The sequence below is a fragment of the Lithobates pipiens genome, unplaced genomic scaffold (assembly GCF_037356315.1).
Source record: "Lithobates pipiens isolate NorthernLeopardFrog02 unplaced genomic scaffold, aLitPip1_a1.2 Scaffold_1, whole genome shotgun sequence".
NCBI lineage: Eukaryota > Metazoa > Chordata > Amphibia > Anura > Ranidae > Lithobates > Lithobates pipiens.
In genome coordinates, this window is record NW_027507685.1 from 256,413,229 (window position 1) to 256,989,944 (window position 576,716).

A 576,716-nucleotide genomic window follows, 5' to 3' on the forward strand; every position below is an offset into this window, starting at 1 on the left:
TTCAGGACCTCTGGTGATCACCTGGCAGTATGTAGACTCTGCACCTTAGGTGAGCTTGCATCATCAGCCAGGGTGTGTACCTATCCTGCTGGTCATGGTAGTCCCACTACTACTATAGCAACTGGTCTTCGAACGTGACCCCTGACCGTGACATTGGGTCTCCTCCTGAAGAACTGGACTATGCACCTTGGCTGCACTTAGGAACTATGCACCTTGGCTGCCAGGCTTTAGAATATTTATGCACCCCTACACCTTAAGGGCACACCTTCCCAGGGAGGGCCTGGAATCCCATAAATATTCAGCTTGCCTGTCCTGCTCTACCACCCACTATACTTCTAGAAGTCTCTAGAAGACAGAGAGGAGTAGCTGAAGAGCAGAGCAGACACTGAAGAGCAGACACTGAATAGCCCTAAGTTATCAACCCCTGCTCCACTGTTAAAGAGGAACCACACTAAATTTACTGAGTAGCCTACTCTGAACTAGGAGGGGGTTACAAAATCACTGCTGTGGAGTCCTATATTATGTTTTTTCCCTTCCGTTTGTTTTTGAGATACTATATGTTACCAAGAAGGTTGTGTGGAATCTCTTTTGGCCAGTTGTCCAGGTTTGATGACCTCAGCTAAAACACTTGTCACTTTTAGCAGCCCCCATTAGGAGAAGCTTTATGTGCTTGCAATGTACTCAAGTTCCTCCACCATCTAATCTGCTGAATTATGGAACCTGAAGTGAATGTTGTCAATGAGAACCAGATCTAGAATGGTCACAAAGGCTTAGATAAGCACTTGATAACAATCTAAAAAGGCAAGATGCTTCCTTAGGTGGCCCTTAATCTGGGCTTTAAAACAGCTGCAAAGGTAAACGGTAGAATACCTATGTGAGAAAAGAGTCGGGTGGAGAAGACACAGGAGCTGCTGCCCGATGCCCACGAAAGCTTTATGTCTGACGACCCCCCCGACCCCCGCCACTACCTGATGTGCCCACCTTTGGTCGATCCCTGCGGCTTCCCGTTGTGACCGCCGATGCCCGATCCTTGCCGCAGCCCGATGTGCCCGTTGTCTAAATGGGGTAAGTGCCAGTGGAACAGCAGCCAGAGAGGGGGGGGTGGTTGTTTGCTGCCCCCCCCCAAATGAAATATCCCCAGCTGCCACTGCTACAAACTAAATAATAAACACTGAAATGTAGAAGAATACATTTTGGTCTAAATTTATGCCGAAAAATTATTTATTTGCAAAATTTTATAACAAAAACATTTTTTTCTCTTCAAAACTTTCGGTCCTTTTTGGTTTTGTATTTTTTTTTTCATTTATATAATAATAAATAAAAAGCCCAGTGGTGATCAAATATCGCCAAAAGAAAGCTCTATTTGCGTGGAGAAAAATATTATAAAAATGTCATATGAGTCATGATATGGCATGACCGTGCAATTGTCCTTCAAATTGCGACAGCGCTGAAAGCTGAAAACTGGCCTGGGCAAGGACGGGGTGAAAGTGCCCAGTACTGAAGCGGTTAATTTTAATAGAAAAGTCCTTTGAATGCAGTCTCTCTTTCCACCAAACACATAAAAACTTTCCGGAAGGGGCGATACATTAGTAACTTTAAAACGGGTCTCTTTTTAATCGGCGATTCCACATTGAAAGGTTATAAAGCGCAAAACACCATTGAGCCCAGGATCTAATTGGTGGCAAAGTTCTTTACGATAACTCTTTGAAACCTTCTTATGGTGATGGCGGCTGTTTTGCAGACCATATCAGACGGCAGAAGACAAGAGTAATAAAGGCGCTTTTCTTAATTAATCCAAATTATTTTCCTTCTGGTCAGTCACAGTTAAGTCATAAAGAAGGAGGTCATTTAAATTACAGTGATAAAATTGGAGAGATAGAGCTGAGGCATTGTAAATCAGACTAGACCCTTAAGAAAAGTTTTTTTTTTTTTTTTTTATTTAATTTGAGTTAATTACTGTGTACAAAAAAAAGTCTATCTCAGACAGAGCCTTTATTTTTTTTAGTTCATTAAACAATTATAATTTATTTAAATAATTAATTTAAAATTATATATATATATATATATATATATATATATATATATATATATATATATATATATATATATATATATATATATATATATATAATATTTTTTTCATTCATTAAAAAATAATAATATTTAATTAATCATATATATATATATATATATATATATATATATATATATATATATATATATATATATATATATATATACATACATACATACATATATATATATATATATATGTTTATATAATAATAATATATATATATATATATATATATAATTAATTAAATATTATTATTTTTTAATGAATTAAAAAAATATTTCAAAATATTTCCAAATATTTCAAAAATTAATTATGAATTAAAAAATTAATACATTAAAATAAAATAATAATATTGTCCACAGCTATAACTACACACATGTGGTAGTTTCTCTTTATATTTTAATTTACAACCCCCCCCCCTCCTTTTCCCTCCGCCCCCAGAATTGTACTGGTGAACCGAGTCCTGACCTTTGCTCCAAAAGTGATCATCTCCTATCTAGGCCCATCTCCTGTCACTCATTTGTTACAATCAATGCAGTACAGAAGTAATATATTTCCAGGCTGAGATAAAGATGCAATTAGCGCAACATAATTACATAACTGCGTTGTTTAATCAATAGGGAGATATACTACTAAAGTCATTTAACAGTTCACTCCATAACAGTTCCTTGTAGACTTGTAGGGTAGGGTGCTGCGAATTAGGGGGGGGGGGGGGGGGTCTATTGAATCCTGCTTGAAAGCCAAAACTTAGTAGCGAGCCCATTGAAGTCTATATAGGGAGACGAATCCTTCTTCCAAATTCTGCCCATTTCTAAGGCTATTAGGCTAATAGGGAAGCTAATATCTAAAAAAAATGCATGAGGAGCTGGGTACTACCATGAAGGACCTTTAAGGTGGATTCTAAAGCTTCAGATAATCTTCAGATTTATCCACCCCTCCTCCCATCCTCTCCCGTAATTTTTTTATTTTCTTTTTTTAATCTTTTTTTAGAAAAATAAAGTTTGGGCCGTCCCCAGGTGCATGTCATTTGTCTAGGCCAAGAGTCTCCAAAATGTGGCCTGTGGGCAGGAAGGGCCCTTTGCTTGCCTTTATTTGGCCCGTGGGACACTCATTCCCCCACAGACACCAACGATGGGCACTATTCTTCCCACTGACTCCAATGATGGGGAACTATTCCACTTACTGACAATGATGGTTGGATGCTATATCTCCCACTGACTCCAATGATGGGACACTTTTCCTCCTACTAATACCAATGGTGGGGCACTATTCCTCCCACTGACACCAGAGATGAGGAAATAATTCTTCAACTGACACTAATTCTGGGACACTATTCCTCCCACCGATACCAATGATGGGGCACTATTCCTCTGATACCCATGATAGTGCACTATGCCTCCCACTGACACCAATGATGGGGAACTAATTCTCCCACTGATACCAATGATGGGACACTATTCCTCCCACTGATACCAATGATGGGGCACTATTCCTCCCACTGATACCAATGATGGGGCACTATTCATCCCACTGATACCAATGATGGGGCACTATTCCTCCTACTGACACCAATGATGGGGCACTATTTCTCCCACTAATACCAATGATGGGGCACTATTCCTCCTTCCTCCCACTGACAACAAAGATGGGGAACTAATTCTCCCACTGATACCAATGATGGGGCACTATTCCCCCCCACTGATATCAACAATGGGGCACTATTCCTTCCATTGGCATCACTAATGGGGCACTATTCCTCCCACTGACACTAGGGATGAGCTGAACACCCCCCCCCCCCCCGTTCGGTTCACAACCCAAACATGCGAACAGGCAAAAACTTTGTCCGAACATGCAAACACGTTAAAGTCTATGGGACACGAACATGAAAAATTAAAAGTGGTAAATTTAAAGGCTTATATGCAAGTTATTGTTATATAAACTGTTTGGGGACCCGGGTCATGGATCAATGCAAAAAAAAGTTTTAAAAACTGATGTTTTTTCGGGAGCAGTGATTTTAATAATGCTTACAGTGAAACAATAAATGTGTACTATTCCTTTAAATTTTGTACTGGGGGGGGTGTCTATAGTATGCCTGTGAAGGGGCGCATGTTTCCCGTGTTTAGAACAGTTTGAGAGCAAAATCTAATTTCTAAAGGAAAAAAGTCATTTAAAAGTACTTTCGCTAGCGCCGGCTATAATGAATTGTTGGTCCGGCAATACACATAAAAGTTAATTGATAAAAATGCCATGGAATTTCCCAACAAAATAAAAAAAAATGCATGGGGGTCCCCCTAAATTCCATACCAGGCCTGAAGTCTGGTATGGATTTTAAGGGGAACCCCACGCCAAAATTACAAAAATATTTCAAAATCCATACCAGACCCTTATGCGAGCACGCAAACCTGGCAGGCCACAGGAAAAGGATGGGGACAAGAGAGCGCCCCCCCCTCCTGAACCGTACCAGGCCATATGCCCTCAACAATAGCAGCCCCCCCAAAGCAACTTGTCCCTATATTGATGGGGAGAAGGGCCTCATCCCCACAACCCTTGCCCGGTGGTTGTGGGGGTCTGCGGGCGGGGGGCTTATTGGAATCTGGAAGCCCCCTTTAACAAGGGGACCCCCAGATCCTGCCCCCCTGTGTGAATTGGTAATGGGGTACAAATGTACCCCTACCATTTCACAAAAAAGTATCAAAAAGGTTTAAAAAACACAATAGACGGTTTTTGACAAGTCCTTTTGAAGAATGTCTTCTTCTTTCCCCGCTTCTTCTTTCATCTTCTTTCTTCTGGTCTTCCTACGGTGTTCTTCTTCTTCCTCCATCGTCTTCTTCCCCCGCTTCTTCCTCCACTTCTTCCTCCACTTCTTCCTTTGGTCTTCTGGTTAAGTTTGAAAGGCAGTAAACTAGCCCTTTTCTTCAATTGTTTAGAGACCCCTGGTCTAGATGAGGATGTGCACTGTGCTCCCTTTGCCTCCTAGCATATGAGGCATTTTCTCTCCATCCAGTAAAGGAGGACGGGGCCAGGCCCAGCGGTGGGTCATTGGTAGGCCCACCCAAAAAATCTGGCGGCTACCGAAGTCATTACAGGAAAACATGACGGCACAGGGCCAAGTGATTGCAAGACAGAAGAGGATCTCATCTGCATTCGCTGGATAGGTGAGCATCTGAAATGTGCAGAAGACAACCTCCAGTAAGCAGGGGTTAGAAAAAAAATGGGGGGCTGAGGATCCACTTTAATAAAGCAGCCACATAAAATGTCATACAGTGGGGAGAGGGATTTTTTAATGCGACTTCAAGGGTGACATGGAAAAAAACACACACATCCTTTAAATTACACACTTCTGAGAAGTCTTTATGCTTTACGGAACAGTATGATTTTCACGGACAGCATCAGCAACACCATATTCTGGATGTCACACTGTGATTTTTTTTTTTTTTTTAAGTGTTATTTTTCTTTTGGCCTAAGTACAGCAGGAACACCGCAGTTTGATTCATTTCAGCTTAAAAAATATGTTTTGTTTTTTAGGTAGTTTTGGCTGCAAAACCGTATTTTTTTTTTTTATCCAGTTATGATAGTCATGAATGGAAGTAACAGCAATACAAGATTTGAAAGCAATTTGTTTTTCTTAAGAACGACTAAAGTTGAAGCCCTCAACTTTGTACAAATTGTCGGGTAGCAACATATTTTAATGGAATTGTTTGAAAGTTTTTTTTTGTTTGCAATACCCTACTGCATTGTGTTAAAAATGCAATAAAATATAAATAAAAAAGAGTGTATTAAAATGCTTCAATGCCAAAACCAAAAATTCCCTGAATCCTGAACCATCTCTGTATTCCCAATTATTCCCTAAATATTTAAATGATAGACTTTAGGTAAGTACCGGGTAGAGATTGTATAGTCAGCAGCACAGTATGCACGCACTGCACTAGGCAGCAGATAGAAAGGGACAAGCAGATTTGAAAGAGACAATCTTGTAATAAAAATTATCTTAGAGACAATAGCCACCAATAATATTCAATGGTTGGACAGTTCAAAATGTAAGCACCTTGGTTAGGCCACAACAGAAGAGGGAGAGACAACGTAGGGTTTATCTTGAAATGGAAATTAGATTGTGATATTTTAGTGACAACATCCACAAATATCATTCAGTGGTTGAACAGGTAAGCAGCTGGGTTAGGTTTAGAAGCTGCGAGGCAGGTTTTTTCTTGAGATTTAAATTAGAGTATTATCCGAGAGGCAAAAGTCACAAATATTTTTGAGTGCATGGAGCATTGGAATAGGCCACACATTTCTAAAACTTTTTTTCAGCAACAATCTGTAATGCCGTGTACACACAACTAGACTTTCCGGCAGGCGAGATGTGACAGGATCAGTCCGTCAGACAATCCGATCGTGTGTGGGCTAGTCCGACCGCTTAAAAAAAAAAAAAAAAAAAAAAATCAGACGGACCTAGAAATAGAACATTTTTTAAAACTATCCGACGGACTCAAGTCTGACAGACTAAAAATCTGGAAAACCGATTGTCTGTGATCCAACGGACCAAATACTACGCAAGGGCAGCTATTGGCTACTGGCTATTGAACTTCCTTGTTTAGTCCCATTTACATCATCACGCTCAAAACGAACGGACTTAATCCGGTAGAGTGTGGTCAAGTCCACTCTTTCAGAAAGTCCGTCGGACCTCCGCCAAAAGTCTGTCGGGAAGACCGTCAGACCTAGTCTATCGAAAAGTCCGGTCGTGTGTACGCGGCATAAGAGAAACTCAGCATATGTAGGATTGAGAAGGCTGGTTCATGCTCATACTTATGTGTGGGCATGTCCAATTCGTCAATGTGTAATTTTAACAAATTTTGACAAATTAGTTGATTCGGAAACATCCAAATTAACGAAAACACGTTTAACGAATTTTTTGGAATATTTGTAAATTGGAAAATTCGTAAATTTTTGAATTTGAAAATTCATAAATATGTAAATTTGAAAATTTGAAAACCCCAATATTCGAAAAAAAAATTAATAACCAACTATTAAATGATAGGTATTGGAATTTCCTTTTAAATTTGGCTGTTAGTGACTGTAGCGTAATACAAGTTTATCCAAAGTTACAAATGATCCAAAATAACGAATGACAAATCTAAACGAATGAAACGTAATGAATTAATAATAATAAATAATAATAATAATAATTAAAAAAAAAAACATTGTATTATTATTTATTATTTTGTTCCAATTCATTTGTTTAGATGTGGCATTTGTTATTTCGGATAATTCGTAACTTTGGATAAATTCGTATTTATTATGTTCACTAACAGCTAAATTTGAAAGGAAATTCCATTACCTATAATTTAATAGTTAGCAATTATTAGTTAGTTAATTATTCTTTAGAATTTTCAGATTTTCGCTCTTTCGAATTTTCAAATTGTCTTTCTTATTTTTGGATTTTCAGATTTTTGAATTTACAAATTTACGAATTTTCTAATTTACGAAGTTATGAAATCACGAAATTACGAATTTTCAAATCTACGAATTTACGAATTGCGATCATTACGAATGACCTGAAAAATGAAAAAAAATTCTAAAAGAATTAAACAAAAACGAACAAATTTTTCGGCAGTGCACATATCTACTTATGTGCATGCACATAATTCTGACAAAAGCTCAATGCAAAACAGGCATTGCCACACTCACGCAAACATATTAGATTGTGGAGAAAAATATATGCACACGCACGGCACTGGTGACAAACGGCCTGTTTAAGCTGGACTCTGATATGGATGGATTGCTGAGTGGTCTTCAGCTACTTCCTGCTATACCTGAGCCTTGACCTGCCATGCCTGCTTACCCGTGTACGACTCGGCTTGCCCCTGACCTGTCCTTGGATTTCTGCCCGCCTGCTGTGACCCTCGACTTGTATTCTAACTCTGCTCCTGTCTTGCGTTCCTGTACCTCGCTGCCCAGCTATGTCCCGATCCCTGGCTTGTGCCCTGACTGTACCTGTGCCTGATGTTCCCATACCTAGCTGCCTGGCTGTTGACCTTTTGGCTTGGGTCCTGGCTACACTCCTGCCTGCCAATCAAGAGTCACCGTGTTCCAGTTCCTCGTTCCTGCCTTGTGATCTATGATCATCTGCTTCCTGCAAACACCAGCTGGTGCTACCTGCTACACCGGCCCTCATGCCACCCTGTGCCCTCACACGTCCTGTCATCACTACCAGAGTTTTTGGACAAGAGATACAAGAGAAGCCCCCACTCCAGCTCAATCTCTACCAGGTATGTGACACCATCTTGGGAAACATTGTGTGGCACCTTTACAGTGCCGGAGCAGTGCACCAGGTCACAAAATTTAAGGTGTGATAAGGGATTTTTCCTACAGAACACATTAGATATTTAGCAACTGAGGTCCAGCTGTAGAAACATTGTGTGTCACCTTTAAATTGCTGTAACACTGGAGTAGGCTGCAAACTCTGAGGTGCAAAGCAAGATTTACCCTGCAGAAAACACTGGACATTTGCCAGCTCAGGCCCATCTAAGAAATTATTGTATGGCACCTTCACAGTGCCAGAGCCCTGAAATAGGTCATGACCAGTGTAGATAAGATGTCCATCTCCCCTTATAATGACTGCCGCCATTTTATACTCTGACCTTAACTCCCCACCTAAACTTACCTATAATAATGAAACCACACTTTAATTGGAGTATAACCGACCATAGCAGCCATTTTATTCACAAATATTAAATATATATAACATTGTAACCATAAGGCCCCTTTCACACTGGGGCAGTGCGGCTGTCGGCGGTAAAGCGCTGCTATTTTTAGCGGCGCTTTACGGTCGTTTTAGCGGCGGTCTGCGGGCACTAGCGGGGTGGTTTTAACCCCCGCTAGCGTCTGAAAAAGGGTTAAAACCGCCCTCAAAGCGCCGCTGCAGCGGCGCTTTGCCGGCAGTATTGCCGCGCTGTCCCATTGATTTCAATGAGTAGGAGCGGTTTAGGAGCGGTGAATACACCGCTCCTTCACCGCTCCAAAGATGCGGCTAGCAGGACTTTTTCCACCGTCCTGCCAGCGCACCGCTTCAGTGTGAAATCCCTCCTTTTTCAGGCCCTACACAGGTGCTATTTTTAGCGCTGTAACGCCTGAAAACCACCCCAGTGTGAAAGGGGCCTTACAAAACTCAAATATCAGTTTCTCCCCCTGGTGGTCTTTGACGGCACTTTCCCAATAACTCTGTTCCACATCTACCCTGCCGGCCTTTACCATACTAGGCCTACAGCCGTTATAACACCAGCCCAAAGACAACTCGTTACCCGCAGCGTCAACATTATCATCTTCAGCTAACCCGTGTTAACTGTACACCAAAGGGGGGCCCATACCACCAACAAGTCCCCCCATACTTCCATCTTATGGGTTAGTTACCACCATCAAAGACCACCCCCCACCGCCACTTGTCTGCTGCCATGACATATTCTGCAATACCGCACCTGAAATAAATAAGCATTAAAAACACCACACATAGGAAGGGCGGGTGGGAAACTTCTCCTCTCAAATTCTCTCCGCACTGTTGCCTGGGAAGCCCCTCCTGCCCCCTAAATAAACTAAACCCCTCCCCCACCGCACTTTTCTATCCAATCCCGACACTCCCAACTTTCTCAAACAACTTCTTATTAAAGGGGTTGTAAAGATAATTTTTTTTTTCACCTTAATGCATTCTATGCATTAAGGTGAAAAAACATCTGACAATGCCAGCCCCCAGCCCCCCCTGTTTTACTTACCTGACCCCTCGCACCCGACATCCTCTATGCCGATCAGCCTGGCTGCTAATTGGTTACAGTGGATGGATTGTAAGCAGCGCAGCCATTGGCTCGCGCTGCTGTCAATCACATCCAATGACGCAGCGCGTCGGGGGGCGGGGCCGAGTGATACAGTGAGCGGCTATGGCTGCTGGCTGTATCATGGGAGCTGGCCCGCAAGCACTTCCCACCATGCGAGGGAGCTCATATGAACGTGAGAAGTCCTTGCGGGAGGGAGTGAAGACAGCCGCCGAGGGACCCCAGAAGACCAGGTTCGGGGTCACTCTGTGCAAAACGAGCTGCACAGTGGAGGTAAGTACAGTATAACATGTTTGTTATTAAAAAAAAAAAATACCTTTACAACCCCTTTAACCCCTGCTGTGCCCTTATCAGCCCTGTCATGCCGGCCTTCTGCTAGCCACTTTTCAATCCTCACGCTCCCAGGCCCTTCTGGAGATTTGGCAGGAGCTAGAATTGCTGACAGGTATCGATTTGTTGGTGGTCACTTAGAACACTTACAATTTAGTAGGTAGGATCAGCAGCAGGGGTTTTGTAGACATTGATAATCCAAAACTTTGCTCATTTCTAATAAAGGTGAGCTGGTCCACACTGTCAGGGGACAGGCGGGCATGCTGCTGAGAGCCTGAGCCAGCCGCTCCCTCTCCTGCTTGGCGCACTAACAATCGCCGCTCTCTACTCCGGAGAGGACCTAAGAACTGAACAATCAGTGGTTATGTGATGGCTTCGTTCTCAGACTTCCGTTTCCTGCACGTCTCCTTAAAATAACTTTTTTGGATGCCCTTAGAAAGTGACTGAGGATATAACATATGATTTACAAGACACTATTTTTATCCTCTTGTTGCCTTTTGGCATTGTAGAAGTGATTAGGGCATTACACAGACAATGAGTCCCTCAGTGCCCATCAGAGCCTTACATCCCATTTACATTGATGTCCCTTCCAAACAATGTATTGTATGTCTGGAGACAGATGTGGGGTTTAAAGTGAAAAAATGTTTTTTCCCAAGCTGTATATCATGGCCTCACCGCCGTTTCTATCATATGGAAGAATCTCCACGCAACCGGCCATCAATGACCATCAAACATTAATGAGGGCGGTGAGTTCCATTGTTCCTAGATAATTATACTGTTGTCTAATGATAGTGCTTCCAAGCATTAATTAAGAGTTCAAAAGGTGAACGCATCAGCCTATTAATTTGTCTAAATCATTACTAATTGTCGGGGTGGGTGGCTGGGGGGCATTCTTGGAAGGGCTATTGTGAGAGATCTGGTTACTGCTAAAATCCCGATAATTACCAGAAAAAAAACACATCAGTATGAGAGTCAAGAGGTCCAGAAAATGTTCCAATTGCTGTCCATTTACTGGCCACTGATGGAGTCACAGGGACAGGAAATGAGGAAATATTCCCCCACCAATATGGTAACAACCAAAAAAACTAAAACCTGACAAAAAAGTTCTAAAAAAAAAAAAAACGAATGCCCCGTACACATGATCGGACTTTCTGACAACAAAACGTGGATTTTCATTCAAAGGATGTTGGCTCCAACTCGTCTTGCATACACATGGTCACACAAATGTTGGCCAACAATTACAAACGTGGGAACGTGGTGACGTACAAGATGTACGACGAGCTGAGAAAAAGGAAGTTCAATAGTCAGTGCGGCTCCTTCTGCTCAATTCCGAGCATGCATGAACTTTTGTGCGTCGGACTTGTGTACACACGATTGGAATCTCCGACAATGACGTTTTGTTGGCAGAAAATTTGAGAACCTGCTAGCCAACATTTGTTGGTGAAAAGCCCAACAACAAATGTTCGATGGAGCATACACACGGTCAGACTTTCAGCCAACAAGCTCACATCCAACATTTGTTGTCGGAAAATCCGACCATGTGTACTAGGCATAAAACCTTACAAAAAGTCTTCCACATTATATCAAAAATTAAAAAGAAATGTTGCCTGGATTTAGGATTAACCCCCGGGGAGAGAGCTTCTACTAGGGGGTTATCTGAAGTGAAGAGGAGCTGCGAGAACCGCAGAGGGACCCCAGAAGCCGAGGATCGGGGCCACTCTGTGCAAAACGAGCTGCACAGTGGAGGTAAGTATAACATGTTTGTTATTTAAAAAAAAAAAAAAAACGAACCCTTACTGTCACTTTAATTCCATACAAGTTATGCCTTAGAAGAAAATAGTACATTTTAACAAGTAGACAAACAGTAGCTACATACAAGGTTAGTAGACGTTGTGATTCACATTGGCTCTAAAGTACAATTATTTGCATAAACTTGTAGCTTATAAGACATATAGTTGTGCTCAAAGATATAAATCCTGACCTTGTAGAAAACCATAAACACTAAACAAAAACAACTAAGAAAACAATTACAACAGCAAAACCAAATAATCATCACATGCTATACTTAGGTTCATTACTGTCAGAAACCATGAAATCAGGCCGAGACAGAAGTACAGTTAAATCACACCTGTTTAACAATAAAAGTAAAAAGAAAAAATGTAGTCAAAACATAGCCAAAGTTCAGTAACCAGAACGGATAGTCAGCCAAGCCAGAAGTCAGGGATCAACGTAGTGAAACAGCAATCAGGATCTGGAGAAGGGATGTCAGCCAAGCAAGTCTTTAACAGGAATGCAGCAGATAGTCTCTGTGATGTTGACCAAGGCAAAGGAAGAGATCATCTGGGCTGCACAGCTTAAGTAGGCAGGACTGACAAGCAGGATATCATCAACAGCTGAGTAACTGTGGAGAGATAGGAGCTGGCAATTAGCTCAGAGAAGGAAGGGCTGAGCCCAGCCCTGACAATTACTTTTCCATTTCCTACTAATCAGGGGTGGATCCAGAGTCTAGTCTCAGGAGGGGCACTGACAGAAAATAAGGTTTTTCGTGTGGAATTTATAGGGGAAATGGCTGGTGTTGACGCTTTAATCATTACGGTCCTATGGCTGATATGGTGTCAGGATGATTGAAGCGCATTTCTATTATTAAATTGTAATATAAAATGAAATAGTTCAACTCACCATACTGCAGAATCAGTGGGAGCCCGAAGTGTGTCACTTGCCCCATCATCTGCCACCAAATGCAGCGTGTCACTTGCCACTTTACTTGCCACCAGATGCCGATTGTCACTTGCCACATCACCTGTCACCATGTGGATTGTCACTTGCCACTCACTTGCCTGCCACAAGATGTGGATTGTCACTCATGTCATTTGCCTGCTACAAGATGGGGATTGTCACTTACCATGTCACTTGCCTGCCTCAAGAGGCAGATTATCACTTGCCACGTCACTTGCCTGCTACAAGATGTGGATTGTCACTTGCCATGTCACGTGCCTGCTATGAGATGGGGATTGCCACTTGCCATTTTAACTGCCAGAAGATGCAGATTGTCACTTGCCACGTCACTTTTCAACCTCAAGATGCGGCTTGTCACTTGCCACCTCACTTGCCTGCTACAAGATGCAGATTGTAACTTGCCTTGTCACTTGCCTGCCTCAAGATGCGGATTGTCACTTGCCACGTCATTTGCCTGCTACAAGATGCAGATTATCACTTGCCGTGTCACTTGCCTGCCACAAGATGCGGATTGTAACTTGCCACATCACTTGCCCACCCCAAGATGCGGATTGTCACTTGCCACATCACTTGCCTTCTACAAGATGCAGATTGTAACTTGCCTTGTCACTTGCCTGCCTCAAGATGCGAATTGTCACTTGCCACGTCACTTGCCTGCTACAAGATGCGGATTGTCACTTGCCACGTCACTTGCCTTCTACAAGATGCAGATTATCACTTGCCATGTCAATTGCCTGCCACAAGGTGTGGATTGTCACTTGCCATGTCATTTGCCTGCCACAAGGTGCAGATTGTCACTTGCCACATCCCTTGCCTGCTACAAGATGTGCATTTTCACTTGCCACATCCCTTTCCTGCCACAAGATGCAGATTGTCACTTGCCAAAAGCTGCAGATTGTCACTTGCCTGCCACAAGGTGTAGATTGTAACTTGCCATGTCATTTGCCTGCCACAAGATGCGGATTGTCACTTGCCACATCACCTGCCTGACACAAGATGTGGATTGTCACTTGCCTTGTCACTTGCCTGCCACAAGGTGTAGATTGTAACTTGCCATGTCATTTGCCTGCCACAAGATGCAGATTGTCACTTGCCATGTCACTTGCCTGCCACAAGACGTGGATTGTCGATTGTCACTAACTGTGTCCCAGAGTGAAGGCAGGCGGCAGAGAGATGATGAAATCTCTCTGCTGCCTGCGGCTGCATAGTGAGGGTGGAACTGCAGTGATGCAGGGCAGGCAGTGAGAGATGATGTCATCTCTCTGCTCGCCTGCTTGCTCAGCATCCTACCTTCCCACTCACCCATCGGCCCGCTTACTAGCATGACTGCCCGCTCTGCTTACTCATCGGCCTGCTCACTGCCCTGCCTTCCCACTCACCCACTGTCCCGCTTACTGGCATGACGGCCCGCTGACTGCCCTGCTGGCTCGCTCACCCACCAGCCTGCTTACTATTTTCTTGGGGGGGGGGGCAATTGCCCAGTTGCCCTCCCCCTGGATCCGCCCCTTCTACTAAGCTAAACTGAGCTCTAGTAACCTTTATAGGGTATTGGTTAAATTATAGGTGTTTTTTATTTTTTTTAATTCTTTATTTTATAAATTATCACCATACAAAGGATAAGAGACAGCTAAAAATAATTACATACAATCACCCCTTTATTGATCCAGATCCCTTTTTCTTCCCCCCCCCCCCCCCCATGCACCTTATCCCTGTCGCTAATGTTTTTCCCTTTTTCCTTCCACCCTTCTCTCTCTTTCCTCTTCTCTAATTTATTGAGTAATCTCCATCACATATTCTATGAACATTTAAACTTGTTCCACTCTTTCCATTTATCTTTCCGTTCTTCCTCTTCTATATGTTCCTCCCCCCTTTCATCCTCCCTCTCTAATTTTTGTATGAGGTTTACTCCAAATATCCAATCCTATGTTTTGGGGTCTCTCTACAGCCTGACATTTTTTGGAATGAAACACTTTGCTACATTAAGCAGGATTGGAATTATCGATGCTTTATATTGTCTCATGGGTCCGTTTGTCCCGTGAAACAAGCATGTCCATGGGGTCCACAGCGATGTCTTCCTTAGCGATTATCTTTATTAGTTGTAAAAACTCTTTCCAAAACTTTTTAATAATGGGGCAATCCCACCAAATATGGAACATTGTACCTTTAGACTTACACCCCCTCCATCACTCTGAGGACTTCTCCCGTTGGAAATTTCTAATTCTATCGGGGCGTAAGATACCATCTTGCCAGACATTTATAATTTATTTTAGTCGTCTTATGCCGCGTACACACAACCGGACTTTTCAAGGGACTAGGACTGACGGTCTTTCCAAAGGACTTTCGGAGGAGTTCCGATAGACTTTCCGAATCAACGGACTTTCCGAATGTACAGACTTGGCCACACACAATCACACCAAAGTCTGACGGATTCGAACGTGATGACATACGACCGGACTAGAATAAGGAAGTTCATAGCCAGCAGCCAATAGCTGCCCTAGTGTCGTTTTTTTGTCCGTTGAAGCACACACACACACAAACGGATTTCTTGGTCCGGTGGAAAAATGTAAAACACGTTCTATTTCTAAAGTCCACCAGATTTTTGGCAAGCAAAGTTCCGATGGAGCCCACACACAATCGAATTGTCCGATTGGACTCGTTCCGTCGGACCTTTGCTGTCAAAAAGTCCGGTCGTGTGTACGCGGCATTAGAATCTATTACGGAGCCATGAGTCAGTTTCCAAATTTTTTCTAACTTATATTTGGTGCAACGTGTTCCTATTTCATTTTCCCATTTCTTGACATATGGAGGTACTTCCAATTCCTCTCCCCCTAGAAGGATTTTATATAAATGTGAGATATTACTTTTTCGAGTTTTCCCTCATGGTTAACCTCTCCATCTGTGTATAATCTTCTCCAGTTCGAATTGGGGTTGGTAATTTCTCCACAAAGTGTTTTAATTGAATATACCTCCACATGTCAATTTTCCTCACCTCCATGTCTAGTTTAAGTTCTTGAAAGGTGCATATTTTCCCATTCTTTACTATATCTTTCAGTTGTGTATTTTCTTTTTTTTTTTTTTTTTCCTAGCTTACCCTTCTTTCTGGCTCAAAATATTCATTGTCCTTTAAATAAATCAAAGGGGAATTATATTTCCATTTTTGTCTGTATGTGTACCCGATACCATATTTTAAGTGTAGTTCTTGTTATATCATGTGTGTTCCGTCCCAATGTTCTAAACTGTGGTGGGTTCCAAACTACGTGACCTAGGCGTATATTACTCATTGTAGATTCTATATTGATCCATCTCTTATCCTTACTCTCTTTTGTCCATTCTATTAACTGTATTAAAATATTTTTTTAAAATCTGGCACCGCTAAGCCCCCCCCCCCCCCTGTTTTTCTTCTGATTCAATACCATGGCCGCCATTCAAGGTTTTTTGTTACGCCATATAAATCTGGAAAGTACCGTATTTATTGGCGTATAACATGCGCCGGCATATAACACGCACCCCAAGTTTAGGAGGGAATTTTAAGGAAAAAACTTTTAGGAGGGAAGTTTAAGGGTAAAAAAAAACAACTTACATTTATATGCCCATCAGTGTCATCTGCAGCCTTGTCCACCATTGCAGCCTTGTCCACCATTGCAGTCTTGTCCACCATTGCAGCCTTATGCAGTCTTGTCCCCCATTGCAGCCTTATGCAGTCTTGTCCCCCATTGCAGTCTTGTCTATTTTATTTTCTATTTGTTTTTTTTTGTTTTTTTAAATGCCGCCGGATGTGTATTTCGGCGGCATGCGGTAGTTCTCGGCGGGCCTTCTCGCCAGCTTTCGGCCACCTTTGGCCATTCTTGGCAGCTTTCAGCCGCCGAGAAGAGCCGAAGGCGGCTGAAAGCTGCCGAGAAAGGCCGAAGGTGGCCGAAAGCTGCCGAGAAAGGCCGAAGGTGGCCGAAAGCTGCCGAGAACGGCCGAAGGCGGCGCGGCCGAAAGCTGCCGAGAACGGCCGAAGGTAGCCGAAAGCCGCCAATAATGGCCGAAGGCGGCTAAAATCTGCCCAGAGGCTCAGAATTTCGGGGGATCGGCTTATATCGTGTTATACGACGATAAATACGGTATACCTTTTAAAATTCTAAAGAAAGATTGTGGGACAGCTAAGGGGAGCATCTGAAATGTATATGTAATTTTAGGGGCTATCATTTTTATTGCATTTATTGGCCCTATCCATGAAAAGGGGTGAGTTGTCATTTTATTGATTTCCATCTTTATTTCATCCAATAAAGATATATAATTTATCAGGTAAATACTCCTCAAGTTATCAGTAAGTCTCCCTCCTAAATATTTTATGTCTTTTCTCCATGGGAAATGGAATTCTTTTGAGAGTTTACCTTCCTCCACTTTATTTATATTTATATTTAATATTTCAGACTTATTAGGGTTTATTTTAAGATTTGAGAGTTCTCCATATTTTTTTTTTAACACATTCAGCAGATTTGGGATCGTTATCCTGGGGTTTGATATGAAGAAGAGCACGTCATCGGCAAACACTGCAATTTTGTGCTCTTCATCTCCCACCCTTATCCCCTTTATATCAACACCATTTCTAATATAAGCCAATAGTGGCTCTAGTGATAGCATGAATAATAAAGGGGACAACGGGCACCCCGGTCTCGTTCCATTTTTCATTGAGAACGCGGGGGATGAAACACCATTCACCTTTACTGATGCTTGGGGGTCATTATATAATACTTTTACCCAATTCAGCATCCTAGGGTCTACCCCCATGGCTTCCAGAGTTTTCATCATATACCCCCAGTCTACCCTGTCGAAGGCCTTTTCGGCGTCAAATTATAGGTGTTTATCCACACTTCCCACCGGTGCCGGGACAAGGTCATCCGGCACCCAGGGCAAAGATGCCAAACTGCGCCCCTCTTTCCCTTAGGGTTAGGGTGCCCCCTACGTCTGCAATAAACCTTTGCGCCAGGGGAAGCAGGGCCCTTCCTGCCCACCCCTTGTCCCGGCCCTGCTTCCCACTTGCATTTCGAAGGTGTCTCTGTTGCCATGAATATTGGCATATGAGCGTCCGTAGTAACAATGTAGATTCACTCCACAGACAACCTCTGTGAGCATAGGAGCCACATCTTTTTTTTTCCATTGACACATTATGGTCAATCTGGCTACTATTAGTATATGTAGGACTACTGTTCTAAAGTTGTTTGTAAAACTATCTATAGTCCTAGTAATGCCAATGCTGGTGAGGGACGGGTTATGATCCCTGTAATAGATGAGATCAGTTTGAAAACAGATTTCCAAAAAACGAGTTACTGATCTACAATACCGGAGCATGTGCAATAAGTTCCCAGGTTGCCCACAGTTACGCGAGCAATGGGGAGTGTTCTTTGTACATTTTAGATAGGTGTCAGGCAGGGGCGATGCTGGGTCTACAAAAGATCTGGGGCTAGAGCCCATAGCAGCGTAGTAAACAAAGCCATACGCTTGGGCGGGCATACACATGAATATATGTGTGTGTGTGTGTGTGTGTGTATATATATCCCCATAGAGCTCCCCACTTATATCAGGGCCCCCCTTACATCAGCGTCCCCAGAGAGCCCCCCTCCCTTATATCAGAGTCCCCAGAGAGCTTCTCCCTTGCATCAGGGTCCCTAAAGAACTTCTCCCTTGCATCAGGGTACCCAGAGAGCCCCCCACCCCCTTATATCAGGGTCCCCAGAGAGCCTCCTCCTTACATCAGAGTCCCCAGAGAGCCCTTCCCTTGCATCAGGGTCCCCAGAGAGCCCCCCTTACATCAGGGTTCCCAGAGAGCCCCCCCTTACATCAGGGTCCCTAGAGAACCTCCTCCTTACATCAGAGTCCACAGAGAGCCTCTCTCTTGAATCAGGGTCCCCAGAGAGCCCCCTTACATCAGGGTCCCCAGAGAGCCCCCCCTTACATCAGGGTCCCTAGAGAGCCTCCTCCTTACATCAGAGTCCCCAGGGAGCCACTCTCTTGAATCAGGGTCCTCAGAGAGCCCCCCACTTAAATCATGGTTCCCAGAGAGCCCCCCTTACATTAGGGTCCCCAGAGGGCTTCCCTCTTAAATCGGGGTCCCCAGAGAGCCCCCTTAAATCAGAGTCCTCAGAGAGCCTCCCCCTTGCATCAGGGTCCCCAGAGAGCCCCTCACTTACATCAGGGTCCCCAGAGAGCCTCCTCTCCTCTTGGGGACCCCTGCAGAGACTCGGGGCTATGGTCCCCATATTCGGGGCTATAGCCCCAAAAGTCACCCCCTAGCAATGCCACCGGTGTCAGGTACCACCTATAAAGTATTTTATAAACATTTACCTAGTGAGACACACAATCAGAAGTCCTAGGCTGTATATTAATTGCTTGATTCCATTCTTGTTCTGAATATGATCTACCTAGTTCCTGTTCCCATTTCAGTATAGTAGATGTTTGGTCTCAGAGTTTTAGATTGGAACGAAGAATAAAGAAAGGATATACCTCTTTTTTTTGGGGTAAGATCTCTATGATAAAATTCCCAAATGTGTTTATCCATGGACATGGCACCAGAATTTAGCGAATGATTAAGATGCTGGATCTGAAACATCTTAAACATATCTCTGCGTTTAATTTCCTCTGGGATCTCCTTTATGCTGCGTACACACAATCAGAATTTCAGCCAGCAAAAGATCGATGAGAGCTTTTCTTTGGAAAATGCGACCATGTGTGCGCTCCATTGGAATTTAGCTGGCTGAATTCCCGTCAGCAAAAATTTGAAAGCATGTTCTCAATTTTTCTAATGGAAAAAGTTTCTATCAGAAATTCCGATCGTCTGTTGCAATTCCAACACGCAAAATTCCTACGCATGCACTGAAACAATTCGACGCATGCTCAAAGGCATTGAACTTGTTTTTTTCTCGGCTCAGCGTAGCAGAGGCTCCAGTGAATAAAATGATGGATGTTGTTGCACAATGATTTAGTGAATCAGGAACACAGGGATCCTTGTACTTGGGATTAGAGTTGGACCAAACACCCCACAGTTTGCCAAAAACTCTCGAACATTGCAAAAGTTTTGACCCAAACCCTATTGAAGTCTATGGGACCCGAATTTGGAAAATCAAAAGTCCCCATTTTGAAAGTATATATGTAAGTTATTTTCCATAAAAAGGGATATGGGGGTCCGGGTACTGCCCTGGGGGACATGTATCATCATTTTTACAGGATCAGTGATTTTAGTGACGCTTAAAGTGCAACAATAAACAAAGAAATTCCTGTAAATATAGTGATGGGGGGTTCCCTTAGGCTGCCTATAAAATGGTGCATCTGTACAGTACTGTATAGAACCTGCTGCAGCAAAACTGCAATTTTTAAAGAATAAAAAAATGACATTTAAAGCGGAGGTCCACCCTAAAATGGACCTCCGCTCATCGGAATCCCCGATAATCCAGGTAACTGCACCCACTTCCGGGATAGCTGTCTGCGGAAAGGGGCGTAGATTACGCCCCTTTCCGCAACTGCCCGCCCCTTTGCGCAAGTGCCCCGCTGCCTGCTGGGAAACACACAGTTCCCAGAGGCGGCGGGGACCGTCCGGATTGCGCCGCGCGGCTCGCGCATGCGCAGTAGGGAACCGGGAAATGAAGCCGAAAGGCTCCATTTCCTGATTCCCATACCCAAGATGGCGGCGGCAGGACCCGACAGACGACCTAGCGATCGGCTTCTGGTGCCGACATCGCGGGCGCGCTGGACAGGTAAGTGTCATTATTTTAAAAGTCAGCAGCTGCAGTATTTGTAGCTGCTGGCTTTTAAAAAAAAAAAAAAAAACGCGGAGTCCCGGTGGACTCCCGCTTTAAATATCCGGCAATAAAACACCACTACCGGCACTACAAAAATGTAAAAAAAAAAGTCATGGTTCCGAACCCAAAATCCATATCAGACCCTTTTTTGAGCATGCAACTGGCAGGACAGGATAAGCAAGCGCCCCCCCCCCAAACTATAACAGGCCAAATGCCCTCAATATGGGGGGGTACAAAGCACCTTGTCCCCATGTTGGAGGGGACAATGGCCTCTTCTCGACAACCCTGGTCTGTGGTTGTTGGGGTCTGTGGGCAGGCGGCTTATCGGAATCTGGAAGCCCCCCTTTTTTCTTTATTTTTTTAGTTTTTCGTGTCCAGCGGTGGCGGCGTTGTGACTGATGATGGATATACATGGATCTACATTGGGGGCACACTTTTTTTTTATTTTTTAATAAAGGAATTTTCAAAAACTGCCTACTGGCTTTAATTTATTTTCTTACACTTTTTTTGGTGAATGGGTACATACTCATTCACATCCATGTCTTTATGGACCTTGCTTTGTGCACTTGTCCAAATCATTTGGTGGAGGGGGGGATTATGGTGGGGGGTTGTTTTTCAGGGGTTGGACTTGGCCCCTTAGTTCCAGTGAAGGGAACTCTTAAGGCGTCAGCATAGCAAGACATTTTGGGTAATTTCATGCTCCCAACTTTGTGGGAACAGTTTTGGGATGACCCCTTCCTGTTCCAACATGACTGCGCACCAGTGCACAAAGCAAGGTCCATAAAGATGTGGATGAGTGAGTTTGGGGTGCAGGTACTTGACTGTCCTGCACAGAGTCTCTCAGTAAGTGGAGAGCTGCGAGCCAGGCCTTCCTGTCCATCAGTCCCTGACCTCACAAATGCACTTCTGAAAAAATGGTCAAACATTCCCATAGACACATCTCCTAAACCTTGTGGGCGGCCTTCCCAGAAGAGGTGAAGCTGTTATAGCTGCAAAGGGTGGAGCCAACTCAATATTGAACCCTACGGACTAAGACTGGGATGCCATTAAAGTTCATGTGTGTGTAAAGTCAGGTGTCCCAATACGTTTGGTAATATAGTGTTCCTTACTTCCATGGAGGCATGGAGTCCTCCCACATTCCATACAAGATCCTTCTAGTCTGTTACATATTTTAAGGGGCAACCCCATGCAAAAAAAAAAAGCGTGGGTCCCCCCCCCCAAAAAAAATCATCCCAGATACTTATCTGAGCATGCAGTCCACCCCCCTGAACCATACAAGGCCACATGGCCTTTTAACACACATTAACCACTTCCCGACCAGCGCACGACGATGTACGTAGACAGAATGGCACGGGCAGGCATATTGGCGTACAGGTACGTCCAATATTCAATGCTGCCCTGCCATCGGGAGCGCGCTGCTGGCGGCGCGCTCCCACGCTGGTCGGGACCCCCGTGAGTCCGGTCGCGGGACCCGCGGACTCGATCGCCGCGGGCATCCCTGCTATCGTCTCACGGAGTGGCCGAATGGAGGAAATGCCGTGTAAACAGCATTTTTCCATTCTGCCTAGCAACTATTGACATTGATCTCTGCTCCATGTGATTGGAGCAGAGATCAGTGTACACTAAATGAAAGCCCAACCCCCCCATAGTTAGTAACACACCCCTAGGAACACTTAACCCCTACACTGCCACCCACTGTTTAACCCCTTCACTGCCAGTGTCATTTACACAGGAATCACTGCATTTATATAGCAGTGATTACTGTATAAATGACAATGGTTCCAAAAATGTGTCAAAAATGTCCGATGTGTCCGCCACAATGTCGCAGTCACAATAAAAATCGCTGATCGCCGCCATTACTAGTAAAAAAAAAAAATAATAAAAAATTACTAATAAAACTATCCCTATTTTGTAAACGCTATAACTTTTGCGCAAACCAATCAATAATCGCTTATTGCGATTTTTTTTACCAAAAATATGTAGAAGAATACGCATCGGCCTAAACTGAGGGGAAAAAAATGTTTTTTTATATATTTTTGGGGGATATTTATTATAACAAAAAGTAAAAAATAATGCGTTTTTTTCAAAATTGTCGCTCTATTTTTGTTTATAGCGCAAAAAATAAAAAACCGCAGAGGTGATCAAATACCACCAAAAGAAATCTCTATTTGTGGGGAAAGAAGGACGTCAATTTTGTTTGGGAGCCACGTCGCACGGCCGCGCAATTGTCAGTTAAAGTGACGCAGTGCCGAATCGCAAAAAGTGGTCTGGTCTTTGACCAGCAAAATGGTCCGGTCTGCAAGTGGTTAAAGTGCCTACAACTTCAACATGCTTTTTTGATTTGTTTTTGATACTTGTATTATGCTTTTTTGAAGCTTTTAAAGTTAAAGTAAAGCTAAATTAAACTTGACAAATGCCCTATGTGTGTTGATTTTCTATTTGTTTTAAAGGGGGTTAGTACCTTTCTTTAGCAGATCTCTGGCTCAGTAGAACCCTCTGCTCTTGTAATGTTCCACTCAGTAATACCCCCAGCTCTGCTGGTCCCCCGCTCTACAATAACTTCCAGCTCTTATGACCTCCAGCTTATCTCTAGCTTAGTAGTAACCCCAAACTCTGCTGATCTTCTGCCTTTCCTCCTCCTCTCTCTCCAGTCCCAGCTCACTTCCCGCTATATTGCTCCCACTCTGTCTGCCACGTGCAACATCTGCTAGTGTCTCCTGGTCCGGTCCCCCAGCTCTGCTGATCCTTTGCCGCTCAGTTCTCTCTCTCTCTGCGGTCTCTGCCCACCTTCTGCTACTTGCTCTGGTCTGATCCGGATTCCGCTCACCTTCATGCTGCTCCACGCCGCTCACCAGACGTTACGTCTGCACCAGACACTCCCAAAATATATACTCAGGAACCGGAAGTGACTGCTGATGATGTTGGTTCACTTGTTGGTTTCCAGTGCATCCTGGGATATCTCATACCTGCAACACCGCCAAAACAAAGCAAAGCTAACTCTGAATAAAAGCCTCTCAAAAGCTGAAGGTGCTGTAAGTGAGCGTTGTCATAGACTTCTATGGAGGCTTTGGAGACCCTTGGAAACAGCAAGAACGTGACCAGGGCTGGTGCAAGGATTTTTGACACGCTAGGTTCAAACCTTATTTTGCTGCCCTCCAGCTCCACCCCTTACTCCATCTCCTTTGCCCTGCCTATGTATAACCCACCTTTTTAATGAAGCACCCATCAAATGAAGCCTCAACAGCACCCATTAAATGCAGCTTCACCAGTGCCCATCAATGCAGCCTACCAGTGCCCATAAAATGCAGCCTCACCAGCGCCCATCAAATTTAGCCTATCAGCAGCCATCAATGCAGCCTACCAGCAGCCAGAAAATTCAGCCTCACCAGCACCCATCAAAGGTAGCCTACCAGCGCCCATCAATGCAGCCTACCAGTGCCCATAAAATGCAGCCTCACCAGCGCCCATCAAATGTAACCTACCAGTGTCCATCAATGCAGCCTACCAGTGCCCATAAAATGCAGCCTCACCAGTGCCCATCAATGCAGCCTACCAGCGCCCATCAATGCAGCCTACCAGCACCCATCAATGTAGCCTACCAATGTCCATCAATGCAGCCTACTAGTGCCCATAAAAGGCAGCCTCACCAGCGCCCATCAAATGTAGCGTACCAGCATCCATTAGTGCAGCCTACCAGCGCCCATCAATGCAGCCTACCAGTGCCCATCAATGCAGCCTACCAGTGCCCATAAAATGCAGCCTACCAGTGCCCATAAAATGCAGCCTTATCAGCGCCCATCAAATGTAGCCTCATCAGCGCCCATCAAATGTAGCCTCATCAGCGCCCATCAATGCAGCCTACCAGTGCCCATAAATGCAACCTCACCAGCGCCCATCAAATGTAGCCTACCAGCGCCCTTCAATGCAGCCTACCAGTGCCCATAAAATGCAGCCTCACCAGCGCCCATTAAATGTAGCCTACCAGTGCCCATCAATGCAGCCTACCAGTGCCCATCAATTAATATTTGCTTGCTTCCATTCATTCGGGAGTCAGGACACAGACACAGTCCTCTGCCGCCGCTGCGCCTCTGACACTACGTGTGAACAGAGCAGCGGCTGCTTGCTGAGACTTAGTTGCTTGCTGCAGAGGGAAGAGAGTAGGAACACCAGTGGCCAGGCGCCCTAGGCAGCAGTGCGCCCTAGGCGGCTGCCTAGTTTGCCTAGTGGTAGTACCGGCCCTGAACGTGACATGGGGGATAATTTTTTAAGCAAAGCAAAAGCCACATGTGACCAAGACTGTAAGGCAGCCATTTTATTTGGTGGTTGGAGCTTTGGTTGGCTTCAGAGTGCTTTAAAAAAAAGCACGCCCAATGCCATGTTTTGAAGCAAGGGTAAAGGAGTCCTAAAAGAGGCGCCTATTCTGTCCGTGCGCATGTTTTCCCAGCTGATGAAATTACAGGGCACTGATAGCATTTCTAGGGATGGTAATAAATTTCCAGCACGCGGGAGCATCACATCTCATCACTGCCAAACATTAACAGAATGCTTTTTATTAGGAATCCTATAAACATTTCCTCCCAGTATCCGCAATTAATAATCCGTTTATCTTCATTTCTTCTCTTCTTCCAGAACTCACTGAACTGTTTCTGCAGACGGCAGACATTTCTTCCGTGTAATTAAAGACACTCTTTTTTCCTCCCTTTCAGAAGAGATCTTTATTTATTTCAGAGCGTCTGTTGGCAAGACAAACCAGCGCAATAATCTCAACTGTCAATATCTGGGTGGGAATTTCCTATCTAATACTTGTGTAAAGTGGGGCTCCGACCGAATAAAGAGCCAGAAAGTCATTTTTACATGGGAGCTGGGGCTCTTCCAACAGGAATGGGGTGATATGTAGTTCCGGCAGCTTTAGATCTATTGTTGCTGGGTGGTGGGGGGGGGTGGGGGTAGTGTTGATGAGGGGTCTATTGTTGCAGAGGAGGGATTATTTTTGAAAGAAGGGGGGGGTCTATTGTTGCTGATTGCTGGAGGGACTACTATTGATGCTGGCTGGCTGCTGGGGATCTATTTCTGCTAGCAGGGGTCTACTGTTGCGGGCGGGGGGTCAATTGTTGTTAGGGGGGATTTTGTTTCTATTTCTACTGTTGCAGTGGGGGGGGTCTAGTGTTGCTGGCTGTTGTGGGATCCATTGCTGTTGGGGCGGGGTCTAGTTTTGCTGTTGCTGGGGATCTATATTTGCTGGGGAGTTGATTGTTGCCGGGGGATCTACTGTTGAGAGGGGAGGCTATAGTTGCTGGCTGCTGTAGAGTCTATTGTTGCTGGCAGGCATCTGTTGTTGCTGCAGTGTATCTATTGTTACTGATGGGGGGCCTATTAATGCTGGGGCACACGATTGTTGCTGGGGGATCTATATTTACTGGGAAGGACATTTATTGCTTGAGGAGCCATTGTTTCCTGTGGGAAATTTATTGTTTCCTGTGGGAAATCCATTGTTTCTCTGAGGATCTACTGTTTTCGGGGGGTTGGAGGGTCTATTGTTGCTGGCTGTTGAGGGAATCCATTGTTGCTGGTAGGGTCTATTGTTCCTGATGGTAAAGCTATTGCTTCCGGGCAGGTCTAGTGACTCTTGCAGTTACATTTTCCTAGTCTGTTAACCACATCCCGCCCGGCCTATAGCAAAATGATGGCCGGGCCGCGGCTCTCCCGTTCTGACTGGACCTCATATGACAACCAGAACAACAAGCCGTTCGAGTAGAGGAGAGTTGTTTAGTGGCTATCCTGACAGTGGGATCTGCACTGATAATCAGTGTAGTCATTATCAGTGCAGCTCCATCAGTGATGCTCACCAGTGATGCCCACCAGTGCCCACCAGTAATGCCTGTCAGTGCCTCCTCATTAGTGCTGCCTATCATTGCCATACATCAGTGTCACCCATCAGTGCTGCCTATCAGTGCCACCTATCAGTACCCAGCCATGCTGCCTCATCAGTGCCCATCAGTCCCGCCTCATTACTGCCCATCAGTGCCGCCTATCAGTGCTCATCAGTGCTGCCTATCACTGCCCAAAGTGCCCATCAGTGCCGCCTATTAGTGCCGCCTATCAGTGATGCCCATCAGCATCCACCCGTGCCGCCTCATCAGTGCTGCCTCATTGCTGCCCATCAGTGCCACCTATCATTGTAAATCAGTGCTGGCTATCAGTGCCCATCAGTGCCACCTATCAGTGCCATTATTATGACCTATCAATGCCATCAGTGCTGCATATCAATGCCCATCATTGCTAGATATTAGTGCCGTCTCATCAGTGCCCATCAGTGCCGCCTATCAGTGCCCATCAGTGCCGCCTATCAATGACGCCTATCAGTACCCATCCATGCCGCCTCATCGGTGCCCATCAGTGCCGCCTCATTATTGCCCATCAGTGCCGCCTATCAGTGCCCATCAGTGTCCATCAGTGCTGCCTATCACTGCCCATCAGTGCAGCCTATCAGTGCTGCCTATCAGCAACGTCTATCAGTACCCACCTGTGCCCCCTCATCAGTGCCCATCAGTGCCACCTCATTACTGCCCATAAGTGCCACCTATCACTGCCCATCAGTGCCGCCTATCAGTGACGCCTATCAGTGCCACCTATCAGTGCCATTAATGTGTCCTAGTGGAATTTTTTTTTTTAATACTAGTAATGGCAGCGATCAACGGCTTATAGCGGGGTGATGGGATATCTGACACTAACTGCCACTTTGTGGGAACTGGCTAACTGCTATCTGACATCTCTAGTGACACTAATGCAGGGATTAGCGATAATACTAGACACTGTCACTGTACTAATGACACTGGCTGGGAAGAGGGTTAACATCTAGGAGCAATCAAAGGGTTAAATGTGTGCCTAACAATGTGCAATGTGTGTACTGTGTGCTGCTTTTACTAAGGGATGTGCTGGTTTTTAATCCATGCTTTGCAGAGAAACAAAAGTTGCCGCTGTCAGAAGGGAGCTCTGTGTTGTTTACATACACAGAGCTTTCTCCAACGATTCTGGGCATAAATCATTGGCTGGGAACCACTCATAGCCATGTGCTGGAGCCAGTGACCCCTCTGCCCCAAGGCACCCCCCATGTTGAGGGCATGTGGCCTGGCATGGTTCAAAAGTGGGTGGGGGGGGGGTTCTTTCTGGCCTGACAAGCACGGATAAGGGTCTGGTATGGATTTGGGGGGGGGGGGCACGCCATGTTTTTTTTTTACTTTTGGCATGAGATTTCCCCTCAAAATCCATATCAGTCCCGAAGTGCTTGGTATGCATTTTGGGGGGGGCCCACACCATTTTTTTTTTTGGCATAGGGTTTCCTCTTCAAGACCCAAGTCGCACTTCTCAAAGTCAGATCAAATTCATTAAAGTCGCATGGAAGTGGGATCGATGTTGCATGGACAGACAGTCGCACGACTTTCATGCTGCACCAGTGTGAACTGAGCCTAAAGGCTTTTTAAAGCATTGTCTATGGATAGTAAAATTTACTCCGTTTTTCGCCACGTACCCAATTTTAAAGCGTGACATGTTTGGTATCTATTTACCCGGCATAACATCTCCTTTTATACTTTACAAATATTTGGGTTATGTATTGTGTTTTCTGCATTAAAAAGAAAAAAAAAATCAAAAATTTTACAAAAAAAGTTGCGTTTCAGAAACCGCCGCACCGCCACCACGTGACATCAAAAAATTGCAAAACCCACCAATTTATTTTCTAGGGCCGCTTCTTTTTAAAAATGTATGAAATGTTTGGGGGGGTTCTAAGCAATTTTCTCACAAAAAAATACTGATTGTTACATAGTAGTTAATGAGGCATTTGGGGGGCTAAAAGATCCTGGATGTCTCACATGTGTGCCAATGAATAGAATGCAGTGCAGATCGCACTTTATCCGATTCCTTCCTGGCCATGATGGGCAGGGAAAGTGAAAGAGCCTTTCACACGGGCAGACCAATCAGAGCCAATTAAACCCTTCAGTCTCCTCTATGGAGGCAGGGATGTAAACGGACATGTGTCTGTTGACACCCACTAACATCAGATCCTGTCTGCTAAAAACAGATAGGTGGGCGGGGGGTTGAATGGCAGTTGGGTGTAAACAGATATCTGACTATCAGAAACCATGAAGTCAGACCGGGACAGACGTACAGTTAAATCACACTTGTTTAATAATAAAAGTAAAAAGAACAAAACGTAGACGAAACATAGCCAGAGTTCAGTAACCGGAACGGATAGTCAGCCATGCCAGAAGTCAGGGATCAATGTAGTGGAACAGCAAGCAGGATCTGGAGCCAGAAGGGATGTCAGCCAAACAAGTCTCGAACAGGATCGCAGGAGATAGTTTCTTGTGATGTGACCAGCGCAATAGGAATGGTCCGCGCTGTCTCTGGGACCCGTGTGTGTCCCAGCAGACAGCACGGCGGGACAGGAAGAGGCATAGACTCCCGTGGGAGTCTATGCCCGGAAGTGGGTGCAAATACCTGTCTTAGACAGGTATCTCCACCCCCCTCCCCCCTGAAAAGTGTCAAATGTGACACCAGAGTGGGGGAGGGTTCCGAAAAGCAGAAGTTCGATTTTTGTGTGAACCTCTGTTTTAAGTAGGCAGGACTGACGAGCAGGATATCATCAACAGCTGAGCCACTCTGGAGAGATAGGAACTGGCAATTAACTGACAGGTGAGCGGCCAGCTCAGAGAAGGAAGAGCTGAGCCCAGCCCTGACACCGATCTCCTATAGAGGAAAGTGGGCTGTATCTGCGTCTGCTCTACATAAGCGGAGTGGATACAGACCAGTTGTCTGTCTACTCAGCGGGGATTAGTGGACAGATTCCCCCCCCAGAAGGTAAACTCCATTGAACCCCACCCCGTGTATAAGGGGCCAAAGGGGGACCTGGAAGTAATGGTTTATACTTTGCTTCTGGGTCAGCAAGAAGAAGGGGAAGACAATAGATGCATGCCCTTTCAGCTTCCCTCCCTTTACCCGGCAGCACTTTCTATGCTGATTGGATACATGGCAAGGAAACGCACGCGGGAGGACCACCATTTCCGAGGGGCTTGGAAGCAATTCGGCAACTGCAGAGAAACTGGATTGCTTCCATCGGACAGCCAGAAGTCGGCTTGCCAGATATACACGTAGCAGCTTCTAGTCTGTGAGCTAGATGTAGTAAAGGTTTCTGTTTGTGTAACTAATTTTAAGTTCAGCTCAGGACTAGGCCTAAGCTGTGAATCTGGGTCAGGGTTCAGTGACACAGGGTTGGATGACTCATCCTAGCAGCCTCTCTGGTGCCTCCTCCTGTTTTCTAGAAAATTGGAGAATGTTCTAGACATAGTGGGTGGACATTAGGAGGAGCTGCTTGGAATATTTATGAGGACCTCAGCCAATCTCCAGTGAAGGGCTGTCAGGGGGCAGGCCACCTCATAAATAGGCATGATTCATGCCAAAGGGAGGGGCATTCGGTTTGAAGATGGAGACGGAGTGCTGAGGAGGCTGTGGATAGCCCTTGAGAGTGCCGCTAAGGCTGGGGGGGGGGGGGTGACCTTGAGCCAGGGCTCGGGTGCTGGAAGGATGCTGCAAAAACACACGGAGGAAGCCCTTCCTGGAGGCACGGGTTCAGGCCATGTATGGACCTGGCAGTGAAAGGGTTAAACCAAATGACTCCAACCAGGTGATAATGGGCGCTTCTTTCAACTGGCTTTTTTTAGACCTCTTTTAACTCACCTAAGTGAAGGAGAACCACTTCAAGTGCAGGTCAGCTTGGTTAGAAACACACATACAGCCTGCTGATTGGACGATGAAGGAGCAGCATGACAGATGCAAGCTGGCCTGATACCTTTTCACATACCCTACTATTATGTTTACCATCTTAAATAACCAGACGACACCCTTTTGGAGTAAACTTGGCCGTACCGGCCATTTTATTAACAATTCACCATAAAGATATTAGTTACAGACAATACTTTTCCAGATCAATCGTAACCATGTTGTAGATCTTTGAAGGCACTGAAAAGACCCCAAATTTGTATTGTATCAGTGTGACACCCCAGGTCCTCAGTCGCAGCACGCCGACTCTGGGACAATACCAACCCTTCAACTTCCAACGCTGATACCCATATCCAAATGTCCAGTTAAACTGCCATCTTTCCAAGGATCCCATACCAAGATGGTTCCCCACTATGCCATATTGGTCTTAATTTAGAAGGCCTCCAAAGATCCCAACCACGACAACTTACAACAGTCAATGCCAAATATTCTAAATAAAAATAAATAGGAAAAAGTTGGTGCTTAACTTCAACCTTCTGATGTCTAATTACATATACTATAAAAGGATGAGTGCATGCTCTGCAAACACGTCGCCTGCTACTGACTACCCGTCCGACTGGAGGTGAGTTGTCCACCGGCATCTCGTGCTTTTGAGGACCAGAAAATGCCGGCATCCACCGCCGGCATCCACCGCCGGCATCCACCGCCGGCATCCACCGGCGCAACCCGCTCCACGGTTCCCACGTCTTTGCCTCGGATGGACTCCCTGATGGACCCACCGCTGGACCCCCTGATGGAATCCCCGATGGACTCCCCCCCCCCCTCCCCGGACAGCTTACTTTGCTGATATGCCTGCCTGCCACATACTTTTGTGAGTACAATTAATCCTGTGCTCAAATAAATTGTGTTTCATGCACTTAGCCCTTGTACACGCGGTCGGAGATTCCGACGGAATGTGTCCTACCGGACCGTTTTATCGGATATTCTGACTGTGTGTGGTCTGCATCGGACTGTTTCCGTCGGAATAACCGACGGACCAACTTTTCCAACTTGCCGGTAAAATTTTCTGACAAACTGCTCCTATCCGATCATGTGTAGCCTACTCCGGCGGACAAAGTGCCACACATGCTCAGATCAAGTTCATAGATCAAAGGTATGGGCTACTAGCCTGAACGTAGTCCCATCGTAAGGAAATAATGTCATCACGTTATGTACAATCAGATTTTCCGACAATTTAGTCCGACTGTGTGTATGCAACATCACTTCCGGACCTCTTCCGGAATTACTCAGATGGATTTGGTTGTCGGAATCTCCGACCGTGTGTACAAGGGCTTAGAGTGGCATTTTTTTTTTTGTGCTTTCTCTCCTAAATGTTCTAAATGTAGCACTGACCCCCGAAGGAGCTGCTCGTTTTTATGGGGCTTACCGTTACCTCACCTGATCGCCTCTCCATCTTAGGGGTCCCGTTGGAAAGTAACCCAAAGAATGCTAGTTCCGACACTTAGTCCTTTTTTCAAGATTTATTTGAGATAAACACAAACTCTTTCAATAGAGGGTCAGAGGATGGACAGCTCTACAGACTGGATCCAGCAATCACCAGACAGGCCCCTCTCCCTGACCTAGCAGCCGGTGGGATGCTCAAACAAAGTCTCTGCCACAGACTTGTCAATTGAACTGAAACTTCTTCAGAAATTTAAAGAAATGTCATACAGTACCAGTTTCCTTTCAGCCGACCCGGCGATACTATATGGTTGTTGACCCGGGTTACGTTCCTCCAACTGGGTCTCCAGGGTCCTCCAGAGATACCAGCCTTGTGCTCAGTCCTCTCCTAGAAAAGTCCTCCCCTGGACCCTCCAGTTGTTTGGCTTCTCCCCGCAGGCGAGACGGCACAAGACCACCCCTGGATCAGGAGGCCCCAAGACTTTTGGGCCTACTCTCTCAGTGGCAAAGTTGCCGGACAGCCGGACAGCCGGACAGCCGGCCCCCGAGGTGCAGGATCATGCTCCCCTGTCCTGCCAGCCCTGCGCCTATTCCTGCGTCTTTTGCTAGGGGCTTCTCTGCACATGGAAGGGTCATCACCCTGGTCTCCCTTCCTACCAGAATTCCCTCCACCCTCCCTGCACAACTTCCAATCCCTCTCCCGCTTTTACAGGAAACCAGATTAAAGAAAAGTAGAAGTCATTACATTGGTTAGATTTTAGAACGAAATGATTGTGTTAATGGATACATTACTGTTCCATCGTTGCCTCCTTTCCATGTGCCTTTTACGTGTCTTTTTTACCATCCGGCTGTTACCATCCGGCTCTGCTGACAATTTCAGGCAAATCTATGCAGGAAAACAGCGAGAAGATCCATCAAGTCCCAGCCTGATGTTTCCCTTCTGGGCTGCGATGACTATTTCGCACCTGTTTGCTTCAGTCTGGCAGCTGCGCCAGTTCGAGAAAAAAAAACTCGGCGAGCGGGATGGAGCCGGCCACAGGGGTCCGCCGATACCTGACAGAATGATATTAAGGACATCAAATACGTTCTCATCACCGAGGACTATAATAGAGGACATCATCACAAAATAAATTGTCTCAGATTGACCTCCGTATGGCGTCTCAAAGAGAAAACGAGGCTCGCTCAGGAATATTCCAGGAGGCCCTGCCAATTCCATCATCTCATCAATGCAAAGTCAGAGAGAATGAAAAGAGCGCCCGCCGTCCGCGGCGCCTCGCCACGAATCGAGCCCATTGTGGAGCGACGGGTTCATGCAAATACAATTTGGATTAGGTTCTCGCTCAGAGATAAAAGAAAAAAAAAGGTCAGCGAGGGACAACAAAGGAGAGCGAGTGTCACCGGGGGATGGGAGTTATTGTGAGGGTCGAGGGAAAGAGTCTCTCGCCATCTTTTAAGATGCGGCCAATGTGTACAACCGAATACACGTTCTATTGGGTTTATCAAAAGGTCCTTCCAATACAAAATATATAAACACAGCTAAGATATGTTTTTTTATACCTCATTGTAATTAAAGCAGAGTTGTTGAAATCCCGGGACAGTCCCACAAAATCCAGGACAGTTAACAGGGATGTATATGCAGTATATATATATATATATATATATAGTCTATCAATATACAGTATATCTATATAGATAGATAAAATTAAAGCAGTTTTTTTTAACCACTAGAGATCCGCGCTATAGCCAAATGACGGCTACAGCGCGGACCTGCTTTGTCGGGACAATGTCTATTGACGTTGTCCCGTGCACAAGCGGCCTGCGTGACCCCTGAGGGGCGCGCGCAGCACGCTCTGTGATCAGCGAGTGTATGAGACTCGCTGGATCACAGATCGGAGTAAGGGGTCGATCCCGACCCCTTACCACGTGATCAGCCGTCAGCCAATGACAGCTGATCATGTGATGACAACAGAGCCGGTAATCGGCTATTTTTAGCGTGAGGAGAAAAAAAAGCCAATCACCGGCAGCCGTGAGAGGGACATCAGTCCCGATCATGGCGAGCTGGCACCAGCTCGTCAGTGCCCACCTGCCCCCTGCCAGTGCCAACCAAGAATAGGCAACAGTGCCACCTATCAGTGCCCACAGTGCCACCCATCAGTGCCCACAGTGCCACCCATTAGTGCGCACAGTGCCACCCATTATTGCCCACAGTGCCACCCATCAGTGCCCACAGTGCCACCCATCAGTGCCCACAGTGTCACCCATCAGTGTATGCAATCTGCCTCAACAGTGCTGCACCTCAGTGCCACATATCAGTGCCCATCAGTGTCATCTATCAGTGCCCATCAGTGCCCATCATTGCCACCTATCAGAGCCACCTATCAATGCCACCTATCAGTGCCCATCAGTCCCATCTATCAGTGGTACTTATCAGTGCCCATCAGTGCTACTCATCCGTGCCACCCATCAGTGCCCATCTTTGCCCATCAGTGCTGCCTTTTCTGTCCCCATCAGTGCCACCTTATCTGTGCCTTTAAGTGCCGCCTTAACTTTGCCTATCAGTGCCCACCAGTGCAGCCTCATCAGCGCATATCAATAAAGGAGAAAAATTACCCGTTTGCAAAATTTTATAACAAACTATTAAACATGATTTATTTTTATTTTTCTTTAATTTATCTTTTTTTGTTTGTTTAGCAAAAAATAAAACTCCGAGCTGTAATTAAATACCACCAATAGAAAGCTCTATTTGTGGGAAAAAAAATGATAAAAATTTAATTTGGGTACAGTGTTGTATGACCGCGTAATTGTCACTCAAAGTGCATCAGCGCCGGTTTAAGTGCCCAGTAAGCAAGTGGTTAAATGCCAGACTCTACATTTGCCCCAACTGTCCCGGATTGTGTGGGACAGTCCCAGGTATTTCAACAAAATCCGCTTTAATTCTATCTATCTATCTGAAGATAGATATATTGTAGAAATATTGTAGATAGATAGATAGATAGATAGATAGATAGATAGATAGATAGATAGATAGATAGATAGATAGATAGATAGATAGATAGATAGATAGATAGATAGATACGATAGATACGATAGATAGATAGATAGATAGATAGATAGATAGATAGATAGATAGATAGATAGATAGATAGATAGATAGACTCCACATTTATATCTATTCCAACCATCCAGGATTTCTACCTATCTATTTATCTATCTATCTATCTATCTATCTATCGTATCTATCGTATCTATCTATCTATCTATCTATCTATCTATCTATCTATCTATCTATCTATCATCATTTGAACAATGATACTAATAAAATCAATTTTTGATACATACATCCCTTATGTATAAAGAGATATGTGTATTTACTGCATATATATATATACTGTAAGTATTTATTTAAATTCAGCCTCCTGGCTTTGTGCAGATAAGATATGGGAAGCCAGTAACTGGAAACTACAAGGTGATAACCAATAAAGACAGCTTACACGTTTCGGTCAGCGGCCTTAAGCATAGCAATCTCCGGGCCTCCCCTGCAGTCTTGCACAGTTGTTCCGGCTCCTCTCCTGGACTAAAATGGCTTCCTCTGATTTGACTGCACACTGTGACCTCCTATCAAAGTTCATTAGAAGCTGCAGCAAGATAGAGCCCGCCTCATTTTCTTGGCGGGAAGACATCCAGCATCATCCAGCCCTCTCCTCCTCAGCCTGACTACTCCTGGCCTGCCCTTTTCATTCATTGGATTTCAGTTTTTTCAGTCATGGAGGCACGGCATTACATGTTTGCAAATCCGGCCATCCTAGGAACACCTACTCTCCCAGACTGAGATCCACCCATCAAGGCATTACTGCTTGCATCAGGACTGAGGGCTCTTGAGAGGAGTACTGAGGCCGGGTGCTGGGATGTTTTCAGGCAGCTATGTACAGACCCCTCCCACCAGCCATTATCTGCCCACATTACATAGAAACCCAGTGATGACATCATTGCGTCTAAAATAAGGAATGTAATGAAAACAGAAAGCTATAACAGGTTCACCTCTTCTGGAAAGGCCGTCCACAAGGTTTAGGAGTGTCTATGGGAATGTTTGACCAGTCATCCAGACAGTGGCGGCTGGTGAAGTTTTAGGATGGGGGGGGGCGCCAGATCCCGCCCTTCATTTTTTGCCCCTCCCACTTGGTGAAAATGGGTGTGGTTTGAGCGAAATAGTGGGTGTTGCTCTAAGGTGGCATGGTTAGCGTCTCAGATGAACGAGGGATGGAGGGAGATAGGGATGGAGGGACAGCAGGCCCAAATCCTACACAGCAATAGAAATGTGTATTCTAGATCGTTTAACAATCAGCAGATAAAGATACTCCAAACACCTGGTGTTAGCACTTCAATCATCCCAGCACCATGGTTGTTATGGTGTCAGGATGATTGAAGCGCATTTTTTCTATTATTACATTGTAATATAAAATGAAATCATTCAACTCACCATAATGTAGAATCAGTGGGAGCCATGAGTGTGTCACTAGCCACGTCGCCTACAACCAGATGCCATCAGGTGTCCCCAGCGGAGTCCCTCCATACATTCAGCCTGTGTCACATATCAAATGCAGCCTCTGCCCCCCCCCCCCCCAAATGCAACCTGTGTCCCATTAAATGCAGCCTCTGCCCCCCCAAATGCAGCCTCTGCCCCCCCAATGCAGCCTGCCTGTGTCCCATTAAATGCAGCCTGTGCCCCCCCATGTAGCCTGCCTGTGTCCCACTAAATGCAGCCTGTGCCCCCCCAATGCAGCCTGCCTGTGTCCCATTAAATGCAGCCTGTGCCCCCCCCAATGCAGCCTGCCTGTGTCCCATTAAATGCAGCCTGTGCCCCCCCATGCAGCCTGCCTGTGTCCCATTAAATGCAGCCTGTGCCCCCCCCCAATGCAGCCTGCCTGTTTCCCATTAAATGCAGCCTGTGCCCCCCCCCATGCAGCCTGCCTTTGTCCCATTAAATGCAGCCTGTGCTCCCCCCCAAATGCAGCTTGCCCCCCCAAATGCAGCCTGTGCCCCCCCTAATGCAGCCTGTGTCCCCCCTAATGCAGCCTGTGTCCCCCCAAATGCAGCCTGTGTCCCCCCAAATGCAGCCTGTGCCCCCCAATGCAGCCTGTGTCCCCCTCTAATGCAGCCTGTGTCTCCCCCAAATGCAGCCTGTGTCCCCCCTAATGCAGCCTGTCCCCCCATGCAGCCTGTGTCAACCCCCCAAAATGCAGCCTGTGTCCCCCCATGCAGCCTGTGTCCCCCCAATGCAGCCTGTGTCCCCCCAAATTCAGCCTGTGCCCCCCCTAATGCAGCCTGCCTGTGTCCCATTAAATGCAGCCTGTGCCCCCCCAAATGCAGCCTGCCTGTGTCCCATTAAATGCAGCCTGTGTACTTACCTTGCTGTTGTCCTCACTAGCGGCGTCTCCTTCCACTTGCAGTGCTGATGGAGCGGCATACTTCCTGGTTCCTCTCCCGGGCGCAATGGGAGAGAGAGACAGGAAGTGACATCTAACTGAGGTCAGATGTCAATCAAATCTGAAGCGTTGAAGTAGCTTCCGCCCGGTGTCTGTAGTATATGTTACTATGGCCAGGCGGATGCTACTCGGTGCTTCAGAAAACACCGCAAGGCTGGGCTAAACACCCGCAAATGCAGCGCCACGTCTGCAATCTCGTGTTTGCATAGACATGGTACTTCCCATAAGGGCACTGTGTCCGGCGTCTGAACACAGTACACTTAAGGAACTGTATTTTCTTTTTTTAAAGGGCCAGTAAAAAAAAATGTATTTTTAATTTTTTTTGTGGCTGCCTGGAGGGGGGGGGGGGAGGGGCCGGCGCCCAGGCGCCCCTAAGGTGTTCTGTCGGATTGGGGTCAAGACTCTGTGCAGGCCAGTCAAGTTCCTCCACACCAAACTTGCTCATCCGTCTCTTTATGGACCTTGCTTTGTGCACTGGTCCAAATCATTTGGTGGAGGGGGGATTATGGTGTGGGGGTTGTATTTCAGGGGTTGGGCTTGGCCCCTTAGTTCCAGTGAAGGGAACTCTTAAGGCGTCAGCACACCAAGACATTTTGGTTAATTTCATGCTCCCAACTTTGTGGGAACAGTTTGGGGACGGCCCTTCCTGTTCCAACATGACTGTGCACCCGTGCACAAAGCAAGGCCCATAAAGTGAGTTTGGGGTGAAGGATTTTGATTGGCCTGCAGAGTCCAGACTTCAACCCGTCAGAACACCTTTGGGATGAATTAGAGCGGAAACTGCTAGCCAGGCCTTTTCATCCAACATCAGTACCTGACCTCACAAATTCTCTTCTGGAAGAATGGTCAAACATTCCCATAGACACATCTCCTAAACCTTGTGGACGGCCTTCCCAGAAGAGGTGAAGCTGTTATAGCTGCAAAGGGCGGAGCCAACTCAATACTGAACCCTCCGGACTAAGACTGGGATGCCCTTAAAGTTCATGTGTGTGTGTAAAGGCAGGTGTCCCAAGACTTTCGACAACGTAGTGTAATTGAGGAGTCCCGGATTTCACTCTTCACCTTTGAGGGATATCAGTGAGGAAATGTGAGGTGCTCAGGAAGTCATTATCCCAGAGGAACCTTCACGCCGTCGCTTTCTCCGCAGACACTCTCGGATTATTTTTAGTGTTTTCAGCATTATGGTAATGGTATTTTCTGCCGCACTGATTCTCTGTTTGTAGAGCTTTGCAAATGTTTTAATTAGTTGCTTGCTAGACGTTTTGCTGACACGTTTCACCTTGCGGAGCGGCCCCGGATTCCAGGTGTACGCCGCTGACATTGATGGAACGCCGCGATTAGATGTATACGAGGTACACAAAGTGTTTAGTACACAATTCCCCGACTTCAGCACACCTCGGACTGGCGCTCCCCGTCGGGGGGGGGGGGGGGGACTGATCTAAAGGGGAACTCCATGACGGAATAACGCGGCTTCGCCGGGTCCGCCGGAGCTGGAAAGGGTGAGCTTTCATGGCCTGGAAGGTGGCTTTCACCAACTCTTAGCATTGCTGACCCCCCCCATATTAAGAAGCAGGACACATACATGAGGCTTTTATTTTATTTTTTGGTTGAATAATAATGATTCGATTTGGTATATTTTGTATATTTTTGGATGCATAGAATGCACTTTTTGATTAAGGTCTATTGGCAGATATCATGTCTGATTTTATTTGTTTTCCTTTTTTAATGCACAATAAAAAAATAGTGTAGAATAATACTTGGCTGTGTGTTTTACTTCAAATGACAGTTTGGGAGTCGGCAGTTACATTTTATAAAATACAATGTAACTGTATTACAATGTAATAAATACAATGTAAATGTATTACAATGTAATAAATACAATGTAAAATTGACAAGGGAAACCAACATAGTTGTATCTTTGATCTTAACTCCGGGATAATGGTGTTGTGGTTAGTGATGGCCGAACGGTTCGCCCGGCGGTCGTTTCGCGGCGAATTTCCGACTTTCGCCGTCCGCGGGTTCGAACGCCTTTTTCCGTCGTTCGCCCCGGCGGACTTACGTGTTTAATGTATACAAGAACTTTAACCTTTCGTGACACGTTTATCATGTGTTACAGGACAACCAATTGAGACATGACAGCTCATGGACACTTGGACATTCCCCCTAACCTATAAATACACCCGATCCGGTGGCCATTTTACATTCTTTCTTCTGTCACTGTAGGGAAAGGATCCTGTGTGGAGTAGGGACAGAGAAAACGCTAGCTATTTGGTACACAAAAGTTCTTTTCAGGACTGGTATAGGTGTTAGGTCAGCAGCCTGAGTTTCTTTTGTCAGTTTAGATAAAGGGACAGAGCGCTGTATGCTGCTATTTTAGGGACAGCTCAGCCAGATTAGTCTTTCTTCATCATCATCATCATCATCATCATTAGCTGTTACTATCAGGTCCACAAAAGAGCTGTTCCAGCTAATCGTTCCAGCCTACTCTTTTTTGCCAATTTGTATAGGGACAGGCAGGAAGCAGTGTGTCAGGCAGTGAGGATAATTTTAAAGACTTGCTGTTACTATTAGTTCCACAAAGGTTCTTTTCAGGACTGGTATCAGTGGTACGGTAATAGGCTTGTACACGTATAATATTCTTTCTTCCAAATATAGAAAGAATATTATACTTGACTGCTGCCCTTCTGCTGCAGTCTGCTAATCATTCACAACTCACTTGTTCCACAAAGCTCTTTATCAGGACTGGTAACTTGGTCTGTCTAGGGTGCTACGGTACATAGGCTTGGGTGCGGTACAGTCTGCTGTTCTGTAAGGACCGCTATCGGTCCACAATACATAGGGTTGCCGTGCACTACTGCTGACCGCTGCCCTATACTGCAGCAGTCCTTCATTGGTATAGGGACTGACGTACAGTCTGCTAATCACTAACACACAACCTGCTTGGTCCACAAAAGTTCTTATAAGGACTGGTAACTTGGTATAGGGTGCTACGGTACATAGGCTTGAGTGCGGTACAGTCTGCTGTTCTGTAAGGACCGCTATCGGTCCACAATACATAGGGTTGCCGTGCACTACTGCTGACCGCTGCCCTATACTGCAGCAGTCCTTCATTGGTATAGGGACTGACGTACAGTCTGCTAATCACTAACACACAACCTGCTTGTTCCACAAAAGTTCTTATAAGGACTGGTAACTTGGTATAGGGTGCTACGGTACATAGGCTTGAGTGCGGTACAGTCTGCTGTTCTGTAAGGACCGCTATCGGTCCACAATAGATAGGGTTGACGTGCACCACTGCTGACCGCTGCCCTATACTGCAGCAGTCCTTCAGCGGTATAGGGACTGACGTACAGTCTGCTAAACACTAATACACAACCTGCTTGGTCCACAAAAGTTCTTATAAGGACTGGTAACTTGGTATAGGGTGCTACGGTACATAGGCTTGAGTGCGGTACAGTCTGCTGTTCTGTAAGGACCGCTATCGGTCCACAATAGATAGGGTTGACGTGCACCACTGCTGACCGCTGCCCTATACTGCAGCAGTCCTTCAGCGGTATAGGGACTGACGTACAGTCTGCTAAACACTAATACACAACCTGCTTGGTCCACAAAAGTTCTTATAAGGACTGGTAACTTGGTATAGGGTGCTACGGTACATAGGCTTGAGTGCGGTACAGTCTGCTGTTCTGTAAGGACCGCTATCGGTCCACAATAGATAGGGTTGACGTGCACCACTGCTGACCGCTGCCCTATACTGCAGCAGTCCTTCAGCGGTATAGGGACTGACGCACAGTCTGCTAAACACTAACACACAACCTGCTTGGTCCACAAAAGTTTTTATAAGGACTGGTAACTTGGTATAGGGTGCTACGGTACATAGGCCTGAGTGCGTTACAGTCTGCTGTTCTGTAAGGACCGCTATCGGTCCACAATACATAGGGTTGCCGTGCACTACTGCTGACCGCTGCCCTATACTGCAGCAGTCCTTCATTGGTATAGGGACTGACGTACAGTCTGCTAATCACTAACACACAACCTGCTTGGTCCACAAAAGTTCTTATAAGGACTGGTAACTTGGTATAGGGTGCTACGGTACATAGGCCTGAGTGCGTTACAGTCTGCTGTTCTGTAAGGACCGCTATCGGTCCACAATACATAGGGTTGACGTGCACCACTGCTGACCGCTGCCCTATACTGCAGCAGTCCTTCAGCGGTATAGGGACTGACGTACAGTCTGCTAAACACTAATACACAACCTGCTTGGTCCACAAAAGTTCTTATAAGGACTGGTAACTTGGTATAGGGTGCTACGGTACATAGGCTTGAGTGCGGTACAGTCTGCTGTTCTGTAAGGACCGCTATCGGTCCACAATACATAGGGTTGCCGTGCACTACTGCTGACCGCTGCCCTATACTGCAGCAGTCCTTCATTGGTATAGGGACTGACGTACAGTCTGCTAATCACTAACACACAACCTGCTTGTTCCACAAAAGTTCTTATAAGGACTGGTAACTTGGTATAGGGTGCTACGGTACATAGGCTTGAGTGCGGTACAGTCTGCTGTTCTGTAAGGACCGCTATCGGTCCACAATAGATAGGGTTGACGTGCACCACTGCTGACCGCTGCCCTATACTGCAGCAGTCCTTCAGCGGTATAGGGACTGACGTACAGTCTGCTAAACACTAATACACAACCTGCTTGGTCCACAAAAGTTCTTATAAGGACTGGTAACTTGGTATAGGGTGCTACGGTACATAGGCTTGAGTGCGGTACAGTCTGCTGTTCTGTAAGGACCGCTATCGGTCCACAATAGATAGGGTTGACGTGCACCACTGCTGACCGCTGCCCTATACTGCAGCAGTCCTTCAGCGGTATAGGGACTGACGTACAGTCTGCTAAACACTAATACACAACCTGCTTGGTCCACAAAAGTTCTTATAAGGACTGGTAACTTGGTATAGGGTGCTACGGTACATAGGCTTGAGTGCGGTACAGTCTGCTGTTCTGTAAGGACCGCTATAGGTCCACAATAGATAGGGTTGACGTGCACCACTGCTGACCGCTCACCTATACTGCAGCAGTCCTTCAGCGGTATAGGGACTAAGAGTTTTGTCACAGGGTCATTTAAAAAATGACATGCAGAGGAAGAGGCAGGCCCTTCCGCAGGGGTGGTAGGGGTAGGGCAGGAGCAACAGGCTTGAGCCAAAGTGGGAAGTTGCAGAAGGTGCGTTCAATTACTTTAAAGGATGCACCAGACTTGGTTGAGTGGCTCGCTCAGCCTTACTCTTCTGCACCCTCCTCATCCTCTCGATCTGCACCCTCTTCTTCACTCTCTGCTATGTGCACCCCCAAAGACACTACCACCAACAACACGACCACCACCACCACCACCACATACCTTCCGCTTGAGTCACTGGAATTATTTTCCGATCCATATCAAGAGGACATTTCTGATGCGCAGCCACTCTTGGTATTGGATCAGGAAGAGGAGGTAGCAACAAGCGCTACTCAGCAGTCTGACGCCAGTACCCAGATCAGCCCAAGGAGGAGGTTGGTCCCCGGTGTTGCTGCCTACTCTACTTATAGCGGTGGGGAAGGTGACGTTGATGATGACGTGTCTAGTGATGTCACGTGGGTGCCCACAAGAGAGGAAGAGGAGGGGAGTTCAGAGGGAGATATGGACCAGCAGATAGGGAGGAGAAGCAGCAATGACTTACATTGCACAGCAGGGACAAAGCAGACTGCAAATGTATCAGGAGCGAGTCATCGACCATGTACGGTCACATCTGGCGCTCCCAGGACACCGGCACATGGCTCCGCAGTGTGGGCTTTTTTTAACGTGTCCGCTGCTGACAATAGCGTTGCCATCTGCAATCTTTGCAGTCAACGCGTTAGTCGCGGTAAGCCCAATACTCACCTAGGGACGACCGCCTTAAGAAGGCACATGAGCAGCCATCACCGAGCCCAGTGGGAGCAACGGAACACACAAAGCCACACTGCAGGCTCTCACCGTCCAGCCTCGTCTTCTACTTCTCCTTCTCCTCTCTCCTCACAATTGTCCTCCACTCCACCTTCCATCACGCCAAGCTCACATTTTTCTGCAAAAAGGCAGGCTTCCGTGGGCCTAATGTTTGAGCGTAAAAAAATGATGACGCCGGATAACCCTCTTGCCCAACGGTTGGCGGCTGGCTTGTCAGAACTCATAGCCCGCCAACTACTGCCATATAAACTGGTGGACTCGGAGGCCTTTCGCAAATTTGTGGCCATTGGAACACCACAATGGAAGGTCCCAGGAAGGAAGTATTTCTCAGAGAAGGGCATCCCAGAGCTATATGGCCATGTTCAGCGGCAAGTGAATGTATCTCTGGCACACAGTGTCGGTGCCAAGATACATCTGACCACAGACACGTGGTCTAGCAAACACGGGCAGGGAAGGTATATCAGTTTTACTGCCCACTGGGTGAACCTTCTGACGGCCGTCAAGCATGTAACCCGTGGCACCCGTGTAGATTTGGTTTTACCGCCACGGATTGCATGCAGGCCTGACTCTTCTTCTCCTCCTCCTACTCCATCCTCCTCCCTCTCCTCCTCAGCTGCCTCCTCCTTTTCCGCTGCTAGCGTCTCTTCCACTGCACCGCCCAAGCTCCCCAGAACCTATTCCACATGCCAGGTGAGACGTTGCCATGCCGTGCTGCGTCTGTTGTGCCTGGAAGCAAAGAGCCACACTGGCCCGGCACTCCTTTCAGCTTTGCGTTCACAGGCAGATGAGTGGCTAACACCGCTCAATTTGACAGTTGGTAAAGTGGTGTGTGACAACGGTGCCAATCTGCTTAGCGCATTGAAACAGGGCAAAATCACGCACGTGCCGTGCATGGCACACGTCTTAAACTTGGTCGTGCAGCGATTCCTTGTCAAATACCCTGGGGTCCAGGACATCTTGCGGCAGGCAAGGAAAATCTCGGCCCATTTCAGAAGATCTTACACGGCCATGGCTCGCCTTGCTGACATTCAGCGGCGACACCATCTGCCGGTCAGACGTCTTATTTGCGATTGCCCGACGCGATGGAACTCAACCTTCTATATGCTTGATAGGCTGCTCCAGCAGAAACGTGCAGTTAACGTCTACCTGTATGAACTCTGCGAAAGAAACGGTTCTGGGGAGCTGGGTTTTTTTTCACCGCGCCAGTGGCTGCTCATGCGCGACACATGCAGACTTCTGCGGCCATTTGAGGAGATCACCAAACTGGTCAGTCGCAGCCATGGCGCCATCAGTGACATGGTACCTTATGCCTTCTTTCTGGAGCGTGCATTGCGTCGTGTCATTGATCAGGCTGTGGAGGAGCAGGAGCGGGAAGATGAGGAAGTCGCAATGCTGGATGAATTCCCAGGGGGGGCTACTCTATCTGAGACAAGTCAACAACAGGAGTCTGATGAGGAGTCAGAGGAGGATGGTGCCGGGGCGGATGAGCAGGAGCAAGAAGAGCATGCTTTAAACCTTTCTGGGATCCCTGTTGTGCGAGGATGGGGAGAGGAGAATGAAGAGGACGACATTATCCTGGATGATGAGCAGGAGCCAGGCCACCACACCGCTTCCACTTTAGTGCAAATGGGGGCCTTCATGCTCCAGTGTTTTAATAGGGACCCCCGTATAAAAAGCATGAGGGTCAAGGACCAGTACTGGGTGGCAACGTACTTAGACCCCCGGTACAAACACAAAATGGCGGAAATGTTACCGCCGTCGCAGAGGGCTGTCAGAATGCAGCACTTCCAGGCCTTGCTTCGAGAAATGCTGCATTCTGCTTTTGCGTGCGCTGGCAGAGGAGCAATTCCCACTCCCAGAGAAGGATTTGCGGGTACCAATCCAACAGCGCCTGCAAGAAGAGGCCGGTTTGAAGATGTGTTGGTGACTTCGGATATGAGGTCATTCTTTCAGCCGACCCATCGACAGGTGTCATCCGGATCCAGCATCAGGGAACGCCTAGACCGTCAGGTGTCCGACTACATTGGGTTAACGGCCGATGTGGACGCTCTGAGGAGTGATGAACCCCTAGACTACTGGGTGGGCAGGCTTGACCTCTGGCCAGAGCTTGCCCAATTTGCAATCGAACTGTTGGCTTGCCCCTCATCCAGTGTCCTGTCCGAAAGGACGTTCAGCGCAGCAGGGGGGATTGTGACCGATAAGCGTACTCGCCTAGCTCACCACAGTGTTAACTACCTCACATTTCTAAAAATGAATGAGGCATGGATCTCGGAGGAATTCAACACATGTGATCAGTAGACCATGTATATGTCTATAAACAATTTTTGGAATCAAGCACACAGACCTTCTTAATTCATTTGGCTCACTTCCCTGACCCAAAAAAGCACACCGTACTATATGCCCCTACCCTCCTCTTTGAAGAGGTTGAGCGGTGTCATATTTCTACTGGGGCTGCTTATTATGAGGGGTTCCCACCATCCCTGTGCTGTGCTGACTTCCTCCTGGGTGTTCTTATTATGAGGGGCTCCCACCATCCCTGTGCTGTGCTGACTTCCTCCTGGGGGTTCTTATTATGAGGGGATCACACCATCCCTGTGCTGTGCTGACTTCCTCCTGGGGCTGCTTACGGTGCTGCTGTCAGCGCTGTATGTCACGGAGCTGCTGTCAGCGCTGTATGTCACGGAGCTGCTGTCAGCGCTGTATGTCACGGAGCTGCTGTCAGCGCTGTATGTCACGGAGCTGCTGTCAGCGCTGTATGTCACGGAGCTGCTGTCAGCGCTGTATGTCACGGAGCTGCTGTCAGCGCTGTATGTCACGGAGCTGCTGTCAGCGCTGTATGTCACGGAGCTGCTGTCAGCGCTGTATGTCACGGAGCTGCTGTCAGCGCTGTATGTCACGGAGCTGCTGTCAGCGCTGTATGTCACGGAGCTGCTGTCAGCGCTGTATGTCACGGAGCTGCTGTCAGCGCTGTATGTCACGGAGCTGCTGTCAGCGCTGTATGTCACGGAGCTGCTGTCAGCGCTGTATGTCACGGTGCTGCTGTCAGCGCTGTATGTCACGGAGCTGCTGTCAGCGCTGTATGTCACGGAGCTGCTGTCAGCGCTGTATGTCACGGTGCTGCTGTCAGCGCTGTATGTCACGGAGCTGCTGTCAGCGCTGTATGTCACGGAGCTGCTGTCAGCGCTGTATGTCACGGAGCTGCTGTCAGCGCTGTATGTCACGGAGCTGCTGTCAGCGCTGTATGTCACGGAGCTGCTGTCAGCGCTGTATGTCACGGAGCTGCTGTCAGCGCTGTATGTCACGGAGCTGCTGTCAGCGCTGTATGTCACGGTGCTGCTGTCAGCGCTGTATGTCACGGAGCTGCTGTCAGCGCTGTATGTCACGGAGCTGCTGTCAGTGCTGTATGTCACGGAGCTGCTGTCAGCGCTGTATGTCACGGAGCTGCTGTCAGCGCTGTATGTCACGGTGCTGCTGTCAGCGCTGTATGTCACGGAGCTGCTGTCAGCGCTGTATGTCACGGAGCTGCTGTCAGTGCTGTATGTCACGGAGCTGCTGTCAGCGCTGTATGTCACGGAGCTGCTGTCAGCGCTGTATGTCACGGAGCTGCTGTCAGCGCTGTATGTCACGGTGCTGCTGTCAGCGCTGTATGTCACGGAGCTGCTGTCAGCGCTGTATGTCACGGAGCTGCTGTCAGCGCTGTATGTCACGGAGATGCTGTCAGCGCTGTATGTCACGGAGCTGCTGTCAGCGCTGTATGTCACGGAGCTGCTGTCAGCGCTGTATGTCACGGTGCTGATGTCAGTGCTCTGTATTACGGTGCTGCTGTCAGTGCTCTGTATCTCCTGCACCCTCTTGTTTGCCTACCCTGGTCCCTGACCTTCCCTCTCCTCCATTGCCTTCATTAGCTCCATAGTCCTGAATTGTCAGAACAATTTCCCAAATAAAAAAAAAATGCTTGTAGTTATCGATCCCAAATTCACCTCATACATGTATTATGCTATTGTCCAGGTGGTGGGACTACGTGCTACCCCCTAATAATTACCCCGTGGCCGCAAATTCGACCTAAAGGTTTGCGAAATTCGCCTCCCATTGAAGTCAATGGAGCCCGCGGCGAACGGTCGTTTTCGCGAACGTTTGTGTCCGTTCGCGTTTCGCGTTCGCGAAACGTCCCGTCGGAAGTTCGTCCATCACTAGTTGTGGTAACTTGCCCAGAAAAAAAAAAAAAGCATAATAATATTATTCTTGATATCAGTAGAAAAAAAAAAAAAGCGCCTTTGAGAATTAGTTTGCAATAACTCCATCAGTATCACCAGCAAAGCAGCTTCATTATTATCCCATTATAGAAGAAGAGAATTGTTGCGCTGTACTTCCCGATTTCGTAATTTGCCGCGTCACGAATGTTAAGGGGGTTGTAAAGGTAATTTTTTTATTTTCTACATAGGTTCCTATAAGCTAGTGCATTGTTGGTTCGCTTATCTTTTCCTTTGATTTCCCTTCTAATTGTTTTTTTTCTTTGTTTTCTTTGTCTAAATTTCTCACTTCCTGTTCCTCCTCAGTAAGCTGTTCTGGCTGACTAAACACCAGCTCGGATGATGGTGAGAAATTTACTGAGGAGAAACAGGAAGTGAGATATTCAGACAAAGCAAAAAAACATTTAGAAGGGAAATCAAAGGAAAAGATAAGTGAACCAACAATGCCCTAGCTTAAAGGAACCTATGTAGAAAATAAAAAATTTACCTTTACAACCCCTTTAAAGAGGAGCTGCACCTAAAAAAAAAAATATTTAAAGCCAGCAGCTACTAATATTGCAGCTGCTGACTTTTAATAAAATCACACTTACCTGTCCCAGGTTCCAGCGATGTCAGCGGCAAATGACGAGCGATCGCTCGTCTCGCTGCTGCCACCGCCGCCATCCTCTGTCAGGGAATCGGGAAGTGAAGCATGACGGCTTCACTGCCCGGTTCCCTACTGCGCATGCGCGAGTCGCGCTGCGCGTCTCTTATGGTCCCCGCTGTGTCTCTGGGAACGGTGTGTTTCCCAGAACACAACGGGGGGGGGGGGCGGAGCGTCTGCGGGGGTCTGCGGCGGTCTGGCCTGGCCGGAAGTGGGTGCAGTTACCTGGATTATCCAGGTAACTGCACCCCCCTCCCCCCTGAAAGGTGCCGATTGTGGCACCGGAGGGGGGGGAGGGATAAGATTAGCGGAACTTCCCCTTTAGGGTGAAGAACCGCTTTAATTCTCCATTACGAACGCTCGTTTACAAGACCGGCCGCTTCCGGCTCATCTTTGCTTCTCAAGCAATGCACGTTTCTACTTTGGACTTATGTCCGACGGACTTGTGTATACACACGCTCGGAAAAAAAATCCGACAACAGACATTTGTCCACGGAAAATTTAAAAACCTGCCGTCCAACATTTGTCCAGGGAAAAATCCGCCAACAATTGTTTCCGATGGAGCGTACACGCGGTCGGATTTTCTGCCAACAGCCCAACATCACACAACTCCCGTCGGAAAAATCCGATCGCGCGTACGAGGCTTAAGAAAGGACTTTCTCAGAGATCTGACTGTTCCAAAATCACGCCCTATTGTCAGCAATGAAACCTTTCAGAACCTTTCAAATGGGTAAGACTAAAGCCCCGTACACATGAGAGAACTTATGTCCGACAGACTTCCGAAGGAGTTCTGCTGGAATTCCGACGGAGTTCTGACAGACTTTTCGGCCGAGCGGACTTGGCCACACACAATCACACTAAACTCCGACAGATTCGAACGTGATGACGTACGACTCGGCTCGAATAAGGAAGTTCATAGCCAGTAGCCAATAGCTGCCCTAGCGTCGGTTTTAGTCCGTCGGAGTAGCATACACACGAGCGGATTTTTCGAAGGGGACCGGGTCTGGCGGAGTTCCTTCGGAAAAATTTGAAGCATGTTCCATATTCTAAAGTCCTTCGGACTTTGGCGAGTCAAAAGTCCGTTGCAGCCCACACACGATCGGATAGTCTGACGGACTCAGTCCTTCGGACTTTGGATGTTGAAAAGTCCGCTCGTGTGTACGCGGCATAAAGGGGCGGACTGACCACTGGGTCACTCTGGCACTGCCCGAGGGTCCCCGAGCCACTAGGGGGCCCCATCAGGGTTGCCAGCCTCAGTAAAACCAGGGACAGTATGTAAAAATCTGTGTTTTTTTTTTTTACATCTGTCTCTGAAATGTCCCTTACCGACATCCTTTTGGTCTAAAAATCCTGAAATTATAGCTGCCCCGCCTCTCCAGTACCTTCTCAGCCAATAGAAACATGTCTGTGTATACTGTGTGATTGTATACTGTGTGTGTGTATACTGTGTGGCCCCATAATGTCTGATTGCCTGGGGGCCCCATAATCTCCTATTGCCCGGGGGCCCCATGAGTTGTCAGTCCACCCCTGGTGAGACTCTGACATTGCGGTGAAGCATCGATAAAAAAATAAAAATAAGGTTCCCGCACTATTTTTTTTTTTTGTCGATTTCAGGCGTACCTTGCATGAAGTTGCACAGATGTCAGGCAAGTCGCACCTGAAATCGCAGCGACCTGTGGCTTTGAAATTGGGCTACTTCAAGTGGAGTAGCCCGATTTCAGAGTCACATTCTGTGTGAACCAGGGCTTAGACACCCGTCCACGCAGCTTGCAATCAAATGTCTTTTCTTCTACCCCTTGCAGAGTCTTCTGCATATTAGGAGTCTGTGGATTCCAGCACAGGTGGATCCCACCGCAGAGCGATAGTCTGCAGCTCCAGACTGGCCACCGCAGCTCATCAATAATCCCTGACAGGCTCCTCTCTGGCATCCCCAGGACCCAGGCCCATCTTGGCTCATTTCGTTCGACATAATCATTCCTTAATTATAGCAGAGGTGGTATCATCGCCGGTAATTACCGGGGAACATGTCAAGGCTTGCATAATGGAGTGGAGCACTTATGGGAGGGAGGCAGCCAAGATCTCCTCCGACAAAGAGGGGGGGGGCATTGGCTGGGGCTGGCATCGTGTACTCTAGGCTGGGCGCCGAGTGCCAGGAACCTCCTGTGAACATTAAGAATTTACAAAGAGACAACATTCTGATAACAGGCTTCTTGGTTATTGATGGATCAAGGTAGCCACACAGACGCTGGCTTTAACCCTATAAAGTCTAGTGTGTAGCATCCAAAGCTGGTTCTACATCAAGGGTTGGTCCACTCCAAAGGAGATGTTTTAGTTACAAGTGGAGTCTGATGGATTGCCAGCTTTTTATACATCTTCTAATGCCGCGTACACACGACCGGGGGACTAGGTCCAACGGACTTTCGGCGGAGTTCTGATGGAGTTCTGATGGACTTTCCGAATGAACGGACTTGGCCACACACAATCACACCAAAGTCCAACGGATTCGAACGTGATGACGTACGACCGGACTAGAATAAGGAAGTTCATAGCCAGTAGCCAATAGTCTCGCAACGGTTTTTGTCCGTAGGACTAGCATACACACGAGCGGATTTCTCGGTAGGAACTGGGTTCGGCGCAGTTCCGGCGGAAAAATTTGAAACATGTTCCATTTCTAAAGTCTGGTGGATTTTTGCAAATCAAAAGTCCGCTGCAGCCCACACACGATCGAATGGTCCGCCGGAATCGTTCCGTCGGACCTTTGATGTCGAAAAGTCTGGTTGTGTGTACGCGGCATAAGACTGCCAGACTCCGAAGCTGGATCTCTACACCCTAGGGTGGTCCCCCTCCATCTTTTAATACTGGGTGTTCCCATTAGAAATCTTGTTGTTTTACCATAAGGTAAAATAAAGGAATCCACCTGGAATCTTCACAAAGAGCACAGCTAGTGTGCAGACATTGGAACTTGGTGCAGGGATAGTAACCCCTCATAATGGGCACAGCAGGTGTACAGAACCAGGAACTTAGCACAGGGATAATGGGAACCCTTAATAATAGGTGTACAGACACAGGAACTCAGCACAGGGATGGTGGGAACCCCTCATAATGGGCACAGCAGGTGTGCAGATCTGATAACACAGCACAGGGATGGTGGGACCCCTTAAAATGGGTACAGTAGGTGAACAGACCCAGGAACTAAGCACATCAATGGTGGGAAGACCTCATAATATGCACAGGAGGTGTGTAGACCCCGAAACTCACTGTGAGGATGGTGGGACTCCACATAATGGACATAGCAGGTGTACAGACCCAGGACCTCAGCATAGGAATGGTGATAACCCCTCATAATGGGCACAGCAGGTATACAGACCCCAGGAATTCAGCACAGCAATGGTAGGAAGCCCTCATAATGGGCACAGCAGGTGTACAGACCTGGGAACCCAGCACAGGGATGGTGGGAAGCCCTCATAATGGGCACAGCAGTTGTACAGACCTGGGAACCCAGCACGGGGATGGTGGGGACCCCTCATAATGGGCACAGCAGGTGTGCAGATCTGATAACACAGCACAGGTATGGTGGGGACCCCTTAAAATGGGCACAGTAGGTGAACAGACCCAGGAACTAAGCACAGCAATGGTGGGAAGCCCTCATAATAGGCACAGGAGGTGTGTGGACCCGGGAACTCACTGTGAGGATGGTGGGACGCCACATAATGGACATAGCAGGTGTACAGACCCAGGACCTCAGCATAGGAATGGTGATAATCCCTCATAATGGAAACAGCAGGTATACAGACCCCGGGAATTCAGCACAGCAATGGTGGGAACCCCTATAATGGGCACAGCAGGTGTACAGACCTGGGAACCCAGCACAGGGATGGTGGGAACCCCTCATCATGGGCACAGCAGGTGTACAGACCAGGGAACTCAGCACGGGGATGGTGAGAACACCTCATAATGGGCACAGCGGGTGTACAGACCTGGGAACTCAGCACAGGGATGGTGGGAACCCCTCATAATGGGCACAGCAGGTGCACAGACCCGGGAACTCAGCACAGGGATGGTGAGAACTCCTCATAATGGGCACAGCGGGTGTACAGACCCGGGAAAACAGCGTAGGGATGGTGTGAACTCCCTTTAAGGTATTTAAACCTGAGAAGTCAGTACAGGGAGCAGAGTTACACAGAAAGACAAATAAAAATGGAACACTGGGAAAAACACTGTTTGTTTTTTTCTTTTTATAGTCCCATTTTAGGGTCCCTCCAAAGGGTACAACCACTTTGGTGCAACGCTGCATCTCTTCATACATGGCCCTTCCAACACCCGGCACACACCGGAAATGGATTCCAGATGGTGGCCCCAGAGAGGAACACTGAAGAAAGAACTTTCCTTACAAACAAGAAAAAACTGGATTCCATGGGCTAGTACAGTAAGTATGTTTTTTAACCTTTTATACAGAGACAATTTTTAGGATTATTATTATTTTATATTATTTTTTTTATAAGCTCCTCCTGTAGAATAAGAGAAAAATCTGCCGCTAGGTTCCCTTTAAGACTTCTCATTGACTCTGTTGTAATGTAAGAAGATGAATGGTGAGAACCTTTCCGGCGGTAATATGTGACAGCTGCCAGGTATTAAACCACTTTCCTGATACATAGCAAATTGTACTAATCTCTGACATCCCCCGGGGTCTATTTATCAAGTTGTTTGAGCCCCGGACAATTCTCACACAATGATTTAGAAAGTCTTTTAACGGCAGAGATCAGAGACCCCGTCATTGATCCGGCTCTGTTCCTATTGATAAGTGATATGAAGGACATGGATCAAAGGCACTGATTATTGGACTCATCCATCACAGTGTAAATGTTAAATATAAAATGCTAATGACACTCATAAACTAGACTGGAGGTCCTCAACCTTCAGTCCCACGAGGCTGTCAAAAGGAGCGAGTCTTTGCAGTGCTGGTGCGGTGTAAACCACCGTATACTGGAACTAGAATTCTCTTTCAAATGAGTGTAGATACAATAGACCCAAAACCTTTATTTTTTTTTTAAATGAAAGTAAAACTCTGACCCCCAATGCCCCCCCTGCCTCCTCCCACCCTCAAAGAACCGACATACCTACCCAACACATGCCAGTGATGTAGGTGGCTTTGGGCATTCTTCTAGGACTGTCCTGGAGTACTGAAAGCCCTGATGGCAGGCCTCCCATTAAGTGTGTGGGGGGAGGGGGTGAAAACAACAGGTTGTGGGTCACAGGAAATTGCCAGAATGATAGAGTGACTTTCTGCCCTGAATAGGACCATGGGTGCTTGACTGAGGAGGAAGTCATCGTTTTTTATGATCATGAACAAACCAATTTGATTTTAGCACCACATCCCTGGATTTAGTAAGTAGTAAGAAAATGAACTTGGGACTTTATGGGTGTAAAGTAAATTGTCAAAATATCAAATATAATTATAGTGGCCATAACCCTTGGCAGGGCGGCCTTAACTTTTGGGCTTACCGGTTACCTCCGCTTGGCTTGTTCTTCCAATTCTAGGGGTTCCCAGGGTTGATACCCAACAACTTTGGACGCTGACACCAATAAAGTCCTTTTGAAATGTTTTTTTATTTGCAGGGGTAACATCCAACAAACACCGTCTCTTATGGGAACAGAGGGCAAGGGTGAAAGAACTTCAGATATAACAAAGTCTCTAATACCACCCAGAGAGAAGCTGAACAGATCTCTAGCCAGAGATCATGGCAGTCAGCACTTTGATTCAGAACTTGTGAAATCTCTGACCTTGAACAAGCTGACGGTGAACAGGAACCTTTTTCCTCAGTACCTGGAAGGTTCTCTCTCTCCTTAGCAGTACTGGAAAAAGCATGGATTTGTCCTTCACAACTCAGCAACCAGGCACTTCTCAGGATGCCGCTTGTCGGCCCTCCTCCGAAGAGTCCTCTCCCGATCGCCTCCAAGCTGAGAGCACACCTGGGACGCCTTGAATCCTCCCTCGGTTACTGCGCCTCGGACAAGCCGGTTCCGAGACTCGGGAACAGGCGGATCCCTACCCCAGACCAGGCGGGTCTATTGGGGGTAACCAACCGAAGCCTGTTGTGAAGCGACGGCTGCTCGCGTGACCGGGACCCCTTGCAGGGCAACCCTGGTCTAGAATCAGGAGCAGACCCTAAGGACTCATGAATGACCCAGAACACGTGACTTCAACATCTTAAAGCGGACCTCCACCCTGAAGTGGAATTTCCGCTCATCTGATCCCTCTCCCCCTCCGGTGTCACAATCGGCACCTTTCGGGGGGGGGGGTGCAGTTACCTGGATAATCCAGGTATCTGCACCCACTTCCGGGACAAGACCGCCGCAGACCGCCGCAGATACCCCGCCACCCCCGTTGTGTTCTGGGAAACACACAGTTCCCAGGACACAGCGGGGACCAGCAGAGACGTGCAGCGCGACTTGCGTATGCGCAGTAGAGAACCGGGCAGTAAAGCCGCAATGCTTCACTTCCTGATTCCCTGACAGAGGATGGCGGTGGGGGCAGCAGAGAGATGAGCGATTGCTCGTCATCTGCCGCCGACATTGCTGGACCCTGGGACAGGTAAGTGTCAATTTATTAAAAGTCAGCAGCTTAAAGCGGAGGTCCACCCTAAAATGGACCTCCGCTCATCGGAATCCCCCCCCCTCCGGCGCCACAATCGGCACCTTTCAGGGGGGAGGGGGGTGCAGTTACCTGGATAATCCAGGTAACTGCACCCACTTCCGGGCTAGCTCTCTGCGGAAAGGGGCGTACGTTACGCCCCTTTCCGCAAGCGCCCGCCCCCTTCAGCAAGTGCCCCGCTGCCTGCTGGGAAACACACAGCTCCCAGAGGCAGCGGGGACCGTCCGGATTGCGCCGCGCGGCTCGCGCATTCGCAGTAGGGAACCGGGAAATGAAGCCGAAAGGCTCCATTTCCTGATTCCCATACCCAAGATGGCGGCGGCAGGACCCGCCAGACGAGCGAGCGATCGGCTTCGGGTGCCGACATCGCGGGCGCGCTGGACAGGTAAGTGTCACTATTTAAAAGTCAGCAGCTGCAGTATTTGTAGCTGCTGGCTTTTAAAAAAAAAAAAAAAAAACGCGGAGTCCCGGTGGACTCCCGCTTTAAGTACCCTTGCCCAGACTCCTCAGCGGGGCCCGGCACACCCACTGATTGGCTCAGAGGAAGCTGATACCCAAAACATCCAACCAGGCCTGGTTCTGGCCTGTCACCGCACCTAACTGTACACACGACTAGGCAGAACTCTAGTACAGCCCAGCCAAACTGAGGTTAAAGTTGAACCTACATAATTAACCCTCAGAACCCCTTTACTGTTCTGAAGCAAAAAACTAAATTTACACATGACAGACACTTTGTCCAAAGTGTTGTCGCTACATAATGTATAAAAATTATTTTATTTTCTATTTTGAGAAGCAAAATAAAAACTTAAAATACACAAATGACTAGTACGGTTAGTCACAATTTCATCAAAACAGCAATGTAAGATGGACTTCCCAACATGTTTCGCCCATATGTCGGGCTTCTTCAGAAGATGCTGCCTGGTTTGGAGGTACAAGCCTTCTATTCAAAAACACAAACATATATACATATCATATTGAATCAATTAGTGTAAAATGTATATAATATATAAACAGTGACATAGACAAACATAGACATCCGAGGAGGAAGTCAGGAACAATGCTGGACCAGATAAGTCGAAGTTGGCATTTTTTATTTTTTTTGTTCCAAATAGGTTTTATTGGAAAAAGTATAACAATACACGATATTAAACATGAAAAAGGTAATCCGTAATGTGTACATAGTGGGTGTAACGTTATTCCTTGAAGCATATCAAACCAGGTAAAGTAGCCATTGGTCCCAACATTCAACAGAGGTCTTTGTATGAATTAAAACAAGGGATTCAACGAAACTGTAACTTATGAAGTGTGGAGCACGTTGAAAAGGTGTTTCTTATTCCTTGAGCTAAGACCGGCCTGGGTGGGCTTGTATATATATTTAGTTTCCTAATTAGTTAAGGAAGGGTTGAGCCCTAGGAATGGGGTGTGACTGTGAAGTAGGGTTGCCACCTCATCCCTTTAAAACCGAACACATATTAATTACACAGGTTCTGTGGCTGATTAAGGTGGTAACTAAACTCACTTGGTGCCTTATCTGCATTCATTTATCCCAAGAACCTGTATAATTCATATGTGTTCCGGTTTAAAGGGATGAGGTGGCAACCCTACTGTGAAGGAGATGTTCTAAGATGGTCAGCTTATTGGTGTTGGATGTAAGGATGATGGCTAACCATTTATGCTAATGTACGTGTGAAGATGTGTATGTGGGGAAGGGTAGTACGGAGGAGATGGAAAACAGAGAAAAGGGAAGAAGGTAGGTGATGGAGATGAAAAAAAAAAAAAACTACCCCAGGGGGGTGGATAAAAAGAGGGGGTGTGGGGGCAAGCATGAAGGGAAATCATAAGGTGTCATCTTCTGAGTCTCCACAGAGGGCAGCCCATGGGTAGAGATCAGTACTTGAATCTATTCAAGGGGGTCTCCTTTAGAGGGGGCTCATTCATTGGGTAGGGGCAGGAGGTTCTAGGGGGCAGGCCAAGGAATGATCTTGTTACGAGTTTCAATGGAGGTAGTCAGCTAGCTAACGGGGAGGGGGGTGGTCGGGATGGTCTAATCTCATCGGGGTTGAATATCTCTCTGTGGAGCAGAAGTGGTTCCAACAGGCCCAAATTTGTGAGAATTTAGATGGGGAGCCTGGTGCTATATGAATGAGTTCCTCTATTTCTGCGATTTTGCCAATACGGTTAAGCCGTTCAGGGATGGTTGGAACGTGGGGTGAACCCCAATGAAGTGGAAGGCATTTTTTTTTTTTTTGGACAGAGGATGGGGATGGGAGTTGAAAAACTGTAAATAAATGTTTTGGAATTTTACTTCTAGGGGGTCTTCTTATAAAATATCTATTGGGCGAACTTCACAAGCATTAGCCCAGCCCTCCAGAGTTCTGACCATATTTTGCATAATATAGTGATTTCCTATGATCACCAGCACCATCTATTGGCCACAATTTTGTATTTTTCCTGATTAAGATTTCTCTGGAAAAGTACCACATTATAGTCACTAGATAGAGCTGGCGATCATAGGAAATCACTGTATTAAGGTGGAATTAACGCTGTTATAAACCCTTACATATACCCAGTGAAGAGACTGGCCTCAGGGGGATACACAGAGATAGAACAAATCCTCCTACATAAGTTGTACCTGTTTATCTGGAGTCTATTCTGTATCCAGAAAGCAGGGCACCGGGAGATGAAATTACAGTATGCAGAGCTCAGTGAGGAGAGCTGAGAGCTGATTGGAAGAAAGGGACACACCCCCCCCCCCTTCACACAGCACACAGGAACTGAGCTGAGGCTGTTAATCACAGGCTGCGTGATGGAGCTCCCTGTCACCTTTTTATCTCCTGGTGTCAGGAAAACTTGCAGATAGCGGAGGACTGATGCGGGAGAAGTCTCAAATTCATTTTAACTAATGGACGGTGTTCCACATGGGACAAAAGTTAATATAAGTGCTTTGTCCCATCTTTCGAGGTGCTGTCTAAGGCTAGCTGTGAGGCTGAACAGGACACTCCTTCTCCCTCCACAGCCATCCAACAACGCAGCAAACAATGAGATCCCTCATTCGATAGACTTCAGTTTCTCCACCTCCAAGCAGTTGCTCACTTTCCTAGTATAATTTAACTGACAGCCCCTCCCTCAATCCTTATGAGATGTTTGCCTCAGAAGGCAGAAAAAAAGTTCAATCTACGAAAGTAACCATCAACTTGCTTGCTGTGTTGGTGGGCAGCTGCGGAGGGAGGCGAGGTGCCCTGTCTGACTTCACAGTTAGCCTTAGACAGCACATAGGAAGATGGTACAACCTCTCCTCTTCTCTCCTCTCCTCGGGAGCACCATAGAGTAGAAACAAGGTGCCCTCATGAGTTTACCAGTCATCTCCAATGTCCTCTTCTATAGGTTTGCCAAGCCAGGCATGCTGCCAGATGTTACACTCATTCCCAGGTGTACTTCTACTCATGTCAGAGGACACTTAGCCTGGCCTAGAAAAGGCCTTTTGCATCCTGATTGCAGTTCACTGCAGACCGTAAAAGAGCCAGGGTGACTACAACTTTTTTTTGGGATGTTGAACTTCCTCACCCGGTGCTGCAGCCCCATTCAGAGCAGTTGGCAGTAGCTGTGGAGGGGTTCAGCTGCCATGTTCCGACATTTATATGGCCACTAACGCCACCCATTATATCACTAAAGGAAGGTTACCTTTAATACGGGCGGAGCCTGTTGTGATATCTTCACGCTTACCAGAAGTGACCCAGAAGTACGTTCTTTTGACCAGATCTTGTGATTTTATCTGCCGGTGTTTTCATGCTATGTGGAGCTTCTGGATATCTTTCACATACTTAAACGGATGGATGGAGTAACTACCACTTTGGCGTGACTTTGTTATGGACAGAAGGATGTTTGGAGACTTGACTTGGTGACATTCATCTTTTTACAACACATTTCATAGCGCCCAACTGTCCCTGGTTTCGAGGGACTGTCCTGGATTTCGAGGGAGTGTCTCTGATTTGGAGCAATGTCCCTCTGTGCCTCTGTCCCCATCATTTGTCCCTCATTTTGGTCTGATCTATGTAGTTGTACTGTATATAAATTGCACTTTTTATCTTTCAAAAAGTGTTGCCCAGTGTTAAACCTTTCATACAAATTCTTAATTGCTGCATTTAAAAATTTTAAAAGCCAATATAAAGGAATAGTAGTGTTAAAAAAAAAAAAATCCCTTGTGGATTTAATTAACCTTTTTTGTGGTTAATTCTCCTTTAAGGGGTGTGGCAGGAGGCGTGTCCTATACCTACATTCGTTTGCTAATAAGCATCCCTCGTTCCCATCTCAAAATGTTGGGAGGTGTGACATTTTATGACTTTGCTGTTATTTCAAAGTCATATACTTCACAGTACATTTGGTAAGCATTCTTGGGTGTTTTTCCTTGGTGGTGGAGACACTGGAGATGTACATACAGAATATTGGATTCAGGCACTCAGCACACTTTTCTCTGGGAGAAGAGGAGAGAGCTGGGAGTGGAGGAAGAGCCGGAAGTGGAGAAGGGAGCCGAGAGGAGATAGCCAGGAGTGGTCGAGAGAGCCGGGAGTGGGGGAGAGAGCTGGGAGCGGAGGAGAGAGCTGGGAGTGGGGGAGAGAGCTGGGAGCGGAGGAGAGAGCTGGGAGTGGGGAAGAGAGCCGAGAGGAAAGTAGAGAGGCGGGAGTGGATGAGAGAGCTGGGAGGAGAGGAGATAGCTGGGAGTGGTGGAGAGAGCTGGGAGTGGTGAGGAGAGCTGGGATCGGAGGAGAGAGCTGGGAGTGGAGGAGAGAGCTGGGAGCAGAGGATAGAGGCGGGAGGAGAGGAGATAGCCAGGAGTGGAGGAGAGAGCCAGGAGTGGAGGAGAGAGCCAGGAGTGGAGGAGAGAGCCAGGAGTGGAGGAGAGAGCCAGGAGTGGAGGAGAGAGCCAGAAGTGGAGTAGAGAGCCGGGAGTGGAGGAGAGAGTTGGGTGTGGAGGAGAGAGCAGGAAGCGGATGAGAGACGGTAGTGGAGGAGAAAGCCAGGAGTGGAGGAGAGCGTTGGGAGTGGAGAAGTGAACCGGGAGTGCAGGAGAGAGCCGGGAGTGGAGGAGATAGCCTGGAGTGGAGGGGAGAGCCGGGAGTGCAGAAGAGAGCTGGGAGTGACGGAGAAAGACGGGAGTGGAGGAGAGAGCTGGGAGTGGGGAAATGAGCCAGGAGTGGAGGAGATAGCCGGGTGTGGAGGAGAGAGCCGGGAGTGGAGGAGAGAGCCAGGAGTGGAGGCGAGAGCCAGGAATGGAGGAGAGAGTCGGGAGTGGAGGAGAGAGCCGGGAGTGGAGAAGTGAGCCGGGAGTGGAAAAGTGAGCCGGGAGTGGAGGAGAGAGATGGGAGTGGAGGAGAGAGCTGGGAGTGGAGAAGTGACCCGGGAGTGGAGGAGAGAGCTGGGAGTGGAGGAGAGAGCTGGGAGTGGAGGAGAGAGCTGGGAGTGGAGGAGAAAGCTGGGAGTGGAGAAGTGAGCCGGGAGTGGAGAAGTGAGCCGGGAGTGGAGGAGTGAGCTGGGAGTGGAGGAGAGAGCTGGGAGTGGAGAAGTGACCCGGGAGTGGTGGAGAGAGCTGGGAGTGGAGGAGAGAGCTGGGAGTGGAGAAGTGACCCGGGAGTGGTGGAGAGAGCTGAGAGTGGAGGAGAGAGTCGGGAGTGGAGGAGAGAGCTGGGAGTGGAGGAGAGAGCTGGGAGTGGTGGAGAGAGCTGAGAGTGGAGGAGAGAGCTGGGAGTGGAGGAGAGAGCTGGGAGTGGAGGAGAGAGCTGGGAGTGGAGGAGAGAGCTGGGAGTGGAGGAGAGAGCTGGGAGTGGAGGAGAGAGTCGGGAGTGGAGGAGAGAGTCGGGAGTGGAGGAGAGAGCCGGGAGTGGAGGAGAGAGCCGGGAGTGGAGGAGAGAGCTGGGAGTGGAGGAGAGAGCTGGGAGTGGAGGAGAGAGCTGGGAGTGGAGGAGAGAGCTGGGAGTGGAGGAGAGAGCTGGGAGTGGTGGAGAGAGCTGGGAGTGGAGAAGTGAGCTGAGAGTGGAGAAGTGAGCTGAGAGTGGAGGAGAGAGTCGGGAGTGGAGGAGAGAGTCGGGAGTGGAGGAGAGAGTCAGGAGTGGAGGAGAGAGTCGGGAGTGGAGGAGAGAGCTGGGAGTGGTGGAGAGAGCTGAGAGTGGAGGAGAGAGCTGGGAGTGGAGGAGAGAGCTGGGAGTGGAGGAGAAAGCTGGGAGTGGAGGAGAGAGCTGGGAGTGGAGAAGTGAGCTGGGAGTGGAGAAGTGAGCTGGGAGTGGAGGAGAGAGCTGGGAGTGGAGGAGAGAGCTGGGAGTGGAGGAGAGAGCTGGGAGTGGAGGAGTGACCCGGGAGTGGAGGAGAGAGCTGGGAGTGGAGGAGTGACCCGGGAGTGGAGGAGAGAGCTGGGAGTGGAGAAGTGAGCTGGGAGTGGAGGAGAGAGGTGGGAGTGGAGAAGTGACCCGGGAGTGGAGAAGTGACCCGGGAGTGGAGGAGAGAGCTGGGAGTGGAGAAGTGAGCTGGGAGTGGAGGAGAGAGCTGGGAGTGGAGGAGAGAGCTGGGAGTGGAGGAGAAAGCTGGGAGTGGAGGAGAGAGCTGGGAGTGGAGAAGTGAGCCGGGAGTGGAGAAGTGAGCCGGGAGTGGAGGAGAGAGTCGGGAGTGGAGGAGAGAGTCGGGAGTGGAGGAGAGAGTCGGGAGTGGAGGAGAGAGTCGGGAGTGGAGGAGTGAGCTGGGAGTGGAGGAGTGAGCTGGGAGTGGAGGAGAGAGCTGGGAGTGGAGGAGAGAGCTGGGAGTGGAGGAGAGAGCTGGGAGTGGAGGAGAGAGCTGGGAGTGGAGGAGAGAGCTGGGAGTGGAGAAGTGAGCTGAGAGTGGAGGAGAGAGCTGGGAGTGGAGGAGAGGGCTGGGAGTGGAGGAGAGAGCTGGGAGTGGAGGAGAGAGCTGGGAGTGGAGGAGAGAGCTGGGAGTGGAGGAGAGAGCTGGGAGTGGTGGAGAGAGCTGGGAGTGGAGAAGTGAGCTGAGAGTGGAGGAGAGAGCTGGGAGTGGAGGAGAGAGCTGGGAGTGGAGGAGAGAGCTGGGAGTGGAGGAGAGAGCTGGGAGTGGTGGAGAGAGCTGGGAGTGGTGGAGAGAGCTGGGAGTGGAGGAGTGAGCTGGGAGTGGAGGAGAGAGCTGGGAGTGGAGGAGAGAGCTGGGAGTGGTGGAGAGAGCTGGGAGTGGAGAAGTGAGCTGAGAGTTGAGGAGAGAGCTGGGAGTGGAGGAGAGAGCTGGGAGTGGAGGAGAGAGCTGGGAGTGGAGGAGAGAGCTGGGAGTGGAGGAGAGAGCTGGGAGTGGAGGAGAGAGCTGGGAGTGGAGGAGAGAGCATGGAGTGGAGGAGAGAGTCGGGAGTGGAGGAGAGAGTCGGGAGTGGAGGAGAGAGTCGGGAGTGGAGGAGTGAGCTGGGAGTGGAGGAGTGAGCTGGGAGTGGAGGAGTGAGCTGGGAGTGGAGGAGTGAGCTGGGAGTGGAGGAGTGAGCTGGGAGTGGAGGAGAGAGCTGGGAGTGGAGGAGAGAGTCGGGAGTGGTGGAGAGAGTCGGGAGTGGTGGAGAGAGCTGGGATTGGAGGAGAGAGCCGGGAGTGGAGGAGAGAGCCGGGAGTGGAGGAGAGAGCCGGGAGTGGAGGAGAGAGCCGGGAGTGGAGGAGAGAGCCATCAAAACAAGCTGCACAGTGATTTTGACAAGTAAAAGACTGTTGAGGGTAGGATCCGTTAAGCTTGCACATCATGAATGGGGGGTTCAGGTTGGCATTTTTGCCCTGGGCACTGGGTGACCTTGTCCCGGCATTGCCTCAATAGTTTACTCACAGGTGTTGGTGGGATTGGCAGCTTCCAGGTCTCTCGGCTCTGCCAATGCGCACAGCGTTGTTGGCCGCCATGAAGGTTCAGCGTGTGAGAAATGCTGCGCTAAGGCAATTCTTCTGCTCTCGTATCTTTTACTTCCCGCACCTTTTCCTGTTCTCCGATCTCAGCGCAGATTTAATATCTATCCGAAGCATAACTTTCACCCACCGCATTTCATTATTAACCTCATTTTTCTACCTACTGTACTGGCTAAAACTATCATGTAGCTTTATGCTAAAAATGTAAGTTTCTGCCTGACTTTTCCCGTTTCAGGAATTACAATGAGCGCGCTCGGTGCCTCTAGGCTAGACTTCTCTCCGTGTGAGTCAGAAAGAAAACATATTTCATGGAAAGTATCTTCTTTGGTATTAACCCAGCTGCTCCGCTGCCTCCAGCAATGATTTAGTCAGAACAGCTGCTTGACTTAAAATAAAATAAAAATAAAAAAAAACAAGACATTCGATTACCATAGTTCCGACTTTCTATCTCTCTCTCTCTCCCTTCTTTTCTTTGTCTTTTCTGTTCAAGGTAAAGTCATCTTCAGCAAAATCTATGGCAAATATTGCTTTTTACATTTTCTGCAGGTTGCCGAACGTGCTCCAAAAAAAAAACGTAAATACCGTCAACTGATCAGACGCAGGAAAAGTAGGGGGATGGTGGTCGCACCTTATTCGCATTCCCTTCAAGGCAAAATTCTACCTTCAGGCTGGAATTATATTCTTATACTGTGTTCTCAGCCCCTCCTACTTTCTCCTGCTCATTAGACCAAATAATGGGTCACTTGTCTGTCTTGTAGAGTAGTATCTGTTCCTATCAGTGTCCAGCAGGGGTTCTCCACCATCATTCTGGCCTTTTTTGGCTTTATCATATCCCTACTGGCATGGTCATCTGCATATTTTTTTTTCAGGGGGGCATAATTTTAAGGTCACCCATGATCCTCCCCTTTTTGACAATGTCATGAAAGGGAGGGGCTTAGTCATTTATTATCACATAAAGCGCAGGTCAGGGTCCCCCATATAGATCCCCCTTAAGAGCAGGCCAGGGCAGGTTCCCCGTAGAATAGATCGTGCTTTACTTAGTCTTCTTACTCTTACCTTTTTTTTCACCACTCTGCATCACATGGTGGGCACACCACATTACATGTGGGTACACCACACCACATGACATGGTGGGCACAGCACATTACGCAGAGGGCACACTACTCTGCATTACATGGTGGACATTTTACAGCACAGCGCATGATATGGTGGGCACAGAACATTCACAGAGGGCACACTACTCCGCATTACATGGTGGGCACTTTCCAGCACAGCACATGATATGGCGGACACAGAGGGCATACTACTATGTATTGCATGGTGGACACTGCACATGGTGGACACAATACATCACATGGTGGTCACTGCACATGGTGGGCACAATATATCACATGGTGGGCACAATACATCACATGGTGGTCACTGCACATGATGGGCACAATATATCACATGGTGGTCACTGCACATGGTGGGCACAATACATCACATGGTGGTCACTGCACATGGTGGGCACAATACATCACATGGCATATAACATGGGGAAAGCAGCAGCCTGCCCCCCCCCAGTACAATTATTTCACCCCCAAAGGTTAGTTTCTGCACAATCCCCCCTGGTTACTTACCTGATTTTAACAGCATGGTGGATCTTCTGCCTCCTGGGCTCCAGTTGAAGGGGATGACATTAGCGCCCCTCCCCCACACAGCTGCCTGAAACTCCTGGAGACTGAGAGGATCTGTGTGTTCAGATCCTGTGGTAGGAGTCGGGCAGTACTGACAGCTTCAGCTCCCCTCCTCTGCCTCAGACTGTGGTGCCTGGGTGCAGTGCACCTGCTTCTGGTGGGGCAGTTGACCCCCTTGCCCCCTCCTGCGGACACCCATGCCTACATGTATGTTCGAGGTCCTGAGGGATCTAATGTGAAGGAATCTAAGTTGGGTAAGGTGGGGGTCGGTAGCACTTTCCTAGTGTGCAGGATTCCAAATAGTCCACTGACTCCTGGTTTGAGCAGCGCTGGATTGCCTAACCTGGAATTGGGGAGGCAGAGAGCCTAAGGTGTTAGGTGTCCTTGGCGGTGGTCCCCCAATGGTGCTCTTAGTATGACTTTGGGTTTAAAACCCCACTGTGAGAATGATCACTATCACAACACCACTTGATTTTTTTTGGCTCATCCTCTCATTGCCTCAGGCCTTTTGGTTGAGAGCGGGTAATTTTTCTAAGCGGGCCACAAGGCCCACCCATTGTATCCACATTCTTTTTGGGTAGTATATTATTAAAGACTTACTTAAAAAAAAAAAAACCTCCAGCGGTGATCTGCCACCACTGTAGAGGCTTCCATCCACACCCGGTCTTCCTTCCGGTTTTGCGGACTCCACCATCTGACTGGCCAAGCTGCTATTAGGTCACTCCCACACAGGAGTCTTGGCCGGGGGACACAGCTCTGAAGGAACAGCACAGGTATGCCGTTTCTTCAGAGCACATTCGTCGATGACGTCACTGGGTGCTTGGTAAAATATCTCCTAAAGGTTGAACGTTTAGGAGATATTCATTTTACCTACAGGTAAGCTTCGGAGTTCGAAGCTAGTGTGCATTTTTCACAGAGGAGGGGATTTCACCGGATGTGACTCAAACAACCAGAAATCCTATGCGTTTCGTCACCAGACGTCATTAGGAAGCCTTTTTTAACTAGTTTAATTTTTTTTGCCATTTCACTATATTGTCAAAATGCATTGGGATCAATGGGTAAGGTGAAATTCAGGTGATTTAAAGTGGTTCTAAATGCTGAAGATTTTTAATTCTATGCATTCGTGGATGAGGTCACTGGCTGCTCGGTAAAATATCTCCTAAAGGGTGCATGTTTAGGAGATATTCATTTTACCTACAGGTAAGCTTCAGAGTTCAGAGCTAGTGTGCGTTTTTCACAGAGGAAGGGATGTCACCGGATGTGACTCAAACAACCAGAAGTCCTATGCGTTTCGTCACCAGACGTCATCGCAAAGCCTTTTTTAACTAGTTTAATTTTTTTTTTGCCATTTCACTATATTGTCAAAATGCATTGGGGTCAATGGGTAAGTTAAAATTCAGGTGATATAAAGTGGTTCTAAATGCTGAAGATTTTTAATTCTATGCATGAAGGTAAAAAAAAAAAAAAAAAAACTTCTATGTGCAGTGCTCCCCCCCATCTTATGAATGCATAGAGCAGGGGCTCGGGAGTGAGCATGCAGCAAAGGACTTCTTCTAGGGGCACTGCTCAAAGGGGGAGGAGGTAGGAGCGTGGGTGGGGGGACCTGAAAAGAGGAGCAGGTAAGCATAACATGTTTATTATTTAAAAAAAACAAAGCTTTGATACCACTTTAAGGTTGGTTTACAAACAATATCCATGTGATCAGAAGATTTTTGCTTGACCTGCTGATCACATGGTTCTGTTTGTAAACAGAGGCTGCATCACACATGACTGTGACTTGGCTTTGTTATGTAAACAATTGTAAGCAAAGTGAGCAATGTCCATGGTTCACTGGTTGATAAAAAAAAAAAATACAAATAAATAAATAAACACATTGACCATACAAATGAAAGACTCAGGTCGTTAGACTGCAGCTAGGGATGAGCAATAATTGTCAGTTTTTGTTTTGCAAAAATTTTGGCAACATCTTTGACAGTTCACTATATTCGCAACATGCATTGGGGTCAATAGGTGATAGTGAAATTAAGGTGATTTTGGGTTGAACAGTTGAAAGATTGAGCACAAAAAATTATAGACTGAGGTCATACGTTTTAAACTAGGGATGGACAAAAATTGTCAGTTTTTGTTTTGCCAAAAATTTGGCAAAATTTCTAACATTTCAATATATTGACATTATACTTAATGTGATTGTAGTCGTATTAGTGCAAAGAGAAAATTGAGTACTGTCTATGATACTTTTTTTATTTGCACTAACATACAATTTTTCAGGACAAGCTTTCGGGGTATGTCCCCTTCACAGACAGTACTCAATATATTGACAAAATGCACTGGGGGTGTAAGAGTCCGTGGCAACCAAGCATGCGCCAAAGACACCTCAGTGGCCAACCCGCACCTGCGCAGAAGACCTGCAGGAAAAAGGCAGGAAAATGCCCAGGAGGCGCTCCAGAAGTGACCTCAACCTGATGGAAAAAGGCATTGGTGTGAGCAGGAAGTGACCTCAACCCTATGGAAAAAGGTGGGAAAATGCCCAGGAGGCACACAGGAAGTGACCTCAAACTTTCCTATATAAGCCCAGCCTAGACATTGCCAAATTGCTGAGTTATCTTCAGTCTCCCCTTGTTCCTGTGCTAGTGTGTGATCTGCCTGAACTTGACTTTGAAACCTATTGGACAACTCTTGATTGCTGCTTGCCATTGACCTTGGATTTGTACCTTGACCATTCTACCTCTTTGTCCCTTTTGTACTCAGCTACCAGATTGGAAACTACCCCGGCTTGGATCTCAACCATTCTTCTTCTGATTAACCCTTTTATATTTCATTGTCAAACTGGACTTGACCTCAGCTTCGGTTCTCGGACTAGGGCTTGCATGGTGCTCTGCACCCCTGGAACCTGTGCCACACGGTGTCCACCAAGTCTCTGTCTCCATCTACAGTCTAGAGGCTTCAAGGACCCGAGGTTCAAGGGAGGCCTTCCCACTACTTCGGTCTCACATCAGGTACGTGGCCCTCATGACAGGGGGTCAATGGCTAAGGTAAAGTTAAGTTGATTTAAGGTTGGTTTTCAAACCATATCTGTGTGATCAGAAGGGTTTTGCTTGAGCTGCTAATCACATGGCTTTGTTTGGAAACAAAAGCTGTGGCACACATGCCTGTGACTTGGCTTTGTTTTTTAAACATTTTTAAGCTAAGCGATCAGTGTCCTTGGTTCACTGGTTGATAAAAAAATAAAGAAAGAAAGAAAGAAAGAAATATATAAATAAATAAACAAATTGATCATACACTGAGGATGAGAAAAAATTGGCAGTTTTTGTTTTGGCAGAATTTTGACAAAATATTTGATATTTCACTTTATTATCAAAATGCACTGGGGTCAATGGGTAATGGTGAAATTGGGGTGAGTAGGGTTGCACAATCCAAAAATTTACCACCAAAAGTTATTGACTCAGATCATTCATTTTAAACGAGGGATGAGCAGAAATTGTCAGTTTTTGTTTTGCCAAAATGTTGGCAACATTTTTGACATTTCACTGGGGTCAAGGCACTATAATGTCAAAATGCACCGGGGTTAATAGTGAAATTATGTTGATTTTGGGTTGGTCAATAGACAAATTGAGCTCCAAAAATCATACACTCAAGTTATTCATTTTATGCTAGGGATGAGCAAAAATTGACAGTTTTTGTTTTGCCAAAATGTTGTCAAAATTTTTGAAATTGACCTATGTTCTCAGAAGAACTTTGGGTCAATGGGTGATGGTGAAATTAAGGTAATGTAGGATTGGATTGGTCAATTCACAAATTGACCACAAAAAATGATGGACTCTGGTCATTCATTTTAAACTAGGGATGAGCAAATATTGACTGTTTTTTGTTTTGCCAAAATTTTGGCAAAATGTTTGACATTTTGCTATATTGCCAAAATGCATTGGGGTCAACGGGTGATGGTGAAGTTAAGGTGATGTAGGGTTGGTCAATCCACAAATTGACCACAAAAAAATGATAGACTCGGGTCATTTGTTTTAAACTAGGGATGTGCAAAAATTGACAGTTTTTGTTTCACCAAAATTTTTGCAACATTTTTGACATTTCACTATTTTGTCAAAATGTACTGGGATCAATGGGTAGGTGAAATTAAGGTGATTTAGGATTGGTTTACAAACAATATCAACAATGTGATCAGAAGGTTTTTTTCTTGACCTGCTGATCACATGGCCTTTGTTTGTGAACATGACTTTGCTTTGTTATTTAAACAATTGTAAGCAAAATGATCAATGTCTGTGGTTCACTGGCTGATAAAAAAATAAATAAATACATGTATAAATAAAAAAAAAACTGCCATACAATGTATAGACTCAGGTCATTGGACTTTAACTAAGGATAAGAAAAAATTGTCAGTTTTTGTTTTGCCAACATTTTGGCAAAATATTTGATATTTCACTATATTTTCGCAATGCACTGGGGTTAATGGGTAATGGTGAAATTAAGGTTATTTGAGGTTGGTCAATCCACAAATTGAGCTCCAAAATGTATACACTCAAGTCATTCGTTTTATACTAGGGATGAGCAAAAATTGTCAGTTTTTATTTTGCCAAAATTTTGGCAAAAGTTTTGAAATTTCGCTATATTGTCAAAATGCATCGGGGTCAATGGGTGATGGTCAAATTTGGGTAAATGAAGGTTGGTTTACAAACGATATCAGTGTGGTCAAAAGGTTTTTGCTTGATCTGCTGATCACAAGGCCTTTGTTTGTGAACAAAAACTGTGTTACAAATTACTGTGACTTGGCTTTGTTATGTAAACAATTATAAGCAAAGTGATCAATGTCTGTGGTCCACTGATTGATAAAAAAAAAACATAAATAAAAAAACTGACCATAAACTGTATAGATTCGGGTCGATAGACTTTAACTCAGGATGAGCAAACATTTTCAGTTTTTGTTTTTCCAGAATTTTTACAAAATATTTGATATTTCACTATATTATCACAAAGAACTGGGGTCAATGGATAATGGTGAAATTAAGGTGATTTTGAATTGGTCTATCCACAAATTGACCTCAAAAAAATTATAGACTCGGGTCATTCATTTTAAACTAGGGATGAGCAAAAATTGACAGTTTTTATCTTGCTAAAATTTTGGCAACATTTTTGACATTTCACTATAATGGTCAATCTACAATTTGAGCTCCAAAAATTATAAACTCAGGTCATTCATTTTATACTAGGGATGAGCAAAAATTGCCAGTTTTTGTTTTGCCACAATTTTGGCAAAATTTTAGAAATTTCGATATATTGTCAAAATGCACTGGGGTCAATGGGTGATGGTAAAATTTAGATGATGTAGGGTTGGTGAAGCCACAAATTGACCACAAAAAAGATGGACTTGGGTAATTCATTTTAAACTAGGAATGAGCAAAAATTAATAGTTTTTGTTTTGCCAAAATTTTGGAAAACATTTTGAAATTTCGCTATATTGTCAAAATGCATTGGGGTCAATAGGTGATGGTCAAATTAAAGTGATGTAGGGTTGGCCAATCCACAAATTTACCACAAGAAAAATGATAGACTTGAGTCATTCGTTTTAAACTAGGGATGAGCAAAAATTGACAGTTTTTGTTTTGCCAAAATTTTGGCAAAATATTTGATATTTCGCTATATTGTCAAAATGAATTGGGGTCAATAGGTGAGGTGAAAATATGGTGATTTAAGGTTATTTTACAAACAATATGTGATTGGAAGGTTTTTGCTTGAGCTGCCAATCCCATGGCTTTGTTTGTAAACAAAATATATGCCACACATGACTGTAACTTTGCTTTGTTATTTAAAAAAAATGTAAGCTAAGTGACCAGTTTCCTTAGTTCACCAGTCAAATAAAATAATAATAATAATAATAATAATAATCGTTTTTGGTATATTTTGTTGTTTTTTTTTTTGTTTTGTTTTTTTAGACAATGGGATAAAAAAGCATTAAAATAGAAATGCGAAAATTGTTTGGTTGGATGTATGCTTTTGAACTACCTCTTCAAACTTGACTTTTTGTTTTCTTAACTGAAAAATGTGTCAGCCTGTCATCAACACTGTTTTGAGTTTTGACTACACCGTCTCCTCTGATAATTCACCAGAACGGGAAGTTCAGATACAATCCCGCTCATTTTAATCAAGTATATGCATCAAAATGATGTTGTAATTAAACACGGCGCTTGAAGCCCTAGAAGGAGAAAATGCAGCGGTAAGCGATTGCCTAACAGCAATGCCTCTTTGCCGTGTAAATAAATGGAGATGTTATGTGGCTACCTGCTGCCTCTGAAACAGTTATATGATTAAATGACAATTATCTGCCAATCTGCCTACACATTAATTAGGCGGCACCAACTGGTGTAGGTTTCCAAACCGGGACAATAATCTAATTTTGTTAAATGTATCTTCAAATGAAATACACCTAATGTCCCAGAACACCAATTCACGATTTACTAAACGAACACAAAAAAAATAAAAAAGATGGAATGACAAGGAAAACAAGCAAGCTGAGGAATGTGTTGCAATTCTCTGATATCTTAGGCAAAAATGAGGGCGACGCTGCGTCCAGATCAGGAGATTTTCCTTGGTAGGGTGATATCCCGGGGTGTATTGTATGAGGCACCTCTACGGAGATGGGTAGAGCAATGGCTTAATGTTTTTACAAAATTGCTGAGTGGGGGGGGGGGTGAGTTGGGTAAAGTGGAAAGAAGAAGGTGGAAGGCGCATGATCTAACGCATGAATCAAAATGGTATAGTTTATTCATAAACAAAGTCCATGAGTACAAAGAAATTACTAGGAGTTCATAAAACCTGGGCTACAAGATATTCATTTAGAATAAAAAAATGAAAAATTCATAATTCATAATAAAATATGCCCATACAAGGGCAAATGCTCAAGGTAGGCTAACACGTTTCGAGGTTTTTCCTCTTCATCAGAGCCTTGGAGAGAAAAAGGAAGTCTGTAGGATGTGGTAGATACACATGAAGAGAAATGGCTGATTCTGCGATGTAGCACACAGTGGGTGATATATTCTCCTTTACTCTAGAGCAGGGATCTTCAAACTACGGCCCTCCAGCTGTTGCGGAACTACAAATCCCATGAGGCATTGTAAAACTCTGACATTCACAGACATGACTAGTCATGATGGGAATTGTAGTTTCTGAAAAACTGGAGGGCCATATTTTGGAGACCCCCTTCTCTAGAGGTATCCACATCACAGCGCTCTACATGCTGTAGAGTGAATGGCTGGTTTTGGTGAGTTGGGTGATACTGACCCAACTGATTTCACTGCTTCCCAAATTTCATTGAGAAGCAAACTTTCAGTCTTGCTTTTTGAGCTGCTTTTTTTTTTTATTCAGAGAGCTTCTGGGAAGCCTGTACACAAGGTTTAGGAGTGTGTCTATGGGAATGTTTGACCATTCTTCCAGATTCATCACAAAGATGTTCTATCGGGTTAAGGTCAGGACCAGTCAAGTTCCTCCACCCCAAACTCGCTCATCCATGTCTTTATGGACCTTGCTTTGTGCACTGGTCCAAATAATTTGGTGTAGGGGGGATTATGATGTGGGGGGTTGTTTTTCAGGGGTTTGGCCCCTTAGTTCCAGTGAAGGGAACTCTTAAGGCGTCAGCATACCAAGATGTTTGGATAATTTCATGCTCCCAACTTTGTGGGAACAGTTTGGGGGATGGCCCCTTCCTGTTCCAACATGACTGCGCGCCAGTGCACAAAGCAAGGTCCATAAAGACATGGATGAGCGAGTTTGGGGTAGAGGAACTTTACTGGCCTGCACAGAGTCCCAACCTCAACCAGAAAGAAAACCTTTGGGATAAATTAAAGTGGAGACTGCGAGCCAGGCCTTGTTGTCCAATATCAGTGCCTGACCTCACAAATGCTCTTCTGGAAGAATGGTCAAACATCCCCATAGACACATCTCCTAAACCTTGTGGGCGGCCTTCCCAGAAGAGTTGAAGCTGTTATAGCTGCAAAGGGCGGAGCCAACTCAATATTTAACCCTACGGACTAAGACTGGGATGCCATTAAAGTTAATGTGTGTGTAAAGGCAGGTGTCCCAATACTTTTGACAGTATCGTGTATGTCTAATTGTAAAACTAAACTGATTTCATAGCTTGTCAAATTTCATTGAAGAGCAAATTTACAGTCTTGCAGTTTGAGCTGCTTTGAAAAACAAATATCTTCTTTTTTTATTCAGAGGGATTTTTTTGTGGGTGAATTTATGCTAATTAATTTATTTGGTGTTGTTTTTGTATTTTATTTTAAATTATTTTTGTATTTATTTATTTAGTTGTTTATTTTATTTATTTATTTATGTATCTATTTATTTTTGCAATTAATTATTTGTGTACTGTCACTTGTATTATTAGTTATTTTTTACCCTTTCTCATATTTTCGTTCGTTCTTTCTTTCTTTCGTTCTTTCTTTCTTTAAAAAAAAAAAGTAAAACATTGAGGCTAAGGAAGAGCAATTTTTGTTACAAAAACACATGCCTGATGTAGCATAAATTAATTTTAGTTATATTTAGAAGTATTTTTAAAGTCGAATGCACCCTTGAAAAACAACTAGTGACAAAGGAAATAGCAATGGAAAAAATATCAATGCCTTCCCCTGCTTCTTCCATCAAAAAATGCAAATGACTAAATTCAGGATTTTTTACAAAGGAGTTTTAAAATGTTGTCTTTTTGGTATAGCAAAGTAATTCTTGACAAACAGCTTTGAATACCAAAAGCAAGAAAACTTTAGAATTTTTTTTTTTATGTGTGCCCCTAACTTGAAGCCTATCCCTAATTGTAAAACCCGCCCACTACTTAAACCCAGACAGTTAAAACATATCAAAGCCAAACTCCCCCCCCCCCCCCCCCCATTTTTAGATTTCTGTTGGTGGTATTTGATCACCACTGGGGTTTTTCTTTTATTACTTAACTGCTTCACACCGACGTAACATATATATATATATATATATATGTGTGTATATATATATATATATATATATATATATATATATATATATATACAGCCTCGCGGAAATGGGCTTTTTTTTCTGTGGGGCCGCATATACAGTATATGCGTATCTCCTTTTGTTCTGGGAGAGCACTGCGCGGCGGCGTGCTCCCAACACAGAGACCGGGGTCTCACTGAGAACCCCATACTAACAGTTGGGACCCCGATCTCCTGATTCTGGGTCACCTGATTGCTGTGGTAGCCTCTAAATGGCGATCACAGTGATCAGTCCCTGTGAAGCCCGCCCCTGTGTTTTTTTTTTTTTTTTTTCTTTCTGTGAATGGAGAGGAAAGATACATTATAGCTTTCTCTTTTCTTGCAGAAAAAATAAAAAAAATAAAAATAATAAAAAAAAATGAAATAATAAAATTAAGAAAAAATAAATATTTTGGGCAGAATTATTATTATTTTTTATTATTTAATTAGCATCAGTGTCAGTAAGTGTTGTATCTTGGGTAGGACAAAAAAAAAAAAAAATGTGCATTAGGCTTTTGGGCTGTACTATGGGTACAAACAGCAAATATACACATATGTGGTATTGCTGTGGTCATCAGGAGAATTTATTTTGGGCTGTTCTTAGTTGATAGTTTATACAGCTAAGTTTAACCACTTATAGCAAAATGACGGCCGCAGAGTTACCTTGACTGGGATTCATATGCCGCCCAGCAGGATAAGCCGTGTGGCGTGCATCACGGCAGTCGGTAGTGTGGTGTGTAGGCTCTTTACCATGCCATGTAATTAACTGTGTCCAATCACAGCTGATCCCATGGTAACCAGGAAGTGCCCACCACGGATGCCAATCAGTGTCCATTATGGATGCCAATTAGTGTCCATCAGTGATGCCTGTCAGTGCTCCCTAATCAGTGCCGCCCATCAGTGTCCATCCGTGCCACCTATGAGTGACCATCAGTGCCACCTATAAGTGCCTATCAGTGCTGCATATACAGCATCTCACAAAAAGTGAGTACGCCCCTCACATTTTTGTAAATATTTTATTATATCTTTTCATGTGACAACACTGAAGAAAATACACTTTGCTACAATGTAAAACGGCACTGGGGAGCTACAGTTCATTGAGGGAACCATGAATGCCAACATGTACTGTGACATACTGAAGCAGAGCATGATCCCCTCCCTTCAGAGACTGGACCGCAGGGCAGTATTCCAACATGATAACCACCCCAAACACACCTCCAACACCACCACTGCCTTGCTAAAGAAGCTGAGGGTGAAGGTGATGGACTGGCCAAGCATGTCTCCAGACCTAAACCCTATTGAGCATCTGTGGGGCATCCTCAAACGGAAGGTGGAGGAGCGCAAGGTCTCCAACATCCACCAGCTCCGTGATGTCATCATGGGGGAGGGGAAGAGGACTCCAGTGGTGACCTGTGAAGCTCTGATGACCTCCATGCCCAAGAGGGTTAGGGCAGTGCTGGAAAATAATGGTGGCCACACAAAATATTGATACTTTGGGCCCAATTTGGACATTTTCACTTAGGGGTGTACTGACTTTTGTTGCCAGCGGTTTAGACATTAATAGCTGTGTGTTGAGTTATTTTGAGGGGACAGGAAAAAAGAAAGCTCTATTTGTGGGAACAAAATGTTAAAAATCTTGTTTGGGTACAGTGCAGCACGATTTCACAATTGTGATTCAAAACGCGACAGCGCTGAAAGCTAAAAATTGGCTTGGGCGGGGGGATTGCCCTGTATTGAAGTGGTTAAAAAAAAAAAACATTTTATTATTTACTATTTTGGGGCAATTTTCCTTTTATATTTATATATATATATATATTTATATATATAAATATATGCGTAAACTGTTGGCGCTATATAAATCGTAAATAATAATATAATAATAAGCCTTGCCCAGTGTCCATCTGCAGCCTTGCCCAGTGTCTTTGCAGCTTTGTGTCATTGCAGCCTTGTTGCTTTGCAGCCTTGCCCAGCCTCATTGTAGGCTATTTAATATTGGCGCCGATCTCCACTGACTATGAGCGGAGCGAGCTCCACCAAAGCCGAGTGTACTCTCGGCTCCTCTCGGCTCCTCTCGCAGTCCCGCTCCTATGATGGACATAACACAGGTCCAATGGCGGGACTGGGTGTGACTGTGAGCGGAGCCGAGAGGAGCCGAGCCTACACTCGGCTATGTGTGTATCGGTGGCGCTCACTCCGCTTCGCTCACAATCGGCGGAGATTGGCGGGGATCAGCGAACCACGATTTTCCCCTGATTTTAAGGGGGGGGGGAAAAGTGTGTGTTATACACCGATAAATACGGTGTGTATATATATATATATAAAATAGGAGATATCCATAACTATTTAATACCAAATGAAAGCCCAATTTGCCCTAAAAGAAAACCAAGGTATAACCCTCCTGGATGTGTACAAAGCAGTTGTGATGGTATGTACGGTTTACAATCTCCAATGTGAGAACCACCAGTTACATAGTTACATAGTTAGTAAGGTTGAATAAAGACACCAGTCCATCCAGTTCAACCTGAGTAAGTGTCTACAATTGTCCCTATCCCTGTACATTACACACTCACATTGGTCCCTATCCTCAAGGAGCCACAATCCAAGATCCCCATTCATATACTAGGGCCAATTTTAGACAGAAGCCAATTAACCTACCTGCATGTCTTTGGATTGTGGGAGGAAACCGGAGTACCTGGAGGAAACCCGCGCAGGCACAGGGAGAACATGCAAACTCCAGGCAGGTAGTGTCATGGTTGGGATTTGAACCAGTGACCTTTTTTACTGCTAGGCGAGAGTGCCAACCACTACACCACTGTTCTGCAAGTAAGTTGCACACTTGACTTCACTTAAAGTGTACATATTTTTTACAACTAAAATATATATCTAAATCTAAAACTTGTTTTTAATTATTTTGTGTAAAGTAAGGAAAGATTAAAGCCCCTTGCCTTTTTTGTGATTCGTGTGCCCGTGAGTAAACTTACCCTCACTTTCCAGGAAGTGGGAGAAAATGAATCCAAAATTAGATAAATCCCCTCCTACAGAACTTTCACCAGAACAAGGGTCTCCGTTTTAAAACGTCCCCCTCTATTTCTATTTTTCTCATCTGTAAAATTTTAGATTTCCCTGAGACAGTATTAGGATTTGGAGGGTGTCTGTGGGCATTTGCCCCCATTTGTGAGGTCAGGCACTGATGTTGAGAAGACCCGGCTCTCAATGGATTTTATCCAATTTATCCCAAACGTTTTTCAGTAAGGTTGAGTCCAAGGTGACAGTATTAGGATTTGGAGGGTGTCTGTGGGCATTTGCCCCCATTTGTGAGGTCAGGCACTGATGTTGAGAAGACCCGGCTCTCAATGGATTTTATCCAATTTATCCCAAACGTTTTTCAGTAAGGTTGAGTCCAAGGTTCTGCTCAGGCCCAGGATAAGTTCCGTTTCCTGCTGCATCACATATAGGGCTTCTACTGTTTGGGGGGATAGGTTTAACTGGTAGTGGAAATGGTAAACAATGCATGAGACATGGAAATCCAGGAACATTCTAATACACACAGTTGGACATTCCGACCACAAAATCCGTCGGATTTTTTCCGACCACAAAATCCATCTGATTTTTTTCCGACGGATTTTGTCCGAAACTTGTGTTGCCTTCACACACAGTCCCACAAAGTTGTCGGAAAATACGATACGGAAAATACGATCGTTCTGAATGAGGTGACGTCAAACGCGGACTATAAATGGGCCAGTAGCCAATAGCTTTCGTCTCTTAGTTTATTCTGAGCATGCATGGCACTTTGTCCGACGGAATTATCTACACACAATCGGAATTTATGCAATCAGATTTTGTTGTCGGAAAATTTTAGATCCTGCTCTCAAACTTTGTGTGTCGGAAATTCTGATGGAAAAAGTCAGATAGAGCGCATACACGATCGGATTTTCCCACAACATAATCCGATTGGACTTTTTCCATCGGAATTTTCGACCGTGTGTACAGGGCAGTCTTTGGAGATGGCTTTCCGAAGAATTTGAGCATAAGAAATACCAAGCGCTGGTATCCTGTGAAACAGGCATGACTGGAAATGTATGAACTTGCAGAGAACACCGGGCACAATAATGATATAAAATGATGTGGTATATTAAAAGTCAATGCCAGTGAAACAACAATACAAAAACACACATCCAATAAACTAGAAATACCAAAACCCTTTGAACGATAAGCAAACTACCAAAACCAACTAACCAAGCTAACTAATTACAGTATATACAGATTGTAGGGTAAGGCTAAAGAGGTGTCTTCAGTATCAGAGCCAGGATCATGCATGGAAGATCATGCTGAGGAAGCATGGGACAAGTCAGGATAGGGAGAGGATATGCAGGAGCAGATTAAAGCAGGTTAACGGGTCATGAGGCACACAGATAAAGGGCACACAGGCAGAACACCAAGGCAAGATAGAGTAGCAGAAGACCAGAGGAGGGACTAAAGACCCTCTCAGCAGCCAACATCAGGGGATGACTAACTGCTAGTGACTGCTGGCTGACGAGAGACACCTGCTGGTTGACACCGGAACTTCAGGGTCAGTTCACACTAGGACGACTTGTCAGGCGACTTAGCCACCTGACAAGTAGCGTCCCGCTCTGTACAACGGAACCGTTCTAATCGGAGCGACACAAGTCGCTTCATCTTAGAAAAAGGTTCCTGTACGACTTTGGGGGGGGCGACTTGCATTGACTTCTATACAGAAGTCCTTTTGCAAGTCGCCGCAACGGTCGCGTCTGGGTCGCCTGAGGCAGTCGCGCTGTAAGTCGTGCTGCCTCAGTGTGAACCGACCCTAACTCTACAGGTCTGGGAGCCACAGTGCCACTAGCAGGTGAAGCAATTCCAAACATTTAGAGTGTGTCTGCGGGAATTTGTGCCCATTAGTGAGGTCAGGTACTGATGTTAGGGGAGAAGACCAGGCTCACAATTAGCCTTCAAATACATTCCAAATGTGTTCATATCGTTGAGGTTAGTCCCCTGTGTAGGTCACTCAAGTTTTTTAAAACCAGACTGGTAAAACCATAACTTTTTTGGAATTGGCTTTGTACACAGGGGCACAGTCATGCTGGAATAGAAAGGAGTCCTCACCAAACTGCTACCATAAAGCTGGAACAGCACAATTGTCCTAAATGTCTTTGTATAATGCAGTATTACCAGTACCCTTCACTGGAGACACTCAATTACCTGGAGGATATATGCTGTAGGTTGTGATTGTCAGGTGCCAACAAGTCTTTGGCCATGTATGGTTTTGGGTAGGCTAAACCTAAAACAAATGACTCACTGCAAAAAGTTTTTAGTATGCACTTATTATGCCTTTTTCCACAATGTAATCATCGGTGTCAATCACAAATTGCTCACATGAAAGGAGAGAGAAGGATATCTGCTCAATCACACCAGGATGCCGGCCAGCCAAGGGCAAATATTCAATCTTCTGCAATAGCAAGTAGCCGAAATATGTTCTGATAAAGCTTCCCCAGGTGGTCAGTGTGTGTTTTATCATTTCCAGCATATGTTTCATCAAGGAGATTCAAAGCCCTGTTTGATCTTTTCTTAAAAGGAACACCAGGAGTATTTTTTTCTTCTTCTTTAGAATGTACAGAGATGCTGAACACAGTACAAGCCGCATTACTTATTGTTGGTTATAATTCTCTCTTATCATTTAAGCTGATCGCTACACTTTCATTGCATGTTGCTACAGATTAGACAGAGCCATTCACCTCACTCTTTAGTAGCTTGCGCTCCAGTGTTCCGTCAGTCACACAAGTCCACTTTAGGGCAAATCTGGTCATAGAAGTTTGGTTTTAGTATGGAAACCCACACAACACAAAGCATACAAACCAAATGCAGATAGCAACCCCAGTAGGAAATAAGCCCGGGACTCCTGAGCTGTAAAATAAAATATGTATAGATTGCATAAAATGTATAGCTACCCCTTATTGCATACAATGTACTTTACCTCAGATGTTGTGCATCTTATTTGCTCAGTGATCTTGAAAATAGTCAGCATGCTAACTACTGTAGTTCCCTCTCCTCTGTACACCTGACGTTTGTTCTAAATACTAGATGAAGAGTGTTAGCCACATTACACTAGAATATTCCTAAGAAAACCTGTTTAAGCCCATAAAGCCTCATAGCTATTAAATGGATGAATCTATCCTCCCCAACAATAAATCTTCAATCAATCGAACTATCCCTTATGAAAAAAAATGTATCAGCAAAAAGAAATGCCCCACCAAAATTGACCTACCCCAGTCAATACTGGATGAAGAGTATTGGCCAGAGTACATCAGTATATTCCTGAGAAAATCTTTCCACTCCCCGACAGCAGTTTAGTGGAAATCTACGATCAATAAGATTATCTCTTATGAAAATATGTATGAGAAAAGAAACCGACCCACCAAATTTAATAAAATTTGGAACCATTGGTGTAACGCCACCAGGGAAGGACTTAGGGTGGTGGGGGCCCATGGGCTTGAGTCACTTTTGGGCCCTACCTTCTATACATTACCATATTTATTGGCGTATAACACGCACCCCAAGTTTAGGAGAGAAGTTTAAGGTAAAAAACTTACATTTAAATGCCCATCAATGCAGTCTTATCAGTGTCCATCTGCAGTCTTGCCCAGTGTCATTTGCAGCCTTGTCAGTGTAGCCTTGTCATTTGCAGCCTTACCCCAGTGTCATTTGCAGCCTTGTCATTGCAGTCTTGAAGTTTAAAAATGGCGCCGCCGAGGTACAGAGTCCTGTGTATCTCAGCGGCTCTTGGGTCCTCTTGCAGTCCCGAGCGGAGCTGAGTGTACTCGCCTCGGCTCACAGTCATGCCCAGTCCCTGTGTTATGTCCATCATAGGGCGGGACTCGGCGTGACTGTGAGCGGAGCCGAGTACACTCGGCTATGTATCTTGGCGGGGCCCCCTATTGGGAGGGGCCCATGGGCTTGAGCCCAGTCAAGCCCAATGGTAAGTCCAGCCCTAAACGCCACACTTCAAACTCAGATTGACCTACCCAAGTCAATAATATATGAAGAGAATACACTAGAATATTCCTAAGAAACCCTGTTTAGGCCCATACAGTCATAGCTATTAAATGGATGAATCTATCCTCCCCAACAATAAATCGTCAATCAATCGAACCATCCCTTATGAAAAAAATATGTATCAGCAAAAAGAAATGCCCCACCAAATTGACCTACCCCAGTCAATACTGTATGAAGAGTATTGGCCAGAGTACATTAGAATATGCCTGAGAAAATCTTTCCACTCCCCAACAGCAGTTCAGTGGAAAACTATGATCAATAACATTATCTCTTATGAAAAAGTATGTATGAGAAACTAAACTGACCCACCAAATTTAATAAAATTAGGAACCATTGGTGTAACGCCACACTTCAAACTCAGATTGACCTACCCAAGTCAATAATAGATGAAGAGAATACACTAGAATATTCCTAAGAAACCCTGTTTAGGCCCATAAAGTCATAGCTATTAAATGGATGAATCTGTCCTCCCCAACAATAAATCTTCAATCAATCGAATCATCCCTTATGAAAAAAAATATGTATCAGCAAAAAGAAATGCCACACCAAATTGACCTACCCCAGTCAATACTGGATGAAGAGTATTGGCCAGAGTACATTAGAATATGCCTGAGAAAATCTTTCCACTCTCCAACAGCAGTTCAGTGGAAATCTATGATCAATAAGATTATGTCTTATGAAAAATGTATGTATGAGAAACTAAATTGACCCGCCAAATTTAATAAAATTTGGAACCATTGGTGTAACGCCACACTTCAAACTCACATTGACCTACCCGAGTCATTACTAGATGAAGAGAATACACTAGAATATTCCTAAGAAAACCTGTTTAGGCCCATAAAGTCATAGCTATTAAATGGATGAATCTATCCTCCCCAACAATAAATCTTCAATCAATCAAACCATCCCTTATGAAAAAAATATGTATCAGCAAAAAGAAATGCCCCACCAAATTGACCTACCCCAGTCAATACTGGATGAAGAGTATTGGCCAGAGTACATTAGAATATTCCTAAGAAAATCTTTCCACTCCCCAACAGCAGTTCCTTGGAAATCTATGATCAATAAGATTATCTCTTATGAAAAAGTATGTATGAGAAAAGAAACCGACCCACCAAATTTAATAAAATTTGGAACCATTGGTGTAACGCCACACTTCAAACTCAGATTGACCTACCCGAGTCATTACTAGATGAAGAGAATACACTAGAATATTCCTAAGAAACCCTGTTTAGGCCCATAAAGTCATAGCTATTAAATGGATGAATCTATCCTCCCCAACAATAAATCTTCAATCAATCAAACTATGCCTTATGAAAAAATATGTATCAGAAAAAAAAAAATGCCCCACCAAATTTTATAAAATTTGGATCCAATGGTGTTAACTCCACATTTACTCCAAACTTGGATTAGGCTACCCCAGTCGATACTAGATGGAGAGTGTTGGCCAGAGTACATTAGAATATTCCTAAGTTAAAAAAACTGTTTGTAATTGATAAAGCCAAAGCCATTAAATGGATACCCTCTCCAGCATTAACTCAGTGGAACTCTTGGATTAAAAAGATTATCCCTTATAAAAAAAAAAAGTATGTATGAGAAAAGAACCTGTTCCACCAAATTTTGTAAAATTTGAAACCAGTGGTGTAACTCCACACTTGGTTGACCTACCCCAGTCAATAGTAAATGAAGAGTGTCAGGAATCCGTCCGTTCCGTGCGATCGGCTCTCCGTTCGCGCCGCGGGTCGTCGTGGGCACGAGCGTCTTCCGACGCGCGCGGGTGCACGTCGTTCGCGTGTGCGCGCGGTACACGCACGCACGGGCGAGCGTTAGTTCGTTTGGCGCCAGTGGCCCTTTTTAAAGGCACAGTTGCAGGGGTTCTGTGCTGTCTCGTCTGCAGCTTGTGCCTGAAGTTACCTGTTTACCTGCCTGCTACCTGTCTGACCTCGCTGACCTCTCCTGCTCCGACCCCGGCTTGTTTGACCCTTCTTGGACTGTCTTCCTGTTGCCGAACCTCTGCTTGTACCTGATACCTCTGCTGTCTCCTGCTTACTTCTGTGCCTGCTACCTTCGCATCCAGAGGATCCATCCATCCTGATCCCTCAGTCTGCGGCCTTCTCCCAGCTGTTGTCCTGCTACAGAGAGTTCCTGATCCAGAGGATTCTTACCTACCCTGCACCTGCTGCTGCACCTGGCTGGACTCTCCTACCCCGCTGCGCTCTGGTCTTCCTGTTCCCATTCCAGTGAGACCAGAACCAGAGCCGTAAGAGAGGTCCCCTTCCACTAAGTCAGACTCTTTACCTGAAGTTCTTAACAGTACGAGACAGCCATGTCTGAGTCTGCGGAAGGGGCCTCCGCCATGAAAGAGATTTGCTCCCACCTTGCGGCTCTCACCCAGGCCGTGAAGTCTCTTCAGGATGGCTACACTAGGTTGGAGGAGCGTGTCCAGCATCTCTCTACCCCGGGGTCACCAGACACCGCACCTCAGCCTCCTCCTGCTCAGCCAGCTGCTCATTCAGCAATCATGATGCTCCCACTTGAACCTAGGGTTCCCATTCCAGAAAGATTTTCAGGGGACCGCTCCAAGTTCTGGGCTTTTCGCAACGCCTGCCAGCTTTACTTTGCCCTCCAGCCCAGGACTTTCTCCCTGGAGGCAACCAAGGTGGGGTTTGTCATCTCTCTCCTGCAAGAAGAACCTCAGTCCTGGGCCCACCACCTCTTGGAGAACGACAGTCCCCTTACACAGACTCTCTCTACCTTCTTTGAGGGGATGGCACAACTTTATGACGATCCCCAACGGGCTGCCACCGCAGAATCTGCATTAACTGCGCTCCAGCAAGGCCGTAGGACGGCTGAGGACTATGTCTCGGACTTTAGACGCTGGAGCGCAGATACCCAGTGGAACGAGTCGGCCCTTAGACACCAGTTCCGCATGGGCCTGTCTGAGGGCCTCAAGGACGAGTTAGCTCGTGTTGGCACTCCTGACGCCTTGGAGGACTTAATTGCTCTGGCCATTCAGATAGACCGTAGACTTCGCGAGCGTAGGGCCGAACGCTCTTCCCAACCATTGAGACCTGCCTGGATGACAGCCAGGACCCCGTCTTCCACACCTTTCTTCTCTCCTCCCCCTCAAAGAAGACCTGCCAGTGTGTCTCCTGCTCCTGAGGAACCAATGCAGCTTGGACTACTCCGACCTTCCCTGTCCCCTGAAGAACGAGCCCGCCGCCGTCAAATGAACTTGTGCCTATACTGTGGCGGCTCCGGACATTATGTGGCCAACTGTCCTGTGAAGTCACGTAAGTGCCTCTCTTCAGTGTCTCGCAGTTCCTTTAACCCGCCTTCCAACTCTCTCCATGTTGCCCTTCTGCTCTCGTTTCAGCTTTCGGGAAGAACGATCCACGTCAACGCCATCCTTGATTCCGGAGCCTGCGGCTGCTTCATTGACGCGGCCTTCACCGACCTGCATTCCATTCCACTCCAGAAGAAACCTCATGGACTCGCTATCTTTTTGGCCGATGGTTCCCAGATTAAGTCCGGTCGAGTCACCCAGGAGACCCTTCCACTACCCACCTCCACCTCCTGCCAACATACGGAACTGTTAATTCTTGATGTCATTTCATCCCCACTCTTTCCTGTGATTCTGGGCATCCCATGGCTGCAGGCCCACAACCCCTCCATTCACTGGACTTCAGGGGAGGTGAGGTTCCTCTCCCCTTACTGCCAGGACCACTGTCTTCCTGGGGCCTCTGTACAATCCGGAACTCTTCTCTGTCTAGACCCAGACCTGGACTTATGTCAATCTGTCCCCGAGCCTTACCATGAGTTTCTGGACGTTTTCAGTAAACGGGGGGCTGATTCCTTACCCCCCGCATCGCCCCTATGACTGTCCCATTGAGCTCCTTCCTGGGGCAGAGATCCCGTTTGGTCGTGTCTACCCTTTATCTGAGAAGGAACAAGAGGCTCTGAAGGCATACATCTCAGAGAACCTCAAGAAGGGGTTTATCCGTCACTCCACATCTCCCGCCGGGGCTGGAATATTTTTTGTTACGAAAAAGGACCAGACCCTCCGACCCTGTGTGGACTACCGGGAACTGAACAGAGTCACGATTAAAAACCGCTACCCCTTACCCCTGATTCCAGAACTCTTCCAAAAACTGAGGTCGGCTACTATTTTCACTAAGTTAGACTTGAGGGGAGCCTATAACTTGGTCCGCATACGAGCAGGTGACGAGTGGAAAACTGCGTTCCGAACTCGTTTTGGGCACTACGAGTACCTGGTGATGCCTTTCGGGTTGTGTAACGCCCCAGCCACCTTCCAGCACTTAATTAATGACGTCTTCCGGGACTTCTTGGATATCTTCGTCATCGTATACCTTGATGACATCCTGATCTTCTCCAGGTCCCTGGAGCAGCACCGGGGACATGTCGGCAGGGTACTGCTTCGACTCCGGCAACATGGACTCTATGCTAAAGCCGAGAAGTGTAAATTCGAGCAGCAGGAGATCCAATTCCTCGGCCTTGAAATCTCTCCAGCAGGCATCAAGATGGACCCGCAAAAGGTCGCCGCTGTCCTTGAATGGCCAGCCCCCACTGACAAAAAGGGCATCCAACGCTTTGTGGGCTTCGCCAACTTTTATAGAAAGTTCATTAAAGGATTCTCTGCCATCATCTCTCCCATCACCCAGCTCACCAAGCAAAATACGCGCTTCCTTTGGGGTCCTGAAGCCCAGGCCGCCTTCAAGAGACTCAAGGACTTGTTCACCTCTGCTCCTATCCTCAGTCACCCGGATCCATCTAGACCTTATATTCTGGAGGTAGATGCCTCTGAGATAGCAGTAGGGGCGGTGGTCTCCCAGCGCTTAGGTAAAGACGACCTGATGCACCCCGTGGGGTTCTTTTCCCGAAAACTCTCTCCGGCGGAGAGGAATTATGATATGGGCGACATTACTTGCCATTAAGTCTGCTTTGGAGGAGTGGAGATACTTACTCGAGGGGGCGGTACACCCCGTGCTCATCTATACGGATCACAAAAACCTTGAGTACCTCCGTACCGCTAAACGCCTGAAACCTCGGCAGGCTCGCTGGGCCCTCTTTTTTTCTCCCGGTTCTGTTTTCACATAACCTATCGCCCTGGATCAAGAAACGTTAAACCTGACGCACTCTCCCGTATGTTTGACAGTCCCAAGGACACCGCACCCCTGGATACCATCCTACCTGCTAACACCTTTTTGCTCATCCAGCCAGACCTGGTGTCTCTGCTTAAGAGTGTCTCCTCCATATCTTCCTGTCCCCCGGGAATCTCACTAGCATCCAGGGAAGGCCTGCTTTGGAAGGACAACCTGATCTTCGTCCCTGAAGATGTGAGAATTAAGGTCTTGGGTCTCCTCCATGACCATCCACTCGCCGGGCACTTTGGTGTCCGCAAGACTTTGGAACTGGTACAGCGCTCCTTCTGGTGGCCAGGCATGAGGGAGTTCTGTAAGCAGTATGTTAATTCCTGCCCCGTATGTAATCGGAATAAGGTCCCCAGAAATTGGGCTTGGGGGCTGCTTAAACCTCTTCCCGCACCCGACCGCCCTTGGCGAATGATTACTATGGACTTCATTGTGGAACTCCCCCCTTCTGAGAACTGCACTGCTATCTTTGTAGTTTGTGACCGTCTGACCAAGATGGCCCACTTCCTACCCTTAAGGGGAACCCCTTCCGCGACCGAGACTGCCCATATTTTTATCAGAGAAATAATCAGGCTCCACGGGGTACCCACCAATATTGTTTCTGATAGAGGGGTCCAGTTCACCTCCCGTTTCTGGCGAGCCCTGTGTGAATCGTTAAAGATTGAGTTGGCCCTGTCCTCTGCCTACCACCCGCAGACCAATGGGCAAACGGAGCGCACCAACCAGACCCTCGAGCAATATATTAGGTGTTTCTCTTCTTTTGTCCAAGACGATTGGGTCTCCCTGTTACCACTGGCGGAATTCGCCTACAACAATGCCAGCCATGCTACCACTGGGCAGTCCCCGTTTTTCGCCAATTATGGTTTTAACCTGTCTTTTCTTCCCGATATCCTTACAGAATCTCATGTCCCAGCAGTACAGGATACGGTATCCTTTCTCCAGCAGAATAACCGGACCCTGCAGGAGGTCATAACCAAGGCTCAGGCTGACAGCAAGAGGAGCTTTGATCGAGGAAGAAGGGGAGAATTGATCCTTCAAGTCGGGGACCAGGTATGGCTGTCTTCTTCTAATTTAAAATTAGCATGTCCCTCCAGGAAATTGGCACCCAAGTTTCTGGGCCCGTTTCCTGTTAAGAGGAAAATTAACGAGGTGTCTTATGAACTGTCCCTGCCTGATTCCATGAGGATACATCCAGTCTTTCATGTAGCTCTACTTAAGCCTGCTGTTCCTGATCCCTTCCCTGGTAGAGAAACTAGGCCACCAGACCCTGTGCTGATTGATGGCAGTGAGGAATTTGAAGTGGAGGCCATTCTGGATTTCAGAAGACGACGGGGACAAGGTCAGTTTCTAATTAAATGGAAGGGCTATGGCCCGGAGAATAATTCTTGGGAACCTGTTTCTAATGTACATGCTAATAGACTGATCCAGGCCTTCTTTGCTGCACACCCGGAGAAAAGAGTCTCTAGGGGCACCCGGAGGTTGCCCCTTGTGGGGGGGCAATGTCAGGAATCCGTCCGTTCCGTGCGATTGGCTCTCCGTTCGCGCCGCGGGTCGTCGTGGGCACGAGCGTCTTCCGACGCGCGCGGGTGCACGTCGTTCGCGTGTGCGCGCGGTACACGCACGCACGGGCGAGCGTTAGTTCGTTTGGCGCCAGTGGCCCTTTTTAAAGGCACAGTTGCAGGGGTTCTGTGCTGTCTCGTCTGCAGCTTGTGCCTGAAGTTACCTGTTTACCTGCCTGCTACCTATCTGATACCTGACCCGGCTCCGTCTGACCTCGTTGACCTCTCCTGCTCCGACCCCGGCTTGTTTGACCCTTCTTGGACTGTCTTCCTGTTGCCGAACCTCTGCTTGTACCTGATACCTCTGCTGTCTCCTGCTTACTTCTGTGCCTGCTACCTTCGCATCCAGAGGATCCATCCATCCTGATCCCTCAGTCTGCGGCCTTCTCCCAGCTGCTGTCCTGCTACAGAGAGTTCCTGATCCAGAGGATTCTTACCTACCCTGCACCTGCTGCTGCACCTGGCTGGACTCTCCTACCCCGCTGCGCTCCGGTCTCCCTGTTCCCATTCCAGTGAGACCAGAACCAGAGCCGTAAGAGAGGTCCCCTTCCACTAAGTCAGACTCTTTACCTGAAGTTCTTAACAAAGAGTGTTGGCCAGTGGCCACAGTACACTAGAATTTTCCTGAGAAAAACTGTTTAGGCCCACAAAGCCACATCTATTAAATGGGGGAGCCTATCCTCCCCAACAATAACTATTTTAAAAAGTGTAAATCTTCAATCAATCGAACTATCCTTATGAAAAAGTACATAGATATGAGAAAAATAAATGCCCCACAAGTTTTATAAATTATGGAAGCAATGGTGTAACTCCACATTTAGTCTAGACTCAGATTGACCTACCATAGTCAATACTAGATGAAGAGTGTTGGCCACAGTGCACTAGAATATTCCTAAAAAAAATCTGTTTAGGCAGTCAAAGCTATTAAATGGATGAATCTATCCCTTATGAAAAAATATGTATCAGAAAAAAAAAATGGTCCCACCAAATTTTATAAAATTTGGAACCAATGGTGTAACTCCATATTTACTCCAAACTTGGATTACGCTACCCCAGTCAATACTAGATGGAAAGTGTTGGCCACCACAGTACACTAAAATATTTCTGAGAACAAACAGTTTGTAAATGGTAAAGCCAAAGCCATTAAATGGATAAACTTACCCTCTCCAGCATTAACTCAGTGGAACTCTTTGATTAATAAGATTATCCCTTATAAAAATGTATGCATGAGAAAAGTGTCAGAAACCATGAATCAGACTGAGACAGAAGTACAGGTAAATCACACTTGTTTAATAATAATAAAATTAGGTAAACAGACGAAACATAGTCAAAACATAGCCAGAGTTCAGGAACAGATAGCCAGACAACCTGTCGGAGAAGTTACCTGGTTGGTCGCAGTGCTGGCCGTGCTGGTGTGTGTCGATGTGCGATGGTGCACGCTGGCGCATGTGTTCCTGTGGTGTGCGCCCCTGCAGGTGCTGGTGCGTGCCGATATGCGCCTGTGTGCGCTCCTGTTAGCGCCAGTGCGCGCTGTTGTGTGCGCCCGTGGTGGCACTGGTGTGCGCGTTGGCGCACGCACGTGCTTGGTGTTTGCCGCCAATCGGCCTATTTAGGTCTGCCGCACACTCCATTCAAGTGCTGCCTGATCATCAGCTCCTCCGTTCCCTGCTCCATTGCCTGTATCTGCATTCTGTATCTCCAATCTCCTGATGACCTGGCTTGCTCTTTGGACACCCCTGATCTCCGCATGCACCTGACCTCGGCCTGTTCTGACCTCGCTCCTGCCTGTTCCTATTGTACCGTTGCTGCCCGCCTGTTGCCGAAACCTGCATGTACCTGGACCCGCCTGCTCAGCTCCTGCTCCGCACCCAATTGCCTGTGTTTCAGCCTACGCACCTGCTGCTTTGGGGTTCATCCTACTTCCAGCTCCTGGACCCTCTCCATAGGCTCTCATACCACTCCGCACTCCTAGCCACCTGTCTACTCTACCAGGGGTTGTGAGTCGGACACGTACAGGAGACCACCCTCTGCCCAAGCGGACTCACTGGTCTGGTAAGTGGAAGTCTGACACAACCCATAATGTCAGGGAGCAAGAGAACAGCGTAGTAGAACAGCAAGCAGGATCTGGAGCCAGAAGGAATGCCAGCCAAGCAAGTCTGGTTTAACAGTTTAACAGGAACACAGGAGAGTGTCTCTAGAGATGTGACCAAGACGAGGGCAGAGATCATCTGGACTAGACGGTTTAAGTAGGCAGGACCGACGAGCAGGGTCATGAACCATTTTTCTTTTTTTTTTTTTTTCCAAAGATTTTATTGAGATTATTGAGGTAACATACAGGTATGTATACAGATCAGTTTGAAAATTCAGTCAGAAATCTACAAGTTATGCAAAGAAACAGATTCAACACAATGGCACATATCTGTAGCAGACCAGTACAGTGCGATTATCTATATGTGTCTCATATAAGGTCACTCAATTTCAAAGACAGCAACTACATTAATAATTGTCGGAGTGTAGTGAGTTACCGGTCTCCTATAAAGGAGACTGGGTTGTAGAGAAATGGACATTTGTAGATTATAAAGCGAAAAACCAGCCAATAAATCCATAGTGGTATCAAAAATCTAATAAGGGAGCTAGGTAGGTGAGTCAAAGGTGTCATAGCAAAACCTCCTATCAGTACAATAGTCAAATAAGCTATTTTTCTGATAATTCTGACAGACTCTTGACTAGCGATTGTCAACATGAGGTCAATTTCTAGTGTTGAAAAGAGAGATAAAGCAAAATCTGTTTCCTATTAAGACTTTCAAACTTTTATGTTGTGATCAGGAAAGTGAGAGGGGAACAGAAGGAATGAGAAGTAGGGTAGGGTGGGAAGGGGTACCAGAAGGGAACCATACTTGCAGGATGGAAAATGCTATCAGAGTAGAGATAAAGGTACAAGGGACAGTCAAGTGATTCCTGATAGGGCTTCTCTACATTCGGAGGTGGATTCAAAATGTTTCCAGCAAGCCCATTTATGATTAAATTTCTGAGGTATGTCCTTGGCAATGTGTATCAGTTCTTCCATCTCGGCTATTTGCTGGACTCGCAGGACCCAGTCCTTAAGGGACGGACTGACTTGGGATTTCCAAAAGCGCGGTACACATTGCTTTGCTGCATTGATCAGATGAATAGTAAGTGATTTACGGTAAGATGTGGTATGTACAGTAGTATGATGTAAAAGAAATTGGGCCGGTGAAAAGGGCAGGTCATAAGTAGTGATTTTTTGTATTAAGGCATGAATGGCTCTCCAGAAAGGTTGAATATTAGGACAGTCCCACCAAATGTGTAATAGGGTGCCTGTAGATAGAAGGCATCTCCAGCAAGTGTCTGGGTTGGAAGGGTTCCATTTGTGTAAGAGCGCTGGTGTCCTATACCATCTTGATTGTAATTTATAACCATTCTCTTGGGTGGAAACATTAAGGGAACCCTTGTGTATATTAAGAAAGATATGCTCCCAGTCCTCAGGCGACAACACCACACCTAATTCTTGTTCCCAAATTGCACAAGTTTTTGGGGTGTTAGCCTTGATATCTTGGAATAATAAGGAGTGTGTGTGTGATATTAGGTGTGTTTGGGGCGTCGTGGCTGTACAAAGAGTTTCAAAAGGTGTTAGTGATCTAGGGCAGGTGTGAGGTGTCACAGTGGTTCTTAAGTAATGTGACATCTGTTGAAAGGTCCAAACAGGGATAGGTGGTTTTTGATGGATAGTAGCTAATTGGGTAGTTGTTAGTAGGTGGTTGTTCGAATAAAAATGATGTATTAAAATCCGGTCATGAGTCCAATGTCGTCGAAGGAAGTGTTGATGCATCCCAGGGGGGAAGTCTGGATTCAGCTTAAGTGACGTGAGAGGGCCTGGTATAGAGGAGATTGAGCTTTTCGCACATACATTGCGAAAACACCGTAGCGTTGGAGCAATAAGCGGGTGTGAATCAGTGTTTTTCCTGTAGCTTGGGTACCTCAACCATGGGAGTGAATTTAGGGGAATATTGGTAAAGTCCTTTTCTAACTGTACCCAGTCTTTCGTCTGTTCATGAACATTCCAGTCTACGATTCTGGTAAGGTGTGTTGCTATATAATAATTGTGTAAATCAGGTAATCCAATTCCTCCCAAATGCTTAGGCAGAGTGAGCTGTAGGTAATTAATTCTAGGTCTATGCGAACCCCATAGAAATTTGGTGCAAATTGACTTATATTCTTTGAAGAAAGCTGGCGGGAGGTGTATTGGGATTGTTTGTAATACGTAAAGCAGTCTTGGAAGGACGTTCATCTTTATCACAGCTGCTCTGCCGAACCATGAGAAAGGGATTGTGTTCCATTTTTTAAGGTCTGCTTTAATTTTCTTCAGAATATTGGGATAGTTAGTGGCATATAGATCATCTAGAATCCTTGGGATTTTGATTCCCAAGTAGGTTAACTCCTTATCACTCCAGTGGAAGGGGAAATTAAGTTTACATTGATTCACCGACTCCGGGGTAAGGGAGATGTTGAGCGCATGTGATTTCTCAAAGTTAATTTTAAAGTTGGAAAGCAAGGCGAACTTACGAAATTCTGAAAGAAGAACAGGGAGAGTGGTATGTGGATTTGAGAGGAACAACAGGATATCGTCCGCATATGCGGCTATTTTGCATATCCTGCTGCTCGAGATAACGCCTGATATGTCTGGATTTTGCCATATACAGTTCAACAGGGGTTCAAGTGTCAATATAAATAGGACAGGGGACAGGGGACAACCCTGTCTCGTCCCATTCCCTATGGAGAAGGCATCCGACAGGGCACGGTTCACTCTGATTTTTGCTGAGGGGTTCCGATAGAGGGATTGGATAAAATTAAGCAATTGTGGTCCAAGACCAATGTGATGTAAAACCGCATACATGTAATCCCATGCTACCCTGTCGAATGCCTTCTCCGCGTCCAGGGACAAGAAAAAGCTCTTTTGTTTAGTTGTGGCGATTAGGTGGTGTATGTTGATGGTTTTTAAGGTATTATCACGAGCCTCCCTTCCTGGAACAAAGCCAACTTGGTCCATGGTCACAAGGGAGGGGAGCACCGATTGAAGTCTGTTCGCCAGTATTTTAGAGAATAGTTTAACGTCCACATTAAGTAAAGATATCGGTCTGTAATTGGCTGTCTGTGTGGGATCCCTATCAGACTTGGGGATTACTACTATGTGGGCCTCTAACATTTCAGGTGGAATGTGGGTATGGGAATCTAGGGAGTTAAACGCTTTTATAAAGGGACCTTTTAGGATGTCCGAGAATGTCTTGTAATACACGGCCGGTAACCCGTCAGGGCCTGGACTCTTGCCTATCTTTGTTTGCTTAAGAGCACATTCCCATTCTAGGCTGCTAATGGGCACATCTAAGGCATTGCTGAGATCTATGCTGGATAAGCGTGGACAATGTTGCGTCAAGAATTGTTGCATCAATCGCAATCTAGACGGTTGTGACGTATCTGAATTGGCCACTCCTTGTAAGTTATATAATTGTGAATAGAAATTTTTAAACTCCTTAGCAATCAATTTGTTATCAGTGATCTTGGAACCGGATGGGGAATGAAGACAATGGATATTAAATTTCGAGTTTTGATTTTGTAAGGCTCTGGCTAGTAGACGGCCACTCTTGTTACCAAATTCGTAGAATTGTTTCTTAGACATAAGAAACTTTTTCTTTACTCTTTTCTGCAATTCAGTGTGGATGATAGAACGGACCGATTGTAGTTCTACAAGAGTTTGGGCAGCCTGGGTTTGTTTGTGCACTTTTTCTAAATTCTTGAGTTTGGCGAAAAGATCCGAAAGATATGCTCTTTTTGCTTTCGTTAGCTTAGCAGAAATGGAGATCAATTTACCTCTTAATACACACTTATGGGCAGCCCACTGTGTCATGGGTGAAACGTCCGGAGTGTCATTCTCTTTGAAATAGTCAGCTAAGCATTGTTGTAATTCGGTGACATGAATAGAATCTGTGAGAATGTGCGGGTCTAGCGTCCAAAGGAGGGATCTTTCTTGAATCACAGGGAGTGTCAGTGTAATTGATATAGGGTGGTGGTCGGATAAAGTCATGGATTCAATCGTTGCTGTGGAGAGAAGGGGGAGATCCGATTGTGTGAGAAATATATAGTCGAGTCGGGAGTATCGGTTATGAGGATTGGAATAAAACGTGAAATCCTTTTCAGTGGGATGAAGCGTGCGCCAAGTGTCATGTAACGTGAGTGACTGTAAGGAAAGTTTGATTTGGCGTAGAGCTCTATAGGGTAGATATGAAGTGCCTGTAGAGGTATCTACAAGGGGTTCTAGGGGTACATTGAAGTCTCCGCCGAATATAACAATACCCACCTGGAATGTCATGAGTTGAGAGATGATGTCTCGGAAAAAGGAAACTTGTGCTGTATTGGGACTGTAAATGTTAGCTAGTGTTATCGGTTTACCTTGCCACGTTCCTTTTAAAAAAAGAAATCTGCCTTGCTTATCTATTAGTGAATCTGTAATCTGAATGGCAATATGTTTGGATAACAGAATGGAGACCCCTTTCGTTTTTGAGTTGGGTGTTGTCGCGTGATAGCCATGTGGGTAATATCGATTGGACAATTTTGGTGTCGCCTGAGAACTGAAATGCGTCTCTTGTAGGAAGACTACATCTGCTTTCATACTACGAAGACTGTTTAATAGTTGTGTTCTCTTTTCAGGGAGATTCAAGCCTTTAGCGTTTAGGGAAATCAATTTCAGAGAGGTGGGCGTCGACACGGTACGTGAGGAGGCCATGACTAGGAAGGAGCAATATGATGAAGTAATTGGCACACTGTCTGTCCTCACAAGTTATGTAATATGTTAGCTCGCGGCCTATTAAGAAGTATGGGGGGACAAGTTACCGAAGGAAAGGGAGAGGGGAGGAAGCGGAACACTGGGGGAGAGGAGGGAAGGGTAGAAAAGTAGATAGATGGAAAAATAGAAAGAATAGAAAAATGGAAAAATAGAAAAATGGAAAAATAGAAAAGTGAAAACATAGAGACCATAAAAGAATAGAAGAATTTCCTCCCGTGGACTATCCAGACAGGGGGAGGGGGGGATGACCCTCGGGAGGAAAACTTACGTGACTGGTGTCGGCAGGCACAAGTGGACCTAGCCGACTTAGAAAACCAGTGCAATTCAGGTGAATCCTATGAGAAACACCTGTGTGTGGGGGTGTTTGGCTGACGAAGAGAGGGTGTGTGTGTGTACAAAGTCCAGAATCCCGAGAGATCTATATTACTGTTGAACAGAGTCCGACCTCGTTGCGTTGGTGAGAGTAGAGCAATACTCAGGGGAGGCGCAAATTGCACCATTGCAAACGAATTTGTAGGAGAAGAAATAACGTTATGTACTGCTCTTTCAACAGGATGTAGATCTCGGAGATATCAAGAGGTGTATAACCGTGTTTAAGTATAAATACAATGAAAAGACCCGCCTTCTAGATGCAACTGGTAGCAGATTTCGCGAAGTTCTAGAAGATGTAATTGACAGGGAGGCCTGAGAGAACGTGCTTGCTAAGCATTATTTGGAGCGCGGTAGTGACCGAATAATACCTCGATAATACGGTATAGGGCACTCGGTTGTTCCTATGTTAACCAGGGCAGTAACACATGTACGATGGTTTCAGTAGAAATGTGAACGTTTCTACGGTACTTTACTTCAACAAAACACATGGGTAAAATTAAATAAAAAAAAAAAAAAACCAAAACCTTCCAAACATTGTAACCCTTAGATTGGAACACCTAAGATATTATTGCCGAGTAATGTTCGACTGTGTACCCTTGGCTCTTATGGCGGAGATTGGGCTATATAAGCATGGTGTACAGTAAGCAGGAGGGTAGTCCACCATTCTGTATGGAGAAGTGGCAGAAAGCGTAGTGCTCACAAAGTGTGGATGGGGACATAATTGAAGTATGATTCCTTCAATGGGAGTAAGAGATGGGGTTTGGAGCCGTTCGGTGCACAGACAAGCATCACACATTAATAATCATCAAACTGGCATCAGCATCGCAAAATATAACTTGTTAAGCTGCGAACTGCACATAATGTGAGGCAGAATAACTGTAACCATAACTCAGTGTCCATTGTCTGTAACACGAAAATTGCAAGAACAGTCAATAAACCTATGCGAACTATGCTGTCCAAAATCATAAGTCTCATAGATCAGCAGCAAAACGCAGACATTACTCACCGAACGATTGCGCTAGGTCAATAAACCCTGTGAGCTCGGTACAAGTCAGCATTCTAAAGAGTTCACCAACAAATGAACGCGGTGGCATATAGCAAACCATGTCAGCAACTAAGGAAGCCAGCTTCGGTGACAGCCTTGAGCAAACTATTGGGGAAGTAAAAGGGGGAAGGAGCAAAAAGCAAAAAAACATTCTAGACAGTTGAAGGGCCGAAGGGCACAGTCACAAAAGGGTCACTTAACTTGCAGTAGGAGATGACACTGTAAAAGCTTTGATCGGTTATGTTCTACGCCCGTCTCTGCCTCCTATGATCCGGGGATGCCGTGGGGCTCGGATTCCTTAAGGGACCTGCAGGATGTTGTTGAGACGAGGAGTGATGTTGTCTGCGGCGGCGACTCAAGCTGAAATTCCCTGCTTCAGCGATTCCATCCATGGAGTCAGCTCTTCTTAGCGGGGAGAGGCGAAAGTCGCTGTACCAGTCCGGTACGTCAACCAGCGGAATATGTAGGGAGTTGCAAAAATGCTCCAGATCCTCTGGGACTTTTAGGTTGAAGGAGTGACCGTTTACAGATGCAGATAAGCAAAACGGGTACTTCCATCTATAAGGAATCGCTCGTGCTCTCAAAACATCCAACAGTGGTTTAAGTTCCCTTCTCCTCTGGAGTGTGATACTGGATAGGTCTTGGAAGATTCTGACTTCAGAGCCAAGGTGCACGAGTCTTCCGGCGGTTCTAGCTGCTCTCATTATTTCTTCTTTAAGCACAAAGTCATTAAGGCAGCAGATTACATCTCTGGGAGGGTCAGTTTCTCTGCCCCTGGGCCGCAGAGCCCTGTGTATACGTTCCAGCGATATTGGTGTGTCAGGGGGTCGGTCAATCAGGCCGTTAAAAATTGCTGTGACTTCTCTCGCAAGATGGGGGGGGGGTCAATTGATTCGGGGAGTCCCCTTACCCTTAAGTTGCGTCTCCTCCCGCGATTATCAAGATCTTCCACGTGCCTGTTCATATCCCTCAGGTGGATGGCGTGCGATTCAGAGATCTGTTGCACTTGACACAGGGCCGCATCATGGCGGGCCTGTGTCTCTTCCACCTCTTCAACTCTGACAGCCATGTTGTGGAAGTCTTCCCTGAGCTCCGAAATGGCGGCCGACATTGCTGCTTTAATGTCAGCAGCTACTGCACGGAGGTCCGCAAGGCTCAGAGATTGGTGCGCATCCGGGGCGGTAGAGGGGTGTTGCGGGCTGCGGCTTCTGGAACGAGGCGCCGCTCTATTGTGGGACGGAGCCTCGCGTGTTGCGGCCTGTGCGGCCTGTGCGGCCTGTGTATCTTGCGGCGAGCCTCGGGATCTGGTCCGGAAAATTTCCGGGATGTGTTGCTGGGGCGGGTTGTCCGCGCTCCGTGGCGAGCCGGAACGAATCGCCGAGACAAGCGGCGGTGTGCTCTCCATCTTTTGCTGTGTGGAATCGGTCGGGCTAATAAAAGCAGGATCTCTTTCTCCGGGAGCTCTGAGTTAGGCGGCCATCTCTCCTCGGCCATGAACCATTTTTCATGCTGCTTTCCTGTTGCTTTCCTGTTGCTGTCCCCTCTTAGTCTTTTGGTTTCTCCAGGGACTCTGCCAAGCGCGTCGGGACCCTTTGGGGTAAGACCACGCTATATCAAGATACCTCTCAACTCAACAGGAGAGTCACTGTGGAGAGATTGGAGCTGGCATCTAGCCGACAGCTGAGCGGCCAGCTCAGATAAGGAAGGGCTGAGCCTAGCCCTGACAAAAAGAACCTGTCTCACCAAATTTTGTAAAATTTGAAACCAGTGGTGTAACTCCACACTTCAAACTCGGGTTGACCTACCCAAGTCAGTAGTAAAGGAAGAGTGTTGGGCACAGTACACTAGAATATTCCTGAGAAAAAACATTAGGGCCCGCAAAGTAACATCCATTAAATGGGTGAACCTATCCTCCCCAACAATACCTATTTTAAAAGTGTAAATCTTCAATCAATCAGACTATCCTTATGAAAGTGTACATATGAGAAGAATAAATGTCCCACATATTTTATATATTTTGAAAGCAATGGTATAACTCCACATTTACTCTAGACTCAGATTCCCCTACCCCAGTCAATACTAGATGAAGCGTGTTGACCACAGTACACTAGAATATAGAAAAACAGTTTAGGCCCCTAAAGTCATAGCTATTAAATGGATAAATCTATCCTTCCCAACAATAAATCTTCAATCAATCAAACTATCCCTTATGAAAAAAAAAGTATCAGAAAAAAGAAATTCCCCACCAAATTGACCTACCCCAGTCAATACTGGATGAAGAGTATTGGCCAGCGTACATTAGAATATTCCTGAGAAAATCTTTCCACTCCCCAACAGCAGTTCAGTGGAAATCTTTGATCAATAAGATTATCTCTTCTGTAAAAGTATGTATGAGAAAAGAAACTGAAATTTAATAAAATTTGGAACCATTGGTGTAATGACACACTTCAAACTCCATTGACCTACCCAAGTCAATAATAGAAGAAGAGTGTTGGTCCAGTATACAGGTATCACGTAGCTGGCAGCAGAGCCTGATATGATGAGAAAGGCCTCTCTTACACCTTTGACTCTGCAGTGGAAAATGTAGCCGACAGAAGTGGTAGTCAGAAGGCAAGCCGAGGTCCGTGCAGACAGAGTTCAGGGAGTGGTCAAGACGAGCCGGGTCAGCAACTGAAGCCAGGATACAGAATCACAGGTTCTCACTTCTCAGCACACACAGAAGGCTGAAGACAAAGCAGCACTGAATCTGAGCACCGGCTCAGTTTAAATAGTCCATTTGGCACCACTATCTGTCACAGGTGTGCGTGAACACACCAACATGCATTCACATGCTCATGCGTATTAGCATGTGCCCAATTCCTTCCTCCACGAGAAGGAATGTGGATTAGCATGTAAAGATGCACAGAAGAGCCAAATTGTTTACTGGCATGCCTATCCTGACAACTAGAACATTCCTGAGAAAATCTCTGTTTATGGTCCATAAAACCATAGTCATTAAATTGATGAACCCAATTTTCCCAATAATATCTTGATCAATCTGATTATGTATCAGAAAAAAAGAAATTGTCCCGCCAAATTTCATAAAAACTAGAAACAAAGGTGTAACTTCACTTTTACTCCAAACGCAGATTGACCTACCCCAGTCAATACTAGATGAAGAGTACTGGCTGTAGTACACAAGAATATTCCTGAAAATACTGGGCCTTAAAGCCATAGCCATTAAATAAATAAGCCCATCCTCCCCAACAGTAGCTCAGTGGAATTCTTTATTCAATCAAATTATCCATTACAAAAAAAGTATGTATGAGAAAAGAAACTGTCACACCAAATTTCATAAAATCTGGAACCAATGGTGTAACTACACTTTTACTCCACTCTCAGATTTACCTACCCCAGTCAATAGTAGATGAACAGTGCTGAGCTTAGTACACTTGAATATTCCTGAATATACTGTTAAGGGCCCATAAAACCATAGCAAATAAATGGGTGAACCCATCCTCCCCAACAGTAGCTCAGTGGAAATCTTCATTTTTTGTTGGCAACAAAGTGGCTAAGTGGTTTGCAATTCTAGCTGGCAGCACTAGGGTCGTTGCTTCAAATCCCAGCCATGGCACTACCTGTCTGGAATTTGCATGTTCTCTCTGTGCCTATGTGAGTTTCCTCCCACACTCCAAAGACATGCTGGTAGGTAATTTGGCCCTAGTATAGGAACGTATGAATGTGTTTTTTAGAAGCACATGATTAGAGCCTGAGGCTCTAATTGGCTATAAAAAAAGGGTGGGCTTGGGGCACAGAGCACTGCGCCCTGAGCCCACCCAGTTGTGTGACAATAATGAATTAATATTTACTATTGTCTTCCTGATCCTCCTCCCAGTCAATCAGAAAGCAGGTCCTCAGACCCAATTGGCCATGAGGAGAAGTGATCCTATTGGCCACCGAGGGGGAGGAGGAGATGCAGGGCAGGCTGCCATGAAGCTGAGGAGGAGGAGATGCAGGGTGAAGTAACCACCCAGAGGAAGCGCTGCCTGCGACCTAGATGAGGTAAGTGCGGGGCTGGTGCCCGACCCATGGGGGGAGGTGGGGTGTGAGTGGCAGATGGATTGCTGCTACTAAATTGAAGTGTTTCCAGAAATGTGCTATGGATTAGACTTGTGCACAACGAAAAATTTTGTTTAGTTTCAGTTTGTTGCCATTCGTAAAATACATCATTTCGTTCTGTTATATTCGTTATGTTACATTAATACATTTTCGAATAATTCGTTATTATTCGTAGAGTGTCGAATTCATTCGTTCGTATTTGTTGAAATTCGCTATTTATGTATGTATAGACATTCGTGATAATGATTCGTAGTTTGTTCTCAGGAATGCACTTTGCCAGTAATCCATCCTCCGGCACAAAATTAATTAGCTGATTGGACTATAAGATTTACTTTGAGCTGACCTTTTGTTTCATTAGATCTTTAAAGAATTACCGAATCATGTCAAATTAATTCGAATTAATTCGTTATATTTCTTTCGTATTCGTTGTTATTCGTTATTTTTTTATTCGGACATTCGGATGCATCCGAATGTCCGAAAGATGCAAATTTCTTCCGAACTTCGATTTGTTACGAAACAAATTGCACAAGCCTACTATGGATTGCATTGCGGTGCAGTAATTAGTATTGCTCACTCAATCATTGGGTTCTGGATACAGTTCCTACCAGAATGTCAGAAACCATGAAATCAGGCCGAGACAGAAGTACAGTCAAATAACACGTGTTTAATAATAAAAGCAAAAAGAACAAACGTAGTCAAAACATAGCCAAAGTTCAGTAGCCGGAACGGATCGTCAGCCAAGCCAGAAGTCAGGGATCAATGTAGTGGAACAGCAAGCAGGATCTGGAGCCGGAAGAGATGTCAGCAAAGCAAGACTTGAACAGGATCACAGGAGATAGTTTCTACCAGAATGTCAGAAACGTCATTTGCGATGCATAGTAGTCCATTATGCTTTGCCTTTGCAGGGAATGAAAGAGGAAGTAAACCCATCAGGGTTTACTTCCTCTTTAAGTAGGCAGGACTGACGAGCAGGATATCATCAACAGCTGAGTAACTGTGGAGAGAGATGGGAGCTGGCAATTATCCGACAGCTGAGCAGCCAGCTCTGAGAAGGAAGGGGTGAGGCCAGTCCTGACACAGGAATGGTTACACTTTTTCTATAGTAGTATTGCCACATATTTTAAAGCAAATGCTCCCCATTTATAGCAATAAGGCTGTTTGCTCCTTTTCACCTCTACCAACGCACTGAGTCAGATTAGTTAGATTATTGTTTCATGTTTTTAAATGACTTTTAAGGCACAAGGAACGATAATCGGGAATGTCCTTGTAATAAACCAGTACTGCATGATGTGCCTCTCAAATGGGAGGACGAACCATTTCCAATATTTCTCAGCAGTTTTCTTTGTTCTTTCTTTATTATGCTAATTATTGTGTATCTCATTTAGCAGCTTCGAATATCACTTTTTTTTTTCCTCTGCAATGGTTTATCTTCAGTGGAGGTATTTCAAGTTCTCAAGTACTTAGGCATCATACTATTTTTCTTAATTATAATTTAATATATTTTTTTCCCTCTCTTTGTTAAATTTGCAAGCTCATTTAAACGTTAAGAAACTCAACATTTAATATTGTTTATCTGTCATTACAATCAATGAAACTCACGCTTTTTCTCATTGTCTTCCTGCATGGGGAATTTGTGCTGCGCTCAGAAAAAGACAACAAATTCAACAAAGTATCATAAGAATGAAAATAGGATATTTAACCACTTGAGTCTCGTCTGTTGGATTTTTCTCCCAAATTCTCTATTTTTTTTTTCCGTCTTTAGCCTTTAACCACTTATTGACTGTGAAATATATTTTATTTATTTATATATATATATATGTTTTTTTTATTTTTTTTGAATTTATATATTGAATTTATATATTGATATATATATATATATATATATATATATATATAGTATCTCACAAAAGTGAGTACACCCCTCACATTTTTCTATTTTCTTCTATCTTTTCATGTGACAACACTGAAGAAATGACACTTGTCTACAATGTAAAGTAGTGAGTGTACAGCTTGTATAACTGTGTAAATTTGCCGTCCCCTCAAAAGAACTCAACACACAGCCATTAATGTCTAAACCGCTGACAACAAAAGTCAGTACACCCCTAAGTGAAAGTGTCCAAATTGGGCTCAAAGTGTCAATATTTTGTGTGGCCACCATTATTTTCCAGCACTGCCTTAACCCTCTTGGGCATGGAGGTCACCAGAGCTTCACAGGTCACCACTGGAGTCCTCTTCCCCTCCCCCATGGTGACATCACGGAGCTGATGGATGTTGGAGACCTTGTGCTCCTCCACCTTCCGTTTGAGGATGCCCCACAGACGCTCAATATGGTTTAGGTCTGGAGACATGCTTGACCAGTCCATCACCTTTACCCTCAGCTTCTTTAGCAAGGCAGTGGTCATCTTGGAGGTGTGTTTGGGGTCGTTATCATGTTGGAATACTGCCCTGCGGCCCAGTCTCTGAAGGGAGAGGATCATGCTCTGCTTCAGTATGTCACAGTACATGTTGGCATTCATGGTTCCCTCAATGAACTGTAGCTCCCCAGTGCCAGCAGCACTCACGCAGCCCCAGACCATGTTCTGTAAGTGCCATGTGCTGTGAGCACCCATGTGCTGTGAGTGGCCATGTCCTGTGAGCGCTCGAGTGCTTTGAGAGCGCCCATGTACTGTAAGAGCCCGGGTGCTGTGAGCTCCCGTGTTCTGTAAGTGCCATGTGCTTTGAGCGCCCATGTGCTGTGGGTGCCTGAGTGCTTTGAAAGCGCCCATGTGCTGTAAGCGCTCATGTGCTGTAAGCACCCATGTGCTGTGATTTACTAAAACTAGCGGCGCTTTACCGCTAACGCTGGGCGCTTTCGGTGTGAAAGTAAATTTACACTGAGCCTAATTATCCTTCATTTTTCCGAATATAAAAAATTTCCTAGAAAGTGACTCAGAAATAGCAGAACTTTTTCGCTGGTTCTTCCACTTATGTGAGAAGAGCATCAGCAGGTATCGGACTTGTGAATGGCTCCTGATTTATACAGCGTTACTAGAAACATGATTAATAGAAGTATAGATTTAAAAAACAGGAAACACATCTGAAAAATCCACTCTAAAGTTTCAAGGCTCCAGCGGTGAGATGTTAAATATAATGTTAACAGCTCGTAGTAATTCTATTACAGATTCCGCCCTCGCTAAAAATAGCGAATAGACATATAATGTTCAATAGTCTGACGCAATAATACGTTTCATGTCAAGTCCATCAGCATTCAGGTTCGTGTTATAGTGAAAAAGCTATTTGCTCCAACAGTTTTGAAAAATGGTAAAGTCTGGGAGCCCTCTGCGCTTTCTTCTCTGAAGTCTTCTTTTCATAGTTACCTGTGAATTTCAACCCCCCTCTTACATTGTATGTCCATAGCCCTGGTGAGGAGTCATCAGGGCAGGGGTTGGGGGGGGGGGGCAGAAGGGACAGAAGCCCATGTTCCCTCTCTCTGTCCCTTCCCTCTCCTCCCACTGTTGGTAATATCTACTCTTCCTGGCAACCTTGTTTTCTATTCCTTTCTACCCTCCCTGACCCACAATCCCTCCCAACCCCTTCTTCCACCCTTGTAAGTGGTGTCTTTGCTAAGACTACTTACTCAATTTATATAATGCATTTAGGCAACTTTCACATAACTGGCAAGGAGAGTCTGGAAAGATCAGGAGGACCTCTATTATATTTCCAATCTAGGACAGGAAGTGCAAGGTCAATGAATGTCACAAGTGCCTTGCTGGACTTCTGGATGTTGATACAGGACAATGGGAGCCTTTGGGTGGACCCATGATGTGTAGACTCATTGGCCGGGATCTGCTGGCCGGAGGAGAGGGGCGGGGGGTGGGCAGAAGACCATGTTCCCTCTCTCTGGCCTCCCCCCCCCCCACTGTTGGTAATATCTACTCTTCCTGGCAACCTTATTTTCTATTCCTTTCTCCCCTCCCTGACCCACAATCCCTCCCAAACCCTTCTTCCACCCTTGTAAGCGGTGTCTTTGCTAAGGCTACTTATTCAATTTATATAATGCATTTAGGCAACTGTCGCATAACTGCCAAGGGGAGTCAGATAAGATTAAGAGGGCCTCTCAAATACCTCCAACCTAGGACAGGAAGTGCAAGGTCAAGTGCCTTGCTGGTCTACTAGATTTGCTGATACAGGACAATGGGAACCTTTGGGTTGGCCCATGATGAGTAGACTCATTGGCCGGGATCTGCTGGCTGGGGGAAGAGGGGATGGGCAGAAGGGGCAGAGCCTATATTCCCTCTCTCTGTCCCTTCCCTCCCCCGCTGTTGGTAATATCTACTCTTCCTGGCAACCTTATTTTCTATTGCTTTCTCCCCTCCCTGACCCACAATCCCTCCCAACCCCTTCTTCTACCCTTGTAAGTGGTGTCTTTGCCAAGACTACTTACTCACTTTAAATAAAGCATTTAGTCAACTGTCACATAACTGGTAAGGGGAGTCTGAAAAGATCAGGGGGACCTCTATTATACCTCCAACCTAGGACAGGAAGTGTAAGGCCAATGAATTTCACAAGTGCCTTGCTGGTATTCTGGATGTTGATACAGGACAATGGAAGCCTTTGGGTGGGCCCATGATGAGTAGACTCATTGGCCGGGATATGCTGTCCAATGGAGGGTTGGGGGGGTGGCCAGAAGACTATGTTCCCTCTCTCTGTCCCATCCCTCCCCCCCCCCCACACTGTTGCTAATATCTACTCTTCCTGAAAACCTTATTTTCTATTCCTTTCTCCCCTCCCTGACCCACAATCCCTCCCAACCCCTTCTTCCACCCTTGTAAGTGGTGTCTTTGCTAAGGCTACTTACTCCATTTTTTTATAATGCATTTAGGCAACTGTTGCATAACTGGCAAGGGGAGTCTGACAAGATGAGGAGGTCCTCCAACCTAGGACAGGAAGTGTAAGGTCACTGAATATCACAAGTGCCTTGTTGGTCTGCTAGGTTTGCTGACACAGGACGATAAGAGCCTTTGGGTGGGCCCATGAAGAAAACTGAAAAGTGCCTCTAAGTTTAGTATTTTAATAAATCATGGTATAGCAAATGACAAATGACCACTCACATGAAGGATGTCAATGTAGGGCTCGTCTGATAATAGTTGGCTCCCAATGGAGATGGTTATCAACACGCCAGTCCAGGTATATGAAGAGCGCGGTATGACAGTAACTGAAGCCGGCAAAGTCCGTGTAGTTCCGGTTATGGTGCGATGGAAAGCAGCGTGGGGCGCAGTGCAGAGGAAAGCGTGTGACGTCCCCGGGAGAAGAGGAACACAACGCGTTTCAGAGAATGCGCGAGGCTCGTGCTGAGCATGCACGCGCCTTTCTCAATTGTTACGGGAATAGTATTTAAACATTTTGAGTTTATTTTGTATATTTAGATATTTGATTATATTATTATTTAGCAGAGACCTTACAGAATAAAATGGCAACTGTTGCAATATTTTATGTCACACGGTATTTGCACAGAATACACTTTCATGAATTAAAAAACAGTAAAGTTAGCCCAATTTTTTTTGTATAATGTGAAAGATGATGTTATGCCGAGTAAATAGATACCTAACATGTCATGCTTTAAAATTGCGCACAATCGTGGAATGGTGACAAACTTTGATAATTACAGTATGGTACTTACTGTGTACAGTGTGACTGGAGTCATTTTGGGTGGGGGGCCCGTGGACCCCAGAATCCTGTGAGAAGGTTGGGAAACCCTTGTTTCAGCTCCCCTGTACCTCCTATGTCTAAGGCTGGCCATACATGGGTCGAATTTTGAAAGAATTTTCTTTTGAAAATCAGAAAATTCATGCGTTTGGTGATCCGATGGTGCCACCATTGATTTCGAAATCCAACCAACCAAACCTTCAATTTCACTTCATGTTGCTACAGAAAATAATTTTCGTGGTTGGGAATTTTCTTTTCTTTCCCGCAATTTTCTTTTCTTTCCGGGAATTTTCTTTCCCTTCCGGGAATTTTCTTTCCTTTCCTGGGAATTTTCTTTTCTTTCACATGCGGATTTCTCTTTCGATTTTATTTCTCACACAATTCTCCCATCATTGATTAGGAAATCTTTTGTTTTTCAAAAAATCTCCAACTTGTCAGATTTCTGAAATTCGACAGCCGCACGAAAATCAGCTGTTGCTGCAGCCCACTTATGGTGCAAAATAAGAACGAAAATTCTTAGATAAGATTTTCGAAAGAAAATTCTTTCCAAATTCGACCCATGTATGGCCTGCCTAAGTCACCCTGTGTCTCTAATAGGGGCATAGGGTGACCAAGAACCCCCGGTCTGATCTGTACTAATTGGACCACACTGGAATGTTGTATATATATATATATATATATATATATATATATATATATATATATCTATAGTCTCATACGGTTGTGTACTCTTTTCTGGGTCATTTGGGGTGTGGCTGCATTCCATTGTTCTATTGTGTCTGTCTGCCTTGGGTATTATGAGATGTGTATGTGTGTTTGCTGTGAGGGGGGGGGGGGCGAATTTCTCCAACAGCTCTCCCTGCTGATTGGACAGTATACCCCGCCCCTGAATGCAAATCAGGGGGGGGGATTGTACTGAGTATTACCTGTGTACCTGTGTTTCAATAAACAGTTCATGTTTAGCAACCAAATGAGTACTGCCTAGTTATTGGTTGTCAGCGGCAGCATGCGCCGGCTGACATCAGGTCCACGGGATCCCGATGTCCCAATGTGATTTTACACAGCAGGAGTGAGCCACCATGCCCAATACACAAAAGTGTATAATCACATATAGATAAAGTACGTCATCCTGTGCAGCTTGGCCACCTTGTAGCAGTAAATGCGCTATGGGGTGGTCAGAATTGGTCAAAGAGACGTAACAAAACGGTTTTAAAGTGGTGTTCCACCCGCAAATTTTTTTTTCTTTTAAGTCAGCAGCTATGAACGCTGTAGCTGCTGAATTTTAATAAGGACATTTACCTGTCCAGGGAGCCTGCAATGTCAGCCCCCCGAGGCCGATCCTTCCATCGGATCGGGTGCAGGCGTCGCCATTCTTATTAAGGGAAACTGCCAGTGGAGCCTTGTGGCTTCACTGTCCATTTCTCACTGGACATGCTCAAGTTGCCAGTGTTTTGTGAATGGCTGACTGTCTTCTGGGACACACACATGTCCCAGAAGACATTGGGGGGGGCTCGCCAAAGAAGAGGATATGATGTCCTGTGCCGTGGACCGGATGGATCAGAAGTACACGCTGTATTAGCCAAAAACGAGGGGTGGAGAGGTGGTCTTTCATTGAAGGCCATCTCTCAAAAGTGGGTGGAACTCCACTTTAACGGTATATTTAAAAGAGCAAAAGAAAACAGATTTAGCTTATTCATTTTTTAATAAGGGCGCAGAGAGCATCGCGCCCGGAGACCACCCAGGTGTGTTGCAACAGCAAATTAATATTTGCTGTTGCAACACTTATCCTCCTCTTGGCCAATCGGGAAGTGGGAGGAGAGAAGAGAGAGGAAACCGGAGCCGCTGCCTGGGACACAGCTTTCCGCACTTCACCAGCTGCCATACCCGCCACTAAGATGGGGTAAGTGCCGGGCATACAGCGAGTGCTAGGGTGCCGTTAACAGTGCCGTTGGTCATGGGGGGTGCTAGAGAGGTCTATGCCCCTGGACCCAGGGGGGTGGGTTGCTGGATAATGAGTCTGTGCTTCTGGCTCTGGGGGGGGGGGTACTGGGTGAGTACATGCCGTTGACTCTGGGGGGGTACTGGGTGAGTAAGTGCTGCTGGCTCTGGGGGGGCTCCCTAGTGCTGGATGAGTCTGTGCCGCTGGCTTCGGTGGAGTTCTGGATGAGTCCGTACCGCTTGCTCTGGGGGGGTTGCTGGATGAGTCCATCCCGCTGGCTCCGGGGAGATGTGCTGGGTGAGTCTGTGCCGCTGGCTCCAGGGGGGGTTGCTGGATGAGTCTGTGCTGCTGGCTCTGGCGGGGGGGGGGGGAAGGATTAATCCGTGCTGGCTTTTTTTTAAATAAGTGATTTTCACTGCATTTTGTGACAGTCAAGACAATAAGCACGATATGAAAATGTGAAAACTTGAAAACTGAGGCTGGTATAAAGGACATCGCAAAGGGTTAAGTCTGGATCTGTAAAAATGCCACGATAAGGTCTGCTAGCACAATAAATTCTAACATTATATCAAACCAGTTTCTCTCTGTCAAAGTAGTTTCAAATATAAACATTATTGATATCTTCAATTTTAAGGGAAAAAAAATAAATATAATAAAAGAATATTGAATAACCTACAGGGTATAATAATAGCTCATGACGGATACAGCGTGGATGCTGCATGGACGCCAATGTATATGCCATGGGGCCTTGTTTTATTGTTCCACTTATGGAATTTGCAGCTTTTCTCTTTAAACATCTTATCATTCTTGGGTTTTACTGATTTGTGGTCTGTTACGGAATGAACAAAATATAAATTAAATAAAAGAAAATAATTGCTGGATTCTAAAAACTTTGTTTTTCTACCCAACTCTTTTTTTCAGACATAAGGGCCTATGATATATGTCTTCCAGCAGGCTCTCGCTGCCTATGTAAAGAAAAGTCGAAGGTCCGTATGGAACAAAGGTTGACTTCTGGTGCTGCTCTGACCATTATTTTGGTTTAAGTTCACAATTTTCTACGGTATACCTTTTTATATGAATGTACCTATTTTCTGAGTTAGTTTTTATCATCCTTTCTATGGAGCAAACTATTTTGTTGGGACCTAATCCCTTGAATGACCTTCTGTTTGTATGAGATTTCCCTGACTATTATGTAGAGGGTTTGGCTCATTGCTATTGTCAATTCATGTACCTGTTGTGCATTCTTTATTCTTTTTGTCTGAAACACTTTTTCTCTATAAAAATATAGTAAAAGAAAAATGTAACGACAGAGGGGTGTGGCCTAACATGGAACTCTTTTAAGACCTCATTTACACTTGCTTCGGCTTCAACACACATTACCGGCTAGTTTACACTTGCTTCAAAACATGGCTTGGGACCATGGGAGTCCGCAGAACTTTTTTCAGGGAGGGGCACCATTTTAAGGTCACCCATGACATTATCACGGTCATAGACTGCAGACGTAGTATAGGTGATGGTCAGAGACTGCGGACATGGCCCAAGAGACTGTCATAGACTGCGGACATGGCCCAAGAGACTGTCATAGACTGCGGACATGGCCCAAGAGACTGTCATAGACTGCGGACATGGCCCAAGAGACTGTCATAGACTGCGGACATGGCCCAAGAGACTGTCATAGACTGCGGACATGGCCCAAGAGACTGTCAGACTGTGAACGTGGCCCAAGAGACTGTCAGAGACTGCGGACATGGCCCAAGAGACTGTCAGACTGCGAACATGGCCCAAGAGACTGTCAGAGATGGCATACATGGCCCAAGAGACTGTCAGTGACTGCATACATGGCTCAAGAGACTGTAAGAGACTGCGGACATGGCACAAGAGATGACCAGAGACTGCATACATAGCCCAAGAGACTGTCAGAAACTGCATACATGGCACAAGAGACTGTCAGAAACTGCATACATGTGGGGGGTGATAGAGAGAGAGAGGGGGGTGACAGAAAGAGACAGAGGGGGGTGACAGAGAGAGACAGGGTGACAGAGAGAGAGGGGGGGAAGACAAAGGAGTGAGAGAGAGAGAGGGGGTGACAGATAGGGGTGGAGGGGGATCATCACTCCCGATCCGTTTCCTGATTCCGGGGGGGGGGCTCTCGGCCCCCCCGTGCCTCTACCTGCGGATGCCCATGCTTGGGACACGCTTTGCTAAAGCTCTCTGAACACCAGTCAAAGCTCCTGTCACAAAATAAAATGGTTAACTTACAGTCCTGTTTACACCTTACTTTTAGCTTGCTTTGCTTTGGCTTTGCTCCACAAAGTATACCCGTTGTAGCTTTAGTGGTGCTTCAAAGCATCTTCTAAGCCTCCATAGAAGTCTATGGCAAAGCTCACTTGAACCCCCACTGAAGACTCATTGAATCCCTACCAAAGTCCCACCAATGGCTCATTGAAGCCCCATCGAAGCTCCACCAAGGCCTCATCGAAGCCCCACCGAAGCTTCATCGAATCACCAAGCAAAAGCAAGATGTAAACAGGACTGTAAGCTAACCATTTTATTTAGTGACAGGAGCTTCGACTGATGTTCAGAGAGCTTTAGGGCTCTTTTACACTTGCTTCAAAACATGGCTTAGGACACGTTTTGTTAAAGCTCTCAAAACGCCAGTGAAAGCTCCAGTCACTAAATAAAATGGTTAGCTTACAGTCCTGTTAACACCTTGCTTTTGTTTGGTGCTTCGATGAGGCTTTGGTGGAGCTTCGATAAACCATTTGTGGGGCTTTGGTGGGGCTTCGATGAGCTTATGGTAGGGCTTTGGTGGGGCTTCGATGAGCTTATGGTAGGGCTTTGGTGGGGCTTCGATGAGGCTTGGGTGAGGCTTCCGTGGGGCTTCAAGCGAGCTTTGCCCTAAACGTCTATGAAGGCTATGAAAACGCTTTGAAGCACAACTAAAGCGACATGGTGTATAATTTTTGAAGCAAAGCAATGCAAAAGCAAGGTACGCGGCGCTTTTGGGTGCTTTTAACCCCTTGTTAACCACTTTGGAGTTAAAAGAGCCCTGCTCCTACCCGCACAGCGCCGGTAAAGCGCTGCCGAAACGAGCGGCACTTTACTGCTACCACGGGGTAGTCTTCAGTGTGAAAGGGATCTTACTTATAAGTCACAATACTGTAGCAAAAGTAATACAAAAATTTACCAAAGATGGAACTGCAACCATCTCACAGGGACATCCAGGCCATCTACACGAGTTAAAACCTTGACAGAAGCGTGTTTTGATGAGAAGGATTGAACAAAAAAAAAAACTGTCATGCGAATTCACTGCAGTTAGCTAAAGAAGTAGAAAGCCAAACTGGGGCGATTGTTTCCCATGACACAATACGGCGTACACTGCAGAGGAATGGCATGTATGGGTGTCGTCTATGAAGGAAGTCTCTCATAAAGCCTAATGCACAAACAAGCCCACCTAGAATTTGCCAGAATTCTAGGTGGGCTTGTTTGGTCTCATGGTACTCTGAAGTTATGAGACCAAGATTAATGTCTTTGGACCTGATGGCTTCAAAACTGAATGGCGTCGCAAAGGTGAGAAGTACATGGTGGTAGCAGCGTCCTTCTGTGGGGTTGCATGAGTTCTGCTGGTGTCGGTGAGCTGCATTTCATTGATAGTATGATGAATTCACAGATGTACTGCTCTATATTGACAGAGAAGATGCTACCATCACTCCGTGCCCTTGGTCGTCATGCACTTTTCCGACATGGCAATGATCCGAAACACACATCTAAGGCCACTGTTGCATTTCTGAAGAAGAGCCGGATGAAAGTGATTCAGTCGCCTGATCTGATCTCCAATCGGGGAACACCTATGGGGAGTTCTGAAGAGACGAGCATCACTCTCCATCCAGAATCCAGGCTTTAAAAGAGGACGTTCTTAAAGAATGGAAAAAAAAAATTGATGTTGTAATGTGTTGCCAACTTGTTCATTCCATGCCTAGAAGACTTGGCGCTGTCCTTACAAATCATGGAGGTCATACAAAATACTAGATGGAGGAGTTTCTGTTGTGGGGTGTATTCATTTTTGCATCAACTAATTTGAGTAAAACTGAAGATTTTGTAATCTTAGTTATATTATGAACCTTTTTTTAATTTAATGAACTAAACAAATGTTCTATAAAACTCAGTTTTGAGTTTTGTTAAAATTATGGAAATTGTTCTTGTGTTCATTGAGATATTGGATATTGACTATGCTGAGCACTGGTATGTTATGTAGGTTACCATTGTGGATGCATGGGTGCCACCGCCCTCCCCCCACCCCATCCATGACACCACCCTCCATATCCATGCAAATTCCTATGGCGGGGGTGGGTGGGGGGTGTTTTTTGGCTTCCAAATTGAGTGAGCTCGGGGTGCAGAGCATCGCATCCGGAACCCACCCAGGTGTGTTGCAACAGCAAATGAACATTCGCTGTTGCAACACTGATCCCCCTCTTGGCCAATCGAGAAGCAGGAGGAGAGAAGAGACGCATGGCATCTCTATGAGAGGAAACCGGGGCTGCTGCCTGGGACACAGTTTTCCGCCCTTCACCCACTGCCTGACCTGACACTAAGATGGGGTAAGTGCCAGGCATACAGTGGGTGGGGGAGCATACAGCAGGTGGGGGGGTGCCATTAAGTGCCACTGGCCACCAGGAGGTGTGATGGAGAAGTCCATGCTGCTGGCCCCCGGGGGGGGGGTGGGTTGCTGGATGAGTCTGTGCTGTTGTCTCTGGGGGGGGGGGGTGGGTTGCTGGTTGAGTATGTGCCTTTATCTTGGGGGAGGTACTGGGTGAGTTTATGTTGCTGGCTCGGGAGTTTGCTAGAGAAGTCCATGCCGGCCCCCGGGGGGGGGGGGGGGGGGGTTGGTGGATGAGTCCACGCTGCTGTCTTCGGGGGGGTACTGGGTGAGAATATGTTGCTGTGGGGTAGGGGGTGCTGGATGAGTCTGTACCGCTGGCTCCAGGGGGGGCAGGGGGGAGCTGGATGAGTCTGTGCCGCTGTCTCCGGGGGGATTGGTTGATTGCCGCCCCCCCACAAAAAAAAACAACACAAGACGCCACTGCTTTTTACATCATGGTCAGTGGGAATAATTCCTCTCTTACAGATAGCTAAATGATCATTGCTGTCAGTGGGAAGTTATCTAGGTGGCAAAAATTGTTCCTTGCTCGAGAAACCCCTAACAACTTCTGGAGGAACCCTAGTGGAGAAAGGCTGATCAAACCCCTAACAACTTCTGGAGGAACCCTAGTGGAAAAAAGGTTGGTCAAACCGCTAACAACTTCTGGAGGAACCCTAGTAGGGAAAGGCTGGTCAAACCCCTAACGACTTCTGGAGGAACCCTAGTGGAGAAAGGCTGGTCAAACCCCTAATGACTTCTAGAGGAACCCTAGTGGCAAAAGGCTGGTCAAACCCCTAACGATTTCTAGAGGAACCCTAGTGGCAAAAGGCTGGTCAAACCCCTAACTACTTCTGGAGGAACCCTAGTGGAGAAAGGCTGGTCAAACCCCTAACGACTTCTGGAGGAACCCTAGTGGAGAAATGCTGGTCAAACCCCTAACTACTTCTGGAGGAACCCTAGTGGCGAAAGGCTGGTCAAACCACTAACGACTTCTGGAGGAACCGTAGTGGAGAAAGGCTGATCAAACCGCTAACAACTTCTGGAGGAACCCTAGTGGTGAAAGGCTGGTCAAACCGCTAACAACTTCTGGAGGAACCCTAGTGGAGAAAGGCTGGTCAAACCCCTAACGACTTCTGGAGGAACCCTAGTGGAGAAAGGCTGGTCAAACCCCTAACGACTTCTAGAGGAACCCTAGTGGCAAAAGGCTGGTCAAACCCCTAACGACTTCTAGAGGAACCCTAGTGACAAAAGGCTGGTCAAACCCCTAACTACTTCTGGAGGAACCCTAGTGGAGAAAGGCTGGTCAAACCCCTAACGACTTCTGGAGGAACCCTAGTGGAGAAATGCTGGTCAAACCCCTAACTACTTCTGGAGGAACCCTAGTGGAGAAAGGCTGATCACACCCCTAACAACTTCTGGAGGAACCCTGGTGGCGAAAGGCTGGTCAAACCACTAACGACTTCTGGAGGAACCCTAGTGGAGAAAGGCTGATCAAACCCTTAACAACTTCTGGAGGAACCCTAGTGGTGAAAGGCTGGTCAAACCGCTAACAACTTCTGGAGGAACCTTAGTGGAGAAAGGCTGGTCAAACCCCTAACAACTTCTGGAGGAACCCTAGTGGAGAAATGCTGGTCAAACCGCTAACAACTTCTGGATGAACCCTAGTGGAGAAAGGCTGGTCAAGCCCCTAACTACTTCTGGAGGAACCCTAGTGGAGAAAGGCTGCTCAAACCCCTAACGACTTCTGGAGGAACCCTAGTGGAGAAAGGCTGATCAAACCCCTAACAACTTCTGGAGGAACCCTAGTGGTAAAAGGCTGGTCAAACCACTAACGACTTCTGGAGGAACCCTAATGGAGAAAGGCTGATCAAACCCCTAACAACTTCTGGAGGAACCCTAGTGGTGAAAGGCTGGTCAAACCGCTAACAACTTCTGGAGGAACCTTAGTGGAGAAAGGCTGGTCAAACCCCTAACAACTTCTGGAGGACTCCTAGTGGAGAAATGCTGGTCAAACCGCTAACAACTTCTGGAGGAACCCTAGTGGAGAAAGGCTGGTCAAACCCCTAACGACTTCTGGAGGAACCTTAGTGGAGTAAGGCTGGTCAAACCCTTAACAACTTCTGGAGGAACCCTAGTGGAGAAAGGCTGATCAAACCCCTAACAACTTCTGGAGGAACCCTAGTGGTGAAAGGCTGATCAAACCCCTAACAACTTCTGGAGGAACCCTAGTGGCGAAAGGCTGGTCAAACCGCTAACGACTTCTAGAGGAACCCTAGTGGCGAAAGGCTGGTCAAACCCCTAACGACTTCTGGAGGAACCCTAGTGGAGAAAGGCTGATCAAACCCCTAACAACTTCTGGAGGAACCCTAGTGGAGTAAGGCTGGTCAAACCCTTAACAACTTCTGGAGGAACCCTAGTGGAGAAAGGCTGGTCAACCTCCCCTACTCCATCCACAACCCAAAAAAAAAGTTTTGCCTTGAGTTATACTTTAAAAAACACTTTAACATCCTTGCGGCACCTAAGCACTGAACTGTGCACATAAAGGTGGCCGTTAGATGGAAAGCACATCCCAGCAGTGTTCATCTAGTCTTAACAGGAGCATGACCCCAAGAGCCATCCATTATTTTCTTTTCTCTTTGTGCAGCATAATGAGGAAGCTGCAAATAAGTTAAAAAAATGAATAAACTGAAAAATGCTAATGTAATAACAGTCTGGGAGTTTACGGCGTGCGATAGAAAGGTCTCTAGACATTTTCCTGGTCTGCAATAAGCCTTTAATCACAGCAGACATCTGTACCTGATAAGGCTCGACAAAGGAGAGGATGGCACAAAATATTGATGACTGTTTGCTAATGTTTGCACCTAAAGCAGAATAAGTTCACGGTAATCAGCTGGCAGAACGCTCGACAAATTATTTTCACTTCCTTTTTTTTTTTTCTAATAAAAAAGTACAGGTGCTTGCATAATAAAGATCACATTAACACCGAAGTTAACTGGAAATAAATCAGCAGACAGGAGGTTTGAAAGAGGGAAAAAAAAAAAGGACCAGATATGCAAGCAAAAAAAAAAAAAAATAGGAAGTTATTTCATCTAAGCAATTATCTCGGAAAACATGCATTCTGGGGGTTTTCTGTGACCACTCCAGAGATTGAAACATCTTCTTTAAATACCAAGTACATTAACTCAATGACAGCATGATTGATTACGGTACTACTCCCAAATTGGCCATGTAGTGTAAAACCGGCGGACGAGGCAGATGCAGCTGACAATTCCAAACAGTTAGAGGACATGTTTCTGTTTACTGGGAGCAAATTACATCTCCTAAATTTAGGATGGAAATTTTGCTTTTGTCTTTTTATTTATTTATTTATTTATTTTTGAGTAGACATGGCCTAATACAGCATTAAAGTGGACCTGGACCCCCCAAAAAAAGCAAAGGGAACTTTAAAAACTCTGCTCAAAGTTCAACTAAGGGCAAAACTTTTTTTTTTGTTTTTGGATAACACGGAGAACTATTTTAATTGACCTTCTTGACCAGCCATTCTGAACCTTTTCAACACAGAGGAACCCTAAATAGTTCTCCGGTCTCGGGGGAACCCCCTGCTACAAATTAGAAATCTACAACTCGTGATAGATTAGTGTGATGGTCAGTGGGAAGAATGGTCCTTACACTTGTGGTCAGTGGGAAGAATGGTCCTTACACTTGTGGTCAGTGGGAAGAATGGTCCTCACACTTGTGGTCAGTGGGAAGAATGGTCCTTACACTTGTGGTCCTCACATTTGTGGTCAGTGGGAAGAATGGTCCTTACACTTGTGGTCATTGGGAAGAATGGTCCTCAAACTTGTGGTCATTGGGAAGAATTACCTCCTTACAGGTAGCTAAAAAGATCAATGGTGTGAGTGGGAACTTATCTGAGAGGCAGAAATTGCCCAATGCTGAAGGAACCCTTAACAACCTTTGGAGGAACCCTAGTTGAGAATCACTGCTCTTGACTACCAGGGCTTTCTATCATTTTGGAGGGACTTCCTATCACTTCCTGTTGTGGTTATGGGACAGGAAATCAAGGGAAATCTCCCCAATAGGACACAGATGGCAAAAAAACCTGACAAGGAATTAGGGCTGCACCGATACCACTTTTTTGATTACCGATTTTCAAGTACTCGCCAATACCGGAACTTTTTTTTCTAATGTCACGTGACAGTGGCATGTGTCGTTGTTTTTTTTTTTTTTTTTTTACAATTTTTCTTTTTTATGATCTTTTAAAACTTTATATTTTTCTGTTATATTTTTTACAATGCTTTATTTTATTTTTTTTGGGGGGGAGTGGATTGTGTCAGTGTTTTTTTTTTTTTTTTTACAACTTGAATTATTTATTGCAATTATTTTTCAGCCCTGTTGGGTGTGTGTGTGGGGGGATGGGGGGGTGGGGCTTCGGTGAGATATCAGGGGTCTAAACCCCTGATAACTCCCCTTTGAAACAGGGAAAGGGACTAATGCCGCATACACACAAACGGAATGTCCGACAGAAAAAGTCAGACGGGAGCTTTTCATCGTATATTCCGATCGTGTGTATGCCTCATTGGACATTTTATATCAAAAATTCTGACGGACCTAGAAATAGAACATGTTTTAAATATTTCCAACAGAACCAATTACTATTGGAAAAAACGCTCGTATGTATGCTGTTCCGACGTACCGAAAACGACGCATGCTCTGAAGCAAGTACGAGACAGAAGCTATTGGCTACTGGCTATTGAACTTCCCTTTTCTAGTCCCGTCGTACGTGTTGTATGTCACTGCGTTCTTGACGTTCAGACTTTGGTGTGATTGTGTATACGCAAGACAGTTTCAGTGGAATTCCGTCGGAACTCCGTCAGAAAAACCTTCAGAGTTTATTCCAATGGGAAAACCAGTCATATGTACAGGGCATAAGGGCCTAGATTCCCCAGTTATGGTTGCCACCTTTTATTCAAGCCAAACCCAAACACTTTTGCGGCCTGGGACACCTTTTGGTGCCCCAAGGAGAGTAGTAATGCGGTGCGCATAGTGTGACGGAGCAAACAGTGGGTGTGGCCAAATCGCTCTTGATGGCATCATCGGCCTGCCCCCCAGTGATGCCGAACCTGTCCCCAAACAGCTGCCTACAGCTCCGGGATTTGTGTGTGACTATCTTGGTTACTTGGGGAGCCACAGCCTGGTCTGAATAATGTGTCTGGGTTTCAATCTGCCTTAAAACCAGACACATGATTCAAAACCTGGACTGTCCGGGTGAATCCCAGACAGGTGGCAACCCTATTCCCAGTCCCTTTCTCTGCAGCCTCAGCTGCACTGAAAATGAATGAACAGGAGATAGAGGCTCTTCTCCATTCATAAACTGAAGCATCGTAAACGCAGGCTACGATGTTGCAGTTATGATGAACGGATTGAGGCAGTGATCACTGACTCTGTTCATTCCGAAAAAGGTAGGAGCCGGTAAATAACAGATTTACCGGCTCCTTCCTCCTCTCTCCATCCTGAAAGATCTGGGCCAGGGGGAGAATGGTGGAGGAGCTGGAGAACCGGGGAGGACACAGGAGGACCCAGGGGAGGACAGGGAGGTTTGAAGGAGGACATGTGGGGACAGGAGGAGGAGCCCAAGAGCTGGGAAGGACACAGGGGGACCTGGAGGAGGACAGGGAATAATACTTGTGGGGAATAATGTGGGGACTGAAGGAGGGCATGGGGGGACCAGAGGAGGACATGGTGGGACCAGAGGAGGACATGGGGGGCCGGAGGAGGAGCCAGTGCCCCAGAAAGGACGAAGGGGGATCTGGAGGATGACACAGAGGGGGACCTGGAGCATAAAATGGATAGGGACCTGGAGGAGGACACAGAGCCAGGGAAGACACAGGGGGACCTGGAGTAGGACACAGGGAGCACAGAAGGGGACAGCCAGGTGATCGGTGCAGCGGTGAGGGTAGTTACAAGCACCGATCTCCCTGACAGCTGCAGGAGGGAGAGGAGGAGAAGCGGCTGTCAGAAAAGCTATACAGAGAGATCAGTGCTTGTAACTCGCTCCACCGCCGCACAGATCAAACCTGAGGCTTCCTAGGTATCTGGAGAAGCATTTGAGTATTTCCACAAGTACAAGTACTGTGAAGAGAAAGTACTAGTATCAGTATTGATGCAACCCTACAAGCACAAGCCTCCCCTACTATATCCAAAATAAAAAAATATGTTCTAGTTTAGGCTAGGTTCACACTAGTGTGAATTGGATGTGGATTTCCCCGCATCCTATTCACATGACAGAAGATTGTGACCGGCTTTCAATGGAGCCAGTTCACACATCTCCGGAGAGGCTATGGAGCGAATTTCACAGGGGTCCTGTGCATCTTTGGCTCAGTTTCCTGTCTGAATTCAGGCTCAGATGGAGAACAGGCACGCACCGGACCCCTGCTGTTAGCCGCATCCGAGGTGTGAACCCAGCCTCAAAGTGGTTACAAACACTAGTTTTTGTTTAACTAAAAATAACAAACATGCCTATTCTTACCTGCTCTGTTGCACAGAGAAGCCTCCATCCTCTTCTTTTGGGGGTGTTCCGCCGGCATTTCAGACCCCCTCTTCCATTGGGTGCCCCCAGGAAAAGGCTTTCCCTGGGGAACCCATGTCACAGGACAAGAAAGTCCTTTCTTGTATTAAGAGAGGTATAAACTCCAGAAAGAGAGATATCATCTGTACAAATCATTAGTAAGACCTCATCTGGAGTATGCAGTTCAGTTTCCGGCACCAGTTCTCAAAGAGGATATCGGGGAACTGGAGAAAGTGCAGAGAAGGGAAACCAACCTGATAAGAGGCATGGAGGAGCTCAGCTATGAGGAAAGATTAGAGGAACTGAATTTATTTACTCTTGAGAAGAGGAGATTGGGGGGGGGGGGGGATATGATCACCATGTACAAATATATAAGGGGTCCATATAGTGAACTTGCTGTTGAGTTATTCACTTTAAGGTCGTCACAGAGGACAAGGGGGCACTCTTTATGCCTAGAAGAAAAAAGATTTAATCGCCAAATACGGAAAGGTTTACGCAAAGAGCTGTGAAAACTGGGAATAGACTCCCTCCAGAGGTGGTTCTGGCCAGCTCAGTAGATTGCTTAAAAAAAGGCCTGGATTCTTTCCTAAATTTACAGAATATAACTGGATCCTGACACTTATAGATAAAGTTGATCCGCAGAAAATCTGATTGCCTCTCGGAGGATCAGGAAGGAATATTCTTTTGCCCTGCTGAAGAGAATTGGATCATACTTTGCTGGTTTTTTTTTTCTTGCCTTCCTCAGGATCAACTGTGGGTATAGGATTGTGCATATGGGATTGTGTGATTTCTTTTGTTTTTTGTGTTTTTTTTGGGCTTTTATTGGTTGAACTAGATTGATTTGTGTCTTTTTTCAACCAGACTAACTATGTGACTATGTATGTGATTGGGTTAGATAATGCTGGTTGTCAGACTGGGGACATGTAACACCAGAAAATAGTATTGCAGAAGGAAATCTCCGTATTGAAGATAAATATTGCAGCTAAAGCTGTTTTTGTAGTTAGATGTAGACATGTGCATTCGTTTTAGTCCGAATTTCAGGTATTTTCGTTTTGACAAACGATAACGAAAGCGCAGAATCCGAAAAACGAAAGATCCGACATAAATAAATGCTTTATTTTCGTTTTCGTTGTTACAACAGTTCGATATAGAATAGGAGATTCGACGTGACTCTGACAATAACAATCTGTGTCTATTGAACCTGTGGTCGAATGAGCCTAACCTTACCTCTATTAGTCCAAGATTACATAGAGAAAAGATTAGACAGAGAGAAAATATTCGACATAGAGAGAAAAGATGACACCTGACACTGTGAGACTTAAACCATTCATTCAACATGAACAACGGAGATTCGACAAAGCAACGAAAAACACACACGTTTATAATATTATTCGACGGAGCATCGAAACTGTACGACGCTGCAATCGTACATTTCCAGAGTCAAATGCTCCACCTATAGGCTATATAGAGTTTAGCAGCTCAGTCGAATCTTCTTTATACATTCAACAGACACCATAAGCCTTCAAAGACAGATACGACCGTAATTCATGTGGATTTTCGGACAAATGCAATTTTTGAACGAAAAACGAAATAAATAAAAACGAATTTCAGGAGTAACTAAATAAATTTATTTTTCGGACGAAAACAAAATTTCCCAAACAAAATATTTCACTCTGCACATGTCTAGTTAGATGCAGTGATGTCACTACTGTGCTGCTCACTGTTCTCCTTGCTGGAAAGGAAGCTGTACCTGAAGACAGGTAGCACAAGAATTTCCCTGCTTCCGTTCCATCCATTATGCGGATCTGCACTTCCTCCACTTCTCTTGATGCGTCTTCATCATCACCCCACCAATCACCAGATTATTAGTTATTGGGGGGGGGGACATCTCTAACATGAGGAAGCAAGTTGACCACCTCCATACAGAGGCACAGTGCAGAACAAAGCATGGGAATTCAGCAATAATGAAAGATCATCTGGAGGAAGACAACATGCAACACTGGTAACTGGTCCTTTACCTTCTGCTCAAATTGTTAGGTAGTTACAAAAGCGTTTGCATCACTCACCTGGGGAAGAGATGGCACCAGAATGCTGCATGGCAAGCCGGGAGAGGCAGAATGATGCTTTGGGCAATGTTCTGCTGGGAAACCTTGGATCCTGCCATTCATATGGATGTTACATGTAGTTGGTGACCAAGTACCCCCTTCATGGAAACAGTATTACCTGATGGCAGTGGCCTCTTTCAGGAGGCTAATGCCCCCCCCCACTGCAAAAGTGGTTGAAGAATAGGTTTGACGAACAGAACACGTTTAAGGTGAGGATTTGGCCTCCAATTCTCCAGATCTCAATCTAATTAAGCATCTGTGGGATGTCCTGGAAAAACAAGTTCAATCCATGAATGTCCCACCTTGCAATTTGCTGGACTTAAAGTGTTATTAAAGGCATTAAAATAACAAATATTTTATACTTACCTGCTCTGTGCAGCATTTTCGCAAAGAGCAGGCTCGATCCTCCTCTTCTTTGATCCCCAGCCAGCGCTCCTGGTCCCTCCCTCCTGCCCCCAGAGTAAGCAGCTTGCATTCTTCCAAGACACTGCTCTGCCTGTCCATTCACACACAGAGCTGCAACTTGGCTCCACCCTCTCTCTCTCCTCGTTAAATCACTGGCTGTGTTTGGCAGCCAAAGGCTCCCGCTGATGTCTCAGCCACTGAGGAGGGAGAGTCCCCTGAAAATCAAGGCTTTTGTGCGCATCGCTGGATCGAGAGGGAGCTCAGGTAAGTAATAGGGCGGGGGGGGTTGTGGGGGCTGCTGCGTACAGAAGGTTTGTACCTTCAAACAAAAACCTTGAACCTTTAGAACCACATTAAAGGATTTGCTACTGAAGTCTTGGTGCCAGATACCACAGCATACCTTTAGAGGTCTAGGGGCATTCATGTCGCGACGGATCAGGGCTGTTTTGGTGGCAAAAGGTGGAACCTACTCAAGATTAAGTGGGTGGTCATAAAGTTATGGCTTTATAGCACTATAATCCAGACCAGGGGTCTCCAAACTTTCTGACAAAGGGACCATTTACTGTCCTTAAGACTTTGAGGGGTCAGGACCATGGTCATTATGAATAGAAAATGCTCTGGTGTCAATGAGAGTAAAGAATGTCCCATCATTGGTGTCAGTGGGAGGAATAATGCCCCATTGTTGGTATTAGGTGAAGAAATAGTGCCCCGTTGTTGGTATCATGGGAAGGGATAGTGCACCATTATTGGTGGCAGTGGGATGAATAGGGCCCTGCAGTTGGGAGAAATAGTATCCCAACGTTGTTGTCAGTGGGAGAAATAATATCCCAACATTGATGTCAGTGGGAAGAATAGTGCCCCATCATTGGTTTCAGTAGGAAGAATAGCGCCCCATTGTTGGGGAGAGTGGTAGGAATAGTGCCCAATTGTTGGTGTCAATGAGAGTAAAGAATGCCCCAACATTAGTATCAATGGGAGGAATAGTGCCCCATCATTGGTATCAGTGGGAGGAATAGTGCCCCATGATTGGTTTCAGTAGGAAGAATCGTGCCCCATTGTTGGGGAGAGCGGTAGGAATAGTGCCCTATTGTCGGTATCAGTGACAGGAATTATGCCACATTGTTTGTGTAGAAGGAATAGAGCCTTGTATCAAGCCAAGAAAAGGGCCACATTCGGCCCCTGAGCTGCAGTTTGGAGATCATTGATCCAGACCATGAATAAACTTGCGTGTACACATAAGCAGATTTTCCATCTGAAAAATCTTGGACGGAATTTGGCTCAAGCTCGGCTTGCATACACACGGATCACACGCTGAGCTTTCGACCGTCAAGAACGCAGTGACGTACAACACTACAACGAGCCGGGAAAATTAAGTTCAATGCTTCCAAGCAAGCATCGGAATTTTGCACGTCGGAATTGGTACAGACAATCGGAAAATTCCGATCTAAACTTTTTCCGACCGAAAAATTGAGAACCTGCTCTCACTCCTTTGCTGGCGGGAATTCGGGCCAGCTAAAGTCCGATGGAGCGTACACACACGGTCGCATTTTCCGACCCAAAGCTCTCATCGGTCTTTTGCTGGCTGAATTTCCGATCGTGTGTACGCGGCATTAAGGAATTCTTGGACTGCTGCCCCAAGATTCCCATTAGAGCCAATGTAAAAGCCTACTTGCTAACATGGCATTATCCTGCATACTGTTATTTTATTGTTTTGTTTACAGCGGTTGTAAGCCCGTTTTAAAAAATCCCCCCCCCCCAAAAAAAAACTGAAAAGCAAAGGCATAATGAGCTAGTATGCATAGCATACCAGCTCATTATGAATTACTTACCTGAGATCGAAGCCCCCGCAGCGGTCCTCGTTCACCGCTATGGCTGGCCCACATCTCTCAGAGGGTTACTTCCGGGTATCGCCTACGTGCCGTTGCTTCAGTTTGCTTAAAGGGGTTGTAAAGGGTAAAAAAAAAAAAAATCACCTTAATGCTCAGCCTGGCCTTTGATTGGTTACAGTGGATGGATTGAAAGCAGCGCAGCCATTGGCTTGCGCTGCTGTCAATCACATCCAATGACACGGCGTGCCGGGGTGACACGGCGGGCCGGGGTGACACGGCGGGCCGGGGTGACAAAGCGTGCCGGGGTGACACGGCATGCCGGGGTGACAAAGCGTGCCGGGGTGACACGGCGTGCCGGGGGTGCGGGGCCAAGTGATACAGTGAGTGGCTATGGCCGCCTGCTGTATCACGGGAGCGTGCCTGCAAGCACTTCTTCACCATGCGAGGGAGCTTGCATAAACGTGAGAAGTCCTTGTGGAGGGGGGGGGGACCGAGACAGCCGCCAGGGGACCCCAGAAGACCAGGTACGGGGCCACTCTGTGCAAAACGAGCTGCACAGTGGAGGTAAGTATAACATGTTTGTTATTTTAAAAAATACAAATAAATAATTACCTTTACAACCCCTTTAAGGGAACATGCAAATACAGGGATATCTCCTAAACCTGCACGGTTTAGGACAGGGATATGCAATTAGCGGACCTCCAGCTGTTGCAGAACTACAAGTCCCATGAAGCATAGCAAGACTCCGACAGCCACAAGCATGACACCCAGAGGCAGAGGCATGATGGGACTTGTAGTTTTGCAACACCTGGAGGTCCAGTAATTGCATATGCCTGGTTTAGGAGATATCCAGTGTAGCTACAGGTAAGCCTAATTATAGGCTTGCCTGTAGTATAAAGCGGTTGTAAAGGGTTTAGAAACCACTTTGAGCATTTTTAATTATTGATTTTGAAGTCATTTTAATCTGTTAGCCCTCTCGTCAGAATTTCATCCAAAACAATGCTCCCTCCATTGCTTCTGATAGTCCTGAATTTGTAGGAGCTGTCCGGGGTTCTGAAATCAGAGGAAATTGGTTTTCTACACTTTACGGAAATGTTTCTAGATACACACACACAACAAACCTATACAACAAAAGGTTTCTTGGTAATAACAAAAATGGGTTCATTTGCCTGGAAAAAAAAAAAAGATTCATCTCTTCGGTAATCTTCTTTTGTTGAAGAAACAGTGGGGGCTGTAATAGTTTGCTTGGATGACTGGTGGATGAGTCTCTGAAGCTCTTCCAGTTATATATATATTTTTTTGTAAATGTTTTTTAAATAAATGTTACAAAGATCTGATACGATGTGTGAAATGATCCCCAGCGTGTGTTCTCTGCTGTTATTTCACCACATTGTGAAAGGGTCACTAGATATGGTGGCTCTATAACACGCAACAGTTCGAAGAACTAGGAAACTAGAACACAAATGGAAAACTTGCCTTCATAGACTTCACAGATGTTGAGAAGATGGAACATTTTTGAGTATTAAAGGGTCAATCTACCCAAAAGTAGTATGTCAGATATACAGTGCATCTGGAAAGTACCGTATTTATCGGCGTATAACACGCACCCCAAGTTTAGGAGGGAATTTTAAGGAAAAAAACTTTTAGGAGGGAAGTTTAAGGGAAAAAAAAAACTTACATTTATATGCCCATCAGTGTCATCTGCAGCCTTGTCCACCATTGCAGCCTTGTCCACCATTGCAGCCTTGTCCACCATTGCAGTCTTATGCAGCCTTGTCCACCAGTGCAGTCTTGTCCACCATTGCAGCCTTATGCAGTCTTGTCCCCCATTGCAGCCTTATGCAGTCTTGTCCCCCATTGCAACCGTGTCTATTTTATTTTTTTAAAATGCCACCGCCGGATGTGTATCTCAGCGGCGTGCGGTAGTTCTCGGCGGGCCTCCGGCCGCCTTCGGCTCTTCTCAGGCAGCTTTCAGCCGTTCTCGGAAGCTTTCGGCCGCCGAGAAGAGCCGAAGGCGGCCGAAAGCTTCCGAGAACGGCCGAAAGCTGCCCGAGAAGAGCCGAAGGCGGCCGAAAGCTTCCGAGAATGGCCGAAGGCAGCCGAAAGCTGCCAAGAAGAGCCGAAGGCGGCCGAAAGTCGCCTTGAAGAGCCGAAGGCGGCTGAAAGCCGCCCAGGGGCTCAGAATTTCGGTGGATCGGTGCATAACACGCACCCACGATTTTCCCCTGCTTTTAAGGGGAAAAAAGTGCGTGTTACACGCCGATAAATACGGTATTCACAGCGCTTGACTTTTTCCACATTTTGTTATGTTACAGCCATATTCCAAAACAGATTCAATTCATTACTTTCTGAAAAAATTCTACAAACAATATCCCATAATGACAACATGAAAGCAGTTTGTTTGAAATCTTTGCAATTTAAAAAAAAAAAAAAAAAAAAAACAATAAATAAAATAAAATCACATATACATAAATATCCACAGCCTTTGCCATGACACTCAAAAATTGTGTATCCTGTTTCCACTGATCATCCTTGAGATGTTTCTACAACTTGATTGGTGTCCAGTTGTGGTAAATTCAGTTGATTGGACATGATTTGGAAAGGCGCACACCTGTCTATATAAAGGTCGCACAGTTAACAGTGCATGTCAGATAACAAATCAAGTCATGAAGTCCAAGGAATTGTCTGTAGACCTCCAAGACAGGATTATATGGAGGCACAGATCTGAGGAAGGGTACAGAAACAGTATTGAAGGTCCTAATGAGCACAATGGCCTCCATCATCCGTAAATAGGAGAAGTTTGGAACCACCAGGACTAATCTTAGAACGGGCCACCTGGCCAAACTGTAGGATCAGGGGAGAACGGCCTTAGTCAGGGAGGTGACCAAGAACCCGATGGTCACTCTGAGCCCTTGTACACACGGTCGGAGATTCCGACGGAATGTGTCCGATCGGACCGTTTTGTCGGATATTCCAACTGTGTGTGATCTCCATCGGACTGTTTCCGTCGGAGTATCCGACGGACATAGTTTTCCAACTTGTTGGTAACCTTTTCAGACAAAATGCTCTGATCGGACATACTTCGATCATGTGTAGAGAATTCCGATTGGACAAAGTTCCACGCATGCTCAGATCAAATTCCTACACCAAAGCTATTGTGTGAACGTAGTCCCATCGTAATGAAATAACGTCATCACGTTCTGTTTCTGACAATTTTGTCCGACCGTGTGTATGCAACAGTTTCGGACAAAATTTGTCGGACAAAATCCGACTGATTTGGTTGTCGGAATGTCCAACCGTGTATACAAGGGCTGACAGAGCTCCAGCATTTCTCTGTGGAGAGAAGAGGACCTTCAAGAAGAACAACCATCTCTGTAGCACTCCGCCAATCACTCCTCAGTAAAAAAGCACATGAGGGACTCTCAGACCATGAGAAACAAAATTCTCTGGTCTGATGAAACAAAGATTTAACTCTTTGGCCTGAATGGCAAGCGTCATGTCTGGAGGAAACCAGGCACCGCTCATCACCTGGCCAATACCATCCCTACAGTGAAACATGGTGGTGGCAGCATCATGCTGTGTGGATGTTTTTCAGCGGCAGGAACTGAGAGACCAGTCAAGATCGAGGGAAAGATGAATGCAGCAATGTACAGAGACATCCTTGATAAAAACCTTCTCCAGAGAGCTCTAGACCTCAGACTGGGGAGAAGGTTCATCTTCCAACATGGCAACGACCGTAAACACACAGCCAAGATAACAAAGGAGTGGCTACGGGACAACTCTGTGAATTTCCTTGAGTGGTTCAGCAGGAGCCCCCATTTGAACCCAATTAAACATCTCTGGAGAGACCTGAAAATGGCTGTGCACCGACGCTCCCTATCCAACCTGATGGAGCTTGAGAGGTTCTGCAAAGAAGAATGAAAGAAAGTGTCCAGAAATAGGTGTGCCGAGCTTGTAGCATCATACTCAGAAAGACTTGAGGGTGTAATTGGTGCCAAAGGAGCTTCACCAAAGTATTGAGCAAAGGCTGTGAATACTTATGTACATGGGATTTTTTTATTTTTAATACAGTTGCAAAGATTTCAAACAAACTTCTTTCATGTTGTCATTATGGGGAATTGTTTGTAGAATTTTGGGGAAAAGAATGAATTTAATCCATTTTGGAATAAGGCTTTAACATAACAACATGTAGAAAAAGTGAAGCCCTGTGAATACTTTCCAGTTGCACTGTATGTGGTGTGGCAGCACGCAGGTAAAGTCACCTGGTTGTATCCAGGATGGGAAATATGTGTGCCCTAGATTCAGGCTTTATGCAGACTTTTACAATTAGAGGGGAAGAGTTAATGAGCCCAGCTGAAGTAAGTGGGCTCATTAAGACCTCTACAAAAAACCCCAGCATGCTTAGGGAGATGCTCCATCCTGGAACCAGTTTTGTGTTGTATAGACTGGGGAGTGTGATACCTGTTCTGTGCGGTGAGTTAACGCCTGTGTGGCAAACCTCTACAACAGAGACAGGGACTGGTGCAGCACAAGGCTGCACTCAGTTGTTAGATAGGGAATCTAAGTGTGTCAAGCTGACCAGGATTTATTTTCATGTTTTATTTTTGTTTGGTTGTTATATGTTTCACTGCATGTAGCATAAATAAACCGCATCTTTTGTTTTTTTGCACCTACAACGCTGTCTGCTGTGCCTGATTTTGTGTTGTGAACCCATCCAGGGGGGTCACACACACCCGCTGCCGAGCTAACCCCTCACAGTGGAGACTGTTGGGATTAGTCAATCCCTGCAGTGTTTTATGTCTTGGATGCCATAATTGCTGACTCTTCCTCTATACCTGGAAGTTTTGGGCACCCCCCATCTTTGTGTGGTCCGTATGTTGCATTTTCTATGATATAAAAAAAAATGAAATATCCATCAGAGATGGAGGAAAACCCGCGTAATAGGTGATGCTGTTGCCTCCTGATGCCTTTTTCTGTGGAATTTTTTTTATTGCCAAAAGGCAATTTTGCATTACAGGTCATAGTTTTAATTGTTTGCCAAGCATTTGGATTGCAGTTGTGGTTCAGCCCCACCTGCAACCCAACTGCATGTCAATCTCGGCACGTAGCATTTTTTGCGATTCGGCACTGCGTTATTTTAACTGACTATTGTGCGGTCGTGCAACGCTGTACCTAAATAAAAGTCCTTTTTTTCCCTGTAAATAGAACTTTCTTTGGTGGTATTTTATTATCTCTGTGTTTTTTTTTTTGTTTGTGCTGCAAACAAAAAAAAATACTGACACTTTTAAAATAAAAACAATATTTTTTAGAATCACTTTAAAATTGGTGCACCATGATGCAAAGCATCATGGCCACGACAATGTGTACTTATCCCAGCGGCACCATGACTACTTGTAGTTGGGTGGTCAGGGAAGTGTCAAAAATGTGGATCAACCACCTATTTTTGCTGCTCCTGGTTGCCTGATTGAAAGCAGAGCAGACCAAGCAAGTTTTTATCCATGGAAATCGCCAAATACGTAACTTTCATCTTGATCAAATTCACTTCTGAACGGTAGGGAAAGTTTGGATCTCTTCACAACCATAACCCTGCTAATAACTGGACAGCTTTTCTGATGGGCAGCAGTAGACTAATTACCTCATCTGGAACCTCAACTCACAGAGTTCAAAGGGCTACAACCCTCTTTGGGCTGTGGGTTGAGGTCTAGCTGTCCCTAACAAATGGGTTCCGGTACCTGTCCATTCAATTCCCAATCCAGGGCCCATTTGTGATGTGCTATTGTGCTATTGCAGATTGTGCAATATATAACAAGGCATTTAATGTCCAACCACTCAGCCCATTGGCAAGAGCACCTAAAAGCAACACAAAGGGGGCACAAATCTGCCCCTCTTCCTCCTCCTCCATCTGTCAGCAGAACACCACTAGCTGAAGACTGTAGCAAATTTCTTTGCCCCATCTTCTGGAGCGGAAATAAAAATACAGTTCCTGCCACCCACATACCCAGCATCTAAATACATGTCAAAGCTGTTGGCTCTCCAACTTCTGCCTTTCAGCCTGGTGGATTCTGCCCCCCTTCCCTGAATTTGCACAATGTGCTGTACCACAATGGCAGGTTCCCAGTCATTACTACTTTTCACGTAAGGCCATTCCATCTCTCTACCATCACATGGAAGGGGATGTTCTGGCATCGTTGGGCAAGGCCGTCAACAATAAAATCAACTTTACTGCTGACACGTGGTCTAGCAAGCATGGGCAGGGAAGATATATTTTGTTCACAGCACACTTGGTAACGCTGCTTGCTACTCGAAAGGATGCAGGACAGGGCTCGGTGCTGCAATTTATTGTGCCCTCATGTCTCCATACAGCTGGTGGTGATGATGCTAGACCTGTGAGCTCTACCCCCTTATCCTCCTCCGCCACCTCCATGCCCTCCTCTGCATAATTGTCCTATGAACATCAGGTATCCCCTAAGCGTTCAAAGGGCTATTCCAAGTGCCAGGCTAAAAGGTTCCATGCAGTGCTTCAGCTGGTGTGTTTAGGGGAGAGGAACCACACCGGAGCAGAAATTCATGCAGCTCTGCAGGGACAGGCCCAGAGGTGGTTCACACCACGCCAGCTGGAGCCAGGAATGGTGGTGTCCGATAATGGCTCAAAACCTTCTGTCCGCCCTTAGACAGGGAAAGTTGACACATGTGCCATGCCTGGCACATCTTTAATTTGCTGGTGCAGCGGTTCCTAAGTATGTACCCAGGGTTCAAGATGTGCTAAAACAGGCCAGAAGAGTATGTAGCCATTTCAGGTGGTCATACACATCCAGTGCTTGGTTGGCTGAAATTCAGCGGGAATTCCACCTGCCCATAAACCACCTGATTTATGACATGCCCACCAGGTGGAACTCAACTTTGGGAATGCTGCAGCGGCTATACATGCAGCAGAGGGCCATCAGTGAGTATCTGTGCCAGTACGGCACAACGACAGGCTCAGGCCGCCTCACTTTTTTTTCCCCACGCCAATGGCTGATCATTAAGGATGCATGCACTGTATTGCATGGATCAGTAACACAATCCCTGCTGTGTTCCTGCTGGAGCAGACTCTGCATGGCATTATGGACAGGGCACTGGAGGCAAAGCAGCAGGAGGAAGAGGAGGACTTCCTTTCCTCTCAAGGCCCACTTTATCCAGACACCCTCATTCCTATGTCACAGAACACACAAGAGGAGAGAGGGGAGGAGGAGGAGGATTCTGGCACCTTCATAGGCTTCAAAGAAGAGGAAGACATATGTCAATCTGTAAGTGATGGCTTTCCAACCCCAGGACCCTTGGGAGTAGTACGTGTCTGGGTGGAGGAAGTCTCAGATGCTGTCATCTTCAGTGACCCCGAGGAGTCTGCTTCTCAAGCCTCTGCAAATTTGAGGCACATGGGCAACCTCATGCTTCAAAGCCTGCCAAAGGACCCAAGAATACGTGGAATAAAGGAGAAGGATGATTAATGATTGGCAACCCTCCTTAACCACCGTTATAAGGGGAAGGTCTCAGAACTCATCCTGTACCCACAGAGAGTGCAGAAGATAACATTTCTTGAAGAAACATTAAAGAGGATTTTATTGAATGTTTTTCCGGACTCCAGTAGGTTACAGTGTGGTGGAAAATATCGTTTTGAGTCTTCTGTTGGTCGAGAGGGGATCGTTGGAGAAGGCGTCCACCTAAGAGAGGCATTTCGGAATTATTTTAGTCCTCGCCACCCAGGGCTGTCAGCTTCCACATCCCAATCGGCAGCGTCTGCATCACATGGTGGATGATTACCTTGGGTCCAAAACAGAGATGGAGAACTTTCCAGCTGACGATCCACTGACTTACTGGGTCATGAGAATAGACCACTGGCCAGACCTTGCCCAGTATGCTATTGAGTTGTTGGGCTGCCCTGCATCCTGTTTCAGAACAGGCATTCAGTGCTGCAGGAGGTTTCTTTACTGATCATAGAATGCGCCTGTCCACAGACTTCGTGGACCGCTTGACTTTTATAAACATGAATCAGTCCTGGATTACCAGCTATGAAGCACCTAATGCTGATATCACTGATTAAGTCTTTTTGGGATGTGGAATCTCTGCAGGATTAGCTTTGAGGGTGTTCAATCATTTCATCTGTCAATCATTTCATCTGGAAGAATGTTTTTGGTACAATTAACACCCAAAGACCAATTTTTTAACACCTGTTTGACAGGTGCATATCATTGCAATTTTTTTTACAGCAAGGCAAATTCTTGCTTTCATCAAGAGCATCTCTATAGGATTATTGTGGGAAGGCGCCTCCCGCATCCAAAGAGTAATTTTTCTACACCCGTTTGACAGGTGAATATCATTGCAATTTTTTACAGCAAGGCCAATTCTGGATTTTATCAAGATTACCTCTATAGGGTTACGGTGGAAAGGCGCCACCGACACCCAAAGACCAATTTTTGTGCACCCCTTACTTCTATCCAAAGTCAAAGTTAAACCAGAATGTATCCAAAAAATCTCTAATCTTGTTCCCAGTGCACTACATTGTGGCCTCATCATACACACTGGCTCCCCAGCTGTTGCTGAGCAAAATAAAGGCAGGTTGAAGGGAAAACTTCATTTTTTTGGGGCTTTACAAATGAAATTATTGCTGCAGCAGATTCTAGAGATGGTACAGATCTTCTACTTTACAGGTAGACTAAGGGGACCCCTCAGGCACTATAGGAAGGAATTTTTCATTTTTACGCTTAAAAAAATCATTTAAAAATTCAGTTTTTTACAAACTTTTTTTTTTATTGATACATGTCCCACAGGGCAGGACCCGGACCCTTATAACCACTGTATGCTCAATTACTTGCATATAAGCCTTCAAAATGGACATTTTTGATTTTTGACGTTCGGATCCCGTTGACTTTAATGTGATTCGTTATTCAAGTCCAAACTTTTGCGGTGTTCGAAAGTTCTGGTGCGAAACAAACATGGGTTTGTTCAGCCCATCCCTATTAATTACCAGCCACTCATTGTTTCCACAGTGATTCACCAGGTTACCGTTACCTTCCTTATTAGTCCAGCCTACAGTCAGCCCCCTCTGGCTATTTAAACAGCTTTGCTCATTCCCTCCATGCCCTTGCATGGTCAACATCTCCAGTGTGTTCCTGCTGTGTTCCTCTGTATGTCTTGGCCTGGCCGACTTCTGCTCCTGATTTTTGGCTCCTGTCAACGCTGACTTCTGGTTTCCTGATCCTGGCTGATCTGATTACTCGCTCTGGCTTCCAAACCCTGGCTGCAGTATTTGACTACGTTCCAAAACTGTCCAGGCCTCTTCACAAATCACCTATTTATAGTAGGTGTAAAATGTACCTGTAAAAAGAAAGTTCGTTATTTTTGCTATTACATTATTGGTGTGATTTTACCTGCATTTTCTGTCTCTACTTGGTTAATGGTCCCTGGCAGCAACTAACCTAACAGTTGAAGTGACATTCCCTGGGTGTAGCAGTGGTTTCCAGCCCAACAAGTGTAAGGTTACCCTTGCCTAGCTGCCACTGACTGATCACAGGGGTGAGGTAAGTATAAACTAACTATTTTTTTACACCTGCTAATAATAGGTGATTTGTGAAGAGGCCTGGACAGTGTAAGTGGACCTTGCAATGGTACTGCATGGTCTGCTTTTAGGTTTTATGTAGTCAAGAAGGGCCTTTGTTTTGGAAGCGATGAGTACTCTGTGGCTTTTGTGCAGTTCCTGCTCACAATGCCGAGTCTGTTGTTGGGAGAGGAAGCTGACCGGAGCTTGGGCAAGGTTCATAAGGATGATTTTTCTGCTTGACATGGAACTGGCAGAAGAAATTCCCAGCTGCTCGGAGCTCTGTCAGATTCATTTGTAAAAGGTTTGCACAACACTGCTGCAAACCTGCTATCACCCAGCACTGCTGACAACACAGATAAATACTGAATGATATCAAATCAACCTTTCAGACTGACTCCTGACCTTCCTCTGCACCCTGGCTTCACCACATGGCTTGTGGCTCCATGTCAATCAGCACAAAAAAAAAAAAAAAAGAAAAAAGAAAAAAAGCCAAGAGCTTTCAGCTTAGTGAAGGCTTATTAACATTTCTGCTTTTGTGTCTGGACAGTTGGAGTTATATCTAGCTGGAATACACATTGGCTGATAATTGAAACGCGTTTTAAAAAAAAAAAATGTTCTTCCTCTGCCAGGGATCCTCTGTTACCTCAACTACAATTTAGTTTGTGAGTTTGAATCAGCTAATGGGTTAAAATGTTCTATTTTTTTTACTTTTTTTCTTTTACTTTCCTGGCACTACACAAGGGCCAGGGGCAGGGCCGAAGATAAGGGGGTACCATCGGTCATCCTGTATGCGGCCCAGGTACCAGGGTGAATCATATGTGGTCAGGGAGGGTGATCGGTGCAGCGGGGTGGCAATTATTGGAATCAATGCCCTGTATGGCTCTCTCTCTCTTCAGCAGCTGAAAGCTGTCTTCTTCTCCTCTCCCTCCCATTGGCTTTCAATGAGAGAGCCATACAAAGGATCTGTTCCAGTAATTGCCCCCCTCAGCCACACTGATTACTCTCCCTGTGCACCATACGTTTGCCCCTGCTGCCCAGGCCCCCCTATTTGTCTGGCTTCCCTCCACTTCTTCCCACTGGCAACTGCAAGCATACAATAGGATCCTTCAAGGTTGAGAGTGGGGGAAAGGTTAGGTAAATATATCATATTTACCAGCATCTTCCTTTCCTGAAATTTTTTTATTTTTTGCGCTATTAACAAAAAAATAGAGACAATTTTGAAAAAAAAATTTTTTTTTTAATTTTTGCTATAATAAATATCTCCCAAAAAATGTAAAAAAAAAAAAAAAAAAAATTCTTCATCAGTTTAGGCCAATATGTATTCTTCTACATATTTTTGGTAAAAAAAATTAATAAAAAATCGCAATAAGGGTATATTGATTGGTTTGCACAAAACTTATAGCGTCTACAAAATAGGGGATAGACTTCCAGGTTTGGCGCCGTATGCAGGGGATGGGTGAACCCGTAGCTCCGTCCCAGCCTGCAGGGAAAACCGTTTTATAAACTCCCGGGGCAGCTCCTCTACCTCTGGATCTCTCCTTATACCTCCCTGCTATCAGCGGAGTGGATCGTTACCTGTCACAACTAGGGATGAGCTTCGTGTTCGAGTCAAACATACGTTTGACTCGAACATCGGCTATTCGCCCGTTCGGCGAATACTGAACGTTACGGGCCATTCGCACCAAATTCATGTGGCGCTCACGGTCCACAATGCACTGCGCCATTGCAGTGCATTGCTGGCTCATGATTGGCCAAGCATGCACTGTGACCCCGCATGCTTGGCCAATCACAGCGCCGGCAGCAAAGAGAGCCATGATTGGCCACAGGCAGGATGCCTGTGGCCAATCATAGCTCAAGCTGTGTAGTACACGCCCCACACTATATAAGGCCGCCAGTACGGCGGCCTTGTGTAGTGTGTTGGCATCTGTAGGAGTTAATGGGTGTTCTCTGTGTACCTTCAACACACTATACACCGTTCGTTATCGGCCGATTTAGCGTTCTTGCTCTTCTGTAATTGAGCTTTTAGCAATCTCCAGGAGTTTGTGGGTGTTGTCTGCGTGCCCTGATCACACTATACACGATTATATCCACCTATATAGCTAGCTATATTGCTCTTCTGTAATAGAGCTTGTAGTCAGTTGTAGGAGATTGTGCATGTTGTCTGCGTACCCTGACCGCACTATACACCATTATATCCACCTATATAGCTAGCTATATTGCTCTCCTGTAATAGAGCTTGCAGTCAGCTGCAGGAGTTAGTGGGTGTTGTGTGCCTCCAGCACAATATACACTACCCAATTGCTGTTTTTCCCAACTCCCTTCAGGCCATTACCATGTCTGGAAGGCCAACAAGGAGAGGCAGACAGGCGCGAGCCGATAAAAGAGGGCAAGCAGGCTCTGTGTCTAGAGACAACAGTGCTGGTCGGGGACGCGGTGCATCATCATCATCAGCACGTGGCCATGGGACACGCTTGTCCTTCTTTTCGGCAGCTGGACGCGTTGAGCCGCATCATGCCGAAGACTTGGTAGAGTGGATGACCAAGCCCTCTTCATCCTCCTCATCCTCTCTCACCCAGGCTCAAGGTACTAGCAAAGCAGCTTCCAATGCATCGTCTTCCCTCGTCTCAATGTCATCATCAGGGACTCCTTCCGTAGACCCACCACGTCCTCCTGAGGAGTCCCCTGAACTCTTTGAGCACAGTGTTGGGTACATGCTCCAGGAGAATGTCCATTGTTTTGTAGGCTCTGATGATGATACTCAGCTAGAGGAAGGTAGTAGCGTGAGTGCAGAGAGAGGGGATGCTCAAGAAGGACAGCAATCTGGCAGTCATGTTCCACAAGCCGCAGCATACTGCCAGGTTTGCTCCAGCAATGAAGAGGTAGGGGATGATGAGGGCACTGACTCCACGTGGGTGCCTGGTAGGAGAGAGGAGGAGGCACATGTCCAACAAGGCAGGATGCCCTCCGTGGGCCAGCTTAGGGGCAGCACACTGACTGAATCACACCGCAGAGCTCCGCCTGTGCAGGGCGCTGCCTCTGCGCGTTATTCTAAAAGTTCTTTGGTGTGGGCCTTTTTTGAGACGAGTGCATCAGATCGCACTGCTGATATTTGCAACATATGTCTCAAGCGTATCTCGCGTGGCCAAAACATCAGTCGATTGGGCACCACATGCTTGACCAGACATATGTTAACCTGCCATGCAGCGCGTTGGCAAGCATACCTCAAAGACCCACACCAAAGAACAAAGCGGACCTCTCCTTGCTCCTCATCAGCTGGGATCTCCAACTACACTAGACCTTCAGTCCTCTCTGAAACCTGCTCTGAGAGGAATGAAGGTGTAGAATTAGGTGTGTCACAGCCAAGTGCTTCCGGGCACTCTACTAGCAGTACACCCACGTCCGATTATAGCAGGCAAATTTCCCTGCCCCAGCTGCTGGACTGTCGAAAGAAGTTCACTCCCAGCCATCCACATGCCCAGCGGTTGAATGCTAGCTTGGCTAAATTGCTAGCACTTCAACTGCTGCCTTTTCAGTTGGTAGACTCGGCCCCCTTCCATGAGTTTGTACAATGTGCGGTTCCTCAGTGGCAGGTCTCACGGAAGGTGATTTCAGCTCTCTACCGGCATGTGGAAGGCAATGTCCTTGCCTCGCTGGACAGGGTGGTCAGCGGTAAGGTGCATATTACTGCTGACTCATGGTCCAGCAGGCATGGACAGGGACGTTACCTGTCTTTCACAGCCCATTGGGTCACTCTTCTGGCAGCTGGGAAGGATGCAGGACAAGGTGCAGTAGTGTTGGAGGTTGTTACGCCACCACGCCTACAAAATGCTACTACTGGTTGTGACACACCTCTCTCCTCCACCCCTTCCTCTTCTTCTTCCTCCATGGCCTTTTCCAGTGCTCTGTCCTCAGAACCAGCGGTGCTCCGTAGGCGTTCAAGGGGCTAAGCAAATACGCAGGCAAAACGATGCCATGCCGTGCTTGCAGTGGTTTGTTTGGGGGACAGGAGCCACACTGGGGCAGATATTTTGTCAGTTCTGCAGGGGCAGGCCGAGAGGTGGTTGACGCCACGCCAGCTTAAGCCAGAAATGGTGGTTTGCGACAATGGCACCAACCTCCTCTCCGCCCTCCGACAGGGACAACTGACCCATGTGCGCTGTGTGGCTCACATCCTTAACCTCGTGGTGCAGCGGTTCTTGGGCAGGTATTTGGGCTTACAGGATGTCCTGAACAGGCCAGGAAAGTCTGTGTGCATTTTCGCCGATCATTTAATGCCTGTGCTCGGCTGGCTGAGCTCCAAAAGGAGTTGAACCTGCCCAAGAACCGCCTTATATGTGACATACCCACCAGGTGGAACTCATCATTGGCCATGCTGCAGCGGCTGCACATGCAGCAGAGGGCCATCAATGAGTACCTGTGCGACTACGGCACCAGGACAGGGTCAGGGGAGCTCGGTTTTTTCTCACCACGCTAGTGGGGCATGATCAGGGATGCATGCACTGTCCTGTCACTGTTTGAGGAGACCACAAGGATGGTGAGCAGGGACAGTGCATGCATCAGTGATACTGTACCTCTTGTCCACCTCTTGGAGCATACGCTGCGTGGAATAATGGACAGGGCACTTGAGGCAGAACAGAGGCAGGAAGAGGAGGACTTCCTTGCCTCTCAAGGCCCTGTTTTATCCAGACAGTGTTCCTGCTGTCCCACCCATCACACAGGAAGAGGACGAGGAGGAGGAGGATGATTGTGTCAACATGGAGGTGGAGGCTGGAACTCAGCATCAGCAGCAGCAGCAGTCTAGTAGGGATGATTTACAGTCCCAAGAAACCCGTGGACTTGTACGTGGCTGGGAGGAGGTAGCTGCGGATCATGTTGTCCTTAGTGACCCAGAGGACTCCGGACCAAATGCCTCAGCTAACCTACGCTGCATGGCCTCCCTGATCCTGCAAAGCCTGCGGAAGGATCCTTGTACTCTTCGGATCAAGGAGAGGGACCATTACTGGCTGGCCACTCTCCTTGATCCACGGTACAAGGGTAAGGTTGCCGACCTTATCTTGCCATCGCAGAGGGAGCAGAGGATGAGACATCTCCAGGAGGCCTTGCAGAAAGGTCTGTGCAACACGCTCCCAGAGACTGGGAGGTTACAAACTCCTGGTCCAGGACAACGTGTTGCTGAGGCATCAGTCAGAAGGAGCGGTGGAGAAGGTGGCCGTCTGACCGATGCGTTCAGACAATTTTTTAGTCCGTAGCCCCAAGGTATGATCGGTTCCAGCAATCATCGCCACCGTCTGATTTACATGGTGCAGGAATGCCTAGGGGCAAGGTCAGACTTGGACACCTTTCCCACCGAAAATCCTCTGGCTTACTGGGTCTTGAGGATGGATCACTGGCCAGAGCTTGCACAGTATGCAATTGAGCTACTGGCCTGTCCTGCATCCACCATTCTTTCAGAACGCACCTTCAGCGCTGCAGGTGGCTTTGTTACCGATCACAGGGTGCGCCTGTCCACCGACTCGGTTGATCGACTGACCTTCATCAAGATGAATCAGTCTTGGATCACCCACAGCTACCAAGCACCTGAAGCTGATGTAACCGAATATTTTTTTTTTAAATATCACATCCCTTCAAGACTGCCTATGCTGATGCTGAGTGACTATCCTGTTATGTTGATTGTCTATCCTCTTCCTCCTCCGCTGATATGTTGGAAGAACATTTTTGGTTATGGGTGATGCCACCAGCCCAATTTTTTAGCCCTTATTTAACAGGGGCGTTTAATTACAATTTTTGATGCAAGGGCTCATTCCTGCACCACAACTAGAGTATATGGGAGAGGTTGCAGTGTCGTGGCACCAGCACCAGTGCCTTAGGCCCAATTTTTCAGCCCCTGTTTAACAGGGGCGTTTAATTAAAATTTTTGATGCAATGCTTTGCAGCAGGGCTCATTCCTGCACTACAACTAGAGTATATTGGAGAGGTTGCAGTGTCGTGGCACCAGCATCAGTGCCTAAGGCCCAATTTTTCAGCCCCTGTTTAACTGGGGCATGTAATTACAATTCTTAATATAATATTTTAAAGCAGGGCCCTTTCCTGTGCCCACCGAGAGTAACTGTGAGGACTTATAGTGTTGTGGCACCAGCACCAGCACCACAACCCCCAAAGGCCCAATTTTTCTACCACTGTTCAACAATGACATGTAATTACAATTCTTGATATAATCGTTCACAGCAGGGCACTCCAGCGCCCACCAAGAGCCACTTTGAGGGCTTACAATGTTGTGGCAACACCAATACCTTGTTCCGCCATTTCTGCAGAGCATATAGGGCAGGCCCCTACTTTCAAACATCCAACTTACAAACGTCTCCTACTTGCAAACGGAAGGAGACAACAGGAAGTGAGATGAAAGAAGACGTACGGCAAAACAAATTATACAGGGATGATAACCCTTCCCTATATTTTCCAAAAAGCTTAAAAATTGATTTTTTGACTGGAGCTACACTTTAAAAATTTACTACTTCAAAATTACAAACAGATTCTACTTAACACAACAAACCTACACAGTCCCTGTCTTGTTTGCACCGCCTGTATACTGCTGTTCTGAGTATATAGGGCCTGGGGGCCCCACTTCTTTCCTTTTTTTTATATGGGTACAGGGTTCCCCTTAATATCCGTACAAGACCCTAAGGAGCTGGTAATGGGCAGGGGGGGCTACCCATGCCATTTTTCTCAATGATTTTCATCCATATTGCCGGAACCAGATATTACATTAAAAACGCAAGCAGTTTTAAATGACTTTTTTTCCGTTAAATGTCATTTTGTGCAGGCACTTCACAGGCATACTATAGACACCCCCAGGCATGATATTTAAAGGAATATTTCACTTTTTTTCATTTTAATCGTCATTAAAATCAGTGCTCCCGCCAAAACGGCCATTTTTAAAAACATTTTAGGCATTGACCCATGTCCCGTGGGGCAGGAGCCAGGTCCCCAAACCCTTTTTAGGACAGTATCTTGCATATTAGCCATTAAAATTAGCACTTTTTATTTAGAACGTTCGAGTCCCATAGACTTCAATGGGGTTCTAAAGTTCGTACAAATTTGCGGTCCGTTCGAAAGTTCTTATGCGAACCGAACCGGGGGTGTTCGGCTCATCCCTAGTCACAACCCCGATCCTGCTCAGGCTCACAGTCATGACATACATCTCCTTCCAAGGCAGCTCCTGATCCTAAGATAGCGAGGTCTCCATTGTACCCTGTGACTGATGATACCGCGGACCCCAGGGAGACGCTGGGTGACTGAAAGGAGGCTAGAGTGATGGCAAGACCCACAGGATTCCTATAGCAAAATAGCCCAGGCCATAGTCGCATTTCTTACCCCTATTATCACAGCAGCAGTGGACAGAGCAGTGGCAGTGGGCATTTTGCAGCTCAAGAAAGAAATGGGGGAGCACTCCCAGAGGCTGACAGAAGCTGAACAGCGTATTTCATCCCTTGAAGAGGACCAATATCAAACAGACGCTGCAATGGAAAAATATATCCATGCTCAACAACTTCTGCCTGAAAAAAAAGAGGAATTAGAGAACCGCTCGAGCAGGAACAATTTACGAATAATTGGTCTCCCAGAAAGTTACAAACCTGAATCTAAACCTCTGTGTAAACCTTATCCCAGAGACTATGGGCATACTCCACAAATGCATTGCAGAAAGAGCACACCGAATCGGTGCTCCAGCAAACGATCGCCCCAAACCCAGACCAGTGATCGTGAAATACCTTAATTATGCGGATCGTCTAAATATCCTGCAAAATTTCCGGAAAGCCTGGTCAGTAGCAATCAAAGGGCATAAGCTAATAATCTTCACCGAGGCGAATCGCAAACGCAAATGCACTGAGCTTTTCAAGAAAGACATTTGATTCACACTGTCCTATCCAGCCATTCTATGCCTACAAGCCCCAGACGGGAAACAACTTCCACACTCCAGAAAAAGTGGATGCTTTTCTTTGCTCCCTATCATCTGTTTTTTTTTGCGTGCCTATTATACCCCCTACAAACCATACCATTGCTTACAAAACACAAGGGCATTCAAAAAATAAATAAAGTGGCTACAGCTTTCATATGGCGCAACCGAAAACCCAGAATTGCTCTGAGAAAACTGTACCTCCAAAGGAGTGAAGGGGAGTTTGAACTTCCCAAATATTAGAGTATACAACATTTCATGTTTACTAAGGGTGGGTCAGGACTGGATCCTCAAAGCTTCAAAGTACACCAATTATGACTTAGAGTCAGCCATGGTCAAACCATACAACCTATCAGCACTCCTACATAGCTCATTGAGATCAACTCCAAACAATATCAAGCAGAACCTATTGATTCGAGACACTATTACTGCATGGAGGGAAATGAGGAAAAATCTAGGACTCTCTCCTTTTGTTTCCAAACATTTACCCATCCAAGGGAACACAATGTTCCCTCCAGGACTCCAATATGAGCCATTTTCAAAATGGAGGGACAAGAGACTGATATATATAGTCACATTATATAATGAAGACACAGGATCTATTAAGTTCGTCAATTCACTAGCTGAGGAATTTCACATACCAACACATCATATCCTTCAGGTCTCACAAATCTCAGACTTTAGTCAAAAAATGTGCCCGAAAAAAACAAATCAGATTTCGTACATCCCTGCTTGAAAACTGCTAAATGAGCAAAAATACTCAATTACAGATATATACAAACCACTGAACTCCCATTTTATCAAATCTTTACACCACACTTCAGTAAAATCTTGGAGTAAAGATATACCTGGAGAAGATGTTATTGATAAAATCTTGGAAGGCCTTAAGATTACCCAAAAGTTGGTAACAAATGAAACCTGGAGAGAATCGCAGTTCAAACTGAGCCTATATATCTTTTTCCACAAAGCATGATACACCGAACGGTGCCTCTTGTCCTTGGTGTTCAGACCCAAGTCCAACCTTACTTCATCGCCTATGGGCATGCTCAACTATCTCGAAATATTGGGATCAAGTCTTATGCTTCACATACGAGGTGACAAACTGCCAACTACCAAAGAATCCCATGCTCCTCTTGTTTGGCTATCCAAAACTGTGCAATCCCTCCAAAGGTATCCATACCTCAATTTTCTAAAAAGAAAATCATAAGTGAACACTCATAAGTCTTCTTGTTGCTTGTAGAACTATCTTCAAGCACTGGATTTCCCCAACACCGCCCACCTTGTCCGAAATTAAGAGTGAACTTAAAGTACTACTATTCAGAGAAAAACTGAACAGCCTACTACAAAATAATGGGTGCAACCAATGCCTGGAATCTAGGTGGCATTCCTTCATTGACAAAAATGTATCGGCAACTGAGAAATCCTCCTTACAGTTTCCATTTAGATTCACATCTAGTGGTTTTATGACCCAGATGGCAAACCTCTCCACATTAAAAAAGTTATCTTCTCCTCCAGGGGTTATAACCTACCTTGTTTATAGACATACGTTTTTATAACGAACCATGGCTCGGTGCCCTTGCCCGCCCGAGGAACTCGGAAGGGTACGAGCTTGAGATATCCTCTTCCCTCTCTCTTTTCTCTTCCTTCTTTCTCTTTCTCTCTCTTCTCTTCCTATGCTCATGTTGCCGTGCCCCCTAATGCTCTTAAAGCGGCCGACGTACACCTACGGCGATTTGGGCAGGGGAGCCAACCTGCCGCAGTATAATGACGGGTGGCTGGTCGGTAAGCGGATAAGTGCCTCCAATGGAGAATCTATGTAAAACGGTCATGCTCTGGAATTTATACGCGTGTCCACATCAGCCTCGTGAAAACATTTGCAGCAACTCTTTCCTTCATTCAGAGTTCTTTGTCATCTTTACTGCTGTGAGAACTTGCTCGCTAATTTTGCAAGTACAACTTCTATTTAGCAAAAAAATGGCAGTAAGACAGCAAGCAGCCTGGGAGCTTCACCCTGCGAAGCAAGAAAGAAATGATTGTTCTAACGAGACGCGGTCTCCGGTTATCAACCCTCCGTCGTCATGTCTTCCAGTTTGCTTGCAGACGGCGGGGGGGGGGGGGGGAAGTGGGGGGGGGGGGTTTAGTCATCCTGTGCCCTTGAATAAATGTCAGAAGTCAATTGTAGCTTTTATTCCCGAAGAATAGCCGTAGCAGATTCTTACAGTGCTCCATCCATTTGCAAATTTCCCCGCCAGGCCGGTGTGTAAACACGAGTTCAATTTTCATTATTAGACACCAGCCCGCTGAGCCGCAATGAGGTCCCCCACAAATAATGACATTACCTGATGCTAACTTATTCCACACATGTCTATGCTAATTGCAAAGATTCAATTGCAACGGGAGGGGGGGGGGGGGGGCGTCCGCGGTGCATTTTTTAACAACTTCCTACTTTTCTGTATGTTGAACAGTTTGCTCTCGTTTCCCAGGGTGCACTTTAAGTACTTTTTAATTAACAGAAAGAACGGGAAATGATACGAAATTTTGGCTTAATGAGACGGTCTCTTTGGTTGTAAGAGGTGGTCGTAACCGCCCCGCGCTTCGTCGCGAAAAGTCATTTCTCCTTTATTGGCCTGCGGAGGAAAAATGTTCATTTCCAGCAGGGATTCTGCTGTTTTTGTGTCTGCCTTCTAAAAAAAAAAAAGCCACAGACAGCATTTGTAGCGATGTATATTTGTGACTGTTATGTAGTGCAGAGCAGAAGAGGCTCAGGGGGGGGGGGGGGGGGGGGAATTGGCAAACAACTATATCAACCCCCCCACCCCCCGGGGCCGCTGGAAGCGTGGCACTAGAACAACTGCCCCCTAAGGTTGCCACCCTTTCTTCAAGTCAAACCCGAACACTTTAGCAACACACAAGTATTTTTATAGTATAAACTATACATATTTTGTAATGAAATAACATTTCTAATCATATGATGTTAATCACAAGAGTTCCCCTTTTACATCTGAATCCACAGAGTTCCCTTTTTACATATGAATCTGCAGAGTTCCCCTTTTACATCTGAATCAACAGAGTTCCCTTTTACATCTGAATCTGCAGAGTTCCCCTTTTACATATAAATCCGCAGAGTTCACCTTTTACATCTATATCCGCAGAGTTCCCCTTTTACATATGAATCCGCAGAGTTCCCCTTTTACATCTGAATCTGCAGAGTTCCCCTTTTACATCTGAATCCCCAGAGTTCCCCTTTTATATCTGAATCCCCCGAGTTCCCCTTTTATATCTGAATCCCCCGAGTTCCCCTTTTACATCTGAATCCCCAGAGTTCCCCTTTTACATCTGAATCTCCAGAGTTCCCCTTTTATATCTGAATCCGCAGAGTTCCCTTTTTATATCTGAATCCGCAGAGTTCCCCTTTTACATCTGAATCCGCAGAGTTCCCCTTTTACATCTGAATCCCCCGAGTTCCCCTTTTACATCTGAATCCCCAGAGTTCCCCTTTTACATCTGAATCTGCAGAGTTCCCCTTTTACATCTGAATCCCCAGAGTTCCCCTTTTACATCTGAATCCCCAGAGTTCCCCTTTTACATCTGAATCCCCAGAGTTCCCCTTTTACATCTATATCCGCAGAGTTCACCTTTTAAATCTGAATCCGCAGAGTTCCCCTTTTACATCTGAATCCGCAGAGTTCCCCTTTTACATCTGAATCCGCAGAGTTCCCCTTTTACATCTGAATCCGCAGAGTTCCCCTTTTACATCTGAATCCGCAGAGTTCCCCTTTTACATCTGAATCCCCAGAGTTCCCCCTTTACATCTGAATCCCCAGAGTTCCCCTTTTACATCTGAATCCCCAGAGTTCCCCTTTTACATCTGAATCCCCAGAGTTCCCCTTTTACATCTGAATCTGCAGAGTTCCCCTTTTACATCTGAATCCGCAGAGTTCCCCCTTTACATCAGAATCCAAAGAGTTCCCCATTTACATCGGAATCCAAAGAGTTCTCCTTTTACATCTGAATCCCCAGAGTTCCCCTTTTACATCAGAATCTCCAGAGTTCTGCTTTTACATCGGAATCCACAGAGTTCCCCTTTTATATCGGAATCCGCAAAGTTCTCCTTTTATGTCTGAATCACCAGAGTTCTCCTTTTACATCTGAATCCGCAGAATTCTCCTTTTACATCTGAATCCGTAGAGTTCCCCTTTTACATCTGAATTCACAGAGTTCCCCTTTTACATCTGAATCCGCAGAGTTCCCCTTTTACATCTGAATCCGCAGAGTTCCCCTTTTACATCTATATCCGCAGAGTTCCCCTTTTACATCTATATCCGCAGAGTTCCCCTTTTACATCTATATCCGCAGAGTTCCCCTTTTACATCTATATCCGCAGAGTTCCCCTTTTACATCTATATCCGCAGAGTTCCCCTTTTAAATCTGAATCCGCAGAGTTCCCCTTTTACATCTGAATCCGCAGAGTTCCCCTTTTACATCTGAATCCGCAGAGTTCCCCTTTTACATCTGAATCCGCAGAGTTCCCCTTTTACATCTGAATCCGCAGAGTTCCCCTTTTACATCTGAATCCGCAGAGTTCCCCTTTTACATCTGAATCCCCAGAGTTCCCCTTTTACATCTGAATCCCCAGAGTTCCCCTTTTACATCTATATCCCCAGAGTTCACCTTTTAAATCTGAATCCGCAGAGTTCCCCTTTTACATCTGAATCCGCAGAGTTCCCCTTTTACATCTGAATCCGCAGAGTTCCCCTTTTACATCTGAATCCGCAGAGTTCCTCTTTTACATCTGAATCCGCAGAGTTCCCCTTTTACATCTGAATCCCCAGAGTTCCCCTTTTACATCTGAATCCCCAGAGTTCCCCTTTTACATCTGAATCCCCAGAGTTCCCCTTTTACATCTGAATCCCCAGAGTTCCCCTTTTACATCTGAATCCCCAGAGTTCCCCTTTTACATCTGAATCTGCAGAGTTCCCCTTTTACATCTGAATCCGCAGAGTTCCCCCTTTACATCAGAATCCAAAGAGTTCCCCATTTACATCGGAATCCGCAGAGTTCTCCTTTTACATCTGAATCCCCAGAGTTCCCCTTTTACATCAGAATCTCCAGAGTTCTGCTTTTACATCGGAATCCACAGAGTTCCCCTTTTATATCGGAATCCGCAAAGTTCTCCTTTTATGTCTGAATCCCCAGAGTTCTCCTTTTACATCTGAATCCGCAGAGTTCCCCTTTTACATCGGAATCCGCAGAATTCTCCTTTTACATCTGAATCCGTAGAGTTCCCCTTTTACATCTGAATTCACAGAGTTCCCCTTTTACATCGGAATCCGCAGAGTTACCCTTTTACATCTGAATATGCAGAGTTACCCCTTGTACATCTGAACTCCACAGAGTTCCCTCACACTGTAAGGGGGGACTCTGGGGACTCTGATGTAAGGGGGAATCTGATGTAAAGGAGAACTCTAGGGACTCTAACATAAGGGATGCTCTGGGAACCCTGATCTAATGGGGGGACACTGAGAACTCTGATGTACGGAGAGGACTCTGATGTAAGGGGAAACACTGTGGCCTCTGGTGTAAATGGGAACTCTGATGTAAAGGGTGCTCTGAGAACCCTGATTTACTTTAGTGTACTCACTCAGAGGCAGGAGAGAGAAGAGGGGAGGAGACTTCAGTCACAGACAGGGATGGATGGTGAGCTCACTCACCCCTTGGCAGTCAGTTCTTCTTATCCAGATGTATCTGAAGCATCTGGACTTCAAATTTCCAGCCCCCACTTTCCTTTTGTGAAGAACAGCGCCGGGGATTGGTGTGTGGGCAGACACAGTAGGGGTTTGGGTGGGAGGAAGAGGAGTAGATTGAGACCTCTCATCTGTGTGTGTGTGTGGGGATTGTTAGTGTTGGCTTTGGCGAGTGTTAAAGATAGTGTAACCGACATTCTTGGCTTACACAACTGCAGCCAGCAACCCTGCTAGGAAACCATAGTCCGGTCTGAATAATGTGTCCGGGTTTCATGCCGTCTCAAACCCGGATGCATTATTCCAGACCCGAACTGTCCGGGTGAATCCCGAACAGGTGGCAACCCTACTACCCCCCTCGGGGCAGCACTAACATCCCCAGCAACCCCCCCAGTCCTTACCCCACAACGGTGGAGGGTGACGGGCTCCGGTATCCTCCAGCGTGAGGTGGGCAGGTGTTTCGATGCCTCCGGGACATGTGGCAAGGTCTGGGGGGTGTTGCGAGCTGGATGCGGGCGGTGAAAGCAGTGGTCGGATTCTTATGGAGTGCGCTGGGCAGCCGAGGGGCGGAGCTGATGCGGCCATCTTCCAGCGCGGTTGCCCCGGTGCAGTGTCCTTAAGCGTGGCGGGCTCAGGGAAAGCTTGATGTTCCATCCTGGAGGAGTTGGACTGTCTGTGCAACCTCTATAGCTGAGATCTCCAAACTACGGCCCTCCAGCTGTTGCGGATCTACACGTCCCCATGAGGCAAAACTCTGACATTCACAGTCAGGACTGGGCAGGATGAGAATTGTAGTTCATGAACTGGAGGACCATAGTTTGAAGACCCATGATCTGTAGGGTCCAGGCGTGGCCTCATGCAACCAGTAGTGGCACTGACCCTAGCCAAATGCAAAACTAGTGAAAAACAGTCAGAAAAGATGAATGTCAGTGGCCTCCACCTGTATAACCATTCCTGTTTTGGAGGTCGTCTCATTGTTGCCATCTAGTGCCCCTTTTGTTAATTTCATTAACACCAAAGCAGCTGAAACTGATTAACAACCCCCCTCTGCTACTTACCTGACCAGATCAATATCCCCAGAGTTCCATTGACTTGATGCTATACTCTGATTAAAAGGTGCTCCTTTCATTTTTTTGAGCCGTGTATGTATATATATATATATATATATATATATATATATATATATATATATATATATATATATATATATATATATCTTTACACAAATTATGCTCGTAATCCAGGGTACCACTGTGTATATGTGTGTGTATATATATATATATATATATATATATATATATATACACACAGTGGTACCCTGGATTAAGAGCATAATTCGTTCCAGAAGAATAAGAATGCTTGTAATCCAAAGCGCTCGTATATCAAAGCGAGTTTCCCCATAGGAAATGATGGAAACTCAGATAATCCGTTCCAGTGGCACTGCTAGTGTATGCAGTACCGCATGTGGTCTGAGGGGTAGGAGGGCACCCTGAAACATTGGGAAACACTTGGAGAGCATTCGGAGCCTCTCGGATGCACTCAGAGAGTCTCGGAGACACTCTGGAACAGAATGTGTTTCTGAGTGGCTCCGAACGGCTCAGAGTGCCACCGGGACACCTGCACCTCTGGCCAAATGTGGTACTGCACACCCCAGAGGCGTGAATCCTGCTTGTTTTGGGAGACAACGCTCACAAACCGAACCAGGATTTTAGAAATAATAGCTTGTATTGCGAAACACTCATAAATCGCGTTGCTCGCAATCTGAGGTATTACTGTATATATATATATATATATATATATATATATATATATATATATATATATATATAGTATTTATTTTTTCTTAGGGGGTTTCTGAACCCCATGCATTTATAACATAGTTTGTTATTTTTCCGGCACCCTATGTCAGAGATACAAAATGCTTTGCAGCTCGTATTGCGAAACGCTCATAAACTGCATTACTCGCAATCTGAGATATATATATATATATATATATATATATATATATATATATTTCCTGACAGACTCCATGGCAGCAACGTGTGGGTTAAGTCCCGCCTCCACTACCCATAGGACACTACTCCCATAAATCTTTGCTCCCTGCCCCTAGCCGTGTTCTTTTTTTTGTCCTCCTCCGAAGGACCCAGAGGTGGTCTTTCTACCTGAAGATTTTTCATCCCCACGATCGAGGTCGGCCGGTCTGCGACTCTGGGTCTGGAAAGTCGCATTACTCCGCTAAGCCCTAGCTATTAGCAGGGTATGGAGTGGGCAGTGGAAGAGGCGCTGTGAAGAAGCCCATGTCCTGGCCACTGGCAGGCAGGCTGCGCATTGGTCGGATAGCCAGCTATTAGCAGGTGACCTGTTTTGCCCCCTGGAAAGTCCGGTGTCATCTTACCTTATCTTCGGCCGAGTGATCGATCGTGGTGGGAGTGGTGAGAGGTTCTAAAAGTTCTTATGGCAGCAGTTTTTGTATTTTTTTTTTTTTATCTGTCTTCGTTTGTTTCTGTTTGTTTGTATGTGCAGGCATGGCGGCTGGTTCTTCCGCGTTCCAGCCGCCGTTCTACTTCCGGGTTTGCGTTTTCGGCCGTACTGCGCATGCGCGAACACGGTTGAGATCGAGGCTTGGTTTCGCGCATGCGCGATAGCGGCAAATTGCCGATGTTTCGCGCATGCGCACAGGCACGGCGGTGACATCACAGGGGCGGGCTATTTAAACAGGGAATTAGTCTGCAAGCTTTGGGAATGCTTGCGGGCTGTTGCGGTGACTTCCCCCTGCCTCTGTGTTGCATCTACTGGTAAGTGGCATTCTGGGATAGGGAGGCTATCCCTTCCCTGTCCCTTGCACTGATCCCTTGTCATCCTTTCAGCGCGTATGGATATCGCTGAGGACATGGATTCTTTACCGCCTGTTTGTGGCCAGCCCTCTCATATAAGGTATTCCTAATGTTCACCTGAAGGTCTGGTGGGGGAGGGGTAATTATCTGTTAGCTCTGTCCTGATGTCTTGTCTCTTGTGGTTTCTTGTCTTGTTCTTGTCTCAGCCCTTCCAGGTCAGAACAGCATCGCAGCTCTCATAGAGGGAGCGACTCCTCCAAGTCGCATCACCGGCACTCCTCTTCCAAATCGAAACATTATGGTTCCTCCTCAAGATCAGGACACCGTAGTGAAGAAAGATCGCACTCCTCGAGGACTCAATCTAGTCACTCAGCTAGTGCCTGTCGGGGGTGCAGAGCTCTTGTACCGGCAGGAAAATCTTTATGCGATCCTTGCTACACCAAGGCTTCCAATGAAAGGGGTGACGCGGATCAACAACTTAAAACCCTGGTGGAAAAAGTTGTTAAGGAGTCCCTCAGAAATATTGAGGGCCAGTCCTATGTTCCCCCGGCAGAGCCGCCACTTTCTCCAGGAAGGGAGACTCAGCTGCAGGATTCTTGGGAATCCTCTGCGCATAGCCACCCCTCAGCTGCCATATCTGACAGTGACTCTGATGAAAGTGATCCCTGTGTGGGCTTTGATTTCGCTCTACTGCCTCCTCTGGTCAGAGCTGTTAGAGAGACACTGAACTGGGAAGATTCTGTGGCTGCTCCTTCCAAACAAAGAAAATTCTTTAAGCAATTAAAGAAGGATTGGATTAATTTTCCTTTTATCTCTGAGCTAGGTGAGATTATCACAGATGAATGGGGCAAGGTGGAGAAGAAAAACTCCATGCTATCGAAGGTTTCGAAACTCTATCCTTTCAATGAAGAAGAGGTGAAGCATTTGGAGTCAGCGCCATTGGTAGACGCAGCAGTCATGCGGCTGGTGAAACATGTCACTCTTCCCTTAGAGGATACTGTGTCTTTTAAGGACGTTCTGGACAGACGAATTGATGCTGATTTGAAGAGAGTGTATCTCACAGCAGGAATGGCCTGTAAGCCAGCGCTAGCTCTGGCCGCTATGTCCAAAGCAATGGAGATATGGACAGATAGTGTAGATGAGACACTTAGAAATATCTCTGAAGATACAGCTAAGAGCTCGCCTATCCGAAGTCGGGGTTCCTCCCCCAGGACCGGCGTTTGCAAGCCCAGAGAAGGTCTTTTTCAAAGAGACAGTACCAGGAACGAGCCAGGGAAGCTCGCAGTTACAGACCAGGCCGTGAATTTTCCAGGTCCTGGAAATCAAGACAATCCTCTTTTAAAAAATCTACAAAAAGTGATTTGAAGGGAGAGAGGGAACCAACTAAATCCTTTTGAGGTTGGGCCCGCTCAGACAGGGCAGGTGGGGGCTCGTCTTTTCCACTTTCGCCATGTCTGGGCGGCCTCGATCCAAGACTTCTGGACCGTCAAGACCGTCTCCTCAGGTCATGTTTGGACCTTCAAGGAATCTCCCAGACTCAGATGGGTCCCCACCTCTCTCCCGGCCTCAGACGAAAAAAGGCTAATTCTTCTAGCCTACGTGGAATCTTTGTTGGCTCAAGGCGCCATTATCCATGTTCCAGTCATTCAGCGAGGCATGGGAATCTACTCTCCTTTGTTTATGGTCCGGAAAAAGAGCGGGGCCTGGAGGCCGGTCATAGATCTAACCCACTTGAACAGTTTTATCAAAAAAGAAAAATTCAAGATGGAGTCATTATCCACAATTCAACAATCTGTCCAAGCAGGGGACTGGATGGTCTCCATAGACCTCAAGGACGCCTATTTTCATGTCCCAGTTGCAGAAAATTACCAGCAGTATCTCCGCTTCTCCGTGGGCGAAAGCCATTTTCAATTTACTTGCCTTCCCTTCGGGCTATCAACTTCTCCTCGTGTATTTTCAAAAGTACTGTTGGCAGTGGTAGCTCTTCTGAGAACCAAAGGGATTCGTCTACATCACTACCTAGACGACCTTCTGTTGTTGGCTCAAGACAAGGATCAACTTCTGGTACACAGAAAGCAGGTCATCTCCACCCTACAGGAATTCGGGTGGATCTTGAACTTGGAGAAGAGCCAGCTGGTCCCATCTCAGCGGCTGGTGTTCTTAGGGGCCCTATTCAACACTGTCAGAGGCACCATCTCATTACCAGAAGAGAAGTTGTCAGTGGTCAGGGACAGAATCCGTCCAGCCCTCTCTGCCTCTCACCTCCAGGCTCTCCAGTACCTGAAAATATAGGCACTATGGTAGCGACAATTCCGATGGTGAGGTGGGCACAGTGGAGGATGAGGCCCTTTCAGAAGGGTTTCCTTCATCAATGGTCAGGCAGCAAACCCCAGCTGATTCGGATCACCTTATCCATGAGGAATTCCCTTCTGTGGTGGCTCCAACGGGAAAATCTCTGCAACTGCCATTCCATTCTCCCCATCTCATGGGTCACCATAACAACAGATGCCAGCAACAGGGGTTGGGGCGCCCACTGTCTGGCGGAAGTGGCTCAGGGCACCTGGATTCTCCCCTCCAGGGGGACGGTGTCGAACATCCTGGAGTTAAGGGCAGCCTTTCAAGCTCTGCTAGCCTCGGTCTCACTCAGGCTAGACAATACCACAGCGGTGGCGTACATAAGAAGGCAAGGGGGTACCCGAAGTCTATCCCTTCTCCAGGAGGTGGAACCAATCATGACCTGGGCTCAGAGGAACCTGAAGGATCTGACAGCATCCTATGTCCCAGGGATTCAGAACGTTCAGGCAGACTTTCTTTCCCGGATACTTCTGGACAACAACGAGTGGTCTCTCCACGAGGAGGTGTTCAACTGGATCCTGACAATGGGGCTCTCCCCAGAAGTCGACCTGTTTGCCTCTCCTTGCAACAAAAAACTGGAAGGTACAGGGATCCTCAAGCCTACGGGGTGGATGCCTTGACAGAGAAATGGTGGTTCCACAAGGCCTATGCCTTTCCTCCAACTCCTATCATTCACCAGTTCCTGAGGAGACTCAGGTCAGAGACAGCAGAAGTGATAGCCATAATCCCTTATTGGCCCAACAGACCCTGGTTTCCGCTTCTGATGCTCCTCAGTGTCAGGGATCCAATTCCTTTACCATCCAGGCCAGACCTTCTGTCTCAAGGGTCGAGATTACATCCTTGCCCGGATCACCTGCGCCTAAAGGCTTGGTTTTTGAAAGGGGACGGTTGAAGGCTTTAGGCTGTCCTGAAGAAGTTATTCCCACTCTTCTTAGGCCGCGTACACACGGGCGGACTGTTCGCCCAACTTTGTCCGTCCAACAGTTTCGGCGGACAGTCCGCTCAAACTTAGCATGGACGGACATGCCCACACACGACGAACGAACAGTTTGCTGAAACCGTGCGCGATGACGTTTCGACACGTACGACGGATCGAAAATTTCGACGTCCAATACACTGCAATGCAACTTTCCGACGTGTAAATCCTTTCTGAGCATGCGCGGAGCTTAGTTTGTCGAACAAGCCTACACACGGGCGGACTGTTCGCTCAAACAAGGTTTCAGCGGACAGTTTTTCGGAATTTCCGAAAAACCTTGTTCGTCCAACTGTCCGCTGAAACTGTCCGCTGAAGCCCCACACACGAGCGGACTGTCCGCCCAAACACTGTTCAGCGGACAAGGTTGGGCGAACAGTCCGCCCGTGTGTACGCGGCCTCAGTGCTCGAAGAAGCAGTACTAACTGGGTATATGAGAGAATTTGGGCGAAGTTTGCAGATCACTTGTCTTCAAGGTCCAGTTCCTGTAATACCCTGACAGTCCGGGACGTTTTAAGCTTCTTGCAATCAGGATTGGATATCTCCCTTTCGGTTAGTTCTCTCCGGGTCCAGGTTTCAGCAATTTCAGCTTTTTCTGGAGTCGCATGGGCCAATCATCCCTTGGTCCAACAATTCTTCAAAGGAGCAGTCAGGCTTAGGCCACAAAGGAAGCCTAGATTCCCCAAATGGGACCTTCCATTGGTTCTAGATTTCTTCTCTCAACTTGACAAAACGCTCTCAATCAGAGAATTAACCCTTAAAACCTCTTTTCTGGTAGCCATAACTTCGGCGAAGAGAATCTCCGAAATTCAGTCTCTAGGCGCAAAGGAACCTTTTCTCACCTTCTTTCCAGATAGGGTAGTCCTAATTACGATGTTGGGGACAAATCCCAAGGTGACCTCTGTTTTCCATGATAACCAGGAAATCACTCTTCCTACCTTCAATTCTGCTGGAAGTCAGGATCCACATCCACTCGATTTGGGAGTTACTCTAAAACAATATCTGGATATTACAGCTTCTTTTCGTCAATCTGACTTCCTCTTCGTGCTATTTAACGGGAAAAGTAGAGGCGCCAAGGCCTCCGCTAGATCCATCGCTGCTTGGGTGGTTCAGGCAATTCAATGGGCTTATAGAGAGAAGGGCTTGGCTCCTCCTGAGGCGGTTACAGCTCACTCTACCAGAAGTCTCTCAACCTCATGGGCGGCTTCGCGCCACGTTGCACCTGATGTAATCTGCAGAGCGGCCTCCTGGTCTTCAATTCATACTTTCATGTCTCACTATTGTGTTGAGCCAGCTTCTTTATCCTCTGTTGATTTTGGTTTAAAAGTCCTGTCGGCCGACAGTGTTAAATAAATCTTTTGTTCAGCATTTTGCCCACCCGGGTGTGTTTGGCGAGTTATTTCCCACACGTTGCTGCCATGGAGTCTGTCAGGAAAATGGAAAATTCCTATCAAAATACTTACCGTAATTTTCCTTTCCTGATGGACTCCATGGCAGCAGGAGTTCCCTCCCAAATGGCTGGAGTAGGCTAGTTACCGAACACGGCTAGGGGCAGGGAGCAAAGATTTATGGGAGTAGTGTCCTATGGGTAGTGGAGGCGGGACTTAACCCACACGTTGCTGCCATGGAGTCCATCAGGAAAGGAAAATTACGGTAAGTATTTTGATAGGAATTTTCCATTATATATATATATATATATATATATATATATATATATATATATATATATATATATATATATATATATATATATATATATATATATATATGTACACATCTATATACACACAGATAAACCGCATTACTCGCAATCTGAGATATTACTATATATATATATATATATATATATATATATATATATATATATATATATATATATATATATATATATATATACTTTGCAGTTCGTATTGCGTTATGCTTATAAACCACATTACTCGCAATCTTAGGTATTTATATATATATATATATATATATATTTATATATTTATTTATTTAGGTGGTTTCTGAACCCCACATGCATATATTTTTATTTATTTTATTTTTTTATTTTTATTTTTGTTTTACGTATCTTTTTATTGTTATTATTTATTTATTTATATATATATTTTTAAGGGGGTTCTGAACCCCATGCATTTATACCATAGTTTGTTATTTTTCCTGCACACTATGTCAGAGATAAAAAAAAAAAAAACTGCTTTACCAATGCTAGTGGACAGGCAAAATCTTATGTATGTATTTTTATTTATTTTTTTATTTTGCACATAGTTCGCCCCTTTAGACATTTTGAAGCACAGATCAGTCCAGCTCAGACTCTCCAGGATCTGGTGATTAGGGGAAAGGGAAAGGAACGCCTCCGGTGCAACTTTGAATAACATAAAAAATATTTCATGTCTGACTATACAAGACAATCTGATCAATTCCCTGGTTTAAAAATACCCCCGTTCAGTTCTTTTAGTAATTACCATCAGTTTGCAAGACAATCATTGGCCTTTTTTTCTTGAATTATACTAAAAATGATTTGATGACCAGTATTCAGGATGAAATTAATTCTATTTTTACACTTATAAATCTTATCATTTTCTTTCTTCATAACTGGTTGACTCAACCACAAGCACATTGTTCTGCAGTTGGGTGTTGAAAAGCATATGAAGTTGTGGAAAGTAGACATGTCCGGGCACAGCAGAAATGTCCGGGCTCCCGTAAGGATCTTGGCCAGTAAGCTTCATTAAAATGTTTGCACACATGTAAAAATCTGCATTTTTTTGGCCATAAAGTTACCGTATTTTTTGCTCCATAAGAAAAAAAAATGGGGGGAAATGTCTGTGCATCTTATGAAGCAAATATTGACCAGGTTGCCCTCCCGCTGCTGCTGCCGCCGCCGCCGTGTTACAATACCGGCAGAAGAGAGGCAGGACAGACATCCCAAGTCTCCGGCGAGCGCCAGGCGATCGCCCGGCTGGGCCTGTCACTCAGCCACAGACAGAAGACAGAGCAGCCCGAGCGGCCGAATGGAGTGCGACCACGGCGGGCACTTGGACGGCTCTGTCTTCTATCTGAGTGACAGGCAGATCAGTGTGATGTGTGTCATAGGAGGCGGGAATATGTTACAGTGGGCACCGGGCTATTCCGTGATAGAGCTCTTTGTGGCACAGGCCAGGCTGCATTTCATTGGTACAGGCCAGGCTGCATTTCATTGGTACAGGTCAGGCTGCATTTCATTGACACAGGTCAGGCTGCATTTCATTGGCACAGGTCAGGCTGCATTTCATTGGTACAGGTCAGGCTGCATTTCATTGGTACAGGTCAGGCTGCATTTCATTGGCACAGGCCAGGCTGCATTTCATTGGCACAGGTCAGGCTGCATTTCATTGACACAGGCCAGGCTGCATTTCATTGGCCAGGTCAGGCTGCATTTAATTGACACAGGCCAGGCTGCATTTCATTGGCACAGGCCAGGCGCACGGGCGCGGGCCCCCTCTCTCCAGCCACCCCCTCTATCACCAACAGATAGATTCATGCGATCGATCAATACTTACTGCTTTGCCAATGCCAGTGGACAGGCAAAATCATATGTATGTATTTTTTTGTATTATTTATTTTGCAAATAGTTTGCTCTTTAGACATTTTTAACCACTTTAGGACCGCAGAATGGCAGAATGGCATGTACGGGCACAAGCACGTACCCATACGTGCCTGCCTTCAAGGGGATGGGGGGGTCTGATCGGACCCCCTCCCGCTGGCTGCGGCGGTCCGTTTCGCTTCAGGAGCGATCCGGGGTGAGGGGACGGCCGTTGGTTTCTGGCGAATGAGAAGCTTCCCCTGCCTGTATAGTGTAAACACAGGCAGGAGGAAGTGATGTCACTCTCCTCGGGGTGGACTTTTTGACCGGACTGCAAGGAGAGGACATAGTAAGTGCACCAATCACTACACTGACACGTAGGTACACATAGGCACACAAATCACCCCCGATTGCCCGCCCCCATCACAGTGTCACTGATTGCAGTGATCATTTATTTACTGATCACTGCATTTAGTGTCAGTTGTGACAGTAAAAACTGTCAGGGCAGTTAGTGTTAGGTCCAGGGTAGCCCCCTACCCCCCCCCCCCATAAAGGTTTAACCCCCTGATTGCCCCTAGAGTTAACCCTTTCACCCCCTTTTGCCAGTGTCACTTAGCGATCGTTTTTCTGATCGCTGCATTAGTGTCACTGGTGCCGCTAGGTAGCTAGTTATTTTTTAGGTTCACCACCAGGTTTTTATAGCATTAGGTACCTCCATATACTACCCAATAAAGGTTTTAACCCCCCTGATTGCCCCTAGAGTTAACCCTTTCACCAGCGATCACCGTATAAGTGTCACTGGTGACGCTGGTTTGCCAGTTAGTTATTTAGGTTCCCCGTCAGGTTTATAAATAGCGTCAGGCACCCCCATATACTACCCAATAAAGGTTTTAACCCCCTGATTGCCCCTAGTTAACCCTTTCACCAGTGATCACCGTATAAGTGTTACGGGTGACTCTGGTTAGTTTGTTTTTTATAGCATCAGGGCACCCGCCATTTATTACCCAATAATGGTTTAACCCCCTGATCACCCGGTGGATGATATCAATTAGGTTTTAGGGTCAGATAGGGTCTGCGTCACCCCAGGCAGTGCTAGGTTAGTGCCAGTACCGCTAACACCCACGCGCAAAGCATAAACCTCCCGTAGTGGTATAGAATCTGAACAGATCAATATCTGATCTGATCAGATCTATACTAGCGTCCCCAGCAGTTTAGGGTTCCAAAAAAACGCATTGCTAGCGGGATCAGCCCAGATACCTGCTAGCACCTGCGTTTTGCCCCTCCGCCCAGCCCACCCAAGTGCAGTATCGATCGATCACTGTCACTTACAAAACACTAAACACATAACTGCAGCGATCGCAGAGTCAGGCCTGATTCCTGAACAGTTTTTTTGGTAGCGTTTTATATTTAAATCCTGAAGGCAGTGCTTGGTTTTTGGGGTCCCGTACGTGGCTAGGCTCCCAAAAAGTCCCCCACATGTGGTATCCTCGTACTCAGGAGAAGCAGCAGAATTTATTTTGGGGTGTAATTTCACTTATGCCCATAGCATGTGTGAGCAATATATCATTTAGTGACAACTTTGTGCAAAAAAAAAAAAAAAGTTTGTAATATTCCCGCAACTTGTGGCAAAATATAAAATATTCCATGGACTCAACATGCCTTTCAGTAAATAGCTTGGAGTGTCTACTTTCCAAAATGGGGTAATTTGTGGGGGTTTTGTGTTATTTGGGCATTTTATGGCCTTCGAAACTGTGATAGGTAGTGAGGAGTGAAATCAACAATTTGCAGCCTTAGAAATCCGGAAGGCAGTGCTTGGATTTCGGGGTGCCGTGCGCGGCTAGACTCCCAAAAAGTCCCACATATGTGGTATCCCCGTACTCAGGAGAAGCAGCAGAATGTATTTTGGGGGTGCAATTCCACTTATGCCCATAGTATGTGTGAGCAATATATCATTTAGTGACAACTTTTTGTAAACTTTTTTTTTTTTTGTCATCATTCAATTACTTGGGACAAAAAAAAATATATATTCAATGGGCTCAACATGCCTCTCAGCAATTTCCTTGGGGTGTCTACTTTCCAAAATGGGGTCATTTGGGAGGGGTTTGTACTGCCCTGCCATTTTAGCACCTCAAGAAATGAAATAGACAGTCATAAATTTAAAGCTGTGTAAATTCCAGAAAATGTACTCTAGTTTGTAGACGCTATAACTTTTGCGCAAACCAATAAATATACGCTTATTGACATTTTTTTTACTAAAGACATGTGGCTGAATAAATTTTGGCCTAAATGTATGACTAAAATTGAGTTTATTCGATTTTTCTTATAACAGAAAGTAGAAAATATCCTTTTTTTTTCAAAATTTTCAGTCTTTTTCCTTTTATATCGTAAAAAATAAAAATCGCAGAGGCAATCAAATACCATCAAAAGAAAGCTCTATTTGTGGGAAGAAAAGGACGCAAATTTTGTTTGGGTACAACATTGCATGACCGCGCATTTACCAGTTAAAGCAGCGCAGTGTGAAATTGTAAAAAGACCTCTGGTCCTTAGGCTGACAATTGGTCCGGGGCTGAAGTGGTTAAACACAGATCAGTTGAGTTCAGACTCTCACCAACTCCAGGAGCTGCTGATTAGGGGAAAGGAGAAGGAAAGTCTCCTGGGCAACTCTGAATAACATAAAAATATTTAATGTCTGTCTTTACAAGACAATCAGATCAATTCTCTGGTTTAAAAAAAAAAACAGGGGTAATTAAATACCACCTTAAGTGATGCCAATCAGTGCCCATCAGCGCCTCCTCATTAGTGTCACCTATCAGTGCTCTTCAGTGCAGCCTCATCAGTGCAAATTAGTGAAAGAGAAAATGTACCTGTTTGCTAAATTTAATGGCATCCCAGTCTTAGTCCGTAGGGTTCAATATTGAGTTGGCTCCGCCCTTTGCAGCTATAACACCTTCAACTCTTCTGGGAAGGCCGTCCACAAGGTTTAGGAGGGTGTCTATGGCAGGGGGACTCAAACTGGCGGCCCTCCAGCTGTTGCGAAACTACAAGTCCCATGAGGCATTGCCAGGTTGACAGTTAAAAGCACGACTCCCACAGGCAGAGGCATGATGGGACTTGTAGTTTCACAACAGCTGGAGGGCCACCAGTTTGAGACCCCTGCTCTATGGGAATGTTTGACCAGTCTTCCAGAAGCACATTTGTGAGGTCAGGCACTGATGTTGGAACGAGAAGGCCTGGCTCACAGTCTTCGCTCGAATTCATCCCAAAGGTGTTCTATCGGGTTGAGGTCAGGACCTGCTTTGTACACTGGTGCGCAGTCATGTTGGAACAGGAAGGGGCCGTCCCCAAACTGTTCCCACAAAGTTGGGAGCATGAAACTGTCCAAAATGTCTTGGTATGCTGACGCCTTATGAGTTCCCTTCACTGTAACTAAGGGGCCAAACCCAACCCTTGGAAAACAACCCCCACACCATAATTGGTAGGCATCAGCTACCCTGTTTTCCCGAAAATAAGACCTAGCGTGATTGTCGGTGATGGCTGCAATATAAGCCCTACCCCCCAAATAAGCCCTACCCTGTTTCCCCCCGAAAATAAGCTCTACCTTGAAAATAAGACCTACAAGGACTTTAACTAGGGCTTATTTGGGGGGTAGGGCTTATATTGCGGCCATCACCGACAATCACGCTAGGTCTTATTTTCGGGGGAAACAGGGTATCAAGACATTTTGGACGATGTCATGCTCCTAACTTAGTGGGAACAGATTTGGGACAATAAAGACATGGATTAGCGATTTTGGGGTGGAAGAACTTGACTGGCCCTACACAGAGAATTGGGAGAAGAGAAGAGAATTGTTGCGCTGCATTTCCAGATTTCATAATTTGCCACGTCACGAATGTTAATTCTCCATTACGAAGTCTAGTTTACAAGACCGACCGCTTTCTGGCTCGTCCTTTCTTCCGAGCAATGCGTGTTTGTACTTTGGGCTTTTGTCCGACAACAGACATTTGTCCCCTGAAAATTTTAAAGCCCGCCATCCAACATTTGTCCGCGGAAAATCCGACAACAATTGTCCGATGGAGCGTACACACACACGGACGGATTTTCCGCCAACAGCCTTTCATCATACATTTCCTGAAATCGGGAAAGTCCGATGGTGTGTACGAGGCTTATGTCTCTAATGGCGCGTACACGCGATGGAATTGTCCGGCGTACTTAGTCTGCCGAAACGCATTTCACCGGACAATTCGATCGTGTGTGGGCTTCAGCGGACTTTCTCAGCGTAAAGTCCAGTGGACTTACAAAATAGTTTTGCACTCCAATCTTTCCGCCGGACTTGGGTTTCAGCGGACAATACGTTCGTCAGTATGCTAGTCCGGCGGACTAAGAATGACGCATGCTCAGAGGCAAGTACGAGACGGAAGCTATTGGCTACTGGCTATTGAACTTCCTTTTTCTAGTCCCGTCGTACGTGCTGTACGTCATCGCACTAGCAAACGCCGGACTTTCTGTGTGGCCAAGTCCGTTCGGTAGAAAGTCCGCCGGACTATCCGCCGGATTGTTTGCCGGACTAAGTACGCCGGACAATTCGATCGTGTGTACACGGCATTAGTTTGTGCTAAAGTGCTAAAAAGAAAGTTTGTGGCATCCTAAACTTGGGGGGGGGGGGGGGGGGGGGTAGGTGATTATTTCCAGTCCTAGTGAAATCTGAAAGCTATTGTCAAAAAACCTGCATAAGTTTGGAGTATTTGCACTTTCCTTTTTCTTTTTTCTTTTTTTTTTTGCAGTTATAAACTACGGCAATGTTTGTGCTGATTGCTTCCCAGCAGAATTATAGACTTTTTTTTTTTCATGGCTAAGGAGGACTTTTAGATGTTTGTGAATTTTATGTAACTGTTGAAAAAAAAAAATCTTTCCAAATCAGCTACAGACCCAAATCTTGGCTCAGTAGAGAAGCAAAATAATAATCAAAAAGAAAAAAAAAAAAAGCCGCCATCAATAAAGAGTAATTCAAACTACACATTGATGGAGTATTACATCATGTTTTCTTCATCACTAAAGTGGAACTCTAGGAAGCTATAAAGCCTTGAAAAAGTATTCAAACCCCTTGAAATCTGATAGGAGGAAAGAGCAGGGTGACAGGGAGATGAGCTCATTACTGTACTGCTTCTCCTTTCACTGTCCAGTGGTAGTCACAGCCTGGGGGGGAAGATCTCCGATGACCTAGGGTTAAGCAAGTGGGTTAAATGATGGCCATCATACCGAGGACATCCAATGACAGAAAAAAAAAAGAAGTTCTACAATGGGAATGTCTGGACTGGAGGTGAATTTTGTAGTAAAGGCTGTTATTTTATGTTATCTTCTACTGCTAGACTGTTTATTTTTATCTTGTTAACTTTGGATGGGGTTCCACTTTGAGTCCATTTAAGAGCTGAACTCTAGGCATAAATTAAGTTTAGGTGTCCAAAATACTTAACTCCATGGTTACATGGTGTGCTGGGTCATACGTATTCCCTATTCATCCATGCAGTGGAGGAAGGCCAACATCCATGTCATTACCTGGAAATGGGATGGAAGGGGGAATGGAGGACGGCCTTTCTTCAGATGTAAATGTCATTACCTGGAGATGGGATGGAAGGATGGGATGAAGGACGGTCTTTATTCCGATGTTGATGTCACTACCTGGAGATGAGATGGGAGAGGGATGGAAGGAGGGTCGTTCTTCTGATGCCGCTACCTGAAGAGAGGATGGGAAGGGGGATGTGAAGAGGGCCTTTTTTCAGATGTCCATGTGTTGTCTGGAAATGGGATGGGATGGGACTTAGGAAGAGGGCCCTTTTTTCAGATTTTCATGTCACTACTTAGAGATGAGATGGGAGGAGGGCCTTTCATCAGATGTGCATGTCACTACCTGGATTTGGGATGAGAGGAGGGTCAATCTTCAGATGTCCACGTCACTTCCTGAAAATGGGAGGATGGCCCTTTTTCAGATGACCACGTCACTACCTGGAAATGGGAGGATGGCCCTTCTTCAGATGTCCACGTCACTACCTGGAAATGGGAGGATGGCCCTTCTTCAGATGTCCACATCACTACCTGTAAATGGGAGGATGGCCCTTCTTCAGATGTCCACGTCACTACCTGGAGATGGGAGGATGGCCCTTCTTCAGATGTCCACGTCACTACCTGGAAATGGGAGGATTGCCCTTCTTCAGATGTCCACGTCACTACCTGGAGATGGGAGGATGGCCCTTCTTCAGATGTTCACGTCACTACCTGGAGATGGGAGGATGGCCCTTCTTCAGATGTTCACGTCACTACCTGGAAATGGGAGGATGGCCCTTCTTCAGATGTCCACGTCACTACCTGGAAATGGGAGGATGGCCCTTCTTCAGATGTCCACGTCACTACCTGGAGATGGGAGGATGGCCCTTCTTCAGATGTTCACGTCACTACCTGGAAATGGGAGGATGGCCCTTCTTTAGATGTCCACGTCACTACCTGGAAATGGGAGGATTGCCCTTCTTCAGATGTCCACGTCACTACCTGGAGATGGGAGGATGGCCCTTCTTCAGATGTTCACGTCACTACCTGGAGATGGGAGGATGGCCCTTCTTCAGATGTTCACGTCACTACCTGGAGATGGGAGGATGGCCCTTCCTCAGATGTCCACGTTACTACCTGGAAATGGGAGGATGGCCCTTCTTCAGATGTTCATGTCACTACCTGGAGATGGGAGGATGGCCCTTCTTCAGATGTCCACGTCACTACCTGGAAATGGGAGGATTGCCCTTCTTCAGATGTCCACGTCACTACCTGGAAATATGAGGATGGCCCTTCTTCAGATGTCCACGTCACTACCTGGAGATGGGAGGATGGCCCTTCTTCAGATGTCCACGTTTCTACCTGGAAATGGGAGGATGGCCCTTCTTCAGATGTCCACGTTACTACCTGGAAATGGGAGGATGGCCCTTCTTCAGATGTTCACGTCACTACCTGGAGATGGGAGGATGGCCCTTCTTCAGATGTCCACGTCACTACCTGGAAATGGGAGGATTGCCCTTCTTCAGATGTCCACGTCACTACCTGGAAATAGGAGGATGGCCCTTCTTCAGATGTCCACGTCACTACCTGGAAATGGGAGGATTGCCCTTCTTCAGATGTCCACGTCACTACCTGGAAATAGGAGGATGGCCCTTCTTCAGATGTCCACGTCACTACCTGGAGATGGGAGGATGGCCCTTCTTCAGATGTCCACGTTACTACCTGGAAATGGGAGGATGGCCCTTCTTCAGATGTCCACGTTACTACCTGGAAATGGGAGGATGGCCCTTCTTCAGATGTCCACGTCACTACCTGGAAATGGGAGGATGGCCCTTCTTCAGATGTCCACGTCACTACCTGGAGATGGGAGGATGGCTTTTGTTCAGATGTCCACGTCACTACCTGGAAATGGATTGCAGGGAGAGTCTTTCTTCATATGCCCATGTCATTACCTGGAGATGGGAAGTGAGGAGGTCCTTTTTCAGGATGTCAGTGTAACTACCTGGAAATGGGATGGGATGAGACTTAGGATGAGGGCTTTTTTTCAGATTTTCATGTCACTACCTAGAGATTATGAGATGGAAGGGGGGTGGGAGGATGGTCAATCTTCAAATGTCCATGTCACTACCTGGAGATGGGAGGATGGCCCTTCTTCGGATGTCCATGTCACTACCTGGAGATGGGAGGATGGCCCTTCTTCGGATGTCCATGTCACTACCTGGAGATGGGAGGATGGCCCTTCTTCGGATGTCCATGTCACTACCTGGAGATGGGAGGAGGGCCCTTCTTCGAATGTCCATGTGACTACCTGGAGATGGAATGCAGGGAGAGTCTTTCTTCAGATGCCTATGTCATTACCTGGAGATGGGATGTGAAGAGGGCCTTTTTTCAGGAAGTCAGTGTAACTACCTGGAAATGAGATGGGATGAGACTTAGGGTGAGGGCCTTTTTTCAGATTTTCATGTCACTACCAAGAGATGAGATGGGAGGAGGATGAGAGGAGGGTCAATCTTCAGATTTCCACGTCACTACCTGGAGATGAAATGCAGGGAGAGTCTTTCTTCAGATGCCCAAGTCACTGCCTGGAGATGGGATGGGAGGAAGATGGGAGGAGGGCCGTTCTTCATATGTCCATATTACTCCCTTGTGATGGGATCGAAGGGGAGATGGGGGTTTCCACAGATGTCCATGTCACTACCTCCAGATGGAATGTGAGATGGGCCCTGCTTTAGATGTCCATGTCACTACCTGGAGTTGGAATGGGGGGATGAGGAGAATGGGAGTGTAGCGGCGGGCTCCTGAAGAGCACCCGCTATGTTTTTAAAAGTTAAAACTTTACCCAGACTACAGTTTGGTTTGGGCCTATTTCTCTAAATTAGACTTTTGTGTCAGTCTGACTGGGCTGTGAAATGTTCAGTCTGGCCACAGGGGGGTTCTCTCCCTGGTGGCAGGCGTAGAACTATGGTCTAGTCAGGCGTTTGGTTACTCTCTTTTGGAGCCAGATCAGTGGTTGTGTCTCTCCTGCTGTACCTTCTGGGGGAGGGTATTTAAGACACAGACGTCACGTGGTTCGGGGTTTCCCGGTCCAGTATGAAGTGTTGAGTACTCGGTCCTGGTCCTCCTGACCAGCCCCCAGGAAGGCTATGGCCTGGGGTGCGGATCCACCCGACTTTAATGCCTCGGGGCCAGCTAGCCCAAGGCAGGGAAACTAGAGGAGGATTCTGAGGTGGTTGGGTGCCGTCTCCGGTTCGGGAAAGACCCATTGAACTTCAAGAATTCCAGGGGAGGACTCTTTAGAAGATTACCACGAGCAAGTTTGGTTTTCATAACAAGAGCCTGGAAGGGCTGAAGTAACCGAGAGAATCCAGACTTGTGGATATCGCCAAGCTGGCTGAAAGTTCCAGGTATCCTACAAGTGTTCTACAGCTTAGTTTCCTACGTGTTCTACAACAACGTCGTGATAAAGACTTTGTTCCTGAGGAAGCACCTTGTTGGCTGCTAGGCCTTGTGAGAGAGGGACCGTCCAACCTGAGTGATCATCCAGCTACGAATGGCTATTCTCTGGATGCAGTCAAAGTAAGCAAGTTCCTTAACGTTTTTGACTTTGACATCGAGAGAACCTGGACTACCTTTCCAACCCTCTGATCCCAAGTTAAAGACTGTTCAATGGTTGAAGTTTGCAAATAAAATCCATTCAAATGGATCTATTGTCAGTCTCGAGTTACTGGGTCATCTACCATGGGACATCCCCTAGACATGCCATAAGAAGAAGTGGAAGGTAACGGTAAGCCCAAAAATAACCAGCAGCTCCTTCGGGGGTTAGTTCTACAGGAGGAAGACCTTTCTTTAGATGTCCATGTCACTACCTGGAGATGAGCTGGAAGGGGGATGTGAGGAAAGCCATTCTTTAGATGTCCATGTCATTATTTAAAGAGACGATTGAAAGGGGGATGGTAGGCAGGTCTTTCTTAGGATGACCATGTCACTTCCCTAGAGATAGATGGGTTAAGAGATGGGAGGGGGGCCTTTTTTTTTAGATGTCCATGTCACTATCTGGAGATGATATGGGGGGGGGGGGGGTGAGAGGAGGGTCTTTCTTCAGATGTCCATGTCACTACCTGGAGATGGGATGGGAGGGAGGATTATGATGTCCAGTCAAGGGCCTTAACTTCCAGTTTTTCCTTTATGATGTTCCTTTTTGAACCGAATCCTTAGGTTGATGTAAAGGGTACTTAATTGGAATTATATCTTCTCCTGTATGTAAAACTGGACTACCCATTTATTAATACAGCATTTTCAAGCTACAGAATTAAGGGACATTTATTTCTTGTAATTACATTTCTAATAGAAACTATTTTTTTCTCTCGATCAGAGCCAACATTTTGGATTGATTTTTAGAACAATGGCTGCTGTTCGTTGTTGCAAGGCAAAACCTTCACCCATGCTTTAGCTCAGTGGATTGTTGGCTATTATACCAGCCCGAAAAATTATTCTGCTAACTTATTGCATTGTCCTTGGGCCAAGACCTCTCTGTACAACCAGAGGCCAGCTGGGGAAAAAAAAGTTTTCTGAAGCATAAAATTCTGCTTCCTAAAAGTGGCACCATGTGGGATTTGTAAAGCTTCATAAACGATAATAACTCCAAGGCCACCAACACTTATTTATTTATTTTCATTTATGATATATTTATTATATTTTGATCATCTATTGAAAATTGTTCTGAATCAAATTCTGTCTCATAGTACAAGTCAAGTACAGTAGGTGACCGCCATATTGTGTCAATCTCGCCGCTTTTCTCTGTGAAATTGACACTCTGCGAGCCCCGTCGCAGGAGCCAGCGCCGAGCCGGCTCGCATCAGGAAAGGAAAAATATTTATTTTCCTTTCCCGATAAGCGACAAGCATCGCTGACATTGAGGCCGGGTTCACACTGGTGCGGGGATACGAATTGGATTCCCGCCAATACCAGGTACTGTATTTGGTATGAATCCTAAGGGAGAATTCCACGCCAAATAAAAAAAAAAAAACGGCATGGGTTCCTCCTCCGGAGGCATACAAGGCCATTAGGTCCGGTAGGGATTTCAAGGGGAATCCCCTACGCCAAAAAAAACGGCGTGGGGGTCCCCCTTAAAATCCATACCAGACCCCTATCCGAGCACGGAGCACGGCCGGACAGGAAAGGGGGTGGGGACGAGCGAGCCCCCCCTCCTCCTGAGCCGTACCAGGCCGTGTGCCCTCAACATGGGGGGGTGGGTGCTTTGGGGGAAGGGGGGCGCCCTGCCATATTTTAAGATCGGGATGCCTACCCAAAGATTTAAGAAGAAAGAAAATTTATTGTCAAATACTTTCCGTAATTTTCCTTTCCTGATGGACTCCATGGCAGCCTACGTGTGGGTTAACCCCCACCTCCTCTCCAATGCTATAGGACCCCATTCCAATGAATGAGCACTCACCGCTAGGTACCGCATTCCGTAACTAGCCCACTCATTGACCGATGGGTGGGAACTCCGTCTGCCATGGAGTCCATCAGGAAAGTAAAATTACGGTAAGTATTTGACAATAAATTTTCCTTTTTCCTGATAGCCTACGTGTGGGAAATAACTAGCCAATCCACACGGGTGGGTATGCTTGAGCAAAAAAATAATTTTAATTAAAGGGAAATTTTAAGACAAACAAACACACAGATACGACTACCACCGGTGTATCTAGGGCCTCAAAGCTACTCGCCCCCACCCGTGGCTGAGCTCTGAGCTGCACCGCAAAAGGTATGCCGAAATCCTGGAAACATCCGACCGGACGTGGACAGTGTGTGTAGGTCCATTGGAGGTGGACAAATAAGGAACGCAGTACCTAGCGGTGATCCCTCATTTATTGGAATGGGGTCCTATAGCATTGGAGAGGAGGCGGGGTCAACCCACACGTAGGCTGCAATGGAGTCTGTCAGGAAAACATTTTTTTGCTTGCACACGATTGTACGATGGAGTCACCTCATTCACTAAGCTCTGGGACGAATTCTATTGCAACGTGCAACTTCCCTTGCAAAGCGAACAGCCCATTTTCCCTTAGTAAATCAACCCTCCCAAAGTCTCTGAAAAAAAAAACATTTGTGTAGGTTGACTACATAACGTTTTCATTTGGTGGATACCAAGCTTTTGAGTTTTTGTCTAGCAAACAAAACAGTTCCAATCTTTTTCCCTTTAACCACTTGTCGACCAGCTTGCGCCGATATACGTCGGCAGAATGTCAGGTACAGACATATTAACGTACCTGTACGCTACCCTTTAAGACACGGCATTGTGGGCGCGCGTGCCCGCCCCGGGCTCCGTGAGTGTGATCGTGGGCCTCGCGGACTCGATATCCCGCAATCTTTTCACGGAGAGGAAGAACGGGGAGATGCTGATATAAACAAGCATTTCCCCATTCTGCCTAGTGACAGGACACTGATCTCTGCTCCCTGTGATCGGGAGCAGTGATCAGTGTTGTGTCACACGTAGCCCCTCCCCCCTGCAGTTAGAACACATCCCTAGGATGCACTTAACCCCCTCAGCGCCCTCTTCTGCTTAACCCCTTCACTGCCAGTCACATTTACACAGCAATCAATGCATTTTTAATCGCACTGATCGCTGTATAAAAGTGGTTCCAAAATAGCGCCAAAATTGTCCGATGTGTCCGCCATAATGTCGCAGTTCCGATAAAAAATCACTGATCACCGCCATTACTAGTAAAAAAAATAATAAAAAAATAATATTAATAAAAATGCCATAATCCAATCCCCTATTTTGTAGACGCTATAACTTTTGCGCAAACCAATCAATAAACGCTGCTTGCGATTTTTTTTTTTTTTTACCAAAAATATGTAAAAGAATACGTATCGGCCTAAACCGAGAATTTTTTTTTTTTATATATATATATATATATTTATTTTAGCACAAAAAAAATAATGTTGTTTTTTTTTTTTTTTTTAATTGTCGCTATTGTTTTGTTTATAGCGCAAAAAATAAAAACCACAGAGGTGATCAAATACCATCAAAAGACGTAAATTTTGTTAGGGAGCCACGTCGCGCGACCCACCGCGCAATTGGCATTTAAAACAACGCAGTGCCGAATCGCAAAAAAAGTGCTCTGGTCTTTGGCCAGCCAAAATGGTCCGGGACCGAAGTGGTTAATTGGTAAGATTAAACTGCTTCCTAGAGTCCCCCCCCCCCCTTTAAATCCATATCTTCTATATATATTGAGGTCAACTTACAGCACGCTCCGCTACATAAATATCCTGGTAATATGTGGCGGAATGATTGCAATTAAAAATGCACTTGTTGAAAAAGGTGAAGAACCATAATCGTCAAATCCATCTAAAAAACGGGTATTAGAGCGCCGCTACAGAAAGCATGACACATGAAACGGTTAATTACGATATTATTCTCCCTCAAATGAGGCTTGAAATTACAGCGTGTGACAATGAAACGGCGATATGTTCCAGAATTTGCAAATAATTGTAAATAACATGGTGTACAATGAAAAATGTCAGCCGTGAACATAACGTGCCACCGAGGGTGTTAATTAATGGCTACTATTGGAATTTTATTCTGGATAATGTCCTGCGAGAGACATCAAATACACGTCCTACGGCTTGTATAGAAAGGAGGAGGATTTACAAATGGTTCAAAAAGTACATCTTCTATTTATAAGCTATCTATCTATCTATCTATCTATCTATCTATCTATCTATCTAATATCTATCTAACCAAAAGTATTGGGACACCTGCCTTTACACGCACATGAATTTTAATGGTATCTTTAATGGTGTCTTAAAGCCCCATACACACTATCAGATTTTCTGCTGATTTTTGTTTTCTTTTCCTTCAGATTTACCAAAACCATATAATATGAGGTCAAACCTTAGGAGTTTTAATTTGTATGCAATCAGGCAGACCCTTCTACTACATGGTTTTGGTAAATAAAGTCTTAGCCCGTAGGGTTCAATATTGAGTTGGCTCCACCCTTGGCAGGTATAACAGCTTCAGGTCTTCTGGGAAGGCCGTCCACAAGGTTTAGGAGATGTGTCTATGGGAATGCATAGAATGCATTAAGAAAAAGAAAAAAACCTTCTGCCTTTACAACCACTTTGAAGAGGTAGCAGTCTAGGACCAGAACCCAGTCCTAGATTCCCCCCACTGACAGCTGAAATGTAGGAGAAAAAAAAAGTAATCAATTATCAGTTGTTAAGGAGCATGGCCTCCACGTCCTTAACAACTGATGACTCATTCAGCTGTCAGTGGGGTTTCCCTGTTGACAGCTGAAGTCTAAACTAAGTCTCAGCAAAAAAAAAAAAGAAGTAGCCAGCCAATGTTTATCAACATCATTACTCAGCCCCTGAAACAGAAAGATACAAAAAGAAACATTGTTTCTTTTTTGTATTTTTCGGTTTCTTCATCTACAGATCAAAGGGATGAACTTCGATCTGCAGATTAAGTCAGTTTAAAGCAACCTGTCAAGTAAAAAAAAAAAAAAAAAATTCAGTTTTTTTTAACAACTAGAGGACCAGCCGCCGGCAGGTTGACTGGTCCGGGGCAAATCGCTGTAGCTATACGTCGGCCGCTTTATGACCACTAGGGGGCCATAGCATGACGACAGAGCCGATGCGTGTGCCACCGGGCACCCGCGATCACTCCTGAGAGAGACAGAACGGAGATCTGTCAATGTAAACAGGCAGATCTCCTTTCTGTCAGGGGCGAGGAGACAGATCTGTTGTTCATACTAAGTAGGAACATCGACCGGTCTCCTTCTACAGCCAGTTCCACCCCCCCCCCCCCCCACAGTTAGAATCACTCCCTAGTACACACATTTAACTAGCTAGTGTTAAGCCCTTCTGTCAGGTCACCTTGAGGCGCCTCAAGGTGACAGGTGCGCACCGTAGGGATCCGGAGTGCACCGCAAGGTTGTGGACCCTACGGCTGACTGCTGCAGACTGGGGACAGATCCCACCGGGGTTAGAGCGTGAGATTCCCTGGGGCGCGGAGTCTAAGAGCCAGCAGGTGTTCACCAGAGCCTCCAGTGGTGAGGATGGACTTGGCTGCAACTGGCTCCAGGTCGCGACCCCCAGGGTCCCCCAGCTTACACCCACAGTAGGCAACAGGAGGATAGGGATGGTGAGGGACAAAGCCAAGGTCGGGGCCACAAGCAGACAAGGATAGTCGGGTACACGCCAAAAGGTCAGGATCACAGGCAAGCAGGCATAGTCAAGACACGCCAAAGTCGGTAACAGAAACCAGTAGCAGCGCACACAACAGGAAGCTGATACACAACTGTTGATCAGCGCTGAGGCCTGCAGTGCACAGATTAATATAGGGCTCCCTGATAGGGCCTGGGGTGGAGCCATGCTTAGAGGAGAGGTTATAAAAACCCCCAGGTGGAAGTGGCTGGCTTCTTAGTCTGAATACATGGGGGAAGGTAAGCAAACACAGGAAGATCACTGCATAACCATGACACCTTCCCTGCCAATGACACTCATACAGTAATCAGTGGCCATGTTTAGCTCTGATCGCTGTATAAATGTCTACGGTCCCAAAAAAAGTGTCAAAAGTGTCTGATGTGTCCGCCGCAATGTCACAGTCATTCGCAGATCACCGCCATTACTAGTAAAAAAATAATTAATAATAAAAATGACATAAATCTATCCCCTATTTTGTAGAGGTTATATCATTTGCGCAAACCAATCAATATACGCTTATTGCGATTTATTTATTTACCAAATATGTAGAAGAATACATATCAGCCTAAACTGGGGAAAATTATTATTATTATTATTTTTTTTTTTTTAGGGGATATTTATTATAGCAAAAAGTAAAAAATATTGCTTTGTTTTCAAAATTGTCACTTTCTTTGCTTTGCTTTGCGCAAAAAAAACTAACAAAAAAAAAAAAAAACGCAGAGGTGATCAAATACCACCAAAAGAAAGCTCTATTTGTGGGGAAAAAAAAGACGTCAATTTTGTTTGGTTACAACATCGCACGACCGCGCAATTGTCAGTTAAAGCGACACTGAATCCCAAAAAAATGACCCGATAATTGAGGGGGCAAATCCATCCCGGGGCTGAAGTGGTTAATAAATGTTCCTGTGTTTTAACCCTTTATTTACTCCAATCAGCCGTAATTAAAGTGGTTGTAAAGTCAGAAGGTTTTTTTTTAATCTTAATGCATCTTCTGTGCATTAAGATAAAAAAGCCTCCTTTATGCAGTAGCCCCCCCCCCCCCAATACTTACCTGAGATCTAGATGCAGAAATATTGCGTGAGAGACTCAGCTGTCCGGGACACCCCTCCTCATTTGCTGAGACAGTAGCGCAGCGCCATTGGCTCCTGCTGCTGTCAATCAAAGTCAGTGAGCCAATGAGTAGAGAAAGGGGGGCAGGGCTGGGCCGCCGCTCCGTGTCTGAATGGATACAGGAAGCTGTGACTCGGCTCGGGTGCCCCTCCCCCCCATAGCAAGCTGCTTGCTGTGGGAGGGAGGGGCCAGGAGTGCCGAAGAGGGTCCCGAGAAGAGGAGGAGCTGGGGCTGCTCTGTGCAAATCCACTGCACAGAGCAGGTAAGGTATAGCATGTTTGTTATTTTTCATGAAAAAAAAATAAAAAATGAGACTTTAGTATCACTTAAACTCCTTATTCTCCTTCTCCATTTAATTATTATTTTCCTGCTGATTTTTATTTTATTTTATTTTTTGCTCATCTCTATTTTATAAACTATTAATAATTAAAACTTTTTGTTTTTGTTTGCTTTGTTTGTTAATATATTTACTCCTTTAGCATATATTTACAGGTTTCATATTTTTTCACATGAAAGCACAAAATGTTTGTCCAGCCTTGTATTTTTGAATATTCTCCATAAAAACAATAAAAAAAAAAAAGAAAGTGCAAAATGTTTAAAAAAAAATAAAAAATAAATAAATTTACTTTTGTAAATACTAGACATGGGCGCCGTCAATAAATTTGTTTCATTCTGTTCCGTTTCGATTCGTAATAAAATTAATTCATACTTCGTATTTCGTGTCCGAAATTCCGTTCTGTTTCGAATTGTCGTTAACGTGTACGAACGTTCTTTACGATGAATTTAAAGGCAAAAACATTGCTCATTATGCTTATTATGACTTGCAGAAGACTTCTGTAATAGAAGTCAATGTAAGTTGCCTGAAGACATCAGTGAAGGACTTTCCTCCTCTCTGGGCTGCCAAGAAAAGAACAAAGTGATACAATGTTTCTTCTTCAATGGGCTGAACTCCCTGTGTAGAAGTTCTCAGTTTAACCAAAGACTAAATCTTTTTTGACACTTGTTGCTTACAAGTAAAAATCCTGAATTTTCTGCTAGAAAATCACCCAGAAGCCCCAAAAATTATATATATTTTTTTAGCAGAGACCCTAGGGAATAAAATAGCGGTTGTTGCAATATTTTATGTGACGTGGTATTTGCGCAGAGGTCTTTCAAACGCAAGTTAGCCCTTTTTTTTTCGGTCGACCTCTAGGGAGCACTGACATTAGCAGCATGACATACAGCAATGACACCTGCACAGTGATAGAGTGATCTGACACCAGCACCGTGATAGAGAGCACTGACATCAGCAGCGTGACATACAGCAATGACACCTGCACCGTGATAGAGTGATCTGACACCAGCACCGTGATAGAGTGATCTGACACCAGCACCGTGATAGAGTGATCTGACACCAGCACCGTGATAGAGTGATCTGACACCAGCACCATGATAGAGAGCACTGACATCAGCAGCGTGACATACAGCAATGACACCTGCACCGTGATATACAGCTCTGACACCAGCACCGTGATAGAGTGATCTGACACCAGCACCGTGATAGAGAGCACTGACATCAGCAGCGTGACATACAGCAATGACACCAGCACCGTGATAAAGGGCTAACTTGCGTTTGAAAGACCTCTGCGTAAATACCGCGTCACATAAAATATTGCAACAACCGCTATTTTATTCCCTAGGGTCTCTGCTAAAAAATATATATATAATTTTTGGGGCTTCTGAGTGATTTTCTAGCAGAAAATACTGGATTTTTACTTGTAAGCAACAAGTGTCAGAAAAGATTTTGTCTTTAAATGGTTAAACTGAGAACTTCTACACAGGGAGTTCAGCCCATTGAAGAAGAAACATTGTATCATTTTGTTCTTTTCTTGGCAGCCCAGAGAGGAGGAAAGTCCTTCACTGATGTCTTCAGGCAACTTACATTGACTTCTATCACAGAAGTCTTCTGCAAGTCATAATAAGCATTATGACTGAGATCCGGAATTCGTAAACAAAAGTTCGTATTCCGTACAGAATTCGGACGCACGGCAATTCGTATTTCGGATCCTCCCGAACGCACGAATTTTGAGAAATTCGTACGAATTTGAGATTCGTACGAAACGAATCGCACATGTCTAGTAAATACCCTTTCAATGCTTTGTACCATTTCTGACAGCTGAAGTGTAAACAAAACAGTTGCGGTAGGTATCGGTAATTGGTATCGGCAAGTACTTTTTTTTTTTTTTTTTTAGTATCGGTACTCATACTCATCATAAACAAAATGGTATCGGTGCATCCTTATTTATAGTCTATCCATCAGAACCAATTTTTAATTCTATTAGTCCAGCGCTATAACACACATATCAGACTCCTTAGAATGTTCTCAGAGGAACAGGTGTCACCTTTTAGAAGATATCTCCTCATCTCAGTGGCGGCTGGTGCTCAATATTTTTTTTTTTTGGGGGGGGGGGCAAACCAACGGCCCCCGTGGGAGACAGGGGGGAGGGGGGGCAATTTCCCCCCTACGGAAGGGAAGGTGGCGATCTGAGGCCTCCTTACCTTAGGAGGCAGATGATGAGTCCTGGCCGGGATGACACTCTGATCTCTCCTCCTTCCACTGTCCGAGCCTGGGAGTGCTGGATGTGGCTGCGGGCAGGGGCAGACTGACAACTCGTGGGGTCCCCGGGCAAAAGGAGATTATGGGGCCACACAGTATACAATCACACAGTATACACATACATGTACACACAGTATACACAGACATGTTTCTATTGGCTGAGAAGGTACTGGAGAGGTGGGGCAGCTATAATCTCAGGATTTTTAGACCAAAAGGATGTCAGTAAGGGGCATTTCAGAGACAGAAGTAAAAAAAAACAAACAGATTATTACATACTGTCCCTGGTTTTACTGAGGCTGGCAACCATGATGGGGCCCCCTAGTGGCCTGGGGCCCTCGGGCAGTGCCCGCGTGGTTGAATGGTCAGTCCACCCCTGGCTGCGGATGACCTCACTCCGGGGGCCATTGCTTCTCCTACCAGCCAAACAAGAAGTGGGCCCTGAGGCCCCTGGCCAATCGTGTCTCAGGACCCACTTGCTGGTCGGCCGAGAGGAGAATCAAAAAAGACAATAGCGGATATTAATTCGCTATTGTCACACAACTGGGCGGGCTCAGGTCGCAGTACCCGAGCCCATGGTTTTTTTTTAAAGCCAATTAGAGCCTTGTGTGCTTAAGACCCCTTTCACACTGGGGCGTTTTTCAGGCGTTTTTCATGCGCTTTAGCGTTAGAAAAAGCGCCTGAAAGATGCTGCGACTGCAATCCCAATGTAAAAGCCCGAGTGCTTTCACACTGAGGCGCTGCGCTGGCAGAGCATCAAAAAAAGTCCTGCAAGCAGCTTCTTTGCAGCGCTTTTGGAGCGGTGAATACAACGCTCCTAAAGCGCCCCTTCCCATTGAAATCAATGGGAAGCGAGTATTAAAACACCTAAAAAAGGCCTGAAAAACGCTATTGGCAGCAGCGTTTTGTGGGCCCTTTTAACCCTTTATTTGGCCACTAGCAGGGGTTAAAAGCGCCCCCAATAACGCTTGAAAAACGCTGGTAAAGCGCTGCTAGTTTAAGCTGCGCTTTACGAGCGTTTTTCGGGCGCTCACATTGTGAAAAGGCTAGCGTTAGAAATAGCGCCTGCAATCTGTCCTAAAGAAGCTGCACCATTGTATGTAGTGTGAAAGCCCCGAGGGCTTTCACACTACAGCGGTGCGCTGGCAGGACCTCAGAAAAAAGTCCTGCCAGCAGCTTCTTTGGAGCGGTGAAGGAGCGGTGTGTTTACCGCTCCTCCACCGCTGCTCCCCATTGAAATCAATGGCTATTGCCGCGTATTGCTGGCAGTTTTAACCCTTTCGCGGCCACTAGCGGGGGGTAAAAGCGCCCTGCTAGTGCCCAAAATGTGCCGCAAATCCGCAAAAATACCGGCATTTTACCGCCGACGCAATGGACGGAGTGGTGTGAAAGGGGTCTTAAAGCACTTGGGCTTTCACATTGGGACTGCAGATGAGGCTTCTTTCAAGCACTTTACAGGCGCTTTTTTTTAACGCTAAAGCTCTTGAAAAACGCCTGAAAAACGCCCCAGTGTGAAAGGGGTCTTAAAGAAAAAAAAAAAAAAACATTGGAATCTATGCATCCAGCGCCCTGCATGTAGATTAGGGGCCAGGCGCATGGATTAAGGGGTGTGGTGCCCCTTCAACCCTTATGGACGGCCCACCACCGCCTCATCTCCTTTTCCAGTGGTGACTCAAAATTTTTTGGAGTTCCATCACTTTCTGTCATGGTAACAATGGCCACCAAAACAAATGTAGAGGGTGGATCTATTTATTTGGGGCACAGGCAACAATAAAAACCTAACAGGTGCTCCAACCCTTCCCTACTCTATCCAAAACTACAAGAAAACATTTTGGTTTTAGATGCACTTTAGGCTCAGACTGAAAAAAATGCAGTTCCTACGTAGCTTATCCTGCAATTTCATAATTCCGAGTCCCCTTAAAATCTGATGAATACATTATTAAGCACAGTTGGCTACCAAACAGATGGACAAGGACAGTGTGTTAAACGAATGTGCTGGTCTCGTGAAATGGATCGCTGCATTAAAAACAAAGTCTTCGATGACTTTGTAACAACCTTTCGGGCAGATGGCTGTAGATCTTCAAGTTCTAAAGCCCCATTTGTTTTACTTGTCAAGAACCCGCGAGTGTCAGATGAGAGTCACACAATGGTTGTGCTGTGCATTAACCACCAAAGACTTTAGTTAACTGCCTACGGCCGTGGAGAACATTACTGCCCAACACATTGGCAGTTCCTTGAAGATTTGTAAAAGATCTGCAGTCCCATCGTTACTGCCACCAAAAATCCACCATGGTTGAGAAAAGTACTCCCATTTTCTTTCGAAAATACTTCCATATGTGCTCCTACTTGCTTTGGAAATACTCTCATTTGCTTTTGAAGCTTTTGCTGGATAATTATGATGGCCCATGGTCAACCGTGGTAGATGGTTTCTTATTCAATATGTTTATTGATTGAGTAGTACAATCGGAGATAGACATATGGATTACCAAGGAAGAGTCCAACACATAGGCGGAAAAAATATATGCCAAACACATTTGGTACTCAGAAGTCACCAATCAGCCAATCAACGGCAGCTGTCTTAAAACTGACCCATATTGACTAAGGTGAAATGTCCATAAGACATGGATAAGCTAATATCCATACAGGCCTTAGAAGAGAGTCACAACTACAGGATCAAGATATCAAAATGGACATTGGGACTATTATATCTAATGTCGTGTACACACAACCCGACTTTCCGGCAGACTAGGTCCGACGGTCTTCCCGACGGACGTTCAGCGGACTTCCCGAACGAACGGACTTGGCCACACACAATAACGCCAAAGTCTGACGGATTTGACCGTGATGACGTACGACCGGACTACAATAAGGAAGTTCATAGCCAGTAGCCAATATCTGCCCTAGCGTTGGTTTTCGTCCATCGTATTAGCATGCAGACGAAAGGATTTTTCGACCCGGACTTGAGTCCGTCGGAAAGATTTGAAACATGTTCTAAATCTAAAGTCTGGCTGATTTTTCGACAGCAAAGGTCCGGTGAAGCCCACACACGGTTGAATTGTCTGACAGATTCGTTCCGTCGGACCTTTGCTGTCAAAGTCCGGCTGTGTGTACGTGGCATTCGTTTTTTCCTTTCTTTTTCTTTTTTTTTGGGTGGGGGTGGTGGGGTTTTTTTTTCCTTCCTGATGTTCCTTATTTATATATCTCTTTTTCATATAATTTTTATATTTTTTGTTTTTATATTGTATTTTTTAGGAGTTCCGTGAGCTCAATTTGACACTTTGCATACTATTTCAAGTTAATTTTTTAATTTTTTTTTAACCACTTCAGCCCCGGAAGATTTTACCCCCTTCCCAACCAGAGAATGACGTCTTTTTTTAACAAAAATAGAGCTTTCTTTTGGTGGTATTTGATCGCCTCTGCGGTTTTTATTTTTTTGCTATAAGCCAAAAAAAGAGCAAGAATTTTGAAAAAAATTCAATATTTTTTACTTTTTGCTATACTAAATATCCCCAAAAAATATAAAAAAAAAACAACATTTATTTTTCCTCAATTTAGGCCGATACGTATTCTTCTATATATTTTTGGTAAAAAAAAAAAATCACAATAAGCGTATATTGATAGGTTTACGCAAAAGTTATAGCGCTTACAAAATAGGGGATAGATTTATGGCATTTTTATTATTATTATTATTTTTTTTAACTAGTAATGGCGGACGATCTGCGATTATTATCGTGACTGCGACATTGCAGTGGACACATCGGATGCTTTGACACATTTTTGGGACGATTGACAATTATACAGAGATCAGTGCTACAAAAATGCACCGATTACTGTATAAATATCACTGGCAGGGAAGAGGTTAACACTAGGGGGTGATCAAGGGTTTAAATGTCTTCCCTGACTGTGTTCTAATTGTAGGGGGAGGGGACTGACTAGAGGGGATGACAGATCGTGGTTCCTAGCTATCATAAACTCATGATCTATCTCTCCTCCCAGAACCGAACAGCACACACGTGTCCCTGTTCTGCCTCTCATGCCCGCTTCGGCACCCCCGCAGTGCAGCGGGCACATGCATGCCTGCTATCCCGCTTAAAGGAGCCGACGAACAGCTACGATGGCTCGTGGGAATGCGCCAACCTACAGCAGTATAATGACGGCGGCTGGTCAGCAAGTGGTTAAAGCACAACAATAAAAAGCGAAAAATTTCTTTCAATATAGTTCTGGGGGGGGGGTGCCCTTTAGTCTAAAGAAAAAAATGGCATGGGGGGCCGCAATCTGGGGGCCCCCTTATTAAAGAAGGCTTCCAGATTCCGATGAGTACCCAGCCTGCATACCCCCACAACAACAAAGCGCTCACCCCCCCCCCCCCCATGTTGAGGGCATGTATGTTTCGGGGGGGGCCTCGTTCCTTCCTGACCTGCCAGGCTGCATGCACGGTTAAGGGTCTAGCATGCATCTTAGGGGGGATCAAACACCTTCTTTCTTTTTTTACAGGCAATTTTTTCTTTAATTCACCTGTTAGCGGGGAAGCACATTCACTAAGTTGCTTCCCAGCCCCGCTCTTTAACAACCAGGTTTTACTGTGCCCTGATTGGGCAAAGCTTTGCCCAATCAGGGTGCAGACTGCACCGTGTAGCGTGCAGTGCATTGCAGGGCATTTGGGGGGGGGGGAGGGAGGTGAAGACCGATCGAACAGTCTGCAAATTTGCGCATTCCCACTGAATGGGGCGAACAGACAATGTTCGGCCTGACCGTTCACCAAGCTCTAATGTAGAAATCTGGAGTGATTTGTAGCACAATCAACTGTGGACCTGCTTTGGCTGCAAAAATATTTTTTGCTTGCATAAATTAGAAGTCTTCTAAGCCATAGCAGTTAGACTTTTGTTTATCTTCTAATTCCAGAGGCATGCTGGAATTAGACTACTATGGGGGCTTTTTTGCACATGAAAAATTCATAGTTTTCCAGTCTATTTATCGGCAATGATACAAAAGTCCTACATCGGGGTCTAGACTGCAGACACTATGTTGTAGGACTCATTGAACACTAGAGACCTCATTTACAAAAAGATAATGATACAATAGAATGAGTCCAAAGATGGACAATATAAATGGTGAGAGGTCTGAGGGCTGAAAGATATCAGGAGATACTGCAGGGACTTAATATGTACAGTGTACAGCACATGTGTCAAACACAGGGCCCGTGGGCCGAATGCTGCCTGCCAGGCCATTTTATTCATATTTTATGTGGCCCTTGCACCCCCCCCCCCCCATATCTCCCCCCACCAACATTGTCTCAGCAGTGGGCAGCAGAGAAGAAGACAGAACTCCTCCTATAGAGCCTGTGCCTTTCTGTGAAGCCACAGTACCCCCTCGCCTCGACCTCCCTTGGTCTCAGCATTCAGCAGACTCAGGCAGCTGAGTCCAGCACTCCTCTGGTCCTCCTTCAGACCATGTACTTTCTGCTTTCCATCTCCACCCCTAGGTTCTTCCCAGCAGCAGCACAAGGTAAGGGGGAGCATTGTGATGTAAGGGAGGGTGAGGGCTCTTGACCATACCATATCCCAACTTTTGAACTTCAGAATGAGGGACACTTGAGGAAGGAAGTAACCTTGCATAGCACGCTGCAGCAAATGTGGGCGTGATCAAACTTCTGACAGTAGGAGGAGCTTAGGGGCATCATAAACAAAACTTGGGCTTCCTTGTACCTATAAAATATGCCTTTCTTATTGTTCCGCAAGCAAGAGTATCATGGATACATACAAACCCCAACACATTCATTTAAAAAAAAAAAATCATGCAGGGCTTGGAGTGCATTATGTACAGAGTGCAGGGTTCTGGAATGAGCTATATACAGAGTGCAGGGTTCTATGATTAGCTATATATAGAGTGCAGGTTTCTACGATGAGCTATGTAGAAAGTGCAGGGTTCTAGGATGAGCTATGTATAGAGTGCAGGGTTCTGGGATGAGCTATGTACAGAGTGCAGGGTTCTGGGAGGAGCTATGTACAAAGTGCAGGGTTCTGGGATGAGCTATGTACAAAGTGCAGGGTTCTGGGATGAGATAAGTAGAAAGTGCAGGGTTCTTGGATGAGCTATGTATAGAGTGCAGGGTTCTGGGATGAGCTATGTACAGAGTGCAGGGTTCTGGGATGAGCTATGTACAAAGTGCAGGGTTCTGGGATGAGCTATGTACAAAGTGCAGGGTTCTGGGATGAGATAAGTACACCGTGCAGGGTTCTGGGATGAGCTATGTACAGAGTGCAGGGTTCTGGGATGAGCTATGTACAAAGTGCAGGGTTCTGGGATGAGCTATGTACAAAGTGCAGGGTTCTGGGATGAGATAAGTACACCGTGCAGGGTTCTGGGATGAGCTATGTACAGAGTGCAGGGTTCTGGGATGAGCTATGTACAGAGTGCAGGGTTCTGGGATGAGCTGTGTACAGGGTGCAGGGTTCTGGGATGAGCTATGTACAGAGTGCAGGGTTCTGCCTGTTATTATGGCTGTTTGTTTGCGTTCCAGGGTCCGGACATGACGCTAAGGAGGCGGAGACGTCACTTCCGAGGAAGGTATGAACGTTAGGCATACTGCGTTCCATGCTGGTGTGATCCGGAAGTGATGAACAACGGTGATCCGCGTCACTTCTGGGTTTCTGTGTGCAGGGCGGAATATGGCGTCCACTGCTCTCGGGGTGCGGTTCAGCTGATTGCCATCAGTTCGATGTGCTGAGCTGCACCCTAATTAAAATTAATAATATTAAAAAAAAACTGAAAATATTATGTATTCTGTGGGCGATAGTTTGACCCAATTGAGTTTTATAAAAGTCTATTTGCTGGAGAAATGAAACTTTCATAAGGAGGCTTGGAACGCATGCCGAGCGGCCATTTTGGCTGAAACCGGAAGTGACTCGTGGTGAGACGTAGAGGTGGAATTCCGGCCCATTTGACACGAATGCATATATAAGTGAGTACTGCAGCAGTGGGGGGACACCCCAGACGACGTCCAAGGAGACGAATTGCGTCGGAAGAACCTCACTGCTGCCATTTTCATGTGAAAGCGCTTTATCAACTGCTTAAATGTAAGTTTAATACTTTTTTAATACATTTAATTTTTTTTATGGAATTACGCTATTTGGTTCCATTCCTTTATCCCGTATGTTCTTCCTGGGGAACGTGACCTGTTCTTTTATTGGAGGATATTGGCTTCGGGTGATTTGGCTTTGGAGGATTTTTTACATCAACCAGTTCCATGCCTCATGGTGTGTCTTCCTGAGAGCTTCATATCCGTTTTGCACCAAAGCTTTCTAGACCCTTCGGGCGTATGTTCGCTTGGGTCATAGGCGTCCGGTAAGCCTACATCTGTTCTAGGTGGCGGTGTTCACATAAGGGTGTATTCTGCACATTTTGGACACTTTGGAAGATATTTTTACTATTCTTCATATCAAGGGGGACTATTAATGGCCAGATATTGCATCAATATTCACCTGAGGACTATATTTTTGCACACTTTTGTATTTATCCACCCATGTGTATTGTTTATATATATGCACACTTGAACTAATATAATTATTATCTGTGCAATAGGCCAAATTATTATACATTTCGGACAGATATTCTTTTTTTGTACACATTTATTTATATTCTTTAGCGCAACACTTTCTCTTATATATTGATTGTACTAGAAATTTCCACTTTTAGTGTGTTAGCGGCTGGTTTGTTAAGCATAGCGCAGTGTTTTTTTCGTTTTAAATTTTAATATGTAGAAAGTGCAGGGTTCTGGGATGAGCTATGTACAGAGTGCAGGGTTCTGGGATGAGATAAGTACACAGTGCAGGGTTCTTGGATGAGCTATGTACAGAGTGCAGGGTTCTGGGATGAGATAAGTACACAGTGCAGGGTTCTGGGATGAGCTATGTACAGAGTGCAGGGTTCTGGGATGAGCTATGTAGAAAGTGCAGGGTTCTGGGATGAGCTATGTACAGAGTGCAGGGTTCTGGGATGAGCTATGTACAGAGTGCAGGGTTCTGGGATGAGATAAGTACACAGTGCAGGGTTCTGGGATGAGCTATGTACAGAGTGCAGGGTTCTGGGATGAGCTATGTACAAAGTGCAGGGTTCTGGGATGAGATAAGTACACCGTGCAGGGTTCCCTTTCGCATGTTGGGCTGTCCTGCAATCTTGGGCCCCACCATGGTGTTAGAAGGCCAGGGCTCAGTCGCAAGTGCGACCTTTGCTGGTAGTTCGGCCAGTGGTGTCAGTGTGGACTGTGAATGTTGTCAGTCAGTACAGCAGTAAACATGGTCGGTAGGGCAGTAGACGTGGTCAGTAGAGCAGTGGACATGGTCAGTAGAGCAGTGGACGTGGTCAGTAGAGCAGTGGACGTGGTCAGTAGAGCAGTGGACGTGGTCAGTAGAGCAGTGGATATTGTCAGTAGGGCAGTGGACATTATCAGTCATTTTTAATTTTTGTTATTTTTACCACTAAATTTTATTTTACAATTTATTACTTTGTATTTTTTTTACAATTTTTGATGGGAGGGGGTGGCAGTGGAGGGCAGTATGATGGAGGGGTGTCAGTGGATGGCAGTATGATGGGAGGGGTGGCAGTGGAGGGCAGTATGATGGAAGGGGTGGCAGTGGAGAGCAGTATGATGGAGTGGAGGGCAGTATGGTGGGAGGGGGTAGAAGTGGAGGGCAGTATTATGGGAGAGGGGGGTAGTGGAGGGCAGTATTATGGGAGATGGGGGTAGTGGAGGGCAGTATTATGGGAGATGGGGGTAGTGGAGGGCACTATGATGGGAGATGGGGGTAGTGGAGGGCAGTATGATGGGAGCAGGGGTAGTGGAGGGCAATATGATCATGGGAGGGGGTAGTGGAGGGCAGTATGATGGGAGGGGGTAGTGGAGGGCAGTATGATGGGAGGGGGTAGTGGAGGGCAGTATGATCATAGGAGGGGGGATAGTGAAGGGCAGTATGCAGTATACAGCAGTATGACTGGAGGGGGGCAATGTATGGGAGGGAGCAGAGTGACCATGAGCATTCTCGAAGCAGGGAGAATTTCTCCTACCTTTCTTCCAGCTGCAGGATCATCAGGCAGGACCCAGAGTCTGGGGCGGAGTTGGGGTGGAGCTAAGGCAAGAGGAGGAAGTTAAATTCTCCTCCGGCTCGCTCTTAATGCTGGGGCCTGCTTTCCTACTCGTCATTACGTCACTGGTTGCTACATGCCAGGCAGGCCGTGTCTAGCAACCAGCTGTTTGAGCAGTGAGCCAGGCAGCAAAATGGGGTTAATAATAAAGTGCCACGGATCTCGTAGTACACCAGGCAGTGAGGGACAGCGGCTGCATTTTTAGAGGGCACCAGATCGACCCAGGGGGCAATTCTGGGACATTGTATTGTCCAGGAATGAAGGTGCCCGTATTGTATTGTTCAGACCTCCCAAGGTGGAACTTTCATGGGGAATTTGGGATGGTTGGGAGGTATGCTTGACATCTGATACAAGGAGGGGGGTGGGGGTAGGGTGTACTGGTGGAACCACATGTTGCGTTGAAAGAAAACCGCCAAGGCCGGCATCTGGCCATTGACAGTACTCAAGGCCAAATACTTTTCAATGGCCCTCTGAAGAAAAGTCTAAATTTGAGCCACCAAAAAGGAACGTGGGTAAAACCCCACTGACTCACACCATGAAATGTATGCTTTCCACGTCCAAGGATAGACCTTCCTGGAAGTAGACTTCCTAGCTTTGGGTAGTGTCAGAATCACCGAAGCAGATAAGCCCCTATCTTCAACACCTGTCTTTCAGCAGCTATGCCGTTAAAGCCAGTGATGGTAAAGCAGGGTGGAAGATCAGCCTTTGGCATAGCAGATCTTCCCTGAGAGGCAGCTACCAGGGGGCGTCTGTGACCAGACGCACCATGTCAGTGTACCTGGACCAACGAGGTCAGTCCGGTGCCACTAGAATAACCGGAATTCCTTCTGCCTCGATCCTGCGCAACAGCCACGGCAGAAGCTTGAGAGGAGGAAATGCGTAGATCAGATGACACTGGCCCCACGGAGCCACCAGAGCACCTCAAGCATCCACCAGAGGGTCCCAAGACCTGGCCACAAACTTCTGCACCTTCCTGTTGATACAGGATGCCATCAGATCTACCTCTGAAAATCTCCAGCTTAGACAGATCTGTTAAAATACTCCTGATGAAGGGACCACTCCCTGTGGTCCAATACTTGGTGACTGAGGTAATCCACCTGCCAGTTGTCCACCCCTGGAATGTGAACGACGGAGATGGCCAGGACAAAATGCTCTTCCCATCATAGAATGCCAGCTACTTCCAGGCGGGCTAACACACTCCTTGTCCCTCCCTGGCGGTTGACATAGGCCTCCGCCGTGGCGTTGTCTGACTGGATCCATATCGGGAGCCCCTGATGTTGATCCGTCCAATGATCCAGACAGAGTCTGATCGCCCGGAGTTCCAAGATGTTGATAGGTAGCCTGGATTCCTCTAGCGTCCAGTGACCCAGGACTCCTCCCCACCCAGACAGACTGGCATTGGTGGTGACCAGCGTCCAGTACAGAGGGAGAAAGGATTTCTTCTGCCAAAGAGCCGGGGAACTTTGATTCCAGATTCCTCCAAATTTGACTGCCCAGAGACTCTGAACATTTGTCCCATTTTAACAAGATCTCCTTTTGCAGGGGTCTTGTATGGAACTGAGCGAACGGGACCAACTTTAACGTAGACACCATCAGGCCCAGCACCCGCATGCAAGTCTGCAGGAAGACCCACCTGCTGGACAGCAGTGAGCGTGTTGACGTCTGTAATTTCTGGAGTTTGTCCTGCGGAAAGACCACTCCGGCCCGAGTGGAATCCAGAGTCAGATAAACCAATTTCCGAACTGGAATCAATGCAAACTTTTGGTAATTTATCAGCCAACCAAAATCTGACAGAGTCTGAACAGTGATCTCCACGTTGCCCCTCAGGGTCGCTGAGGACACTGCTTGTAGCTGAAGATCATCTAGGTAGCCCAGAACATGAATTCCTCACTGGCACAGCAGCGCCAGAATCGGGGCCAACACTTTTGTGAAGACCGGAGGAGCGGAGGTGAGACCAAAGGGTAACACCGCAAACTGAAAATGTTCCTCTCCTACAGCTAAGCGGAGGTACCGCTGGTGCTGTGCACACATCGGAATGTGCAGGTAGGCATACTTGATGTCGATGGAGGAAAGAAAGTCTCCCTGATGAAGATATGTCACCACATAGCGAATGGACTCCATTCTGAACTTCCGCACTCACACATAGCGGTTCAGGGCCTTGAGGTCCAGAATCGGATGTATCGTATCCTTTTTTGGAGGATCGTAAACAGGTTTGAATAAAAGCCCTGGAAAAGTTCTGACACTGAAACTGGGGCAATCACCCCTTAGAACAATAGGCCTTGCACCGCACCCTGGAGGGTTAACATGCAGATTGGCTGGAAAAAATCTGCTTGGGGGGCAGGTCTGGAACTTGATCTTGTAACCAGAGAGAATCATTTTGTGGACCCACTTGTCATTTATCAGAGAGGTCCATGGGACCCGGAAACCACCGAAGACGTCCCCCCACCCGGACTGCGGATGAGAGTGCCTTTTCATGCCGAAGGAGCCTTTTCTGGGGGTCTGGAGAAACTATCTCACAGTTTGCCCGATCAGGGTTGCTTGGAGCCTCCTGAGGGGGGCTTGAAAGACTTTGAGCCTTTGTCAGTGGACCCTGAGGGACCAAAAAAATGTCTGTGCGCTGAGAAGGAAGGACCACACTTGCGACTTGGCTCCTTCCACTTCTTTGACTGTGAAAGAAAAGTACTCTTTCCCCCCTGTGACACTCTTATGCCGCGTACACACGATCAAATTGTCCGGCGTACTTAGTCCGCCGAAACGCATTTCACCGGACAATTCGATGGTGTGTGGGCTTCAGCGGACTTTCTCAGCGTAAAGTCTGACGGACTTAGAAAGTATTTTTGCAGTCCAATCTTTCCGCCGGACTTGGGTTTCAGCGGACAATACGTTCGTCAGTATGCTAGTCCGGCGGACTAAGAATGACGCATGCTCAGAAGCAAGTACGAAAAGGAAGCTATTGGCTACTGACTATTGAACTTCCTTTTTCTAGTCCCGTCGTACGCGCTGTACGTCATCGCGCTAGCAAACGCCGGACTTTCTGTGTGTCCGTGTGTGGCCAAGTCCGTTCGGTAGGAAGTCCGCCGGACTATCCGCCGGATTGTTTGCCGGACTAAGTACGCCGGACAATTCGATCGTGTGTACGCGGCATTAATGATATTATCTAGAGTGGCCCCAAACAAACGATTGCCTTGAAAATGCAGATCAGTTTTGGGCTTTTTTAGAGGCCTGGTCCGGTGGGTACAGTGTTGCCTGACCGCCCAATTCAAAATGTTACAGCACTGAAAGCTGAAAATTGGTCTGGGCAGGAAGGGGGTGAAAATGTCCGGTATTTAAGTGGTTAAACAAAGGCACAGCAATAGCGCCCTATTAGTTACAGGTGGACTGGTTAGCCTCTAACTACAGTTGAAAATATGTTCCTTAAAATCCATTTAGTGCATATGACCTTAATTTAATTACAGGGTAATGCTACACGGGTAGCAGTTATTGCTAGCAGTTATTTTTTTTTTTTTGCAAAAGCTTTGCACTTTCTCCAATTTAATTTGACTTAATTGTTGCCGTTGACTTGTTTAGGTTTATTAAATAGTCTTCTGGCTGGAAAAAAAAACAACAAGAAAGGGTTTGATAAGGGAAAAAAAAGGATTTTCAATGCTAATGAGGATGTTGTGTTGTAAACATTAAAGTGGTTGTAAAGGTTCGCATTTTTTAAATAAAAATAACTAACATCTTATACTTACCTGCTCTGTTCAAGGGTTTTGCACAGAGCGGCCCCCAATCTTCCTCTTTTGGGGTGCCCCGTTGGCGCTCCTGACTCTTCCGCTTCATTGGGTGCCCCCCACGGAGTAGACATGTACGTGACTGAGAAAAAAAAAGAGTTTTGTTTCATTTTGATTCGTTAACCACTTCAGCCCCGGAAGGATTTACCCCCTTCCTGACCAGAGCACTTTTTGCGATTCGGCACTGCTTCGCTTTAACTGACAATTGCGCGTTCGTGCGATGTGGCTCCTAAACAAAATTGACGTCCTTTTTTCCCCACAAATAGAGCTTTCTTTTGGTGGCATTTTATCACCTCTGCAGTATTTTTTTTTTTTTGCGCTGTAAACAAAAAAATAGCGACAACTTCAAAAAAATATATATATATATTTTACTTTTTGCTATAATAAATATCCCCCCAAAAATATATAAAAAAAACAAATTTCTTTCTCAGTTTAGGCCGATGTGTATTTTTCGACATATTTTTGTTAAAAAAAAAATCGCAATAAGCATATATTGATTGATTTGCACAAAAGGTATAGCGTCTACAAAATAGGGGATAGATTTATGGCATTTTTATGATTTTTTTTTTACTAGTAATGGCGGCGATCTGCTATTTTTTTTTTTTTATTGGTACTGTGACATTGCGGTGGACAGGTCAGACACTTTTAAAACTTTTTTGGGACCATTGTCATTTATACATAGATCAGAGCTAAAAATAGCCACTGATTACTGTATAAATGTCACTGGCAGGGAAGGGATTAACACTAGGGGGCGATCAAGGGATTAAATGTGTTCCCTCAGTGTGTTCTAACTGTAGGAGGATGGGACTGCCTGGCGGAGAAGACAGATCGTTTTTCCTATATACTAGGAACACACGATCTGTCTCCTCTCCCCTGCCAGAACGGGGATGTGTGTGTTTACACACACACACATCCCAATTCAGGCTCTGTCAGGAGTGATCGCAGGTGCCCGGCAGACATTGCAGCCGCTGGGCAAGCACATCGGTTCCTCAGTGACGTGGCGGGGGCACGTGCCCCCTATACCTCTTAAGGCGCCTGCTGTACAGCTATGGTGATTTGCGCAGGGGAGCCATTCTGCCGCCGTCAAACGATGAGGTGTGGTCGGCAAGAGGTTAAAAAAATACATACAGGTGCATCTCACAAAATTTGAATATCATCAAAAAGTTAATTTATTTCAGTAATTCAATTAAAAAAAAAACTCTAATCAGCTAATTAACTCAAAAAAACTGTAAATGTTTCCTGAGCATTAAAAATGCTCTCTCTGGTCTGGTTCAGTAGGTTACACAATCATGGGGAAGACTGCTGACTTGCCAGTTGTCCAGAAGACAGTCATTGACACCACAAGGAGGGTAAGTCACAAAAGGTCATTGCTAAGAAGCTGGCTGTTCACAGAGTGCTGTATCCATGCATATTAATGGGAAGTTGAGTGGAAAAAAAAAGTGTGGTAGAAAAAGGTGCACAAGCAACAGGAATAACCACAGCCTTGAGAGGATTGTGAAGCAAAGGCCATTCAAAAATTTGGGGAATATTCAAAAGGAGTGGACTACAGCTGGTGTCAGTGCTTCAAGAGCCACCACACGTAGATGCATCCAGGACATGGGCTACAACTGTCGCATTCATTGTGTCATGCCACCCCTGAACCAGAGACAACATCAGAAGCATCTTACCTGGGCTTAAGTGAAGATGGACTGTGTAATGAATCCTGTTCAACCACTTCCCGACTAGCCGCCGCAGTTATACTGCGGAAGGGTTGTCTCTCCTGGACGATGTGTCACAGCTGTACGTCGGGCCGCCTAGGTAATATCCCAGGGGCTTTCCAGTCTAATGTCACCCTACAATAGGAGGGTCCCCTGGACTGGAGATAGTAGTCTCTTTATGGAGTGGCCTCAGCTCTTGAACTGGAGTTGGCAGTATCCCTATGGAGGGGCTTCTGAACTGGAGGTAGCAGTTTCTCTATGGAGGGCCTCCATAGAGAGACTGCTACCTCCAGTACAGGGGCCTTTCCATTGGGAGATTGCAATCCACAGTCCAGGCCAGGGGTTCCTTCATAGGAAGACTGCCATTTTTATTCCAGGTGCCCCTCCATAGAGGGATTGCCCCCTCCAGTCCCGGGGCCCCTCCATAGAGAGATTGCCACCTCCAGTCCAGGTGCCCCTCCATAGAGAGATTGCAACCACTAGTCCAGGGGCCCCTACATAGAGAGATTGCAACCTCCTGTCCAGGCTAGGGGCTCCTCTATAGGAAGACTGCCACATTCAGTCCAGGTGCCCCTTCATAGCAAGACTTCCACATTCAGTCCAGGGGCCCCTCCATAGAGAGATTGCCACCTCCAGTCCAGGCTGCAGAGATGTCAGAATATAATGACAAGGTTGTGTAGGTTTCAGGTAGCGAAGAGAGATTTTTTGTTGCCAGAAGAACATGTTCCTTGGATTGGACAAAATGGAGACGTACAAGGATGTCTTGTGGTTTCTCAGCTGGGATGTGAGCGAGCTTGTGAATTCTGTGAGCCCAATCTATAGTAAGCTCTACAGGAGAGAGTGTTGGAACTAAAATTTTGAATAGGTGTTGCAGGTATGGAAACTTCACTGAAGAGATGGACCCAGGGATGCCTCTAATATTAAGGTTGTTCCTACGGGTGCGGTTCTCTAAATCAGCAAGTTTGGTGTTAATGTGATTACATTCTTCAGTGTGGGATTGGTGGACATCTACCAGCTCATTGTAAGCGGTGGCATATTCAGTGAGCTGCCTTCCTGCATTGTCAGTGCGGTCACCTAGGTCATCTACCTGGCGTTGTATACGAGATATCGATTTTTTTAAGATCTGTTCATCATTATCATCAGTGTGGTGGAAAGCATTGGCTGCCCATCCATAGGGGCGCAGGGGCGCTGCCCTCCTAATCCATGTGTCCAGCCCCTAATCAACATGCAGGGTGTCGGACGCATGGATTCCAATTTGGTTTTCTTTTTTTTTTTAGAAGCACATGATTAGAGCCAGAAGCTCTAATTGACTTCTAAAAATAATGGGCTAGGGGCACACAGCACTGCCCCCTGAGCACACCCAGTTATGTGACAATAGCAAATTTATATTTGTTATTCTCTTCCAGATAGTCTCTTGGCCAATCAGGAAGCGGGTCCTGTCACCGTCACCGATTGGCTGAGAGGAGAAGCAATCCTATTGGCCACCTAGGAGGAGGAGGTGGGAGCAGAAGGCAGAAGGGAGGAGATGTATGGTGGTAGCCACCATGATGCCAAGGAAGAGGAGACGCAGGGGAAGCCTCTGCCCGGAGGAAGCATCATGTACGACCTAGATGGGGTAAGTGCAGTGCTGGTGACTGACTGAAAGGGGGGTGCTGGTGGGCCAACCGGGGGGGGGGTATATTTGGATGGGGGGTGGCTGTGGGGGCATTGTTTTTCCGCCCCCACCAAGAAAATATACCACCAGCTGCCACTGGTGGAAAGCTAGATACTTTTTGCTTACCGGCGCTGGGTGAGACAGAGAGGCAAAGGGAGAGGGGTATGCTTGCTTAGCGCTGTCCCTGTTGTGTTTTCCACAAGGGGCTGTACAAGGGGCTCGTGGTGCTGTATTCTTTTAGAAGCCGGCGCCATCTTGGGACTCCTGGGGAAAGGGAGCAGCCGAAGAATTTGTCAGCTTTCAAGAGCACGGTGGGTTGTTTTCCTTGCAGGACATGTCGCTCCGGTGTACAGGAGGAAGTAGGGGTACTCGGCACGCAGTACGGTATACTGGCCTGTAGTGCTTGTTCGGTGACTAAGAGATCCCAGAGAGAAGAAGTCGAGGTGCCATCTCAGAGCGTGGCCAAGCTCCATCCGAAGGGCCGTGCAATATAAAATATGAGTTTCACTTTTTTAATTGAATTACTGAAACAAATGTACTTTTTTGATAATATTCTATTTTTTTTGTTGGATTTTTTACAAAAATAGTAATTAACATTTTTTTTCGATAATGTCACCATAAACATATATAAGACTTCTGTAAGCAAACAAAATACATTCCCAGTATCTTTTTTGATTTGTTCTTGACTAAATGCAGCCAACAGTGTATTATTCTTTAATAATAAAATGATCCTTGTTTACCCCAAAGGGGAACACTCTGTAAACAAGGGTAGGTTGCTAAACTTTAAAGAGGAAGTTAACCCTGAAAAAAATAAAAATAAACCCTGCAAGGCAAAGGCATAATGAGCTAGTATGCATAGTATACTAGCTCACTATGAATAACTTACCCGAGATCGAAGCCTCTGAATCGATCCTCTTTCTTCATCTCTGCAGCTGCCATGTATCCCGGAATGACGTCCGGGTCTCGTGGCTCCGGCGCTGTGATTGGCCTTGAGCTGCGATGACGTCACTGCGGCGCATGCGCGCAGGAGCTGTAATTGATGGCATGTTCGCCTTCATTTGTGGCGCGCCCAGTGCGCCTGCGCCATAGACAGCGGTGCCCATTTTTTTGTAAAATATCTCCTTAACTGTGTAGGTTAAGGAGATATTTCTTGGACCTAGAGGTAAGCCTTAATCTGGGCTTACCTGTAATGCCGTGTACACACGACCGGACTTTTCGACATCAAAGGTCCGACGGAACGATTCCAGCAGACCATTCGATCGTGTGTGGGCTGCAGCGGACTTTTGATTTGCAAAAATCCGACAGACTTTAGAAATGGAACATGTTTCAAATTTTTTCGCCAGAACTCCGCCGGACCCAGTTCCTACCGAGAAATCCGCTTGTGTGTATGCTAGTCCGACGGACAAAAACCGACGCGAGGGCAGCTATTGGCTACTGGCTTATTCTAGTCCGGTCGTACGTCATCACGTTCGAATCCGTCGGAGTTTGGTGTGATTGTGTGTGACCAAGTCCGTTCATTCGGAAAGTCCATCAGAACTCTGTCAGTACTCAGCCGAAAGTCCGTCGGACCTAGTCCCTCGAAAAGTCCGGTCGTGTGTACGCGGCATTAGTCAAAGTGGTCTGTAAGGGTTTACAACCAATTTAAGAAAGGAGGAAAGAAAAGACAGGGAGAGGAATTTACCATATGAGTTCTTAACGTTTTGTCTTGAGTTCTACTGGAAACACAAGTTTAGTAGTTCTTGGTGTCTTTCAAGAAATTTGAAGCTCTAGGATGTAATGTCCATGCGAGCCAGACTTTCGTGAATTTAGCTATGGCTCCATTTTTGTGTGCTAACATTATTTCAAACTGGGCTATGGAATTGAGTCTTAAAGTGACATCAGATAGCTTAGGAGCTAAAGTTGGTTTCCAAAATTTAGTTATGGTGAGTCTCGGGGCTAATAATATATTGGCTACTAAAGTGCTATAATTGAGCGGGTATAGATCTAAGTTTAGACCTAGTAAAGCCATTGCTGGTGTGAGTGCTATTATATTCCCCGTAAGCCCTTGTACACATCGGACCGTGTTGTCGGATAATCCGACTGTGTGTGGGCTCCATCCAACTGTTTCCATCGGAATATCCGACGGACAAAGTTTTAGAGCTGGGCTATAAAACTTTCCAACAACATGATCTGATCGGACTTTGTCCGATTGTGTGTAGAGAATTACGATCAAATTCGGACAAAGTGCCACGCATGCTCAGATCAAATTCCTAGACCAAAGCTATTGGCTACTAGCCTGGACATCCCGTCGTAACGAAATAACGTTATCACGTTATTTTCCGACAACTTTGTCCGACAGTGTGTATGCAACACCACTTCCGGACCACTTCCGGACTAAATCCGTCGGAAATTTATCCAACGGATTTGGTTGCCGGAATGTCCGACCGTGTGTACGGGGGCTTAGAGACGCAATAAAGCAGCAAATTGACTTCCAAAAGCTGGATATTCTAATTTTAAGATGCGCCTGTAATGTTTGGAAAAATCTAAGTAGTTTTCTAGCAAAAAATAAGAGGAATGTCAAGATGCGAAGCGGTTAGAAGTCCACACCAAATCACAACTCCACTGGAGACTTCAAGACCTTGTGAGGACCCGGCTGGTGAACAGCCAATAGGAACCATCGACATCACCGGGGTGAGACAAGGCAATTCAAAGAAGGACCATCCAATTTTTTAGTGCAGAAATAGGAAAACTCAGGAACCGATGTGTCACATGACCACAAATTCAGGTAAAAAGTTTAGTTTTTTTGTTTTTTAATCAAATTTTTTATCTACTTGGGGATCTACCTAGAGGTGGTGTGGATTGGGTAATGTCTAGTGTGTGAGCGGGGATTAGGACAGAGATCAACTTTAAGTTTGAATTTAAAATGCCTAAAAAAAAAGGACATCGATAAATATTCTTTTTTTTTTTTTTTTCTTTTACATCTCGTTAATCTGGTGATATATTCAGAGTAGGTTTTCATTTACTCCAGATGTGATAAGTAAAGCTGTAATGTTTGGAAAAATCAAAGTAGTTTTCTAGCAAAAAATAAATAAAAAATATAGGAGAGGAATGTCGGGATTGGTTCGGACTGGAAGTGGTTAGAAGTCCACACCAAATTTTTGAGGGTAAGGATCATGTTCCTCTTCAATCAGATCCATTGAGTGAATTGTAAATCCGCGTTTTCTTCCAGCGTACGAGGGTTCGGAGGGGTTTGGAGTCAGGCTGAGGCCTTCAATGGCCAACAGAAAGCAATGAGGATCAAAAAACAAATAAACACAATTCTGTACTAACCCGGCAAACAATAGGCAAAAAAAAAAAAGAAAAAAAAAAGCAGCTTGACTGCCGCGGAAAGACAAAGATTATGTTTTACATAAATCTACAGCTGGGGACGTGCTCAGCCTTCATGTAAACATGAATATATGAACTCAATAGAACACCGATAGTCTGTAATAACGGAATGGGAGGGAGACTCTTGACCATAATTACAGGGCAATGTTATGTTGGCCATGCTGTGTAACAAAGGGCGCCGGGGCGGCAAAATGCAGGTACAACAAAGGAATGTGTCAGGAATAGCAAGTAAGAAAAAAACAAACAAACAAAAAAAAAAAACGATTAATACAGCGTGTACAAATGCTACATAAGCCATATTATAATTTAATGCTATTATCCACTTCAGCCCCCCTTCATGACCAGGCCATTTTTTGCGATACGGCGCTGCGTTACTTTAACTGAAAATTACGCGGTCGTGCAACGCTGTGCCCAAAAAAAATTGATGCCCTTTTTTCCCCCCACAAATAGAGCTTTATTCTTTTGGTGGTATTTGATCACCTCCTGCCATATTTTATTTATTTTTTTCCGCTAGAAACAAAAAATGATGATTTTGAAAAAAAAAAAAAATATATATATATACAGTGTCTCACAAAAGTAAGTACACCCCTCACGTTTCTGTAAATCTTTTCTTCTATCTTTTCATGTGACAACACTGAAGAAATGACACTTTGTCTACAATGTAAAGTAGTGAGTGTACAGCTTGTATAACAGTGTAAATTTCCCGTCCCCTCAAAATAACTCAACACACAGCCATTAATGTCTAAACCGCTGGCAACAAAAGTCAGTACACCCCTAAGTGAAAATGTCCAAATTGGGCCCAAAGTCTCAAAAGATAGAAGAAAATATTTACAAAAATGTGAGGGGTGTACTTACTTTTGTGAGATAATGTATACATTTTTTTTTTTTGTACTTTATGCTATAAACCACATCTAATAAAAAAACATTTCAAAAGTTGAATTTAATCCGTTTAGGCCGATATTTATTTTTGTAAATATTTTTGGTAAAAAAAAAAAAAAAATTCCAATAAGCGTATATATTGATTGGTTTGTGAAAAAGTTATAGCGTCTACAAACTAGGGGATGGATTTATGGCATTTTATTTTTATTTTATTTACTAGTAATGGAGGTAATCAGCAATTTTTAGCGGGACTGCAACATTGTGGTGGACGGATCGGACACCTAACTGACATTTTTCACAATTTTTTGGGGAACCAGTGGCACTAATACTGTGGCACTAATACTCAGCGCTACAAATATGCACTGTCACTGTACTAATGACACTGGCAGGGAAGGGGCAATCAAGGGGTTAAATGTGTCCCCTGTTTGTGTTTTATAACTGTATGGGAGAGTGTGTGGCGATTTGCACAACCGAGCCACCTTGCTGCAGGACATCGGCGGCGGGTGGTCGGCAAGTAAATTAAGCGGTAGTAAGTCACAGTTAAAAAAAATAAGACTTCCCCTGCAAGACAATGTCATAATGTGCTGGTATGCATTAGCTTAAAACCATAGCCCTCCAGAGGCACGCTATCACCACTGAGAGGGCTTCCAACTTTAACTGGTCTTCTTTCCAGGTTTGCGGCTTCCAGATACATGAGTGGCCGGGGGGGGCGCAATGACGTCACTCCTGCGCATGCGCATGGGAGACGCTGTTTGGGCACGGGCCCTGAAGGTCTGGCATGGTATGCCTCCAGCTGCATGCAGTGTGAATATCTCCTAAACAGTGCAAGTCTAGGAGATGTTCACAGTACCTAAAGTGGGGAAAATAATTATTTGGATCTCCTGCACATTTTGTAAGTTCGAGAACCTTGCTCTGTTTTATAATTCTCACATGCTCATTAATAGCGATGAACTTGGGTTCAAACTAGACATGTGCAATTCGTTTCATTCTGAATAATTTTTTTAACAAATTTTGACAAATTTGTTAATTCAGGAAATAGTCGAATGAATGAAAAACCCATTTAACAACTTTTTCCGAATATAATATAATAATATTATAGAATAATATTATTTATATTATAATATATAATATATTTTTACAATAATATAATATAAATTTGAATATTCAGAAATTCGTAAATTCGAATATTAAAAAATTCAGAAATTCAAAAGTTTGGAAATTGATAAATTCGAAAAATCCGAAATTTCAGAAATTCTGAAAAAAACGCAAACTCGAAAATCCGGAAATTCTAAAATCTGAAAATCAGAACAAAAACTCAAAAGAATGAAAATCAAAAAATAAGAACGGAAATTCAAAAGACCCGAAAATCTGAAAATAAGAACGAAAATCCGAAAAACCCAAAATTCGAAAATCTGAAATGAATTATAATTAAATTTCTAGGCATTGGAATTTCCTTTCCAGTTTAGGGAATGTAACGAATATGAATTTATCCGAATATACGAATCATCTGAAATAACGAATGCCGTATCTAAACGAATGGAACGTAACAAATTACCGTAAAAATAATAAATAATAATAAAAACATTATTATTATTATTAATTCATTCTGTACCATTTGTTTAAATTCCACATTCGTTATTCAGATAATTCCTAACTTTGGATAAATTCGGATTCATTACGTTCACTAACAGCCAAAATTGAAAGGAAATTCCAATACCTACATTTTAATAGTTAGTTATTATTAGTTAGTTAGTTATTATTTTGAATTTTCATTCATTCGAATTTACCAATTTACAAATTTTCGAATTTCCGGATTTTTGGATTTTTGGCTACGGAATTTTAGAATTTACAAATTTTCGAATTTTTGAATTTTTATGAGTTTTCGCATTTACGAATTTTGATCATAATGAATGACACGGTAAAAAAAAAAAAAAACAAACAAAAAAAAACACATGAAACAAACACAAAAAAATAACACATTTTTTGGCAGTGCACATGTCTAGTTTGAACTTGGATTTAGTGCGAATCCAACCTGGAACCTGGATTATCTGTCTGGTTATCTGCCATTGCTGGATCAATGAGCTGTGAGTAGAGGCTTCACCTCCCCACTGCCGATGTACACAAAGGGGCAGCGTATCATGGACATATTAGGTCAATGATGTCATGAGTATCCCCACCCCTTTGTATATGTGCAACCAGTGGCAGTTGGTGCTCAGTATTTTGGGGCGGCGGCAAACAAACCATCCCCCCCTCACTCGCACCAGACGCCACCCTCCCCACCGAGAAGGACGGGAATCAAAGGTGGTGCAGTCTCCTGGAAGCTGCTCCTGGCTCCCTCATCACTCGCATTAGCACATGAACCCCCCCGCCAAGACGGGTTAGGTGTTACCCGTGTCCAGCCGCCACCCTCCACGGGAGATGGATTGAAATCAGAGGTGGTGTGGGCATCTGGAAACTGTCGCTGGCCCCCTCGCTTGCACTAGCCCCCCCCCCCCCCCCACGTGGACTGGTTGGATGCCATCCATGTTTTCACCTTAGGAGGTGGAGGTGGTGATCCGGGGTAGGGCTCCTGGAAGTTGCCCCTCCACCTGCTGCAGCTTGCCGTGGCATCGGCCCATTGCTTCTCCTCCCGGACTGAATAGGAAGTGGGTCCTGAGACCCGATTGACTGGGAGTCCTAAGACTCCTCCCTGACTAATCAGGTCTCAGGACACACTTCCTGATTGGCTGGGAGGAGAATCAGGAAGATAAGAGAGAATATTAATTTGATATTTTGTACACAACTGGGTGGGCTCAGGGTACATGGATTAGGGGGGCGGCATAGGGAAAACTATAGATGATTTGAGTTTCTTTCCTTCCACTGTGGTTGGAAGTAAAGATAATTACTTGATTCCCCCATCAACACAGTCAGGGGAAATCCCTCCGGCAGCAACCTTCCCGGCTATCAGAACAGGATGATTACTGCTAGCAGCTATAGCTGCCGGCAGTAATCACATGTAAAAAAATCTAACAGGCCGGTTGGCCCATAGATGAATCAAATCTGGTATGGTTGAACTGGACGGGATTTGATTCATCTATGGCCACTTTAAGTTCCCATTACAATAATTAGACATGCCAACCCTGCATCCCACAATGCAATGAGAGTACCATCCAATAAGAAGGGGGTGGCCATACCCAAGTTCCCATGACAATAATTAGACATGCCAACCCCACATTGCACAATGCAATAAGAGTACCATCCAATAAGAAGAGGGTGGCCATACCCAAGTTCCCATGACAATAATTAGGCATGCCAATCCCACATACCTCAATGCAATGAAAGTACCATTCAGTGAGAACTAGGTGGCCATGCCCAAGTTCCCATTACAATAATTAGACATGCCAACACTGTATCCCACAATGCAATGAGAGTGGCATCCAATGAGAGGGGGGTGACCATGCCCAAGTTCCCATGACAATAATTAAACATGCCAACACTGCATCCCACAATGCAATGAGAATACCAATCAGTGAGAAGGGAGTGCCTATGACCAAGTTCCCATGACAATAATTAGACATGCCAAAACTGAATCCCACAATGCAATGTGAGCACCAACCAATGAGAACAGGGCAGCCATGCCTAAGTTCCCACAGCATTATTGGACATGCCAACACTGCATTCCATAATGCAATGTGAGCACATCCAATGGGAAGGCAGTGGTCATGCTTAAGTTCCCATGAGAATAATTAGATATGCCAACACTGAAACCCAGAATGCAATGTGAGCACCAACTAATGGGCACAGGATAGCCATGCCTAAGTTCCCATGACAGTTTTCTACAACATAATTGCTTGGATAAAATGCAATATGAGTATTATCCAATCCCGCATACCTCAATGCACTGTGAGTACCAACCAATGAGAACAGGGCAGCCATGCCCAAGCTCCCATTAAAATAATTAGACATGCCAACACTGAATCCCCCAATGCAATGTGAGCACCAACCAATGAGAACAGGGCAGCCATGCCTAAGTTCCCACAGCATTATTGGACATGCCAACACTGCATTCCATAATGCAATGTGAGCACATTCAATGGGAAGGCAGTGGTCATGCTTAAGTTCCCATGAGAATAATTAGATATGCCAACACTGAAACCCCCAATGCAATGTGAGCACCAACTAATGGGCACAGGGTAGCCATGCCTAAGTTCCCATGACAGTTTTCTACAACATAATTGCTTGGATAAAATGCAATGTGAGTATTATCCAATGAGAAGGGGGGTGACCATGCCCAAGTTCCCATGACAATAATTAGGCATGCCAACCCCACATACCCCAATGCAATGAAAGTACCATTCAGTGAGATCTAGGTGGCCATGCCCAAGTTCCCATGAAAATAATTAGACATGCAAACCCTGCATCCCACAATGCAATGGGAATCAGTGAGAAGTGGGTGGCCATGCCCACGATCTCATTACAATAATTAGAAATGCCAACCCTGCATCCCACAATGCAATGAGGATACCAATCAGTGAGAAGGGGGTGGCCATGCCCAAGTTCCCATGACAATAATTAAACATGCCAATCCCGCATCCCTCAATGCACTGTGAGCACCAACCAATGAGAACAGGGCAGCCATGCCCAAGCTCCCATTACAATAATTAGACATGCCAACACTGAATCCCTCAATGCAATGTGAGCACCAACCAATGAGAACAGGGCAGCCATGCCTAAGTTCCCACAGCATTATTGGACATGCCAAAACTGCATTCCATAATGCAATGTGAGCACATCCAATGGGAAGGGAGTGGTCATGCTTAAGTTCCCATGAGAATAATTAGATATGGCAACACCGAAACCCACAATGCAATGTGAGCACCAACTAATGGGCACAGGGTAGCCATGCCTAAGTTCCCATGACAGTTTTCTACAGCATAATTTCTTGGATAAAATGCAATATGAGTATCATCCAATGAGAAGGGGGTGACCATGCCCAAGCTCCCATGACAATAATTAGGCATGCCAACCCCACATACCCCAATGCAATGAAAGTACCATACAGTGAGATCTAGGTGGCCATGCCCAAGTTCCCATGAAAATAATTAGATATGCCAACCCCGCATCCCACAATGCAATGGGAATATCAGTGAGATCTAGGTGGCCATGCCCACGTTCCCATGAAAATAATTAGACATGCCAACCCCGCATCCCACAATGCAATGGGAATATCAATCAGTGAGATCTAGGTGGCCATGCCCAAGTTCCCATTACAATAATTAGACATGCCAACCCTGCATCCCACAATGCAATGGGAATATCAATCAGTGAGATGGGGGTGGCCATGCCCAAGATCCCATTACAATAATTAGACATGGCAACCCTGAATCCCTCAATGCATTGTGAGCACCAACCAATGAGAACAGGGCAGCCATGCCTAAGTTCCCACGGCATTATCAGACATGCCAACACTGCATTCCATAATGCAACATCCAATGGGAAGGCAGTGGTCATGCTTAAGTTCCCATGAGAATAATTAGATATGGCAACACTGAATCCCACAATGCAATTCCCATGACAGTTTTCTACAACAGGTTTGCTTGGATCAATGTAATGCCCTAAACTTCAACTTTTTGCATTTTGCTGAGGTTAGTCTTCCACACTACTAAAAAAAAAAAAATAGTCGGATCTATTTCGATTGGTGTAAGCGTCACGAGGCAATGGGTTGCAGAAATGGGACATCCGCCTCCCACAGGGCGAGGAGGTTGGAGCCGGCAGACACACAGCCAGCCCGCAGTGCCCATTGTTCTTTAAGCAGACATAACTTCGGCCCGCTGACTTCGATAAGAGAAACGCAATTACCGGTTGCCACGGAGATGCAGAGCCATGCAGATTCCCTATCTGTGAAGAAAACTCGCAAGATGAATCTGGAAAATTAAAATTCATTTTATCAAACCTTGGAAGAGCAAGTCCTCGACTCAAAACATGTTTACTCTCATTTTCTTTTCCGGAGACATGCTTTGCATGGAAATGCCGGAGTCCTCTAATAGGTTACAGCGCTCTGACAGCCGAAAGGCTTGAAGCTCTTGTGACAACTATATGATAATGGAAAGGCTCAGGGACTCACTGATGAGAAGTCAGTCATGTTCAGATTTATAAAAGTCTTTCAGAAGGGTCACTTTTAAAGGAAATTAGAATTTGTGTGAATTTATATATATATATATATATATATATATATACATACACTCACCGGCCACTTTATTAGGTCCACCTTGCTAGTAGCAGGTTGGACCCCCTTTTGCCTTCATTCTTGGTGGCAAAGATACAACAAGGTGTTGGAAATGTTCCTCAGAGATTTTGGTCCATAGTGACCTGATAACATCATGCAGTTGCTGCAGATTTGTCGGCTGAACATCTGTGGATCTGGATGAGAGTAGTCAATTTCCGGCCCGCTCTGCATTTTTTGTACCTGTCAGGGCTGTTTACTCTGGTTGCTGCGTTGTCGGCTTTAAGCGGTATTTAACAGTGGGCAGACGTGGTGGGTCCTTTCCTACTGAAGAAGTCCCACCTCAGGACGTAACTCATATAGGGAGGGCAGAGCCAAAGTTGTGATGTCATCCCACATGGCCATTCTACCTGTAGGAGGACATCACTTGAGGAGAGAGGAGAATCTGAGGACATGAGAGGTTTAACCCTTGGAGGGGACAAGTGCTTTTATGACCTTACTGGTAATTCAGGGGTCATATTTTGGAGGTGAGTGGCCATTATTAACTGGTGGTAGAAGCACAAAGAGCACTTTAATATTATAGTTTTGCACTAAGAGCACTAGGCTCTCTCCTTTGCTTTTAAATAAACATACAGTTATGCCCCGTACACACGGTCGGACTTTCCGACTGAAAATGTGCGATCGGATCGTGTTGTCAGAAAATCAGATCGTGTGTGGGCTCCATCAGACTTTTTCCATGAGAATTTCCCACACACAAAGTTTGAGAGCTGGATCAAAAAATTTTCCGACAACAAAATCCAATCGTTTAAATTCCGATCGTGTGTAGACAATTACGACGGACAAAGTGCCACACATACTCAGAATAAACTATGAGACGAAAGCTATTGGCTACTGCCCTCTTTATAGTCCTGTTGTACGTGGTTTACGTCAACTCGTTCTGAACGATCAGATTTTCCGACAACTTTGTGCGACCATGTGCATACAAGACTAGTTTGGGCCAAAATCCGTCGGAAAAAATCAGACAGATTTTGTCATCGTAATGTCCGACCGTGTGTACAGGCCATAAGTCCATGCTTGTTGATGAGGAGAGAGAAGAAGTTATGAAGAGCATTTTGGATTTCTAAGTGCTATTTAACAGCAGGTAGATGTGGTGGCTTCTTTTCTACTGAAGAAGTCCCACCTTAGGACGTAACTCATATAGGAAGGGCAGAGCCAAAGTTCTGATGTCATCCCACATGGCCATTCTACTTGCGGGAGGACATCACTTGAGGAGAGAGGAGGATCTGAGGACATGACCTTACCAGTAATTCAGGGGTCATATTTTGGAGGTGAGTGGCCATTATTCACTGGTGGTGGTCGCACAAAGAGAACTTTAATAGTAAAGTTCTGTACAGAGAGCACTAGGCTCTCTCTTTTGCTTTTATATAAACATACAGTAAGTCCATGCTTGTTGGCGAGGAGAGAGGAGAAGGTACGAAGAGCATTTTAGTTTTCTAAGTGCTATTTAACAGCAGGTAGATGTGGTGGCCTAATTTCTACTGAAGAAGGCCCACCTTAGGACGTAACTCATATAGGGAGGGCAGAGCCAAAGTTGTGATGTCATCCCACATGGCCATTCTACTTGAGGAGAGAGAAGAATCTGAGGACACGAGAGGATTAACCCTTGGAGGGGACAAGTGCTTTTATGACCTTACTGGTAATTCAGGGGTCATACTTTGGAGGTGAGTGGCCATTATTAACTGGTGGTAGAAGCACAAAGAGCACTTTAATACAGTTTTGTACTGAGAGCACTAGGCTCTCTCCTTTGCTTTTATATAAACATACAGTAAGTCCATGCTTGTTGGTGAGGAAAGAGAAGAAGGTACAAAGAGCATTTTATATTTCTAAGTGCTATTTAACAGCAGGTAGATGTGGTGGCTTATTTTCTACTGAAGAAGTCCCACCTTAGGACGTAACTCATATAGGGAGGGCAGAGCCAAAGTTGTGATGTCATCCCACATGGCCATTCTACTTGCGGGAGGACATCACTTGAGGAGAGAGGAGGATCTGAGGACACGAGAGGATTAAGCCTTGGAGGGGACAAGTGATTTTATGACCTTACCAGTAATTCAGGGGTCATATTTTGGAGGTGAGTGGCCATTATTCACTGGTGGTGGAGGCACAAAGAGAACTTTAATAGTAAAGTTCTGTACAGAGAGCACTAGGCTCTCTCTTTTGCTTTTATATGAACATACAGTAAGTCCATGCTTGTTGGCGAGGAGAGAGGAGAAGGCACGAAGAGCATTTTAGTTTTCTAAGTGCTATTTAACAGCAGGTACTGTAGATGTGGTGGCTTCTTTTCTATGGAAGAAGTCCCACCTTAGGGTGTAACAAATATAGGGCGAGGAGTCAAAATTGTGCCATCAAACCCTGCGGCCATCTTTACTTGCAACTAGATGCCAATCAGTCCTATTGTGGTCCTTCTTGGGGCTGTCATAATGCTAGACCTTGTAGATCTGGTAATTGTATTTTATTTATGAGCAGTGTTTTGGTACAGAGAGCACTAGGCTCTCTCTTTTGCTTTTATATGAACATACAGTATTTCCATGCTTGTGTGTGAGGAGAGAGGAGGATCTGAGGGCACCAAAGAATTAACCCTTAGGAGGGGGCAAAGGCTTTTATAACCTTACTGGTAATTCAGGGGTCATCTTTTGGAGGTGATAGGGCATTATTAACTGGTGGTAGAAGCACAAAGAGCACTTTAATACAGTTTTGTACTGAGAGCACTAGGCTCTCTCCTTTGCTTTTATATAAACATACAGTAAGTCCATGCTTGTTGGTGAGGAAAGGGGAGAAGGTACAAAGAGCATTTTATATTTCTAAGTGCTATTTAACAGCAAGTAGATGTGGTGGCTTATTTTCTACTGAAGAAGTCCCACCTTAGGATGTATCTCATATAGGGAGGGCAGAGCCAAAGTTGTGATGTCATCCCACATGGCCATTCTACTTGCGGGAGGACATCACTTGAGGAGAGAAGAGGATCTGAGGACATGACATTACCAGTAATTCAGGGGTCATATTTTGGAGGTGAGTGGCCATTATTCACTGGTGGTGGAGGCACAAAGAGAACTTTAATAGTAAAGTTCTGTACAGAGAGCACTAGGCTCTCTATTTTGCTTTTATATGAACATACAGTAAGTCTGTAGTTTTCTAAGTGCTATTTAACAGCAGGTAGATGTGGTGGCTTCTTTTCTACTGAAGAAGTCCCACCTTAGGATGTAACAATGATTGGGCAAGGAGTCAAAATATTGCCATCAAACCCTGCGGCCATCTTTACTTGCAACTAGATGCCAATCAGTCCTATTGTGGTCCTTCTTGGGACTCTCATAATGCTAGATCTTGTAATTGTATTTTATTTATGAGCAGTGTTTTGGTACAGAGAGCACCAGGCTCTCTCTTTTGCTTTTATATGAACATACAGTATTTCCATGCTTGTGTGTGAGGAGAGAGGAGGATCTGAGGGCACCAAAGAATTAACCCTTAGGAGGGGGCAAAGGCTTTTATAACCTTACTGGTAATTCAGGGGTCATCTTTTTGGAGGTGAGTGACCACTATTCACTAGCACAGATTGTTTCTAAATTTGCCAAATCAACGGGCGCTGACGGAGGGAGGTCCTGCCCCGTTGTTATGGCAACATCACAGTACTGCCCACAGACTCCTGGGAAATGGCAAGGGAGGAAGTGACGAGGAGCTCCGTGGACCAGGAAGTGGCAGATTAGGAGGACTACATAGCAACAGGGCGATTCTGGTAAGTATAAAAGAAAAAAGAATTCCTCCAACTGTTTTTTATAGGTTTAGAGGAGTCCAATTCTGAAAAAAAAAAAAATTCAGGGTGGAACTCCGATTTAAAGTTTTTTTGTACGGAGAGCACTAGGCTCTTTCTTCTGCTTTTATATGAACATATTTTGATGCTCATTGGTGAGGAGAGAGGAGGATCTGAGGACACCAGAGGATTAACTCTTGGAGGGGGTAAATGGTTTTTATGACCTTACTGGTAATTCAGGGGTCATATTTTGGAGGTAATCTCCTGTTATTCACTGGTGGTGGAGGCACGAAGATCCCTTTCATTTTTTTTAAATTTTCAAGATATAACTTTTAAGCACAGGGTGAATGTGGATTCATTCTTTGGACTTTATCATGTGATTACATTTATGGACTTGCAATTTCATCATGAATATACAATTCTGTGTTTTGCAACATGATATTGTTTTGGAAATTATTATAAGAGGAAGTATTTATTATGTTCAGGGTTGTGCTGCTCTATATTCACTATGATGGCCTGCAGGTCCGATCTCGCCCTCCGGTCGCCTGTAAATAATCCTTGTGACACCGACCTCGCCCTTCAGATTCAATGATGCCTTGAAGCAGCTCCGCTCATCATGGATACACCTCTCTCCTCCTTCAGACCTTGACATCAAATATTCATTGCATGGTTGGCATCAATTATCTCAGGTAGATTTGTTGGTGAAAGCCCGTTATATATATTTACAGATGCACCAACGGACTGTTGTAAGTAAGTGGGAGGGCGGCGGGTAAAAACAATTAAGAAATTCTGATCAGGAAGATGAGTTTTTATTTAATAAAGACAAATGTGTCCCAATCAATAAACTGTAATCAGACATTAATTACAGCTGCTTCGGCATACAATATGTCTTCATTCTTGGCAGATGACTTACCTTGTCAAATGCCTAGTGATTCGATCAATGAGAAGATCATTTCATAGTCATTAGTTAGCTGTTTTTTTTTTTTTAAAGGTAAATACAATATGTCCATACACTTTCAATATAAAATGTCCCACCTCAGCCTCACACTATTATTATTATACATTTATATAGTGCTGACATATACTGCAGTGCTGTACAGAGAACACTGAGCCGGTCACACCAGTCCCTGTACCAGAGGAGCTTACACTCTAATGTCCCCCTCACAGTCAAACACCATTATTATTATACATTTATATAGCTCTGACATATACCACAGTGCTGTACAGAGAACATTGAATTAATCACAACAGTCTCTATACCAGAGGAGCCTCCACTGTAATGTACCCCCACAATCACACACTATTAATATGACTATACATTCATATAGCCCTGACATATACCGCAGTGCTGCACAGAGAACTCTGAAATAGTCACATCAGTCTCTGCACCAGAGGAGCTTCTCCACCAGGTGGTGCTGTTTTACAAGGTGGCTCACTCTGCTTTGCTCTCAGTTGGAGGAAACATGAAGCCTTGCAGTGGGTGGGGGGAAACGAAGGTGGAGGCTCTCCAGAGGCACTGAGGCCTACTCCAAATGCTCACGCTGCAGTGGATCCTGGACCTGTCCCTATGCAAGTGGAGTCCTTACCAGTCTTCCAGGATAAAGTTGTGAACAGACTTCACCACATTGCTAAGAAGGAACAGAAACTTGCTGTCGTGAAAGAAGAACTCAGGAAAAAGAAATCCCTACATAGTAAGTCTGGAAAGAGTAAGAGTCTCCAAGCTGAAGTCACTTGAAAAAGCAGGAGAAGTTGGTCACCTCTCTGAAGGAGAGCAACGGTGTGTTCAGAGAAAAGTGTGAGAAGGAGGAGAGATTCCAACAGATGAAGGAAAGTGCCTGTGCCAGTACCAGCCAGAGGGTGGATGCCAGAGCAAAGACGACAGTATGGATGCAGGGTAAGAAAGTGGCTTCACATGGTGGCCCCAGTACTACCCCGTCTCAAGATCTGTTATGTCTGAGTCAGTATTTGCCCCCTCCCTCCCCAGCCTGGGTCATCTAAAGGAGGAGGTGGAGGAAAATGGCGGATTGCTGCAGACCATAACAGAAATGGAATATGGAGGACTTTCCTGAGATTGCACCTGACAACAGATCCTTGCAATCAGCAGGGAATGCAGGAGTAGCTGGCTGTGAGGAGTCCCACATGGACACTAACAGTGCAGAGCAGAAATGTTGCATTAACATTGAAACTGCAGAGAAGGAGGGCCATATGAACACTGAAACAGCTGGTGTTTTTTCTAAACAGAAGACTTTACCTGATGATGGGACTGCTGGTATCTGTGGTACTTCTGGGACTTTGGTGAGCGGGACTGTTGTGCTGGAGGGGAGGAGGGAGGATCTAGTGGTGGGCAATTTACCAAACTAGATTTCAGAGGCTCCTATGCAGCCAGTTAATATTCTTATGCAGCCAGTTAATGTGTCATCTGTCCCAGTTAGGAATTATGCTAAGGCTGTGTCAGGACAAAGTCATTCTGCTGGTGGTGGAAGGGAGCCAGTTATGCGACTTTCACCTAACGCACCTTCTTCCATTAATTCTAGGAATGTGGTACAGCTCAGGTTGGAAGGAGGAGGTATTCCACCTATCAGGAGGGTGCAAAATTCAAACTAGATGTAGGGTAGGATGGGACTTTAAATGTGCCTCGGTGGGGTTTAGATAACAATCTGTACCATAATTTTAAAACAATGTAGAAAAATATAATTTGCCATCCATGGATGGGAGATTTAAAACACATTACAGTCTGAAAATTGTACAATTTACTGTCTCTTTTGTCCAGGGTGTGCAGGTCCTAATATGAAGTGTTAAAGTTGTGGCCTACGCAATTCCATGAAACCCATCAGGGCCTTTAAAGTAGCAAAAAAAACATACTTCTGGATCTCTTCTGTTTAGAGATCCAGAATGGATCCAAAGGATCTGGAGGGACGGGGCAGGCTCATCTGCCCGCTGACAAGCCATGGGGGAGCACAGGATAGGGATCCCATGTGTGCGTCCCCAGGATCCATTGCCTGTGTCTGCGGAGTCCCAAAATGGAGCGGGAGGCAAGTCCCCAATCCCTCAGCTTCCAGCGACCCCCAGCATGTGCTCCCCATAGCTCGATGATCCCACCCCCATCCCTCCGGATCCTTTGGATCCATTCTGGATCCACTATCCGGGCAACACGGGCAGCCTCAGGGATCCTTCTCCTCCACCTCCCAGACAGATCATGGCAGACCCTTCCTTATATATACACAGTCCCCCCCGACCCCATTTCTCTTAAAGCTTTAGGTTGATGTGTGTGAATTTCATCAGTGAGCAATCATAAATGCCCCATAATGACAAAATATTTTTTACATGCTGTATATGTAATTTCAATATTCAGTAATTATTATTCCATAATACTGCTAATACTCTATTTTTAGGTTATTTTCAATACTTATATGTTTTTTGTGCTACTTTAAAGGCCCTAGCGAAGCAGGGTTTTCCCACGAAATGCGTAGGCCACACCTTTAACGCATCATACCAAGACCTACACACCTTGGACCAAAGCGACAGTAAAATGTACTTTTTTCAGATTAAAACATGTTTTAAATCTCCCAAATAAAGTTTTTCTACATTGTTTTAAAATTGTGGTACAGATTGTTATCTAAACCCCACTGAGGCACATTTAAAGTCCCATCCTACCCTACTTCTAGTTTGAATTTTGCATTTTCCTGCATTTTCTGTGGAGTTATAATTAGTTCACGTCTACTCCCATCCCTATACAACTATCAGGAGGATGGTTGTGGATAAGATCCTAGCCATGGGATTTAAGGTAGGGGATATTTATGCCCTTATCAGCCCGGCTGGCTCCTTTGAATATGATCCCCCACCTGCGGCGCCGGCATAGTCACTGTGGGCATGCGCGAGCCCTGCGCCGTGACTGGCCGGGCAATCATCTGGGACCTGTGACGTGTCCCAGATGATTGCCGCCGACAGGGAGGGGGGAGAGGTGATCTCCCTTCCGGGGGCTGCGGTGCACCGGGAGGAAGTGAGAGCTAGAACCCTCTAAAAGGAGGGTATCCGCTTCCCCCCCCCAAAAAAAATGACATGCCAACTGTGGCATGTCAGGGGGTCACCTTCCCATAAAATGGAAGTTTAATTTTTGGGTGGAACTCCGCTTTAAGAGGTCCGGTCATGCTTTTTTTTTTTCTATTACAAGGGATATTTACATTCCTTGTAATAGGAATAAAAGTGACACATTTTTTTATAAAATAAAAAAGGTAAAATAAATAGGAAAAAAATTTATTAAAATTTTAAAACGCACCCCGTCCCGCCGAACTCGTGTGCAGAAGTGAACGCATAACTGAGCAACGCCTGCATATGAAAGCGGTGTTCAAACCACACATGTGAAGTATCTCCGCGATCGTTAGAGCGAGAGCAATAATTCCAGCACTAGACCTCCTCTGTAACTGAAAACATGCAACCTGTAAAATTAACATTTTTAAACATTGCCTATGGAGATTTTTAAGGGTCAAATTTTGTCGCCATTCCACGAGCGGGCACAATTTTGAAGCGTGACATGGTGGGTATCAATTTACTCTGCGTAACATTATCTTTCACGCAATAAAAAAAAAAATTGGGCTAACTTAACTTATTTTTTTACTTAAAGAATATTTTTTTTTTCCCCAAAAAAGTAAGCAAATGACAGAAAGTAATGCAACAACCGCCATTTTATTCTCTAGGGTGTTAGGGGGAAAAAAAAAGTAAAAATAATGTTTGGGGGTTCTAAGTCATTTTCTAGTAAAAAAAAAAACAACAACTTATGCCGCATACACACAAGCGAATTGTCCGGCGTACTTAGTCCGGCAAACAATCCGGCGGATAGTCCGGCAGACTTTCTACCGAACGGACTTGGCCACACACGGACACACAGAAAGTCCGGCGTTTGCTAGCGCGATGATGTACAGCACGTACGACGGGACTAGAAAAAGGAAGTTCAATAGCCAGTAGCCAATAGCTTCCTTTTTTGTACTTGCTTCTGAACATGCGTCATTCTTAGTCCGCCGGACTAGCATACTGAAGAACGTATTGTCCGCTGAAACCCAAGTCTGGTGGAAAGATTGGAGTGCAAAACTACTTTCTAAGTCCGCCGGACTTCACGCTGGAAAAGTCCGCTGAAGCCCACACACGACCTATACGGTTTAGGAGATATTTACCTGAAGACAGCCACCGCTGTCTACGGCGCATGCGCCGTAGACAGCGGCGTGCAGGCGCACTGGGCAAGCCGCAGATCGCGGTGATATGCCGCAAATGTTGGCTCCCGTGCGCATGCGCGGGAGTGATGTCATCGCTGCTCCGGCGAATCACAGCGCCGTAGCAGCGAGACCCACCAAGAAGATGGACGCTCGGAACTACAGGGGACAGCGGTGACACATAATGGACTACTATGCGATGCAATGCGATGCAATGCAATGCATAGTAGTCCATTATGCTTTACCTTTGCAGGGAATCAAAGAGGAAGTAAACCGATCAGGGTTTGCTTCCTCTTTAAGTGGTCATTTGGTGTCAATGCAGGAAGATGTGCCCACCGGCGTGCGCTGGTGCACCGAGATGAGCCTACATTGTCAGTGCATGCTGAATATGAGCCTGAGCTCGTCTGTGTGCTGGTCCACGTGCAGAAGGATTAGCATTAGCTGAACTGAGAGACAGAATCCCTCAGGACACCTTTACAAAGAGAAGGACAGTGTACAGACTCCATGTCGACAGGGACCTGGTGGAACCCAAAACCCCCAGTTCTGCAATTCAACAGAACGGGTGGCTGACCTCGGAGCCCCTGTGCTGCCTGACTAGGCATGGAGACAAACTTGTCTGATACCATGAACATAAATGTTGCCCTTGTCTAAGGCGTCCTAGTAAAGTTGGCTTTGATGACCTTTGGAAAGGCATCCTAGTTCCGTATGTGACAGATATGGCCACAAAGTGACAGAAAAGGAAGAATCACGTATGTTTCTTGCAAATGTCTCTGTGTATAGTTCATATATCTAGTGCATAACCAAGCTCCATGGTTTAACACCCTAAATACCGGCAGCTTTCTTTATTTCCAAAAAATTGTGGAAAATAATTACATAGTATGTGAGGTTGAAAAAAGACACAAGTCCATCAAGCCCAAACTATGTGTATGACTATATGTCAGTATTACATTGTATATCCCCTTATGTTGTGGTCATTCAGATGGTTAGCTAATAGTTTCTTGAAATCGCTGAGACCACCACCTGTGGAAGAGAATTCCACATCCTTGCTGCTCCTATGTCGTGTACACAGGATTGGACATTCCGACAACAAAATCCATGTGATTTTTTTTCGACGGATGTTGGCGCAAACTTGTCTTGCATACACACGGTCACACAATGTTGTCGGAAATTCCGAACATCAAGAACGCGGTGACGTACAACCAGCCCAGAAAATTGAAGTTCAATAGCCAGTGCGGCTCTTCTGCTTGATTCCGAGCATACGTAGAACTTTGTGCGTCGGAATTGTGTACACGCGATCAGAATTTCCGACAACAGATTTTGTTGTCGGAAAATTTGAGATCCAGATCTCAAATTTTGTGTGTCGGAAATTCCAATGGAGCCTACACACGGTCGGAATTTCTGACAAAAAGCTCACATCAAACATTTTCCGTTGGAAAATCCGACCGCGTGTATGGGGCATTACAGTAAAGAACCATCTACGTACCTCTTTTCTTCTAATTTTAATGAGTGGCCACGTGTCTTATTGAACTCCCTTCCGCAAAAAAGTTTTATCCCTATTGTGGGGTCACCAGTCCGGTATTTATAAATTGAAATCATATCCTCTCTCCAGCGTCTCTTCTCCAGAGAGAATAAGTTCAGAGCTCGCAACCTTTCCTCATAACTAATATCCTCCAGACCCTTTATTAGCTTTGTTTCCCTTCTTTGTACTCCCTCCATTTCCAGTAATCCTTCCTGAGGACTGGTGCCCAGATCTGGACAGTATACTCCAGGTGCAGCCGGACCAGCGTCTTGTAGAGCGGGAGAATTATCGTTTTATCTCTGGAGTTGATCCCCTTTTTAATGCCAATATTCCGTTTGCTTTGTTAGCAGCAGCTTGGCATTGCATGCCATTGCTGAGCCTATCCTCTACTAGAACCCCCAGGTCCTTTTCCATCCTAGATCCCCCCAGAGGTTCTTCCCCCCCCCCAGTCTATAGATTGCCTTCAGATTTTTGCCACCCAAATGCATTTTTTTACATTTTTTTTACATTGAACCTCATTTGCCATGTAGTTGCCCACTCCATTAATTTGTTCAGATCTTCTTGCAAGGTTTCCACATCTTGCGGAGAAGTTTTTGCCCTGCTTAGCTTAGTATTTTCCACAAATACAGAGATTGAACTGTTTACCCCATCCTCACCCTCCAGGTCGTTTATGAACAAATGAATCACTCCGCTCCGGCGCTATAAAGCTGAAAGGCAGCTACAGTGTGGCGCTTAATTGCCGGGTGGGTGTCCCTGAACGTCTTCCTGTTTGCTCGTTCCCCGCACACCTCCGCGGGCACGAATCGAGGAAAATCTGTGTTGGCCGTGTCCCTTGGACTCAGCCAATCACAGATCATGCTAAATGGCCAATCACAGCACCCATTTAGCACTCAATCGGCGTGTCTAATGAGAGATGATCTCAAGTGTAAACATATGAGATCATCTCTCATTGCCGGCTTTGCCTCCTCACACAGAGACCACGTGTGAGGAGCAAGTGATTCTGTGCTGCAGATTGTGAGTGCCAACAGTAAAAAAACAGTAAATACAAGGCCCACAGTATCTATCAGTGCCATCTATCAGTGCCCCTCGTAAGTGACAACTGTCACCAGTGCCATTTGTCATCAGTGCCACATCAGTGTCATGTGTAATCAGTCATCAGTGCCACATCAGTGTCATGTGTCATCAGTACCACGTATTAGTGCCATCTGTCATCAGTGCCACATCAGTGTCATGTGTAATCGGTGCCATCTGTCATCAGTGTCATGTGTCATCAGTGCCACGTATTAGTGCCATCTGTCATCAGTGCCACATCAGTGTCACGTGTCATCAGTGCCTTCTGTCATCACTCATTAGTGTCACGTGCCATCAGTGCCTTCTGATATCAGTGCCATAAGTGCCCACCAGCAATGTCTAGAAGATTATTTTCAGCCAAGGGGGCGTACAATATTCTTGCGGCTGACGAGAGCAACGTGGAGTCTGACGTTGACTACGAGCCTGTCCTAAGCAGTGGAACTCTGACAGCCTCAGAGGAGGATGAGAGTCCGCCCACCAGACAAAGGTGTTCTGGTGAGGAGGCAGTGGCATCCACCAGCACTGCAGTGCAATCCACCAGCACCGCCGTACCTCGGCAAGAAAGGCCATGTACCAGTGGGGTGTCACCTCAGTCCCAGAGGGTTAGTTCCCATGCCAGCCTTCCCTATTCCCTTCAGAATCCCTTGCAGCTTCCTCCTAATTCAGGAGAAGCTAACATTCCCTCTTTCACTGCCCAGCCAGGAGTCCAGGTGGACACAGAAAATATTTCCCCTGATTAGATTTTTTTCCATTAAATTTTTACTGAGGATATGCCAGCATCAATTGTGGCCCAGTGCAACCTGTATGCACAACAATTCATAGCAAGTAATCCAACGTCCTATTATGCCCGTCCTTACGAGTGGAGAGCCCTAACAGTGGAGGAGTTTTGATTTCTTTGGGCCTCAGATAGTGTATGGGACTAACCAAAAAAAATTAATTACGTTCATATCGGTCAACACACACCATCCGCCAAATGCCCATCTTTTGCCACAGTAATGCCCAGAACCAGATATCTCATGATTTTAAGTGTAAGGGCTTACCTTGGTTGGAGTCCATATTGCAGAGATGTATGCTCAACAGCCCAAGGTAACAAAGTAAAAGGCTACCTGGGCTGTGAATCTGTGCACGGGGGCTTGACAAGAATATACCAAAGGATTGTCGAGGTGAAGCTGTAGTCAGGGATTCCAGAAGTCAGAGTTAACAATAAATAGAGCCAGGGTCAGTCTTGGAACACTGCAACTTGAACACAGGAACACAGGAACCTTTGGCAATACAAGAGACAATGAACTGACACAGCCCTCATAGTGAGGCAGCGTTTTATACCCAGATGATTAGATAAACTGCCTCAGCTGAACCAGGAGTGACAGGTTCTAATTACAAAGCAAGATCCAGAGTATAGCCCTCAGTGCTACATGCAGGACAAAGCATAGCTGGAAACCAGGATGAATAATGAACTGAGGTGTGGTTCAGAGGCAAAGCAATAGGAGCAGTAAACAGTACCTACTTGAGCCACTTGGGGCGTGACCACTCCTGCCCGTCTCCTTGGCACGGTGGGAACCGTGACAATGAGATTCCTACACTGTAATGATAATACCCAGTGCCCAACCCAAAATGACTCAAATTATGATAAGCTTTATAAAATTTGGTTACTACTAAATTATTTTTTTTAAATCTTCACCCATTTGTTTACCCAAGACCAACACATATGTGTGGATGAGTCTCTTATCAAATTTACTGGCAGGCTGGGCTTCAAACAATTTATTCCTACCAAAAGGGCCCGCTATGGGGTGAAGCTGTATAAATTGTGTGACCGAGCCACAGGGTATACCTATGCCTTCATGGTATACAAAGGGAAGGACACCCAGCTGCACCCCCCTAATTGCCCAGACTACATGGGATCAAGCGGATAAGTCGTTTGGGAACTCATAAACCCAATCCTGGGGAAAGGCTACCATTTGTATGTAGATAACTTTTATACACGTTTGCCCCTGTTATGCAACCTTCACAGAAAGAACATTCCAGCATGTGGCACCGTAAGGACGAAAAGGAAGGGCTTTACTCAAAGCCTCATCAACAAGAAGTTAAGAAGAGGGGAGACAGCGAGTTTGCGGAATGAGGAAATTCTGGCTGTGAAGTGGAGGGACAGAAAGGGTGTCTACATGCTTTCTTCGATCCACAATAATACATTCGTAGAGATCACCAAGAGGAATGGCCCAATCCAAAAGCCAACATGTGTCCATGAATACAATATGTTGGGGGGCTGTCGACTTCAACAACCAAATGCTTGAACCCTACCTTGCCACAAGATGAACATACCAGTGGTATAAAAAAGCATCAATTTATTTGTTTAATTTGGTTATACACACCAGCTATATTATCTATCACAACTCCACTGAAAGCCCCAAACCCTTCCTTGGCTACCAGGAGGAAATCACCACTTCCCTTATATTCCAGAACGGCCTACCAGAAAACATTCGATCCGATGTGATTAGCAGACTCTCTGAACGCTAGTTTCCCAATAAAACCCCTCCTAGACCAACAGGCCAAAAACGTCAGAAAAAATGCCAGTTGTGCACCAGAGGGGTAGTTAGAAGAGAGACTACTTTTTATTGTCCCCAATGTCCTTCCCAATCAGGCCTCTGCATAGTTGACTGTTTCCGCCGTTACCATACTTCACTAAATTACTATTGAAGTATGGTAAACATAACCCTCACTTCCTGCCATTTACCTTCACACCCCTTATGCCTCTGCTGGCTCTGTAACTGATCCTGGCTTGTTATTCGACCACGCTTCTGCCTATCGATTCTGTACATACCTCTGCCTGATCTGGAGCTGTCCCTGGCTTGTTATTCAACCAAGCTTCTGCCTATCGATTCTGTACATAACTCTGCCTGATCTGGAACTGATCCTGGCTTGTTATTCGACCACACTTCTGCCTATTGATTCTGTACATACCTCTGCCTGATCTGGAACTGACCCTGGCTTCTGCCTATTGATTCTGTACATACCTCTGCCTGATCTGGAACTGACCCTGGCTTGATATTCGACCACGCTTCTGCCTACTAATTCTGTACATACCTCTGCCTGATCTGAAACTGACCCTGGACTGTTTGACCATGCTTTTTGCCTGCCTCTTGGACTGATCTTGTACCCTGCCACTGGGCTAGTGGGATTCCTAACACAAGGGACACACATATGTGAGGGGCTCCAGAATTGTTTTTCTGGATGAAGAAAACGATTTTTTTGTTTTCTCATTACTAGATTAGGGTCTAGAGATTCAGAGGCTTCAAAGAGACTTGGGTGGGAGAAGCCTCTACCCCTCTCCCCATTCTGTCCTGAACGAGGCCCTACTTCTGCCTGCTGCCTGTAGGACCTATGCCATCATGACTCTGCCTGTCGCACTGACCACAGCACATGGACCATGTCCCTGACTACTACAAGGACCAATATTTTTGACCCTGGATTGTATATGGACAGTGTTCCTGCCTGTTGCCTGGACAATTATGTTTGCCGTTGCCAGTTGGACCAGTGCTATCCTCCTGTGGACAACTGCACTACTAAAACCACAGGTAATCTTTTGTTCACCCTCTGCTCAGCATAATGTATTTTGTGGTGTAATTCTTGGTATGTGCATGCTATGTGTCTCTGGAACACCTGACGGTGTTCCTTGCATGTTGGGCCTCTGAATGTGGCCTGGCTGTGTAAAAGTCTCACACATTTGGTATTGCCATACTCAGAAGGAGTGTCAGAATGTATTTTGGGGTGTAATTTTGCTATGTAAATGCTGTGTTGGAAATATCTTATAAACTGACAACTTTGTGTAAAAAAAATGCGTTTTCATTTTTCTTCCACATTTTTCAAAAACTTCTGGAAAAAATGAACCATTCTAAAGACTCATTATGCCTCATAGATTATACTTTGGGGTGTTAGCTTTCCAAAATGGGGTCATTTTGTGGGGCATTTCCATTGTCCTGGTGCTACAGGGCCTTCAAAAGTGTATGAGATATGTAATTTATGCTCCTAGAACGCCCGAAGGTGCTACTTCAATGTTGGGCCTCTATATGAGGCCAGGCTGTGTAAAAGTATCACACATTTGGTATCACCATACTCAGAAGGAGTAGCAGAATGTATTTTGAGGTGTTATTTTTGCTATGTAAATGCTATGTGTTGAAAATATCGTACAAATGGACAACTTTGTGTAAAACAAATGTGTTTTCGTTTTTTTTTCCATATTTTCCAAAAACTTCTGGAAAAAAATAAACCGTTCAAAATACTCATTATGCCTCATAGATTATACATTGGGGTGTTAGATTTACAAAATGTGGTCATTTTGTGGGCATTGCCATTGTCCTGATGCTCTAGGGTCTTCAAAATTGTAATAGGTAGTCAACAAGTTAGATGTGTAATTTATCCTTCCTGAACACCTGATGGTGCTCCCTGCACGTCGGCCTCTGTATGTGGCCAGGCAGTGAAAAAGTCCCAAACATGTGGTATCGTAATACTCAGGAGGAGTAGCTAAATGTATTTTGGGATGTCATTTGTAGCGTGCACATTCCATGTTAGAGAGAAATAAGCTATTACAATGACAATTTTGTGAAAAAAATTCAATAAATAAAATAATAATTGTGGGAAAAAATGACAACTTCAAAAAACTCACCATGCCTCTTACTAAATACCTTGGAATGTCTACTTTCCAAAAAGGGGTCATTTGGGGGGGGGGGGGTATTTGTTGTTTCCTAGCTTATTAGGGTCTCAAGAAATGAGATGAGGCCTCTAGTACATCGGATGTGATTAATTTTTTATGATTTGCACCACAGCTTGTAGACTCTTTAACTTTCACAAAGACCAAATAATATATCCACTAATCTGGGTTATTTTTACCAAAGATATGTAGCAGTATATATTGTTGCCAACATTTATGAAGAAAAATTGCTAATTTGCAAAATTTTATCACAGAAACAAAGAAAAAAAATTATTTTCCAAAATTTTCAGTCTTCTTTCATTTATAGCACAAAAAAAAAATGCAGAGGTGATCAAATACCACCAAATGAAAGCTCTAATTGTATGAAAAAAAAGGACAAAAAAATTAAGTACAGTGTTGCATGACTGAGTAATTGTCATTCAAAGTGGGGGGGGGGGGGGGGGGCGGGGGTAAAGTGCCCAGTAAGCAAGTGGTTAGAGACTTTTTTTTAATGACCTTTAATTTTTTTTTTTTTTTTTTTATTGCATTTTAGTGTAAATATGAGATCTGAGGTCTTTTTGACCCCCCCCAGATCTCATATTTAAGAGGTCCTGTCATGCTTTTTTTCTATTACAATGGTTTACATTCCTTGAAATAGGAATGAAAGTGACACTTTTGTTTTAAAGAACAGTGTAAAAAAAAAAAAAAGGTAAAATAAATAAGAAAAAAAAAAAGAAAAAAACGTAAGAGCGCCCCGTCCCGCCGAGCTTGTGTGCAGAAGCGAACGCATACATGAACAGCGCCTGCATAAAAAAACGGGGTTCAAACCACACATGTGAGGTGTCGTCGTGATCGTTAGAGCGAGAGCAATAATTCTAGCCCTAGACCTCCTCTGTAACTCAAAACATGCAACCTGTAGAATTTTTTAAATGTTGCCTATGGAGATTTTTAAGGGTAAAAGTTTGTCGCCATTCCACGAGCGGGCGCAATTTTGAAGCGTGATATGTTGGATATCAATTTACTCGGCGTAACATCATCTTTCACAATATAAAAAACAAATTGGGCTAACTTTACTGTTGTCTTATTTTTTAATATAAAAAACAGAATTTTTTCAAAAAAAAGTGCGCTTGTAAGACCGCTGCGCAAATACGGTGTGACAGAAAGTATTGCAACCGCCATTTTATTCTCTAGGGTGCTAAAAAAATAGAATGTTTGGGGGTTCTAACTAATTTTCTAACAAAAAAAACTGTTTTTAACTTGTAACTTGATGGACTTGTGTCTTTTTTCAACCTCACCTACTATGTAAACACCAAAACTCAGAAAGAGACTCGGTCCTTAAGTGGTCATTTGGTGAAGATGTGCCCACCGGCGTGCACTGGTGCACGGAGATGAGCCTACGTTGTCAGTGCACGCTGGATATGAGCCTGAGCTCGTCTGTGTGCTGGTCCACGTGCAGAATGATTAGCATTTGCTGAACTGAGAGACAGAATCCCTCAGGACACCTTTACAAAGAGAAGGACAGTGTACAGACTCCATGTCGACAGGGACCTGGTGGAACCCAAAACCCCCAGCTCTGCAATGCAACAGAGCGGACGGCTGACCTCGGAGCCCCTGTGCTGCCTGACTAGGCATGGAGACAAACTTGTCTGATACCATGAACATGAATGTTGCCCTTGTCTATTGCGTCCTAGTAAAGTTGGCTTTGATGACCTTTGGAAAGGCATCCTAGTTCCGTATGTGACAGATATGGCCACAAAGTGACAGAAAAGGAAGAATCACGTATGTTTCTTGCAAATGTCTCTATGTATAGTTCATATATCTAGTGCAGCATAACCAAGCTCCATGGTTGAACACCCTAAATAACGGCAGTTTTCTTTATTTCCAAAAAATTGTGGAAAAGAATTACATAGTAGGTGAGGTTGAAAAAAGACACAAGCCCATCAAGTCCAAGAGAAAAACTCACCTAAGCTCAACCACTATATAGTATATTTGGTGTGTAGAGCAGCCGGTGCTCTGTCTAATTAAGCTCCCCAAAGCTTAATTGAAAGTACAGGCCGACAACTCGACAGCTTCTCCATAGAAAATATTTAATTAAGCATTACAGCAATGACATCATCCAAAACCACTATGAGAGCTGATGGAGACACTGTGGAAGGTTGGGGGCATATGGGAGCTTGAGGAAGACCTATGGAAGATTAGGGGATCTGCAACTGGTGGAGGCTGGCAGTGGGGGTTAAGGGACACAATGGGGGCAGCTTGCACCAGATATTCCACCCCCCTCCCATCTCCCGGACCCCAGAGAAGCCATATAGTTTGCTATGGTGGAAGTTATCATCTGATTTACATACGTTAAAACGCTTAGCCCTTGTACACACGGTTGGACATTCCGACGGAAAATGTCCGATCGGACCATGTTGGCGGATAATCCGACAGTATGTGGGCTCCATAGGACTGTTTCCGTCAGAAAATATCTGACCAACAAAGTTTTAGAGCTGGGCTATAAATCTTTCCGATAACATGATCCGATCGGACTTCGTCCAAATTTGTGTAGAGAATTCCGATCGGACAAAGTGCCACGAATGCTCAGATCAAATTCCTAGACCAAAGCTATTGGCTACTAGCCTGAACGTAGTCCCGTCATAATCAAATAACGTCACCACGTTATGAACGATCGGACTTTCCGCCAACTTTGTCCGACCGTGTGTATGCAACAGTTTCGGACAAAATCCATCGGACAAAATCCAACGGATTTGGTTGTCAGAATGTCCGACCGTGTGTACAAGGGCTTAGAATAATACCAATCGAGATGCAGTGCCTCTGCATTTGCCAACATTATCTATAAAAACAGGGGCATAGCTATAGGGGTCTCAGGGGTCTCAATTGTGACCCGGCCCCATGCTCCAGGGGGCCCATGCGGCTCCCCTGTGCACCTGGATAGGAGGGGCAGTGGGGCTGAAAGTTCCTCTGTATGTCAACCCCGCTGCCCCTCCTATCCAGGCCCTGCAGCCAGGTCTATGCGCAGTGTCTAGCTCACCATGCCCCCGCCTCTGCAACTCTTGCTGAGCCTTTGCTTTTGCAGTCATGGGGGAAGGGGATCTAGAGAAGGCTGAACTACAAGGCCTTGAGGAGGGGGGAGGGGCAGAGGAGCCCAGAGAGAAGGGCCCCATATGGGGGTCAGGGGAGACCTTTGCGGTTTCTTGCACTAGGGCCCTGAAGGTTCTAGTCACGCCTTTGTATAAAAACATTGTCCTATTATCTCCACAACCACTGCATGGCTTGTGTATGTTAAATCTACTTATTAGTTTAAGAATTCAATTAACCTAACATCTACAAGTCAAAATTTGCAGAGAGATGAAGAAACTTCCTAATGCGTTTCTCAGAAAGTAAATCTGCTTTTTCAGGAGTAAAATAGGAGGTAGCAGATCTACATAGTTACATAGTAGGTGAGGTTGAAAAAAGACACAAGTCCATCAAGTCCAACCTATGTGTGTGATTATATGTCAGTATTACATTGTATATCCCTGTATGTTGTGGTCGTTCAGGTGCTTATCTAATAGTTTTTTTAAACTATTGATGCCCTCCGCTGAGACCACCGCCTGTGGAAGGGAATTCCACATCCTTGCTGCTCTTACAGTAAAGAATCCTCTACGCAGTTTAAGGTTAAACCTCTTTTCTTCTAATTTTAATGAGTGGCCACGAGTCTTGTTAAACTCCCTTCCCCAAAAAAGTTTTATCACTAGTGGTGATAAATACCACTATACACAGTACACAGTACGGTATTTGTACATTGAAATCATATCCCCTCTCAGGCGTCTCTTCTCCAGAGAGAATAAGTTCAATGCTCACAACTTTTCCTCATAACTAATATCCTCCAGACCCTTTATTAGCTTTGTTGCCCTTCTTTGTTCTTTTTTACTCACTCCATTTCCAGTACATCCTTCCTGAGGACTGGTGCCCAGAACTGGACAGCATATTCCAGGTGCGGCTGGACCAGAGTCTTGTAGAGCGGGAGAATTATCATTTTATCTCCGGAGTTAATCCCCTTTTTAATGCTAATATTCTGTTTGCTTTGTAGCTGCTTGGTATTGTTGAGCCTATCATCTACTAGGACCCCCAGGTCATTTCCATCCTAGATCCCCCCAGAGGTTCTCCCCCCAGTCTATAGATTGCACTCAGATTTTTGCCACCCAAATGCATTATTTTACATTTTTCTACATTGAACCTCATTTGCTATGTAGTTGCCCCTCCCCCCATTGATTTGTTCAGATCTTCTTGTAAGGTTTCCACATCCGGCAGAGAAGTTATTGCCCTGCTTACCTTAGTACCGTCCGCAAATACTGTAAAAACAAGGGTGAACAGCGGCGCTAGATATGGTGATAACATAAAATTATATAACAACTGGAATATAGGTATACATAAAATGTGTGTGAATAAGCACACATAATATTAAAACATTTGTTTAAAACATAATGTCCATAAATGATCCGAGATCTTGTATGATTAGCACCTGGAGGCAGCTCCCTTAGAGTGAAGCGATGAGCTCTGTGTAGAAATGGGAACAGAGGGGCGCCAGACTGAGTGCAGTATAAATCATATATTTAATAAAAACAAGTAGTAACTCACAGGTTAAATTAGATGAGTTCAGTATGCAGTGAAAATCGCCAGTCCTGGAGTCTCATAAATGTCTTCCCTTTGCAGCCTGGGGGCACTGGTGTGATCTTACAGGGACCCAGAGAATGCTGGGAACCAGGAGGCAGGAAACAAGAAGCAGCTGGTCGTGACTTCACAGGAACAGGAAGTGTGATTATTCACAGTGGCAAGGAATGGTAATGCATTTCGAAGCTACAGCTTCTTCATCAGACCGTGATTGGCTGGCAAACCTGGCAGTCTTATATTACAGAGGAAATAGAAACAGCCCGTCAATCAAATACACAGATTCAAAGAGGTAGGTGGCTGGAGACCGAAGAGAATGTAAATATGAGTAAGTAAGTATGCCATCTACCTCTTTGAATCTGTGTATTTGATTGGCGGGCCGGCCAGCCCATCAGATCTCTCTGTTTCTATTTCCTCTGCAATATAAGACTGCCAGGTTTGCCAGCCAATCATGGTCTGATGAAGAAGCTGTAGCTTCGAAATGCATTACCATTCCTTGCCACTGTGAATAATCACACTTCCTGTTCCTGTGAAGTCACGACCAGCTGCTTCTTGTTTCCTGCCTCCTGGTTCCCAGCATTCTCTGGATCCCTGTAAGATCACACCAGTGCCCCCAGGCTGCAAAGGGAAGACATTTATGAGACTCCAGGACTGGCGATTTTCACTGCATACTGAACTCATCTAATTTAACCTGTGAGTTACTACTTGTTTTTATTAAATATATGATTTATACTGCACTCAGTCTGGCGCCCCTCTGTTCCCATTCCGTCCGCAAATACTGCAAGAGATTGAACTGTTTCCCCCATCCCCATCCTCCAGGTCATTTATAAACAAATTAAACAGGATTGGTCTCAGCACAGAACCATGGGGGACCCCACTACCCACCCCCAACCATTCCGAGTACTCCCCATTTATCACCACCCTCTGAACTTACCCTTGTAGCCAGTTTTCAATCCATGTCCTCACCCTATGGTCCATGCCAACGCACCTTATTTTGTACCGTAACAGTAATGAGATCACCTTGTGCTGTCTACTAGGACAGGGGAGTTTTATGGGCGTTGTAGCATTTTTATTTTATCAGAAAGTATTAGACACTGGCACTTCGTTTTGTTCTGAAAACCTTTTTTTTCTTTTTACGAAATTCGTTAATTCCAAATTATCCAAATTAACGAAAAGCCATTTAACAAATTCTTCCGAATATTTATAAATTCGAACATTCGGGAAACAATTTGTAAGTTCGAAAATCCGAAAACCCGAAAATTCTAAAAATCTGAAATAATAACTAACTAATAATAACTAGACATGTGCACACTGAAATAGTTTGTTTCGGGAATTTCGGTTTCGTTCCAAAAAATAAATGTATTTAGTTACTCTCGAAATTAATTTTTTAACGAGGTTAACGAGCGTTTCGCAATATGAGCTTATTATTATTATTTTTTTTAAAATCCTGACTCGGTTTGCGAGCGTTGTCTCGCAAAATGAGCAGGATTCAAGCCTCTGCGGTGTGCAGTACCGCATTTGGCCAGATGGGGTGGGGGGGACACCGGCGACACTCAGAGCCGCTTGGAAATGCTCGGAGGCACTCAGAAATACTCTGAAACACTTGGAAATACTCAGTTCCCGAGCCTTTCTGAGTGCATCCGAGCGGTCTCTGAGTATTTCCGAGTCTCTCCGGCGCCCCCCCCCCCCCCCTGGCCACATGCGGTATTGCATGCAATAGAAGTCAATGCTGAATGAATTATCTTTGTTCCCATTGACTTCTATGGGGAAACTTTGATATGCGAGTGCTTTGGATTGCAAGCATTATCCTGGAACGAATTATCCTCGTAATCCGAGGTTCCACTGTATTTTGTTTCGTTCGAAAATCCGAATTAATTAAGGTTGAATCTGTCAATTGAAGGTTTATGACGTCTGTCGGATGTTCTAAGAAGATTCAACGAAGCAACGAAACTGCACGACGCCGCGATCGTACATTTCCGGTCAAATGCTCCACCCCCAAGCTATAGTAGAATTCTAATGTTGTTTGACTAGTAATAATTATTAGTTACTATCACTAGTCAAACAACATTAGAACTCTTCTATAGCCTATGGGCGGAGCATTTGACTGGAAATGTCCGCTCGCGGCGATCGTATGTTTGTAGCTGCTTCATCGAATCTTCATGTCTCTATAACGACAAATCTTTTCTCTCTATCTTGAATCATTTTTGACTAATAGAGTTAGGTTAGGCACATTTGACCGCAGGCTCGATAGGCACAGATCGCTATTGTCAGTGTCATGTCGAATCTCCTATCTATCTATAGCGAACTGTTGTCGCAACAATACGAAAATATAATGGACACGAAAATAAAGCATTTTTTTATTTTGAATCTTTCTTGTTTCGGATTCTGCGCGTTCGTTATCGTTTAGTAAAACAGACGCAAAAATACCCAAAATTCGAATGAAAACGAATGCACATGTCTAATAATAACTTAACTGTTACTAAAAAAAATACAATCACACAAAGACACCCACCCACTTCCTCACTATTAGGAATTTTCCCGAAAATAACAAATGCTGCATCTATACAAATACAGAATGAATTAATGATAATAATTCTATTAATATAATAATAAACGTTTTTATTATTATTATTATTGTTATTTATTATTATTATGGCAATTTGTTACTTTCCATTCTTTTAGATGCGGCATTCGTTATTTTGGATAATTTGTAACTTCGGATAAATTCGTATTTGTTACTTTCTCTAACAGCCAAATTTGAAAGGAAATTCCAATACCTATAATTTAAACATAATTCAGTTCAGATTTTCGAATTTTCAGGTTTTCAAATTTTCGGGTCTTTCGTTCTTATTTTCAGTTTTTCATTCTTTTTTTTTTTGTTTTTTCAGATTTCTTTTTTCATTCTTTTGAATTTTCGTTCTTATTTTTCGGATTTTTGAATTTCTACTTTTAAAATTTCTCCAAAATAACAAATGCCATAGCTAAACAAATGGAATGCAAGAAATTAATAATAATACATAACAACAATAATAAAAACATTTTATTAGTATTATTATTTATAAATTTGTTCCATTTCATTTGTTTAGATACAGCATTCGTTATTTCAGATAATTCAGAACTTCGGATAATTTCATATTTGTTAAGTTCTCTAACAGCCAAATTTGAAAGGAAATTCCAACACCTATAATTTAAATATACTTAATTTCAGATTTTTCGGGTTTTTAGGTTTTCAAATTTTCAGGTCTTTCGTTCTTATTTTCAGTTTTTCATTCTTTTTTTTCAGATTTTTTTTTTTAATTTTTCTGAATTTTTGTTCTTATTTTTTGGATTTTTGAATTTCCGCTTTTCAAATTTCTCCTCCATTCCATTCCATAGCTAAACAAATGGAATTTAACAAATTTATAATAATAAATAACAATAATAATAAAGACATTTTATTATTATTATTATTTATAAATTTGTTCCATTCCATTTGTTTAGATACAGCATTCGTTATTTTGGATAATTCGTAACTTCGGATAAATTCATATTCTTTAGGTTCTCCACAGCCAAATTTGAAATTTGAAATTTGAAATTCTGAAATTAATTAAATATAATTTTATTAATATTAATATTATTCAGATTTTCAAATTTTTAGGTTTTCAAATTTTCAGGTCTTTCGTTCTTATTTTCAATTTTTCATTCTTTTTGGTCAGAGTTTTTTTTAATTCTTTAGAATTTTTGTTCTTATTTGTCGGATTTTTGAATTTCCGCTTTTCAAATTTCTCCAAAATAACAAATGCCATAGCTAAACAAATGGAATGTAACACATTTATAATAATAAATAACAATAATAATAAAAACATTTTATTATTATTATTATTTATACATTTGTTCCATTCCATTTGTTTAGATACAGCATTCGTTATTTCGGATAATTCGTAACTTCTGCTAAATTCATATTCGATAGGTTCTCCAACAGCCATATTTGAAAGGAAATTCCAATACCTATAATTTAAATATAATTCATTTCCAATTTTCAAATTTTCGGGTTTTTCGTTCTTATTTTGAGATTTTCATCTTTTTGAATTATTCGTTCTTATTTTACGAATTTTTTCATTCTTTTTCATTTCCGTTCTTATTTTCACTTTTCAAATGTATCTGAAGATAAAATATGTTGTATCTAAACAAATGGAACGTAACAAATGAATAATAATAAATAGCAATAATAATAAAAACATTTTACTATGATTATTATTTATAAATTCGTTCCATTCCGTTTGTTTAGATACAGCATTCATTATTTCGGATAATTCGTAACTTCGGATAAATTCATATTCGTTACGTTCTCTAACAGCCAAATTTGAAAGGAAATTCCAATACCTATCATTTAAACATAATTAATTTCAGATTTTCGAATTTTTCGGGTTTTCCGTTCTTATTTTGAGATTTTCATCTTTTTGAATTATTTGTTTTTAATTTCCGAATTTTCATTATTTTTAATTTCCATTCTTATTTTCCCCTTTCGAATCTATCTGAAAATAACGAATGTTGTATCTAAACAAATGGAACATAACAAATTAATCATAACAAATAACAATAATAATAAAAACATTTTATTATTATTATTATTATTTATAAATTTGTTCCATTCCGTTTGTTTAGATACAGCATTCGTTATTTCCGATAATTCGTAACTTCGGATAAATTCATATTCGTTACATTCTCCAACAGCCAAATTTGAAAGGAAATTCCCATACCTATCATGTAAACATAATTAATTTCAAATTTTCGAATTTTTGGGGTTTTTCGTACTTATTTTGAGATTTTCGACTTTTTGAACTATTCGTTCTTATTTTCTGAATTTTTGTTCCTTTTATTTTCCATTCTTATTTTCACTTTTCGAATTTATCTGAAAATAACGAATGTTGTATCTAAACAAATGGAACGTAACAAATTAATAATAATAAATAATAATAATACTAATAAAAATGTTTTATTATTATTATTTATTATGAATCTATTTCATTCCGTTTTTTTAGATGCAGCATTCATTATTTCGGATAATTCGGGAACTTTGGACAAATTCATATTCGTTACATTCTCCAACAGCCAAATTTGAAAGGAAATTCTAATACCTATCACTTAAACATAATTAATTTCAGATTTTCGAATTTTCAGGTCTTTCGTTTTTATTTTGAGATTTTTGACTTTTTGAACTATTCGTTCTTATTTTCTGAACTTTCGTTCTTTTTATTTTCGGTTCTTATTTTCACTTTTCGAATTTATCTGAAAATAACGAATGTTGTATCTAAACAAATGGAAAGTAACAAATTAATAATAATAAATAATAATAATACTAATAAAAACGTTTTATTATTATTATTTATTATGAATCTGTTTCATTCCGTTTTTTTTAGATGCGGCATTCATTATTTCGGATAATTCGAAACTTCGGATAAATTCATATTCGTTATGTTCTCCAACAGCCAAATTTGAAAGGAAATTCTAATACCTATCATTTAAATATAATTAATTTCAGATTTTCAAATTTTCAGGTCTTTCTTTTTATTTTTGAGATTTTCGACTTTTTGAACTGTTCGTTCTTATTTGCTGAACTTTCGTTCTTTTTATTTTCCGTTCTTATTTTCACTTTTCGAATTTATCTGAAAATAACGAATGTTGTATCTAAACAAATGGAACGTAACAAATTAACGTTTTATTATTATTATTATTATTATTATTATTTATTATGAATCTGTTTCATTCTGTTTTTTTAGATGCGGCATTCATTATTTCGGATAATTCGGAACTTCGGATAAATTCATATTCGTTACGTTCTCCAACAGCCAAATTTGAAAGGAAATTCCAATACCTATCATTTAAACATAATTAATTTCAGATTTTCGAATTTTCAGGTTTTTCGTTTTTATTTTGAGATTTTCGACTTTTTGAACTATTCGTTCTTATTTTCCGAATTTTCATTCTTTCTAATTTCCGTTCTTATTTTCACTTTTCAAATTTATCTGAAAATAACAAATGTTGTATCTAAACAAAAGGAACGTAACAAGTTAATAATAATAAATAATAATAATACTAATAAAAACGTTTTATTATTATTATTTATTATGAATCTGTTTCATTCCGTTTTTTTTTTTAGATGCAGCATTCATTATTTCAGATAATTCGTAACTTCGGATAAATTCATATTCGTTACGTTCTCCAACAGCCAAATTTGAAAGGAAATTCCAATACCTATCATTTAAACATAATTAATTTCAGATTTTCGAATTTTCAGGTTTTTCGTTTTTATTTTGAGATTTTCGACTTTTTGAACTATTCGTTCTTATTTTGCGAATTTTCATTCTTTCTAATTTCCGTTCTTATTTTCACTTTTCAAATTTATCTGAAAATAACAAATGTTGTATCTAAACAAAAGGAACGTAACAAATTAATAATAATAAATAATAATAATACTAATAAAAACGTATTATTATTATTATTATTATTATTATTTATTAGGAATCTGTTTCATTCCGGTTTTTTTTTTAGATGCGGCATTCATTATTTCGGATAATTCGTAACTTCAGATAAATTCATATTCGTTACGTTCTCCAACAGCCAAATTTGAAAGGAAATTCTAATACCTATCATTTAAATATAATTAATTTCAGATTTTCAAATTTTCAGGTCTTTCTTTTTATTTTTGAGATTTTCGACTTTTTGAACTGTTCGTTCTTATTTTCTGAACTTTCGTTCTTTTTATTTTCCGTTCTTATTTTCACTTTTCGAATTTATCTGAAAATAACGAATGTTGTATCTAAACAAATGGAACGTAACAAATTAACGTTTTATTATTATTATTATTATTATTATTATTTATTATGAATCTGTTTCATTCTGTTTTTTTAGATGCGGCATTCATTATTTCGGATAATTCGGAACTTCGGATAAATTCATATTCGTTACGTTCTCCAACAGCCAAATTTGAAAGGAAATTCCAATACCTATCATTTAAACATAATTAATTTCAGATTTTCGAATTTTCAGGTTTTTCGTTTTTATTTTGAGATTTTCGACTTTTTGAACTATTCGTTCTTATTTTCCGAATTTTCATTCTTTCTAATTTCCGTTCTTATTTTCACTTTTCAAATTTATCTGAAAATAACAAATGTTGTATCTAAACAAAAGGAACGTAACAAGGTAATAATAATAAATAATAATAATACTAATAAAAACGTTTTATTATTATTATTTATTATGAATCTGTTTCATTCCGTTTTTTTTTTTTAGATGCAGCATTCATTATTTCGGATAATTCGTAACTTCGGATAAATTCATATTCGTTACGTTCTCCAACAGCCAAATTTGAAAGGAAATTCCAATACCTATCATTTAAACATAATTAATTTCAGATTTTCGAATTTTCAGGTTTTTCGTTTTTATTTTGAGATTTTCGACTTTTTGAACTATTCGTTCTTATTTTGCGAATTTTCATTCTTTCTAATTTCCGTTCTTATTTTCACTTTTCAAATTTATCTGAAAATAACAAATGTTGTATCTAAACAAAAGGAACGTAACAAATTAATAATAATAAATAATAATAATACTAATAAAAACGTATTATTATTATTATTATTATTTATTAGGAATCTGTTTCATTCCGTTTTTTTTTTAGATGCGGCATTCATTATTTCGGATAATTCGTAACTTCAGATAAATTCATATTCGTTACGTTCTCCAACAGCCAAATTTGAAAGGAAATTCCAATACCTATCATTTAAACATAATTAATTTCAGATTTTCGAATTTTCAGGTCTTTCTTTTTATTTTTGAGATTTTCGACTTTTTGAACTGTTCGTTCTTATTTTCTGAACTTTCGTTCTTTTTATTTTCCGTTCTTATTTTCACTTTTCGAATTTATCTGAAAATAACGAATGTTGTATCTAAACAAATGGAACGTAACAAATTAATAATAATAAATAATAATAATACTAATAAAAACGTATTATTATTATTATTATTTATTAGGAATCTGTTTCGTTCCATTTTTTTTTTAGATGCGGCATTCATTATTTCGGATAATTCGTAACTTCAGATAAATTCATATTCGTTACGTTCTCCAACAGCCAAATTTGAAAGGAAATTCCAATACCTATCATTTAAATATAATTAATTTCAGATTTTCAAATTTTTTCGAGTTTTCAAATTTTCGTTCTTATTTTCAGAGATTTCTATATTTGTGGAAAAAAAATTATAAAAAAAAAAAATGTATATATGGATACAGTGTTGCATGACCGCGCAATTGTCGTTCAAAGCGTGAGAGCGCCGAAAGCTGACAATTGGCCTGGGCAGGAAGGGGGTAAAGGCGCCCGGTATTGAAGTGGTTAGTCGCAGATTATTCCCGCTATAGATGGGGGATTTGGCGATGTTTCAGATGAGATATCTGATAAATGTTCCCATACATCACGCCATATTTTTTTTCTTCCCATTATCACATCTTGTGCCAGCCGAGGATTAGCAAAGTTGTTCTGTTATCCCAAATAAGAAAAAAATTATTATAAAAAAAATAAAAATACAACGTAAGAATGAAAGACCCGGACCAAGCTGTCCGCCATCTCTCCAGGCAGTGAAATCCTTTGCTGGTCACCCCATAAAAAGAAGATTTCAATCCATCGAGCAAATTTAGATTCTCTTCTTCTTCTTCTTCATACTAAGAAGAGTTCGGAGCGTGGCGAAGATACTGATGACACAAAGAAAGTCAATAAAATCTGTCGGCCTGGAACGCAACCCGTAAAAATGATGGGAAGACGTGAAGACGATTCGCTTAGCCAAAAAAAAAAAAAAGAAAAAGGCGCTTGCGGCTCCTACAGAGATTTCAAATGTTTCATAAAGATTAAAGGATTGAAGATTGGAGGAGGGGCTCTATGGTGGATCTTCACCGAGCTCATACTTTATTGTTATTATCGTAATATTCACCTTGAAACTCTGAACTCCGGGCAGATCTATAAAAAAGAATGCGATTCCGCATCGATTAAAAAGTCATCAAATGTTTCTTTACATGCAAATATTATAAAGTAGCCGGATCTGTTTTCCTGCCATAGCAGAGCGGGGGTGGGGGGGGGGCAGAATTAGGAGTCAGGTAAAGGGGATGCCAACCTTAAAGTGGTTGTAAACCTCTGAAATGAAAACGAAGCATATCCCTCTATAGTGTGTATTGCCTCAATCCAAAGCACCGAGTGTGATTTCTCTCTGTTGCTCCCTTCCTTTGTTGTCTGCAAGAGTCAGTTACGACAGGTTGTGCCCACACCAAGCAATCCCCGGGAGATGGTCCCCTCCCCACCGAACGCACAGCGGGTGATTGACAACCCCAGCTGTGCGTGTTTCCCTATGAGACTGTGTAGAGGGGGCATGTCCATTCCCCCCTACCCACTCAGGTCTCAAATTACACTTAGCTCCCTGCTCGATTTGATCAATGTTTTTTAACAATGTTACTGTGTATCTATCTCCTGTCTTAAGAATGTTTATTAACAATGTTACTTTGTATCTCTCTGTCTACAGTCAGGCCAGTGTTTATAAGAAATATTACCTTGTGTCTCTATATCTTTTATCTGAGCAATGTTTATAAACAATGTTACTGTGTATCTCTCTATCTCCTGTCTGATGAATGTTTATTAACAATTTTAATGTGTATTTCTCTATCTCCTGTCTGATCAATGTTTATAAAACAATGTTACTTTGTATTTCTCTATCTCCTGTCTGATCAATGTTTATAAACAATGTTACTCTGTATCTCTCTTTCTCCTGTCTGATTAATGTTTATTCATTTTAATTTGTATCTTTCTATCTCCTGTCTGATCAATGTTTTTAAACAATGTTACTTTGTATCCCTCTATCTCCTGTCTGAGCAAGGTTTATAAACAATGTTACTCTGCATATCTTTATCTCCTGTCTGATTAATGTTTATTAATTTGAATTTGTATCTCTTTATCTCCTGTCTGATTAATGTTTATAAATAATGTTACTTTGTATCCCTCTATCTTCTTTCTGAACAAGGTTTATAAACAATGTTACTTTGTATCCCCCTATCACCTTTCTGAGCAATGTTTATAAACTATGTTACTTTGTATCTCTCTATCACCTGTAAGAACAATGTTTATAAACAATGCTACTTTGTATCGCCCTCTGTCCTGTCTACACAATGGGGGTTATTTACTAAAGGAAAATCCACTCTGCACTGAAAGTGCACTTGGAAGTAACGTCGCTGTAGATCCGAGGGGGGGACATGCAATGAAAATAAAAAACAGCATTTCAGCTTTCACATGATTGGATGATAAAATCAGCAGAGCTTCCCCCTCATTTCAGATCTACCCCTTAAATTTAGAGTGACTGCACTTCCAAGTACCCTTGCAGTGCAAAGTGGATTTGCCTTTTGTAAATAACCCCCAATGTTTATAAAAATGTTATATTGTATCTCTCTATCTCCTGTATGAACAATGTTTATTAACTATGTTACTTTGTATCTCTCTATCTCTTGTATGAACAATGTTTATAAACAATATTACTTTGTATCTCTCTATCACCTGTCTGATCAATGTTTATAAACAATGTTACTTTGCATCTCTCTATTTTCTGTCTGAACAATACTTATAAAAAATCTTCTTTGTATCTCTCTATCTTGTGCTTGAACATGTTTATAAACAATGTTACTTTGTATCTCTCTATCTCCTTTCTGATCAATGTTTATAAACAATATTACCTTGTATCTCTATTTCCTGTCTGATCAATGTTTATAAACAATATTACTTTGTATCTCTCTATCTCCAGTCTGATCAATGTTTATAAACAATGTTACTTTGTATCTCTCTATTTTCTGTCTGAACAATACTTATAAAAATTATTCTTTGTATCTCTCTATCTTCTGCCTGAACATGTTTATAAACAATGTTACTTTGTATCTCTCTATCTCCTGTCTGATCAATGTTTGTAAACAATGTTACTTTGTGTCTCCCATCTGATCAGTGTTTATAAACAATATTACTTTGTATCTCTCTATTTTCTGTCTGAACAATACTTATAAAAAATCTTCTTTGTATCTCTCTATCTCCTGTCTGATCAATGTTTATAAACACTGTGTCAGACCATCTGTTTTTTGATAGCAGCAACTGAAGGTGAAGGGCGGAGTCCCTCCCTGTGTGTCGGAGTCCTTTTCTCGGACTTCACTTTGTACCGTTCATTTCTCACACTGTGCACTGAGGTGAAAGGTCACAGAGAAACCTCCATATAAAAAGAAAAATGTTTCCTTTATATAAACGCTCCGCTGTCTATTCCGCGGGGACCTTCCAAACCGCGAGGGAGAAACTAAACATAAAAAAAGGGAGATGACCTGACAGATGAAAGTCTCTGGGAGTTTAGACCTGAGCGGCTGCATGTGTGAATTGTGCCCGGTGTAGGCGGCAGCACCGCGGCGGTATAATTGTAAGCAACGATTGCATATGCCCGACCGACTGTGCCGAGACAAAGCAACGCTTTGCATTCTAATTGCGGAAGATCATCAAATGTCCAGATATTCGCACACGCTGAGCGGAAGATTAAAGCCTTAGGAGTCCTCAGAAAATTAGGTTTGAAGAAACAACAGAACATTATGGGTTTCGCTGGGTTGCCGGGAGGAGGGGCGGCGAGTTTGGCCGTTCTGATTACTGCCGTTTGGATATTCCGGCTACAGGAAGATTCTTGTCCTGTTTGACTGTTTTGAAACACCCAAGCTGGCCGTACAAGGGAGAAAATATTTCAGCTGGTTCTTTATGAACCGGATGGAATTTGAGTCGTAGGTGACCCTATAAGCCCCCATCTACCCAACATCCTTCCATCTGAACATTGAAGGCCTCATGTACACCGCTGCTGGTAAACGGACGTTCAGAGGCAGTTGGACGCTTTTGTCAGCTGCCCCTCAACTCATCCAATGTTATCTTATGTGTACATGTACACTAGTTCGTTTAATGTTGTTTTAAGGCTGTTGCATTTAGTCTTTTCTTTGAGGGCAAAAAACCTAGTTCAGTCGGCAAAGTTTCTGAAGTTTCGGAGGCAAAACGCGAATAACCCGGTACTGTTGATGAACAAGTTTAGGGTTAGGGTTGGGTTTCCGGTTAGGGTTAGAGTAAGGGTTTCCCATCAGGGTTAGGGTTTTCCCCTTGAAGAATAAGTTTAGGGTTTCTGGTTAGGGTTTCCAGTTAGGGTTAAGATTAGGGTTTTCCATTAGGGTTAGAGGGTTATGGTTAGGGTTTTCCCCTTAAAGACAAGTTACAAGAACAAGAACAAGTTTAAGGGATATGGTAAGGTTTATGGTTTCCCGTTAGGGTTAGAGTTTCTGGTTAGGGTTAGGATTAGGGTCTTCTATTTGGGTTAGGGTTTTCCCCTTGAAGAACAAGTTAGGGTTAGGGTTTCCTATTAGGGTTAGGGGGTTATGGTTAGGGCTTTCCCCTTGAAGAACAAGTTTATGGTTAGGGTTAGGGTTTCCGGTTAGGGCTATGGGTTATGGTTAGGGTCATCCCCTTGAAGAACAAGTTTAGGACTAGGGTTAGGGTTTCTGGTTAGGGTTTCCGGTTAGGGTTATGGGTAATGGTTAGGATTTTCCATTTGGGTTAGGGGGTTAGGGGGTTAGGGTTTTCCCCTTGAAGAACAAGTTAGGGTTTCCTATTAGGGTTAGGGGGTTATGGTTAGGGCTTTCCCTTTAAAGAACAAGTTTAGGGTTAGGGTTTCCGGTTAGGGCTATGGGTTATGGTTAGGGTCTTCCCCTTGAAGAACAAGTTTAGGACTAGGGTTAGGGTTTCCGGTTAGGGTTATGGGTTATGGTTAGGATTTTCCATTTGGGTTAGTGGGTTAGGGTTAGGGTTTTCCCCTTGAAGAACAAGTTAGGGTTAGAGTTTCCTATTAGGGTTAGGGGGTTATGGTTAGGGCTTTCCCTTTGAAGAACAAGTTTAGGGTTACGCCACGTACACACGACCGGATTTTTTGACAGCAAAGGTCAGACGGAATGAGTCCATCTGACAATTCGATCGTGTGTGGGCTCCATCGGACCTTTGCTTGCCAAAAATCCAGCGGACTTTAGAAATAGAATATGTTTTAAATTTTCCCACCGGAACTCCGCCGGACCGAGAAATCTGTTTCTGTGTATGCTAGTCCGACGGACAAAAACCGATGCAAGGGCAGCTATTGGCTACCGGCTATGAACTTCCTTGTTCTAGTCCGGTCGTATGTCATCATGTTAGAATCCGTCGGACTTTGGTGTAATTATGTGTGGCCAAGACCGTTCATTCGGAAAGTCCGTCGGAAAGATTGTCGGACCTAGTCCATCGAAAAGTCTGCTCGTGTGTAGACATGTGCATTCGTTTTCGTCCGAATGCATTTTCGTCCGAATTTCAGCTATTTTCGTTTTCGTTTTGACAAACGATAACGAAAGCGCAGAATCCGAAAAACGAAAGATCCGACATAAATAAATGCTTTATTTTCGTTTTCATTGTTACAACAGTTCGATATAGAATAGGAGATTCGACATGACTCTGACAACAATCTGTGTCTATAGAACCTGTGGTCGAATGTGCCTAACCTTACCTCTATTAGTCCAAGATTATATAGAGAAAATATTCGACAGAGAAAAAAGATTTGACAGAGAGAAAAGATTCTGCAAGATACTGTCCTAAAAAGTGTTTGGGGACCCGGGTCCTGCCCCAGGGGACATGTATCAATGCAAAAAAAAGTTTTAAAAACGGCCGTTTTTTCGGGAGCAGTGATTTTAATAATGATTAAAGTGAAACAATAAGGCCGCGTACACACGCGGGGACTGTTCGCTCAACTTTGTCCGCTGAACAGTGTTTCGGCGGACAGTCCGCCCGTGTGTGGGCTTTCAGCGGACAGTTTCAGCGGACAGTCTGCTGAACAAAGTTTTTCGGAAATTCCGAAAAACTGTCCGCTGAAACTCTGTTTCAGCGAACAGTCCCCTCGTGTGTAGGCTTGTTCGTCAAACTAAGTTCCGCGCATGCTCAGAAAGGATTTACACGCCGAAGTTTGCATTGCAGTGTATAGGACGTCGTATTTTTCGTCCCGTCGTACGTGCCGTTCACGTCATCGCGCACGGTTTCAGCGGACTGTTCGTTCGTCGTGTGTGGGCAAGTCCGTCCATGCTAATTTTGAGCGGACTGTCCGCTGAAACTGTTTGACGGACAAAGTTGAGCGAACAGTCCCCGCGTGTGTACGTGGCCTAAAAGTGTAATATTCCTTTAAATTTCGTAGGGGGGGGTGTCTATAGTATGCCTGTGAAGGGGCGCATGTTTCCCGTGCTTAGAATTGTCCCTGCACAAAGTGTCATTTATGCAGGAAAAAAGTCCTTTAAAATCACTCGCAGTTATTATGAATTGTCGGCTCCGTAATACAGAGAACACTCATTGAAAGTCATTGATAAAAAAATAAATATATAAATTTTAAAAAAAAGCGTGGGGGTCCCCCAAATTCAATTACCAGGCCCTTCAGGTCTGGTATGGATATTAAGGGGAACCCTGCCTCAAATTTAAGAAAAAAATTGACGTGGGGTTCCCCCTAAAAATCCATACCAGACCCTTTATCCGAGCATGCAACCTGGCAGGCCGCAGGAAAAGAGGGGGGGACGAGAGAGCGGCCCCCCCTCCCTCCTGAACCGTACCAGGCCACATGCCCTCAACATTGGGAGGATGCTTTGGGGGTCTGTGACCCCTCAAAGCACCTTGTCCCCATGTTGATGAAGACAAGGGCCTCATCCCCACAACCCTGGCCGGTGGTTCTGGAGGTCTGCGGGCGGGGGGCTTATCAGAATCTGGAAGCCCGCTTTAACAAGGGGACCCCCAGATCCCGGCCCCCCCCTGTTTGAAATGGTAAGGGGGTACAAAAGTACCCCTACCATTTCACAAAGAAAGTGTAAAAAATTGTTAAATAAAACAAACACACTTTTGAAAAATTCCTTTATTAAAAATAAAAAAATAAAAAAAAGATTCCAGCGGCGGTAATCCACTCTTGCTATCCAGCGACGGACGGTCATCTCTCCAGCGATGGCTCATCTCATCCAGCGCAGCGAATCCATCCTTCTGTCTCCGTGTAGGAGACACTGCAGGCATTCCAGCGGCTGACGTTTCTTATATACAGAGGGCGGGGCCACCCGTCACCTGACCCCGCCCCCCTCTGACGCAAGGGGAAACCCGGGGTTCCCTGTGACGTATGGGTGACCCCGCACCCCTCTGATGTAACACAGGCAGGTTTCCGTTACATCAGAGGGGGGCGGGGTCACCTATACGTCACGGGGGAACCCCGGGTTTCCCCTTGCGTCAGAGGGGGGTGGGGTCAGGTGATGGGTGGCCCCGCCCTCCGTATATAAGAAACGTCAGCCACCGGAATCCTTGCAGTGTCTCCTCCACGGAGACAGAAGAAGGATGGATCGCTGCGCTGGATGAGATGAGACATCGCTGGAGAGATGACCGTCCATCGCTGGATAGCAAGAGTGGATTACCGCCGCTGGAATCTTTTTTTTATTTTTTTATTTTTAATAAAGGAATTTTTCAAAAGTGTGTTTGTTTTATTTAACCATTTTTTACACTTTCTTTGTGAAATGGTAGGGGTACTTTTGTACCCCCTTACCATTTCAAACAGGGGGGGGGGCGGGATCTGGGGGTCCCCTTGTTAAAGGGGGCTTCCAGATTCTGATAAGCCCCCCGCCCGCAGACCTCCACAACCACCGGCCAGGGTTGTGGGGATGAGGCCCTTGTCCTCATCAACATGGGGACAAGGTGCTTTGAGGGGGTCACAGACCCCCAAAGCATCCTCCCAATGTTGAGGGCATGTGGCCTGGTACGGTTCAGGAGGGAGGGGGGGCCGCTCTCTCGTCCCCCCCTCTTTTCCTGCGGCCTGCCAGGTTGCGTGCTCGGATAAAGGGTCTGGTATGGATTTTTAGGGGGAACCCCACGTCAAATTTTTTCTTAAATTTGAGGCAGGGTTCCCCTTAATATCCATACCAGACCTGAAGGGCCTGGTAATTGAATTTTGGGGACCCCCACGCTTTTTTTTTTTATTTATTTATTTATTTTTTTATCAATGACTTTCAATGAGTGTTCTCTGTATTACGGAGCCGACAATTCATAATAGCTGCGAGTGATTTTAAAGGACTTTTTTTCCTGCATAAATGACACTTTGTGCAGGGACAGTTCTAAGCACGGGAAACATGCGCCCCTTCACAGGCATACTATAGACAACCCCCCCCCCCCTACGAAATTTAAAGGAATATTACACTTTTATTGTTTCACTTTAATCCTTATTAAAATCACTGCTCCCGAAAAAACGGCCGTTTTTAAAACTTTTTTTTGCATTGATCCATGTCCCCTGGGGCAGGACCCGGGTCCCCAAACACTTTTTAGGACAGTAACTTGCAAATTAGCCTTTAAAATGAGCACTTTAGATTTTGAACGTTGGAGTCCCATAGACTTTAATAGGGTTCTAAAGTATGCTATATACTAGCTCCGTCGAATCTTCTTTATACATTCGACAGACACCATAAGCCTTCAAAGACAGATTCGACCGTAATTCATGTGGATTTTCGGACGAATGCAATTTTTGAACGAAAAACGAAATAAATAAAAACGAATTTCGGGAGTAACTAAATAAATTAACTTTTCAGACGAAAACGAAATTCCGAAACAAAATATTTTACTCTGCACATGTCTACTCGTGTGTACGTGGCATTAGGGTTAGGGTTTCTGGTTAGGGTTATGGGTTATGGTTTGGGTTTTCCCCCTAAAGAACAAGTTACAAGAACAAGATCAATTTTAGGGTTACGGTAAAGCCCCGTACACACGAGAGGACTTATGTCCGACAGACTTCCGAAGGAGTTCTGTCGGAGTTCTGCCGGAGTTCCGACGGAGTTCTGACGGACTTTTCGGCTGAGCGGACTTGGCCACACACAATCACACTAAACTCCGACGGATTCGAACGTGATGACGTACGACTGGATTTGAATAAGGAAGTTCATAGCCAGTAGCCAATAGCTGCCCTAGCCTCGGTTTTAGTCCGTCGGAATAGCATACACACGAGCAAATTTTTCGAAGGGACCGGGTCCGGCGGAGTTCCTTCGGAAAAATTTGAAGCATGTTCCATATTCTAAAGTCCTTCGGACTTTGGCGAGTCAAAAGTCCGTTGCAGCCCACACACGATCGAATAGTCTGACGGACTCAGTCCGTAGGACTTTGGATGTTGAAAAGTCCGCTCGTGTGTATGGGGCTTAAGGGTTATTGTTTCCCGTTAGGGTTAGGGTTTCTGGTTAGGGGTTAGGGTTAGGATTAGAGTTTTCCATTAGGGTTAGGGGGTTAGGGTTAGGGTTTTCCCCTTGAAGAACAAGTTAGGGTTTCCTATTAGGGTTGGGGGTTATGGTTAGGGTTTTCCCCTTGAAGAACAAGTTTAGGGTTAGGGTTTCTGGTTAGGGTTATGGGTTATGGTTTTCCCCTTGAAGAACAAGTTACAAGAACAAGTTTAGGGTTATGGTAAGGGTTATGGTTTCCCATTAGGTTAGGGTTTCCAGTTAGGGTTAGGGTTAGGATTAGGGTTTTCCATTAGGGTTAGGGGTTATGATTAGGGTTAGGGTTTTCCCCTTAAAGAACAAGTAACAAGAACAAGTTTAGGGTTATGGTAAGGGTTACGGTTTCCCATTAGGGTTAGGGTTTCTGATTAGGGTTAGGGGTTAGGGTTAGGATTAGGGTTTCCCGTTAGGGTTAGGGGGTTATGGTTAGGGTTTTCTCCTTAAAGAACAAGTTACAAGAACAGGAACACGTTTAGGGTTATGGTAAGGGTTATGGTTTCCTGTTAGGGTTAGGGATTTCTGGTTGGGGTTAGGAGTTAGGATTAGGATTAGGGTTTTCCATTAGGGTTAGGGGGTTATGGTTAGGGTTTTCCCCTTGGAGAACAAGTTAGGGTTAGGGTTTCCCAGTTAGAGTGAGTTTCCTTTTAGGGTTGGGGGTTATGGTTAGGGTTTGCCATTTGAAGAACAAGTTTAGGGTTAAGGTCAGGTTTTCCGGTTAAGATTAGGGTGATTAGATTTCTGGTCCTCGCACGCGATTTCCGACATCTTTCCAGCCTCATCAACAGCAACGTCAGGAGCATCTCCTCACATGTGCTCATTATGGGATCCATGGTAAAAGCACTAAAATTGAGGTAGATATAACTACACTGTTGCTCTCTCAGCTGTTGCTACTCACTCTGGTCTTACAGAATGACAGAAATAGTTAAATAATACTGTTTTTTGGGCTTTGGGAGCGTCCTATGATGTTATCTTAAATAAGCGCTCCTAGACGCAAACACAGCTAAACGCCGCTAAACGCCGCTAAACGCAGCATGCAAACGCAGCTAAACAGGCGTTTTTAAATGCCCGTTTCAAGCTGTCAACAAAATCGTTCTGAGGAGGTTGCCTCAACGTCCCGTTTACATTAAGCCTTAGAAGTTGGGTGGAAAATTGTCAGTCAAACAGTGACTGGATCCTCTCTCCATCAACAATATAAAAGAATAAATCAGTCAAACTCCATTCCTAGATCTTTTCCCCTTATTTATCATGTATCCCCTGTCCTGGGGAACAAGCCAGGAGTGACGAAACACGTTAAGGAAGGTTGGTTCTTGGGTGGACTCGTTGTATGCAGTCATTTTATTGACAATAAATAAATATAGTAAGAGGAGCTAAGAGTGGAGTAAAGCTGATACATTCTTCCATATTTTTGATAGAGAGTGGAGATCAACTATAGTAGCCAGCACCCAGATTGTCCATGTATAAAAGGGGCAAAGTCTTAAATGGAGCTATGGATTTGGGTATGGTAGCACCTGGATCTTATCAGATGCAGACACTGTTCGGATATTCCGAGAGCCATGGCTGCCAGCTGTCAGAATGCAATAGCCGGCACTGGAGATTCCTCCATCCATGCTCCTTAGCATGGATAGGGGACCGATTTTTATCTCTCCTTTAAGCTGTGGGGCTGAAAAAGAGAAATCTCATAGGGTGTGGTCATCTTTGAATGATCTCCAGACATTGTCTACAAGTGACTTCAGGAGTCTTGTCATAAGCGCCAGCCAACTGAAATGTATCTCATGGTCATCCTCTCTCAAAATCCTTTCTTACGCGTAAAGGAGACCCATCATGGCTGAACCATGCACCATCATTCCCTGACCCATAGCCAAACAGGAAGCAAGAGTAAATGCTTTCAAAGTGAGACATCCTTGGTAGTCACCAGAACTAGTGTCCCCATCGGCAGGGCCGATCCTAGGGTCACGGACGCCTGGGTACAGAATTATTTCTGCCACCCCCCACATGGGCGTGGTCATCTTACTAACCCCCCCCCCATTATAAGTGTTTCTATGGCAATGACTCAAATACAGAGATGCTCCTCTAAGTAGTCTTCATTACCCTGTGATCCTCCCATGATCTCTTAGCCCTTGTACACACGGTCGGAGAATCCGTCGGAATGTTTCCTATCGGACCGTGTTGTCGGATAATCCGACTGTGTGTGGTCTGCATCGGACTGATTCCCTCGGAATATCCGTCGGACCCAATTTTCCAACTTGTTGGAAATATTTTCCGACCAACTGGTTCGATCGGACATACTCCGATCATGTGTAGAGAATTTTGATCGGACCAAGTGCCACGCATGCTCAGATCAAATTCCTACATCAAAGCTATTGGCTACTAGACTGACCGTAGTCCCATCGTAACGAAATTACGTCATCACGTTCTGAATGATCGGATTTTTCGACAACTTAGTCCGACCGTGTGTATGCAACAGTTTCGGACAAGATCCGACGGACAAAATCCGACGGACAAAATCCGACGGACAAAATCCGACGGACAAAATCCGAAGGATTTGGTTGTTGAAATCTCCGACCGTGTGTACAAGGGCTTAGAGGCTCTAATAGGCTTCAAAATAGGGTGGGCTTAGGGAGCAGGGCATTGCGTCTGGAGCCAACCCAGGCCTAGGAGAAGAAGGGAGGAGCTGGACAGAAGACACAGGAGCCCGCTCCCGCCATCCATAGAAGCCCGCTGCTGCCGGAGCCTGCAACCCTCCGAAGCCCGCATACTGCCGAAGCCCATGGCTACCACCGGAGCCCGCTGCCTGCCATAGCCAGCAACCCGGTGAGGGGGCGGGGGGTGCTGACTGAGATGCCACCAACCAACGGGGGGTTGTTTCCCGCCCCCCCAAACAAAACCACCGGCCACTCCTGCATTGGTAAAACATGTCTCAGTTTGTGTATAACCCCCAGGACTGTCTTTAATATTGATTGGACCTTGGGAAAAAAAATTCTTGCCCCCCCCCATGCAATTTCACTCTCCACCTTCTCTGAAACATACAATAAATAGCAGCTAAACTTAAAATCAGTTTACTGTATCAGATCAGGCAGCGATTGGTTGCCAGCTGTTACAGCATATAATTACTGCCTACTGACTGGTTGCTAGAGCTTACGGCACACATTACAGCTCACTGATTAGTTGCTAGAGGTTACAGCAGATTATTTCTGCTTGTTATTTGGTTGCTAGAGATTACTGTACAGGAATACTTCTCCCCGATTGGTTGCTAGAGGATACAGTACATCATCTCCTCACTGCAGGAGGGCATGATATGCATATGAATGCCGCCTTTATTTACATATCAATGATGCCAGCTGCAGCTATTTACTTATGAATGCCGCCCCTATTTACATATGAATGCTAGTAATTTACATGTAAACACAGGGTCTGCAGGTAAGTCATCTGTAGACAACAATAGGGCAGAGCTGGGCAGCATTAGTACCAGCACTTCACACTGAGATACCGGGTCACGGCACAGGACTAAAACTTCAAAGGACAAGGGAATTTAAACTGGTATAGTTAGCAAGTATGAGGCAGCGGCTTTGGGCCCCACAACAATGACAGGGCCCAGGGCAGCTGCCCCTTTTGCCCTGCCTTAAAGACGGCCCTGATAACCCCTCACCCCCCTCCCCTACTTACCCGAGCCTGGTCCTGATCCCGCAATGTGCCCATCTTTAGTGGCACTCTCCTCTTCTCCTGGCTCACACAGGCTTTGCTGAGAGCCAAGGGGGCCACTGGCTCCTGCTGTGTCCAATCAAATCCTTTGAGGAGCGGGCGGGGCCAAGCCTCGCTGTCTGTGTCTATAGACGCAGATAGTGCATCTCAGTATTGTGCCTGTGCCACAACAGAAGGTGACTTCCCTTGGTGGCACAGCCAGAAGAGGAGGAGCCAGGAGTGCTGGAAGGTGGACCCAAAAGAGACATTGCACAGAGCAGGTAAGTATAAAATTTGGCTTTACAAATGCTTTAATCATAGAAGATTGGGCTCTACCATTAGGCTCCGTTCACACTAGCACAACTTTGATCCGATTTTCCACTTATTGGACCTACGTCACATTAAAAATCGCACACAAGTAGTGCAGACACCTTTTCAAAATCACTGTGAGCTTAAGTCGCACTGATATGGTGTACAGGTGCCATTGAAACGAATGGACTGCTACTTGTCGTATTCAAAGTCACATGGCAAGTCGCACAAGTGGAGCCTATGCCCCAAAAAAGGGTGTAAAGTGTCAGAGGTGTCCTCTGTAGGTGCAGAACAGGAGCTGAAGCCATCTTTCACCCATTTCATTCACAGTCATACAGTGGGGGTGGGGTCAGTGTTTGTATGCAGACGGCCGCCATTTTGTTGAAGTCTACTGGAGCCTGACAAAGCTTGAGCGGTATTATTTTCAGCGTTTTTGAGCTACTTTATTCTTGCAGCACTGCAGGGATTGGGGTGGCCAGTCATAGAAATGAGTCGAAGAAATCAAATATTAAAAAAGTTCAATCTATGAATTTTTAATTTTTTTTTCAAATAATTTCACGACTTATTCTGAACTGCATTGCCTGAAATACCAAAATGTGAATAAACATTTGAAAGCAATGCGATTTCTGTGTATTTGTGTGGATAAGGCCTCCCCCCCCCCCATCCCCCAGCACCCGGTGATGTCCGTTCTATAGATTGCATCCTGCCCTCCACACACAGGTCATTATGTACGTGTGAGTGGAGACACCGGGCAGATGGTGACATACTTATGTGCCAGAGATGGCTGCCAAATATTCCTCGAACTTGGGTCGGGATGCGCAGAGACAGTTGTGTTTCATTACATATACTCTATTTATTTTGGCTCCTCTGTGTTGGGTTTGTATTCCATGAATTAAAAGGGACAATATTTTATGTTGAGGTTCATTCCCCTCTTTACAAAGCCATGGCGCGGGAGTGGGAGGGGGGGGATATTTGTTGAAAAAGTATTTATACCCCTTGAAATTGTCCACATTTTGTCACGTTACCAACAAAAACTGAAATGTATTTTATGCAGCCCCAGACCATGACACTCCCACCACCATGCTTGACCAGGGGCGGACTGACAACTCATGGGGCCCCCGGGCAATAGGAGATTATGGGGCCCCCAGGCAATCAGAGATTATGAGGCCACACAGTAGACACAAACACACACACAAACACAGTATACAATCACACAGTATACACAGACATGTTTCTATTGGCTGAGAAGGTACTGGAGAGGCGGGGCAGCTATAATCTCAGGATTTTTAGACCAAAAGGATGTCGGTAAGGGACATTTCAGAGACAGATGTAAAAAAAAACCACAAATTTTTACAAAATGTCCCTGGTTTTACTGAGGCTGGCAACCCTGATGGGGCCCCCTAGTGGCATGGGGCCCTTGGGCAGTGCCCGAGTGGCCCAATGGTCAGTCCGCCCCTGTGCTTGACTGTAGACAAGACACACACGCCCCCACACAAGCTTGTCACCATCTGACATCAAATAAGTTTATCTTGGTCTCATCAGACCACAGGACATGGTTCCAGTAATCCATGTCCACAGTCTGCTTGTCTTCAGCAAACTATTTGCGGGCTTTTTTGTGCATCATCTTTAGAAGAGGCTTCCTTCTGGGGCGACAGCCATGCAGGCCAATTTAATGCAGTGTGCGGCGTATGGTCTGAGCACTGACAGGCTGACCCCCCACCCCTACAACCTCTGCAGCAATGCTGGCAGCACTCATACGTCTATTTCCCAAAGACAACCTCTGGATATGACACTGAGCACGTGACCTCAACTTCTTTGGTGGACCATGATGAGGCCTGAGTGGAACCTGTCCTGTTATACTACTGTATGGTCTTGACCACCGTGCTGCAGCTCAGTTTCAGGGTCTTGGCAATCTTCTTATAGCCTAGGCCCCATCTTTATGTAGAGCAACATTTCCTTTTTTTTTCAGATCGTCAGAGAGTTCTTTGCCATGAGGTGCCATGTTGAACTTCCAGTGACCAGTATGAGAGATTGACATGTCCGCCGTCAATAAATTTGTTTAGTTTCGTTGCATTTCGTATTAGCCATTAATTCGTATTTCGTAATTCGAATTAACAGCTAATACGAAATTCAATTTGGATTTGTATGAAATACGAAGGTTTGTTAACTTTTCATAACAATTACGAACATTCATTACAATGAATTTATCATTATGAGGGGCTCCCACCATCCCTGTGCTCATTATGAGGGGCTCCCAACCTCCCTGTGCTGTGCTCATTATAAGGGGCTCCCACCATCCCTGTGCTGTGCTCATTATGAGGGGCTCCCACCATCCCTGTGCTGTGCTCATTATGAGGGGCTCCCACCATCCCTGTGATGTGCTCATTATGGGGGCTCGCACCATCCCTGTGCTCATTATGAGGGCTCCCACCATCCCTGTGCTCATTATGAGGGTCTCCCACATTCCCTTTGCTGTGCTCATTTTGAGGGGCTCCCACCATCCCTGTGCTCATTATGAGGGATCCCACCATCCCTGTGCTCATTATGAGGGGCTCCCACCATCCCTGTGCTGCGCTCATTATAAAGGGCTCCCACCATCCCTGGGCTGTGCTCATTATGAGGGGCTCTCCCCATCCCTGTGCTGTGCTCATTATGAGGGGCTCTCCCCATCCCTGCGCTGTGCTCATTATGAGGGGCTCTCCCCATCCCTGCGCTGTGCTCATTATGAGGGGCTCCCACCATCCCTGTGCTCATTATGAGGGGCTCCCACCCTCCCTGTGCTCATTATGAGGGGCTCCCCCCATCCCTGTGCTATGCTCATTATAAAGGGCTCCCACCATCCCTGGGCTGTGCTCATTATGAGGGGCTCTCCCCATCCCTGTGCTGTGCTCATTATGAGGGGCTCCCACCATCCCTGGGCTGTGCTCATTATGAGGGGCTCTCCCCATCCCTGTGCTGTGCTCATTATGAGGGGCTCCCACCATCCCTGTGCTGTGCTCATTATGAGGGGCTCTCCCCATCCCTGCGCTGTGCTCATTATGAGGGGCTCCCACCATCCCTGTGCTGCGCTCATTATGAGGGGCTCCCCCCATCCCTGTGATGTGCTCATTATGAGGGGCTCCCACCATCCCTGATGTGCTCATTATGAGGGGCTCCCCCATCCCTGTGCTGTGCTCATTATGAGGGGCTCTCACCATCCCCGTGCTGTACTCATTATGAGGGGCTCCCACCATCCCTGTGCTGTGATGACTTCCTGGGTTTCAAACTTCATCATAACGAATAATCGCAATTAACGAACATTCTTATTTTGTCCGATTCCCATCGACTACCAGTACCAGTCTCTCCCACTCCCATATTAAAAAAGGTCATTTTCCCAACCCCCACTCAGCAGCAGAAGAAAATCTCTGATTGGTCAACAAAACACCAGTCACGTTTCTGTTGTAACGGAATTTGGATCCGAAATTCGTCAACAAAATTTCGTACAAAATTCGGAAGCGTAGACATTCGTATTTTGGATCCTCCCGAATGTGCGAATTTACGTAAATTCGTACGAATGTCCGATTCCTACGAAACTAATCGCACATGAATAATGAGAGAGTGAGAGCGATAACACCAAATTTAACACACCTGAGACCTTGTAACCCTAACGAGTCACATGACACCGGGGGAGGGAAAAGGGGCTAATTAGACCCAATTTGGACATTTTCACTTAGGGGTGTACTCACTTTTGTTGCCAGCGGTTTAGACATTAAAAGCTGTGTGTTGAGTTATTTTGAGGGGACGGCAAATTTCCACTGTTATACAAGCTGTACACTCACTACTTTACATTGTAGACAAGCAGGGTTGGACTGGGACAACAATTTGGCCCTGGACTTTATACAGACCGGCCCACTTTAATTTTGCAAACAAGCACAAAAACAGTTTATAAAACTATACGCAATTGTGCAAAAAACATAAGTAGTATAACATAAGGAGTCCTCGCTAACCTCTTTTATTATTTCACTAATTCTCCTCTGTATTTTTCTCATCTTTCTGACATCACTGTGTGAAGTTGAGGGCGAGCCACGCAGCCATTACTTTGTCACTGAAACTGGCCCACTGAGCCATCGGCCCACCGGGAAACTCCCTGTAGTCCCGATGGCCAGTACATGCCTGTAGACAAGTGTCATTTCTTCAGTGTTGTCACACGAAAAGATAGAAGAAAAGATTTACAAAAATGTGAAGGGTGTACTGACTTTTGTGTGATAGGCCCCTTTCACACATGCGGATGATATGTCCGTATTTCATCCATCCGTTTGCGGATGAAATACGGGCCATACATTCATCCCTATGGGATAGCGGGTGTCTGCAGGTGAGCATCCGCAGACACCCGCTATTGTCCGCCTCCGCAATTGTCCGATTCTGCAGACGGAGGAAAATCCTATTTTTCTGTCCGTCTGCAGAGCAGATCGGATGAACACGGACACACGGTCCGTGCTCATCCGATCCCCATAGAGGAGAGCGGAGAGCTGACAGGGCGGTCCCCGCACAGTGTGCGGAGACCACCCTGTCCGCAGCCAGCTCAGCGGGGACAACGGAGCGATCCCCGCTGAGCAAGCGGATCATCACGGGGCGGATCTTTACTGATGAAAGAGGCCATACCGTGTATATAGCCACAGTGCTTTTTTTCAGGGGGAACTTGGTGGAACTCAGCTCCTCCACCTCTGGCTCAGACCCTTGGTGGGGTCCTGCTCGCCACAATCACAGAAGTCCGGACAAATGGATTTATATCATGTGTGACTGCCGAGGGAATTCATTTGAATAAAGATTTGTGGGTCCCGATTTGGTTTCAAGTTGGAATCTCTCGTATATTTCCCGTGCTTAGCGATGCACAGAGACTTTATTCTCTTGTACAAAAGAAATGGGTGGCCTCACATGAGTAAATGAAAGTTATGAAGTTTCAATGTGCACCCTCATCCCAATTAGATAGACTGGGTATTTAATCGAAATCTCTGGTCTCCAATCAGAGATATAAGAAAGGTGTGAGCAAGGGGACTATTACGAGGGCACGTAAATTTGTTACATCAGAATAAGAAAAAAACTAATATTACATGAAAATAATATAATTTATTAAAATAAAAGACATTACAACTTCAAATATATATATATCACAATTTCATAGGGGAAGGTGAGGTATTTCGACTAGTTTCGGGTTCTCAGCTTCTTCAGGAAATTACCTACATCTACCAAAATTTTTAGATGTAGGTAATTTCCTGAAGAAGCTGAGAAGCGAAACTAGTCGAAATACCTCACCTTCCCCTATGAAATTGTGATATATATTTGAAGTTGTAATGTCTTTTATTTTAATAAATTATATTATTTTTTTTCTGTCAAAGTATTTTATTTTTCAAATAACAAAATACAGAGAGACTGAATCAACCAGCTTGACAAGTAGTAATTGAATAAGTACAAACATATGGTTACAGTCGTGTTAGCTAACATATCAACCTTCTTGACAATTAAAGAAAGAGGGGAAGTCATAGCCAAACACATATGAGAAAAAAAAAAAAAACAACGCTCTAAAGGTGGTGAGCCTGGTTCCCTTCCTCATAAAGGGGGGGGGGGGGGGGGGTGACCTGGAAGGCCCGCTGGGTTCAAGACATATAAACTATTTGTCTCGGCTGTGGAATCTCAGCTCTCATGTTGGGCCTAGCCTGAGTTGGCTCTAGGAGGTACCCTCATCCCTGCGCCCCTCTCAGGATCACACTGCACAGGGAGAGGGTCTCCCAAACATAGAGAGGACCCTCCCAGCCACCCCTCCATGATGTGCAAGGTCAGATATGCAAGAATGTTGTAAAGGTCGACCAGTGCCCCTGGGGGAGTGGGAGGCAAGCCTTCCAAAGAATCGGAAAGAAGAAAGAAAAGGAAGAAAAGGATAGAGAGAGAGAGAGAGTAAGAATGTTCATTAGGTTCCCAATGGTCAATCCCTGCTTAGTGCGTGAGCCGGGGGGATCCCTGGAATGAGAGAGATCCCCACAAATTGGGCCCAGAGTTCCCAGATTAACTCAAATTTTTGCGTGCAATCATTGAGAGAGCTCACTATTTTTTCTTGAGTCATAATCCATGAGATTTTCTGTATCGCTTGCTTAACAGAGATTGTAGTTTGCTTCCAAGCTTTAGCTAAGGTCATTTTCCCCCCAATAAGATGAATTGGATCAGTTTACGCTTATATTTAGGAATGTGAGGAAGATGTCCATTCAATAAGGCAATTTGTGGTAACCTAGGAAGCTCGTGACCTGTCACTTTTTTGATGATTGTAAACAGTGTCTTCCAGTAGTGCCTAATTCTGGGGCATTCCCACCATACATGTGCGATTGTGCCTAGCAGTTGACAACCCCTGAAGCACAGTGGGTCGGCTGTCGGGAACATCTTGGCTAGTCTTGCGGGGGTTAGATACCACCTAGTGACTATTTTTATGTTTGCTTCCATGAGGGAGGTGTTTAAGATTCCTTTAAAGGCTGTGGAGAAAGCAGATTGCCAGGACTCAAGACTCCAGTGAAACTGGAGGTCCTCCTCCCAGGATAACATGTAGGAGGACTTTCCCGATGGTTGCGATAGTGAAGCATAGATGAGTGAGATCCCTCCCCTTTGCTCCACGGCCTGGCCACACCAGAGTTCATAAATAGAGAAGCGTGGAGGGTTTGATTTGTCTAGCAAAAGGCTATGTAGGAAGTGGCTAATTTGTGCGAATCGAAACCTTTCAGTATGTGGAAGGTCTAGTTTGCTAACGCAATGCGCAAGCGAGATGGGTCCATTGGTAGAAAAATAATGTCCTATGCGGTACAGCCCTTTGTCCAGCCACCACTGAAAAGCCTGTATATCTATACCCGGAGGAAATTTTGGATTACGGAATATATGGGACAAAGGAGTTAGGCCTGAGGTTATGTTCAGGTTCATCTTTAATTTGTCCCATAACGAAAAGGAATGTGAAAGAGTAGGGGCCAGGATTGGGGGTCTGTTTTTAGGTGAGGTCCAAAGCAAGAAATCCAGAGTATTGTGTGGGGCTGCTTGTCTTTCTATTTGTTGCCAGTCAGGTTTCTCCCCATTAAAGTATATCGCTGAAAGCTGCGCCAATCTGGCCGCTTGATAATAGCTATGCAAATAGGGGAGGCCAAGGACACCTTGTTTGTGAGGTAAGTATAGGATATGTTGGGAAAGTCTGTAGCCGGAGCCTCCCCAGACAAATTTCAGGATTTTGCTTTGGAAAGATCGAAGATGATTGGACCGTATCGGGATTGGGAGAGCTCTAAAAAGATATAATAATCTTGGCATCAGGGTCATTATAACGGCATTGATTCTGCCCAGCCAGGAGATATTTTGTGTGGACCACAATTTTAGGTCTTGGTCTAGCTTGTGAAACATGGATGGGTAATTTTTGTCATACAGAGTGTCGAATTTGGGGGTTAGATTTATGCCTAAATATTTAATGGCGTGATCGTTCCAATCAAAGCGGACGTTCAATTTGAGTAGGTCTACCAGAGCCGGGGGGAGAGACACATTGAGGGCTTGGGATTTGGAGAAGTTCACTTCCAGGCCAGATACTCTTGCGAATGAGGACAGGGTGCTACATAAATTCGGTAGGGAAATAAGGGGGGAGGTGATATAGAGTATCAAGTCGTCAGCGAACAGTCCGCATTTGTGCTCCTGGGACCCGCAGAGTACCCCTTTGATATCTGCGTCTGTCCTGATTGCAATAGCAAGTGTTTTCATCGCTATAGCGAAGAGTAATGGAGATAAAGGACACCCTTGCCTCGTGCCTCTCGCTATTTCAATGGAAGTTGATAGGTATCCCTGAGATCTAATAGCAGCTGTGGGTGTAGAATATAGAGCTTTTATGATTCCCATAAAGCGTTCCCCGAACCCCCACCTATCCAAGAGTGTAAACAGGTATTGCCATGAGACTGAGTCAAACGCCTTTCGTATATCTAAGGAGAGCAGCACGCCCTGTTGTTTAAGTCCCCCTGGCCAGTTAGATTGGAGAATAGAAATAATATCTATAGTACGCCTGGTCTGGTCAGGTCCCTGACAGCCTGGTATGAAACCGACCTGATCTTTGTGAATATAAGAGCGTATAAAGGAGTTAAGCCTATTTGCGAGGATTTTGGTGAGGATTTTGAGGTCATTATTTATCAGGGAAATTGGTCTATAATTACCTACTTCTTCCGGGTTTTTGTCAGGTTTCGGAAGTACTGATATAAAAGCTGAGTTTAAATCAGGATGAAGCGGGGAGCCATACACTTTTTCGTTGAAAAAATTTGTCATGTGGGGAGCTAGAATTTCGGCAAAGAATTTATAATAGGGTACCGATAAGCCACCTGGTCCCGGGGCCGAGCCCCTCTTTAAGTTCTTAATTACCGCTAAGGTCTCTTCTATAGAGATCCTCTCTTCCATGGTGGCCTTGTGGGTATCCGAGAGGGTTGGTATGGATAAAGTGTCTAGGAACTTCGTTATGAGATTAGGGGAACTTTGACGGTCATCTTTGTACAGTTTAGCGTAAAATTCCTGAAAAGCAGAAATTATCTTAGTGGGGTCAGAGGTGGTTATGTGGTCATGAGTCCGAATTTTAGGGATAGTCCTAGCTCGTGTCCTTGGGGAGAGTTTGTTGGCCAGCATGTGCCCTAGTTTATCTTTATGAGAGTAAAATTTGGCCCCGCTCCATCTAAATTGCTTCTCAGCTCTTACTGTCAGAGCTAGGTTTAATTCTAGCCTGGCAGAGTCCAATTAGGAAGAGGAAATATTATGGGGGTCCCTTTTGTGTTGGGCTTTAAGTTCAGCATAGGTTTTTTCAAGCTTGCGAATGTCAGCTTCTCGCTCTTTCTTGAGTTGTGATGCTATTTGAATGAATTTCCCTCTAACGGTAACTTTGTGTGCTGCCCATAAGGTCTCTGCAGAAATCCCTTCTGTTCTGTTGCGTTCAAAGTAATCAAGAAGTGCGGCATGAATATCTGTCACCCTAGCGGGTTCCGATAAGAGAGACTCATTGAGTCTCCAGTGGTAGTGTTTAGGTCTGTAAAGCGAATTGTGCAGTGTGACAGTCACTATGGAGTGGTCCGAGAGGACAGTATCTATGATTTTGGAGTTTTCAATAAGGGGCAGCAATTGTGTGGGCATGAGTACATGATCTATCCTGGCATAGGATTGGTGTGGATTGGAGAAGTGGGTGAAATCCCTTTTGGTCGGGTTGGCTTCGCACCATGCATCTGCCAGGCCATAATTATAAATCAGTTTAGCAAATTTTAGGCTAGCGTTGGAGGGGCAGGTGAGTTTGCTTTTGGCTTTGACTTATCAAGTCCCTGGTCTAGGGCAATGTTGGAATCTCCCCCCATGACTATGCTCCCTTCCATGTGGGGGTCAAGAGTGGACATCATGGACTGGAAAAACTTGTGTTGTCCCTTGTTAGGGGCATAATATGACACAAATGAATATACTTGGCCGTCTATTGTCCCTTTAACCAGAATGAATCTCCCTTTTGGATCCTTATAATCTGCTTGCCAAGCGAAATTGCATGATATAGCAAATAAGATTGCCACTCCTTTCGTTTTGTTTTCGGTTTTTGCTAGGTAAAACTGGGGGAAATGGTGATGTAAGAAATTGGGGCTGTACCGCATAGGAAAGTGAGTTTCTTGAATCAGGACAACGTCCAATCTAAGGGCTTTGTAGCTATTAAAGAGCTTTCGCCTTTTGACAGGGGAATTTAGGCCCTGAGCGTTATGCGAAGCTACCTTGAGTGTGGAGCCTGGGTGGTCAGCCATTATAACAAAGAGAGGGGATGCCCGCCATGCCTGCTTCATATACCTCTGGGGAGTCCTGAGAGCCTGTCGTCCCAAGGTGGAATCCATCAAGCGGGAACAGAGAGCTATAAACGACCTTTAAGTGGACCTGGAGGAAAAAAGAATAAAGAATGACCATTGGGAACCATTGAGTTAGTGTGAGAGGGATAGAGAAAAGATCCCAGGTGGGAGGAAGAAAGAGAGAAGAAAGAGAGAAGGTGGAGGAGGTCTTAGAAGACATCCTCAGGTTTATCGGGGTAACCACCTGGAGACCATGTTGTCCCCAGGAAGCTACCTCCGCTGGAGTCGCCTGCTCCTCTGAGGGCAGACTTCCTTGCCCACTGAGCATTAAGGTCAGTGGGGAAGGTGGAGGCGCATGTACCGAATCCAGCGCCCCGACACTTCTGTAAACAAAATAAAGTTGTGCAACCGGCACAAAACCTGTGAAGTATATAGGTAGAGCTAAACATATTGCAGATCGCTCTTCAAAGCTGCATGAGTCAAATAAACTTTCGAAATGCTAAGTACATTTGTGAGAAAAGGGAGACATTTTCTGGAAGAAAAAAGGATACAAAAGGAGAATGAAAGTGCAAATAAAACATATTGGAGATATTGGGATCCTACTGTGGGCCTCTAAGTGGGACCTGGGCAGTACAGAGTCGATTAAGGTTGGTTGAGATGAGATCCATCTAAAAGTAGGGAGTCCATCATTAGACAGGTACGCTTCGTGTAGGGGTCTCGTACAGTTCTGTGATAAAGAGAAACTGTGCAACGGTGCAAAAAACAGAACTTGATGCAGTCTAGATTGAGCCCCCCTCTTTTAGGCAGGAAAAAGGTCGTCAAATAAAAACGAGACAATTAGAGGGGAGATCGGAGATGGATCCAACAGTTGGAGGGGGGGAAAAAAACAAAAAAGGGAAAAAAAAGGGGGAGGGGGTGAAACAAAACCTTCAAGAGAGTATAGTGGAGCTGAAGCTCGCATCAGGTGGGGGGAAGTTCCCCGGTTGTACTCCATCCTGGAGTCGGAGATTGGGATAGAGTGGCCAGAAAGCTTGGGGGGGACCCGGCCTCAGGTCTGTAAGTGGTCCTTCATCCTCTTCGGCAGTGGTTGGTTCCACAGGGGTGTAAGCGAGCTAGTTGGAGGTGGGCGCTTGGCCGGGTTGTAATTCGGGTTAGAGGTGTCCATGTCTGATTCCGTAGTGATGAATTTCAGAGATAAGAGGATCCTTTCTCCATCCTGGAAGCTGGAGAAGGAGTAAAATTTGCCCTTGTGTTGGAACTTGACGGCAAAAGGGAAAGTCCACCAGTATTTTATTTCTTTTTGTGCAAGGATCACCAGGAGGGGTTTAAGGGCTCCCCTTCTTTGAATCGTGGAAGGGGAAAGGTCAGCAAAGACCTGGATAGGATGTCCTTGAAAAGAGAGTTGTTTTGTCGCTCTAGATTGCTTCATGATCTCCTCTTTGACAAGGTAAAAGTGTGGCTTGGCATTGACATCTCTAGGGGTTCTGTCTTTCCTGGGGGGTCCTAGGGCCCTGTGGACCCTATCTAGCTCCAAACGGTGCTGTGGTATGTTCGGTATCAAGGATTTAATGATGTCTTGGGTGGCTTGTGACACATCAGAAATGGATTCAGGGAGTCCTCTGATCCGGAAATTATAGCGTCTGGATCTATTTTCGAGTTCATCAATTCTGAGTATGGCAGTGTCCAATCTATCCTGCAGAGTCTAGATGTGTTCTGAATTTTGATTGGTCACAGAGACTGTCATGTCCAATTTGTGTTCTATCGCTTCCATTCTAGCTCCCAGGTTCTGGAAATCTGTTTTTATGTCCCCCGTTATCTTAGCTGCAGTAAAAGCTAAACCTCTTTCCAGGAGGGCTGACATTTTCAGCAGAAGATCATCAGTGTGGGTGCCATGCTCAGAGAGGGAGGAAGATGGAGGGGATCCCCCTGGTGGTGGATTGAGATTCGGGCCTGCTGGGGAGTATGGAGGATCACCAAAGTTTCTGCTGAGCAGAGAGTCAGTGGATGCCGGTGAGGGAGTGAGGTGCTGTGCAGGTCCGCTGGGTTGAAGTGGGGTATAGGTGAGTGAGGCAGGGGCGAGTACTTGCCACATCTCCGGATGGATTTCTCTCCCTGAGGCGTGCTGCTGGCCATCTTGGTACACCCCGGCGGTGAGGACTCGTCAAATTGAGGCACTAAATCTCTGCGGAGCGTTCTTCCAGGCATATGGCGGGCTTCCCCGGATCGTCCGGGTGCCAGATCGCCCGTTTTAGCTGCTGGTTGTGCGGGTGGCCGTGCGCTGTGAGTGCCGTTGGCGCTGGACTCAGCGGAGCTCCGGCTCAAGCGGCCATCTTGGAAACTACGCGCATGCGCACTCAAATTATATTATTTTTATGTAATATTTGTTTATTTCTTATTCTGATGTAACAAATTTACATGCCCCGTAATAGTCCCCTTGCTCACACCTTTCTGATATCTCTGATTGGAGACCAGAGATTTCGATTAAATACCCAGTCTTTCTCTTGTACAGAGATGCACACGCTGTTTGCTTTCACATGTTAAATATATAGAATAAAACTGGCTCGCCCTGTCGTTCCCTCCGCACAGGGCCATATGCTCAGATTAACACACAATCAGTCAAAGTAGGGAAGAGTCGTGCCGGAGCTCAGCAAGCCCCGTTTAGCAGACATTTAAAGGGAATTGACTGCATGTTTTTTTTTTTCCGGTTAACACGCGTTTCATGTAATTACTGTAATGTTTTGCGAAAAAGCTATTTTTGAAGCCGTAGTCACGCTATACCCCGGGCTCGGCACCTGGGGACCGCAGACAGGAGACATAATTGGTGCGTCAGGAATTCCGCGTCTAACAGAACCAAGACGGGTTCAATCCCATCCTACAAAGGAGTGTACATTGTATAATCACCGAGTGCATGGATTCAACCATCGAAGTTTCCTTTGTGACTTCAGCTTTATTATCAATAGATAACTGGCCCAAAATAGTTTAAAATAATATATATATATATTTTTTTAAATATAGCGCTCTATTTTTAATGATATTACCATCATTTACCACTAAAGAACAACCCCCAAATTCTTATGTTTCTGACGATCGCAGCAATACCACATAGGAGTGCCTTGCAAAAGTCTTCACCCCCCTCCCCCTTGGCTTTGTACCAATTTTTTTACATTACAGCCTTTAGTTCAATGTTTTTTTTTTTTTTATCTGAATTATATGTGATGGATCAGAACACAATAGTCTAAGTTGGTGAAGTAAAATTAGAAAAATATATACATAAAACTATTTTTCAGATATAAAAAACGGATAATTGGCAGGGCTTCCCCTTTAAATCCATACCAGGCGACTGGGCTAGCGAGGTGTCAATCTCGCCGATGGAGGCGTCGACATTGACTTCCTTCGCTAGTCCCGTCTACCTGGAGCCACGTTCAAAATGAACTGACTTTTCTCCTTCCGTGTATTGGCAAGTCTGTTCATTTCAAAAGTCCATAGAGTTGGGCCTTATGGCAGAGTGGCCAGAAGAAAGCCATTGCGTTCAGCAAAAAAACAAAATGGCACATTTTGAGTTTGCGAAAAAGGCATGTGGGAGACTCCCAAAATGTATGGGGGAAGGTGATCTGCTCTGATGTATGGAGGAAGGTGCTCTGCTCTGATGTATGGAGGAAGGTGCTCTGCTCTGATGTATGGGGGAAGGTGATCTGCTCTGATGTATGGAGGAAGGTGATCTGGTCTGATGTATGGAGGAAGGTGATCTGGTCTGATGTATGGAGGAAGGTGATCTGCTCTGATGTATGGAGGAAGGTGATCTGGTCTGATGTATGGAGGAAGGTGATCTGCTCTGATGTATGGAGGAAGGTGCTCTGCTCTGATGTATGGAGGAAGGTGCTCTGCTCTGATGTATGGGGGAAGGTGATCTGGTCTGATGTATGGAGGAAGGTGATCTGGTCTGATGTATGGAGGAAGGTGATCTGCTCTGATGTATGGAGGAAGGTGATCTGGTCTGATGTATGGAGGAAGGTGATCTGCTCTGATGTATGGAGGAAGGTGATCTGGTCTGATGTATGGAGGAAGGTGATCTGCTCTGATGTATGGAGGAAGGTGATCTGGTCTGATGTATGGAGGAAGGTGATCTGCTCTGATGTATGGAGGAAGGTGATCTGGTCTGATGTATGGAGGAAGGTGCTCTGGTCTGATGTATGGAGGAAGGTGATCTGGTCTGATGTATGGAGGAAGGTGATCTGCTCTGATGTATGGAGGAAGGTGATCTGGTCTGATGTATGGAGGAAGGTGCTCTGGTCTGATGTACGGAGGAAGGTGCTCTGCTCTGATGTATGGAGGAAGGTGATCTGCTCTGATGTATGGAGGAAGGTGATCTGGTCTGATGTATGGAGGAAGGTGATCTGCTCTGATGTATGGAGGAAGGTGATCTGGTCTGATGTATGGAGGAAGGTGCTCTGGTCTGATGTATGGAGGAAGGTGATCTGGTCTGATGTATGGAGGAAGGTGATCTGCTCTGATGTATGGAGGAAGGTGCTCTGGTCTGATGTATAGAGGAAGGTGATCTGCTCTGATGTATGGAGGAAGGTGATCTGCTCTGATGTATGGAGGAAGGTGCTCTGGTCTGATGTATGGAGGAAGGTGATCTGGTCTGATGTATGGAGGAAGGTGCTCTGCTCTGATGTATAGAGGAAAGTGATCTGCTCTGATGTATGGAGGAAGGTGATCTGCTCTGATGTATGGAGGAAGGTGCTCTGGTCTGATGTATGGAGGAAGGTGATCTGGTCTGATGTATGGAGGAAGGTGATCTGCTCTGATGTATGGAGGAAGGTGATCTGCTCTGATGTATGGAGGAAGGTGCTCTGGTCTGATGTATGGAGGAAGGTGATCTGGTCTGATGTATGGAGGAAGGTGCTCTGGTCTGATGTATGGAGGAAGGTGATCTGGTCTGATGTATGGAGGGAGGTGATCTGCTCTGATGTATGGAGGAAGGTGCTCTGCTCTGATGTATGGAGGAAGGTGATCTGGTCTGCTGTATGGAGGAAGGTGATCTGCTCTGATGTATGGAGGAAGGTGATCTGGTCTGATGTATGGAGGAAGGTGCTCTGGTCTGATGTATGGAGGAAGGTGATCTGCTCTGATGTATGGAGGAAGGTGATCTGGTCTGATGTATGGAGGAAGGTGATCTGATCTGATGTATGGAGGAAGGTGATCTGGTCTGATGTATGGAGGAAGGTGCTCTGGTCTGATGTATGGAGGAAGGTGCTCTGCTCTGATGTATGGAGGAAGGTGCTCTGGTCTGCTGTATGGAGGAAGGTGATCTGCTCTGATGTATGGAGGAAGGTGATCTGATCTGATGTATGGAGGAAGGTGATCTGGTCTGATGTATGGAGGAAGGTGATCTGGTCTGATGTATGGAGGAAGGTGATCTGCTCTGATGTATGGAGGAAGGTGCTCTGGTCTGCTGTATGGAGGAAGGTGATCTGCTCTGATGTATGGAGGAAGGTGATCTGATCTGATGTATGGAGGAAGGTGATCTGGTCTGATGTATGGAGGAAGGTGATCTGGTCTGATGTATGGAGGAAGGTGATCTGGTCTGATGTATGAAGGAAGGTGATCTCGTCTGATGTATGGAGGAAGGTGATCTGATCTGATGTATGGAGGAAGGTGATCTGGTCTGATGTATGGAGGAAGGTGCTCTGCTCTGATGTATGGAGGAAGGTGCTCTGGTCTGCTGTATGGAGGAAGGTGATCTGGTCTGATGTATGGAGGAAGGTGATCTGATCTGATGTATGGAGGAAGGTGATCTGGTCTGATGTATGGAGGAAGGTGCTCTGCTCTGATGTATGGAGGAAGGTGCTCTGGTCTGCTGTATGGAGGAAGGTGATCTGGTCTGATGTATGGAGGAAGGTGATCTGATCTGATGTATGGAGGAAGGTGATCTGGTCTGATGTATGGAGGAAGGTGATCTGGTCTGATGTATGGAGGAAGGTGATCTGATCTGATGTATGGAGGAAGGTGATCTGGTCTGATGTATGGAGAAAGGTGATCTGGTCTGATGTATGGAGGAAGGTGATCTGCTCTGATGTATGGAGGAAGGTGATCTGGTCTGATGTATGGAGGAAGGTGATCTGCTCTGATGTATGGAGGGAGGTGATCTGGTCTGATGAGACTGAAATTTTACTTTTTGGCTATCAAAGAAAACGCTATGTCTGGCGCAAACCCAACACATCACATCACCCAAAGAACACCACCCCCACTGTGAAACATGTTGGTGGCAGCATCATGCTGTGGGGATGTTTTTCAGCTCTCTACAGTCCATTTAACATGGTTTCCTAGGGGACACATTCACATCTATGCTTTTTTTTCAGCCACTTAGAAAGGGTCAGGAACATTTTTTAATTCAAAACAATGCATTTTTGGTGCAATAGACTTCAATAGAGACCAGTGGCGGCCCGTCCTTAGAGGGGGCATGGGAGCCGCCTCCCCTAACCATGTGTCCTGCCCCCTGATCTACATATCAGTGGCCCCCGGACCATGGATTTCAATGCGGGTGGGGGTGTTTTTTTGAAGCACCCGATTAGAGACAGAGGCTCTAATAGGCTTCAAAAAAGGGTGGCCTCGGGGGGAGCAGAGCACTGCGCTCCAAGGCCACCCAGTCGTGTGACCACAGCGAATTAATTTTCAATATTTTCACACTAAAGTTCCTCCCTAGCAATCAGGAGGCAAGTCTGTGAGACCTGTTTCATGATTGGCCAAAGCATCAGGCTGATCCTATTGGATGCCCAACGCTTAGGAGGAAGAGGAGACACGCGGCGGAGGAAGCTTCTGGAGTCGCCGGCTGCCCACACTCCAGGTGAGGAGGAGAGGACACCACAGCCCCGGGAGGGGGTAAGTGCTGGACCACCCGGGGGTGCTTTAATGCCATGTCATGACCCACCAGCCACCACTAGGGATGAGCCGAACACTCCCCGGTTCGGTTCGCACCAGAACCTGCGAACGGACCAAAAGTTTGCACGAATGTTAGAACCCTATTAATTACAATGGACTCGAACGTTCGAAATCTAAAGTGCTAATTATAACGGCCAGTATGCATGCTATTGTCCTAAAAAGGGTTTGGGGACCCGGGACCTGCCCCGGGGGACATGGATCATTGCAAAAAGAAGTTTTAAAAACTGAAGTTTTTTCTGGCGCAGTCATTTTAATGATGCATAAAGTGAAAAAAAAGTGAAATATTACTTTAAATATCGTACCTGGGGGGTGTCTGTAGTATGCCTGTGAAGTGGCACATGTTTCCTGTGTTTAGAACAGTCCCTGCACAAAATGACATTTGTAAAGGAAAAAAAAGCCATTTAAAACTGCTTGCGGCTATTAACCAGTTGCCGACCGCCGCACGCCGATGTACGTCGGTGCAATGGCACGGGCAGGCATAAGGACATACATGCACGTCCCTTGCCTCCCGCGGGTCGGGGGCCCGATCGGGCCCCCGCCCGGTGCCTGCGGCGGTCGGTATTCGTTCGGGAGCGATCCCGGACGAGGGGACGGCCATTCATTCATGGCCACCCCCTCGCGATCGCTCCCGACGAATAGAAATCCCCGGTGACATCACTTCCTCTCCTGTAATGTAAACACAGGAGAGGAAGTGATGTATTCTCTCCTCCGTGTCGGTATTTTTCGTTCCGACACGGAGGAGAGAGGATCGGTGAGTTGCACCAACACTCTACACACACAGTAGAACATGCCAGGCACACTCACACCCCCCCTTTACCCCCCGATCACCCCCCCAATTACCCCTGCCCCCCAGTCACAGTGACACCAATGTCATTTTTTTTTTTTTTTTTTTGCATTGGTGTCATTTGTGACTGTAATAACTGTTAGGGCAGTTAGAGTTAGCCCCCTTTAGTTCTAAGGTACCCCCCTAACCCCCCCAATAAAGATTTAACCCCGTGATCACCCCCCGTCGCCAGTGTCACTAAGGCTGGGTTCACATTGCAGCGGTTTATGAGAACGAATGTGATTCGCACCGCACTGCAGTGCAAATCACATCCGATCTCTGTGCGATTCGAGTTCAGCCATTCGCCGCACCCGCCGCACCCGCCGCAAATTCGCACGGGACCCTTTTTTTGGCCCGCAGCAGAATCGGATCGCATGGGTGTTCACACCATGCGATCCGAGTTTGCAGATCGCACTGCGATATGCGAACTGATCTGGGGGTGTCAGTAACATTTCACTGACACTCCCAGCAGTTCGCATAGGGCAGTGTGAACTGCCGCCGGGAGGCATGCGATGCGGGAACCCGCCGCGGATTCGCGGCGTTTCCGCATCGCTCCAGTGTGAACCCAGCCTAATAAGCGATCATTTTTCTGATCGCCGTATTAGTGTCACAGGTGACGCTAGTTAGGCAGGTAGGTATTTAGGTTCGCCGCCGCTTTTTATAGCGCCAGGGACCCCCATATACTACCGCATAAAGCCCCCTGATTGCCCCCTAGTTAACCCTTTCACCAGTGATCACCATATAACTGTTACAGGTGACGCTGGTTGGTTAGTTATTTTTTTATAGTTTCAGGGCACCCGCCATTTATTACCTAATAAAGGTTTAACCCCCTGATCACCCGGCGGGTGTCATTTGTGACTAATAACTGTTAGGGCAGTTAGGGTTAGCCCCCTTTAGTTCTAAGGTACCCCCCTAACCCCCCCAATAAAGGTTTAACCCCGTGATCACCCCCCGTCGCCAGTGTCACTAAGGCTGGGTTCACATTGCAGCGGTTTATGAGAACGGATGTGATTCGCACCGCACTGCAGTGCAAATCACATCCGATCTCTGTGCGATTCGAGTTCAGCCATTCGCCGCACCCGCCGCACCCGCCGCAAATTCGCACGGGACCCTTTTTTTGGCCCGCAGCAGAATCGGATCGCATGGGTGTTCACACCATGCGATCCGAGTTTGCAGATCGCACTGCGATATGCGAACTGATCTGGGGGTGTCAGTAACATTTCACTGACACTCCGAGCAGTTCGCATAGGGCAGTGTGAACTGCCGCCGGGAGGCATGCGATGCGGGAACCCGCCGCGCATTCGTGGCGTTCCCGCATCGCTCCAGTGTGAACCCAGCCTAATAAGCGATCGTTTTTCTGATCGCTGTATTAGTGTCACAGGTGACGCTAGTTAGGCAGGTAGGTATTTAGGTTCGCTGCAGCTTTTTATAGCGCCAGGGACCCCCATATACTACCGCATAAAGCCCCCTAATTGCCCCCTAGTTAACCCTTTCACCAGTGATCACCATATAACTGTTACAGGTGACGCTGGTTGGTTAGTTATTTTTTTATAGTTTCAGGGAACCCGCCATTTATTACCTAGTCTCACTAGTGTACCCCTAAATTTAGGGGTGTCTACTTTCCAAAATGGGGTCATTTGGGGGGGGTTTGTGCCATCTTGGCATTTTATGGCCTTCAAAACTGTAACGCCCTTAGAAAGCCTGAAGGCGGTGCTTGGTTTTCGGGGCCCCGTACGCGGCTAGGCTCCCAAAAAGTCCCACATATGTGGTATCCCCATACTCAGGAGAAGCAGCAGAATTTATTTTGGGGTGTCATTTCACATATGCCCATGGCATTCGTGAGCAATATATCATTTAGTGACAACTTTGTGAAAAAAAAAAAAAAAAAAAAAAAGTTTGTAATTTTCCCGCAACTTGTGGCAAAATATAAAATATTCCATGGACTCAACATGCCTCTCAGCAAATAGCTTGGGGTGTCTAATTTCTAAAATGGGGTCATTTGTGGGGGTTTTGTGCCATCTTGGCATTTTATGGCCTTCAAAACTGTAATAGGTAGTGAGAAGTGAACTCAAAAATTTACGCCCTTAGAAAGCCTGAAGGCGGTGCTTGGTTTTCGGGGCCCCGTACGCGGCTAGGCTCCCAAAAAGTCCCACATATGTGGTATCCCCGTACTCAGGAGAAGCAGCAGAATTTATTTTGGGGTGTCATTTCACATATGCCCATGGCATGCATGAGCAATATATCATTTAGTGACAACTTTGTTAAAAAAAAATAAAAAAAAAAAAAAGTTTGTAATTTTCCCGCAACTTGTGGCAAAATATAAAATATTCCATGAACTCAACATGCCTCTCAGCAAATAGCTTGGGGTGTCTACTTTCTAAAATGGGGTCATTTGTGGGGGTTTTGTGCCATCTTGGCATTTTATGGCCTTCAAAACTGTAATAGGTAGTGAGACGTGAACTCAAAAATTTACGCCCTTAGAAAGCCTGAAGGCGGTGCTTGGTTTTCGGGGCCCCGTACGCGGCTAGGCTCCCAAAAAGTCCCACATATGTGGTATCCCCATACTCAGGAGAAGCAGCAGAATTTATTTTGGGGTGTCATTTCACATACGCCCATAGCATGTGTGAGCAATATATCATTTAGTGACAACTTTGTGTAAAAAAAAAAAAAAATTTTTTTTTTTGTCATTATTCAATCGCTTGAGGCAAAAAAATAAAATATTCAATGGGCTCAACATGCCTCTTATCAATTTCCTTAGGGGGTCTACTTTCCAAAATGGGGTCATTTGGGGGGGTTTTGTACTGCCCTGCCATTTTAGCACCTCAAGAAATGAGATAGGCAGTCGTAAACTAAAAGCTGCGTAAATTCCAGAAAACGTACCTTAGTTTGTAGATGTGACAACTTTTGCGCAAACCAATAAATATACAATTATTGACTTTTTTTTTACCAAAGACATGTGGCTGAATACATTTTGGCCTAAATGTATGACTAAAATTGAGTTTATTGGATTTTTCTAATAACAAAAAGTAGAAAATATCATTTTTTTTCAAAATTTGCGGTCTTTTTACGTTTATATCGCAAAAAATAAAAATCGCAGAGGCAATCAAATACCATCAAAAGAAAGCTCTATTTGTGGGAAGAAAAGGACGCAAATTTTGTTTGGGTACAACATTGCATGACCGCGCAATTACCAGTTAAAGCAGCGCAGTGCCAAAGTGTAAAAAGACCTCTGGTCATTTACCAGCAAAATGGTCCGGTCTGAAAGTGGTTAAAGCATTAATTAAGTAATTATTAAGTAATGTCTTGTCCTGGCAATATGGAGGAAAATCTTTGAGAAAAATGGCATGGTTACCCCATCACCCCCCTACCCCAGCCCATTACCAGCCCCTTTCGGTCTTGTATGGATATTAAGGGGAACTCGCACCCAACATATGTTATGTTAGGCAGATGCCTGTGTTGCACAAATCAACTACACAACACCAGCAATGGGGGGGGGGGGGTTAGATTCAGGTGTATGGTGTGCAGGAGGCACACTACACTGACTGAATATTAGGCAGATGCTTGTGTTGCACAAATCAACTACACAACACCAGCAATGGGGGGGGGGGTAGATTCAGGTGTATGCTGTGCAGGAGGCACACTACACCCACTGTAACGGCGCTAGGTTAGGAAGCAAAGCAAAGCTGACACTGTCCCTGCCTATCCTGCTCTCTCCCTGAACACTACACTCACTGTAACAGAGCTATCTAAAGAAGTAAAACACAGCTGACACTGTCCCTGCCTATCCTTCTCTCTAAGAACGCCGCAACACACTACACAAGGCCGCCGCGCTGGCGGCCTTATATAGTGTGGGGCATGTACTAAACCCCCTGAGCTATAATTGGCCACAGGCATCCAACCTGTGACCAGTTATGGCTCTCCTCGCTGCCGGCGCTGTGATTGGCCAAGCATGCGGGGTCACAGTGCATGTTTGGCCAATCATCAGCCAGCAATGCACTGCGACTGGCACAGTGCATTGTGGGCCGTTCGTATCACGCGAATTTGATGCGAACGGCCCACAAAGTTCTGTTTTTGACGAACGGACGAAACGGCCGATGTTCGATTCAAACTTGGGTTCGAATCGAACACCAGGCTCATCCCTAGCCGCCACTGATGGAGACACTGCAGAAAAGCATGTAGTGCATTTTTTAAGCGGTTTTGACAATTTTCTAAATTTTTAGTCTGTCTAACAACAAAAAAAATCTCCCCTAGCATAAAAAAAAAAAACATTAAAAAAAACCTGCAAGACATAAAAAATAAAGTATTAAAAACACAAAACGCTCCACAAAAAGCACTGCATAAATGGATCAAATGCCAACTGCATAGGTGTTAACCGGGCCTAATGGGAAGATTTACCAAGACTGGAGCAATCACTATCTGGTGCAGCTGTCCATGGTAGCCAATCAGCTTCTAACTTCAGCTTGTTCAATTAAGCCTTGACAAAAAAATAAATAAAAAAATCCTGGAAGCTGATTGGTTTCTATGCAGAGCTGCACCAGATTTTTGCACTCTCCAGTTTAAGTAAATCAAATCCTAACTAGCACTGATACTAAATAAATGCTTTAAAAAAAACTATATACTGACCTTGATCTTTGTCTTGATCTTTGACCCTAACACTAACCCAGACACTGACCTAGATCAAACTTTGATGTAGCTATTTTGTTCTTCTTTTTTTTTTTTTTTTTTTTTACACTTTTGTTTGTTGACATTTTTCTCCCCTGCAAGGAAAAAAAGATAAAATGTATCTTGTATTTGTTGAACTAGAATACTAGATGGACTAGATCGACCAGTTTAACTATGTAACTATTGATCTGTTTCTCCATTCCGAGGAGAAAAACAAAACAAAAAAACCCATGGGCACAGTCAGGGCCAGACTTAGCATTGGGCTTGGCTGGGCTCAAGCCCATGGGCCCCGCCGAGATACATAGCATAGCATACATACTCGGCTCGGCTACGCTCACAGTCACGCCCAGTCCCGCCCTATGATGAACATAACACAGGGACTGGGCGTGACTGTGAGCCGAGCCGAGTACACTCGACTACTCTCGGCTCCGTGGACGAGTGTGGGGTTTACCAAGATGGCGACGATGGAACGTCACTTCCATAGCAAACTGCGATGTGTCGCCAAATATGTTGTTACACCGCCAAGAGAGGACCCGAGAGCCATCGAGATACACAGGACTCTATATCTCGGCGGCACCATTTTTAAACTACAAGGCTGCAAATGACAATGGGGCAAGGCTGCAAATGACAAGGCTACACGGAAAGGCTACACTGACAAGGCTGCAAATGACACTGACAAGGCTGCAGATGGATGGGCAAGGCTGCAGATGGACACTGATAAGGCTGCATTGATGGGCATTTAAATGTAAGTTTTGTCCTTAAAATTCCCTCCTAAACTTGGGGTGCGTGTTATACGCCGGCGCGTGTTGGGAGTTTGTTTTTCATGCTTTTTACACGATGCTTGCCTTTTGGGCCTTGTGAGCAACCGGAGGGGCATACACTTCGAGACACTAGGGGATCTGAGCTGTGGATTGCCGAACCATTCAGATGACTTCTGACAACAAGAGATCCTACACAACTAGTCCTCTTTAAGCGAGGACTTCAAAGCTTGAAGCGAAGCGAGGACTTCGCTTCAAGCTCCTTTGATCTGGTGTCGCTGACATACAGGTCCACCAACTCTGGTAAGAGTATTCCATCTTTTCTGATTGTTGTGGATGTCACTATCTCATCTAGCAGAAGTTATCTACTGTTTTTCCTTTCCCTGGATTAGACATGTGCAAAAGGAAAAAAATTGTTTAGTTTTGTTTAGTTTTAATTAGTTAATTCATTAATTTTGTTTAGTTATATTCGTTAACTTCCTTAAATTCATTTTCGGATTTCGTTTAGTTTTCTACCGAATTCGAAAAATCGGCCACATTCGAAAATATTTCAACCAAATTCGAAAATATTTCTACCGGATTCGAAATGATTTCAACATGATTCGACATTATTTCAACCACATTCGAAAATATTTTTGTGACCCGACTTTAGGGCCATGTATCTCGGGGTCACTTGGTGCTAGAAACTCCAATATACGAAAGAAATATAACGAATGAATTCAAATGAATTTGACATGATTCGAAATTATTTCAACCGCATTCGAAATTATTTCAACATGATTCGACATTATTTCAACCGCATTCGAAAATATTTTGTGACCCAAATTTAGGGCCATGTATCTCGGGGTCACTTGGTGCTAGACACTTCAAATTTGGATATGTTGTAGGGCTAGTATTATTGTGTTGGCATACCAAATTTGGGGTTTCTAGCTATAAGTGACCCTGAGATATGTGGCCCCAAAATCGGGTCGCAAAATGTCATTCTCTGCTCTAATAACTAATAACATTTTGCGACCCGATTTTGGGGCTACATATCTCGGGGTCACTTATAGCTAGAAACCCCAAATTTGGTATGCCAACACAAAAATACTAGCACTACAACATATCCAAATTTGAAGTGTCTAGCACCAAGTGACCCCGAGATACATGGCCCTAAATTCGGGTCACAAAATATTTTCGAATGCAGTTGAAATAATGTCGAATCATGTTGAAATCATTTCGAATGCGGTTGAAATCATTTCGAATCATGTCGAATTCATTAGAATTCCTTCGTTATATTTCTTTCGTATTCGTTGTAATTTGTTATTTTTTTATTCGGACATTCGGATGCATCCGAATGTCCGAAAGATGCAAAATTCGGCCGAATTTCAATTCGTTACGAAACGAATTGCACAAGCCTACCCTGGATTGCTTTCTGAGCCTCGGTGGCCAATCAGGATCTAGGAGGGACTTTTTCAGTGGACTCTTATTTGCGCTTGCACATTATTTGTTTTCACTTTGTAGCGCTACATTTTTTCTTTGCCACGGCTGTATACACTGTCACTGTAGTTAATGACACTGGCCCGGGAAGGCGTTTCACATCTAGGTTGATCAAGGGGTTAACTGTGCACCTAACAATGTGTCCTGCTTTTTACTACAGATAGATTTGTTTCTTTTCCCTGCTTTTCAGGGCGAAATCCATGTAAAAGAGAAAGACACCTGCAATGGAATAAGAAAGCCCGGACCGCTGATCTCACCATCTGCATATTTCTGTAATCAAGGCATTTATCCACCATAGTCGCCAGGGATTTCACGGCTCATTTACGTCGGCGTCCTGGAAGCTGTTGGCTCCTATTTCCAGAGCCCGTACAATTCAGCACAGGAGGAGAAATAAAGATGCGGCATTATACAGGAGATTGCATATATACATTGAAAACAGCGGGCTCCCTCTCCGCCAACATGGTGTAGAAGCAATTAAGTTTTCAGCGACAATCTTTACACGCCTGTTTTGTAAAAGGAAGCGATTGCCTCCCCGCTCTCCGCGGTGACTCCCCGCCCTGAGACAGGGAGAGTTGCCGCTCAGCACCCGAGACCAATCACTCACCGTGACTTTTTTTTAATACGTATGCAATTACAGTGTGAATGTAAGAGCCCAGGTCTTCACAACTACTAAACCTCAGGAGGAACCCCAACTAGCTAAGTATTCCCTAGGGGGACTGCAGTCTAAATTTTAACCACTTGATCTCCAGAAGGTTTTACCCCCTTCATGACCAGCACATTTTTTGTTATGCAGAACTGCACTGCTTTAAAGAGGAAGTAAACCCTGATGGGTTTACTTCCGCTTTCATTCCCTGCAAAGGTAAAGCATAATGGACTACTATGCATCGCATCGCATCGCATAGTAGTCCATTATGTGTCACTTACCTGACACAGGAGCCAGCAAAGTCACCGCTGTCCCCTGTAATCCGGCGCATTCATCTTCTCGGTGGGGTCTTGCAGCTCTGCCACTGTCATTCGGCGAAGCCGCGATTACGTCACTCCCGCGCATGCGCACAGGAGCCGACACGGGCGGCATTGCGTGGCATCTTCGTCATTGACAATGCCGCGCGTCTTCGGGCAAATATCTCCTAATCCGTATAGGTTTAGGAGATATTTCTTGGACCTACAGGTAAGCCTTAATCTAGGCTTACCTGTAGGTCAAAGTGGTTTGTAAGGGTTTACAACCACTTTAACCACTTAAGGGGTGCCGTACAGCAGTTTTTCCGCAGGGCGGCACCTCTGCACTGAAATACGTGATCCAGGTCTTCTGGGTTTCCATCACCAGCTTTCTCCTGCTGTGATCACACACATCGGGAGCCATTCGGTGGCTACGACAGACTCTATAGCCTCGTACACAAAATTGGATTGTTGGCCAACAAAACTGTGGACTTTAGTAGGAGGAGGAGAGGGAGGAGGATGGAGTAGGAGGAGGAGGAGAAGAAGAGTCAGGCCTGCATGCAATCCGTGGCGGTAAAACCAAATCTACATGGGTGCCACGGATTACATGCTTGACGGCCATCAGAAGGTTCACCCAGTGGGCAGTAAAAGTGATATACCTTCCCTGCCCGTGTTGGCTAGACCACGTGTCTGTGGTCAGATGTATCTTGGCACCGACACTGTGTGCCAGAGATACATTCACTTGCCGCTGAATATGGCCATATAGCTCTGGGATGCCCTTCTCTGAGAAATACTTCCTTCCTGGGACCTTCCATTGTGGTGTTCCAATGGCCACAAATTTGCGAAAGGCCTCCGAGTCCACCAGTTTATATGGCAGTAGTTGGCGGGCTATGAGTTCTGACAAGACAGCCGTCAACCGTTGGGCAAGAGGGTTATCCGGCGTCATCATTTTTTTACGCTCGAACATTAGGCCCACGGAAGCCTGCCTTTTTGCAGAAAAACGTGAGCTTGGCGTGATGGAAGGTGGAGTGGAGGACAATTGTGAGGAGAGAGGAGAAGGAGAAGTAGAAGACGAGGCTGGACGGTGAGAGCCTGCAGTGTGGCTTTGTGTGTTCCGTTGCTCCCACTCGGCTCGGTGATGGCTGCTCATGTGCCTTCTTAAGGCGGTCATCCTTAGGTGAGTGTTGGGCTTACCGCGACTAATGCGTTGACTGCAAAGATTGCAGATGGCAACGCTATTGTCAGCAGCGGACACGTTAAAAGAAGGCCACACTGCGGAGCCATGTGCCGGTGTCCTGGGAGCGCAAGATGTGACCGTACATGGTCGATGACTCGCTCCTGATACATTTGCAGTCTGCTTTGTCCCTCCTGTGCAATGTAAGTTATTCCTGCTTCTCCTCCCTATCTGCTGGTCCATATCTCCCTCTGAACTCCCCTCCTCTTCCTCTCTTGTGGGCACCCACATGACATCACTAGACACGTCATCATCAACGTCAGCTTCCCCACCGCTATAAGTAGAGATCTCGGAGTAGGCTGCAACACCGGGGACCAACCTCCTCCTTGGGCTGACCTGGGTACTGTCGTCAGACTGCTGAGTAGCGGTTGTTGCTACCTCCTCTTCCTGATCCAATGCCAAGAGTGGCTGCGCATCAAAAATGTCTTGATATGGATCAGAAAATAATTCCTATGACTCAAGCAGAAGGAATGTGGTGGTGGTGGTAGTGTCTTTGGGGGTGCACATAGCAGAGAGTGAAGAAGAGGGTGCAGATCGAGAGGATGAGGAGGGTGCAGAAGAGTAAGGCTGAGTGAGCCACTCCACCAAGTCTGGTGCGTCCTTTAAATGAATTGAACGCACCTTCTGCAACTTCCCACTTTGGCTCAAGCCTGTTGCTCCTGCCCTACCCCTACCACCCCTGCGGAAGGGCCTGCCTCTTCATCTGCCTGTCATTTTTTAAATGACCCTGTGACAAAACTCTCAGTCCCTATACTGATAAAGGACTGCTGCAGTATAGGGCAGCGGTCAGCAGTAGTGCACCTCAACCCTATGTATTGTGGACCTATACCAGTTCTTATGGAATAGCAGACTGTACCTCACTCAACCCTATGTACTGTAGCACCCTAGACCAAGTTACCAGTCCTTATTAGGACCTTTGTGGAACAAGTAGGTTGTGAGTGATTAGCAGACTGTACGTCAGTCCCTATACTGATGAAGGACTGCTGCAGTATAGGGCAGCAGTCAGCAGTAGTGCACCTCAACCCTATGTATTGTGGACCTATACCAGTCCTTATGGAATAGCAGACTGTACCTCACTCAACCCTATGTACTGTAGCACCCTAGACCAAGTTACCAGTCCTTATAAGGACCTTTGTGGAACAAGTAGGTTGTGACTGATTAGCAGACTGTACATCAGTCCCTATACTGATGAAGGACTACTGCAGTATAGGGCAGCGGTCAGCAGTAGTGCACCTCAACCCTATGTATTGTGGACCTATACCAGTCCTTACGGAAAAGCAGACTGTACCTCACTCAACCCTATGTACTTTTGATTTTCTTTCCCTGTTCGGCTCTCATAGACTTCAATGGAGTTCGTTGTTCGGGTTAGAACTTTCCCCTGTTTGGGAGTTCTTCTGAATACCGAACGGGGGGGGGGGGGGGTTTCGGCTCATGTCTACCTGTAACATAGCGTTGGCAGGACAGAGGGCAAACATGAGGGAAAATTCTGGCAAATCAAGGCCAGTTGGTATGTAGGCCATTGTTAGCTCCCCTAGCATATAGATTGACCCAACTCCTGTAACTCTCGCTTTTGCCAGTCAGCTTGGTACTACATGCAAAAGTGGAGAAAACTGTAAATGAAGGCATGAGAAATATAAAAAGGCCAGTTGGTATGTAGGCCATTGTTAGCTCCCCTAGCATATAGAGCAGTGGTTCTCAACTCCTGTCCTCAGGGCCCACTAACAGGTTTGCAAGATAACTGAAATACATCACAGGTGATATAATTTGCTGCTCAGTGATTGCAGTATTCTAGTCTGCATCTCCCCCAGGGTAATACTTAAAACCTGGCCTGTTAGTGGGCCCTGAGGACAGGAGTTGAGAACCACTGATATAGATTGACCCAACTCCTGTTAGCCCTTGCACAGGCGGTCGGACATTCCGACGGAAAATGTCCGATCGGACCATGTTGTCAGATAATCCAACTGTGTGTGGGCTCCATCGGACTGTTTCCGTCGGAATATCCGACGGACAAAGTTTTAGAGCTGGGCTATAAAACTTTCCGACAACATGATCCGATCGGACTTTGTCCGATTGTGTGTGTAGAGAATTCCGATCGGACAAAGTGCCACGCATGCTCAGATCAAATACCTAGACCAAAGCTATTGGCTACTAGCCTGAACGTAGTCCCGTCGTAATGAAATAACGTCATCACATTACGTACGATCGGATTTTCCCACAACTTTGTCCGACCGTGTGTATGCAACACAAGTTTCGGACAAAATCCGTTGGACAAAATCCCATGGATTTTGTTGTCGGAATATGTATGCAAGACAAGTTTGAGACGACATCCGTCGGGAAAAAAAAAATAACAGGATTTTGTTGTCGGAATATCCGACCTTGTGTACAAGGGCTAACAGTCACTTTTTCCGGTCAGCTTGGCCCCTATGTAAAAGTGGAGAAAACTATACATGATGGCATGAGAAATATTAAAAAGACCAGTTGGTACGTAGGCCATTGTTAGCTCCCCTAGCCTATAGATTCACCCAACTCCTGTAATGCCACGTACATGCAGTTGCAATTTCCGACAACAGTTGTTCGATGGGAGCTTGTTGTCGGGAAATTCCAAACAGCGCGTAGGCTCCATCGGACATTTGCCGTCGGAATTATCCGACAAAACAAATTTGAGAGCTGGGTCTCAACAAGAAAATACGTTGTCGGAAATTCCGAGCGTGTGAAGAAAATTCCGACGTTCACGAAATTCCACGCATGCTCGGAATCAAGCAGAAGAGCTTGAACTTCATTCACGCGTTGTACGGCGTTCTTGACGTTTTCGGAAATTTCCGACAACATTTGCCCGACCGTGTGTATGCAAGACAAGTTTGAGGCGACATCCGTCGGGAAAAAACAAGAACAAAACAGGATTTTGTTGTCGGAATGTCCGAGCGTGTGTACGCGGCATTACAGTCACTTTTTTTTTTTCCGGTCAGCTTGGCCCCCCCCCATGCCAAAAGTGGAGAAAACTATAAATGGAGGCACGAGAAATATAAAAAGGAATAAAGGGAAGGAAGGAACGATTATTACCGGTAATAACAACACACAATTATCAGAATACAATATGTTTTATTATAGTGGACCTTTAATGTTTGGCATATCTGAAAATATCCATCCCCACCAAGCTAATGATGAGGCTGCGTTCACTCGTTATCGGTTACAATGTACGTCATTGACTTAATCATCGTGGCATTGTAAGAGACACATATGACACATCTCATGACTCAGGATAAACTGGGAAAAAGGGGAGAACAGTTAGATTCTTTATCGCGCACATTACGTTTTTTTTTTTTTAGTGAATTCCATTAGATGCCAACGCGCCGCCATTAATTTGATGGCGCCCGCTCGATACAGATGTGGGTATTCTTCCACGTTTCCAGCCAAATGTGAAATGATCTCTCTATCCGCCCCGGTTTAATCAGCTCTAATTGTTCCGGCATTTATCTTATTCGGTGATTCACAAACATTCTTTTCCTCCGCTGGCCTGCGCTTTTATCGTTCTATTTGTTTCTCGCCTCCCCAACGAAGGCGATTGCCAAAGCAAATCCCTCTTTAGAATTTCTCTGTGAGTACGATATGGGAGAGGGGCTGGAAGGCGGCCAGGTGACGGTGCCAGCTACGCTAATCCTTGCCTGCTAAGGACGGCCTGGATGAATTGCAGATTCGGCGGCGTTCGCCTTCCTGCAAGGCAATTGCTGCGGGGAAGCGCCGGTACAGGGTAGGGATGGGGACGAGGGACGCGTCTGCGCGTCACCAAGGGAAGCTCCGCTGTCATTTCTGGAAAACGCACGTTTGAAATGATAACTGTAAACATCTACCTGAAGGTCTTGTGTGACTTGTTACTTTTTGCTACTTTGTTGCTTCCAGCCTTCCTTATTTCATGTATTTATTTGTATTTGTTATAAATAGAACATGTTTAAAAAGAAAATATATACATTATATTATCAAAAGTATTGGGACGCCGGCCATTACACGCGCATGAACTTCAATGGAATGCCAGTCTTATGCCCCCGTACACACGGTCGGATTTTCCAGATGGGAAATGCTTGATGGGAGATTTTGGTCGGAAATTCCGACCGTGTGTAGGCTCCATCGGAACATTTTCCATCGGAATTTCCATCACAGAAAATTTGAGATCCGGATCTCAAATTTTCCCACAACAAAAATAGGATTTTTGTACTCACCGTGAAATCCTTTTCTCTGAGGTTCACTGACGGACACAGCTCCATTAATCTTGGCCGTAGGGTTATTGCGCCACCTTCAGGAGAGGACTAGGCAGAACATGTAATACATGTGAAAAACAACAGAACTGTACAGTTCCGCCCAGGGGGCAGTCCCTCTGGCAATAACCCCTCAGCCCGCTTCTTCCTGCAGCTCAGTTTTTTTCTGCCTAGTGATATAGATTTTTTAAATAAATAAAATATATATATTCTTTTAAATATATATATATATATATATATATATTCTTTTAAATATATATATATATATATATATATATATATATTCTTTTAAATATATATATATATATATATATATATATATATATATATATATATATATATATATATATATATATATATATATATATATACATATATATTATTTTTTTTTTTTTACTATTTTGGCCCAGTTTTTCTTTGATAATAAAAAAAAAATATATAAAAGATATCCATAACTATTCACTACCAAATGAAAATACAATTTATCCTGAAAAACAACAAAACAAGGTATAGTCAAAATTGAGCTTAGGCATTTAGATTTGTTTCACCCATAGGTGTGAGGATTTAAGGAGGAGCCCACTCGTCCATAAATGTACAGTGGAACCTCGGATTGCGAGTAATGCGGTTTACGAGCGTTTCGCAATACAAGCTATTTTTTTTTTTCGTTGTCTCGCAAGACAAGCAGGATTTAAGCCCCTGGGGTGTACAGTACCACATTTGGCCATAGGTGCTGGGGTGCCGGGGATGATCGGAGACACTCGGGAAAACGCTCAGAGACACTCGGTTACCGAGTGTCTTCGAGCATTTTTCAGTGGTCTCTGAGTGTTTCCGAGCACCTCCGAGTGGTCTCTGAGCATTTCCGAGTGTGATATGGCACTGTGGCTGCATTTGATGTGCACAGTGGCTGCGTTTCATGGGCACAGTGGCTGCGTTTCATGGGCACAGTGGCGGAAATTGATGGGCACAGTGGCTGCATTTGATGGGCACAGTGGCTGCGTTTGATGGGCACAGTGGCAGAAATTAATGGGCACAGTGGCTGCGTTTGATGGGCACAGTGACTGCATTTGATGGGCACCGTGGCTGTGTTTGATGGGCACAGTGGTGGAAATTGATGGTAAAGTGAGACTGCGATTGATGGGGTTTTTTTTCAGAGTTTTTCAGTTTGTTTGCGCCCCCCCAAAAAATGTTGAGCACCACCCACCACTGCCCCAGACCTCAGGTGACATAAATATTCAGGTTGCTGATTTGCTACTTCCCAACCCTCTATATTCTGGAATCTTCCAGAAGACACAAGAGGAAGCAAACAAACCTGCAGCCCGTGAAGACCTGGACAGCCCAAATCAATAAACAGCTACTCCACCATTTACAGGGGAGCCCAAAACAACTAAATTGACCTAGCCTGTTCTTACAACCTACCTAGGAGGGCACTACAAGCGGAAGGCACCCCCCGGGATGATTAGGTCAGGCTCAGCAGCTGTGCAGTTCAGACACTGGAGTGGCGTAGGTATGGTCGGGCTCTGGGCCAAGGTGGAAACACTGTGCCCAGGGTACGTGTCCCTTCTGCCCCCTCCCAAATCCATGTCCTGGCCCTGGGCATGGCTACTTTTTCACATAACTACACGTCTTCATAAACGATCTTCCTTTTTTCTAGACAAGTGCAGTCAGTTTCATTCCAAATTGAAATTCGGATACATTTTTTCCTTATTACAATTACAGTAACAAATTTAAACGAATACGAAATTAAGAAACAAACTTTCAGACGAGATTTGAATTCAAAATGTTTTAAAATCAAATTTCAATCAGTTTCAAGTTGAATTAGGATCATTTTCTAATCAAATTCGAATTTGAATTTCCACAGAGAATAAATTAGAATAGAAAATAAAGGAATACAATAGCAAAGAATGGGATAAAAAATAAAAAATAGAATATAATAGAGGAAAAAAAAGAACAGAATAGAAAATAAAGGAATAGGAAACAAAAATAGAAAATAGAGGGACAGAATAGAAAATAAAGGAATAGAATAGTAAGAATAAAATAGAATAGAGTAAAACAGAGAATAATAGAAAATAAAAGAGCAGAATAAAATAGAAGAGAAAATAGAGGAATAGACTAGAAAAGAATAGGATTGAAATGAAAATAATAGAATAGAGTAAAACAAAACAAAACAGAAAATAAACAAAAAGAAAAAAATAGAACAGAAAAAAAAGGATAGAATAGAAAATAAAGGGATAAAATAGAAAAGAAAAGAGTAAAACAGAACAAAATAGAAAATAAAAGAGCAGAATAAAATAAAATAGAAAATAAAGAAATGGAATAGAAAAGAATAGAGTAAAACAGAAGAAAATAGAAAATAAACAAATAGAAAAAACAATAGAATAGAAAATAAAGGGATAGAATAGAAAATAAAAGAATAGAAAAGAAAAGAGTAAAACAGAAGAAAATAGAAAATAAACAAATAGAAAAAAAATAGAATAGAAAATAAAGGGATAGAATAGAAAATAAAAGAGTAAAAGAAAACAAAATAGAAAATAAAAGAGCAGAATAAAATAGAATAGAAAAGAAAGGAATAGAAAAGAAAATAATAGAATAGAGAAAAACAGAAGAAAATAGAAAATAAACACATAGAAAAAAATTGAATAGAAAATAAAGGGATAGAATAGAAAATAAAAGAATAGAAAAGAAAAGAGTAAAACAGAACAAAATAGAAAATGAAAGAGCAAAATAAAATAGAATAGAGTAAAAGAGAACAAAATAGAAAATAAACAAATAGAAAAAAATTGAATATAAAATAAAGGGACAGAATAGAAAATAAAGAAATAGAATAGAAAATAAAAGAAAAGAATAGAGTAAAACAGAACAAAATAGAATAGAAAATAAAACAGCATAATAAAATAGAATAGAAAATAAAAGAATAGAATTGAATAAAAATACAATGAAACAAATTCGAAAGACTATAACCATCTTCTGAAATTCAAATTTCAAATAGAATAAATAGGAATGGAGTAGAAAAGAGTAGACAAGAAAAGAATACAATAGATAAAAAATAGAATATAATAGAATAAAAGAGAACAAATATAACCTTCCTTTGAAATTCAAACTTTGAATAGAATAAATTCAAATTCGAATAGAAAATAAAATAAAAAAATCAAATAGTATAAAAAAAAAGAATAGAATAGAATAGAACAATTTCCCAACATTTGTATTTGAATAGAATAGAAAAGAATAGATTAAAATATAATGGAACAGAAAATAAAATAATAGAATAGAATAGAATAGAAAAAAAATAGAATAGGATAGAAAGAATATAACCATGTTCTGAAATGTGGATTTTGAATAGAATACATTTGAATACACTAGAAAAGAACAGAATGTAATTGAAAACAAAAGAATAAAAATAAAATAATAGCAAATAAAATAATGTAATCGAAAAGAATATAAGAAAATAAAAGAATATAATAGGAAACACAGTAGAATAGCATGGAATAGAAAGAATATAGCCATAGTCCAAAATTCTAATTTTGAATAGAATAAATGATATTTTGAATGGAATTCAAATTGATTCAAATTTTCCAAATTGAGTTCAATTCGAACAAATTCACAAAATCCGAATCGATTTGATATCGTACAAATGAAATGAATTAAAAAAATTAATTAAACTAATTCAACTAAATTAATTTCTGTTAAAAAACAATTCGAAATTAAAAAAAGTTTTTTTCTTTTTTTGTGCTGCGCATGTCTAATTCATTTCAGACCAAAATTCCCCCTTTTTAGTTCATCGCAGAATTATATTTATATTCAAAACATGAAACATACAAACATATATATATATATATTTTTTTTATCAATGAAATATTTTTTTTTTCTCTGCTGTAAAGACAAGAAGTGGTGGGACGGAGGATGGAGATGAGGACGGAGGATGGAGATGAGGACGGAGGATGGAGATGAGGGCGGAGGATGGAGATGAGGACGGAGGATGGAGATGAGGACGGGGGATGGAGATGAGGACGGAGGATGGAGATGAGGACGGAGGATGGAGATGAGGACGGAGGATGGAGATGAGGACAGAGGATGGAGATGAGGACGGAGGATGGAGATGAGGACGGAGGATGGAGATGAGGGCGGAGGATGGAGATGAGGACGGAGGATGGAGATGAGGACGGGGGATGGAGATGAGGACGGGGGATGGAGATGAGGACGGAGGATGGAGATGAGGGCGGAGGATGGAGATGAGGACGGAGGATGGAGATGAGGACGGAGGATGGAGATGAGGACGGAGGATGGAGATGAGGGTGTTGTTCAGGTAGATCTCGGTCTGTGGTAGGGAGCGAGGAGTAAGAGGCGGGTTCCGGCGGCAGGAAAGGTGACATCCATTCTGACAATGAATCATACTTAAAGCTGCCTGTCAGTCAGGCGATGGCGGTCATTTGTCAGCCGCCCGCGGTTATCGCACTTTTTAAGCGGCGCCCATACATTTAGTTAAGCGTTTTGTTGACATGACGGGGGCCATCGGAGTGTAAAATGTTCATTTCCTCAGGATTATTTATCAACGTGAAGGGATGTTGTGACACTGATTAATATATATATATATATATATATACAGTATTTTAATCTTACAAGAGCAAAAAAAAAATATATATATATATATATGTATTTATTTATTTTGCTGTTGTAGTCAGACAGAATATGCTTTGAAATGACTGATACAGCCCATGGAAAAAATAAAAATAAAAATAAAAGATTACATTTTGATTTGTGCAGTGTTCTACTGAATGACTGCCAATGTCATTAGTACAGTGACAGTGCACATTTTATTTTTTTAGCACCGATCACTGTATTAGTGTCACTGGTTCCCACAAAGTGTCAAAAGTGTCAGTTAGTGTCAGATGCCTGCCGCGATATCACAGTCCTGCTATTAGTTGCTGATCGCTGACATTACTAGAAGAAGAAGAAGGCCTCTACTGCTAATGGTCGAAACGCGTCAGTATTTTTTCAGTATGACTATATCATGCTATGTTGTTCATGTATACTTACGGCTGTATAATCATGATGTATGTGCATTGGCTCACGGGCAGAGCTTATGTTTTAACATATTCTATTGCAATTGTATGTAATATTTTTTCAATAATATCTATATATTTTTTTTTCTATTTTAAATCTTGAATTTTTTCTCTGCAACAACAAAACCCCACGGGGAATTTTTCCAAATTTATAACAATTTTTTTTTTTTAAATAAATAAATAAAAATTTCAGTGTATATCCCAAAGTTTGTAAATGCTGTAACTTTTGCGCAAACCAATGATATACGCCTTATTGGGTTTCTTTATTTTTACCAAAATATATGTAGCAGAATACATATTGGTCTAAATTTATGAAGAAATTCGTTTTTTCTTTTACATTTTATAGCATTGTGTTTTATAGCAGAAAGCAAAAAATATATTGTTTTTATTGTTTTTTTTTTTCAAAATCCTCCAAAAATAAATAAATATATATATATATATATATATATATATATATATATATATATTATATATATATATATATAATACATATATATATAATATATATATATATATTATATATATATATATATATATATATATAATACATATATATACATATATATATATATATATACATATATATATATATATACTATATAATATATATATATATATATATATTATATATATATATATATATATATATATATATATATATATATATAATATATATATATATACATATTTGTTTATAGCACAAAAAAAAACCAGTTGTTATCAAATACCACTAAAAGAAACCTCCATTTATGGGGGAAAAGTGATATAAAATGTTTTTGTTTTTTTTTTTTACCAAAAATATATAGCATATTGGCCTAAATTTATAATAATTCTTTTTTTACATTTTTTATTGGATATTGTTTTTGCCACAATTTCACAGTGCCGCTATTAGTTTCTGATCGCCGCCATTACTAGTTTTAAAAAACAGAAATAAATACAAATTTCAGTATATATCCCACAGTTTGTAAATGTTATAAATTTTGTGCAAACCAATCAATATACGCTTACTGTTTTTTTTTTTTTTTTTTTTTTTTTTTTTACCAAAAATATGTAGCAGAATACATATTGGCCTAAATTTATGAAGAATTTTCTTTTTCTTTTTACATTTTTTATTGGATATTTTTATAGTATAATGCAAAAAAATATATATATATATATTTTTTTTTTTTCAAAATTGTAGGTCTTTTTTGTTTATAGCACAAAAAAATAAAAACCTCAGTTTTAATCAAATGCCACCAAAAGAAAAGCTCAATTTGTGGGGAAATAAATGTTATAAAATGTATTTGTGTACAGGGTTGTTTTTTTATTTTTTACCAAAAATATGTAGCACAATACATATTGGCTGAAATTTATGAAGAATTTTTTTTTAAATTTTTTATTGGATATATGTTATAGCAGAAAGCCAAAAATATACATTTTTTTAAAATTTTCCCTTTTTTTTTTCAAAATTGTAGGCCTTTTTTGCTTATAGCTCAACAAATCAAAACCCCAGTGGTTATCAAATACCGCCAAAAGAAAGCTCTATTTGTGGGAAAAAAATTGTGTACAGCATTTTTTTTTACCAAAAATATGCAGCACAATACATATTGGTCTAAATGTATGAAGAAATTCGATTTTTTTATTTTTTTGTTTACAAACATGTTTTATTATTTTTAGTATATCATTTATTATTATGTTTGTTTTATAGCATAATGCAAAAAATATATATATATATATATTTTTTTTTCAAAATTGTAGGTCTTTTTCGTTTATAGCACAAAAAATAAAACCCCCAGTTTTAATCAAATACCACCAAAAGAAAGCTCCATTTGTGGGGGGGAAAAAATCATATAAAATGTATTTGTGTACAGTGTTTTTTTTTTATTTTTACATAAAATATAAACCTGAATACATATTGGCCTAAATTTATGAAGAAATTAGATTTTGTTTTTTACATTTTTTATTGGATATGTTTTATAGCATAAAGCAAAAAATATTTTTTTTAATAGTTTTTTTTTTTTCAGAATTGTAGGTCTTTTTTTGTTTATAGTGTGGTATCACATACGACCAAAAGAAAGCTCTATTTGTGGGGAAAAAAGTATATAAAATGTATTTGTGTACAGTGTTTTTTTTTTATTTTTACCACAAAAAATATGCAGCACAATACATATTGGCCTAAATGTATGAAGAAATTAGATTTTTTTATATTTTTTTTGTTTACAAACATGTTTTATTATTTTTAGTATATAATTTATTATTATGGGGTTTTTTTTTTACATTTTTTTTATTGGATATGTTTGACAATTGATGGGGGGAGGTTTGAAAAATTAATTTTTTTTTTTCTTATTTATTTTATTTATTTTTATATGATTAAATTGTGATTTAAAAATTAAATAAATAAATGTATCACTTTTATTGCTGTCACAAGGAATGTAAACATCCCTTGCTACAGTAATAGGTGGTAACGGGCAGTGTTGGTCATCTTACTCTAAAAAAGTAATTAGTTAAGTTACAAATTACTTCTCCAAAAAGTAATTGCGTAACGCGGTTACTACATTGGAAAAGTAATTAGTTACTCAGCAAAGTTACTGTGACAGGGGTGGCAGCGGTGTTACTTGAGGGGGTGGAAACGGTGGTGTACTTGGGGGGTGGCAGTGGTGGTGGTGTACAGTACTTGGGGGGGGGGGGGTGGCAGTGGTTGTACTTGGGGGGTGACAGCGGTGGTGTACTTGGGGGGGTGGCAGTGGTGGTGGTGTACAGTACTTGGGGGGGGTGGCAGTGGTGGTACTTGGGGGGTGACAGCGGTGGTGTACTTGGGGGGGGTGGCAGTGGTGGTGGTGTACAGTACTTGGGGGGTGGCAGCGGTAGTACTTGGGGGGTGGCAGGCAGCGGTGGTACTTGGGGGGGTGGCAGTGGTGGTACTTGGGGGGTGGCAGCGGTGGTGTACTGGAGGGGTGGCAGTGGTGGTGGTGTACAGTACTTGGGGGGTGGCAGCGGTAGTATTTGGGGGGGTGGCAGCGGTGGTGTACTTGGGGGAGTGGCAGGCAGCAGTAGTACTTGGGGGGTGGCAGGCAGCGGTGGTGTACTTGGGGGGATGGCAGTGGTGGTGGTGTACTTGGGGGGGTGGCAGTGGGGGTGGTGTATAGTACTTGGGGGATGGCAGCGGTGGTGTAGTTGGGGGGGTGGCAGGCAGTGGTAGTACTTGGGGGGTGGCAAGCAGCGGTAGTACTTGGGGGGGTGGCAGGCAGCGGTGGTGTACTTGGGGGGGGGGGGGTGGCAGGCAGCGTTGGTGTACTTGGGGGGTGGCAGTGGTGGTGGTGTACAGTACTTGGGGAGTGGCAGCGGTAGTACTTGGGAGTGGCAGTGGTGGTACTTGGGGGGTGGTAGTGGTGGTAGTGTACAGTACTTGGGGGTGGCAGCGGTAGTACTTGGGGGGTGGCAGCGGTGGTGTACTTGGGGGGGGTGGCAGGCAGCAATAGTACTTGGGGGGGGTGGCAGGCAGCGGTGGTGTACTTGGGGGGGTGGCAGTGGTGGTGTACAGTACTTGGGGGGTTGCAGCGGTAGTACTTGGGGGGGTGGCAGCAGTGGTGTACTTGGGGGGGTGGCAGGCAACGGTGGTACTTGGGGGGGGCAGCGGTGGTGGTGCCATCCTCTCCCACCACCACCTCTGCCTCTTATTGATCCCATCCCCCACCACCACTGATCTCATCCCTACCGTATCCCCCCCTCACCTCTGTTGTAGAAGTGATGGTGGGTGGGGAGGGATTGGATCAGTAAGAAGCAGAGCTGGTGGAGGACTTGGGATGGATCGATTGCACTGCAATTCGAATCGTCAGTCACTTACTTGAATGCTTCCAGGGGTGCCTTTCCTCATGGGGAGAGAGAGAGAGAGGGACCCTCCCCTTCACTCGATTCGTGTCAGCTGGTCAGCTGACTTCATTTTTCAGTGTCCGCCCCACCTCCCTACATTCTCTCTCTCTGGATAGGAGGGGCGGGATGGGGGGCGGTCCAGACAGTCTCTCTGAGTCTCAGCCTCTTCTCAGCTCAGCGGGCGAAAGCCCCCCTCCCCGCGATGGAATTTACGGCCAGGCAGCGCGGCCACGACGGGGCCTCCCGGGCGGTAGATGTAATTGCGGTAACGCCGCCCAAGTAATGGGAACTGAGTTACCATGAGGGGAAGAGTAATCAGTTAGAATCACTCCCTAGGAAACAAGTAAACCCTTTACTGCCTCCTAGTGGTTAACCCCTTCACTGCCAGTCACATTTACACAGCAATCAATGCCTTTTTAATTGCACTGATCGCTGTATAAATGTGAATGGTCCCAAAATCGCACCAAAAGTGTCCGATCTGTCCGCCATAATGTCACAGTCATGATAAAAAAATTGCCAATCCTTGCCATTACTATTTAAAAATAAATAAATAAATATTAATAAAAATGCCATAAAACTAGGGGAGGAGAGACAGATCTGCTGTTCCTAGCGATTAGGAACAGCGATCTCTCTCCTCCTCCAGTCAGTCCTCTCCCCCACAGTTAGAAACACCTCCTAGTGAACACTTAACCCCTTGATCGCCCCCCTAGTGTTCACCCCTTCCCTGCCAGTGACATTTACACAGTAATCAGTGCATTTTTATAGCACTGATTGCTGTATAAATGTCAATGGTCCCAAAAAAGTGTGAAAACTGTCCGATCTGTCCGCCGCAATGTCGCAGTCCTGCTAAAAAATTGCAGATTACTGCCCTTACTAGTAAAAAAAAAAAAAAATGCCATAAAACTATCCCCTATTTTGTAGACGCTATAACTTTTGCGCAAACCAATCAATATATGCTTATTGAGATTTTTTTATTCCAAAAATATGTAGAAGAATACATATCGGCTTAAACTGAGGAAAAAACATATTTGCCGAAAGACAGGCACCGCTGTCTACGGCGCTTGCCCCGTAGACAGCAGCGCACAGGCGCACTGAGCGCGCCACTGTCAACGGCGATATGCCGCGAGTGGCGGCTCCCATGCGCATGCGCGGGAGTGACGTCATCGCGTCTTCATTGTATGACAGCGGCGGAGCAGCGAGACCCCACCTAGAAGATGGATGCTCCGTACACAAGGGGGACAGCGGTGACTTTGCTGGCTCCTGTGTCAGGTAAGTGACACATAATGAACTACTATGCAATGCGATAGAATGCGATGCACAGTAGTCCATTATGCTTTGCCTTTGCAGGGAATCAAAGAGGAAGTAAACCCATCAGGGTTTACTTCCTCTTTAACCACTTACAGACCGGACCATTTTGCTGGTCAAAGACCAGACCACTTTTTGCGATTCGGCACTGCGTCGCTTTAACTGACAATTGCGCGGGTCGTGGCGACGTGGCTCCCAAACAAAATTGACGTCCTTTTTTCCCACAAATAGAGCTTTCTTTTGGTGGTATTTGATCACCTCGCTAGTTTTTATTTTTTGGGCTATAAACAAAAATAGAGCGGCAATTTTGAAAAAAAAACGCATTATTTTTTACTTTTTGTTATAATAAATATCCCCCAAAAATATATAAAAAAACATTTTTTTCCCTCAGTTTAGGCCGATACGTATTCTACTACATATTTTTGGTAAAAAAATCGCAATAAGCGATTATTGATTGGTTTGCGCAAAAGTTATAGCGTCTACAAAATAGGGATAGTTTTATGGCATTTTTATTAATAATTTTTTATTATTATTTTTTTTTACTAGTAATGGCGGCGATCAGCGATTTTTATTGTGACTGCGACATTGTGGGGGACACATCGGACATTTTTGACACATTTTTGGGACCATTGTCATTTATACAGTAATCAGTGCTATATAAATGCAGTGATTCCTGTGTAAATGACACTGGCAGTGAAGGGGTTAACCAGTGGGTGGCAGTGTAGGGGTTAAGTGTTCCTAGGGGTGTGTTACTAACTGTGGGTGGGTTGGGCTTTCATTTAGTGAACACTGATCTCTGCTCCAATCAAATGGAGCAGAGATCAGCGTCACTAGTTGCTAGGCAGAATGGAGAAATGCTGTTTACAACAGCATTTCTCCATTCAGCCGTCCCGTGAGACGATCGCGGGTACACCTGCGGCGATCGAGTCCGCGGGACCCGCGACCAGACTCACGGGGGTCCCGACTGGCACACGGGCGCGCGCTCGCGGTGGCAGGGCGGCATTAAAGATTGGAACGTACCTGTACGCCAATATGCCTGCCCGTGCCATTCTGCCGACGTACATCGGCGTGCGCCGGTCGGGAACCGGTTAAATACATTGTTCAGTTCTGTGTATACAAAGGAGCATGGGGGGAGCTCATGTCCATAATGGGGGTGGTAGTGACACAGCCCCTAATGATCCACAATGGCTCAAAAGTGATATGGCCCAGAAATATTTACAGAATAAAGGTGGATAAAGCACCTGGTTCAGATGGCATCCACCCACGGATCCTAAAAGAATTGAGCTCTGTAATTTTCGAAGCCGTTGTATCCAATTTTTAGGGAATCATTAATAACGGGAATGGCACCACTGGATTGGCGCAGGGCCAATGTGGTGCCCATATTTAAAAAAGGGATCAAAGTCTTTACCAAGTTACCATAGACCTGCTAAATGAACTTCTATAGTCGGGAAGATACCGGAGAGTTTAATAAAAGAAAAAAAAGAAAAGATTACATTTGAATTTGAATTGTGCAATGTTGTCTCAAGTCAAAACGCGGGGGGGGGCAAAGTTTCTAGAGGGCAACATGGATGGAGGTAAGAATAATCTTCAGCTGGACAGTGGAAGATCTACAAGACACTTGACTAAGGGAGGTGCCTATTTCGTGAGGCTCCCCAAAACAACCCAATACCCCCTCTTATCGTAAATAGTTTAAATTGACCAGACGACACATTCTCTTCTTTGGAGTCGAATGGCCATAGCAGCCTTCTTTTTATTATCAACATATGAAAATACAAAATCTTATAGAAAACATAACTTAATGCATATAAATAAGTTTTTACAACAAAACATTATAAACCAAATATATAAATATCTCAGTATTACACATTTTTTTGATCTAGAGGTCTTTGAAGGTAAATTATCATTTCCAACCCACTAGTTGTATCGGTACACCCAGGAACCGCCCCCCCCCCCCCCCCCGCCGCGTATTACAAAAGCTAGGGGACAAAAAAACAGCAACTTCCTTCCAGATACAACCTTCTGCACCATCTTTACCATTTAAGGGAATGGACACCCATATCTCCATATGAGCCCAACTCCCCTAGACCTCCATTATTTTTTAGCACCACCTTCAAAGACCCCACAGACCTAATGCTGCTACGACGAAATAAAGCAACCCTTCTGGCACACCCACCACCGTCAGGAAAAGACCTCCCAACGAAAACAAACGCCCCCAAGACCAAATCCACCAGTACCCATAACCGCAAAAAAGGGAGGGAGGGTGGGAAAAAGCTCCTTCTCCAGCGTTAAGATGGCGCCGACTGCTCGCGCGTGCGCACAAGCTCCGCCCACCTCAACACGCGTCGCCGCGTCACCGCCATCTCACCTTACTTCCGCCGCCTCACGTCCGCCCCCCCTCGTCATGCCGGGCCCTCCCCCTAGTGCCTGTGTCCGGGCCGTTCCTTTATTCTGGTTAGATCTATATTGTCTTTGGATACCGTACCCTATTGTAATATTTTTATTTACTGCACAAATAATATCCACCGCTTATTAATTATTCATCACTGTAGATTTGTTATGCATTTTTTTTTAGTGTATGACGCTAATTAGTATTTCTGAATTATTTTTAGTGTTGATGATCTTGTACACGTAGCACTGTACATGGACTACTAAAGCACTTTATTTTATTTGGAGCGCAGCACCATAAATAGATTTTTTTTTATTGTTCTTTCTGTTGGGTGGTGTTTGTCCCGGTCGGTGTTTGCTGCAACCGAGCACTACACGTTTTTTTCAGCACGGGCAGCGCGGGAATATCTATTGTATCTATCTTCAACATCATAGCCAGCAATTTTTGTTCCTCCAAACATGGTGAGTCCCCTTCCTCAAGAAGCCATATGTACAGACATGCACAATGAACATCTAAATGATTCAGAGGAGGATCGGGAGAAAGTTCTGTGGTCGGGTGAGACCAAAATTGAGCTCTTTGGCATTAACCCAACTCGCCGTGTTTGATGGAAGAAAAATGCTGACTATGACCCTAAGGCCACGTACACATGGGCGGACTGTTCGCCCAACTTTGTTCGTCAAACAATCCGACAAACAGTCCGCTCAAAATTTGCATGAACGGACTTGACCACACACGATGAACGAACAGTCCGCTGAAAGCGTGCGCGATGACGTGAACGGCACGTATGACGGGACGAAAAATACGACGTCCAATACACTGCAATGCAACCTTCGCCGTGTAAATCCTTTCTGAGCATGCGCGAAACTTAGTTTGTCGAACAAGCCTACACACGAGCGGACTGTCCGCTCAAACCAAGTTTCAGCGGACTGTCTTACGGGAATTCCGAAAAACTTTGTTCGTCAGACTGTAAGCTGAAACTGTCCGCTGAAGCCCACACACGAGCGGACTGTCCGCTGAAACACTGTTCAGCGGAAAAAGTTGGGCGAACAGTCCGCCCGTGTGTACGCGGCCTAAGAACACCATCCCTACAGTTAAAGGGATTGTAAAGTGATTTATTTTTATTTATTTTTTTATAAATAACAAACATGTCATACTTACCTCCACTGTGCAGCTCGTTTTGCACAGAGTGGCCCCGATCCTGCTCTTCTGGGGTCCCTCGGAGGCTGTCTCTGCTTCCTCCCGCAGGTGCTTCTCATGTTCATACGAGCTCCCTCGCATGGTGAGAAGCACCTGCGGGAGCGCTCCCGTGATATAGCCAGGGCCTATAGCCTGCTTGCTTTATCACACGGCCCCGCCCCCGGCGCTCCGCGTCAGTGGATGTGATTGACAGCAGCACGAGCCAATGGCTGCGCTGCTTTCCATCCATCCACTCCAGGCAATCAGCGGCCAGGCTGAATGGTGAAAAGGACGTCGGGGGCGAGCGCGGGATTTTCGAGGGGTGAGGTAAGTAAAACGGGGGGGGGGGGGCTGGGGGGGCCAGCACTGTCAGTTGTTTTTTCACCTTAATGCATAGAATGCATTAAGGTGAAAAAACATTTACCTTTACAACCCCTTTAAGCACGGAGGTGGAAATAAGATGCTTTCAGGGCTGTTTCTATGCTAAAGGTACAGACCGACACACATTGAGGGGCCGATGGATGGGGCCACGTACTGTAAAATCTTGGATGAAAACCTTCTTCCCTCAGCCAGAACACTGAAGATGGGTCATGGATGGGTCTTTCAGCATGACAATGACCCCAAAACATACCGCCAAGGCAACAAAGGCGTGGCTGAAGAAGAAGCAAATTCAGGTCATAAGCCTTGTACACACAATCGGAAAATCCGTCGCAATGTGTCCTATCGGACCGCGTTGTCGGATAATCTGACTGTGTGTGGTATGCATCGGAATGTTTCCGTCGGACCCAATTTTCCAACTTGTTGGAAATATTTCCCGACAAACTGGTTCGATCGAACATACTCCGATCATGTGTAGAGAATTTTGATCGGACCAAGTGCCACGCATGCTCAGATCAAATTCCTACATCAAAGCTATTGGCTACAAGCCTGAACGTAGTCCCATCGTAACGAAATTACGTCATCATGTTCTGAATGATCGGATTTTTCAACAACTTAGTCCGACCGTGTGTATGCAACAGTTTCGGACAAGATCCAACGGACAAAATCCGACGGGCAAAATCCGACGGGCAAAATCCGACGGATTTGGTTGTCGAAATCTCCGACCGTGTGTACAGGGGCTTAGAGTGGCCCAGCCAGTCTCTGGACCTTAATCCTATGGAACATTTATAGAAGGAGCTGAAACTTTGAGTTGCCGAGAGACAGCCAAGAAGCCTTAAAGTGGTTGTAAACCCTTACAAACCACTTTGACCCACAGGTAAGCCTAGATTAAGGCTTACCTGTAGGTCCAAGAAATATCTCCTAAACCTACATGGTTTAGGGGATATTTGCCAAAATACAGGCACCGCTGTCTACGGCGCATGTGCAGGCGCACTGAGCATGCCGCTGTCAATGCCATTATGCCGCGAGTGGCGGCTCCAGTGCGCATGCACGGGAGTGACGTCATCGCGGCTTCGTCGAATGACAGCGGCGGAGCAGCGAGACCCACCGAGAAGATGGATGCGCCGGACTACAGGGGACAGCGGTGACTTCGCTGGTTCCTGTGTCAGGTAATGCCGTGTACACACGAGCGAATTGTCCAGCGTACTTAGTCCGGAAAACAATCCGGCGTATAGTCCGGCAGACTTTCTACCGAACGGACTTGGCCACACACCGACACACAGAAAGTCCGGCGTTTGCTAGCGCGATGACGTACAGCGCGTACGACGGGACTAGAAAAAGGAAGTTCAATAGCCAGTAGCCAATAGCTTCCTTTTTTGTACTTGCTTCTGAGCATGCGTCATTCTTAGTCTGCCGGACTAGCATACTGACGAACGTATTGTCCGCTGAAACCCAAGTCCGGCGGAAAGATTGGACTGCAAAAATACTTTCTAAGTCCGCTGGACTTTACGCTGAGAAAGTCCGCTGAAGCCCACACACGATTGAATTGTCCGCTGAAATGCGTTTTGGCGGACTAAGTACAATTTGATCGTGTGTACGCGGCATTAGTGACACATAATGGGCTACTATGCGATGTGATGCGATGCGATGCATAGTAGTCCATTATGCTTTACCTTTGCAGGGAATCATAGAGGAAGTAAACCCATCAGGGTTTACTTCCTCTTTAAGGATTTAGAGAAGATCTGTAAAGAAGAGTGGATCAAAATCCCTCCTGAGATGTCTGCAAACCTGGAGACCAACTACAAGAAACGTCTGACCTCTGTGTTTGCCAACAAGAGTTTCTCCACCAAGTGCTAAGTAGTAATTTGCTTGGGGATCAAATAATTATTTTATTCACTGAACTGCAAGTCCATTTATAACATTTGTATTGTGTGTTTTTATGTTATGTTTATGTTATGATAAAAATGATAGACCCTTCATTTCTTTGTAAGTGGTCAAACTTCCACAATCTGCAGGGGATCAAATAATTATTTTACATCACTATATTACAGTCATCAAGTGGTTATGAAGGGCCATGTTGGATGGTGTGATGCCTCTATGGTGGGTATTGCAATCAAGAAGGTAGAGAGAAGGTCAGTAGCAGGAAATGTTCTACCTTATGGAAGGGTGCAATATCCCTTAAAGCGGAGGTCCACCCTAAAGTGGACCTTCCGCTCATTGGAATCCCCCCCCCCTCCGGCGCCACAATTGGCACCTTTCAGGGGGGAGGGGGGGTGCAGGTACCTGTACATTACAGGTATCTGCACCCACTTCCGGCGTAGATTCTGCAGAAGCTACGCCCCTTTCCGCAGAATCCACGCCCCTTTCCGAAAGTCCCCCCACTGCCTGCTGGGAAACACACGGATCCCAGAGATAGCGGGGACCATCCTTATTGCGCAGCGCGACTCGCGCATGCGCAGTAGGGAACCGGGAAATTAAGCCGAAAAGCTCCACTTCCTGATTCCCATAGCCAAGATGGCGGCGGCAGCACCCGAGAGACGATCGAGAGATCGGCTTCGCGTGACATCGCGGGCGCGCTGGGCGGGTAAGTGTCACTATTTTAAAAGTCAGCAGCTGCAGTATTTGTAGCTGCTGGCTTTAAAAAAAAAAAAAAAAAAACGGCGGAACTCCCGGCGGACTACCGCTTTAAGAAGAGAATAAGTATCTGCAGTAAATCAAATAAAAAAGGAAAAGTCCCCAAACCATTTATTTTTTTATTTTTTACTACAGTAAACACTTTCCCAGGGTGTGATGAAAATTAATCATTTAAAACATAATTAGTTGTCGTGTCTCTATGATAATTTGTTTTCTAAATAAAATGTCGGCTTTAACAAATTACTGCTTCATTAAGAATAATTCAAAACAAGCAAAGCCTTCGTAAATTTTGAATAACTTTATTGGGACTACAGGTCCACCGTACCCTTTCCAGCTCCGCTCTCTTAGTTATGCCGGATGGAATCCTTCCCCCCCTGTCTTTTTGGCTTGATTTGTTTTATTTCCGGGATTCCAGGCAAATTAAAACCAACCCTATATTTTCTTATAAATTGTTTTTATTTTTTTGGTTTTAATAAAAAAAAAAAGAAAAAAAAAAAAGCCTAAACTTTTTTTTTTTTTTAACTAATATTTTTCAAATTTCTATTAGTTATAAAATATAAGTTTTAAATAAACCTTTAGCCACTTCAGCCCTGGAAAGGATTTACCCCCTTTGTGACCAGGACATTTTTTTGCTATACGGCTCTGCGTCGCTTTAACTGACAATTGCGCGGTCGTGGGACGTTGTACCCAAACAAAATTGATGTATTTTTTTTTTTTTTTTTACCCACAAATAGAGCTTTCTGACGGTTTTATTTGATCACCTCCGCGGTTTTTATTTTTTAATTAAACAAATTGTTTGTTTTCTATAAACAAAAAAAGAGCGACAATTTTAAAAAACAAAAAAAAAAACACAATTTTTTACTTGTTACTATAATACATATCCAAAAAAAAAAAAAAAGTAAAAAAATAATGTATTCATCAGTTTAGGTCAATATGTATTCTGCTACATATGTTTGGTAAAAAAAAAATCCCAATAAGCGTATATTGATTGTTTTGCACAAAAGTTATTGTGTTTACAAAATAGGGGATAGATTTAAAGACTTTTAGATTTTGTTTTATTGTTTTTACTGGTAAAGGCGGCGATCTGTTTTTTTTTTTTTTTTTTGTGGGACTGCAACATTGCGGAGGACAAATATGACCAGTGACACCAATACAGTGAACAGTGGTATAAAAAATGCACTTATTACTGCATAAATGACACTGGCAGGAAAGGGGTCCAACGGGCACGTGCCCACGTGCAGTCGAGCCGCCTTGCCGCAGTATATTTGCGGTGGGCAGTCAGCAAGTAGTTAAATTAGAAGTACAGAGAAAGCTTGTTTGGCTGTACTTCTCCTGTGCAGTTCACTTTGCACTCCAGTGACCCGTTTTCAGCAGACAGCGAGCTGAAGCCTGCTGTCAGCTGACGTCACAGGACAATGGAGTCGGGATTTGCCCACATGCCTGGTCCGGCACCTGGCTTAGCCTCTCAGTGAGCCGCTGAGAACCTAAGCTGGCCCCTCCACAGCCCAGCGCTCCCGTGACCAAGGAGGGGGCAGAGCAGAGAGCCGGTGACTGACAGTCAGCAAGTCCCAGCCAATGATTCATAGCTGGTACCTGCTGATCGGCTGTGTTCAATCACAGTCCAGAGCTCACTCTTTTTTTAAGCCAATTAGAGCCTCAGGCGCTAATCATGTGCTTAAAAAAAAAAGAACCGTCATGTAGATTAGCGGTCAGACGCATAATTTAGGGGGGGTGGTGCCCCTGGGCCCTGTATGGAGCGGCTGCCACTGCTGCCTCAGCTGGCAATGTTAGGGGGGGAGGGGAGCAGGTAGGCAAAAAGAAAGGGTCCATAGTGGGATCAGGTTTATTTATTTATTTATTTATTTTTTTATTAATATATTCTTATAATTATCTGAAATGAATCTTCTCCAACCCATTTCTGAGATTCCCAGTGATCGGCTCCTTCCCTTTCTTCACACGCACCCGGTGGCTCTCCGCAGTCCTCGGCTGTCGAGGGAACTTTCAAGGGAATTTCAATAATTTTCTGAAGTGGCTTAAAAAAGGAGCAGAGAGCGGCTTATGACCTCCAAGATCTCTCCCGGGATCTGAAATAAAGTCTGAAGTCTCGGAGAGCCGGAGGAGAGCAAACTCCGAGCCGAGTAAATGAGTATTAAAATCAGTTATTTCCTCCAACAATTTCCTAAGTGATTATGATAAGAAAGACTGTGAGCATCGAGAGCTCCGGTCTCCTCCTGTCCATGCACCGAGCTATTATTGGACTATTTAAAAATAAATAAATAATAACCGAGCTTGGACCAAAAATGATAAAAAAATATTTTAAAACTTTTTTTAAAAAACTATTGATGACCAGCAGCCGACAAGAAATGATTGAATTGCAAACTGACATAATATTATACAAGCAGCACCCCGGCCACTTTATTAGGTCCACCTTGCTAGTTGTGGGTTGGACCCCCTTTTGCCTTCATTCTTCGTGGCATAGATACAACAAGGTGTTGGAAACGTTCCTCAGAAATTTTGGTCCATAGTTACATGATAGCATCAAGCAGTTGCTGCAGATTTGTCGGCTGCACATCCATGACGCCCAATCTCCCGTTTTCCACCACATCCCAAAGGTGCTCCATTGGATGAGATGTGGTGAGTGTGGAGGCCATTGGATGAGATGTGGTGAGTGTGGAGGCCATTGGATGAGATGTGGTGAGTGTGGAGGCCATTGGATGAGATGTGGTGAGTGTGGAGGCCATTGGATGAGATGTGGTGAGTGTGGAGGCCATTGGATGAGATGTGGTGAGTGTGGAGGCCATTGGATGAGATGTGGTGAGTGTGGAGGCCATTGGATGAGATGTGGTGAGTGTGGAGGCCATTGGATTGAGATGTGGTGAGTGTGGAGGTCATTGGAGGACAGGGACCTCATTGTCCAGTGGTGAGATGATTGGAGCTTTGTGACATGGTGCATTATCCTGCTGGAAGGAGCCATCAGAAGATGGGGACACTGTAGTCATAAAAGGATGGACATGGTCAGCAACAATACTCAGGTAGGTCGTGGTGTTTAAACCATGTTCAATTGGTACTGTTGGTGACAAAGTGTGTCAAGAAAATAGCCTCCACACCGTTTGGCACCAACAGCCTGAACCAGAGAAACAAGCCAAGATGGGTCCATGCTTTCAGGTTTTTACGTCAAATTCTGACCCCACCATCTGAATGTCGCAGCTTACATCCAGACTCATCAGACCAATGTCTTTCCCAATCTTCTATTGTCCAATTTTGGTGAGCCTGTGTGAATTGTCGCCTCGGTTTCCTGTTCTTAGCTAACAAGAGTGGCACCCGGTGTGGTCTTCTGCAAATGTAGACCATCTGCCTCAACGTTGGATGTGTGTTGTGCGTTCAGAGATGGTATTCTGCATACCTTGGTTGTAACGAGTGGTTATTTGAGTTACTGTTAACTGTACGTTTTCTCCGCTCCTCATATTGCCCTTTTTTTAAATTGTGATCACATTTTTATTGTTCATTGGTTTTTATGGAAATAAAAAAACATAGTTTTTACCTGCACTAGCCAAAGTGCTTCCCTTCTTTTTTTGCATACATATGTCCAATTTTTCTGCTTGACTTCTCCACCCCGGCCTCCATGGTCTGTGTGCCGTCTCTGCCAAGGTGATTCCATCGAGAGTTTCCTGGCTTCTGAAGGCTGCTGAGGACCTCCTGGAACATCCCTGTTGAATCGCTGATCGTGGTATCCATGCATGTGTGACCTAGTACCGTTGGCACTTCGGTCCTTGGGATCTGGTAAGAGTAACCATTTCTACTATTCTTGGATATTATCAGTCTACGGATGTCAAATTATTTCAGTTGTCATTGAGTCATTATTGCGAGTAGCGCAATATTTTTTTACACATTACAGCAATTATGGAAGACTCAGTCCAGCCTCTCAATCACCAACTTTGCCAGCAGTTGCCACAATCTCAAATACCAGTAGAATGACCGGAAGAAATTATGCAGTTCTAATGCCCCATACACACTATCAGTTTTTCTGCTGAGTTTTTCCTCCAGGTTTACCAAAACCATGTAGTACAAGGGTCTGCCTGATTGCATACAAATGGAAACTCCTAAGGTTTGACCTCATATTATATGGTTTTGGTAAATCTGAAGGAAAAACTCAGCAGAAAAACTGATAGTGTGTATGGGGCTTAAGCTAGCCTGACTGAGGAGGACACAAGGGAAACCTAGTGACCCGGGGTGGACTGGGTGGGTCAATGGACAGCAGACAGCAGCATTTCAGAACATCATCCACATCTATGTCCACATGGCAGGCTGGTGGCTAACAGCACCCTTGAGGGTCCAGCTCCTTGCCCAAGCAGCACTCAAAGGTGGGAACTGGCACTGCAAGGAGCCGGAGCCAATGGAAATAGAGAGGATTGGTAGGCGGGTGGGTGCCGGTCTCTCCCACTCTGCTCAGTGCTTTCTCCTGTCCTGGTGGCTGCGGCTGGACAAGTCAAGAAGACATGATCTCATATAAAGGAGCCTGGAGGCACCAAGGTGCGGAAGCGGAGCAGCGAGAGCCAGGACCCTCTTTAAAATTAAATGAACCCTGGGCAAACATTTTCAAAATCAGTTTACTGTGGCAGATCAGGCAGCAATTGTAATTGGTTGCCAGAGGTTACAGTGTATCATTACTACTGACTGACTGGCTGCTAGAGATTACAGCACACGTTACTGCTCACTGATTAGTTGCTAGAGGTTACTGCACATCATTTTGGCTTGCTTGTTGGTTGCTAGAGATTACTGCACATCATTTCTGCTTACTGATTGGCTGCTAGAGGTTACTGCATATCATTACTGCTCACTGATTGGTAGTGATACCTTACTGCTTATCATTTACAATCACTGATTGGTTGCTAGCGGTTACAGCACATGTTACTGCTCACTGATTGGCTGCTAGAGGTTACTGCACATCATTACTGCTCACTGATTGGTAGTGATAGATTACTGCTTATCATTACCGCTCACTGATTGTTGCTAGAGATTACTGCACATCATTACTACTCACTGATTGGCTACTACAGGTTACTGCACATCATTACTGCTCACTGGGTGTTGCTAGAGGTTACTGCACATCATTTTTTCTCACTGATTGGTTGCTAGAGGTCACTGCACATCATTACTGCTCACTGATTGCTTGTGATAGATTACTGCTTATCATTACCGCTCACTGATTGGTTGCTAGAGATTACAGCAGTGTGACAAAAAACAGCCCTCCTGGAATACAGTTGAAAAACAAATTCCGTTGAGCATGCCGCAGAGAGTAGTGGGCATGACCAGATTGGGTATAAGAATGGCCTAAGCCCCCGTTCACATTGGAGCAACTTGACCTGTCTAATCGCATGACAAGTCACACCCTATTGGTGGCAATGGCCATGTTCAAATGCCTCACTGATTTAAAAAAGTAGTTCCTGCACTACTTATGGTGATTTCAGGTGCGACTCGCATAGACATCTGTACGTGAAGCCGCACAGATGTCTTCCAAGTCACCCTTGAAGTCGCATTCACATGCAGCTTTCTCATGAAGTTCCACGATTTCAAAGTCGTAGTCAATGTGAACGAGGGCTCAAAGAGGATGGATAAACAGAACCACCCCTTGACCACCTACCTCTGAATGAACATAGCAGCTGCATCGTTGACTACACATTGCCGTGACAACAATGCTTAGCTTCATGGTGCCACCATTAAACCTGCCCATTGACCTGCCCATTGATGTCACAGTAGCCGCAGTAGCCACAGTAGTAGACTGCTGATGCGACTACAGGAAATGACCAGAGATTGCGGCTGTGACTACAGGAATGGCCAGAGACTGCGGCTGTGACTATGGGGAATGACCAGAGACTGTGACTACAGGGAATGACCAGAGACTGCGGCTGCGACTACAGGGAATAACATAGCATAATAGTGAGTCTTCTGTCTACAGGCAGTGTGTAACTATTGGCAGACAGACCTACCTGGCCAGCGGGCTCACCTCCGGCTCTCAGAGGTCCAGATGCTAGGGTTTTCCATGACAGGGCTTTCCATGGTAGGGGATAGGGCTTTCAATGGTCCGGGCCTCTAAGTGGTCCATGGCGGGGCTCTCAGATGTACAGGGGAGGCACTCCCTCGCTGCTCCAAGCCTTCAAGCACATACAGGCTACATGGAGTGGGGCAGGGCAGGGTCAGAGTGTCACTGGAGCTCCTGGCACCACCCCCCTCTGCTGAGAGAGCCTGCCTCAGCCCAAGCTGAGCCCAACAGCCCAGGCCGGTGCACCTCAGTGGTTGGACAGTGTAACAGCAGGCTCAGGCAGCACACAACAGCGTGTGTGAATCAGTGCCTGCCGAGTGTGGCGATGTAGTTGAAGCACACATAACATTACTACTTCTGTCTGCACTGATGCTCTGGGGGGGGTTCCACCCCAACCCCCCCCCCCCCCCCCTCTTAGCTATATCCCTGCATCAGTGCCACCTCATCAGTGCCCATTAGTGAAGGAGAAAACTACCTGTTTCAAAATTTTAGACCAAAATATGAAAAACATTTAGCAAAAACATAAAACACCCCAGTGGTGATTAAATATCACCAACAAAAAAACTCTATTTGTGTTTTTCTTTAATAAAAATGTAATTTGGCTACAGTGTTGCATGACCGCATAATTGTCATTCAAAGTGTGAGAGCACTGAAAGCTGAAAATTGGCCTGGGCATGAAGGGGGTATACAGTGCCTTGCAAAAGTATTCACCCCCTTAGTTTTTTACCTATTTTGCTACTGTCAGGTCACCTTGAGGCCAGGTGACAGGTGCACACCGTAGGGATCAGGAGTGCACCGCAAGGTTGTGGACCCTATGGCTGACTGCTGCGGATGGGGGTCAAGGTGATAAGGAAGGCAGGGCTGCCAGAACACCAAGACAGATCCCACCGGGGATAGAACGTAAGATTCCCGGGGCGCGGAGTCTAAGAGCCAGCAGGTGTTCACCAGAGCCTCTAGTTGTGAGGATGGACTGGGCTGCAACTGGCTCCAGGTCACGACCCCCAGGGTCCCCCAGCTCACACCCACAGTAGGCAACAGGAAGAAAGGGATAGTGAGGAATAAAGCCAAGGTCAGGGCCACAAGCAGACAGGAATAGTCAGGGACATGCCAAAAGGTCAGGATCACAGGCAAGCAGGGATAGTCAAGGACACGCCAAAGTCGGTAACGGAACAACAGAAGAGCACACGGCAGGTAACAGGAAGCCAAACACACAAAGGTTGATCAGCAGGGTTGGTCTGCAGTGCACAGGTTAATATAGAGTTCTCTGATAGGAGCTAGGGTGGAGCCATGCCAGAGGATGGATTACAAAAGCAGTCAGGTGAGGGTCGGCTGGTCTCTAGAGATGAACACATGGAGACAGGTAAGCGGACCAACTCTATTTTTGTTGTAATGTTGCTGTCATGGTTTTGCAATAGAGTTGGTCTGCTTACCTGTAATGGATCAGAACACAATAGTCTAAGTTGGTGAAGTAAAATTGGAAAAATATATGTACATAAAACTATTTTTCAGAAATAAAAAACGGATACTTGTCATGTGCATATGTATTCACCCCCTTTGTTATGAAGCCCATAAAAAGCTCTGGTGCAACTAATTACCTTCAGAAGTCACATAATTAGTGAAATGACGTCCACCTGTGTGCAATCTAAGTGTCACTTGACCTGTCATTACATATACACACCTTTATGAAAGGCCCCAGAGGCTGCAACACCTAAGCAAGAGGCACCACTAACCAAACACTGCCATGAAGACCAAGTAACTCTCCAAACAAGTAAGGGACAATGTTGTTGAGAAGTACAAGTCATTGTTAGGTTATAAAAAAATATCCAAATCTTTGATGATCCCTAGGAGCACCATCAAATCTATCATAACCAAATGGAAAGACCATGGCACAACAGCAAACCTGCCAAGAGATGGCCGCACACCAAAACTCATGGACCGGGCAAGGAGGGCATTAAAGTGGTTGTAAACCCTTACAACCAACTTTGACCTACAGGTAAGCCTAGATTAAGGCTTACCTGTAGGTCCAAGAAATATCTCCTAAACCTATACGGTTTAGGAGATATTTACCCGAAGACACGTCATGCTGTCTACGGCGCATGCGCCGTAGACAGCGGCGCGCAGGGGCACTGGGGCAGGCCACAGATCGCGGCGATATGCCGCGAGTGTCGGCTCCCGTGCACATGCGTGGGAGTGACGTCACTTTGGCTCCGGCGAATCACAGCCGCAAGACCTGGAAGCCGCTCCGGGTTCCGTGGCATCGGCGAAGAGGAAGACGGAGGACCGCTTCAGGGGCTTCGTTCTCAGGTAAGCTATTCATAATGAGCTAGTATGCTATGCATACTAGCTCATTATGCCTTTGCCTTACAGGGTGTGCTTTTAAAAAAAAAAAATTTGCCTTTACTTCCTCCTTAATCAGAGAGGCAGCACAGAGACCTAAGGTAACCCCGGAGGAGCTGCAGAGTTCCACAGCAGAGACTGGAGTATCTGTACATAGGACTACAATAAGCCGTACGCTCCATAGAGTTGGCCCTTATGGCAGAGTGGCCAGAAGAAAGCCATTACTTTCAGAAAAAAACTAAATGTCACATTTTAAGTTTGCGGAAAGGCATGTGGAAGACTCCCAAATTGTATGGAGGAAGGTGCTCTGGTCTGAGGAGACTAAAATTGAACTTCTTGGCCATCAAAGAAAACGCTATGTCTGGCGCAAACCCAACACATCACATCATCCAAAGAACACCATCCCCACTGTGAAACATGGTGGTGGCAGCATTATTCTGTGGGGATGTTTTTCACCAATCAGGACTGGAAAACTGGTCAGAGTTGAGGGAAAGACAGATGGTTCTAAATACAGGGATATTCTTGAGCAAAACCTGTAGCACTCTGAGTGTGATTTGAGGCCTAGGACGGAGGTTCACCTTCCATCAGGACAATGACCCCAAACACACTGCTAAAGCAACACTTGAGTGGTTTAAGGGGAGCCCAGACCTCAATCCAATAGAAAATCTGTGGTCAGACTTAAAGATTGCTGTTCACAAGCGCAAACCATCCAACTTGAAGGAGCTGGAGCAGTTTTGCAAGGAGGAAAGGGCAAAAATCCCAGTGGTAAGATGTGGCAAGCGTCACAGATCAGCTGCGGAGCTGATCTGTGTCTCACCTTTACTGTTGTAGGTCTACTGGCTCCTGTTGTTCCACTAGCTGGTGTTCAGCTCTGTGCACTCTGCAGCTATGGGTGTCGCCGCCCCTCACCTGTTGCCTAATATATGATTCCTTCCTGCTACTTCCTGTCTAGCCCTTCATGTGCTTCTCTATTTAAATCCCTTTCAAACCAGCAACTGGTTGCTTGAGCAACATTTGTTTCTGAGCTCCCTTTGTGTAACCTGTTTTACCTGACCTCTCGTGAACTGATCTCTTGTATACCGACCTGGCTTGTTCTGATTAGGTTGTCTGCAGCCCGCCCTGACCTTGGCTCACTATCTGGCTCTCCTTTTCTTCTTCTATCCATCCATCCTTGTCTAACAGTGTCTTCTGATACTTCCCTAGCGAGCAGGTTGAACCTGGGCGTCGTGACCTGGGGTCAGCACGCAGCTAAGCCCAAACCCTCGTGAGGGGGGTCCCTGGCAGAATACCGGCTGGACCTTAGACTCCACGCCCTGGAGGATCCCGTGTCACCTGATCGCCTGTGGGATCACTGTAAGTAGTCCCGTGACAGCAAGACTCATAGAGACTTATACGAAGCGACTTGGAGCTGTGCTAGTCGCAAAAGGTGCCTCTACAAAGTATTGACTTTAGGGGGGTGAATAGTTATGGACATTGGCCTTTTCTGTTATTTTGTCCTATTTGTTGTTTGCGTCACATAAAAAAAAAAAAAAACATCTTCAAAGTTGTGAGCGTGTTCTGTAAATTGAATGATGCAAATCCAAAAATCAAACAATCCGTGCTAATTCCAGGTTTTGAGGCAACAAAACACGGGGGGGGGGGGGAATACTTTTGCAAGGCACTGTAAATGCCCGGTATGCAAATGGTTAATAGGTGAACGTTTTCAAGAATTACAAACTGTTGCAACTATTCATTTCTGTGAAAAAATGTTTTTCCGAAAATCTGGTCCATTTATAAGAATTGATGCATTTTACTTCTAAAGTTACCTGTCATAGCACATTGTGGGGGGGGGAGGAAAATACGTTTTAGCGTCTTATTTCACCATCCAGGAGGGGATTAAAAAAAAAAAACAGCCACTTTCACAGATATTTATTCCCACAATTATGGATGTCAAGGGATTTAGGCGTTCACAAAGTGAGAACGTTTTTGATGCTCAAAGTGTCTAAAAATGAGGAAGGAGAAAAAAAAGAGAAAAAAATAAATAAATAAATAAAAAAGCTGAAACTGACATCCCAGATCTATTCAGAAATCTCAACAGGCTGATGGTTTGAAAAATATTTAATAACTGTTTTAATTCCCCAGCCGTGCAATTATTTTTAATTGGTTTATAAAAATCCATATTTCATCCGTTTTAGACAGCGAAAAAAGAAAAAAAAAAACAGGGGGGAACAGAACCTCTGAGCGGGTAATTGTATCCCCAGCAGAACGCTGTCTGTGTGAGCCCAACACCCGCCAAAGAAAACCGTATAATGGTAAGAGAGGCTTTTATCACATGTGTGTGTTTAGGAAAAAAAAATCTCTCATGGCAAAATTAAGCCTGCAGCCAAGACTTTAAAGTGGAACTTAACTGTATCTGAGCACCACAAACCGAAAACGTTATTAAATTAATTTTTAATATTCAAAGCAAACTCCCCCCCCCCCCCAACCCTTCTATCCATGCCTCCATGCTTCATTTTGTTGAGAAGTCACAGCCATCTTGAGTAAGTGCAAATCATGTAGCATTTACTTCCTGGAATCCATCCGCCCTTAGCTCAGGCATGCAGGCAGAAGGGCGTGCTTAGCTGACAAAGCCCCCCCCCTTTAACCGCTTCACCCCCTGACAAATGCTTCCTGACCAGAGCATTTTTTGCGATTCAGCACTGCGTCAATTTAACTGACAATTGCACGGTCGTGCGGCGTTGCACCCAAACAAAATTGACAATTTTTTTTCCCAGAAATAGAGCTTTCTTTTGGTGGTATTTGATCGCCTCAGCGGTTTTTAATTTTTGCGCTATAAACAAAACAAAGAGCAACAATTTAAAAAAAACAACAACTTTTTTTTGCTATATTAAATATTCCCCCAAAATATATAAAAAAAAAATGTTTTTCCTCAGTTTAGGCTGATACGTATTCTTCTACATATTTTTGGTAAAAAAAATTAGCAATAAGCGTATATTAAATGGTTTGCGCAAAAGTTGTAGTGTCTACAAAATAAGGGATAGTTTTATGGCATTTTTTATTATCATTTTTTTTGTATTAGTGATGGCGGCGATCTGCGAATTTTTATCATGACTACGACATTATGGCGGACACATCGGACGCTTTTGACACTATTTTGGGACCATTGTCATTTATACAGCATTCAGTGCTATAAAAATGCACTGATTACGATGTAAATGACACTGGCAGGGAAGGGGTTAAACACTAGGGGGCGATCAAGGGGTTAAGTGTGTCTTAGGGAGTGATTCTAACTGTGGGGGGGGTGGGCTACCACTCACACGACAGCAATCACTGCTTCCGATGACAGGGAGCAGTAGATCCCTGTCATGTCACGTAGCAGAAAGGGGAAATGCCCTGTTTACATCTCTCCGTTCTGCGGCACCGTGACACAATCGCCGGGACACCGGTAGACATTGAGTCTGCGGGTCCCGCGGGCATGGTCACTCTGTATGTGACGGGCGCGTGCGTGGCCGTTAGCCCCCGCAAATTAAAGGGGACGTACAGGTACGTCCATTTGTCCACCGCTGTCATTGTGCCGACGTATATCAGCGTGCAGCGGTCGGAAAGTGGGTAAAGGCTCCATGAGATGTATGGCATGGAGATAGTATGCGTCCGGACAAAACTACGAGGCTTGTTCACTAATTCCAGGAGTCTGGCAGACAAGATGGGAGAACTAGAGCAATTAGAAGAAGGAGGACCCGGATAGCCACACTCCAATAAAAACGCATTAGTCTAAGGGCAATTCCTAAATGTCTAAGCCCTTGTGCACACAGTCAGACATTCCGACGGAAAATGTCCGATCGGACCCTGTTGTCGGATAATCTGACCGTGTGTGGGCTCCATCGGACTGTTTCCGTCGGAATATCTGACGGGCCAAGTTTTCCAGCTTGGCTATAAAATTTTCTGACAACATGATCCGATCAGACTTTGTCCGATCATGTGTAGAGAATTCCGATCGGACAAAGTGCCACGCATGCTCAGATCAAATTCCTACACCAAAGCTATTGGCTACTAGCCTGAACGTAGTCCCGTCGTAACGAAATTACGTCATCACTTTCTGAACGATCAGATTTTCCGACGGATTTGGTTGTCGGAATGTCCGACCGTGTGTACAAGGGCTAGCAGGACAATTTCATGGGACACAATAACTGAAAGAATGACACGTGAGATCAGAGACCTAGGTCGCCACACCTCAGAATTAGAACAAATAGCTGATGAAGTTGAAATCCTCACCCATAACCACTCTTAGCCCTTGTACACACGTCCAGAGATTCCGACGGAATGTGTCCGATCGGCGCGTTTTGTCAGATATTCCGAATGTGTGTGGTCTGCATCGGACTGTTTCCGTCGGACCAAATTTTCCAAATTGCCGGAAATATTTTCCGACAAAATGCTCCGATCGGACATACTCCGATCATGTGTAGAGAATTCCGATCGGACAAAGTGCCACGCATGCTCAGATCAAATTCCTACACCAAAGTTATTGGCTACTAGCCTGAACGTAGTCCCGTCGTAACGAAATAACGTCATCACGTTCTGAACGATCGGATTTTCCGACAACTTCGTCCGACCGTGTGTATGCAACAGTTTCGGACAAAATCCGACGGACAAAATCCGACGGATTTGGTTGTCGGAATCTCCGACCGTGTGTACAAGGGCTATGGAACTAGAGGTCCTACATGAAGAAAACCTTTCCCTATAATCCCTTCTTGAGAACTTTGAAACTAGGGCCAGGTGCTCTAATTTGCGCATACGTGGCATCCGATAGACAGTCACTGGCCTACAATCCCCCATCACTGCGCTATTCCCTATAGAGTGCCTTGAAATGGATAGGATCCATCGCACTCTGGCACCGCGTCCTGAAGAGGGCCCCCTCGCAACATTGTTGTGAAGCTTCATTACTTCCATACCATAGAACTGTTGTTGACCGCATCGCGTCACAAAGAACCATTGCTGTTCCAAGGTCATCGCTACCAGATCTTTTATGACCTCTCTCAGGGGACCCTGGCAAAATGGAAATCCATGAAACCTCCCTTACAGATCCTTCAAGAGCACTAAATTGCCTATCGTTGGGGAATTACCTTCTCTATTTGCTTCTCCTACAAAGGATCATCCTACCAGTGCAAGTCGGGTTGAAGATCTTCAGTCAACACTCCAAGAACTTCACCTGGCTCCTCAAGTCCCCGGGGCTGTGGGATACTGTTTCTCGCTCTCCAAGGAAACTCCAAGCCTCCCCTGGACCAAAAGCATCCTCACGGCATACATAAGTGTGGACGTTATGTCTCTCACCTCTCCCAGCTCCTGAAGACTCAATGGACTGATCTCCTCTTTGCGAACAGTCGGCACTTACACCTTAGCTCTCTTAGAGAACTCTAATGGGACTTCCACCTTACCGTGACTATACCCTGAAACCACAGGTCTGTTTGCTATATTCAGTTACATTTATTGGCTTAGCCTTTTTCATTATGCGCAATGTGAATTTGTCCATATTCCTCCATACCACCCTACCTTCCCAACCTTCCCATCTCTCTCCGCTTCCCCTCCCCCTCTACACCCAACCCTTAATGTTATGTTTTTATTCACATGTGTTTAGATAGTTCACTGTTCACACTCTTTTGTTTTAAAATTGTGTCTTTATTAAAATTAAAATTTACAAACAGATAATAAATGCCAAACCAATAGTACATCACAATAAGTACAGTCATTGAAAAGGCAACATACGTTAAACCATAGAAGCAATGCCACAACACTACCAGTCTAACAAAGTATAAGATATTAACTGTATAGACCAGGGTGGGTGGTTGGCGGAGGGGAAGAAGGATCCAAGGAGTGGGCTATACAAACAAGAACATTATTTCACACAAAAGAAATTGTTGCTCACTGGATCTAGAGCCAGTGAGGTCTCCAGGGCACCCAAACTGAGGGTATCGGGATGTCCCGTGGGGACCCCACGGTGGAGGGAGACACCATGGAATCATAAAAAAGAACAGGCTAATAGGACTGAAAAGGCATAAATTCAGCATATATGCTTAAGAGGATGTTGTATAACCAGAGGGTAATAAAACGGTACCTGGGTTGAGCTCCTTGTGATCCCACAAGTTCCACATTTTTAAAAAATTGGGGAAGTGTATCATGGACTGTGGCAGTTAGGTGTTCCATTCTGAGGGTGTGTTCCGATATTTGCAGATTCTATGCAAGGGTGGGGGGTGGGGAAGGGGGGGTAGACAACCATCTCAGGGGTATAGCCCTTTTTGCTGCCAAGAGAATGAAGGCAGACAGTTTTTGGGTGTGTCGGAGGATGCCAGGAGATGGCAGGCCTTAGAAGAAACTGGATTGGGTCCAGGGGAAGAGTAATTTCAAGGAGTACCTGTAAATTAGCTTATAAGGAAGCCAAAAAAGGGTTGAATAATGGGGCACTCCCAGAAAATGTGAAAATGGAAGCCAATGTCATCCCAGCACCTCCAACACACCCGGGAAGCTCATGTCTATGTAGGATCTCTGGGGTCCTATACCAAAAAAAAGTATCTTATATGTCGTCTCCCTCTGCTCCACACACCTTCAAGACTTGGAAGCAGCCACCCATATCTTCTGCCATTGAGGGAGGTGGATAGGTTGTTTAATGATCTGGGAACATTTCTGCAAGTAGGTATGATAAGTAGAAAAGATGTAGCTGGATAGCCGCACTCTGAATTATTCAACTTTATTTCAAAAATGTAATTAAAATCATAGCATCTAGGCTAGTAAACAGACTAACTGCACAGCCGCTGACATGTTTCACACCGAACACGGTGCTTAGTCATAGCTAATGAGCAGAATATACATACAGAGCTATATACACACACACACACAAGAAATTAGACAAATGAATAAAATATGTGTATTTCACTGGCTGTCGGTCTGGTGCTGACAGTTTTTTTTCATCTGGTTCTGCTGGGCTCATTTTATTATGTTTCTGCCAGAGTTTATTCACTATTTTCCATTTATTATAATTGCTTTACATTGAGGACAGGCCAATTATTCGATTGAGACTGTTTTTTGAATAGGGCTGTATGCACATATTGCAGCATTTTTTTCTGCAGTGATTATGAATATCAGTCATTTTTTATGTTAATTAATATCCTATTAGACATGTTTGTCATTCGTTTGATAATCACACAGCTGATATATTATGTTGGGTCGGTATAATGATATTCGCGTTGAACCTGCCCTTGGTTTTAGAACATTCGATATCGATCGTTCATTTGGTCTATTCCTATATTTACTTTTATTTTTGATATCTATGCATTGTATCATAGGAGAAGACCTAAGTGGACACATCCAATAATGAGATATTTGCAATCTTTCTATTATGAAACCTTTTTTTGGGATGTGTCATTTTTAGGGAATATTTTTGGTGTGTTTTTCTCTGGTGGTTTTGACATTCAATGAGCCCCATGCATCGGCATGCACAGACATTGAGAGTTTGTTTCTTTGGCCGCGTACACATGGGCGGACTGTCTGGCCAACTAAGTCCATCAGACAATCCGACAGACAGTCCATCCTACTTTTGAATGAACGGACTTGACCACACACGATGAACAGACAGTCCGCTGAAAGCGTGCGCGATGACGTGTACGGCACGTACGACGGGACTAGAAATATGACGTCCATTACACTGCAATGCAACCTTCCGCCGTGTAAATCCTTTCTGAGCATGCGCCATACTAAGTCCGTCCAACTTGCCTACTCACGAGCGGACTGTCCGCTGAAACCAAAGTTGGACGGACAATATTACGGAAATTCCGAAAGACTTAGTCCGCCAGACTGTCCGCTGAAAAAGTCCGCTGAAGCCCACACACGAGCGGACTGTCCGCTGAAACACGTTTCAGCGGACCAAGTCCGTCAGACAGTCCGCCCGTGTGTACGCGGCCTTTCTCTCCTTTTTTTGTGTGTCTGCCAAAGCGTGTGAAAAAAATATATAATTTTTTTACATACAAAATGAAAAATGTTTTTACTTATGTCATTTTTTATTTCTTTAGGTTTTACCTATACCTCTTCCACCTAAGGATAAGATTTATCATGTCATTCATTTATTACCATTATGTACGCTTTCAACGTGTCAGCTTGATTTTGGTGTTTTAGGGGAAAAAAGGCTCTTTCCTTTCATCCATTTAAATGTTAATCTTCAGACTTTGGATGTTCACAGGTGTTTCCTTAATTGCTATCTTGTCATACACTTATTTTATTCATTTGTCTAATTTCTTGTGTGTGTGTATATAGCTCTGTATGTATATTCTGCTCATTAGCTATGACAAAGCACCCTGTTCGGTGTGAAACATGTCAGCGGATGTGCAGTTAGTCTGTTTACCAACCTCGATGCTATGATTTTAATTAAATTTTTGAAATAAAGTTGAATAATTCAGAGTGCGGCTATCCAGCTACATCTTTTCTACTTCAGATCCTGTTGCAAACAGAGCCAACACCCTGTGGGATTGTGGAGACAGCTGTTTTGGGAGAAGTCATTACCTTAGAGCGGCAATTCTTTGTATAGGTATGATATGTGTTAGCGGGAGAACTTCATGTAGATATCTATAGATATCTGAAATAAGATGGGCTTGGTGTGGACCTTGAGCAAATAAGAGTTCAAATGGGGTAGGTTTATCCAAGGTTGAAGTAGAAGATTTAGGGGAAAATCGTGTTTAAATTGGAGATAAGAATAAAATGATTGTTTAGGGATCTGATATTTACGCTGCAGTTCATTGAAAGGTAAGAGTGAGTAGGTGAGTGGGTGTAAAAGGTTTTGAAACTGAAAAATTCCAGCTTGCGTCCAAGGGAGCATTCGGGTATAAGAAAGGCTATCTGGAATGTCAGGAATAAACAATACATTCAATAAAAAAAATAAAAAAAAAATAAAAAAAATTTTTTTTTGGGACTTTGATCACTATTGCTCACATCGATATTAGATCACTAGTAGAAGAATACTATTTATATTTATATTTATTTTTTCTACTTATTTATTTTCTGTCACATATTTACTTTTTTATATTGCATTACCCATATGTGATTGTTTATTATTATTTGTGGATATCTAATCACAATTTACTTCAATGTTTATTGTACTGTATTTATGCACATGCGTTTATAATTTTCACGTGGTTCATTTTGAACACTGTAGTACACTGTTATTCAGCAGTTTTCTCTTCTTTTAAGCGCCACAAGGTGATTTTCGTATTGTTATTGTCGGTTTTTCTCTTTTTTTCACCTTCTGAGATATAAATACATTCAATAGGGTTGGACATGGTGAAGAAAGGGTGAACCGACGGGAACTCATATGGAGAGAGTGAATAGCATTGGATTTAAGCAGAGGCCTCAAAGTTGAGTTATAGAGGTCTCTAGGTTTGTCCAAATCATAGAACAGGGGTGAGCCAGACTAGTGACACTCATTTCAATCTCCGACCAGATTCTAGACGCCATTCTAGAAGACCAAGTGATAATCGATTTGAGGTGAGTAGCAAAATAATATTTAATAAGGTCTGGGGCTCCCAACCCACCTGTAGACCTAGAAGCGAGCACCACTGAGCTGGCTATTCGGTGTACCTTATAATGCCAGATAAAGTTGAGGAATGACCTTGGAGAGGCTTTGAGTTGTGACTTAGGGACAGGGATAGTAGGGTTTCAAACAAAGGAGTCTCGGTAGGATAGACATCTTCAGGACATTGATGCGACCCAAGAGAGAGATGGGATAAGTATCCCACTGTCCCAGGAGGCGTTCAATGTCGCGGAAGAGTGGGGGGTAATTGGCCTGATAGAGAGCAGAGAATGATGGGGTGAGATGTATCCCTTAACTACTTCCTGACCAGCGCGCGCCGATGTATGTCAACAGAATGGCACGGACAGGCAAATGGGCGTACCTGTATGTCTCTTTAAATTTGCCGCCGTACCATCGCGTGCACACCACCAGCGGTCCCGTGGACTTGATCGCCGCGGGGATACCCGCGATCGCCTCACGGGGAGGAAGAACGGAGAGATGCTAATGTAAACAAGCATCTCCCCGTTCTGCCTAGTGACAGTATCACTGATCTCTGATCCCTGTCATCAGGATCAGAGATCAGTGACATGTCACACACAGTCACATCCCCCCCACAGTTAGAAACACACCCCAGGACACACTTAACCCTTACCCTGCCCCCTAGTGGTTAACCCCTTCACTGCCAGTGTAATTTACACAGGAATCAGTGAATTTGCGCAAACCAATCAATAAACGCTTATGACAATTTTTTTTTTACCAAAAATATGTAGAAGAATAGGTATCAGTCTAAACTGAGGAAAAATTTTTTTTATATATATATTTTTGGGGGATATTTATTATAGCAAAGGTTAAAAATAATGTGTTTTTTTCAAAATTGTGGCTATTTTTTTGTTTATAGAGCAAAAAATAAAAAAAACGCAGAGAAAAGAAAGCTCTATTTGTGGGAAAAAAAAGAACGTCAATTTTGTTTGGGAGCGACGCAGTGCCGAATCCCAAAAAGTGGTCTGGGCTTTGGCCAGCCAAATGGTCCGGGGCCTAAGTGGTTAATATTTAAGAGAATTCGAAAACACCAGTGATAGAAATATTTTTGTTGAAGAATGGTAAGATCTGAGTGTGGAATGAGTAAGGCCACGTACACACGGGCGGACTGTTCGCCCAACTTTGTCCGCTGAACAGTGTTTCAGCGGACAGTCCGCTCGTGTGTGGGCTTCAGCGGACAGTTTCAGCGGACAGTCTGACGAACAAAGTTTTTCGGAATTTCTGTAAAACTGTCCGCTGAAACTTGGTTTGAGCGGACAGTCCGCTCGTGTGTAGGCTTGTTCGTCAAACTAAGTTCCGCGCATGCTCAGAAAGGATTTACACGCCGAAGGTTGCATTGCAGTGTATAGGACGTCGTTTTTCTAGTCCCGTCGTACGTGCTGTACACGTCATCGCGCACGCTTTCAGCGGACTGTTCGTTCATCGTGTGTGGTCAAGTCCGCTCATGCTAATTTTGAGCGGACTGTTTGTCAAACTGTTTGACGAACAAGGTTGGGCGAACAGTCCGCGCGTGTGTACGCGGCCTAATGGTAGAGCCTCTGTTTTGCTTGTGTTGATTTTATACCCTGAGAGAAAACTAAATTCATTGAGCAAAGCGTGTAAATTTGGGAGAGAGGTGTGGGGTCTGGTCAGAGTCAGTAAAATATCATCTGCAAACAATGACAGTTTATACTCATTGTGACGCAGTGAGACTCCACAAATATCAGGGTGGGTGCGGATGGCCGCAGCTAGGGGTTCTAGACAGAGGATATAAAGTAGAGGAATAGCGGACATGCTTGCCTGGTACCATTACTCAAAGAGAAGGAAGGTGATAGGTAAGATGATAGCTGGACTTGGGAAGGTTGGGAATATAGAGCATGTAGTGCTGCCATAAAGGGGCCATTGAAACCATAATTGGAGAGTGTAGCAAACATAAAGGGTGGGTGCGGATGGCCGCAGCTAGGGGTTCTAGACAGAGGATAAAAAGTATAGGAATAGCGGACATCCTTGACTGGTACCATTACTCAAAGAGAAGGAAGGTGATAGGTAAGATGATAGCTGGACTTGGGAAGGTTGGGAATATAGAGCATGTAGTGCTGCCATAAAGGGGCCATTGAAACCATAATTGGAGAGTGTAGCAAACATAAAGGGCCAACTGAGCCTATCGAAGGCTTTCTGTGAGTCAAGGCTCAAAATCAGGGCTGGGCGGGATGTTTTTTTTAACAAATCTATGAGGTCTATGGTGCGTCTCGTGCTATCACCGGCATGTCTGGCTGTTACAAAGCCTACTTGGTCCTTACGTATGAGTCTGGGTATTAAGTGGGAGAGTCGGTTAGCTAGGATTCTTGTAAATATCTTGTAGTCGGAGTTAAGTAAAGCAATGGGCCTATAATTGTCAGGGAGGGAGGGATCTTTACCAGGTTTTGGGATCAAGGAGATATGGGCATGAAGGAATTGGGGGGTGGGGTTCAGTACCTTGAAGCAAGGAGGTAAAAAGAGTAATCAAATGTGGGCTTAAAGTTGGTAAGAAAGTTTTATAATATGAATAAGGCCAGGGGATTTTTAGGTAGGGATATTTTTGATTACCTCAGCTAGTTCCTCAGGGGTGATTGCAGATTTCATAGATAAAAGATGATCGGGGGAGAGTTTGGGTAGATGTAGCGAGTCAAAGAAGGATTCAAATCTCTCCTGCGGAAAATCGTAGTTAGAGTCAGTTTGTATACAGTTGTATAATTTACGATAGAATTCCTCAAAAACTTTGGACATGGTGAGAGGGCAATAAGTGAGAGTACCGTTGGTTTGCCTAAGAAAATCTGAGGATGAAAGAGAAGGGCGAGGTTTTCCATAATTCACTAGCATTGTGCGGCTTGTTTGAAGACTCAAAAAATTTTTGCTTGGACCACAGGAGAGACTTGTCAATTCTTTTCATATGTAATGATCTGAGTTGATTACGCAGCGACGAGGGGGAAGACAGCAAAAGTTTCTCAGCTTTGCGAAGTTTGTACAAGATAGAGGATCTTTGGAATGCTGCATCTTTTTTCAAGCGAGAACCAGTGGCTATGCAATGTCCTCGAAAGACAGACTTGTGATCTTCCCATAGGGTGTAGAGCCCTGAGACCGTATTTACATGAAGTTCAAAGTATTCATTTAGGCTTTTGGAAAGAAGGTCTCTAGTTTCAGCAATGCGGAGAAAGGTCTTGTTAAAATGGTTGTAAATCCTTACAAACCACTTTGACCTACAGGTAAGCCTAGATTAAGGCTTATATGTAGGTCCAAGAAATATCTCCTAAACCTATACGGTTTAGGAGATATTTGCCCGAAGACAGGCACCGCTGTCTACGGCGCATGTGCCGTAGACAGCGGCACGCAGGCGCACTGAGCGCGGCATTTCCAACAACGGAGCTGCCGCGCGTGTTGGCTCCCATGCGCATGCGCGGGAGTGACCTCATCGCGGCTTCGCCGAATGACAGCGGCGGAGCTGCGAGACCCCACCGAGAAGATGGATGTGCCGGACTACAAGGGACAGCGGTGACTTCGCTGGCTCCTGTGTCAGGTAAGTGACACATAACGGACTACTATGCAATGCGATGCGATGCATAGTAGTCCATTATGCTTTACCTTTGCAGGGAATGAAAGAGGAAGTAAACTCATCAGGGTTTACTTCCTCTTTAAGACTCCAATGACAAGTTCTGGGAGAGATGGAAGAAAGGGTAATATCTAGTTGTACAGAGGAGTGGTCTGACCAAGTTATGGGATTGGTTTCAGAAGAGACGGAGGGAGGGGGGAAGAGATAAAGAAATGTACAATCTGGAGTAAAGTTTATGGGGGTGTGAGTAGAACGTGTATTGTTTGTGTGTGGGGTGTATAATCCTCCAGATGTCCAGGAGGTTTTTAGCTCTGATAAGCTTACGGAAGGATTTGGAGAGGCAGTCAGATATTGATGATGTTTTGGATGGGAACAATATGTGTCTGTCTTTGCTAGGAGACATGGTCATATTAAAGTCCCCGCCAATCACCAGAAAAGGTTGTGAGAATTTGTCTAGACTATCAAACATAGTGGTAAGGAATGAACCTGACCAGAATTAGGAGTATAAACATTCACTATAGTAAAAGACTGGGTGTAGAACAGGCAGTCTAGGATAATAAATCTGCCCTGGGGGTCCAGGTGTGAGGATTTGACTCTTAAAAGACAGGAACGATTAATTAAGATTGCAACACCTGCTTTTCCAGACGGGTCAGAAGCCACGAAGGATATCGGAAAGTGTTTTCTGGCAAATTTAAGGGATCCCCCAGGGCGGAAATGAGTCTCCTGGACCAAAATTATGCCAGCTTTGGAAGCTTTAAACTCTTTCAGAGCCAGCCATCTCTTATAAATAGAGTTTAAACCTTTTGCATTGCAAGTAAAAAACGTTAACGCCATATCAATTTAACCTGATGAATATAGGCATAAGATAAACTGCATAGCATACATTAGGTGAAGAATTCCATGGTGTAAGGGTCTTAAAATGAATAAAAAGTAACCTAACAACATTTATTATAGTAGTAGTATTGTGACAGGAATATATCCAGTCCATAAGGTGTAGCAGCCTCAGGTAAAAAAAAAAGGGCCTGAGGAAAAAAATAAAATAAAAACAAAAATAAAAATAAAGGTTGAAAAAAAAAGAGGAAAAAAAAAGTAAAAAAAACTTTACTGTATCCAGAGAGAAACCTGGAAAGCCAAACGCCTCCAGGAAGCCTTGGTCTAAGCCTAGGGTTGAAAAGGGGAGTGTGAGGACCACCAAAAATGGGGGTGGACGGTCCCCCTTTGCCTTCCAAGTATCGAGACCTGGGTCACGAAATAGAAACCATGGAAAGGTACAGACTTGTGAGCCAGGGTGCCATAAAAACAACAAGTGGCACACCCCACGGGCAAGGGGGTGAATGGACTCATCAAGGAAAGGTGGGTAAAACAGGAACTTCAGAGGGTCATATAAAAGTGGAAATCAAAGCCATAGCCACATGATAGGATCTTCAGGTCGGGAACCTAGAAGTAGGGCACCTCTGAGGTGTAAGGTTGGATTTGGATGACTTCTGTCGCACCGGGGTCCAGATGCGACTCAGAGCTGTCGGCGGTTTAGGAGTAGCAGGAAGTGGCATAGGATCTTCTTCAGGAAGAGGTGGTAGGCCTAGGTTGCGTAGAAAATTGTCACTTTCCTGGAGATCACGTAGAGAATACTGTATGCCTTCACGGGATGCAGAGAGGCGAAATGGGAACCCCCAGCAATACATGACTTGGTGGGTCTGGAGATGAAGTGTCAGCGGGCATAAATTTCTCCATCTGGCTAGGGTGATAGTTGGGAAATCTGGGTCTTAGACCCTTTACAGTCCAACCTGGATTGGTTGCGGGTGGCAATAGTAAGTGCTTCTTTGCTGTCATAGTAGTGAAATCTGACAATCACATCTCTCGGATTGGCTCCAGCTGGGGGTTTAGGAGCGAGGGATCTGTGGGCCCTGTGTGTCTAAACGCCAGTCAGTGTCAGGGATATTAGGGGCTACCACATTAAACCGGCTTAGGAGGTAAGAGCAGAGGTCTCTGTCTTCCATTGCTTCAGGGATAGCTCTGATCTGCAGATTCTGTCTGTGTTCTCCATTTTCAAGATCTTCCTGTTGTGCTTGAAGCTGGGTGACCGAGTGCCTTATGGCAGCATTGTTTTCTTCCAGAACTTGAACATACTGCACTAGTTCATCAAACTTAGTCTCTTGGGTATCAGTGCGTTCTCCCAATTGGCCTATTTACCCTCTCAATTCTTTGAAAAGTTTACCCACCTCCTGTGCAATGTTATGGGTGATGACCTGGAGCAGGAATTGTAGTTTAGTATCTAAGACTTCTGCCGTTAGTGGGAGGGGTGACCCCTGTACAGGCATGGGGGCAATATCAAAGAGTACCTGTCACAGGCTCAGAATGCTCTGGAGGGTCTTATGTGCCATCCTGGCTACTCGAGGGCTGTGGATGAGGGCCTGTGAAGGTAGCGGTCCAAGGTGGAGGAGCGCAAGGTCTCCAACATCCACCAGCTCCGTGATGTCGTCATGGAGGAGTGGAAGAGGACTCCTGTGAAGCTCTCAATGCCCAAGAGGGTTAAGGCAGTGCTGGAAACTAAAAAAAAAACGAATTAGGAACTAAAAAAATGTTCAAAAGTTTTGGAAAATTCAAAGATCCCCCAAAAAGCTATAAAAAATTAAAAAAAAAAACAATATCAAAAGAACGAATATCCAAAAATTCTAAATTCAAAAATTGTAAATAATAACTAACTAACTAACTAACTAACTAACTAAAAGGACCACTGCCTTGCTAAAGAAGCCGAAGGTAAAGGTGATGGACTGGCCATGCATGTCTCCAGACCTAAACCCTATTGATCATCTGTGGGACATCCTCAAATGGAAGGTGGAGGAGCGCAAGGTCTCCAACATCCACCAGCTCCGTGATGTCGTCATGGAGGAGGAGAAGAGGACTCCAGTGGTAACCTGTGAAGCTCTGGTGACCTCCATGCCCAAGAGGGTTAAGGCAGTGCTGGAAAATGATGGTGGCCACACAAAATATTGACACTTTGGGCCCAATTTGGATATTTTCACTTAGGGGTGTACTCACTTTTGTTGCTAGCGGTTTCGATGTTACAGGTGATACTCGAAAAATGTGTATATACTGCAAAAGTTCATTTATTTCACTAATGCAACTTAAAAGGTGAAACTAATATATCAGATAGACTCATTACATTGCAACGCAAGATAGTTCAAGCCATGATTTGTCATAATTGTGATGATTATGGCTTACAGCTGATGAAAACCTCAAATCCACAATCTCAGAAAATTATTAAAAAATTGTGAAAAGGTGCAATATTCTAGGCTCGAAGTGTCCCACTCTAATCAGCTAGTTAAGCCATAACACCTGCAAAGGGTTCCTGAGCCTTTAAATGGGTTCTCATTCTGGTTCAGTAGGAATCACAATCATGGGAAAGACTGCTGACCAGACAGTTGTGCAGAAAACCATCATTGACACCCTCCATAAGGAGGGAAAGCCTCAAAAGGTAATTGCAAAAGAAGTGCTTCAAAGCACATTGATAGAAAGTTATGTGGAAGAAAAAGGTGCGCAAGCAGCAGGGATGACCTCAGCCCTCGAGAGGATTGTCAGGAAAAGACCATTCAAAAGTGTTGGGGACTTTCACAAGGAGTGGACTGAGGCCTGGAGTCAGTGCATCAAGAGCCACCAAATGTTGTATTCCTCTTGTCAAGCCACTCCTGAACAACAAACAACGTACCTGGGCTGAAGAAAAACAGACCTGGTCTGTTGCTCAGTGGTCCAAAGTCCTCCTTTCTGATGAGAGCAAATTTTGCATCTCATTTGGAAACCAAGGACCCGGAGTATGGGGGAAGAATGGAGAGGCACACGCTGCAAGATGCTTGAAGTCCAATGTGAAGTTTCCACATTCTGTGTTGATTTAGGGAGCCATGTCATCTGCTGGTGTTGGTCCACTGTGCTTCATTAAGTCCAGGGTCAACGCAGCCGTCTACCAGGAGATTTTGGAGCACTTCATGCTTCCTTCCGCAGACAAGTTCTATGAGGGATGCCGACTTCAATTTCCAGCAGGACTTGGCACCTGCCCACACTGCCAAAAGCACCAAAACCTGGGTCAATGACCGTAGGATTACTGTGCTTGATTGGCCAGCAAACCTGCCTGACCTGAACCCCATAGAGAATCTATGGGGCGTTGCCAAGAGAAAGATGAGAGACATGAGACCGAACAATGCAGAAGAGCTGAAGGCCGCTATTGAGGCATCCTGGTCTTCCATAACACCTCAGCAGTGCCACAGGCTGATAGCCTCCATGCCACGCCGCATTGAGGCAGTAATTGCTGCAAAAGGGGCCCAAACTGAGTACATGTGCATGCTTATACTTTTCAGAGGTCCGATGTTGTTCTATGTACAATCCTTGTTTTATTGATTGCGTGTAATATTCTAATTTTCTGAGATTGTGGATTTGAGGTTTTCATGAGCTGTAAGCCATAATCATCACAATTATGACAAATCACGGCTTGAATTATCTTGCTTTGCATGTAATGAGTCTAATGCCGGGTACACAGGACTGGACTTTTTGACAGCAAAGGTCCGATCGGACAATTCGATTGTGTGTGTGGGCTCCATCGGACCTTTGCTTGCCAAAAATCCGGCGGACTTTAGAAATAGAACATAGTTACAAAGTTAGTCAGGTTGAAAAAAGACACAAGTCCATCCAGTTCAACCTTAAAAACAAATAAATAAACTAAAAAACAATCGTACAATCCAATATACCCAATTTTATGCTCACAATTGATCCAGAGGAAGGCGAAATAAACCCCAGCAGAGCATGCTCCAATTTGCTACAGCAGGGGAAAAAAATTCCTTCCTGATCCCCCAAGAGGCAATCGGATTTTCCCTGGATCAACTTTTCCTATGTTACTACCCAGTTATATTATGTACATTCAGGAAAGTATCCTGGCCTTTCTTTAAGCAATCTACTGAGCTGGCCAGAACCACCTCTGGCGGGAGTCTATTCCACATTTTCACAGCTCTAACTGTGAAGAAACCTTTCCGTACTTGAAGATGAAATCTCTTTTCCTCTAGACGTAAAGAGTGCCCCCTTGTCCTCTGGGTTGACCGTACAGAGAACAACTCAACACCAAGTTCACTATATGGACCCCTAATATATTTGAACATGTTCATCATGTCCCCCCTTATTCTCCTCTTCTCAAGAGTGAATAAATTTAGTTCCTCTAATCTTTCCTCATAGCTGAGCTCCTCCATGCCTCTTATCAGTTTGATTTCCCTTCTCTGCACTTTCTCCAGTTCCCCGATATCCTTTTTGAGAACTGGTGCCCAAAACTGAACTGCATATTCCAGGTGAGGTCTTACTAATGATTTGTACAGGGGCAAACTTATCTTGTTTATCATGTTTTACATTTTCCCACCAGAACTTCACCGGACCGAGAAATCCGTTTGTGTGTATGCTAGTCCGACGGACAAAAACCGATGCGAGGGCAGCTATTGGCTACTGGCTATGAACTTCCTTATTCTAGTCCGGTCGTACCTCATCACGTTCGAATCTGTGGGACTTTGGTGTGATTGTGTGTGGCCAAGTCCGTTCATTCGGAAAGTCCGTCGAAACTCCGCCGAAAGTCCGTCGGAAAGACTGTCGGATCTAGTCCCTCGAAAAGTCCAGTCGTGTGTACGCGGCATATCTCATATATTAGTTTCACCTTTTAAGTTGCATTAGTGAAATAAATTAACTTTTGCACGATATCCAAATTTTTTTTGAGTATCGGCTGTGTCTTGAGTTATTTTGAGGGGACAGCAAATTTGCATTGTTATGCCTGATACACACGGTCTGACATTCCGACCACAAAATCTGTTGGATTTTTTCCGACCACAAAATTCGTCAGATTTTTTCAGAAGGATTTTGGCCAAAACTTTTGTTGCACAAAGTTGTCGGAAAATCTGATCGTTCTGAACGAGGTGATGTCAAACACGTATGTCGGGACTATATATATATGGGACAGTAGCCAAAAGCTTTCATCTCTTAGTGTATTCTGAGCATGCGTGGCACTTTGTCCGTCAGATTTGTGTACACACGATCGGAATTTATGCGATCGGATTTTGTTGTCAGAAAATTTTGGATCCACACATACATATATAAATAATAATACAAAAGTGAGTACACCCCTCACATTTTGGAAATCTTTTACTATATCTTTTCATGTGACAACACTGAAGAAATGACACTTGTCTACAATGTAAAGTAGGGAGTGTACAGCTTGTATAACAGTGTAAATTTCCTGTCCCCTCAACATAACTCAACACACAGCCATTAATGTCTAAACCGCTGGCAACAAAAGTGAGTACACCCCTAAGTGAAAATGTCCAAACTGGGTGCAAAGTGTCAATATTGTGTGTGGCCGCCATTATTTTCCTGCCTTAACTCTCTTGGGCATGGAGTTCAACAGAGCTTTTTAGGTTGCCACTAAAGACCTCTTCCCCTCCTCCATGATGACATCACGGAGCTGGTGGATGTTGGAGACCTTGTGCTCCTCCACCTTCCCTTTGAGGATGTCCCACAAATGATCAATAGGGTCTAGGTCTGAAGACATGCTTGGCCAGTCCATCACCTTTACCCTCAGCTTCTTTAGCAAGGCAGTGGTCGTCTTGGAGGTGTGTTTAGGGTGGTTATCATGTTGGAATACTGCCCTGCGGTCCAGTCTCTGAAGGGAGGGGATCATGCTCTGCTTCAGTATGTCACAGTACATGTTGGCATTCATGGTTCCCTCAATGATCTGTAGCTCCCCAGTGCCGGCAGCACTCATGCAGCCCCAGACCATGACACCCCCACCACCATGCTTGACTGTAGGCAAGACACACTTGTCTTTGTCCTCCTCACCTGGTTGCCCCCACACACGCTTCACACCATCTGACACCAAATACGTTTATCTTGGTCTCATCAGACCACAGGACATGGTTCCAGTAATCCAGGTCTGTTTGTCTTTAGCAAACTGTTTGTGGGCTTTCTTGTGCATCATCTTTAGAAGAGGCTTCCTTCTGGGCTGACAGCCATGCAGACCAATTTGATGCAGTGTGCGGTGTATGGTCTGAGCACTGACAGGCTGAACTCTCACCCTTTCAACCTCTGCAGGAATGCTGGCAGCACTCATACGTCTATTTCCCAAAGACAACCTCTGGATATGACGCTGAGCACGTGACCTCAACTTCTTTGGTTGACCATGGTGAGGCCTGTTCTGAGTGGAAACTGTCCTGTTAAACCTCTGTATGGTTTTGGCCACCGTGCTGCAGCTCAGTTTCAGGTTCTTGGCAATCTTCTTATAGCCTAGGCCATCTTTATGTAGAGCGGCAATTCTTTTTTTCAGATCCTCAGAGAGTTCCTTGCCATGAGGTGCCATGTTGAATTTCCAGTGATCAGTATGAGAGAGTAATGCGAGGGAATTGTCCGGCGTACTTAGTCCGGCAAACAATCCAGCGGATAGTCCGGCGGACTTTCTACCGAACGGACTTGGCCACACACGGACACACAGAAAGTCTGGCGTTTGCTAGCGCGATGACATACAGCGCGTACGACGGGACTAGAAAAAGGAATTCAATAGCTAGTAGCCAATAGCCAGTGATAGCCAGTAGCCAATAGCTTCCTTTTCGTACTTGCTTTTGAGCATGTGTCATTCTTAGTCCGCCAGACTAGCATACTCACGAACGTATTGTCCGCTGAAAGCCAAGTCCGGTGGAAATATTGGACTGCAAAAATACTTTCTAAGTCCGCCGCACTTTACGCTGAAAAAGTCAGTGGCAGCCCACACACGATCGAATTGTCCGGTGAAATGCGTTTCTGCGGATAAGTACGCCGGGCAATTTGATCGTGTGTACGCGGCATGAGAGCGATAACACCAAATTTAACACACCTGCTCCCCATTCACACCTGAGACCTTGTAACACTAACGAGTCACATGACACCGGGGGAGGGAAAATGGCTAATTGGGCCCAATTTTTCCATTTTCACTTAGGGGTGTACTCACTTTTGTTGCCAGCGGTTTAGACATTAATGGCTGTGTGTTGAGTTATTTTGAGGTGGCGGCAAATTTACACTGTTATACAAGCTGTACACTCACTACTTTACATTGTAAGCAAGTGTCATTTCTTCAGTGTTGTCACATGAAAAGAGAGAAGAAAACATTTACAGAAATGTGACTGAGGGGTGTACTCACTTTTGTGAGATACTCTACCCACTTCCCGACCAGCGCACGACGATGTACGTCGACAGAATGGCACGGGCAGGCATATTGCCGTACAGGTACGTCCAATATTCAATGCTGCCCTGCCATCGGGAGCGCGCCGCTGGCGGCGCGCTCCCGCGCTGGTCGGGACCCCCGTGAGTCCGGTCGCGGGTCCCCGCGATCGTCTCACGGAGCGGCCGAATGGAGGAAATGCCGTATAAACAACATTTCTCCATTCTGCCTAGCAACTAGTGACGCTGATCTCTGCTCCATGTGATTGGAGCAGAGATCAGTGTTCACTAAATGAAAGCCCAACCCCCCCACAGTTAGTAACACACCCCTAGGAACACTTAACCCCTACACTGCCACCCACTGGTTAACCCTTTCACTGCCAGTGTCATTTACACAGGAATCACTGCATTTATATAGCAATGATTACTGTATAAATGACAATGGTCCCAAAAATGTGTCAAAAATGTCCGATGTGCCCCCCACAATGTCGCAGTCACAATAAAAATCGCTGATTGCCGCCATTACTAGTAAGAAAAAAAAACAATAAAAAATTATTAATAAAAATGCTATAAAACTATCCCTATTTTGTAAACGCTATAACTTTTGCGCAAACCAATCAATAATCGCTTATTGTGATTTTTTTTACCAAAAATATGTAGAAGAATACGTATCGGCCTAAACTGAGGGAAAAAAATGTTTTTTTATATATTTTTGGGGGATATTTATTATAACAAAAAGTAAAAAATAATGCGTTTTTTTTTAAATTGTCGCTCTATTTTTGGTTATAGCGCAAAAAATAAAAACCGCAGGGGTGATCAAATACCACCAAAAGAAAGCTCTATTTGTGGGAATAAAAGGACGTCAATTTTGTTTGGGAGCCACGTCGCCACGACCACGCAATTGTCAGTTAAAGCGACGCAGTGCCGAATCGCAAAAAGGGGTCTGGTCTGCAAGTGGCTACATATATATATATATATATATATATATATATATATATATATATATATATATATATATATATATATATTTTTTTTTTATGTGCATATATATATATATATATATATATATATATATATATATATATATATGTATGTGTGTATTTTTTATTTTATTTTTTTATTCATACCCTAGAATGAAGTGGTTCAGCTTGCTCCCCTCTCCGCGCTGTTTTTCCGCTGCTGGCACAATTCGTGAAGTCTAAGGATCCGATTTGCCCGTTTATTAATGTATTCAGATTTAGCCATAACAATAAATAAATAAAAGGAAGTCAAAGTCTTGGAGTGTGCAAGATTAGAAGTGACAGCAGCCCAAAGAGGATCCAAGGACAGCGATGAAAAGAGCCTGACGATGACAGCCGGGAGACCGGCACAATTCATGCAGAAAATGGGCAAGAAAATCCCAGTAAATGTACAACTTCTGAAAAGACCTCTCCAGTCCAAGGGGAGAGGACTCAGCACTGCGCGGGGATGGAAATGTTTGGTTTTGATTTCTTACATACATTTATTTATGTATTAATTTGCTGATAAGAATAAGTGAAGGAAATAAGAAGTGACATTTTTGTAAGGAACATTACCAAGTCAATCACACTTGGATTTGTAGCAATTTACTAATTAAAGTTGAATTCAAGGCACAATTTGCTGTATGGATTAGCGAGAGTCCCCAATAGATATTTGGAAGAATGAAAATGGAAATTCTATTCATCGGATTTAGTACAACATCGGTAATGTGGGCTCATGTACCTGCAGAGCTTACACTTTGTGCAGGAGGTCCTCACACCAAAGAATTGCAAGACTTCATAGAGAAGTCTTCGCCAACCTTCTTCAACACGGAGAACCCATTTTATTCTTGAGGGCTTCTGCTTTTTAAAAAAAATATCTATAGCTATAGCTCTCTCTCTCTCTCTCTCTCTATATATATATACATATATATATATATATATATATATATATATATATATACATATTTATACACTATATTATCAAAAGTATTGGGACACCTGCCGTTACACGCACATGAACTGTAATGACATCCCGGTCTTAGTCCGTAGGGTTCAATATTGAGTTGGCTCCACCCTTTCCAGCTATAACAGCTTCACCTCTTCTGGGAAGGCCGTCCACAAGGTTTAGGAGATGTGTCTATGGGAATGTTTGACCATTCTTCCAGAAGAGCATTTGTGAGGTCAGGACTTTGCTTGGTGCACCGGTGCGCAGCCATGTTGGAACAGGAAGGGGATGGCCCGTTCTTGTTCCAACATGACTGCGCACCGGTGCACAAAGCAAGGCCAGTCAAGTTCCTCCACCCCAAAACTCGCTCATCTATGTCTTTATGGACCTTGCTTTGTGCACTGGTGCGCAGTCATGTTGGAACAGGAAGGGGCCGTCCCCAAAATGTTCCAACAAAGTTGGGAGCATGAAATTGTCTAAAATGTCTTGGTATGCCGACGTCTTTAAGCCCCGTACACACGAGCGGACTTTTCGACATCCAAAGTCTGACGGACTGAGTCCGTCAGACTATTCGATCGTGTGTGGGCTGCAACGGACTTTAGCTTCGCTAAAGTCTGACGGACTTTAGAAATGAAGCATGCTTCAAATTTTCCCGACGGAACTCCGCCGGACCCGGTCCCTTCGAAAAATTCGCTCGTGTGTGTGCTACTCCGACGGACTAAAACCGACGCTAGGGCAGCTATTGGCTACTGTCTATGATCTTCCTACGTCGAATCCAGTCGTACGTCATCACGTTCGACTCCGTCGGAGTTTGGTGTGATGGTGTGTGGCCAAGTCCGTTCGGTCGAAAAGTCCGCCAGAACTCCGTCGGAACTCCGGCGGAACTCCTTTGGAGGTCTGTCAGACTTAATCCCTCTCGTGTGTACGGGGCATAAGAGTTCCCTTCACTGGAACTAAGGGGCCAAGCCCAACCCCTAAAAAACAACCCCAGGTGCAGGTTATTCAAGTTCCTCCACCCCAAACTCGCTCATCCATGTCTTTATGGACTTTCAATATTGAGTTGGCTCCGCCCTTTGCAGCTATAACAGCTTCAACTCTTCTGGGAAGGCCGTCCACAAGGTTTAGGAGATGTGTCTATGGGAATGTTTGACCATTCTTCCAGAAACGCATTTGTGAGGTCAGGACCTTGCTTGTTGCACCGGTGCGCAGCCATGAACAGGAAAGGGATGGCCCGTTCTTGTTCCAACATCACTGAGCATCGGTGCACAAAGCAAGGCCAGTCAAGTTACATAGTTAGTCAGGTTGAAAAAAGACACAAGTCCATCCAGTTCAACCACAAACAAAAAATATATATAATAAATATCATACCAGCCCATATACCCAATTCTATACCCACAGTTGATCCAGAGGAAGGCAAAAAACCCCAGCAGAGCATGATCCAATTAGCTAAAGCAGGGGAAAAAATTCCTTCCTGATCCCCCGAGAGGCAATCGGATTTTCCCCGGATCAACCTTACCTATAAATGTTAGTACCCAGTTATATTATGTACACTTAGGAAATAATCCAGGCCTTTCTTAAAGCAATCCACTGAGCTGGCCATAACCACCTCTGCAGGGAGTCTATTCCACATTTTCACAGCTCTTACTGTGAAGAAACCTTTCCGTATTTGGAGATGAAATCTCTTTTCCTCTAGATGTAAAGAGTGCCCCCTTGTCCTCTTTGTTGACTGTAAAGTGAATAACTCGACACCAAGTTCCCTTTAAGTTCCTCCACTCCAAACTCGCTCATCCATGTCTTTATGGACCTTGCATTGTGTACTGGTGCACAGTCATGTTGGAACAGGAAGGGGTTGTCCCCAAAATGTTCCAACAAAGTTGGGAGCATGAAATTGTCCAAAATTTCTTGGTATGCGGACGTCTTAAGAGTTCCCTTTACTGGAACTAAAGGGCCAAACCCAACCCCTGAAAAACAACCCCAGGTGCAGGTTATTCAAGTTCCTCCACCCCAAACTCCCTCATCCATGTCTTTATGGACTTTTCTTTATGCACTGGGGTGCAGTCATGTTGGAACAGGAAGGGGGCATCCCCAAATTGTTCCCGCAAAGTTGGAAGCATGAAATTTGCAAAAATGTCTTGGTATGCTGACTCCTTAAGCCCTTGTACACACGGTCGGAGATTTTAACAACCAAATCCGTCGGATTTTGTCTGAAACTGTTGCATACACACGGTCGGACAAAGTTGTCGAAAAATCCGATCATTCAGAACGTGATGACGTAATTTCGTTACGATGGGACTACGTTCAGGCTAGTAGCCAATAGCTTTGATGTAGGAATTTGATCTGAGCATGCGTGGCACTTTGTCCGATCAAAATTCTCTACACATGATCGGAGTATGTCCTATCGGACCAATTTGTCGGAAAATATTTCCAACAAGTTGGAAAATTGGGTCCGACGGATATTCCGACGGAAACAGTCCGATGCAGACCACACACAGTCGGATTATCCGACAAACCGTTCTGATAGGACACATTCCATCGGAATCTCCGACCATGTGCACAGGGGCTAAGAGTTCCAGTGAAGGAGCCAAGCCCAAGCCTTGAAAAACAACCCCACACCATTACCCCCCCCCCCCTCCACCAAATGATTTGGACCAGTGCACAAAGCAAGGTCCATAAAGACATGGATGAGTGAGTTTGGGGTGGAGGAACTTGACTGCCCTGCACAGAGTCCTGACCTCAACCTGATGGAACACCTTTGGGATAAATTAGAGTGAAGACTGCGAGCCAGGCCTTCTTGTCCAACATCAGTGCCTGACCTCACAAATACTCTTCTGGAAGAATGGTCAAACATTCCCATAGACACATCTCCTAAACCTTGTGGACAGCCTTCCCAGAAGAGTTGAAGCTGTTATAGCTGCAAAGGGCGGAGCCAACTCAATATTGAACCCTACGGACTAAGACTGGGCTGCTATTAAAGTTCATGTGTGTGTGTAAAGGCAGGCGTCCCAATACTTTTGGTAATATAGTGTTTTGGGGTTCTGTATCATCTTCAAGAAAAAGAAATTGTGTTTTTTTTTTTTTTTTACATGTCAGAGAAGGATATCAGAAATGACTCGTACTGGAAGCGGCTAATCGTGTGCATAAAATACAAAAAATGTCTGCAGCGGTGAAAGGAGCACTTTTGGGAGTTCAGTTCCCCTCTAAGCGCGTCGGCGGTGTCATCAGGAATCCGGGAAGACGTCGTGCCTTCTAGCATCATACTTAGAATATCCATCGAATTATTTTTAGCATTTTTTTTTTTTTACCTTTTTGTACCAATCTCCAGACACTGAAATATAAAATCCGGGGGTAAGGCTGGCTGCATCTCGCGCATTCGCCGGCTTCTGACACACAAAAGATAAATTTAGATATCTGCCAAAGAAAATGTAATTAGATTTGTAACAAGTGCTGAACCGCGTTGTGACCGATCCCCGGGAACGATCCGAAGAACCAGCAAATTTTATTTTACTTTTAAACAAAAAAAAAGAGGAACTGAAGAGCCGTATATTAAAGAGGAACCCTCGGGAATAATAATCGCCTGTCAAGGCGACGTCCCGGAAAGAAAAATGCAAATCCTACAGCGGCGCAGGACCTAAATGTATCCATTGCAAAGGTAAATATTGCCGGATTGTGGAAATAGACTCAATTCACGAAGATTTACACCTCATTTTACCTCTACTAATCGTATCTTGCGATAAATGTCACCGTTCACAAACACAAATAGGCATTTATAACTGACCCTCCCCCCATCCTCCCCTTCAGGCTCGCACAGCTGCTCCTCTCCTGGACTGAAATGGATTACCCTGATTTCACTGCACACTGTGAGATTCTCAAAGTGTGCGCTAGAAGCTGCAGTAATTTGGATAGACTTCCTGGCTGGAGGATGTCCATCATTACCTAGTAGATATGTGCAATTCGTTTAGTTCTGAATTTAGAATTTTTTTTGTTAATTTGGAAATATCCAAACTAATATATATGTAAAGCGGTGTGTAAATTGATGGCGCTATATAAGTAACTGAAATAAATAAATAAATAACTGAACTCCATTAAAACAAATTTTTCCGAACATTCGTAAATACATAAATTCAAAAATTCCTATATTTGGAAAATCAGAAATTCGAAAATCCAGAAATTCGTCAGTTCGTAAATATGGAAATTTCTATAATTCTAAAAATTCGTAAAAAAGGAAATTAGAAAAAGTCTGAAAATTCGTCAATTCGAAAATTTGAACAAATTTCAACAAATTTATTCGGAGACATCTGAATTAACGGAAATCCATTTAACAAATTTTTCCGAACATTGGTAAATTCGAAAAATTTGTAAATTTGAAGATCCGGGAATTTGTAAATCTAGAAATAAGAAAAATCTAAAATCTGTAAATATGTAAATTCGAAGATTCGTAAATTTGAAGATCCGGGAATTTGTAAAACTGGAAATTCGAAAAATCAAAAATCCGTAAATGTGTAAATTCGAAGATTCGTAAATTCTGAAAATTTGAAATTCTAAAATCCAGAAATTCGTCAGTTCGTAAATTCAAAATTGTGAAAATTTTAATGCATTTCGACAAATTAATTCGGAAAACATCCGAATTAACGGAAATCCATTTAGCAAATTTTTCCAAATATTCATAAATTAGAAAATCTGTAAATTCCAAAATTCGGAAATGTGAAAATCCAGAAATTCGGAAATCTGGAAATTCGTAAATTTGAAAATCCGTAAATTCAAAAATTCATAAATACGCAAATTCTAAAAGTTCATAAATTCGTAAAATCGTAAATTCGAAAATACAGAAATTTGTCAGTTTGTAAATCTGGAAATTCGTAAAATTCTAAAAATGTTGAAATTCGAAATCTGAAAAAATTTGTAAATTTGAAAATTTGAACGAATTTCGACCAATTTATTTGTAAATATCTGAATTAATGAAAATCCATTTAACACATTTTTCATAATATTCGTAAATTCAAAAATCTGTAAATACTTAAATTCGAAAATTCATCAGTTCAGAAAATCGGAAAATTCGAAAATCCAGAAATTTGTCAGTTCGTAAATCTGGAAATTCGTAAATTCTAAAATCTGAAAATTAAGAAATTGCACATTTATGAATTTCCTGATTTGTGAATTAATGAATTTCCGGATTTTACAATTTCAGAATTTTCTGAATTTCTGAATGTCTGAATTTTCTAATTTTTGAATTTAAGAATTTTCTGATTTTTGGATTTTGAATTTCCAAATTTTCGATTTCCAAATTTTTAGATTTCCGAATTGACAAATTTCTGGATGTTCACATTTTCAAATTTTCCGAATGTACAAATTATCACATTTTTAAGTTTATGAATTTTCGGATTTCCGTATTTCAATTGTAAACATTTCCAGATTTATGAATTGATGAATTTCTGGATTTTATAGTTTTTCCAAATTTTCGGAGTTTATGAATTTTTGAATTTACAAATTTTCGGATTTACGAATGTTTTGGAAAAATTTGGTTAAATGAATTTTTGTTAATTTGTATATTTCCAAACATGAATTTGTCGAAATTCATTAAAAAATACGAATTAGGAACTAAAACAATTTTCCAAAATTTTTGAAAATTCAAAAATCCCCAAAAAAGCTATGAAAATTCAAAAAAACAATATTAAAAAGAACGAATATCCAAAAATTCTAAATTCAAAAATTGTAAATAGTAACTAACTAACTAAAAGGACCACTGCCTTGCTAAAGAAGCTGAGGGTAAAGGCGATGGGCTGGCCATGCATGTCTCCAGACCTAAACCCTATTGAGCATCTGTGGGACATCCTCAAATGGAAGATGGAGGAGCGCAAGGTCTCCAACATCCACCAGCTCTGTGATGTCATCATGGAGGAGGGGAAGAGAACTCCAGTGACAACCTGTGAAGCTCTGGTGACCTCCATGCCCAAGAGGGTTAAGGCAGTGCTGGAAAATAATGGTGGCCACACAAAATATTGACACTTTGGACCCAATTTGGACATTTTCACTTAGGGGTGTACTCACTTTTGTTGTCAGCAGTTGAGACATTAATGGCTGTGTGTTGAGTTATTTTGAGGAGACAGCAAATTTACACTGTTATACAAGCTCTACACTCACCAACATGATAACGACCCCAAACACACCTCCAAGACAGCCACTGTCTTGCTAAAGAAGCTGAGGGTAAAAGTAATGGACTGGCAAGTAAAGGTGATGGACTGGCAAAGCATATCTCCAGATCTAAAGCCTATTGAGCATCTGTGGGGCATCTTCAAATGGAAGGTGGAGGAGCGCAAGGTCTCCAACATCCACCAGCTCCGTGATGTCATCATGGAGGAGGGGAAGAGGACTCCAGTGGCAACCTGTGAAGCTCTGGTGACCTCCATACTCAAGAGGGTTAAGGCAGTCCTGGAAAATAATGGTGGCCACACAAAATATTGACACTTTGGGCCCAATTTGGACATTTTCACTTAGGGGTGCACTCACTTGTGTTGCCAGCGGTTTAGACATTAATGGCTGTGTGTTGAGTTATTTTGAGGGGACAGCAAATTTACACTGTTATACAAGCTCTACACTCACCAACATGATAACGACCCCAAACACACCTCCAAGACAGCCACTGCCTTGCTAAAGAAGCTGAGGGTAAAAGTAATGGACTGGCAAGTAAAGGTGATGGACTGGCCAAGCATGTCTCCAGATCTAAACCCTATTGAGCATCTGTGGGACATCCTCAAATGGAAGATGGAGGAGCGCAAGGTCTCCAACATCCACCAGCTCCGTGATGTCATCATGGAGGAGGGGAAGAGGACTCCAGTGGCAACCTGTGACGCTCTGGTGACCTCCATACCCAAGAGGGTTAAGACAGTGCTGGAAAATAATGGTGGCCACACAAAATATTGACACTTTGGGGCCCAATTTGAACATTTTCACTTAGGGGTGTCCTGACTTTTGTTGCCAGCGGTTTAGACATTAATGGCTGTGTGTTGAGTTATTTTGAGGGGACAGGAAATTTACACTGTTATACAAGCTGTACACTCACTACTTTACATTCAGTATTTTCACATGAAAAGATATAATAAAATATTTACAAAAATGTGAGGGGCGTACTCACTTTTGTGAGATGCTGCACGTATATATATGTATATATTTAAGCTGTATATTTATCCGCTTGGCAGGAGATGCCTATTAACTTGCAGCCACTTCCAGCCTCTTGCTGAGCCTTCTTCTGTAATATGATTTATTTTCTCTTGGTCCGATCCCTTGAACTCACTGGAGGCTTTACAGGCAGTTCAGAACGTTGGGTCTAGTAGGAACAATTTCATTAGCATACACATCCATTTTTTATAATGGAAACAGGGAAGAGGTAGTAAGAGAAGAGGGGGTGGGGGGGAAAGAAGTTCCTTCAGATGAAATAACGTTATACGTTCACGTTAGCCCATTTTCTTCTCTGACAGCCGACATCAACGAGGGGGGAAAAGATCAAAAAGCTTCAGGAAGCTTTACAAGGAGTAAAGTGAGTCTGCAATAACGGGGGCCCTTCTGATATTTAATTGAAAAAAAGAGAGAACAAAGTATCGTTCTTTCGTCAGTTGATGTGACCTTGGCTGTCTTCAATGTGCCTAAAGCATGCCGGAAGCAAACAGCACTAACAAGGCGGATGGCGGCTCAACCTCTTTTACGCGTCTGCCAGTCTCCGGCTCCTGCCAGTGTGCCGCGATTGAAGGTGGATTTCTGCTCCCCCCCCCTCCCCCTCCCCCTCCCAACCTTCACTTCAGATGCTGGAAGTTTGTTACTTTGGCTCGGAACAGGTGCTGGTCCATCTGTGTGGAGCATGTTGTTCTGTCCCGAACATTCGTTAATGACAAAACGCAGCGGAGGAATCGGCATCGAAGTAGAATCTTGAAAGTGTTTACTGTGGAAGAAGAAGAAGAAAAAAAAAAAAGTGCGCTTGAAAGGTCGCGCCCACTGCTGCGGACGAGGCTTTAAAGTTTAATGAACAGATCTGGTCTAATTAAAATCTGGATTTCTTTTGAAATCGCAAAAACTGCAAGCGACAAAATTATTATTTTTTTTTTTCTTCTTTTGTTGGGATGAGAGAACAGCTAAAATACCAATGGGCAGATTTCCGGTGCCCTCTGGGATTGGGTGTCTGCGCTCAGCCCCTGGGGGGGCGGGGGGGGGGGGGAAGAAAAAAACGGGGGTTGGCGCTTTTTGCCAGGATGTTAGGGGGACTGAGGGTTTATTTTATTTGTTTGTTTTATTTTTTTTAGGCCGTCTCGGCTATGACTTTAACCGCTTCAGTACCGGGCACTTTCACTCCTTCCTGCCAGGGGCCAATTTTCAGCTTGACAATTTTGCGGTCATGCCACACTGTACCCAAACTAAATTGTTATCATTTTGTTCCCACAAATAGAGTTTTCTTTTGGTGGTATTTGATCACCTCTGCGGTTTTTATTTTTTGCTAAAAAATGTAAAAAGCCTGAATTTTTTTTTTTTTAAAAGTCTTTGTTTTTGTTAAAAAAAAAAAGGGTAAATAAGTACGTTTTCTCCTTCACTGATGGCCACTGATAGGCTGCATCGATGAGCACTGATAAGGTGGCACTGATGAGGTGGCACTGATGAGGTGGCGCTGATGCGGTGGCATTGATGGGCACTGATAGGTGGCAGTGATATGCGGCACTGATGGGCATTGATAGGTGGCACTGATGGGCACTGATAAGCGACACTAGTGGGCACTGAAGGGCTGCACTGATGGGTACTTATGGATGGCACTGATTGACAGCACTGCTGGGCACTGATAGGCGGCACTGATGGGCACTGAACGGTGGTACTGTTGGGCATTGATGGGCACTGATGGCCGTCACTGATAGATTTAAAGCGGAGGTCCACCCTAAAGTGGACCTTCCGCTCATTGGAACCCTCCCCCCCTCCGGCGCCACAATTGGCACCAGGGCCGCTGATAGAAATCATTGGGCCCCCTACAGCCCACCTGACGGGGCCCCCTTTAGCCCCACCCCTGGTCCCTCCTTCAGCCCCACCCCTGGTCCTGCCCCTGGTCCCTCCTTCAGCCCCAGCCCTGGTCCTGCCCCTGGTCCCTCCTTCAGCCCCAGCCCTGGCTGCTTCCCAGTGAGTTAGGACACACAGGGGTCTCAATATAAGGAGTTAAATCTCCCCCATCCACATGACATGACAGGGGGTCGCCCATTATGAGTACACTGTTCGCAGGACACACAGGGGGCCCCCCATTATATGAAGTACAGTACACCTCTTCATACATGTTCTATCACTGTACACCTATTCACACATGTTCTATCACTGTACACCTCTTCACATATGTTCTATCACTGTACACCTCTTCACACATGTTCTATCACTGTACACCTCTTCATACATGTTCTATCACTGTACACCTCTTCACACATGTTCTATCACTGTACACCTCTTCACATATGTTCTATCACTGTACACCTCTTCACACATGTTCTATCACTGTACACCTCTTCATACATGTTCTATCACTGTACACCTCTTCACACATGTTCTATCACTGTACACCTCTTCACATATGTTCTATCACTGTACACCTCTTCACACATGTTCTATCACTGTACACCTCTTCATACATGTTCTATCACTGTACACCTCTTCATACATGTTCTATCACTGTACACCTCTTCACATATGTTCTATCACTGTACACCTCTTCACACATGTTCTATCACTGTACACCTCTTCACACATGTTCTATCACTGTACACCTCTTCATACATGTTCTATCACTGTACACCTATTCACACATGTGCTGTCACTGTACACCTCTGCACACATGTTCTATCACTGTATACATTATCATACATGTTCTATCACTGTATACCTTATCATACATGTTCTATCACTGTACACCTCTGCACACATCTTCTGTCACTGTACACCTCTTCACATATGTTCTATCACTGTACACCTCTTCACATATGTTCTATCACTGTACACCTCTTCACATATGTTCTATCACTGTACACCTCTTCACATATGTTCTATCACTGTACACCTCTTCATACATGTTCTATCACTGTATACCTTATCATACATGTTCTATCACTGTACACCTCTTCACACATGTTCTGTCACTGTACACCTCTTCACACATGTCCTGTCACTGTACACCTCTTCACACATGTCCTGTCACTGTACACCTCTTCACATATGTTCTATCACTATACACCTCTTCATACATGTTCTATCACTGTATACCTTATCATACATGTTCTATCACTGTACACCTCTTCACACATGTTCTGTCACTGTACACCTCTTCACACATGTTCTATCATTGTACACCTCTTCATACATGTTCTATCACTGTACACCTTATCATACATGTTCTATCACTGTATACCTTATCATACATGTTATATCACTGTACACCTCTTCACACATGTTCTATCACTGTACACCTCTTCATACATGTTCTATCACTGTACACCTATTCACACATGTGCTGTCACTGTACACCTCTGCACACATGTTCTATCACTGTATACCTTATCATACATGTTCTATCACTGTACACCTCTTCATACATGTTCTATCACTGTACACCTCTTCATACATGTTCTATCACTGTATACCTTATCATACATGTTCTATCACTGTACACCTCTTCATACATGTTCTATCACTGTACACCTCTTCATAAATGTTCTATCACTGTATACCTTATCATACATGTTCTATCACTGTACACCTCTTCACACATGTTCTATCACTGTACACCTCTTCATACATGTTCTATCATTGTACACCTCTTCATACATGTTCTATCACTGTACACCTTATCATACATGTTCTATCACTGTACACCTTATCATACATGTTCTATCACTGTATACCTTATCATACATGTTCTATCACTGTACACCTCTTCATACATGTTCTATCACTGTACACCTTATCATACATGTTCTATCACTGTATACCTTATCATACATGTTCTATCACTGTACACCTCTTCATACATGTTCTATCACTGTACACCTTATCATACATGTTCTATCACTGTATACCTTATCATACATGTTCTATCATTGTACACCTCTGCACACATGTTCTGTCACTGTACACGTGTTCCATTGCTTTCCCCTCATGTACATATGTGTCATCGCTACACATGTGTTCCCTCAGTGCACCCCTCTGCCCACATGTTCCATCACAGTACACCATTGATGGTAAACAGGGTTGAGTGTACAGCTGTAACAAGTGAGACCACTGGCTCTTACCACTCTTGCTTCAGCAGACATTTAAATCTCCAGGCTGCACATTGTATTTCCTGCACAGACTGGAGGTCAGGAGGAGGCGGTGCAGCTCTGAGTGACAGAGCAGCAGACCAATTGGCTTGACATCCTGCTGGGAGGCAAAAATCTGTAGATAGCAGTGTAGGAGAGGCTTCCATGGTGCTGTTCTCCTCACTGACACAAGGGACATGAGCAGAGATGTGAGTGGAATGTGAGCAAGTCACACATGCAGGCTACCTGCCGTCGGTGCTGTTAAACTGAAGTCAACCCCTGCCTTGAGTTTACTCACTGTCTGGAAAGTGTTCTCCTCCTCCTCTCCAGCCTCTGAGTGGTGCCTGCCCCTCCTCACCTCTCCGGTGGTCAGACTCATCTCATGCTGGCTGGAGAAATATATATATTTTTTTCTATCATTCTCTGCTCAGATTGCCCGGGCCCCCCCTGCTGGCTGGGCCCGGTACAACAGGGCCAATTGTACTGGCTTATCAGCGGCCCTGATTGGCACCTTTCAGGGGGGAGGGGGGTGCAGGTACCTGTACAGTTCAGGTATCTGCACCCACTTCTGGCGTAGATTCTGCAGAAGGTACGCCCTTTTCCAAAGGTCCCCCGCTGCCTGCTGGGAAACACACGGATCCCAGAGACAGCGGGGACCATCCTTATTGCGCAGCGCGACTCGCGCATGCGCAGTAGGGAAACCGGGAAATGAAGCCGAAAGGCTCCACTTCCTGATTCCCATACCCAAGATGGTGGCGGCAGCACCCGAGAGACGATCGAGAGATCGGCTTCGGGTGCCGACATCGCGGGCACGCTGGGCGGGTAAGTGTCCCTATTTTAAAAGTCAGCAGCTGCAGTATTTGTAGCTGCTGGCTTTAAAAAAAAAAAAATGACGGACTCCCGGCGGACTCCCGCTTTAACTGTTAGGCATCACTGGTGGCACTGGCAGGCATTATTCTTTCGCACTGATCGGCAGCTGCTTGGGCACTGATTGGCATTTCGCTGGTGGTCTAGGGTGGCATTCCTAGTGGTCCTGGTGGCATCCTGGTGGTCTTGGGCAGGCATCCGAGGGGGGGCTGCAGTGATAAACAATCAGCACAGACCTGATCGGCTCGCCTCTACACACGTCTGTCAGATACAAGTGAGGCAAAGCTGATGAACGGCTCTTCCTGTTTACATCGTGATCAGCCGTGATTGAACACAGCTGATCACGTGGTAAAGCGTCTCCGTCAGAGACTCTTTACCTAGATCGGAGTTGCGGTGTGTCAGACTGACATTCTGCAACAACGATCGACGTGACGCGTGCCCCCCTCCACCCAAGGCAGCGGCTTGACATCATGAAAGATGTCATATGATATCTCTCAGGATATCACAACCACTTTGCCGACATCATTTTGCTATATGGCGGGCGGCAAGTGGTTAAACCTGAAAACTTGGATTCCTGCACACATGCTTGGCAGATAAAGGAAAGGCGCTACTGAGTCTGGGGCACTGTTTGTAGCCGGTCCACCTTCCTCTTGTCATACAAAGAATCAGAGTGTGTATTTATTAGCTGTGGGTAGCCCAGGCATTCGGGCTGACAAAGAGGTGTGTAAGCCTCGAAATGAGTTCTCCAACCCGCACATGTACCACCAGGGAGGTCGGGTGGGGGAGCTTTCTTTCCTGAAGCTCCACTGGATGTCTGGTCATTGCAACAGCAGCTACAACAGTAAGACAGATCAGTGGCTCCAGAGACCAAGGGTCCAGGTTGGGTCCTGTCTCCATGCCGGTGGCCAAGAACGGGGTTATGTAGTCCATCCAATCACTTATCTCCATCTGACCCTTGCCTATCCGCCTACATAGTGTCATTTTCATGACCACGTTTTGCGTCCTAAATAAATTCTTTAATGTTTGCACATGCTACACTATGGAGATGTGCACCTTGTTTTTATCTTTCAGTGTTTTCCAGGATGTCAGGGAAACATATTTCTTTCTCTTCTGTTCCTTTCAACAGGGTGTATTAAGGTTTGGCCAGTGAAATAAGAATAAGCTATTGTGCTGACTGGAACCCAACCACCCTTGAACTATGGTTTGAGAAAGGGGCCCTCCTTTCTGCCCTGAAACATGTAGCCACATCCCCTCCACTTCCTGTCTTCACCCAGCCGAGGGAGGCATTGTTTTGGAGCTGCAGCCATCTTGCCACTTCTGGAAGCTCAACCTGAAGCCTGACAGCTGCACTTCCTTCAAGAGAGTCCCGGAGCAGAAGGAGAGAAAAGGATAAGCGTAGGGACGGCATGACAGGTGTGGACAGCACAGTCATGCTTGTAGGGAAAAATAATTTGTCTCCTTTAAGAAAAGGGGAGTGGCCGGAGCAGGGGAGACGCTCGGGTTAGAAAACTAGTAGGCAGGAGAGGGAGTGACGTCAGTAGAGAGCGGCGGAGGAAAAGATTCCCACCCACCCTCCCGAGTATGGTTGATTATAATAGGGGCTGTACGGACAGCCCATGGCAGTGGTTGGATCTTTGAAGGAGGAGAATATGGATGGTATATGCATATATAACATGGTTGGTACCCATCTGTGGTATGGGGGTTAACATGGTTGGTACCCATCTGTGGTATGGGGTTAACATGGTACCCATCTGTGGTATGGGGTTAAAATGGTTGGTACCCATCTGTGGTATGGGGTTAACATGGTTGGTACCCATCTGTGATATGGGGTTTAACATGGTTGGTACCCATCTGTGGTATGGGGTTTAACATGGTTGGTACCCATCTGTGGTATGGGGATAACATGGTTGGTACCCATCTGTGGTATGGGGGTTAACATGGTTGGTACCCATCTGTCGTATGGGGTTAACATGTTTGGTACCCATCTGTGGTATGGGGTTAACATGGTTGGTACCCATCTGTGATATGGGGTTTAACATGGTTGGTACCCATCTGTGGTATGGGGTTAACATGGTTGGTACCCATCTGTGATATGGGGTTTAACATGGTTGGTACCCATCTGTGGTATGGGGTTAACATGGTTGGTACCCATCTGTGATATGGGGTTTAACATGGTTGGTACCCATCTGTGGTATGGGGTTTAACATGGTTGGTACCCATCTGTGGTATGGGGTTTAACATGGTTGGTACCCATCTGTGGTATGGGGTTAACATGGTTGGTACCCATCTGTGGTATGGAGTTAACATGGTTGGTACCCATCTGTGATAATAGGATTTTTATATACAGCTTACCTGTAAAATCCTTTTCTTGAGAGTACATCACGGGACACAGGAGCTTCATTACATAGTGGGTTATATAGGCACCTCTGGTGATTGGACACTGGTTGACCCAATTAAAGAGAATTCCTCCCCTATATAACCCCTCCCATCAGGGAGGCACCTCAGTTTTGTAGCAAAGCAATAAGAAACCACGTAAAACCCAAGAGGGGCGGGAGCCCTGTGTCCCGTGATGTACTCTCAAGAAAAGGATTTTACAGGTAAGCTGTATATAAAAATCCTATTTTCTTGATCATACATCACGGGACACAGGAGCTTCATTACATAGTGGGATGTCCCATAGCAATGCTCAGGTTGAGGGGAGGGAGACACAGATCATGAATCTAGACCGCCAGGGACCTGAGGACCTAAACTGCAGCCTGCAGTACACTGCGCCCAAAGGCGATATCCTCCTGCCCTCTGACATCCACCTGATAGAATCTGGTGAATGTGTGGACTGATGACCAAGTCGCAGCCTTACAGATCTGAGCCAGGGAGGCCTGGTGATGCACTGCCCAAGAAGCACTTACAGCCCTAGTAGAGTGCGCCTTCACCTGAAAAGGAGGAATCTTCCCCTTTAAGTCATAGGCCTGAGAAATAACTTGTCTGATCCACCTCGAAAGAGTGGACTTTGACGCTGCCTGACCCCTTTTAGGGCCTTCTGGCAGAATAAATAAACAGTCAGTCTTTCTTATCTGAGCAGTTGCCTGAAGATAAAGACTGATTGCTCTAACCACATCTAAAGTGTGTAAGGATTCTTCCTCTGTGGACTGAGGGTTTGGAAAAAAGGATGGTAGGATTACATCCTGATTCAGGTGAAAACCTGAAACTACCTTAGGTAGAAAGGACCTGTTGGGACGCATGACCACTCGGTCCTTATGGATAATTAAATAGGGCTCTTTACAGGAAAGAGCTGCCAATTCTGATACCCTTCTAGCCGTGGATATGGCTACTAGGAACACCAGCTTCTTTGTCAGGAGAGTTAAAGAAGCCAGATGCAGAGGTTCAAATGGTTGGGCTTCTAAGGCCGAGAGAACCAAATTCAGATCCCAAGGGCATACCGGAGGTTTGACTGGCGGTCTCATCCGCATAGCCCCCTGGATAAAAGCCCGTACTAGGGAATGTGATGCAAGCGATCTTTGAAAAAAGACCGATAGGGCCGAAATCTGCACCTTGATGGTGCTTATGGCCAAATTCATTTCAAGGCCTGATTGGAGAAAGGCCAAGATTCTGCTAATGACATACCTTCTAGGATGCCATCTCCTGGGTTCACACCAGGAAACATATGCCCTCCAGATCTTGTAATAGATACGCCTGGAGGCCGGTTTTCTGGCATTGACCAGAGTGGAGAGGACTGGCCCCGAAAGACCATGGCCTCTCAAAATGTGGGTCTCAGCAGCCAGACCGTCAAATTCAGACTGCGTAAAGCAGGGTGGTAAATTGGACCCTGTGAGAGCAGATCTGGCCGGAGAGGGAGGGTCCATGACCTGCCCACTGCCAACTTCATGATTTCTGCGAACCATGGTCGCCTGGGCCAAGCCGAGGCCACTAGAAGGACCGGCTTCGTCTCCCTCTTGACCCTTCCCAAGAACCTCGATAACAGCGGGTTCGGGGGGAAGGCATAGATCAGATTGTACTGATCCCAGGGAACTGTCAGAGCATCTGACCCCTGAGCAAGTGCATCTCTTGTCCTTGACACAAAGTTGTCCAGTTTCCTGTTGAATCTGGACGCAAACAAATCCACGTCTGGAGTGCCCCACTTGTGACATATGTCTTGAAACACATCGGGGTGCAGAGCCCATTCTCCTGGGCACAACTGCTGGCGGCTGAGATAATCTGCCTGCCAATTCTCCACTCCTGGAATGAAGACTGCAGAGAGGCACGGAACATGCTCTTCTGCCCAGACAAGTATGCGATTCACCTCCTTTTGGGCCACCAGACTTCTGGTACCGCCCTGGTGATTGATGTAAGCCACTGCGGTGGCATTGTCGGACTGAATCCGAACTGGGAAACCTCGCAGTCTGTGAGACCACTCTCTGAGTGCCATGTAAATTGCCCGAATCTCCAAGACATTTATGGGCAGCAGACTTTCGGTCGCAGACCATTTTCCCTGCGAGCATGTTTCCTGCAACACGGCTCCCCAGCCTGTCAGGCTGGCATCCGTGGTGACAATCTTCCATGAGAGGGAAAGAAAGGTTTTGCCTTTCAGCAAATTTTTGGTCTGTAACCACCAGACAAGACCTTTGCGTGCCCGAGGGGATAAACGCATAGGAAGATCCAGGGATTGGGGCTTCCTGTTCCAAATCGCAAGGATGCATCTTTGCAGGGGCCTTGAGTGGAACTGGGCAAATGGAACGGCCTCGAAAGAGGCGACCATCTTTCCCAACAGTCTCATGTACAACCGAATGGAGGAGAATCTTCTGCCCAGAATCAGGCGCACTAGATCTCCAATGGCCAAGGCCTTTGGCTTTGGAAGGAACACCCTGCCCTGAGCGGTGTCGATAATCAGACCCAGGTAATCCAACCTGGTGATCGGTTGTAAAGACGACTTTTCTAGGTTTATAATCCAACCTAGGCGGCCCAGATGTTCTAGCGTTTTGGTGACGCTGCGACTTAGGCATGTTGCAGTTCTCTCTACGAGAAGCAAGTCGTCTAGGTAAGCCATGATGGCTATGCCCTGAACTCTTAAGATTGCTAAGAGAGGGTCTAGAATCTTCGTGAAGACTCGAGGGGCCGTGGCTAGGCCGAACGGCAGGGCCACAAATTGAAAATGGCGCTGCTCTACCGCGAACCTCAGAAACTTCTGGTGTGCGGGAAATATTGGCACATGGAGATATGCGTCTTTGATATCTATTGATGCCATGAATTCTCCTCCTTGCAGGGAGGAGACCACAGTGCGTATTGACTGCATCCGGAAGGTCTGGATGTGTAGAAACCGGTTTAAGTCTCTCAGATCCAAGATAGGTCTGACACTTCCGTTTGGTTTTGGAACGGTGAAGAGATTCGAATAGAAACCTGAACCCTGATCTTTCGGGCTCACCTCTACTATCACACCTTGGGATAGTAATTGATCTAAGGCCAGAAATAGCGGTTTCTGCTTTATCGGATCCCTGGGGATCCTTGACCTTAGAAAACGGGAAGGTGGAATCTCCTGAAACTCTAGCCTGTAGCCCAGAGATACTGAAGAGATCACCCATTTGTCCTGAATCTCTACCCGCCAGGCGCCTGCAAACTGCAGGAGCCTTCCCCCCACTCGGCCGAGCGGGGGCGCCCCTTCACAAGGATGTCTTGGAGGTCTGCTTGGCAGGCTTCCGCCCCCAAGTCTTTTTCTGTCCCTGGGCTCGGCCCTGAGGCTTTGCAGCCGAGGAGGGCTGAGAAGGCCGTCGCCACTGTTTAGAGCTCGACGCTTCGGGAGAGAGAGTACGCCTGAATGAAGGACGTTTACTCTTCTTGACTGGAAGGAGTGTAGATTTACCTCCCGAAATATTTTGGACGAATTTATCTAATTCCTCTCCAAACAACCGTTCCCCTTTAAACGGGAACCCAGTCAAATGCTTTTTGCATGACATTTCAGCAGCCCAATTTTTTAGCCATAGAGCCCTACGCATGTGTACCAACATGAGGGACAAACGTGATGCTTGTTGGACAGAATCCAAAATCGCATCAATTATGAAACATAAGATGTGAGGCATCTCTGCATATTTCTCTACTTCCTCATTAGGAAGGAGTTCAAACATCTGTTTAACCTGTTCCTTAAGGAACTGGCACAACCCCACGGCTGCGACTGTAGGTTGCACCACAGCGCCGGCCATGGAAAAGGAGGCTTTTAACAAGGTTTCCAGCCTTTTGTCAGCTGGGTCCTTAAATACCTGCGCATTATCCAAAGGACAAGTTAGGTTTTTATTCACACAAGAGATAGCCGCATCCACAGATGGGGCCCCCATTTCTTGGTGAAGCTTTCCTCCACGGGATAATACATAGAAAACCTCTTGGGAGGAGCAAACAGTTTATCGGGATGTCCCCAGTCCTTATACATCAAGTCAGCCATTAAAGGATGAATTGGGAAGGAACAAGCAGTCTGTGGAGCTTTCCTGACTCCCAGGGAAGAGACAGAGGATGTAGCGACTTCAGCAGCTGGCATTCTGAACGTGGTACGCACCAATTCAGTGTAATACTGCACCTGCTTTCTGAGTGCCTGGGAGGAGGGGACTGACTCCTCATCCTCTGACTGATCCGACTGCTCATGATCCCTTTCCAAAGATAGGGATCTCTCCTCATTTTCAGAGCAGCTGTCTGAGAGAGGGATTTCAGCAGAGGGAGGGGATCTACCCCTTTTCTTGCTATCTTTTAGGGAAGCAGAAATAAAATTCATTATCCTCCCTTCAAAACTCTCCAATGAAGCCCTAAGGGAGTCCTCAGTGACATAGACCGGGGCTGCGACATTAGGAGAGGCTGCAAAGCCTGAAAGGGGCACTGACTCGTCTTGAGATGCAGGCTCCACTCTTGCAAAGGGGGATGGTAATCTGCATGCACTTTTAGAACCCCTGGACCCAGGCGGTGATCTGCCAGTGCTTTTGTTACCTGCCCCTGAAACCCTCTTACGAGGAGACATAGTACTGAGCTACAAAGCAGAGTTACTAGTGTAAAATGCAATCACTTTGTTGTGCTTAAAGTCTCACAATAAATCAATATAAGCTTAACTGCACAATATGATGCCGAGTAGGTGTCTTAAGGTTCGCCTGGATCCAATCCCACGGATGCTTACAGCCCACAGCTCCTGTGTCTCACCTTACAGTCCCCTGACGCTCTGGGCTTTTAAAAACGGCCGTTTTGGCGCCTGCATTGCAGTCTGGAGCACTTGATTGTGCACAGCTGGCAACCACACCCCCCCCCTTTCCCTATTAGGCCGGGAGCGCGCCCGGCGCGCGTGCACGCGCCCGCGCGCGTGCACGAGGACCGCGGGATCCGGGGGGGGGGAAGGGGAACCCAAAAGGAGTGACCTGGGACCCCCCGAACTGCGTGGGACCCCTTTTTAACTTATATTGTGGCAGGGACTGCAAGGAAACGTGAATAGCTGGGAGAACCAGGCATTTCACTGAGCGTGTTTGTTTGAAAGGCATGTAAGTATGCATCAGGCTTGCTCTTACTCCCTCAAGTGGTGGAAACCAGGTAAGACATACAACTACTCACAATGAAGAAATCCATTCATATATTAAATATATAGGATGACTTCCCATACCTGTTCCCCGCCGCAGGAATTGCTGATTTCAGACCAATTCCAGCCTTCACCCATCACGGCGGGTATTGTTAGCCAACCTTCAGGCGTATCTGGGGATCTTACGAAAAGATTCTCCTACCTGGGCCTTGTAAAAAACTCTGCCAGAAACTTACGGGCGCCCTGAGTAAACAGTACCCCAAGTCTGGTTGTCCCAGAGTCCAGTCTTCCAATGGAGAGGACTTACAGGCAAAACCTCGTGTCTTCGGCAGACGAGGCCCGGGTACCATACCATCTTGGGAGTCAATTATCGGCCCGAGGTATGGATCCGGTTTGTTGTAGCCCTTCGGCCCTCGCCGGGACCCGCATAGAGCTAAGTTTTACGTGACCATCGACCAGACACTGGCGAAAAAACTGAGGTGCCTCCCTGATGGGAGGGGTTATATAGGGGAGGAATTCTCTTTAATTGGGTCAACCAGTGTCCAATCACCAGAGGTGCCTATATAACCCACTATGTAATGAAGCTCCTGTGTCCCGTGATGTATGATCAAGAAATGGGGTTTAACATGGTTGGTACCCATCTGTGGTATGGGGTTAACATGGTTGGTACCCATCTGTGGTATGGGGTTAACATGGTTGGTACCCATCTGTGGTATGGGGTTAACATGGTTGGTACCCATCTGTGATATGGGGTTTAACATGGTTGGTACCCATCTGTGGTATGGGGATAACATGGTTGGTACCCATCTGTGGATGGGGTTATCAGGTACCTTCTGGTTAACAAGGGGTTAACCTGGAAGGGGTAAAAGATGGGTCACTGCGAAAGTTGAGTACCGTCTCCGGGTCTGGGGGTTTGCGACTGGAGGCCTAAAGTAAAAAGAAGTTTGTCGCAGTGACCAGTGGGGTGGGGTTCCCCTCTAATACCCCAAAAGTACAAAAAGTTGGTTAAGAGTTATTTAAAATGTTGTTTATTTAATCTCAAAGTAAATGTTAATAAAAGGCCATTGAGGCCATTTAATCCAAAATCTTGTCATGTCATTTGTTAAGGGATTTGGAGGGGGTTAGATATTATGGTTAACGGGGGGATGAAGTGACTGTGGGTTAGGTCCTTCACATGTCAAGTAATCTGCTTCAACCAGACATGTGCCTGCTGAGCTCCGCAGCCTCATGGTGATCCTATGAAGGTCTATAACAGGCCTTCATCTACTTTTATCTAGTGAGTGCATTTTAATTGTTTTTTTATGTATTTTTTAATTAAACCGCTACACCTAGAATGAGGTGCCCTCTTGTGTTTGTTTTTTAAGGTTTGGCCAGTGGCTGCTGGTGTCAGGGCCTGGACCTAAACCTGTGACCTCTGCTGTGTCTGGCAGTATCTCTTCTCATTGGGCCACTTCAGAAGCTGGAAAGCTCATTTCCTGATTGCTTAGACAATCCTGCCTTATGTCTTGTTTCTCATGAACCTTGAACTTTTTGCTCCCCCCCACATGAACTACCTGATTTAAGACATGTCTCTGCTCTTCCTGTTTGTGAGATTATTGTGCTCATCTCCAGCCAATATCTTTCTCTCGTCACTCGCTACCACTCGTTACTGACCTTTGGCTTGTTTACTGACTACACTTCTGTTTGATCCCTACCTACTATATCTGCTGTTTGACCCTGGCTTGCTCGCCTCCTGGTGGGGCGACCCAGAGGACCACATCCTTGTGCTAACATGCAGCAAAACTCATCTCCTTAATCAACAGCTCTGGTGAACACTGGTTAGTATTTAGATCCCGCACCTTGGTTTGCGCATAGCTTCCAACTGTCCCTGATTTCGAGGGACTGTCCTTGATTTGGAGCAATGTCCCCCTGTCCCTCACTCCTCCTCATTTGTCCCTCATTTTAGTCTGATCTATACAGTTGTTATCTATCAATTTTTTTTTTTTCCCAGCGCTAAACCTTTCATCTGATTTCCAAATTGCTGCATTTGTAAATTCCAAAAGCCAATATAGAGGAATAGAAGGGGTAAAAAAAAAAAAACACTTGTGGGTTTAACCAATCTTGTTTTTTTTTTGTACAATTCTCCTTTAAGGTGTCAAGGGGTGTCTCCTATGCCTGCATAGGTGTCCCTCATTCCCATCTCAACAAGTTGGGAGGTGTGGTTTGCATCATCCGCCAGGGTGTCCTGCTTGTTCACTTATCTGGCTGGTCAGTGGGAGCCTCTCTACTGCTATAACTACTGGTCTCCAAGCTTGACCCCTGACCATGACACCTAGGGTGATGGCTTGTCTCCTCCTACTTTCCATCCAGAGTTCTGTGGTCTCAGCTACAGTAATGTCCCCCCCCCCAAGATCAGGTGGTGTACCAGGCTTGATATCTGTAGGACTCTAAGCCCAGTGTATTCCATACGTTTTACTCTGACAGGTACCCCTCTCCCATCTTAAACAAACGACCGGACTAGATTTGGATTAAATGGCCATCGGGCCGTAATTTATTAAACAAAATCTGTTTCATAAATAACATAAATAACTTTAAATAACAGTAAACCTTCCCAGCCTTTAAACGGGTCATGGGTACTAGCATAATAACATACTGGTCACTGCGAACGACTTCCAACTTTAGACCTCTTGACCTCCAGACGGAATCCCCTGTCTCGGAGGCTATACCCAAACCGTCGCAGTGACCTACCCCTTTTAACCCTTCCAGGTTAACCCCTCGTAACCTGGAAGTAACATTAAACCACCCCCATCCATGGATGGGTACCACAGTTTTCTACCCCTACCTCTCATTATTTCTTAAAAAATCCCAATGAACCGCCTGGCTCCCCTTGAGCACCAAGACCCCCAAAGTCCCCATTCTCTATACCCAGGGAGGGTGGGTGGGGATCACTTCCTCCTCCACTCTGCAAGTGATGGCATTACACGATGCTATCATGGAGCCAGTGGCGGAACTATCGCTATAGCAACACATGCGGGCGCTATGGGGCCCGCAGTCAAGTGGGGCCCGGTGAGGACAGGCAGCACGGCTCCGTGGGTAATAGCGGGCTGCCGCGGCTCCGTGGGTGGTCCACGGGCGAGAGCGGGCGGCTCTGCGGGTGGTCCACGGCTCCGAGGGTGGTCCGCGGGCAGCTCCGCGGGTGGTCCGTGGGCGAGAGCGGGCGGCTCCGCGGGTGAGAGAGTGAGCGTGAGCGGGCTGGCCAATCAGGGAGCTGACGGGCGGGGTACCATAGAGATGACATCATCTCTCACTGTCCGGCGCCCGCCTTGCATCCCTGCAGTGCAGTTTCCCCCTCACTGTGCAGGCAGCCAGGAAGCAGAGAGATGACATTATCTCTCTGCTGCCTGACTATCTGCTGCCTGACTCTGTGACACAGCAGGAAAGTGACAGAGCAAGTGACAATCCATAATGTGTGGCAGGTGACGTGGCAAGTGACAACCCGGGACATGGCAAGCGACAATCTGTAATGTGTGGCAGGTAACGTGGCAAGTGACAATCCGTAACATGTGGCAGGTGACGTGGCAAGTGAAAATCCATGACGTGGCAAGTGACAATCCGTAACATGTGACAGGTGACGTGGCAAGTGAAAATCCGTGACGTGGCAAGTGACAATCCTTAATGTGTGGCAGGTGATGTGGCAAGTGACAATCCATAATGTGTGGCAGGTGACGTGGCAAGTGACAACCTGGGACATGGCAAGTGACAATCTGTAATGTGTGGCAGGTGATGTGGTAAGTGACAACCTGGATGTGGCAAGTGACAATCCGTAATATGTGGCAGGTGACATGGCAAGTGAAAATCCGTGACATGGCAAGTAACAATCCGTAATGTGTGGCAGGTGACGTGGCAAGTGACAATCCGTAATGTGTGGCAGGTGACGTGGCAAGTGACAACCCGGGATGTGGCAAGTGACAATCCATAATGTGTGGCAAGTGACAATCTAGGACGTGGCAAGTGACAATCCATAATGTGTGGCAAGTGACAATCTAGGACGTGGCAAGTGACAATCCATAATGTGTGGCGAGTGGCAATCTAGGACGTGGCAAGTGACAATCTGTAATGTGTGGCAAGTGGCAATCTAGGACGTGGCAAGGGACAATCCGTAATGTGTGGCGAGTGACAATCCGGGATGTGGCAAGTTGATAATCCGCAACATGTGGCAGGTGACATTCTGCAACGTCTGACAAGTGACAATCTGCACCTGGTGGCAGGTGACGTGGCAAGTGGACAATCCGCAATGTGTGACAGGTGATGTGACAAGTGACAATCCTTAATGTGTGGCAAGTGACAATCCAGGACGTGGCAAGTGACAATCCATAATGCGTGGCAAGTGACGTGGCAAGTGACAATCTGGGATGTGGCAAGAGGACAATCCGCAACATGTGGCAGGTGACATTCTGCAACGTGTGACAAGTTAAAATCTGCATCTGGTGGCAGGCGATGATGGCAAGTGACACGCTCAGGGATCCCACTGATTTTGCATTATGGTGAGTTGAACTATTTTGTTATTATATAACAGAACAGAAATTGGTTAGAAGGCCTGGAGGTCTGCAATGTGTTCCCTTCAGGGGCTGCATACAGTATACTGCATACTTTGTTGTTAAAAATGAATATAAGCCGTTGCCTGGGTACTGTGCCACATGGATGTGGTAGTCTGTTGTTCAATGGCATTAGTTAATTATTTTTTTGTGTGAGGGGGGGGGGGGGGCTCTTATCATTCCCAGGATGCATAGCAGCTATGTTTCCTCTTCCTCTATATGTCCCTAGGTGGTGGAAGGGCTTACTTGGGCTACACGAGCACACCCCAGCAGCAGGGCTGTCCATGTAAAGATGGTGGATATCTTTTATAATAAATGTGGATGCCAGTGATCTCTCCAGTGTATGGTGACTTCCTCTTTAGCATTTGCTCTATGAGAGAAAACGACTTGTTTAATCACTTGCCGACCAGCCACCGTCATTATACAGCGGCAGGTCGGCACGATCCCGCGAGCCGTCATAGCTATATGTCGGCTCCTTTAAGCAGGATAGCAGGCGCGCGCCCGCCGCACTGTGCAGGTGCCGATGCTTGTGACCGGCGGTCGCGATGACCTCCGGCCATGAGCAATCACGGGCACGAGAGGCAGAACAGGGACGTGTGTGTGTGTAAACACACAAATACCTGTTCTGTGAGGAGAGACAGATCGTGAGTTCCTAATAGCTAGGAGAACAACGATCTGTCATCTCCTATAGCCAGTCCCCTCCCCCTACAGTTAGAACACACAGTCAGGGAACACACTTAACCCCTTGATCGCCCCCTAGTTTGAACCCCTTCCCTGCCAGTGACATTTACATATTTATACAGTAATCAGTGCATTTTTATAGCACTGATCGCTGTATAATTGTCAATCGTCCCAAAAATGTGTCAAAAGTGCTCGATGTGTCCACCATAATGTCGCAGTCATGATAAAAAAATCGCAGAAAAAAAAAGATCGCCGCCATCATTAGTAAAAAAAATAATAATTATAAAAATGCCATAAATCTATCCCCTATTTTGTAGACGCTGCAACTTTTGTACACACGCAGGCATGTACTGGCCATTGGGACTACAGGGAGTTTCCCGGTGGGCCGATGGCTCAGTGGGACACTCTGATGTTAGGGGGCTGCTAATGGGACACTCTGATGTAAGGGGGTGCTGATGGGACACTCTGATGTAAGGGGGTGCTGATGGGACACTCTGATGTAAGGGGGTGCTGATGAGACACTCTGATGTAAGGGGGCTGGTGATGGGACACTCTGATGTAAGGGGGCTCTGATGGGACACTCTGATGTAAGGGGGCTCTGATGGGACACTCTGATGTAAGGGGGCTGATGGGACACTCTGATGTAAGGGGGTGCTGATGGGACACTCTGATGTAAGGGGGCTCTGATGGGACACTCTAATGCAAGGGGGCTGGTGAAGGGACACTCTGATGTAAGGGGGCTGCTAATGAGACACTCTGATGTAAGGGGGTGCTGATGGGACACTCTGATGTAAGGGGGCTGAAGGGACACTCTGATGTAAGGGGGCTGGTGATAGGACACTCTGATGTAAGGGGGCTGGTAATGGGACACTCTGATGTAAGAGGGCGCTGATGGGACACTCTGATGTAAGGGGGCACCGATGGGACACTCTGATGTAAGGGGGTGCTAATGGGACACTCTGATGTAAGGGGGCTGATGGGACACTCTGATGTAAGGGGGCTGGTGATAGGACACTCTGATGTAAGGGGGCTGGTAATGAGACACTCTGATGTAAGGGGGTGCTGATGGGACACTCTGATGTAAGGGGGCTGGTGATGGGACACTCTGATGTAAGGGGGCGCTGATGGGACATTCTGATGTAAGGGGGCACTGATGGGACACTCTGATGTAAGGGGGCACCGATGGGACACTCTGATGTAAGGGGGCGCTGATGGGATACTCTGATGTAAGGGGGCGCTGATGAGACACTCTGATGTAAGGGGGCTGGTGATGGGACACTCTGATGTAAGGGGGTGCTGATGGGACACTCTGATGTAAGGGGGTGCTGATGGGACACTCTGATGTAAGGGGGTGCTGATGAGACACTCTGATGTAAGGGGGCTGGTGATGGGACACTCTGATGTAAGGGGGCTCTGATGGGACACTCTGATGTAAGGGGGCTCTGATGGGACACTCTGATGTAAGGGGGCTGATGGGACACTCTGATGTAAGGGGGTGCTGATGGGACACTCTGATGTAAGGGGGCTCTGATGGGACACTCTGATGCAAGGGGGCTGGTGAAGGGACACTCTGATGTAAGGGGGCTGCTAATGAGACACTCTGATGTAAGGGGGTGCTGATGGGACACTCTGATGTAAGGGGGCTGAAGGGACACTCTGATGTAAGGGGGCTGGTGATAGGACACTCTGATGTAAGGGGGCTGGTAATGGGACACTCTGATGTAAGAGGGCGCTGATGGGACACTCTGATGTAAGGGGGCACCGATGGGACACTCTGATGTAAGGGGGTGCTGATGGGACACTCTGATGTAAGGGGGCTGATGGGACACTCTGATGTAAGGGGGCTGGTGATAGGACACTCTGATGTAAGGGGGCTGGTAATGAGACACTCTGATGTAAGGGGGTGCTGATGGGACACTCTGATGTAAGGGGGCTGGTGATGGGACACTCTGATGTAAGGGGGCGCTGATGGGACATTCTGATGTAAGGGGGCACTGATGGGACACTCTGATGTAAGGGGGCACTGATGGGACACTCTGATGTAAGGGGGCGCTGATGAGACACTCTGATGTAAGGGGGCTGGTGATGGGACACTCTGATGTAAGGGGGCTGGTGATGGGACACTCTGATGTAAGGGGGCTGGTGATGGGACACTCTGATGTAAGGGGGTGCCGATGAGACACTCTGATGTAAGGGGGCACTGATGAGACACTCTGATGTAAGGGGGTGCTGTTCAGACACTCTGTAAGGGGCTGCTGATGGGACACTCAAAATGTAAGTGGGCCGGTCTGGATGAAGTCCAAGGCCAAATTTCTTTCCCAGTCCAGCCCTGTACACACGGTCGGACATTCCGATGGAAAATGTCCGATCGGACCGTGTTGTCAGATAATCCGACTGTGTGTGGGCTCCATCGGACTGTTTCCGTCGGAATATCCGACGGACCAAGTTTGAGAGCTGGGCTATAAAACTTTCTGACAACATGGTCCGATCGGACATACTCCGATCATATGTAGAGAATTCCGATCGGACAAAGTGCCACGCATGCTCAGATCAAATTCCTAGACCAAAGCTATTGGCTACTAGCCTGAACGTAGTCCCATCGTTACGAAATAACGTCATCACGTTCTGAACGATCAGATTTTCCGACAACTTTGTCCGACCGTGTGTATGCAACACAAGTTTCGGACAAAATCCGTCAGACAAAATCCAACAGATTTTGTTGTCGGAATGTCCGACCCGTGTGTACAAGGGCTAATCCCCTGTACACGTGATCGGACTTTCCGACAACAAAACTGTGGAATTGTTTTCGAAGGTTGTTGGCTCCAACTTGTCTTGCATACACACGGTCACACAAATGTTCGCCAACAATTACGAGCTTGGGGACGTGAGAACGCGGTGATGTACAACACGCACGACGAGCCGAGAAAAAGGAAGTTCAATAGCCCGTGCGGCTTCTTCTGCTTGATTCCGAGCATGCGTGAACTTTTGTTGCGTCGGACTCGTGTACACACGATCGGAAATTCCGACAACAAAGTTTTGTTGGCGTAAAATGTGAGAACCTGCTAGCCAACATTTGTTTGGCGGAAAGTCCTACCAACAAATGTTCGATGGAGCGTACGCACGGTCGGACTTTCAGCCAACAAGCTCACATCCAACATTTGTTGTCAGAAAATCCGATCGTGTGTACGGGGCATTATTGTAAAACGTATATGTGAATAAATGCGTAGCGCTGAAAATGTTAATTATAAGAACCAGGGAGTGATTCCAGGGAAGTATAAATAATCCTGAAACTGTAAATGAATCAGAATATAACTGCGAAGTTGTGCGAATTAAGACAGTCTAAATGGCCCAATGACATAAGACCAGTGTTTAAAGAGGAAGTAAACCCTGATGGGTTTACTTCCTCTTTTTTTCCCTGCAAAGGTAAAGCATAATGGACTACTATGCATCGCATAGTAGCTCATTATGTGTCACTTACCTGACACAGGAGCCAGCGAAGTCGCCGCTGTCCCCTGTAGTCCGCCGCATTCATGTTGCTGGTGGCGTCTCGCAGCTCCGACGAATCACAGCGGCACAGCCGCGATGACGTCACTCCCGCGCATGCGCACGGGAGTCGCGTCTCGCAGCTCCGCCGCTGCCATACGGCGAAGCTGCGATGACGTCACTCCCGCGCATGCGCACGGGAGTCGACAAATTAGGCAAATCCATTCTTGGATTTGCCGCATTTAGTGCGCCTGCGCGCCGCTGTCTACGGCGCATGCGCCGTAGACAGCGGTGCCCATTTTCGGGCAAAAATCTCCTAAACCATATAGGTTTAGGAGATATTGCTTGGACCTACAGGTAAGCCTTAATCTAGGCTTACCTATAGGTCCAAGTTGTTTGGAAGGGTTTACTTCCTCTTTAATTTGTACAAATAAGTAGTACCTTGTTTCCCCCCGAAAATAAGACCTAGCGTGATTGTCGGCGATGGCTGCAATATAAGCCCTACCCCCCCCAAATAAGCCCTAGCTAAAGTCTGTGTAGGTCTTATTTTCAGGGTAGGGCTTATTTTCGGGGGAAACATGGTAGGGCTTATTTTGGAGGGGGGCGGGCTTATATTGGAGCCATCACCGACAATCACGCTAGGTCTTATTTTCGGGGAAACGGTAGCTGAAGTGCACATGTAAGTGTGGATGTTGAAACACACAAGCGAATATTATGCAATGCACGTGAAAGATATCCAAAAAAAAAAAAGAAACACAATATACAAAGTAAAAGGCTCACAGAAATGAAAATAATCGTGCAGGTAGCACAATGTGATGAAACAATCAGTCTGCAAAGTAAAGAGTCAACATATGATAACAATGTGATGATAGATCCATATGCAGGGGACGTCAAGATGGATCACAATATGCTCTCAAATGAGGTATCAATGCTTTTTCTAATGTTGGTGATCAAAATACTCAATAAATTCAGCAACACCTGGGGTTGTGCCTCCACCGTCTAGGGAAAATTGGGGATTTGGTACTCTTACCCTAAGTTGTGGATCCACACGTCTAGGGATAATTGAGGATTTGGTACTCTTACCCTAAGTTGTGGATCCACACGTCTAGGGATAATTGGGGATTTGGTACTTTTACCCTAAGTTGTGGATCCACACATCTAGGGATAATTGGGGATTTGGTACTCTTACCCTAAGTTGTGGATCCACACGTCTAGGGATAATTGGGGATTTGGTACTCTTACCCTAAGTTGTGGATCCACACGTCTAGGGATAGTTGGGGATTTAGTACTCCTACCCTAAGTTGTGGATCCACACGCCTAGCGGTGGTGAATCATACATGCGTGGATGCAAACCAAAGTTGCAGGTGACAAACTTCAATGAAGACGCATTCCAGCCCCTTTTTTTCGGGACGGTCAGCAGGTGTAAGGATCAGAAATATCCCCCGCCACACTCTCCAGGTGGCAATGATGAAAACAGCAATCGTCAACGATAAAAAGGCATGGCATGGATCGAAGATTGCAGGGGGGTTTATTTATAAAAGAAGTACTGACATCATGACAGATGCATACAATCAAAAGTGATCACATGAACATGTAAAAATGTGCAGTGGACAGAGCTTTAGCAAGTGTTAAAAATCAACGCGTTTCGTCCGAACGGACGTCAACTGTGGCATACAGTATGTATAATAATACTCAAAGGGTCAAAAATGACTGCTTTGTTATATTTATGGGTTTAAAGTGCATTTGTGCCAAAATTATTATACATGATTATATTGTGGTAAAAATATATCCTAGACGAGTGTAGAGCGCCAAAATGTTTTATTGATATAAATACAATCACATTTAATGTTTTCTATCAGTAATGTAAAACTTTTAGCTGAAATAAACGTTCTTTAACAATTTTTCATTTTGGCAACACTGTTACCGTATCTTAATTTGCACAGCTTGAATTACATATCAACAGCCAAAAGTAGTTCAAATATTCAAATACAGTCTTGATTGAAATATTTCCCTCGCACCAGAGATCTTTGGTTACAACCGAAAATACGGCTTAGGAGAAAAGAACACATCCACAAGCTTTGGGGAGCATTATTTACACTTATGCCACCTACACACGAGCGGACTTTCCAGGCAGAAAAGGTCAGATGGAACGATTCCGTCGGACATTCCAATCTTTCTGCCGAAACTCCGCCGGAACCAGTTCCTATCGAGAAAACCATTCATCTGTATGCTATTCCGTCAGACCAAAAACATCGCAAGAGCAGTTATTGGCTACTGGCTATTGAACTTCTTTTTTCTAGTCCCGTCGCTGTCATCACGTTCTAGATGGTCGGACTTTGGTTGTGATCGTGTGTAGGCAAGTCAGTTTCGGCAGAACTCCGTCGAAAAAGTCAGTTCGAAGTTCAGTCCGATGAGAAGTCTTCTCGTGTAGTAGGCGGCATCATAAATAAAGCAACCCTTACCTTCTAGAGCAATGATGGCGAACCTTGGCATGCCAGATGTTTTGGAGCTACATTTCCCATGATGCTAATGCACTCTGCAGTGTAGTGGAGCATCATGGGAAATGTAGTTCCAAAACATCTGGGGTGCCAAGGTGAACCATCACTGTTCTAGAGCAGCTGTACTTTTTTCTAAGTTTTTACTTACGAGTTTTTTTTTTACGAGTCGCCCAAAAGTAGTACAGGAAACTTAGAGCTTTTTTTTACTTACAGCTTTTTTCTAAGTCGGAGCGACTCGAGTCGCTCCTCTTAGAACGGTTCCGTAGTACAGAACGGGGGCGACTTGTCAGGTCGCGGCACGGCAAGTCGTGTCGCCTCGCGTCGCCCCCTGTGTGAACGGAGCCTTAGGGCCGGTTCACACTGCAGGCGACGCGAGGCGTCTCCGACTTGCCTCGCCGCGACCTGCGGCGACCTCAGCGGCGACTTGCAGAGGACTTCTGTATAGAAGTCAATGCAAGTCGCCCCCGAAGTCGCCCAGAAGTAGTACAGGAACCTTTTTTCTGAGTCGGAGCGACTCGAGTCGCTCCTCTCAGAACGGTTCCATTGTACAGAACGGGGGCGACTTGCGGGAGCGAGGCGAGGCGAGTCGTGTCGCCTCGCATCGCCCGCTGTGTGAACCGGCCCTTAGGGTTGGATTCTTGACTTGTACTGAGGCCATGAGCAGATGGGCACCAGTCACCTTTGGTCAGTTAAGAGTTTTTCAGGTCAATAAACTCCAGGGAGAGAGGGCTATGACACAGGACACCCCAAAAAGTCCACGTACAGCCAATTTGTAAAATTGACCTTTAAACCAAACTGGAATTCTGTATTCTTATGACTGTGAGCAGTTGTAGAACATAAATCCTGTAGGCAAGGGGCCAACTGCCTCACTCGAGGACATAGTGAACAGCCAAGTTGACCCTAGTGTAAAGTGAACTTCGGGGCAATACGATACCTTTACCCAGGACTCTCCTTGATGTGTGGGTGATCGGCTGAGAGCCTGGAGGGGAGAGAACTTCTCTAAGGTTCACCTGAATACCTTTCCCCAGGACCTATGTGTGCATTCACATTTGTATGTGAGCATGGAGGGACCCGGGTGCTATAAATATTTTTTATTTTACCTTTTTTTTTTTAGCAACTTTATTGCTATCATAAGGGATGAACAAATCCCTCATGATAGCGTGAGCCGTGAAATGTCCTCTTTATGGAGAGATCTGGGGTCTATCAGAAAAAAAGTAAACAAGCAAACCAAACCCATAGGTGACAAAATCCTTGTTTCTTCTGGTTTATGACATCACAGAGGGGGATGAATAATGGAAGTTCCTCTCACTTTGGTGCATCCGATGCGACTGGCTGAAAGCAATGGAATTAGGATCAAGACTGTAACTGCAGCCATGATCCTGGTATAACCACCCCAATACAAGGCTGTATATACACAATTTTACCAAAAGTATTGGGACGCCTGCGTTTACACGCACATGAACTTTAATGGCATCCGAGTCTTAGTCTGTAGGGTTCAATATTTAGTTGGCCTGCCCTTTGCAGCTATAACAGCTTCACCTCTTCTGGGAAGGCCGTCCACAAGGTTTAGGAGATGTGTCTATGGGAATGTTTGACTATTCTTTCAGAAGCACATTTGTGAGGTCAGGCATTGATGTTGGATGAGAAGGCCTGCTCTAATTCATCCCAAAGGTGTTTTATCGGGTTGAGGTTAGGCCAGTCAAGTTCCCCCACCCCAAACCCACTCATCCATGTCTTTATGGACCTTGCTTTGTGCTCTGGTGCACAGTCATTTTGGAACAAGGAGGGGCCATCCCCAAACTGTTCCCACATAGTTGGGAGCATGAAATTGTCCAAAATGTCTTGGTATGCTGACGCCTTAATAGTTCCCTTCACTGGAACGAAGGGGCCAAACCCAACTCCTGAAAAACAACCCCACACCATAAGCCTGCATGTCACTATGTACTGTGATATACTGAAGCACAGCATGATCTCCTCCCTCCAGAGAATGGGCCGCAGGGCAGTATTCCACCATGATAACAACCCCAAACTCCAAGACGACCACTGCCTTGCCAAAGAAGCTGAAGGTAAAGGTGATGGACTGGCCAAGCATGTCTCCAGACCTAAACCCTATTGATCATCTGTGGGACATCCTCAAACAGAAGGTGGAGGAGCGCAAGGTCTCCAACATCCACCAGCTCTGTGATGTCATCATGGAGGAGGGGAAGAGGACTCCAGTGGCAACCTGTGAAGCTCTGGTGACCTCCATGCCAAGAGGGTGAAGGCAGTGCTGGAAAATAATGGCGGCCACACAAAATATTGACACTTTTGGCCCAATTTGGACATTTTCACTTAGGGGGTGTACTCACTTTCGTTGCCAGCAGTTTAGACATTAATGGCTGTGTGTTGAGTTATTTTGAGGGGACAGGAAATTTACACTGTTATACAAGCTGTACACTCACTACTTTACATTGTAGACAAGTGTCATTTCTTCAGTGTTGTCACATGACAAGATAGAAGAAAAGATTTACAAAAATGTGGGGGGTGTACTTACTTTGGTGAGATACTGTAGAAACGATGCACGAGATAAGCATCACTCGGATGCAAAAAAAAGGTGATAGCGTATTTTATTATTTAATTATTTTATTTAAAATAAATAACAATTGTTTGGTACACAACAGAAAGAGCAAAGTAAATATCCGATCATTATTTTAATATACATTGTATCATTTATTATTTTTATATACATTCTATCATTAATTATTTTTATATGCATTGTATCATTTATTATTTTTATATACATTCTATCATTAATTATTTTTATATGCATTGTATCATTTATTATTTTTATATACATTGTATCATTTATTATTTTTTATATACATTGTATCGTTTATTATTTTTATATACATTCGATCATTAATTATTTTTATATACATTGTATCATTTACTTATTTTTTATATACATTCTATCATTAATTATTTTTTATATACATTGTATAATTTATTATTTTTATATACATTGTATCATTAATTATTTTTATATGCATTGTATCATTTATTATTTTTTATATACATTCTATCATTAATTATTTTTATATGCATTGTATCATTTATTATTTTTATATACATTCTATCATTAATTATTTTTATATGCATTGTATCATTTATTATTTTTTATATACATTGTATCGTTTATTATTTTTATATACATTCGATCATTAATTATTTTTATATACATTGTATCATTTATTTATTTTTTATATACATTGTATCATTAATTATTTTTTATATACATTGTTTCATTTATTATTTTTATATACATTCTATCATTAATTATTTTTATATGCTTTGTATCATTTATTATTTTTTATATACATTCTATCATTAATTATTTTTATATGCATTGTATCATTTATTATTTTTATATACATTCTATTGTTTATTATTTTTATATACATTCGATCATTAATTATTTTTATATACATTGTATCATTTATTTATTTTTATATACATTCTATCATTAATTATTTTTATATACATTCTATCATTAATTATTTTTATATGCATTGTATCATTTATTATTTTTTATATACATTGTATCATTTATTATTTTTTATATACATTGTATCATTTATTATTTTTATATACATTCTATCATTAATTATTTTTATATACATTGTATCATTTATTATTTTTATATGCATCGTATCATTTATTAATAATCTACTTTAACATGTAAATCGTTTTTTACACTCAGAATTTTACAACGCTGCACAGATGGACGGACAAAATGTTTGCAGCCTCCCTGGCAGAAATTGTGAATTTTTTTTAATTAATTTTTTTCATTGCGTGCCTGAAGCCGCCCGTCTTCCCGGGGATGGCTGTGCTCTCTCTCGGCGTTTGCATCGACGTTCATCCGCGAGGAAACATATTTAAACCACTGGCCAAATTAATCATCTAACTTGAAATATTTCTAACTCGCAGGCGGTTCAGCCATCAGATCATGCAGCTCAACGATAACAACGCCGCGCCCACAACGAGGGACGCAAGATGCGCCTTATTATACGTCTCGCATTTCGCTTACTGGGGCATACGGTGAAGAATCAAGTTCGCTGATTGTAGCAAATGTGTCTCTCTCTTTTTTTTCTTTTTTTTTTTACATCGCTACTAGACATGTACAGTTTGTTTCAAATTAAAATTAGAATTTTAGTTTTTGGAAATTCGGATGTATCCGAATTTCTGAATTTAAATAGTACCGAATTTAAACGAATCCGAAATAACAAAAAATAAATAAAAATGGGACCCAATTACAATTCTAATAGTTTACAAATACTTTTTTATTTCGATTCGTTTTCAGTTTTGAATGCAAAAAGTTTTCAAATTCAAATAGTTTTCCAGCTTCCAAAGAGAATAAAATAGAATAGAAAATAAAGGAATAGAATAGAATTTTTTTTATTCTATTACTTTATTTTCAATTCTATTTTATTCTCTTTGGAAATTGGAAAAATATTCAAATTTGAATTGATTAGAAAACAAATAAACTAGATTAGAAAATAGATGAATAGAATATATTTTTTTATTCTATTCCTTTATTTTCTATTCCATTTTATTCTTTTTGGAAAATGGAAAAATATTTGAATTCAAAAAATGTTTCAAATTTGAATTTGATTTAAATTTTATTTCGAATCAACCTGAATTTGAATTTGAAAAATTGAAATAGATTAGAAAACGAGTACACTCGATTAGAAAATAAAGAGTAGAATAGAATAGAATATATATATTTTTTATTCTATTACTTTATTTAGGATTCTATTTTATTCTCTTTTGAAATTGGAAAATTATTCAAATTTGAAAACATTTTCAAATTCAAAATTGATTTAAAAAAAATTATGAATTGATCTGAATTTGAAAAATTTGAATTGATTAGAAAACGAATAAACTAGAATAGAAAATAAAGGACTATAATAGATTTTTTTTTTATTCTATTCCTTTATTTTCAATTCTATTTTATTCTTTTTGGAAACTGGAAAAATATTTGAATTCAAAATTTTTTTTGAATTCAAAATTGATTTAAATTTTATTTTGAATTGACCTGAATTTGAATTTGAATAGATTAGAAAACAAATAGATTAGAAAATAAAGGAATGGAATATATATATTTTTAAATTCTATTCCTTTATTTTCTATGCTATTTTATTCTCTTTGGAAATTGGAAAAAAATATTAGAGCTCGAATTCTTTTGCTTAATATTTCCGAATTCAAACAATTTCAATCGATTAGAAAACAAACTAGATAAGAAAATAAAGGAATAGAATAGATTTTTTTTATTATATTCCTTTATTTTCTATTCTATTTTATTCCCTTTGGAAATTGAAAAAATATTAAAATCCGAAAAAATATTTGAATTCAAAATGAATTTGAACATCATTTTGAATCGATCCGAATTCGAAAAATTTGAATCAATTAGAAAACGAATAAACTAAATGAATTCCAAAAACAAACTAAACTAATGAAACAAATTTAATTAAACAAATTCATGTAAATAATGAACCTAAATGAACCAAAATAATTTTTTTCATTCTGCAGATGTCAAATTGCTATAAATGAAAATGTATTCTGGCTGAATAACTTCGGTCTAAACTCACAGATTAAAGCCGAACCAAACTGTATCTGAGCGCCACAAACTAAAAATTCTATTTAATTAATTTTAACTATTCAGGGTAACCCCCCCCCCCCCCCCCCCCACTGTGAAAAGCACTCCCCATTTCTAGCGGCAGCCATCTTGAGTAAGGGCAGATGATTTATGTAGCATTTACTTCCTGAAATCCATCCTGGCTCAGGCATGCAGGTGTTCCGTCAGATTAGGCGACCCCATCAGATTTCATAACGGAAGTGACGTTCTGTCGTGGCCATCTTGGTACACCCCGCACTCGCCCACACTAAGCCTACAGTCTGAAGTCACCAAGCAGACATCTTTTTACACCCACCGAAATCTTGCATTTTACACTTATTTTTTACCACTAAACCAAGATATTATATCGTCAGATACAGTGTTTAGAAGTCTGTGACACTGTTTTGATGTTGAATTTTAAAAGAAGTGGCACGCCTGCCGAACACACGTTCGGTAATGTGACAGAAAAACGCCACTTTTAAAATTCAACGTTAAAACAGCGTCATGGACTTCTAAATACTGTATTTCATGACATAAGCTGAGTTTAGTGGTAAAAATAAGTGTGCAATGCAAGATTTCGGTGGGTGTAAAAAAGATGCACACTTTGGTGATCTCAGGCTGTAGGATTACTGCCGGTGAGTGCGGGGTGTACCAAGACGGCCGCGACGGAACGTCACTTCCGTTACAAGTTTCGATGGGTCGCCTAATCTGACGGAACACAGAACAGAAGAGGGCACAGACTAAGTGTAGTGGATATAAACACTTTTACTAAAAAAAGACAATTGGCAATTCACATGGAATAAAGAATGAATTGCTTATTATGAATCCTTGGTGAAAGTCTCAACCAGACAGTGTACCAGGGGACTTTAAGGGTGACCAAACTAGTAGTATCGGCCGGTCCAAAAGGGGTGCATGGGCGCCCCCCCCAGTTTGCATGCAGGGTGCAGGACTCATAGGTTTCTATTAGTTTTTATTTATTTATTTTTCAAGCCACATGATTAGAGCCTGAGGCTCTAATTGGCTTGAAAAATGTTGGGCCCAAACCCACCCGCTTGTGACACTAGCGAATCAATATTCATTACTGTCTTCTGGCTCCTTCTCCTGGCCAATCAGGACAGGGGCCAAATCGGATTGGCCGGGAGGAGAAGCCAAGGAAGCCGCAGAGGCGTTAAGTGCGGGGGGACCCTGGAGGGCTGAGTGCGGGTATTACCGTGGAGGGGTAAGTGCGGGGCAGGGGACCATAGAGGGCTGAGTTCGGATGGGACGGTGGAGGGGTGACTGCGGGGGGTGCCTGTGGAGGGAGGTGTGTGGGGGGGACCATGGAAGGTTGAGTGTGCGGGGACGACCATGGGGGGCTGACTGCAAGGGGGACTGCGGAGGGCTGAGGGCGGGCAGGACCATGGAGGGGTGAGTGCGGGGGGGACCATGGAGGGCTGAGTGTGGGGGGACGACCATGCGGAGCTGAGTATGAGGGGGACGATGGGGGAATGAGTGTGGGGGAGACCCTGGAGAGCTGAGTGCGGGGGGGGTGACCATGGGGGGCTGATTGCGGGGGGACCGCGGAGGGCTGCGGGCGGGCAGGACCATGGAGGGGCGAGGGCAGGGGGGCCGCGGAGGGCTGAGTGTGGGACGACGACCATGGGGAGCTGAGTGCAGGGGGGCCATGGGGGGTTGAGTGTGGGGGGTGACCATGGGGAGCTGAGTGCAGGGGGGACCATGGGGGGCTGAGTGTGGGGGGGACCCTGGAGGGCTGAGTGCGGGGGAACCCTGGAGGACTGAGTGCGGGGGGACCATAGAGGGCTGAGTGTGGGAGGACGACCATGGGGAGCTGAGTGCGGGGGGACCATGGGGGCCTGAGTGCGGGGGGACCCTGGAGGGCTGAGTGCGGAGGGGACCCTGAAAGGCTGAGTGCAGGGGGGACCATGGAGGGCTGAGTGCAGGGGGACCCTGGAGGGCTGAGTGTGGGGAGGACCCTGGGGGGCTGAGTGTGGGGGGACCCTGGAGGGCTGAGTGTGGGGGGGGACCCTGGAGGGCTGAGTGCGGCTAGACCCTGGAGGGCTGAATGTGGAGGGAACCCTGAATGGCTGAGTGTGGGGGGACCCTGGAGGGCTGAGTGCGGCTAGACCCTGGAGGGCTGAATGTGGAGGGAACCCTGAATGGCTGAGTGCGGGGGGGACCCTGGAGGGCTGAGTGCAGGGGGGACCTTAGAGGGCTGAATGTGGGGGGGCCTGGAGGGCTGAGTGTGGGGGGGCCGCAGAGGGGTAAGTGCGGGGGACCATGGAGGGGTGAGTGTGGACTTGCCAACCCCCAAAAAAGTTTAGCTCCAGCCACCACTGCAAACTAGATGTAGCAGAAGACACCAAAGAACTGTCAGGGTGGACACAATGGGTTAGGCAGAGGTGACACCTGTAAAGGCTGGGCTAACACCAAGGGGGGCGACAATCTAAGTGCAGTATGAGTAAACGGTAAACAGATCACACAACTCTTGGCAACTCACCCAACTAAGGTAGGAAACGCATGTATGTATGGTATGGTGATGGCAATCAACGGTCTTTCTGCTGCTGGGCCAGTCCAGGATCCCAGGGAGGCAGATAATTAATTTAATTAATTTAACCTGTTAGTGGTCAGAAATTGATGGCTGTTACCATATATCTTTGCATGCAATCAGATTTGTCCATAAAACACTGCAAGGTAGAGTAGAGACTGGCCAGAGTGGGATGACTTTGACACAGTTGGCCAGAGAGGGATCGCTTTTACGCAGTTGACCAGAGAGAGATCGCTTAGATACAGTTGGCCAGAGAGGGATCGCGTTGACGCAGTTGGCCAGAGAAGGATAATTTTGAGGCAGTTGACCAGAGAGGGATCACGTTAAGGCAGTTGGCCAAAGAAGGACTATTTGATGTAGTTAGCCAGAGAAGGATCACGTTGAGGCAGATGGCCAGAGAAGGATCATTTTAAAGCCGTTGGAAAGAGAAGGATCACGTTGAGGCAGATGGCCAAGAGAAGGATCACATTGATGCTGTTGGCCGGGGTGGGGGGGGGTTAACTTTGATGAAATTTGCCAGGGAGTGATCATTTTGATAATATTGGCTAAACAAGGATCACATTGATGCTGTTGACCAGAGAAGTATCACGTTTACACAGGTGGCCAAAGAGGGATCACTTTGATAATATTGGCCAGAGAGGGATCCCTTTGACGCAGTTGGCCAGAGAGAGATCGCTTAGATACAGTTGGCCAGAGAGGGATCACGTTGACGCAGTTGGCCAGAGAGGGATTGCTTTGATGCAGTTGTCCAGCGAATGATCACTTTGATGCAGTTGGCCAGAGAGGGATCACTTTAAAGCAGTTGGCCAAAGAGGGATCACTTTGACGATATTGGACAGAGTGCCAGAGAGTGATCGCTTTGACGCAGTTGGCCAGAGAGGGATCACTTTGATGCAATTGGCCAGAGACGGGTGGCTTTGACACAGTTGGCCAGAAAGAGATCGCTTGGATTCAGTTGGTGAGAGAGGGATCATGTTAAGGCAGTTGGCCAGAGATGGATCGCTTTGACGCAGTTGGCCAGAGAAGGATCACTTTAATGCAGTTCACCAGAGAGGGATCACTTTGAGGCAGCTGGCCAGGGAGAAATCACTTTAAGGCAATTGGCCAGAGAGGGATCGCTTTGATGATATTGGCCAGTGAGGGATCACTTTAATGGTATTGGCCAGAGTGGGATCACTTTGATGCAGTTGGCCAGAGAGGGATTGCATTGATGTAGTTGGCCAGAGTGGGATCAATTTAAAGCAGTTGGCCAGAGAGGGATCACTTTGATAATATTGGACAGGGTGCCAGAGAGTGATTGCTTTGATGTAGTTGGTCAGAGAGGGATCGCTTTGACGCAGTTGGCAAGAGAGGGATCACTTTGATGCAGTAGGCCAAAGAGGGATCACTTTGATGATTTTGGCCAGAGAGAAATTGCTTGGATGCAGTTGGTGAGAGCGGGATCATGTTAAGGCAGTTGGCCAGAGCGGGATCACTTTAATGCAGTTGGCCAGAGAGGGATCACTTTGAGGCAGTTGGCCTGAGAGGGATCACTTTAAGGCAACTGGCCAGAGAGGGATCACTTTAATGATATTGGCCAGAGTGGGATCGCTTTGACGCAGTTGGACAGAGATGGATGGCTTTGACACAGTTTGCCAGAGAGCGATCACTTTGACGCAGTTGGCCAGAGAGGGAACACTTCAAGGCAACTGGCCAGAGAGGGATCACTTTGATTATATTGGCCAGAGTGGGATCGCTTTGACACAGTTGGCCAGAGAGGGATCACTTTGATGCAGTTGGCCAGAGATAGATGGCTTTGACAAAGTTGGCCAGAGAGGGATCACTTTGACGCAGTTGGTCAGAGAGGGATCACTTCAAGGCAACTGGCCAGTGAGGGATCGGTTTGATGATATTGGCCAGAGTGGGATCTCTGTGATGCAGTTGGCCAGAGAGGGATCACTTTGATGATATTGGCTAGAGTGGATCACTTTGATGCAGTTGGACAAAGAGGGATGACTTTGATGATACTGCCCAGAGAGGGATGACTTTGTTGAAATCTGCCAGAAGGGCGTCACTTTGTTTCAGTTGGCCAGTTGAAGTCATTTCATTGCATTTCTACCCAAGGCAAAGAATTCAATTATAAATTGAATTGATGATAAAAGGAACAGCATAATGTGTAATGGCTAGCTGATGCTCATTACCGGTAGAAGCGTTGTCTCGAATAAGCATCCTTTCGTCTCCAAAACTTTGCAGGACTTTTTTTTTAAATAGAAAAATCAGGTGAACGGAGATGCATCACTGAATTGCTTTTCTGACTTCTAGGTGATTAAACTGAAACTAAAAATGGCTCCGGATGCTCAGTAACCCGGCGACGCTACAACGTCCGCATCATAAATCATCTCGTTAAACTCAGGTTTTGGCTGGGATCAGATCTGAGTGGAAGGATTGCGAGTCAGCAGGAACAAAAAAAAAAAAAATTAAAAAAATAAAATAATAAATGTGTTATCATAATAAATTTATGAGCGTGCTAAATTATTCCGCAGATCCGCACAATGAGCGGAGCCTGACTGCGGCGGCCCTAACGATGGACAATTAAGAGGAGCCAGAAACAAGATGGACACGAGGTCACGGCCGCAACAAATTACCAAGAGACTGACAAGAGGAGAAGATTTTTCTATTTTGGGCATTTTTTAGCAGAACGCGATGCGCTCTCGTTATATTGCTATGGAATGGCGGAGCTCTGATGTCTGCTGAGCAAAGGAAAAGCCTGGATCTACAACGACCCTGTCACCAAACGAAAGATCCCTCAAAAAGAGGTACCTGTACAGGTAGATACTGAGTCCTGCTATCAGGGGCAGACTGACCACTTTACATCTGCCTGAAATATCCCTTACCGACATACTTTTGGTCTAAAAATCCTGAGATTACAGCTGCCCCACCTCTCCAGTACCTTCTCAGCCAATAGAAACATGTCTGTGTATACTGTGTGATTGTATACTGTGTGTGTGTGTGTGTGTGTTTGTGTATACTGTGTGGCCCCATAATGTCTGATTGCCTGAGGGCCCCATGATCTCCTATTGCCCAGGGGCCCCATGAGTTTTCAGTCCACCGCTGCCTGCTATGTCCCCCACTAGGCTTCGTGCTTTCTCCTACCAGCCCCCTACGCACCCCTACCATGTCACTACAGTGTGGAATTGCCCTTTAATACTTTTTTACCCCTCCCCCCCTCCCGAGTGGCAAACACCTACGTAAATACTCACCTTCCGCTGCTCTTCTGAGTTCTTGAATCTGCATTCATGTTTGGTGCTGCACAGCTTTTTCTAAGAGGCCTCCTGCATGATGCCAGCTCCTGCTGGGCATGAACATTGCTCATTCCTATGGATGTCTGATGGTACGGGTCAGGCATTAGAAATTAGAAATGGGCTGAGCTACATCCAGGAACAATGGGGGCTGGATGTGGTTGGCCTGTGGGTGGCTGGGCAGGGCGACACAGTGAAAAACTTGGAAGAAGGGTTGAAGTTTAATATTTTGGTAGGTGGCTGCCATTTGTGGGGCAACACAAATGTCCTTTGTTGTAAATTCATCATCAATCATTATACCCGCTTTCTTTGCAAACAGTGATGTGGGGTACAAGCACCTGCTGCTTTTTTAGCAACCAGTGATGCGGGGTGCAAGCATCTGCTGTTTTCTGAGCAACTAGTAATGTAGGGTGCAATCACCTGCTGATTTCTTAGCAACTAGTGATGCCGGGTGAAAGCACCTGCTGCTTTCTTAGCAACCACTGATGCAGGGTACAAGCACCTGCTTTTTTAGAAACCATTGATGCAGGGTGCAAATTGCAATCACTTTTCCCTTTCTTAGCAACCAGAGAGGCAGGGTGCTGCTTTCTTAGCAACTGGGATGTGGGGTGCAAGCACCTGCGGCTTTCTTTGCAAACAATGATGGGGGGTGCAAGCATCTGCTGCTTTCTTAGAAACCAGTAATGCCGGGTACAATCACCTGCTGCTTTCTTAGCAACCAGTGATAGGGGGTGCAAGCACCTGCTGTTTTCTTAGCAACCATTGATGAAGGGTGCACGCACCTGCTGCTTTCTTAGCAACCATTGAGCAACCATTGATGCAAGGTGAAAGCACCTGCTGCTTTCTTAGCAACCACTGATGCAGGGTGCAATCACTTGTTGCTTTCTTAGTAACTGGTATGTGGGATGCAAATACCTGCTGCTTTCTTAGCAGCCCGTGATGCAGGGTGCAAAAATCGGCTGCTGTCTTAACATCCGGTGATGCAGGGTGCAAGCACCTGCTGTGTTCTTAGCAACCAGTGATGCAGGATATTATCATATATAGAAGTAGTAGAGTTACAGATTCTATATATGAGGCTCTTGTTGAACAGGGGACCGATTGTTTTGGACTGAACCCTTTGCTCATCCCTAGTCAGAACTTCCTGGTATAAGGGGACAACCTGCTGTCCCTGCCTCCCAATACCCCTCCTGTGTTGTCTCCCTGTCCAATAGAGACTACAAATGGAAGTTTTACCACACATTGAGCCAGTATGGTCCACTGCTGTCACCAACAGGAAACCTTCCCTGGGAAATGCCTTCCTGTCACAGAGAATGGTGGGAAAAAGAGAAAATATCCAGTGAGCGGCAGTTGTGTGGAGGAAAATACCTAGTTGATGTCAGAGGAGAATGGGCAGACTGGTTCCAGATGATAGAAAGGCAACAGTAACTCAAATAGGCACTTGTTACACCCAAGGTATGCAACACATTCAACCTTGAAGCAGATGGCCTACAGCAGCCACACCGGGTGCCACTCCTGTCAGCTAAGAACAGGAAACTGAGGCTACAATTGGCACAGGAACACAAAAATTGGACAATAGAAGATTGGAAAAACGTTGCCTGATCTGATGAGTCTGGTTTTCAGCTGCAACATTCAGATGGTGAGGTCAGAATTTGGCGCATGGATCCCTCCTGCTTTGTATCACCGGTTCAGGCTGGTGGTGGGGGTGTAATGGTGTGAGGGGATATTTTCTTGGTACACTTTGGGCCCCTTAATACCAACTGAGCATGGTTTAAACGCCACGTCCTACCTGGAAATTGTTTCTGACCATGTCCATCCCTTTCTGACTAGTGTCCCCATCTTCTGATGGCTCCTTCCAGCAGGATAATGCATCATGTCACAAAGCTCCGATCATCTCACCACTGGACAGTGGACAATGAGGTCCCTGTCCTCCAATGGCCTCTACACTCACCACATCTCATCCAATGACCTCCACACTCACCACATCTCATCCAATGACCTCCACACTCACCACATCTCATCCAATGACCTCCACACTCACCACATCTCATCCAATGACCTCCACACTCACCACATCTCATCCAATGACCTCCACACTCACCAGATCTCATCCAATGACCTCCACACTCACCAGATCTCATCCAATGACCTCCACACTCACCACATCTCATCCAATGACCTCCACACTCACCACATCTCATCCAATGACCTCCACACTCACCACATCTCATCCAATGACCTCCACACTCACCACATCTCATCCAATCGGAAAGGGAGATTCGGTATCATGGCCGACAAATCTGCAGCAGCTGCCTGATGTTATCATGTCACTCTGGAGCGAAATCTCTGAAGAACGCTTCCAACACCTTGTTGTATCTATGCCACCAAGAATGAAGGCCAAAGGAGGTCCAACCCGCTACTAGCAAGTTGGACCTCATAAAGTGATCAGTGAGGGTATATATAGGAGTTCAGTAACATTAGCAAACAATAAGCAGTAACATATACAAAATAGATGGCATATTATGTGACAGAAATTACATGTAGTAAAAATTGAATTAAATATGAAAATAAACATGTATTTTAAAGTCATGTACTTACCGTGTTGTTTAATGCAGAGTAATATGAATTCTTAAAAAGAAATAAAAATAATAGTTATGATATATTTTAACAGCATTATAGTCCTGTTAAGGTCAGACATTTCTTAGACACAAAGAAAACGTAATGTCATTCTTTTGGATTTTACATTTACTTTTAAATAATATTATTAGTATTGATAAAAATAGGAATTCCCTGGGGAGCAGTCATGGCCCATTGATCCCCCTCACAATGGAAGCGGTAAATTGGGAAATGGTTTTATGGTAGGACGTTGGATATTCCTCTCTCTTTCTCTCCTCCGCCTCCCAGACAGTTAATGGTTTCTTTTCATTTTATGACATTATAAAACTTTATGTGGCTGCAGCAAGATACATGGAACTTTATACCAGTAAATAGAGTCAGATGGGGATCTGTCAGATTCAAGAGAGGAGTGATGTTATTTTTAATACATAAGAAAATTTGGCATACAGAAGGTGTGAAGAACAGCCTAGATGGGTAAAAATTCCACTGACAAAACTAAGGCACATTCCCGTCAACGTGAAAAGTTTGTGCTTAACTGGGACTCGGCGGCCTTCCAGGGTCTCCAATTTTGACAGACGCTTGGTCTGCCCACATACTTGTTAAGGTGACTTGTATCCTTTTTTCTGGATTTGTAAGCTTGTGATAATGCAAACTGCTGGATCCTCGTTGTGACAGAACCACTTGGCACCACGATTAGGTGCTTCCTTCAGTGCCAACCAGTGCCTCCTGCCCTCTAAACCGTTCCAAGCAGACTGAGAGCTAATACCAGTCCTGTTTACCCTCAAACACCGTACACAGACAAGATGTGAGATAAAATCCAAAGGAATGACTGTTTATTGAAACTCAGATCCATACTTTATACCCCACAGGAGGATAGTCCTCTCCTGATCATACCCTAACAATACAAACTGTACACAGGAATATAAATACCATAGATAAAAAACAACCAACATATACTAGAAACCAGTGGCAGCTTGTGCTCAATTTTGTGTGTGTGTGTGGGAGGGGGGGCAAATAAACCTCCCGACCCCTTGGCCGATCACCCCACACTACTTACCCCATCCATGTCACTGGTGGCTTCAGCAGCTTTCCCACTGCTTCTCCTCCTCGGCGGCTTCCCAAGAGGCTTCGTGGCTTCCCCACTGCTTCTACTGGCCAATTTGGTCGCTTCTCCTCCCGGCCAATCAGGAAGCGGTTCTTAAGACCCGAAGCAGGAAGACAAGTGGGTGGGCTCGGGCGCAGTACTCTGTACCCTGAGCCCAACCATTTTGAAGCAAATTAGAGCCTCATAGAAATCCATAGTGATTAGGGGCCAGACGCATGGAGATTAAAGGGGGGGGCGGCCCGTATGGGGCCCGTATGAGGGGCCGCCACTGTTAGAAACATTAAGTTGATTAAACACCTAGCCAACTGAATAATGTTGTAATTAATCAGAGATCTCATTCCAGGCCAGGCTGCCCAGCCCCAGTGCTCTTGTTGTCCACTTGTAGAGAACTCCACTGATGCGTTTTGTCCTTTTCAGGGCTTAATTCTAGAGGATGTATGTCATTCATAGAGGGAGGTTGCATGTGTATCCAGAGGCAGTCCAGTCGTGAGGCACTGTGACCTAATGATTAACACCTTCCTGTGCAGCCCTGGTGTCCATTTAACTGGGCTCAAAATAATTAAAAAAGTACCACTCAAATGCACCCCCCCCACCACTAACCTCTATCAATCAGATCAGCCTGTGGATAGACTAGCACAAGGACAGATACGCTTGTCAGGCATCCATCTGCACAGAGACACTGACTCCCAGCTGCATAAATGTGAATGAAATGGGTATAAGATGGCTTTAGCGCTTCTTATCCAACTGACGCGTTTTGTCCTTTTCAGGGCTTAAAGTGATCGTAAACGATCACCTTGTAAAATAACCTATTTAGTTTAAAATAGAAATGAAAGGCAACACATTTTTGTATATGTAGCACTACCCCCATAGAAGTTGCAAATCTTAGGGTTCCCCACTACTGCATCCAGACACAGAAAAATTTATTTTGGCTTGTTTTTTTTTTTTTTTGTTGTTTTATTATTAGGGGATGATAACTTGGATGGGTTAGGGATAATGAAATTCCCAACTTGACAAACAACAACAGATCCAGGGACATATCTCTCTCTATTTAAAGCTTCCACTTCTTCCTCCTGCACAAATCTTGCTCCTTTGCATAGCTCTGCTGGGTTCACTCCTATAGGAGCTAACCGTCTTTTTGTCAGCTCAGCGACAGCCCATTACAGGCAGGAACGCTCAGTCACTTGGAAAAGTAGCACATATGGAGTGAACTGCATCCTTCAACTCCCTCTGCCTCCCTGTAGACACTGGTCCCAGCTTTACTTCTGCAGAAAATACTAGCCCACCTGGCTGTCGCTTCACCAGCCTACCTGGCTGCTTCTTCCTCCCAGTCTATCCAACTGACACACAATGGAGACCTCCCAGGGCAAGGTTAGATAAAGACTTAAACACATCACTGTCTTCAAGAGAGACCTTCTTTAGATAGCAGTCTCTCCTCTTGTCAGTCCCTGTACCATGCTGATCTACTCACTCTGTCTCTCTTTGCTCCCACTGCCTCTCCGGAAAGCTTTCCTCCAATTGCCTCCTGTGGTATGATACTTCTAGGCCAGCCATCCAAGCTCCAGCCCAAGGTAAAACCTCTCCCCAGCAGGGGCCCCTCAAGGGCCATGACAGACTTCTCCATCTTCCACCTGACTACTGGCATGGCTCATGTCTATTTAAGGGCTCCTTAGTTCCCAGCTAGGCCCACTTCCTGGGGATTGGCTTCTTCTTCCCAGTCTAACCGACTGACACACACTGGAGACCTCCCAGGGCAAGGTTAGATGAAGACTTAAGCACATCACTGTCTTTAAGAGAAACCTTCTGCAGATGGCAGTCTCTCCCCTTGTCTGTCCCTACACCATGCTGATTTACTCACTCTGTCTCTCTTTGCTCCCACTGCCTCTTCATAAAGCTTTCCTCCAACTGCCTCCTGTGGTAGGATCCTTCCAGGCCAGGCACCCAAACTCCGGCCTGGGGCAAAACCTCTCCCCGGCAAGGGTCAGTCAAGGGCCACGACAGACTTCCTTAGCACTGCTTCTCCATCTTCCACCTGACTTCTCACATGGCTCATGTCTATTTAAGGGCTCCTTAGTTCCCAGCTAGGCCCACTTCCTGGGGATGGGATAAGGACCCTTAGAAATGCCAGGAAACCCAGGCAACCCTCCCACTAATTTCTAGAACATTCTCCAACATTCTAAAAACAGGGGGAGGCACCTGAGAGCTGCGAGGATAAGTCATCCAGTCCTAACCTCTAATAACCCTGACCCGAAGGGCCTGGTATGGACGAGGGGACCCCACGCAGTTTTTTTCTGAATTATATTTTTTCCATTGTTTTCTTTACATTCATCTGTCAGCAGAGAAGCCAGCTGGCAGCTGATGAGTCATTGGTTGTTAGGGATGCAGTGGCCTACTTCATATTGGTCGATCATTTTTCTGCTGATCCAAATTAGAATCATTACGAAAATTTAGAAATTGTTTGAGAAATTAATAAATGGAATGAAATTAAAGGAAATTAAATTAAACAAAACTAAACAAATTCTGAAACAAATTAACGAAACAAAATTAGTAACATAACAAATCTATCCGAAACAATACAAATTGTTCCATTCTAATGGGTATGTGACAAAAAGACTGACATGAGTTCAGGTGAATGGTGATAACATTGGAACTCGGGAGTGCAGATAAGATTCACCAATGAGAAGAAGTCAGGAAAAGGCCAGGGTCAGCAACAGATCAACAGAAAGACTGGAGACCATATACGATCCTTGCTAATCCTTTATATAGCCCTGAACATCCATATCCACAACAGGGTGCTTAGCTAAAATTAAGGCTCCAGCTGAAAGGCGTTAGCACCCTGTTGTGGGTATGGATGATTTTACGAACAAAAGACTATCAAAAATCGAATATGGTCTCCAGTCTTTCTATTGCTCTTATGTTTTTGAGGTACAGAAGAGCCCCAGCTGTTGAGAGCAGTATCCCTGGAGCAGAATTTGGGTCCAGAGACTGAGTCATTCTTATTGCCGTTTCAGGGTCAGCAACAGCCTGATAAGAGGGTAGCAATATGGCAGGTAGGGAGGACGTTGAGAAAAGGCCAGATTAGCAAGGAACTACTAATGTGGCAGGCAGGAAAGTAAATGGAGAACACATCAGTGTCAAAAGAAAAGCAGAGAAACAGACAGAGAAAAACCCCAGAAAAGCCCTGGAACAAGCTGGACCAATAAAATAAATCAGGATGGGGTGCAGAATTGCTGTCACTGGAGCTCTGGAAGGCTGGAGTTGACAGGAGGTGAGGGTCATCAATGAGAGGAGGCCAGGAACTAGCCAAGGTCATCAACAGCCAGGCAAGATAGTACTAATTGCGGTAATAGTTATGGACAGGCTGCATCAGCAGTGTGCTAGGGAAGAAGTTGATGGGATGCAGAAATGTTGTTGCTAGAACTCTGGAAGGCTGTCATCAATAGCCTAGAGGTGACAGGAAATTAGGGTCACCAATAAGAAAAGGTCAGGAACAGGTAAGCAATACAATAGACAAGGATGAAGTCAAGGACAGGCCAGATAAGCAACTTGTGGAAAGTAAAGTACTAAAGCGGAAGGCAGAAAATGGAGATGGAGAATAAGTTGAGGTCAATATAAAAGCATATAAGCAGACAGAGGGGAACCACAGATGAGTTGGGGACCAAGCCGGTTCAGTAAAAGAAATCAGGAGGGGATGCATAATTGCTGTCACTGGAACTCTGGAAAGCTAGAGTTGATAGAAGGTGAGGGCACCGATGAGAGGAGGACAGGAACCAGCCAAGGTCATCAACAGCTGGGAAGGCTGTCATCAAATGGCTAGACAGAAGATGAGGGTTACCAATAAGAAGAGGTCAGGAACAAGTCTAGATCAGAAACAGCCTGTCAAGTCTGTACCAATACAGCAGACAAAAATGAAGTCCAGGACAGGCCAGATCAGCAGCTGGAGGGCAGTGAAGTACTAAAGTGGAAAGCAGAAAATGTAGTTGAGATCAATAGAAAAGCAGATAAGCAGACAGAAGGGAACCACAGATAGGTAAAAAAAAGAAAAGAAATCAGGATGGGATGTAGAATTGCTGTCACTGTAACTCTGAAAGACTAGAGTTAACAGAAGGTGAGGGTCACCAATGAGAGGAGGCCAGGAACCAGCCAAGGTCATCAACAGCTGGATAAGATAGAACAAATACTTTGACAGCGTAGCACTCAGGGATACTTGAGAAACTGAATGGGTAGTGATAGATAATGACAATCAGCTCTCTGACAAGACGGGAATGTTCCACCAATGCTGCCCTCTTGAGATCGGGGAGTCTTGAATAACACAAATAACAGAAGGGCGCTAGTGTATTCCTGTCAAAATGTATTTAAATATAAAAGAGGGTGAGGACTTACTCACAAGAGTCAAAGTAGAAAAGCGTTGGACAAAACCAAAGAAAACAGAATGGTAATCCCACAGATGGAACTGGCAGGGCCCTGTCATGAGTTGAACTACAGCTGACGTGTTTTGAGGGTCACTGATGAGAGGAGGCCAGGACCAGCCAAGGTCAACAATAGCTGGACAAGAACAAGCACCGAATGGGTAGTACTAGATGATAACCATCAGCTCTCTGGCAAGATGGTCATTTTCCACCAATGCTGCTCTCTTGAGATCGGGAAAGGGCAGGAAAAAAGGGACGACCCTTGTACAGTAAGATGTAAGTTGGAAGGTGAGTTAGAAGGTTTTTATTGAAAATAGTCAAACCTTTAGGAGTAGGAAAGAATGGACTTTATAGGCATATTTAAAAAAGGGTATAAAACATTTTTATTTATGAAAAAAGGACAGACAGATTAAAAAACAACATATATAAATCAGTGAAGAGTGATTAAAAATGTGTCTGAATGACTGCACAACTGCCCAAAATCCTGAGGGATTCTATAGGATAAGTTGAGGTGCCAAGAAGAAACCAATGGATACCAATACCCTGATGGGCTATTATATGTAATAACCTGAATGGGTACAAACCTATGATAATAAGACATGGGTTAATGAAGCCAGTTCAAAAAAAATGTTGATACTGTTTTTCAGGTATTCTGAAGACTTGCTTGACTAGTTTTGTGTTTAAACACAAACACACTACTTCTGGAGATAGGTAATATAGGTATCACATATATAAACATATTTAGCAGCATTTAGGGCAAGGCAAACCACTGGATAATAGCCTCTGAGGGACCATCACGTCACAGCAGGGCGGACATCGAGGTGCATGAATGAAATGCAGGCGATAGGGTCTATATTGGTAATGAATGGTGTGCGTAATCTCACAAAGCCAGAGATTTCAAATGGGTAGTCATTTCCTCACCGTCTGAACCACCATTCTAAAATGAGCCATCTGATGGGTAACACATTGGAAGAGATAGCAGGGGGCATATACAGATATGGTGATAGTATGATGCTGCGCTGGTAACAAGTATTCTAATATATGCCAATACACCAGCAAGACTAGATCATTGTATAAGTCAGCTCATACCATATGCCCCTTGGTAAATTCTCTCTTCTGATGGATGTCCCGCAGGTAGAAACGTTTATTGAAAATAGCAACAAGTAATCCCACAGATGGAACTTGCAGAGTCCTGACATGAGTCGAAGTACCTCTGAAGCGTTTTGAGGAACATACCCTCTTCCTTCAAGCTGGACAAAATAGTACTAATACAGTAGTAGTCATGGACAGACTGGGTCATCAACATGTGGGCAATAAAGTACTAGAGCAGCACGCAAGAATCATAGTTGGGGAACAAATCAAGGTCAGCAGATGAGCAGACAGAGGTGAACCACAGATGAGTCAAGGAACAAGTTTGGGTCACAAAAGGACTTAGGACTGGATGCAGGATCACTGTTCACAGACATACAGCTGAAGATCTCTTAGCTCTTGTGTTGGAAGGCAACATGGTCTAATGTCATATTTCTGGTATTTCATTCCCTGGTTGATACAGGCAGATGGCTCCAAGTTGGAATGTAACCAGTTATACATCAGAGCTTGTAGCATATCAGAATCTGCATCTGAAAGCTAGCAAGGCTTGTGACAAGGGCTTGGCTCCGAGCCGACTGATATGATAAGCGAGCTTCAAAAGAACCATAGCTAACAAGATAATTGATGAATGTCCTGCTACAGAAGATCAAATGGCCAGCTAAGGTTGAAGATTGACCTAGGATACAGAGACATGATACATGAACAATGCTGCCCCTAGAGGTAAATAACAGGATGGACATAAATACATAATTCCCATAAGTACTGTGATTCATCAAAAGTCTAGATGGGATGGCAATGGGATTGGGTCCGGATAGTGTATGATTGAAGTATAAAAGAGGGCACACAGGAAGGAATTTGTCCCTTTTTGCTGTTGGTTCAAGCCTGGTGGCTCCCAGAGCAGCATGGCTATCCCTTTACCATCTGAGCCTAGCCCAATGATACAAAGCCTCGCGAAGAGCCTTGTGATAAGTATCTTTGATAGTCTTGTAATATGTGTTCTATTGGTATTCGTTTGTAATATCTTTCTTTAGTATTTTTTTATGTTAGCGCTTTCCAATGCTCTTGTGGAATAAATAAGACATTGTTTTATTAAGCTGTGTGCTTGGTTTCATAGCTAACCTTGTATTATTATGATATCAACAGTAAAATGTGATCAGAGTTTCAATAGACTAGCTAACTAGGGGTTTAGACAAGTTAATTTATATGTGCAACAGATAGAGGAGATTCCCTAATCACCCTTGAATAATATTTTTTGTACCAATTACTTCAACTTGGGTCTTGCAGGTCGCAGCCTCATATTGCCTGATTGATACCCAAAACGACCAATGAGCGTGCATGTACGACCATGCACATGCCACAACATGCAACCCCCAGACAGATGTGTGACTGAGAACAATGTGCATGCTTGAGCCGGGAATCCAGCTATGCAGACTGCGCTAATATTCGTGACACATGCAGATCTGTACAGTTAGTAGCAGGTGCTGAATCCTCGGTTGTGTTTAATGACACGTTGAGTTTTAACATCTTTAATACCCGTTGCCTTTTTAAAATCCTTTCTATTTGCGATAATGGCCAGGCTCCCTCCGTCTTACAAAGACTATATTTGTAAAACTAACGGCACTGCTATTCATGGCTGATTTAGAATGTTCAGCTCATGAGGAGTGTAATGACCTTCACAATGACATCCTTAATATGCACATTACAAATGAACAGATATATTGTAGGAAAGAACGGCATTAGCATAAACATATTTTCTTCTCCGCTGAATATGTGGAATAAATACCAGGCGCTCTTGCAGACTGATACCACGCTGAAGGATTTTGTTTTTTCTGCGTGAGGATTTCTTTTCTTGGTGGAGTAATCCACTTAACAATTATGTGAACTAGACTTAATGCAATGCGTTGAAAATCTGAACTCAAGGCAAAATGCGCTCTTTAGATGTTTAAACTGTTTAACCAGACCAATGATTTGTAGTTCTGTTAAGTTAGTCCTATGATCCGGCCAACCCTGCTAGACAGCTCAACCAATCCAGTGGTCGCACTTTACTTCATTGCAGCCAAGCTATACAGCTTGGTTGCTGAGCCACTCCCAAGCTGCTGATTGGATAGTGAGAGAGCCTATCCTAATCGTCTGCTTTCTTTTGGCGTCAGCCATGCACCTTTCAGTCCAATTGCTGAATAGTCAATTTTTTATGTTTGACAATTCAAAGAGAATGGCTCCTTTCCAGGCGCTATATCCCTTGTCCTTTCACAGAAGCGCTGGCTAAAGAGCCCATCCTCGCTCCTAGTACCGCAACTGCAATGAATCAAAGGCAAAACAATGATGGCATCACTTTTAAATAAAACTTTATTCAGCCACAGACAGCAGGTCCCAGCTTGGGTACTACTCCTTTGAAACGCGTTGCACCCCAATTGGATCCCTACAATTGATCCCATTGCTATGAAACAAGTTAAGGAAGAACAGTACCTGGGCAGGAGTTTGTTTTTTGTTGAAATTTAATACTGGGAATTGCTACTGGAAATGCAGAACTCTGTCCGCAGGATGGTAGTGTTTGCTGTTTTATTTGGCAATAGCTCTAATACAGGTGGCCGGGGCATGCTGGGAAATGTTGATGGAGGACCCTGCATACAGTTAAGCCCGGGTCACAACCATACTTCCCAATTTTTTGAGATGGGAATGAGGGACACCTATTAGCAAAATTATGTAGGCATAGAACACACCCTCTGCCACGCCCCCTTAAAGGAGAATTATACAAAAAAAAACCCCCACAAGTGCTTTTTTTTAACCATTACTATTCCTTTATATTGACTTTTGAAATTTACAAATGCAGCAAATTAGAAATTGAATGAAAGGTTTAGCGCTATGAAAGATAAAAAGTATATTTTATATACAACTATATAGATCAGAACAAAATGAGGGACAAATGAGGAGGAAAGAGGGACAGAGGGACTTTGTTCCAAATCAGGGACAGTCCCTCGAAATCAGGGACAGTTGGGAGCTATAGTCACAACTACAAGGCCCATAAGCAGTGGCGGCTGGTGGATTTTTCTTTTGGGGGAGGCGGCACAGGCAGCAGCATCCCCCCCTTCTGGGAAGATTGCGATGTGACATACATCAACCACACCCCCCCCGCAGATCGTGGTGTGACACTGACATCATCCCCTCTGGCAGAATAGCACTGCGGCACCTACACGATCTAGTGCTAGCGTGCTGCGGTATCCTCTCCTCCTCCCATGGAATGGGATGTGTACAGAGGCTCCGGTGTCTGCTACTCCTGCAGCCATGTGTCTTTTTCCTGTTCCTCCAAAGCTAGGCATCCAATAGGATTGCCTAATGCTTTGGCCAGTCCGGGGAAAGGTCTCCCTGATCTGCCTCCTGATTTACGGGGAGGAATGTTAGTGTGAAAATAGCAAAAATGTATTTGCTACTGTCACACAACAAGATCGGATTGGTATGCAGTGCTCTGCTGCCTGAGCCCACCCTATTTTGAAGCTTATTAGAGCCTCTGGCTCTAATTACGTGCTTCAAAATGCACACCCCCCAGCCTATCCTCGCCATAGGAATTCATGTGTCTGGCATCCTGAAAGGGGTCGGCACATGGATAGGGAGGGCGGCAGAGGCGTTAGAGGGGGCGGCGCCCGTGCGCCCACAATGCACGGGCCAGAACTGCCCATGAAGGCCAGCAAAAAGTGAAGAGATAAGACAAAAAGCCCAGGAAGAAGCCAGGCAGTTGAAGAGACGTGCACCAACTGAAGAGGTGGATGGGAAATCTGTCCTGTGCAGAGTTGGAACAGGCCGGGCTGGACTGCATCCAACAGGGCCAAATTGGAGTTTAAAGGGTGGGCTGTCAACCTGAATGCCAAGCTACTGAGAGGGTGAACCTCCACCCCAGTCTCAAGTCTTTTGCAGACTGTAACAGGTTTTCTTCTAAGATTGTCCTGTATTTGGCTCCATCCATCTTCCCATCAACTCTGACCAGCTTCCCTGTCCCTGCCGAAGAAAAGCATCCCCACCACATGATGCTGCCACCACCATGTTTCACGGTGGGGATGGTGTGTTCAGGGTGGTATGCAGTGTTAGTTTTCCACCATACATAGCGTTTTGATTTTAGGCCAAAAAGTTCAATTTTGGTCTCATCTGACCAGAGCACCTTCTTCCACATGTTTGCTGTGTCCCCCACATAGTTTCTCCCAAACTACAAATGGGACTTCTTATGGCTTTCTTTCACCAATGTCTTTCTTCTTGCCACTCTTCCATAAAGGCCAGATTTGTGGAGAGCACGACTAATAGTTGTCCTGTGGACAGATTCTCCCCCCTGAGCTGTGGATCTCAGAGTTGCCATGGACCTCTTGGCTGCTTATCTGATGAATGCTCTCCTTGCCTGGCCTGTCAGTTTGGGTGGACGGCCATTTCTAGGTTTGTAGTTGTGCCATACTCTTTCCATTTTCGGATGATGGATTGAACAGAGCTCCGTGAGATGTTCAAAGCTTGGGATATATTTTCTAACCTAACCCTACTTTATACTTCTCCACAACTTTATCCCTGACCTGTCTGGTGTGTTCCTTGGCCTTCATGATGCTGTTTGTTCACTAAGGTTCTCTTACAATACTCTGAGTGCTTCACACAACAGCTGAATTTATACTGAGATTAAATGACACACAGGTGGACTCTATTTACTAATTAGGTGACTTCTGAAAGCAATTGGTTCTACTAGATTTTAGTTAGCGGTATCAGAGTAAAGGGGGCTGAATACAAATGCCCCCCACACTTTCCAGATATCTATTTCTAAAAAATGTTGAAAACCATTTATCATTTTCCTTTCACTTCACAATTATGTGCCACTTTGTGTTGGTCTATCACATAAAATCTCAATAAAATACATTTACGTCTTTAGTTGTAACATGACAAAAGGTGGAAAATTTTTAAGGGGTATGAATATTTTTTTCAAGGCGCTGTATATCCCTTTTTATACTGCAAGTACGGGTTCTAAACGTTCCTCCTCCCAAGTTCCTGTTCACAGTGCATTCCCAACTCCTTGTATGTACCTACATTGCCCTGCCACTCGTAAAACAGCATACCCACTGGCTGAGGATAACCCGCCATCTTGTCCCTCAACTTTCCGGCCCACAAGACACCACAGTTTATGCATGTCAAGGTTAAAGGGCCCCACCTGAGCCAGCAGAAGCTTACACCCAGAACTATTGAACTATTTTGTGGCCAACCTGGAGGCAGAATTGGGATTAGGCATTGGCTCCACTGCTGTCAATCAAACTCTGTGACAAGGGAACGGGGGTGGGACCATGCCCCCTTGTCTGTGTCTATGGGCAAAAGCAGTGGGGCTATGGAGAGAGCCCTCATGAGAGCCCCCATATGAAGGGGTACTGGATGAAGAAGAGAAGCCAGCGGCACTAACTACAGGGATTTCCCCTGGGGTAAAACATGTTAGAGAAGGGCAGTACCTGGGTGGGGACTTGCTGCTGGCTGTCTGTGGTCGAAGTTTAATCTAGTTGTGATTAGTGATGGCCGAACAGTTCGCCCGGCGGTCGTTTCGCGGCGAATTTCGGCTGTTCACGGTCCGCAAGTTCGGCGGACTATTGGCGCCATTCGCCCGGCGGACTTCCGTGTTTTTACTGTGTAAAAGAACTTTGACCTGATGACACATCCATCATGGGGTACAGGACAGCCAATTGAGACATTACAGCACATGGACACTTGGACATTCCCCCTAACTTATAAATACACCCGATCCGGCGGCCATTTTACATTCTTTCTTCTGTCACTATAGGAAAAGGTTGCTGTGTGGAGTAGGGAGAGATAAATCGCTAGCTATTTGATACACAAAAGTTCTTTTTAGGACTGGTATAGGTGATAGGTGTATATAGGTTTGCTGTGCTACTGATTGTTGCAGCAGCCTGAGTGTCTTTTGTCAGTTTAGAGAAAGGGACAGAGCGCTGTGTGCTGCTATTTTAGGGACAGCCAGATTAGTCATCATCATCATCATCATCATCATTAGCTGTTACTATCAGGTCCACAAAAGTGCTATTCGAGTAACCAGTTATCGTTCCAGTCTCCTCTGTTTTGCCAGTTTGTATAGGGACAGGAAGGAAGCAGTGTGTCAGGCAGTGAGGGTCAGTTTAAACAGTAGCTGTTACTATTAGTTCCACAAAGGTTCTTTTGAGGACTGGTATCAGTGGTATGGTAATAGGCTTGTACACGTATAATATTCTTTCTTCCAAATATAGAAAGAATATTATACTTGACTGCTGCCCTATACTGCAGCAGTCCTACATCGGTATAAGGACTAAGAGTTTTGTCACTGTCACTGAGTTTTGTGCTGTGCTGATTTTCTCCTGGGGGTTCTTATTATGAGGGGATCACACCATCCCTGTGCTGATTTTCTCCTGGGGGTTCTTATTATGAGGGGATCACACCATCCCTGTGCTGTGCTGATTTTCTCCTGGGCCTGCTTATTATGAGGGGATCACACCATCCCTGTGCTGTGCTGACTTCCTCCTGGGGGTTCTTATTATGAGGGGATCACACCATCCCTGTGCTGTGCTGACTTCCTCCTGGGGGTTCTTATTATGAGGGGATCACACCATCCCTGTGCTGTGCTGACTTCCTCCTGGGGCTGCTTACGGTGCAGGTGTCAGTGCTGTATATCACGGTGCTGATATCAGTGCTCTCTGTCACGGTGCTGCTGTCAGTGCTGTATATCACGGTGCTGATGTCAGTGCTGTATGTCACGCTTCTGATGTCAGTGCTCTCTATCACGGTGCTGCTGTCAGTGCTGTATGTCACGCTTCTGATGTCAGTGCTCTCTATCACGGTGCTGCTGTCAGTGCTGTATATCACGGTGCTGATGTCAGTGCTGTATGTCACGCTTCTGATGTCAGTGCTCTCTATCACGGTGCTGCTGTCAGTGCTGTATGTCACGCTTCTGATGTCAGTGCTCTCTATCACTGTGCTGCTGTCAGTGCTGTATATCACGGTGTTGATGTCAGTGCTGTATGTCACGCTTCTGATGTCAGTGCTCTCTATCACGGTGCTGCTGTCAGTGCTGTATATCACGGTGCTGGTGTGAGTGCTTAATGTCACACTGCTGATGTCAGTGCTCTCTATTACGGTGCTGGTGTGAGTGCTTAATGTCACACTGCTGATGTCAGTGCTCTCTATCACGGTGCTGCTGTCAGTGCTGTATATCACGGTGCTGATGTCAGTGCTGTATGTCACGCTTCTGATGTCAGTGCTCTCTATCACGGTGCTGCTGTCAGTGCTGTATATCACGGTGCTGATGTCAGTGCTGTATGTCACGCTTCTGATGTCAGTGCTCTCTATCACGGTGATGCTGTCAGTGCTGTATATCACGGTGCTGCTGTGAGTGATTTATGTCACGCTGCTGATGTCAGTGCTCTCTATCACGGTGCTGTTGTCAGATGACTCTATCACGGTGCATGTGTCATTGTTGTATGTCACGCTGCTGGTGATCATCTCCTGCACCCTCTTCTTTGCCTACCCTGGTCCCTGACCTTCCCTCTCCTCCATTGCCTTCATGCGCTCCACAGTCCTGAATTGTCACAACAATTTCCCATATAAAAAAAGAATGCTTGTAGTTATCGATCCCAAATTCACCTCATACATGTGTTATGTCATTGGCCATGTGGTGGGACTATGTTTGCCCAGCTAATAATTATTTTGTGGCTGCAAATTGGTGCTGATGTCAGTGCTGTATTTCACGCTTCTGATGTCAGTGCTCTCTATCACGGTGCTGCTGTCAGTGCTGTATATCACGTTGCTGATGTCAGTGCTGTATGTCACGCTTCTAATGTCAGTGCTCTCTATCATGGTGCTGCTGTCAGTGCTGTATGTCACGCTTCTGATGTCAGTGCTCTCTATCACGGTGCTGCTGTCAGTGCTGTATATCACGGTGCTGGTGTGAGTGCTTAATGTCACGCTGCTGATGTCAGTGCTCTCTATCACGGTGCTGCTGTCAGTGCTGTATATCACGGTGCTGGTGTGAGTGCTTAATGTCACGCTGCTGATGTCAGTGCTCTCTATTACGGTGCTGCTGTCAGTGCTGTATATCACGGTGCTGATGTCAGTGCTTAATGTCACGCTTCTGATGTCAGTGCTGTATATCATGGTGCTGATGTCAGTGCTGTATGTCACGCTTCTGATGTCAGTGCTCTCTATCACGGTGCTGCTGTCAGTGCTGTATATCACAGTGCTGATGTCAGTGCTGTATGTCACGCTTCTGATGTCAGTGCTCTCTATCACGGTGCTGCTGTCAGTGCTGTATATCACGGTGCTGGTGTGAGTGCTTAATGTCACGCTGCTGATGTCAGTGCTCTCTATCACGGTGCTGCTGTCAGTGCTGTATATCACAGTGCTGATGTCAGTGCTGTATGTCACGCTTCTGATGTCAGTGCTCTCTATCACGGTGCTGCTGTCAGTGCTGTATATCACGGTGCTGATGTCAGTGCTGTATGTCACGCTTCTGATGTCAGTGCTCTCTATCACGGTGCTGCTGTCAGTGCTGTATATCACGGTGCTGATGTCAGTGCTGTATGTCACGCTTCTGATGTCAGTGCTCTCTATCACGGTGATGCTGTCAGTGCTGTATATCACGGTGCTGGTGTGAGTGATTTATGTCACGCTGCTGATGTCAGTGCTCTCTATCACGGTGCTGCTGTCAGATGCCTCTATCACGGTGCTGTTGTCAGATGCCTCTATCACGGTGCTGCTGTCAGATGCCTCTATCACGGTGCTGTTGTCAGATGCCTCTATCATGGTGCTGATGTCAGTGCTGTATGTCACGCTGCTGATATCAGTGCTCTGTATCACGGTGCTGCTGTCAGATGACTCTATCACGGTGCAGGTGTCATTGCTGTATGTGACGCTGCTGGTGATCATCTCCTGCACCCTCTTCTTTGCCTACCCTGGTCCCTGACCTTCCCTCTCCTCCATTGTCTTCATGCGCTCCACAGTCCTGAATTGTCAGAACAATTTTCCATATAAAAAAAGAATGCTTGTAGTTATCGATCCCAAATTCACATCATACATGTATTATGTCATTGGTCATGTGGTGGGACTATGTTTGCACAGCTAATAATTATTTTGTGGCTGCAAATTTGACCTATAGGTTTGCAAAGTTCGCCTCCCATTGAAGTCAATGGGGCCCGCCGTGAACTTTACGTTTCGCGAACTATCGGCCACGTTCGCGAAACATCCCGTCGGAAGTTCGTCCATTACTAGTCGTGATACCATCAGTGAGTGCCCTTCAATTCATTGTAGCCAGCTGGCTTGTTATTTTAGTTGAAAAATAACCTGCCCAGGTACTGCCCCTTCTATCATGTTTCACCCCAATGGGTTTAATCATAAGGATCCCATTGGGGTGAAATGTGTTAGAGAGGGGCAGTTCCTGGGTGGTGTACTGCTGCTTGCCGTTAAATAAAGTTTCTTCTGGAAGTGACGTCTTCGGTGTAGCAAATTATTTTGTTATTTCAACTGAAAAATAAAACAAGGTATGGACCTTTTTTTTATATATATAATTAGTGAAAACCTTCTATCATCTGGGGACCCAGTTCTCAGCCAGCCCTGGACAGATGCCATCAAGTTACCCTCCTCAGCACCTGGTGAAGGCTGAAGATCCATTGCTTCAGTCCAGGCCCACCGCCAACCAGTCGTTACCACCCCTTGTGGTGATGTTATCATGCCTCTGGAGCCTGTGAGTGCCCTGCCAATGGACAGCCAATGGGAAGATTGGGAATAGACACCCGAAACTAGTTGCACAAAAACGGAGGCAGCATGTTGAAGGGTAGAAGGCACCTTTAGAGAAATACAAAAGCAGAGACAAAACAGCGCCAACCTAAGTGCAGCAATATAATACACGTTTGTTTATTTCAGTGGTAATACACTCACTCTTTGTAGTAAAAAAGCAGGCACATCATATTTAAGAATGTTCGGATGGATGATCTGGTAGGCGACACAGGACTCCGAGGAAGAGGTGATCCTCTTGCGCTAAGCAGTCTCGTCCGGAGGCACCGGTGGTTTCCAGCGTCTTGGGCTCAGGTCAGCACAGCTTCATGGAGGTCAGTTGGTGGAGTATGTGGAGTCACACTGTGATGATGTAAATTGCGTGCACGCGTTTTGGAGCATGCGTGCTCCTTCATCAGGCATAGCATCCCACCATCTTGGAAGTGGCCTATTTGCCTTGTTTTTCCCTATTTGACCTATTTGACCACTTCCAAGATGGCGGGATGCTATGCCTGACAAAAGAACCCCGCATGCTCCGAACGCGTGCACGCAATTTGCATCATCACAGTGCGACTCCACATACTCCACCAACTGACCTCCGTGACGCTGTGCTGACCTGAGCCCGAGACGCTGGAAACCACCGGCGCCTCCGGATGAGACTGCTTAGCGCAAGAGGATCACCTCTTCCTCGGAGTCCTGTGTCGCCTACCAGATCATCCATCCGAACATTCTTAAATATGATGTGCCTGCTTTTTTACTACAAAGAGTGAGTGTATTACCACTGAAATAAACAAACGTGTATTATATTGCTGCACTTAGGTTGGTACTGTTTTGTATTACGTTTTATTATTAACCAGCCAACAGTTTACGCAGCGATTTACTAAGTATAAAGGGGGACAGCGCAATTACAGTACAATACAAAAGGTACAGGAGGGCCTGGCTCATAGAGCTTACATTCTAAAAGGGAGGGGGTGGTGGTACAAAAGGTGATAGCTGCAGAGAATGATTTGATGCTGGGTTATTATTATTATTATTAGATATTATTATTTTTATATTATTAGATAATAATAATAATAATAATAATAATAATAATAATAATAATAATAATAATAATATTATTATTATTATTATTATTATATAATTAGATATTATTATTATTATTATTATATAATTAGATATTATTATTATTATTATTATATAATTAGATATTATTATTATTATTATTATTATTATTATTATTATTATATAATTAAATAGTATTATTATTATATTTTATCATTATTACATTTTATTAGTATTATTATTATTATAATTATTATATAATTAGATATTATTATTATATAATTAAATAGTATTATTATTATATTTTATCATTATTACATTGTATTATTATTATTATTATTATTATTATTATTATTATTATCATCATTATTATTATTATTATTATTATTATTATTATTATTATTATTATTATTATATTTTATCATTATTATATTATTACATTTTTATTATTATTATTATTATATTATATTTTATTATTATTAAATTATTACATTTTATTATTATTATTATTATTATTATTATATTAGATATTATTATTATATTTTATCATTATTATATTATTACATTTTATTATTATTATTATTATTATATCATTATTATATGTTATTATTATTATTACATTATTACATTTTACAATGTTAAATACAATGTTTTGTAATCCCATTTATTGTACGGGTATAATTTGTTTTCTTGGGGAGTGGAAGGTTTTGTATTAAACCCCCGAGCCCAGGTCTCACTAAGGTTGAGAATCCCTGCACCAGCTGACTCTCACATCCCCGGCCAAGGAGTTTATCTTTTAATTCTCTTGCTTGTTGCTCATATTTCTTCAATTACAGTTCAGTCTAACAGATTGCCCATCTGGGATCGCCTTCTTATCGTGATATGGATGATAACTATCAAACCTCAGTAATAAATCTGTAGCTGTTACCTTCCTGTAACATTCAGTTATTAAAGTTAGATTCCATCGCATTGAAACTTCTACACTGGTTGATGCCAATAATGGCGAATTTGCTTAGTTAAATAAGTTAATATTTTATTAAGCAAATAAATAAAAAAACAAAAAAAACAATATTATATATATATAAGTGTATATACATGTGTGTATATACAGTCATGGCTGAAATTGTTGGCACCCCAGACATTTTTCCAGAAAATCAAGTATTTCTCACAGAAAAGTATTGCAGTAACACATGTTTTGCTATACACATGTTTATTCCCTTTGTGTGTATTGGAACAAAACAAAAAAAAGGGAGGAAAAAAAGCAAATTGGACAAAATGTAGCACAAAACTCCAAAAATGGGCTAATCAAAATCCTTGGCACCCTTAACTTAATATATGGTTGCACACCCTTTGGAAAAAAAATAACTGAAATCAGTCGCTTGTTATATTCATCAATAAGCTTCTTACACCTCTCACCCGGGAATTTTGGACCGCTCTTCCTTTGCAAACTGCTCCGGGTTTCTCTTATTGGAATTGCGTCTTTTCCCAACAGCAATTTTAAGATCTCTCCACAGGTGTCCAATGGGATTTCGATCTGGATTCATTGCTGGCCACTTTAGAACTCTCCAGCGCTTTGTTGCCATCCATTTCTGGGTGCTTTTTGACGTATGTTTGGGGTCATTGTCCTGCTGGAAGACCCAAGATCTCGAACGCAAACCCAGCTTTCTGACACTGGGCTCTACAGTGAGACCCAAAATCCTTTGGTAATCCTCAGATTTCATGAAGGCCCTGCACACATTCAAGGCACCCAGTGCCAGAGGCAGCAAAACAACCCTAAAACATCATTGAACCTCCACCATATCTCACTGTAGGCACTGTGTTCATTTCTTTGTAGGCCTCATTCCGTTTTCAGTAAACAGTAGAATGATGTGCTTTATAAAAAGCTCTACTTTGGTCTCATCCGTCCACAAGACGTTTTCCCAGAAGGATTTTGGCTTACTCAAGTACATTTTGCCAAACTGTAGTCTTGCTTTTTTTGTCTCTGTGTCAGCAGTGGGGTCCTCCTGGGTCTCCTGCCATATTGGTTCTTTTCATTTAAATGTTGATGGATAGTTCGCGCTGACTCTGATTCTCCCTGAGCCTGCAGGACAGCTTGAATTTCTTTGGAACTTGTTTGGGGGTTGCTTATCCACCATCCGGACTATCCTGCGTTGCAACCTTTCATACATTTTTCTCTTCCGTCCACGCCCAGAGAGATTAGCTGCAGTGCCATGGATTGCAAACTTCTTGGTAATGTTGAGCACTGTGGACAAAGACAAAGCTAGATCTCTGGAGATGGACTTGTAACCTTCAGATTGTTGATATTTTTCCACAATTTTGGTTCTCAAGTCCTCAGACAGTTCTCTTCTTCTCTTCCTGTCGTCCATGCTTCGTGAGGCACACACAGACACACAATGCAAAGACTACGTGAACTTCTCTCCTTTTTATCTGCTTTCAGGTGTGGTTTTTATATTGCCCACACCTGTTACTTGCCCCAGGTGAGTTTAAAGGAGCATCACATGCCTAAAACAATCTTATTTATCCATAATTTTGAAAGGCTGCCAAGAATTTTGACCAGCCCATTTTTGGAATTTTGTGTGACATTATGTCCAATTTGCTTTTTGTCCTCCCTTTTTTTGTTTTGTTCCAATACAGACAAAGGGAATAAACATGTGTATAGCAAAGCATGTGTTACTGCAATACATTTCTGTGAGAAATACTTGATTTTCAGGAATATTATATATTATTTTTTTTTTATTATAAATATATATATATATATATATATATATATATATATATATATATATATATATATATAATTATTTTTTGCAGGATTTTTTTTGGATTAACAAAATATTTACTTGATTCACTAAGCATATATATGTGCCTGATCTGGGCTTTTTTCCTCCCTTTTTTTGTTTTGTTCCAATACAGGCAAAGGGAATAAACATGTGTATAGCAAAGCATGTGTTACTGCAATACATTTCTGTGAGAAATACTTGATTTTCAGGAAAAAATTCTGGGGTGCCAACAATTTCGGCCATGACTGTATATATTATATATATTATTTTTTTTTTATTATAAATATATATATATATATATATATATATATATATATATATATATATATATATATATAATTATTTTTTGCAGGATTTTTTTTGGATTAACAAAATATTTACTTGATTCACTAAGCATATATATGTGCCTGATCTGGGCTTTTTTCCTCCCTTTTTTTGTTTTGTTCCAATACAGGCAAAGGGAATAAACATGTGTATAGCAAAGCATGTGTTACTGCAATACATTTCTGTGAGAAATACTTGATTTTCAGGAAAAAATTCTGGGGTGCCAACAATTTCGGCCATGACTGTATATATATATATATCTATATATATATAGATATATATATATATATATATATATATATATATATATATATATTTATATTTATTTATATATATATATATATATATATATATATATATATATATATATATATATATATATATATATATATATATATATATATATATATATATATACATATATATATATATATATATAATTATTTTTTGCAGGTTTTTTTTGGGCTTAACAAAATATTTACTTGATTCACTAAGCATATATATGTGCCTGATCTGTCCGCCGCAATGTCGCAGTCCCACTAAAAATAGCTGATCACCGCCATTACTAGCAAAAAAATAAATAAATAAATAAATAAATAAATACATAAAAATGCCATAAATCTATCCCCCTATTTTGTAGATGAAATAACTTTTGCGCAAACCAATCAATATACACTTTTTGCGTTTTTTTTAATTTTTTTTTAAAAACGAAAATATGTAGCAGAATACATATTGGCCTAAACTGATGAAGAAATGTGTCTCTATTTACTAATTAGGTGACTTCTGAAGGCAAATTGGTTCCACTAGATTTTAGTTAGGGGTATCGGAGTAAAGGGGGCTGAATACAAATGCCCCCCCCCCCCCCCACACTTTTCACATATTTATTTGTAAAAAAAAATTGAAAACCATTTATCATTTTCCTTCCACTTCACAATTATGTGCCACTTTGTGTTGGTCCATCACATAAAATCCCAATAAAATACATTTATGTTTTTGGCTGTAACATGAGAAAATGTGGAACATTTCGAGGGGTGTGTACTTTTTCAAGGCACTGTACCTGTTCCCCAGGGCATTGCCTACCCCACATTTTTATTTTTATTTTATTTTTTGTGAAATTTCGGCCTATTTTAGCCCAGAAAATGGGCATTTTTTTATTTTTTATTTGACAGACTCCCATTGATCCCAATAAGGCTCAACGTCTGAATCTCTTTGAAGTTCGCAAAGCCCTGCTTGAACCCAACCCAGGGCAGTTCGGCTCATCCCTTAAGCACCGATGAAAGGCAAAGTGTCAGTGAGTATTGACTGATTGCATGTGCACATCTATTACCTGTATAGGATTAGATATCGCTGATCCCAACTATACAGAACACAAAGGTGCTCAGGCGATGCTCGATGGCGTCTTCCATAATGAGTGCAAGATACAGGATTATCCATGGGACTGTGAGATTAATAATGTATAGAAACGAGTTCCCGATACGCGAACATGCCCTCATCCATTACTCATTAGCTCAGGTACAGGAACCCTTCATCAGACCTCATATTACTGGATGTCACATTGACTTGGTTTGAAAAAAAAAAAAAAACTCAGATATAGGTGTAATGATAGTATTTAGTAAATTAATTCCTTATTTTTATTTGACATATATTTATTGAAATCTTTCTCTGTGTTTTTATTTAGTAAATTAATTCCTTATTTTTATTTCACATATATTTATTGAAATCTTTCTCTGTTTTTTTTTTTTAGTCTACGATCACATCTACAGTACAGTATGTGACTGTATAGCTGGTTTATTTTTTGGATGGAATGGGAAAAAAAAATTATACTTATTATTATTATTTTTTTTATCTGTCTGTCAACCAAGATAACAAAAAAAGGGTTTGGTGGTGGATGGATTTGTAATAAGGGCTTATTGTCTGTGTCCCCTCTGGGGAAATAACTCTCTCTTTGTCCTGGGTCTTCTACCGTAGTGATGGTAGTAGACCCAGATTTTTGAGTTTGTTCCCAGAACAGGGTTAGAGGATTTGTCTGTCTGTGCGCCCGTTGGAGAGTTTTCGCATCGTTGCCTTTCCTGGAGGTGCAACAAGAAGTGAGGCAACCCCCAAAAATCTAAGAGGAATTCCCTCCTTTAAATAGGATAGGAGGAGGTAAAAAGTGTGCCGGTGATATCAATGGCAGAGGCGCCCGGTGTCGTGCATCTAAGGATGGGTTGAAGCCCCATTTTTGAGTTGTCGCCACAGGAATGGAGGGGACATTTTCTAATGAGGATCAGTGGCGGCTGGTGGATTTTTGGTTGGGGGGGCGCAAATAACCGACCTCCCCCCGCAGCAACTCAAACCCCCCCATTCCCATCCCCCCCACTGTCTGTTTGTCTGTCCACTGGTGCTTACCCCATGTAGGTGGTGGGATCGAGCAATGGAAGGCATCCAAGGAGCAGCGACGGGGATCGGGCATCCGAGGAGCGGCAGGGATCAGGGCACCAAGCAGTGGCGGGGATCGGGCATTCAGGCATCAGCCAGTGGCTCTTCTCCTCCTCGCTTCCCCCCATTCCAATTCCCCACACTGTCTGCCGGTCAGTCCACCGGCACTTATCCCATCTAGGCGGCGGGGATCGGGCAACAAAGGGTATCCGAGGAGCAGCAGCAGGGATCGGCATCTGAGGATCGGCAGGGATCAGGGCAGCAAGCAGTGGAGGGGATCGGGCATCCAGGCATTGGATAGCAGCTCTTCTCCTCTTCGCTTTCACCGTGCGTCTCCTCCCCTCCTCCTAGGCATCCAATAGGATCGCCTGTCCCTGCAGCCAATCGGGTGATGGATATCATTCACTGTTACAACACAACTGGGTGGGCTCCAGACACAATGCTCTGCGTCCCGAGCCCACCCTATTTTGAAGTCTATTAGAGCCTCTGTCTCTAATCAGGTGCTTAAAAAAGAAAATCCTGCTTGGCAGGGCGGCGGGGCATGGATAGGGTGATGGCGCCCGAGTGCCCGCAATGGACGGGCCGCCTCTGATGAGGACACTTGTCCAGATGACACTTATCTAAGAGGGGGTTTGAGGGGTATAGTCGCGAACGTAGGAGTGAAAGCAATCATTCTAGGCCAATAGTTCATGGTTAACTCTAAACCAATAACCTGTAAAGGCTTTTAACACCTTCCCATCCGGTGTAGAGTAAAATACCAGTTGGGCCACGCAGTGGCGTGATCTGCCACCGGCTGATCACTACCTAGCCATGACTGATCACTGTACCGGCCCGCTGCTAGTGTAAACAATGGATGGCTTCCTTTCATGCCTTCCATTTGTGTACAATGGGATTTGCTAGCTGTGATTGGTCACAGTGATCACATGGTACAGACAGGGCCAATCACAGCTAATCACAACAAAAGACACTGAATGAATTAGCTTCATACAGGAAACATTGTTGCTCATACCAATGTAATTTATTGGTATAAGCAATCATAATGTGTAAGAAAAAATAAATAAAAAATAAGATCACTTCCCCAGAGCAGTACAGTGTTACTATGGTAACATTATATTGCACTAGTCACAGTGTGTTAGAAAAAAAAAAAAAAGATACTGTGTATATATAGTTACATAATGTCCCCAATCAGTGCCCCTGATCATCATTTATATGACAACGCTGTACTTTTCAATTCGATTCACTTTAAGCTGAGAAGTAGAGATAGTCAGTGTAGAGATAGTCGGCACGGAACATATTCCAGAGGGTAGTATTGGGGGCATTAGTGGTAGGTTGACTAAAGCATCTAAAGAGGAAGTAAACCCGGATGAGTTTACTTCCTCTTTCATTCCCTGTAAAGGCAAAACATAATGGACTACTATGCATCGCATCGCATCGCATAGTAGTCCATTATGTGTCACTTACCTGACACAGGAGCCAGCAAAGTCACCGCTGTCCCCTGTAGTTCCGAGCGTCCATCTTCTTGGTGGGTCTCCGTGGGTCTCGCTTCTCCGGCGCTGTGATTCGCCGGAGCAGCGATGACGTCATGCGCCGTAGATAGCGGTGCCCGTCTTCGGGCAAATATCTCCTAAACCGTATAGGTTTGGGAGATATTTCTTGGACCTACAGGTAAGCCTTAATCTAGGCTTACCTGTAGGTCAAAGTGGTTTGTAAGGGTTTACAACCACTTTAAACCCAAGGTAAGTATAGTAACAAGTCCTATTTGCAACCTTGGAACACCCAATAAGAGGATAGTATGCGACCGGTCTAAACTACGTGGCATGTTCACCAATGCCAGGAGCCTGGCGGACAAGATGGGTGAACAAGAGATACTGTTGTACGAGGAGGATTTGGATTTTGTGAGAATTTCAGAGACTTGGTTCAACAGCTCTCCCGATTGTCTGGTAACCATTCAAGGGTATTCCCGTTATGGCAAGGATAGATAGGGGGAAAAAGGGGGAGGGGTATGCCTATATATCAAGAATAATGTACAAGTGAATTTGAGAGATGACATCACTAAGTAAGCTAGGGAGGAGGTGTAATCCTTATGGGTAGAGCTCCAAAGTGATTAAACTAAGGGTAAAGTAATACTGGGAGTATGCTATAGGCCCCCTAACCTGAGGGAGGAGGGGGAGATGGACCTCCTATCACAATTTGGACTAGAGGCAAGGATGGGAAGTGTTATCACAATGGGGGATTTTTATTATACAGACATAGACTAGGAGGAAGGAACCGCGCATTTGTCTAATGCCGCGTACACACGATCGGAAATTCCGGCTAGAAAAAGACCAATGAAAGCTTTTCATCAGAAAATGCGACCGTGTGTACGCTCCATCGGAAATCAGCTGTCCGAATTCCCGCCAGCAAAAAATTGATAGCACGTTCTCAATTTTCACGACGTAAAAACTTTCTATCGGTAATTCCGATCGTGTGTATGCAATTCCGACACGCCAAAAAAAATCACGCATGCTCAGATTCAACTACGAGACAGAAGCTATTGGCTACTGGCTATTGAACTTCCTTTTTCTAGTCCCGTCGTACGTGTTGTATGTCACCGCGTTCTAAACTATCGGAATTTGTTGTGACCGTGTGTAGGAAGACAGCTTGAGCAGAATTCCGTCTGGAAAACCATCAGAGCTTCTTCCGACGAGAATTCCCGATCGTGGGTACGCGGCATAAGTCTTGCCAGTTCCTAAATGTCTTGCGGGACAATTTCATGGTTCAGATGGTAGAATCACCAACTAGAAACAAGGTGTTATTAGATCTACTGATTACCAACAATACAGACCTAATCACGGATGTGGAAATACGGGGCAATTTAGGAAACAGCGATCACAGGTCAATTAGGTTCGGTATAAAAGACACAAACAAAAACGTAAGGGGAATACAAAGACACTTATTTAAAAAGAGCCAACTTCCCTAAACTACAAACCTTACTAGAAGATATTCATTTGGATAAAATCTTAGGAACAAAGAACACAGAGGAGAGATGGGAGTGCTTTAAGAGCATATTAAATAAGGGCATTAGCCAGTGCATCCCATTGGGAAATAAATTTAAAAGAGCGAATAAAAGTCCTGGGTGATTTAACTCCAATGTAAAAATGCACATAAAAGCAAAGGAAAAGTTCTTCAAAAAATACAACATCATCATGTAAGAGTGCAATTAGGGCAGCTAAGATGGAACATGAAAGACACTTAGCGGAGGAGAGCATAAAAAAAAAAATCCAAGAATTTATAGTATATAAACAGTAAAAGAGGGAGGACAGACCATAAAGCATGAGGAAGGGATTCTGGTTACAAAGGATGGTGAGATGGCAAAAGTATTGAATTTATTCTTCTCCTCGGTCTTCGCAAGGAAATCAGGGGGCTTCAGAAACCAAAACTGCAGTGTTTATCCTCATGACACATCACAGGAAGCTCCTCCATGGCTAACAGAGGACAGGATTAGAAAAAGACTTGAAAAACTTAACATTAATAAATCACCAGGACCTGATGGCTTGCACCCGAGGGCACTTAGGGAACTCAGTCAAGTTATTGCCAGACCATTATTCCTAATTTTTACTGACAGTCTACTGACTGGGATGGTACCAGCTGTTTTGGAGAAAAGCCAATGTAGCACCAATATTTAAAAAAGGGCCAAAATACATCCCTGGGAATTACAGGCCAGTTAGCCTACCATCAATAGTATGTAAGCTCTTGGAAGGGATGATAAGGGACTATATACAAGATTTTAGTAATGAGAACGGTATCATTAGCAGTAATCAGCATGGATTCATGAAGGATCGTTCTTGCCAAACCAGTCTATTAACCTTCTATGAGGAGGTGAGCTGCCATCTAGATAAAGGAAGGCCTGTAGACGTGGTGTATCTAGATAAAGGAAGGCCCGTAGATGTGGTGTATCTAGATAAAGGAAGGCCCGTAGACGTGGTGTATCTAGATAAAGGAAGACCCGTAGACGTGGTGTATCTAGATAAAGGAAGGCCCGTAGACGTGGTGTATCTAGATAAAGGAAGGCCCGTAGACGTGGTGTATCTAGATAAAGGAAGGCCCGTAGACGTGGTGTATCTAGATAAAGGAAGGCCCGTAGACGTGGTGTATCTGGATTTTGCAAAAGCATTTGACACAGTTCCCCATAAACGTTTACTGTACAAAGTAAGGTCTGTTGACATGGATCATAGGGTGAGTACATGGTTTGAAAACTGGCTACAAGGGCGAGTTCAGAGGGTGGGGATCAATGGGGAGTATTCTAGCAGTGTAAAAGTGGGGTCCCCCAGACAATTCTAAGCTAAACAGGGCAATAACTTCTCCGCAGGATGTGTAAACCTTGCAAGTAGATCTGAACAAATTCATGGGGTGGGCAACTACATGGCAAATGAGGTTTAATGTGGAAAAATATAAAATAATGCATTTGGGCGGCAACAATCTGAATGCAATCTATACACTGGGGGGAGGGGAGCCTCTGGGGGGATCTAGGATGGAGAAGGACCTGGGGGTCCTAGTAGATGATAGGCTCAGCAATGCCAAGCTGCTGCTAACAAAGCAAACAGAATATTGGCATTAAAAAGGATCAACTCCAGAGATAAAATGATAATTCTCCCACTCTACAAGACTCTGGTCCGGCCGCACCTGGAGTATACTGTCCAGTTCTGGGCACCAGTCCTTAGGAAGGATGTACTGGAAATGGAGCGACTACAAAGAAGGGCAGCAAAGCTAATAAAGGGTCTGGAGGATATTAGTTATGAGGAAAGGTTGTGAGCTCTGAACTTATTCTCTCTGGAGAAGAGACGCTTGAGAGGGGATATGATTTCAATGTACAAATACCGGACTGGGGACCCCCCAATAGGGAGGAAACTTTTCCGTGGAAGGGAGTTTAATAAAACACATGGCCACTCCTTGAAATTAGAAGAAAAGAGGTTTAACCTTAAACTGCATAGATGGTACTTTACTGTTAGCCCTTGTACACACGGTTGGAAATTCTGACGGAAAATGTCCGATCGGACCGCGTTGTCGGATAATCCGACCGTGTGTGGGCTCCATCGGACTTTTTCCGTCGGAATGTCCGACCAACAAAGTTTGAGAGCTGGATATAAAATTTTCCGACAACACGATCCGATCGGACTTTGTCTGATTGTTTGTAGAGAATTCTGATCGGACAAAGTGCCACGCATGTTCAGATAAAATTATGAGACCAAAGCTATTGGCTACTAGCCGCGACGTAGTCCCGTCGTAACGAACAAACATCATCACGTTCCGAACAATTGGATTTTCTGACAACTTTGTCCGACCGTGTGTATGTAACACCAGTTTCGGACAAAATCCGTCTGAAAAAATCTGATGGATTTTGTGGTCGGAATGTCTGACTGTGTGTACAAGGGCTAAGAGCGGCAAGCATGTGGAATTCCCTTCCACAGGCGGTGGTCTCAGCGGGGGGCATTGATAGTTTCAAAAAACTATTAGATAAGCACCTGAACAACCGCAACATACAGGGATATACAATGTAATACTGACACATAATCACACACATAGTTTGGACTTGATGGACTTGTGTCTTTTTTCAACCTCACCTACTATGTAACTACTATGTAAGTGCATACACTATATTGTCAAAAGTATTGAGACACCTCTCTCTACACTAACATGAAATTTAATGGCATCCCAGTCTTAGTCCGTAGGGTTCAATATTAAGTTGGCCCACCCTTTACCACTATAACAGCTTCAACTTTTCTGGGAAGGCCGTCCACAAGGTTTAGGAGTGTTTGTCTATGGGAATGTTTGACCATTCTTCCAGAAGCTTGTGTGTGAGGTCAGGCACTGATTTTGAACGAGAAGGCCTGGCTTGCAGTCTCCGCTCTTATTCATTCCAAAGGCGTTTGGGTTGAGGTCAGGACTCAGTGCATGCCAGTCAAGTCCCTCCACCCCAAACTCGCTAATCCATTGCTTTATGGACCTTGCTTTGTGCACTGGTCCAAATCATTTAGTGGAGGGGGGATTATGGTGTGGGGATTGTTTTTCCAGGGGGTGGGCTTGGCCCCTGGAAGGAAACAGTGAAGGAAACACTTAAGACATTAGCATACCAAGACATTTTATCCCCTAGGTCAGTGATGGCGAACCTTGGCATCCCAGATGTTTTGGAACTACATTTCCCATGATGCTCAACTACACTGCAGAGTGGATGAGCATCATGGGAAATGTAGTTCCAAAACATCTGGGGTGCCAAGGTTCGCCATCACTGCCCTAGGGTCTCCGCTTAAAAAAAAAAAATAAATGTACAATGTTTAGGGATTATAAGTAATTTTCTAGCAAAAAATACTGATTTAAACTTGCAAACAAAAGGTGCCAGAAAAAGCCTAGTCTTCAAGTGGTTAAATGGGCTCTGCCTGACCCAAGATGGCTGCAAATTGGATGCTTCCCCAGTGACCCAGGAAACCATAGAATAACTATATTCCTCTTGACTTCCACTCCAACCACAGTGTGGCCACGAAAGAGCGCCACCTGCAGTGAAGAAAGTAGTCTACACCTGCCTACATGCCCACACACCCCCCAGACTGACATCCTCCCATCAAGGCATTTTGATATTTGCATAACTCCTCCCAAGTGCCAGCTTTCTGCTTGCATCAGGGTTAGGGCGCTCGAGAAGAGTTTGGAGACTGTGATGTTTTAAGGAAACTGTATATATATATATATATATATATATACAGCACCCTGCTGGCCCCTCCTACCAGCCATTATCTGCCTGCATTGCGCAGATATGCACAGTGACCCGTGATAACATCACTGGGTCTAAAATAAGGTAAGTAATGAAAACAGAAAGGTCTTTTTTTTTATTTATTTTTAATCTCATTACCATGTTGATAAGAAGAGAAAATGAGGAACCGGGGAAGACAAATATAAGAAGATTAAACTTCAGCTTTAAGGCAAACATGCAAAAACAGAACACCGTCGCGCGTCTAATCATGGCAATTACCCCCGAGGATTTTACCGTCTTGTCCTCCCGGCTCACCTCTGATCTGTGATTTACTTCATTTCATTAGATTTTATTTGTATTCATTGCTTTTCAAATCTTTTTCTTTGTATTCGGTAATACCATTTCCAGAACCTTAACTCGAGGTAATACTAATTTGGTGGCGATGGAACTGAAGCAGCCTGAGATTCGAGTTGTGGATGGCAGAACGATAGGACTTGAGATGTCTCCGGGCCCCTCTTCCCCCAAGTCAGCGACACAACTTTTCATTTACAGTATTTTTATGATGTTGGCAAGGCGCCAAAGGCGCCAAGCAGGAACAAAGGTTCAGTCGCGAGCCACAAACTCCATTGAAGTCTATGGTACCTGAACATGAAAAATCAAAAATTTCCCATTTTAACCACTTGCCGCCCGCCCTATAGGCAATTGACGGCTGCAAAGTGGTTTCATAATCCTGACCGGACGTCATATGACGTGATCAGGATTATGAGCCGCTGCGCGACCCCGGGGGCGCGCATCGCGGCGATCGTTGTTGCAGGGTGTCAGTCTGACACCCGGCAACTACGATCTCGGTAAAGAGTCTCCGACGGAGACTCTTTACCACGTGATCAGCCGTTTCTAAACACGGCTGATCACAGTGTAAATGGGAAGAGCCGGTGATCGGCTTTCCCTCACTCGCGTCTGTCAGACGCGAGTAGAGGAGAGCCGATCGGCTGCTCCTCTGACAGGGAGGGTCTGTGCTGATCGATTATCAGCACAGCCCCCCCCCCCCCGAGGATGCCCACACTGGACCACCAGGGACGCCACCAGACCACCAGGGAAAAGGTAATCCTCCCTAGACCACCAGGGATGCCAGTCAGCACAATGGATGCCAATCAGTGCCCATAATGGATGCCAATCAGTGCCCACAATGGGCATCACTGATTGGCATGCATTATTGTTTGGCACTGATTGGCATCCATTACTATAGTATAACACCAATGCCGCCTATGAGTGCCCACCTGTGCCGCCTATGAGTGCCCACCTGTGCCGCCTATGAGTGCCCACCTGTGCCGCCTATCAGTGCCCACCTGTGCCGCCTATCAGTGCCCACCCATGCCCATCTGTGCCGCCTATCCATGCCCATCTGTGCCGCCTATCCATGCCCATCTGTGCCGCCCATCTGTGCCGCCCATCCATGCCAATCCGTGCCAGCTATCAGTGCCAATTTGTGCCACCTATCAGTGTCCGTCCATGTCGCCCATCCGTGTCGCCCATCCGTGTTGCCCATCAGTGCCGCCTATCAGTGCCGCCTATCAGTGCCACATATCAGTGTCCATCAATGCCACCTCATCAGTGCCACTTCATTGGTGACACATTGGTGCCCATCAGTGCCACCTTATCAGTGCCCATCAGTGTAGCCCCATCAGTGCCCATCAGTGAAGGAGAAAACTTACTTATTTACAAAGTTTTGAAACTGAAACAAAAAAAAACTTTTTTTTTTTTCAAAATTTTCGGTATTTTTTTATTTGTAGCGCAAAAAATAAAAACCGTAGAGGTGATCAAATACCACCAAAAGAAAGCTCTATTTGTGGGAAAAAAATGATAAAAATTTCATTTGGGTACAGTGTAGCATGACCGCGCAATTGTCATTCAAAGTGCGACAGCGCTGAAAGCTCAAAATTGGTCTGGGCAGGAAGGTGTTTAAGTGCCCTGTATTGAAGTGGTTAAAGGTTTTTATGCAAGTAATTGGCCATAAAAAGGGTATGGGGGGGGTCCGGGTACTGCCCTGGGGGGATACGTATCGATGCAAATTTTTTTTTCAAAAACCATAATTCAGAAGCAGTGATTTTAATGAGCTCAAATTGAAACAATAAAAATAAAAACTTTCTTTAACCGATCGGCTCTCCTCTACTCGGGTCTGTCAGAGCGGGTAGAGAAAAAAAAACGATACACGGCTTTTCCTGTTTACACTGTGATCAGATGTGATTGGACACAGCTGATCACATGCTAAAGAGCCTCCGTCAGAGGCTCTTTACCTAGATCAGGGATGCGGTGTGTCAGACTGACACACCACCAATCGCCGTGCTGCACGCTCTCGCAGGTGCGCAATCACGGCTTATCCTGTTGAACATTTCGCGTTTAGCCATGTCCGCGGTAAATATAGGCTACTGTATATGAAGCCTTAAGCTGCGTACACACGGGGCGGACTGTCTGGCCAACTTAGTCCGTCAGACAATCCGACGAACAGTCCGTCATACTTTCGAATGAACGGACTTGACCACACACACCACTTTTTGAGCGGACTAATACGGTGTACTAAGTCCGCCATACTATCCGCCCTACTTTTGAAATGAACGGACTCGCCCACACACGCGGAGGAAAGACCGCTCATTTCGAGCGCGTCTCCAGGTAGGCGGGGCCTGCGAAGGAGACGTTGCTGACCCCACCGCCTGGAATGGACTTAAAGGGGAACCCCAACGCCGAAAAAAAATCGGCGTGGGATCCCCCCCAAGTCCACAACAGACCCTTGTCTGAGCACGCTACCCGGCCGGCCAGGAAAGGGGGGCGAGCGAGCACCCCCCCTCCTGAGCCGTACCAGGCCGCGTGCCCTCAACATGGGGGGGTGCCTTGGGGAAGGGGGGCCGCGCGGCCCCCCCACCCCAAAGCACCTTGTCCCCATGTTGATGAGGACAAGGGCCTCTTCCCGACAACCCTGGCCGTTGGTTGTCGGGGTTTGCGGGCGGGGGGCTTATCGGAATCCGGGAGCCCCCTTTAATAAGGGGGCCCCCGGATACCGGCCCCCCACCCTATGTGAATGAGTATGGGGTACAATCTACCCCTACCCATTCACCTGTAAAATAAAAGTACAAAAAAAAAACACAACACACGAGATAAAATACTTTATTGCACAGCTCCGGGGGTCTTCCGTCTTCGGGGGTCTTCTCGCCGGACTCCTCCGCTATCTTCTTGTAGCTATTTTACTAGCGGAGGAGTCCGGCTTTCTTCCTCGCCGCCGGCCTCTTCTCCCGACTTCGGGGGTCTTGTCCCCCTCTTCGGTTCTTCTGCCGGGCCACCGCACCTTCTTATAGCTCTTTTACAGGCGGTGGCCCGGTCTTCTGTCGCCGCCGCCGTCGCCGCCGCCTTCCGTTCTTCTTCTTCTTCTTCTCCAGGAGATGTTGACTCGACGATCTCTCCGGCCGGAATGCCAGGGACACACTGCGCGGCCACTTATATAGGGACAAGGGGCGGTGTAACATGGCTTTATGTCACATGGGTTGGTGTCACATGGTGACCCCGCCCCCTTACGATGTCATAGTCTCCATGTGACATCAACCCATGTGACCAACCCATGTGACATAAAGCCATGTGACACCGCCCCTTGTCCCTATATAAGTGGCCGCGCAGCGCGGCCCTGGCATTCCGGCCGGAGGGATCGTCGAGGCAACATCTCCTGGAGAAGAAGAAGAAGAAGAAGAAGAAGAAGAAGAAGAAGAACGGAAGGTGGCGGCGACGGCGGCGACAGAAGACCGGGCCACCGCCTGTAAAAGAGCTATAAGAAGGCGCGGTGGCCCGGCAGAAGAACCGAAGAGGGGGACAAGACCCCCGAAGTCGGGAGAAGAGGCTGGCGGCGAGGAAGAAAGCCGGACTCCTCCGCTAGTAAAAGAGCTACAAGAAGATAGCGGAGGAGTCCGGCGAGAAGACCCCCGAAGACGGAAGACCCCCGGAGCTGTGCAATAAAGTATTTTATCTCGTGTGTTGTGTTTTTTTTTGTACTTTTATTTTACAGGTGAATGGGTAGGGGTACATTGTACCCCATACTCATTCACATAGGGTGGGGGGCCGGTATCCGGGGTCCCCCTTATTAATGGTTCCGATAAGCCCCCCGCCCACAGACCCCGACAACCAACGGCCAGGGTTGTCGGGAAGAGGCCCTTGTCCTCATCAACATGGGGACAAGGTGCTTTGGGGTGGGGGGGGGGCACGCGGCCCCCCCTTCCCCAAGGCACCCCCCATGTTCGCTCGCCCCCCTTTCCTGGCCGGCCGGGTAGCGTGCTCGGACAAGGGTCTGTTGTGGACTTGGGGGGAACCCCCACGCCGTTTTTTTTCGGCGTTGGGGGTCCCCTTTAAGTCCATACCAGGCGGCGGGGCCAGCGATGTCTCCTTCGCGGGCCCTGCCTACCTGGATACCCGCTCGAAATGAGCGGACTTTTCTCCAGGCGGGAAAAGTCCGCTCATTTCAAAAGTACGGCGGACTGGCACACACACGGGCGGATTGTCCGCCGAAATGCGAGTCCGACGGACAGTATTATGGAAATTCCGAAATACTTAGTCCGCCAGACTGCGCGCTGAAAAAGTCCGCTGAAGCCCACACACGAGCGGACTGTCCGCTGAAATGTGTTTCGGCGGACTAAGTAGGCCAGACAGTCCGCCCGTGTGTACGCGGCTTTAGCCTCCTTGTGATAAAGTAAAAAAAGAAAAAAAAAAAGGTAAAAAAAAATACAAAATAAATAGAACTAATAAAAAAAATGTTTTAGTACTCCTGTCACCCCCATATAGAAAGTGCAGGGTAGGGCAAGCCTATCTATGTAAACTTTAATTGTGCTACACATGTGAGGCATTCTAGGGCCATGATTCATGGGTAAAGTGGCTTTAAGGTCAGAATTTTTTTTTTTATATCGATGTATTCTATGCATCGAGATAAAAAAAAAATTCTGTGTGTAGCCCCTCTCCCTCAGCCACCCTAATACTTACCTGAGCCCATCCCGATCTAGCGATGTTGCACAAGAATCTTGGCTACCCAAGACTCTCCCTCTTAATTGGCTGAGACAGTAGCGGAGTGCCATTGGCCAGTCACCAGTTCTGACTTCAACCTGATAGAACATCTTTTTGGATTAATTAGAGTGGAGACTGCGAGCCAGGCCTTCTAATCCAACATCAGTGCCTGACCTCACAAATGTGCTTTTGGAAGAATGGTCCAACATTCCCATAGACACACTCCTAAACCTTGTGGACAGACTTCCCAGAAGAGGTGAAGGTTTTATAGCTGCAAACGGCGGGCCAACTCAATATTGAACCCTACGGACTAAGATTGGGATGTCATTAAAGTGCATGTGCGTGTAAAGGCAGGTGTCTCAATACTTTTGACAATATAGTGTATGTAGTGTGCTTACCCTGCAGCATGGACCTCTTCAGCAATAAAAGGTCTACTGCTGCTTTCAATGTCTCCAGGGATGGACTCCTTAGACTCACAGCATCCCCATATCTGGTGCTCCCAACTTTGTGGGAACAGTTTGGCCATGGACCTACATGACTGCGCACCAGTGCACAAATGAAGGTCCATAAAGTCCATAAAGACATGGGTGAGGGAGTTTGGGGTGGAGGAAATTGACTGGCCTGCACAGAGTCCTGACCTACACCCGACTGCAAGCCAGTCCTTCCTGTCCAACATCAGTGCCTGACCTCACAAATGCTCTTCTGGAAGAATGGCTAAACATTCCCATAGACACATCTCCTAAACCTTGTGGACGGCCTTCCCAGAAGAGTTGAAGCTGTTATAGCTGCAAAGGGCGGAGCCAACTCAATATTGAACCCTACGGACTAAGACTGGGATGTCATTAAATTTCATGTGTGTGTAAAGGCAGGTGTCCCAATACTTTTTCCAATATAGTGCGTGTGTGTGTGTATACATATATATATACTATACAGTAAGAGAAGTCACTGATAGTAATATGTAGAGGAGATTTAGATACACAACATGTAATGACACTGTACGTCATGTGATGACTCTGTACGGCATGTGATGACACTGTACGGCATGCGATGACTCTGTACGGCATGTGATGACTCTGTAGGGCATGTGATGACTCTGTACGGCATGTGATGGCACTGTACTGCATGCGATGGCTCTGTACAGCATGTGATGGCACTGTACTGCATGCGATGGCTCTGTACGGCATGCGATGGCACTGTACGGCATGTGATGGCACTGTACGGCATGTGATGGCTCTGTACGGCATGCGATGACTCTGTACGGCAAGTAATGGCTCTGTACGGCATGTGATGGCTCTGTATGGCATGTGATGAATCTGTACGGCAAGTGATTGCTCTGTACGGCATGTGATGGCACTGTATGACATGTGATGACTCTGTACGGCATGTGATGGCACTGTATGGCATGTAATAACAGAGGAATAATTTGTATGTACAATAAAGGAGACTCTGGGGACATATCGGGTCACTTTAGATGTGGAGGAGTTGTCAGTCTCCTATGTACTGTACACAAGGATTGCTCTATACACATAGCACTGTGTACATTTCAGAGAACAGACACAGGGCACAGGTCACTATGCTCCTCACCATGTCTCCTCTTCTGATATACCACAGTGCTGTGTGTAGAGAGATTACCAGTGTTCATAGAAGTTTTCAGTGACTCCCCCCCTTTGTATCACACTGTCTCTGCTTCCAGGTTTTAGCTGGAGACACACTGACATGGAAACAGAGGCATGTGAAGAATGTGCTCATTCTAGATAGCAGCCTGGGTGTGTACCTCTTCACCAAACGCACCCACATGTGTAGGGAGGGAGTGAAGGAGGGGCCGGATTGTGAAGATGTTTCCACCCCCCTGAAAACTTTTGAACTGAGAAAGAACCGTTAGAGGCTGATTCCGCATTCTTCAAAAGACTATTCTGCAAAAATTAAAAACTAAACTAAAGGAAAGAAAGAAATGCAATGCAGGTATCGGGGTAGCATGTACTACCTATTTTTGTATTCCCATACTTCTCCTTTAACAACTGAAACAACAACAACAACTGAAAACAACTACAATAACTGAAACAACAATGACTAAAACAACAACTGAAAACAACTACAATAATGGGAAACAACTACACAACTGAAAACAAATATAATAACTGAAAACAACTACTGAAACAACAACAGCAGAAACAACAACAACTAGTGAAAAAACAACTGAAAACAACTACAATAACGGAAAACAACTGCAGTAACTGAAAAAAAAAATACAATAACTGAAAACAACTACTGAAACAACTGAAAACAACTACAATAAGAGCCGGTTCACACAGCGGGCGATGCGAGGCGACACGACTCGCCTCGCCTCGCTCTCGCAAGTCGCCCCCGTTCTGTACAATGGAACCGTTCTGAGAGGAGCGACTCGAGTCGCTCCGACTCAGAAAAAAGGTTCCTGTACTACTTTTGGGCGACCTTGGGGCGACTTGCATTGACTTCTATACAGAAGTCATTTGCAAGTCGCCGCCGAGGCCGCTGCAGGTCGCGGCGAGGCAAGTCGGAGTCGCCTCGCCTCGCCTGCAGTGTGAACCGGCCCTAACTGAAAACAACTACTGAAACAACAACAACTACTGAAACAACTGAAAACAACTACAATAACGAAAAACAACTACAACAACTGAAAACAACTACAATAAGGCCCCTTTCACACTAACGTCCCGTTCAGGCCCGCCTGTCAGTTTTTCAGGCGGACCTGAACGGGTGCTCCATAGAGGTCTATGGAGCGTCGGATGTCAGCGGTGACATGTCCGCTGACATCCGACCCGCTCCGATCCGAAAAAGTGTGACGGAGGAAAAAGCTATTTTTCCATCCGTCTGCGGATCGGATCGGATGACGACGGGCACTGCGGTCCGTCGTCATCCGATCTCCCATAGGGGAGAGCGGCGCTGTGACAGGTCCGTCCCTGCACAGTGTGCGGAGACAGACCTGTCATCTCCCTGCTCAGCGGGGATCGGCGGAGTGATCCCCGCTGAGCAAACGGACATCCACGGGGCGGATCAGAACTGATCCGCCCCGTGTGAAAGGACCCTAACTGAAAAAAGCGACTGAAACAACAACTACTGAAACAACAATAACTAGTGAAAAAACAACTGAAAGCAACTACAATAACGGAAAACAACCACAATAACTGAAAACAACTACAATAATGGAAAACAACTACTGAAATAACAACTACTGAAACAACTGAAAACAACTACATATAACAGAAAACAACTACAACAACTGAAAACAACTATAATAACTGAAAACAACTACTGAAACAACAACAACAGAAACAACAACAACAACTACTGAAAAAACAACCGAAAACAACTACAATAACGGAAAACAACCACAATAACTGAAAACAACTACAAACAACTGAAAACAACTACAATAACGGAAAACAACTACTGAAATAACAACAACAGAAACAACAACAACAACTACTGAAACAACTGAAAACAACTACAATAAGGGAAAACAACTACAACAACTGAAAACAACTACTGAAACAAAAACAGAAACAACAACAACAACTACTGAAACAACAACTGAAAACAACTACAATAACGGAAAACTACTGCAGTAACTGAAAACAACAACAATAACTGAACAACAATAACTGAAAACAACTACTTGAAATAACAACAACTACTGAAACAACTGAAAACAACTACAATAACGGAAAAAAAACTACAACAACTGAAAACAACTACAATAACTGAAAAAAACTACTGAAACAACTACTGAAACAACAACAACTACTGAAAAAACAACTGAAAACAACTACAATAACGGAAAACAACCACAATAACTAAAAACAACTACAAACAACTGAAAACAACTACAATAACGGAAAACAACTACTGAAATAACAACAACAACAGAAACAACAACAACTACTGAAACAACTGAAAACAACTACAATAACGGAAAACAACTACAATAACAGAAAACAACTACAGTAACTGAAAACAACTATAATAACTGAAAACAACTACTGAAATAACAACAACTACTGAAACAACTGAAAACAACTACAATAACGGAAAACAACTACAATAACTGAAAAAAAACTACTGAAACAACAACTACTGAAAACAACTAGAATAACGGAAAACAACCACAATAACTGAAAACAACTACAAACAACTACAATAACTGAAAAAAACTACTGAAACAACAACAGAAACAACAACAACAACTACTGAAACAACAACTGAAAACAACTACAATCATGGAAAACAACTACAGTAACTGAAAACAACTACAACAACTGAAAACAACTACTGAAATAACAACAACTACTGAAACAACTGAAAACAACTACAATAAAGGAAAACAACTACAACAACTGAAAACAACTACAATAACTGGAAAAAACTACTGAAACAACAACTACTGAAACAACTACTGAAAAAACAACTGAAAACAACTACAATAACAGAAAACAACCACAATAACTGAAAACAACTACAAACAACTGAAAACAACTACAATAACAGAAAACAACCACAATAACTGAAAACAACTACAAACAACTGAAAACAACTACAATAACGGAAAACAACTACTGAAATAACAACAACAGAAACAACAACAACTACTGAAACAACTGAAAACAACTACAATAATGGAAAACAACAACTGAAAACAACTATAATAACTGAAAACAACAACTGAAACAACAACTTCTGAAACAACAACAACTTAATACAACAACAACTGAAACAACTACAACTACAACAACTACAATTGAAATGACAACTACTGAATTTAACAATTTTTTAATTTCAGAATTTTCGAATATTCAAATCTACGAATTTACAACTGAAACAACAAAAACTGCAACTGAAATGACAACTACTGAAAACAACTACTGAAACAACTGAAACAACTACAACAACTACAACAACTAAAACTGAAAACTACAACAATAACTACTGAAACAACAACAACAACAACTACAACAACAAAAACTGAAACAACAATTACTGAACTTTCAAATTTTCTATTTTAGGAATTTCTGAATTTGCGAAAATTCGAATTTGCGAATTTTCAAATTTACGAATATACAGATTTGGAAAAATGATTTAAACGGCTTAATCGTTAATTCGGATATTTGAATGTGAGTTAGGGACCTTAGATTGTAAGCTCCTTGAGGGTAGGAACCAATGTGAATGTACAATGTATATGTAATGTGTGTAGTGATTTGGGTGTACCCAGGCACATCTGGCACACCCCCTGTGCATGCCTATGGGAGGGGGAGGGGGGGGCAGCAGACCACTAGTACAGGATGTGTGTAACAAATCTCATGTTTACAACTGAAGGTATTTAGCTCTCCAACCAAAGCAAATCCAACAGAATAGGCTCAATTCACAAAGCAAACACTCCAGGATAAGGATACTTACACTTTAAAAAAAATGACAGTTATTTTCAGTTGAGTTCAATAAAATTTGAAAATCACAGTCTCCCTGCTGAAAGTAGACATCCTCCGGCTTGTACAAAGCTTTGTGCCAGATATTTCTCTCATTTAATGGACATTTGCGGCTTCTTTACACATTGATACCACCTCATTGGCACAGAACTAACTTTGCACGTCTGATTGCCTTTCTTAATAATTGAACAAATCTGCACTCCTACTGGGCCAGTCCCTGTTTCTGTGTCGACTGCTCCAAGTGTTTGTGTAGCGTCTGAAGGCTTCTGCTATTTACTGTACAGCTTTTAAAATATTCATATCACAATTAGGAGGTTGAGCCAAATATATGTCTTGTATACGCAATATGGATGCGTTGCTGGACTTGTGCCGGCAAACTGATTATGCAAATGTAAATAGATTTTCTAAGTAGTGTGCAGTGAGAACACTGGGGTCTAGTTAAGTTTTCTTGACGTGAATATTAATTGTGGACATGCCTGTTTAAACACCGCATGGCCTCAAAAAAAAAAAAGGTGAGTTATGCAGCCCATAGACACGGGAGACCGGCATCTCCTAGGATGATTTCTGCTAAGTGGGACTTGTAGAGTGTTCAAAGGTTCACCAACTTAGAAAATAAAGGTATTGAAAAATAAAATGTTTTAAATGCTTACTTTTTTCCCTATTTAAATTAATTGCCAATAATAGGTCTTAACCAGGACCAGGGTGGGGGGAAGGGGATGGAGGGGAGGGGGCAGCCGCCCTGGGCACAGTGCCCATTTCCAGTGGTGAGTGTCTGCATGCTCTAGATCAGTGTTTCTCAACTCCAGTCCTCAAGGCGACCCAACGGGTCATGTTTTTAGGCTTCCGCATTATTTTGCACATGTGATTTGTTCAGTTTCACTGCCTTAGTAATTACCACAGCCGTTTCATCTAAGGGAAATCCTGAAAACATGACCTGTTGGGGCGCCTTGAGGACTGGAGTTGAGAAACACTGCTCTAGATCAGGGATCTCCAAACTACGGCCATCCAGCTCTTGCGGAACTACCAGTCCCATGAGGCATTGTAAACCTCTGACCTTCACAGACACGACTAGGCGTGATGGGAATTGTAGTTTCTGAACAACTGGAGGGCCGTAGTTTGGTGACCCCTCGCTCTAGATCAGTGGTGGGCCACTAGTAAACCACTGCCTCCTTTCTACTGGGCCATGGCTTTCTGACTGCTCTAAAAGCTACTTCTTATACACTGTGCTCCAACACGGCTGCTTTTTGCCCCCCTGGCCCCAACACCCCCCCCCCCAAAAAAAAAGGGGGAGTTACAACTCTTATCCTTGATGTCAGACCCTTCAAACTAGGCATATATATCTTTTGTGGCCCCCAGCGATCTCTCAGCGTCGGGGCCACAAAAGAGTTAAAGAAAAAAGGTTGCCTTGGAGGGGACAGGGAGGAGGTGGGATGAGTGCCGTACACACAGGAGAACTTCCTGTTTACACGGCAGCCTCTGTAATAGGAAGTCTGCACTGCCATTGGATGACTGTTCTGTCCATCATAGGAGGCGGGACTTTGTATTAAAGAGGCCACCGATAAAAAAATTGTTTTTCCTGTATGTAATCTTTTGGCACTCATCCCGCCCCCCTCCGTGCCCCCTCCAAGACTGCGGATGGATGGGCATCAATCAGGCTGCACTGATGGCAATGGTGAGTTTGCATTCATGACAATGGTGAGCCTGCATTCCTGGCAATGGTGGGTGCTGCATTCCTGGCAATGGTGGGTGCTGCATTCATGGCAATGGTGGGTGCTGCATTCATGGCAATGGTGGGTGCTGCGTTCCTGGCAATGGGGGTGCTGCATTACTGATAATGGTGGGTACTGCATTCCTGGCAAAGAGGGTGCTGCATTCCTGGCAATGGTGGGTGCTGCATTCCTGGCAATGGTGAGTGCTGCATTTCTGGCAATGGATGTGCTGCATTTCTGGAAATGGGGGTGCCGCATGCATGGCAATGGGGGTCCTGCACTGATGGAAATGGGGGATGCTGCATTCATGGCAATGGGGGTGCTGCATTTATAGCAATGGGGTTTCTGCATTCATGGCAATGGGGGTTCTGCATTCATGACAATGGGGGTGCTGCATTCATGGCAATGGGGGTTCTGCATTCATGACAATGGGGGTGCTGCATTCATGGCAATGGGGGTGCTGCACTGATGGCAATGGGGTGCTCCATTCCTGGCAATGGTGGGTGCTGCATTCCTGGCAATGGGGGTGCTGCATGCATGGCAATGGGGGTGCTGCACTGATGGAAATGGGGGGGGGTGCTGCATTCATGGCAATGGGGGTGCTGCATTTATAGCAATGGGGTTTCTGCATTCATGGCAATGGGGGTTCTGCATTCATGACAATGGGGGTGCTGCATTCATGGCAATGGGGGTGCTGCACTGATGGCAATGGGGTGCTGCATTCCTGGCAATGGTGGGTGCTGCATTCATGGCAATAGGGGTGCTGCATTCCTGGCAATGGGGGTGCTGCATTCCTGGCAATGCTGGGTGCTGCATTCATGGCAATGGGGGTGCTGCATTCATGGCAATGGGAGTGCTGCATTCATGGCAATGGGAGTGCTGCATTCATGGCAATGGGAGTGCTGCATGCATAGCAATGGGGGTGCTGCATTCATGGCAATGGGAGTGCTGCATGCACAGCAATGGGGGTGCTGCATTCATGGCAATGGGGGCGTCGCTTTCATGGCACTTGTGAGGCTTCAGATGGGCACTGACCCTTATTTTGCTTCACAGTTCTTCATTTAACATTTTAGTTTTTTTCCTGAAACTTCCCTCTTAAAGTGAAGGTGCGTGTTATACGCCAATAAATACGGTATATCCTAATAACACACCCGAGCTCATCTCTTCACCACACACAGCCATAAAGGCAAGAGAATTCTTGTTGGGCAGTATTAGCGCTCGAACTAACACACTTAAGCCTCGTACACGCGATCAGATTTTCCAGCGGGGATTCTGTGATGTCAGGCTGTTGGTGGAAAATCTGACCGTCTGTACGCTCCATCGGACAATTGTTGTCGGATTTTCCACAGACAAGTCTTGGATGGCGGGCTTTAAAATTTTCCCTGGACAAATGTCTGTTGTCGGATTTTTCAAGTGTGTGTACACAAGTCCTTCAGACAAAAGTCCAAAGTACAAACACGCATGCTCGGAAGCAAGGATGAGCCGGAAGCGGTCGGTCTTGAAAACTAGCGTTCGTAATTGTGAATTAACATTCGTGACGCGGCAAATTATGAAATCTGGAAATGCAGCGCAACAATTCTCTTCTTCTTTTATGGGATAATAATAAAGCTGCTTTGCTGGTGATACTGATGGAGTTATTTCAAACTAATTCTCAAAGGCTCTTTTTTTCTAGTGATATCAAGAATAATATTATTATATTTTGTTTTTTTTGTTTTTTTTTGGGCAAGTTACCACAACACCATTATCCCGTAATTTTTAAGATCAAAGATACAACTATGTTGGTGTCCCTTGTCAATTTTACATTGTATTTTTTTTTAAAATGTAACTGCCACTCCCAAATTTTCATGTGAAGTAAAACACACAACCAAGTATTATTCTCCACAATTTTTTTTATTGTGCATTAAAAAATTAAAACAAATACAATTAGACATGCTATCTGGCCAAAAAGTGCATTCTATGCATCCAAAAATATAGAATCAAATCATTATTATTCCACCAAAAAATAAAATAAAGCCACGTGTCCTGCTTCTTAATATAGGGGGTCAGCAACGCCAAGAGTTGGTGAAAGCAGAGGTCTATCCTCCAGAGATAATTCCGAAAAATCATCTGGATTATTCTCCTGGAGCTCCCGCAGCAAAAGCATATGACATAATTGGTCACGATTAATAAAGCAACCAATTTTTGGGTCCAAGAAATCCTCCTCCTCCTGTTTCTGGACTGGACATGGGCCAAAGCAATAACTCCAAGGCCAATAATAAATAACATGTTATCTCCTCCGATTCCGCAACATGTCTGGTTGAAGAACGGCCCTTCAGAAACGCACTGAAAAGCGCAAAATGAAAAGTGCAAAATGAAAAGCGCGAATCAACACTCACCAAATTTCTACTAACACGAAATTAGCAGAAGGAACAAAAAAGGGTGGTGCTAAAGAGCTGAAAAACCACGCAGTACGTCACTACATTCGTGTTTGTAGGCCAACAATTCCTTGCCATTTGTATGCAAGACAAAATCCAGGCACAAGCCTTCGGACAAAAGTCAGAGGTTTTGTCTACGGAAAATCCAATTGTGTCTACGAGGCTTTAGACCAAATTTTTTTAATGGTTCAAAAAATGTCAAGAAAAATGGTCGTCCCTCAGGCGTGTTCACTTCATCAAATCTGGCCCTCTTTGAAAAAAGTTTGGACACCCCTGCTCTAAACCCTGTCCATTTGAAGAAAATTTGTTAGAGCCCCTAAACATTATACTATATGTTGTTTTAAAGCATAGGCCATAGAGAATAAATTGGGGAGGGTTTAGAAATTTGGGGGGGGGGAAATACACTATTTTGAATTTGAATGCAAAAACCCCCCCCCCAAAAAAAAACAGAATACTTAACTAATTTTTTTTTGTAAAGTAGAAAAGACGATGTTAAGTAAATAGATTTCAAACATGTCATGCTTCAAAATTGTGCACACCCATAAAAAGGCTTAATAAAGGGTTAAACAGAGGAACATTTAATAAAAAGCGCAACAAACTATTTTTTTTTCACTTAACAGGTTGCTTTAAACTGATGTCATCTGCAGTTTGAAGTTCATCCCTTTGATCTGTAGATGAATAAACAGAAAGATACATAAAGAAACAGTGTTTCTTTTTATCTTTCTGTTTCAGCGGCTGACCAATATTGTTGACGCACATTGCCCAGCTGCTTTTTGACGGCTCCAATTGCAGGGGCTTCAAGTTATCGGTTGTTAAGGACACGGCGGCCCCGCTCCTTAACAACTGATAATTTCCAGATTTTTTAGATTTCAGCTGTTAGTGGGGGAATCATGCTGACAGCTGAAAAAATTGAGCCTGAAAGTATCAGTTTCAGGTATTGGAGCATTTACACGAGTACTGATACTCATGCAAATGCTTAGATATCGGCACTGATACCGATACCAGTATTGGTATTGGTGCAACCCTAGTGACGGGTACTCTTTATGGAGAGCTCTACGGTCTATAAAACCCCAAATTCCTCTTTTACCCTTAAAAGCTTTATAACACCAAGATCGGTATGTTTCAATGCTTTTTGAAAATGGAGCCTTTGACATCTGGGTAAATTGGAAGTTTAATCAGGTCATTGCCGCCGAGTTGCCATAGCCAAAAGCCAAACAAAGCAGATTCTGCCTTTCTTTGGCTTCTTTCCGATCAGCCAGGTTGGTCAATTGGGACTCCAGGTGGGATGGGAGATCCCGTTAAAGCATCCAGTGGAAGGCAACGGGAGGGTGTGGGATGTCCCCTGCCACTGCTTGTAAAAATCCAGCTGCTAGTTTACAAGAGAGCCAACTATTGTCTCTAAAAAAAATGGTACTGGGATGATGCCTACAGCTGCCGGCATCATCCTGGTACAACCACTTGAAGTCCAGTGACGTACCAGTACGTTACTGATCAGCAAGTGGATATACATACCAGCCCCATTGATGAAGGTTTTGTATGGATATTAAGGGGCACCGCTCTTTGCTCTCCTCACCCCAACCACTCAAAAAAAGGGGAGCTACAACTTTTATGCTGGATGACGGACCCCGTAAATACTACATACCAGACCCTTTGATTAAAATTTTGTATGGATATCAAGAGGGACCTCACCAAAATAAATGGCATATGGTTCCCCCCCCCCCCCCATATATCATTCTGGTATGAATCTTAGGAAGGGCCCAAATCAAAAATTCCCAAAAGAAAACAGTGAGGTCCCCAAAATCTATACCAGAAAGAGTGGGGCATCCTAAGTAATGTCATTGGACGTGTGGCCATATTTGGCCAGTGGCTTCAGCCACTATCCCTTCCTCTTCTATTAACATACCTGGGGATTCCTGACCAGTAAATTAATGGGGTCCAGTCATGACACTGGTTGATAAGGATCTGGCACCCACTGCTTCCTTAATAACCATTGGTAGGAAGCTGTCATATATAGTAGAAGTACTACCGCTAATATACATGACGTTAGGATTCCAACAAGCATCAAGTTTGGCATTTGTAAGATGGTCCAAACAGACAAAGTTTGGTTCAAGACTTGAGCTCTTATTTACGGAAGACAAAAAGAGGGGCGACTCTCCCAAATAGGGACACAAACAGCAATAAATCCTAACCAGTTCAATCCACACAACACAACATCCTTCTTGCCCCTTAGAGGGTGCATGGTCAATGGTGATACCGTAATATTGCACATTCCCACGTAAAGCCAGCACACCGCACTGACTTCAACTTCAAAATGCAATGGATTGAGGTTCTCATTTAAAAATGGACCCCCAATAAATAACAATGTTAAGGTTCACTCATGCTGTGTGCTTGTCTTTCTTGGGAATGAGCAATAAAAACCTGACAGGGGTTCCTACTCATTACCACTCTATTAAAAACATCCATAAAAAGGCCTTCATGTACACTTTAGGGTCTAGTTAGAGGTTGTACTTAATGGATGTGGTGTCGGGGTGATTGAGCTCATTTGATAGATGCATTTCCAATGAGTTGTGCCAGTCCAACCTGCATTTTAGGGCATGGTAGCCCACTTTTATTAAACAGAGTGAAATGGTTCACATAGAAATCAGCTACTCATGCAGGAGTTTCCACCATCGACATGAACAGTCAACTGAAGATGCAAAGCCATCATGGATGAGGGCACACCTGACCTATGGCTGAGACCTCCGGGATAAGACACACCTGACCCCTGGCTGATACCTACTGGCTGAGGCCCAACGGATCGCTGGCTGCCTGGCTGGTATACACCAGACACCTGGCTGATAGCTCCTGGCTGGGACACACCTGAACCCTGGTGGCTGAGACCTCCTGGCTGGGACACACCTGACCCCTGGCTGAGACCTTCTGGCTAGGGCACATTTGTTCCTTGACTGAGACTTACTGGATGAGGACACACCTGACCCTTGGCTGAGACCTCCTGGCTGGGGCACAACTGACCCCTAGTGGCTGAGACCTCCTGGCTGGGGCACACCTGACCCCTGGCTGATACCTCCTGGCTGGGAAACACCAGACCCCTGGCTGAGACCTCCTGGCTGGGACACACCAGACCCCTGGCTGAGACCTCCTGGCTGGGACACACCAGACCCCTGGCTGATACCTCCTGGCTGGGAAACACCAGACCCCTGGCTGAGACCTCCTGGCTAGGGCACATCTGTTCCTTGACTGAGACTTACTGGATGAGGGCACACCTGACCCTTGGCTGAGACCTTCTGGCTGGGGCACACCTGACCCCTAGTGGCTGAGACCTCCTGGCTGGGGCACACCTGACCCCTAGTGGCTGAGACCTCCTGGCTGGGACACACCAGACCCCTGGCTGATACCTCCTGGCTGGGACACACCTGAACCCTGGTGGCTGAGACCTCCTGGCTGGGACACACCAGACCCCTGGCTGAGACCTCCTGGCTAGGGCACATCTGTTCCTTGACTGAGACTTACTGGCTGAGGGCACACCTGACCCTTGGCTGAGACCTCCTGGCTGGGGCACACCTGGCCCCTAGTGGCTGAGATCTCCTGGCTGGGGCACACCTGACTCCTAGTGGCTGAGACCTCCTGGCTGGGGCACACCTGACCCCTAGTGGCTGAGACCTCCTGGCTGGGACACACAAAACCCCTGGCTGATACCTCCTGGCTGGGAAACACAAGACCCCTGGCTGAGACCTCCTGGCTAGGGCACATCTGTTCCTTGACTGAGACTTACTGGATGAGGGCACACCTGACCCTTGGCTGAGACCTCCTGCCTGGGGCACACCTCACCCCTGGTGGCTGAGACCCCCTGGCTGGGACACACCTGACCCCTGGCTGGGACACACCTGACCCCTGGCTGAGACCTCCTGGCTAGGGCACATCTGTTCCTTGACTGAGACTTACTGGATGAGGGCACACCTGACCCTTGGCTGAGACCTCCTGCCTGGGGCACACCTCACCCCTGGTGGCTGAGACCACCTGGCTGGCACACACCAAACCCTTGGCTGAGACCTCCTGGCTAGGGCACACCTGTCCCTTGACTGAGACCTCCTGGATGAGGGCACACCTGACCCTTGACTGAGACCCCCTGTCTCCAATCTGGGAGCTCTGAGCTATCATCAGGCTTGATATATAATGGCCCTGCATGCCTGTGTACTCTACTCACACCAGCTGCAGACATCCAGTAAAGCCTGGACACAAGTCTGAAGGTTCCATCCCACCCAAGACACTTTGGAAACCCATACCAGACTCCAACACACAGCTTTCTCTGCTCATAAATAATAGTCTAGAATTTCTTATGCAAATCCTGGGTAATTTCTAACTTAATTTCCTACTTTGACAGCTTCTCGCACGATTACAGGGGTCAAAGAGGTCAGGGCTGACCAATTATAAGCTGACACAAGGAGAGTCGTAAAATGTAGTTCTGAAGTTCAGTGTTCAGACATTTATCCCTAATAAGCAATGACAGCCCCCACATATTCCTTGTTAAAGCTTTCCTTTAAATATTGAACTTGAAGGATCTTTATGTGCCAACCTGGCAGATGGATCATTTATACATATTAACGATCGCTTCAGCTGGCTGTTCACACCGTTTTTTGTTTTTTTTTCGTTTTTTTTTTACCTAACTACACATAATTCTGCTTATTTCCAGGATAAATGATTCTAATCTGCTACTATGATGTCATGCCAAAATGACGGATCATTGATAGACCCAAAGTGAATGGAAAGTCAATATAAACCTTCTTAGTTGTATCTGTAAAAAAGATCCTTTTATTGTAAATAATCTTCTGTGAGTTTGTTTTGTAATGATTTTTTTTTTTTTTTGTTTTTTTTCTTCATAACTTGTAGTTATGTTTTTACATTAGCACCGCTAAAGATAAAGCCGAATTCTAAATGTATGTCGAATATAATTTACTTTATTGAAAACTGTAACAACAAATGTCTCTAAATATGGATTTAGCATGCAAGCAATTGTTTTTAATCAGAGGGTTTTGCGCGCTAACTCCATATTTATCTGTTACGTTTTCAATAAAGTGATTTATATTCGTCATACATATAGATTTCAGCATTATCTTTAGCTATATAGATTTCTTCACACAGAGGGAAAATCTTTGTGTGTTTGGTTGTAGAGAATGTCACTTACTTTCTTTTCTGTGAGTTTGTTGGGTAGCAGTTATGTTTTAAGAATGAAACATACTGTATTTGCTTATAATATCTACATTCAGTGGTAGATCCACGTGAAACGGGGATTGGACAGTCCAAAAAAAGCTTCATTGAAGTATCTTATGCCGCGTACACACGATCGAATTGTCCGGCGTACTTAGTCAGCCGATCCTCTGGGACTGTGACACCATAATGGGCGGAGACATCATCCGGTGATGTCCCTATATAAGTCGCCGTGCGTCGCGTCGGTGCCATTGTGAGCCGAGGACGCGACGAGGCAACATCTGAAGAGAAGAAGAGAAGAACAGAAGGCGGCGACGACAGCGGCGACAGAAGACCGCCTGTAAAAGAGCTAGAAGAAGGCGCGGTGGCCCGGCAGAAGAAGAGGGGGACAAGACCCCCCCGAAGTCAGAAGAAGAGGGCGGCGGCGAGGAAGAAAGCCGGGCTCCTCCGCTAGTAAAAGAGCTAGAAGAAGGTAGCGGAGGAGTCCGGCGAGAAGACCCCCGAAGACGGAAGACCCCCGGAGCTGTGCAATGAACAATTTTAACCCTTGTGTGTTGTGTTTTTTTGTACTTTATTTTACAGGTAAATGGGTAGGGGTACATTGTACCCCATACTCATTCACATAGGGTGGGAGGCTCCAGTAAGCCCCCCGCCCGCAGACCCCGACAACCAACGGCCAGGGTTGTTGGGAAGAGGCCCTTGTCCTCATCAACATGGGACAAGGTGCTTTGGGGTGGGGGAGCCACGCAGCCCCCCCTTCCCCAAGGCACCCCCCATGTTGAGGGCACGCGGCCTGGTACGGCTCAGGGGGGGGGGCGCTCGCTCATCCCCCCCTTTCCTGGCCGACTGGGTAGCGTGCTCGGACAAGGGTCTGATGTGGACCTGGGGGGGACCCCCACGCCGATTTTTTTTCGGCGTTGGGGTTCCCCTTTAAGTCCATACTGGGTGGCGGGGCCAGCGACGTCTCCTCCGCGGGCCCCGCCTACCTGGAGACGCGTTTAAAATGAGCGGACTTTCCTCCACGTGTGTGGGCGAGTCCGTTCATTTCAAAAGTACGGCGGACTTAGTCGCCGTATTAGTCCGCTGAAAAAGTGCCGTGTGTGGGCAAGTAGCCCGTTCGGTAAGTGCAACGGACAGTCCGGCGGGAAGTCCGCCGGATAGTCGGCTACGTGTGTACGCGGCATTAGGCATAATTGTTCCCGACAAGCAATTTGGCATGGTGCCTGATGCGGAATCTAAAGTCTGGTATGCACCATCAGTGTCTACTGAGGAGTTCTGGAGGAGCTCACTGTACTAACCATACGATGTTAGTACAACGATCTCCCCGCTGAGCTATTGTGCTCTGGCAGGGGGACTGCCATCCTGCCAGAACTCATTACAGAGAGTGTAGCCCAGGGGCGGACTGACAACACATGGGGCCCCCGGGCAATAGGAGATTATGGAGCCCCCAGGCAATCAGACATCATGGGGCCCCCAGGCAATCAGACATGGGGCCCCCAGGCAATCATGGGGCCCCCAGGCAATCAGACATGGGGGCCCCAGGCAATCATGGGGCCCCCCAGGCAATCAGACATCATGGGGCCACACAGTATACACAGTATACACAAACACACACACACATTATGCAATCACACAGTATACACAGACATGGCTGAGAAGGTACTGGAGAGGTGGGGCAGCTGTAATCTCAGGATTTTTAGATCAAAAGGATGTCGGTAAGGGACATTTCAGAGACAGATGTAAAAAAAAAAAAAAGACAGATTTTTACATACTTTCCCTGGTTTTACTGAGGCTGGCAACCCTGGTGGGGCCCCATAGTGGCACAGGACCCTCGGGCAGTGGCCGAATGGTCAGTTCGCCCCTGGTGTAGCCTACCATGCACCCTCTCCTGCCCCTGACTGCACTGAACCCTGGGCACCAGTTCTGTATCTCCCTTGTCCCTTTCCGGCACTCAGTGGGATCTGATATGACCTGTGGTGGGAGCTACTGGGAGATAAACTATCACTTGTAAATGCAGAAGCTGGACTTCAGTGTTACCAAGTGATAGCGGTGAGCAGGGAGCAGAAGACCTGAGCCAGAGGTGGTGGAACTGAGTTCCCCCCTAGTTCCTGCTGAAAAAAAGCCCTGAGTGGAGTTGTGCAGCATGCCCCCAGTCCGGTCACTTACCTCTCCTCCCTGGTCTGACTTGCCTCTTCTCTCTCTGTTCAGATACCCACCACCACCGTCCTCTCAGCACTACAAATCTGCTTGAGGACCCTTGTAACAAGGAATGTAGATACTATTTATCTATCTCAGAATATATTGCTAGTAAGGGAGGACAAGAAACATATTTCCACTAAGAGAAAATCTGTAAATATCCATAGCACATCACATCAAGGGTCATGGAAAAAAAGGGGTGAGATCTCACTTTGGCCTTTAGCATCACTATGACGCAGGGCTCGAGTGCTGCGGGAACGCATGGGAACGGCGTTCCCGTACTATTTCCACAGCGGGAACGCCGTTCCCATTAGCTGTCTGAGCAGGGCCGGCTGAGGCTATGCAGCGCGTAGTCCGCGCCGCTCCTCAGCCGCCGAGTGACTGGTTGCTAGGCAGAGGCCACTCCGCATCTAGCAACCGGTCACATGACTTCGGCATGGGCACGCACTGGCACGAGCCCGTCAGTGTGACACACGCTGCGCGCCGGACTGTCCTCCCGCTCCCCTCTACCCAGTGCCTCCTGGGGAAACAGCCGCTGCAGTGCACTTTGAGTTTACTTCTCCCCCCAGAACAGAAGGGAAGAAGAGAATACCAGGAGGTCAGTCACTAGTAGTGTCATGTGTAAGTAAGTTGCATTCTGCAATACCCTGCCAAATTGCCAATACTCATCCATACTCTGCAATACCCTGTCAATACTCATCAATACTCTGCAATACCCTGCCAATACTCATCAATACTCTGCAATACCCTGCCAATACTCATCAATACTCTGCAATACCCCGCCAATACTCTGCAATACCCCGCCAATACTCTGCAATACATACCCTGCCAATACTCTGCAGTACCCTATCAATACTCTGCACTACCCTATCAATACTCTGCAATACCCCGCCAATACTCTGCAATACCCGCCAATACTCTGCAATACCCGTCAATACTCTGCAATACATACCCTGCCAATACTCTGCAGTACCCTATCAATACTCTGCAATACCCTGCCAATACTCTGCAATACCCTATCAATACTCTGCAATACCCTGCCAATACTCTGCAATACCCTATCAATACTCTGCAATACCCTATCAGTATCAATACTCTGCAATACCCTGCCAATACTCTGCAATACCCTATCAATACTCTGCACTACCCTATCAATACTCTGCACTACCCCGCCAATACTCTGCAGTACCCCGCCAATACTCTGCAATACCCCGCCAATACTCTGCAATACATACCCTGCCAATACTCTGCAATACCCTGCCAATACTCTGCAGTACCCTATCAATACTCTGCAATACTCTGTCAATACTCTGCAATACCCTGACAATACTCTGCAATACTCTGTCAATACATACCCTGCCAATACTCTGCAATACCCTGCCAATACTCTTCAATACTCTGCCAATACTCTTCAATATCCTGCCAATACTCTGCAATACATACCCTGCCAATACTCTGCAACACCCTGCCAATACTCTGCAATACCCTATCAATACTCTGCAATACTGTGCCAATACTCTGCAATACTCTGCAATACCCTGCCAATACTCTGCCAATAAATACCCTGCCAATACTCTGCAATACCCTGTCAATACTCTTCAATACTCTGCCAATACTCTGCCAATACTCTTCAATACCCTGCCAATACTCTGCAATACCCTGCCAATACTCTGCAATACCCCATCAATACTCTGCAATACTGTGCCAATACTCTGCAATATCCTGCCAATACTCTGCCAATACACACCCTGCAATACCCTATCAAAACTCTGCAATACCCTGCCAATACTCTGCCAATAAATACCCTGCCAATACTCTGTAATACCCTGTCAATACTCCGCAATACTCTGCCAATACTCTGCCAATACATACCCTGCCAATACTCTGCAATACCCTGCCAATACTCTTCAATACTCTGCCAATACTCTGCCAATAAATACCCTGCCAATACTCTGCAATACCCTGTCAATACTCTGCAATACTCTGCCAATACTCTGCAATACATACCCTGCCAATACTCTGAAATACCCTGCCAATACTCTGCCAATACACACCCTGCAATACCCTATCAATGCTCTTCAATATTCTTCCAATACTCTTCAATATCCCGCCAATACTCTGCAATACCCTGCCAATACTCAGCAATACATACCCTATCAATACTCTGCAATACCCTGCCAATACTCTGCAATACATACCCTATCAATACTCTGCAATACCCTGCCAATACTCTGCAATAAATACCCTATCAATACTCTGCAATACCCTGCCAATACTCTGCAATACATACCCTGCCAATACTCTGCAATACCCTGCCAATACTCTGCAATACCCTGCCAATAGTCTGCAATACCCTGCCAATACTATGCAATACCCTATCAATACTCTACAATACACACCCTATCAATACTCTGCAATACATACCCTGCCAATACTCTGCAATACCCTGCCAATACATACTCTGCCAATACTCTACAATACATACCCTGCCAATACTCTACAATAACCTGCCAATACTCTGCAATAACCTATCAATACTCTGCAATACTGTGCCAATACTCTGCAATACCCTGCCAATACTCTGCAATACCCTATCAATACTCTGCAATACCCTGCCAATACATACCCTGCCAATACTCTGCAATACCCTGCCAATACTCTGCGATACCCTGCCAATACTCTGCAATACCCTATCAATACTCTACAATACATACCCTATCAATACTCTGCAATACCCTGCCAATACTCTGCAATACCCTATCAATACTCTGCAATACCCTGCCAATACATACCCTGCCGATGCTCTGCAATACTCTGCCAATACTCTTCAATACATACCCTGCCAATACTCTGCAATACCCTATCAATACTCTGCAATACCCTGCCAATACTCTTCAATACTCTGCCAATACTTATTCCTGTTTGTGGGATATTTTCTAATGGGCTGTGTAACAGAATTTGGAACAGGGTGTATTTGTGGTAGAAATTCCCTGCGAGGGAAAGATCATCACCCATTGTGTTGATTGTTTTGTTTGACACGTTATTTTGTTTTTGTAAACTGGCACTTTACAATAAATGTTGTACTGTATTTTCTGTGCAGTATATATGCATATGAGCGTACCTTTTTTTTTTTTTTTTTGGTGGGGGAATGGATCTTGGGTGGGAGTTCCCACACTTTTTTTCCCAGGACTTGACCCCTGCTATGACGGCCTCCACTTCGCACGCTCCCTGCGCACGCTGTGATCACTGAGATCACCGATCCGAGCCCGAGCCCGGCCTCTTACCATGTGATCAGCTGTCAGCCAATGACAGCTGATCACATGATGTAAACAAAAGCTCGGTGGTCGTTTTTTTCTCTCCTCACGCTGACAGCGGAGGACAAAAAAAAAAAGCCGATCACCGGCTCATCTTAGAGGGACATCGGTCCCATAACGGAAGAGCCAATTCTGCCTCATTTATAACAGTAATGCCGCGTACACACGACCGGACTTTTCAACATCAAAGGTCCGACAGAACGATTCCGGCGGACCATTCGATCGTGTGTGGGCTGCAGCGGACTTTTGATTTGCAAAAATCCGACAGACTTTAGAAATGGAACATGTTTCAAATTTTTCCGCCGTAACTCCGCCGGACCCAGTTCCTACCGAGAAATCCGCTCGTGTGTATGCTAGTCCGACGGACAAAAACCGACGCAAGGGCAGCTATTGGCTGCTGGCTATGAACTTCCTTATTCAAGTCCAGTCGTACGTCATCACGTTCGAATCCGTCGGACTTTGGTGTGATTGTGTGTGGCCAAGTCCGTTGATTCGGAAAAGTCCATCAGAACTCTGTCAGAACTCCGTCAGAACTCCGTCGAAAGTCTGTCGGTCCTAGTCCCTCGAAAAGTCCGGTTGTGTGTACGCGGCATAACAATCGATGCCCACAAGTGCCACCTATCAATGCCCACCAGTGCCACCTATCAATGCCACCTAGAAGTGCTGCCTATCAGTGTAACCGATCAGTGCCCATCATTGCCAGCCATCAGTGCGCATCGCAGCCACCCATCAGTGCCCATCACTGCCAGCTATCGGTGCCCATCAGTGCCGCCTCATCAGCATACATCAATGGCGGACAAAAATTACCCGTTTATAAAATTTTAAAACAAAATAAAAAAAAATATATATATATTTTTTTTATTCTATTTTTACATTAAAAAAAAAATAAATGAAATCGCACGGGTGATCAAATACCACCAAAAGAAAGCTCTATTTGGGGGAAAAAACGATAAAAATGTCATTTGGGTACAGTGTTGTATGACCGCGCAATTGTCATTCAAAGTGCGACAGCGCTGAAAGCAGAAAATTGTTCTGGGTAGGAGGGGGGTTTAAGTGCCCTGTAAGCAAGTGGTTAATGAAGGACATAGAAGTACGGATCTAATTGGCCAATAATTCATCAATTATGACTGATTTGAAGTGGCCTTGCTTTTATTCTTCTGCGGTTTTATCGAAATTCCATCAATCACGCGCAGTGGGCAATTTCATTATCGATCAATCAATATTTAGCTTCTAAGGTTGTTTCGACAGACGATTGATCCATCTGGATGATCATTAAAGAATAATCGAGGATATTATTCCCTAAATCAATTTTGATGGATATCTGATCAAAAACAAATTTATCCCCCTTATGCTGACAATTAATCTTCGAACAATAAAACTAAATCTGTAAAAAAATCCATTGGCTCTGGATTTCAAGGTTGTTCATGCAAATTGTTGCATGTGTGATCTGCATAATGCTTTGCCGGTGTTCGCTGAATCCAACCACCCACCTGTACAGGGGATCCACCTCACTGGTATTTTACTGGTTTTGTCAAATGACACATTGTAGCACAATCCGACTGAGGCAGCCAGGCACACTGCATTTTCTCTTTCTGGCTCATTAAACAGTCCGGCGACTTCAAGTGCAAAATACCTGTGTGTCAAATCGCATGGCAAGTTGCTCCAATGGGAAACGGGGGGCTCATGGATAGCTGGGATCACTAGCGATCAGTGATTGGCTACAGCTAATCCCATGGTACAGGGTGCTGTAATTGGCCCAGGTAACATGTGATAGCTTTGGGCCAACCACACGATAGAAAACGCAGCTGGTATGAACAAATTCATTCATAACAGCTTTGTTGGCACTGTGATCATGGCCCGGAGTACAGGGATCCAGGCAGTGGTGGCCATCTTTACCCCTTAATCCATGCGCCCGGCCCCTAATCTACATGCAGGGCGCCTGATGCATGGATTCCAATGGGTTTCTTTATTATTATTATTTTTTAGACGCACGTGATTAGAGCCTGGGGCTGTAATTGGCTTAAAAAAAGGGTGGACTCGGGGCGCAGAGAACTTCACCCCAAGCCCACCCAGTTGTGTGACAATAGCGAATTAATATTAGCTAATGTCTTCCTGATTCTCCTCCCAGCCAATCAAGAAGGCCGGTTCTGAGTCCCGATTGGCCAATCCTGTCAGGACACACTTCCTGTTCAACCGGGAAGAGAAGCAACGACCCGGCTCTTCCTCCCACCTGCCTCCTAAGTTCAGTCCGAATGCTGGGGGGATGGCGGGGGGAGGTGCTTGCGGCGATTGCTGCCTTCCTGTCCGCTGTCCATCTCCCACGGGGGGGGGGGGTTAGGATGCAGTGATTGCCAATTTCTGCCCTCTCGTCTGTCATCCTTCTCCTAAGGGGGGGGGGGTGCTTTCTCCGATTGTTGCTTTCCCGTCCTTTCATCCTTCTCCCGGGTGGGTGCGGGGTGTTTGCTCCGGTTGCTGCCTTCCCATCCACTGCCCCTCTCCCGCGAGCACCAGCCACCACTGGATCCAAGTACTTATCAGTCACAGGGTGGGTGGGCTGCGTGCCCCTAAACCAGAGCAGGAAAAATCCCATACATGTATGTAATTTTGCCTGCATGTGCTGCCCAGCTGCAGTATATATCAGAAACTGGTTAACCACAAATATACTCTTTTATTGTCTTTGTGGGGTTGACTTATTGAAGCATGGGGGCTCAACCTGTGGCCCTCCAGTTGTTGTGGGACTACAGTCCCATCATGCCTCTGCCTTTGGGAGTCATACTTGTGACTGTTCGCCTTGCATTGTGACTGTCATGAGACTGTGCACTCTGCATAGCTGCTTAGTAAATGAGGTAAAGCTTCACTTTACAAAGAATACCCAATCACATGCAAGGAAAAAAGAAAAGCATTTTTGCTTGCACGTGATTGGATGAGCAGAGAGTCTGATCATTTACTAAGCTCTGGAGCAACTGCTCTTGCAAAACGCACAGTCTATTTCCCTTTAGTAAATCAACCCCAATGCAACACCCTATAGTTTGCTAGGTGTACATCATTTGTAAGCTGTAGTGTAGGTAAGTTTGGCCTGGCTAAGAGCCAGGCTGGGCTAAATCTGGGTCAGGGATGATTGACTCAGGGAGGCTCATGAGGCAGCACCTCTGGTATCACCCCCTACCTTCTAAAACCTTGGAGAAGCTTCCAGAAGAATTGGTGGGAGGTTACGAGGAGCTGCTTGGAGTATTGAGGAGGGCCCCAGCCAATCCCCAGCAAGTGGGCTGGCAGGGGTCAGGCACCTCCTAAATACTCTGTGTCATGCCAGCAGGGGCAGTCAGGTGGAAGCTGGAAATGGAGTGCTGAGGAGGCTGTCGGTGTCCCTTGAGAGTGCCCCCTAGTCTGGGGGGGGGGTGACCAACCCGGTTTGGGGCTCAGGTGCTTGAGGAATCCTCTTGCTCCCGTGTCCTGGAGGCACCGGAGCAAGTGCGAGGGCAGCAGAAGAGAGTCAGCATGTCCAGGAGATCTCCAGGAGAAGTCAGCCGGGTGGCTGGTGAGTGTGCAGTCTGGGAGGACTGTGATGGAGAAGTAGCCAGGTGACCTAGTGAAAGGGACAGCTGCAGACAGGTGGGCTGGCAGTGCCTGAAGAGGTGGTGCTTGGATCAAAAGCCACAGGGATGTAAGCTGGACACTGTACTTTGCCACACAACCAAAGTGGCCTGGGGTCCCTGCCTGTAAAGGGCTTTTGCTTCAAAATCTGACTGTTGCTTTTTTATTTTTTTTTATTTCAGAAGGTTTTATTGAGAAAATAGTAACATACATTACAACATGATACATGTTTGAACAAAAATGCTGATTGATATTTGTTAATTGGGATACAATAAACGTTGTAAATAGTTATGCTAATCATGAATTTACTATGAATACAATTAATTTGTACATGAAATAATAAAATATGGATGGGATTCCAGTTTATAGAGGTGTGTATATTGCTTTGGATATTGAGGACAGTAAAGGGGAGGGAGAAAAAGAAACACAAAAAAAAAAAAAAAATTATATATATATATATATAGAGGGGCATAACTATAGGGGGTGCAGCAGTTGCGACCGCAACCGGGCCCTGTGATGCAGGGGGCCCATGCAACCCCCTCTACATAGGCAGCTAGGGGTACCAGTGCACCATGCACACGGGTGGCTGGAGGTGGAGGGTGACTAGCAGAGCTCCATGCTCGACTGGCTGCTCTTTAGTTGTGCATTCCTCGCATGACCTGTGTCCTCGGGTGGCTCCTCAGAGTACTCCTCTCCTGCTCCATGCATTGCCGCTCAGTGCCATGTCTGTTCTCCCCAGCCAGAGTCCCGCCCCCCGAGTCCGGCCCACACTGCATACTTCTCCCGGGTAAACAAACTTTAAGCACACAGATGCAGTGTAACCCTATGAGAGCCCCCCGGAGGACACTGCAGGCTTGTCTGCCAGCCCCCCTCCTCCCCCGTCATACACAGATGATGAAAGGTCTTTCTGGGAGATATGCTGATCACCCGTCCAGCACACGGGATGGAGCCCAGGCCAACATGGATGAGTGCGCGGCCTGCAGCTTGGTCATGGTGAGTGAGAGGACCCCATCCCCCACACACCATTACATACCCCCTCCATCTCCCCCTGGGGACAGGGACCCCTTCTCACGTGGGGACAGGGAACCCCACCTCCCCTGGGGACAGGGACTCCTTCTCACCTGGGGGCAGTAACTTCATCTGCCCTGGAGAAAAGGACCTCCTCTCTTCTGGGGACGGGGACCCCATCCTGCCTAAGGACAGTCTCCCAATGGGGCACCTAAAAAAAAAAAAAAAACTAATAAAAAAAAAAACTACTGATACCAGTGGTGGAACTACAGGGCTCACAAAGGTCATACCTGTGACCATGTCCTGGAGTTCCACCGCCAGACTCGGAGGGAAGGGCCCTGGCTGGGGTTCAGGGGGGCCCTTCATGGTTTCTTGCATTGGGGCCCTGAAGGTTCTAATTACGCCACTGTATATATATATATAAATATATATAAATGGGGGAGGGGAGGGGGGGAACACGTATTAATGAGAGTCAGGCGAGTGCTATATTTTCCTCTGCCTTCTCCTTTCTCTTTTATATATCACATCCCCCCCCCTCTTTCTTCATTATGAGCACTGTATGTTTATTTCCTGAGAAATTAAATTTATGTCTGTAGGAAAATTGGTCTATAAAGTTTGGGATTTTTTTAAAGTCTATCCAGTCCTGCCATGTTGCCGGAAATTTCAAAATATTTTCCTGCGAAATACTTATGAGTTCTTCGATTTGTTCAATGCTGTTAATTCTCCTAAACCATTCAGCTTTCGTTGGGACGATGTTTGAGCGCTAATGACAGGGGATGCAGTGTCTTGCTGCATTCACCATGAACATAGATAATGAATTTCAGGTATCTTTTTCTTAGGAAGGGAGTTGAAATGCAGGAGGTATTGAGCGGGGGTTGAAGCTTAGTTGTTCTGAAGTAATTAAATTAATGGTCTCGTGTACTGATCTCCAGAAGCTCTGGATTAGCGGACATGACCACCATAAATGAAGCATCGAGCCCTCTTCCTGATTACATCGCCAGCATCTATCTGAGGTCTGAGGAGAGAATTTATGAAAAATAGTAGGGGTTCTGTACCACCTGGTTATAATTTTAAAGCCATTCTCCTGGGTGACTACATTTAATGATCCTTTGCCTTTGTACACACAGTCGTAATGTGTCTGATTGGAGCGGTTTGTCAGATATTCAGACTGTGTGTGGTCTGCATCGGACTGTTTCCGTCGGAATATCCGTCGGACTAAATTTTCCAACTTGCTGGAAATATTTTCCGACAAACTGCTCCGATCGGATATACTCCGATCATGTGTAGAGAATTCCAATCGGACAAAGTGCCACGCATGCTCAGATCAAATTCCTACATCAAAGCTATTGGCTACTAGCCTGAACGTAGTCCCATCGTAACGAAATTACGTCATCACGTTCTGAAAGATCGGATTTTCCGACAACTTTGTCCGACCGTGTGTATGCAACAGTTTCGGACAAGATCCGACGGACAAAACCCAACAGATTTGGTTGACGGAATCTCCGACCGTGTGTACAAGGGCTTTGTGTGCGTATGTGTATATTTTTTCCCAGTTCTCTTTCGACAGATTGATGTCTAGTTCTCTTTCCCAGTTTTGACAAGACCTATTGGAGAAGTCTGTTAGTCCTTCAAAAAGCGAGTTGTATATGGATGAGATAATGTGTCTATGTGGGTTTTTTTTTTTTTCTGCATAGGTCTTCAACCGTCGTCAATGGTTTCGTCCGAGTGTGTGTTAACTCTTTTTGGTTAAGGAAATGTCTAATTTGGTTATATTTCCATTGAGGGATTAGACATGGTTTGATGTCTTTGTGAAGGTCTTCTCTGGAGAGAATTTTCCCATTTTTAAAGAAGTGTTTAGCCAGAATTTCTTTGTAGGGCCAGCTATGTGTAAGATCGTTTTTCTCCAGCCCTGGAGGAAAGTCTGGGTTGTTTCTTAGCGGTGTGAGAGGGCTTAGCCAAGGAGTCGAGTTGAATTTTTTAAAGGTATAGTGAAAGGTTTCTAGTGTGGGGCCTATGAGAGGGTGTGTTTTAATGGATTTCGAATGATATTTGGGACGTATCCACAGAAGAGATTTAATGTCTAAGGCCCTGTACACACGGTCAGAGATTCCGACAACCAAATCCATCGGATTTTGTCCGTCGGATCTTGTCTGAAACTGTTGCATACACACGGTCCGACAAAGTTGTCAGAAAATCCGATCGTTCAGAACGTGATGACGTAATTTCGTTACGATGGGACTACGTTCAGGCTAGTAGCCAATAGCTTTGATGTAGGAATTTGATCTGAGCATGCGTGGCACTTTGTCCGATCGGAATTCTCTACACATGATCGGAGTATATCCGATCGGACAAGTTTGTCTGAAAATATTTCCAGCAAGTTGGAAAATTTGGTCCGACGGATATTCCGACGGAAACAGTCCGATGCATACCACACACAGTCGGATTATCCGACAAAATGGTCTGATAGGACACATTCCCACGGATTCTCCGACCGTGTGTACAAGGGCTTAGGGGTATTGGGTTTGTTCCAGTGTCACCCAGTCCTTTACTGTTTGGTGCATGTTCCAATCTACTATACGTGTTAGCAGGGTTTGCTTGATGATATTTCTTAAGGTCTGGTAGGGCTATTCCGCCTTTACATTTAGGGAGATTTAACCTATCGAATTTGATTCTAGGTGGTTTGTCCCTCCAGATGAAAGAGAAACATTCTCTGCGGAAGGTTGTGAAGAAAGAGGGTGGTAATTTAATGGGCATAGTTTGCATGACGTATAAGAATCTAGGTAGGATTGTCATTTTTATCAGTGAGTCTCTACCGAACCAGCATATGTTTAAAGAATTCCATCTCCTTAAATCCTTGTGTGTTTCTTTTAGTATGGGTAGATAATTCAGTTGGTAGAGATTATTTAAATTTGAGGGGATTTCAATTCCTAGATACGTGAAATTTTGTTCAGCCCAAGTGAATGGGAAGATTTTTTTTTTTGCATAGATCCACTGAGCTTGCATGAAGTGTGATATTGAGGGCACTAGACTTGGAATAGTTGATTTTAAGGTTAGCGAGTAATTGGAAATGTTCTAGGTCCTTTAGAAGGTTGGGTAGGGATGTCAGAGAATTACCACACTTCAACGTCGGCACTTCCCCGTGCGCCTGCAGGGAAGAGCGGCACAACGACGCACGCATATGCGTAATACAATACAACGTCGTACGCGCATGTGCACACCTGTGCATACGGCTATGGGCATTACCTGATTGGCCTGACAGGCCTATAAAAGGCATCAATGTGCTTTGTGTCTTTGCTGGTTTGTCTCCTCAGCTCACCTGTGTTCCTCTGTTTCCTGTTCCTGTTTACCACTTCCTGTTGTGACCCGGATTGCTTGAAGACTACTCTGATTCTCTCCTGACCTGACCCCTGGCTTGTTTGATGGACTTCCTGCTCTTAGCCTTGCTGGCTCCCGGACTGATACCTGTGTTTGACCCTCGGCCCGCCTCTGGAATATCCTCTGTCTTCTGCACTTAGACTTGCTGCTCCCGGACTGATACCTGTGTTTGACCCTCGGCCTTCACTCCAGGTGTTAGAACCCCTGCCGGGCATTCCCTTCTAACAAGTTCCAAGACCATCTGCACGGGCATCTCTTCCTTCAGAAGACCTTCTGCATACAAGTCACCTGCTGGCAACCCGTGCCCCTCCGTGCCCTGTACCCACTGTTCCATCCTCAGGGGTACTGTGCACCCAGCTGCAAGGGAAGCCGCTCTCAGCACTTCAGCTCTGGTGAGTACCTGACAAGGGATATATGAAGTTCTGATAGAAAGAGGAGTATGTCGTTGGTAAATGCTGCTATTTTATATGTATTGTCTTGTATTTCAATTCCCCTGATGTCATTGTTGGCTCTGATTTGGATTAGTAGGGGTTCTAAAGTTAGGACAAAGAGAAGTGGAGATAGGGGGCATCCCTGTCTGGTACCGTTTCGTAAGTTGAAGGCGTTCGACAGGTGACTATTTACTCTGACCCGTGCTGTTGGATTAGAATATAATACTTTGATGTAGGATCTCATCTGGGGTAGTATGCCTATGTGCTTTAGAACAGCGTCCATGAAATCCCAAGCCACTCTGTCAAACGCCTTCTCGGCGTCGAGGGAGAGGAAGAATCCTTGTTTTTTGTTCGTGGTTAGCCAGTGGCTGATGTTTAATGCTTTAATCGTATTGTCTCGCCCCTCTCTGCCTGGGATAAAGCCCACTTGGTCTAATGCTATCAGGGAAGTTAATAGAGGTAGAATTCTATTGGCTAGTATTTTGGCACATATCTTTACATCTACATTGATTAAGGAAATTGGTCTATAGTTGGAAACTTAGGTTGTGTCTTTACCTTCTTTGCATATCACAGTAATGTGTGCTTCAAGTAGTTGTTTTGAGGGGTTCTTTTCATTATGCAGTGATTGGAAAGTTTTTAAAAATCTTGGTTTTAGAATATCAGTGAACGTTTTATAGTATTGAGGGGATAGGCCGTCAGGGCCTGGGGCTTTCCCTATGTTCATCTCTTTAATTGCCTTTTCAAATTCTGGACCTGAGATCGGTTCCTCGAGTTCTTGGGCTGTGTTCTGTGGGATCTGGGGAGGACAATATTTCTCCAAAAAGTCCTGAATGAGCCTGGCTCTCTTGTCTGTTGTGTGGGCATTTGGGATTCGACTGGATATTATAGAGGGATTGGTAATATAATTTGAATTGTTTTGCAATCTCCTCACTCGAGGCCTGTTTATAATTTATTTGATGTATTGTAGCTGTAATTTTCTTATTTTGTACCGCTTTGGCCAGAAGTTTTCCGCTTTTATTTCCTTGTTCATAATAGACCTTGTGTCTTAGTATGTATTGTCTTTTGGTTTTAAGGTTTAATTCCTCTGCGAGTAGTTTTCTCGCTTTTGTTAAGTCCTCGAGTGTAGAGACCGCAACAGTTTTTTTGTGAGTTACTGTAGCTCTAGTTTGTGGATATTTTCTATCAGGGATTTTATTTTAGATTGTTTTTCTTTTTTTGAGTCTGGCAAGTTTTTTTAATAAATTCCCCTCTAATGACGCACTTATATGCTTCCCATTGTGTGATTGTTGAAGTCTCTTCATTTTCGTTTCTCATAAAGTATTCTTTGAACTTTTCTTTAAATTCTAATACATCAATAGGGTCTTTCAATATGGTGGTATTTAGCCTCCAGGTTTTAGTGGTGGTCTTTTTCTCTGGAAATGTCAGGCCGCGTACACACGTGCGGACTGTTCGCCCAACTTTGTCCGCTGAACAGTCTGACGAACAAAGTTTTTCGGAATTTCCGTAAGACTGTCCGCTGAAACTTGGTTTGAGCGGACAGTCCGCTCGTGTGTAGGCTTGTTCGTCAAACTAAGTTCCGCGCATGCTCAGAAAGGATTTACACGCCGAAGGTTGCATTGCAGTGTATAGGACGTCGTTTTTCGAGTCCCGTCGTACGTGCCGTTCACGTCATCGTGCACGCTTTCAGCGGACTGTTCGTTCATCGTGTGTGGTCAAGTCCGCTCATGCAAATTTTGAGCGGACTGTTTGTCGGATTGTTTGACAAACTAAGTTGGGCGAACAGTCCGCCCGTGTGTACGCGGCCTTATAGTTGTGGTAATTGGGTGGTGATCTGAAACAGTCATGGGTTCTATTGTTGAGTTTTTAAGAAGGGTGAGGTCTGATTGCGTTATAAAGAAATAATCAATTCTAGAGTATTTTTGATGGACGTTGGAAAAGTATGTGAAGTCTTTGGTTTGGGGATTAAGAGTTCTCCAGGTGTCATGTAGCGTTAATTCTTGTAACTGGGTTTTAATTTGTTTCAATGCTCTGTACGAAAGGCTCGACGCTCCATTCAAGGTGTCTATTATGGGGTTTGGCGGTAAGTTGAAATCCCCTCCTAGGATGATTATCCCAGAGGCAAAAGTCGTTAATAGGTCTTTCATTTTGCGCAAAAGGGCAACTTGTTTAGAATTAGGGGCATAGATATTCGCAATGGTTATGGGGTATTGCCCTATTTTCCCTTTTAAGAATATGTATCTGCCTCCTGGGTCTGTCAACGTGCCTTGTATTTGAAGAGCGGTCTGTTTGGAAATCAATATTGAGACTCCTTTTGTTTTTCCTTCCGGGTTTGTGGCATGAAAAGCTGTTGACAATTTTTTGTCTTGGAATTTCGGAATCTTGTTGGACTTGAAATGTGTTTCTTGGATGCATACAATATGTGCTTTATGTTTATGAAATTCATTAAGAAATTGGTTTCTTTTTTCAGGTATGTTAAGTCCTTTGGCATAGACTGATAGTAATTTGAACGTTAAGGGGAGGGATTGTTGTATGTTAGTGGACATCATAAATTTTTGCTTAGCGATTATGGAGGGAAAAGAGTTTTATATTTGTCCTTTAGGACAGGGGTCATCAACCCCCGGTCCCCGGCCCGCTACCGGGCCGTGGCCCTTCTGCAGGTGGGCCGCGGGTGCGGGCGGCCGCAAGACACATGCTGGGCTACCGGCATGAGAGTGCTGGGTGGATGGAAGAAACGAGCGGGCGGGCAAGTAGAGATGATATCATCTCTCTCCGCCCCCTCTGCATCACCGCTCTTCCGCCCCTCAAAGCCACTCTGTCGGAGGTGCAGCGGGGAGCAGAGAGATGACATCATCTCATACTGCCTGCCCCGCATCACCGCTCTCCCCTGGCTCCTCGGTGTGTGAAAACAGGATTCCTTGTTCAGCGGTGCAAATTGCCTGCCCCCCAGACAGCTAATCAGGGATGGCAGAAGGGTGGAGCCAGAGACTGAGAGCCGAAGGAGTCCCGGACCCTCCATCTGCCTGATGAGACCAGTTGCAGCATGAGGAGAGAGACACCCTGCAACATCCAGAGGGGCGTTCCCACAGAGATGTGACAACAGTGACAGGTGAGCTGTGTGTGGGAGTACAGGTGAGGTGTGCTGGGACTTGTAGTTCACCCCTCAGCTGTCTGCCTGACATACCACAAGGGGCGCTCCACTGACTCTGCATCTGGTGACAGGCAACGTGGCAGGTGGAAATCCACATCTTGTGGCAGGCAGTGTGGCAGGTGATGTGGCAAGTGACATAACGCTTCTGGTGACAGGCAGCGTGGCAAGTGACTAGGCACATCTAGCAGCAGGCGACAGTGGTAAGCGACACACTCAGGGCTCCCACTGATTCTTCAGTATGGCTAATATAATTATGTGCTTCGATCACCCCGACACCATATCAAGCATGGTGCCGTGATGATTGAATCACTAACACCAGCCATTGCCCGTGAAAAATCGTGACCCCCAACCCCCCCGGTCCTTGGCACAATTTTCAGCCACACAGCCGATCCCTGGTGCCAAAGAGGTTGGGGACCACTGCTTTAAGGGATTGGGGCGTGGAGCGGCAGGAGTGTTGGGGTTGAGAGAAGAAAAAAAAAAAGGAGAAGGGGTGGGGGAGTAGGAGGAGATGTGTACCGGGGGTAGAAGTAGACCAGCTAGTCTACCCTGATATATGTATAGCTGGAAGTTTCAAAGGGCAAAAGGGTTTACCCTTTGTGTGGTAGCGAGGACTAATTAGAACTAGATGGAGTTTATTATTTTGATATGTTCTCTTTTTAATAATGGGTCTGATTCGGGAATACTGGTTAGGAGATTATTTTTTACGAATTCTAGCACCGTGATGAGACTAGCTTATAGAGAATATTTACATTTTTTAAAGGATGTTTATATCTTGTGATGGGCCGGGAGAAGGGTAGTTCATTAGTGCGATGGATATCACTTATTGAAGGACACATAATTGTATAAGATAAGGTTTTCAGCAGCATTGCGAAATCATATTGATACATAAAGAGAATAGCGTTTCTTATCCTGTATGGTAATTAAGGCAGTTTGAGAGTGCAGCGAACTTCCCTATCTGGATAGTTTGGAAGGTTAGTCATTAAGGGGAGCCAGATTATTGCTATGTTGTGTATTGCTCACCAAGTAGTGCACTTTAGTGTGTGTTGCATGAACATGAATCAGATCAAAACATTAACCCAGGTAATATATTCAAACTTTTATCTTAATATAGGAAGTAGTGGTTGTTTCTATCTCTATAATTTCCTCCCCATTCTAGTTTCAAACATGTAAGGCACCGTGTTATGTGGGATCAGGTGATATCGGCCTTTTGTTTTGGTTCCCAGTGAATTTCTTTAGGTGAGTGGGATGACCTCAAATATAATAAAGCGTTGCCAATTCAAGATGTTTGGCTGAATGAGGATTTGTTTGGAATATTGTGCCTTACAAATTGAAAACTGAGATCTGGGTGTGAGATCGTTTCAATACAACTTGACGTTACACTATGAGTGTCTGCAACTATGTTGTCCAAGAAATAGTCACAACCATTATTGACCACACTTAAACAAGTTATAACTGTATGTATAGCTCTATTTTATGGATTCATGAACATCGACCCATTTCTTGAACATAATGCAACTGAAGTGGGGTAAACCAACTTAGCTTAATAACATAAAAGCTATCGACTTCTAAATATATCAAACTTAAAGCGGGAGTCCGCCGGGAGTTCTGCCATTTTTCTTTTTTTTTTTAAAAGCCAGCAGCTACAAATACTGCAGCTGCTGACTTTTAAAATAATGACACTTACCCGCCCAGCGCGCCCGCGATGTCGGCACCCGAAGCCGATCTCTCGATTGTCTCTCGGGTGCTGCCGCCGCCATCTTGGTTATGGGAATCAGGAAGTGGAGCCTTTCGGCTTCATTTCCCGGTTCCCTACTGTGCATGCGCGAGTCGCGCTGCGCAATAAGGATGGTCCCCGCTGTCTCTGGGATCCGTGTGTTTCCCAGCAGGCAGCGGGGGACTTTCGGAAAGGGGCGTAGATTCTGCAGGAAGGGGCGTACCTTCTGCAGAATCTACGCCGGAAGTGGGTGCAGATACCTGTACTGTACAGGTACCTGCACCCCCTCCCCCCTGAAAGGTGCTAATTGTGGCGCCAGAGGGGGGGAGGATTCCAATGAGCGGAAGGTCCACTTTAGGGTGGACCTCCGCTTTAATGAGGATACTGTTCTTCATTCTCGCCAAATGGTTATAGATATGGCGGGGATATTGGCTCATCCAGATAGGATTTTATTGTTTTTCTGGTCCCTGTTATAGAAGGAGAGCCTATTCTTGGGTATTTGTGTGCGTGGTCGCTCTTTAAATCTATATTATATTTTCAACAGAACCAAAGTATTGACCATTAGTTGTCATACTTACAAAAGTCACACTAGATTAGTCAATTTTTCATAGCAGAGTGTTGTAGTTACCTGCATTTGGTCTATAAAAGGGTCTTGGTTTTGATTTGGTGTAGGTATACACGAATTGGTATGGGAGACCCTTTGCTGAAAACAAAAGAGAAGAATAGGACCGGGTAAAAGGGAAAGGGGAGTAGACAAGCAAGTATCTAAAGTTTTAGATTTTTAGCTTGAGGCTCACATGGATCTTTCTTCTTTATTTTCTTTTCCCTTTCTTTCTATCTTTTCTCCTTTCAAGCAATAACAAACACTGCACTATCCTCAAAATAATAAAAAGCTGCTAACACACCACAAGGATATTTAGAAGTGTAACGTGTAAATTCTATACAAAAGTGTAGCGCTAAAACCAGGCATATTATAACATTCTCATGTAGAATAATATACACTCATATATAAAACATATGCATATGTGTATTAAACATTAATAATGTGAAATAAGGAAAAAAACAACCTAAAGAGATACAAAGTCTCCTATAAATCACGTGTATAGTGAAAATTACAGGTAAGTGAAAAATAACAGGTGAAAGAAAGTCCAAAAAAGGAGGACGAAATGCGTCGGGAATCCACCGCAGCCGTGTTTTTATTGAAAAGCGCTTGATCTACTGTATACATGTGAGTTTATTACCTTTTATTAAATTTCCTTTTAAAACAGAATTACGCTATTTGGTCCCTATTTCCCTTTACATGTATTCAACTATTTCAATTGGTGTGTATGGCTGGAGATAATCTACTGCCCAGTACACGAACGGAACGGTTATACTTGAAATTCCCTTGGAGAATTTCCTCTTGAGAAATCTACATACAATTATACAAGCTTTTGTGATCCTTCGAATGTATATTCGTTTGGATCCAGTATATCTGGTAAGCCTACACCTTGTCTGGTGAAGGGAATATCACGTGGTGTCTGCATGACCTTTACATGTAAAGAAGGTGGACGGTGATTTTCTTCATACATGTGGGTCGGATTATCACATACAAGAGACTTTGCATCTCTTTTTTGGACTTTCTTTCACCTGTTATTTTTCACTTACCTGTAGACTTTAGACTTTGTATCTCTTTAGGTTGTTTTTTTACTTATTTCACATTATTAATGTTTAATACACATATGCATATGTTTTATATATAAGTGTATATTATTCTACATGAGAATGTTATAATATGCCTGGTTTTAGCACTACACTTTTGTATAGAATTTATTTTCTTCTTTCCCTTCTATATGTTTATTGCTTAACTCCTCTTCTGGGCGTCAGTTTTTAAGTGTCCATTTTGGTCTCGTCGATCTGAGAGATCTCTGCGTCTGGCTGGTGATATTCCAGGGCTTCCATGGAAGATATTTCTCCTGCTGTGTTGTGGAGATGGTGATCTGCGTCCGGCGATCCCTGTTTCTCTGTGATCTTGGAGTATAGTTATTCTGAACTGTGATCCAAGGTTCGTTCAGCAAAAAGGAGTTGTGACATTCTGGTACTCCAAGGATTTAAGGAGATGTAATTCTTCTGTATATTTAAAGTGTCGCAGAAAGATTGCAAATCTTTGGGCGAGCGTAGAAGTGCTGTTTGGCCTCTCCACGTGGCTGAGAGGCAAAAGTGGGATTTCCATCTGTATGGTATTCCCCTGGTGCGCAGTTGATCGGGCGTAAGGCTCTGCGCTGTTGCAGCGTGATATTCGATAAGTCTTGGTACAGTTTAATCTCGTTGCCATTAAAGATAATTCTGTTTTTTTCTCCGGCTTTTTTAAGAATAGCCTCCTTTAGTGGGAAGTTTACCAGGCGGCAGATGATGTCTCTAGGGGGGTCATTATCTCTTCCCCTGGGCCTGAGAGCTCTGTGTACCCTCTCAAATTCAATGGGAGACTCAGGGGGTCTATCTAGAATGTCATTGAATATTGCTGCCGCTGTTTGTTCAACAGGTGTTTGATCAGACATCTCAGGAACCCCTCTAAGGCCGCGTACACACGCGCGGACTGTTCGCCCAACCTTGTCCGCTGAACAGTGTTTGGCCGGACAGTCCGCTCGTGTGTGGGGCTTCAGCGGACAGTTTCAGCGGACAGTTGGCCGAACAAGGTCTTACGGAAATTCCGAAAAACTGTCCGCTGAAACAAGGTTTCAGCGGACTGTTCGCTCGTGTGTAGGCTTGTTCGGCCAACTAAGTCTCGCGCATGCTCAGAAAGGATTTCCACGTCGGAAGGTTGCATTGCAGTGTATAGGACGTCGTATTTTTCGTCCCGTCGTACGTGCCGTTCACGTCATCGCGCACGGTTTCAGCAAACTGTTCGTCCGTCGTGTGTGGCCATGTCCGTCCATGCTAAGTTTGAGCGGACTGTTCGCTCAAACTGTTGGACGGACAAAGTTGGGCCAACAGTCCGCGCGTGTGTACGCGGCCTAATTCTTAAGTTATGACTTCTTCCCCTATTGTCCAAATCTTCTAAATGGCGGTGCATTTCCATTATGTGGTACAAGTGTAAATCAGCATTTTTCTGTACCTGTTTGATTGCTTCAGCATGTCGCGTTGTGGCTTGTTCCACTGCTCCTGTCCTTGCAGCAATCGCTTGGATGTCAGCTTTGATATCTCCAATGGCTGCAGAAAAGGAGGCTTTTATGTCCATTGTTTGTAGGTCTGCTAGGCTTAGTGATTGTGTGGGCTGTGGCCCTTGAGTTTGACTGTTGCTTGTGCCGTTCGCGCTGTTCGCGCTGTTCGCACTGTCCGCGCTGTTCGCGCTGTTTGCAGTTTAGCGGGCTTAAGCGAGGCCGCGGGTTTAGGGCCTTCTCCGAGCGACGTTCAGAACATCGCCGGTATATTTGCGATATGCTGGTGGGATGAATCCATTGGTTCCCGGGATGTTGGGAAGCTCCGATTCCCTTTTCCCATGCCCCGATGCCGCTTACTGTGTCCTGTAGCTTGATTTAGTCTCCTCACGGTGCCGGAGAGAAGTATCTAAGCATCCATCTTCGTCCATCTTCACGCTTTTTTTAATTATCAGTTCACCAGCTAGGATTTCTGCAAGCAAGTGTGCTGGAGGAAGCAGTGGAGTGTATGTAGCACTACCCCCACAGGAGCCGCTGGCGAATATGGTTAATTCCCACCCTGCACAGCCAGGCAAATTCATTTTCCACTCACTCTGGAGACAAGAATCAGTCCTTGCAGCTTTGTTTTGTTTTTTTAGGGACGTTAAACTTGGATGGGGGTAAAGGTTTTAATGGGATGCCCACTTGATCAACAAAGAAATCTTCACGGACAAAAACTATATACATCCAATATATACACACTTCTTATTTTGTACCTCCAGCACAGACTTGCTTGTAGAATTACATCTCCCAGGACCAGCTAGTACTGTCAGTTTGATCCAACACAATCTCAGTCAGATCCATGTAAATGCCCTTTGCAGGCAGGGACCATGGGCCTCTTTGGTGTAGCAAAAAAGAGAGGTCTTTGGTGCTTAGCTGTCCTATTCCTGTGGCTACTGCTTCCAGTACCACCAGCGCTGTCAGCCCACCTGGCTGCAACTGCCACTTTCACTAGCACTCCTGGCTACTTCTCCTCCCAGACTGACTCTGCATCCATCCCAGACCACTTGAACCCAGTACCTTCAGGCATGCCTCTTAGTCCTCTCACTGTAACACTAACCACCCCCCCTTGGCTGTCTTCCTCTTCCACCCTGGAGATTTGCTTGGTAGTGTCCTCTTGATGTCCTCTTCTTGCTCCTGTGCCTTCTGGTCAGGATCCCTCCATGTGTAATGAGAAGGAGTCCCTTCCACACCAGTGTTCACCCCCCCCCCCCCCAGACTGGGGGGGAGGGGACTACTCCCAAAGGCCTCCGACAGCCTAACTCTCCAGCTGCCAACCAAACTCCACTGCCCCCAGCTGGGCTGACCCTGAGTATTTCAGGGGGCCTGCCCCACGCCAACTCATATGTTGGGGATTAGTCAGGGCCCTCAGAACACTCCAGAAAGCTCCTCTTAGACTCCTCCCAACTGCTTCTGGGATCTTCTCCAAGTTTCCAGCAAGCAGGGGGAGTGACCAGAGAAACTGCTGCTGATTCATCAGCCTACCCGAGTCCCTCAAACCCTGACCCAGAAAAAAAACCCACACAGGCTTGGCTGCCAGCCAAACCTGCACAAATTTACCTACATTAACACAACAAAAATCCTAACTCTAGCAACGCAGTGAGGGAAACAAGTATTTGATCCCCTGCTGATCTTGTACGTTTGCCCACTGACAAACAAATGATGAGTCTATAATTTTAATGGTGGGTTTATTTTACCAGTGAAAGACAGAATAACAACAAAAATAACCATAAAAACACATTTCAAAAAAGTTATAAATTTATTTGCTTTTTAATAAGTGAAACAAGTATTTGACCCCTTCGCAAAACATGACTCACTACTTTGTAGCAAAACCCTTGTTGGCAATCACAGAGGTCAGATGTTTCTTGTAGTTGGCCACCAGGTTTGCACACATCTCTGGAGGGATTTTGTCCCAATCATCTTTTCAGATCCTCTCCATTTTTCAAGGCTGATAACTTGAACCTTCAGCTCCCTACACATATTTTTTATGGGATTAAGGTCTGGAGACTGGCTGGGCCACTCCAGGACCTTAATGTGCTCCTTCTTGAGCCACTCCTGTGTTGCTTTGGCTGGGTGTTTTCAATCATTGTCATGCTGGAATACCCATCCACAACCCATTCTCAAAGTCCTGGCTCAGCGAAGGAAGTTCTCACCCATGATTTGTTGGTATATGGCCCCGTTCATCGTCCCTTTGATGCAGTGAAGTTGTCCTGTCCCCTTAGCAGAAAAACACCCCCAAAGCATAATGTTTCCAACTCCATGTTTGACTGGGATGGTAGCATTCCTCCTCCTCCAAACATGGCAAACATGGCTAGTTGAGTTGAGAGCCAAACAACTTCTGGAGTAAACAGGCCGTAGCAGCCTTAATTTATTAACAAACGTAAATATATAACTATAAATATATGTATAACAATTAACATGAACAATTAACCAAAAGACATCTGTTATTGAAACAACCATTAATCCCCCCTAGCGTTGGTCTTTGCAGGTCCACCATCAACCATATGTATTACAATATGACACTGTGGAACCTCTCAGGTGAGTTATAGGGCCTCAAGCCAACAAGCTGGCTCAGAGACACCCACTTGCCGCAGTGCTCCATACCAATCTCCAGATAACCTCCATTACCTGGGATACCATCCTCAGGACCCATCTCACCAACAGGTCCTGAACTCCTCCTTCCCCAAATCTCTTCCTTCACCCGCAAAGACCAACACCAACCACTACACCCAAGGGAAAAAACCTTTACCCATAGGTGCCCCTTTACACCCACAATGCTCTCTGCACACCATCCTGGAGCCCCAGGACCCACATATCCACCCCTACATCATTCAGGTGCACACCATCTCCCCTTAAGTATCTCCACGTCTCCACCTCCAGTTCCAAGAGCCGCATTCCCAATCCTCTATTTTTTTACCACAAACTGACTAATCTCCCTGTTAATCTTACGCCTGGCCCTATTCACCCCATCCACCGATCTAGCCATTCTCCATGATGTCCTAGCCACCATGTCCGACCAAACTATAATCATGTCCGGGAAGGCCATGCGAAGTCGCGACAAATTGAATTTCATGTCACGCATAACATCCAGCATCGATCTAACCCCCAGATCATTACCCCCTACATGTAAAATGAAAACATCAGGAGGCCTATCCAGTCGAGCGTAAGGATGTACCTCCGAGAACATCCGGCTCCATAACATTCTCAGAAATCCCAGCCATCGTACACAGGCTTCCCATCTGGAAAAGCCCAGTTGGCGCCCGTTCGGCCTCACATCTGCCCTTCTTGCCCCACAGCACACATAAGAGTGGCCCAAAATCCATATTAAGCATGGCCCTTTTCCTGTAACAAAAAGAAAAAATACACGCCACCATGAACTAAAAGAACACAAACTTAACAACGCCCTACCACTTAAGGCCCCCCACCACTCCTATTGCAATCCTACAATAAGTTGGGGGCGAACGTACAACTTAAACCTGTTGGATTTCCACCGACCTATCCGCTTCACCGCTTCAGAACTCATTCCACACCTGGCTGCTTCTGTCGCCGCCCCTATCCTGAAGGAATGAGATGAAAATGCCTTGTCCTCTAGACCCAACCCCTTCAAGCACCGTCTAAAAACTGCCACAAATTGAAACCTCGAAAGCGGAAAACCATTAACATGTATTAGAAATGACCCCGCCATCTCCAGCCTCTTCTCCAAAAAACTTGAAGCGCTCTAACAGGACAGAATGGCGAACCCGATAAAACGAATACCTGTATAGTCTTGCCTTTTTCCCCCTGGTTCGTCTTGGATCGTCGCAGCAGCACTGCAACCCTTCCATCCCAGCAGCTCACGTCCTAACTCTGAATGCCCCCTTGAACCACCCTAAAGAACTCAACTTCATAAAGCGAGGAACAATCCTTTTCTAACTGTTCCAGCATTCCTCCCAGAATCCCAAACGACACTGGACGCCGGACATCCCGACTTCCCACCTGTATCCTTTTAGGGCTTAGCGCACCCAAAAATCATTTGTGAAATCCGGCAGGCCTTGCCATTTAAACAAAAATGACAATGCCACCATCTTCTTGCTCAGCGAGGACCCAGAGACCCCATCCTCTATGTGTCTGGCTACAAAATACATGAGAAACAACCCTCCCTCTTGGCCAGTAGGGCCCTCCCCTGTCTTGTGAATAAAAGCCAACCATTCTTCCCACACTTTACTGTATGCCGCCCATGTAGCCCCCCCCCGCACCAGCCTCCTGATCCATCCTGCGATCTTTCCAATGCAGTCTCCCACAGCCAGCCGGGACAAGTTACTCCGTTTTGCTCCGCTGCCGGCTCCAACTCCCGGAACCTGTCCCACTGAAAGTGAGATAACGCATCAGCTATCACATTCTCGATCCCTGGCAAATGTACTGCATGAATAAAAATGTTTAATTGCAAGCAGTGCAACACCAAGTGTTGCAGCAACTCTATTACCGGTGGCGACGAAGCAGATACCCTATTGATAACCTGCACCACCCCCATGTTGTTACAGTGAAAGCGCACCTTTTGATCCTGAAAAGAGGCACCCCACAGCTCAACAGCCAGTACCACCAAAAACAATTCTAGCAGCACCAGATTCTTGGTAAAGCCCACGTCCATCCAGGACTGTGGGCACGGGCCCGTACTCCACTGTCCCTTGAAGAAGGCCCCAAAACCTGATGAAGCGGCGGCATCTGTGAACAACTCCAGATCAAAGTTGCTCACTGGGCCCGACATCCACAGTGCCCTCCCATTGAACGATTCCAAAAAGCGATGCCAAATTTCCAGATCCTCCCTGTGTGTCCTCACTAGGCGCACAAAGTGCATAGACGCCCTCACCTCAGCCGTGCTTGCCGACAGCCGATGGCAAAATATTCTATCCATCGGAAGAATACGACAAGCAAAGTTGAGCTTCCTCAACAACGATTGAAGTGCCCGAAGCTGTACTTTCCACAAATCCAACATACCTCTTATCCCATTTTTGAGATCCTCCAACTTGCCCTCAGGCAGACGGCACTCCATCGTCTTAGGCCGCGTACACACGCGGGGACTGTTCGCCCAACTTTGTCCGCTGAACAGTGTTTCGGCGGACAGTCCGCTCGTGTGTGGGCTTTCAGCGGACAGTTTCAGCGAACAGTCCGCTGAACAAGGTTTTTCGGAAATTCCGAAAAACTGTCCGCTGAAACTTTGTTTCAGCGAACAGTCCCCTCGTGTGTAGGCTTGTTCGTCAAACTAAGTTCTGCGCATGCTCAGAAAGGATTTACACGCCGAAGTTTGCATTGCAGTGTATAGGACGTCGTTTTCTAGTCCCGTCGTACGTGCCGTTCACGTCATCGCGCACGGTTTCAGCAAACTGTTCGTTCGTCGTGTGTGGCCATGTCCGTCCATGCTAATTTTGAGCGGACTGTTTGCTGAAACTGTTTGACGGACAAAGTTGGGCGAACAGTCCCCGCGTGTGTACGCGGCCTTAGAATCCAAGACCATACCCAAGAAGGTAATCACCTTCCTCGGACCTTTCGTCCTTTCGTCCTTTCCGGCGCCAATGGTATGCCAAATCGATATGTGTTCCAGCGTAGCCAGAAGCACCCCGCAGATCTTCGACATTGGTGGACCCACGCAGAGGAAATCATCGAGATAATGGATGATAGAGCTTACTCCTGCCACGTCCCTCACTACCCACTCCACAAAGGAGCTAAAAGTCTCGAAAAAAGCACAGGATATCGAGCATTCAATGGCATCCCAACAGCCTAAAGCTCTCTGGATGAACAGGGAGCAATCAGAAGGCCGATTCAATATCGGTCTTGGCCATCAACGCCCCCCCCTCCCCCCCGCCCATAATGACGGACCCAGCCCACAACCACATCAAATGAGGTGTAACTCACCGTACAATCCTCTGGCTTAATGGTATCATTAACCGACCCCCCTTCCGAAAAACTGACCCGGAGCCCTCGCCGACATCATAAGCCGCATCCAGAGGCTGATGTCCTTATGATCCCATCTGAGCGACGGACGCACTGTCTAAACTGCTCATCATAGCGCAGCCAAGCAGCGCCCCCGTAAACTCTGTATGCTTCTCCCACGGAAACCATGTGGCAAAAAAAAGCTGAACAGTGTTCTTCTCTCCGATGACACTAGCCATGATGGCAAAAGCCTGCAGCCAGTTGGCAAACATCCTGGGGATAAGCCGATACCTCCTTTTCTCCTCATCCTCCTTCTTGGAATCGGCTTCACCCTATCCAAATTAAACTTCTCTAACAGCAGTAGTGAAAATATCTCCACATACTCCCCCTTCCATATCTTCTCCCACACCTCCGGCTTCAGATGCGTCCCCAGCGGCCCTTCAAAACACACTTACACTTCGCATTTAGTGGAATCCGCTAAACGGACAATGTCCTGCCTGTTTGCGGGCTCCACAGTACCTGTTGCCTTCAGTCCACCCAACCGGGGGAATGGCTGACACTGACTCAGCACCTTGATCCACCCTGGACCCTGCGGTAACTTCAGACTCCCCAGTTGGCGGAACCCAGGCAGCCGCCGGATTGGCGGGAGCCTTGTCGTTCCTCTCAAACCTACTAACTAACTCTTTAAGCCCTGCCAAAAAACCCACCAGGCTGTTCTCAGCCCCGGTCGCAGAACTGTGGCCAGTACTCACCACCAGTGCAGCCTCACGAATGCCTTCTGGCCCTCTTGCTGACCTCGGGACTCCCACAATTTGTTTCCCCATTCCCAGGCACCCCCAGTGATGTAGGTGACAGTAAATGTAACTTACCGGGCTGCACAGGGGGGAACCCACCAGCCGGACGTCTTGCCTCCCCCACTGGAGCTGGCCTCACCGGTTCCTCATCCTCGGACCCCATCACATCTTCCTCCAAACACAGACCAGACACCCCGTCCTTCGATAGCCCTCCAGGCCGAACTGCACTGGATGCCGAGGGACCCGCAGCTGCACGCTCCATCCTCCTAGCCGCATACCTGTCAGCATATTTTCTTGCTACTTTGCGTGGACCGGTGCAGTCCACCTCAGCCCCACCACATGCCACTTCTTGCTGTGACTCTCTCCGGCCGGCTGCTGTACTTCCCGTGGGTGGCCTGGACGAAGGGGGTAAAACGACTTCCGATCTACTTCGCTGCTGCCCAGTGTTCACAGGCACACTTGAATGGGCGGGTCTTACCGCCGTCGGAGCCTGCCGTCATTCTGGCCTAGCTCCCTCTCCTTCCTTCTGTGCCCACCTCACAATGTCCCCAGCATGCCCGACCGTCAATGTGCTGATCTGTCTGCCCTTCTGAGTTCTTGTGGAAAGCTTAGCCGGTGGGCCCGATGGAGCCCGCATTTGACTCCTCTCTACAAGCTGCGGCCAAGGGGCGGGGTCTGGCGAAAAGCGCTCCAGAGGACCTCTGAGCTTGTACCGCCTCACCCCCCCTCCAACCTGGCACCTCCACCAGGGTCCCAAGGACCATCCCTGGCGTCTCCTCTAGCCATCCGGGGGGCCGAGACGCCACTTCTGCCCGCACACACGCTAACAGGGTTTCCACGTCCATCTTGTAAAACTTCCACTGCTTTCTGTTGAGCTGGAGGAGGGGTCCATCCCCTATATTAATACTGACCCCTCCCCCTCCACTCTGGTCCAATCCTGCCACCCTTTACAACTGCCAATCTCTGTTCCCCTGTCTCCAATGTCATGCCAGCCCTGTGCCTACCTCATTACACTCCTCCAGCTACAGACTTTTCTTTACAATGTCAATTACAATGCTCTACTTCAGGTTTATGATGGAAGCCTATCTTACATTTGTACTGAGTGGATTGAAGTCTACATTATGAAGTTCTTCTTGTGCGTTAAGTCACTGTATTATGCTTTGTACTTGCCGTTTCTACCTTTTTTATTATTGTAAAAAAAAAATTAAAAAATCTTGAAAACCTTAAGGAACTTTGTTCTTTTTCAGTAAAAAAAATACCTTGATAGAAACAAAATGTCCTCCAGCCAGGGTTTTTATCTACGTTTAGAGGAAACAGATGAGAAAATATTTTTTTTTTACCTGAAAAGGCTCAAACGTATATATTTATCTCATGGACTGACTGGCGTCAAAGTATTGTGGCAGCTAGGCTTGAATCAACCTTTTTTTATTGGGTTTTTATAGTCGGATAATGCAGGTGAGAGGCACCGCAGGACAACCCCAGGGAAGGTGAAGGAGGAGGAACCTTTGGATGAATTATTGCCGATCTAACAAACTTCTGCTGAACGTCATTTACAAATATAAAAAAGACTCTAAATTATTCAGCAGCATAAAATGCTCTGTCCTTAAGAGGAAAGACTATGGGTTTCTAAGAACTGACTCATCACAATGTAATTACGGAGCATTTTATCTGCGGATGCTTTGAACTGCAATCCCCGATGACCTTGAGGTTCTTTTCTGTTTCTTTCCTGAACTTCAATAAAACTTCAATCTGCATATGCATCTTAGAAAGAAAAAAAAATCCCGGAAGATGGATAAGCTTTTTACGCCACATTCTTTAAAAAAAAAAAATCTACAATGCTTGCTGACAGATGGCAACATTTCTATTTCTGAGTTTTTAAATGAAGTTGACCTTCCCTTCAGTCTTGCCCAGGTGTACCGGCTCCTCTCCTGGACTGAAATGGCTTCCTCTGACTGCACACAGTGAGCATCTCAGCAGTGGGCGCTGGTGTTTTTGGTTTGGGGGGTGAAAAACAACCACACATCCCCCCACCCCCCTCGGCACCTCAACCCACCCCCCCTCACTGTCCACCAGTCCAACGGCTCTTACCCAATCTAGGAGGTGGGTACATTGGGCAGCAGCGGGGATCGGGCATCAGTAGACATCAGGCTACTGGGGGTAACAGGCAGTGTCACCTGTGTCTTCTCCTCCTCACTTTTACCGTGCGTCTCCTCCCCTCCTCCTAATGTTCATTCGCTGTTGTAACACCTGGGTGGGATCATGGCACAATGCTCTGTGCCACGAGCCCACCCTATTTTGAAGTCTATTAGAGCCTCTGGCTCTAATCAGGTGCTTCAAAAAACACCCCCGTCACTGTAACTCATGCGCCTGGCGCAGGGGCGGACTGACAACTCATGGGGCTCCCGGGCAATAGGAGATTATGGGGACCCCAGGCAATCAGACATTATGGGGCCACACAGTATACACAAACACACACACACACACACAGTATACAATCACACAGTATACACAGACTTCTATTGGCTGAGAAGGTACTGGAGAGGTGGGGCAGCTATAATCTAAGGATTTTTAAACCAAAAGGATGTCGGTAAGGGACAGATGTAAAAAAAAACACAGATTTTTACATACTTTCCCTGGTTTTACTGAGGTTGGCAACTCTGATGGTGCCCCCTAGTGGCACGGGGCCCTCGGGAAGTGCCCGAGTGGCCCAATGGTCAGTCCGCCCCTGGCCTGGCGTCCTGAAAGGGGCTGGACGCATGAATAAGGTGTGGTAGCTGTGGATCATAGAGCATCAATTAGAATGTGACGGCCGTGGCTAGAGGGGGCTGCGTCCGGGCTCCCATAATGGACAGGCCGCAACTGCTCCCCAGCCTGACTGTCCGTGGCCCCTCCCTTTCATTCATTGGATTTCAGTTCTTTCAATCATAACTGCACAAGAATGAGCCTTAGCTGAAGCATTAGCTTAGCTTTAGCTTTACGAGTATTGGTCCCCTGACACTCAGTGTATTGATAAAACAACTTTAACTTAATTGTTGGGGGCCACAGCCTGGAGGGTTACTCTGCCTACTCCCAAAAATTAGCAATTAGTGACCTCTTTATCCCTGGTCTCTGTTGCTGCACATATGGGCCCCAGGGAACTTTTATTTAATCGCTAGGAGACATGGCCTGTGGGATTACTGTGTATGCACCCAAAAGTATCTAAAGAGTGCCCTTTCTGCCCCCGGGCCCCCTGATGAACTAATGGGACCCAGGCCCAGTAGAGGAGGGCTGGCTCTACCTCTCTATCAGTGGCCCTAGGTGGCAAAATACAATACTATATCTGAAACCGAGCAGTCAAGGGGTTCGGTGGGGATCTGGTTCCCTGTTACGTGACCTGGAGCTGCAATGACCTTTGGGCACTTACATGAGCAGACTGCTCACTACAATTGAATGAATAAAGCTCTGACATCAACATCTGTTTTGGTCACATGATAGTTTAAGTTTTTGAGGTTGTATTCAATATGTGCAAAGAGAGGTAACACAAATACTTATAACATTTATTAAAAATAATGACAGATGCAGATAATATTAGAAAATATACCAAGAATACTGAACTAAAGATGCTGTTTTGCCACGGAGTCCTGTCCGCTTTTCATATGGCGTGGCCAGATAATCAAACCAGATGCTTGCACGATGCAGCTCTGGTGTGAGAGACTGAATTTTCCAAGTTTATATGATTTGTGTGTAAGGAGAGGCCAACCCACCCCCACTGAAGCAAAATGACAAAGGAATAAGTGAATACCACAAGGGAACGACATGGGGGAAATTAGGGGACTTTTTGATACCCAGAAACTGTTAGACAGTGATGCCAATAAAATAAAGTATTTATTAGGATAACCATTAAAATGACTCCAGAAGAAATATCATGGGAGGAAATTGGAAACGTAAAGCAAAATAGCATAAAAATACCACGTATTACGAAACAGTGGAAGGTAGTGAGTTGTCGAACAAAAAAAAAAAAAACTATTATGATGCTGATGGCATGCATCCAGAGCCCCGATGCGTTTTGACTTGAGTCTTCCTTAAGGGGGATGGTGGTTATTAACATATCAGAAGGATGTATGATCATATATAGTATACACATCTCACATTATGCTGGAAGTCCACATAGAAGATGGGGATGTCACACATCACGACTAGGGATGAGCCGAACACCCCCCGGTTCGGTTCGCACCAGAACTTGCGAACGACCCCCGCGTTCGGTACGAACGTTAGAACCCCATTGAAGTCTATGGGACTCGAACGTTCGAATTGGAAAGTGCTCATTTTAACGGCTAATATGCAAGATAGTGTCCTAAAAAGGGTTTGGGGACCTGGCTCCTGCCTCAGGGGACATGGGTCACTGCAAAAAAAAGTTTTAAAAACTACCGTTTTGGCGGGAGCACTGATTTTAATGACGATTAAAGTGAAAAAAAAAAAGTGAAATATTCCTTTAAATATGGTGCCTGGGGGGTGTCTGTAGTATGCCTGTGAAGTGCCACGTGTTTCCCGTGTTTAGAACAGTCCCTGCACAAAATGACATTAAACGGAAATAACACCATTTAAAACTGCTTGCGGTTTTAATGTTATATCTGGTTCCTGCAATATGGTTGAAAATCATTGAGAAACATGGCATGGGTAGCCCTCCCTGCCCATTACCAGCCTATTTGGGTCTTGTACGCATATTAAGGGGAACCCCGTACCCATATTAAAAAAAGGAAATGCGTGTGGCCCCCAGGCCCTATATACTCAGAACAGCAGTATACAGGCGGTGCAAACAAGACAGGGACTGTGTAGGTTTGTTGTGTTAAGTTGAATCTGTTTGTCATTTTCAACCGGTACATTTTTAAAGTGTAGCTCCAGTCAAAAAAACTATTTTTAAGCTTTTTGGAAAACATAGGGAAGGGTTATCACCCCTGTATAATTTGTTTTGTCGTCCATCTTTTTTCATCTCACTTGCTGCTGTCTCCTTGCGTTTGCAAGTAGGAGATGTTTGTAAGTTGGATGTTTGAAAGTAGGGGCCTGCCCTATATTATAGCGGTATGTACTGGATACAGAGCGCGCAGACAGCACGCACTCCTAACACTACTGACTGCAAGCTCTATTATTAACCACTTGTTAGCCCAATGTTTGCATAAAGTGAAAGATGAAGTTATGCTGAGTAAATAGATATCAAACATGTCACTCTTCAAAATTGCACATGCCCGTGGAATGGCGCCAAACGTCGCTACTTAAAAAATCCCCATAGGCGACGCTTTAAATATTTTTTTACTGGTTACATGTTTTGAGTTGCAGAGGAGGTCTAGGACTAGAATTATTGCTCTCGCTCTAACATTCTCGGCGATACCTCACATGTGTGGCACATGCGAGCACATGGGGACATGGGCGCTTTAATTTTTATTTTATTTCTTTATTGTTCATTTTACTTTATTTATTTTAGTTTGACATTTTTTTTCCCAAAAATATATTTTTGATCACTTTTATTCCTATTACAAGAAATGTAAACATCCCTTGTAATAGGAATATGGGGTGACAGGTCCTCTTTACAGTGAAATCTGGGGGGTCAATATGACCCCACATCTCACCTCTAGGCTGGGAAGCCTGAAATAAAAAATAAAAAAAAGATTCTGGCTTTGATCGTACTGGCGAGTTGGTAGAAGCACCGGAGGGCGGTGAGGGGTGGGGGGCGTCTATGGCTGGGTATTTCAGGGTATCACCGAGTATGGCTGGGTATCTCTGAGTATGGCTGGGTATGGCAATTTATGGCAGGGTATTACAGAGTATTGGCGGGGTATTGGCGGGGTACTACAGAGTAATAGCAGGGTACTGCACTGCAGAGTAATGGCGGGGTACTGCACTGCAGAGTAATGGCGGGGTACTGCACTGCAGAGTAATGGCGGGGTACTGCACTGCAGAGTAATGGCGGGGTACTGCAGAGTAATGGCGGGGTACTGCACTGCAGAGTAATGGCAGGGTACTGCACTGCAGAGTAATGGTGGGGTACTGCACTGCAGAGTAATGGCGGGGTACTACAGAGTAATGGCAGGGTACTGCACTGCAGAGTAATGGCAGGGTACTGCACTGCAGAGTAATGGCGGGGTACTGCACTGCAGAGTAATGGCGGGGTACTGCAGAGTAATGGCGGGGTACTGCACTGCAGAGTAATGGCAGGGTACTGCACTGCAGAGTAATGGTGGGGTACTGCACTGCAGAGTAATGGCGGGGTACTACAGAGTAATGGCAGGGTACTGCACTGCAGAGTAATGGCAGGGTACTGCACTGCAGAGTAATGGCGGGGTACTGCAGAGTAATGGCGGGGTACTGCACTGCAGAGTAATGGCAGGGTACTGCACTGCAGAGTAATGGTGGGGTACTGCACTGCAGAGTAATGGCGGGGTACTACAGAGTAATGGCAGGGTACTGCACTGCAGAGTAATGGCAGGGTACTGCACTGCAGAGTAATGGCGGGGTACTGCACTGCAGAGTAATGGCAGGGTACTGCACTGCAGAGTAATGGCGGGGTACTGCAGAGTAATGGTGGGGTACTGCACTGCAGAGTAATGGCAGGGTACTGCACTGCAGAGTAATGGTGGGGTACTGCACTGCAGAGTAATGGCGGGGTACTACAGAGTAATGGCAGGGTACTGCACTGCAGAGTAATGGCAGGGTACTGCACTGCAGAGTAATGGCGGGGTACTGCAGAGTAATGGCGGGGTACTGCACTGCAGAGTAATGGCAGGGTACTGCACTGCAGAGTAATGGTGGGGTACTGCACTGCAGAGTAATGGCGGGGTACTACAGAGTAATGGCAGGGTACTGCACTGCAGAGTAATGGCAGGGTACTGCACTGCAGAGTAATGGCGGGGTACTGCACTGCAGAGTAATGGCAGGGTACTGCACTGCAGAGTAATGGCGGGGTACTGCACTGCAGAGTAATGGCGGGGTACTACAGAGTAATGGCAGGGTACTGCACTGCAGAGTAATGGCAGGGTACTGCACTGCAGAGTAATGGCGGGGTACTGCACTGCAGAGTAATGGCGGGGTACTGCAGAGTAATGGCGGGGTACTGCAGAGTAATGGCAGGGTACTGCAGAGTATGCACTGGTATTGCAGAGTATTGGGGGGGAATTGAGGGGTTAAATTCGGTGAGCAGCGATGTGGGCACTGCAGATGCAGCCCACATCGCTGCTGACACCGATCTCTTTCCCCTCCGCTGTACCGATCTGTACAGAAAGGGGAGGTAGGAACAGGCGTCATAACATGACGCCGGTTTGTTTCCAAGTGATCACTCCGTCATTTGACGGAGCAATCACGTGGTAAACGGCCGCTATGAGCGGCCGTTTACCGTGATGCGCCGGGTCCCATGGACCCGGCGGTCACGGATGCTCTCGAGTGCGCACACCTCGGGGCACGCGAGAGCAGAATTCTGGGAGGCCGTTAATTAACGGCCTCTCTGAGTTAAACAACCGCCCTGAAGCCGTTAATCGGCAATGGGCAGTTGTTAAGTGGTTAAAGCTAGATCACTAGCTATATAGGCGAGGTGAATATAGTGGTGTATACTGCAGTCAGGGCACAGACAACAACCACTACACAGCAGCAAGATAGGAAATCAGCCAAAAACGATTGGTGTGTACTGTGTTGAAGGTACACAGAACACCCACTGCTTCAGATGCAAAGTAACACACTACAGGAGGCCGCCTTAAAGGCGGCCTTATATAGTGTGGGGCGTGCACTACACAGCCTGAGCTATGATTGGCCACAGGCAGGATGCCTGTGGCCAATCATGGCTCTCCTCGCTGCCAGCGCTGCGATTGGCCAAGCATGCGGGGTCACAGTGCATGCTTGGCCAATCATCGGGCAGCAATGCACTGCGCCAACGCAGTGCATTGTGGTCCGCGCGCGCGTCACTCGAATTTTGACGCGAACGGCCAAAACGTTCGGAATTCGGCGAACGGCCGAACGGCCAATGTTCGAGTCGAACGTACGTTCGACTCGAACACGAAGCTCATCCCTAATCACGACACTGTGTCCCAGACACAAGGGACACATAGGGATCAACCCAACAGGCTAAGTATAAGCCTGAAAGCTGTCACCATGGCTTGATCTAAGAGGATATGCCTAGAAACCTTCATGTGAGAAGAATTGTCCCTCTGCGACAACAAAGAGGCACATCTGAGGTCACCCCCCAAAATATACTTAGATAGGTCCCAACCGAGTATGGGTTGGTGCAGCCAAACCTCAGGGCTGCAGTAGTGGTCTCACGGCCAACAAGTTGCTGTCTGCTTACAACTACTCTATTGATAGTTCATTACTAGGATCTTCAGCTAAAGTCCTTGTATGGCCCCTTAACCAAGATTTGGAGGCTTATGCCGCGTACACACGACCAGACTTTTCAACAGCAAAGGTCCGACGGAACGAATCCAACAATTCGATGGTGTGTGGGCTCCATCAGACCTTTGCTGTCCAAAAATCTGACGGGCTTTATAAATAGAACATGTTTCAAATTTTTCCGCCGGACCCAGTTCCTATGTAGAAATCCGCTCGCCTGTGTGCTAATCCGACGGATGTAAAACCGACGCTAGGGCAGCTATTGGCTACCGGCTATGAACTTCCTTATTCTAGCCCGGTCGTATGTCATCACGTTCGAATCCGCCGGACTTTGGTGTGATTGTGTGTGGCCAAGTCCGTTAATTCGGAAAGTCCGTCGGAACACCGCCAAAAAGTCTGTCGGGAAGATCGTCGGACCTAGTCTGCCGGAAAGTCCGGTCATGCGTACACAGCTTTAGAATTCATTAGTGAGCAACAATATTATTAAACAAATATGTAATGCACAATTTTCCCATCAACATCCATGACCAGAGTTGAAAAGAGGCGGAAATGACCCAACAGGCCACTTTCAGACCATGTGATCAGGAACCGCAGCATTTTTGTTCAACCCTAACCCTACATCCCAACCAGTTACCTCATCTAGTAAAGCCCTAAGAAAAATTCATCTTTATATTTACATTTTTGGCAGTCAACAGTTTTTTTGTTTTTTTTGGGGGGGTGGCATTTATCCTTAAGGATAATTTCATTTTAATTTAGGCTTCCTGGCTTCTTTATCTGATGCCATATTGTAGTAAAGCAGATTTCTGTTGCTGGTTGGAGGCAGTCCAGTATATTTTCGGATCAGTCCTGGAGCGCCGCTGACTTTGGCAGAAATTTCTCGATGTTTATTTCCACATATTATTGGAAGTAAAAGATTTATCTTGCAAAATTATTTCTTTGTTAAGTGAATGCCTGTGTTTACTGAAAAACATAATTTCGTATCGGCCCATGTGGTCCCTTGAGATGAAGAGTTTGGGGAATTCGGATAGTGAAGGTTGCTATACTATTATACTTAACACAGCAATTTCCCTGGAAAGGAAGTACTTTTAGGTGCTCTACAATCATAGGAAAATCAGAGGAAGCTTAAAATGATTTCTACAGTTACAAGTATATAGAACCTCAGAATCCCATAATTTCCCTGTTTGTTATTTCACAGAACACTTTTGAAGATCTCTGCTGTGCCTGAAAATGCCTCTTGTTTAATGACCATCCTGACTGAACCTCTCCGGGAGAAAATATTTCATTCCTGAAAACCTTCCCCTTGCAAAATGTTTAATAAGAATGTTTTCTTCATAGGCTACAGCTCTCGGGAACCTCAACCACTCATCTATGTCTTCACACTTAAGATCAGGGCTGGTTCATCGGTAGACGTGTGCGGCGTCAATAAATTTGTTTCGCTTCGTTCTGTTTTCGTTTCGTACGAAATTGAATTCGTATTTCGTAATTCGTGTCCGAAATTCAATTCGGATTTGTATGAAATTACAAATTTTCATTAGATTCGTAAACGTTTCGTAAAATAGCGAAAGTTCGTTATGATGAATTTATCACCAATCCCTGTGCTGTGCTGACTTCCTCTGATTGGTGAACAAAACACCAGTCACGTTTCTGTTATAACAGAATTTGGATCCGAAATTCCGAAATTCGTTAATGAAATTTCGTTTTTCGTATAAAATTCGTAAGCATAGAAATTCCCATAGCGTTCCCACCATCCCTGTGCTGAGTTCCCGGGTCTGTACATCTGCTGTGCCCATTAACCACTTCCCGACCGGCGCACGCCGATGTACGTCGGCAGAATGGCACGGGCAGGCATATTGGCGTACAGGTACGTCCAGTTTTAAATGCCATCCCTGCCATCTTGAGCACACCGCCGGCAGTGCGCTCGTGTGGCAGTCGGGACCTCCGTGAGTCCGGTCGCGGGTCCCGCAGACTCGATCGCCGTGGGGATACCCGCGATCGTCTCACAGGGCGGCTGAACGAGGAGATGCCATTGTAAACAGCATCTCCCCGTTCTGCCTAGCAACAAGTGACACTGATCTCTGCTCCATGTGATTGGAGTAGAGATTAGTGTTCACTTAAACAAAGCCCAGCCCCCCACAGTTAATAACACGCCCCTAGGAACACTTAACCCCTACACTGCCACCCACTGGTTAACCTCTTCACTGCCAGTGTCATTCGCACAGGAATCAGTGCATTTGGATAGCACTGATTGCTGTATACATGACAATGGTCCCAAAAATGTGTCAAAAATATCCGATGTAAAAAAAAAATTATTAATAAAAATGACATAAAACGATCTCCTACTTTGTAAACACTATAACTTTTGCGCAAACCAATCAATAATCGCTTATTGCGATTTTTTTTACCAAAAATATGTAGAAGAATACGTATCTGCCTAAACTGAGGGAAAAAAAAATGTTTTTTTATATATTTTTGGGGGATATTTATTATAACAAAAAGTAAAAAATAATGCGTTTTTTTCAAAATTGTCGCTCTATTGTTGTTTATAGCGCAAAAAATAAAAAACGCAGAGGTGATCAAATACCACCAAAAAAAGCTCTATTTGTGGGAAAAAAAGGACGTCAATTTTGTTTGGAAGCCACGTCACACGACTGTGCAGTTGTCAGTTAAAGCAAAGCAGTGCCGAATCACAAAAAGTGGTCTGGTCTTAAGCCAGCAAAATGGTCCAGTCTGAAAGTGGTTAAGAGGGGTTTCCACAATCCCTGTGCTGAGTTCCTGGGTCTGTACGCCCGCTGTGCCCATTATGAGGGGTTCCCACCATCCCTGTGCTGAGTTCCCGGGTCTGTACACCTGCTGTGCCCATTATGAGGGGTTCCCACCATCCCTGTGCTGAGTTCCCGGGTCTGTACGCCCGCTGTGCCCATTATGAGGGGTTCCCACCATCCCTGTGCTGAGTTCCCGGGTCTGTACACCCGCTGTGCCCATTATGAGGGGTTCCCACCATCCCTGTGCTGAGTTCCCGGGTCTGTACACCCGCTGTGCCCATTATGAGGGATTCCCACCATCACTGTGCTGAGTTGCCGAGTCTGTACACCCGCTGTGCCCATTATGAGGGGTTCCCACCATCCCTGTGCTGAGTTCCCAGGTCTATACACCTGCTGTGCCCATTATGAGGGGTTCCCACCATCCCTGTGCTGAGTTCCCGGGTCTGTACGCCCGCTGTGCCCATTATGAGGGGTTTACACCATCCCTGTGCTGAGTTCCCGGGTCTGTAGGCCCGCTGTGCCCATTATGAGGGGTTCCCACATCCCTGTGCTGAGTTCCCGGGTCTGTATGCCCGCTGTGCCCATTATGAGGGGTTCACACCATCCCTGTGCTGAGTTCCTGGGTCTGTAGGCCCGCTGTGCCCATTATGAGGGGTTCCCACATCCCTGTGCTGAGTTCCCGGGTCTGTAGGCCCGCTGTGCCCATTATGAGGGGTTCCCACATCCCTGTGCTGAGTTCCCGGGTCTGTAGGCCCGCTGTGCCCATTATGAGGGGTTCCCACATCCCTGTGCTGAGTTCCCGGGTCTGTACACCCGCTGTGCCCATTATGAGGGGTTCCCACCATCCCTGTGCTGAGTTCCCGGGTCTGTACACCCGCTGTGCCCATTATGAGGGGTTCCCACCATCCCTGTGCTCTGCTGACTTCCTGGGGTTTTAACTTTTAGGTTCGTTAACTCTTGGGAACAATTACAAATTTTCGTTATGAATTTGGATCCGAAATTCGTAAAGGAAATTTCGTATTTCGTACAGAATTTGTATGCATAAAAATTCATATTTCGGATTCTTACGAATGAACGAATTTCCGGAAATTCGTACGAATTTTCGATTCATACAAAACTAATTGCACATGTCTATTCATCAGGGCCTGGGCTCTTCACCAGGAAGGGGGCTCACAGAGGGCATGACCTGAAACCTATGCTGATAAGGTAGTATTAAAAAGGATGTGCAAAGGTTGTGTCATACTTACCTCCTCTGTGCAGTTGGTTTTGCACAGAGTGGCCCGATCCTCCTCTTCTGGGGTCCCTCAGCTCCTGGCTCCTCCTCTTCTTGAGTGCCCCATTGGAGAGCTACTCTCCCTCGGGGTAGTCGTGCAGGCACGCTCCTGTGTCCTCTTGCTGCGTCCATTGATGGACAGCAGGACTCATCCCTGCCCCTGGCTCCCGTGCCATTGGATTTGATTGACAGCAGCGGGAGTCAATGGCTGCGCTGCTATCAATCTATCCAATCAGCACCTGAGACACCGGCTGAAGCTGGTGTGCTCATCCCCGTAGCTAGAAAGACCGGGTTTAGGTAGGTAAAAGGGGGGCTCTGGGGGGCTGCTGCATCACAGGAGGCTTTTCCCCTTAACCACTTAACCACTTCAGCCCCGGAAGAATTTACCTCCTTCCTGACCAGAGCACTTTTTGCGATTCGGCACTTTGTCGCTTTAACTGACAATTGCGCGCCGTGCAACATGGCTTCCAAACAAATTTGACGTTCTTTTTTCCCCACAAACAGAGCTTTCTTTTGGTGGTATTTGATCACCTCTGCGGTTTTTATTTTTTGCTCTATAAACAAAAAAAAGGGCGGCAATTTTGAAAAATACGCATTATTTTTTTACATTTTACAATAATAAATATTCCCCGAAAATATATAAAAAAACTATTTTTTTCTTCAGTTTAGGCCGATACGTATTCTTCTACATATTTTTGGTAAAAAAAAAAAATCACAATAAGCGATTATTGAATGGTTTTTGTTTTATGGCATTTTTATTAATAATTTTATTTTTAAATGGCGACGATCAGCGATTTTTATCATGACTGCGAGATTATGGCGGACACATCGGACATTTTTGACACATTTTTGGGACCATTGTCATTTATACAGCAATCCGTGCTATACAAATGCTATATAAATGCACTGATTCCTGTGTAAATGACACTGGCAGTAAAGGGGTTAACCAGGAGGTGGCCGTGTAGGGGTTAAATGTGTACTAGGGGCGTGTTGCTAACTGTGGGGGGGGGGGGGGCGGCATGGCTGTGTTGTGCACATCACTGATCTCTGCTCCAATCACAGGGAGCAGAGATCAGTATCACTTGTTGCTAGGCAGAACGGAGAGATGCTTGTATACTTTAGCATCTCCCCGTTCTCCCTCTCCGTGAGGCGATCGCGGGTATCCCTGAGATGATCGACTCGTGTCCGGATTCACGGAGAGCTTCCCGTGGGCGCATGAGCCTCTTAAAGGGTAACGTACAGGTACGTGATTCTGCCTGTACGTGCCATTCTGCCGACGTGTATATCGGCGTGAGGCGCTTTGACTGACAATTACGCAGGTGTGCGATGTTGCACCTAAGCAAAATTGACGTCCTTTTTTTTCCCCCACAAATAGAGCTTTCTTTTGGTGGTATTTGATCACCTCTGCGTTTTTTATTTTTTGCGCTATAAACAAAAAAAAATTGCGACAATTTTGAAAAAAAAGCAATAAATTCTTCCGGGGGGGGGGGGGGGGCTGAAGTGGTTAAATGCAGCATGTTCATTCTGTGTTTATATCTGAAACAAAGGGGAAAGTATTTGTTGAAGGATATATATATATATATATATATATATATATATATATATATATATGTATATATATATATATATATATATATATATGTATATATATATATATATATATATATATATATATATATATGTATATATATATATATATATATATATATATATATATATATATATATATATATATATATATAGATGTATATATATATATAGATATATATATATATATATATATATATATATTTTTTTTTTTTTTTTTTTTTTTTCACACTCGCACGCCTGGCATTACAATAATAGACTGCTTGTTCCAACGACTCCTAAATCTACATTGAATAAAATCACATAGCAAAAAAAATAAAAATAAATAAACGATTTCTGATGGAAGACTTCCAACAATACAGTTCTTCATTTCAAAGCTGCCCGTTTTTTGATGCCAAAGCACCAGAATACAGTAATAAAAATGTTTTGACTATAGTTAGTCATTTAATTTGCCGTCCCCGCTACAAATTCAAGTTCCTCGGCTGCGCATTGTTTGGTTCGTGTCTCCTTGTTGCTGAATAAGCGCATTAATAATTCATCTCAAGATATGAAATTTGCAAGATTGGAGATGACAGCCTTGTGTGACATTTGCAAAAGTATCCCGACTTCAAAAAAAAAAAAAGAAAGAAAAAAAAAAAAGAGTTGATACTTTTTTTTTTTTTTTTATCTACCTCGACGATAGAAAAAAAAAGAAAAAAGAAAGAAAAGCAGAGTTTCAAAATATTGTTCCCAATCAGCGCCATTGAGCAGATTAATGAGGCTTGTGTTGTCATGGCAACCGGTGTATCATTTCACATGACCAATGCACCTTTTCAATCAAGAGCCATTCTTTTGAAAATTACCAAAGCTAAGGCATAAAATATGCAGAGGAGACGTGGAGCCGCTCTCCTCTCTCGGCTGAAGAATACATTGGATTTTTTTTTTTTTCCCTCCGTCTAAATGGCTCATTTGCAGAGTTTCTAAATCAAGAGAGACGTGACGCAAAACGGTAGACGGAGGATATGGATATGGTTGGCTATTAAAATGAAAAAAGCAAAAATAAAAAATAAAAATAAAGTTTCGGTGTGCTTGCTCAGAGAGATGAGCAGACGGATCTGCAAGATGCAAGTTTTGATCTGAATTTCACTAATTTGACGGCAGTGGAGATTGGTTAACCCTTTCATGACTAAGGCCGCGTACACACGAGAGGATTGTCCGCCCAACTAAGTTCGTCAGACAATCCGACAGACAGTCCGTCCTACTTTTGAATGAACGGACTTGACCACACACGATGAACAGACAGTCCGCTGAAAGCTTGCGCGATGACGTGTACAGCACGTACGACGGGACTAGAAATACGACGTCCAATACACTGCAATGCAACCTTCCGCCGTGTAAATCCTTTCTGAGCATGCGCCATACTTAGTCCGTCCAACTTGCCTACTCACGAGCGGACTGTCCGCTGAAACCAAGTTTGGACGGACAAAATTACGGAAATCTCGAAAGACTTAGACCGCCAGACTGTCCACTGAAAAAGTCCACTGAAGCCCACACACGAGCGGATTGTCCGCTGAAACACGTTTCAGCGGACTAAGTTGGACGGACAATCCTCTCGTGTGTACGCGGCCTAAGCCTATTGCTTGGTGTTTACAAGTTAAAATGCCTATTTTATTTTTTTTTGCTAGAAAATTACTTCGAACCCCCCAAACATTATATATATACATATATTTTTAACAGACAATCTATAGAATAAAATGAGCGATTGTTGCAATATTTTATGTCACACGGTATTTGTGCAGCGGTGTTAAACTCAACTTTTTGGGAAAAGAGACACTTTCATGAATTAAAAAACAAAACAAAAAAACAGTAAAGTTATCCCAATTTTTTTGTATAATGTAAAAGATGATGTTACGCCGAGTAAAAATAGATACACAACATGTCACGCTTTATAATCGCACGCACTCGTGGAATGGCAACAAACTTTGGTACCTGAAAATCTCCATAGGCGACGCTTTAATTTTATTTTATTTTTTACGGTTACCAGGTTAGAGTTACAGAGGAGGTCTAGGGCTAGAATTATTGCTCTCGGTCTGACGATCGCGGCGAAACCTCACATGTGTGATTTGAACACCGTTTACATATGCGGGCACGACTTCCGTATGCGTTTTCTGCGTTGCGCGAGCTCACGGTGAAGAGGGCGCTTTGAATTTTTTTTTTCTTATTTATTTTTACATTTTTTTTATTAAATTGTGTTTTAAAAATAAAATAAAATTGATCACTTTTATTGCCGTCACAAGGAATGTAAACATCCCTTGTGACAGTAATAGGTGGTGACAGGTACTCTTTATGGAGGGATCGGGGGTCTAAAAGAGCTCCAATCCCTCTTTTATACTTCAAAGTATTCAGATCACCGAAAACGGTGTATCTGAATACTGTATATTTTTTTTAAATCCGGAGCCATTGGCAGCCGAGTAACCAGGAAGTGACGTTGTGGCGTCGCTTCCGTGTTTACATCCAGGAGACTGGAACGAAGCCGTTTCCGGCTTCGTTCCAGTCTGTTATTAGCCGCCGGAAGTGGCGGATGTTCAATTGGGCCTTTCCGATGGAACGGGAGGCCTGGGAAGAGCATCGGGAGGCAGCGGGGGGGGGGGGGATATCCACTCCCGCTCCTCCGGTATAGCAGCCAAGCGGCTTTTAGCCGCATTGGTTGTTATACCTGGAAAGCCGATTGCCTGCTCTAAACAACAGTACCGGATGATGCCTGCAGCTGTATAACTCCCGAAAGCCGAGTACGCACATCTGCGGCTTGGTGGGAAGTTGATAATATTGTAACTGGGGGGAGGGGGTTTGGCATAGTCTAGAGCAGGGGTCTCCAAACTATGGCCCTCCAGTTGTTCAGGAACTACTCCAATTCCCACCATGTCTGTGAATGTCAAAGTTTTACAATGCCTCATGGGATGTGTAGTTCCGCAAAAGCTTGAGTGGTCATAGTCTTGAGATCCCTGGTCTAGCGGTCACCAGCTGTCTGGATCTTGACTGGTCCATATGCAGTCAAGGATCCCTGCTTGCATTGTCTGCTTCTTATGGGAACCCTTGAAGGCCTATCCACACCGCCGGGGCAGTTGTGGGCGGGGCTTAACACATCCTGTAAGGGAAACCGGAAAGCAAGCCCTTGGGGCAGGCAGAGGCTGCATTCATGTGATATCTGAGGCTGAAAAAAGGGTTGAATAAATAGAGGTTTGGGACTTTGGATGAGACAGAGGTCTCCATCCCAGTTACATGCATACAAAAAGAGAGGTTTTGGGACTTGGGTGAGGTGGGTAAGTGGGGCCAAAGGATCAGTCATTGTTGAAAAAAAAATCATTTTATTGCTAAAACAAGATAATAACATGATGACATGCCAATTTTCGGGTAACAGTCGCATAATGTATATACAGGGAACAAATACATTGTGAACACGATAACAACCCACATATTATGCAGGGCAATGGTCCTAATTGAATGATAAAAAAAACATACTAAAATGCACATAATCACCAGACTATTGGATAAAACCAAACTGATATAAAACCTTAATAAAAAATAAATTATCTTGGTGCCTGTCGTATTCCCGACGCGTTTCATGTATCGAACACTCTTCAGGGGCAATTTGCACCAAACTCTAAAAAATAATATAGCATAGTAGAAGGGGAGGGTATGCATATAGGGGAAGAGAAAGATTCACTCATCCCCAGTGCATACTCACATGCCAATGGAGTGTGAACCACATGAGGCCAGTAGCTGCAGGCCGCCCATTAAGTCAAGTCCGGGAGCAGAGGGAAGAGCCCAAAGAGGGGAGGCCAGGGGCACAAGGAAACCCCAGGAGGTGTGCTGGTGATAAACCACACCGGTGAAGTGTAATAGTGTGGATTCTAGAAATAATTGAATTGCAATTAAATACTTATAAAATATAACTGTAAAGTTACTAGAACCCAAAAGTACAATAATAACAAAATTCCAGTGTGGTGGGAGGTCTTTACCTTGTGGAGTGATGTATGGCGGCTAAAAGTAGAAGCACCTGGAAAAGGGTTGAGACTTCCAGGTACTTCCTCTCTCTCTCTCTTTTCCTTCATTCTGCCCAGGGGTAGAGCTCCCCTGGCACAGGGGGTTCCCTCAAGACAACTGGACCTCAGACTCTTGTCTCTTACTGCCAGGCTCCTGAATATTTATGCAACAAAAAAGGTGTCCACTATCCCCACCTATAACTGGCCTTTGCAGTGAGTAGCATAGGAAGGCTACATATGATATATGTATATGGATAGTGGAGGAACAGAGGCTAAAGCCTAAATATGTATGGGATCTCTGCCAATCCCTGGGTAGGCAAGGCCCAGAAGGTGGTAAGATAGGCCATAAATATTCAAGATATAAACAAACCCAAGGATATATCCAAGGAAAAAAACCAAGCTTTACTCACCGGCCAGCCCGCTGACAACCGAATCAGCCTATCTAACAGTATGCGTTAAACTTACCTACCGTGTTAGATGGGTTTATTTGGTTGTCAGCGGGCTGGCTGGTGAGTAAAGCTTAGTTTCTTCCTTGGATCTATCCTTGGGTTTTTTATATCCTGAATATTTATGGCCTATCTTACCACCTTCTGGGCCTTGCCTACCCAGGGATTGGTGGAGACCCCATACATATTTAGGCTTTAGCCTCTGTTCTTCCACTATACATTGAGTTTTAGAAGCCAGGGGATGTAACATAGGCCCAGCCCTTGGAGTTTTGCACAGCTAAACTCAAATTAACCCCATCTCCTCTGCCTATAAAGGAGCCAAACTACATTTACATACACTATATACTGAAGGTGCTACACTATGATGAAGAAACATTAAACACAAGGAAGACTCTTTAAAGGAGAAGTACAGCAGAAGCTTGTTTGGCTGTACTTCTCCTGTGGATCACAGGAGTGCAGTTCATTTTGTACTTCTGTGGCCCATTTTCATCAGACAGTGAGCTGAAGCCCGCTGTTGGCTGATGTCACAGAGCCAGTCCAGGCTTGGTAAGAAACACTACCATACGGTTGGGATTCACCCAGATCTCTGGACCGGCATCCCGCTCAGCATCTCAGGCTCCCAGCCGCTGAGAGCCTGAGTCGGATGCTCCCGCCCCCTCCACAGCCCAGCGCTCTAGTGAGCAGGGGGATCAGTTGTGTTTGATCACTCGGTTCTCAGCATTAGAGCTGGCCAGGGACCGATGCTGCATCCACCTAGGTAAGTATGATTCTCTCTTTCAAAAAAAAAATCCAATACTTCTCTTTTACGTTAAGTCCATGCTACACTTCCCAAGAGAGGAGCAAGGTAAAATTCTAGACAAAGGATGTGGATACGGTTTTCTATTAAAGTTCTGGTGTGCTTGCTCATAGAGATGAGCACATTCAATCTACAAGATTTGATCTGAGTTTTGTTAATTTGATGGCAGTGGAGATTGGACTGCTTAATATTGCAACTAGAGGTGAAGATGGGTTTTGGCATCGTCAAGAGATAACCAGCCATCTGCACCTTGACTGATCCATTAGCAGTGATGGATCCCTGTTTGAATTGTCTGACTCCTACTGAGACCCTCAAAGGCCGATCCACACTGTGTAAATCGATATGCAGAGCACATGGGTTGATCTGAATTTTGCTAATTTGATGCCAGTGGAGAGTTGTTGATATTGCAACTGAGGGGGGGTAAAGATGGGTTTTGGCATAGTCAAGAAGTAACCAGCTGTCTACACCTTAACTGGTCTATTCCATTGTCTGCCTCCTATGGGAACCCACGAAGGCTTGACATCACATGGCTGCATAAGAAACCTACCATTTTATTCCTATTTATCTTTTTACTAACCCTTATTTAACCATAATCATCCCTAATTTACTACTTCCTTTTAAATGGAGCAAATTACACAATAAAATGTCTCTTTAGACAATTTTTTATATTTTTTTCGATTTGGATGAAGTGGAGAGGGATTACAACACCTCTTAGCCCTTGTACACACAGTCGGAGATTCCGACGGAATGTGTCCGATCGGACCGTTTTGTCGGATATTCCGACTGTGTGTGGTCTCCATCGGACTGTTTCCATCGGAGTATCCGACGGACCAAATTTTCCAACTTGTTGGTAAAATTTTCTGACAAAATGCTCCGATTGGACATACTCCGATCATGTGTAGAGAATTCCGATCGGACAAAGTGCCACACATGCTCAGATCAAATTCTACACCAAAGCTATTGGCTACTAGCCTGAACGTAGTCCCGTCGTAACGAAATAACGTCATCACGTTCTGAACGATCGGATTTTCCGACAGCTTTGTCCGACCGTGTGTATACAACAGTTTCGGACAAAATCCGACGGATTTGGTTGTCGGAATGTCCGACCGCATGTACAAGGGCTTAGATTTTCATTGCAGTCTATGGCCCCATTGGAGAGTTTCACCCTAAAGACAATTTTTTTTTTTTTTTTTTTAGATTTGGATGTAGTGGATAAGGATTACAACACCTATTAGATTTGTATTGCTGTCTGTGTCCCCGTTGGAGAGATTCACCCTCTGTATTTGTCCGGTTTACCATTATCATTATCATTGAAAGTGAAAGTGAAAGTAAAGATACATTTTGGCTTTTCCCCAGAAGACTAATGGAGGGAAATCCTCTAATGGGGACACTAGTTCTGGTGTCCTGGGGGACCCCAAGTGATTCCCTTAATTTGCAGGGACTTCCTCTTACTTCCTGTTTTAGCTATGCGACGGGAAGTTAAAGCAGAGTTCCACCCAAAAGTTAGGGACTCCTGTGTCAGAAACCATGAAATCAGACCGAAACAGTACAGTTAAATCACACTTGTTTAATATTAAAAGTAAAAAGAACAAACATAGTCAAAACATAGCCAAAGTTCGGTAACCAGAATGGATAGTCAGCCAAGCCAGAATTCAGGGATCAATGTAGTGGAACAGCAAGCAGGATCTGGAGCCAGAAGGGATGTCAGCAAAGCAAGTCTTTAAACAGGAGCGCAGGAGTTGTTTCTTGTGATGTTGACCAAGGCGAAGGCAGAACTGCTCTGGACTGGACGGCTTAAGTAGGCAGGACTGATGAGCAGGATATCATCAACAGCTGAGTAACTGTGGAGAGAGATGGGAGCTGGCAATTAGCTGGCAGCTGAGCGGCCAGCTCAGAGAAGGAAGTGCTGAGCCCAGCCCTGACATCCTGATACCCCTGACATGCCACATTTAGCATGCCATTTTTTTTTTTTTCGGGTGGGGGAGACCTAGTATTGACAGGTATCCAGCTCCCACTTCCGATTATGGAGCCGTGGTGCCAAGCAGAAGTTCCCCTCTCCTCCCTCCCTGCAATCTTCTCGGACACGTCACAGTTCCCAGAAGACTGCCCGACCATTCAGAACATGCAGTAGGAGAGTCGCGCATGTGCAGTGCGCACCCCGGGTGTGAAGCCGCAAGCAGCCACAGCCAGGTGCCCACACTAGTGATGCCGACGGAGAGGAGGGGGAGAGGAGCGAGGCTTCAGGCAGCCGCATCGCTGGACAGCGGGACAGTTGAGTGTCTGTTTATTAGATGTCAGCTTCTAGACTTTTTGTAGCTTTTGACTAATAATAAACACAGAACTGGGTGGAACTCCACTTTAAGGGGAATCCCCCCCCCCATAAAAAAAAAAAAAAAACTGACAGTGGTTATAATTCTCTCTTATCCAAAATGAAAAATGAAATGCCTGTAGATCTATTTTTAAGTAAAATTACTTTTCTAAAATGAACACTGACCAAAATAGAAAAATAACACCCTTTTCATATTTCTATGTCCTTTTTTTAAAATTACAGAACATAAAATCATTTTTACATGACAAAATAAAAACCTACTTTACCCCCCCCCCCCCCAAAAAAAAAAAAAAAACATTTCCAAGGTAGAGGGGATACTCACCTTTGTAGGTGCTCAAACACATAGCATTTGTTTTTTTTGTTTTTTAAACATTAATTTATTAAAACATAATTGTATTTAAAAATCATGTGTATAACCATTTGGTATCATTGCTTAGATATATATATATATATAACATTTGTTCAACATCACGCTTATACTTCCGACATGTTTCGCCGTATTTGGCTTCTTCAAAGGACAGCGTGATAGGTTCACTGATAAAGCAAAAACAAAACAAAAAAACAAAACAAAAAAAATCAATAATGAACAAAATACATTCAAATGAAAGCTCAATAGTATACATAGTATACATTAAAAGAAAAAAAAAAGATGTTATGGCACTTTCATTTGAATGTATTTTGTTCATTATTGATTTTGATTTTGTTTTTATTTCTTTATCAGTGAACCCGTCACACTTTCCTTTGAAGAAGCCGAATACGGCGAAACATGTTGGAAGTATAAGCGTGATGTGATGTGGAACAAATGTTACCTTTAGCGAAGAAATTATACTTAATGGTTGTACAAATGATTTTAAACACAATTATGTTTGAATAAATTAATGTTTTTAATAAAAAATGTTATACATTTTCTTGGACTATGTGTTTGAGCACCTATAAAGTCTCGTATCCCCTCTACCTTTGACATTTCAAAAGAATTGGAATGTTGGTACCATGATAAAAGTGTTCCTGGTCATGTCCACATCATTTTTAAAGATTCTTTATTTTAAAGCAGAACTTTTCTTCAACTTTTGAACATTTTTTTTTTTTAGGGGGGGCAGGTTTTTTAGGGGGGGGGGGGCAGGTACCTGGTTTTCACAAATACCTACTGTCAGGGCTGGGCTCAGCCCTTCCTTCTCTGAGCTGGACACTCAGCTGTCGGCTAATTGCCAGCTCCTATCTCTCTCCACAGTTGCTTAACTGTTGATGATATCCTGCTCGTCAGTCCTGCCTACTTAAGCCGTCCAGCCCAGAGGATCTCTACCTTTGCCTTGGTCAACATCACAGAAACTATCTCCTGCGAACCTGTTATAGACTTGCTTTGCTGATATCCCTTCTGGCTCCAGATCCTGCTTGCTGTTCCACTACATCGATCCCTGACTTCTGGGATGGCTGACTATCCATTCCGGTTACTGAACTCTGGCTATGTTTTGACTATGTTTGTTCTTTTTATTTTTATTATTAAACAAGTGTGCGTTAACCGTACTTCTGTCTCAGCCTGATTTCATGGTTTCTGACACCTGCTCCCACTTTAGGCTGACTTGCCTAGGTAATCCGAGCAGAGGTTCAGCCCACCCCTCTACCCACAGACTCTGATATATGTCACAGGTCTCAGGAAGCTGCAGGACCATTGCCAAGAAGCAGAGGGGCTTGCACATGCACAGTTGGGGTCAGAGGTCGGCTGTGAAGCAGCTAGGAATCACAGCTTGCTTCTCACAGTCAGCATTAGGACCCTGAAGACCAGTGAAGAACTGGCCCGGTGAAGACAACAGGCAATCCGAGAGGAGGTTCAGCCCACCCCTCTACCCACAGACTCTGATATATGTCGAAGGTCTCAGGAGGCTGCGGGACCATTGTCAGGACGCAGAGCGGCTTGCACATGCACAGTTGGGGTCAGAGGTCGGCTGTGAAGCAGCTAGGAATCACAGCTTGCTTCTCACAGTCAGCATTAGGACCCTGAAGACCAGTGAAGAATTGGCCCGGTGAAGACAACAGGCAATCCAAGCAGAAGTTCAGCCCACCCCTCTACCCACAGACTCTGATATATGTCGAAGGTCTCAGGAGGCTGCGGGACCATTGTCAGGACGCAGAGCGGCTTGCACATGCACAGTTGGGGTCAGAGGTCGGCTGTGAAGCAGCTAGGAATCACAGCTTGCTTCTCACAGTCAGCATTAGGACCCTGAAGACCAGTGAAGAATTGGCCCGGTGAAGACAACAGGCAATCCAAGCAGAAGTTCAGCCCACCCCTCTACCCACAGACTCTGATATATGTTGAAGGTCTCAGGAGGCTGCGGGACCATTGTCAGGACGCAGAGCTGCTTGCACATGCACAGTTGGGGTGGGAGGTCGGCTGTGAAGCAGCTAGGAATCACAGCTTGCTTCTCACAGTCAGCATTAGGACCCTGAAGACCAGTGAAGAACTGGCCCAGTGAAGACAACAGGCAATCCAAGCAGAAGTTCAGCCCACCCCTCTACCCACAGACTCTGATATATGTTGAAGGTCTCAGGAGGCTGCGGGACCATTGTCAGGACACAGAGCTGCTTGCACATGCACAGTTGGGGTGGGAGTTCGGCTGTGAAGCAGCTAGGAACCACAGCTTGCTTCTCACAGTCAGAATTAGGATCCTGAAGACCAGTGAAGAACTGGCCCAGTGAGGACAACAGTGGATTCCAGGACAGATGAGTGTTCCTTTATTAAAATTCAGCAGCCACAGTATTTGTAGCTGCTGATTTTTTTGATTTTTTTGATGGACTGAAGAACCTCTTTAAGATATTGCCAAAGTTATCCCCAAATATAAAGGCCTATATTGGAAATATAAGGGGTACACGGGTACGGGAGCTGAAGTGGTTAAGTAAAGCATAGACCTGCACACTATTCCAGGTTCTGTGCCAGCCATTACCTCCAAGTACAGCCAACTCACAATGAGAACCGCTTGACTCAGGGAAATATCAAGGAAGCAAATGCTTTGTTTCTCGGCCAGATAATTTAACCAATGTGCTATACTCTGTATCTGCTGATCCTGTTTTCAGTGTGAATCGCGCAAGATCGGCCAAGTTTCCCACTCCCCGCTCTCTGCATTTGGAACGCTGCGAGTTTTTGTAGATCTCCGTACATCTCCAAGGTCAATGCACAACAAACAGAAAATGAGTGCTGTGTTTGTCATGTTTGTGTTCCGGATATTTAAAGCAGACCGCGTCAAGAAGTCTTTATGAATAAATTCCTTATGAGTCACAATATACAACAACACAATACTTTTTTTTTTTTTTTAGAAAAGTGCCACCGTTGACTAGGCTGAGAAGATGTCATCCGTCTGCTTCATCTCCATTGATCAGATTGCAACAATGTAACTTTAGTGATCAACAGGGGCTGATTCGTGTTCCTGCTCTGACTGATTCACTCATATGTGTACATTTTTAGCTATAACTTTTTAGCTTTAGCTATTGAACTTCATAGACAACATTTTTTTTTTCTTTAGCAAAGCAGTTAAAGGGATTGTAAAGTAATTTTTTTTTTAAAAATAACAAACATGTTATACTTACCTCCACTGTGCAGCTCGTCTTGCACAGAGTGGCCCCGAACCTGCCCTTCTAGGGTACCTCGGCGGCTGTCTCTGCTTCCTCCCGCAGGTACTTCTCACGTTTATGCTAGCTCCCTCGCAGGGTGAGAAGCACCTGCGGGCGCGCTCCCGTGAGACAGCCGGCGGCTATAGCCGCAGGCTGTATCACACGGCCCCGCCCCTCCCCGACGCGCCGTGTCATTGGATGTGATTGACAGCAGCGTGAACCAATGGCTGCACTGCCTTCAATCCATCCACTCCAGCCAAACAGCGGCCAGGCTGAGAGGCAAAGAGGACGGCGGGGGCGAGCGCGGGACTTTCAAGGGGTCAGGTAAGTAAAACGGGGGGGGCTGGGGGCGCCGGCACTGTGAGATGTTTTTTCACCTTAATGCATAGAATGCATTAAGGTGAAAAAACATTTACCTTTACAACCCCTTTAATGATTAGTCTAGCAAACAAACGAAGATGATCTTACAGCCACTCCTGTTGCTAGAAAATGTGTTTTTTTTGTTTGTTTTTTTTTTTTTTTTATATATGTAGTGCCCCCCTTGCACTTTAAGCACCATTAACCACTTCAGCTCCCGAAAGGATTTACCCCTTACCCCTAATTACTAGGCCATTTTTTTTAGCGATATGGCACTGCATCCTTTTAACTGACAATTGCGTGGTCGTGCAACTTTATACCCAAGCTAAATTGGTGTACTTTTTTCCCCACAAACAGAGCTTTCTTTTGGTGGTACTTGATCACCTCTGCGGTTTTTATTTTTTAAAAGTGAAAAAAGAGCATAAATTTTGAAAAAAAATATATATATTTTACTTTTTTCTATAACAAATATCCAAAAAAAAAAAAGTTAAAAAAAAAAAAATTCTTCCTGAGTTTAGGCCGATATGTATATTCTTCTACATATTTTTGGTAAAAAAAAAAAATCCTACTTAGCGCATATTGATTGGTTTGCGCAAAAGTTATTGTGTCTACAAAATAGGGGATAGATTTATGGCATTTTGTGCAAATGTTATCGCATCCAACAAAATAGGGGATAGACCAGGGATCCTCAAACTGTGGCCCTCCAGCTGTTGCAAAACTACACATCCCATGAGGCATTGTAAAACATAGACATGACTAGGCATGATGGGAATTGTAGTTCCTGAACAACTGGAGGGCCATAGTTTGAAGACCCATGGGATAGATGTATGGCATTTTCATTATTATTTCTTTTTAACTAGTAATGACGGTGATATGCGAATTTTAGTGGGACATGCGACATTGTGGCGGACAGATCGGACACTTTTGGCGCTTTTTTTGGACCAATGACATTCATACAGCGATCAGTGCTATAAAAATGCACTGATTACTGTATAAATGACACAGGCAGGGAAGAGGTTAATACTAGGGCGGATCAAGGGGTTAAATGTTCCCTAGAGAGGTTCTATCTAACTGTGGGGGGAGGGGACTGACAGGGAGTGGAGAGAGATCGCTGTTCCTGATCACTAGGAACAGTCATTCTCACTCTACTCCCCTGACAGACTGGGGAAATGCTTTGTTTACATTGACAGATCCCCGTTCTGCCTCCCTGATTGGCTCCCCGCTAGCGCTGTGTACCCGTCTGACGTACAATGATGGCAAAACACGCAGGAGAGCCAACCTGCCATAGTATAACTGCAGCAGCTGGTCGGGAACCGGCTAGAGGCAACGTGTAACCTCCAGAGGCAAGGAGCGAGCTAGCATTTACCTCCATGGCTATAATGGGGAGTTTTGAACAAACATTGGGGGGGTCAGTCACTTTTGATCTTTTCAAAGCTTTAATGTAGAACTTGGAGGGAGGTAGTAGGAGAGAGGGTTAGGGGTCTCAGATACCAGTAGCAGATCACTTACAGACTCCTTGGATCCAGAAAAAGTATAGCTTCACAGTACCAGAATCTGTATGCCGGCCCGACGATACTGCAAACACGTTTTCAGATTGTAGAGCAAAATTCAGCTTCACAGTGTCAGAACCTTTAAAGTGATTGTAAAGTCTTGTTTTTTTTTCCCCCCTATAAAAATAATTAAGCATATTATTCTTACCTGTTCTGTACAGTGGTTTTCCCAGAGCAGCCCAGATCCTCCTCTTCTAGGGTCCCTCTTCTGTGCTCCGGGCTCCTCCCTCCTGTTCAGTGCCCCCCCCCCCCCACAACAAGTAGCTTGCTAAGGGGGCACCTGAGCCGAGTCACAGCTCCATGTGTCCATTCAGACATGTAGCCCCCCCCCCCCCGACTTGACCCCACCCCCTCTCTCCCCTGATTGGCTATAGACAGCGGCGGGAGCCAATGGCACTGCAGCTGTGTCTCAGCCAATCAGGAAGGAAAATCTTGGCTTGTTCGTGGACATCACTAGACAGAGAGGGGGCTCAGTACGGGGGGGCTGCATAAAATGCATTAATATAAAAAAACATTCTGCCTTTACAACCCCTTTAAGCCGACTCCACAACACTGTAAGCACATTTTCTGGGGTGTCCTCCAAGTGAGTCACCATCACCAGGCCATTCTGAGAGGCCAGCCTTCATCCTGGCTCTCTACAGCAAGGGTCCTCCCCTGGATCTTCTCAGTTTGGCTTGGCTTCTTCCACGCCGGGCAAGACAGCCTAAGTACAGATTCACAGTACCAGAACCTTTAAGCTGACCCAGCAACACGGGAAGTGCGTTTTCAGATTCCTCCAAGCCAGTCACCAGGCCATTCTGAGAGACCAGCTTTCCTCCGGTTCCCTAGCAAAGGTCCTCCCTTGGATCTTCTCAATTTGTCTTGGCTTCTTCCACTCCGGGCAAGACAGCCTAAGTACAGCTTCACAGTACCAGAACCTTTAAGCCAACCTGGCAATACTGCAAACATGGTTTCAGCTGGTAGAGCAAAGTTCAGCTTCCCAGTGTCAAAACCTTTAAGCTGACCCAGCAACACCGTAAGCACGTTTTCAGATTCTGGTGCCTTCCTCTAAGTGAGTCACCGGCCTTTCTCAGAGACCAGCCTCGTCCCCACAACCCTGGCCCAGTGGTTGTCAGGGTCTGTGGGCGGGGGGCTAATCGGAATCTGGAAGCTCCTTTTAGCCCCCATAGCCTACCCCCCTAATACGTGAATGGGTATCGTGTACATTGTATCCCTACCCATTCACCAAAAAAAGTGAGAGTTTTTGACAATTCCTTTACATAAAAAAAAAGTGTCCTGTGATGTCCATCGATCATAAATCACGCCGCCCGATGGACCCAAAAAATTGTAAAAAAACAAAAAACCCCTTGCCTCCCAGCAACTGCTGTCATTTTGCAGTGACAGCTGTTATATAGGAAAGGGCGGGGCCACCCAATGATGTAACCGGATGACACACGCCCCCTCAGACGTCACATGACATCACATGAAAGGGGCGAGGACACTCAGTTCCGTCATTGGCTGGCCCCACCCTTGTCTATATAACAGCTGTCACAACTAAGAAACAGCAGTCGGCGGGGCGCCTCGCATCCCATCTTAGGGTCCATCGGGTGGCGTGATTGAAGATGGATGGACACCGCGAGACATTTCTTTTCTTTTTTTTTTTTTTATAAAAGAATTAGTGCTTGAGACCTCTGGTCTCCAGGCAGAGGTGTCCAAAAAATGTGAGCAAGGGAACTATTACGGTGCATATTAGATGAATAAAAAGCATAGGAAAAAAAATAATTATATAAAAGAGATATAATAAAATTTATTTCAATATAAAAACATTACAAAATCCAACATATCAAGAATTCACGGGGAAGGTGAGGTATTTCGACTAGTTTCGCTTATCAGCTTCTTCAGGAATTACCTACATCTAGAAATACATACATTAATTACTCTTAAATCAATAAAAAAAATTATATATGTAAGGTGACCAGAAATAATGTTAAATGTTAAAATGTTATTTCTGGTCACCTTACATATATATATATATATATTTTTATTGATTTAAGAGTAATTAATGTATGTATATCGAGATTTAGACAGGGCTGGACTGGGACAGAAATGTGGCCCTGGAATTCATCCAGACTGGCCCATTTACATTTCGAGTGTCCCATCAGCAGCCCCCTTACAACAGAGTGTCCCATCAGCACCCCCTAACATCAGAGTGTCCCATCACCAGCCCCCTTACATCAGAGTGTCCCATCAGCAGCCCCTTACATCAGAGTGTCCCATTACCAGCCCCCTTACATCAGAGTGTCCCATTACCAGCCCCCTTACATCAGAGTGTCCCATTACCAGCCCCCTTACATCAGAGTGTCCCATAACCAGCCCCCTTACATCAGAGTGTCCCATTACCAGCCCCCTTACATCAGAGTGTCCCATCACCAGCCCCCTTACATCAGAGTGTCCCATCAGCAGCCCCTTTACATCAGAGTGTCCCATCAGCAGCCGCCTTACATCAGAGTGTCCCATCACCAGCCCCCTTACATCAGAGTGTCCCATCACCAGCCCCCTTACATCAGAGTGTCCCATCACCAGCCCCCTTACATCAGAGTGTCCCATCACCAGATCCCTTACATCAGAGTGGCCCACTGAGCCATCAGCCCACCGGGAAACTCCCAGTAGTCCCGATGGCCAGTACATGCCTGGATGTAGGTAATTCCTGAAGAAGCTGAGAAGCGAAACTAGTCGAAACACCTCACCTTCCCCATGAATTCTTGATATGTTGGATTTTGTAATCTTTTTATATTGAAATAAATTATATCTCTTTTATATAATTATATATATTTTTTTTTTTCCTATGTGATTTATTCATCTAATATGCACCGTAATAGTCCCCTTGCTCACATTGTTTGGACACCTCTGCCTGGAGACCAGAGGTCTCAAACACTTATTCTATATACAATTGGGATGAGGGTGCATATTGCAAGGTATATTTTAGATTTATTATTCTGTGAGGCCATCTTCTAATTTTACTTTATAAAAGAATTGTCAAAAATTGTCTTTTGTGTTTTTTTTTTTACTTTTTTTTTTTATTAAATGAGCTACTGCATAAGGGATTTCCCCTCTATTTTTCCAGGGGGGGGGGGGGGATACCTTGAACCTTTTGTTGGTCTGATCCCTCGGACCTTTGAGCACCACCACCTGATTCCCAAAGCAAAAACTATTTTACTTTTCTACTAATCTCATTTTTTTTCATTTTTTTTCTTTTTTCTTTTTCTAAATATTAATTTTTTTCTTTTTTTTTTTTTTTTTTATAAATATTCACTGACAAAATAAAATTGCTTGCTTTATATAAATGTATTCAATGTCTGGCTTGTGAAAAATAAAATAAAAATTGCTGTAATACCTTCCTAGGAAGACCTGTGTGATCGGGCGGCTCTGTGCTCTTTGATTACGGTTTGATGTTTGTGAGATCCACACCATCACAATATAAGCACAACTTAAAATGGGACAATATAAATGCGCTTGAAAGCTTCGATGACAAGAAGAATACCATTTAGTGGGGAACGGGGGGGACGTTGAAGTGTTCATTTTATCTTTCAGCGGAAGAACCTTTACAGCAGATATGTCAAACAAGGGATGTAAATGAAGGTTTTGATAGATGGTCCTGAACGCGTTGAAGGTTGTCAATGGAACTCGTGTCACCAGACTCGATAAGAAATGTGGCGACATTCACAGAGGGGTTAACTCAAGTGACCTTATGTATTTCATCTACGACTATAAAAAATGATATATGTAGCACTTCCTTTCGAAAAAAAAAATCTCGACTGTACAATGTCTCTTCTGAGCGCAAATGAATATACCAGCAAATGTATCAAATTCATTTTTATCTAAAAAACAAAACAAAAATAAAAACTTTGCTATTCAATGTTTATAAAAATGGCTCCATGATGTAAATTTGTTACAGTGTTAGAGGGTACCTACGCTATATTATCAAAAGTATTGGGACACCTGCCTTTAAACATGAACTTTAATGGCATCTCAGTCTTAAGCCCTTGTACACACGGTCGGAGAATCCGTCGGAATGTGTCCTATCGGACCGTGTTGTCGGATAATCCGACTGTGTGTGGTATGCATAAAATTTGAATAAAATAGCCTCAAAATGTTGCCATGTGGGCTGCTTGGAGAAAAAAAAAAATCCCTTCCCACGTTTGGGGTATATCCACTCAAGGACCGAGCCTCTTTCTGAGATTTGTTGTTTACAAAACACATTTTATTTTTGCTAGAAAATTACTTAGAACCCCCAGACATTATATATATATTTTTATAACATCCTAGGGAATAAAATGGCGGTCATTGCAATACTTTCTGTCACACCGTCTTTGCGCAGCCGTCTTACAATCGTACTTTTTTGGGGAAAAAATACACTTTTTTGAATTAACCAGTTTAAGACCGGGCCTCTTTTTTAGATGTGGCGTTTACAAGTTAAAAACATTTTTTTTTTTTGCTAGAAAATTACTTAGAACCCCCAAACTTTATATATTTTTTTCTAACACCCTAGAGCAGGGATATGCAATTAGCGGACCTCCAGCTGTTGCAGAACTACAAGTCCCATGAGGCATAGCAAGACTCTGACAGCCACAAGCATGATGCCCAGAGGCAGAGGCATGGTGGGACTTGTAGTTTTGCAACAGCTGGAGGTCCGCTAATTGCATATCCCCGCCCTAGAGAATAAAATGGCGGTCATTGCAATACTTTCTGTCACACCGTATTTGTGCAGAAGTCTTACAAGCGCACTTTTTTGAGAAAAAATACACTTTTTTTAATTAAAAAATAAGACGACAGTAAAGTTATCCCAATTTATTTTTTTATTTTTTTATATCGTGAAAGATGTTACACCAAATAAAAATGTTACACGAAATAAATTGATACCCAACATGTCACGCTTCAAAATTGCACCCGCTCGTGGAACGGTGACAAACTTTTACCCTTAAAAATCTCCATAGGTGAAGTTTAAAAAAATTCTACAGGTTGCATGTTTTGAGTTATAGAGGAGGTCTAGGGCTAGAATTATTGCTCTCGCTCTACCGATCACGGCGATACCTCACATGTGCGGGTTTGAATGTCGTTTTCTTTTTCTTTTTCTTTTTTAAATATAATCTTTATTAACACCCACAACAGGTGAAATCAGGTCAATACAGCAGAAAAATATAACGTACAAATTGCAAGTTGCAGTTGAAGTGTAACATCATTCGTCTAATGTATGGCGGCACAGATTAATAAAGTAGCTTATAAAGCTGGTATCTGACCGGTGTTGCCGCTTGTTGTCTGCTAGAGGAGACACATAAAAGGAATTCAAGTAGCGGACCCGAAGCCACTCGTTACCTTTTTTCCTATTTTCAATCAGTTCGAAAAAATAGAACTCAAAAGAGTGTGAATCAGAGAAGGAAGAGGGGAGAGAGAAGGGGGGAGAGTGGAAGAGGTAAACAATGGCGGGGGGCGGGGGGGGGGGGTAAGAGGGAAGAGAGGCAATAGGGAAGAGAGGTGAGAGGTTTAGATCAACACATATTCATGTGTTATGCTGCGTACACACGGGCGGACTGTATGGCGTACTTAGTCCGCCGAAACACATTTCAGCGGACAGTCCGCTCGTGTGTGGGCTTCAGCGGACTTTTTCAGCGTGCAGTCCGGCGTACTAAGAATTTCGGATTTTTCGAAATTCTGTCCGTCATACTTTGGTTTCAGCGGACAATCCGCTCGTCAGTAGGCTAGTTCGACGGACTAAGAATGGCGCATGCTCAGAAAGGATTTACACGGCGGAAGGGTGCTTTGCTGTGTATTGGACTTCCTATTTCTAGTCCCGTCGTACGTGCTGTACACGTCATCGCGCAAGCTTTCGACGGACTGTTTGGGTATCCGTGTGTGGTCAAGTCCGTTCAGTGGAAAGTATGACGGACTGTCCGTCGGATTGTATGACGGACTAAGTACGCCATACAATCCGCTCGTGTGTACGCGGCATTAGAATGGCCCAGTCACAGTCCAGACCTCAATCACATTGAGAATCTGTGGCAAGACTTGAACATTGCTGTTCACAGACGCTCTCCATCCAATCTGACAGAGCTTGAGATATTTTGCAAAGAAGAAGAATGGGCAGAAATGTCCCTCTCTAGATGTGCAAAGCTGGTAGAGACACACTTTTCACATATTTATTTGTAAAAAAAAAATATTGCAAACCATTTATCCTTTTCCTTCCACTTCACAATTATGTTGCCACTTTGTGTTGGTCTATCGCATAAAATCCCAATAAAATAAATTTTAGTTTTTGGTTGTAACATGACAAAATGTGGAAAATGTCAAGGGGTGTGAATACTTTTTCAAAGCACTGTATATTTTTATTCTGTAACTTTTATTTATTTATTTATTTTAATAACAAAGAACCTCCGTAACCCCAATAGTAGCCATTTAAAGCCCAATGAAACCTTAAAAGCCGTAACAAACCATCTTAAGCCCCTGTACACACGGTCGGAGATTCCGACAATCAAATCCGTCGGATTTTGTCCGACGGATTTTGTCCGAAACTGTTGCATACACACGGTCGGACGAAGTTGTCGGAAAATCCGATCGTTCAGAACGTGATGATGTTATTTCGTTACGACGGGACTACGTTCAGGCTAGTAGCCAATATCTTTGGTGTAGGAATTTGATCTGAGCATGCGTGGCACTTTGTCCGATCGGAATTCTCTACACTTGATCGGAGTATGTCCGATCGGAGCATTTTGTCTGAAAATATTTCCGGCAAGTTGGAAAATTTGGTCCGACGGATATTCCGACGGAAACAGTCCAATGCATACCACACACAGTCGAAAACACATCCCGTCGGAATCTCAGACCGTGTGTACAAGGGCTAATTCTGCCTTCCTCAACCCACGGCAATGCATTATGCCAAATGGCAACAAATTGACAAAGTCTCCCAAATCAATTTTCTTCATCCCTGATTATTTCTAGCAGCTAATAAATATCTTTTTACAGATATTTTTATCTTTTACCTAGATTTTATCTTTGGAACATTTATAGAGCACAAGTTATTATCATATGAAAATGTTCTAGGTCATTCATGGTTGGATAATAAGCGCCCCTCACCTTGCTGTCTATAGAGAGGTCATTTTGCACCCCATCCCAACCCTTCTCTCTATTTTGGTTTCTTATTTTAGACCTGTACAGATCAGAGGTTTTTATTTTGAAACGCGTACCGCAGAAGAGATTGGGCAAGTTCCCCAATTTATAACTTCAACGTTTAATCTCACATAAGCGTTAAGCTAAAATACGGTCTGGGCTGCCTTGTCAGATGACAAATACACAGAATGGAGGAGCTGTATTTCTCAAGTGGAACTATATGGAAAAACCATTTCAGGTTATGTGTGTGGCCATTCATTATAAAGGTGACCATGGTGTTCATCCTGGCTTGCTGCGACGTTGCACCTATAAAAACTTCAATTTCCAATCCAGCATGGCCTCTTCCTTTTCTCTGCATGAGAGTACGGAGCTGAGCCATTTCTGCTTTGTGTAAAGGACTATTCACACCGTGGAGATCTCTTATGCCGCGTACACACGACCGGACTTTTCGAGGGACTAGGTCCGAAGGACTTTCGGCGGAGTTCTGACGGACTTTCCGAATGAACGGACTTGGCCACACACAAACACACCAAAGTCCGACGGATTTGAACGTGATGACGTACGACCGGACTAGAATAAGGAAGTTCATAGCCAGTAGCCAATAGCTGCCCTCACGTCGGTTTTTGTCCGTTGGACTAGCACACACACAAGCGGATTTCTCGGTAGGAACTGGGTCCGGCGGAGTTCCAGCGGAAAAATTTGAAACATGTTCCATTTCTAAAGTCTGACGGATTTTTGCAAATCAAAAGTCCGCTGCAGCCCCACACACGATCGAATGGTCTGCCAGAATCGTTCCGTCGGACCTTTGATGTCGAAAAGTCCTGTCGTGTGTACGCGGCATTATGGTGCATAAATTGCACTTGTTTTAACCACTTGCTGACTGTCCTACATATAGAAACATCGGGATAAATTCACTTAGCCCTTGTACACACGATTGGACATTCCGCCGGAAAATGTCCAATCGGACCGCGTTGTCAGATAATCCGACCGTGTGTGGGCTCCATCTGACTTTTTCTGTCGGAATGTCCGACCAACAAATTTTGAGAGCTGGATATAAAAACATTTTTTCCCGACAACATGGTCCGATCGGACTTTGTCCAATCATTTGTAGAGAATTCCGATCGGACAAAGTGCCACGCATGCTCAGATCAAATTCCTAGACCAAAGCTATTGGCTACTAGCCTGAACGTAGTCCCGTCCTAACGAAATAACGTCATTGCGTTACGTACGATCAGATTTTCCGACAACTTTGTCTGACCGTGTGTATGCAACACCAGTTTCGGGCAAAATCCGTCGGATTTGGTTGTCGGAATGTCCAACTATTCAACCGTACACATGGTCGGACATTCTGATGGACAATGTCTGAGAGGACCGTGTTGTCGGATAATCCGGCAGTGTGTGGGCTCCATCGGACTGTTTCCGTCGGAGTATCCGACGGACCAAGTTTTTCAGCTGGGCTATAAAATTTTCCGACAACATGATCCGATCGGACTTTGTCCGATTGTATGTAGAGAATTCCGAGCGGACAAAGTGCCATGCATGCTCAGATCAAATTCCTAGACCAAAGCTATTGGCTACTAGCCTGAACGTAGTCCCGTTGTAACGAAATAACGTCATCACGTTACGTACTATCGGATTTTCCGACAACTATGTCTGACCGTGTGTATGCAACACCAGTTTCGGGCAAAATCCGTCGGACAAAATCCGACGGATTTTGTTGTCGGAATGTCTGACCCGTGTGTACAAGGGCTTAGAGTTAACCACTTCAATACCGAGCATTTTCGCACCTTCCTGCCCAGGCCAATTTTCAGCTTGTAAATGACAATTGGGCGGTCGTGCTACACTGTACCCAAACAAAATTTTTAGCATTTTGTTCCCATAAATAGAGTTTTCTTTTGGGGGTATTTGATCACCTCTGCGGTTTTTATTTTTTTGCTAAACGAATAAAAAAAGACTGAAAATTTTGAAAAAAAAAAAAAAAATGTTCTTTGTTTTTGTTATAAAATTTTGTATGATGTAAATTTTGATCAGCTGCCTGTTCTATTCAGATTATAATGAGCTGAAGTTGAAATAGAGGGTTTACAACCACTTTAAATATGAGATCTGGGGTACAAAAAGATCTCAGATCTCATATTTACATGAAAATGCAATAAACAAAAAATAAAAAAATAAAAATGTTGTCATTTAAAAAAGCACAAAACAAAAAATGACCCTTTAGGCCTCTTTCACACGGGGCGGATCAATAATGATCCGCCCCGTGATGATCCGCTCGCTCAGCGGGGATCGCTCCGTTGTCCCTGCTGAGCCGGCGGCGGACAGGGCGGTCTCCGCACACTGTGCAGGGACCGCCCTGTCAGCTCTCCGCTCTCTTCTATGGGGGATCGGATGAGCACAGACCGTCTGTCCGTGTTCATCCGATCCGCTCTGCAGACGGATAGAAAAATAGGATTTTCCTCCGTCTGCAGAATCGGACAGTAGCGGAGGCGGACGATAGCGGGTGTCTGCGGATGCTCATCCGCAGACACTCGCTATCCCATAGGGATGAATGTATGCCCAAACGGATGGATGAAATACGGACATACCATCCGCATGTGTGAAAGGGGCCTTAAAGTGGTTGTAAACCCTTATAACACACTTTGACCTACAGGTAAGCCTAGATTAAGGCTTACCTGTAGGTCCAAGAAATATCTCCTAAACCTACATGGTTTAGGACAGGGATATGCAATTAGCGGACCTCCAGCTGTTGCAGGACTACAAGTCCCAAGAGGCATAGCAAGACTCTGACAGCCACAAGCATGACACCCAGAGGCATGATGGGACTTGTAGTTTTCAACAGCTGGAGGTCCGCTAATTGCATATCCCTGCTTTAGGAGATATTTACAAAAAAAGAGGCACCGCTGTCTATGGCGTATGCACCATAGACAGCAGCACGCAGGCGCACTATCGCTGTTAGCAGCATGCCGCTGCTAACGGCGTAATGCCGTTAGTGGCGGTTCCCGTGCGCATGCGCGGGTGTGACATCATCGCTGCTCCAGCACTGTGAGTGGCCGGAGCAGCGATACCCGGAAGAAGACGCCCCGGACTACAGGGGACAGCGGTGACTTTGCTGGCTCCTGTCTCAGGTAAGTGACACATAATGGGCTACTATGCGATGCAATGCGATGCATAGTAGTCCATTATGCTTTACCTTTGCAGGGAGACAAAGAAGAAGTAAACCCATCAGGGTTTACATCCTCTTTAAGAGTTATGGGCGGAAGTGACGTTTTGACGTCGCTTCCGCCCCGCAAAGATATGGAGACGGGTGGGGGCCATCTTCGCCTCACTCGTCTCCGTGTCATACAAAGGGCAACATCCGAACGCCTCTGTTGCTGCCGACAGCTCCGGTAAGCGGCGGAGGGCACCGAAGCGTGGCAGGAGGGGGGGGGGCCTCTCCAGCCGCCGATAAAAGTGATCTTGCGGCAAATATGCCGCAGAGACCACTTTTATCTTAAACCAGACTGCTTACCGAAGAAGAGGATACCGGGGTTATGGCAGCTAGTTGCTGCCATAACAGCGATATACTCCTTCTAAATACTGGTGTATAACGGCGGTGGGCGGTCCGGAAGTGATTAAGAGGGGCGGAAGTGAAATTTTGACGTCGCTTCCACCTTACAATGATATGGAGAAGGGTGGGGGCCATCTTCTCCTCATTCGTCTCCATGTCACGCAAAGGGGCAACATCCAGGGGCTGACTGACCATTGGGCCACTCGGGCACTGCCGAGGGCCCCGCGCCACTAGGGGGCCCCATCAGGGTTGCCAGCCAATGTAAAACCAGGGACAGTATGTAAAAATCTGTGTTTTTTTTTTTTTTTACATCTGTCTCTGAAATGTCCCTTACCGACATCCTTTTGGTCCAAAAATCCTTAGATTATAGCTGCGTATACTGTGTGATTGTATACTGTGTGTGTTTGTGTATACTGTGTGGCCCCATAATGTCCGAATGCCTGGGGGCCCCATAATCTCCTATTGCCCGGGGCCCCATGAGTTGTCAGTCCGCCCCTGGCAACATCCGATCGTCTCATCCAGGGGCCCCCCTCCCGCCGCCGATAAAAGTGATCTCACGGCGAATCCACCGCAGAGACCACTTTTATCTTGAAGCGGACCGCCCACTGAAGAAACGGTACCAGGGTTATCGCAGCCTGCTGCTGCCATAACAACGATATTCCTCTTCAAAATACCGACCTATAACGACGCCAGGCGGTCCGGAAGTGGTTAACATGTAACTTTGTTACATTTTGCTAATAAAAGTGGAATAAACTATTAAATAACTTTTCGTGAAAAAAGATAAAATGGGACATTGACTTAAAAAAAAAAAAAAAAAAATTGCAAGCCGCTAGTTTTGCTCCCTTACAAATAGGCTCCATTGTACCAACAAGAAGCCATGCAACTGCCAGCTGACAGATTATTGAAAAAAAAAAAGTGTATATGAAGCAAAAAAATAAAAGTTTCTTTTGTAAGTTTACTGCAGCAAATTTTAGACAATAAAAAAATAATACACAGCAGTTTAGTGGAAGCTTTATAAGCTGCCCGCGAGTGTCTAACATGGCAGAACAATGGCTGCTGCCATTGTCTGTGTCAGAGACAATAGCGATGAGCTGGAATTAAGCAGGTCTGTGACTTGACAATGAAAGGAGCGTATGCTGGTCATTTACTGGTTGGCAGTAAACACGGGCGCCAGGTTGCAGATTTAAGCATGAATGCTCATTATACCGAACAAATTGCCCATCAATCAGGTGTTTCAAGGAAGACAGAGCTTCTGGAACGAGACCAGAAGTTAGAGCAAATTAGAGAGAAGACCTCGGCCACCAAAACTTTTTTGAGAGAACGCGACCATCTGATTTTCAAACAACGTTTTGGAGGAACAAAATATCGAGTTTATGAAGCCATTCTGAAAAATAAAAGTAGCACTTTGGGGCTAATGCCACGTACACACGACCGGACTTTTCAACATCAAAGGTCCGACGGAACGATTCCGGCAGACCATTCGATCGTGTGTGGGCTGCAGCGGACTTTTGATTTGCAAAAATCCGACAGACTTTAGAAATGGAACATGTTTCAAATTTTTCCACCGGAACTCCGCCGGACCCAGTTCCTACCGAGAAATCCGCTTGTGTGTGTGCTAGTCTGACGGACAAAGACCGACGCGAGGGCAGCTATTGGCTACTGGCTCTGAACTTCCTTATTCTAGTCCGGTCATACGTCATCACGTTCCAATCCATCGGACTTTGGTGTGATTGTGTGTGGCCAAGTCCGTTCATTCGGAAAGTCCATCAAAACTCTGTCAGAACTCCGTCGAAAGTCTGTTGGACCTAGTCCCTCGAAAAGTCCGGTCGGGTGTACGCGGCATTAGTATATAAACAACATGCAATCTGGAAGGTAGGAAAAATTGTTGATTTAATGGTGGAAAAAGTTCTGGGGTCCCTTTATGCCGTGTACACATGATCGGACTTTTCAACGGACTTGGTCGATCGTGTGTGGGCTCCAGCAGACTTTTTCTTCCCCAAAGTCCGGTCAGACCTAAAAATAAAACTTGCTCCAAATCTTTCCGCTGGACTCGGCTTTCTAGCGGACAATCCGGTCGTCTGCGTGCTAGTCCGATGGACTAAAACTGATGCTAGGGCAGCTATTGGCTACTGGCTATGAACTTCCTTATTCTACGTTGTCACGTTCGAATCCGTCTGACTTTTGGATTGATTGTGTGTGGCCAAGTCTGTTTGTTTGAAAGTCCGGCGGACTTCAGCTGCAAAGTCTGTCGGATTGTCCACCGGACCAAGTTAGTCGAAAAAAGTCCGGTCGTGTGTGCCCGGCATTATGCCCTGTACACACGGTCGGACATTCCGACCACAAAATCCGTCGGATTTTTTTCCGACGGATTTTGTCCGAAACATGTGTTGCATACACACAGTCGGACAAAGTTGTCGTAAAATCCGATCGTTCGGAACGCGGTGACTTTTGTTGCGTATGACGGGACTACGTAGAGGCTAGTAGCCAATAGATTTGGTCTCATAATTTAATCTGAGCATGCGTGGCACTTTGTCCGTCGAAATTCTCTACAAACAATCGGAAAAATGTTAGATCCAGCTCTCAAACTTTTTCCGTCAGGATTTCCAACGGAAAAAGTCCGATAGAGCCCACACGCGATCAGATTTTCCGACAACATAATCCAATCTGACTTTTTCCATCGGAAAGTCCGACCGTGTGTGCAGGACATTAGACTTATGCCCTGTACACACGATCGGACTTTCCGACAACAAAACCGTGGAATTTTGTTTTCGAAGGATGTTGGCTCCAACTTGTCTTGCTCACACACGGTCACACAAATGTTGGCCAACAATTACGAACGTAGTGACGTACAAGACATACGGTGAGCCGATAAAAAGGAAGTTCAATAGTCATGCGCCACCCTTTGGGCTCCTTCTGCTAATGTTGTGTTTGGTGAGCATTGTTTCCGAGCCTGTATGGACTTTTGTGCAACGGACTTGTGTGCACACGACCGGAAAGTCCGACAACAAAAATTTGTTGGCGGAAAAATTTGAGAACCTGCTAGCCAACATTTGTTGACGGAAAGTCCGCCAACAAATGTTCGATGGAGCATACACACGGTTGGACTTTCCACCCACAAGCTCACATCCAACATTTGTTGTCGGAAAATCTGATTGTGTTAAATAGACATGTGCAAAAGGAAAAAATTTGTTTAGTTTTGTTTCGTTTTAATTCGTTAATTCATTAATTTCGTTTAGTTATATTCGTTAACTTCCTTAAATTCGTTTTCGGATTTCGTTTAGTTTTCTACCGAATTTGAAAAATCGGCCACATTCGAAAATATTTCAACCAAATTCGAAAATATTTCTACCGGATTCGAAATGATTTCAACATGATTCGACATTATTTGAACCACATTCGAAAATATTTTGTGACCCGACTTTAGGGCCATGTATCTTGGGGTTACTTGGTGCTAGAAACTCCAAATTTGGATATGTTGTAGTGTTAGTACTATTGTGTTTGCATACCAAATTTGGGGTTTCTAGCTATAAGTGACCCCGAGATATGTGGCCCCAAAATCGGGTCGCAAAATGTTATTCTCTGCTCTAATAACTAATAACATTTTGCGACCCGATTTTGGGGCCACATATCTCGGGGTCACTTATAGCTAAAAACCCAAAATTTGGTATGCAAGCACAATAATACTAGCACTATAACATATACAAATTTTAAGTGTCTAGCACCAAGTGACCCCGAGATACATGGCCCTAAAGTTGGGTCACAAAATATTTTCGAATGTGGTTCAAATAATGTCGAATGCAGTTGAAATAATTTCGAATGCGGTTGAAATAATTTTCTAATCGTGTCGAATTCATTTGAATTCATTCGTTATATTTCTTTCGTATTCGTTGTAATTTGTTATTTTTTTATTCGGATGCATCCGAATGTCCGAAAGATGCAAAATTCGGCCGAATTTCGATTCGTTACGAAACGAATTGCACAAGCCTAGTGTTAAATTGGAGGAACTTTCCCCAGTTGGACACAACATAGATCAGAGAGGAGTTTTAGCCTTTTCCAGTTCTACCCAATAGACACATGTGATTTTTTTTTCTTACAAATTCAAATTTGGACAAAATTTGCGCGGTTAGAGATTTAGATGTATTTGAATTTCCGAATCACAAAAGTAACACATTTTTCAACTAATCTGAAATAAATTACAACGAAAACAACAAATTCATTTGTATTCATTCACTTCATTTCGGATGACAAAATGCGATAGTTTGGGCATTTTGGTAATGTTTGAAGAATTCAAAATAACGATATTGCAAGTGATCTGAATTGATTTGGATCCATTTGCTATAATTCTAGTGAGCATGGCCTGAATATTTGACTTCTCTTTGTATTGGGTTTGTACTTGAGAAAGCATTCACTACACCAGAACTCCAGAACAGGGAAAAAAGTTCTCCAGATCCAGATTTTCTATGGCACCAGAACTCGAAAACCCATAAGTCCCCATTTTTAAGGCTTACATGCAAGTTATTGGACATAGAAAGGGTATGGGGAATCCAGGTGCTGCCCTGGGGGACAATGTTTCAATGCAAAAAAACAAGAAGAAGAAAGTTTAAAAAATATTGTTTTTAAAAGGAGCAGTGATTTATTTATTTTTTAAATAGACTTTATTGGATTTTAGAAACATTACAAAATAATAAAGTGTCCATGGAGCAGTGATTTTAATGATTTTAATGATAAAGTGAAACAATAAAAATGAAAAATTTCTTTAAATATAGTGTCTGCGGGGGTCCCTTTAATCTGCCTGTAAAGTGGTGCATCTGTACCATGTATAGAACCCGCTGCAGCAAAAATTACATTTCTAAAGAAAAATATATATTTAACTTGATTTTCCCTGCAAGATTTCTTTATTTTGTAAACAACGTCTTGAGGAGCCAGTGTGTATGACGAGGCCACAATTGTGTGCACTGGGAACACGATTAGAGATTTTTTGGACAAATTCTGGTGTCTCTTTGGCAGACTTTGGAATGGAAATAAAAAAGTTTGCACCACAGCGAGCAAGCCTTATGCGAAGGAGCCACATTATAGTACACTCAGGTCCAAGTTCATGGGGGAACATGACTGCCAATTTGCTGTTTATCAGTGTTCTTCCCTCCCTTCCTCAACCTCAGAACCAACATCTGAATCAAGTAATGGCTGTGCATCCTCAAGAATCAAGTGGCTGATGATGTGTTCAAATAATTCAGCTTGATGCTGGGGCTATAGCAGGAATAGCTGTGGACAAGGAGGCAAAACAAGCCACTCTAGCAGCTGCGGCAGACTTTAAACTTGTGTCAGCTTGGGCCCAAATCATTTGGTGGAGGGGGGATTATGGTGTGGGGGGTTGTTTTTCAGGGGTTGAGCTTTGCCCCTTAGTTGTAGTGAAGGGAACTCTTAAGGCGTCAGCGTACCAAGACACTTTGGACAATTCAATGGTCCCAACTTTGGGGGAACAGATTGGGGATGGCCCCTTCCTCTTCCAACATGACTGCGCACCAGTGCACAAAGCAAGGTCCGAAGAGACATGGATGAGCGAGTTTGGGGTGGAGGAACTTTACTGTCCTGCGCAGAGTCCTGGCCTCAACCCCCATAGACCACCTTTGGGATGAATTAAAGTGGAGACTGCGAGCCAGGCCTTCTCATCCTGGAAGAATGGTTAAACATTCACTCCTAAACCTTGTGGACGGCCTTCCCAGAAGAGCTGAAGCTGTTATAGCTGCAAAGGGCGGAGCCAACTCAATACTGAACCCTACAGACTAAGACGGGGATGCCATTAAAGTTCATGTGCGTGTAAAGGCAGGGGTCCCAATAATTTTGACAATGTAGCGTATGTGGCAACCTTCCATTGTGCAAAAATGCACCCTCGGTAGGCAAAGACGGTGGCAAGAAGTGGGAAGTAATCCCTTTGGGGCGGACACTGGGACAAAGAGACAGATCCGAACTACAACCAGCCGGAAATCCCACTGTGGCCAAACTTTTTATGTTCTTTAAAAAAAAAAAAGGCAAATTATCACTAAAGATAGCGCACCAATCCATCAGATTTGCTAGCTACCAGGGGACTTACATCCTGTCGTATCCACTTTCTAAATATGATCTAAATGGATGATAGAATAAAAATTACCTCAACCTTCAACAACTACATCTTTACCCCCAATGCATTCCAATATATCGCCAGACTATTTTATCTAAATATACAATATACCTATACCTTTTCTTAAATTGCATGAGAAATCCAACAATCTTCAAGCTTCATGATCCAGTGGTGGATCTGTGAATATTCCTCTTGGCCAACAAAAAAAAAAAAGAGAGGAATGAATGCTTTCATAAAGGAACAGAACATATTATGTTGCACTTATGTAGAGTAGAACACACAAATAATTGGCACCACACCTGAATTAGTCAATTATTGAAGTGATGAGAAGAAAGGAGGGATTGTTACGGTGCTTACAAACAATAATGGAAACCAATGATTTAAAAAAATATATAGTAATTTTAATGAGAATATAGTTAAAACACAACAAGGGCCACTTTGTTCACTAGTGATCAACAATGCACAGTACAGGTGGTCATTAGGCGGGTATTCGGATTTAACAAGAGTTGCTTTTTCGTATATTAACCCGACATGTTTCGCATTAGCTTCATCAGGGGATATACGAATCAAAAAAGAGTAAAAACTGTACAAAGATACAAAAGGAAAAATTTATTAAGTACAAAATATACAGAAAAAAAGTATCATACAATATAAAGATATATACCGTATTTATTGGGGTATAACACGCACCCCAAGTTTAGGAGGGCATTTTAAGGAAAAAAGTTTTAGGAGGGAAGTTTAAGGAAAAAAAAACTTACATTTAAATGCCGTCAATGCAGCCTTATCAGTGTGCATCTGCAGCCTTGTCCATCATTGCAGAATGATCAGTGTCATTTGCAGCTTGCCCACCACTGTTTGCAGCCTTGCAGAGTGTCATTTTCAGCTTGCCAGTGTAATTTTCAGCTCACCCAGCGCCGTTTGTAGCCTTGCCCATGTTTAAATATCCCGCCGCCGAGACAGACCGAGCGAGCGCCGCCGAAAAAGACCGAGCGCCGCCGAAAAAGACCGAGCCGTCTGCTCGGCTCCGCTCGTAGTCCCGCCTCCCTGCTGTTTCTGGAGCGAGCGCTGCCGAAAAAGACCGAGCCGACTCTACTGTGTATTCGGCTTGGCTCGGCTCACAGTCCCGCCCAGTATGGCGCTGGTTCACTTCTATGGGTTTTGCACACAGGTCATGTTAGCATTAAGAAAAAAAAATGAAGAAAAAAAAATGCGTGGGGGTCCCCCGAAATTCCATACCAGGCCCTTATCCAAGCACGCAACCTGGCAGGTTGCAGGAAAAGACGGGGGGCGAGAGAGCTCCCCCCCCCTGAACCATACCAGGCCACATGCCCTCAACATTGGGATGGTGATTTGGGGTAGCGTGCCCCCCCAAAACACCTTGTCCCTATATTGATGAGGACAATCCCCACAACCCTGGCCGGTGGTTGTGGGGGTCTGCGGGCGGGGGGGCTTACCGGAATCTGGAAGCCCCCTTTAACAAGGGGGCCCCCAGATCCTGTCCTCCCCCTGTGTGAAATGGTAAGGGGGTACAAAAGTACGCCTACCATTTCACCAAAATAGTGACAAATGGATTAAAAATGACAGGAGACGGTCTTTGACAAGTCCTTTATTAAAGTCTTCTTTCATCTTCTTTCATCTGGTCTTCTTCCTTCTTCCTTTCTTAATCCTTCGGTTTCTTCATCTTCTTCCTCCATCTTCTTCTTCCTATGTTCTGCTTCTTCTTGCTCTGGTGTTCTCATCTGGCATCTTCCTCTCCTAATTCTCTTCTTGGTTCTCCGGCCGCTCAGTGCAATGGGAGGCTCCTGCTGTGTGGCGCTTCTCTTCTTCTGACAGGTCTTATATAATGGAGGGTGTGGCTCCGCCTCCTCTGATGCATGGAACCGTGCGTCAGAGGGCGGGGTCACCAGGGGGGGTTTCGTAGTGCTGATGACCGTTGCATTCATGTCCATCTCCTGTGGGGGGGGGGTGCTCCCCTCATGTCGGCTGCCTCTCCGAGAACACTTTGCTTTTTCTAAATGAATGCAAAGTGTTCCCTGATTGGACGAAATACAGTTCATGACATCACTGCCCCACCTCATCTATGAGTTGTTTTTCTGTGTGGACGGTCACTAAGTGGTTAATGAAACTTGGCAAATGCCCTGTGTGTGTTGAGTTTCTATATTTTTTTTTTTTTTAAAGGGGCCCAGTAGAACCCCAGCTCAGTAGTACCCTCTTTTAGCAGATGCCCAGCTTATTAGTAACACTGTTTAGCAGATCCCCTGCACAGCAGTACCCCCAGCTTTGCTGACCCCCCACTCAGTAGTAACCCCCGGCTCTGCTGATCCTCCACCCATTAGTAACCCCCAGCTCTGCCTATCCCCCACTCAATAGTAACCTCCAGCTTTGCTGATCCCCCACTCAGTAGTAACCCCCAGCTCTGCTGATCTTTTGGTTTTCTGATCCTCCTCTCTCTCCAATCACCAGCTATATTGCCCACACGCTGTTTCTCCTCTTCCGGGTCCCCCCAGCTCTGCTGATCCTCTGTTGCTCAGTCCTCTCTTTCTGGTCCCTGTTCACCTTCCACTTTAGTGTTCCCATGTTGCACACCACATGTGTCACCGCTAGTTGCTCCGCTTTAGTCCAGGACCCCGCTGACCTTCCTGCTGCTCCATGCTGCACATCAGTGTCCCAGACACTGCCAGAATATATACACATGAACTAGAAGTGACTGCAGATGATGTCTTTCTGGTTCGCTTGTTGGTTTCCCAGTGCATCCTGGGATATCTCACAATACCTCCAAAACAAAGCAAAGCTAACTCTCAATAAAAGCCTCTCAAAAGCTGCAGGTGCTGTTAGTGAATGCTGTCATAGACTTCTATGAAGGTTTTGGAGACGCTTTGAAGCACCAAGAAAGCGACATGGGGGATCATTTGTGAAGCAAAGCAAATGCAACGTGTGACCAGGACTGTAAGGTAACCATTTTATTTAGTGACAGGAGCTTTGAATGGTATTAAAAAAAAAACGAGGCCTAAGGAGAGTAGTCAGTATCAGAGCCAGGGTCATACACAGAAGATGAGACAGAAGGAACAAGGAGCAAGCCAGGACAGGGAGAGGGTACAAAGGAGCAGGAACAAGCAGATGGGCGCTGTATCAGTTTTGCCTGCGTACTTGTGTAGCCCCTTGAACGCCTACGGAGCACAGCTGGTTCTGAGGACAGAGCACTGGAAGAGGCCATGGAGAAGGAAGAAGAGGAGGGGGTGGAGGAGAGAGGTGTGTCACAACCAGTAGTAGCATTTTGGAGGCGTGGTGGCAGAACAACCTCCAACACTACTGCACCTTGTCCTGCATCCTTCCCAGCTGCCAGAAGAGTGACCCAATGGGCCGTGAAAGACAGGTAACGTCCCTGTCCATGCCTGCTGGACCATGAGTCAGCGGTAATATGCACCTTACCGCTGCCTTCCACATTCCGGTAGAGAGCCGAAATCACCTTCCGTGAGAAAAAGGGGCGTTTGGGGACCTGCCACTGAGGAACCGCACATTGTACAAACTCACGGAAGGGGGCCGAGTCTACCAACTGAAAAGGCAGCAGTTGAAGTGCTAGCAATTTAGCCAAGCTTGCATTCAACCGCTGTGCATGTGGATGGCTGGGAGTGAACTTCTTTCGCCGGTACAGCAGCTGGGGCAGGGACATTTGCCTGCTATAATCGAACGTGGGTGTACTGCTAGCAGAGTGCCCAGAAGCACTTGGCTGTGACACACCTAATTCTACACCTTCATTCCTCTCAGAGCAGGTTTCAGAGAGGACTGAAGGTCTAGTGGGGTTGGAGATCTCAGCTGATGAGGAGCAAGGAGAGGTCCGCTTTGTTCTTTGGTGTGGGTCTTTGAGGTATGTTTGCCAACGAGCTGCATGGCAGGTCAACATATGTCTGGTCAAGCATGTGGTGCCCAAGTGGCTGATGTTATGGCCAAGCGATATACGCTTGAGACATATGTTGCAAATAGCAGCGGTGCGATCTGATGCACTCGTCTCAAAAAAGGCCCACACCAAAGAACTTTTAGAATAACGCGCAGAGGCAGCGCCCTGCACAGGCGGAGCTCTGCAGTGTGATTCAGTCGGTGCTGAAGTCCCCTCAGTCCCCTCCCTCTTCATCGCTGGAGCAAACCTGGCAGTATGCTGCAGCTTGTGGAACATGACTGCCAGATTGCTGTCCTTCTTGAGCATTCCCTCTCTCTGCGCTCACGCTACTGCCTTCCTCTAGCTGAGTATCATCATCAGAGCCTACAAAACACTGGGCATCCTCCTGGAGCATGTACCCAACACTGTGCTCAAAGAGTTCAGGGGACTCCTCAGGAGGACGTGGTGGGTCTAGGGAAGGAGTTCCTGATGATGACATTGAGACGAGGGAAGACGATGCGTTAGCTAGTACCCTGAGCCTGGGTGAGAGAGGATGAGGATGAGGAGGATGAAGAGGGCTTGGTCATCCACTCTACCAAGTCTTCGGCATGATGCGGCTCAACACGTCCAGCTGACGAAAATAAGGACAGGCGTGTCCCATGGCCACGTGCTGATGACGATGCACCGCGTCCACGACCAGCACTGTTGTCTCTAGACACAGAGCCTGCTTACCCTCTTTTATCGGCTCGCGCCTGTCTGCTTCTCCTTGTTGGCCTTCCAGACATGGTAATGGCCTAAAGGAAAAATGGGTAGTGTATATTGTGCTGGAGGCACACAACACCCAGTAACTCCTGCAGATGCCTTTATTATAGAACAACAGGAATTAAAGGGTAGATACCGGTGTATACCGTGCTGTGCTGGAGGCACACAACACCAACTAACTCCTGCAGATGGCAGATGGCTCAATTAGAGAAGAGCTATATAGGTGGATAATGGTGTATACTGCGGTCAGGGCACACAGACAACACCCACAAACTCCTACAGCTGTCTGAAAGCTCAATTACAGAAGAGCAATATAGCTAGCTATATAGGTGGATAATGGTGTATACTGCGGTCAGGGCATGCAGACAACACCCACAATCTCCTACAGTTGACTGAAATACGCCTGTATACAGCACCCCCAAAACGCCCCTGCACATTGCAATGAATGCGCAGCGCTTCGGAAGCACCTAAAAAACACTTTGGAAGCCTCAAAACACAGGAGTTTTTACCCCCTACCTGGTTAAAAGCGCCCCTCTAGCAGGCAAAAAGCAGCACAGAAGTGCCACTTAAACAGCGGTAAAGGGGCACTAAAACAAGCGTTGCTTTACCGCAAACGCACAGGTGGCCCCAGTGTGAAAGGGGTCTTAATAATCTTTCAGCAATGAGCATCAGGTGATGACTGATTACTAAGAGTTTCTGGCTGCTGAGAGACACACGCTGGGGAATACCAGAACTACAGCCTATAGGTCTGGGAGCCACAGTGCCACCAACAGGTGAACCAATTCTGACAGTATGGCCCAGCTCTAAGCTGGAACGCCTCTATAATGTTTGAGTCTCACCTGAATTCGATTCCACTTACTCTTGGACACGTGCATGGAGAAAGGTACCCCCAGCATGCAGGGCGAGTAGGCCCCGTCCACAAGTCACTTTCAGAATCAGGAGCAGGGGCAGGGTGCAGGTGCATGGAACACAGGGCAGAGGCACATGGGCTAAACACCAAGGCAAGGGGAAATAGCACAGGAAAGACGAAATACTCTTTTAGCAACGAGCATCAGGTGATGACTGATTACTATGAGCTTCTAGCTGCTGAGAGACACCCGCTGGTGGATACCGGGAACTACAGCCTATAGCTCTGGGAGCCACAGTGCCACCAGCAGGTGAACCAATGCCTGACAGTATAGCCCAGCTCTAAGCTGGAACACAGCTATAATGTTTGATTCTCACATGAATGCGATCCCGCTTACTCCTGGACATGTGCACGGAGAAAGGTACCCCCCAGCGTGCAGGGCGAGTAGGCCCCGTCCACAAGTCCCTTTCAGAACCACCGCAAAAAAGTTGCTGAAAATGATTGCACTGTGTTATAAACGTTAATTATAAAATATTCGGTAACGTGATAAAATGTTTGAGCTTTCTAACTGTAATAATGTCACAATGTTTTCTAGGAGGTAGTGGATGTTCATCAATTGATTCTATATGCTGGCTGCCCTGCAGTAGCTTCTTCAAAGTCTTCTCCTCCAGCCAAACCCCTGCTGCAATCTGTACTATCCATTACCGCATCCTCTGACACAGCCCCGGCTCTTCGCCGGTGGGCCGCCGGTCGTGCGTTTTCGTTCACGTCCTGTAGCGCGTGATTGGATTAAACTGCGATTTTAAACACTCTATTATATTTTCTGCAAATATCATTCTGGGCGAAGTATACTTTTGGGGCCGGCAATATCCTTTATTACATTTTGATTGCCAAAATAGAAACATTTGCAAAGTCGATTTAGTCCACATGCCTCTGAAACGCAAGTTGTGAAAAGCCGCTCCGTCCCATCGGGTGTCTGAACTGCATGTTCTGTACAGAAACATCAAATGAGGTAATTATCATTATATAGAATGATTCTCAGAGACCCAAGCACAAACCGGCTTTATACCGATCTCTCCCACTTAGCCGGCTGAGATGGCGGTGCCCATTGTTCAGCGCGCAGCACGACGCGGCAAATGCACAGCCAGCTGCTTTGACGGAGTGGACCTGAAACAAAAAAGCGCGGTAGGGGCATTATTCACGTATGTCGCTCTGCGTGCTGCGGCGGGTAGGGCAACGTTTTATTCTTCTTAAGATTTTTTTTTTTTTTCAATTGTAATTTCTTGTATTGTTGCTTGTTGTTTGCTTTTTTTTTTTTTTTTTTATATAATTGCATTGAAATGTGTTTTAAATGACGTTTTGATGGGAACAACAAATCAAGAGCAATAGTCTGGCAAACCGATGCAAATTTGCAAATCTTAGGCATCACCTGCTTTTTCTAAATTTGGGCTCTCTGTGGAATAATAAAAGGAGTCACTGTAAAAATTAGAGATCCAAGGTCCACTTAAAGCTGCAGTGAACCAAAAAAATATTATATTGCGGCTTACCTATTCTTTGTTGCATGCATTGTTTCTTTTTTTTAATATATGTATATATATATATATATATATATATATATATATATATATATATATATATATATATATATATATATGTCAGGTCACCTTGAGGCCAGGTGACAGATGCACCCCGTAGGGATTAGGAGTGCACCGCAAGGTAGTGGACCCTATGGCTGACTGCTGCGGACGGGGGTCAAGGTGATAGGAAGGCAGGGCCACCAGAACACCAAGATGGATCCCACTGGGGTTAGAGCGTAAGATTCCCTGGGGCGCGGAGTCTAAGAGCCAGCAGGTGTTCACCAGCGCCTCGAGTGGTGAGGATGGACTTGGCTGCAACTGGCTCCAGGTCGTGACCCCCAGGGTCCCCCAGCTCACACCCACAGTAGGCAACAGAAGGATAGGGATGGTGAGGGACAAAGCCAAGGTCGGGGGCCACAAGCAGACAAGAATAGTCAGGGACACGCCAAAAGGTCAGGATCACAGGCAAACAGGGATAGTCAAGGACACGCCAAAGTCGGTAACGGAATAACAGCAGAGCACACGGCAGGAAACAGGAAGCTAACACACAAAGGTTGATGAGCAGGGTTGGCTTGCAGTGCACAGGTTAATATAGAGTTCTCTGATAGGAGCTAGGGTGGAGCCATGCCAGAGGATGGATTATAAAAGCAGTCAGGTGAGGGTCGGCTGGTCTCTAGAAATGAACACATGGAGACAGGTAAGCAGACGAACTCTATTGCATAACCATGACAATATATAATCTTTATGTAACTACTTAGGGACCACCCACCGCATATATACTGCGGCAGGGCGGCCCTATTGCGCAAAACAACGTACCTGTACGTTGTTTTTGTGCACAAGATACTGTGGGCGTGCGTGCGCATGCCCACTGCATTGTGGGGGAGCCAATCTGCTGTAAACAAGGCAGATTCCCATTCTGACAGGGAAGTACACTGAGATCTTCTGTTCCTAGTAATCAGGAACAGCGATCTCTGTGTTCTTCCTGTCAGTCATCCATCCCCCACACAGTTATAAAACACTAGCAGGGAACACATTTAACCCTTTGATCACCCCTGACGTTATTATTATTATTATTTAAGGTAATTATATAGCGCCATCAATTTTCGCAGCGCTTTACATATACATTGTACATTCACATCGGTCCCTACCCTCAAGGAGCTTACAATCTAAGGTCCCTAACTTACATTCATATACTGGGGTCAATTTAGACAGAAGCCAATTAACCTACCAGCATGTCTTTGGAGTTAATTCCTCCCCTGCCAGTGTCATTTATATAGTGATCAGTCCATATTTGTATATTTATTTTATTTTATTGCTAACTGTGTTTCCATATTTTTCTATTTACACATTAATTGTCAGGACCCGGATCTGAACCAACAACCTCTGCTGCATCCGGCAGTGGCTTCTCACCTAAGATGCTGGACAGCTCCCTGTATGAGCCTTTGGACTTTCTTGCCTTGTCGCTGATGATCCTTGAACTCTTTGCTCCTCCCATGAACTTCCTGATTTAAGCCAAAGTCACGTCCTGTTGGCCAAAGTTTTGTGTTCACAGCCAATATATTTCTCCTTTGTGTATCTGCAGCTTTCCTTTATCTCCACTACAACTTATTGTTGGCCTTTGGCTTGTTCCTCAACAACCCTTTGGCTTGATTCCAACCTGCAACCACTTGTTACTGACCTTTGGCTTGTCCCTTGAATACCCTTCCACTTGATCCCAACCTGCAACCATTTGTTACCGACCTTTGACTTGTTTACTGACTACACTTCTGCTTGATTTCTACCTGCTATATCTGCTACTGGTCCCCAGCTTGCTCACCTCCTGGTGGGGTGAGGACCACAACCTGGTACTAACACGAAGCAAGACCCTGCACCTAGGGTGAGCCTGTGTCATCTAACCACTTGTTACCAACCTTTGGCTTGTTCCTTGACTTCCCTTCTGCTTTATCCCAACCTGCAACCACTTGTTACTGACTTTTTTCTTGTTCCTTGACTACCATTTGGCTTAATCCAAACCTGCAACAACTTGTTACCAACTTTTGGCTTGTTTATTGACTACACTTCTGCTTGATCCCTACCTGCTATATCTGCTACTTGTCCCCAGCTTGCTCACCTCCTGGTGGGGTGAGGACCACAACCTGGTACTAACATGCAGCAAGACCCCGAACCTCGGGTGAGTCCGTGTCATACAACCACTTATTACCAACCTTTGGCTTGTTCCTTGACTACCCTTCAGCTTGATCACAATCTGTAAGCACTTGTTACTGACCTTTGGCTTGTTCCTTGACTACCCTTCCGCTTGATCCCAACCTGGAACCGCTTGTTACCGACCTTTGGCTTGTTTACTGACTACACTTTTGCTTGATCCCTACCTGCTATATCTGCTACTGGTCTCCAGGTTGCTCACCTCCTGGTGGAGTGGGGACCACAACCTGGTACTAACACGCAGCAAGACCCCACACCTTGGGTGAGCCAGTGTCATCCAACCACTTGTTACCAACCTTTCGCGTGTTCCTTGACTACCCTTCCGCTTGATCCCAACCTGCAACCACTTGTTACTGACTTTTGGCTTGTTCTTCAACTACCCTTTGGCTTGATCCCAACCTACAACCACTTGTTACTGACCTTTGATTTGTCCATTGACTACAATTCTGCTTGATCCCAACCTGCAACCACTTGTTACCGACCTTTGGCTTGTTTACTGAACACACTTCTGCTTGATCCCTACCTGCTATATCTGCTACTGGTCCCCAGCTTGCTCACCTCCTGGTGGGGTGAGGACCACAACCTGGTACTAACACGCAGCAAGACCCCACACCTCAGGTGAGCCCGTGTCATCCAACCACTTGTTATCAACCTTTGACTTGTTCCTTGACTACCCTTGCTCTTGATCCCAACCTGCAACCACTTGTTACTGACTTTTGGCTTGTTCCTCAACTATGCTTTGGCTTGATCCCAACCTGAAACCACTTGAATGAATGAATGAATGAAATACTTATATAGCGCACAATGCGAACTGAATCGCCTCTAGGCGCTGTGGCGAGCTTTGATCATCTGCTAAAAGAGGAAGGTCTTGAGTTTTTTCCTAAAAGCCAGGTGATTTTCTTCCAGGCGGATGTTTATTGGTAGAGCATTCCATAGCCGAGGCCCTTGGACAGCGAATCTCCGATCCCCCTTGGATTTATACCGGGCTTTGGGCACGAGGAGGATGTTTTTGTTGGCTGATCGAAGACTGCGGTTTGGTGTGTAATGATTTATTTTCTCCATTAGGTATTGCGGAGCTTCTCTATGCACGCATTTGTGGGTGAGGCAAAGGGTCTTGAACGTGATCCGATTTTTTACGGTTAGCCAATGTAAGCTCCTCAGTGAAGGAGAAATGGATTCCCAGGGTTTTTTTCCTGTTATCAGCCTTGCCGCCGTGTTTTGGATCAGTTGTAATCGCGCAAGTTGATATTGTGGTAATCCTATGTAAAGCAAGTTTGCGTAGTCCAGTCGTGAATTAATGATTGTTCCAACTACCACTGCTTTGTCATTCTTTGGGATAAAAGGGATGAGTCTGCGAAGCATGCGCAGCAGATGGTGAGATCGACTGACTACTGCTCCTATTTGCGCATCCATTGACATTTGTGCGTCTAAAATAACCCAGAGACTCTTCGCTTTGGTCTTTGGGGAGATAGTCTGCCCAAAGACGGTTGGTGGAGACCAGGAGGTTTTGGTTGCGGGCTTATGATTTGGGTGTAAGATAAGAAGCTCTGTCTTTGATTGGTTCAGCTGGAGGGAGTTGGTGGTCATCCAGTCCTCTATTGATTTGAGGCAGTTTTCAAGTTGTTGTTGGTGATCTTTTTTTCCATTGATCCGGAAATAAAGTTGCGTGTCGTCAGCGTAAGAGTGGAAGCAGAGATCTGAGCATCTGATGATTTGAAGGAGTGGGCGAATGTAAATGTTGAAGAGAACGGGTGACAACGGAGAGCCTTGAGGGACTCCGCAGGTGACTGCCCGAGTTTCGGAGAGGAATTTTCCTAGTTTCACTGTCTGTGACCGATTTCCTAGGAAGGACGCGAACCAATGGAGATCTATGTCTTGGACTCCGGCTACTTCTGTGAGGCGGACGAGTAGAGTATTGTGATCTACTGTATCAAACTGACCTTTGGTTTGTCCCTTGACTACCCTTCTGCTTGATCCCAACCTGCAACCACTTGTTACCAACCTTTGGCTTGTTTACTAGCTACACTTCTGCTTGATTCCTACCTGTTATATTTGCTACTGGTCCCCAGCTTGCTTACCTCCTGGTGAAGTGAGGACCACAACCTTGTACTAACATGCAGCAAACCCATCTCAACTGCTAGGAGCCCTGGTTAGTTCTTAGACCCCAAACCAGGGTGACCTGCTTGTATACTTATCCTGCTGGTTGGTGAGAGCCCCTCTAATGTTAAAGCTTCTGGTCTCTGAGCCTGACCCCTGACTGTGACATTAATGCAGCATTTCGGCATGGGGTAGGGGTTTTAAATAAGTAGGAGGATCTTGCTTTTTAGTGCAAGGTCCTTTTAAAAAGCCTATCCATTTTCTTTAAAAAGACAAAGGAGTAAGCTGAGATTTGTAGTCTCCATGCTTGCCAGCCTGACCCTGCACTCCAGCAATTATAGTATGAAGCATTTACAATTTCCAAAGCTCCAGGTTTCTAAGTAGCAGAAAAGATAAAATTAGAGCTTTGCTGTAACCACATAAATTTTGTACATTAGATGGTGAATTTTAGAGTCTTGAAATATATTTTTCCTTGTACAAAATGATCATCTCATTTTTTTTTTCCTTCAGTTGAGAAAAATGGTAAATACGTAAAAGAGGGTTTTATTAAAGTAGACTTTGCACTAAAATGCTAGGGTTAATTACGTTTGCCATTATTTACATCAGCCCTTTTCCCCATCCTAAATCAATTTATACTAGTTATAACAAAAATATCCATGTGTAAAAAAAAGAATTGTAAGACAGACTACCTGAATGCATTTCACTTGTTATAAGTTTATTATGAGTGAACTGTATTAACACGTGAAGTCCAAGTGGTCTGCCCTGCACCAGACCATCCAATAAACCAGGCATTGCTAAATGGAAGACAGAGACTCAGGCATTGGGTGGACTCCCCTTCTGTGTATATTCGCCTGCCTGCCACCACTGTGATGTGATTTAAGGGGGGACTGCGATGTAAGAGGGGACTTGTGATTGCAGGGGGGTTGTGATGTGAGGGGGGTTGTTATGTGAGGGGGGGTTGTGATGTGAAGGAGGGGGCAGAAGATGTAGACGTGAAGGGGTACAGTTGTGATTGCAAGAGGGAATGTGATGTTTGGGGGGGCTGTGATGTCAGGGAGAGCTGTGATATCAGGGGGGGTTGAGACGTGGGGAGCTGTGATGTGAGAAGATGAGTTTTGATTTTAAGGGGGTCTGTGATGTAAGGGGGGCTTTTGATTGCAAGGGGGGCTGTGATGTGAGGAAGGAAGAGTTCTATTGTGAGGGAGGGGTCCATGACTGCAATGGGGGTGTGATGTGAAGGGGGACTTTGTTGTGAAGGGAACAGTGATGTGAAGGAGACTGTGGTGTAAGAGAGGGGTAACTAAGAACACTGATGTAAAGGGTGGAACTGTAATGTAAAGGGGGAGCTGTGATGTTAAAAAGCGTTGTGGTGTGAAGGAGGGGACAGAGGACACTGATGTAAAGGGAGGCTGTAATGTAAAGGGCAGATTTGTGATTGCAAGGAGGGGGGGCTGTAATTTGTCGGGGAGGCTGTAATGCGGGGGAGAGCTGGGATGTAAGGGGGGGGGGTTGTGATGTAGGGAGCTGTGATGTGAGGAGGGGGTTGTGATTTTAAGGGGGGACTTTATATTTTAAGGGGGTTGTGATGTGAGGAAGGAAGAGTTATAATGTAAGGGAGGGGTGACTAAGAACACTGATGGAAAGGGTGGAATGTGAAAAAGGGTTGTAAAGCTAAGGTGAGGATAGAGGACACTAATGTAAAGGGGGGGGGGGGGGCTGTAATGTAAGGGGCAGGCGGGTTTGTGATTGCAAGGGGGGCTGTAATTTGAGGGGGGGGGCTGTGATGTGAGGGGGAGCTGTGATTATTATTATTATTATTTCAGGCACTTATATAGCACCGTCAATTTACGCAGCACTTTACATATGTATATTATACATTCACATCAGACGCTACCCTCGAAGAGCTTACAATCTAAGGTCCCTAACTCACATTCACACATACACATACTAGGGGCCAATTTAGACAGGATCCAATTAACCTACCAGCATGTCTTCGGAGTGTGGGAGGAAACCGGAGTACCCAGAGAAAATGTAAGGGGGGTTGTGACATGGGGAGCTGTAATGTGAGGAGGGGGGGTTGTGATTTTAAGGTGGGCTGTGGTGTAAAGGGGGACTTTTGATTCCAGGGGGATGATGTGATGGGGGGGTCTGTTATTGCAGGGGGCTGTGATTTGAGGGGAGTGTGATTGCTAGGGTGTGATTGCTTTGTTGAGAAGGGGACTGTGATGTGAAGGAGATTGTGGTGTACGGAGGGTGCTAAGGACACATGTAAAAGGTGGAACTGTAAGGCAAAGGGGTAGCTGTGATTTGAAGGGGGGAGGGGGGTTGAGACTGTGATGTGAAGGATCCAAGTCATAAAACAAAAATGAGATTCAGGTCTCTACATGAATAATCAACCTTAATCAGCTCAGGGGTAGCAGAAGATTGAGTGGGATAAGGCTTTCAAGTGTATACATGATAGAGGGAGGATTTAAGGGAGAGCTGGGGAGGGAAGATGGTGGGTAAGAGTGGGAAAGTTTCTGGGTGTCACCTGTGGTCAAAGAAGGCTATGGTTTCCCTTTGGAAATGGTTTCAATTGAACTGAAGTGAGATCCGGTGAATGTGACTTGAGTACGGAGAGTTGGGGATCTGAGGCAACAGGTGGAAATTAGTTGGAATATGGCAGCCCAGAATTGGTGAGCTATCGGACAGATGGCAGCTAAAACTGGTGAAGGTCAACTAGCTAGAATGGATATTATCGGGAAAAGATATGCATTATATAAAAATGTAGTTGGCGTGGCCTGGTAGCTCAACCTTAATCGGCTCATGGGTAGCAGAAGATGAAAGAGATAAGGCTTCCAAGTGTATACATGATAAAGGAAGGAGTTAAAGAGAGAGCTGAGAAGGGGAGGGACGGTGGTGGGTAAGAGTGGGGGAGTTCCTGGGCATCTCATGTGATCAAAAAAGGGGAAGTCAAAGGAAGGGTAGCTCAGGAAGAGAGTCAAGAAGATGAAAGCCACAAGAAGGCATCGAAATGTGAAGGTAGACCCACTATCTCCTTTCACATTTTGATGCCTTCTTGTGGCTTTCATCTTGACCAGGGGCGAACTGACCATTTGGCCACTCGAGCACTGCCCAAGGGCCCCGGGCCACTAGGGGGCCCCATCAGGTTTGCCAGCCTCCGTAAAACCAGGGACAGTATGTAAAAATCTGTGTTTTTTTTCCATCTGCCTCTGAAATGTCCCTTACCAATATCCTTATGGTCTAAAAATCCAGAGATTAGAGCTGCCCCACCTCTCCAGTACCTTCTCAGCCAATAGAAACATGTCTGTGTATACTGTGTGATTGTATACTGTGTATGTGTATACTGTGTGGCCCCATAATCTCTGATTGCCTGGGGGCCCCATAATCTCCTATTGCCCGGGAGCCCCATGAGTTGTCAGTCCGCCCCTGATCTTGACCCTCTTCTTGAGCTACCCTTCCTTTGACTTCCCCTTTTTTGACCACATGAGATGCCCAGGAACTCCCCCACTCTTACCCACCACCGTCCCTCCCCTTCTCAGCTCTCTATTTAACTCCTTCCTTTATCACGTATACACTTGGAAGCCTTAGCTTCCAAGGCTGCCAAAGCTTAGTATATTTTGGTACTTTATCTTGCAAGACTGCCTCAGTTTTATCAGGAACCATGTCTTGAGTAATCCTGTGTTTGGTCTCCCCTATATTAAGAGGGGGGGACTTCCAGGACTTCTCTATGGTTTGTTGTGTGGCTATAGTTATCTGTAGAAACAGTTTAAATGAAACTGAAGTGAAAGCCGGTGGATGTGCGTTAAGTAGGGCGAGTTGAGGGATCTGGGGCAACAGGTGTAAATGATTTGGAATGTGGCAGTCCAGAATCGGTGAGCTATCGGACAGATTGGCAGATAAAACTGCCAAGTTGTATAGTGAAGGTCAGCTAGCTAGAGTGGATATTATCAGGGAACAGGGGCGTAACTATAGGGGGTGCAGCAGTCGTGCCCGCAACTGGGCCCTGTGATGCAGGGGGCCCATGCAGCCCCCTCTACATATGGGCAGCAGCAGCATAGGCAGCTAGGGGTACCAGTGCACCATACACAGGGGTGGCTGGAGGTGGAGGGTGACTAGCAGAGCTCCATGCTCGACTATCGCACTGGCTGCTCTTTAGTTGTGCATTCCCCGCATGACTTGTGTCCTCGGCCGGCTCCTCAGAGTACCCCTCTCCTGCTCTATGCATTGCCGCTCAGTCTGACGTCTGTTCTCCCCAGCCAGAGTCCCCCCCCCCCCCCCGAGTCCGGCCCACACTGCACTGCATACTTCTCCCGGATAAATAAACTTTAAGCACACAGATGCAGTGCAGCCCTGTGAGAGCCCCCCAGAGGACACTGCAGGCTTGTCTGCCAGCCCCCCTCCACTTCATCTGCCCTGGAGAAAAGGACCTCATCTCTTCTGGGGACGGGGACCCCATCCTGCCTACAGACAGTCCCCCAATGGGGCACCTAAAAATGTAAAAAAATTAATAAAATAAAAAACTACTGATACCAGTGGTGGAACTACAGGGCTCACAAAGGCCATACCTGTGACCACGCCCTGGAGTTTCACCGCCGGACTCAGAGGGAAGGGCCCTGGCTGGGGTTTAAGGGGGGCCCTTCATGGTTTCTTGCATCGGGGCCCTGAAGGTTCTAGTTACGCCACTGTCAGGGAAAAGATATGTATTGAATAAAAAATGTAGTTGGCCTGGTAGTTTGACCTTAATTGGTTTAGGGGTAGCAGAATATTGAGAGAGAAATAAGGCTTCCAAGTTTATATATGATACAGGGAGGGGTTAAGGAGAGAGCTTGGCAGGGGAGCGAAGGTGGTGGGTAGGCGGGCGATGAATCCAAGGGTTCCCAGGGTTCACCTGTGGTAGAAAAAGGGGAAGTCAAAGGAAGGTTAGCTCAAGAAGAGAGTCAAGAGGGAAGGAAGGAAGTTTATTAGAGAGCGTTACAGATACAGGGAATATAAAAAAAAGATGACGATGTTTGTGTAGGGATACAATAACATTCAACATACAATACATTGTGAGAAAAATAAAGAAAACCATTAGCAAAGAAACATCTAGGAAATGCCATACATGGAAATACCTGTGGGTCAAGGATGGAGTGTAGAACAGAAACCAAGAATAACCTCTTTAATTTCATAATAGCCAAGAGTGGAGACATGAGAGAATATCTCTAAAGCCGCATACACAGGGGGCGGACTGTCTGGCCAACTTAGTCCGTCAGACAATCTGACGGACAGTCCGTCCTACTTTCGAATGAATGGACTTGCCCACACACACCACTTTTTGAGCGGACTAATACGGCGTACTAAGTCCGCCATACTATACGCCCTACTTTTGAAATGAACGGACTCGCCCACACACGCGGAGGAAAGTCTGCTCATTTCGAGCGCGTCTCCAGGTAGGCGGGGCCCGCGAAGGAGACGTCGCTGACCCCGCCGCCTGGAATGGACTTAAAGGGGAACCCCAATGCCGAAAAAAATCGGCGTGGGGGTCCCCCCCAAGTCCACAACAGACCCTTGTCCGAGCACACTACCCGGCCGGCCAGGAAAGGGGGGCGAGCGAGCGCCCCCCCTCCTGAGCCGTACCAGGCCGCGTGCCCTCAACATGGGGGGGTGCCTTGGGGAAGGGGGGGCCGCACGGCCCCCCCACCCCAAAGCACCTTGTCCCCATGTTGATGAGGACAAGGGCCTCTTCCCGACAACCCTGGCCGTTGGTTGTCGGGGTCTGCGGGCGGGGGGCTTATCGGAATCCGGGAGCCCCCCACCCTATGTGAATGAGTATGGGGTACAATGTACCCCTACCCATTCACCTGTAAAAAAAAAGTACAAATAAAACACAACACACGAGATAAAATACTTTATTGCACAGCTCCGGGGGTCTTCCGTCTTCGGGGGGGTCTTCTCGCCGGACTCCTCCGCTATCTTCTTGTAGCTCTTTTACTAGCGGAGGAGTACCAGGCCTCGACGTTCTCTCCGGCCACAATGCCAGGGAAGCACTGCGCGGCCACTTATATAGGGACAAGGGGCGGTGTCACATGGCTTTATGTCACATGGGTTGATGTCACATGGGGACTATGACATCGTAAGGGGGCGGGGTCACATGTGACTCCAACCCATGTGACATAAAGCCATGTGACACCGCCCCTTGTCCCTATATAAGTGGCCGCGCACTGCGTCCCTGGCATTGTGGCCGGAGAGAACGTCGAGGCAACATCTCCTGGAGAAGAAGAAGAAGAAGAAGAAGAAGAAGAACGGAAGGCGGCGGCGACAGAAGACCGGGCCACCGCCTGTAAAAGAGCTATAAGAAGGCGCGGTGGCCCGACAGAAGAACCGAAGAGGGGGACAAGACCCCCGAAGTCGGGAGAAGAGGCCGGCGGCGAGGAAGAAAGCCGGACTCCTCCGCTAGTAAAAGAGCTACAAGAAGATAGCGGAGGAGTCCGGCGAGAAGACCCCCGAAGACGGAAGACCCCCGGAGCTGTGCAATAAAGTATTTTATCTCGTGTGTTGTGTTTTATTTGTACTTTTTTTTTACAGGTGAATGGGTAGGGGTACATTGTACCCCATACTCATTCACATAGGGTGGGGGGCTCCCGGATTCCGATAAGCCCCCCGCCCGCAGACCCCGACAACCAACGGCCAGGGTTGTCGGGAAGAGGCCCTTGTCCTCATCAACATGGGGACAAGGTGCTTTGGGGCCCTTCCCCAAGGTACCTCCCCATGTTGAGGGCACGCGGCCTGGTACAGCTCAGGAGGGGGGGCGCTCGCTCGCCCCCCTTTCCTGGCCGGCCGGGTAGCGTGCTCGGACAAGGGTCTGTTGTGGACTTGGGGGGGACCCCCACGCCGATTTTTTTCCCCTTTAAGTCCATACCAGGAGGCGGGGCCAGCGACGTCTCCTTCGCGGGCCCCGCCTACCTGGATACCCACTCGAAATGAGCGGACTTTTCTCCGGGCGGGAAAAGTCCGCTCATTTCAAAAGTACGGCGGACTGGCACACACACGGGCGGATTGTCCGCCGAAATGCGAGTCCGACGGACAGTATTACGGAAATTCCGAAATACTTAGTCCGCCAGACTGCACGCTGAAAAAGTCCGCTGAAGCCCACACACGAGCGGACTGTCCGCTGAAATGTGTTTCGGCGGACTAAGTAGGCCAGACAGTCCGCCCGTGTGTACGCGGCTTAAGTCAGACATAAAACTAAACATGGTTAGCAGCTCAATCATCCCATTTAGCATGGAATTGTGGCATTGGATCACAACGTGTATGAAACATACGCTTCATTGTCATGATCGAGTCAATAGGAGAGAGTATTTGAGAGAACAAAATACTGGAAAAGCTCCAATTTAAAGCTTTTGACCACAGCCATGCTTCACAAAATAAGGGAGAGAGATAGGGGAGATAAGGGCAAATAAAAGACAAATTCAAATATATAGAATAACCTTCTATGGAGGAGAAGATTTCCGAAATGTTTCCATTGGCTGAGAATACAGATCGAGAGCCAGTTGGCTGCTAGTTTTTCAGTATGCTCGTCCGACAGAAGCCAGTTATACTGGCTTCTGTCGGTCTGGCTGCCATACACACGGGCCGAACGTCGGACTGTTTTTATTGAACTCTCCAATGTCGCCCAACATTTGGCCTGTGTGTACTAGGGTAAAGTTAGAAGCTTATTGGCTATCATGCATAGCTGCACCAGATTCTGAGTGTGCCAGTTTTAGTAAATGTTCCTCCTTTTAAGAAGGTCCAGGCCTTTATGGGTGATGGATCTGGACCAGACATGGCCAGGTAGGTAATAAGGTAAAGCAGAAGCAGCCTCAAATTTGATACAAGGCGCTTTAGATTGATGGTGGCTTTCATCCTGGATTGCAGCTGCTCTTTTCTTATGCTACTGCATCTGATCTAGAGAACTGTCAGGGCTGGGCTCAGCCCTTCCTTCTCTGAGCTGGCCGCTCAGCTGTCAGCTAATTGCCAACTCCTATCTTTCCACAGTTGCTCAGCTGTTGATGATCCTGGTCGTCAGTCCTGCCTACTTAAGCCGTCCAGTCCAGAGGAGCTTTGCCTTCGCCTTGGTCAACATCACAGAGACTATCTCCTGCATTCCTGTTAAAAGACTTGCTTGGCTGACATCCCTTCTGGCTCCAGATCCTGCTTGCTCTTTTACTACGCTCATCTCCGGCTCCCTGATATTTGGCTTGTCTGACTGTTCCAGTTCCTGAAATCTGGATTTGTTTTGACTACGTTTTTTCTATTTACTTTTATTATTAAACAAGTGTATTTTAACTGTACTTCTGTACGTCTCGGTCTGATTTGATGGTTTCTGACAATAAAAGATTCACCGCGGCAGGGGGGCAGCGGTGGTGCAAAAAGGAAGAAAATGGGACTTTAAATGAAGCTCAGGATGACAAAAATGAGTAAAATAGTGGAAAATAAAGGTTTAATGATGCGTAAAAACAAGTTTAAATACAATTCATTGCATGTACACAAAAATGCACATGGTGCATAACATGGTGCCAATCTGTAACCTGGCAATAATTGATAATAACATGTTTACAACCATTGATATTCAAGGTAAAATAAAAGGGACCACCATACTCATAGTTGGATACATATGTTAAGATAATAGCATCTGCACTGTCAATAGGCTTAAAAACCCAAATATGTTAGAAGAAGTATAAACACATCTCATGATGGTTGTGCCGCTCATACACCAGTATCTCGACGCGTTTCGTGGCTTTAAACCGCTCTTCAGGAGCAGACATGTAAGATATCTGCAATAGGAAAATATTTGTAGGTAAGTATACTAAGTCAGGGTAGGGGAGGATGGATAAAGCCCCCCAAAAGCCTGTGTGTGCTGGAAGGCAGGGCTCCAAAGACCTCGAGCCACCCCAGAGCATCAGTGTCAGGAGCCGAGAGGGCATGTATAGGGCGGCGATCATCACAGACAGGCGTCCGGTCGAACTCAGAGCACCCCGAGCACCCCTAGTGTGAATGTGGGAAATGGTGAGGTGTAGTGAAAACAATAATTGAAAACAAGAAACAAAAAACAAACCATGACAAAAGAACGAAAACAATGTTGAAGGGTGAGTGTATGGGGTGTGAAACCAGTGAATAAAGAGTAAATTGGTAGGAAGTGTGATGAATGAAAAGGTGAGGAAATTAAGTCCAAACAGAAGTGACGGTGGGAGACCATGGTAAGAGATCATCACCGAAACATTCATTGGATAAAGAATTAAGTGAAGATGAGGTGTAAGATGTACCTGTATTAGAAGGGAAGGGAATCAGTCCATAATTAATGTGAAGCCAATGTAGGTGTAGGGCTCAGAGGAACTCAGAGCATACCCGGAACACCGCCCATAAATAACGGCGCCACAGCCACGTCCCCCACGCCACAGCCACAAACATGAAGGGGGTCGCGGGGACGCCGACGCCCGGACGTACATACGCCAGGCAGTTGACGCCACCCTAGCCCCACCGACAGTCGGGAGAATGGGTAGTACTGGGCCGGAAGGACCACGCAACAGTGACGTCGACACACAGTGGTGGCACATCCCCCCCCCCCCCCCGAGCGTACTTTTCCGTTACGATCTGCCACCACTGTACGTCTCGGTCTGATTTCATGATTTCTGACAAGAACAAACCGTTTGGTGATTCAACAGTAGTATCTACTACTAGTGTAGTATCAAATCCTTCTTATTTTGAAGTCTTAAAGTTAGTTTTCTGTAGAAAGCAGCCATAATCTAAGTAAAAAAGCCTGTTGCCTGCCAGCATGCTGCAGAAAGGGCCCTCTGTTCTCTGCGTAGAAGCAATGGTTTCTCTGTAGAGATCTGGCCTAACCCCAGAACTAGAGATCTGCAAATAGGAAACCCACATGATCTATTGATGGGAGAGCTGTAGTTGTGCACGCAAAGAATAAAAGTGGAGCCGTTCAATTTCTAATGCCGTGTGTACACAAGCAGAATGTCTGATAGAAAAAGTCAGACGGGAGCTTTTCATCGTATATTTCGATCGTGTGTATGCCCCATCGGACTTTTTACGTCAAAAATTCTGACGGAACTAGAAATAGAACATGTTCAAAATATTTCCGATGGAACCAATTCCTATCAGGAAAAACCGCTCGTCTGTATGCTGTTACGACGTACCAAAAAACTACACATGCTCTGAAGCAAGTACGAGACGGAAGCTATTGGCTACTGGTTATTGAACTTCCTTTTTCTAGTCCCGTCGTACGTGTTGTACATCACCGCGTTTTTGACGGTCAGAATTTGGTTTGACCATGTGTAAGCAAGACAGCTTGAGCAGAATTCCTTAGGAATTCTATCGGAAAAACCTTTAGAGTTTATTCAGACGGAATAAAACGCTTGTGTATACACGGCATAAGCCCCTGTACACACGGTCGGAGATTTCGACAACCAAATCCATCGGATTTTCTCCGTCGGATCTTGTCCAAAACTGTTGCATGCACACGGTCGGACTAAGTTGTCGAAAAATCCGATCGTTCAGAATGTGATGACGTAATTTCGTTACGATGGGACTACATTCAGGCTAGTAGCCAATAGCTTTGATGTAGGAATTTGATCTGAGCATGCGTGGCACTTGGTCCGATCAAAATTCACTACACATGATTGGAGTATGTCCAATCGGCCCAGTTGGTCGGGAAATATTTCCAACATGTTGGAAAATTGGGTCGGACGGATATTCCGACGGAATCAGTCCAATGCATACCACACACAGTCGGATTATCCGACGACACGGTCCGATAGGACACATTCCGGCGGATTCTCCGACCGTGTGTACAAGGGCTACCAAAATAGTTATTTTCAAGTTATCTGATACAAGATAAATCCACCTGCTCTTTTGCATTTCTCTCCATACTGAGCTTAGTCATAGAGGGCTCAGAGATGACGCCACGACTGAGCTCAGGATGGAGTGAAACGCGTAAGGTGGGAACAGATGGACTTATCTTATATTGGATAATTGGAAAAAAATATTTTGTTCTCTTATAAATTGAGCAGCTCCCCCTCTTTCTTTTTTTTTGCATCATAATTTTTAGCTGGTCATGGAATGTTTGTTGCTGCCATCCTGTCAGTGCAAAACCTAGAGAGGAGTATTTGGGTAGTGGGCCTGTCAGATCTCTACAGAAAGACCGTTGCTTTCGTGCAGAGAGCAAGGTTTTTTTTTTTTTTTTCCCAACATATTTTCAGAAGACTTTTGCAGACCTTTTTATTTTGCCACACCTGGACTGTATTTAGTAGCTTTGAACTGAATAAAGTTGGGCTTTATGGAGGCTGCTAAGGGTTAAATAAATAACAAAAACATATATCACTCTGTACTGCATGGTTTTCAGTCCCATAGCAGGTTATCTGTGACAGTTTTATAAAAAGCAAAGCCCTTTATAAGTTCGCCCTTTACAGAGCACGATTTTGGAAACATCTGGGCCAGCAGATTGTATGACTACATGGGGTTACAGCTATTACGACTTAGAATTGATAGCGCTGTGAAAACCAAAATAATTAGCTTGAAGTGTTGTTTACGGTATGAAAATTGATATTTTGCAAACTAAACATGAAATTGATACAAATGCAGAAAACTTATTTTGAAGAAATTACAACCTCAGATAATAAAGCGGACATTTTTTATTGGATACGACTATGTGACACGGCGGATCCAGATATGTAATCGTTAAATACGAAGCAGATAATTCAGCTCTCTTTCTCCACAACTGCAGGCATCAACACAGCTTTAAGAGGTTGGAGCTCAATTATGTAATGGCTTTTTGATACAAGATGATAACAGATGGGGTCATTTTGAGATCTCCATTTCCCTAACTCCTTCACTTACTACCCAACACCATAACCAAAAATTCTCCCTCTCTTCTCAGAATTTATTTGTAGGCAGATGTAATTTAGCCTCCCTGCAAGGGTGGCGCTGTTTGCCATGCAGAGAGGGTGGAGGACAAGGAAGAAACAGATTCCGCCAAAGGCTACTGCCCTGTCTGACCTGGCAGCCATCTTTGATGAGGGCAGTGCTTTCTGTGTAGTGGGTAGGTCAGGGACAGGTCTCCCACTGGTTGGGACAGTCATATTAGCATAGAGTCAGGTTCCTGTGGAGAAGGGACAGAGCAGGGACTGTTGCTGTGTCTCAAGTAGTAGCCTTCCTGAGCCAGGGGCCTCATTGCCGGTCTGCCTTCCAGCTGCCTTCCTCGTCAGATGCTGTCAGGTGTCTACAGTATGCAGCGGCACTCCTTGCCTGGTTTATTGTACGTGTTGCGGTTTGGTGTGGCCATGTCTACAGAATTTGCTGTTCTCTCTCTACGTTAGCACATACATATACATTGCTTCAGCAACCAGTCTCTGTGTGAGTCTCTTCCTTTGCAGGCAGTGAGTATGGGTGCCACCTGCAGACTTTTCTGGTGCCAACGTGGCCCTGGTTCCTAAAACTAAACCATAGAAATACAGAAAGGAAAGCCAGATCAAGTCCAGATAAAAGAGACCAAGATCAATTTACTTGGTAAACAAATTGTATAGGAACAGGCAACGCATTTCAGGTATAACAACATTCAAAAAAGTGTTGAGCCCTTGTCATGAACATCGTGCCAGCCATCAGGCTAGTCCACATGCACAAACGCATGTACACAGAACTGTAACTGCCCGTGCATCATTGTACACAGGTATGAGCACTTGCATGTGAGGTCATGCACACACATCCACTGCCACCAACTGGGCTATTTAAACTTTAACTCTGCACAGACTCCTTGCTGAATGGTCTTTGGTTTGGCTCCTGTGTTTCTGATCCTGATACTCCTTGTCACAGTCAGGGGTCAGGCTCGGAGACCAGTAGCTACACCAGTGACATGAGCTGACTTAAGGTGCAGGGTCTAAGCCCACGTACACACGGTCGGAGATTTTGCCAACAAAATCTGTCGGATTTTGCCCATCGGATTTAGTCCGACGGATTGTGTCCGAAACTGTTGCATACACACGGTCGGGCCAAGTTGGCGAAAAATCCGATTTTTTAAGAACGTGATGATGTAATTTCGTTACGATGGGACTACGTTCAGGCTAGTAGCCAATAGCTTTGATGTAGGAATTTGATCTGAGCATGCGTGGCACTTGGTCCGATGAAAATGCTCTACACATGATCGGATTAGGTCCGTCCGGCCCAGTTGGTCGGGAAATATTTCCAACATGTTGGAAAATTGGGTCGGACGGAATCAGTCCGATGCATACCACACACAGTCGGATTATCTGACGACACGGTCCGATAAGACTCATTCCGACAGATTCTCCGACCGTGTGTACAAGGGCTCAGAACTAGCCGGTATTCACCAGAGCTTCTGATGGTGGAGATGGGTTTTGCTGCATGTTAGTACCAGGTCATGATCTTCAGGATCACCCCCACCAGGAGTTGAGCAAGGCAGAGTCCAGTAGCAGATAGAGTGGATAGGGATCAAGCAGAAGCATAGTGGTCAAAAAGTCCAAAGGTTGGTAACAAGTGGTTGCAGGTTGGGATCAAGCGAGAGCATAGTCAAGGAACAGCCAAAGGCCAGTAACAAGTGGTAGCGAAGAACGAGATATTGGCTGGAGAGTGCACAATAACCTAACATACAAGAAGTTCAAAGGCATGGCTTAAATTGGAAATTCACAAGAAACAAGGTTCAAGGAAAGATTGTTCATGGAATTGTCCAATGAGCCGTGCAACATCTCTGGTGACTTAGCAAGAAGAGGTACTGCCAGACACAGCAGAGGTTTCAGGTTCAGATTTAGGTCCTGACACTAATTTTTGATTCCAGCTTCCACCTGTCCTGCTTGTATTCTTATATTTGTTGCCTATCTCCTTTATTGACCTCGGCCTGGACTACTGACCATGCTGTTGCCCATTGAATTCATACCTTGATGCCCACACATTGCCGACCCTTGCCGCTCTGACTCTGATCTTGCCTACAACTTGGTGCCTTCCACTTGAGCTGTTACTAGACTGCACTCTGGACTCAACTTCACTTTTAACTGAACTTGGTCTATCCATGGTGTACTAGCAGCTGTACCCCTGCTCATTTGATTCCAGCCCACAGTGTCTGCACCCTGGCACTTGTGCCTATCCATTGCCCCTGCAGCCCCTCTTTCAACTTCAACCTCCAAGGGTGCTCGGACGGGACTGTACAAGAGGCCACCCTCGTTATCTCAGGCTCCCCATACAGGTACATGACAACCCTGATGAAAGGGGGGAATTGCTGCCTCCAAAAACTTGTTGAATGTTTCTAGTTTACTACAGAACTATATAAGAAAAGTTAAAATGATCTTGGACTCTTTTATCCAGTATTGGTCAGGGCTGGACTGGAAAAGAAATTTGGCCCTGGACTTCATCCAGACCGGCCCACTTACATTTTGAGTGTCCCATCAGCAGCCCCTTACATCAGAGTGTCTCTGCAGCACCCCCTTACATCAGAGTGTCTCATCAGTGCCCCCTTACATCAGAGTGTCCCCTGAGCAGCCCCCTTACATCAGAGTGTCCCATCAGCACCCCCTTACATCAGAGTGTCTCATCAGTGCCCCCTTACATCAGAGTGTCCCATCAGCACCCCTTACATCAGAGTGTCTCATCAGCACCCCCTTACAGCAGAGTGTCCCATCAGCACCCCTTACATCAGAGTGTCTCATCAGCGCCCCCTTACATTATAGTATCCCATCAGCGCCCTTACATCAGAGTGTCCCATCGGCGCCCCCATACATCAGAGTGTCCCATCAGCGCCCCCTTACATCAGAGTGTCCCATCAGCGCCCCCTTACATCAGAGTGTCCCATCAGCGCCCCCTTACATCAGAGTGTCCCATCAAAGCCCCCTTACATCAGAGTGTCCCATCAGCACCCCCTTACATCAGAGTGTCCCATCAGCACCCCCTTACATCAAAGTGTCTCATTAGCAGCCCCCTTACATCAGAGTGTCCCATCCCCAGCCCCCTTGCATCAGAGTGGCCCACTGAGCCATCGGCCCACCGGGAAACTCCCTGTAGTCCCAATGGCCAGTACATGCCTGGTATTGGTCTTGGGTTCCTTTCTGTATTTCTTAGTCTGAGCTACTGTTGGGTGCTTGTCGAGGGAAGTCTTACTGTGTGGGAGCCTCATTGTCAAAGCTAGTGAGCTTGTTTGGAGTTTTTCTTTATGCTCAGGTCTGATATTTCCTAGTGCCTTTGAATATTTTGTCCTAGGTTCCTAAGCCATCGGTCACCTCTGGTCCCACCACTGCATGGTAAATGATATTTTTTATTATATATAAACGGTTGCAGATACGTAAAGTCTGCTTTATCTTCCCGAATGCGGCTCTCTGACTTTCTCACTGTGTGTGTGTGTTATATAAAGTAAGATATATGTGAATCCATCAGAGCTGACTGCTCCCGGCATCGGCCAAAGGCTCTGTATACTTCTCCCAATAATTAAAGTCTCTGGCATTTCTAAGAACTTAAAGTTAATTTCAGCTTTCAATCAACATGCCATTAATTTACTGAAGGAAACTGAACAAGTAGTAAACTGTGACCTGTTTTCCATTAATTACGGGGCTGGGAGGTGAGCGATGGCTCAATAAAGACATTTCGAGTGGGCAAAGGTCAATCACCGACATAGCCGGAATATCTCTGCAATAACCTTACCTTTAACTAAATATATGGGCATTATTAAAGCTGAACTCTCCAGGATACATTTATATTGTTAAATCTATTGGCCATGTGTTTTCTTCCTTGCATCTTGCTGTGCTTTGTGTATTTCTTCCAGATCAGTGCAATAGTCCAGTGTGAAACTTTCCCTTCCTGTAATAAAGACTGGTCACTGCTATCCCATCTCCTTGTGCAGGGTGACCGGTCTCTGTCCTGTTGTTGAATTATATAGGCAGCCTGTAGTGGGTGGGGCTGCTGAGCCCTTCCCACAATCCCTGATTTTTGTACAGGCTATGTACAGCAACAGCACAGTGATGATGTCACTACTTGTTTATAAGGTAATATTTGGATTTGCAAAGGCGTTTGGTGCACGTAAAGTTGATGTATACAGAATATATTTAAATGAATGTTCAGATTTAAACATTTTAAGAGTAACCCTTTATATTTGGAGATTAAGTAAACAATAAGGTGGTCCAGTAACCACTTCCTGCAGGTAATCTGTAAAAAAAAAAAATTGTAGGTGCTAGGAATATGTTTATAAAAATCTCCCTGTTAGGACCTGGCTCTAAGCCCAGGACCACTGCAGAGTCTGGTTGTTGTTCTTCTTGCTGAGCCACTTGAGATGATGGACAACACCCTTCCTGGTCTCTTGGATAAACTTGCTTTCTATTTTGCCTCTGATGAACTTTGAATGTCTTGCTCCACACATGAATTTCATATTTTAGCCTTGTCTTTGCAGTTCTCGTTTGCCAGATTATTGTGCTCTTCTCCAGCCAATATTTCGCTCCTTATGCTCCTACTCCTACTATCTGTATCCTCATTACCATTTGTTGCCAACCTTTTCCTTATTCCTTGACTATGTTGCCTGCCTAATCCCAACCTGCAACCATTTGCTACAGACCTTTGGCTTGTTCCTCAACTACATTTTCACTTGATCCTAACCTGCAACCACTTGTTGCCGACCTTCGGTTTGTTTACTGACAACGCCTCTGCCTGATCCCTTCCTGCTATATCTGCCACTGCACCCGAGCTTGCTCACCTCCTGGTGGGCCGATCCTGAGGACTGCAAACCTAACACTAGCATACAGCGAAAACCCATTTCCACCATCAGGAGCTCTGGTGAAGACCAGTTAGCGCTTAGACTCCACGCCTCATGTCAGCCTGTGTCACTTGCCAGGGGAATCTGCTTTTATATTTATCCTGCTAGAATTTGGTTGAGCCTTTCTGCTGCTATAGCCACTGGCCTCCCAGCCTGACCCCTGATTGTGACAATCCCTGTTGAGAGCCATCATCTGACCCTTTGCTCTGCTGGTGATCCTCAATCTCGACCGTGACTGATAGTTTATGTCCCCACTGATAATTGGGAGCTATTTAGCATGGTTCCTGCTCATGTGAGGTCGGATGTCTTTCAACATTAGGAGGGTTCATTGCAAGCCCGTCTCCCTGTGTGGCACCTTGTCCCCATGTTGTGGGACAAGGGCCTCATCTTCAAATCCTGCCCCCCCCAAAAAAGGGATGTGGGGTTTGTGGTGTGGAACTATAATAGGGGTCACTCATATATTCACCTCTCCATAGGAATGCCAACAATAAATAAAGACATGTCCTTTATTGTCAATAAATAAATGTAGGCAATCCTTGGAAAATAATAAATGTAGCCAACCTGTCTTTAAGGGGTGTCTAGTAAATTTACCCTTCCTGGGTAGTAGTTTGCCTGGGACAATTTGTAGCTTCTCATTTGGCTTATCCCCATTTTTTTTTTGTGCTACTGAGTCTTTATGTCCCTTCTGTCTACTAGTAGTGATGGACGAACTTCCGACGGGACGTTTCGCGAACGCGAAACGCGAACGGACACAAACGTTCGCGAAAACGACCGTTCGCCGCGGGCTCCATTGACTTCAATGGGAGGCGAATTTCGCAAACCTTTAGGTCGAATTTGCGGCCACGGGGTAATTATTAGGGGGTAGCACGTAGTCCCACCACCTGGACAATAGCATAATACATGTATGAGGTGAATTTGGGATCGATAACTACAAGCATTTTTTTTTTATTTGGGAAATTGTTCTGACAATTCAGGACTATGGAGCTAATGAAGGCAATGGAGGAGAGGGAAGGTCAGGGACCAGGGTAGGCAAACAAGAGGGTGCAGGAGATACAGAGCACTGACAGCAGCACCGTAATACAGAGCACTGACATCAGCACCGTGACATACAGCGCTGACAGCAGCTCCGTGACATACAGCGCTGACAGCAGCTCCGTGACATACAGCGCTGACAGCAGCTCCGTGACATACAGCGCTGACAGCAGCTCCGTGACATACAGCGCTGACAGCAGCTCCGTGACATACAGCGCTGACAGCAGCACCGTGACATACAGCGCTGACAGCAGCTCCGTGACATACAGCGCTGACAGCAGCTCCGTGACATACAGCGCTGACAGCAGCTCCGTGACATACAGCACTGACAGCAGCTCCGTGACATACAGCGCTGACAGCAGCTCCGTGACATACAGCGCTGACAGCAGCACCGTGACATACAGCGCTGACAGCAGCTCCGTGACATACAGCGCTGACAGCAGCTCCGTGACATACAGCGCTGACAGCAGCTCCGTGACATACAGCGCTGACAGCAGCTCCGTGACATACAGCGCTGACAGCAGCTCCGTGACATACAGCGCTGACAGCAGCTCCGTGACATACAGCGCTGACAGCAGCTCCGTGACATACAGCGCTGACAGCAGCTCCGTGACATACAGCGCTGACAGCAGCTCCGTGACATACAGCGCTGACAGCAGCTCCGTGACATACAGCGCTGACAGCAGCACCGTAAGCAGCCCCAGGAGGAAGTCAGCACAGCACAGGGATGGTGTGATCCCCTCATAATAAGAACCCCCAGGAGGAAGTCAGCACAGCACAGGGATGGTGGGAGCCCCTCATAATAAGAACACCCAGGAGGAAGTCAGCACAGCACAGGGATGGTGGGAACCCCTCATAATAAGCAGCCCCAGTAGAAATATGACACCGCTCAACCTCTTCAAAGAGGAGGGTAGGGGCATATAGTACGGTGTGCTTTTTTGGGTCAGGGAAGTGAGCCAAATGAATTAAGAAGGTCTGTGTGCTTGATTCCAAAAATTGTTTATAGACATATACATGGTCTACTGATCACATGTGTTGAATTCCTCCGAGATCCATGCCTCATTCATTTTTAGAAATGTGAGGTAGTTAACACTGTGGTGAGCTAGGCGAGTACGCTTATCGGTCACAATCCCCCCTGCTGCGCTGAACGTCCTTTCGGACAGGACACTGGATGAGGGGCAAGCCAACAGTTCGATTGCAAATTGGGCAAGCTCTGGCCAGAGGTCAAGCCTGCCCACCCAGTAGTCTAGGGGTTCATCACTCCTCAGAGCGTCCACATCGGCCGTTAACCCAATGTAGTCGGACACCTGACGGTCTAGGCGTTCCCTGATGCTGGATCCGGATGACACCTGTCGATGGGTCGGCTGAAAGAATGACCTCATATCCGAAGTCACCAACACATCTTCAAACCGGCCTCTTCTTGCAGGCGCTGTTGGATTGGTACCCGCAAATCCTTCTCTGGGAGTGGGAATTGCTCCTCTGCCAGCGCACGCAAAAGCAGAATGCAGCATTTCTCGAAGCAAGGCCTGGAAGTGCTGCATTCTGACAGCCCTCTGCGACGGCGGTAACATTTCCGCCATTTTGTGTTTGTACCGGGGGTCTAAGTACGTTGCCACCCAGTACTGGTCCTTGACCCTCATGCTTTTTATACGGGGGTCCCTATTAAAACACTGGAGCATGAAGGCCCCCATTTGCACTAAAGTGGAAGCGGTGTGGTGGCCTGGCTCCTGCTCATCATCCAGGATAATGTCGTCCTCTTCATTCTCCTCTCCCCATCCTCGCACAACAGGGATCCCAGAAAGGTTTAAAGCATGCTCTTCTTGCTCCTGCTCATCCGCCCCGGCACCATCCTCCTCTGACTCCTCATCAGACTCCTGTTGTTGACTTGTCTCAGATAGAGTAGCCCCCCCTGGGAATTCATCCAGCATTGCGACTTCCTCATCTTCCCGCTCCTGCTCCTCCACAGCCTGATCAATGACACGACGCAATGCACGCTCCAGAAAGAAGGCATAAGGTACCATGTCACTGATGGCGCCATGGCTGCGACTGACCAGTTTGGTGATCTCCTCAAATGGCCGCAGAAGTCTGCATGTGTCGCGCATGAGCAGCCACTGGCGCGGTGAAAAAAAACCCAGCTCCCCAGAACCGTTTCTTTCGCAGAGTTCATACAGGTAGACGTTAACTGCACGTTTCTGCTGGAGCAGCCTATCAAGCATATAGAAGGTTGAGTTCCATCGCGTCGGGCAATCGCAAATAAGACGTCTGACCGGCAGATGGTGTCGCCGCTGAATGTCAGCAAGGCGAGCCATGGCCGTGTAAGATCTTCTGAAATGGGCCGAGATTTTCCTTGCCTGCCGCAAGATGTCCTGGACCCCAGGGTATTTGACAAGGAATCGCTGCACGACCAAGTTTAAGACGTGTGCCATGCACGGCACGTGCGTGATTTTGCCCTGTTTCAATGCGCTAAGCAGATTGGCACCGTTGTCACACACCACTTTACCAACTGTCAAATTGAGCGGTGTTAGCCACTCATCTGCCTGTGAACGCAAAGCTGAAAGGAGTGCCGGGCCAGTGTGGCTCTTTGCTTCCAGGCACAACAGACGCAGCACGGCATGGCAACGTCTCACCTGGCATGTGGAATAGGTTCTGGGGAGCTTGGGCGGTGCAGTGGAAGAGACGCTAGCAGCGGAAAAGGAGGAGGCAGCTGAGGAGGAGAGGGAGGAGGATGGAGTAGGAGGAGGAGAAGAAGAGTCAGGCCTGCATGCAATCCGTGGCGGTAAAACCAAATCTACACGGGTGCCACGGGTTACATGCTTGACGGCCGTCAGAAGGTTCACCCAGTGGGCAGTAAAACTGATATACCTTCCCTGCCCGTGTTTGCTAGACCACGTGTCTGTGGTCAGATGTATCTTGGCACCGACACTGTGTGCCAGAGATACATTCACTTGCCGCTGAACATGGCCATATAGCTCTGGGATGCCCTTCTCTGAGAAATACTTCCTTCCTGGGACCTTCCATTGTGGTGTTCCAATGGCCACAAATTTGCGAAAGGCCTCCGAGTCCACCAGTTTATATGGCAGTAGTTGGCGGGCTATGAGTTCTGACAAGCCAGCCGCCAACCGTTGGGCAAGAGGGTTATCCGGCGTCATCATTTTTTTACGCTCAAACATTAGGCCCACGGAAGCCTGCCTTTTTGCAGAAAAATGTGAGCTTGGCGTGATGGAAGGTGGAGTGGAGGACAATTGTGAGGAGAGAGGAGAAGGAGAAGTAGAAGACGAGGCTGGACGGTGAGAGCCTGCAGTGTGGCTTTGTGTGTTCCGTTGCTCCCACTGGGCTCGGTGATGGCTGCTCATGTGCCTTCTTAAGGCGGTCGTCCCTAGGTGAGTATTGGGCTTACCGCGACTAACGCGTTGACTGCAAAGATTGCAGATGGCAACGCTATTGTCAGCAGCGGACACGTTAAAAAAAGCCCACACTGCGGAGCCATGTGCCGGTGTCCTGGGAGCGCCAGATGTGACCGTACATGGTCGATGACTCGCTCCTGATACATTTGCAGTCTGCTTTGTCCCTGCTGTGCAATGTAAGTCATTGCTGCTTCTCCTCCCTATCTGCTGGTCCATATCTCCCTCTGAACTCCCCTCCTCTTCCTCTCTTGTGGGCACCCACGTGACATCACTAGACACGTCATCATCAACGTCACCTTCCCCACCGCTATAAGTAGAGTAGGCAGCAACACCGGGGACCAACCTCCTCCTTGGGCTGATCTGGGTACTGGCGTCAGACTGCTGAGTAGCGCTTGTTGCTACCTCCTCTTCCTGATCCAATACCAAGAGTGGCTGCGCATCAGAAATGTCCTCTTGATATGGATCGGAAAATAATTCCAGTGACTCAAGCGGAAGGTATGTGGTGGTGGTGGTGGTGGTCGTGTTGTTGGTGGTAGTGTCTTTGGGGGTGCACATAGCAGAGAGTGAAGAAGAGGGTGCAGATCGAGAGGATGAGGAGGGTGCAGAAGAGTAAGGCTGAGCGAGCCACTCAACCAAGTCTGGTGCATCCTTTAAAGTAATTGAACGCACCTTCTGCAACTTCCCACTTTGGCTCAAGCCTGTTGCTCCTGCCCTACCCCTACCACCCCTGCGGAAGGGCCTGCCTCTTCCTCTGCATGTCATTTTTTAAATGACCCTGTGACAAAACTCTTAGTCCCTATACCGCTGAAGGACTGCTGCAGTATAGGTGAGCGGTCAGCAGTGGTGCACGTCAACCCTATCTATTGTGGACCTATAGCGGTCCTTACAGAACAGCAGACTGTACCGCACTCAAGCCTATGTACCGTAGCACCCTATACCAAGTTACCAGTCCTTATAAGAACTTTTGTGGACCAAGCAGGTTGTGTATTAGTGTTTAGCAGACTGTACGTCAGTCCCTATACCGCTGAAGGACTGCTGCAGTATAGGGCAGCGGTCAGCAGTGGTGCACGTCAACCCTATCTATTGTGGACCGATAGCGGTCCTTACAGAACAGCAGACTGTACCGCACTCAAGCCTATGTACCGTAGCACCCTATACCAAGTTACCAGTCCTTATAAGAACTTTTGTGGACCAAGCAGGTTGTGTGTTAGTGTTTAGCAGACTGTGCGTCAGTCCCTATACCGCTGAAGGACTGCTGCAGTATAGGGCAGCGGTCAGCAGTAGTGCACGGCAACCCTATGTATTGTGGACCGATAGCGGTCCTTACAGAACAGCAGACTGTAACGCACTCAGGCCTATGTACCGTAGCACCCTATACCAAGTTACCAGTCCTTATAAGAACTTTTGTGGACCAAGCAGGTTGTGTGTTAGTGATTAGCAGACTGTACGTCAGTCCCTATACCAATGAAGGACTGCTGCAGTATAGGGCAGCGGTCAGCAGTAGTGCACGGCAACCCTATGTATTGTGGACCGATAGCGGTCCTTACAGAACAGCAGACTGTAACGCACTCAGGCCTATGTACCGTAGCACCCTATACCAAGTTACCAGTCCTTATAAAAACTTTTGTGGACCAAGCAGGTTGTGTGTTAGTGTTTAGCAGACTGTGCGTCAGTCCCTATACCGCTGAAGGACTGCTGCAGTATAGGGCAGCGGTCAGCAGTGGTGCACGTCAACCCTATCTATTGTGGACCGATAGCGGTCCTTACAGAACAGCAGACTGTACCGCACTCAAGCCTATGTACCGTAGCACCCTATACCAAGTTACCAGTCCTTATAAGAACTTTTGTGGACCAAGCAGGTTGTGTATTAGTGTTTAGCAGACTGTACGTCAGTCCCTATACCGCTGAAGGACTGCTGCAGTATAGGGCAGCGGTCAGCAGTGGTGCACGTCAACCCTATCTATTGTGGACCGATAGCGGTCCTTACAGAACAGCAGACTGTACCGCACTCAAGCCTATGTACCGTAGCACCCTATACCAAGTTACCAGTCCTTATAAGAACTTTTGTGGAACAAGCAGGTTGTGTGTTAGTGATTAGCAGACTGTACGTCAGTCCCTATACCAATGAAGGACTGCTGCAGTATAGGGCAGCGGTCAGCAGTAGTGCACGGCAACCCTATGTATTGTGGACCGATAGCGGTCCTTACAGAACAGCAGACTGTACTGCACTCAGGCCTATGTACCGTAGCACCCTATACCAAGTTACCAGTCCTTATAAAAACTTTTGTGGACCAAGCAGGTTGTGTGTTAGTGTTTAGCAGACTGTGCGTCAGTCCCTATACCGCTGAAGGACTGCTGCAGTATAGGGCAGCGGTCAGCAGTAGTGCACGGCAACCCTATGTATTGTGGACCGATAGCGGTCCTTACAGAACAGCAGACTGTAACGCACTCAGGCCTATGTACCGTAGCACCCTATACCAAGTTACCAGTCCTTATAAGAACTTTTGTGGACCAAGCAGGTTGTGTGTTAGTGATTAGCAGACTGTACGTCAGTCCCTATACCAATGAAGGACTGCTGCAGTATAGGGCAGCGGTCAGCAGTAGTGCACGGCAACCCTATGTATTGTGGACCGATAGCGGTCCTTACAGAACAGCAGACTGTAACGCACTCAGGCCTATGTACCGTAGCACCCTATACCAAGTTACCAGTCCTTATAAAAACTTTTGTGGACCAAGCAGGTTGTGTGTTAGTGTTTAGCAGACTGTGCGTCAGTCCCTATACCGCTGAAGGACTGCTGCAGTATAGGGCAGCGGTCAGCAGTGGTGCACGTCAACCCTATCTATTGTGGACCGATAGCGGTCCTTACAGAACAGCAGACTGTACCGCACTCAAGCCTATGTACCGTAGCACCCTATACCAAGTTACCAGTCCTTATAAGAACTTTTGTGGACCAAGCAGGTTGTGTATTAGTGTTTAGCAGACTGTACGTCAGTCCCTATACCGCTGAAGGACTGCTGCAGTATAGGGCAGCGGTCAGCAGTGGTGCACGTCAACCCTATCTATTGTGGACCGATAGCGGTCCTTACAGAACAGCAGACTGTACCGCACTCAAGCCTATGTACCGTAGCACCCTATACCAAGTTACCAGTCCTTATAAGAACTTTTGTGGAACAAGCAGGTTGTGTGTTAGTGATTAGCAGACTGTACGTCAGTCCCTATACCAATGAAGGACTGCTGCAGTATAGGGCAGCGGTCAGCAGTAGTGCACGGCAACCCTATGTATTGTGGACCGATAGCGGTCCTTACAGAACAGCAGACTGTAACGCACTCAGGCCTATGTACCGTAGCACCCTATACCAAGTTACCAGTCCTTATAAGAACTTTTGTGGAACAAGCAGGTTGTGTGTTAGTGATTAGCAGACTGTACGTCAGTCCCTATACCAATGAAGGACTGCTGCAGTATAGGGCAGCGGTCAGCAGTAGTGCACGGCAACCCTATGTATTGTGGACCGATAGCGGTCCTTACAGAACAGCAGACTGTAACGCACTCAGGCCTATGTACCGTAGCACCCTATACCAAGTTACCAGTCCTTATAAAAACTTTTGTGGACCAAGCAGGTTGTGTGTTAGTGTTTAGCAGACTGTGCGTCAGTCCCTATACCGCTGAAGGACTGCTGCAGTATAGGGCAGCGGTCAGCAGTAGTGCACGGCAACCCTATGTATTGTGGACCGATAGCGGTCCTTACAGAACAGCAGACTGTAACGCACTCAGGCCTATGTACCGTAGCACCCTATACCAAGTTACCAGTCCTTATAAGAACTTTTGTGGACCAAGCAGGTTGTGTGTTAGTGATTAGCAGACTGTACGTCAGTCCCTATACCAATGAAGGACTGCTGCAGTATAGGGCAGCGGTCAGCAGTAGTGCACGGCAACCCTATGTATTGTGGACCGATAGCGGTCCTTACAGAACAGCAGACTGTAACGCACTCAGGCCTATGTACCGTAGCACCCTATACCAAGTTACCAGTCCTTATAAGAACTTTTGTGGAACAAGCAGGTTGTGTGTTAGTGATTAGCAGACTGTACGTCAGTCCCTATACCAATGAAGGACTGCTGCAGTATAGGGCAGCGGTCAGCAGTAGTGCACGGCAACCCTATGTATTGTGGACCGATAGCGGTCCTTACAGAACAGCAGACTGTAACGCACTCAGGCCTATGTACCGTAGCACCCTATACCAAGTTACCAGTCCTTATAAGAACTTTTGTGGACCAAGCAGGTTGTGTGTTAGTGATTAGCAGACTGTACGTCAGTCCCTATACCAATGAAGGACTGCTGCAGTATAGGGCAGCGGTCAGCAGTAGTGCACGGCAACCCTATGTATTGTGGACCGATAGCGGTCCTTACAGAACAGCAGACTGTACTGCACTCAGGCCTATGTACCGTAGCACCCTATACCAAGTTACCAGTCCTTATAAAAACTTTTGTGGACCAAGCAGGTTGTGTGTTAGTGTTTAGCAGACTGTGCGTCAGTCCCTATACCGCTGAAGGACTGCTGCAGTATAGGGCAGCGGTCAGCAGTAGTGCACGGCAACCCTATGTATTGTGGACCGATAGCGGTCCTTACAGAACAGCAGACTGTAACGCACTCAGGCCTATGTACCGTAGCACCCTATACCAAGTTACCAGTCCTTATAAGAACTTTTGTGGACCAAGCAGGTTGTGTGTTAGTGATTAGCAGACTGTACGTCAGTCCCTATACCAATGAAGGACTGCTGCAGTATAGGGCAGCGGTCAGCAGTAGTGCACGGCAACCCTATGTATTGTGGACCGATAGCGGTCCTTACAGAACAGCAGACTGTACCGCACCCAAGCCTATGTACCGTAGCACCCTAGACAGACCAAGTTACCAGTCCTGATAAAGAGCTTTGTGGAACAAGTGAGTTGTGAATGATTAGCAGACTGCAGCAGAAGGGCAGCAGTCAAGTATAATATTCTTTCTATATTTGGAAGAAAGAATATTATACGTGTACAAGCCTATTACCGTACCACTGATACCAGTCCTGAAAAGAACCTTTGTGGAACTAATAGTAACAGCAAGTCTTTAAAATTATCCTCACTGCCTGACACACTGCTTCCTGCCTGTCCCTATACAAATTGGCAAAAAAGAGTAGGCTGGAACGATTAGCTGGAACAGCTCTTTTGTGGACCTGATAGTAACAGCTAATGATGATGATGATGATGATGATGAAGAAAGACTAATCTGGCTGAGCTGTCCCTAAAATAGCAGCATACAGCGCTCTGTCCCTTTATCTAAACTGACAAAAGAAACTCAGGCTGCTGACCTAACACCTATACCAGTCCTGAAAAGAACTTTTGTGTACCAAATAGCTAGCGTTTTCTCTGTCCCTACTCCACACAGGATCCTTTCCCTACAGTGACAGAAGAAAGAATGTAAAATGGCCACCGGATCGGGTGTATTTATAGGTTAGGGGGAATGTCCAAGTGTCCATGAGCTGTCATGTCTCAATTGGTTGTCCTGTAACACATGATAAACGTGTCACGAAAGGTTAAAGTTCTTGTATACATTAAACACGTAAGTCCGCCGGGGCGAACGACGGAAAAAGGCGTTCGAACCCGCGGACGGCGAAAGTCGGAAATTCGCCGCGAAACGACCGCCGGGCGAACCGTTCGGCCATCACTATCTACTAGTAGCTTTTTGCTGGGATAGGCTATAAAAGCTTGTGCATGTGCCTGGTAAGCCTCTTTCTCCTGGGGCGTTGGGAGGATGTGTGCAAGTGTTTGTTCTGTGTAAGCCTGAATCCTATGGAGCCTACCACAAACGTATTTAGGGTGATTTGCCTGGTCAAGGAGGGTATGCTTTCCAAGATGAAAGAACTTGCAGGAGGAGGATCGGTGTCTGCCCTTGGGGAATCCTGGAACTCATTTGTATTAATGGAGTCTGGAAACCCTTGTTGCTAATGGAGACCTAACTCTAAACCTCTTTCCCTGTTACATAGTTAAATAGTTAGGTTGAAAAAAAGACACAAGTCTATGTAGTTCAACCAATAAATAAATAAAAATAAATAAAAATCACACAATCCCATATACACAATCCTATACCCACAGTTGAAGGAAGGCGGATAACCCCAGCAAAGCATGATCCCATTTGCTACAACAGGGGAAAAAATTCCTCCCTGATCCCCCGAGAGGCAATCAGATTTTCCCTGGATCAACTTTACCTATAAATGTCAGTACCCAGTTGTATTCTGTACATTTAGGCAAGAATCCAGGCTTTTTTTAAACCAATCTACTGAGCTGGACAGAACCACCTCTGGAGGGAGTCTATTCCACATTTTCATAGCTCTTACTGTGAAGAAACCTTTCCATAATTGGAGATGAAATCTATTTTCCTCTAGACGTAAGGAGTGCCCCCTTGTCCTCTGTGATGACCTTAAAGTGAATAACTCAACACCAAGTTCACTTTATAGACCACTTATGTATTTATACATGGTGATCATATCCTCCCTATAAATAAATTCAGTTCCTCTAATCTTTCCGCATAGCTGAGCTCCTCCATGCCTCCTATCAGTTTGGCTGCCCTTCTCTGCACTTTCTCCAGTTCCCTAATGTCCTTTTTGAGAACTGGTGCCCAAAACTCGCTTTGGAAACCGCAGCTTGGCATTGCGTGTTATTATTAAGCTTATGATTAGGGATGAGCTTCGAGTTCGAGTCGAACTCATGTTCGACTCGAACATTGCCTGTTCGCCTGTTCAGCGAACAGTGAACAATTTGGGCTGTTCGCGGCAAATTCGAAAAAGCCGGAACACCCTATACAAGTCTATGGGAGAAATCTAAAGTGCTAATTTTAAAGGCTAATATGCAAGTTACTGTCCTAAAAAGTGTTTGGGGACCCGGGTCCTGCCCCAGGGGACATGGATCAATGCAAAAAAAAGTTTTAAAAACTGACGTTTTTTCAGGAGCAGTGATTTTAATAATGATTAAAGTGAAACAATAAAAGTGTAATATTCCTTTAAATTTCGTAGCTGGGGGGTATCTATAGTATGCCTGTGAAGGGGCGCATGTTTCTGGTGCTTAGAACTGTCCCTGCACAAAGTGTCATTTGTGCAGGAAAAAAGGTCTTTTAAAATCACTTGCGGCTAAATTGTCGGCTCCCGTAATACAGAGAACATTCAATGAGTGTTCTCTGTATTAGCCGACAATTCATTCATTGATTGATAAAAATAAAATAAAAAAAAGCGTGGGAGTTCCCCTAAATTCAATTACCAGGCCCTTCAGGTCTGACATGGATATTAAGGGGAACCCCGTGTCAAATTTAAAAAAAAATTGATGTGGGGGTCCCCCTAAATATCCATACCAGACCCTTCAGGTCTGATATGGATATTAAGGGGAACCCCGCATCAAATTAAAAAAAAAATTGACGGGGGGGGTCCCCCCCTAAAAATCCATACCAGACCCTTTATCCGAGCACGCAACCTGGCAGGCCGCAGGAAAAGAGGGGGGACGAGAGAGCGGCCCCCCTCCCTCCTGAACCGTACCAGGCCACATACCCTCAACATTGGGAGGATGCTTTGGGGGTCTGTGACCCCTCAAAGCACCTTGTCCCCATGTTGATGAGGACAAGGGCCTCATCCTCACAACCCTGGCTGGTGGTTGTGAGGGTCTGCGGGCGGGGGGCTTATCATAATCTGGAAGCCCCCTTTAACAAGGGGACCCCCAGATCCCGGCCCCCCCTGTTTGAAATGGTAATGGTAATGGCCACTCTCTCGTCCCCCCCTCTTTTCCTGCGGCCTGCCAGGTTGCGTGCTCGGATAAAGGGTCTGGTATGGATTTTTAGGGGGACCCCCACGTCAATTTTTTTTTAAATTTGACACGGGGTTCCCCTTAATATCCATGTCAGACCTGAAGGGCCTGGTAATTGAATTTAGGGAAACCCCCACGCTTTTTTTTTTTTTTTTATCAATGAATGAATGAATTGTCGGCTAATACAGAGAACACTCATTGAATGTTCTCTGTATTACGGGGAGCCGACAATATAGCCGCAAGTGATTTTAAAAGACTTTTTTTCCTGCAGAAATGACACTTTGTGCAGGGACAGTTCTAAGCACCAGAAACATGCGCCCCTTCACAGGCATACTATAGATACCCCCCAGCTACGAAATTTAAAGGAATATTACACTTTTATTGTTTCACTTTAATCATTATTAAAATCACTGCTCCTGAAAAAAACTTTTTTTTGCATTGATCCATGTCCCCTGGGGCAGGACCCGGGTCCCCAAACACTTTTTAGGACAGTAACTTGCATATTACCCTTTAAAATGAGCACTTTAGATTGTGAACGTTCGAGTCCCATAGACTTTAATAGGGTTCTAAAGTTCACACGAAGTTTAGGTCTGTTCGCAGGTTCTGGTGCGAACCGAACAGGGGGGTGTTCGGCTCATCCCTACTTATGATCTACAAAAATCTCCAGATCCTCCTCCACTATGGATTCCACCAATTGTATTCACCCTAGCAGGCATGTACTGGCCATTGGGACTACTGTGAGTTTCCAGATTGGCCGATGGCTCAGTGGACCGGTTTCAGTGACAGCTGCTGTCTGTGCTGACTCTAATGGTCCGCATCTGGAGTGTCACTCGCTGTGTGTTGCCTCCTCGTGTATAATTGCTGCTGTGCAGTGCAGTGTGCAGGGCACAGTCCATCTGGGCAGTGCTGTGTGTGCACAATTCGTATTGGTGGCTGCAGGGAGGGAGAGACACAGACACATGGCATCTTTCCTGTGATTGCCCCCCCCCCCCCCTCGTCGCACCTAGTGTTGCCCCATTTTCCAGCCTGGACTGAGGAGTTCTGGAATTTCCCAGGTGTCCCACTAGCCTGCACTAAACAGTTGTGCTCTCCCTGGTGTTCATCTCCCATGACCTGCACTCCCCCCTCTCCACTTCCTGGTCAGCATCTGGCTGGGAACTTTGATGGCCATGTCTCGCTCCGTGAGGGCATGTTTCTGTTCTGCACAGGGATATAACTGACATTTGCTGAGGAAGACCTGGTCCTTTGGGACCTTCAGTGCCAAAGTCCGGTATGTGGTGTGTGGAGGCAGGAGGCCAGCTATGAGCTGAAAAGTGGACTATTACCTGCCAGCTGTTGTGGAACCAGAACTCCCAGCGTGCCCTGACAGATTCTTCTGGACTTCTAACCTGCCCCTATACTGTCTATATATACTAAACTAGCCTGTTCGTATACCACCCTAGCCTGTCTGTATACCACCCTGGTCTGTCTGTATACCACCCTAGCCTGTCCATATTCCACTCTGGCCTGTCTGTATACCACCCTAGTCTGTCCCTATACCATCCTAGTCTGTCCGTATACTACCCTAGCCTGTCCGTATACTACTCTAGCCTGTACATATGCTACCCTAGCTTGTCCATATACTACCCTAGCCTGTCTATATACTAGATAATTTTATACTGTTTTTAAAAATATTGAAGTTTTCTTTTTTTTTGGCCAGGTGGGTGTATGAAAGTAACTGATCATGCCTAGAGCCAAGCACCATCCCTGCCGCTGTACTGCCTATAAGAGAACAAAGTAAAATGGCTAATGGCCAGTAAAGGGGGAGGGGGCTTGGATGGCCATTCGGCCGGCCAGTATGGGAGAGATCTGTCATCCGCACTGTCCATCACCTCACTTCAGAGTGAGCAAGCCGGCTCAGCCTCAGTGCCACTGCATGCTCAAAGGCAGCCAATGGCTGTGCAGCAATGCTGGCTTCCGACATTGCAACCAACTAGGCTGTAGCAATGTTCCTGCATGACGGTAGTCCTCCCACTTCACTTGTTCACTTGTTTTTGTGCGTGTTTGCAAAATTAAATTGGCTGGTCTGAATGAGGTCCAGGGCCACATATTCATTCCAGTCCAGCTTTGCCCCCTAGTATTTATGATGCATATTCTTAGCCCCCAAGTGCATAACTTTTACATTTATCAGCATTAAACCTCATTTACCACATAGTCGCCCAATTAAACAGTGCATTGAGGTTGGCTTGTAAGTTGGAGACATCCTGTAAGGACGTTATTCCACGGCATAGCTCGGGGTCATCTGCAAATACTGAAATGGTACTTTGGTACTGTGAAGCTGGAGAAATAAAACTTGAAAAGACAAAAGTGACGGGTGCCCTTCATTGTCATGTGATGCTCTCCACTATGGCCTAGGATCCACCTAGATGTAAATGCTAGTCTTCTCCAGGAGGTGAGTCTACTCCTCCTATAGAGGAGTTGAGTTGAGTTGAGAGGAGTCTTAATATAGCACGGCCTTACCCCCGAAGGGTCCCGACGCGCATAGCAAAGATCCTGGAAAGAAAGGGCCCAGGGACCAGAAGCAGCACAGAACGGCAGAAGGGTAGAAAACAAAAGACTACGCAGGAAACGCCTGCGTGAAAAGCCAAGTCTTCAGTAACCTGTGGAAAACCAGAATAGTGGGGGCCTCCTGCAACTCAACAGGGAGGGCTATTCCATAGTATGGCACCCTGGTGGGAGAAAGCCCAACCGCCACGCCGGGTCTTGTTAGGCCCCGAAATGTAGAGGAGATGTCTGCTGGTAGATCTGAGTGATCTGACCAAGAGCTTGTTTATGAAAACGAGAGCAGAGATAGCTTGGGGCCAGGCCTCTCATAATCTTAAACATAATACATCCTACCTTAAATAAGTTGCAATATAGATGGAGGGGTGCAATATAGATGAATACTTTAATCCAACGTAAATCCAGGAATAGTCATGTTGTTCAGGACAGGTATGTAGCTCCATCATCAATCATTACTAGCCACCACCCAACAATGTTTCCTACTGTCACAATGATCTGTCACACAACGTTACTTTCCCCACCATTCTACTGCCATTAAAGGACAGAATCATCTACGCTGCTGTAATGCAAGCAAAAGCTAAGGGTTCCTGGGTGACGTCATTTTCCAAATATGGTCATGACCATTTCTGGTCAATGACATCCCCAGGGATCCCCCAGCTACTTAGTTTACGTTTTAGCAGTCGGGTATTTGCACAGATGGACTGGCCAAATATGGGCAGTTTATTTAATGGCTCGCCAAACTGTGAACAAATTGGGTTCAGGTCAAATGAAAGCTCGTCCTTACTCCTGGTAAGTTCAGTTTTTTTTTTTTTTTTCATGTTGAAGTCACTTGTCTGGCATATACAGCTAATTTTATTATAATATCTTTTCAACTAACTTAGCAACAATAAGTTCGAACTTTGACCTGTCGTTATTATCGAACCCAACTGTTTTGTCTCCCATTATAGGAAGAGCAGATTGTGAGCTCAAAATAAAGTGTTTGCTTTTCCATTCATTGAGTTGAACAACGAATGCTTTATTCCAAGTGCTTTGCTTAGTCTTTACAGTAAAGGAACGCACGCTCTCTGCTCAGAAAATAAAGAGTACATTACATACATTGAAGCCGAATGTCCCTAATGAAAACAGTACAGAGAACTTCAGAGGAAATCTCGGGGAAAAAAACATCTGACCCCCGCTATTCATGAGAATGTATAAAAAGGGACTTTTTAATGCTGTACACTATGAGAGTGTGAATGAATAAATCAGAACAGTGCCTTGTAGTGACGGCTTGTTTGCCTGGGTATTGCTGCCGCTACAATGTACATTATATTTTATATCATAAGAATGTTGTGTGAAATGGGTTTACTGCATTTATTTTATGAACCCATTTTATTGGCCTGTTTCAGGAAATGCACATTGTTGCAACAAGGCTAGATTCAAACTTAGCTTCTTAGGAATGCTCCTTTTTTTTTCCCCCACACGTTACTGTGCACCGTGTTACGCAACCCATACTAGATGAATGGACTAGCCCTCATCTCGGGGGCTGAGAGATCGGACCTGCACCTCTTTTGGCAGCACACTGCATTGCCACACGTTGGACTGCTGTGCAGCACACCTCAGTTGGCAAGGTGTATTGAGGGGGCCATTTAGAACAGATGGTGGCACCTCATGGTAACATCACCATTGGCAAGTGGTGCCAGGGCTTTGCCCTGCTTCCGTGTGAAAAGGAATTATCTCAACTAGCATCCTCATCCAGGCAGGTTGAGGGGCTTCAGGATAGACATGTGCATTCATTTTCGTCCGAATGCATTTTCGTCCGAATTTCAGTCTGAAAGCGCAGAATCCGAAAAACGAAAGATCCGACATAAATAAATGCTTTATTTTCGTTTTCGTTGTTACAACAATTCGATATAGAATAGGAGATTCGACGTGACTCTGACAATAACAATCTGTGTGTCAGGTCACCTTGAGGCGAGGTGACAGATGCACACCGTAGGGATCAGGAGTGCACCGCAAGGTTGTGGACCCTACGGCTGACTGCTGCGGACGGGAGACAGGGGTTAGAGCGTAAGATTCCCTGGGGCGCGGAGTCTAAGAGCCAGCAGATGGGGCGTGGCCAAGCGCATGGAGGAGAAGGACGTGTGAGAGCTCAGCTCCCGCTCCATCGCACCCACCGGCACACAGCGCCGCCAGACCGCGCCAACCCGAACATCTCCATGAGCAGGAGAGGAGGCACCAACACCCCCCGCACCTCGGGGACCCAGAAAACCGGGGACATCGGCAGTTTTTTCCCCTCGAGGGGACCGAACAGCAAGGCCGCGCCGGAATCCAAGATGGCGGCGACCCGCTCGGCAGCAGCACACGCGGCGCACGCCGCATCTAAGGTACAGGCCTCTCGGCCCCCCTCGCCCCGGTCCTCTCCCGGATCCCCGGAGCGGCATAGTGGGAGCCCTGACAGCCCAGCACATTCAAGGAGCCCTTCCCCGGCCCCTGGCACACAACATAGAGGCTGGGACATGGAGAGCTACATTAAAGCTCTCCCTACTAAGAGAGACATTGAAGCATATATCAGCAGGCTAGAGAGGTCATATCAGAGGGAGATTAAGGACTTGCGCCAGGACATAGGCCAACGCATAGAGGACATTGAGATTCATGTTGAAGAGTCAGCACTTAGACTCAAAGAACATGACCACGTCCTGCAGCAGCATACCAATCAAATTCAGCACTTGCTCTATGGTCTCGACGACCAGGAGAACAGAAGTCGCCGCAACAATATCCGCATCCGCGGTATTCCAGAAGCGATTGAAAACAAAGATCTAATGTCAGCCGCCTCCACCATGTTTAACCAGTTGCTGAACAAACCCAAGGAATCCCCGATCGAAATCGATAGGATTCACAGATCCCTCGGCCCTCGCAATCCTAATCCTGCACACCCCAGAGACGTCATTTGCCGCGTCCATTTCTTCAACGTCAAAGCTGAAATAATGCATGCTGCCCGCACACAGGACTCCATTCTGTTCAATGGGTCACCGGTTATGCTCCTGACGGATCTATCAAAGCAGACGCTGCTGATGAGGAAAGCCTTGAAGCCAGTAACGGACGCTTTGCATGCTAAACAGATCAAGTTTCGATGGGGGTTCCCGTTCCACCTTTTTGCATCCCATGATGGTAAATCTGCCACCTTTCGCACATTGGGAGATTTACCCAACTTTCTTGGCACCTTTGAACTACCTCAAATCAGGATTCCGGACTGGCCACTGACGGCCGTCACTCCTGGCCTACCTACCACCTCAGCCTGGGTTACGCAAACCAAGAAGAAGAGGTCCCGCTCCCGTACCACCAAATCCCCTCCTGGATGAACGCATTGAGTCCCACTGAAAAGTGGTTGTCTGACTTCCACATCTCTGTTTCTATGTCTCTTTGGAGACGTATGCCTCAGGTTATTCCCCTGCACTTCGTGACTTGAAAGTCCTTCACTCGACCCCTTTCCTGCTTTTATTTCCCCCCCCCTTTTTTTTTTTTTATTGTTTTTTGGTGTGGATCAATCCCCGCCGCTCCTCCCCCTAGCTATAAGTTTTACGAGCTTCTTCTATTGAATTGAGCTCTCATTGTTTTGGATCTCTATTATGTTACGCTATTCAGGTGTGGGGGTGGAGGGTGGGGGGACGGTTAAATGGGTCTATGAACTGTTTAAACGGACCTGTATGTCATTTGCTAATTTTTTCACACTCTTTAGATTCAATATGGTTAACGGTAAATGAGCATATGCTAGACCCACTTGATCTCTCTATTGATACAGATGACGTGCACTTTTTCTGCCCCTCCGGATGGAGGGCTGCCTTGTTGGCTAGCCCACTGTTAACCTCTGCACACGCCATCGTATGATCCCTACATTTATAGGTGCTGTGTGCTACACATCAGCTCATCCAGTTTCACAGTTAACTACAGTTGGGGCGGAGCCCTTGAGTTCAGTTTGACCGCGTATCCCCACGTTAGGGTGTACAGAGTCGGTTTCTGACTTTGTTACTGTTGTACTTGTTAGTTTTTCACTGTAGTGCTCATAGATTCTACCCCCCTATGGACACTAGAGGGAGTTTTCTCCCTATAAGTTTACATCCTCAGCTTCCTAGAAAGCATTGCATCACGCTGTTGCAGGAATTAGATTCCCACCCCCTTCTGCACTTAGCACCCCAGGCTTCACTGGGGGGGCACATACGAACTTTCCTACCTCAGCGCTCTGATCTTCTTCTTTCCTATCCCTTCTTGACCTCCCCTTCTTCCCTTTTCCCCCTCACCTCTGTTGCACAGCCTACCAGTACACTCGCCTACTCAGTTGCATTCAGTAGCACCCAGGAACATTCCTCCCACCTCTCCTTCCAATGGCCGCAGCTCTAGACCTTAAGTTTTCCTCTCTTAATTGCAGAGGCTTTAACACCCCGGAAAAGCGTAGACAGATTCTACACCACTTTCACAAGGCCGGATCGCAAGTTCTTTTACTACAAGAGACTCACTTTCGATCCGACAAGGTACCTTCCATTCCAGATAGACACTACACAACCTGGTTCCACAGCACGAACCCCCTGGCAAGTTCCAAAGGGGTTTCGATTGCTTTTCATCGTTCCTTTACACCACAAGTACTCGAAAGTGACATAGACCCAAAAGGGCGGTTTTTATTTTTGAAATTGCAGTATTTACAAAATGTACTAACTGTTGCCAATATTTATCTTCCTAATCAGAACCAACTTCAGTTCCTCTGCTCCGTGACTGCGCGCCTTAAATCTTTCCGGACTCCTAACCTGATCCTAGGAGGTGACTTAAATGTTCCCCTCGTGCCGAGACTGGACTCCTCCACCGGTAAGTCCCACCTATCACCCACCTCACTTACCAAAATCAGGGCTGCCCTAGCTGACATGTCTTTGGTAGATACCTGGAGATTGCTGCACCCCTCGGATAGGGACTATACCTATTTCTCCCCTGCACACAACTCTTATAGTAGGATAGATTACATCCTTCTAAGCCAAAACCTACTGGACTTTGAGCCTCAGTGCGAGATTTGGATGCGACTATGGTCGGATCACGCTCCGGTACACTTGACACTTGGGAAGCTTCCTCGCTGCCCCCGTCGGGGTACGTGGAGGCTGAACGACAACTTACTGACTGACACGGTGTGTGTGGCGGCAATTTCTCAAGCAATCACAGATTTCACCAAAGACCATGCCCAGGACGAGACTAGTAATATGACTAAGTGGGAAGCCCTGAAATGCGTTATTCGCGGGATTTTTATCCAACATGGTTCTAGATTGAAGCGAGCTCGTACAGAGGAGATTCACCGGCTTTTCTCTCAGATAGCTCTCCTAGAGGCCTCCCATAAACGTTCTTTAGACACTCGGACTTTAGCGGAGCTCTCTAACGCGCGGCGGGAATTGCTTCAGATATTTTCGGATAGATCACTAACCGCATACCACAAGGGCCGCCATACCCACTACTCACAGGCTAACAAATGCGGAAAACACTTAGCACGAGTTATCCATCCTAGACAACAGAGGCAAACCATCCCTTGCATCTTATCGGCTGCTCAGCAGAAGAGGTTCAGGAACTCCGAGATTGTCTCGGAGTTCAGGGACTTCTACTCCTCCCTCTATAATCTTCCCCCCTCGGGTGCCCCGAACTCCACTTCATCGTCCGACTTCAACTGCTACATTCAGGACACTGCCTTGCCCACTATTTCCTTGACTGATAGGGCTGATTTGGAGCTACCCCTGTCCACATCTGATTTTCTGACAGCGATTAAAGGCCTAAAGAATGGCAAGAGCCCTGGCCCTGACGGTTACTCCCCACAGTTCTATAAAACATTCGCACACCAACTCGCCCCGATTTTGGCCAAAACATTCGAGGACATAGACGATGCACATCCCCTCTCACTCCAAATTCTCCAGGCACAGATAGTTGTTATACCCAAACCGGGTAAGGACCACATGCAATGTGGAAATTATAGGCCCATATCCCTATTGAACGTAGACCTCAAGCTTTACTCCAAAATCTTAGCAACACGTCTCGCTCCCCTGCTCCCCTCCATCATTCATAGTGACCAAGTGGGCTTTGTCCCGGGCCGAGAAGCTAGGGATAACACCACTAAGACTTTACATCTCATCTCATACGCCAAATCTCACAATATCCCTGCACTTCTTCTAGCCTGCGATGCCGAAAAGGCGTTTGATAGGGTGAGCTGGAAGTTCCTCCAGGCCTCCCTGCAACAGATAGGCTTAGGCCCACGAATGCTCTCTAAAATCATGGCCCTATATACGAGCCCATCTGCCAAAGTCTTAGCTAATGGGGAATCGTCGGGGGCTTTCGGGATCCGGAACGGCACCAGGCAGGGATGCCCGCTGTCGCCACTCCTGTTCGCAATTGTCGTAGAACACTTGGCTCAAGCCATCCGAAACAATCCCTCCATTCATGGGATCAACACCCCCTCGGCTCCCCGCAAGCTGTCACTCTATGCAGATGATCTGCTCTTATATGTCACTCAGCCCCGCATTAGTCTCCCAGCCATCCTGGAGGAGCTTGCCCGGTTTGGCACTCATAGTAATTTTAAACTGAACCTAAACAAGACGGAAGCTTTAAATATTTCTCTACCTCCGAAAGATCTGGACTTTGTTCGGGAGCGGTTCTCCTTTAAATGGCAGCCGCGCTCGATCAAATATCTTGGGACAGAGATTCCTTCAGCCAATCATGACGTATATACCCTAAACTTTAGCCCATTGCTGACCTCTATCAGACGTTCCCTCGAGAGCTGGCACAACCTCAAGCTCTCCTGGTGGGGGAGAATGAGTGTTATTAAAATGGATATCCTCCCGAAGGCATTATATTTATTTCAAGCTCTTCCCATTCTTTTACCGGCGACTTTCTTTCGGACGCTGCGAGCTTTAGTGAACAAGTTCCTTTGGCAACACCAACCTCCCAGACTTAAGCATAAGATTTTATGTGCCCCCAAACTTAGGGGGGGTATGGGCCTCCCGGACTTCCAACTATATCATGCATCGGCGGTATTTTCCCGACTTCTAGACTGGTTTCCGAAATCGAGCATCAAACCTTCCACCTCAGTTGAGCAGGACATGGCAGGGGTGGACCTGCGTGCCCTGCTATGGGGGTATAACACCAGGTATCGTACGATGCAGGGGCTCTCCCCTCTAACGAGGGCGGCCCTTGCACTGTGGTACACTAAAGCTACTCCTTATGCCTTATCCACAGATCCCAGCCCGTTAACGCCCCTGTTTGATAATCTGGCCCTCTCCTCCATAGCAGCCAAAACGTCCTGCGGGAACTACAAGCGTGACAGTAGGCCGACAGCAAACCAGTTTGTCCATCCTACCACTGGACATTTCCGTCCTCCCCCTGACTCACAGGCAGCCACCCCTTCGGACTGGCTGACCACAATTTCCTTAAACCAGCTCTGCAGAGACCTTCACCTCTCGGGCAGAACACACAGACCACTCACGTTGTTCGAGGATCCCTGCAAACTAGCCCAAACCCCCAGACACACTCTGTCATTAATTTACAAAGATGTTCAATCTCGCTCATATGACGCCCTCCCGGCCTATACGAGTAAATGGTCTAGAGACCTGAATTTAGAGATCACTCCAACACAGTGGACTACCTCCTTTACCCACACGCATCACTCCTCCAGGTCAGGGTTTTCCCAAGAGAAGAACTATAAATTGCTCTCGAGGTGGTACAGGGTCCCGGTCTCGGTGCACAGGATGTTCCCTTCAACCACAAACATATGTTGGCGCTGTCACGGAGCACAAGGTTCTTATATTCACATTTGGTGGGACTGTGATAAGGTTCGCCCATTTTGGAATAAAATATACGAAATTTATAATGATGTATATCAGACCGCGTTGCCTCCTTCGCCTTTGTCTGCTCTTCTATCCATTCTCCCAGGGACAATTCGGTCCCAGAAAGGTAGTCTTTTAAGATTCTTTCTTTCAGCAGCCCGCCACACCATTTCCCTGTGCTGGAAGAGGGAATCCGCTCCCTCTATTTCAATTTGGGTGGATAACCTTAATGACATCATGCTCATGGAGGAGTTGCAGGCGAAGGCGGATGATACTTATGATAAGTTTACTATGTTATGGTCTGTCTGGCGGCACCACTCTCAAACGGAAGTATTTCTTAACAATCTTAAAATCACTTGAACAATCCTTCCGCCACGATTGAGCGGAGAGTGGTGACGCCGGGAGGGCCACAGGTAACACCGGAAGAACATACATAATTGTTTCCACATCTGAAGCTAGGCGATTGTGGTGCTTTTATCCTTTACATAAACCAACTATTTTGATACATGTGTTGATCATTTCGTTTTCATTAACTGAATCTGCTGTGCACTCCCCCTTCCCCCCTCATCTTTCTTCTTCTCTTTCCCTGCTTCCTCTCCCCATTTCCCTGTAGTACTCACCTTCTCCCCCCCCCCTCCCTTGATCTTTTGTGTTTAACAATGTGCATTATTGTTTGTTATTGGTGACATGAGCTGTATACCTACTCATTGTCAGGTACGCTATGCTATCCTACCTGGCCTATAGTTGTAAACAAGTTTTCAATATTAACTTTATAACCTTACCCTCCCCCATACCCCCTTCCCCTCCCTTCCTACCTACCCTTGGGTTATACAGCATACTATGTCCATCTACTTGGATATGTTACACGCTCAGGATAATGTTTGCAACTTTCTGCACTGTTAATTGCATTTAAATGTTCATACGCTATGTACCATTTGAGTGGTTGTAATTGTTTACCACTACCCCCCACTTCCCCCCCTTTTTCTCTATTCTGTACCCTCAATTACTTTTACTGCAAAATGATTAATAAAATATATATTCAGCCTTAAGAGCCAGCAGATGTTCACCAGAGCCTCGAGTGGTGAGGATGGACGTGGCTGCAACTGGCTCCAGGTCGCGACCCCCAGGGTCCCCCAGCTCACACCCACAGTAGGCAACAGGAGGATAGGGATGGTGAGGGACAAAGTCAAGGTCGGGGCTACAAGCAGATGGGAAAAGTCAGGGACACGCCAAAAGGTCAGGATCACAGGCAAACAGGGATAGTCAAAGACAACGCCAAAGTCGGTAACGGAACAACAGAAGAGCACACGGCAGGTAACAGGAAGCCAAACACACAAATGAATACACAATGGTTGATCAGCACTGTTGGCATGCAGTGCACAGGTTAATATAAGGTTCCCTGATAGGGCCTGGGGTGGAGCCATGCTTAGAGGAGAGGTTATAAAAACCACCAGGTGGAAGTGGCTGGCCTCTTAGTCTGAACACATGAGGGGAGGTAAGCAAACAGGAAGATCACTGCATAACCATGACACTGTGTCTATAGAACCTGTGGTCGAATGTGCCTAACCTTAACTCTATTAGTCCAAGATTATATAGAGAAAAGATTCGACAGAGAGAAAAGATTCGACATAGAGAGAAAAGATTCAACAGAGAGAAAAGATTCTGGAATTGAGTGGGGGAAGTAAAATAAACATAATGATGATGATGAATGTTATTGGCTGATTGTAACCAAAGAGGAGGAGCAGTAAAATAGCTAGAACTAAGTACACATGTACATCCAACTTACTTTCACTTACGATTGATAGCAGAGAGAGACACACACTGAATTATTTCAGAAGACAGTCAATCTTAGATGGTCCGTTTGAATTGTCACTTGTCAGAGAACCCAAATTATTATTAAGCATAAGCACAGCAGCAGAACAATAGTGAAGCAAGCTACAGTTCAACTTAACTTTTTCCTAATAATCTGCTGCTATTGTGTTAATGTGAGAACCTTATAGTGATACTAGTGTTGCTGTTAGTGTTATTGTGATAGCCTCAGAGGCTGCCTGTGTTGTGGGGGGGGGGGGGGGATTTATTTTTATAGAATCTTGTTACCTGTCTGATCAGTGATCACTATCACCAGTCCACCAGTTTCCGTTTGAACATATATATAGTATATAATATATATACAGAAACACTTGTAGATGGCCCAGGAACGTTCCTCCAATGCCTCCACGCCGCTCTCACAATGGGTTGCCGCCATATTCGTTATTATCAGTCACTCACTATCTGACACCTGACACTGTGAGACTTCAGCTGGCCATACACCATACAATTTTCTTATTCAATTTCCTTTAGATTTACCTTCAACTGTGTGGTACAAGGGCCTGTTTGATTGCACACAAATTGAATTGTGTTTAGATTTGACCCCATATTATATGGTTTTGGTAAATCTAAAGGAAATCTATAGAAGAAAATTGTATAATGTATGGCCAGCATTAGACCATTCATTCAACATGAACGACGGAGATTCGACAGAGCAACGAAAAAAAACACACACGTTTATAATAATATTCGACGGAGCATTGAAACTGTACGACGCTGCAATCGTACATTTCCGGAGTCAAATGTTCCGCCTATAGGCTATATAGAGTTTAGCAGCTCCGTCGAATCTTCTTTATACATTCGACAGACACCATAAGCCTTCAAAGACAGATTCGACCGTAATTCATGTGGATTTTCGGACGAATGCAATTTTTGAACGAAAAACGAAATAAATAAAAACGAATTTCCGGAGTAACTAAATAAATGTATTTTTCGGACGAAAATGAAATATTTCCCTCTGCACATGTCTACTTCAGGGTGCTTTTGTCATTCAGAGGAAACTGTCTTTTCAGTTTCCTCGTAGGTTGGTAAAATCCAGTTTGGGACCAAGAACCCGGAGATTTTGTAGAGATTTGGGAGGGATGAAATCTACAGTCATGGGTCCTGGTGTTTGAGAACCACCAGCACACTAATTGGTCAGGCGTGTGCTGGGCTTTTAGAGGAGACCTGACTATGGTTGTTGGCTCCATCCCGACAGACAGAGGAGGTCTCTGCCAAGGAGTCAGGGGGGCTCCACCTAGGAGAGAGGTGGGAGCAGGGCTGGACTTACCATTGGGCTTGACTGGGCTCAAGCCCATGGGCCCTGCCCAATAGGGGGCCCCGTGGGCCCTGCCGGGATACATAGCCAAGTGCACTCAACTCGGCTCACAGTCACGCCCAGTCCCGCCCTATGATGGACATAACACAGGGACAGGGCATGACTGTGAGCCGAGCCGAGTACACTCATCTTCTCTTGGCTCTGCTCGGGACTGCGAGAGGACCCGAGAGGACCTGAGAGCCGCCAAGAGGACCCAAGAGCCGCCGAGAGGACCAGATAGCCGCTGAGAGGACCCGAGAGCCGCCGAGATACACAGGACTTTGTATCTCGGCTGCGCCATTTTGAAACTTCAATACTGCAATGGCAAGGCTGCAACTGACAAGGCTGCAGATGGACACTGATAAGGCTGCATTGATGGGTATTTAAATGTAAGTTTTTTACTTAAACTTCTCTCCTAAACTTGAGGTGCATGTTATACACCGATAAATACGGTAATGTATAGAAGGTAGGGCCTGAAAGTGACTCAAGCCCAGGGGCCCCCACCACCCTAAGTCCTTCCCTGAGTTGGGAGCCAGAGCCGAAAGGGGGTGCTAAGTGTCTGTACCAAATTTTTGTGAAAGAATGGTCTTTATGAGATATAGAAGAGCCTGAAGAGTAAGGTCAGAGTCACGGTGCTGTTTGTATAAGCCAGGCGGCTGATGGTCCATTGTTTTCTAAACCCTTGTGAGGGAAACAACTCTTCAAAACTCTTTATCCAGCCCCAGACTTTCCCTCTCCTACACTGAAAACAAACGAAAAAGTGATATTTTATTGGAATATTTATTTTAATTTCTGAACTTTCTTTAAATAAAATTGGGCAAGAAAAGCTCCTAATATAAATAAATAAATTTTACTCACTTGTGTTGCCAGCAGTTTAGACAATAATGGCTGTGTGTTGAGTTATTTTGAGGGGACAGCAAATTTACACTGTTATACAAGCTGTACACTCACTACTCTACATTGTAGACAAGTGTCATTTCTTCAGTGTTGTCACATGAAAAGATAGAAGAAAAGATTTACAAAAATGTGAGGGGTGTACTTACTTTTGTGGGATACTGTACAACAATTTAACCTCTGCCTACAGAGGAGCCAACTAAATGTGCCTCACCTAGTAGCTAGAAGAGTGCCACAGTAGCTAATGCATGCTAATATTGTACTTGCACCTGAGTGAAGGTCACCTGTAGCTGGATAAAGTTCATTGAGGAACAGCAAAGTTTCTTTGACTGTTCTAGATGATCAAATTTTGTTCAAAGGCTTGTTGAGTTGAAGACTGTACTACCTGAATGATGTAAATGTACAGTATATTTGAATATTTGGGACTTCTTCTCTCTTTCTCATTCTCTCTCTCTCCTGGCTCTCTTTCTGCATGGCAGCAGAGGTCCCCATCCAGACGACCGGACCTTGGACTTTTTACTCCTCGACTGCCAGGCTCCTGATTATTTATGGGTTGTTCCCCCATCTACAGGGCCTCGTCTCCCGAAAAGGATTGGTAGAAACTCAATAAATATTCTAAATTATCAAATTTTGTTCAAAGGCTTGTTGATTTGAAGACTGTACTACCTGAATGATGTCATGTAAATGTATATTTGAACACAATTAAAAAAAAAAAAAAAACTCCGACCCCTACAGTTGTGTTTAGGATAAATAGGAAAGGATGGAACCCTTGCCAGGTTTTTGTCAATGTGCGGTCCTGCTCGGCAGAAGCTCTATATATACTTGGGAATTCTCCTTCTCTCTTCCTCTCACTGTCTCTCCTGGCTCTCTTTCTGCACAACGGCAGAGCCCCCCATCACAGAGATCCCCTCCAGGTAACCGGACCTTGGACTTTGTTCCTCGACTGCCAAGCTCCTGAGTATTTATGGTTTGTTCCCCCACCTACAGGGTCTCACCTCCCGAAAAGGATTGGTAGAAACTCAATAAATATTCAGGCTGCAGTATCTGCTCCTCCACCCACTATATTCTAGAACTATCCACAGAGTTCTAGAAAGCAGGAGGGGGAGGGGGTAGCAGAACCACAGCCCTTGGAGCACTGCACAATGAACATACAACAAATTAACCCCTGCTCCTCTCCCTACAGAGGAGCCAACTAAATTTGCCTCACCTAACAGCTGGAAGGGTTCTACAGTAGCTGATGCATGCTAATAGTGTACTTGCTGGACCTGAGTCAAGATCACCTGTAGCTGGATGGAGTTCATTGACGAACAGCTAAGTTTCTTTGACTATTCCAGATTATCAAGTGTTGTTCAAAGGCTATTTGATTGGAAGACTGTGCTACCTGAATGATGTCATGTAAATGTATATTTGAACACAATTAAAAAAAAAAAAAAAAAACCTCCGCCCCTACAGTTGTGTTTAGGATAAATAGGAAAGGATGGAACCCTTGCCAGGTTTTTGTCAATGTGCGGTCCTGCTCGGCAGAAGCTCTATATATATATTTGGGAATTCTCCTTCTCTCTTCCTCTCACTCTCTCTCTCTCTCCTGGCTCTCTTTCTGCACAACGGCAGAGCCCCCATCACAGAGATCCCCTCCAGGTAACCGGACCTTGGACTTTGTTCCTCGACTGCCAAGCTCCTGAGTATTTATGTTTTGTTCCCCCACCTACAGGGTCTCACCTCCCGAAAAGGATTGGTAGAAACTCAATAAATATTCAGGCTGCAGTGTCTGCTCCTCCACCCACTATATTCTAGAACTATCCACAGAGTTCTAGAAAGCAGGACGACAACAAATTAACCCCTGCTCCTCTCCCTACAGAGGAGCCAACTAAATTTGCCTCACCTAACAGCTGGAAGGGTTCTACAGTAGCTGATGCATGCTAATAGTGTACTTGCTGGACCTGAGTCAAGATCACCTGTAGATGGATGGAGTTCATTGATGAACAGCTAAGTTTCTTTGACTATTCCAGATTATCAAGTGTTGTTCAAAGGCTTGTTGATTGGAAGACTGTGCTACCTGACTGATGTCATGTAAATGTATATTTGAACACAATAAAAAAAAAAAAAAAAACTCCGCCCCTACAGTTGTGTTTTTAGAATAAATAGGAAAGGATGGAACCCTTGCCAGGTTTTTGTCAATGTGCGGTCATGCTCAGCAGAAGCTCTATATATATTTGGGAATTCTCCTTCTCTCTTCCTCTCTCTCTCTCTCTCCTGGCTCTCTTTCTGCACAACGGCAGAGCCCCCCATCACAGAGATCCCCTCCAGGTAACCGGATCTTGGACTTTGTTCCTCGACTGCCAAGCTCCTGAGTATTTATGGTTTGTTCCCCCACCTACAGGGTCTCACCTCCCGAAAAGGATTGGTAGAAACTCAATAAATATTCAGGCTGCAGTGTCTGCTCCTCCACCCACTATATTCTAGAACTATCCACAGAGTTCTATAAAGCAGGTGGAGGTAGCAGAACCACAGACCTTGGAGCACTGCGCAATGAACATACAACAAATTAACCCCTGCTCCTTTCCCTACAGAGAAGCCAACTAAATTTGCCTCATCTAACAGCTGGAAGGGTTCTACAGTAGCTGATAGGGTACTTGCTGGACTTGAGTCAAGATCACCTGTAGCTGGATGGAGTCCATTGATGAACAGCTAAGTTTCTTTGACTATTCCAGATTATCAAGTGTTGTTCAAAGGCTTGTTGATTGGAAGACTGTGCTACCTGAATGATGTCATGTAAATGTATATTTGAACACAATAAAAAAAAAAAAAAAAAAACCTCCGCCCCTACAGTTGTGTTTAGGATAAACAGGGAAGGATGGAACCCTTGCCAGGTTTTTGTCAATGTGCGGTCCTGCTCGGCAGAAGCTCTATATATATATATTTGGGAATTCTCCTTCTCTCTTTCTCTCTCTCTCTCTCCTGTCTCTCTTTCTGCACAACGGCAGAGCCCCCCATCACAGAGATCCCCTCCAGGTAACCAGACCTTGGACTTTGTTCTCACCTCCCGAAAAGGATTGGTAGAAACTCAATAAATATTCAGGCTGCAGTATCTGCTCCTCCACCCACTATATTCTAGAACTATCCACAGAGTTCTAGAAAGCAGGGGGAGGTAGCAGAACCACAGCCCTTGGAGCACTGCGCAATGAACATACAACAAATTAACCCCTGCTCCTCTCCCTACAGAGGAGCCAACTAAATTTGCCTCACCTAACAGCTGGAAGGGTTCTACAGTAGCTGATAGGGTACTTGCTGGACTTGAGTCAAGATCACCTCTACCACTTCATAGCTGCATCATAAAGTCGTGCATGGAAATATTCTTCAATGGCACCATGAAGAGTTTAACATGTGCAAAATTTTGTACTTTGCATATAGGGGATAAATTAGAACAGCTGGTGAAGTTCTTGCTTTCTAGTTAGAGACCATTTCCTTATTTAAATTAGATTTACACCTTAACTGGAAGGCAATTAAGTTTACAGGAACATTGTGAATCATAAAAAATAGGCATATATGTATTTTTTTTTTCCATAATTTTTTTTTTATTTTTACAATTTTTCTTTGTTGCCCCCATCTCAGTGCTCCTGATCCCCCACCGGCTTGTATCTAGCCAGTATGATCCGGGAGTGCAATAAAAAAAAATCAGTAGGGCATACTATCATTACAAATTCATTTTATCATCACTGTCAGTCCACGTTTCCACTATTGTGACCCCAAAGTTGCGCAATTTAAAGTGCAACTTTGATTGCAGCTTTGATCCAACTTTACACTCTCTAGATCAAAGTCGCATCAAAAGTCGTATCAAAATAGTCATAAACAAAGATTTGCGGTTGGTATTGGTGCCTAGGGTGGTCATTTGTTGAGGTAGCTGCCCCATTAACCGCTAACCGACCAGCTGCCGTCATTATACTGCGGCGGGTTGGCATGGCTGTGAGAATCGACGTAGGTGTACGCGACACCGGAGCTGGCGCGTTAGGCAGGCGGCCGCGATGTTCGGCGGCGGCTCGCGATCTCACCTCAGAGAGCCAGAACGGGGATCTGTCAATGTAAACAGACAGATCCCAGTTCTGTCAGGGGCGTAGAGTGAGATCTGCTGTTCCTAGTGATCAGGAACAGCGATCTGTCTACTCCCTGTAAGACCCCTCCCCCCACAGTTAGAAACACGTCCCCCCATTGTGTTAACCCCTTCCCTGCCAGTGGCATTTATACAGAGGCTATTTTTTAGCTCTGGTCGCTGTATAAATGTCAATGGTACCAAAAAAGTGTCAAAAAAAAGTGTCCGATCTGTCTGCCGCAATGTCACAGTCCCGCTAAAAATCACAGAACGCCACCATTACTAGTAAAAAAATAATAAATAATAAAAATGCCATAAATATATCCCCTATTTTGTAGATGCTATAACTTTTGTGCAAACCAATCAATATACGCTTATTGCAATTTTTATTTTTTTTACCAAAAATATGAAAAAGAATACATATCGGCCTAAACTGATGAAAACTTTTTTTTTATTTTTTGGGGATATTTATTATAGCAAAAAGTAAGTTTTTTTTTCAAAATTCTCGCTCTTTTTTGTTTATATAAACAATAAAAAATGCAGAAGTGATCAAATATGACCAAAAGAAAGCTTTATTTGTAACAAAAAAAGGACATCAATTTTGTTTTTGTACAACGCCGCACGACCGCAAAATCGTCAGTTAAAGAAACGCAGTGCTGTATCGCAAAAAATGGCCTGGTCATTAAGGGGGGGCGAATCATTCTGGTCCTTAACCACTTACCGACCGCCGCACGGCGATGTACGTCCCTTTTTTGAAGAGGGATATCTCGATAACGGCAGCAGCTGCTGCCACAACCAAGATATCCATCTCTTCAGGCGGCAGTTCGGTAAATGATAACGGAGGTCTCTGCGGCGGATTCACAGTGAGATCATCGTTAGCGGGGGGAGAGGTGCCACCCCCCCTCCCACCGCTCTCCCGCACCCTCTGCCGCTTAGGCGGTAGCGGCGGAAGCGATTGGGACCTGTCACTTCCTCGGTATGGAGACCAGTGAGGCTAAGCTTGCCCCCACCCGTCTACATACCATAGCAGGGCGGAAGCGGCTACAAAACGTCACTTCCGTCCCATACCTCTTAAAGGCACATTTTTTCAACGTCATATTTTTTTTTTTTTTTTTATTGCATTTAAGTCCAAATATGAGATGTGAGGACTTTTTGACCCCCCGGATCTCATATATAAGAGGACCTGTCATGATTTTTTCTATTACAAGGGATGTTTACATTCCTTGAAATAGCAATAAGAGCCGGTTCACACAGCGGGCGATGCGAGGCGACACGACTCGCCTCGCCTCGCTCTCGCAAGTCGCCCCCGTTCTGTACAATGGAACCGTTCTGAGAGGAGCGACTCGAGTCGCTCCGACTCAGAAAAAAGGTTCCTGTACTACTTTTGGGCGACCTCGGGGCGACTTGCATTGACTTCTATACAGAAGTCATTTGCAAGTCGCCGCTGAGGCCGCGGCAGGTCGCGGCGAGGCAAGTCGGAGTCGCCTCGCCTCGCCTGCAGTGTGAACCGGCCCTTAAAGTGATCCAACTTATTTAAAAAAAAAAAAAAAAAACAGTATGAAAATAAATAATAAATAAATAAATAAAATAAATAAATTAAAATAAATACAAACCTGTATATTTGTCAGTCCCTCAAACCTGTATATATGATGTCAGCCCCCCCCCCCCCACACACACACACACACACACCTGTATATATTGTATGTCAGCCCCCCCATGCACCTGTATATATGTCACCCACCCACACACACACACACACACAAAACTTTATATATATATATGTGTCAGTCCCACACATACACAAATCTGTACACACACAAGCCTCTGGCCCCTCCCTGTACACAAACAGTCCTCATCCCTTTCCTTCACAGCCCCTACTTGTAACTTCCTACCTGGTCCCAGCTCATTTTTACAAAGCTGACATGTTGCTGAGAAGCATAGTACAGGCAGATCACTGTCACACGAGGGGTGCACATGCACATAGTAGTCAGAGGTGGCAGTAAAGAGCTTGATGTCTAAAATCAATGACACAAGAACTGCAGAAACCGTGAGATCGTTTCTATACTGCACAGCACGAAACCCCTTTACCCGTCCTGCCTTCTTCTGGCCTGGTTGGGCCACTCAGGCCCCTCGGGCCCCAGGGCCCCTTACAGTTGTAATGGCTGTACCCCCTGATGTCAGCCCTGATCCCAGCACCAAGGTGTTTACAGAATGTGCGGATGGATATATAAGACTTACAGCAGGGTACGATCCACGCCTCATTCTGGATAAACAATTATATAGGATGCTATGACGGGTATGGGTTGCGGGACCTCATATGATCCGGCACCTCATCCCTTATATTAATAAAGTACAAAAAGGGGAATTGAATAGGGATTATAGCGGTGCCTTATATATAGAAGACTTCAGTATTTTACTTAGAAAATGTAAATTTTATTATAACGATATACAAAAGACAACAAAAATAGAGTTCAAAAAATGTAAGCAGAGTAATATACAGACAGTAATACTGGCCAAAGTATTCATATGTTTGAAATGGTCACTGATGCATGTCAGGTCCCTACACGTTTCGCCAAACAATGGCTTTTTCAGGGGTTTATATGATCATTAGTGTTCAATCAACAATGGCTCAAGTGGATCCCAATAAGAGGTCACGCGATCGGGCAGCCCAACAAACACGGCGAGGGGAGGTACCATGGGGGGCATACAGGGACCAGGATGTACTCTGCTAAGAAAAAAATGTGGGTACAGGGGCGCCAAAAACAAAGGCCAAATGGCACTATAAACTTCAGCATATATGGCACTCTGCCATCGGAGGGACTATCACAGTGGCCGCCCCTGGTCACATGAGTGGTACCTCCCCTTTGCCGTGTTTGTTGGGCTGCCCGATCGCTTACATTTTATGCCCACTATGTTTGTTGTCTCTTGTATATCTTTATAATAAAAGTTATATTTTCTAAGTAAAATGCTGAAATCTTCTATATATAAGGCACCGCTTTAATCCCTATTCAATTCCCCCCTTTTTGTACTCAATTACCGTATTTATCGGCACACATTCATTTTAAGAGGGACGTTTTAGAAAAAAGACGTACATTTTAAATAAGCAACTTTGAAGCAAAATAAGGGTCAGTGCCCATCTGCAGCCTCACCATTGCCATCAATGCAGCCTCATCAGTCCACATCAATGCAGCCTCACCATTGCCATCAATGCAGCAGCCTCACCATTGCCATCAATGCAGCAGCCTCACCATTGCCATCAATGCAGCAGCCTCACCATTGTCATTAGTGCAGCCTGATCAATGCCCATCTGCAGCCTCACAATTGCCATCAATGCAGCCTCATCAGTCCACATCAATGCAGCCTCCCCATTGCCATCAACGCAGCCTCATCAGTCCACATCAATGCAGCCTCACCATTGCCATCAATGCAGCAGCCTCACCATTGCCATCAATGCAGCAGCCTCACCATTGCCATCAATGCAGCAGCCTCACCATTGTCATTAGTGCAGCCTGATCAATGCCCATCTGCAGCCTCACAAGTGCCATCAATGCAGCCTCATCAGTCCACATCAATGCAGCCTCACAATTGCCATCAATGCAGCCTCATCAGTCCACATCAATGCAGCCTCACAATTGCCATCAATGCAGCAGCCTTGCCATTGCCTCAATGCAGCAGCCTCACCATTGCCATCAATGTAGCAGCCTCATCATTGCCATCAATGCAGCCTGATCGATGCCCATCTGCAGCCTAGAGGGGACAGGGAGGGGGGCAGGATGACAGATTACATACAATGAGAATCTCCTCTGATAGACAGAACAGTGGTCCAATGGCAGCCCAGGAGACGGGACTTCCTATTACAGATGCCGCCAGGTAAACAGAAGATTCTCACTGTATGTAATCTGACGACGCTCGCCCTGCCTCCCTCCTTGTCCCCTCCGAGGCAGCTAAAATTTAAGTATTGGCGTATAATGGCGCGTACACACGATCAAATTGTCCGTCGTACTTAGTCCGCCGAAACGCATTTCACCGGACAATTCGATCGTGTGTGGGCTTCAGCGGACTTTTCCAGCGTAAACTCCGGCGGACTTAGAACGTATTTTTGCAGTCCAATCTTTCCGCCAGACTTGGGTTTCAGCGGACAATACGTTCGTCAGTATGCTAGTCCGGCGGACTAAGAATGGCGCATGCTCAGAAGCAAGTACGAAAAAGGAAGCTATTGGCTACTGGCTATTGAACTTCCTTTTTCTAGTCCCGTCGTACGTGCTGTACGTCATCGCGCTAGCAAACGCCGGACTTTCTGTGTGTATCCGTGTGTGGCCAAGTCTGTTCGGTAAAAAGTCCGCCGGACTATCCGCCGGATTGTATGTCGGACTAAGTACGCCAGACAATTCGCTCGTGTGTACGCGGAATAACACGCACACACTATTTGCACCAGATTTTCATGGTAAAAAAAGGTGCGTGTTATACGCCAATAAATACAGTATATAGAATGTCACATATGTGACCCGGGAATTACATATCGCCTCTCCGATGTACGTTTCACCGTACTGGCGTCATCGGGAAGTTTTACTAAGAGAATCTGCATGCTTGCCTACAAAATGATTGTAAATTAAAAAAAAAAAAAATCGCTTTAACCAACCCACTGACTCTTCCTACGGCATCTAGAAAAGAAAGACGTATATCAAAGGCTTTGATCGAAAATATATCTGATCCCGCCAAATAGATGCTGCTGTAACTGTGAATGGGAAGATAAAAGGTTTGTTTTCTATTCGGCGCGGGATACATTGTCGGTGAACAGAGAGTCCCGTCGATGCTTTACTCCGGAACGGAACAACGCCTTATATTTATGTGGGAAATAAAGCCGTTCGCTTTGTTTAGTCTTTACAGCGAAGGATGCACATTCTCTGCTCAGAAAATAAAGAGTAAAACATACATTGAAGCCTAATGTTCCCTAATGAAGACAGCAAAGGGGGCCTATGACCCCCGGGATCCATGAGAAATGTATAAAAGGGACTTTTTTTTTTTTTATGTTCTAGCCTATGGAAATGGAAATGATTAAATCAGATTAGTTTCTTGTAGTGAAGGTTTGACTGCTTTGGTTTTGCGGCCGCTACAATGTACATTATATTCTATACCATAAGAACGTTGTGTGAAATGGGTTTATTGGATTTCTTTTTTATATGCTGTGCTTCAAGGAACAGAAGAAGCTCACATTGCTGCCATTAAATGAACGACTTCAATACCGGGCACTATCACCCCCTTCCTGCCCAGGCCGATCTTCAGATTTCAGCGCTGTCGCACTTTGAATGACAATTACTCAGTCATGCAACACTCTATCCAGATGCAGGGAGTCATTTTTCAGTCTGACCACCGGGGGGTGGCGTATGATATGGAAAGAGTATGATCCTGTATGGCAAGTGAAAGGAAATAGTAGGTATTCTGGACTACCGCCCCGTCTATTAGGTAAACCAAGAGGGGCCCTCGGATATCTGGAGACACCGAATGAAACGAGAGACGCATTGAACATTCGTAAAACGTCTGCCTTTATTAGGTGTGTTACAGCTTATATATGGTTCAACATACCAATAGAAAGAGAGGAGGGGGGGAGTGGTTAGTTATTAACCACTACAATACAGGGCACTTTCGCCCTCCTTCCTTCCCAGCCCAATTTTCAGCTTTCATCGCTCTCGCACTTTCAATGAAAATTGCGCGGTCGTGCTACACTGTACCCAAATGAACTTTTTATCATTTTGTTTGCACAAATAGAGCTTTATTTTGGTGGTATTTATTCATGACTCCGTTTTTTTTTTTTTGGCTATATAAGCGCAAAAAAAGCGTAAATTTGGAAAAAAAACAATATTTTCGTCTTTCTATTTTAAAAGAAATCCAAAAAAATAAAATGTTGTCGTAAAATTTAAGCCAAAATGTATTCTGCTACATGTCTTTGGCAAAAAAAAAAATCCGTTAAGTGTATAATAATTGGTTTGTGTGATCACGGACATATGTACGCAAATGATCATGTACAGATGTGTGCAGGTGATCATTGGGACATGTGATTTTATTGGGACATATGTGGGGGACGTGTGTTTTTATTATTTGGGGACATGTGTGTTTTGGGGACATGTGTGGGGACATGTGCGTTTTGGGGACATGTGTGGGGACATGTGTGGGGACATGTGTATTTTGGGGACATGTGTGTTTTACACTAGACTGGTGATCAGTGAGTAAAAAGCTGTAAAAACAGCCCATACTCACTGATCATCAGCCGGCTGCAGCGATCTGCTCTTCTCTCCTCAGCGATGACTTCCCTGTGAGGAGAGGAGAGCCGATTGCCTAGCACCCGGCTGTTTGTTTACATCACATGACGGTTGTGATTAGACACGGCCGTCATGTGATCAGGAGGGCCAATCACAGAGCCCTCCTGCCGATCCGAGATGTGCAGTGTCCAGGTGACATGAGCGCATCGGGATCGCGCCGCTGCACGGGCACGCGCGCGTGCGATCCCCCTCCTTCTGAAGGACGTTCCTGAACGTCCAGTCAGAAGGAGGCAGCTCCCACCCGGCTGTATATGTACATTGGCCGGGCGTAAAGTAGTTAAATGAGGTATTTGTATAGAAATATATATTTATATGGTTATACAAGTCAGTGACCCTTTAAGATATATTATCATGAGTTAACACGGGTCCAACAGGCCATCTGGTTATGAGTCATAAGTCATGCATCCTGTCCCTTGGCCTACAGATAGGGATGAGCTTCGAGTTCGAGTCGAACTCATGTTTGACTCGAATATCGCCTGTTCGCCTGTTCAGCGAACAGTGAACAATTTGGGCTGTTCGTGGCAAATTCGAAAAGCCGGAACACCCTATACAAGTCTATAGGAGAAATCTAAAGTGCTAATTTTAAAGGCTAATATGCAGGTTACTGTCCTAAAAAGTGTTTGGGGACCCGGGTCCTGCCCCAGGGGACATGGATTTTTTGTATTGATCCATGTCTGGGGTTTTTTGTTTTTTTTTGCATTGATCCATGTCCCCTGGGGCAGGACCCGGGTCCCCAAACACTTTTTAGGACAGTAACTTGCATATTACCCTTTAAAATGAGCACTTTAGATTGTGAACGTTCGAGTCCCATAGACTTTAATAGGGTTCTAAAGTTCACACGAAGTTTAGGTCTGTTCGCAGGTTCTGGTGCGAACCGAACAGGGGGGTGTTCGGCTCATCCCTACCTACAGAACAGAGAACAAGAAAAGACAAACCAACCCACAATGATGTATATAGAGTACAAGGCTTGTGCAAGCATTTTTCTAAGCATTCTTTTATAGTTGCAGATTTAAGCGATCTTGTAAACTGAAATGGCAGAGCATGTTTTGGGGGTATCATTACAGTAAGCAGTTCAGCAATATATCTTGCACTGCAGGATTGGAGTATGTCCCTATTGGGATCCATGTGGCGTATATGCAGCATACATATGATGACAAGTATAAGTCCCGGCCTCACAAACCCAATTACGTTGGGTGGACCCTGCATGACCGCTCACTACTACAGATGCAAGGCGGGTGACGTGATTCGTTTCTATGATATTTTTTTTTCTAGATCATTTTTTTTTTTTTTTTTTACTTTTGGCATATATATCGCTTATGTGAACTCATTCTGCTGCTGGAGGTATCCACGTTGTTCATACATCTTACCTGTGCTATTGGACTGTTGAGCTGGGATCTACTTTTTACTCTCATCTGGGGTAATCGTCGTGGGCAGGATTGTCTCATCCATCCATGCTGCTTATGTCGGAGCCATTCGGGTCATTGCTGCTGGATTGACGGTCTGCACTTGCTTATGGTGGATAATTATGAGTGAATTTGATCGTTAGCTCTGGTAAGAGTATATTATAATGTTGGTGGAGGATTTGACACTTTGAAGATTGTCTCATCATCACGTGGTGACCCCATCCTACATCGTTATTCATCATTTTCCATGAACTATATTTAATTTGTTTTATGTTGCGCTGCACCGTTATTTTATATATATATTTATTGCTTCTTTATTGAGGTGTCTGTGATTTGCCTCTATTTGGTGTTCAGCTTGCAGTTTTTTCTGTTAAGTTTTGTGTGCGCTGATTGTTTATTTTTAATTCCTTTTTCCATATATATATATATATATATATATATATATATATATATACATGTTTTTTGACATATACATATACTACCCATTGTCATACCTTCCACACACCTCTCCTTTACATACTGCCCACTGTCATACCCTCCACACTACTCTCCTGCACATACTACCAACTGTCTTTCTCTCCACACTCCTCTCCTGTACATACTGCCCCTTTCTTGATGACTTCTCTGCCAGGCTACCCTACTTTCTCTCTTCTGAAATCCCCACAATTATTGTCGGTGACTTCAACATCCCTGTTAACATTAAAGCGGGGTTCCACCCTAAAGTGGAACCTCCGCTGATCGGAACCCTCCCCCCCCTCCGGTGTCACAATTGACACCTTTCAGGGGGGAGGGGGGTGGAGATACCTGTCAAAGACAGGTATTTACACCCACTTCCAGGCATAGACTCCCGTGGGAGTCTATGCCATTTCCTGTGCTGCCGCGTTGTCTGCTGGGACACACACGGGTCCCAGAGACAGCGCGGAGAATTCCTATTGCGCTGCGCGACTCGCGCATGCGCAGTAGGGAACCGGGAAGTGAAGCCGATTCGCTTCACTTCCTGATTCCGTCATCTAGAATGGTGGCGGCAGCAGCCGAGGGCCGAGCGATCGATCGGCCTCGGCTGCCGGCATCGCTGGACCCCGGGACAGGTGAGTGTCCATTTATTAAAAGTCAGCAGCTGTAGTATTTATAGCTGCTGGCTTTTAATTTTTTTTTTTTGTAGGTGGAATCCCTCTTTAATACTACTATTACTTCTAAACTTTTCAGTCTAACCTTATCTATTGACCTGGAGCAATGGGTACAGGCTCCTACTCACTCCAATGGCAACACCCTTGACCTTGTCTTCTCCTATCTATGCACTTCGTGTAACCTTTCCAACAATCCTCTCCCACTCTCTGATCGCCACCTTATTAGTTTTGCTCTCTCCCTGTCTTCCACCTCATCTCCCTCCAACCGCCTAACAGTTAGCCCCCGTACACATGGTGGGAAAAGGTCAGATCGGATTATATTGCCGGAAAATCCAATCGTGTGTTGGCTCAATCTGACTTTTTCCGTCGGAATTTCCGATGGAAAAAATTTGAGAGAAGGACCTCAAATATTCCGACAACAAAATCCGATCTGACTTTTTGTAGAGAATTCCGATCAGACAAAGTGCCACGCATGCTCAGATCAAAGTACGAGAGTAAAGCTATTGGCTACTAGCCTGAACGTAGTCCCGTCGTAACGAACGAACGTCATCACGTTCCGAACGATCTGATTTTTCAACAACTTTGGCCGACCGTGTGTATGCAACACCAGTTTCGGAAAAAATCTGTTGGAAAAAATCTGACGGATTTTGTTGTTGGAATGTCCGACCGTGTGTACGGGGGCTTACACGTAGAAACCTTCGCCACCTCAACCCTTCTCTTCTGTACTCTGCTACTGATCACCTCCAGGGCAGGACTTAGTGTGGTGGGGGCCCCTGGGCTTGAGTCATTTGCGGGCCCTACCTTCTATACATTATCGTATTTATCGGCGTATAACACGCACCCCAAGTTTAGGAGGAAAGTTTAAGGAGAAAAAAAACTTACATTAAAATTCCCATCAATACAACCTTATCAGTGTTCATCTGCAGCCTTGTCATTGCAGTTTTGAAGTTTAAAAATGGCGCCGCTGAGATACAGAGTCTGGCGGCTCTGGGGTCCTCTCGGCGGCTCTCGGGTCCTCTCGTGGCTCTGGGGTCCTCTCAGTAGGTAAGGGTCCCCTCGCAGTCCCGAGCGGAGTTGAGAGTAGCCCAGTCCCTGTGTTATGTCGATCATTGGGCGGGACTGGGCATGACTGTGAGCGGAGCAGAGCCGAGTACACTCGGCTATGTATCTCAGCGGGGCCTGCGGGGCCCCCTATAGAGTGGGGCCCATGGGCTTGAGCCCAGTCAAGCCCAATGGTAAGTCCAGCCCTGATCACCTCTATGACAAAATCTCACCCCTGTCCGGCCCCAACCTAGCCACTTTCATCTACAACAGCTCACTGTCTTCCGCCTTAGACAAGCGTGCCCCCCCCCCCCCCCCGACTACACACAGAATTAGGCCGACTGCTACAACCCTGGCAAACAGACGACACCAGAAGTCTCAGAAAACGTAACCACGCTCTTGAGCGTCTGTGGCATAAGACTAAGTTCCAGGAAAACTTCACACAATATAAATCTGCCCTCCTAAAATACTATTCCTGCCTTCACACTCTAACTCACTCACTGCCCAGGAGATCGCCAATCACTTCAAAAATAAGATTGATACAATTCATGAGGAGATCACCAACGCGCAGAAACCTCCCCCACGCAACACCCCATGTCTACAGATACAATCATTACATCCAGGGGCGGACTGACCACTCATGGGGCCCCCCAGGCAATAGGAGATTATGGGACCCCCAGGCAATCAGACATTATGGGGCCACACAGTATACACAAACACAGTATACAATCACACAGTATACACAGACATGTTTCTATTGGCTGAGTAGGTACTGGAGAGGTGGGGCAGCTTTAATCTCTGGATTTTTTAGACCAAAAGGATGTCGGTAAGGGACATTTCAGAGACAGATGTAAAAAAAAAAACCACAGATTTTTCCATACTTTCCCTGGTTTTACTGAGGCTGGCAACCCTGATGGGGCCCCCTAATGGCACGGGGCCCTCGGGCAGTGCCCGAGTGGCCCAATGGTCCGTCCGCCCCTGATTACATCCCTCATTCAACCCTGTGAGTATTAATGAGGTTGCAAAACTTTTATCCAACACTCATCTAACCCCCCCCCCCCCTGGATCCTGCTCCCTCTCAAATGCTACACTCACCCTCTGACTCCATTCTATACTCTCTAACTCACATTTTCAACCTCTCCTTCTCTTGTTGCATCTTTACAAATTCTGTAAAACATGCGCTAGTCACCCCCATACTTAAAAAGCCCTCACTGGTCCCCACCAATCTTAACAACCTATGTCTCATCTCCTTACTCGCCTTCTCCTCCAAACTTCTTGAAAGACTGGTCTACAACCAACTGAGCGACCATCTGACCATAAACAAACTTCTTGATCCCCTTCAGTCCGGATTTCACTCTCAACACTCCATGGAAACTGCTCTTCTTAAACTCTCAAATGACCTACTAATGGCTAAAACCTGCTGCCTTTGACACAGTGGACCACCCCCTCCTCCTCAATAAACTCCACTCCTTTGGTCTCTGTGACTGTACTCTTCGATGGTTCTCATCCTACCTATTCCACCGCTCCTTCAGTACCAATTAAAACTTTACTTCCTCCTCTCCTCTTCCTTTCTCCATTGGGGTCCCCCAAAGTTATGTTCTTGGACCTCTCCTTTTCCCAATCTACACAATCTACACCACCTCCCTGGGTCAGTTGATTGCCTCCCATGGCTTTCAATATCATTTCTATGCTGATGACACCCAAATCTATATCTCCACCCCCAGGGCCGTCTTTAATATTGCATAAACCCTGGGCAATTTTCTTAGCCCCCCTCCATGCAATTTCACTCTCCACCTTCTCTGAGACATACAATAAACAGCAGCTAGACTTAAAATCAGTTTACTGTATCAGATCAGGCAGTGATTGAGATTGGTTGCCAGAGGTTACAGCATATAATTATTGCTTACTGACTGGTTGCTAGAGGTTACAGCACTCCTTAAGGCTCACGGATTAGTTGCTAGAGGTTACAGCACATTTCTGCTTGTTGATTGGCCTGCTTGTTGACACTTCCCCTGATTTCTCTGTCAGTCGCAACGGCTCAACCCAATGATAATTCTGTCATAGGGTAAAAACATAAAACTTATGCCGCGTACACACGAGCGGAATGTCCGACAGAAAAAGTCAGACGGAAGCTTTTCATCGTATATTCCAATTGTGTGTCGGCCTCATCTGACTTTTTTTTTTAATGAAAATTCTGACGGACCTAGAAATAGAACGTGTTTTAAATATTTCCGACGGAACCAATTCCTATCGGGAAAACCGCTCGTCTGTATGCTGTCCCGACGGACCAAAAACAACGCATGCTCCGAAGTAGGCTTGTGCAATTCATTTCGTAACGAATCGAAATTCGGCCGAATTTTGCATCTTTCGGACATTTGGATGCATCCGAATGTCCGAATAAAAAAATAACAAATTACAACGAATACGAAAGAAATATAACGAATGAATTCGAATGAATTCGACATGATTCGAAATTATTTCAACCGCATTCTAAATTATTTCAACATGATTCGACATTATTTCAACCGCATTCGAAAATATTTTGTGACCCAACTTTAGGGCCATGTATCTCGGGGTCACTTGGTGCTAGACACTTCAAATTTGGATATGCTGTATTGCTAGTATTATTGTGTTTGCATACCAAATTTGGGGTTTCTAGCTATAAGTGATCCCGAGATATGTGGCCCCAAATTCGGGTCGCAAAATGTTATTAGTTATTAGAGCAGAGAATGACATTTTGCGACCCGATTTTGGGGCCACGTATCTCGGGGTCACTTATAGCTAGAAACCCCAAATTTGGTATGCACACACAATAATACTAGCAATACAACATATCCAAATTTGAAGTGTCTAGCACCAAGTAACCCCGAGATACGTGGCCCTAAAGTCGGGTCACAAAATATTTTCGAATGTGGTTGAAATAATGTCGAATCATGTTGAAATCATTTCGAATTTGGTTGAAATATTTTCGATTGTGGCCGATTTTTCGAATTCGGTAGAAAACTAAACGAAATCCGAAAAACTAATTTAAGGAAGTTAACGAATATAACTAAACGAAATTAATGAATTAAAAGGAAACGAAACTAAACAAATTTTTTCCTTTTGCACATGTCTACTCCGAAGCAACTACGAGACGGAGGCTATTGGCTACTGGCTATTGAACTTCCTTTTCAAGTCCCGTCGTTCGTGTTGTAAGTCACCGCGTTCTTGACGATTGCACTTTGGTGTGATCGTGTCTACGCAAGACAGTTTCAGCAGAACTCCGTCTGAACTCCGTCGGAAAAACCTTTTGGAGTTTATTCCAACGGGAAAACCGGTCGTGTGTATGCGGCATTAGATGTAGGAACAACATTAGAAGTAAGAATTGTTTTAAAATACCAATCAGTGTTATGAAAGACATATGAATCGTGACTATAACTGTATAAAAATATACCTCTAGCATGTGTTTTCCTAGATAAACAAGTATTCACAGGATATGCCAGAATTATACATTTATCCATATATACTGTATTTATTAGCGTATAACACTCACTTTTTCACCATGAAAATCGGGTGCAAATAGCGTGTGCGTGTTATACGCCAATACAAAAATTTAAGTTTTTCCCTGAAACTTCCCTCTTAAAATGAATGTACGTGTTATCCACCTGTGCGTGTTATACGCCGATAAATACGGTATATATAACCATTTTATGTGATATTGATTCATCAAAATTATACTGAGCGTATTTTATATTGGACCGGTACTTCAATATATATTCCAGCACCAATATACAAACAGATACACATTATGAAACGAGAGCAAATTATTTAACAGATAGTTCAGAACACATTTTTCTACCCTCAGCAGGGCAGGACTTAGGGTGGTGGGGGCCCCTGGGCTTAAATCACTTTCGGGCCCTACCATTATACATACATTATCATATTTATCGGCGTATAACACGCGCCGGGGTATAACGTGCACCCCAAGTTTTGGAGGGAATTTTAAGGAAAAAAACTTTTAGGAGGGAAGTTTAAGGAAAAAACTTACCTTTACATGCCCAATCAATGCAGCCTTATCAGTGTCCATCTGCAGCCTTACCCAGTGTCATTTGCAGTCTTTTCAGTGTAGCCTTGTCATTTGCAGCCTTGTCATTGCAGTCTTGAAGTTTAAAAATGGCGCCGCCAGGATACAGAGTCCTGTATATCTCGGCGGCTCTTGGGTCCTCTTGGCGGCTCTCAGGTCCTCCTGGTGGCTCTCAGGTCCTCTTGGCAGCTCTCGGGGGCATTGGGTCCCCTCGCAGTCCCGAGCAGAGCCAAGAGTAGCCGAATGTAGTTGGCTCAGCTCACAGTCACGCCCAGTCCCTGTGTTATGTCCATCATAGGGCAGGACTGGGCGTAACTGTGAGCCGAGCCGAGTACACTCAGCTATGTATCTCGGCGGAGCCCGAGGGGCCCCCTATTGGGTGGGGCCCATGGGCTTGAGCCTAGTCAAGCCCAATGGTAAGTCCAGCCCTGACCCTCAGACATGCCTTGAAGGTGATATTACCTGAACTCGTCATTAGATTTTTCCAACCAATGGAAAATAAGCCATAACGTCTGGGCTGAGCTTAGTATAACTTTATGAGCTTATTGTCCCAGTCCCAGATGGTATAAAGTATGTGAGGTGCCATAGAGAGGGACCACAGACATATTACACAATGCATACACATCTGGAGGTACACAAATTTGGTAATAAGAGACCACTCCCCATCTCGTTGGGCATTGTTGCTAGGACAAATCGAATACACAGTGGTGAGATACTGACCATATCAATTATTGATAACATTTTCTCTTTCCAAAATCATAGGAATTGTATCTTACTGTACACGCTGTATCTTATTCAATACTGTGTGAAGGGAAGTTTAGTATTTAATGTACAAAAAGAAAAAGAATTTCCCCGATGGGACTTTTTGGCAGCGGGATAGCAAAGTCAAGTACCTTTATCATAGTTGTGTATAAAGAAATTAATTTATTCAAAAAATGTCCAATGTCATAGTATGGTTCAATACAATGTATACAGTATATCATCTGGTTCAAAGAATACACATTACATATTCCACAACCCAATAAAACAAACATGTATGGTTACACATTGTTGTATTACATAGTATTGTATAGTAATTGAGCCCCGACGCGTTTCGACCAGCATATGGTCTCTTCAGGGGGACAGTTGGATCTGGAAGAATTTACACAAATTCAGAGTTAAAAAACATGTCAATGTAGATAACATTTAGGTGAACCAATGGTGGTATATTTACCACTCAAAAGTGGAATGGGTATTCCTATCACCCAAAATTCTAAAAGCCGCTTAGGGAATCCGAGAGGTCTCTGATGTTCGCCCCCGTCTCCCCAAGGAGGAAGGAAGCCCACCCCGGAGGACTTCGTTTAATATTTAATAATTGTCGCACGTTATTGGCCTTGTGTGTTGAAGCCGCTTGTGGGTGAAATCAAGATCAACCTGTATTACAACAAACTTGGCTACTGTGGTCCCAGGGAAATTATTTATTGCCCCATTCAATCCGGTAGCTCCGTTAAATTAATATTTCCTTCAAACTGATAATATCTATCTGTTGACTTCCGCGAGACATACTTTGTATTCCTTCCGGCCCGGAGAAATTCAGAGGATTGTTTTCCCGAGCGACAAGAGATATCGGTGGGGTTATTTACGATATGGCAAATCCACTTTGCGCTGCAAGTGCACTTAGAAGTGCAGTTGCTCTCAATCTAAGGGGTAGATCTGAAATGAGTGGAAGCTCTGCTGATTTTATCATCCAATCATGTGCAAGCTAAAATGCTGTTTTTTTTTTTCCTTGCATGTCCCCCTCGGATCTGCAGCGACTTTAATTCCAAGTGCACTTGCAGTGCAAAGTGGATTTTACTTTAGTAAATAACCCCCATTGTGTTTTTGAACTTAAAGCGCGATTATTATTTATTTTTAACATTAGTCATTTGGGCTACTCTTGGGTTATTTGTCAAACATTAAGGAAAATTGTTTTATTGCCGTATTGATTTCTTTGGCAGGTTGTGTGAAATATTAATCACCAGAAAATCCCAGTTCTGTATGAAATTGTATAATTATACTTGTAAATGAATAAAAATGATTTACTTATTAATTTTATTGGGAGATATTTATACATTGGTAAGAATTCCCCATAGATTAACGAACTCAGGAAATTATTGTGGTTTGTTACTGATTGTCTGAACAAAGTTCACATTTTTACCGTAAGGTTGGAGGCACCGAGCAAAACACTAAGATCTTAATAATTCAAATTCCCCGAATGTATTATTAAGATTCCACACCACACTCACAGCAAGGAATAGCAGAGGAAATAGAAGCAATATTCTATATCAATCAAAGAAATGTAAAGATAGACCTAAGTCAATTTCGTATTCATAAAGTAAACAAAATGTTATCAAAGGAATTAGAATCATTGGAAATAAAAATGAATGGCATAAATAACATAAAAAAAAAAAAGGAATAATAAAAATGGTAGGTATTCATTCAGCAGAAAGTTTATATTCACCATTCACCCGAATCATATACTCAGCCAGAGAACTCTAAAGTCATTTATAGAATTTGTAGAATAATGGGGAAAATGCCCGTACCAAGCATCGAGCATGAGTTCGGGCTGAAGATTGGCTGTTCGCCCCATTTGGGAAACACCCGAATTTCCAGGGTGTTCGGCAGGAGTTCTCCCCGCCGATTGCCCTGCAGTGCACTGCAAAAGCAGTATAAGCTGGTTGTTAAGGAGCGGGGCCGGGAAGCTGGCCGAAGTGCCCTTAACAACTGATGAGTCATCAGCATTAAAAAAATAAAAATAAAGAAATCGGCGGTAAAAAAAAAGTTAAAAAAAATTGCATAGGGTCCCCCCCCCCCAAAGTCTATACCAACCCCTTATCTGGGCATGCAGCCTGGCAGGTTAGGAAAGGGGGGTGAGTGAGCTATAACTATGAATAACCACTGAACCATACTAGGCCACATGCACCAGGGCACCTCAAAGCACCTATGTTGATGGGGACTGCAAGAGGGGGCTGTGATGAGGAGCCTGATGTAAGGGGGAACTTTAATGGCGACCGTGATGGAAGAGGGGCTCTGATGGGGATCCTGATGTAAGGGGGGCCTCTGATGGGGACTGTGATGTAAGAGGGGACTGTGATAAGGAGCCTGATGTAAGGGAGGACTCAGATGGAAACCTTGATGAAAGAGGGTACTCTGATGGGGACCTTGATGTAAGGGGGCTCTGATGGGGATCCTGATGTAAGGGAAGACTCTAAATGCAATCCCCTGGTGGGGACCTTGATATACGTGGGGACTCTTATTTAAGCCAGGACTTTAATGGTGACCTTGAAGTAAGGGGAACACTGATGAGGATTTTTTAAATCTCTCAGTTATGTGTAAATATACACACATGGATGACTGGAACCTTGTCCTGTGGTCTGATGAGACCAAGATAAACTTATTTGGTTCAGATGGTGACAAGTGTGTGTGGGGGCAACCAGGTGAGGAGGACAAAGACAAGTGTGTCTTGTCTACAGTCAGGCATGGTGGTGGGAGTGTCATGGTCTGGGGCTGCATGAGTGCTGCTGGCACTGGGGGGCTACAGATCATTGAGGAACCATGAATGCCAACATGTACTGTGATATACTGAAGCAGAGCATGATCCCCTCCCTTCAGAGACTGGGCCACAGGGCAGTATTCCAACATGATGACCCCAAACACACCTCCAAGATGACCACTGCCTTGCTAAAGAAGCTGAGGGTAAAGGTGATGGACTGGCCAAGCATGTCTCCAGACCTAAACCCTATTGGGCATCTGTGGGGCATCCTCAAATGGAAGGTGGAGGAGCGCAAGGTATATAACATCCACCAGCTCCATGATGTCATCATGGAGGAGGGGAAGAGGACTCCAGTGGCGACCTGTGAAGCTCTGGTGACCTCCATGCCCAAGAGGGTGAAGGCAGTGCTGGAAAATAATGGTGGCCACGCAAAATATTGACATTTTGGGCCCAGTCTGGACATTTTCACTTAGGGGTGTACTCACTTTTGTTGCCAGTGGTTTAGACATTAATGGCTGTGTGTTGAATTATTTTGAGGGGACGGCAAATTTACACTGTTATACAAGCTGTACACTCACTACTTTACATTGTAGACAAGTGTCATTTCTTCAGTGTTGTCACATGAAAAGATAGAAGAAAAGATTTTCAAAAAATGTGAGGGGTGTACTCACTTTTGTGAGATGCTGTACAATGTGGTCCTCACACTGAAACGTTTGAACGATATACTGTATATATACCTTTTCCTTGGTAAATCAGCCCCCTGTCTCTAGAAAGGCCTCAGATCATATGATGACCCTTTCTCTATAAGCCCTTGTACACGCGATCAGAGATTCCGACGGAATGTGTCCGATCGGAGTGCTTTGTCGGATATTCCGACTGTGTGTGGTCTCCATCGGACTGTTTCCGTCGGGAATATCCGTCGGACCAAATTTTCCAACTTGCCGGAAATATTTTCCGACAAAATGCTCCGATCGGACATACTCCGATCATGTGTATAGAATTCCGATTGGAAAAAAGTGCCACGCATGCTCAGATCAAATTCCTACATCAAAGCTATTGGCTACTAGCCTGAACGTAGTCCCGTCGTAACGAAATAACGTCATCACGTTCTGAGCGATCGGATTTTCCGACAACTTCGTCCGACCGTGTGTATGCAACAGTTTCGGACAAAATCCGTCGGACAAAATCCGACGGATTTGGTTGTCGGAATCTCCGACCGTGTGTACAAGGGCTAACGAAATTACGTCATCATGTTCTCAACGATCGGATTTTCCGACAACTTCGTCCAACCGTGTGTATGCAACAGTTTCGGACAAAATTTGGTTGTCGGAATCTCTGACCGTGTGTACAAGGGCTAAGAGAGAGAGAGAGAGAGAGAGAGACCTCTTTTATGTGTCCCCGTGTCTCCAATTTGCAGGTCCAACCTCAAAAAAAAAAAAGAGAAATTTCGCTCCGGTGTGCGTCACCCCTCCCCCCCCCCCTCCTCGCCGGCGATTAGCACGAGGAGTTAAATCCAAGTTATTGTCAAGGCCGATCATAACTGGGGACAAGAATAATGAATTCCCGACTATTCCCACGATTCTAAATATCTGCGGCGTGGAGCCACATGAAACAATGACATGTTATTAAACTTACACTTCGGCGCAGCGCACAGCAGTGTAAGCAGTTTTTTTTTTGAAGAAAGTCTCTGACAATACCACGGGGACGTGTTTGAAATGGAGCCAATCTAATTAAATGCGAGCATTTTTAATTTGAAAGAAAATGGCAGAAATGTAAAGAAAAAAAAAAAAAAAAACAGGAAACTTTTACAATTAGGTGTTAATAAAAGGGAAGCGGTGGGCGGCGTGGAACTGTTCAAAGCGAAGGTGAAACAAGGAGCGTTGGAAAGTCAATTTATTTATGGCCTCGAAAATCCTTCACAAGCGTCATTTGTATATTAAGAATTCATGTTTTTTTTATCCTTCAAAGTTTATGTAGTGGAAGAACGTCGGACCGCGTAATGCGGCGTACACACGAGCGAATTGTCCGGCGTACTTAGTCCGGCAAACAATCCGGCGGATAGTCCAGCATAAAACAATCCAGCGGACTTTCTACCGAATGGACTTGGCCACACACGGACACACAGAAAGTCCGACGTTCGCTAGCGCGATGACGTACAGCACGTACGACGGGACTAGAAAAAGGAAGTTCAATAGCCAGTAGCCAATAGCTTCCTTTTTCGTACTTGCTTCTGAGCATGCGCCGTTCTTAGTCCGCCGGACTAGCATACTGACGAAACGTATTGTCTGCTGAAACCCAAGTCCGGCGGAAAGATTGGACTGCAAAAATACTTTCTGAGGCCGCGTACACACGGGCGGACTGTCTGACGGACTTGGTCCGCTGAAACGCGTTTCAGCGGACAATCCGCTCGTGTGTGGGCTTCAGCGGCTTTTTCGGCGGACAGTCTGGTGGACTAAGTCTTTCGGAATTTCTGTAATATTGTCCGTCCAAACTTGGTTTCAGCAGACAATCCGCTCGTCAGTAGGCTAGTTCGACGGACTAAGTATGGCGCATGCTCAGAAAGGATTTACACGGCGGAAGGTTGCATTGCAGTGTATTGGACGTCGTATTTCTAGTCCCGTCGTACGTGCTGTACACGTCATCGCGCAAGCTTTCAGCGGACTGTCTGTTCATCATGTGTGGTCAAGTCCGTTCATTCAAAAGTAGGACGGACTGTCTGTCGGATTGTCTGACGGACTTAGTTGGGCAGACAGTCCGCCCGTGTGTACGTGGCCTTAGTCTTTCGGAATTTCTGTAATATTGTCCGTCCAAACTTGGTTTCAGCGGACAATCCGCTCGTGAGTAGGCTAGTTCGACGGACTAAGTATGGCGCATGCTCAGAAAGGATTTACACGGCGGAAGGTTGCATTGCAGTGTATAGGACGTCGTATTTCTAGTCCCGTCATACATGCTGTACACGTCATCGCGCAAGCTTTGGCGGACTGTCTGTTCATCATGTGTGGTCAAGTCCGTTCATTCAAAAGTAGGACGGACTGTCCGTCGGATTGTCTGACGGACTTAGTTGGACGGATAGTCCGCCCGTGTGTACACGGCCTTAGACTTCACGCTGGAAAAGTCAGCTGAAACCCACCCACACGATTGGATTGTCCGGTGAAATGCGTTTCGGCGGACTAAGTAGGCCGGACAATTCAATCGTGTGTACGCGGCATTAGCCATCGGTGAACGCTATTTTTTTTTTTTTTTAACCACTTCGATACTGGGCACTTTCACCCCCTCCAAAGAAAGCTCCATTTGTGCGGGAAAAAAATGATATAAATTTCGTTTGTGTACAGCGTTGCACGACCGCATAATTGCCAGTTGTTATGGTAGCGCAATGGTAAATAGTAAAAAAATGACCTGGTCATGAAGGGGGGTAAAATTGTTTAGTTCAATGAAGTCTTTCTCTCTGGATCATTAACTTTTTTTTTTCTACTGCAGTTCTTTAACACTTTTAGTTATCAATTTGTGACTAGAAAGTCAAAATATAAGGCACTGCCCCCCGCCCCACACAGTTCATTTCTCTGTCACTCTGCTCTCTCCTCCTATCACCATGCTCGATGCAATGCAACACACCCGGCTGACTCCTTATACTGCTTCTCTGTTTTATAATCTAAGCCCTGCTGTACAGGGACTGCCAGAGGCTCATACCAGGTCATATCCAGCTACAGACTCTGCTTGCATTTAAAAAAATGCATTAAAGCGTAAGTAAACCCATCCACACAACAGTTACATTTCTGGCACATGCCGGAATTATGACACTCCCATTGGTTGTGCTTTCAACCAAACTGTCAAATCATCCAATGGCTGGTGTCTTAACTGATCACATGTGCTGCACCATGGCAGTTATAGATTAACCACTTACAGACCGGACCATTTTTTGCGATTCGGCACTGCGTCGCTTTAACTGACAATTGCGTGGTCGTGCGACGTGGCTCCCAAACAAAATTGACGTCCTTTTTTCCCACAAATAGACCTGCGGTTTTTATTTTTTGCGCTATAAACAAAAATAGAGCGACAATTTTGAAAAAAAACGCATTATTTTTTACTTTTTTTTATAATAAATATCCCCCAAAAATATATAAAAAAACATTTTTTTCCCTCAATTTAGGCCGATACGTATTCTTCTACATATTTTTGGTAAAAAAAATCACAATAAGCGATTATTGATTGGTTTGCGCAAAAGTTATAGTGTTTCCAAAATAGGGATAGTTTTATAGCATTTTTATTATTTATTTTTTTACTAGTAATGGCGGCGATCAGCGATTTTTATTGTGACTGCGACATTATGGCGGACACATCGGACATTTTTGACACATTTTTGGGACCATTGTCATTTATACAGTAATCAGTGCTATATAAATGCAGTGATTCCTGTGTAAATGACACTGGCAGTGAAGGGGTTAACCAGTGGGTGGCAGTGTAGGGGTTAAGTGTTCCTAGGGGTGTGTTACTAACTGTGGGGGGGTTGGGCTTTCATTTAGTGAACACTGATCTCTGCTCCAATCACATGGAGCAGAGATCAGCGTCACTAGTTGCTAGGCAGAATGGAGAAATGCTGTTTACTCTGCATTTCCTCCATTCAGCCGTCCCGCGAGACGATCGCGGGGATGCCTGCGGTGATTGAGTCCGCGGGTCCCGCGACCGGACTCACGGGGGTCCCGACCAGCGCGGGAGCGCGCCGCTGGTGGCATTTAATATTGGACGTACCTGTACGCCAATATGCCTGCCCGTGCCATTCTGTCGACGTACATCGTCGTGCGCTGGTCGGGAACCGGTTAAACGAAGGCTAAGATGGCAGCTTCCTTGGCTGAAAACTACAGGTGGGTTTACTTCCACTTTAAATTAATTATAAATAAATACAGAGATACATTGATTTGTGTATTTTATGTCTAATTGGAGTTCAGTTTCATGGTTGGCTTCTAATGGTGCTGCATGTTTATTATGGTTCCTGACCATTCTTGTTTTTTGTTTATGTTTTTTTATTTTTTATTTCTTTTTTTTTTTTTTATGTGTACAGTTATCTGACAATGATAAACAATTTGAGGCTTTATTTATTTTTTCACTGTCTTTTTCTTCCTGTGAACAAAGTAAAATAACAAAAAAAACAAAATACTTTCTGCCCTCCACACATGATGTTGCTAAGTTTTATTTTCCACAAAATGAAAAAAAAATAAAAAAATACAATAAAAAAAAATAGGTTATTTGTATTATTTCAAGTTTTGTACTGTATGTGGAAAAGAAAAAGGCAAGGAAGGATGAAAGAAAGGAATAAAGAAAGAAAAAAAGAAAGAAAGGACAAAAAAAACAAGGATGAAAGAAAGGACAAAAGGTTAAAAGGTTGAAAGAAAGAAAGGATGAAAAAAAGAAAAGGATGAAAGAAAGAAAGGATGAAAGAAAAATAGGATGAAAGAAAAATAGGATGAAAAGAAATAAAGAAATGATATAAGAAAGCACAATAGGACGAAGAAAACAAACATACAAGAAAGGATGAAAAAAAGAAAGATGAAGGAAAGAAAGAAAGAAAGAAAGGTCCATAAAAGCAAAGATGAAATAAAGGACAAAAGGGTGAAAAAAGCAATTATACATAAAAGGATGAAATAAAGAAAGGACGAAACAAAGAAAGTAAGAAAGGAAAAAATAAAGAAAGAAAGGACCAAAAAAAGCAAAGATGAAAGAAAGGACAAACGGATAAAATGATGAAAGAAAGAAAGGACAACAGGATGGATGAAAGAAAAAAGGATGAAAAAAAGAAATAAAAAAAAGGATGAAAAAAAAAAGAAACGATAAAAGAAAGAACAAAAGGATAAAAGGTAGAAAGAAATGACCAAAGAAAGAAAGAATGAAAAAAAGAAAGATAAAAGAAAAAAAGTAAGAAAGAAAGAAAGGATGAAAGAAAGAAAGAAAGGACAAAAGGATGAAAAAAAGCAAAGATGAAAAAAAAGGACAAGTAAGAAAGGATGAAAGAAAGGATAAAAAGACAAAAGGAAGAAGGAAAAAAAGGACAAAAAAAGCAGAGATGAAAGAAAGGACCAAAGGATAAAAGGTTGAAAGAAAGAAAGGACCGAAGAAAGAAAGGATAAAAGAAAGAATGATAGAAATAAAGAAAGGAAGACAGAAAGGACATAAGGATGAAAAAAGTAAACATACAAGAAAGGATGAAAGAAAGAAAGAAAGAAAGAAAGAAAGAAAGAAAGAAAGGACAAAACACAACATTGGAATGGTTTATTAAATATATAATTTTTGTTTTAAGCAAATATTTCCTTAGCTGAATATATGCTTTAGGGTTATTCTGTAGGTCCAGTTGGTACAAGAATGCTTAGCGGAGTCCTTCTTTAATTAGCCCCGATATATTTATATGACATTTTTTTTTTTTTTTCTGTTAGATAATCAGAATCCAATTTCCAATATTGCTGGAGGTTTGTAAATCATTCTGCATCATTTTAATGAGTGAAAACCATGGAGTGAGCTGTGAGATTTCAGAGACGTCACACCGATGGTTTATCAAACATCAGAAAACGTGAGATTGTCACCTGGAACTCGTTGTTCCCCCGGAGCTCACAAATAAGACGAATGTTTTATTTATCATGCTACAGGATGTACGAGGTAATTAAGGAATATAGACCAATGTATATTTCATGACAGATCAATACTTATCCAGGTCAGAGAAGTTTGTTTATTTTGGATATTTTCCTTTTTTTTCCCCCGGAGAACATAAAAACAATGTTTTAAATAACACGCATTGGTGAAATGACTGTATGCATTTTTGGTAATGATTTGACCTCATACCCAATCATAGACCGGGCTGCAAAAAGACTTATCCAAGCAGGTATTTATCTGCTCTCTGAAGGGTGATCCACATTTGGATCCCTTTTTAGAGAGCATTTAATACAACACCTCCTGACCCCTTGATCCCAACACTAGTGCGCCATAACCATGTGCATTGCACAAGATTGTGGGGTGCTTGCAGAGCAGCCCTATTCACTTGAATGGGTCATGTTAAGTAGCCACTATACCCACCGAAAGTGACGGGGGTATAATTCTTGTAAAGTTTTGCTTTGTGTCTATTAAGGTTCTTTGTGGTAAACCCAAGGAAGTAATACAATGTCTGTAGTGTATTAATGTGCTTTTACTAAAAAAATGCTGCACATACAAACTGTTACAATTATAGGAATACAATACAAAACTGACACATATATACACAACAAGCATGCGCAAACACTATCTATCTATACAAAAGAAATACTCTAAAATTACTTGGCTCAGGTTATAGTGGTTTCACAATCTCCGTAGACAACCAGGCCTCCAGGCTCTACTCTACTGTACGAGGCACTTGCAGGAAATTGGACGCAAGCCATTATGGAGTTCTCTTGTCAACTTATCCTGTTTTCCTTTTAATTTGGAAAGTTTAGGTAGACAATCCCACATGGGTAAATCCTTTCTTTCTTTTTTTTTTTAATTATTTCCTAATTATGCACAGATAAGCTTATTTCTTCTGGTCTGTAGTGTTGGAGGGTCCAGTGCTCTGCTCATATTGCCTACTGTTATGGTAGCCATTTGTCCCCATTTCTGAGGCACAATCCGTATAATGAACGTAGACATGCAGAATGAAAAAAAAAAATTGTTTAGTTAAATTAGTTTAAGTCGTTTTTGGAATTTGTTTCATTTATTCAAATTCCATTCGAGTTTTGAGTTCGAAATCAAATTTATTCTATTCAAAATTCGAATCTTGGAACAAGCTTATATTTTTTTCTATTACATTCTATTGTTTTTTTTTCTATTCTATTCTTTTCCATTCTATTATTTTCTATTATATTCTTTTCTATTCTATTCTAATTTCAAATTCCGGAACATGGTTATATTGTTATAATCATTCTATTCCATAGTTTATTTTCTATTTCATTCTCTTCTTTTCTATCTATTCTTTTTTTTTATTCTATTCTATTCTTCTTTATTCAAATTTATTCTATTCAAAATTCGAATTTTGGAAGAATGTTATATTCTTTCTATTCTATTATTTTCTATTATATTATATTCTTTTATTTTCTGTTATATTTCAATCTATTCTTTTCTATTAAATTCGAATTTATTCTGCTCAAATTTTGGAAAAATTGGTTATATTCTTTTTATTCTATTATTTTATTTTATTCATATATATATATATATATATATATATATATATATATATATTCTATATTTGTATTCTTTCTATTTTATTCTTTTTTTATTATATTCCATTCTTATCTTTTATTTTTGTATTCTTTTCTATTCTATCCCTTTATTTTCTATTCTATGTATATATAATTTTTTTTTACTCTATCATATTCTTTTCTTTTATTTTCTATTCTATTCTTTTAATTTCTATTCTTTTCAATTTTTTTTTCTATTCCATTCTTTTATTGTCTATTCTATTTGATTCTCTTCGTAAATTCAAATTTGATTTGAAAACGTTTCAAATTTGATAAAAAAAACAATTAGAATTTTGTCTGAAATAGGATTTGAAATTAAATGAACCGCACGTCTATCTGAAGGGTCTGTCCCTGAGAAACAAAATATCTCCGGCAGTGGCCCTTGGGTCAACGACATGGCTGAGTGGGATCGGCATGCTGATGCTGGAATACTCTTCGCATTGCAGCACAGAAGGAAGCCAGAACTGTCGAGTGCAGTGATCTCTGTTTGAGAGCTGAAATATACTGTAATTAAAGCCCCATACACACTATTAGATTTTCTACAGATTTTTGTCTTCAGATTTGCCAAAACCATGTAGTAGAAGGGCCTTGCTGATTGCATACAAATTAAAAACTCCTAAGGTTTGACCTCATATTATATGGTTTTGGTAAATATGAAGAGAACAAATCTGCAGAAAATCGAATAGTGTGTATGGGGCTTTAGATTCAATTGAGCATCTGTGAGATTTGCTGGGGAAAAAAATTTGATCCATGGAGGCACCACCTCTCATCTTGTGGGCAGGTGCCTACAAGGGGTTACCACGTCTTTTATGGGTAAGCGCTTGTTTTTCCTAGCTGTGCACATTTCTTCATGTTAGTTGAGCCAGCCAAGTACCAGTCTTTACAATGTCTTGATGTTTTACTGTGTCCTTAGGTTGACCTGAGTGCTGGAAGTAACCAGCTGTAAGGAATAATGTTTTTCCCAGGTTACTGCCCCCTACAGGTCAGCCCATATAAAAAGGGTGGCCTCTAACTGTCTAAATGGAAGCCCTGGGAAAATATTTGCCAAGATGTAGCCTGTTACTCTGCTGGAGAAATCACCCCCCTTGGGGAGGTGGGTGGGGTGATAGGTGCCCAGTCGGGGTTCCTGGTGAGGTTTCTGAGCCTGGAGACACCGAGGGACTCGTAACTATGGACCATGGCCTTACTGCCTGTATGGGTTAATGCCAATCAAGACTCTAAGCCCTTGTACACACGGTCGGAGAATCCGTCGGAATGTGTCCTATCGGACCGTGTCGTCAGATAATCCGACTGTGTGTGGTCTGCATCGGACTGATTCCGTCGGACTATCCGTCGGACCCAATTTTCCAACATGTTGGAAATATTTCCCGACCAACTGGGCTGATCGGACATACTCCGATCATGTGTAGAGAATTTTGATCGGACCAAGTGCCACGCATGCTCAGATCAAATTCCTACATCAAAGCTATTGGCGACTAGCCTGAATGTAGTCCCATCGTAACAAAATTACGTCATCACGTTCTGAAAGATCGGATTTTTTCGCCAACTTTGTCCGACCGTGTGTATGCAACAGTTTCGGACAAGATCCGACGGACAAAATCCGATGGGCAAAATCCGATGGATTTGGTTGTGGAAATCTCCGACCGTGTGTACAGGGGCTAAGAGACATACCACCATACTACCTTTTGTGAATTATTGCCTAAAGGAACTCTTGCCTTAATAGGAACTGTGTTGAGAATGTCTTCTGAGAACTGTACTATTAGAGGGACCTACCTCAGTAAAAGGTGCGTTTACTTGCTTTGCCTGGTCTTAAGTTTCCTAAAGGGGTGCATGCACAGAATATAAAAAAGATCAGGGCTTGCAACACAACAATGCGTTAAAGGAAGATACAGAACACGGGTCCAACACACAGAGTGTTATGCCGTGTACACACGACCAGCAAAGGTCAGACGCAACGAATCCGTTGGACAATTCGATCGTGTGTGGGCTCCATCAGACCTTTGCTGTCCAAAAATCTGACGGAATTTTTCCTCCGGACCCAGTTCCTATCGAGAAATCCGTTCGTGTGTATGCTAGTCCGACGGACAAAAACCGACACGAGGGCAGCTATTGGCTACTGGCTATGAACTTCCTTATTCTAGTCCGGTCGTACGTCATCATGGTCGAATCCGTTGGACTTTGGTGTGATTATGTGAGGCCAAGTTTGTTCGTTCGGAAAAAGTCTGTTGTAACTTCACCGAAAGTCTGTCGGGAAGACCGTCGGACCTAGTCCATCTTAAAAACTGGTCGTGTGTGCATTAACCACTTGACCACTGGGCACTTAAACACCCTTAATAACCAGACCAATTTTCAGCTTTCGGTGCTCTCACATTTTGAATGACAATTACTCAGTCATGCAACACTGGACCTATATGAAATTTTTGTCCTTTTTTTCACACAAATGGAGCTTT